General features: G+C 41.4%; 2 protein-coding genes across 4 annotated transcripts in view; one reads left to right on the plus strand and one right to left on the minus strand.

The window, feature by feature from the left end:
- The first annotated feature begins 70,297 nt into the window (after positions 1 to 70,297).
- Positions 70,298 to 353,803, plus strand: LOC126418589 (RNA-binding protein 26). 3 transcript variants are annotated; one of them, XM_050085417.1, is made up of 21 exons: positions 70,298 to 70,471; positions 85,254 to 85,372; positions 114,585 to 114,763; positions 127,174 to 127,269; positions 130,008 to 130,365; positions 147,349 to 147,582; positions 152,985 to 153,236; positions 186,457 to 186,531; positions 198,553 to 198,791; positions 220,994 to 221,167; positions 224,292 to 224,435; positions 228,345 to 228,485; positions 229,391 to 229,516; positions 246,911 to 246,991; positions 266,509 to 266,661; positions 278,563 to 278,670; positions 283,663 to 283,856; positions 290,574 to 290,676; positions 309,456 to 309,628; positions 316,751 to 316,889; positions 351,198 to 353,803. In XM_050085417.1, exons 1-21 carry the CDS (start codon positions 70,413 to 70,415, stop codon positions 351,285 to 351,287), a joined length of 3,237 nt encoding a protein of 1,078 aa, XP_049941374.1. In that variant the 5' UTR covers positions 70,298 to 70,412; the 3' UTR covers positions 351,288 to 353,803. The 3 variants fall into 3 exon arrangements, with proteins under 3 accessions (XP_049941374.1, XP_049941375.1, XP_049941376.1); XM_050085418.1 differs by having other exon boundaries at positions 229,391 to 229,501; XM_050085419.1 differs by lacking the exon at positions 229,391 to 229,516.
- An 87,044-nt stretch (positions 353,804 to 440,847) lies between these two features.
- The window catches only part of LOC126419216 (calcium uniporter protein, mitochondrial), a gene marked incomplete in the record, with an annotated part of 2,318,083 nt that continues 2,182,214 nt past the window's right edge, over positions 440,848 to 576,716 (minus strand). The window contains 5 exon segments of the mRNA XM_050086351.1: positions 440,848 to 447,249; positions 450,173 to 450,376; positions 481,355 to 481,501; positions 521,713 to 521,831; positions 524,749 to 524,925. Coding sequence (XP_049942308.1) covers positions 446,941 to 447,249; positions 450,173 to 450,376; positions 481,355 to 481,501; positions 521,713 to 521,831; positions 524,749 to 524,925 — 956 coding nt within the window.

A 576,716-nucleotide genomic window follows, 5' to 3' on the forward strand; every position in this document is an offset into this window, starting at 1 on the left:
ACCTCAAGGTTTTTGTTTCTTCTCCATGGATTTTAATACCTACTCCGAATTTTTCTTTTGTTTCTTTTACTGCTTGCTCAATATACAGATTGAACAACATCGGGGAGAGGCTACAACCCTGTCTCACTCCCTTCCCAACCACTGCTTCCCTTTCATGTCCCTCGACTCTTGTAACTGCCATCTGTTTTCTGTACAAATTGTAAATAGCCTTTCACTCCCTGTATTTTACACCTGCCACCTTCAGAATTTGAAAGCGAGTATTCCAGTCAACATTGTCAAAAGCTTTCTCTAAGTCTACAAATGCTAGAAACGTAGGTTTGCCTTTCCTTAATCTTTCTTCTAAGATAAGTCGTAAGGTCAGTATTGCCTCACGTGTTCCAGTGTTTCTACGGAATCCGAACTGATCTTCCCCGAGGTTGGCTTCTACCAGTTTTTCCATTCGTCTGTAAAGAATTCGTGTTAGTATTTTGCAGCTGTGACTTATTAAGCTGATAGTTCGGTAATTTTCACATCTGTCACACCTGCTTTCTTTGGGATTGGAATTATTATATTCTTCTTGAAGTCTGAGGGTATTTCGCCTGTTTCATACATCTTGCTCACCAGATGGTAGAGTTCTGTCAGGACTGGCTCTCCCAAGGCTGTCAGTAGTTTTAATGGAATGTTGTCTACTCCTGGGGCCTTGTTTCGACTCAGGTCTTTCAGTGCTCTGTCAAACTCTTCACGCAGTATCTTATCTCCCATTTCATCTTCATCTACATCCTCTTCCATTTCCATAATATTGTCCTCAAGTACATCGCCCTTGTATAGACCCTCTATATACTCCTTCCACCTTTCTGCTTTCCCTTCTTTGCTTAGAACTGGGTTTCCATCTGAGGTCTTGATATTCATACAAGTCGTTCTCTTATCTCCAAAGGTCTCTTTACTTTTCCTGTAGGCGGTATCTATCTTACCCCTAGTGAGATAGGCCTCTACATCCTTACATTTGTCCTCTAGCCATCCCTGCTTAGCCATTTTGCACTTCCTGTCGATCTCATTTTTGAGACGTTTGTATTCCTTTTTGCCTGTTTCACTTACTGCATTTTTATATTTTCTCCTTTCATCAATTAAATTCAATATTTCTTCTGTTACCCAAGGATTTCTACTAGCCCTCGTCTTTTTACCTACTTGATCCTCTGCTGCCTTCACTACTTCATCCCTCGAAGCTACCTATTCTTCTTCTACTGTATTTCTTTCCCCCCATTCTTGTCAATTGTTCCCTTATGCTCTCCCTGAAACTCTGTACAACCTCTGGTTCTTTCAGTCTATCCAGGTCCCATCTCCTTAAATTCCCACCTTTTTGCAGTTTCTTTAGTTTTAATCTACAGCTCATAACCAATAGAGTGTGGTCAGAGTCCACATCTGCCCCTGGAAATGTCTTACAATTTAAAATCTGGTTCCTAAATCTCTGTCTTACCATTATATAATCTATCTGAAACCTGTCAGTATCTCCAGGCTTCTTCAATGTATACAACCTTCTTTTATGATTCTTGAACCAAGTGTTAGCTATGATTAAGTTATGCTCTGTGCAAAATTCCACCAGGCGACTTTCTCTTTAATTTCTCAACCCCAATCCATATTCACCTACTACGTTTCCTTCTCTTCCTTTTCCTACTATCGAATTGGTCACCCATGACTATTAAATTTTCGTCTCCCTTCACTATCTGCATAATTTCTTTTATCTCATCATACATTTCATCAATTTTTTCGATATCTGCAGAGCTAGTAGGCGTATAGACTTGTACTACTGTGGTAGGAGTGGGCTTTGTGTCTATCTTGGGCACAACAATGCGTTCGCTATGCTGTTTGTAGTAGCTTACCCGCATTCCTATTGCTTTATTCATTATTAAACCTACTCCTGCATCGCCCCTATTTGATTTTGTATTTATAACCCTGTATTCACCTGACCAAAAGTCTTGTTCCTCCTGCCATCGAACTTCACTAATTCCCACTATATCCAACTTTAACCTATCCATTTCCCTTCTTAAATTTTCTAACCTACCTACCCGATTAAAGGATCCAACATTCCACACTCCAATCCGTAGAACGCCAGTTTCCTTTCTCTGATAACGACGTCCTCTTGAGTAGTCCCCGCCCGGAGATCCGAATGGGGGACTATTTTACCTCCGGAATATTTTATCCAAGAGAACGCCATCATCATTTATCCATACAGTAAAGCTGCATGCCCTCGGGAAAAAATTACGGCCGTAGTTTCCCCTTGCTTTCAGCCGTTCGCAGTACCAGCACAGCAAGGCCGTTTTGGTTAGTGTTACAAAGCCAGATCAGTCAATCATCCAGACTGTTGCCCTTGCAACTACTGAAAAGGCTTCTGCCCTCTTCAGGAACCACACGTTTGTCTGGCCTCTCAACAGATACCCGTCCGTTGTGGTTGCACCTACGGTACGGCTATCTGTATCGCTGAGGCACGCAAGCCTCCCCACCAACGGCAAGGTCTCTGGTTCATGGATGGTGTATGTTTTTAAAGCAATTAAATTTAATTTGTTTCCCTCCGCTCTCCTGATATGGTTAGGTTCATTGTATGGAGTGGTCTATACTTGAGTGCAGGTAATGAAACCATCAAGCCCCCCCCCCCCCCTAAAGGCAAAATCGCGAGAAGTAATTATCTTATACATTTTTTTATGGAGTGTTGGCAAACATGCTCAGTCCCAGCATGTGTTGTGCTTGGTGACAAACTCTCAGTAATGCTACTATTGTTCCAGTAAATTGAAACATGAATCAACAAAAATTCCTCTCTTTTAACCGATACAAAACACTCACTCTGACATGCTTGGGGTCACACTGCATAGCCTACAGACCAGTTGCAAACTACTCTTTTTAAATCACCGAAATAATGCAGTACACTAATGTGCAGACACGAAAACAACTCGTAAATTGTCAAATAATGTATTTTTAAGGCTCTGGAAACATGCCCACTAATTGTAAACTGTCGAAATAATGCATTGCACAGCCTGCAGAAATGTTCACAAAATAATGCAACAAACACGTCCACTACTTGTGAAATTGTTAGAAAATAATGCATATTTAATGCTCTGCCAACATGCTCAAAACGCTTAAACAGCAGCGAATAATGACCACAAACACTCACTGCACGTAAAAAATGGTTTCGAACTATCGACTGCATCATATCAACGAACTCTTCCCTCCAGAGCTCCAAGGTGTGCATGCCGGACGGTGGCACTCACACTGGTCCCATATGCGAAACACCTTTGGGCCGCGCGCACGTGTTTTCCATTGCTGGTGCGATGCCTTTCTACCTGCGGTCCAGCAAAGACCTAATTGCCAAGTGACTCACCAATGTAGGTGCAGCAAAAGGTTCTCGATGTTATGCTGACATCACATGTCTATGTAAATAACAGCCAAGTCTTCCTCTGAATGCGCTATAGAAGTCTATAGCAATGCTTCCCAGAATAGCACAGGGTGCTTTCTCCCTAGCAATCCTAATGGGACACCTCCGGCCACGCACTTGTTTACTCAGCCACCAAGTGTACCTGCAAGTAAAGCGTCAAGCAATAGATGTCTGACTAGCTATTCACCATCGCAGGCGCAGCTAAAAGACTATCAGTGTTATACTGATGTCTCATGGCTATGTAAATACGAGTCAAGTGTACCTCTCGGAAATACTAAAGTGCCACAGAAATAGTTAACGGTACTTTTGTAGGAGGTATCATGATGCCTCAGCTTGTCTGCCTGGAAATTCTTATTCTAACAGGACCTTTTTATAATAATAGCCTGGGAAAAGGCCAAATTCATACCTCCTGATGGTCCTAACGTGGCACCCTGTCCATCACGTGTTACCCTTCCTGGTAATCGTTAAGTCCAGCTTTCAACAAACATCACTGAAACGCAAACATTCTCACCGCATTGTAGAGGCTCCTATGTCCCAGGACAAAGGATGTTTTGTGAATGAATGGAGCAGTTTGATCAGCTCTTAGTGAATTTACCTGCGAAATTACTGATGCTGCCAGTGTGGAAGCACTGTCTGCCTTTTTCTTTCTGCTGGTGAGATTTCAGTGGCAAAACTATTTTGTAAAGATCCCGCCATATTGCACTGACAGTTAAACCCTGCACGATTAAATATGGAAAGACACTTCCACAATTACACTGCTCTACCCCTGACGACAGAAGCTTGAATATTTCAGCGTGCAACCGATCTCCACGTACCATAACGATGTAGTAAACACACAATTAGTATCCTTCACCATACAAAATCGCCACTTCTGCATCCTGAATATAGCTATTGACAATCAGATATATATATATATATATTTCCCACAATCAGTTGCAACAATTATGCATATAATAAGTTGTTGAAAGTCGTTTGTCGTGGAAAAATAATACTTGAAATAAAACACAATATCACAAATAATATTCAAGTGAATACAATTTTTATATATATATATATATGTGTGTGTGTGTGTGTGTGTGTGTGTGTGTGTGTGTGTACATTTGAATTACAAAAAAACAAATAATAATAAAAAAAAAAGTTCCATGGCGCGAGATTCGATCCGGCGACCTTCGGATTACCAACCCGAGCGCTTACCGCTGCGCCACGACGCTGTACAAAATTATTAATCGTAGAGAGTATTTCACCGCAACGGTTTCTTTTAACTGTCGATTTTCTCGACAACGGCTGAGAAGTGCATCTTGATGCTTTGCCACATTACACCTCTGGCCATGAGCTTTTATTATGCGCAGTATGAATCGAATCTGAATTTCACAATTGGCGGCCTCCCCTTGTAAGAATAATACTTCATCAATGACTGATTGCTGGCAATAGGAAACAATACTGAGCGAAAATCAGCAATAGGTGGACGTGTCTCATAAGTTTTTCCGGCAAATGGTACCACCATGTCTTAGAAAGATGTTAAAAAAACATGATCGCAATGGCCATTTACTGTCACAAGCAGTCTTGGTTCTACAGGTGCTCACAAGTATCCATGTTAAAAGCTATACTGGCTTTATAAATCAAGATATGACATTATATCCGAATGAAATGGTTTTTCCAGATTAATACTGCGACAGTGATTATAGACTTTGATAGCAGTAGTGTATATTATCAGACCGAAAATGCGGTTACACGTCACCGACCGGCTTAAGCTCATAATAAAATCACCAAATTTAGAAAGTGATTTGGCGAAGGAATGCGTTATGAAGCCGGTATTTGCAACTCCCACATGCCGCCGCTAGATATTCCTCCAGTATTTGTAATGCATCCTGCCTCGATGCCACGTCAGAGGTTTTGCGATATATCCACTGGGTTATAGCTGATGGTTGGTTGAGAATGATCACGAACAGCAGGTTGTGTGTTGTTTGAGGTCGTAAGAAATGTACACCAGCTTTTCAGATCACTAGTGCTACGTTTTCCGGTAGAAATGCTGTCTACAATTTGGAATCAAGTCTTTCTATTCAACTACACACCTGCGTTGGATCCTATGGAGAAGTCTTTTAGTGATTACAGCCACTAGTGAACCATATTTCTAGCACACTCATATCTCAAAAAGAGTTAACTTTTTCAAACTCTTCTGCTACAGTAAAATTTTAGACTGTCCCTGTGCCTCTTGCAACTGCTGCCATTTCGGCAGCTTTGCACATGTGATTGTTCTAATTTAAGTCAGAACTGACCAGAAGTCGGAGAGAGCTATATCCGCCATCTTATGCAACCCATGTAGAAACAGAGTGACCTGAGTTAGTGTGACAGGACCATGTTTTGACAATTCGGCGGAAGTGGGAACATGTTGCGTTGCTCCGCCAACAGTGTACGGTGTGTAAGATCAACGCCAAACGAAGCCTGCTCCTTCAACACGAGGTAATATGAAAGACAGTACAGGAACTGGGAGAAGGAAGAGGATTTTGTTACTGCTTTGTGATGTGTCCTCAAACTACATACAGGTACTGCAGTCCAAAGCAGATCCGCATCCCTCGGAGCCCATTCACATTGATCACCTCAACATGCTAACACTGTTATTCTGCAACATCCAACAGAGAAAAATTATGATCTATGAAAGCTCCACTAACTTCATCCGATAGAGAACTCAATTAGATTTTTGCCGCATCTCTCTCCTCCCACATATCAAAAACAAATACTGTCTGCATGCTGGCATCGAGCATATGGGAAAATCCTATTAAATATACAGGTATTGATCCATTGCACAGACCAGTTGAAAGTTTCATCACATGTACTGTAGGAGGATGACCATATCCCACAAACTATACTGTAATTCAAAGAGGCCCTCCCTGTGACCCTGTATCGTTGTTTGAAACATTGTATTTTTTTCTTCTGTAACACGCTTTGTACACTGACATACATTTTGTTCCCCCCCCCCACGATTTCGAGGTCTGTGTCAGGTTCTAAACTGACATTAACACATTTTGATCCATTGCTTCCCACAGAAAACTAGACATCACATGGTATAAGTCATGTTGTTACTGCTGCTACTATAACACATCACACACACTGATTTTAAATAAAAGACAGTTACAACTTAGGAGCATTTCCAAACTGCTGTACAAAGCTGACTGACGACTTCTACATTTAAACTCATCTGTCACAGTGAGAGAATAGCTGAGGGCTCTGCATTCCATTTTGACTGATTCCTCATATCGCAGTCACATACGCGATCATTGTTTCAGTACTAGCCATCCCCAGAAGGTGTTGCCCCTCCACCAAAACTCTTTCTCCATCTCAAACAAGTGATGTCAGTCAATCATTATGTGGTAACCAACAGCATACCAGTGGAAGGATGGGATGGAAAAGACACTGTCAATGTACTGTAATAATAAGCATCACAGTTGATAGTGTGGGCAATTTCAGTAATTTTACAGTAATTTCAACACCAACCAATGGCGCGACAGCATGCTTCCCAATTTCAGTATCATTGCTAAACGGCACCTTCTCTACTTGTCGAGTATCATTGCGAATGTAGATAGATGACTGCACAGTACCGTCCAATCATTGTTACATTCTTAGGATAAAGTTAGAGACTGAAAGACTCCTCCACACTTGTCTTTAACCAACCCACCCTGCAGCACTGTTACTGATTTAATCTGCAGCTGATCAGAAGTAGACCGCTACATTCTGCATCTCGTGAATGAATAGAGCTTGCCGCACCCTACCAGGGGCACAAGATTTTTACAGATGCGCGCTTATCGAGCAGGTTAGGACACCTTATCGGTGTTTAGTAGTAGATTTGAAAGTGCTGTGATGTAATATCACACGGTTAAGAACAACAAGAAATGACTGGTTTTGTGCATGTTGGAGCTCCAGACGGATTGAGTTTGAAGCACTTTTTTACGTAAATCAACCACACTATCAACTCTAAAGTATTGTTCTAGAGTCTGAGATTAGTACCGGGAAGGTATTGGTAAGAGAGAGCGTAAACACATGCACTCCTAAGGTTACATGGTTCTGCACTTAAAATAGGCTGTAATGTTAGTTCGCTTCACTTTCCGACCTATTAGTTGTATGGAATGTAACGCTGTTAATATTCCAATGTAAGAAATATATTTCCAGCGTATGACACACATCCTTCTTGCCCGTTTCTCTACCATAAACTGTAGTAACAAACCGTAAAATGAAAAAACTACATCCTTAAAACATCGGTTTGGCGCGATGGAAGCACAATGTAGTTTTCCAGAGATGTATAGTGTCCACTGTCCACATCCGATCATGGTTCAGAAAGTGTACTACGTATGCCCTCATCAGTCCTATAGAAAATGATCGTTAGTAACGGAGAATAAATGCATAGCAGCGGCGTCTGATATGTGAAATTACACGTCATACCGCCACTGACTCTGTAAACAGCACATTTGTCAAGCAGATGTATACATGGGGATTGCAGTGTCTCATAGCACAGTCTAACATAACAGTCACGACACTTCGCCTCGATTTTGTTGCCTACAGCGCCAGCAGCGCCCCAAGCGGCTGGTAGGTTGAACTGTGAGTTCGGCGCGATCGTGAAAGCGAATAGTGATTGAGTATTTTGATTTATACAATGGTTTATACCATCGGGAGCGTTTGTAGCGCAATAAATTGCAGCAACAACAGGAGGAAGACACCACAGCTGTCTCTTTTTAGGTTTCCTAAGGATCCTGAGACGTATATACCATCATGTTACTAAACTGTATCGTCAGGATTCACTTGCAAACTGTATGTGTATAAATGATGAATGTATCGTTTTAGGAGCAGAAAATGGCTTGTTAATAGCAGACGAGAAGACCTTATGAAGAAAGACCCAGTTTACCCGCATAATAATGTTAGGTTTTGTCCGCTACATTTCGAAGAAAACCAGTTCATAAACGCAGACAATAACAAACTCGTGTGGAATGCAGTACCCACACTGTTTGACATCCTAAATAAACCACCTCAACTGACGATGAAGAGGAAACTGCCACAAAGATTCGACAGTCAATCTAAAGCTGTAAAACAGTCGTATGACACAGAAGCAGCCAGTTCAGCTCTCTATGTATCAGTGCCAGATTCGTGCGAATCGTCACCACAGACGTGCTTTGACGATAAAGTGGTTAGATTAAGTGCAGCTGGTCATGTCTTACAAAAGCGTGTGAAGTGTCAGAATGTGCAGATCGAGCGAAACTATTACGGGGCAAGGAAAGTGCCAACAGACAGATTGTTTGAAAATTACTCAAATATTTGGTTTTTCGTGAAATGTAATGTGAATTGGAATGAAAGTAAATCCAATCTAATCTAATCAGCTCATTATAATGTTTTCAGCATATTTCTGCCACTATTTGGCATATAAAGATGAAGGTCGTACTTGTGGCAACAGGCGACAACAGTGACACACACAGTAGGCCTACAGAACGATAAACGAGCTGTCGATCGCTTTTGCATGTAGAGGTACATGTCTGTGCTTCTTACATGTGAATCTGTGTGTTTATATTCTTTTGATATCAACGTGGTAAGCAGCAATTCTGTCCAATGTCACAAGTGTTTCTTCACGAATGTGTTGTAGCTTGCCACTCTATTCATGGTTTTTGTCCATACTTGCGCTTATTTTAGAATCATTAATAGAAACATATATGCGTTCCGATACTAAACAAACTCTTGAAGGCAAGAAAATAACTCGAATAATTCGGAAATTACGTAGGTAATGGATGTAAACAAACAATATGCTTACAACGCGTCTGACGTTCACCTTACCTGCCGCTTGGAGCGCTAGTGTCGCTCCATCTGTCAAACGGCAACAACTTTTACAGCAGTGAGTGTCGCGACTGTTATGTTAGACTGTGCTCATAGACACCTATCGCCAACTTAGAATCATCTTAGTTATTAGAGGTGGCAAAAAATAACGTAACTGATAGAAATAACCGGTTACTGAGAAGTAACGGTTACTGCGATAACCGTTCCTCTGATTCTGGCTGTTATTTCAATAACTGTTTAGTGTCAACAGTGCCTCGCGCCATCTGTTGACCGAAGATCGTACTGCGCATTGGGAAGGCGTTCTATAGACCATGGGAATAACTGTGAGACTGCGCGCCATCTGTTGATAAGCACTGTGTACTATTTCGTGGGCCTTCGTTACTTTTAGCATAAACAATTAAATAAAGTTAATGTCCAAGCCGTGGCTGATAGGAGCTGCAGTACAGGCATTAACAAGTACGGTCGTTCCCTTAAGCCACCGCCTTACGTGTTAATTTAGCTTGGACGGGTAGTACAAGGAAAGTTACTTAGGAATTCGAGCGACTATGGAAATAACTGTCAGAGACCTGTATTCTCGTTATTGGCTCGTAGTTCTAGTTCTCTGGTAGTTATCGGGCTACCACCACAGATAACCTGGAAGCTGGTAACGGAATAACTGTGTGTGTAGACGTTCCTGACTCGGTGACTCCAGTTAAAGGTCGTAGTTCCAGGTGATATTTCCAGAGAGGATAGTAACTGGAGCGAACAAATATTTTCGTACTGCTACGGAAATAGTCGCTGGCCATCGCGAATGACAAATAACATGTCAGGAAGTATAACATAATACAGTGGAATATAATAATTATCCTCATCATTTGTCAGAAGATTGTCAAAATATGTGAATATATCACAGTAACTGCTAATATTTACAGAATTGGTACACTGACAGAATAAAACACAGTTACGTACTTTTAATAAATTTATCGTACACAAATACCCGATCTTGACTGTTGCAACCAAGTGCTGTCAAAACTGAAATATAGCAGAATTTTTACCTAAGCTGGTCTATCAGTCTCTGTTACGATATTCATCTACAGAGTAGGAGGGGTCAATGGAAGCGTCTGATTCCACCCGTCTGCTTCGACGTAAAGGTGTTATGGTGTGTGAATGTCATTACGGCACGGTGTTTATGAGTTGGTTTTTGTGTGTCTGTGTGTGTGTGTGTGGGGGGGGGGGGGGGCTGTCGATCTAGGTTGCAGTGCCGAAATTTGGTGGTGGTAATTAATATATATATATATTTTTTTTTTCTAGCTGTGATGTTTTGTGTATTTATGAAGGATTGAATGTGATTTAATTTATGTAGGGATGATTGATTTGTGGACTTTTGGGATTGTGGTTTTATTTTTCGCAGTTGTAGGTGTTGGTTTTTTGGCATCAGTAGCTGTGGTGGACCTATATAGGTCACCGGAAATGACCGATTCCCATTTTGTGTGTGTTGATGTTTTAGTATCGTCATCTGAGGTTGACCTATGTAGGTCAAGGGAAATGTCTGATTCCAATTTTCGTACTTTTAGTTGTGGGTATTGGTGTTTTGGTATGGTCACCTATAGTTGACCTATATTGTTCAAGGGAAGTGTCCGATTCCTGCAGATTTTTGTTGGTGTAGCAGAATGCTGTATTTTTTTTCTTTTTGTTCTTCATTTTGTGTTTTGGGATCATGGTGTGTTTTTTTTACTAGCTTGTCCTCACCCTAAAACCCCCAACTTCCCGCAGTTGTCCCATTGGTTTGATTGTATTTTTGGTGGGAAATGTTATTGTATTATTTATATGTATCTTCGTGTTTCTTGCCATGTGTATGTAGTGACGTCATAGACACACTCAAAATAGCCATGATGTTGATGACGGGTGGAATCAGACACTTCTGTATCAAATAGTCTTTCAAACACACTGTAAACCGTGCCTTATCTGAAACCAAGTTTTTAATGGTTGCTGACTTGCTGGCAGTTTATTGAAAATGCATGTTCCTGAGTATTGGACCCCTTTTGGACCAAGGTAACTAATTTTAGGTCTTTATGTAGATTGCTGTTCCCATTTCTAGTACTGATATTATGTATTAAGCTATTGGTTGGAAATACTTGAAACAAATTTCATAAAGGAATAAATATACTAGGAAGCAGTGGTTAGAATACAAAGTTCCTTGAACAGGTTCCTACATGATGTTCTTGAATTGATACCACAAACGATTTTTATTACACGCTTTTACACGCGAAAAACTTTTGCTACGTTTGATAAGTTACCACAGAATATGCTCCCTTATGAAATAATAGAATGAAATAATGTGTTATGCCCTTCCCAACTGAATTTATTATCGAGTTGTAGTCCCAGAAATGTAACACTGTCAACCTTTTCGATCTGCATGTCTTCATATGTTAAAAACATGCTGTCGCTGGAGAAATCGAGCAGTTTGCAAATCTGACATAAAACTTGGATTAGCGTACTCACACTTTCCCCAATAGGACTAGCTTTTACAGCACAGGAGTAAACGAATCTGTCACATTACGTATATTTTTTGTTGTATTATAAGGCTGTACACTTCATTCTATTATGTGAGCAGCACAAGAAATTAAGCTTCGAATTTAACCTACAGTACTCAGTTTACATATTACTTCATACTTAAAAACGCACGTTGTTAACATTTTACTTAAACAGTGCTTTGACGAAGTTCCGCGTACTTTCTGTCGCAGCTGCGAAGATAATATTTATAATAGCGACCAATAAACTACAAACATATAATATGAAACACTAATAATCGTTCTAACACCAACTAAAATGTACCCGGAGTTAATAAGCTAAGGTTATGACACGATTCACACGACATTCCTGCTATTTCACACTACTCGCAGTTATACTGATAACTAAACTGATGGATTCCAACTATGTCGTTATTTAACTGTCGGAGTTATCCGTATTCGCTAGCGAGAAATAACTTGGCAGTTATTAATAACCGTTAATGATAACGGTTAACAAAGAATAACTGGAACTGTGATAACGGTTACTCCAGAATAACCGTTTGGCCCACCTCTATTAGTTATGAAACTGAAGTCTTGATTGTATACCCAAGATGCAATAGGGGAATGGAGTACATCGCATAAATCTTCGTTTGTTTAGAGGAATGTGGCATAACTGGATGGTCACGTTTCATCACACATGAGACGGAAAGCCTCTCATGACCGAGAGGTTTGCTGTTAACGATCGCAAGTAGACAGTGGTCGAAGACACACACAGAACACGCGATTGTATATGAGTTGAATGCAGGCTGTGTCACACTACTGATGCATCCTGACAGACATCGGAAAAAATGGACAAATGACCTGCAGCAACATCTCCCTCTCTCTAGAATGCGTCGTCAGTCTACCATTAAATCGTACCTCATTACAACTCCATCTCAACCGATCACTCCATCCACTCTCTCTCATCCTTTAACGCAGATGCATGTAAGTTTAGAGGCAGGTAGTTCTCTGTATTTCCAGGAAAGCATCAAAGACACCAGTCAACTTATGTATATCACTATTACCTCAATAGACATAAAATAAAATTACTGTTTCTCCAGTTCCCAATGCTTCCATGTCAGCGTTTCCTCGTATTCCTCAGGCTGTCACATACTCGCACCGTTTTCTGTACGTCTGTGTATGTGCATGTGTCGCGGATGTGTGTGTTCCGACATGTGCAAAGAAAATGACTGTCTAATCGTAAGGAAGGCATGGATTTCAAGAGGAATACTGCGATAACAAAGGGAAAAGTATGTCAAGTCATACGAACGGTACAGATATTTGTGTTTCCTGGGCCACAGCCATCATCAGGGTATATTTCCGATACTTCGCTCATTGTTGAATGTCGTCCAATTTAGACCGCGATTGTAATACAGGGTGATTCAAAAAGAATACCACAACTTTAGGAATTTAAAACTCTGCAACGACAGAAGGCAGAGCTAAGCACTATCTGTCGGCGAATTATGGGAGCTATAAAGTTTCATTTAGTTGTACATTTGTTCGCCATTTCAGCCAATAAAGTTTTTGGTCCCTTTTTCTTTGGAGGTGCTACTGTAACTGGACTACAGTATCTGGAGATGTTAGAGAATTGGCTGTTCCCTCAGCTCGAAGAAGAAGCACAACAATTCATATTTCAGCAGGATGGAGCGCCACCACATTGGCATTTATCTGTCCGTAACTACCTGAACGTCAACTACCTGAGGCGACGGATCGGCCGCCAGGCAGCCCGTGACAGAGCACTTCATCACTGGCCTCCAAGAAGCCCTGATCTTACCCCCCTGCGATTTTTTCTTATGGGGGTATGTTAAGGATATGGTGTTTCGGCCACCTCTCCCAGCCACCATTGATGATTTGAAACGAGAAATAACAGCAGCTATCCAAACTGTTACGCCTGATATGCTACAGAGAGTGTGGAACGAGTTGGAGTATCGGGTTGATATTGCTCGTGTATCTGGAGGGGGCCATATTGAACATCTCTGAACTTGTTTTTGAGTGAAAAAAAAACTTTTTTAAATACTCTTTGTAATGATGTATAACAGAAGGTTATATTATGTTTCTTTCATTAAATACACATTTTTAAAGTTGTGGTATTCTTTTTGAATCACCCTGTATTTAATTGTAAGTATGACGATCAAATATGTATGTGGCTGGTTTCCCAGGACGATTCTGTCTAGGGGTTTGTGGCGCACACCGGCAGTGGCCTGTGGTGGGAATGATTCACGTTTCCGGCTAATGACAGGAGCTGTCCGAATGGAGAGGCCTGTTGGTGTGCTGGAATGTACCTGACCAACTGTGTCATCCTCGAGACGGCTGAATAGCGAACTAATACTTAGTATTGGGCAGCCTTTGTGATTGCGCGTGTTCTCCATGGAAATTTGAGAAGATTCTATATGGACATGTGTTTGTGCTGGACCATTATTCCCTCCATTGTAAATTGTCTGGTTGACAACTTCTGCACATTTCCCGTTTTTATTTGGTTGAGAGAACATCGATTGTGATGGGCGCATCTAGCAGGTGAAAGACAGGCGGAAGACATGTTTGCTTGTTCTCTAGACATGAGAAGCACCTTAGTTGCGTTTGTAAATTGTAAGGAAGATTTGGAATCTGTTATATCACCGACATCGGTAACGAGTGCCAAAATCAGTTTCCTCTATTTTTTTCGAGTTTTCACATAAAGATCTTTGCAGATGGGATAAGTTTCTTGTTAGTCAGTGGTTTACAACATGTTGCACCTCGGTAAAGTTTCGGGTTTCTAGAGAAATATTTTCCAGTCTACATCTTTGGAATTATACTGTGCAAGCAATTGGTAGCATGCTGCTGTTTGCTTGATAACAAACATATCGTGAAAATGGTATGATATTCTGGGTAAACCATGTGAAAATACATATGTTCTTGTAATCCCAGAGTCTGGTGTAGCAAGCAAGCAGGTAGGGGACCAGAAATAGTAACGCTTTTATACTGAGAGGACCCAACCCAGCCTTTGTACAACAGTCTTCACGGTATATGTACGAGAGTCTGATTGTCAATAGCTATATTCAGGATGCAGAAGTGGCGATTTTGTATGGTGAAGGATACTAATTGCGTGTTTACTACATCGTTATGGTACGTGGAGATCGGTTGCACGCTGAAATATTCAAGGTTCTGTCGTCAGGGGTAGAGCAGTGTACTTGTGGAAGTGTCTTTCCATATTTAATCATGCAGGGTTTAACTGTCAGTGCAATATGGCGATCTGTACAAAATAGTTTTACGACTGAATGTCTCGTTTGCGGAAAAGAAAAGGTCGACAGTGCTTCCAAACCGGCAGTATCAGTAATTTCGCGGATAAATTCAGTAAGAACCGACCAGAATGCTCCATTCATTCACAAGACATCCTTTGTGCTGGGACATAGGAGCCTCTACTAGCACTGAGAACGTTTGCGTTTCAGTGATGTTTGTTGAAAGCAGGACTTAACGATTACTAGGAATTGTGACACATGATGGACAGGGTGCCACATTAGGACTATCAGGAGGAATGAATTCGGCGTTATTCTGGGCTATATTCATAAAAAGGTTCTATTAGGACAAGAATTTCCATGCGTACTCTGGTATTGCACGCTGCAGATTTGGAATACGCGCCAGACGGCACGGACGTCGAAGACCCCTAGAGGTCGCTGCACCATTGCGCCGTAAGCCGCGGCAGTGCGCGCCTCCTGGCCCGTGTTCAGTGTGAGGGCGCCACAGTGGAACACGTGGTGCCAGCGGCCAATAGCAGCGCCCCCGATCATGTATTTAAGCGCCTGCCTCTCGCTCAACCAGTGAGTCTAATCGTTGCGTGCGTCTTGACGTATCGCCTCGATAACAGACACTGTGTTTGCCGATCTTTGTTTTCATTACTAGTGGACGTCTTGGATTCGTGTGGTTGTCTCTGTCACCCCGTTGCTTCTTTCGTGTTGTCGTCGTAAGGTCTCTCTCAATCGTCCGTCATTGTTTCGTGTCCGTCCTTTCCGTTTGTTTGTGGGCCGCTCTCTGTTGGGTCCCGCCGCGCTTTCTCGGCCACCCTGCGACCATTCCGGTCGTGGTTACAACATTTTTGGCGACGAAGATGGGATGGTGGTTGTTTGCATGGAGGCAAAGTTGGTCTGTCTTCTGGAGCAACAGCACCAGCTCATGCATCAGCAGCAGTTGCAGTTAGACATCTTAAAACAGTCGCTGCGGTTGCTAACGGACAAAGTCGATGTCCGGGATGCGTTGCCACAACAGCTTCCGAGTCCCCGGTTGTCCGATGCTTTCCCACATCCGCCATCGTTCCCACCATTTTATGACTCTAAAGAGGACTGGGAAACCTACGTACAACGGCTGAAACAACATTTCACGGCTTTTCAAGTCACAGACGACTCCTTGCAGTGGTCGTTGTTTTTGTCTTGGGCCTCCCCAGACACGTTCTTTCTTCTCCGCAAGTTGGCAACTCTTTCCAGGAGATATGCCTTTTGCTGACAAACTATTATTGTCGACGCTACCATGTGGTCACCTCTTGGCTGGAGTTCCACCAGCACCATAAACAGTCTGGTCAATCGTACCATTCCTGGGTCACAGACTTGCAGAGTCTCGGCTGTCAATGCGATTTTACATGTACCAATCAGCAGTGTATATGGACTCTCTGATCCGGGATGTGGTGGTTGAGCCGGCTCCTGATCCTGAGGTCCGTACTGCGGTGTTCATACTCGATAACCCCTCCGTGGAAGAGATTCTCTGCATTGCCCACTCCTTTGAAATTGCTCAAGCGGCTAACGAGCGTCTTATGGCGCAGCCGCAGGTCACGGCAATTGAGGCGTCAGGGCGGGTTCCGCCCTAGCGACGTCAACGTGGCCCGGCCGACAGAGGCCAGCGCCGATGAGACTCCTCATTGTCTGATGTCTCTACAGCATCGGCACCTCCGGTCGCCCTCGTCGCCGGTCGTGCAGCCCACAGTGTTTACTGCACATTCTCGAGCTGATTTTCCCCACTGCTGGAAAACGTGTACGCTGTGTAACAAGGAGGGCCTCATCTCATCAGTTTGTCGTAGTCGCTCGACTTGCTCCCATCCTGCCCCTCCTGGGCCTCAAGATACCATCCATGCTCTGCAATCGGTCGTCCCACAGGATGACCTGTCAGCACGGAAGCTTTTTGTCACGCTCTGCCTTTTCACTGAGGATGTCACTTTTTAGGTCGACACTGGGGCCACCGTCTGCCTGATTAATATGGTGACATACACCCAGCTGGGCTCTCCTGAGTTGTCACCTCCCTCCCCATTTGGTCGCCTACGGAGACGGTTCCATTTCCCTTCGTAGGCAGTTCGTCGTTCAGGCGACGCACAAGCGTGTTCCCCGGCTCCTTACCTTCTTTGTCGTCGACCATCCGTCGGCTTCGAATATTTTTGGCCTGGATGTGTTTCAACTGTTTGGCTTTTCAATTTCCGACGAAGTTAAGGTCGTTTCCACAGCTGTTCCTTTTCAGAACTTGCACGATCTGTGCTCTGCTTCTGTGTCGTTGTTTGAAATGGATCTCGGATGCGCTTCTAATTTTCAGATGCACATCACCCTAGGGCCGGATGCGCAGCCTCGCTTTTTCCGGGCCCAGCCCCTTCCGATGGCCTTACAGCCAGCAGTCAAGCAGGAACTTGATCGGCTCCAGGCCGCTGGCGTTCTGGAGCCTGTGTCTTACAGTGGCTGGGTGACACCATTAGTGGTCATACGCAAACCCAATGGGGCCCTTCGGCTGTGTGGGGACTTTGGCGCTACTGTCAATGCTCAGTCCATTGTTGACACTTACCCTATTCCCCGACAGGAAGACCTTCTCTCCAAGCTTGCCAGTGGAGAGTATTTTTCGAAGATCGACCTGGTTACCCTTGGATGCCGAATCTCAGAACATCATGGTTATCAACACAACTTTCGGATTGTATAAGTACAAGCGCCTTCCCTCTGGTGTCTCTTTGGTGTGGGCCATTGTCCAGTGGCTCCTGGAGCAGCTTACACAGTCTATCCCCACCTGTGTGAATTATCTAGATGACATCTTGGTCACCAGGCGTTACCGCCAGGTACACTTGCAAAATCTCATCGCCTTATTTCATGCTCTGTAATCTGCAGGTTTATGCTGTTGGCTGGACAAGTATTGTGTTTTTCAACCGGAAGTGGAATACTTAGGCCCTGGCTTAGCAAAGATGGCATTCGCCCTTCGAGTTGTAATGTCGTGGCCATTGAGGCCCTTCCTAGTCCCAAGGTCTTATCTGAACTCCAAGTGTTTTTGGGCAAGGTCACTTATTACTTAAAGTTATTGCCCCAGGCTGCCTCCATAGCTCAACCCCTCCATCCCTTGCGTCGCAAAGGGGTACCTTCTGATTGGACTCCTGACTGTGACCAGGCTTTTCTCCATTTACAGGCAACGCTGAAGTCCTCCCCTTGCCTTACTCTCTTCTCTTCAGACCGCCCCTTGGTTGTAGCGGCTGATGCGTCGGCATACGGCGTTGGAGCCGTCCTCACACATTGGGATGCTGATGGCTCCAAACAGCCCACCACTTATGCCACTAAGGCATTGAGCCCAGCACAACAGAACTGCTCCCAGATTGAAAAGAACGCCCTGGTGACTGGCAATCGTGTTCGCCATCCAAAATTTTCGCACCTACCTATTTGGGGCCAAGTTCACCCTCCTGATGGACCATAAACCCTTGGTTACGCTTTTTGGACCCCACTCTCACCTTCCAGAGTGGGCTCACTGTCTCCAGTGCTGGGTGTTGTTTTTGCAAAATTACGATTACACCATCCGGTATAAGCCCACCACCCACCATGCTAACGTGGACAGTTTGTCACATCTCCCAGCAGGCCCCAATCCTGCCTATGGCCAACAGCAGGTCCTCTGCTTTAACATTGATTCGACCTGCCGGGATGCACTTGACAGTCTGCCTCTTATGGCTGCTCACATTGCCATGGCTACCCACCATGACCCTACCTTGCAGCAGGTTCTCCACTGCGTGGTCCACGGGTGGCCCTCCTGTGTTACTCGTCGGATGCAGTCCCATCTCAGCCACCTGTCCCACAGGGTCTCCATGGTCGAATATGTCCTTCTGTTGGCAACAGGTCCTTCTGTTGGCAACAGAGTCGGATGCCCATCGGGTGGTCATCTCTCCAGATTTGTGGCTTCGGGTGCTCCGTTTGTTACACTGCGGGCACTGAGGTATGTCCCATATGTAAGTTTTGGCTCGGTGGTAAATGTATTGGCCTGGCATCGATGGCGATATTGATCGCCTGGTGGGTCGGTGCACAGTGTGTGCGTGTCACCAGGCAAGCCCCCCCTCAGTCGTTTCCACCCTGGCCTGTGCCTTGCCGGCCTTGGGATCGCATCCATATCGATTTTACAGGCCCGTTTTTGGGGTCCATGTGGTTACTTATCGTTGATGCCTACTCCAGATACCCATATGTCGTCTGCATGGCTTCCACCATCACAGAGGCGACTCTCACGGCCCCGGCCCAGGTTCTCGTCATTGAGGACCTGCTACAGACATTGGTCTCTGATAATGGCCCCCAATTCATGGCGTCCTCCTTCCACGACTTCAGGGCAATGGTATCAAACATATCTGTAGCCCACCTTTCCACCCTTCATCCAATGGCGTGACAGTTGACAAAGGTGGTTGAAACACCTCCAACCATGTCGGCCCTCATCCTGTTTCTGAGCACCTATCACACTATGCCAATTGACGGACGTAGTCTGGCGGAGCTCCTTCATAGGCAACAGCCATGGACCCTGCTCCATTTGCTGATGCCTTCCCCCTCCCGCCCCCACTCCCAGCCCTCTCAGTGTTACGCTCCTGGCGCGACCGTGTGGGCCCACGAGTATGGGCACAAGGCGGGTTGGACGCCCGCCACGTTAGTCGCAGCCCATGGGCAGCGTGTGACGTCGGTGCAGATGTCGAAAAAGTTGGAGCGCCACCATCATAATCAGCTCCACCGGCGTGCCCCCATAGGACTCGCATCGCCGCCTCTTCCCCTACCTTCTTTGGGTATGGACGTCGTCCTCGAGTCACCACCCCTGCCCCCGGAGCCGTCTTCCTGCGGACCTGCCGCCGGCCCTCCCCATCCCTGGGTGGATCAGCAGCTCCCGCCCCTGCCCTGGACTCTGGGTCGGCTGTCATGGATACCTCGGGTGTTCCCTCCTCCCTGCCAACAGCAGTTGATGAGCCCAGCTCTTCTTCCCACTGCTGCCCACCTCGGCACCGTCCAGGGCATTTCTGCCCCTATGTGCAAGTTTCAGGGGGAGGGATCTGGTACCGTGTGCTGTGGATTTGGAATACAGGCCAGACAGCATGCACATCGAAGACCCCTAAAGAGGTCTCTGCGCCGTAAGCCGTAGCGGCGCCCACCTTTTGGCCCACGTTCAATGTGAGGGTGCCACAGTGGAACACGTGGTCCCAGTGGCCAATAGCGGCGCCCCCGATCATGTGTTTAAACGCCTGCCTCTCGCTCAGCCAGTGAGTCTAATCATTGCATGTGTCTTGACATATCGCCTCTACAACGGCCAGCGTGTTTACCTTTCTTTGTTTTCATTACTAGTGGACGTCTTGGATTTGTGTGGTTGTCTCTGTCACCCAGTTGCTTCTTGTGCATTGTCATCGTAAGTCTCTCTCGATCGTCTGTCGTTGTTTCGTGTCCATCCTTTCCATTCGTTTGTTTGTTCGCGTGCCACTCTCCGTTGGGTCCCACTGCGCTTTCTCGGCCACCCCACGACCGGAATGGTCACAGTTACAACACAGACGAGCTGAGACATCATGATACCTCCTACAAAAGCGATCATTAACTACACTCCTGGAAATTGAAATAAGAACACCGTGAATTCAGTGTCCCAGGAAGGGGAAACTTTATTGACACATTCCTGGGGTCAGATACATCACATGATCACACTGACAGAACCACAGGCACATAGACACAGACAACAGAGCATGCACAATGTCGGCACTAGTACAGTGTATATCCACCTTTCGCAGCAATGCAGGCTGCTATTCTCCCATGGAGACGATCGTAGAGATGCTGGATGTAGTCCTGTGGAACGGCTTGCCATGCCATTTCCACATGGCGCCTCAGTTGGACCAGCGTTCGTGCTGGACGTGCAGACCACTTGAGACGACGCTTCATCCAGTCCCAAACATGCTCAATGGGGGACAGATCCGGAGATCTTGCTGGCCAGGGTAGTTGACTTACACCTTCTAGAGCACGTTGGGTGGCACGGGATACATGCGGACATGCATTGTCCTGTTGGAACAGCAAGTTCCCTTGCCGGTCTAGGAATGGTAGAACGATGGGTTCGATGACGGTTTGGATGTACCGTGCACTATTCAGTGTCCCCTCGACGATCACCAGTGGTGTACGGCCAGTGTAGGAGATCGCTCCCCACACCATGATGCCGGGTGTTGGCCCTGTGTGCCTCGGTCGTATGCAGTCCTGATTGTGGCGCTCACCTGCACGGCGCCAAACACGCATACGACCATCATTGGCACCAAGGCAGAAGCGACTCTCATCGCTGAAGACGACACGTCTCCATTCGTCCCTCCATTCACGCCTGTCGCGACACCACTGGAGGCGGGCTGCACGATGTTGGGGCGTGAGCGGAAGACGGCCTAACGGTGTGCGGGACCGTAGCCCAGCTTCATGCAGACGGTTGCGAATGGTCCTCGCCGATACCCCAGGAGCAACAGTGTCCCTAATTTGCTGGGAAGTGGCGGTGCAGTCCCCTACGGCACTGCGTAGGATCCTACGGTCTTGGCGTGCATCCGTGCGTCGCTGCGGTCCGGTCCCAGGTCGACGGGCACGTCCACCTTCCGCCGACCACTGGCGACAACATCGATGTACTGTGGAGACCTCACGCCCCACGTGTTGAGCAATTCGGCGGTACGTCCACCCGGCCTCCCGCATGCCCACTATACGCCCTCGCTCAAAGTCCGTCAAGTGCACATACGGTTCACGTCCACGCTGTCGCGGCATGCTACCAGTGTTAAAGACTGCGATGGAGCTCCGTATGCCACGGCAAACTGGCTGACACTGACGGCGGTGGTGCACAAATGCTGCGCAGCTAGCACCATTCGACGGCCAACACCGCGGTTCCTGGTGTGTCCGCTGTGCCGTGCGTGTGATCATTGCTTGTACAGCCCTCTCGCAGTGTCCGGAGCAAGTATGGTGGGTCTGACACACCGGTGTCAATGTGTTCTTTTTTCCATTTCCAGGAGTGTATTTATGTGCCACTTTACTATTTCTGAGAGTTACACTTGACTCTTATTTACATTTACATCAGTATAGCACCGACAGCCCTTTAGCTACGCCTGAGATGGTGAGTAGCTAGTCAGACATCTCTCACTTGATGCTTTACTTTCAGGTACACTTGGTGGCTGGCTACAGATGTGTGTGGCCGGAGGCATGTTGCATGTCCCATTAGGATCACTAGGGAGAAAGCACCCTGTACTATTCTGTGAAGCATTGCAACAGATTTCTATACTGTGTTCAGAGGAAGACTTGGCTGTTATTTACAAAGACATGTGATGTCAGTATAACATTGAGAAACTTTTAGCTGCACTTACAATGGTGAGTCGATTGGCAATTAGGTCTTCACTGGATTGCAGGTAGAAAGGCATCACGCCAACAATGGAAAACACGTGCGCGCGGCCCAGAGACGTCTCGCATATGGGACCAGTGTGTGCGCAATCCGGCATTCACACCTAGGGAAGAGTTAATTGATACAATAGTTCGAAAGCATTTTTTATGTGCAGTGAGTGATTGTGCAGTGCATTATTTTCGACTGTTTAAGCGTTGTGAGCGTGTTGGCAGAGCATTAAACATGCACCATTTTCTGACAATTTCACAAGTAGTGGACTTGTCTGTTTCATTATTTTGTGAACAGGTCTGTAGGCTCTGTGCAATGCATTATTTCGACAATTTACAATTAGTGAGCATGTTTGCAGAACGTTTTACAGCATTATTTTGACAATTTACGAGTTGTTTTCTTGTCTGCACATTAGTGTACTGCATTATTTCAGTGATTTCCGAGTAGTTTGCAGGTCTGTAGGCTATGTGCTGTGACCCCAAGCACGTTAGAGTGAGTGTTTTGTATTAATGTAATAAATATACTATTTCAAATCCATTGCCAAATAAATTGTTCCAAAATAAATAAAGTACAGCCCATTCTATCCAGCAGCCCAAAACAGGCTGAGTCCTTTTGCCTCCATTTTTCCCCCAGACCACCATGGGGTGTGATTACCCTCTGGTGGCAGTACTGTGTACTAGTTCAGTTGGACTGCAGACCTCATGGTGAATACACTGGATGGAGCTACTGCCTCAAATTGTTTAAATAAAGACTGCCTGCAAAATAAAGACTTACATCCATCCTATCGAGCAGCCCAGCACAGGCAGAGTCCTTTTCCCGCCAATTTCAAGGAAGAGGTGGGGGTCAGATGACTTAGGTTAATGGAGGTAGCCCAAGTGACCTATTTTCCCGCCATTTACTTAGGTTAGTGGAGGTAGCCCAAGTGACCTTTTTCCACCAAAATTTGAACTTCCTGCCTGTTTCTGGGGGAGGAGGTTAATTTAGTGGAGGTAGTCCAATTGACCTATTTTCCTGCCAAAATTTGAACTTCGCCCGATGATAGCATTGCGATGTTGCCATATCTATTGCCTCCATCTTGAATAAATTAGGCAACAATGCAACGTGGAGTCCTGCTCTCTTTTTCCCCTACCACTGTCGTTGTCTTCAATACTTTCTCTTCCTTCTTTGAAAAGTTTATATCGCTCTTAAAATCTTGTTTTACCCATAGCATATTCGCCAAAAGCCACAGTCAACATTTCGTACGAGGTGCTTCACTTTATTCCACTTTTCAAGCAAAATTTAATGCAAATTCTTTGATCCTGAAAGTAATACATACAACCATTTTGACTGACAACAACAAACTAAACATTCAAAACTGCTGAAAATGCAAACATTCATCAGGAACATATATACCAGCAAGATAAAAAGAATTTTGAAAATCGGATGTACAAAGCCTGCTAATTTAAAAAAAATACCATTACTTTTGGTCACACCTGTTATGATAAAAAGCACAACATAGGCTGTGGAGAAAATATTCTTACCATAAATGTGCTTAGCAAAGTCTTCAATGTGTGATGTGGAATGACTATCAGGTACCATTACAGCAGTAAGTTGATGATAGTCAGCACAAGGGTACCACTGTTACTCTTACTGAGGACAATTTGGAGTGGAAGGCCCAATGAAGGGTGACAGCTCACATCCCTTGTGCTAACATCAAGAAGGAACTCTTGCCTTGCCGTCTTTAATTTTGTAGGATGCAGACGATGAGTTCGTGCATGAACTGGCAGTCTTAGCACTGTGACAATGAGATGTATCGTTGAATGTCTTAGCAGTGCTGGTGTAGGTGAAGGACAGGTGACTTCATACAAATGATGAACCAGGTCGTTCTGTGGTTAATCACCTGCAGTCACTCTGATGTCAGCGTGATTGGCATGAGGTGTCAATGAGTAGGCAGATGTGCAGGTGTCGACTGCAAAGATTTGGAAGGAAGCTGTAAAACAATAAGAAATTCTCTCCAACAACTGCGTACAACATGTTGCAAAAACTCAATCTCCACACAAATTCACAGCAGAGGCTGAAGTTTAGATGTAAGTCGACGTAGCTGTAATTCTTAAAGGAAGATCCATTTGCAGTATACAGGTAATTACATCAGTATTCCATCGTGGAAGACGTGAAGGAAAGAACAGAGATAAGCTTGGTAGTGTGTTGTGCTGTAAACATTCGATGTCTGTGATCGGTCACCGTCGCTATTGTTTTCTGGTGGTGTTCCCCTCATCACAAGGAGGTTAACACAGACCGAGTTGCAACACCAACATTTTTGTGATACCAGCAGATATTCTCCCTGATAGCTCTTTAGAACATAAGAGTCCCTGCAATGTCATAAAAAAAATCCTTAACCGACTTGATCTCTAACATGTTACTACTCTGATGAGATATAATTTATGGTTCATACAGTTCATGTAGAACTCATAATTGCAGCCCCATTACATGTTTGTGCAACATAGTAATTTAAATTTACTCCACAGTTTACTAGTTTTTCTTGATGTTGACTATCAAAGAAGTAGCATGCAATACTTTTGCATGCTAGAAGTCTTTTGGATACGTTGCCATCTAAATGGTACTTAATAATAATTGATAGTGGCCAACAACAAGTCATTGAACAATCTTTTGACTCGTCAAACATTAGTGAAAAATATTGAGCTTCTTTCACTTCATTTGAGATATTTTCTAGCACAATAACACTCGTGGTGCTATGAATTTTATTTTGTATACCATGATGTGCGTATTTTTCACTTTTAGATTCCGTATGTGGAGATAGCCTTTGTCCCCACCCATGAGACTTCATGTTGACTTTTCGTAAGGGCGCTGATGACGATGATGTCGAGCGCCCCCTCAACCCAAATCATCATCATCATCCTATCACCTGGACCTTTTTTTCCCTATAAGTTCTATTAACCTAAAAAAAATTTTCTTAATTTGCACTATCTTTCGATTCAGTATGACCTCTTGGACCTATTCCTTGAAGGGCGGTGTACCAAAGAACCATAAAATAAGCTAACTTCGGCCTCTTTTTAAGTTTTTTTGTGAAGATAAAAACTAAATGTTGTAATTAAATTAGAGACCATTCTCCATGGTATATTTCACACAGTCATGAGGAAAGATACAGTAACTTCCAAGTAACTTCCAGGTGCATGCATTTTTTTGCTATACAAAATGTTTAGGTATGGCTGAAGTTTCCCAGTAAATGGGGTAACTTCGGCTAGCAACGAATTATTACAGAAACACGAAGTTACACTCACCTCTGTTAGCATCGGCTGCTTAAAATGAATGTTACAAGATCACACAACTTCTTATAATTGCCTTGGACTAAATGTTATACTGGGAAATTAAATACACAAATAATTTTATTACTCAGTTTATTGAAAAGTAAGTTAAAGCATCATCATAGCCTATAACTTAAATACATTTCTTTTATCGTTAAGACTGCCAGTTCACTAATGGCGAACATTATAACATAAGAATATGAATGTATTTACACTTCAGTATGGTATTTCAAAATATGTACAAAGTGTGTTTTAAGTCCTTGAAAAGACACATCACGAAATTTGAGCATTTCAGAATATAAATTTCTAAATAAGAATAGTAATGTGAAAATTAACAGATCTCTACTGACAGGATGCAAGAATCCCCGATTTTTCCTGTATGAATTTCTTTCATTTTGCCTTGTAGAGTTGTTCAAGGTGCAGCGTACATTTTGTAGGACTGGCGTAACAATATTTTCTCTCTGTGAGCCTCTTTCAGTGCATTTTTGTATATAAACCTGGTTGTAATTACAATAGACACAGCTTCGTACTTTCCTTATTATATTTTCGACATGACCGGAGTCACCATTAAAATTCACATTGGCGATTTTAAAACGAGCTCAACCAAACATTAATTGTTGCTTAAGAATACCTTTTGTGTGTTTTGTTAAAGAGATACCTACACACACTTCCGTTAAGTATACAGGGTACTTTTCTGGCTCAATATTATGTAAAAATCAACACCTATTTCGTTCATTCACTGTTAATAGTGTATATGTTTTACAGATTTTTTGTTGATATCAGGTAATGCAGCACACTTTCTAAACAAATTAGAAGTAATTTGAATATTTTGGAACCTGCTTAGGGTTATTAAAAAATTACAAAGAAATTGATATAATTTTTCCCCAAAATGCTTCCTCAAATTGAGGTACCATTTAATCCAATGTTATACATTTGAAGGAGACCAAATTTTTACCAGATATGCATGACATAATGGCTGAGGTACTAGACCTATTTAATTCCACCTATCATGTATATTACAAGGATAAAAAATATCAAATCTTCCATTTAATTTTTATAAGTTTTTCCTAATAAAAATGTTATTTTTCTATAATTTAGTTGATTCTGCAATAAAGCTTAGGTGTACTACATAAGTGTGGACTATTGCAAGCTACAGAAAAAATTAGAGCAATGCTTTATAAACTTTAGGAAATTCTGAAAAATACAACTTGCTGGAAATTGCAAATGTCGATGTTGAGTCCAATTAAACTGTGCCTTACAACATTCCTGAAGCACATTCTTCATCCTGAGCATTTCTTCATCTTCAAGCTTCCTCTTAGTTTTCTTTTAGCACTTCTTGCTTCTTTGGTAACTTGAAGAGCGAATCTTTCAGCTTCATGCACCCGTTGTCTATCACATGCAAGCAATTGATCTTCCACATTAGAGCCACATTTTATGCCTAAATTTCTCAGGACTTCCAACCTTCCTATCACTCCATCATTGAAACATATCACTGCATCTAGTTCACCAACTTTTAATGTATTTATTCCTACCAAAACATTCTGGGGTAATCTTTCCCATATGCAATGGTTGAAACTTTCATTTGTATTCTGAGAGCACCCATGAAGACATTTACTAAGCAAAACAGGGTCACTCAGGTCTCTAAAAATTGGTTTTATTTCATTCATAATAGGCTCAGGAGGAGAATGCTTATGATGGTTTATTGCTTTTTTGTAACCATACCAAGAATTTGCTCCTTTAGGGCAAAGTCCGTGAACAGGGTGGTCATCTGTGGACAACTTATGAAAGTAGGTGGCCCATACAGCTTTTCTCTTTGTTGTAACATCATTCACAGGTGCAGTTCGTCTAATGGCCAGTGCATAATAACTCTGAAGGAGGTCTATTTCAGTTTCTGTCAATCTGCCTCGGCCAGACATAAATTTTCATCAGTTAGCAACTTTCATTTCATTTCTTTTCGTAGCTTCCTCAATCTGGCACACATCCTCTTTTACACATGTCCACAACACTCCAGTTTTGTTACCAAGGTATCATAATAAACATTGAACTCATTAATTTTATTGAAAGCTTTAGAGTCCCCATCGCATAGGTACTTCATATATTTAACATTCTAAACAGGCACCGACCTCTGAAATACTTTATCACACTCTGTACCTCCAGTGTAAGCATCATAATTCTTAGAACACTGCTGTTCAATATCTCCTTCAGTGTTACCACGACACATGTGGCAGTACTTAGATAAGCACTTAACATCAATAACTTTTCCATTCTCCAGAGAGGTAGCACTTACAACACCATTCAAGGAACGATGTCCTCGGCATTGCCATGTCCCATCAAGTGCAACAGCAATGTCCCTGGTTCCACTAATATTTACAGTTTCTTCTAGTGCACGTTTCACAGATGCTTTAGACACAACCATCAAGGTGTCTAAAAGTATATTTATGTACTTGCTGAAAGTACTGGAGGAGGAGGAAGGTCCATCAAACCACAAAACGTTTGAGCAGCCTTTTTTTCCTTTTCCTATTGCAAGCATTGCATACACTAACTTCAAATTCACATAATATGAATTATGCACAATGTTCGAAATCATTTATGAGGTAGATTTATTACAGGATCTACACAGAACAACTAATTTTGACGCTAAACCCTTCCTGCTACTTTGTTGTTCAGTTCAGCCTACACCATCACATTGTTTATATTTCGCCACTTCTTTTATCAAAGAAGATAAGATGCCCACATCAACAATAATAAATCCACTACAAACAGTGTTATTGTTTACACAAGAATTTAAATCACCAGCTGGTGTGCCATGTGAGAGTTTCTTCTCTGAAGAACTGATACATAGGTTACTTTCAACAGTGTGGCTTTTTTTGTTTGTGAACTGGTTACCACGGAATTTCCTTTTATTGAATTTCTTGATGCGTGGCATAGTTCGTATTTATTGCGCACTAAGGGATATGTACTTCCACAAATATATGTATCACTTGGGCAACATACATTCAGTAACAAATGAACAAACTTCTTCAGCTAAACAAAAGTAAATACTAGCAAAGATAATCATTTACAGACACTAGAACCTTGCATTGTTACCAACATATACATTGTATCATTCATATAATCGCTGGAAACAGAAAGTTCACAGTTCTTTTCGAAATAATACAGGTTTCTGTAACAGAAATAAACGGGATGTGGCAGCATACATGACAGTAACTTTAAAATTTGGTATATATAGGTCATTTTTCATTTGAAACCCTATAATGTAATCAGGAAAGACTATAGAATTTAATGAAATCATAAAAAATTCTATTTTTCCACCAATTTTAAGCACCCTGAATCCTTAAAGAGGTAATGGTTTAAGAACTCATGTTTCAACTGTGCAGAAGTTTGTTTTCACACTTCAGCACTGCATTATTTGTGCTGACTGGAATTCACCAATCAGTGTATGACAGGTTTCGCATGCTAAGTCATATGAAACAATGACGATTGTCAGAGACTTATCTAGTTAAACCATAAATTCAACAGATGGCAGCACCAAAAAGTGGATTTGACAATCTACTGGCCGAAAATACCCCAGGTGTCCGAACATGCCCCATTTTATGGTACATCAGCGATCTTTTCTATGTATCTTATGTTTTCTTGAGCTTCTAGAGCATATGTTTCATCCAACAGAGCAGCAACTGATGCATTCTCTCCAAACTTACTTTTCAAATTTTTGAGGGACTCCCAAGCTATTATGGAGTTCTTGCATGTGAAGTTGTTCTCATGTTGCTTAAGGCCGGGATTAGACTGTCGCTCTGTTACAGTTACTGAAACCCTCAATTCGCTTTAAGTGCTTTGAATTTGGGGACAGATAAATCGACAGTCTGGCGGATAACAGCCCATTTTCATAGGATTTCGTATTTGGATCGTTTGATTAACTGTTAAGCCATTGGCTGGGATTCATATACGTAATTTCGCCTTTTGAGCTCTGCAATGCGATTTCAACAACATCATGTCAGGTTATTCGCTAACAGTTCATCGATCCATTGGTAGGAGGAACATGTATCGTCTGTTCGTTTAGTTGCAATTAGCACTATTGGTTTACAACCAATTGGACAACAACAGAAGCACCAAATATCTAATTACCTCTTAAATACCGTAATTCTCAATACGAAATTAAATTGAGAATGTAAACAAAGTGTTTATTTACGCTATTTGATTATATAAGGAGCGTTAAAAAAGAAACGAACCGGAGTCTGGAATGCACAAACCGGTATAGGAGGGTATTATTGTGGCGTGTGCAACGAGGTGTGATTCTGACCAGAGTGTGAAAAGTCACAGCCCATCGCTAGAGGGCATGCGTGCACGACACTTGACTATACAGAACTAGCAGCTTAATGTATCAGTCGTCCAGTGCTGCCAGTCGCATTGCAAACAGTGACATGGAGGTGTCAAAAGAAGAGCAAAGAGGTGTTGTTCGTTTTCTGACAGTGGAAGGAATAAGAGGAATGGATATTCTTCGACGAATGTCACAAGTGTACGGCGAACACTGTATGCCCTTGCAAGGATCAAGGCGTGGCACAAGCGGTTCAGGGAAGGACGGGTGTCGTTAGCCGATGACGCACTGCCTGGAGCACCACACTGCATTACCGATGACATCGTCCAGCTGGAGGATGCACTCATTACCCAGAACCGCCGAGTGACAGTGAAAACCAAAGTCCCCTTAAAAAGACTCTGAGGGGCAAACAACTCACCTTGTACAACGACATCCTGCCATACGTGTGGAAATGGTTAACACTGCAGCCCCGGGAATTTTATAAAACAGTCGTCACTGCCTTGTGTCACAGTCCATCAAGTGTCTCAATAGCTAGGGTCATTACTTCTAACACACAGGTACTGGTTTCTGTAATAATGCCTCCCGCTCGTTTCTTTTTGAACGACCTTATATACAGGAAAATTTTAAAATTTGTTGTAAGCTACTATAGGACCAAACTGCTGAGGTCATCGGTCCCTTGGCTTTCTCACTACTTAAAACTAACTTACACTATGGACAACACACACACCTGTGCCCGAGGGAGGACTCGAACCTCCGACAGGGTGAGCTGTGCGAACCGTGGTAAGGCGCCCTAGTTCGCGCGGCTACCCCATGTGGCATTATACACCATGTGATCAAAAGTATCCAGGCAACTGACTGAAAATGACTTAAAAGTTCGTGGCGCCCTCCACCGGTAATGCTGGAACTCAATATGGTGTTGGGCCACCCTTAGCCTTGACGACAGCTTCCACTCTCGCAAGCATACATTCAGTTAGGTGCTGGAAGGTTCCTTGAGGAATGGCAACTCATTCTTCACGGAGTACTTACTGAACTGGGGAGAGGTATCAATGTCGGTCGGTGAGGCCTGGCATGAAGTCGGCATTCCAAAACATACCAAAGGTGTTCTATAGGATGCAGGTCAGACTCTGTGCATTCCAGTCCATTACAGGGATGTTATTGTCATGTAACCACTCCACCAAAGGCCGTGCATTATGAACAGGCTGCAAGATCCAATCACCATCCCCGAATTGCTCTTCAACAGTGGGAAACAAGAAGGTGCTTAAAACATCAATTTAGGCCTGTGTTTTGATAGTGCCACGCTAAACAACAAGGGGTGCAAGCCTCCTCCATGGAAAACACGACCACACCATAACACCACCGCCTCCGAACTTTACTATTGGCACTGCACCTGCCGGCAGATAATTTCCACCAGGCATTCGCCATACCCACACCCTGCCATCGTATCGCCACATTGTATACTGTGATTCGTCACTCCACACACCGTTTTGTCACTGTTCAATCGTCCAATCTTTACACTCCTTACACCAAGCGAGGCACCGTTTAGCATTTACCAGCATGATATGTGGCTTATGAGCAGTCGCTCGACCATGAAATCCAAGTTTTCTCACCTCCCACCTAACTGTCATAGTACTCGCAGTGGACCCTGATGCAGTTTGGAATTCCTGTGTGATGGTCTGGGTAGATGTCTGCCTATTACACAATTCAACCCTCTTCGACGAGGTCGGCCTGTACACTTTTGTGCTGTCCATGTCCCTTCACGTTTCCACTTCACTATCACATCGGAAACAGTGGACCTAGGGATGTTTAGGAGTGTGTAAATCTCGCGTAAAGACGTATGACACAAGTGACACCCAACCAACTGACCACGTTCGAAGTCCGTGAGTTCTGTGGAGCGCTCCATTCTGCAGTAACTGGCAGCACAATGCACCTAATATGAAAAATGTATATTTTCGGGCGTGTCCGGATACTTGATCACATGGTGTATATTGAAATTCCGTCTGCACTAAAAAGTAATGTACTCATATTTTCAACAGGAAGCATGATAGGGGTACTTGGGACAATGTAATTGCGGTGCAAATAACAAAAAACGTAATCAGTATTCTTTATTTGAATGATTTCATTTATTTTTCCAAGCTAATGACAGATGTGTGTTTGGCCTTGTATCCCATTGATTGGTAAATTTTTTAAATTTTAGACAACTTCTGTGATTGTAATTAACGAAATTACTACATGTAACATGTTCTGATAGTCACCAAATGTATATAAGACCCACTAGGAATCGCACAGGCAGGCCAGTGAGATGTGAGATTTTGAGTAACACTGTATGACGTAATATCAAGTCGAGAAATAAATATCATTCAGAGTTCTAAATCTGAGTAGCACCTGAACACTTTTTACCTTTAACATTACTACAGAACCATGGAGCTCTATGGCTCGTTATCACTTAAGGATTTCAGAGGAAGAATCAACTGCAGTGGAGTGATGACAAGAAGCTAAGTTCAACCCAACTTTTTTTTTTTTTTAACGGTCTGTGTTACACACTTCCAAATTCAAGAACTTTTATTTCAGCTACCTTCTTCAAGATTAATGTAGATAAAGACTTTTACATTGATTTATTTATTTCTACAACAATTATTACCCCCAGCAAGGTGGCTATACCACAAGACAAATCAAAATGCGTCATCATTTATGATACCAGCACTATATTACAGCAATGGATGGATTTTGTACCAACATGGCTGGAAATTTCTTTTTATGTCCCCAAACATGTGAAAAGGAATGCCTTAACAGAGGTTGGTTTGTTCGTCAGTGGGTTTTATAGATATATCACAAACTGAAGTGGACGGTTTGGTGCTTCTTGTGCCACTGTTAGGAATAGAAAATAAATCTTTAACTTTATTTTCACTGTGTTTTTCGTTTTCCAACTATTTTAATTCTTTCCCCACTTCAATTTGATCATCATCAAACACAAGTTTTTCTGCTTCACTTTCTGAATCATGAAAGCTAACCTCTGCAGTTGCAGATGGAGGCATTTTATGTCCTCATATCTTGGCTTAATAACTTTTTATTGCCAACTGAAAAAATCTGAGATGATAGGCTGTTTTACCATGTTACTACAGTCATTTTCAATGACATACAATTCACTAAAACAACAAAACACAGAGTATGATAATATCCAATACGCTTTTATAGTTCATTATTAATGCAAACTATAGGGTATCCCTTTAAGTGACCCCCCCCCCCCCAAAACATCAATACACAGCTGTGCACATCTAAGCATATTCAGGTACAACTGGCGTGAAGTTCGGATATCAATGGTGGCAACTTCACAGTTGTTATTATCTTTCAGTTCCTGTATTGTGTGTGGATTTATTTCATAGATAAGACTCTTCAAATGTCCCCAGATGAAAAAAATCACGTACTGTTAGATCCAGTGAATGTCTTGACCAAAAATGTTTCCTCACAGTTTGTTCCTTGGTGAAGACATCATGGACTCATTCCTGGGATTCCTTAGACATGTTGCATGTTGCCCCATCTTGTTGGAAGCAGCAGTATTTTCCTTCACATTCAGTGAGTTGAGCACAAAGTGTATAAAAATTTCCATATATGCAACTGAGTTGAGGGTAGTGTAAAAAAATAATGGTCCAAAGATGCCTGTTCCTGTTACACCACACCAAATGTCGATTTTTTCACCTTGGATTGGTCGCTGACTCACAATGTTAAGATTCACCATTGACCAGTATATCGTGTTCTGTGAATTCACACGACTGGAAAGATGAAAAAAAAATGCTTCATAGCTCACGATGTAATGGAAAGGGTCTAAGAAACCATCGCTGATGTTATCTGAAAGCCACGAAGTAATCTACATGTTTCTGACTGTCATGCTTCTGTAACTGCTGCACAACCGGCATATGATACGGTTTCAAAGTAAGACTTTTCAATAACAGCCAGAACTACTCCTACATACACACTCCTATTGGGTCCATTTACATGTACACTTCTTTGGTCTGTCAATAATTCTTTGAGAGTCTGAAACAATGTCTACTGTACAAACTGAAAGAATTCTTTGTCATTTTACATTTTGTACAGATTCGTAATTGTGCGAATTTTTATGCAGACTATGTATTACTCTCTTTGCTGGTAGTCCTCTATCCAGATATTTGTCACCGTAAGTATTGTGAGTTTCAGAAACTGGGCAAGAACTGCTTGTTTGATGTGTAGATGGATGTTGGACAAGGATGGGGCTGTCAGGATGCGCCGTATTAAAAGCTGTCCTAGTTTCTCAAGTTATTTATTTTTTTTAGGTACAGTGCCCCCGTTCCTCTAGGTCTGTGTCACCAGGTCCCGCAATGCTGAGGACACCACTTCACTGTCTGCAAAACGGCTTGGCGTGGAATGGCTGCCTCAGCGACCCGTGCAACACCCTGCGGTGTGTCAGCCTTGTATGGCTGTGGAGTTGTGATGACATCAGGATGCGGCGGCAATCAACTCAGTGGTCTCCGTCCCTGCCGCCTCAGCACTGTCCGCTAGGTTGCAAGGCGGCCCGTGGCGTGCTTCCTCGCCAGTGTGGCTAAGATCGCGGCGACCACAAGCTCCCGCAATCCGGCATCTGAATCTGTGCCCCTGGCCTCAGGATGCCTCTGGCATGTGTTGGGAGCCTACAAGACTGCCCGCAGTAGCGAGCCGTGGCATGGCCCGCCACTGGCTGGCTGCGGAACCCGCATTGGCCTCAGAGGGTCGAACCAGCGACCTGCCGTGGACTGGAATGCTGGCGCCCCATCTGCTGCTGCGTGTAGCTGGTGGAGTGACACGCCCCATCGTCCAGGAGAGCTGTCACACTTGAATGCACTGTTAGTGAACCGGCGCCTACTTATATGTGGCTGTGCACCTCTGTTTTGCTAAAGCGCCACTCTGAGTCATGTACTCATAACACCTGGGTAGGGCCAGTGGGCCCCTTCTGCCTGCAACTTGCGCCATGCACACTGCTGCGTATACCCTTTTCAGTGGGTCTATGGCCCTGTGGCCTCCATTCTACTTCGTAACCGCTGGTAGTGTAACTTACTGTCAGCAGACCCGCGCCTGGCTGTAACTTGTGCGCTCGGAAATATTGCACCGAAGCTAACCTTTTCCCATCTTAACGGTGGTGCCGCTACATTATTTCCCCCCCCCCCCTCCTTTCAGAAAGACTGGGTCCCCGGGTCGACCTCTAACTACACTTGGGTCAGCACGTACTTAGGAAATTTTTCCTACTACTATTAGAAAGCTTAGATGTGGTCTAGTCCTCTTAAAACACATGACGTGAGACAAAACGTAAAAATTCCTTACTGGATGACCACTACACTTAATGCTTGATCAACCCCATACCTACCCGTCTTATGCCCTCGGTATCCAATCCACTGGGATTTGGGATTTGGACTACCGTGGGTTCCCTCTTGGAATTGGCTCTCCACCTGATCAGAATGAATACAACACACAACAAATTTAAGACTGCGATGGCACTTGGCACAGAGGTGCTCAAAATGATCGGTACTTGTCGTTGCCTTTCACTGTATTGAGCGACATGCTGCACTAGCTGTTCGGCTGATATGTGTCCCTCTTGCTCTGAAATGAACTGGTTTACAGATCTCAACAGACCTGACTCGAGAGTTTGATTTAAGAAGGTCAGATTCTGCGTTGGCAAAACTTCTAAAGTGGCTGTGTAACATTCAATTCCGTGACTCCTGAAATTGATGCTGGCAGATGGAAGGTTGGTCCTATTATGTTACATGCGGTTCCCTCGAGCTCTATACGTTTCGCTTCTGCAAATACTCCCTGCTCAAAACAATTTTCTACTACTATCGGATGGTCCTGATGGGCCACTTGCGGCCTAAAGACGAAGTGTGCAGGATACAATTCACATCCCATTATTTTGTGATGTCCAGCTAAAGCGAATATAAATTCCACAGAAAAAAAATCTATATTAAGCAACTTCTTTCATCCTGTTGAACAAATTACAAGACCTGAGAGCATCTTTCACATTCAGTGCTTGTAAATAAACTGTCATGCACGTGTGTATTACAAACATTTCAGACAATATTTCACACCATTGGCTCTCTTGTCAGAAAAAAACACATTCATTTTACTTTCGACAACAACAAGCTATAATTCAAGAGAATGTAGCTGTTTTGTACACTGTGGCAGGCCCCCTTTTACCAGTGCAATGCTATGTCATAGTAACGCTCACGAAACAAGTCGCGTGATCCTGTCTCGTCCTGTGTAGGTGGTAGATTGGAATTTCGTGAAAAGATATCGCCACAACAAAAACAAGAAACGCCTGTCACGAATCATTCCGTGGTGCCCCAGCCATCTACTCCACACACCAGGGGGCACGTCATTGATATCTATTTGATAGGCTAAGTAATTAAATTGATCATGAGAGTCAGTTTGCATAGCGAGTATTTTTCTTTTTTTTCGCTTAATAACTGTGCTATTAAAAGCACGATCGTAGCGACTATGTTGCCGTCACACTGCATAAAAAGCGCTCTTGAGTCTACAGGCACACACACGAGTCACTGATAGCGTTACACTTTCGGGTAGAAATGCTGTGTGTAATTTAGAATTAAGTCTATCCATTCTACCACGTACTTGGATTGGATCCTGTAGAGATATCTTTTCATGATTACAGCGACTGGTGAATCATATTCATGCCACTCTCATATCTCGAAACAAGTCACGTTTTGCGAACCTATCTGCAAAGGATCCCATACAGCAAAAACTCCAGCGCTATTTTTTAGACAGTCTCTCTACATCTTGGTCACGATCGAACTTGCTTCCACAGACTGATGTAAAGTTACATCACCTGTATTGTAGGATGACCATATCAACAGACAATCAATCACACGAGAGGGTTCATGTATTGATCCTTCATAAGTAGTCGAATACATTGTTTTTCTCGGTTGTAACACACACAATGAGTGTACACTGTGATACACTTTGTTTTTTGTACCACAACTTAGAAATCTGTGTCAGCTGCTGCTAAACCGACATTAACATGTTTCGATCCTCTGGCTCTCACAGAAACCTGAACATTGCATGGCATAATCCATACAGCTACCACAACACAGGCTGGTAGAAATAAAAGACAGAGGTGATGTTTCTCATTGACAAAAACGTGGAAGACATCGCAACATATGGAAAGTGGAAGAGTTTGCGGTATTGTAGAGGGCTTCCAACAGCTATTCGAGGCTTATGATCTCTACAGCTAATCTCATCTTCCCCATCGACAGGGTAGTGGATGTCTCAGTGTCCCATCTCGGAAAGTATTGTTCCTTGATTTTGCAGTCATTTACATGATTCTCCACCAGTCTGCAGCCTTGAGGAACGCTTCCAAACAATTGTATGGAGGTGATGACCTATAAATTTTATCCCATGCTCCACAGCGACAAGTAGCAGACATCTGGTGTTCCGCCAAGTTTCCCTTCATCCCAGCCGAGTGGTGTCAGTCAACCATTATACGATAATCACCAGTGCACCCAGTGGACAGTGATGATGAGGAAGACAACTGTAATAGGGAACAATGTACTGCAATACACACCCCAGTTGAGAGCGAGATCAATTTTACCCAGAAGTCAGAGAAAGCTATACCTACCATATTCTACAACCCGTGTAGAAACAGAGTGAGCTGAGTTAATGTTATAGGACCGTGTTTTGACCACTCGGTGGAAATGGACACATGTTGTCTTAGCTCCGCCACCTATGTACAATGTGTAAGGTGAGCGCCAAACGAAGCCTGCTCCTGCAACATGACGCAGTATGAAAGACAGTACGAACAGTGGTGTTTCTTATCGAGAAAATGATGAAGACTCAACATCATACAGGCACGGCAGTCCAAAGCAGATCCGTGTCCCTCAGGGTCTATTCACATCTATCACCCAAACAACATTCTATCATCATTATTCTGTACCATCCAGCTGAGAAAAATTACGAACTATAAAATCTCCGCTAACTTCATCCAGTAGCTTTTCATCGCATCACTCTCTTCGGATATATCGAAAACGAATACTGGCTACGTGCCGGCATCGAGCATATGCTGCAATCCTATTAAATATACAGGTATTGATGCATTGGTGCTGGTGGCCAATGATCGACGTCGCTTACACGGACTGGTGTAAAGTTTGATCGCCTGTACTGTATGAAAACCATCTCCCACAGGTTATTAGCCGGAGGAGAGGGTCCCTGTTTCGTTGTTTGATACACCGGTTTTTCTCCTCTAACACGTTTTGTACATTGCCGTGCATTTTTTTTTCCGCCATGGCATCGACAAATGTGACAAATTCTAAACTGAATTAACACGTTTTGGCCCATTTCCCCCCAGAAAACTAGACGCTGCATGGTGTAAATCGTGTTGGTGCTGCTGATCTCACAACATATCCACACATGGGTGATTGAAATTAAAGAGTCACAATATAAGGAAACTGGAAGAGTTTTGAGGCATTGTGGTGCGTTTCCAAACTGCTGTCTGAAGATGGTTGACGACCTCTAGATTAAAAAATCATCATTAGCAATGACAGAATAGCTGATGGCGCTGTGTTCCGTTTCATTGATCTCTCATATAGCTGTCATACACACGATCACTGTTTCGGTGTTAGCCATCCCCAGAAGGTGTTGCCTCCTCCACCAAGACTCTTTCTCATCTCAAACAAGCGATGTCAGTCAATCTGCATGTAGTAATCAACAGTGTACCAGTGGACTGTTGGGATGGAAAAGACACCTGTAGTACTTGTATCTAGTTTGGAGATGTATCACATTGCGCGCGTTTTCGCCAAATGGTCAAAACACGGTCATGTCGTTCTGCTTCTACACAGGTTGCAGAAGGTGGTGGAGATGTCTTTCTCCGACTCAGCTCAGTTCCGACTTAAATTGGAACGATCACTTCCGGAAAGCTGTAAAAATGGGAGCAGTTGCATGATGCATAGGGGGTGACTAAAACCACGTTGGAATTTTACTGTAGCAGCTAGCTTCCGGAAAGGTGACTCGTTTCGAGATATGGGAGTGCCAGAAATATGATTGAATAGTGGTTCTAATCATTAACGGAATTGTCAATAGGATCAAACGCAGTTATGTGCTTGAATGGAAAGACCCGATTCGAAATAATGGAGATTATTTCTATCGCATGGCATTACACTAAAGATCTGAAAAGCTTGTGTACATTTTCTTATGACCTCAATTGGCACATTATCTACTACTACTGTTTGTGCTCCTTCTCAATCAGTCATCGCCTATAACTCAGTGGATATATTGCGGAACCTCTGATATGGTCTCGAGACAGAATGCACTACAAATGCTAGAGAATTATTGGTGTGTGGTGAGTCGCAAATACCGCTTACATACGACGTTCCTTAGCCGAATGACTTTCAAAGTTCAGTGATTTTATAGCGAGGTTGCCTCGTGGGCCGATAAAACAGATTCCTACGATCACCGTCATGGTATTTGTCCGGAAGAAAAAAAACCACCTCATTCAGAGGTAATGTTGTACCTCGATTCGTAAAGCGGGTATAGCTTTTAACATGGATATTTGTGTGCACCTGTAGAACCAAGACCGCTTGTGACAGTAACATGCAGTAGTTGTTGCGATCGAGTTTTTTTAACATCTAGTTGATTACGTCTCTCTTTCTATTGAAACGTCCTCTTCGAACAATTATGCAAGACTGTGCTTAAACTGACACACAATATTTTTTTAGCGCAACGCAATCTGACTTTCAATAAACCCTACAAAAGAATGGCCCTGACTAACATTAACCTATACCTTTCACAAATCACTTACCTCACAAAAATCTTCGTTACTCGAACTACTGCAATACAGCGAGCGCCACTACTGCCAGCTAAATAAAAGATTCAAACTACTGAAGGCACTAACTACTAATAGGCATAGTTAGCAAATGAAAGATTTTAATAGAGAACAAACAATGTATTTACCTTAATAGTCATCAAAAGTCATAATATATATAGCAGTTCATGACATCCAGTCTGACAAATTTCAAAATTCCGCCATTTCTCTCCCCACATCCACCACTGCTGGCGGCTCACCTCCAGCTGCGCAACGCTACGCGCTGTTCACATCCAGCTGCCCAACACTACAATGGCAGACAACAATGCAAACTAGCCACAGACTGCACACAGCACAGCCAGTGATTTTGATACAGAGCACTACGTGGCGTTACCAATAAGAAAACATAAACAGCCTACTTACACTATGACACGGTGGTAGGAATCGCAAGAATAAAACTTATTAGACATGTCCACCCATCGCTTATTTTCGGTCAGTATTATTTCGTATTGTAGGCAATCAGGTATTGGCGAAATATTATACTTAGTGGTAGTGGGGGGTGCCTGATATGTTCGCATTTCAGCATCTGGTTAATAATGTTCGTGTTTGTGGAAAGGAAATGACTATGTCCGGTCGTAAGGAGGGTATGGATTTGACTTGGAGTACTAGTGATAGCAAAGGGATGAGCATGTCAAGCGATAAGAAAGGTAGTGATATTCCTGTTTCCACACCCACTGCCGACAGCAGGGTGTATTTCGATACCTGACTCATTGTCGAATGCCATTCAATTGAGACTGCGATCGTAAGTATAATGATAAAACATATATGTGACCAGTTTTCTAGAATGAATCCGTGTATGCATGGCTTGTGGTGGAAATGATTCACATTTCCCGTTAATGGCAGCAGCCGTCCAAATGCATGGGCCTGTTGGAGTGTAGGAATGTATCTGAGTTAACTTTTCCGTCCTCTAGACGACTGAATAGCGAACTAATACTTAGTATGTGTTGGGCGGCTTTTGTGATCAAGTGGAAACTTGAGAAGATTGTGTATGGATGTGCGTTTGCGCTGGCCGGCCGTGGTGGCCGAGCAGTTCTAGGTGCTACAGTCCAGAACGATGCGACCGTTACGGTCGCAGGTTCGAATCCTGCCTCGGGCATGAATGTGTGTGATGTCCTTAGGTTAGTTAGGTTTAATTAGTTATAAGTTCTAGGGGACTGATGACCTCAGAAGTTAAGTCCCATAGTGCTCAGAGCCATTTGAACCATTTTTTTGCGTTTGTGCTGAACCGTTATTCCCTCCCATGTAAATTGTTCGGTTGACTGCTTCTGCACATTTCGCGCCTTTATTTAGTTGAGAGAAGATCGATTGTGGTGTGTGCAGCTGGAATGTGGAAGACACATTTGCCTGTTCTCTAGGCATGGGAAAGACCTTGGTTTGTAAATTATAGGGATGTTTTATAATCTGTTACATCACCGACTTCGGTATTCGAGAGTGGAAATATCAGTTTTTTCTATTTGGTTCTAGTTACTCAGTGGTTTACAGCATGTTGCACGTAGCTAAAGTTTGGGGTTTGTAGAGAAATAATTTCCAATCTATATCTTGGGAATTTTGTTGCGCTAGCGATCGGTAGGATGCTGTCTAGTGCTTGATATCGAGAAGTACAGCGAAAATGGTAAAATATTATGGCGAACCATGCGAAAGTAGGTGTGTTATTGTAATTGCCGAGTCTGGAGATGTGCGTAGAAAAGCGAGCAAGCAAGGAAGCAGATTCGGATCAGAAACATTAACGCGTTTGTGCTGAGGGGAAACGATACCGAATTTGTGGGAAGAGTTCTGAGAGCGACTTCGGTCCGCCGAGGGTGCTCTGATGTAAAAGAGATGATTTTGTACGGCGGAGGATACGAATTGTATGTTTACTAGATCGACACGGTACGCGGTCATATACTGCTTGGATGGTGATCGGTTTCACGCTCCAACATTCTTGTGAGTCTCGTATGTATTTGTGATCTGCAGACAACTTTGCGAGGTTTAGTTGTCAGTACAATATGTTGATCAGTGTAAAATAGTTGATTACCGCTGACTGTCACGTCTGTAGAAAGAAAGAAAAGGCTGACAGTGCTTCTCTAGGGTTGAGGAGCATCATGACATATACCTGGTGTGAGTGTAGACAACAATAATTTTTTTGGGTGCTGTACAGGTATAAATGATAATTGTACTGTTTGTGTAAAACGTGTATATATTGTAAAGTTATTGTGGCTTATGTCGTGTAAAATGTGTATGTATTGCATTGTAAAGTTACTATGGTTTATGTTGTGGCATGACTGGAGAGAATGAATGTGTGTCCTATCGCGAGGGACGTGTAGGTTGAGTACATCAATAACTGCAAAGGTATGACAGAGATTTTTTACGTGGAAAATTATGTGCAATATAGATACTGAGATTCGTTCCAGAAGCACAGTCGTCAAGAGGAGACATTACCTGTACATCGATCGGTATCAGACTGTAGCAGCAATAGTAATATTTAATTGTAGTTACACAGGTAAATATCTTTCTGGCTTCCAATATTCTTGTGAGTCTGGTATGTATTTGATGATCTGTAGACAATTTTGTGGGTTTAACTGTCAATGCACTTTAGCGATCTGTGCAAAATAATTTTACCTCTGAAAGTCCCACAAAGAAAAGATGGATGGTGTTTCGATACTGGCGGCATCGCGGGTATATCCGATAAGAGCCAATCATAATGCTCCATTCATTCACATCCTTCGTGCTGGGATATAGGACCCTCTACATAGTGGTGAGAACATTTGACTATGTTGAGAGCAGAAAAGCTATCACGTTAGGAGCGCTGGGAAGAGTGCATTCGATGTTATTTTCGTAAACAGGTCGTGTTAGGGCAAGAATTTCTGTGCATACAAGCTGAGACATCCAGAAAGCGAGCGTTAACTATTTCTGGGACACTATACAATTCCCGAGCGGTCCACTTGGCTGCTATTTTTTTACAAAGCCATGTGACGTAAGAAAAACATTGAGAACCTTTTAGATGCGTTTGTAACTACGCGCATGCACTTGGCGCCGTTGCGTCAGAAACGCGTGTCTCGTGTAGTGCTAGGAGGAATGCTCCCTGTGGTACTCTCTCATCAATGGTAAAGACACATGCTGCCCACAAGTGTCTCATGGTGCACGCAGTCCTGAACGGATGCCTGTGTGTGGTTTGACTGTTGACGGCCGCGTCACTTTGTGGGGGGACCGGCGGTAGCGGCGGGTGCTTGCGCGTGTCTGTTGCATTATTTTGCGAGCAGGTCTGTAGGCTGTGATATGAGTTATTTGGAAGTTAACGAGTACTGAGCATGTCTACACGTCACTGTGCTGCATTATTTAGGAGGAGTCTGCAAGTCTGTACTGAAACTATTTCGTTAATTTAGGAGTTGTTTGCATGTCTGGAGAGCGTTACTTAGAAGTAGTCTGCAGGCCTGTGGGCTATGTGAGATGGCCCCAAGCATGTCAGAGCTTGTGTTTTGTATCAGTGTGATAAATGTACTCCATCCCTAAATAAAATCTTCCAAAATAAATAGAATGCACTCCTTCCTTAATCTCCCCATCAGCCCAGCGCAGGCTGAGTCATTTTCGCGCCATTTTTCCCCTACAGACCACCATCTGGGATTACGTCACAGGAGGACGACAGTACCCTCTGGTGGTAGTAATGTGTACTAAGTCAGCTGGAGCCTAGATCTCGTGGTGGAGACATTGCTTGCAAAATAAAAACTTATGTCCGCCATAGACAGAGTCGTTTTCACGCCATTTCCCCCACCATCTTGCATTACATGATGCCTTATGCTCGTTAGTACACATTAGTGTACGTTAGCCCAACAACATGGTCTGTAGGGGGAAGTGGCGGTGGGTTGAGTATCATGGTGAGGACTTCAACTATTTTCTTCCAAGTCCAGGTGGGTGTGGCATTCCAAGTCCACGGAGCGCATTCTGGTGGTGTCAATATGTACTAGACCTCTTGGTGAACACATTGAATGCCGCCATCTTGGATAACTGTACTTGCGTCATCACCTGACGTCACGACAGCACCCTCCGGTGTCTGTACTGTGTACTAAGTCAGTTGGAATCTGGAGCTCTCGGTGAGCGCATTGTTTGCTGACATCTTGGATTATGTCACAGATGAGAGCGCCTTCTGGTGGTGGCAATGTGTACTAAGTCAATTGGGCTTTGGACCTCGTGATGAATACACGTGCATGAAATTGTTTAAATAAAGAGTTATCTCCAAGTCCCTTTCTCATGTATCCTTAGGAGGATGTGGCGGTGAGGCGACTGATGTTAGTACAAATGTACTTTCTTTCCCGCCATTTTCTTAGATTAGCAGCGAAACACCAAGTGAACTTTGTTTACTGCCAAAATTCAAACTTGGCGCCGGGTCATAGGAGGAAATGGCGGTTGGGTGGCTTAGGTTAGTGAAGGTAGCTATCTTCCCACGATTTTCTTTGCTTAGTAGAGATAACCGTGGTGTGGTGCTTTATCCTGTTGGAATTTGAACTTCCCACCATTTTTCTGGGGGAAGGGGGTTAGGTTAGTGGAGGTAGCCCAATTGACCTTCTTCCCACTAAATTCAAACTTGCCACCAAAATCATCCATCTTGAATGACATCGTGGTGGCCATCTTGGATGATGTCATGCGATGTTGTCAAGTCTATTTGCCGACATCTTGGATGACGTCATCACCACCATCTTGGATACATCTGGCAACAATGCAGATTGGGCCAGAACTGCCTAGCCCCAATGCTCATATTTTTATGTTCTCTCCTACCAGTACCTTCTTGGTAAAAACCCCAGACACTAGAACTATGCTTTAGAACTGATAGCACAGTTGATTTACATGCAACAAACACTGCCCATCTGGAGCTCCATCACGCATAAAAACCACCCGTTTGTTGTTCGTAACCATCTGTTATATCATCGCAACAGATTCATATCCGCTGTACACTGATAAGGGGTGCTAAACTCCTGAACATTTGCGCATCTGGAGAAATGTTGTGCTCTTGGATAGCTGCAGGACAGCAGTTACAGTCTCGGTTCGCATTGTTCCTACATGAAATGTGGAACGTGACAGTGTACTTATGGTCAGCTGCAGATTAAATCGGTGCCATTGCTGCAGGGAGCTTTGGTCAAAGGCAAAGTGAGCAGCCCTTTCGGTCTCTAAATTTATCTTAAGAATGCAAAAAGCCCTGTGAGTCCCATTCACGCAGAGAAAGATTGTAAATTATGCACTCTGATCGATGTGCTGGTGATATGTAGGTCGCTTTCTGGTATACTTTGATGTGTATGTTCGAGAATTAACAATGATTGAACATACCACACAGTCATCTATTTATATTCGGGATGGTACTTGCAAAGTAGTGGAGGGGCTGTTTAGTGACGATACAAAAATTGGTACACATGCTGCCATGTCATTGATCGGTATTGAAATTACGATAAAATTGCTAAAATTGATCCCACTATCAACTGAGATGTTTATTGTTACAGTACATCGACAGTGTCTTTTCCACCCCAACAGTCCACTAGTACACTGTTGATTACTACATGATGATTGACTAACATCGCTTGTTTGAAATGGAGAAAGAGTCTTGGTGGAAGAGGCAACACCTTCTGGGGATGGTTAACACTGAAACAATGATCACGTGCATGGCAGCTATATGAGGAATCAATGAAACGAAACACAGCGCCATGATCAATCCTGTCACTGTGAGTGATGAGTTTAAATGAAGAGGTCGTCAATCAGCTTGAGACAGCAGATTGGAAACGCTCCACAACGCCTCAAAACTCTTCCGGTTTCCTTATGTTGTGACTGTCTTTTATTTCAGTCACCCAGTGTGTGAATGTGCTGGAAGATCAGAAGCACCAACATGATTTGCACCGTGTGATGTCTAGTCTTCTATGACAGCCAATTGACCAAAACGTGTTACAGCCAGTTTATCTTTCACAGTCGTCGAAGTCGTGGTGGCTAAAAAAAAAAAAAAAACACAACTAAATTTATGTCAATGTACAGAGCGTGTTACAGAAGAAAATGCGGTGTATCAAACAACGAAACAGGGACCCTCTCCTGAGACTGACAACCTGTGGGAGATGGTCTCGTACAGTACAGGCGATGAAACATTATACCAGTGCAAGTGACGTCGTTCACTAGCCATCTGCTCCAATAGATCAATACCTGTATATTTAATAGGATTGCAGCATATGCTCGATGCCGGCACGTAGCCAGTATTCGTTTTCGATATATCTCAAGAGAGAGATGCGGTAAAAATCTATTGGATGAAGTTAGCGGAGCTTTTATAGTTCGTAATTTTTCCCTGCTGGATGGTACAGAATAATGATGATAGAATGTTTGGGTGATAGATGTGAATGGACCCTGAGAGACACGGATCTGCTTTGGACTGCCGTGCCTGTATGATGTTGAGTCTTCATCATTTTCTCGATAAGAAACACCACTGTTCGTACTGTCTTTCACACTGCGTCATGTTGCAGGAGCAGGCTTCGTTTGGCGCTCACCTTACACATTGTACATAGGTGGCGGAGCTAAGACAACATGTGTCCATTTCCACCGAGTGGTCAAAACACGGTCCTATAACATTAACTCAGCTCACTCTGTTTCTACACGGGTTGTAGAATATGGTAGGTATAGCTTTCTCTGACTTCTGGGTAAAATTGATCTCGCTCTCAACTGGGGTGTGTATTGCAGTACATTGTTCCCTATTACAGTTGTCTTCCTCATCATCACTGTCCACTGGGTGCACTGGTGATTATCGTATAATGGTTGACTGACACCACTCGGCTGGGATGAAGGGAAACTTGGCGGAACACCAGATGTCTGCTACTTGTCGCTGTGGAGCATGGGATAAAATTTATAGGTCATCACCTCCATACAATTGTTTGGAAGCGTTCCTCAAGGCTGCAGACTGGTGGAGAATCATGTAAATGACTGCAAAATCAAGGAACAATACTTTCCGAGATGGGACACTGAGACATCCACTACCCTGTCGATGGGGAAGATGAGATTAGCTGTAGAGATCATAAGCCTCGAATAGCTGTTGGAAGCCCTCTACAATACCGCAAACTCTTCCACTTTCCATATGTTGCGATGTCTTCCACGTTTTTGTCAATGAGAAACATCACCTCTGTCTTTTATTTCTACCAGCCTGTGTTGTGGTAGCTGTATGGATTATGCCATGCAATGTTCAGGTTTCTGTGAGAGCCAGAGGATCGAAACATGTTAATGTCGGTTTAGCAGCAGCTGACACAGATTTCTAAGTTGTGGTACAAAAAACAAAGTGTATCACCGTGTACACTCATTGTGTGTGTTACAACCGAGAAAAACAATGTATTCGACTACTTATGAAGGATCAATACATGAACCCTCTCGTGTGATTGATTGTCTGTTGATATGGTCATCCTACAATACAGGTGATGTAACCTTACATCAGTCTGTGGAAGCAAGTTCGATCATGATGTAGAGAGACTGTCTAAAAAATAGCGCTGGAGTTTTTGCTGTATGGGATCCTTAGCAGATAGGTTCGCAAAACGTGACTTGTTTCGAGATATGAGAGTGGCATGAATATGATTCACCAGTCGCTGTAATCATGAAAAGATATCTCTACAGGATCCAATCCAAGTACGTGGTAGAATGGATAGACTTAATTCTAAATTACACACAGCATTTCTACCCGAAAGTGTAACGCTATCAGTGACTCGTGTGTGTGCCTGTAGACTCAAGAGCGGCTTTTATGCAGTGTGACGGCAACATAGTCGCTACGATCGTGCTTTTAATAGCACAGTTCTTACGCGAACTGTATTGTGTGGGATGTAGAATCCCTCTGCGGTCAGATTCAAATGTCAGTTCTCAATAGTATTCCTCGAAAGGAACATGATCTCCCCTCCACGGATTGCCATTTGACCTAAGTGGTGAGTGTAATCCGAAATTGCAAAAGAAAAATTTAAAAAATCACTTGCTATGCATTTTTTTTGTTGCAGTATCTTTTTACGAAATTTCAATCTCCCACCTACAAAGGACGAGACACGCTCTCACGATTTGTTTCGTAAGCGCTAGTGTGATATAGCACTGCACTGGTAAAAGGGGACCTGCCACAGTGTACTAAACAGCTACGTTCTCTTGAATTATAGCTTGTTGTCGAACGTAAAATGAATTTTTTTTCCGACATTTGAGCCAATGGTGTAAAAGATTCTGTAAATGTGTGTAATACACACGTGCATGACAGTTTATTTACAGACACTGAATGCGAGAGATGCTCTCAGGTCTTGTAAGTTGTTCAACAAGGTGAAAGAAATTGCTTAATATAGATTTTTTTCTTTGGAGTTTATATTCTCGCTTTTTCTTTACTCCGGTGTCGTTTTCGAATTAACGAAAACATTCTACGGTGATTAGTAATTTTCGCTGCAAAATGGCCGAAGCTTTTTTTTCCTGATTTTACACATGGTGGACATGTCGCTGCTGATCATTTGTGATCGGCGGCGGTGCACTTCGTTGGACGTCAGAAAATGTCATGCGAATTGTGTACTCCAGTTGAGGCGTACACACTATACCGATTTTGCTTGTAAAACTATAAGAAAATGGACTTTTATCATCGTCGTCGCAACTGTGTTTTCCTTTTTTTAATACATGCTTGATTATAGGTGCGTTGACATCAAATAAAAGTGTTTTTCATCACCGATCGCGGTCTGTGTCAGATCGCCATCGTAGGTGCGCTCCCTAACCATTAGGGGCGGCCGTGTCACTATACTTTGTAGACGAACACGTTCTATTTGAGGTGGCCATCCTTTTATCTCCTATTGTTTAGGTGACTATACACGCTATTTTGTTGGTGTAGGAGCATCCCCCTAAGACAACGGCCAGATGGTGGAATGCCAAGTGCTGCAGACCATCTGGACCGTTCTCCGGATGGGCGGGGCTATGCTGGTAAATTTCCCTTTTGTGCAGTATAGGACCATCGCCTCAAGACATGCCACGTATCACCAGTGACCGTGGAGAGCTGAGTGCGGCCAGCGGCCTCAAAAAAGGTTGCAACAAGGGCGCGTCTGCTGCAGGTAGGCAAGGTTATGCTGGTAATTTCCCTTTTGTGCCAAGGGATGCCACCTCAAGGCAGGTCGTGTGTCGAGAGTAACCACACAGGGAAGCAGAACAACTGGTGCGGCCTTAGAGGGGTAGTAGCGGGGGTGCGAGACGCCCTGCGGAGCATCTGGCTGTTTGAAGAAGCATGTATCTTCCCCATAGGTCGATGGAGGGAGGCAGAGGAGAGGGAGGTAGGGGGGAGGGGAGAGGGCCACGGTTTTCGGGAGTTTGTGATTGTACATAAAGGAAAAGCACATTCAACTACTGCCCCGTTTGCAGTCCTTTAGGACGACAATTTTCCCCCATTCATGTCTGCAGTATGACCTGTTCATTACGAGTGCTGATTTTTTCACGACAATTTCGAAGTGTATTTAGAACTGTGACGCATTTTTCTCCAGTGTGTATTGGCTTCGATTACCTGGGTTGCAGGATGGTTTTTGAGCTGGTGTCTGTAGCGTACTCCGATGTCAAAGAGCGATAGATACTGTATCCTTACTTTTTAAACTCCTCTCTGTCCAACTCCAGCATCTCGTCAGATGAATGTATTCCCCATCAAAAAGAATAAAGATAGTACCTTACACCCCTGTCTTTTTTGTGCCATCTTGTAGAAGTAGGACAGAGTTTCGAGTGGTACTGTGAATTTTTTTCCCAGCAGGATAACACCAGTTGTATGGCATCCACATTTTTTGAATTGTATTGTGATTTTATGCCGTCCTTCTGTAGCGTAATGCGTATAGTTGTGTAATTAGCCCCAAGCTTTGTGATTAATTACATAATTAGGACGGATCTTGGCGTCAGTTTCCCGACCAAAAAAAAATGAAGTACCGGTACACTAACCTAACCTTCCTCTGCCGCATCTGGACAGTTTCCATTTTCCATGTGTTGGGGGGCGGGGGGTGCACTTGAGCTTTCCATCCAGTAGAATCAGTGTTCGAGACCCGGAAAGGAAGGGCACCATCATTTTTAATTTCTCGTCAGTTCCAAGCTCCTCTGGACAGTTTTCTTGTGCTAGGGGTGGGGGGGTGCACTTGCACTTTCTGTCCAGGACCAGGTTCGAGTCCAGAAAGGGTACCACTAATGTTAATTTCCCGTCAGTTCCAAGTGTCTCTGATGGTATAATTGTGTTAGGTGGGTGCAGTTGTGCCTACCATCCAGGAGGACCAGGGTTTGAGTCCCAGAAAGGGTACCACCAATATTAATTTCCCGCCAATTCCTGGGTGGGGGTTGAGGTGAGGCGTCAGCACAACTCTGGGACAAAGAAATTCCCGCCAAAATTCGAAATCCCCGCGAATAGGGTGGGTTGGGGGAGGGGGATGGGTAGAGGAAGTGAGGGGGAGTGGGAGGGGCTGAGCCCATGTGCAGGATGAGAAAAACACGTGACATCATCTGGGGTGGGGGTGGGCAGTTGTGTGGGTGATTAATTGATCAATTTAATTAATTTGCATGTCAATTTGATACCGAAATTGCACCTGTAACCCCACTACCCTAGTACTTATGCGTACTGTAAACTGTCTGAAAACACAAGGGCTTACGCATCGCCAAATTCTGTAGTTCCTGGAGGAATTACTATACTGAAATAAACTGACTCTGTGGAGGTAAAATGCTGAAAAGATTTGTTAAATTGCGTTTGGCCCCAGTACATTTCTTACACGAGAAGGGAAAAAGGTGGCACCTAATTTAGAAGTTGCATGCTCGATATCAGACCTTGCATCTCTCGTGGACATTATGTTCCACATGAGCAGCCTGAACGTCAGTCTGCAAGGTGAAAATAATTTAATTTCTGAGATGTTGACAAAAATTAATGCATTTGAAAAAAAAACTTACTCTTTGGGAGAGCGAACTATTGTCTGAAAACAGTGCAAATCTCCCTACCCTAGGCTTGGTCCACGAATGTGCTGGATTTCAAGAATACATGTCAATAACTGAGAAATTAAGAAGCAATTTCGAGCATGACTTGTAGAAGTTGCTTTGCACAACCATTTTGAACATAATTTGAAGCTGCTCCGAATCATCTATATGGAACTGATCGACCTACAGTGCACTACACAGCTAAAGGACAAGCTCTTTGCAGTACGAAGTACAAAAGAATTCTGCCGAAGCAGTCCACAGCACGAATTTCCACACCGCATCACGAAGATGCGACAGATATGTCCATGTTCGGATCCACTTAACGTGTGTGTGAAAGATTTAATGAAGATGAATACATTAAGGTTTCGATCGAGTATTAGTAACGAAAATCTTCGAAACTGCTTGTTTTTGTCAGTGGGCCATGCTTTTGTGCCCAACCATAAATTTGTCGTTTCTCTTCACGAATGACAAAAATGTTCTGGTTTTATTTTCTGCTTTTAAATTGTTATTTACTTGCTGTGCCTCATCCTGCTCCACGTTACCTAGGCAAAAGTTGTTATCGGATATATGTGGTATTAAACCGGTTGTTCAAGGTATATAGTTTGTGCAGGTAATGTGGCCGATGTGCAGCGATCAGTTTCAGACCAAAGCGCTTTGCGAGTTACTTCGTTTGTTCGGAAGAGGAGGTCAACCATGTGTTTGCCACCTTTAGGCCAGTCGCCGAAGACAGAATCGAAGTGCATGCCCTGCAATCTTTCTCAAAACGATGTTACAGAAAACTATACTATAAAAAAATTCATTTTTGCGTTGTTTGTAGCTTTATGTGTCAGGCTCACGGTGATGGGCCAATCATATCGTTAATGTTCGTTGTTATTGTGATATTTACATGAAAGGAACACACTGTGCGAAATTAGGAAAGTTAGCAATGAAAAATGGGGTCGCTGTGCTTTTGCGTTTGGTGCAAACTATATAATATGTTGCTGCATATGAAATTTAGAAAACAAATCGAGTTTTACTTTAGACTTCGGAGGGGGCTCTATCTGTCACCAATCGCGAGAAAATTGATGTGATGTAGGACACTCGTTTTCGATCGCGCCGCGCCAGCGATGAATCCAGAATAAAGCATCCACAACATTCCTCATATTTCGTAAACGGTTTGAGATATCGAAATGAGATTTTGACAAACGATAGCACACAAAGAGGAGAGTATTTTACCATATGGTTATTATGCAAAACATCATTATCTACCGTGTTAATTCACTAATTACAGACGTCTTCAATGAAAGACTGTAATTTTGAGGGGCACAGCTGGTGAAATGAGAAATGCTATAGCTTTTGGAACAACATAAGCGAAGACATTACACATTTATTTTGTACTGAGGTTCGAATCCTGCCTTTGGCATGGATTTGTGTGATGTACTTAGGTTAGCTAGGTTAAGTAGTTGTAAGTCTAGGGGACTGATGACCTCAGATGTTAAGTCCCATAGTGCTACGAGCCATTTCAACCATTTTCAGAGCAGCACTTCTCCTTCCATGCTCGACATTTCCCCTAAAGCGCCTACCCGTAGCCCCCACCACTACAGGTCTCCCCACGCATGCATTGCCAACTGCGCATCTACCGGCCACGGCATTTTGCGTGTGCTCTACTTACATGCTTGAAAATTATCCTCTGTTATTGAGAGACATGTTTGATACCCTTGCCATGAAGGGTATTTAGGTACCAATAAAGCATATTTATGCACTGTTTGATCTTATGGTTTATTTTAGAACCTTGGCACTTGTTGATGGTGCTACGGAATAGTACTATACCTTCCCATGATTGCACTGCACACTGAAAGGAACATGAGAGTGCTCCAGGTACAGTGTATCCCAGCTAGTGGGTAAAGCAACATCTGTGCTTAGAGACATACGGGGTAAATGAGCAGTGGGGGTACACGTCTGGCTGCTGTGCACAAAGAGACCAGGAAGTTTCACATGTGTAGCAGCTCTGTATGTGTGCAAAATTTCTAGTTGGCCCTCATTTAGGGCTTCAATTGGTTTTTTGTGAGACACTGTACACTCATTCCAAATCAACAGTTTACATTGCTGCAACATCTGTCCACAATCACAGTTTCTATTGATATTACAAACAGATGTTTCTTCATGAGCTAAGTTGAATGGCAGCTTAAGTACTGGATACGGCGTTCAGTCACCATCCAGTTGTTCAGCATGTATTTCAGAGGAGGCGAATGCAACAGAAACTCTTTTATTTTTGCGAACTTGGACTACGAGCAGATTTAAAAGAAAAGTCTTTGCAGTACCTCCCAGGACGTCTAAAAAGAACAAACTACCTTCATCAGTAGCAATTTGTTGCATAACAGTGCTGAAAACTGATGTTTGTACTGGATTCAATTGCTGAACATATGCATTAAGCTGCTGTTGCAACGAAACAGTGTCATAACTCATTTCTTGCGGTAAATCACTACTAACTTCTTCAGCTGTTATTGGTCTACTCAGTCCGAAGTCAGATAAACCTGTTCCAGTTATCATTATTACGTGGTCTTCCACATTCCTGAGAGCTCTGCTATATATTAAATCATTGCATGTAGTAAGGTACTTAAATTCCTGCTGTATATCTTCTGCCACGTCACTTTTTGTGTTTTTCCATATTAGTTGTGGATTTGACAGCCCACGGGTTGCTGTTGCAACGAAACAGTGTCATAACTCATTTCTTGCGGTAAATCACTACTAACTTCTTCAGCTGTTATTGGTCTACTCAGTCCGAAGTCAGATAAACCTTTTCCAGTTATCATTATTACGTGGTCTTCCACATTCCTGAGAGCTCTGCTATATATTAAATCATTGCATGTAGTAAGGTACTTAAATTCCTGCTGTATATCTTCTGCTACGTCACTTTTTGTGTTTTTCCATATTAGTTGTGGATTTGACAGCCCACGGGTTGCTGTTAATATTGCGAAAAGCTCTCTCACTTTGGTCGCTGTTCTGCACTATACAGCCTCTTCCAACATTAGACCCCAATGATTATCATTTTCTAATAATCCTTTGGCCTTTTATGCCTGTCTGAATGTTAATAATTCCTGAAGATTTTGTTTGTCAAGATCTTTGAAACAGGTTGCGCCTCACTCATGGAGTAACGTCATCCTGAAGCAAAAGCATGTTGTTGAAATGCACAGTATACTGTAGCCTCTGCCTAACGTAATGTATCTCCGGATTTAACACCAGGCCATTTGTGAACAAGGATTCCTTGAACTCGACTTTTTTGTTCTTTTCTTGGTGTAGTCCAGGTATAATATCTCGACACCTCAATGCACAGAAGAGTTTTTGGGAAGTCGTCCCTTGCACAAAGATCAAAAAGTGCAGTCAGTGTTGTTTTTGGCGGGATTAATATTCGCTCATGAATGTATGTATAAAAGTTGATTCTGCCGCCGAGATGAACAATTGATATTGTTTTGGCAGAAAGTGTACATAAGTGGCCTATGTTCAGTGTAAATAGTAAACTTCCTGGCTTCTACTTGTGGTTGGAAGTATTTAGTAGCCTCATAGATAGACAGATGCTCTGTGTCACATGCACCCCATTTCCATTGTGACTGCGATACCTTGTCGGAGAAGAAAGATAGCGGCTGACATGTGCCACCAAACAGTTGCTGTAACGCCATGCTTGTCGTTGTCTGGCTCGCATTGACCTCTAAAGCTAAGTATGTGTTCAGTTTGGGGTGCACAAGTAATGCACCATTCGGTACGCTCTGCTTGGTTGCTTCAGAAGCGGAAGTCGTATTATCCATCCATGAAACTGGCGAGTTACTGTTTCTGTTTGGGCCAGCGAGTGCCGCCACTAGTAGTTCTCCATCTCAGCTGCAGGTATCGATGATAGAAATTAAGCACATGGAGGAAATTACATTATTATTTAAAAGTTCTTGGCTGTGCGATTTGCAAGATGGCTTCAACTTTCTCAAATAAAGGTAGTGAGCATGACCATGATATCTTATGGCACAGGGAGTCAATCTGTGCTTGAACAAAAACGCATTTGGCAGTGTTTAAAACAATGCAGTACTATTTTAACCATTCAGACACCTCAGTCAGATGCTGCTGCTGATGTTCTGGCGAGAATGTCATCCAGATACATAAAGCAAAAGGGGGGATCTTGTAATATGACGATGTCTACAGATCTTTGTAAAGTTTGTGCAACGTTTTTGAAGCCAGAAGTCATGAAGTGACGCTTGAATAGACCCAATGGGGGTGGTTATGTCCATCTTCAGCATGTCTGCCTCCTATACTGGGATCTGAGTGTATGCCTACCCCAGTCTACGACACTGAATAAGGTCACATCACTTAATTCATAATTATAGGCTCATAGCAGGGTTATGGGGTATCACTTGGTACAGTTCTGGCATTGAGGGCTCGATAATCACTGCACGGATGCCATGCGCCATGCCTCTTAGACCTAAGTGAAGTGGGAACGATCAAGGAATACTTGACAGGTGCAAAACACGTTCCCAAAGCATACTGTCCAATTCCATTTTTGCTACAGCTATGCAGCCTGGCGCCAAATGTCAAGGGTGACAGCATGCTGATAGGTCATTGGTCACTGTATCACAATGTACCTCTTTCGGCGCTCCAGGAAGTCATATCAGGGCTGGCAATTTCCACATTAAGTCAGTAGTAGAGCAACAAGGACATCATCTCACCCTACATTGTTGCCAGATTTATTCGATACAGCGGATCCAAGATGGCGGCCATAGATGTAGAAACGTCGCATTGATATGACGGAAGGAAATTCAAATTTTGGCAGAAATATAGGTCAATTGGCAATGACCACTAACCTAACACCACTCCCCCCCCTCCCCCCTCCCCGCTGTTCCCATCTGTAAATTGGTTGGAAAAGGTCGCAGTCTGTGCTGGGCTGACGGATATAATGGATGTAAATCTTTATTTTGTATGCATTGTGGTATATTGTTTGTTTAGAAACATGCAGTTGTCATGGACAGTAGCTCCATCCAGTGTCTTCACCTTGAGATCCAGCGTCCAACTGATCTAGTTCACAATACCAACACCACCACCAGAGGGAGCTGTTGGCCCATTTTCCTCCCCTTCTCCTTCCCTCCCCCCCCCCCCCACCTGACGTAATCCAAGATATCGCTCTGGGGAAAAATGGCGGGAAATTCGCTCAGTCTGTGTTGAGCTTCCCAAGACGACGGACGTAATTGTTTACTACGTACTATGTGTTCAATGGATGAAACGTCTGTGCTGGAAAAGTAGGAGTTTAATGGATATATTAACTGTAATCGTGCATCTGAGGACTGCATCCACACCCACCTGCAAGATCTTTAGAAAGCAATGATATTTCGTGAATATATGAAGAAGACGAACATGCTTCATCAAATAATCAATACGCAGCAGGATGGGGATAAGTTACAGTTCACAACTCATGATGATGAATGTGTGTGCTGTAAGTATAGTTAATTCGATAAAAGACTAGTTAGTCTTCCAAAGAGCAAGACATGAGATGTTACCCTCTCTGGCGCAAGGGTTCACAGCATAAGCATGCGGGCCAGCCGGGCCGAGCAGTTCTAGGCGCTACAGTCTGGAACAGCGCGACCGCTACGGTCGCAGGTTCGAATCCTGCCTCGGGCATGGATGTGTGTGATGTCCTTAGGTTAGTTAGGTTTAAGAAGTTATAAGTTCTAGGGGACTGATTGCCTCAGAAGATAAGTCCCATAGTGCTCAGAGCCATTTGAACCATTTTTGAACGAGCACGTGGCAGCTGCAGGGCGGCCTCGTGGTAATCGCTTACTGTCATGCTGGAAATACCCACAGCCTTCCATATCACCCCTGACACACAAATACCCCTTGTCGTTTGAACACGAATTGCTTCAGGAGTTATTACTTCTGGTTTTTAAGCAATTTGCGGAATATCTCCACATACATATCTTGAAGATGTCACAGGAATTAAATATACTATTGCACAAAGAGAGAGAGAGAGAGCTTTGTAGATGATGCAAGAATATTTAACGATTTTCAATGTAACTAGGCGTTTTATTCCAAGGAATACCACCACGACACTTGAACACCGATTCTGAAAAGACATTGCGGCACACTTGTGAAACCTCCCTGAGACACTTCGCTCGCTCTTGTGGGAAATACCACATTTTTCCCTGGTCTCTGAGCACGAGCTGCTTCAGGAGTTATTAAATCCAATTGAACATGTCTCTAAATACACTTTCAAAAAGATCACTGAACAGTAGTTTGCTTCAATTTTAAGATGTATACCGCCTTACTTGAACACAGATTCTAAAAATATCGCGGCACACTTGTGGAACCTCCCAGCCTTCCTTCCTGGGACACTTTGCGCGCTTCTGTGGGAAGTTCCACAGCCTTCCCATGTCTTATTTTTTATTTCCTTCAATTCTCGAAGCACACTGGTGTCTAAGCAAAGAAGGGAAATTCAGAACAATTACATATCTAAAACTTCATAGCATATTTCGAATCCCACAACAGATTGTGGGAAAAAAAACTCAATCGGAATATGAAGCACTGTCCTACAGATGAGAAAAATAGATGGAGTTGTCGGTGAATTATTTATCCATGTACTACAACTGCAGCTCTGGAGATACTCTAAGGCCACAACGGTGGGTGAAAGACAGCATCCCGCCTGTCTGAAAGCGAGGAGGACGGTCTGCATGGACTTGTCACGGAACACTCGAACAAAGAAAACAATATGTGTCTCTCAGACGTCACAGAACTTTTCGTAGATACCCTGCCCCTGTCTTGCTCGAACCAGTCGGTAGAGGTTCCCATGCCCTGCTCAAAGGATGTCCTGTGATTCTCTGATGTTATGAAACTTCCTGCAAATGGAGTATTCTGATTGGTTCTTACTAAATTTATGAGTTTACCCGCCAAACTGCTGCTGCCGGTGGGGGTGCACTGTCCACCACTTTCTACAGATGGACAAATTATGAGACTTTCAGCGGCAAAACTACTTCGTATGGATCGAAAAAAACATACAGCAGTCATATTGCACTGACAGTTAAACCCTGCAAAAGTGGTCTATAGATCATGAAATACGCAAACTATCGCCAAAGACACTTCCTCAATTACACTGCTCTGGTACTGTCGAAGGAAGATTGAATTTTTCGGCGTGAAACCGATCTCCAACCAATCTATATAACTACCATATCATATCGATGTAGCAAAACACAGTTCGTATCCTGCACCATACAATATCATCACTTCTGCATCCATCATATAGCTATCGACCACCACACACTCGTACATACACTGCGAAGAATGTCAGATCCCAAAAAGATATAAGCACATGCACCATATATAGTCGCAGCACTAGGTATTTCCTGCGAAGTCAGTTGGTCATCCACTGTGGCCAACTTTCACGAGGCAACTGCCCTTGGTCTGACACGTGATCAGAACGCCCTCCGTGGACAGCATTCACTCTCCAAACTGGTGTACAAAGACTGGGTTGGTTCCCCTGGCACAAAGACGTCCGTTGATGGTACTGTTTCCGATCTGGTTTGCTTGCTACTGTGGTTCCTGCAACGAGTTGCGATCATCTCCAGACTCTGGGATTATGTGAATATATGTATTTGCACATGGTTTGCCAGAATATCATACCGTTTACACGTTAGGTCTCGATATCAATCACACAGCAGTATGCTAACGGTCGCTTGCATAGTATAATTCCGAATATAAAGAGTGGAAATAATTTCTCTTGAAACCCAGAATTTTAGCTAGGTGGGATGTGCTGTAAATCACTCAATAACTAGAAACTTATCTCGTCTGCGGAGATCTTTACGAGGAAACTTGAAAATAGAGGAAATGGGTAGTTCAACTCGTAGTTTTTAACGAATTCCGATGTCAATGATATAACAGATTCCAAATCCTCCTTGTCCTTTAAAAAGTCAACTAAGGTTTTATAGTTATAATCATGCTACTCATGACATCCTGGAGTCTGACTGGCAACTCGTCTAGTCTCACGCCGATCTGTGTGGCCGGGAACCGAAAACGCTGCCAAAATGGACACTAAAGTGCATCTCATGTCAATGCAGCAAGGTGAACTGCTGTGTGCACACACCAGTGGGAGACTTTCAAGATATGACTGCTCACTTCGCACACGTACATAGAGTTGTTGTAGGCCCTTTACCTCCATCCAATGGCCAACATTACCTATTGACTATGATTGATCGCTTCACCTGCTGCCTGGAAGCAGCGCTGGTAGATAATATTTCGGCAGAGACTTTAGCTTCCACCTTCGTTTTCACGTGGATATTCCATTTTGTCTGTCCTCTACAAGTCACAATGAACTGCCAACACCAATTAGAGTCTGACCTGTTTCCCAGCTTACTAAATTCCGTGGCAAAGTACGCCACAAGACCACAAGCTGCAACCCAGCCAGTAACAGGGTGATAGAATGCTGGCACCATTCTCTGAAGGCAGTCCACAGGTGCTAGAGTATGGTCTGGACCACCGCTTACTTGGTCTGAGAAATACCTAGAAACCCGATTTAGATTCTTCACCAACCAAATTAGTATAGGTGAAGCATTACACCTGCCAGGAGAGTCTGTGGATGCACATCCCCTATAGCTGCCCACCATGAGGGTTGTGACCTTATTAATTAATTGAGGAAACATATTTCTCTCATTCCTCCCCAGCAAGCATCAAGACACAGCATGATACATCAGGATCTAGAGATGTGCAGGAACATCATGCTTTGTACCAATGGTAAAACTGTACAGGTCACCTGTACTGGTAAACTGGAGTGTGTGTGCCAGCCACTACAGGCCAAACTGTACAGGCGTAAAGACCTGCACAGGTGACCAGAGAAAAATCAAAATACAATTCTTCCTACCTGCTCAGGCGTGCAAACCTGAGTGTGTGTGTGTGTGTGTGTGTGAGAGAGAGAGAGAGAGAGAGAGAGAGAGAGAGAGAGAGAGAGTCACTCCGACAAGCCTGTACATGTTTTTGGTAAGGTGGGGCTAGCTCCCTGATTAGAGAGCATCGATTGTCTTTGTATTTACGTGTACAACAGTGTTAAGTAGTGACTACACGCATGGTAGTGCTCAGCTCTTGTGATCAACATGTCAAATCGAAAACGGAACCAAGTGTCAAGTGATAGAAGAGTTTATTTAAATGTATAGGTTGGAACCTTGTCTGTGGCAGGTGAAAAGTGAAGAGTACCACAACCGTGAAAAGAGAGATGCAACCTATGAAAGACTTGTTATTAAACTGAAGGAGTTAGAACCCGACACTAAAAAGCAATCTGTAGTTAAAAAAATAATAATTTAAGAAGTAATGTATGTAAAGAGAAGAACAAACGTGACACGTCAATTAAATCCGGAGCTTCAAGTGACAATGTCTGCACATCAAAATTGTGGTACTTAAATTTGTTCGATTTTATTGGCGATCAAGATACTCCTGGTGTGTCTGTGTCAAACCTGGATGACGAGAATGGATGTGAAATCGATGAAGTAAGTACTCAGATTATTTATAACACTCATTTAATTTAATTTAACTACATTTTTTACAAATGGAAAGTTTATATTTTGAGTCCACGTTTTTTATTAATTAGTGCAAAATGTTTTGAACTGTATGAATTATTAACTTACTAAGGCCAAACTTCTTCTTTTAGTCTATTTTTTTGTTTCAAAGAACCCTATTGTTTTGCCATGGAACTTTGCCTTCATTCATGAAGTATGAAGTGAACCCATTTCTAAGCTGTTTAGCAGCAGACATTATGTTCCCATGGCTCAGACGTTTCAGTGCGATCATATTTGACTCCAAGGCATCCAAACCTCTGATGGCAGTAGTTCTCCTGTATGCCTCCTGATAGGTACTGTTTGGAGGAGCGTAAAAGCTTGGATGTTGTTCCATCAAAAAATTATGTAATGCACATGTTGCCATTGCCACTTTTATTATGTTCCAACCCGATTTGAGTATGGAATATACGAAATCAGGATGCAAGTTCGCCAATTTTCGACAACGTGTCTTGCTCTTAAAATACGGTAGTTGTAAATTTCTTTACTAGCTGAATCTACTTGCGCTTGTCGAAAAGGTTTCATAATATTAAGTGTAAGAGGAAAGGCGTTATCAACCACAAAAACGTAAGGGACATTTACGAAATTTTCTGTAACATTGCATGGCTTTGGAAGATTCAGCTCATTACTCTCTAACGTTTTATAAACTTTAGTATTCTGAAGAAAGCCTCCATCAGAAACATGTCCATTAGTTCCAAAATCCACTAAAAGGAACCGATAGTTAGCATTCACTGTTGCACGAAATACCACACTGTGTCTGTCTTTGTAGTTGAAGAAAAAAGATCCGGAATTTGCTGGGGGAACTATGTCTATATGTTTCCGATCTATCTGTCTTCAAATGTTTTAGCAATAACTTTCTATTTCTTGGCGGTGTCAGGAAACTGCAACAACAGCAAATTAATAATATTTTTTCAAACTGCGGATGTATAGCGGTAATGATCGCAACAGGCTCTATAAATTTACTTTTACAATCAAAATAAAAATAACATTTAAAATAACATAAAACCAAAGGTTGTTTACAAAGTTGTGTTCTAAAGAAAATAAGAAATAGAATTTTAAAGTATTACAGTAAAACTATTTGTTTAATAATTTTTAAGAAAGTTTGTGTTATTTTTATCTTATAGTTTTGTTATAGTTTAAATTATATTCCTGAAGTAAATAATAACACCAGGGTAAATGACTTTTAGGGTCTAATAATACGTTTCCTTGAGGATGGAATCGAGGTTGCTGCCCCACGAACACCCAGCAGTGATGAACCTTCAGAGAAAAACCAGAGTCTTCAAAATTCCAAAGAACTCACGATATCACGACCTAATTTCGCAAAAAAAAAGGAAAAGTGTGGAATTGGCCAATGATGTAATGCTATCAGTGAGAGATCATTTTAAAAAGCCTTCACTCCAAGATGGCAGATATGATCTGTTGGGAAAATTTATTGCAATGAGAATGAGGACACTGGATAAACGCCAACGAGTTCACACAGCTATGAATATCTAAACAGTCCCAGCTCAAATACGAGCACACCAAGCCCTACTGCAACTGCTTCATATGATCAGTTTACACAACAAACAGCGCCTGTAGGATTTGTAATCAATGAAGAACTACCACTTCGACATTCAGGAGCTACTTACTTAGCTACCTTTAATAATATTTGATTTTTGAGGCATTTTTAATTTTTCTATGGTCTTAACTGACGAATACTACCAAATTTTCAATTATTTTTCTAATTTCATGTATACCTCATTATTATGCCCCAGTTAAAATTTTGTCTTTGAATTGTGAAAAATTACTAAGAATAAAAAATTTAAAAAATGTATTTATTATACATACCTGAAGATACACTCTTTTCATCACATTATAGATGGAGTCACATTTCTCTGGAATTATTTTGCCAAGAGCTTGTGGTGATATTATAGTAGAATATTTGAGACATTTGTACAATTGACCCATTGCAAGAAACCTCGGAGTAGCTGTCTGTCTTTCGTGGGCAGAAACAGAAGTTCTCATAACTGTATTTTTCCTTTGTATTAAAGGAATCACAAGTGACAATGGTTTTTGGTAAACATCATTCGTCCGCAAATAATTGCGGTAATCTGAGGGATCTGAATATAACTCTCTTACTAATCTCGTATGAGTGTATTTATTTCTCCTTAAAGCCACTCTTTACACAAAGATTTTCGTTTTTGCTTCCTTTTACACTTCATGGTCACTACCAAACCGACTAATGCGGTCTCATCGTCTTCTTGCCTGCCTGCCATTTATCGACTGACTGAGTTAAAATCTTCCTGTTTACCGTAGCGTGCGTGTGCTCCAGCCTGCACAGGTATTTCTTTCTGGTATACCTGTGTAGAGTTACCTGACGGGCATGCCGGAACGTGTGTGGCGGCCTTAGACGATGCTGCACTTCCTCAACGGGGGCTGACAAGCATATAGCACAGTGTTCTGGTGTGACAAAAATATTTATTTACATCATGCTGTCAAAAAAAATTTTGGCGCCAGCCACCAGAGGCACTACATTCCACAATGACATTGCACTTACTCCTAGACTGAATCTTTTTCCTTTATATAAATAGTTCTTAGTAATGGAGTAATTGTCGTCTCAGTTCTTTTTATGGATAATTCTACCAGAAAGTAAAACTTCTCAAAGCTGTATTCTCCATCGGCAAGATTTGCCTTCCTGTACAGGAGTGGATAAAGAATTAAGAATTTTCTTGTACAACAGTGTCACATTTCGAACACCAGCCAGCTAGATTGCAACATGCATGGTAAGTTGATCAGACAGTCTCTAATTCGTGTTCATTCTGAAATACATACAAACATGTCAAACAATATTTATAAGGGAATAAATAGAGCTTGTTTACTTTCTCTGGTGTGGGTTTCCTCCTTACATAACTAATAACTTCCTAAACAACTGTGTTTTCTTCTTCTTTAGAGATGAGATTTTCACTTCAAAAGTTGTTTAGTGGAAATTCGTCACCTTATGTTCTTATTTATATATAGTGTGGGTATCAGCACCATTCTGTTATTGTAAAACTAAATAGTTTTTCGGTTTCAGGTAGGCTATCTGACCTTGCATGTGGCAGAACACTAAATAAAAAAATTATCCAAGTTGTTATGGAACATTTGCAATTTTCAACAAAAACAAAGCACAATAATAAAATAAAAAATAAAAAAAATAACACACAAACGCACGAAATTCATTGGCATTCTGGTTCGAGTTGCCGGTGATGGTGGTCGTGTGTACGTGTGGTGTGCTTGCTTGTGTGAATGAATGTGTACATGTTTCTTTTCCTGACGAAGGTAGTGGACGTAAACTAAAATTCAAAATCTTCTATAATGTGTAAGTGTATTTTAATTGTGCCTGTCCGCAACATAATGTGTCACCTTTATGGTAAGTAGGGAACTAACTTTTTCTTACGTTCTTGAAATCTATTACTGCAGTGGTGACCAAAATTAAAGCAACAAACGAAGATTCTGCAAGGTTGCGATCATTTTGACACAAAACAGAATACACAGGTGATAATAAAGTAGAAGCAATGTACAGAATACAGAACGTAAACAAATGCAACATGCATAACGGTAGACAAAAATGTCCTTGGCTTTTTCCAACTTAACGGATTTGCAGACACTTTCTGACTACAGGGTGATGTGCTCAGTATGGGGTGCGACCATCTCTGGCAGCAGTACAGGCATGAAACCGACAGGGCATGCTGTGAACGATATCACCAATCTCATGTTGAGGCAATAACGCCCTTTCCTCCTGCACAGCTGCTCACAACTCTTGGATAATGTTTCGTGAAAACTGATGTGATGCAATCCATCTCCCCGTGCATCCCAGACATGCTCGATGGGATTCAGATCGGTAGAGTGAGCTGGCCCCACCATTGTTGCAATATCTTCCATTTCCAGGAAAACACATCCAACCATGCTCTATGAAGCTGAGCATTATCGATCACAAGTACGAAGTTTCGGCCCACTGCACCTTGCAGGAACCGCACATGAGGTCCCAAGATCTGGTCACAGTGCCTGACAACAATTTACCCTTGCCTATTCACATGTATAATTTCGTGAAGAGATGTTCGTGTTGTTAACATAATCCTTGCTCACATCATTAAAGATCCTCCTCGATACCGGTCGGTCTCTTTGCACAGTTTTTGGGTCGCGAAATCGAGTTCCACGTTCCCTAAAGATGCCAATCCGTCGAGAATCACTCTCCACACCATATTGGGGCTGAACTGTGAAAAGAACATTGGCCCACCGTTCGACCATCCAGGTGCAATGCTGACGATTCCACTCTACACGTTTCCTTCTGTGAAGACGCTTCAGAGGTACACACGCAGCAGGTCTTTGATATTAAAGGCCTCGATACAATATGTTCAGTGGGTGCAGTGGGATCAGATGCCAGTAGCCGTTTAGTACTAAGGCAGCCAAATAACGGTCCTCACTTTATGATGCCACTAATGGTCAGTTCTGCCCTGATCTTTGGGATACAGTTTTGGTCTCTATAAACTGTCCCCACCCCCAAAACACCACAGAAAGAGTCACATTAGGCCATTAGGCCATATCAGTTTGCGACTATCCTGCTTCCATTCTTTCTATAGCCCTCCACCGCAGAGAGTTTGGTAGGCGTCTTCTAGTCTGTGACTGTGCACACAGCAATTGTGGCTCAGGGGCTACCCAGCAAACACTACCATGCTTGATAGGTGCCCTGGCGGCGTGGTTGTCCATTGACTGGAATGCCACCTTCTGAACAGAACACGATCGTACGGACATAAGTTGCCAACTGGCTTGGATATATCGTGATTTAGGCACAGAACAGGGAAATAGCAGTTTGTTTGTTTAATTTTGGACACCAGTGCACAACCTGAGCAAGCACGGCGAAAATCAGTTTACTCCCGTCTCCCACATTAGCGGACGACTTTGTCCAAACTTTAGTCCGAGATACCTCGAAGTGATGAGATGTGAAATAGCGCCGTTTGAAATGAATTGTGGAGCATTCTCCAGTAACGTGACGAGAAGTGACGGCCAGTGTCAATTGGCCTTATATCATTACTTCATCCTTTTCACTTGTCATAGCGTAGCTTTCGACGCGAATGCACTATTTGAGAAGTTTGCCCCAAGTTGCATTGTTAGCTGCAACAGGCTGAAGACGTGCTTTGTTGGTCTGCACATTTTAGCGATTTTGATCAAGCTTACGCTGCAGTGTTCTTCTTCGGTACGCCAGTGTAGAAGTGTGCACAGACTCAGCTAAGTGAAAAATCCGTCAGTACGCAATTAGGAATTTTCCCTTGTGCGAGACCGCGTGTAGAGGATCGTGTGCCGATTATAGTTCTAGATTCGCATATTTGACTGATTGCGTCGCTTCTGCATAGTCTTTCACTGATTGTATCAATGCCCAATTGTTTTGTGATATATTGTGAAATTTCGAACATTCGCGATTGCCGCGATAAACTAGTACTGTTATCGTCAATTGTGGCTTAAACTAAACTGTTCTTTTTTAAAATATTTTCAGAACAGTAGACCTATCTTCGTTCAAAACAATCGTTCTCTTACTGTATTGCAATATTACATGAGAAATAGGTTAGTTTGAGAATTTTCGGAAGCTTGCAATACTATATTTTCGTTAGTTACCGGTACAAGTGTTTAGGATGTGTAATTTATTTTGCAGCAAATCGGAATTTGTAATTTCTCAGTTCAGCCAAAGAATACATGATCCGCGAATCTCATTGTATATCAATGCAAATAAACGTGCTTTTCTGAGAATTTTCGGAAGCAATCATTGTCGTTTCCATAATCTACGAGCAAATTTGAAGCAAATCACGTTTGTGATTTAGTTACTGTAGCAGATTTTCTAACACATTGTATTACACCTACTTTCTCCTCAAAGAGGAGTAGCCCTATATATTATCTGCATGTATTGTAAATTAACTCTGTTTTCGAATTTGCTAACAACTATATCAACATAATTAGGAAACTGATAATTTTTATCACAGGTTTTTGCGTTGCATTACTAGAAATCTCGTTTTTGTGTAGCGCTTCAGTTCTTATAGGGAATTAGCAACTTTTCAGCTCAACAGGTTAAAAGAAAATCAGTGGGGTTAGTGCAAAGTTATATGTTCATTCCCTTGTAATACATTGCACCAGCCAAACTGCAACACCATTGTGAACGCTGTTCTTAAACATGGGATGAATTGATTGAATATCGTAAGCAGCTGGAAATTACCCTGACTACTGTCAAACGATTGACAACTGCTGCGAGTCAGTGTGTTGGAAGCGGTCCTGAGAGTCGTGTATCTGTGATAACTTTACCAGAGGTACCTCAGGTACTGTCCTCTCCTGTGAATCCTGTCTCCTCTGCACAATGTACAGGATCTACCGTTACCCTCCACTTGACTGCCAGTGGCGTGCCGATGGTAGATCCAGGCGTCCTCTACAGGATGGATGTGGAGGGAGGACTCAGGGTGTTGTACCGGTCCCCCTACCCAACAAGTCTGAGGTGCTGTCTTTAACTGAAACTGAAAGTGAGCCAGTGGAACTCAATTCACCTGTTTCCCGGAAACCGGTTTTGTCTGGTGTCCGGAGGAAGCAAACACGAAAGTATAGGTAGGGGTCTATTAATCATCGGCAGTTCAAACGTATGGAGAACAATGGTATCCCTTAGGGAAATGGCAGCAAGGGACAGGAAAGGACACCAGGTGCACACAATGAGATTGCCTGGGGGCCTCATTCAGCATGTTTAAGAGCTATTCTAGCACCCATTGAGGGAAAAGAATGCAACAAACTGCAGATTGTGGCTCACATTGGAACAAATGATGCCTGTCTTCTGGGCTCCGAGGTCATCCATGTGTCACTCCAGCAACTGGTAGAGATGGTGGAGAAGGCCAGCCTTCCGCAAGGAGTTTCAACGAAGCTCACAATTTGCAGCATTGTTACCAGATTTGATAGTGGTCCTTTGGTTCTGAGTCGAGTGGAAGGTCTGAACAAGAGACTTCAATGTTCTGTGACAAGCTAGGCTGTGAATATCTGGACTTGTGCCATAGGGTTGAGAACTGTAGGGTACCACTAAATAGGTCAGGTGTGCATCAGAGGCTGTTACTCAGGTAGCTGACTGTGTGTGGGGTGCACACAGGGTCTTTTAGATTAGGTGACTCTCCATCCAATTCAGACAACGATAACTGTAGGAAACTCAGAAGTATCTGTGTATGATCGAAAAAAAAAAATGATTTCCACAGGTCAGAGTATTAAAATCCTAATGATAAACCGTCAAAGGATTAGCGACAAAGTGACATAATTTGCAGTGTTCATGAAAAGCAGTGAAGCTCACATTATACTAGGTAGAGAAAGCTGATTGAAAAGTGAATTTAACAGCAGTGAGATTTTTGGGAAAATTTAAGTGTGTATCGAAAGGATGGGCAGATGGAGATGGTGTATTTGTCGCAGTAGACAAGCATCTAAAATCCACTGTGGTAGAAACTGAAGGTGCATGTGAAACTCTTTGGGCAAGACTCCGTATCAGGGGTTTGCAAAAATGATAATTGGATCCTTCTATTACCCACCAGACTCATCTTGTGATGTAACTGAAAACTTTATAGAAACCCTCAGTTCACTTGTGCGTTTTTTCCCCAATCACACCGCAATCATTGGTGCAGACTGTAATCATCCAACATTTAATTGGGAGAATTACAGTTATCTTAGTGGTCAGTGAGATAAGACATCAAGACAAAAGATCTAAAGGCAACAAATCGACCTGACCTCTTTGAGTATGACGACATCGAAACTCGTATCAGCGACCATGACGCGGTGTGACAACAATAATTCCAAAAGTACAAAGGACAACTAAAACAAACAGAAAGATGTGGATGTTCAACAAACTAGATAAAAAAGTCAGTAGTGTCATATCTCAATGAGGAACCTGGAAGTTTCACTGCAGGGTAGGAGCAAGCAGAGGAACTCTGGCTCACGTTTAAAAGAATAATTGGACATGAACTGGATAGGTATGTTCCCAGTAGAACAGTTCATAATGGGAGGGAACCTCCATGGTATACAGTCACTTTAAAGCAACTTCTAAAGAAACAGAGATTACTGTATAATAGGTGTAAAACAAAGTGGAGGGCTATAGATAGAGAGATGAAAAATGAAACATGTTTGACTGTCAAGAGAACAATGCATGATGCCTTCAGTGACTACCGCAGCAAATATTGTCACGTGATCGTTCACAGAACCCAAAGAAATTATGATCATATATAAAGGCTGTTAGTGACACCAAAGTTAGTGTTCAGTACCTTGCGAATGAGACAGGTACTGAAACTGGGGGTAGCAAAGGAAGCTAAAATGCTTAACTTAATTTTCAAATGTTCCTTTACAAAGGAAAACGCAGGAGAATGGCCCCAATTTAGTCCTTGTGCCACTGAAGAGTTGAATGAAATAAGCATTGGTGTCAGTGGTGTTGAGTAACAGCTGAAATCGTTAAAACAGAGCAAATCTCCAGGCCCCAATGGAATCCTTGTCAGATTCTATACTGGACTTGCAGCTGAGTTAGCTCATCTACCTACTATAATTTATTGTAGATTTCTCAGTCATCGTTAGATGCAATAGTAACTTTGGGTGTTGCCCTGGGGAAGTGTGTTGGGACGCTTGCTGTTTGTATCGTATATTAACGAACTTGTAGACAATATTAATAATAAAGTCAGGCTTTTTGCAGATATTGCAGTTATCTGTAATTAAGCATTATATGGAAGAAGCTGCATAAATACTCAGTCAGATCTTGATAAAATTTCAAAGAGGTGCAGAGATTGGCAACTTGCTCTAAATGTTCAGAAATGAACAGTTTTGCACCTAACAAAACGAAAAACCGCAGTATCTAATGACTGTAATATCGATGAGTCACAGCTGGAATTGGCCGACTCATACAATTACTTGGGTGTAAAATTTTATAGGGTAAGAAGTGGAATGATCACATTGTCTCAGTCATGCTTAAAGCAGCTGGTAGACTTTGGTTTATTGGTAGAATACTGGAGAAGAGCAATCAGTCTACAAAGAAGATTGCTTACAAATCCTTCGTGCGACCAGTTCTAGAATACTGCTCAAGTGTGTAGGACCCATACCAGTTAGGAATAATGGGGGACATTGAACACATACAGAAAAGGGCAGCACAAATTGTCACAATCCAGGGAGATTGTCACAGAGTTACTGGAGGAACTGAACTGAAGAACTCTGTAAGATAGACGTAAACTATCCCGAGAAAGTCTATTAATAAAGTTTCAAGAGCCGGCATTAAATGCTGACTTTAGGAATGTACTACAGTCCCCTAAGTATTGCTCACATAGGAATCGTGATGATAATATGAGAATAATTGCTGCACGCTCAGAGACGTTCAGACAATCATTTTTACCGCGCTCCGTACGCGATTGGAACAGGAAGAAACCCTAATAACTAGTACAATGGGAAGTATCCTCTGCCATGCACCTCACGGTTTTTTGCAGAGTATAGATACAGATGCAGATGTAGTTCAGCGCAGCAGACGATGCGAAGACGTGTACAGATATGCTAGTCCGAACAACGATTGTGGTTGCAAACAATGTTGTGAACAGAAACGTGTCTTTGAATTCGGTGTAAACGCAGCTTAAATTGCAGCCAATAGAAAAACTAAAAAACTGATATTGACTGCTTGTGTGCTGGAAATATCAAGATTTAACGATCAGTGCTTCCGTATAAAAAACATTAGGATTTAACTAGGCTAAAAAATGCTGATGTTATTATTGTAATGTATCTTGTTATTACAATGAAATGAGTAAATGCTTCACAAGCGAACACAAATATGTAAATTAAGAAAAAAATTTTGTGTATACTTTACAAATTGCTGGGAAGTTTGCCTCTATATACGTAGTATTATGTATAAAATTATGCTGTCAAAATTTTAAATCTTACCTTATCCCCATGTCCATAAATATTATATTTTCATAACTGTGTTGTCGAGGAACTCTTTGACACGAATTTATCTTTATATATTTTATCTTTGTGTATCTGTGCGTGTGGTAAACATTTGTTTAGAAGAGTGAACGTTGGAGTAATGTATAAGAATTAAAGAATATAAGTGTGTCTCATTTTGTGTTCTAAGTAAATGCAAAAGTTGTATAAAATTAACAATGATTATAGAAGATCAAGAGTCGTTTAAAAGCTGGCTTTCGGCCGTACTGGAACCTTTGTAAGTAGGCCAAAGATTGCAAACGTTGCACAATTAATGGATGAAATTTATGAAGTTTTATGCGTTTAATAAAGATTTTTGTCGACTCGAACATTCTGCGTGTTTGAATATCAAGCCCTGCGATAATGACATTTTCTCGACCTTATCGTATGCATAATGGTGGGATTTCAGTGTTTTACTTTAGTCAGGAAATCAACCGAGAAAGCCGACAGTAGTTACAGATCCCGATGATTGGCTCCAAATATCGACATCTGTTTTGTTTGCACATAAGAACTATGATGAATTACTTTCAACTTTAAATTTCTGTACGACATTCATTTATGAGAAAACAGCCTGTGCCACTATGACTTTCCCCGTGTATTAAACGTCACTGAATTATGAATCGATATTTATTAACACCTAATGTGATAGGTTTCCAACTAGTTCTAAACTCGTACATCCAGTTAAACACACGTGAATGTTGTCTGACCAAATACTGCTATTTGCAAACCAGTTGTGTTCTATTTAGTGGGAATTGGTTCATGCTCAGTCATCTTAGAGTAATATGAATGTCATGTTTAGAGGATTTCATCCACAGTGATATTTTTCACTGTATAGCGAAAAGCTGCAGTTCCAACAAATGCTATTTTGAATTTGTGAACTTCCTTTGTGAATGAATGGAGTGTTGTTATTGCATTTGCATGGATTCTCTCTCTGAAGTAAACAGGACGTCTGCGAGTGTCCTAGCTCCAGTGACATCAGCATTTAGGTTCTGTTCGTCTGGAATGGGGGAGTGAGGATTGGGGGATTCAGTTCAAAATTGAACTATGCTTTGCTGATTTTTGTTTAATATTCATTTCACCTTCTGTAGTACTGCTTCTAACAAGCTTTTTGCTTAGGCTTTCTAAAATTATTTTATAGCATGTAGGCCTAATATTAAAATAAAGGAGTTATTGAAAATTTGTATGATTTATTCCAGTGTACCAACATGGAAATGGTTTTCTCTTGCTTTATCCTCTCTTAAAAATCTAGCAGTGTTTCAGAGTCATAGCAAAAGTTTGAAGCCTGATTTGCCTTAAGTAGGTATCTTGTGATACCTGTGTTATCCACTATACTCTGTCACAGAGTGCGTTCTTTGACTGTAGAGCCTGCATTATCACAAAATATGAATTTTTCCTTCCCAGTACCAGTTCACCAGAAGGTTGCAGGTAGGAGGTGCGGGTACACTCTGGGTTCTTAATACCCATCTCTCCCAACTTACACTAGTCAATAATTTCATTGTCTTTCATCTCCTTTAGGCTTCTCCCTTTACATTCTGCTGAGTGTAATTTGTAATTTAACTACCTTCTGTTGTTAACTTCCATGTCAATACAAACTGCTGCATTCCCATTTTAAGGAGTGTAACCACTTAATCACTGAGTAATGTGAGAAGAGTCCAGCAGTGTTGACAGCACTTGCCATGAGATATGGTATTTGTCGGCAGCTGGAATGTTGTCCAGTCCTTACATCAGTATACAGGTGAAATGTTCAAGGATTCAGAAAAAAACAGTGGTAATGATAAAAATAAATTTTTATTGTGTGATGTAAATCTGAAATGACAATGCCTTGTAATGTGATTACTATCTTATGAAAAATAACTTGAACTACTTGGTAAATGCAGGCAGCCTTTTATTTTATCATATCACAACCCATTTATCAGTGTCCAGTCTGTCCTAACCCCAATCACTGAGCCACATGAATTTGTCGCTACAACCTTCGTTCCAGTTACTAGTTTGTCATACAGCATTGATTGGCTTGACAAATCACAAAGGCACTGTCTTCATTTAATCTACGTAGACCTTGAATTAGCCTACTCTACAAAAGTTGGGCACTTCATCATCATCATAATCATAATCACCCCCCCCCCCCCCTTCCAAAAAAGAGAGAGAGAGAGAGAACCACCAACAAAGTGTAAACTGCGCCACTGAAGATTTAAGGAAACACGAGTAACCTGCAAAGAATAATCAGTGGTAGCAATTTCATTTCATGAAATGCATTGCATCTGTTGTCACCTCTCAGTAACTGAAAGTATCCTATACACCGCCAACACAAACAAGCTTCATGGAGAAGCAGTCCAAATGACCACGTACAAAAGGTGTTAACTTGCTCATTGTCAGAGCCTGCATGTACCCCCCCCCCCCCCCCCCCCCCCTCTCTCTCTCTCTCTCTCTCTCTCTCTCTCTCTCTCTCTCTCTCTCTCTCTCTCTCTCTCTCTCTCTCTCACACACACACACACACACACACACACACACACACACACACACACACACACACACACACACGTGTGCACGAAAGTCAAAGTTTGTGAGGCAGAAATTCCTTTATGTTGAGAAAAGAGTGAAAAATGTTTCTCTTTCCCAGTTGCCTCTGGGATAAGGCATTTGTTATTCCAGGCAGAGAGAGATCTTCTAAAATTAATATAAATTCTCATTTAGTACTGTTTATGGAATGTGTATATTATGTACAACCTATTGAAATAATGACCTGACTACACAAAATGTGATACATAGCATACAAATCACCCATGAACCACTGATTTTGCTAAGATGGTGTGGCATGCATGCCTTAGTGATGCAGGTAGCTATACTGCAGATGCCACCACAGTGAAGAGGTATGCTTCCTGAAGGAGTGGCGGCAAGCTTTTCAGCAGCTGCAGGGCTGACAGTGTGTACGATTGCCTGATCGGGCATTGTAGCAGTCAGCATGTCATTTCTCTGCTGGTACTGTAAACGACTGAAGGCAAAGTGAAACTATGCCATTATTTTACCTGAGAACATGCAGCTCTACTGTACAGTTACGATGATGGCATCCATTTGGGTGAAATATTCCGGAGATAAAATAGTTCCAAATTTTTGGATGTTCAGGTGGGGATTGCTCAGAAGGATGTCATCCTCTTGGAAAATGAAAACTGGCACTCTGCATTTTAGAATGTGGAGTTCCTTAATCCAGTAGGGAAGAGCATTGAAAAGATTGAATAGATTGAAGCTACATATAGTGGAAATTAGTGAAGTATGTTGGCAGGACGAACAGGACTCCTGGTCATGGGAGTACAGGGTTATAAATACAGAATCATGTAGGGTTACTGCAGGAGTAGGACTAATATTGAATAATTTAATCAGAATGAGGTGAATCTGCTGTGAACAACTTAGTGAATACATTATCATAGCTACGAGAGTTACTAAGTCAACACAAGACAATTGTAAAAGTTGATATGCCAGATAGCTTGGAGCTGATAAGATTGTAAGAATGTACGACAAGATTAAAAAATAAAATAAAATTATTTTGATGGTTAAGGGAGGCAAAAGAATTAATTGTGGTGGGAACTGGAATTCAATAGAAGCAAAAGAAAGAGAAGGAAAAGTAGTAGGAGCGCATGGACTGGATGAAAAGGAATGATAGAGGAAGCCATCCGGTAGAATTTTGTGCAGAACATAATTTATGTTAATTGAAGGTGGAGGAGGGGGGGGGGGGGGGGAAGGGAAGGAAAGGAACTAATGATGTCAGCTGCATTTCTACTTTATGTGGAATTAGCGGTGCTGAATGAAAATGCGTGTCCGACCTGAATTCAAACTCGGGATCTCCTGCTTACTATACAGTTGCCAGCAGTGTTAATTGCAATTGTCCATACTATCTCAGTATGACTCCTGGCTGATCCACTTTCCCACCTAGCACGTCCCCATTCGTGCTCTACCTTCTGCGGGTCCGGGTATTAGAATAGGCCCGAGGTTTCCCTACCTGTCGTAAGAGGCGACTAAAAGGAGTCTCTCATGTTCTGGCCTTTATGTGATGGTCCCCTGTAGGGTTTGACCCCCATTTTTCAAAATTTTCCCAAAGAGCAAGCCAACTGGGGAAGGGCGTCGTACATGGTGCATCGTGTCCATCGTGCCTTGAGATCTTTAGCCCACTTTCTTGTTGTTGCACTGCAGTCCAGCTCATTCTGCATCTCTTGGGCGAGGATGCCTTCCTGGGTGAATTTGCTCCGCCCACTATGCAGTGTCGTTTTCTATACCGACGACGACCATGGACTTCTTTGCACCAGATATCCAGCACAGTAGCCAGTCCGTTGTGGTGGGGCCGCTATGTACCCTGTTGGTTGTAGCCCCCTGACAACACAGGGCTCACTCTGCTGATGCCTGCGCTGGTAACTCCCCACGTATGCCAAGCAGCAGATGCTCATCACCCTGGGGCACCGGGATTCCCAGCAATGGCCATTCTGCCAGGTGGCCTTTGCTGCGGCTTGGTGGCGCCTGTGGGGAGGCCCCCGGTCAGAGTGGGTGGCATCAGCACAGGTGACGCGCAATGAAGCGTACCACGTCATCACTTGCTGGTGATCACACACCAGCAGTCTCTTAAGTGTTCCAAGTTTCAATACAATGCAAGAAAGTCAACCCTAAATCATTCCCCTCCCTGGCCACACCATAGGAGGAACACCAGGCTAAGGATGGCAGGGTTCACAGGAGAGCTTCTGTGAAGTTTGGAAGGTAGGAGATGAGGTACTGACGGAACTAAAGCTGTGAGGACGGGACGTGCGTCGTGCTTGGGTAGCTCAATTGGCAGAGCACTTGCCTGTGAAAGGCAAAGGTCCCGAGTTTGAATCTCGGTCCGGCACACAGTTTTAATCTTCCAGGAAGTTACATATCAGCGCACACTCCGCTGTAGAGTGAAAATTTCATTCTAGAAACATTCCCCAGGCTATGGCTAAGCCATGTATCCACAATACCTTTCTTCCAGGAGTGCTAGTTCTGCAGGGTTCGCAGGAGAGCTTCTGTGAAGTTTGGAAGGTAGGAGACGAGGTACTGGCTCAATTAAAGCTGTGAGGACAGGGCGTGAGTAGTGCTTGGGTAGCCTAGTTGGTCGAGCACATGCCTGCGAAAGGCAGAGATCCCGAGTTCGAGTCTCGGTCCGGCACACAGTTTTAATGTGCCAGGAAGTTTCATATCAGCGCACACTCCGCTGTAGAGTGAAAATTGCATTTGAGTCGGTGCCCCACTGCAGACTCCTAACTAAGGTACGAGCATATGGGATTGGTTCCCAAATATGTGAGTGGCTCGAAGACTTCTTAAGTTATAGAACCCAGTACGTTGTCCTCGATGGTGAGTGTTCATCGGAGGTGAGGGTGCCCCAGGGAAGTGTGGTAGGTCCACTGTTGTTTTCTATCTACATAAACGATCTTTTGGATAGGGTAGATAGCAAGGTGTGGCTGTTTGCTGATGATGCTGTGGTGTATGGGAAGGTGTCGTCGTTGAGTGACTGTAGGAGGATACAAGATGACTTGGACAGGATTTGTGATTGGTGTAAAGAATGGCAGCTAACTCTAAATGTAGATAAATGTAAATTAATGCAGATGAATAGGAAAAAGAATCCCGTAATGTTTGAATACTCCATTAGTAGTGTAGCGCTTGACACAGTCACGTCGATTAAATATTTGGGCGTAACATTGCAGAGCGATATCTACATCCATACTTCGCAAGCCACCTGACGGTCTGTGGCAAAGTGGAACAAGCATGTAATGGCAGTTGTGGGGAAGGCAGATAGCCGTCTTCGGCTCATTCGTAGAATTTTGGGAAGATGTGGTTCATCTGTAAAGGAGACCGCTTATAAAACACTAATACAACCTATTCTTGAGTACTGCTCGAGCGTTTGGGATCCCTATCAGGTCGGATTGAGGGAGGACATAGAAGCAATTCAGAGGCGGGCTGCTAGATTTGTTACTGGTAGGTTTGATCATCATGCAAATGTTATGGAAATGCTACAGGAACTCAGGTGGGAGTCTCTAGAGGAAAGGAGGCTTTCTTTTCGTGAATCACTACTGAGGAAATTTAGAGAACCAGCGTTTGAGGCTGACTGAAGTACAATTTTACTGCTGCCAACTTACATTTCACGGAAAGACCACAAAGATAAGATAAGAGAGATTAGGGCTCGTACAGAGGCATATAGGCAGTAATGTTTCCCTCGTTTTGTTTGGGAGTGGAACAGAGAGAGAAGATGCTAGTTGTGGTACGAGGTACCCTCCGCCATGCACCGTATGGTGGATTGCGGAGTATGTATGTAGATGTAGAAAATTTCATTCTAGAAGCATCCCCCAGGCTGTGGCTAAGCCATGTCTCCGCAATATCCTTTCTTCCAGGAGTGCTAGTTCTGCAGGGTTCGCAGGAGAGCTTCTGTGAAATTTGGAAGGTAGGAGATGAGGTACTCGCGGAATTAAAGCTGAGTTCAAGTCTCGGTCCAGCACACAGTTTTAATCTGCCATGAAGTTTCATATAAGCACACACTCCGCTGTAGAGTGAAAATTTCTTTCTAGTTCTTTGTAAGCTGCTGGGAAGTATGGTGTGTCTGCGGTTGCGTTGGGCCCTGTAGTCATGTGGCCTAATGGTTCCATGTCAGGGTGGCTTCTGCCACTGAGCCCCCAGGTGCTCAGCATTCATTTGCTGGGTACGGGCTTGGTGACCCCGGGGTTCCTGAGCTGGGGACTGGTAAGCGCCGCCAGTCCTCTGTCACCATAAGCTCTGGGCATGCTTCAACGACCACCGTGCAGCACGTCGGTGGAAAGTTGTGTGTCTCAGAGAGTGGGGATCTTGGCTTGACCGCCCGGATCGCGAGGATGGAATAAACCTCTATAAACAACCCCTCAATCTCAAGGTGTGCTGCGCGCTGATGAGATGCATGGCTGTTGAAGTGGAACAGTCGCTAGCGGGCAACCTCTGGGGAACCTGCCGCACCTCAGTTGTATAAGGCTTACCGAGGCATGTGGGGCTCTGTCTAGGTGGACTTCTAGTTCCCTAGCTGATCGTGGGACCGAGATGGATCCTTCGAAATCCTCTTTTCTTCCTCCCAGCGGAAAGGGTGGGCCGCTGGAAGGTTGTCACACCCAGTCTCTTAAGAGGGCTCGTGCAGTCAGTCCCCCTGACTCCGGCACTTCTTTGATAAGTCCAGTCTTAGGTAACAGAATGCATTCTGATAATCAGCATGTGTTTCTCATTGTAAAACGGAAGGAGGGTAGTTTTGAGAAGGTTTCGCCCTTCTATATACAAAAGGGTTTGGAGGGCATCTGTGGCTCCTTAAAATCAGTGAAGCGTTTGTGTAATGGGACCTTGCTCGTGGAAACTTCCACTTCCAAGCAAGCCACTAACCTGCAAGCTGCTAAATGCGTTGGGGAGTATGCCATAGACACAGAACTGCACAGCACCTTGAATTATAGCAAAGGTGTTGTGACTTGCCGGGATCTAGTCGACATTCCCAAAGACGAACTGCAATGTGAGTGGGCTCCGGAAGGTATCGTTGATGTTCAGCATGTCATGAAGAGGGTTGATGACAATCTTATGAAATCCGACTCTTTTATTCTGACGTTCAGTAGCATGAAACTTCCCGAACATATTAAGGCTGGCTTCCTTCGCCTTAGTGTGCGGCCTTATTTCCCATCTCCAATGCGCTGAAAAAAATGCCAGCGTTTTGGGCATACCGCCTTAGGGTGTAGAGGCGAAGTGACTTGTGGCAACTGTGGTAAGGCTGCTCATAAAGGAGTTGGCTGCTCGTCGCCAGCTAGATGTATCAATTGCTCTGGAAACCACCCTGTTTGGAGTAGGGATTGCCGAATATTTTTAGAGGAACGCAAAGTCCAGGAAATAAAAACATACAAGCATATCCCATATGGTGAGGCCAAGAAGATCTATAAGTCGATGCAACCTCCCACATTTGCTACATCTTTTGCATCCCTGGTTCAGAAGCCTACTCCAAAAGTCGATGCCTCCACGCAGACTGAGGTGGTGAGTGTTGGCACTAACACCTGCAGCTGTCAGTGCACTTGCAACACAGCCAGTGTTTCAGAACCAGTAGCCCCTACTCGAACGGCAGACAAAGGTACAGTGGCGAACTTGGGCCAGCCCCTGGCGTCTCCAACAGCTGAGGCTGTTCCCATGCCCAGTGCGCCAATTACCACCCCCACAGCAGCTCCCCCAAAGCCCACCAAACCACAGAAAGCTCCTGTACAGCAGCAACAGCGGGTTAAATCCAGTGGTAAACCATCTGACCATGCAGATGTTGTTTTACGTGAGGCTTCCTCTGACTCTTCCCCAGAGTTGATGGAATACGATGTATGCGTGGGGCAATCATCTCGCCCCACGCCTGCCCCTCCACCTGCTGCGGTCTCCCCGCCCCGTCGGAGAGACAGGATGAAAGTGCTACCCCCGTCATAGATGGCTCCCATACTTCAGTGGAAATTGCAAGGGTTCAGGACGCATGTGGAGGAACTTCATCTACTATCTCAGGGTAGACCGCTGTGTCTATGTCTCCAGGAGACTTATTTCCATCCATCATACTCCCCTGAGATCCGAGGCTATACACTCCACAAAAAGGACAACCTGCGTGGAGAGAGAGCTAGAGGAGGCGCAGGTATTTTCGTCAGGACGGACTACCACTCCTCACCTCTCTCACTTACGACGACTTTACAGGCCGTCGCTGTGTCCGTGCACGTGCGTCATCCATTGACTGTATGTTCGCTTTACTTGCCCCCACATGATGCACTTGATGAAGCGGCCCTCACCGACCTCCTTACACAGCTCCCCCAGCCATTCATTATTTGTGGTGATTTTAGTGCCCACAATGTGCTTTGGGGCTCTGCACATACCTGCCCCAGGGGTAAAGCGGTTGAGAGGCTTCTCCTGTCATCCTGTGCCTACTTGCTCAATGGAGGACAGAGTACTCATTTCTGCACAGCGACTGGGTCGTTCTCTGCCATTGATCTCTCGCTTTGCTCTCCAGCTCTTTCCGCCAGTGCTCACTGGGAAGTGGTCGCTGACTTGCATGGCAGTGATCATTTCCCAATCTGGATTCACCTGCCAGATGGCGTGGGCTCCGAAAGGAGACCACCACAATGGGTGCTCAGTGGAGCTGACTGGACACTTTATAGCCAGTTGCCCCAGTTCGAACACTGTGCGAATGTTGAGGCGTGGGTGGATCATATTACCAAAACGGTCCACCACGCCGCTGCAGCATCCATTCCACAGTCCACACGCCATAGGAAGAGGCCACCTGTGCCTTGGTGCAGTGCCGAATGCCGCTCTGCAATCAGGACCAGGTGTGCGGCTCTGCATCGGTTCAAGTGTCGGTCGACTGCTGAGAATCTTGCAGCCTTTCGGGTGGCAAGGGCCAGATGTCGCCGCATTATTCGTGAGAGCAAGAAGAGGTCATGGTAACAGTTCCTGAACACCATTAATCGTTCCACCAACAGTTCCATTGTGTGGGAGACCATCCGGAGAATTTCTGGCAGAGGAGGGAGGTGCCCCATAGCTGCTGTAATGAATAACCTCACTCTCCACATGGATCCGCGAGACATTGCCCAGACTATGGCAGTGTATTTTGCCACAGTTACTGCAACAACCAGTCAGGATCCAGATTTCCAGTGCCGTAGAGCTGTTGCTGAGAGATGTCGTCTGGACTTCCAGTCCACTTCTCATGAAGTTTACCACTGCCCATTTTCTGTGTGGGAGCTGGATTCTGCATTGTCTGGAGCTCGTGACACATCCCCTGGTCACGACAGGATCCATTACAGTATGCTATGGCACCTCACAATGCGCAACAAAGAAATCCTCCTCGCACTTTTTAATGCCATTTGGGTCACTTTCCTGACGCGTGGCGTGAGGCTGTTTTAATCCCTTTTTTAAAACCTGGGAAAGACCGCACGAGCCCAAGTAGCTACCGTAGTGTTGCCCTCACTAGTTGCATAGGGAAGACCTTGGAGCGGATGGTCAACCGCCGCCTTGTCTGGATGTTAGAATCCTGGCAACTCCTTAGTCGCTTTCAGTGTGGGTTCAGGAGGTTTCGTTCCACCTTCGATAACCTTGCCCTCCTGGAGGCGGCTATGCAACAAGCTTTCCTACGCCGTCATGACCTTCTAGGTGTATTTTTCGACATCGAAAAGGCCTACGATACCACTTGGAGGCGTCTCATCCTGGAGCAGCTTCACGAATGGGGTTTTCGTGGTTGTCTTCCTCTTTTTATTCAGTCTTTCCTCTCGCCACGATATTTTAGGTACCAAATTGGTGACGTCCTGTCTGATCGCTTTGCGCAGGAGAACGGTGTCCCTCAGAGTAGCGTTTTAAGTGTGACTCTCTTTGCCATCGCTATTAATAGCATTACGTCCATAGTGAAAAGTCCTGTACAGTGTTCTTTGTTTGTGGATGATTTCTTTGTTTTGCTCTTATTCAAGCCTTGCAACGACAACTCATCAGTTGCAACTTACGATTAGGCGTTTGGATGACTGGGCGCAGAAGAGTGGTTTTAAGTTTTACACCGAGAAGTCTGTATGTGTTCTTTTTAACCGTTCTCATTCGATTTTAACCTTTCCTGAGTTGAGGATGAGGGACACTATTCTTACTTTTAAAGACACGGTGAGATTTCTGGGGCTCATTTTTGACTCAAAGCTCACGTGGTTACCTCATCTTAAAGACCTGAAACGGCGGTCACTTAAGGCTTTAAGTATTTTAAAATGTCTTAGCCACATACATGGGGAACTGACAGGACTTGTCTGCTCCAGTTTTACAGGGCGTTTGTGCGATCTCGGCTCGATTATGGGCGCACGGTGTACGGGTCTGCGAGGCCTTCTTACTTAAAGATGTTGGACGTTGTGCACCATGAAGGGCTTCAGTTGGCCACTGGGGCATTCCGATCTAGCCCCATACCAAGCCTCTGTGCAGAGGCTGGTGAACCGCCACTTCATATGCGGCGACGGCTACTTACAGTGCGCCAGGCGTATAAAACTTTGTCCACACCATACACCCCTGCATACCATACCGTCGCTCAGCCTCCTCTGGCACGATTGTTTCATAACCGGCAATGTGCGACGCAGCCCTATGGGATTCGCGCACAGTATTGCCTCAGTGCGATGTCTCTGGCTGGTCTTCGTGTTTTACGTCGCGGTTGGAGCAGATCTCCACCTTGGCTCCTCTGGAGACCCAAACTTATTTTAGATTTGACTAATTTTAAGAAAGATGGCACACCAGATTTTACATTCCAATCTCTGTTTTTTAACATTTTAGATATGCATCACGGTTTTACTGTCGTTTACACTGATGGCTCCAAACAGGAGAATTTCCTTGGCTGTTCTGTGGTGTTCCCTGATCATGTTACCCGGATTCGCCTCCCTGCTGAATATTCCGTTTTCGCAGCGGAGCTCCACGCGATCCTGAAGGCACTGGAGCAGATTAATCGTGTTCGGGGCGATCGATTTCTTCTCTGCTCCGATTCTCTTAGTGCCTTACAATCACTGCAGAACCTGTACGCGACTGAGGAGATGGTCCAGCTGATACATGACCAACTGTACTTGCTCCAACAGTGGGGTAAAGAGGTATCCTTCTGCTGGGTGCCTGGTCATGTCGGCATATGGGGCAATGAACAGGCCGATCGGGCTGCCAAGGAGGCCTGCAGAGAGCAGGATGTGGCCCAGTGTCCTATCCCCTTGCAGTCAGTCATCGCTGCACTCCACAGGAAGTGCATGGCTTTGTGGGAGGATGAATGGCTGGCGGTGACGGCCAATAAACTGCGGTTGGTAAAGTCAACCACTCGGCCGTGGTGTTCCTCCTGCCGGTTGCTCAGGCGGGAAGAGGTGGCTCTCACACGTCTTCGGATCGGGCACTGTCCTCTCACACATAGCTTTTTATTACGGCGGGAGGATCCTCCGTTTTGTGATGCTTGTGGTGAGCACATCTCTGTCCAGCATATTTTAATAGACTGCATTTTATACTGTGATGCAAGGGCGGAAGCACAAGTTGATGGGGATCTGCCTTCTGTTTTAGCTAATGATGAGATGTGTGTGTCTAGGGTTTTTAAGTTTTGTGATGTGTCTGGACTCTGGCCTAAACTTTTAGGCTGGAGGTTTTAATGTATTGCAGAGTGGCTGACTCCTCCCCTTTTTTCCTTGTGGTCAGCCAGCCACTTCCGTCTGCTACATTGTTTTAGCTACCTCTATCATTTTCTTCCTGTGTTGCCCATGTTTTACTGCTGACACCCAGCTTCATCCCACGCTTCGGTGTGGGTGAGCACATATTTTTCAACGATTGTTCCCCGTGTTTTATGTTCCGTTTTCTATTCCTGTTCTGGGATTTTTCTTGACACCCGTCTCACTATGTTACTGACCGGGTGCTGAAGACCTTGCTGTCGTGCGCCCAGAAAACCCCTCTACTACTACTACTACTACTACTCTGCCACTGATGATCTTGTGTCCATAGAGTCTGCCATCCGAACAGCCTTTTCCAGACACCAACACCTGGTTGCAGTCTCTCTTGATTTACGAAAAGCGTATGAAACGATCTGACCACATCATATCCTTGCCACATTATATACGCGGGGTCCCCGAGGCCTGCTCCAGATTTTTATCCACAATTTCCTGTCACTTCGTACTTTCCGTGTCCAAGTTGGTGCCTCCCATAGTTCCCCACATATCCTGGAGAATGGGGTCCCCTAGGGCTCCGTATTGAGTGTATCTCCACTATTTTCAGTGGCCATTAATGGTCTAGCAGCAGCTGTAGGGCTGTCCATCTCACCTTCTCTGTATGTAGACGACTTCTGCATTTCATACTGCTCCATCAGTACTGGTGTTGTTGAGCGGCGTATACAGGGATCCATCCACAATGCACAGTCATGGGCTCTAGCCCACAGTTTTCAGTTTTAGGCCGCAAAGTCAAGTGTTATGCACTTCTTTCGGCATTGTACTGTTCATCCGGAACCAGAACTGTACCTTAATGGCAATCCACTCACTGTAGTGGAGACATATCGATTCTTAGGACTGTTTTTCGATGCCCGATTGACTTAGCTTCCTCACCTCCGTCAGCTTAAGTGGAAGTGCTTTCAGCTCCTCAATGCCTTCCGCTGCCTGAGTGACACCAGCTGGGGTGCAGATTGCTCTACGCTGCTGCAGCTCTACAGAGCCCTTTTTCAATCCTGCCTTGAATATGGGAGTGTGGTTTAAGGTTCGGCAGCACCCTCAGTGTTGCATTTACTCAACCCAGTGCACCACTGTGGTTTTCGCCTAGTGACAGGAGCTTTTAGGACGAGTCTGGTGACCAGTGGCCTGGTGGAGGCTGGAGTCCCTCCATTGCAGGTTAGGTGTGCGCAGTTGCTCTCCAGTTATGTTGCACGCATTCGTGGTTCTCCAGTGCATCCGAATTACCGTCTTCATTTCTCGCCCAGGGTGGTTCACCTCCCTTATTGGCGACCCAGTTTGTCTGCGATCCCTTCTCTCCGAACTGGAGTCCTTGCTTGTACCTACTATAATTGAGGTTGATTCACGAACACCTCCCTGGTGCACACCTAGGCCGCGACTTTGCCTGGACCTTCCACGTTGCCCTAAGGACTCGGTTAACCTTGTGACTCTCCACTACCACTTCCTCTAGATTCTCGACATGTACTGGGACCATGAAGTGATTTACACCGATGGCTTGATGTCTGGTGGTCACGTTGGCTTTGCCTATGTTCATGGAGGACATATAGAGCAGCACTCCTTGCCAGATGGCTTCAGTGTTTTCACTGCAGAGCTGGTGGCCATATCTCGTGCTCTTGAGTACATCCGCTCATGCCCAGGTGAGTTATTTCTCCTGTGTACTGACTCCTTGAGCAGCCTACAAGCTGTCGACCAGTGCTACCCTCGTCATCCTATGGTAGCGACCATCCAGGAATCAATCTATGCCTTGGAACAGTCCAGTTGTTTAGTGGTGTTTGTCAGGATCCCAGATCATGTCGGAATCCCAGGGAACGAACTTGTCGACAGGCTGGCCAAACAGGCTACGCAGAAAGCGCTTATGGATGAAACGTACTACTGGTTGACTGTTGCTGACCTCTGTTCAGTACTCTGCCGCAAGGTTTTGCAGCTTTGGGAGATGGAATGGCATAACCTCAGTATGCACAACAAGCTGTGTGCTATTAGGGAAACTACAAATGTAAGGAAGACCTCCGTGCGTGCCTCTCGCAGGGATTCTATGGTTCTCTGTCGGCTCCGCAGTGGCTGTATGTGGCTGACACATGGTTACCTCGTCCGTCGCGAGGACCCATCTTGATGTCACTGTGGCTTACAAATGACGGTCGTCCATCTCTTGCTAGACTGCCCACTTTCAGCCGCTCTGCGGTGGACTTTTAACTTCCCCAGCACCCTACCTTCGGTGTTGGATGACAATGCCTCAACAGCAGCTTTAGTTTCATGTTTTATTTGTGAGGGTGAGTTTTATCATTTGCTCTAAGTTTTAGCACATGTCCTTTGTCCCTGTGTGTCCTCCACCCTAGTGCTTTAAGGGTGGAGGTTTTAATGTGTTGCAGAGTGGCTGGCCTTTCCTTTTTATCCTCGTGGTCAGCCAGCCATGGTAACCTGCTTTCTTGTTTTAATGTCTTCTACCCGTTTCTTGTGTCTTTGTGGTTTTCTTGTCCCCTTTTGTCCATTGAAGTGTTTGTTGCCCTTCAGTCGTTGTTGTGGTTTTTCCTTTCATTCTGTTTTGTGTTGTCTCATTGCCTTATTCTCACTCTTGTGGCATTGTTTCCTTTGGAACAAGGGACCGTTGACCTCGTAGTTTGGTCATTTCCCTCTTCTTTTAAATAAACCAACCAACTATGATACCTTCTGTTCGCCATGTATTTCCTGAACTCAGTTGATGAAACATACTACTGGTTGACTGTTGCTTCAACTTTATTAACATAGCTTTAAGTAAAGGAACACAATATACAGAAAAAAATTAAATTTATGTTCACAGAAAATAAATGAAATATAACTGTTCTGTTGTTGCAGGTGTGACGCTGATCCTGTTGCCTTAGCGAAGTATGTTTTTGCATTGGTGAAAAAGGACAAACCACCAGGAGAACTTCGTGCTATCATGATTGAACAGCTCGATGTTTTTCTACAGCAAGGTGAGCAGTGTAAAGATGTATAGTGGTTACGATATGTTTGTAAGTGTTGTAAATTTTTAATTTGACTCTCTGGAGAGCAGTTTTAAGTAGCCTTAAGGAAACACACAAAAAAAAAAAAACACTCTCTCTCTCTCTCTCTCTCTCTCTGTGTGTGTACTGTAATGTAAAGAGGAAAGTGAAAAAGGAAAACACCATATTAGATAAATGTAGTTGAGATGACATTTTAAAGCTGAAAGAAGATTATTGTAACTGGAAGACAGGCAGTCCTGTCTTGCATTGTGTGGACACCATTTCGTATTTTTTCCAACTTTATTTGTGATGCTATTACTCCTCAGTAAGTTTCACTTGGGAATATCAGTATGAAGAAAAGGATAGTTGCTACTCACCATATAGTGGAGTTCTGAGTCACAGATAGGCATAACAAAAGGCCATTGGAAAGTGAGCTTTCCGAAAATAGACAGTGCGCACACGGTTTGGCATGTGCAGCTCACTTTCCGACAGTCTCTTTGTTGCCTCTATCTGCAACTCGGCATCTCTGCTATATGGTAAGTAGCAACTATCCTTCTCATAATATTGTTACATTCCATCCTCGATTTTCCATCCCTTGGGAGCAAGTGTGAGGTGCAAGTCATTATTGGTGTTGTGTTATACTCTTTGAACCTCATGGAATTGGGGTGGAAGTCAGGAGATTTGGGTAGTATGAAGTACCTATGAATATTATATCTGTTGATGCCTATTGAATATTGGAAAGCTTCCCGTAAAAAGTTCTTCAGGTTGGATCAAATACTGAACATGTGTGATCAGCTTCAAAGAATTGATATTGCTGCTATTGCTGTAAAGTTGCCATACTATGTGTGTTTCAGAATCTGTTACGTGTTTACTAAACTGATTGACACAAGTGCTGCATCGATACTTCAAGCAAAGCTGAGTGTGCAACAGTGTTTCAACCTGGAACTTATATCCATTTTGATGCAATGATTTGATTGTTAAAAACAGAAAATTAACGAATTGCAATGAATTTTAACTGATGAAAATGCATTAAATAAATCATAACATGAAATGACATTATGTAATATATGAATTTTGCAACAGAGTAGTCAACATAGTCAGATAAGTAAATATAACAATACATATTAAACAATGGAAAATCCAGGATGGAATAATGACAGTATTATGAAAAGGATAGATTGCTGCTCACCATATAGTGTTGATGTTGAGTCACAGACATGCACAACAAAAAGACTACTAAACATGTACGTTTTCTACCAGAAGGCCTTCTTCTGAAATAGACAACGTACATACACACACATTCACACAAACGCAGCTGACACACACAACCCCTTCCGGCGGGGCGGGGTCGGTCGTCTTCGTTCTGTCTCTGAATTATCGAAAGTCCACCTACCTCAATATTCCTTCCTTCCGACGTCCCTTCACTCTTTAGTAGCAGATATGTGCTAGGCCGTGTAAAGCAGTGTTGATGAAATCAATACCTAATACCTTCCATACAGAGGCTACGCAACTTGAATTTAAAGTCAGTTCTTGAAAGTTCATATTTAAAAAATTGGGTGTTCGGAGGGTGCAGTCTACTTGCATAAAGCATTTAAAATTCAAGTTGAATCTGCTTTTTATTCATACAGAAACACTTGAAATGGCTATCAAGTTCATATTTAATATGGTAAACTCTGTTGTTGTTGTTGTTGTTGTTGTTGTTGTTGTTCTTGTGGTCTTCAGTCCTGAGACTGGTTTGATGCAGCTCTCCATGCTACTCTATCCTGTGCAAGCTTCTTCATCTCCCAGTTACTACTGCAACCTACATCCTTCTGAATCTGCTTAGTGTATTCATCTCTTGGTCTTCCTCTACGATTTTACCCTCCACGCTGCCCTCCGATACTAAATTGGTGATTCCTTGATGCCTCAGAACATGTCCTACCAACCGATCCCTTCTTCTGGTCAAGTTGTGCCACAAACTTCTCTTCTCCCCAATCCTATTCAATACTTCCTCATTAGTTATGTGATCTACCCATCTAATCTTCAGCATTCTTCTGTAGCACCACATTTCGAAAGCTTCTATTCTCTTCTTGTCCAAACTATTTATCATCCATGTTTCACTTCCATACATGGCTACACTCCATACGAATACTTTCAGAAATGACTTCCTGACACTTAAATCAATACTGGATGTTAACAAATTTCTCTTCTTCAGAAACGCTTTCCTTGCCATTGCCAGCCTACATTTTATATCCTCTCTACTTCGACCATCATCAGTTATTTTGCTCCCCAAATAGCAAAACTCCTTTACTACTTTAAGTGTCTCATTTCCTAATCTAATTCCCTCAGCATCACCCGACTTAATTAGACTACATTCCATTATCCTCATTTTGCTTTTGTTGATGTTCATCTTATATCCTCCTGTCAAGACACTATCCATTCCGTTCAACTGCTCTTCCAAGTCCTTTGCTGTTTCTGACAGAATTACGATGTCATTGGCAAACTTCAAAGTTTTTATTTCTTCTCCATGAATTTTAATACCTACTCCAAACTTTTCTTGTTTCCTTTACTGCTTGCTCAATATACAGACTGAATAGCATCGGGGAGAGGCTACAACCCTGTCTTACGCCCTTCCCAACCACTGCTTCCCTTTCATGTCCCTCGACTCTTACAACTGCCATCCGGTTTCTGTACAAATTGTAAATAGCCTTTCTCTCCCTGTATTTTACCCCTGCCACCTTCAGAATTTGAAAGAGAGTATTCCAGTCAAAATTGTCAAAAGCTTTCTCTAAGTCTACAAATGCTAGAAACGTAGGTTTGCCTTTCCTTAATCTTTCTTCTAAGATAAGTCATAGGGTCAGTATTGCCTCACGGGTTCCAATATTTCTACGGAATCCAAACTGATCTTCCCCGAGGTCGGTTTCTACTAGTTTTTCCCTTCATCTGTAAAGAATTCGCGTTAGTATTTTGCAGCCGTGAATTATTAAACTGACAGTTTGATAATTTTCGCATCTGTCAACACCTGCTTTCTTTGGGATTGGAATTATTATATTCTTCTTGAAGTCTGAGGGAATTTCGCCTGTCTCATATATCTTGCTCACCAGATGGTAGAGTTTTGTCAGGACTGACTCTCCCAAGGCTGTCAGTAGTTCTAATGGAATGTTGTCAACGGCCGGGGCCTTGTTTTGACTCAGGTCTTTCAGTGCTCTGTCAAACTCTTCGCGCAGTATCGTATCTCCCATTTCATCTTCATCTACATCCTCTTCCATTTGTATAATATTGTCCTCAAATATATCACCCTTGTATAGACCCTCTATATACTCCTTCCTCCTTTCTGCTTTCCCTTCTTTGCTTAGAACTGAGTTTCCATCTGAGCTCTTGATATTCATACAAGTTGTTCTCTTTTCTCCAAAGGTCTGTTTAATTTTCCTGTAGGCAGTATCTATCTTACCCCTAGTGAGATCAGCCTCTACATCCTTACATTTGTCCTCTAGCCATCCCTGCTTAGGCATTTTGCACTTCCTATCGATCTCATTTTTGAGACGTTTTATTCCTTTTTGCCTTCTTCATTTACTGCATTTTTATATTTTCTCCTTTCATCAATTAAGTTCAATATTTCTTCTGTTACCCAAGGATTTCTACTAGCCCTGATCTTTTTACCTACTTTATCCTCTGCTGCCTTCACTATTTCATCCCTCAAAGCTACCCATTCTTCTTCTACGGTATTTCTTTCCACCATTCCTGTCAATTGTTCCCTTATGCTCTCCCTGAGACTCTGTACAACCTCTGGTTCTTTCAGTTTATCCAGGTCCCATCTTCTAAAATTTCCACCTTTTTGCAGTTTCTTCAGTTTTAATCTACAGATCATAACCAATAGATTGTGGCAGAGTCCACATCTGCCCCTGGAAATGTCTTACAATTTAAAACCTGGTTCCTAAATCTCTGTCCTACTATTATGTAATCTATCTGAAACCATTTAGTATCTCCAGGCTTCTTCCATGTATACAACCTTCTTTTATGATTCTTGAACCAAGTGTTAGCTATGATTAAGTTATGCTCTGTGCAAAATTCTACTAGGCAGCTTCCTCTTTCATTTCTTCCCCCCCCCAGCCCATATTCACCTACTACATTTCCTTCTCTCCCTTTTCCTACTACCGAATTCCAGTCACCCATGACTATTAAATTTTCGTCTCCCTTCACTAACTGAATAATTTCTTTTATCTCCTCATACATTTCTTCAATTACTTCGTCATCTGCAGAGCTAGTTGGCATATAAACTTGTAGCACTGTAGTAGGCGTGGGCTTCGTGTGAGGAGCCATGAATTGTTAAGCCAATGCATGATTTGCCAAACTCCCCACATGTGCCAATGAGGAGTAAGTGCGTATCCAATCCAGGGCATTAGAACTACAGGCAGTGGCTGCTATGCCAGATAGCTATACCTATGGTTCGGTGGTCCCCCAGAGAGCCTTAGATTGGAATGAATGGCATAGGTAGAGATTAAACTAACATATAGTCCACATTTGACATGTTGTTGGCATAAATCATCATATAAGAAACTGTAACCCACACATTTATAACGATGTTAATGCTAATAGAGTAGTGGAGGAAACCTGTCCACTGTTACGCTTCAGCATCTTCAGTGAGCAATGGTCTCTAAACACTGCACCAGGAGCAGTTCCAGTCTCCATTCAGGTTCTTGACAGGATAACTGTGTGCGATGTCTGTATACCACCTGACATGGATATTAGTCGCAATAAGTGATGAATCTCATGGATTAGTTTCTCCACCCTTCTTACTGCTGGAGGACTTTCATGTTTACAATCCACTGTAGAATAGTACAAATAAATCTCTTCTAGACTGAGTAGAAGCAAAAATGAATTACGGAGTTCATTTTATGCCTACCCGATATTGGAGCACCAACTCATATCGGCACAGCTTGTGGCACATACTGTACATCTACCTCACAGCTTGTAGCCTGACCCTTACTTCTGTATTCTGGTTGGTACCCAAATCGATTGTGATTGTGTGACAGCAATCGTTTTCCCATTATTTTTGTGTTCTGAACTACCAGTCAACAGAAAACCTGATGTTTCTATCACTTGGAAAAGATAATTGGCCAGGTTTTTCCACCAAAATAGTATTTGACGTTGACGAACAGAAGGGAATCTATGATATTGTGCAAGAAACAGTGGTGAGTAGTAAAAGAAACCATGCAAAGGTGACTTGTGAAACGCTAGCTAAACTGGCTGGGCAGAACAGGTGTTTAGGATTGTGGAAAGGGCCAAATAAGGTTGGGGTCAGTTTCACCTTACAATTGGAATTTCTTGGAATTTAATAACACATTTACAACCAAAGTGACACATAGCTGAACCTTTACAACTACGAGTTTCGAAATGCAATTCTTTCACGGCTGAAGGCCTCCAAACAAGAAATCTTAAAAATCGACAAGATAAAAATGCAGTTAAAATAGCAAATAAAATAATTAAAATATAAATCTGTCACAGCTAAGCTGAAAGCCTCCAGGCAAAAGTGGATAAACAAATGTAAACAAGATGCAATACAAATGACTGAAGGCCCACAATAAAATTTTCAACATTTTAAAATACACTGCTGGCCACCGTAAATGCAACACCAAGAAAGACAAGAGGTAGCACAACAAAATTTATTTTGTAGATAACATGTTGACCAAGTATCAAATGATTACGTTTACAGACGTCTGTGACATGTGGTTCCTGCCAGAATCAGTAGCCAGAGTAGCCGCCATTGTTGGAGATCACTGCTGCCACACGTCTCGGCATTGAGTCAAAGAGACGTTGGATGTGTTCCTGGGGTACAGCAGCCCAAGCAGCTTCCACACGTTGCCAAAGATTATCTGGTGTGGCAGCTGGGGATGTAATCTGGGTCACTCGTTGAGCAACCATGGACCACATGTTTTCTATCAGCGAAAGATCCGGAGAGCGAGCCGGCCAGGGAAGCACTTCCATCTGGTTATTGACAAAGAACCTTTGGACAATGCGTGCCACGTGTGGTCGCGCATTATCCTGTTGAAATATGGCTGTGGCCGAGCCCTGAAGGTAAGGAAGGACAACTGGCTCCAGCACCTCGGATATGTAGCGCCGGCTATTTAAAGTACCGGCAATGCGTACTAGAGGCGTGCGAGAGTAATATCCAATACCACCCCATACCATAATACCCGGTGCAAGACCAGTGTGGCGGTGCATAATGCAGCTGTCCAGCATCCTCTCTCCACGGTGTCTCCACACTCAAATCCGACCATTGTGGTGCTGCAGACAGAAGCGTGCCTCGTCAGTAAAGACAACGTCATTCCATTCTGCCGTCCACATCCGTCTGTCATCACACCATTGGCGACGGAGACGTCTGTGGTTCTGCGTCAATGGTAAACGAAGCAATGGACGTCTTGCGGACAGACCACTCTGCTGTAAACGGCGTCGAATGGTATGCGCAGACACTGGATGATGCGTTACAGACGCAATGTGCTGTGCTATGGTTCGGGATGTCACTGAGCGATCCGTCACTGCCATGCGCACAATTTGCCTATCAGCACGTGCAGTGGTGCACCGAGGTGAATGCGATCGACCACGTCGGTCCGTCGTACCCTCCTGCATCCAACGGTCACATATCCGCATTACAGTTGTTTGGTTTCGTCCAACACGACTAGCGATTTCTCTGTATGATAATCCACAATCTCGGTAAGCCACTATCCTTCCTCTGTCGAACTCGGATACTTGATCAAACGATGTTCGCTGTTGTCTACGAGGCATAACTGATCGTCTTGTGAAACAACCACAAGGTAAACACACGTGCCGAACGTACACTCGTCGAAATCGCCAAGCCTTAAATGGCGCTATGAGGTGGCGCCACAGACGCGCGTGATGTGCGTCTGCGCTGAAATTCTAATCAGTTGCATATCTCATCGCTGCAAACCCATGGTGTAAATTTCACTTGATTCGGATGCTTCCTTCAGGGTGTTGCATTTACGGTGGCCAGCAGTGTAAATTACTATAACCCTTCAAAGGCAGAAAGCCACAATGTTTAAGCTTGAAAGGTAGTTTTAAGAATAAGGTTCCAAGTGGCCGAATGCCCAAATTAATTTTCCAAAATTAAAAAAAAAAAAATTTAAAAAAATAAACATAAGCCTAAAGTTTCAAGTAGCTGAAACCGGACTAAAAGAAAAGACAACACAACGCCTATAACCTTTCAGCAAATATCCACTTGCCGGAATTCAAACTTACTTACATAAAACAAAGTAAAACCAAGAATGTTATTTTTATCATTGGCTATGATAGATTATAAACAGACAATTACACCGCTGAGAAAAACAGTAAAGACAACAGCACTCAGCAGCCTCCAGGGGATCGGTCTGTCCTCGTTCACTTAGATGAGACTGGTGGTGAGCCCAACTACACTTGATCCATCGGAACCCAACCAGGGGACAACCACGGACTGACTGACAAACAACTTGCTTGCCACCAATCGGTATGCGAGACAAAATTTACGGGCACGATTATCCACTATCAAATATGTATATGTATTAAGCTGTCAAAACTACACACTGTGTTGGACAGCGGCAACAGGTGAAGAAAGGACACTGCCTGAAATTACGTTAGTGGCCAGGGCAGGTAACCGGAACACTAACGACCACAAGGAGAAAATTCCGCGGGTGCACTTCAGTCTTAGTCAGCCAATATAGTTAATTCCACCGCATGGCGGCTAAATTTCAGCAATACAAACACTCAGTGTTGCTCATAGGAAAACCTGTCCAACAGCGAACCACTGAAACAAACCACACAACATAAATGGACGTGCCTTGGGTACTTAAAACACGACTCAACTTTGATGTCCTGGATCAGTGAGCCATGAAGCTCATTGCAATCGGACAGCTCCACACATGCTCCAACACTGCGTAGGGACCACCAGCGGATGCAACCGACTGCACCGTGCAGAGATATCTTCCCTGGCCCGCAGCAACCCCGCGCGCGCAACGCAGACCTCACTGCTCCAACCTGACTGCACTAGTGCCGCATTGCAACTCCCCGACTGGCAGGTCCGGACTGTGCTCCAGACACGTTCCAACTGACTGACAGACCCGAACTCGCTTATGACAGGCAACTACCAGGAAGTAATAGCAGTCAAGCAAAGATACTACGAAAGGGGATATATTGATACATGCTGCTAATGCTGCTCACGGTCAGACAAAGCAGCAACTCAGTGGCAGTAGTCATTTAAATTAACGTAGTGAGGTGGAAGTACGTTAAAAACAGGGTGTAAAATACATGATGGCAGGTACACGAGCCATGCACGGCTCAGGTGGCATCATCATTAGTCTCTAAATTAGTGGCTGGAATGAATGGCTTGATGAGAAATCAACCGTATTTTGATAAATTTTTGAATTTAACTTGTAAGTTAAAAGGCTTAACTTTATCTTTAGGGCAAGAAGACCCTATAGACTTTAACATCTTACTTTTATATAGTTTTTGGTTGGTGATTCTATATTCAGTGATAATGTTTTGTTGAGATGACAGGAATAAATACTCTCTTCAGTATTAAATCATTGGCTTATGCTTGTTATCTTGAGAAAAATGAAAAATTATGAGGCAGAGTTGCTGGTTGTTACTTAGGAGAAATGTTCGGACTGCCGGGAGGAGGAGGAGGAGGAGGAGATCGGGGGACGTTAAAAAAGAATGGCACGTCACTTGAATCCCAGGGTGAGAAGGTCCGATTTGTTGTGAAGATGATCTTAGACAGCGATCTATCCTGGGATTTGAGTGACCAGGCCTTCTTTTTTAATCTCCTCCAATCTGTCCTCTCTCCTCCCCAATGAAGGAACTATTAGCTCCAAAAGCTAGTATAGTGGATGTACTTTTGGATGTGCCTTATCAGCAGTACTGACATTTCTCCCAAATGTAAGCAATCCTGTCTCAAACAATGGAAATGATTGTACATGCCAGAGAAGAGAGAATCCCTGGCAGGAACTTTGGCTGTGGTACTCGGAAGATTTCACTGCAGCTGTGAAAGCACACAGGCAGGTCCATAGCTAATCTCACTACACTTAAGATTATTGTAAGCTTCATTTTTTATTTAGGAAGAAAACAAGGAATGGTGAGAGGAATAGGTGTTGTCAGTGAGAGTTCGTGCACTGTCTTTACTAGTATGGGCTAAATTTCTCCACAAAAGTCACCGACACATTTCTGTGACTGTTTCCAATGTCCTTATTGGCAGTGGCACTATTGCTTACCCCCCCTGTCAGTACTTATCACCACTGTTTGCCAGGGAGGCTGTGTCTGATAATTACCACCCCTCATTCTCATTCCGTAAAAGAGATACCCACTTGGCACCAGGAGCCGTACGGTGTTCTGTTTGGCGAATGGGAACTTCGTTATTCTATGTCACTGTGCTGTGAAATGTTGCTGGGCCCTGACAAAATGTGCGACTGAATGCTGAAACATCTCGGCAGGGTCAGTAAAAAAATAATCATTCGTGAGGTCTTTCATTGCATACGGCAAGGGGGGGAAATTTTTCTTCCGATGGCAGGTAAGTATCACTATCCAAGCTGAGAAACTGCCAAAGTATCCTGTGTTCTGGACTACTGTGGACCAATCTGTCTCACAAATGTAATGTTTGAACTGCACAAAAGTATGCAAACTGACAAATGTGCTGATCCCTCGTGTCCGAAGGATATTAGATTTGGCTTTCTGTGCGGCTTGCAATGAATTCTGTTCTGTGATGAACATCTTATCTGCTCAGAATTTCCCAAAATTTATGAATTCTTCCACAGCCAAATTTAATCGCTGTATTAATCAACTTACGGGAAATGTATGGCAGTACATGTCACTGGCACGTCTTTTCTGTACTTTGGAAGAGGGAATTCTTAGAGGTTGCTTGCCAGCTCTTATTCAGACCTTTTCACATCTGACAGCTTCATGTTTGAGTCAGAATATTCGTGAGTGACTGTTATACGTGAGAGAAAGGAGTTACTTGGGAGTCGATCATACGTGTCACCGATTTTGCAGTTGATGTTGGTAGCATTGTGCCTGTGGTGAACCTCCATGGTTTTTCTGTTGCTGCACATAGGTGACTCGTCTACATTACAGTGCCACATCAACAGTGAAAACTTGAGCACCTGTTCCAGGGAGTCATTTTGCAGGCTTCTGATTAGTCATTAAACTGTGGCTTTCAGTTTATCGAAAATACCCACATTGTATACTTCTGTAGATGCTAGACTAAGCACGCACACCATACTTCACCTAGATAATCAAGTATGAGCATTGGTAGAGAAACATCTCTTCTCGGTTTTTGTATTCTAGAAGAAACTAACATTTTTACAGACATAACCCAATGCAAGGTTGACTGGGTGAGAACTTGACACCCTCTGATTTCTTAGTGTTACTTCCTGTAAATCTGATAATACAGTTTATTTACAATTCTGTAATTCCCCTAGATAATCCCACCTATATTAAAAATGTGTGGCATATGGATCTGCAGCACTGTTGGTATGAAGCTCATTAGATCCATTTCACTTTAGCTTCGTAAGGCTGGCAATTGGAGTCATTGTGCAAGTCCCATTTGCAAATTTCTGGCGGAAGCCACTGTGAGTCATGCACTGTCTGTGTCTAGTTAGTTGTCAAATAACATTTTGGCAGGTACCTAGTCGTCCATGCCACATGGTTCTGTTTGGTGATCTGGAGCTAGATTTTATGTGGACCAACTCAGAGCTAGAGTATCAGCTGGCATTTTACTGGAATTGAAGAAAAACGAAGTTGAAGCTTCCTCCACTAGCTTACTTGAGCAAATCATTTCCTGGGGCTCTTCTACATCTACATTTATAATCCGCAAGCTACCCAATGGTGTGTGGCTGAGGGCACTTTATGTGCCACTGTCATTACCTCCCTTTCCTGTTCCAGTCGCGTATGGTTCGCGGGAAGGACGACTGCCGGAAAGCCTCCTTGCACGCTCGAATCTCTCTAATTTTACATTCGTGATCTCCTCAGGAGGTACAAGTGACACATCTTGCCGATTTCTTCGTAGAAATAATTATGCTTAACTTCAGCTTGCAAGAAAATGTGGTGAATGTTTTGACAGCACAAGATAAATTTGGCAGTTTTCTTCACAGATTGTAGCTTTATCAACAAAGAGCTGAAGTTCAAAACACTCCAATGTTCCCAGAACTGATAGTGATGCTCAACATCAACAATACAAAATGATTGTTCACGCATGACACAAATCAGTATGGAATTCTATCAGTAACTATTTTCCTGATCTGCAGAATCAACAATTAAGTGCCCGAGTTTTAGGACAGTTTTCAGTGAATGAAGCAATATTTCCCGATAGTGAAGGTCAAGCCAAAGCAGAATTTCTCGGACTAGTGAAGCAAACACACTGAAAATATATTTCTCTAAAGCAGAACTAGCAACATTTTGGAGAAAGATTGGTGACAAGTATTCATTATTATCATAAAAAGCATTAAGAACAATGATTCCATCTGCCACAACTGTTAAGTGCAGAAGTGGAGTCGCAGTTATGGTGGCAATGAAAACAAAAGTGAGGAACTGACTGCACTTGTAAAACAATTTACAATGTACACATGCCAAGACTAAACAGAATATAAAAAATGTTGTTAGAAATAAGCAACACCAACCAACTCACTGACTATAACTATTTCTTGGTTTAAGGTAACGCCTACAAAATTCTGTAACACATATTTATTTACTATATAATGTATTTTCCTTTAATCTTAAAAACAGGAATGTGCATTTTATCCAGTATAACCTTTAGTTATAGAGAATAAACTGTATTGTTTTCTATATGATCTCGTTCAGGAGCAATTGTCTTGGAAAGGTTAGGAACCATTGGTGCAGATGCTTTCTGAATGAAGATATTCGTGAAGAACTGAAAGAAATTATCTTCTGTAGATGTTCAGCTTCATGTTCTCTTCAGGTCCACAAGGCAGATCACTGAATATCTTTGGATAAGCTAAAACCACAGTTCGGATGCGGGCTGAGTTGGCACCCCTTCACTCCCAGCTTCAGGCAGTGTTGGCTTCGGTCACACAGCTTGAGGCTATTGCCAATGGGCATCACTGTGGAGGTCCGGATGGGGGTTTGTCGGGGACGGCCAGCTCGTCCCACGCATCCCCCGATCAGATTACGGCTGTGGCTGTCCAGGATACTGCCCACATTGAGGCCGACCCCTCACCCGTGGTAGAGTGGGAGGTCGTCTCGAGGTGTGGCAGGGGGCGAAAGACATACCGGAGGGCTGAATGGAAGGCCTCTCCAGTTTGTCTGATGAACCGGTTTCAGGCTCTGCCTCCGGCTGATACTGATCTTTGGCGGGACACGGCTGCTTGTCCTGTTCCAGAAGTTGCTCCTCAGTCTGCAAGATCGGGGTGGTCGCAGAAGGTGGGCTTACTGGTAGTTGGAAGCTACAACATCGCGTAATGGAGCCCCTTACGGATATGGCAGCAAGAGAGGGGAAGAAAACCAATGTGCACTCCGTGTGCATACCGGGGGGATTCATTCCAGATGTGGAAAGGGTCCTTCCGGATGCCATGAAGGGTACAAGGTGCACCCATCTGCAGGTGGTTGCTCATGTCGGCACCAATGATGTGTGTCGCTATGGATCGGAGGAAATCCTCTCTGGCTTCCAGCGGCTATCTCATTTGGTGAAGATTGCCAGTCTCGCTAGCAGGATGAAAGCAGAGCTCACCATCTGCAGCATTGTCGACAGGACTGACTGCGGACCTTTGGTACAGAGCCGAATGGAGGGTCTGAATCAGAGGCTGAGACGGTTCTGTGACCTTGTGGGCTGCAAATTCCTCGACTTGCGCCATAGGGTGATGGGGTTTCAGGTTCCGCTGGATAGGTCAGGAGTCCATTACACACAGCAGGCGGCTACATGTGTAGCAGGGATTGTGTGGCATGGACTGGGCGGTTTTTTAGGTTAGATGACCTCGAGCAAGTACAGAAAGGGTGCGGGGCAAAGTCAGGACATGCGGGGACCAAGCAGCAATCGCTATTGTAATTGTAAACCATCGAAGCTGCATTGGTAAAGTACCGGAACTTCAAGCACTGACAGAAAGCACCAAAGCTGAAATCGTTATAGGTACGGAAAGCTGGCTGAAGCCAGAGATAAATTCTGCTGAAATTTTTACAAAGGCACAGACAGTGTTTAGAAAGGATAGATTGCATGCAACCAGAGGTGGCGTGTTTGTCGCTGTTAGTAGTAGTTTATCCTGTAGTGAAGTAGAAGTGGATAGTTCCTGTGAATTATTATGGGTGGAGGTTACACTCAACAACCGAGCTAGGTTAATAATTGGCTACTTTTACCGACCTCCCGACTCAGCAGCATTAGTGGCAGAACAACTGAGAGAAAATCTGGAATACATTTCACATAAATTTTCTCAGCATGTTACAGTCTTAGGTGGAGATTTCAATTTACCAGATATAGACTGGGACACTCAGATGTTTAGGACGGGTGGTAGGGACAGAGCATCGAGTGACATTATACTGAGTGCACTATCCGAAAATTACCTCGAGCAATTAAACAGAGAATGGACTCGTGGAGATAACATCTTAGACCTACTGATAACAAACAGACCCGAACTTTTCGACTCTGTAAGTGCAGAACAGGGAATCAGTGATCATAAGGCTGTTGCAGCATCCCTGAATATGGAAGTTAATAGGAATATAAAAAAAGGGAGGAAGGTTTATCTGTTTAGCAAGAGTAATAGAAGGCAGATTTCAGACTACCTAACAGATCAAAACGAAAATTTCTGTTCCGACACTGACAATGTTGAGTGTTTATGGAAAAAGTTCAAGGCAATCGTAAAATGCGTTTTAGACAGGTACATGCCGAGTAAAACTGTGAGGGACGGGAAAAACCCACCGTGGTACAGCAACAAAGTTAGGAAACTACTGCGACAGCAAAGAGAGCTTCACTCCAAGTTTAAACGCAGCCAAAACCTCTCAGACAAACAGAAGCTAAACGATGTCAAAGTTAGCGTAAGGAGGGCTATGCGTGAAGCGTTCAGTGAATTCGAAAGTAAAATTCTATGTACCGACTTGACAGAAAATCCTAGGAAGTTCTGGTCTTACGTTAAATCAGTAAGTGGCACGAAACAGCATATCCAGACACTCCGGGATGATGATGGTATTGAAACAGAGGATGACACGCATAAAGCTGAATTACTAAACACCTTTTTCCAAAGCTGTTTCACAGAGGAAGACCACAATGCAGTTCCTTCTCTAAATCCTCGCACAAACGAAGAAATGGCTGACATCGAAATAAGTGTCCAAGGAATAGAAAAGCAACTGGAATCACTCAATAGAGGAAAGTCCACTGGACCTGACGGGATACCAATTCGATTCTACACAGAGTACGCGAAAGAACTTGCCCCCCTTCTAACAGCCGTGTACCACAAGTCTCTAGAGGAAAGGAAGGTTCCAAATGATTGGAAAAGAGCACAGGTAGTCCCAGTCTTCAAGAAGGGTCGTCGAGCAGATGCGCAAAACTATAGACCTATATCTCTGACGTCGATCTGTTGTAGAATTTTAGAACATGTTTTTTTGCTCGAGTATCATGTCGTTTCTGGAAACCCAGAATCTACTCTGTAGGAATCAACATGGATTCCAGAAACAGCGATTGTGTGAGATCCAACTTGCTTTATTTGTTTATGAGACCCAGAAAATATTAGATACAGGCTCCCAGGTAGATGCTATTTTCCTTGACTTCCGGAAGGCATTCGATACAATTCCGCACTGTCGCCTGATAAACAAAGTAAGAGCCTATGGAATATCAGACCAGCTGTGTGGCTGGATTGAAGAGTTTTTAGCAAACAGAACACAGCATGTTGTTCTCAATGGAGAGACATCTACAGACGTTAAAGTAACCTCTGGCACGCCACAGGAGAGTGTTATGGGACCATTTCTTTTCACGATATATATAAATGACCTAGTAGATAGTGTCGGAAGTTCCATGCGGCTATTCGCGGATGATGCTGTAGTATACAGAGAAGTTGCAGCATTAGAAAATTGTAGCGAAATGCAGGAAGATCTGCAGCGGATAGGCACTTGGTGCAGGGAGTGGCAACTGACCCTTAACATAGACAAATGTAATGTATTGTGAACACATAGAAAGAAGGATCCTTTATTGTATGATTATATGAAAGCGAAACAAACACTGGTAGCAGTTACTTCTGTAAAATATCTGGGAGTGTGCGTGCGGAACGATTTGAAGTGGAATGATCATATAAAATTAATTGTTGGTAAGGCGGGTACCAGGTTGAGATTCCTTGGGAGAGTCCTTAGAAAATGTGTTCCATCAACAAAGGAGGTGGCTTACAAAACACTCGTTCGATCTATACTTGAGTATTGCTCATCAGTGTGGGATCCGTACCAGGTCGGGTTGACGGAGGATTATCTGTTATTTTGGGTTGTAAATCTTTATCCTTGTCCCCCTCGCCATTTCCAGGAACAAAGCAATTTCTTGCCAGAGCTCGAACACTTAATGCGACATCTTGGCATGTGATAGCCATAGTACTTAAACTGAGGTGACAAAAGGCGTGGGATAATGGAATGCACATATACAGATGGCGGTAATATCATGTGCGCAATGTACAAAAGGACAGTACATTGACAGAGCTGTCATTTGTACTCAGGTAGAAAGGTTTCAACATAGTTATGGCCGCACGACAGGAATTAAGAGGCTTTGAATGTGGAATGGTAGTTGGAGCTAAAAGCATGGGACATTTCATTTTGGAAATTGTTAATGACTACAATATTCTGCAATCCACAATGTCAAGAAAGTGCCAAGAATACCAAATGTCAGACAGTACCTCTCACCATGGACAACACAGTGGCTGACGGCCTTCATTTAATGACCGAGAGCAACGACATTTGCATAGAGTTGCCAGTGCTGAAAGACAAGCAACATTTTGCATGAAATAACTGCAGAAATCGGTATGGGATGTATACTGTAGGACAGTGCAGCAAAATGTGGTGTTAGTGGGCTATGGCAGCAGACGAACAAAGTGAGTGGCTTTGCTAACAGCATGATATCAACTGTGGCACCTCTCATGCAGTGATGACCATTTCAGTTGGACCATAGACAACTGGAAATCCGTAGCCTGCTCAGATGAGTCCCGATTTCAGTTGGTAAGAGCTAATGGTAGGGATAGTGTAGAGCAGACCCCATGAAGCCGTGGACCCAAGTTCTCAACGAGGCACTGTGTGAGTTCGTGATGGCTCTTCAATGGTGTGGGCTGTTTTTACATGGGCTGGTCTCCCCAGGGGGGCTCACCACTCTTCGGCGGGATCGTGCATGGCTAGGATGAAGCCCCAGTCTTTGCAGCATCTTTTCCCTTCTGTGCTGCATGTCTATGCTCTTGCTATTCTTTTTCCCGTCCCTTGGGGAACATGTCTGGGACGTTTGTGGGGATGCATTCTACATTTTCAGTAGTCGACATCAGAACACTCTCTCCACTATTTTTTGTTCATGTTTTCTTTCATTGTTCCCCTTCTCCTATCCTTCCTCAGCTTTGGTGCTTCAGGTTCCTCTTTTTCTTCCTCACTGTGCACTCCAGAAGGCCGACCCACGCGTCTGACGTGTAACAGGTGACTGGGTAACATGTAATTCCCAGTCCCGGGTCGACAGGTAGGGTTCACGTGTACCCCTGGTACATGGAGGGGTGATTGTCTGAGCTGTTACCTTCCCAAATTGCCAATTGGTCCCTCTTTCAGGTGTTCGGGTGTGTGACCTGAGGTGTGAACAATCACATAAGGCGGTTGTGCCCCCTCTGAGGGGGGAGTGCACCCAGTTGGAAGAAGTGTGCCACCAGAGACACTAGCAAACAAGAGACACTAACAAACATGGGGGATTTTCTCACAATGAGCCAATTTTCCTCTTCATAGTCAGCGTCAACTAAACATAAATGGAATGGAGCCCGTGATTCAAAGACCCTCTCAGCTGCACCACGGTTCCTGATGGTTTCATGTACTGAAGATGGTCAGTTCTTTGCTACAGTAAATCCGTTACTCATAATGGTATTGATGCAGTTGCCAGCCCTATGAAATTCTGCTCTTGTTTAGGCAATGGCACTTTATTTTGGAGACTAATTCGGATTCTCAAGCACATCAACTGCTTGCAGCGTTGCTCCTCAACAGCTATTCCGTTTATGTCAGGACTCGTCGAATGCTGAATTCATCCCATGAAGCAATTTACACTAGGCTGCCCAATAGTCTGACAGAGGCAGAGATCCAAACGTACCTCTCTGATAGAGGTGTCATTGTAGCCCATCGGATAATGAAAAAGGTAGATACATCCTTAGTGCCCACACATCCTCTTTTTCTCACTTTTGACAGAGTGGTGCTTCAGACAAATATCAAAGTAGGCTATGAAGTTATCACAGTCTAACCAGTCATTCCAAACCTGAACCGTTGCTACCAGTGTATTGTTACAACCACATTCGAATGAGCTGTCAACACCCAGCCAAATTTTAACCTGTGGTAGTGATGCTCATGAGGGTGATTGTCTGCCTCCTTTTCACTGCTGCATCAAGTGCAATGGCAATGGCAACCATACAGCCTCCTCCTGAGATTGACCCGTGTAACTCGATGAGCAGGCCACCCAGGTAAAAGAAAATGTGCCTTACCTGGTTGCTCGCAAGTTGTTGGTTGGTCGAAAACCTTGCATTTTACAATCCAGCAGTTACAGTACTGTTCTCGCTACATCTCGCTTCACGAATCACATGGCCATGCACACATGTGACCTTAAATTCAGTGCAGTGGTTGTAAAATAGCCCAGTGTCATGGTAGCATCCCCATACTCCCACAAAGACTTCTTACGTCCCTCCAGCCAACAAACATCTGAATCTTCCTCTGCCAACTGGAAAGGCCCCAAGAAATTGAACAAAGGTAAATGGTCTCCTCCTTCACTGACTCAGAGATCCTCTTCGACAGTGTTGCCACATGGTATCCTCACCTGGCCGACCTCCTTGTCACCGTGAGCACCGCCAACCATTTTTCTGCCCGTGACTCTGCGGACCGACAGAGGGAGAATGCTGATGCCTTTGTGGATCTCATGGAGCAGGATCCTCCAGCCTCTGCACCATGTGGCAGTTGGTCTTTAAAGGCTGTCACTCGGCAGTGGTGGAGGTGACACCCCTTCATTTTTTCTCCTCCCTTATCCTTGTTGTTACTCTCCTTCAATGGAACATTTGCAGCCTTCGATCCAACAAAGAGGACTTACAGCTGCTCTTGGAATTGCAATATCCACTTGTTCTGTCACTGGGAAACAAAATTGTGTCCTCATGTCCTCTTTGAGCTCTTGCATTACTTTCCAGTCTGCTCTGACTCCCCCCTCCCCGTACCCCATCATTCATACTGCTGCAGAACGTTCCATTTCATTGCACTTTGTCTTTACCATGTTGTGTCCTGGTCCCTTGGTGGACTGAGGCGTGTGCGCGACAATTCACATGCGTCACCCTACAATGGAAAACTGCATTCGTTATAAACAGTTGGGTGCACAGTGTCATCACATATTTTGGGTTAGCAAGAAAGCTAGCTCGGTTTCATTTGCTAATTCTTTTAACAGTTCCACTCCCCCTCTTCCATCATGTAGGTCAACATGATCTCTGGGACTAAGGTCCATCCCCCAATTTCTGGCCTGATCATAGTATATCATGTCATAGTGAATCCTATTGCTATACTCAACACTTTGGGCCTTTATTTTGCGGAGACTTCGAGCTTCACCCATTATCACTCTGCCTTTCTCCATCGGAAACGAGTGGAGCTTGGGCGATACCTTTGTCTTCTCAATGAGTGGTGCAATGCCGCCTTTACTATGAGGGACCTAGGTCATGCTCTCATTTCATCCTGATCTTCCACCCCAGGGCCAGACAATGTTTACATTCAGATGTTGCAGAACCTCTCCCTTGTGGGCAAGTACTTTTTCCTTCATATGTACAATTGCATCTGGGAAGTGGGCACTTTTCCCAGACACTGGCGTGAAACCACTGTCATACCCATACCTAAGCCTTGAAAGGACAACACCTTCCTTCTACTTAACGCTCCATTTCTCTCACCACCTGTGTTTGCAAGGTGATGAAACATATGATTCATGCCCAGTTGGTATGGTCGCTCAAGTCTCACAGTCTACTGATCACTGCACAGTGTGGATTTCGAGCACAACTTCTGGGGTTGACCATCTCGTCACTTTGTCAAGAATGTCATGAATGGTTTTCTGTGGAAATACCAGACTGTAGCCATATTTTTCGATTTGGAGAAAGCATACGACACCTACTGGAGAACTGGATCCTCCTTACTCTTTCACATGGTGCTTCTATGGCTGTGTGCCCCATTAGCTTCAGGAATTTTTGAAACACTTAGTTTTCAAGATACATATGGGTTCTGCCTTGTCGGACACCTTAGTCCAGGAAACAGCATGTCTCGGGGTTCCGTCCTGAGCATCGTCCTCTATGCTATCACCACTAATCCTATTATGGCCTGACTCCCGCCAGGAATCTCCAGCTCCCTTTTCATTGACGATTTTGCCAGTCTCCTTGAGTGGCTTCTTCAGCATTGTCTTGATCGTCTTTGCTTGTGGAACATCGACAATGACTTTCACTTTTCCACTGACGAAAGTGTTTGTATGAATTTCTGGTGGCGCAATTGGTTTCTTCCACCATCTTTACATCTTGGACCTATTGCTCTTCTGTTTGTTGACACTACAAAATTCCTGGGACTCGTGCTTGATAGGAAGCTTTCTTGCTCCTGCTTCATGTCTTACCTGGCCACCCGCTGTATCACCCTCATTTGCACTTTGTGTTCATTGCCCTCAACCTTTGGGGGTTTGCCATTTCCTGACAGGATGCCCTTCTTTTAACCACCTAATTTCTCAGTTATATTTGTCTTCTGAGTTATCGGCTATTTTAGCGAATGATGCACAAATTGTCGATCGCGTTTCACTTTTTATCCGTCTTAGCAATATGGTGAAGGACATTTAACCTGTAATTCAGGACCTCGGTTTCTCTATGGCATATTTTATGGACCTTTCTCCAAGTCCCTGTTTTTTAGCTATCTTTCCTTCTGTTGATTGGGTTTAACATGTAGTCATTTTTAACTTCTTTTTTGTCTTTGTGTTCTAAGATTCTGAGATGAGCACATGTGACCTTAGTTGTTTTTGTGCCCAAAAACGAAACCCCAACCATTGTCTAGAAATGGTTATGTTTGGCTACTTGGAGACTATTTGCAGACATTCATAGACTTCATGTTCCCAAACAATGATGGAATTTTAATTGATGACATTGCACCATGTCACCGTCCACTATTCACAATTGGTTTGAAGAACATTCTAGACAGTTTGAGCTAATGATTTGGCTACCCAGATTGCCTGACATGGGACACAATCGAGAGGTCAATTCGTGCACAGAATCATGCATGGGCACCATCATCACCATTATGAATGGCTATAGAGACAGCATGGCACAATATTTCTGCAGCACACTTCCAACGACTTGTTGAGTCTGTGCCATGTTGAGTAAAACTGCATTACGCTGGGCAAAAGGAGGTCCAGCGCGATATTAGGAGGTATCCCATGACATTTGTCGCCTTATTGTACGTGTGTAAAAAGAATACTTTGAATTTTGTTCCAGTGTCTTTGCAGAACTCTTTGAGAACTTGTATTTGTTGCATCGCCTTGGATGTGGTTTACATCTACATTTGCATCTATACTTTGCAAACCACTTTGAAGTGCGTGGCAGAGGGCACAGCCCACTGTGCCAATTATTAGGGCTTCTTCCCGTTCCATTCATCTAAGGAGCACAGGAAAAATGATTATTTGAATAACCCCATGTGTGCCATAGTTAATCCAATCAAATCCTCATGTTCCATATGGGAGCAATATGTAGGGGGTTGTAGTATATTGCTAGAGTCATCGTTTAAAGCTGGTTCCCAAAACTTTGTTGGTAGACTGTCTCAGGATAGTTTCTGTCTATCTTCAAGGAGAGTTCAAACACCCTATCCCGACAATGTTAAATTTAGTGACTTGGCTTCCCTGTATTTCAGGAACCACTGTAGCCATTGACATGAAACATTTACAGGTCATTAAATTGTATGTTCTGAATCTACTGAATACAGTAATTGCATTTCACCCACTGCTTTTGGAAATAAAAAATTTTTAATTACATGGTTAAAATTTTGTGTACTTTTTTGTATGTTATCCTAAATTATTTTTATTTTACATAACATTATGTTCTTCTTTTAGTTGAAAATTTGAATATTCTACTCGAAGTGGTTACTGGGATTTAGGGGGAAATGCAACAGAAAACTTAAATTTTCAGGAACATTTCTAAAGTTTCAAAAGACTGTAACACACTTAATATATGCTTAATTTTTTATTTTTAGTCACTCAGAACTATCCTGCACCATACTATACATCATCTTCTTGATATTTTTCCAAGTGTTTTTTTTTTTCCTTTCTAGACTCCTTAGTGGCCAACTGTGCTGCATACTCTGCTTTATCAATGCAAACTTTGTCCATCCGTTCAAGTTCTCTAATGCTGTTTGCTCCAGGATTTATTCCCATATGCTGTAGCACTTCCACACTACCAATGTTGCCATCATTAAAAGCAATAACAGCATCACTGACCCGCCACTTTAGTGTCTTCATTCCAATAAAAACATTTTTTGGTAAGAGATTCATGTAAGATTATTGAATGACTCATTGGGATTTTGAGTTTGATCGTGCAGACACTTCTTCAATCATTCAGGATTTTCCAGGTCTCTGTAAATAGGTTTTATGATGTCCATGACTGCTGTTGGGATGGAATGTTTATGGCTGTATGAACTGTTTGAGTACTGGGCATTGCGATAATTGCAACATGAATCAGGTCCGGGAGGGCAAAGGTGGTGTATTGGTTTTTCATCAGTTGACAGTCTGTGGAAGAAGGTAGCCCATACTGCCCGCTTCATTTTCAACAAATTCTCAGTATTATTTCTAATGACCATCCCATAATACTGCTGTAGTTCATCAATCATTTTGGCTGTCAGCTTGCCTCTTATGGTTTTACCATCAGAAAGTTTCTTGTCTCTCAAACTTTGTTTCAACTTCCTCAACCTGGTGTTCATCCTCTTCTGGACATGACCAATACAAACATGTAATTTAACCTTTATAACACAGCAAACCACAGCCTTCTATATAAAAAATTACCGATTTTATTAGATATTGAAGTAATACACAAGTGGCTCATGCCTCACCCAACTCACACCAGAAGGGTTTTGTTTTGTTTTCTCCTGAAATGTTTGGCCACCTGCAGGTCCCACTTCTCCCACTTCCAGTTCTGGTCAAGCCTGGTATATGCAATACCAAGGTCATTCGGAAAGTTTTGCACAGTCATCTCTAATTTTTTTTTTATTTTTTGCCGGAGGAGAATGAAATTTTTTGTGAGCATACTTGGAACATGTAGCTATAAGCTGGCATATAAAAGTATTTTCTTTTATTTACAGCTGAGCCATAATAGACCGTGAAGTAGATGTCAAGTTTTGACAACGGTCGGTGATGGAGTTCCTCTACAAGGCCGGCAATGACTCTTACACATCGATTCACAAGAAGTTGCTCCCTGTTTATTAGGAGGACACAGTGGATCACAGCAGTATCCAGTGGTGGTTGCAGCAGTTTAAAGGCGGCGATTTCTCTCGACTGGATAATCCACGATGCGGTAGACCATCGACAGCAGTGAGTGATGTGAATAAGGAGACCATTGATCAAATCATCCAAAATGACAGATGTGTCATTGGACAAGCTGTGGCGTGCCATCAAGACCCACAGACCACAGCTTCAGGGTCAGCTCATCCCACTACACCATGACAATGCCAAACCCCATACAGCCCTTATAATGCAGGAGAAAATCAGGAAAATGGTTTGGAAAATTGTTCCTCATCCACCCTACAGTTTGGACTTGGCTCCACCTGATTTTAAACTCTTTGGTTGTCTGAAGGCCCACCTGCATGGTAAAACATTTGATAATGAGAAAGACATTTCCAGTGTCAAGAGATGGTGTAAAAGTCAATCCCAAGAATTTTACCAAAGTACATTTACATCTTGGAAAGAACATTGGGCAAGATGTGTCACAGCTGATGGAGGCTACATTCAGTAGGCTCAAAGTACAGCTAAGTGTTCCAAGAACGTTCACAAAAAATTTCATTCTCCTCCTGCAAAAAATGAAACAATTAGAGACGATTGTGCAAAACTTTTTGAACGTCCTTTGTACCATAAATTTGGATAAAATCAATGATGACAAGTCGGCCCAGTCCCCACGTCAGAGAAATATTAACAAACTAATGAAATAATATTGATGTAGACATCCTGATTCATGTTCACGGTAATGAGTGGTTCTATGTCATACTACAAAAAATACTTCCACACCATCATCTTTGTCTTGAATTACAACCTCCACACACTGCAGATTAACAGCTCATTGGACGTTTGTGTATCATTCGGAGAGAGGCAGAATTCTGGTGGACCACATGAGAGGACTCTAGTTGAATACTGTCCAGTTTCTGTCATTAAGGTCACTGAAGGTGGGTGGCTTAATGTGTCACTGTGACCAATGGTCTCCTGCATGGTACGCAACTCCAAATGCCCATTCCATGCTGTTTCCTTTTCAAAGCTTGATTGGGACCTGCATTCAATAACAGCATGCCTGTCCAGTTTTAAATTGATTGTCACTGACAATTCAAACTCATTTCCACTTCCTATCGGTTAGAATCCTTGCACAATCAATGTTCCTACTCAATATAATGAAAAGGAAAGTTGCTTCTCACCATATAGCGGGGATGCTGAGTCACAGTTAGGCACAACAAAAAAACTGTCACAAATAAGTCTTTCGGTCATTAAGGCCTTCATCAACAAAACACACACACACACACACACACACACACACACACACACAAGCTGCTCTACGCTGCTGCAGCTCTACAGAGCCCTTGTTCAATCCCGCCTTGACTATGGGAGTCTGGTTTACAGTTTGGTGAAACCTTCAGCATTGTGTTCACTCGACCCAGAGCACCACTGTGGCGTTTGCCTAGCGACGGGAGCTTTTAGATTAAGTCTGGTGGCCAGTGTCCTGGTGGAGGCCGGAGTCCCTCCATTGCAGATTCGACGTGCACAACTGCTTGCCAGTTATGTTGCACACATTCATAATTCTCCTATGCATCCGAATTACTGTCTCCTTTTCCCACCCGTGGCAGTTCATCTCTTGCGTCAGCAGGCCAGGTCAGGGCTCACGATTGCGATACGCGTGCAATCCTTTCTCTCTGAAGTGGAGTCCTTGCCTGTACCATCTCTATTTGAGGTCCATTTGCGTACACCTCCATGGCGTACACCTCGGCCGAAGCTTTGTCTGGACCTTTTGCATGCCCGTAAGGACTCCATTAACCTCACTGCTTTCGGCTGTTACTTCCTCTCGATTCTTGACATGTCCCGGGGCTCTGAGTTGTTTACTCCGACAGCTAAATGGCTGATGGTAATGTTGGCTTTGCCTATGTCCACAGAGCCCATATTGAACAGCATTCCTTGCCTGCTAGCTGCTGTGTATTCACTGCAGAGCTTGTGGCCATATCTCTTGCACTTCAGTACATCCGTTCCTGTTCTGGTGAGTCGTTTCTTCTCTGTTCTGACTCCCTGAGCAGCTTACAAGCTGTCGACCCGTGCTACCCTCGCCATCCTTTGGTAGCGAACATCGAGGAGTCTGTCTCTGCCCTGGAACAGTTTAGTCATTCAGTGGTTTTTGTGTGGACCCCAGGACACGTCGGAATCCTAAGCAACAAACTTGCTGACAGGCTGGCCAAACGGGGCTACACAGAAACTGCTCCTGGCGATGGATATCTCTGAAATAGACCTGCGTTCTGTCTTACGTCGCGAGGTTTTTCGAATTTGGGAGACTGAGTGGCTTAACAGTATGCACAAAAAACTGCGTGTCATTAAGGATACTGTAAATGTGTGGAAGTCTTCCCTGTGGGCTTCTCGCAGGGAATCCGTTGTCCTTTGTTGGCTCCACATTGGCCATATGTGGTCACACATGGTTATCTCCTCTGTTGCGAGGACCCACCTCAGTGTCGCTGTGGCTCCCAAATGACAGTTGTCCACCTCTTGCTGGAGTGCCCACTTTTAGCCACTCTGCGGCGGACTTTTAACTTTCCCAGTATCCTACCTTCGATGTTGAGTGACAGTGCCTCAACAGCAGCTTTAGTTTTACGTTTTATTCATTAAGGTGAGCTTTATCATATGATCTGAGTTTTAGCGCGTGTCCTTTGCCCCTCTGTGTCCTCTACCCTGGGGCTTTTAGGGTGGAGGTTTTAATGTGTTGCAGAGTGGCTGGCTTCTCCTTTTTTATTCTCATGGTCAGACAGCCATGGTAATCTGTTTTCTTGTTTTTAGTCTCTTCTCCCTGTTTCTTGTGTCTCTCTGTGGTTTTCTTGTCCTGTTTTGCCCATTGTAGTGTTTGTTGTCCTTCTGTCATTGTTCTGGTTCTACCTTTCTCCTGTTATTGTGCCGTACACCTTCTTTGTTTTCTTCTTGTCCTTGGGCACTTGTTCTTGTTCTACTAGGAACAAGGGACCGATGACCTCGCCGTTTGGTCCCTTTCCCCCCTCTTAAACCAACCAACCAACCTGTGAAACCAGTCATGATTTGCAAGTTAAGCTGCAACCACTGTGCTGCATTCTACGTGGGCATGACAACCAACAAGTTGTCTATCCGCTGGAATTGCCACCAATAAACTGTGGCCAAGAAATGAATGGACCACCCTGTTGCTGAACACACTGCCAAACACGACATCCTTCATTTCAATGACTGCTTCATAGCGTGTGCCATATGGACCCTTCCCACCAACACCAGCATTTGTGAATTATGCAGGTGGGAACTTTCCCTGCAGTACATCCTATGTTTTTGTAACTCTCCTGGCCTCAAACTTCGTTAGTCACTGTCCTCACCCATCCAGCCCCTTCCCTGTTCCCATTCCAGCACTACACAGCCCTTATTCCACCATCACAACCAGTCTTTTTCTTTCTTTCCTTTTCTGCTACTTCGGCCACCCCCTCTCCATCTCCTCCCCTGCCCTCCGTCCAACCTGCTGCACTTTACTGTCCACTGCCCACACCATACTACCCCTCCCCCTCCCCACCTCAGCCTCTTCCTTACCCCAACCCAGTCGCCACTCCCATCATGCACTGGTGCTGCTACCCACAGTGTGGTTTCAGTTGCTTGAGACTGCAGTCATGTGCGCGAGTTGCACACACGTGCACGCTTGTGTGTGTGTGTGTGTGTGTGTGTGTGTGTGTGTGTGTGTGTGTGTGTGTGTGTTGTTGATAAAGGCCTTAATGACCGAAAGACTTATTTGTGACAGTTTTTTTGTTGTGCCTAACTGTGACTCAGCATCTCCGCTATATGGTGAGAAGCAACTTTCCTTTTCATTATATTGAGTAGGAACATTGATTGTGCAAGGATTCTAACTGATAGGAAGTGGAAATGAGTTTGAATTGTCAGTGACAATCAATTTAAAACTGGACAGGCATGCTGTTATTGAATGCAGGTCCCAATCAAGCTTCGAAAAGGAAACAGCATGGAATGGGCATTTGGAGTTGCGTACCATGCAGGAGACCATTGGTCACAGTGACACATCAAGCCACCCACCTTCAGTGACCTTAATGACAGAAACTGGACAGTATTCAACTAGAGTCCTCTCATGTGGTCCACCAGAATTCTGCCTCTCTCCGAATGATACACAAACGTCCAATGAGCTGTTAATCTGCAGTGTGTGGAGGTTGTAATTCAAGACAAAGATGATGATGTGGAAGTATTTTTTGTAGTATGACATAGAACCACTCATTACCGTGAACATGAATCAGGATGTCTACATCAATATTATTTCATTAGTTTGTTAGTATTTCTCTGACGTGGGGACTGGGCCGACTTGTCATCATTGATTTTATCCAAATTTATGGTACAAAGGACGTTCAAAAAGTTTTGCACAATCGTCTCTGATTGTTTCATTTTTTGCAGGAGGAGAATGAAATTTTTTGTGAACGTTCTTGGAACACTTAGCTGTACTTTGAGCCTACTGAATGTAGCCTCCATCAGCTGTGACACATCTTGCCCAATGTTCTTTCCAAGATGTAAATGTACTTTGGTAAAATTCTTGGGATTGACTTTTACACCATCTCTTGACACTGGAAATGTCTTTCTCATTATCAAATGTTTTACCATGCAGGTGGGCCTTCAGACGACCAAAGAGTTTAAAATCAGGTGGAGCCAAGTCCAAACTGTAGGGTGGATGAGGAACAATTTTCCAAACCATTTTCCTGATTTTCTCCTGCATTATAAGGGCTGTATGGGGTTTGGCATTGTCATGGTGTAGTGGGATGAGCTGACCCTGAAGCTGTGGTCTGTGGGTCTTGATGGCACGCCACAGCTTGTCCAATGACACATCTGTCATTTTGGATGATTTGATCAATGGTCTCCTTATTCACATCACTCACTGCTGTTGATGGTCTACCGCATCGTGGATTATCCAGTCGAGAGAAATCGCCACCTTTAAACTGCTGCAACCACCACTGGATACTGCTGTGATCCACTGTGTCCTCCTAATAAACAGGGAGCAACTTCTTGTGAATCGATGTGGAAGAGTCATTGCCGGCCTTGAAGAGGAACTCCATCGCCGACCGTTGTCAAAACTTGACATCTACTTCGCGGTCTATTATGGCTCAGCTGTAAATAAAAGAAAATACTTTTATATGCCAGCTTATAGCTAAATGTTCCAAGTATGTTCACAAAAAATTTCATTCTCCTCCGGCAAAAAATAAAAAAAAATTAGAGATGACTGTGCAAAACTTTCCGAATGACCTTGGTATTGCATATACCAGGCTTGACCAGAACTGGAAGTGGGAGAGTAGTGGGACCTGCAGGTGGCCAAACATTTCAGGAGAAAACAAAACAAAACACTTCTGGTGTGAGTTGGGTGAGGCATGAGCCACTTATGTTAGTTTCCAGGCAGCAGTTCCCTCAGTGGAAGGTTCACAGCATGGTAGTTCGAGGGTTGTGGAGTAGAGTCTTTGTGCATAATTTTAATTCTTTTCTTTTATTTCAATTTTATGTCGCTTATAGTGCAAATAAATTGAAATAATGCTAAATATATTGTATGTATTATTATTTTCATTAAAGGCATGAAGAGGAAAGGCAAAGGAAAATTTGGGATTGCCAATAAATTTGCAAGAATGGATTGTACATACAGTGTCCATGAGGACTCTGCAGTTAACATTTCAAGAAGGGATCGTAACTACAGCATTCAGGCTGTCCTATTCCATTAGTATCATTTTGAAATTGGAGAAGACTGCATAAAAATACATCCCATTGTACATCACCAGATATCTTCCGTAACATTTGGCAAATTGATGAATGTGTTTGCTGCCAAACTGTGCAATGAAAATTTTTTTATTAATGTAAGCCAAGTTTTTTTAAATTTTTTTTTATAGAAAATTCAAAACAATCATTTAATTGCAAAAATTAGGCATTTATAAAGTGTGCAAGATGCTGAGAAAATTATTACTTCACATTTTTACGATGAATATTGACCCAGCAAGTGTAAATTATCATATGTAAAATAATAAACGTATCTTATTCTATATTATGAAGTTCTCGTGTACCCAATACGATCTCTTCCTGGAAATTTATTTGCAAACTCAGACTTTCCTTTGTCTTCCCTTTTCATGCCTCTTATGAAAATATTAATAAACATAATACATTGATCATTATTTTGGTTTATTTTCAGTGGAAGTAACATTAAAACTGACAACAACAAAAAGTAGCCGCACGAGGACTTGACCTCACAACCCCCAGATTACCATTCTGTAATCTTTCTACTGTGGCAACCGCTGCCTGGAAACTGCACTAACGCAAGAAACTTACGCCTTGCCTGGCACATGCCAAAAATTCTATTTTTTCTAAAAGCTTGAACATCTGGAGCTCTCACTCCTTTCACTTTCATTTATTACCGATACCTTCACATGATGTGGAATTTGGACAGAGCTGGTGTTGACAAGTAGCTGCAGTCCCCTTGTTACTCAGTGCTTGTTCTGTGCATTCTGAAAACATAATTATAATCTGTAACTTTGCATTTACCTTGCAACTGTCAGAACACATTTTATATTTCCACAGAGACAAAAAATTTTGTCGACTTGCTATTCAAGACGTTGGAAACGCAGGCGTACAGCTTGCAAGGCCGCTCTGCTGTCGTCAGTCCAGCTGTACCTCAAGAAACACCTGCTACAGTACAAACGCATCAGCCAATGCAGCTGTGTGTAGTGCAGGAGTCTCAGCCAATTACCAATCATCAGGTAAAACTATACAGCATATTTACAATAAGGAATAATTTGTGGAGTCTCAGTACCAGTAGCATGGTATTTAATCTCAAATTGTCTGTATCTACTTCTGTCTTTGTCCATTGTCAGTATATGAATTAAACGCAAGTGAAAAACCTGGGTGATGTTAAGCTTTTAATGCCAGCTTCCAAAACTTATTCAAGAGTGTGTATCGACATTTTCCTTTCTTGAAAATATCAACAGATGTGAATCCCACCATGACCAAACTGTCAGATTTTGACCTGTATTTTACACCTTAAAAGTGTCATTTGAATAATGCTGTACATTACATAAATGAAAATGTTGTGTAATTGTTCTGCAGAATGCATTTGTATTGATTAACTTCATTGATTTAAGCATGGAACCTTCCAAAAGACAATGTATAGAAAAAAGATGTCAGTGTCTGATGAGAAGAAACTGGTAGATTATTGAAAGTTAATCATATACAATGTTTCACTTGTTCGTAGATTTGATTGCTCATTCCCACTTTTTTCAAAATGTGAAACCGCCTCCGTACAATAAGCTTTAAACTCACTGTGCCAGTGAGAAGTTAGTGTAGGGTTATTCAGGAGGGGAAAAAAGTTATAGACATGAGAATGTGGCCATGTGGCAGGACAGAGTTTGCCAGACTAGTCCGGAAAGGCAGGAAGGAATCTGGCACTGCTTTTCCAAACTGGCTGGGCTACGCGGACACTTTAGCGATGTAAACACCTGCGACCACTGGCTGCTACTGAGGTGTTGCAGTGCTATCTGAATGCACGGCCACAGCTGGGGTATCAGCCTCAAATACTGCGTATTAAGAGACATTATTGTGTTGCCTGAAACCTAAGAAAAATAAAAATATAGCTAATTAATGACAGTGCATGTTGTGCAAGGTGCATTACTTTACAAATTCTGAGGCTCTGGCCAGTGTCATGTGAAACAACATGTGTGTTTATCAAATAAAATTTTACAATATTTTCTTTCAAGAGTTCACATCTCTTGTCCGATTACAATCTCTCTAAAAATATATTGAAACTGCATCTTCTCTGTGTGGACATAAAAGGCAGTTGCTGGGATGTATTGCTTTGAATAGGAATGACAATTGCTGTTATGTAAATTTTGATTTTACTGTTACCTAAGACATCTCCTTCCTTAAATTGAGTAATATGCATTTATCATTTCAAAACAAAACAATAAGGTACCCTCATCAGTCTCTGACAGTGTTGCGAGGAGAGTTATGTATTGTCTATTAGGTTGTCAGTCCGTCGCTTAAAAACATTATCTTTTAATCTAGAACTTCGTCAGAGTTTTATTAGGTACCGTGAGTAACTTTTCGTCTAAAATTCTAAAACAAGTCAGTAGCACCAGTCTTTGAGATGCAAAATTTGCATGAATAACAGTCATTGATCCTCATATGTACCTGTCATTGACACTTAGCTGGGTATAGATTTAAAGGATTCTAAATTATTATATAGTAGTTAGGATATGGGGAAGTAAATAACACAGAATAGTACAGAAATAATATTTTGTTATTGTAATGCATTTATCCTGACAACTGTTTGTCCAGATGCAAATTACAAGGGGTTTCTAGCAAATGTTCTTTAGCCATCAGGGGGACATCAACCAGCAAGATTGCCTTCATTGTAGTTTTGTTTTTTACAAAGGTATGAACAGTGGTATGACCTTTTTAAATGGCACCCTGTATTTTTAATTCAGTAATTCATTTCCTCTCCTAAAGACCTGTTCAAAAATGTATCACAGTGTTCCATTCACTGAAACCCAATGTTATTAATTACATAACGCAGCATTGACTTTGAGCCCAGAATCACAAACTCGTCCACTTGCTGGAGTTATCAGAAAACAAATGAAAACCAAGTAGAAACATAACACAAAATTGACTTTGACTCTCCTGTACCATTGCCCAGGAGTGGAACATTCAAAGGTGCTCAAAGTGGTGACCCTGGACACCGATACACTGGTGCACTCGTTGAATGAAAGAATTATTTACTGCTTCCATTGTTGCCTTATGAAGAAAATTACAAGCAAGCACGATACGTTCTTGCATATCCTGTGGAGTTGTTGGAATATCGTGATAGACAACGTCTTTAATGCATTCCCAAAGAACAAGTCCCGAGGATTTAAATCGGGAGACCTAGCAGGGCAAGTAACTGTTCCTCCTCGACCAATCCATCTGGCAAGATACCTTTGGTTCAGAACATGACGTGCACATAAGGCATTATGTGCTGGACATCCATCGTGTTGATACCACATAAGCATTCTGGTTCTTAGTGGCACTTCATCCAGAAGTGGAGGAAGAATTCGTCTGAGGAAGTTGCTATACGCTGTGCCGTTTAGACTACCATTGATGAAATAAGGGCCAATAATTGTAGTACCAAGCATCCCACACCAGACGTTAACTCTCCATTGACGCTGATGTTCCTCCTGTGTAAACCATTGTGGGTTGTCGTTGGACAAATAATACATGTTCTTGTATCTACTTGTCCTTTATTCGAGAAGGAACATTCATTGGTAAATAGAACATTGGAGTAGTAGTTCGGGTTGACGAGGATTTGCTGGTTGATGTAGATGTTCATGGTAAGGATGGAACCAGTGATGTATAAGAATACTATGTACACTGGTTTTAGGAATGCTAATCTCATGTTAAAGCTGTTGTGTGCTCACATGTGGATTCATAGCAACAGAAGCGAGAACAGTAACATCAGCAGCTTCATCTGTGCTGGTGCTACAACAATTGCATTGTCATGGGTTGAAAGTTCCCATTTCCTGAAGCGTCGCAACAAGATGAGAAAACATCGGGAAGGTTGGTTCTTGTCAGGATATCGCTCCCTATACAGTTCCGCTGCATGCATAGCATTTCGCCTACATCCAACAACAATAACAATAATTAAAGAAACATTATGTTGATGCAGTTTGTAGGAAGGACAGTCTTTACTATATGCCTACTTTAGTTTTAATTGTGTCATGTTCCGTAGATAATTTTCCCGATTATTTTAATGATATGATGTGGAACAAGTCAGATTACAAGATATATATACATACATGAATAGTGCTAATATTAATATTACTGAAATTTTTAGTTCTACACATGCAACTACATTTAGAGGTATAATTTTTTTAAACCATTTCTGAAACAGAAACTCGTCCATGGAGTAGGAGGAGTTGTACAAAAGAAATGATTTTAAACTAGATTTAAAACTTGATCTGCTACCTGCCAGACACTTTATGTTGTTGGGCAAATGAACAAAGATTTTTGTTGCTGAATAATGTACTCCATTTTGAGCAAGCTCAGTAATATGCTTCTTCTAGTTCAAGTTGTCATCAGTGTGAACACCCAAAAATTTGAAGAAATCTACCCTGTTAACTGAGCCCTGTTCATATGCTACATCAGTTGTCGGTATGATTCTATTCGGTGTGATTCTATTCGGTGTACAGAACTGGATATAGTGAGTTTTTTCAAAATTAAGAAGGGAGAGTCCATTTTCTGAGAACCACTTAATAATTCTTTGAAAGACATCCTTAACAATATCTTCAGCTGCTTTTTCTGGAATGGGATTTATTATAATACTTGTGTCATATGGAAAAAGTACTAGTTCTGCTTGGTTGAACGTTAAGTTGGAGGGCATTCACATGAATAAGGAACAGCAGAGGACCTAAAATTGAACCCTGTTGGACTCCCTTTGTGATAACTCCCCATTCACTAGAATTTACCACCTTGCGAATATTATTTGTGCTGTTCAGCACAACTTTTTCTTTCTTTTCATTAAGTATGATTCAAACCAGCTGTGTGTATAGCCTTCAATTCCATAAAACCTGAGGTTTTCTAAGAGTGTGATGTGACCCACACAGTCAAATGCCTTGGAGAGGTCACAAAAAATACCCAACTGGCGATAATTTGTTATTTAGGCCTTGTACTATTTGATGGGTAAATGTGTAGATATCATTCTCAGTCAAGTAACCCTTCTGGAATCCGAACTGTGACATGCTGAGTAAATTATTTTCACTTAAATGTGAGACTACTCTTGAGTACATAACTTTTTCGAATATTTTAGAAAATGAAGTCAGCAATGAGATTGGTCTATAATTATTTAAGTCACTCTTGTCCCCTTTCTTATGAAGAGGTTTGACAATTACGTATTTCAATCTGTCTTGAAAAATTCTCTGTGCCAGCGAAGCATTACATATATCGCTAAGGACTCCGCTTATTAAATTAGAACAACACTTCACAATTCTGTTAGAGACTCCATCGACACCACATGAGCTCTTGTTTTCCAGTATGTTTCTAATTCCCTTAATTTCAGTGGAGGATGTTGGTGCTATTTCTAAAGGCCTAAAGTCCTGGGGAATGACATTTTTTTTTTCTCCAACTGAACCTTTTAACACTATTTTTGCTGCTACATTCAGAAAGTGATTGCTAAAAATACTTGCAACTTGTGAATTATCACTCACATCATCATCATCATCATCATCATCATCATCATCATCATCATCATTTAGCTTTATTGCTATGGTATGCTTTTCACTGTCAGGCTGCCCCGTCTCCCGTTTGACAATATTCCATATAGTTTTAATCTTATTATCCACATTATTAATTTCTGTCAGAACACACAAGCTTCTTGACTCCTTAATGACTTTCCTTAAAATATTGTAATATCTTTTGTAGTAAGCAACTAACATCAGATCCTGACTTATTCTGGCCTGTCCATATATTTCCCTCTTCCTCTTACACGATATCTTAATTCCCTTAGTAATCCATGGTTTACTTGACTTTGTAATGACTTTTTTGGATAATGTTTCAGGAAAGCAACCCTCAAATATTGAGACAAATTTACGGTGGAAGAAATTGAATTTGGCATCAGCATCATTTTCTCTGTATACTTAATCCCATTCTACCTCTTCTAGGCTGCACTTAAAGCTCTGTATCCTGTTCGCATTAATAAACCTCCCTGCCTTGTATGAACCTGCCTGAATCCTGTAAGGTGCTATATATGTTACACAGTAGTATTTAAAAGGACTAAACTACTGTACTAAATGTACCCGTTCATAAAAAAACAGTATTGCAGTTACTGTTCTGCTCACTTACATTCCCTATAGGTGAGTAGAATTTCTACCTTCTCTTCGTTGGTGTACATTGTACTCGTACAACTCTTGAACTGATTATGGTTGACGGAATGATGCTTGTGCATTCTACTTACGTTAACATTTGTCCTCTGTCAACGTCACCACATGGATGTGTTCCATTACTCCGATGGATGTGTTCCATTACCCCGAGTACCTACACTAAGCATTGGGAGCGTCAACACCGTTGTTGTGTTATGTAATTAACAACACTGTGTTTCAGTGAATGGTACACTGTGATTCGTTTTTGAATAGGTCTTTAGGAGAGAAATGAATTACTGAATAAAAACTATAGTGCGCCATTTAAAGAAGTCATACCACTGTAGTCAAAGCTACAGCGAAGTCATTCATGCTGATTGATGTCCCCCTGACGGTTAAAGAAAATTTGCGTGAAACATTTCGTAATTTGCATCTGGACAAACAGTTATTTAGGGTGGTCAAGATAAATGGGACACCCTGTATAAAGTGGTTTGACTGCATTAATAAAAAGAAAAGAAAAAAAAAGAAAACATAAACATTAAAAATATTGGAAACCACACATTAGATTATAATCTGGGGGTTGAGTCTGTGATACTGATAGCCAAGTAATGTGATTCCATTGCCTAGCTATCGCATGTAGCCAGCCAGTGGAAGACCCCACTCGAGTGGGTAACATGTACATGTGTCTGAAATGAACCAGTGAGTGTCTCGTGCAACCGGTGGGGTCATTTCGTTGCTTGTTCAGTTCATACATAATTATATTTTTGTTGTTTTTAGTGTTCATTTTCTTTTGTTTCGTTTCGATCAGTGTCCAGTGTGACAAGTAGTTACAACCCAACACTTGAAGTGAACAGGAAGAAGAAAAATGTGCTACATAGCCAGGCATGTGAATTTGTGTGTTAAGTGAAGGATTACTTTGAGAACGAAAAGGAAAAAGGTGAGCCCTTATTTTCTGGTGTTCAGTTTGTTAAGAGGACTGCAATAAAACAGAAAGAAAGCAAGAACACTGTTACAATGATAGGGAAAAAAAACGGTACATAATATTTTGGACAGAGTGGCACAGTAAGGCTGCAAACACCAGGAAAGGAGTGTCCGGGAAAGAACCAATTGGACAGCTTTTGATGATCTCAAGAAAGATGCTGTTAGTCACCATATACATAGCTATTATAAGAGAAGGAAACATCCCACACTATCTAAGGTGCTCGTGTCACTTTAGAAAGATGATAATTTTAAAGGAAGCAAATTTATTTTACATACAGGTATGTCAGATGGTTTTGTGCAAAAAGACAGATAATTACCAAGGTCTATCAGTGATGATTATGGATAGTGCCCCATATCATTCCGTAGTTCACAATAAGACACCTACTTGTAGAAGATTTGAAAAAGGCTGAATTGCTCAAAATTTTTGCACAAAAGGGGCCACAATTTCCAACATTGGTAGTTGACAAGATTGCTAAAAGGCACAGCAATAAATTGTTCTGCTTCTCCATACCATTGTCTTTTCAATACCATTGAAGGGATACAGGTGCAATAAGAAATTATGCTGCTGCGGCAAACAACAAGAAATTCACCATCTCTGAAGTTGTAAATCTCGTTGTGGCAGCTGCTTATCAAGCGATAGGCGAGACCTGAATGAAAATTGTGAACAGCACTGCAAGTGTCATCAGAGAGGCAGTCAAAAATGAAGCCATTGTAGAAGAAAGCTTTGGAACTTTAATTGTACATCTGGAGGGTGTAGTGATAGAACTAACAGTGCTGAAGAAAAGTATTCTAAATCAGATACTGACAGTAATGTGAGGGCTGTTTTCCCATTAACATAACAACACATCAGGAAAAACAAGAAGGGAGCATACCATTGATGTATCATCACATTGTAGGTACTTTCTTCAGGTTATATCTGTTAATATAATAATAAATTATTCTGTTGCTCACTGTTGAACTAATTAATAATTCTAATATTGAACCACAGAAAATTGGGAATGTGCAGTGGTTTGTGAAAATACTTCTCATTTCTATTGTGAAGTATAAGAAATAACTTTATTGTATTTGAGTACATTAGATACTAAATAGCTCTTTTCATTTTTTTGAATTTACATATGAGAAGTAGCAGCTTTAAATAAATTTATGCTTACAAATATGATTTTAATATTGTTGAGGCTTTAGTTTGTGCCACTAGAGAATATGGTTAGTAGCAACTGGGCTTGGCGAGTGGCTTTGCTCCTGCCACTGCAGATTGAGAGTAGTTGCCACAGGCAGTGGGGTGTGGTAAGCCATGTCCAGCAAGATTGCCATCTGCCTGTGTGACTTACATAACAAATTACTCATCTCATGGTCTATAATATAGCTGTGGCGAAGTTTTTTCGCAACTGAGATAACAGTTCGAACTTAAATATATCCACAGACTGGGGAAACTTTTATTTTAGCCTTGCTCCTGTGTACTAGGCAACAGGTGCTGATAACTTGCCAATGACTGAATATTGTTTTACAGTGCTGACACACGCCCACGCACACACCTTCTCTCTTTCCTGCAGTGTTAATCCAGTTTCTCTCCCTTTCACTTGGGCTGCTTCAATTTGTCGTGCCACTTTTCTGGACGTTAATCTCCACTTCTCCCATGATGGCTCCATAGAAACCTCTACATCTACATGGATACTCTGCGAAGCACATTTAAGTGCCTGGCAGAGGGTTCATTGAACCACCTTCACAATTCTCTATTATTCCAGTCTTGTATAGCGTGCGGAAAGAACGGACACCTAAATCTTTCTGTAAGAGTTGTGATTTCCCTTATTTATCGTGGTGATTGTTTCTCCCTATGTAGGTTGGTGTCAACAAAATATTTTCACATTCTGAGGAGAATTCTGTCGCAACGAAAAAGCCTTTCTTTTAATGATGTCCACCCCAAATCTTGTATCTTTTCTGTGAGACTCTCTCTCTCATATTTTGCAATAATACAAAACCATCCTGTTAAAACCCATAGACACTTAGGCAGGCAGAGAGAGAGAGAGAGAGAGAGAGAGAGAGAGAGAGAGAGAGAGAGATGTACTTCTTTGTGTTTGAAAGATGTGATTGGGTGTTTGGAAGACAGTGTCCATATTCTGTCATGCATTTTGTGTTTTTCCTGCATTTGTAATTGCAAGATGGGTTGCTTAGAGATTTTTTTACATGCAATGATATATACTGTGAGGTTCACTTTTTGGAAGTGCATCGGTGCAGCAGGAATGTTACAACAGCGCTTAAGAGCATAGTTCTTAAGAAATGGAGTTTTTTTTGGAGTCATAAGAATACATGAACAGTGGAGAATTGGAAACTTTCATAAAAAAACATCATTTAAATATATTCTGTAATAATCATTGAAGGTCTCTTTAAAATTGAATGCCTTCTTAAAAATCTTTTTACAATACTGAATTTTTGAAAATATAAGATAACTGGATAGACAAAAAAAATCTACTCACAAAGTGGTGGCAAGGGAGCACACACATGTAAAGGTTAAGGAAATTGACAAGCTTTCTGAGCCACTAGCTCTTCCTTCTGACAGAATGGTCGATGGGAAGGAAGAGGGATGAAGAAAAAGGACTGGTGAGGTTTAGAAAATGGGGAGAGATTGGAAAAGTCATCTACATCAGAGGGCACTTAAAGGATGGGATGAGAAGGAAGACTGATTGTTAGGGACTGCACCACATGACATTTGGAAACCTAAAAACTATTTTCTGCCTATCCCTCCTCCCCTCACCTGCCTCTACCATGTACAGTGCAGTAAAGTTTCCACTTTTATTAACTCTTGCAAGATGTTTGGTCAGTAATCTCTGTCTTGTTTATTACCCTGTCTACCACCTCTAAGCTGTCAGGTTTTCAAATCTTGTCCAGTGCAGTCCCCGACAATCAGTCTTTCCGTACATAAACACCTGAATAAGAATGCAGAATACAACAAACAAGATTGCTGAGAAAGTGGTGCAGGACCATGGACATCTGAGTCACAGGAGTGGAAAAAGCACATAAACATTTCACTAGAACTTCCAAGAGCCCAGCACAAGACATATGAATGTACTGAAGTAAACCATTAAACATGAGAAAAAGATCCCAACAAAAGAAACACAGCACATCCACATAGGGGAACAGCAATTGGTCATCGCAGATGGTGACAGGCAAGATCAGGTGTAAGTGGGGCTTGCAGAAAAATTTCCATGAATGCACAACCCGAAGCCCGGAAGAACGCACTACGGATTCAGTGGCTCCAGTGGGAGTGGTGAGAATGGCAGCAGGGCCAGCAGTGGCAACATGGTCAGACACAGCAGCAACATGTAGAATGGCTGGGCCAGCCTCAGGGGTGGCTGTGATGGCATTGAAAGGGCTGGCGACCAATGCACTGACGTGATAGTTGCCATTGGCGTCAACAGGGCTGTCGACACAAAGAGGGCTATCGTTAGAGGACTTGTGACGGCTGGACTGACGGGAAGGTTGACATTGTTGTCGACAGGGGATGGCCTGCCGTTCCAGTAGGGCCGGCATCTCATCCAGAGATTGGAGAGGACGCTGCCATAGAACTTCGTGAATGTGAAACAGAATGCCACATGATATGGCGACAAAGCAAACAAATTGACTGAAAGTGGCCCAGTGAGCCAAACACACAATTCTGAACACTGCTCATGATCCCGCTCACTGAAACACTGGCGGAGACTGTCTGTCATTAACCAACAAATCGGTGCACACTCAGTACGACCGGACGTGACTGTCATTACAAAAATGCATATCTAACCATTTGCTAGTAAGTCATAGTCTACTTTGTGCTGATGAGAGACTGGAAAAAGACTGACAGTCCAAACTAAAGATTTCTGAATAAAGTGAGCACTGTGCTGTGTACCTTGATTCCGTATGCAATAAAGTACATCTCCAACTGTCAACATTATGCGGCCAATCCCTTGCCTCACCATCGGATCCAAAAATTCAGTGCAGATGCAAGAGAAACTTGCTGAGATGTGGTCTTCGTAGCCAAAACCTGAGTGAGCTGAGTTACGCTCTGCAACAGTTTCAGAATTTACTGACCCTATAACTGAAAGATTTGAATCAAAGACAGTTCCAATGTTTGGCCAGACATGGTAATTCAAAAGGCCATTCAAACCTTGCTTGAAAATGCACTGCCAGCAAAGCGGAATCTGAATCAACAGAAGTATAAAAAGTTCACCTTTTAACCACAGGAAACAATGCAGGCAAACAGCATCAAATAAGAAAATTCACGCTTACATAGAAACCACCCAAACTATGCAAAAAATAGAACAACTACCAAAATTGAATTTCACAAACTTGCAACAATTGAGAAATTGCAACACAATTTGCAGAATTAATACCAACATTTACAAAATGAACACGTATCAAAATCAAGAATAAGTACCACTGCAGATTACTGAGCGAGATGGCACAGTGGTTAGCACACTGGACTTGCATTTACGTCCAATCATCCTGATTTAGGTTTTCTGTGATTTCCCTAAATCGCTCCAGGCAAATGCTGGGATGGTCCCTTTGAAAGGGCACAGCCGACTTCCTTCCCCGTCCTTCCCTAAACCGATGAGACCGATGACCTCGCAATTTGGTCTCTTCCTCCAAAAAACTCAACCCAACCACTGCAGATTGACTGTGACAACACAATATGCATGAATACGCTGCCCCATCAAAACAAACTAGTACACAAACGAAAATCCAATAGGTTGAAAAACACACAAAAATTTTTGAAATTGAAACCCTGCTCTATCAAAAGGAACTAAAACTCAATGAGAAACACTAAACCCCCACATAAAGAACAGCCTTGTTGACATGGCAGTTGAGAGGAGAGGAGACAACTTCAAAACACACTTTAACACAAACAAGAATCATCATTTTTGTCATTTTATGTATGGCTGATGAGTGAAGAGTAGTGCATTGGCAAACCAGTTGCCCTCATTGTCATTTTAGTGTGGCAGATGAGGTAAGTGCACTAAGAAAACTACACAAAACCATTACCTTAATCACCATTTTAGTGTCCTTTACTGCGTGGTTTGATCGGCAGTATTGAGATGCACACTTTGCAGTAACAAATAGTTATTAACTTGACTATGTACAGTTTCTGAGAATGAATGTTTATACAGCTTGATAGCAGACATGTTGACCCTTGATAGGGCATATTAGATGCCTATTAGAAAGAAGTCAGACATTGAAGTGGCATGGGACAGAAAGGATAAGTAACGACACAGTCCCATGAGGCTGGGAGAACGTAGGCATTCCATTGATGAGCAGCAAGGTGTCGTTACGACACTGTCCTGTGAGGTGATGAGGTCCCATGATGTGATGAGCAGATAGGGCAAAGCAGTGCCCTCAGGAGCAGCTGACACAAATGCAGCGTCATACGGGCCACACGGTGAAGGGGAGATGATGACACCTCGGTGGGCAGCAGCAAGCATTGGGTCTGTATCAGAGACGTAGTGGCTATTGGTCGGAGCCAGGAGCATAATGGGCCCCTGAGGGTTGGAGTGCAGAAGGCTACACATGCGAAGTCAGGTGAACGTGAACATGCTGACGCCAATAGGTGCATTGCTGTTTACTGTGACATACACGCCCTATAGTGATGGGCCTTGTGTGCCCAGAGCTGTGGCAGCCGCAGGAGGCTTGATGGTAAACGGCTCAGCGACTCTTCTGTTGACAAACAACCTCTGTGGTGAGACAGAGGCTGTACCTGGCTTGTGAAACATATCCATAACTGTCATGACCGAATATGCAGGGGCACAGCCCTGCATGTATCGCATATTGTAATAACCATGACGGAAACCATTTTTAAATGGTGCTGATGTTCCACCAAAGATATGCTCCTTGCCTGGGTTCAGTTAGCTGAAAACTTCATTCTTTTGTTTTGCGCTGACCTTTCTGGCCCATGAGACTCAGGACATTGAAATTTCATCTCAATGTGGGACTTTCTGGAGTATTGTTAGCTTACCACATTTTTACCCACAATAGTGTGTATGGTAAACGTCATACCCTTTTTACTTGCATTTAAAATGTATGTATTTATATTATATAATGAATGATGATATTATGTGGTTTCACATTACTTTCCTTTGTCATTTAGAGTTTTTACATGTTAACTACTTTTTCACTCTGTCTTGTTTCCGGGCATATTTTTAATTTGTTATGTTGGCTATAATAGTTCCTTAATTCCAATTTTTCATGTAGAGTTTTCCTCTACAATTCTTTTTCGTAACATAATTTACTTAATCTATTACATGCCAGGAATTGGTTTAGATGTTCATATTCTGCTGTCTAAACAGGTAACGGCAGCTCAGACTAATGGTATTGTGGCAGTTTCCCTGCAGCGCCGTGAGGCTGACAGCTCGTCGAGACCAGTCCACCGAAAATCTGACTCTGTGAGTAAAGAACACAATGCTTGTTATATTTAAAAGACATCTACACTCTAAAGGCATAATTTTTAAAAATACTTCTGAAAGTCCATTATTTCTTAATTTCTGTATATGGAATGCGAACTAACATCCCAAAGATGTTTGGGCTCACATGTGGTTCCTCTCGATTGAAATGTCTTGGCTCAAACTCGTCTAGAGGTTGAACCGCACATGTCATGTTGTCCATCCTAAATTAGACACTTGTGACCCTTTGGTTAAATTGTCTGACTGACGGCAAGTTTGCAAAATACAAAGTTAACATAACACATAATAACAGTAATAATGATATCAGGAACTAAATTGACGACCCATAAATGATGTAGGCCACACAGTTGCGATTTTGTTATAATAATGTTTATTCAGAAAGCAAACTAATAGCAAAAGTGGTTGTATTCATAGAGTTACTCTTACACTCGTGTGAATGTCACAGCCAATAGCCTTACACCAATGTGCTTTCTGATAAATGAATACAGAACAAAAGTAACTATTATGCACTAAACTTGACAACAAGTATTCTATTACCTAATGATCCAATAAGGTGTCATGCTGTCATCATTCAATGTGTTTTCGTTGGAGGAAATGATGATCTGATGCTTAATGGAAAATGTGATAATTTAAATTTACTATATCTTTTAAACAAATGAAGTTACAGAGTTGATAGTCACAACATTTGTCATTTTAATGATGCACTTCTATATGAAATGTCAATCGTTAAGTTCGACCAAAGCATTCAGAATTTAGCTTCAGGTCTTTGTTACAAAATGTGTTAATTTCACTTTAACAGTAAATCCTAAACTATTGTAGATATGATCAGTGTGTGTGTGTCTACTGCTGACAAAGGCCGTAATGGCCGAAAGCTATAATTGTGTGAATCTTTTTGTTGTGCCTATCGTGACTCAGCATCTCTGTTATATGATGAGTAGCAACTTTCCTTCTCTGGTAAAGTTGCAAAAAAGAATCATTTGTGATATGTGCACCACACAGCTGAGGTCACTATGTCAACCCTTATTTATAGATCTAAAAATATTAACTGTCTCCTATTCATACATCTTTGAGGTGATTCTTTTCCCACATAGCAGAGCTGATGAAAAAATGAAACACACATTTTAAACACTCGTACAACACAAGACAAATAGTAAACTTTATGCTCACCTCTAAAATTGTGTGTTCAGTCTCCTCAGTATATAGCGATAAAAATTCTCAATATAATAAAAAAGTGTGACATAATTAATATGAAGATAAATATTGCAAAAAGAAAGTTATATGATTTTGTGATTGAAAGATGCATCTACTCTGTGGTGGATTTCATGACTGATGAAGTGGTACTTTGAGCTGGATCCCTGAAGTGGAATTAAAATTCATGATAGTTATAGTGTTGCAAATTTTACAAACTTTAAATAAGGAAATTCTTTACAAAGTAATATTGTAAGTGTGATCAGGTTTCAAATAAGCGAATTGTAACCTTGATATGTCTCCTGTACCTCAGACATATTCTGAAATTCTGTACATTATGAGATGAATAAAACACATTTCACATTTCCAGGACTTAGTTTTGATAATATTGTGGCGTGGTGGTGGTGGTGGTGGTGGTGGTGGTGGTCGTGGTGGTCGTGGTGGTCCTTGCATTAAGTTTCACTACTGCTGTGCAAAGAATTGATTCTGTTAGGAGTACCTTTTCCTCTTGTAATGTAAATGAATCTGTTCTAAATTACATCCGCCAAATGGAGAAACAGCTTCTTTCAAAACAGTATGCTGGAAGAATAAAACAAGCAAGTATTCACAATTTAAAAAGTAAATAAATAAAGGAAGTGTTCTTTGAAAAGTGTAATAATTAAATACTTATTACATTTAACTTTGTGGCAAGGACATTCAAAGTCTTGCAGTTAAAAAGCACGCTTATCACTTAAAAATGCTTGAATTATGATTTGGGGTACACCTTTGTGTATTATGGCAAATAAACCGTTTGAGGAAAACCCTTGTTAAAGGAAAAAGTATTTAGGTCCCCAAAGATTTATTAAATAGGGATTTTACTGTAATAAGGGCAAAGACAATAATCAGGGACAGTTTGTATGTTACAAATAATCACAAAGTGTTTGAAGGTGAAGACAGACTTCTTTCTGTAACATTGCTGACCTTAAAGCTATATCAAATTGAATTGTACTTTCTCTCGCCAGAAGCACGTTTGTCCACAATATGAGCTCAATCCAGGCTTTACTGTTTCATAGTAGATCCAACAAGATATTAAGTGCTAAATATGGAATTAAAGTTGATAAAATTTTGTTGTTCTCATGCAGCACAAGTTTATGGCATTATTGGTGGAAATACAAATCACTGACATTATAAAATTCATAATCACCCATGTAGTTATTTTTGAAAGACTGGATTAAAATACAATGGAAATACAGTCTGTGAAGAAAAATAATGTGGACGAGTTTTATAGATTGAACGGAGGGGGAGGGGGGGGGGGGCTAGTTGAGATGGAGAAGCAGAAGAAAATTTCTTAAATTAAGACATGGATTGCAAATATTTGTTTCTTATACCTACAGAGTTTGTAAACATTGTTGATGCAAGGAGAGATCTGAACTACCTGAATGCTGAAACAAGTATCAACCTCACTGTTAAATTCATGTAGATCATAGCTGTTTTTGTATGAAATGCACAGTATTTACGGGGCATTATCTGTTAATCACCACCCTGATTTTCAGGATAAAGAAGAAAAATCGCGTAGAAGGCACAGGAGTTCCACTTCACCACCTCCTTCTCGAGGGAGGTCCAGATCCCGTTCGTGGGAGCGTTCTCGAAGATCACGAAGCAGAGGCAGAGAACGTGACAGGAGTCGTGCTTGGCGAAACAAATCCCCTCCACCTGGAGGGAGTGGCAGCAGCCGTGGGCGCCGCCGCACTTGGTCACGCTCTCCACCGCCGCCGTCTGGTGGCATCCGTTCACGTGGGGCTTCACGTTCACGCAGTCGCAGTCCCCGCTACAATCACCGCAGTTCACGCTACCGCAATAGGTCACCACCACCGAGGTCGTCAGTTTCCCGGTCACGGTCCCATTCTCTAGGTAAGTAATGTGAATTTATAGTCAGATTTAAACAAGTTGTCAATTGACAGGTAGCGGGCTGGACTGTTGTCTCCAGCACACCAGTAAGAGTCTGGTAGGGTTCCCACTGTGTTGCCACCTCTGCTGTGCTTTGTAAAATGCTGCGCCAGTCAGTCCTCAGTGAGCTGAAGTAGTAAGAAATTCGAGTAATGTTCAGCTTTGTCTGCATTACAATGTATGATCACAGTAATCAAAAGAAGGGCAGACCTAAGCTGCTTCACACTCCGAGGACAGTTTCAGAAAGTGTCACGTGGCACGATTGTAAGCAGTCATTCGTGTGAGTTTGTATCTTCCTAGAAGGAATATTTTGGGAGGGGGAGGGGCGGGGGGGGGGGGGGGGGGGGGAGATACATTGGTAAGTCATGGAGTGAACTACAGCTACTCTACAAATCAGTTAATGATCATTAATAAGAATTAGCAAGCACAAATTCAAGAAAGATGATTAAGCAAATTATCTAAATTGGTGATGCCTGGGAAGGAGAGGTGCTTTGAGAGGAGGGGGGACAATTCTCAACTTGCCTGAGAAGATGCTGCATTTCTGAGTGAAATTGCATAGTACGTAAGGAAGGAGACTCTGACATTCATAAAGCTGCATATCATTCTTGTAGCAATGGTCTTGTTTCGAGATAGAAAATTGTCAATTTCTATGAGTTATGAAAAAGTTAAGATTTAGCTATAAATCATTTTGCGGGGTAGCTTGGTATTGCTGCTTTATAAAGGTGTTAGTTGAGACAAATAACGACAAAATCGTCTGGCTGGATCAAATGTGGGGGAATGCGGATGAATGGCCATTTGCGTAAATACATAGGAAGAAATGGTTGTTTTGTTGTTTATTTTTATTTTTACCAGACTGGTATAAAGCTACATGCCAATTGTCAAAGTTCATGAACATTTTTCTGGTTTTTTAGCATGTCCACTGTAAGTCGACGATGACATGCTAAAAACTGACTAAAAGTTAAAGACTGCTGAAGATGGGCATGTAGCCTGATACCAGTCTGGCCAAAATAAAAGCAAACAACAGTCTGAAGACTGGTTTGATGCAGCTCCCCACACTGCTCTATCCTATACAAGCCTCATCATCCCTGAATAGCTACTGTGATGTACATCCTTCTGTATCTGCTTATGGTATTCATCTCTTGGTCTCCCTCCCCTTCCTCCTACACACACACACACACACACACACACACACACACACACACACACACACACACACACACACGCACGTGGAGAGAATGTCTCCCTCCCTCCCTCCCTCCAACACTGAATTGGTGATCCCTGATGTCTCAGAATGTGTCCTATCAACTGATTCCTTCTTTGAGTTAACTTGTGCCACAAATTTCTTTTCTCTACATTCTGTTCAGTACCACCTCATTAGATACATGATCTACCCATCTAATCCTTAGCATTCTTCTGCAGCACTAAATTTCAAAAGTGGCTGTTCTTTTCTTGTCTAAACTGTTTGTCATCCATATTTCACTTCCATATATGGCTAGACACCAGAAAAAAATAAAATAAAACTTCACGAAAGACTTCCTATTACTTAAGTCTATATTCAATGTTAACAAATTTCTCTTCTTCAGAAATGCTTTCCTTTCCATAGCTAGTCTACATTTTATATCCTCTCTACTTTTACCATCATCAGTTATTTTGCTCCCCAAGTAGCAAAACTCATTTACTACTTTAAGTGTCTCATTTCCTAATCTAATTCCCTCAGCATCACCTGATTTAACTCAACTACATTCCATTACCCTTGTTTTGCTTTTTTGTGTACATGTTACATCCTCCTTTCAAGACACTGTCCATTTTGTTCAACTACTCTTCCAAGTCCTTTGGTGTCTCTGACAGAGTTACAGTGTCAACGACAAACCTCACTTTTTATTTCTTCTCCCTGAACTTTAATTTCTGCTCCAGTTTTTTTTGTCCTCAGTTTTTTATTTCTTCTCCCTGAACTTTAATCCCTACTCCAAATTTTTTGTTTTGTTTTGGTTACTGCTTGTTCAATGTACAGATTGAATAAAATCAGGGATAGGCTACAACCCTGTCTCTCTCCCTTCTCAGCCACTGCTTCCCTCTCATGTCCCTCGATTCTTATAACTGCCAGTTGGTTTCTGTACTAGTTGTAAATAGCTTTTTGCTCCCTGTATTTTACCGTGCTGCCTTCAGGATTTCAAAGAAAGTCAACATTGTCAAAAGCTTCTTTTTAACCCTTTCAGGGGCAAAATTTAAAAAAATTAATTTTTAATTTTTCCCTGTTTTTATTGTATTAATTTTCATACAGGGAGACAGAAAAATCTGAAAATTAAATGAAATATACTTAAACTGAACACATACAGGGTGGTTTCAAATGGAGCCACTGCGCGCTAAATGTCATTACTTTTGATGATACAGTGAAAAGCAATTCCTTTCTGCAGATAATCATAAGGCTACCTGGCAGTGACTACATGTACATCTGCTTCTGTGGGCTTCTTTCTTTGTGCTGCAGTGCACACAGCACCTTGAGGTTCCATGTTTTGGCAGATGTTTTGCTTCCGATATACGTTTCTCATGGGGAACAACAGTTTTGAATTTTTTTGCAGATGGTTCTGATGGTGTACTGGGATGGCCAGGACTACCTTTGAAGACATTACTGCCTATCAGGCCTATGGCAATACGTCCTCGAAAATCCTTTAGCACTTGCTTCGCTGTTGGATTACATAATCGAAACTGAACAAATGCATTTCCAATAGAAATATCAACTATATACCAAAACAATCTTAGTCACCACCTTTGTGATTTCCTGTCTATTGCATAAAAACTGTTCATCGTATCTGCCTTATCGACACATCCCATATTTGCATTATATGATTTTTGGGCAAGGTACCTTTGTGATTTTTCCATCCTTTTCTTTACGGCTGACTTCCTCAACACATACAGGCGAATCAATTGTAGACATCAACATGACTACACGTTTGTCTTTCCAGTTGATGCAGGCAATGCCATCAGAACGAACTGACCAAACTCTCCTCTTTGCAACTCTTTGTCTGTTTTTAGCGTAGAAAGTCCTTTTCTGTGTGATCTAATTGTTCCACAGGCAAAAAGTCCGTCATCTTTTAGCTTCTGTAAAAGTGAGACACTGGAAAAAATATTGTCATGGTATATGTGGTATCCCTTTTCTTCCAAGCCTTTACACATATCTCTCTCAATTCTCTCTCCTAAGGATTTTTCCACTATGCCTTCAACTTTTCCAGTATATATCTGAAAATTGCAAATATATCCAAGCTTCCAGAATGAGATTTTCACTCTGCAGCGGAGTGTGCGCTGATATGAAACTTCCTGGCAGATTAAAACTGTGTGCCCGACCGAGACTCGAACTCGGGACCTTTGCCTTTCGCGGGCAAGTGCTCTACCATCTGAGCTACCGAAGCACGACTCATGCCCGGTACTCACAGATTTACTTCTGCCAGTATCTCGTCTCCTACCTTCCAAACTTTATAGAAGCTCTTCTGCGAACCATGCAGAACTAGCACTCCTGAAAGAAAGGATATAGCGGAGACATGGCTTAGCCACAGCCTGGGGGATGTTTCCAGAATTCCCATTAGAATGTTTATAGCCCAGATCACGTAAGAAACAGATTCACCGTCCTTACGGCGGGACAGGCAACCGAAAAAATAGTTTTCCCGTCGGTCAACAGATGTCGCAGGTAACACTACAATGCTAACTGACCTGTCTATGTTGTGGAATTGGCAACGCTGTATCTTCGGTGACGTGAATGACGCTGATTTGTGTTCGGCTAGAGCGCTCTGCGCGAATTGCATTCGTCACACAGCTGACTGTAGACCATGATCGGCTATGGTTTTTCCCGAGTTTTCAATATCCTGAATGAAAAAAATGAAAAGTAACACACACATATTTCTCGTGAGTTACTGTTTAAATGCAGACTGTATTGCAGTCGCATAGGTTTTACACTCGCCTTCCAGCCGTCTATTTCCTCTTTGTTACACAGCTCTTCTGATTTGGATTATGGTGGTAAAAAAGATCTCTATGTGCTGGTTAACACTAGAAAATTTTCAAAATCTTCTCAACGTCTTTGAAATCGTTAATTTACTGACAAATATTGCACTGAGCAGTGGGTTTCGCGTCCTGACATTACCGACATAATTATTTATTTTGCATATAGTATGTATAGGATTAGGTGAGTTATAACGACAATATATTTTTCACATTGAGACTGTAAATAAGTTTAAGAAACAGATTTTGCTTCCTTTCTAAGTATTTCTGTGAGCGTTCTTAAGTTTAACCACATTTTGCATTTGATTACTGTTAGTTGTAAACTAATGTAATTTCATTTATGCACTTAACAACGATATCTTCGAAAAAAATAAATATTGTGAAACTTTAAATATCGTGAGTAAAAAAAAATTCTGTGATGGTAAACATCTTAACTTTGCGGTCAGCACATCTTCTATTGTCACAAGCAGTACTGTTTTGCTCAGATTTAACACATTACTTCTTTCTAGTTAAACGTGGTAGAGTGATCAAGGAAAGGCAATGAAACTTATTTGTGCAGCCTAACGGCGAATCTTTATTTGGTACTTAAATACAATATGAATAAACTACATATTTTTTATAATTTTAAGTTTTGAGACTGTTCTACTACACTTGTCTTTGAACATAGTTCTGCACCTGTAATACTATTTGCATTTCACAAGATGATTCAAAATGAAAAGTCTGTGTCCTCCACATTCCTCTTCGTCCAACCAGTGAAAGTTTTCACGTTTTGATTTGATGTTATTAACAATCCTAAACTTTATATTTCTCTTATAAATAAACTGTAAAAAACAGGACTCATATGCCTGTAAAGACATTTCAATAATGTTGCTGAACTCAACAGTTGGAGCGCTGAGTCCCACTGAAGAATGACACAAATTCCCTGTTGCGTATTTTTTATGGAGAATAAATAATTCCCTCTTCTCTTGAAGCTCACTGCTACATGTGTCTCCTTACATCTCAAACAAACATACCTTTCGATGCATATGTGTGCTAAGTAGCCAGCAAAATATGCTACTGAACACTGTTCAGAGGAAAGGTCTTGCTGTGAGGAAGACAAATACTCGTCAGCCTCGAAGGTACTCCCTTCTTCATCCGTAGAGGAACCAGGGGTGTTCGGAATTCCGACGTTTCCAGAGCTCTCCAACAGCTGAGATTCATCACCTTCTTTTTGCAACACACAGTTGTTCAGAACAGCATCTTGTCAGTGTCATTATCACAATTTGAAGCATCAGAAGGCTTCATTAGTGAGTTAATAGTGCTTGTTCGGAACAAGCACCTTAGTGTTCTAACTGTTGGATTACGGTTGTAGCCTCCTTTCTGACGGCACACAGAAAATAAATTCTCAAGAGCATCTTGATTCAATCTGCTGGTCAGTAAAAATTTAATGCTGACAGTTTGTTCCTCAAGAAAAAACTGAGCAATAGCATTCACAGTCTGGATTACACCCGTAATGCATGGTGGTGTTGTTATTTTACCTGTCTTTTTTTCGATTTTATTTATGATACTTAAGACATCCTTTGCATTCTGTAGCATTCCCATTACTACTGGGCATTGTTCTGATAATGCTCACCTATATGGATTAGAGGAAAATGCTGTCCTGCTGTTCAAAATGTCAAACACATTGTTCATAAATTGTATAAAAGCAGCTGTGCTCTCTGCTTTATCACTCTGCAATTCTTTAGTCGCTACACAAGTTCTGATAGCTGCAGCAACAGAGTGGCTGAGGACCTGGACTGCCATTTTTACAATCATTTTCAGGAATGAATCAGGTTGCAAATGACTGTTGGTGAGTTTTACCAACACCTGCTTTTTTTGTTCTTCTTATCAATGTCATATGTTTTCCTGACATCTTGGCATGAAACAACAGCATTGTTGACAATGAAGTCGCCACTAAGCAGATTGTTTTGTATGCTTTTGAATAAATGTGGGACATCAAAAATATAAAACCATTTCTGTCCATTTACAATAAAATAAGGTTTTTCAGACGTAACATGTAAATGCTTCACAACACTTCGATTACTAGCTCCTTGATCACAAACGACTAATTTAGGCTCTAGGTTTGCATTTTGCAATAAAATAATTAGTTCCTGTAAGTGTCCCAATAAATCCGCATGTTTTACTCCTGAATTAAACAAAAAATATGAAACAGGTAATTTCCTGTTACTGCAGATGCCTCTAATCATAAAAACAAGTGCATAATTTGCAGGAAGTGGTTTCCTTCCCCAATCACCCAAATCTTCTAGACCTTCTACTAAATCGAGATCTTTTGCGTATTCCAGATGACGCATTATCGACATCTCATCAAAAGGTACTACACATGCCTTTTCTAAATAAGTTTGTGCCTCAAATTTCTTGCTAAGTTGACTAAAAAGGTTTTTGTTAAACCCTGGTAGAAATTTTGTTACACCAATCCATTGTCTAATTGTGGACAGTCCAGGTAATATGATACCCAATTTTCGCAAAAATTTATATACTGCAGGAGATTTGTAAAACAACATCAGAGAGAGATTTTTCTCGATAGGAGACCACGGACGTTTTTTGCTCTTGCACTGCATTGCAGCCAGTGCCTTGGAGTAATCAGATGGGAAGCAGAAACTGCTTAACACATGGGCAATATTATTTGAGCTCCGACAATGCAATAATCTACTCTTAACTTTTGACAAGTAGGAAGTTTTGTTTTTCAGTGATCTGTTCGTATTATGTATTTTCTGTTTCAGTTTTTGCTTTCTAGGAGTATCCTCATCATCATGACGTAGCATACAGAGTTTTCTCTTAACTTGTCTTGCAGGCATTTCTATGATTTCTTTCAGGTCTGGAAATCGTTTACACTTTTGTGGTGTTGCATTTGTTTCTACCAGAAGGTGACTAACTGCACTGTATGTTCTCCTTGGAATGTTCACTTTCAGTTCAGGTGATGACAAACTATTCTTATCACTAGTTCCCTCACATACTGCTGAAGAACCAGTGTCAGATGTAAATTTTACAGGAACTGCTGTGTGTATAAGCCGTTGTTTCGTACTGTTCATGAGTGACTTTTTATCAAAATGGACATCACACAGCAGTCTATTGTGCAGTTTTTCTGGGTCCATATCCAGCAGTTTGACATTGCCTGTAACAATAACTATCTATCAGAAAAAGACATATATGTATATACCATTAACACATTTGGTAGCTCAGTCTGAGCGAACTAAAACAGGAAAAACTGCATTCTCATATGTGGAGACGAATTTGAGCAAACGACATTCAGTTGTGTTTGGTTCGTAAACTTTACTCGGTGCCCACAGTGCCTCTGAAATTCCTGCAAAAGTTAAGAAACACGTGATTTCTAATCTCTTCTGCGTGACATTACTTGCTTCGTAATTAAAACAAACATTGCCTATAATGTTCTTTCCTCTTTAGTGCTTAGCTTTTCACAGTAAGAAACAATTAAGTAGCAAAAGCGTAACATCAATGTTTGCAAGTGTTTGCGTGATGAAATGCTGATTCTGTAGTGTTAATTCCATTCACCACTGCGAGACAATAACATTCAGTCTTTTTCGGTACGCATTCGGTAGTCTTCGTTAGTGTTCAGCTGGCTGTCGGTTTTTGAGCAGAGCATCAAAAGAAGTTTGCCTCGTCTCCCCTTTGGCATTACCAGCACGGAGAGTACTCGTCTTCTTGCGAACTGCTTTATGTTGCTGCTAGTAAATTTCCTCGTCAGGTGTAATTTGAGGAGCCAGCGAAAGGCGTCAACCGACATATGTACAAAATTCTGGAATAAATCTAAAGAAGGCTGGAGCTGCAATTCAGTGTTAAGTGCACTGGCACTACTTCCTAGCGTTTCACATCTACTTAACAAATTAAGCCACCAACATATTTATTTTCATACGCCACTTTGTTTGCTTTGTCAAAACCAGCGGGCAAAATAATCTTATCTCAATATCAAAGATTTACATCGTAGCTGTAACTAGAAGTCTGCGCGGACAGGAAAAATGCCGCCGTCCTTATGTGCACCGCATCCAGAAGATCATTATCCACATCTGCCAAGTTGCTTATCCGCATTCTGAGATATTAACGTTTTGTAAAGCAGTTTAACCCGCCACATCTCTGAAAAGAGACTTGTGCCTGGCCTGAATTTTTGTCTGCTGATGTCCACACTCAGTTGTGATGCGAATTAAGGCTTGACATATTTCAGTGACAGTCATTTCAAATTTAAATTCTTTTACTTTGCATGTAACGTATCGTAAATGATATAAGAGTGGCACAAAATGATGAATTTTGGATTGTTGTTGAAAGGGGGCTGCAAACGCGGTAATATACAAATGAAAACGTGTTTTTCAAAAATGGTTCAAATGACTCTGAGCATTGTGGGACTTAACATCTGAGGTCATCAGTCCCCTAGAACTTAGAACTACTTAAACCTAACTAACCTAAAGACATCACATACATCCATGCCCAAGGCAGGATTCGAACCTGCGACCGTAGCGGTCGCGCGCTTCCAGACTGAAGCGTCTAGAACCGCTCGGCCGCATCGGCCGGCGCGTTTTTCGAGCATATTTTGGCGGTGTCAACTTTGAAGAGCCACAGACGGCAAACCATAATTATGTTAAAAATTTACTTTGTACAGTTTAAAGATAACCCGCAAATATTCGCAACAGACGTATGCTTTTACCTGCAACACAGTTATTACTGGGGATATCCGCACTCGCGCAGACCTGTTAATATAAGTAGTGTTGTTTTCAAGTGAAAGCTGTGTGAGGATTATTAGCGCACAGGTAAAAAAAAATTAAAATAGGCAGCATCTATAGTTTGCATGCTATGCTCATTCTCTTCTACTCTCTTCCCTTCATTCCAGTACAAACACTTGTTCACACGTATAAACGAATGGCAGTGAACATTGGCAAATCATGTATGAATACTCATTTGCAGCAGTGTAAACGAGGTTTTACACTCGTTCACTTCATTTGCTCTAGTATATACCAGGATTTAGAGGGACCGATGACCTAGCAGTTAGATTATAATTCATTTATTATTCATTTATTTCACTGTTGCGATTTCAGCTCTCGAGCCATTTTAAAGTACCAAGGGAAAGGTCTTGTAAGGTAATGCTTCTTAAATTGTTTACCAAATGTTACCACACTATGCTTTGCATTTTGTTACCCATATCTTATATTGGTTTCAGTTTTCACATTGCACACAAAAATGCCTCTACAGCCAAAATTAAGATAGTGAAGTGAATAAACAGTTTAAAAAAGTCCAAATCGCAGTAAAGATTTCATTTGAAAATTATATATGATATGATTCTTGTACAGGAAGGGCTGCCACATTATGTCAGAATATAAAATCGACAAAATTTAGATAGGATCGAATGCTTAGGGCTCTTTATTAATTCTTACTCGAAACTAATTTATTGATTTTCCTGAATTTAAAATCCACTCGCGTAACCTTTCTTTATCTTTGACGGGAAATCTGAACATTTTTAGTTCAGGATTTGTTCGTCTACTCCTTCCACAGTTGATATACTCGCAGGCCCTTGGCATGCCGACTCGATCCACTACCACCGGTATGTCAGAAACAGCTGTACTTCAGACGCCAAATAGTGGAAAGCTGCACGCGTTCGGCCGATGTAGCCACATATTTCACAGAACGGGTGCCATCTAGTGGTTGATTTCACAAGTAAGGGTGTGACGCCGTTGCCGCCTGGTGGCCGTTCCCTGACAAGGGTTGCCTGCTAGACCATGCGATCGGGCAGTCTGTTTCTTACGTGATCTGGGGTTTATAGCCAAAAATACTTTTATTTCTGCTTTAGAAAGAGGCCTGAAATTGCCACATTTCTGTGTTGCGTACAGATTAGACTGGAAAACTGTGTTCTATCATAGTGTCACAAAACAGAAACACAAAAAAATCTACTGGTTGCATACTTTCACTGTCATTTATAAGTTTTCCTCTTACACCAGCTTCCTCTGAAAAATTGGCGGCAAAGTCCATTGCACTGACGTCCTTTCTCCATGAAATGTTCGCAATGGAAGACGGTGGTAAATCGTCATTAGTGCTGAAAGTATCATCACTGTCATTGTCAAAAATGGTCCTAACTTTCACTTTCTGAAATAATTTGAGATAAAATAGGTGTTTTCATTCACAAATCCAGGTCACTGTCTTCAGCTAGCACATTACTTTCACTGTCACTGCTAGTGTCAATCTGTGAGTCGGGATCTGAAGGACTATCTGCGAAAAGGCACTCCAGAATTTCTTCATCCTTTAGTCTGTGAGAATCGTCACGTGAAACTGGGGGAAAAAAAAAAAAAAAAAAAAAAAAAAAAAAAAAAAAAAAAAAAAAAAAAAAAAAAAAAAAAAAATTGTCACACCTACTAATGCTGCCGTTACAGGAGCAGTGGTTTCAAATGGAACCACCACAACATTCATGGAAATAAATGCATTATTTTGGCTATTATTGCAGTACATATAGTATTAATGTAAACAGAACAGTATTCTGCATTTCATAGATGCATAGAAGTTACCTAATACAGAAGAATACAGTCACAATTTGAGAACAAAGACATTCCCGCACAGCATACAAAAATGGCTATCCAACTCGCCTCACTACTTGCTAATATTTACAGATTTTGAAGCGGTTCCAGTGACAGACGCTAGAGGGCAGCACCAACTAGGCTGTTGAATGGTGTCCCCAAATGTAGCCACTGACCTTTTGCCACAAAATGAGAAAATTGTAGGTGGTTTCAAACGGAACCACTTCCCCTGAAAGAGTTAAGTCTACAGATGCTTCAAACATAGGTTTGCCTTTTCTCAAACTGTCCTCTAAGATTAGTCATAGTCAATATTGCCTCACATACTCCTACATTTCCCTGGAATCCAAACTGATCTTTACAATGCTAACTTCTACCAGTTTTTCCAGACTTCTGTTAAGAATTCGTGCCAGTATTTTGCAACCGTGACTTATTAAACTGGTAGTTCAGTAGTATTGACACCTGTCAGTGCCTGCTTTCTTTTGAGTTGGGATTATTATATCCTCCTTATAGTCTGAGGATATTTCACCTGTCTCTTACATGTACAAAGGGAAGAGTTTTGTCATAGCTGACTCACCCAAGGCTATCAATAGTTTTCACAGAATGTCATCTACTCCTGGGACCTTGTTTTGATTTACGGCTTTCAGTGCTGTGTCAAATTCTTCTCGCTTTATTATATCTCCCATCTCACCTTTGTCCACATCCTCTTCCATTGCTATAACGCTGGCTTAAACTTCACATCCCTTGCATAGATCCTCTGTACACTCCTTCCACATTTCAGCTTTCCCTCTTTGATTAGGACTCTCTTTCCCCCCCCCCCCCCCCCCCTCCCCCCATCTGAGCTCTTGATATTCAGACAGCTGCTGCTCTTTTCCTCATAGGCCTCTTGAATTTTCCAGTGGGTGGCATCTATCATTCCCCTAGTGATATGTGCTTCTAAATCCTTACAATTGTTCTCTAGCCATTCTTACTTAGCCATTTCACACTTTCTGTCAATCTCATTTTTTAGATGTTTGTAACCCCTTCGTATGTCCTGTATTATCCAAGGATTTCTACTATGCCATGTCTTTTTATCTCTGATTCTCTGCTGCCTTCACTATTTCACCTCTCCCCCTCGAAAACTGTCAACAATCTCTGGTTCTTTCAGCATATTTAGGTTCCATCTCCTTAATTTCCTACCGTTTTGAAATTTCTTCAGGTTAAATCTACAGCTCATAACCAATAAACTGTAGTCAAGAGTCCGCATATGCCCCTGGACATGTCTTACAATTTAAAATCTGGTTCCGAAACCTCTGTCTTACAGCTATGTCTAAATTAATAAAATATCATTCATCAACTTCATACAGACTGCAAGATATCATGAATACAAAATAGATGAATATGGGGGACAGCTTAAAAATGGCTAGACAAATGAGAGCATTAGAGCTAGTACAGCAGCTCTGATTGGTACAGGAAAGAGAATTATTGTAGCACTTGCTAGAACTTCAGAATGTTTTATTGGAAATCGTCAACTGTCATTCAGTGCAAATAGGACCTCCAATTATAACAGAGATGAACTAGAATATTTTTGTAAAATGGCTCGGAAGAGTCTTCAAAACTGAACGAAAATCTCTTTTATTGTTATAAATAATGCTCTGTATCATTTGCCAAGGTAAAGCATCCACAAAGCCAAAAATAAGGAAGATGCTGTTTCCTCATTAAAGAAACAAAACGTATCAGTTGACAGTAGTTATAAAAGGACAAAATTATGTGAACTAGTGTTACAACACGAGTTTTTCGTTTACCTTGTGAATGAAATGGCAAAAAAATATGGATGTAAAGTGCTCAGATTGCTTACCTAAGACTGCCATTTCAATGTGATATAACTCACTTCAGATTAGTCAAATGAGGTTTTGCTATAGGGAATAAAAAAGGAGAAATGTCTATTGAAGTAGGCAATTTGTGAGGCTCCTATTCACATGTTATGATATTTGTCATTATGTGTAACAGTAGAGACTAAATTTATCAATCTGCTTAATTGCAATGACTTTGTTTCAGCTACTTATGGTTGTTCTGAGGCAGATTTCCAAAGTAATCGCTGCCCACTGACAGTGTTTTGAATAGTGTCTGGTTGTTGTTTCTGAGTGCGAGTACTTACTATGGTAGTCTATCAGAGTGTAGCCTGAGGGTCCGAGCCTAGTGGTTGGGCTGAAAACATGAGCCACATTTCAGTAATACCACGACTTATGCTACCCCATCCTACAAAAATCTAGAGTTACACAATTTGTCTTTTTGAGTGCTGCTCACCTCTATTGCCCAACTCCACCCCTTTACTTCAGCTTACGACAGATTTGAGCATGCTTTGAGGGGAACTGTTTTATCTTCTGAGCTGATTTGATTGATAGATTCAAACCATGAACTGATTCATTTGCATGAAACAAGAGGACTTGGCTGATTTTTGCAGACTATCTGTACTGTTAATTTCAGCCTTCTGCATTCTTCCAGTTAAATATGAATTAAACCATTTGTGCAGTGTCCCAATCGTACCACAATACTTAAGCTTATCTAGAAGAATTTCATGATTCACACTATCAAAAGCCTTTGACAGATCACAAAATATCCCAATGGGTGATGTTCGGTTTTTCAGTGCATTTGATATTTGATCAGTGAAAGTGTATATAGCATTTTCTGTTGAGTAGCCTTTCTGAAAACTAAATTGACCTTTTGTTAGTACTTCATTTTTACAAATATGTGATGCTACTCTTTCAATACATTACTTTTTCAAGAATTTTGGATAAAGCTGTTATAAGTGAGAATTGGCAGTAGTTGCTGGAATCAGATCTAACCCCCCTTTTTGTGCAATGGTTCAACAATAGCATATTTAAACACATCTGAAAAAATGCCCTGTTTAAGTGAGCAGCTACATACGTGGCTGAGAATCCCACTGATCTTTTAGGAACAAGCTTTTAGTACTCTCGTGGAAATGCCATCAATTCTATGCAAACTTTTACTTTTGAGTGAATTTATTATTTTCCTAATATCATTAGGAGAGATGGGTTAAATTTCAATTTTATCAAATTGCATAGATATTGCTTCTTCCATTACAGCTTACATTTTCCAATGAACATCTGGATCCTATTTTCTCTACAACATTTAAAAATGTTTTCTACTTCTGACTTTTTGTTTAAAACTTTTCATTGAGTTCAAACAATGGAAAATCCAGGATGGCATGTAACAATATTATGGGAAGGAAAGTTGCACTCACCATAGAGCCGAGATGCTGAGTCACAGGTAGGCACAACAGAGAGCCTCTCACAATTAAAGCTTTTGGCCATTAAGGCCTTCGTCAACAACAGACACCCATCCTTGCGCGCACGCGCTCACACACACACACACACACACACACACACACACACACACACACACACACACACACACAATATTCTCAACACAACTGTAGTCCCAGGCAACTAAAACCACCTCTCATTGAGTTCGATAGAAATATTGTTTTCCTGTGCTCTCAGTTGCCCTGTTTCCCTTTCAACAATATTCCAAATTGTTTTAATTTGATTGTCAGAGGTGCTAATCTCAGACATAATGCACATATCTGGATGTTTTGATAACTTTTCCTAATACGGTGCAGTAGTTTTTATAATGTCTGACTGTTTCTGGATCATTATTCCTTCTAGCTATAATATACATTACCTTTTCTGTTTACAAAGCCTTTAGTTATCAAGATGTGCAGTGATAAGAAGGAAACCTTTCTGGGCGTGAAACCTTCTCCTATTTCAATAATTGATGTAATACTGACCCTAATTAAAATGAACAAAGGATTATTGGCATGTTTGGAAATACTCCTGAGAGTGATTTTGTATGTGAATTTTAGTATTTTTACCCAATTTTTGTAGGAAATTGACACATTATTTTTCAGAAGTTAGTAAGTAAATTTCTGCAAGTCATTTACAGAAGCTACTTCTGTAAGTTCTTTGACGTTGAAACAGGCCCAGCAAGTCATCGTCTGCAAGTTTGATGAAATTGCAGAAGTAGCTTCCTCAAGTTAGTGGAAACTGTTTCTTGTGTCTTGCTGCAAGTACTTGCCAAACTTCGCAGTTGCTGGAATTTTTTCCTCAAACTTACAGAAGCTTTGTTTGTTATACAGCAATACGAAAATTTCAGTGTTCAAAAGGAGAACAGCACAAACTTATGTAGCAATGGAACTCCAAAGCCTATACAATTGTGGGGTGACTAAGATTTCAGCTCGCAGGCTGTGAGTGCCACAGTGCCAACTCCGCTGCTCATGCACATTTCCCACTCTGCCTTAATGGGAGGAGGGGGGGGGGGGGCAATCGCACTGCATACTACATGCTTTTATATTTTATGCTTCTCAGCTACTTAAAGCACGAGCAAAACAAATTTTCAGCATTGCTTAGTTATTTTTGGCATGCTGAAGTCATAATTTTTATCTGCTACAAACTGTTGGCATACAGGCACTACGCAGACAATTTCACAAGTTTTTGCACTCAAGTTGCCACATAACCGTGACTTATTTAGTCTCGTGATTGAAAAAAGATCTTTTGCACAAATATGTTGATCAAAATAATGTAGCACTTTGCAACCTCATTGTGGAAACATGGAAAATTTACCTGAAGAAAACAGTGCAGACATCCTGAATAGTTTGAAAGTAAACAGATTTGTCATTAAAATGGGAATTCACTTGTGGGTTAATCAGTTATATCAGCACATGCACGGAGGCGCTTTCAACTGAAATGGCAAACAGTCTCGAAAACCTCTCGGTAACAGATGTAAAACATTTAGGACACTATCCATGTAATTCTTTCAAGGCCACAATGAATTATTCAAACCTTGCATTTTTCTTCAATGTCAGTCAGTGTCAGGGAACTGGACTGTGTGTGTCAAAATGCATCCCTTCTATAGTGCAATCTTCTTTTTAAACACATGCCCACCAGAACTGAAAGAACTTGTGCCTCACCCTGCAGTATCTTACTGTGGGCAGTTTGCAGTCAACTCCACTTAAAATATGAGATCTGCAATCCATTACGTGCATATATATATATATATATATATATATATATATATATATATATATATATATATATATATATAATAGAGGGAAACATTCCACGTAGGAAATATATATCTAAAAACAAAGATGATGTGACTTACCAAATGAAAGTGCTGGCAGGTCGACAGACACACATGTTTGTGTTTGTTTGTGTGTCTGTCGACCTGCCAGCACTTTCATTTGGTAAGTCACATCATCTTTGTTTTTATATATATATATATATATATATATATATATATATATATATATATATGGGGGGGGGGGGGAGCACGCTTGTCTGTGTACATGTAGCAGTCTCTTTGTTGTGCCTGTCTGTGATACATCTTTTCTTCTATATGGTGAGTAGAATCTATCCTTTTCATAATATTGTCATTATACTGTCCTGTATTTTCCAATGTTTCAATTAAGACTATAGCTTCAGACTTTTTGAATGTCTGATAATGATTATGAATACCATTGCCATTCTCTGTAAGTCTTATTGAGCATCCACAATAGTGGAGGTGACACAAGTAATTGATGAACACTGGAGGGTTCATGTAGTCATGATTGGAATTACCTACCTGATTACAAATGCCAAATTTCATGGCATCTGCTTAGAAGCTGTTGTTCTATTGCTATTTTGTTGAAAACTGTTAATTTTGAATTACTTACCATCCTAATTTTGCCAGCATGATGGAAGTTTGGATATGGCACATGTTTGTCTCAATGCAGGTGCAGTACATCTCCACTTTGCTGGATCTGGTTGTTCCTGCCCTGTGAAGATGCTGTAATCATCTGTCATGTTCACCAATGGTGGTGTAGATACTTGTATGCCAGAGAACAGTTATATTACTGGTTATTATGTTTAATGCTTTGAACAGTATAGAAACACTGCAGTTGTAGAAACACTGTGGATGTGGACTTCTTCACATGCTTATAGGTTTGAGGGGGACTGTAGAGGAGTGCCTGCACCTGTTACAGATCTAATTTCTGCCCTAGTTGTGTCTTGCTTCCTCAGCTTCTGATGTGACCACCATCAGTCACTCTCAGCACCTGCTGAAATACTCTAGTGAGGAGGCACTCGAATCCTTGACACCCAAATTATGAATGTTGTTTGTGCCAGTTGGCAGTGACAGCAAATTGGATTATGGAGGGCTACCTTGTATGAGATGCAAATATTGATCACACTGTACACACTACCATAAAGCTGGTACTTTATTATAATTTACTGTTAGAGGTCTTCCTTTGTCCAATAAATAGATGTCTGTGCAAGTGTACTGCATTCATTCTAGTACGTTTACAATACTTCAGTTGTGTTGCACTGCATTCTGTTAGAAATTACACAATAAGTGTGGTATTTTTAATGTGCAGACCGTTCGGCCAGAGACAAGAAGGAGCCGCTGTCTGGTGCAGCGACTCCGACACAGGACAGCAACCACGGCGATGTTGATATGAGGCTGACGACAACGTCACAGAGCATTCAGAGTGTTGTCAGCGCTTGCAGCAAACCTGCCGTGTCTGCTACAGCTGCTGGAGTCCCAATACCTGACAACTCTGCATCTACTCCCACATTTCTACCGAAAAGGCGGTGTCGAGATTTTGACGGTAAGAATTTACCGTGGACAGTAATATCGTAGCTACTGTATAAAGTGGGAAAGCTGGAGAGTGGTATGGAAAAAACAATGTCACTTGGGGGCATTCTCTAGAAATCTGAAATCTGAAATTTATTACTTATAGCAACTCAAATCATACATCTGTTAATATCATGTCTAGAAGATTGTAACTATTAGTTCTGTAAGGGTTGTATATGTTAATCATTGTGCACTTCAAGCTGGCAGTAAAGCGAACAGAGGAGAAATTTTGAAACGAGTTGAGGGTGAAGACAAAAAAAAAAAGCAGCTGTTTTCCAGTGGTGATTGATAGTAAAGGATGTGGAAGATCATTTGATGGAGGGTCCTGTAAAAGTCAGTAAGATGAGTTTAAGTAAAAGTAGAGTAACAGTAATGGAGTGCAGTTGAATTAAGTCAAGTGATGCTGGAGAAACTAGATTGGGGAATGAGATACTTAAAGTAGTACAAAAGTAAGCAGCAAAATAAATGATGGTAGAAATTGAAAAATAAGTAATGACTGGCAGTAGCAAGAGAAGCTTTCTCTTTTTTTTTTAAATGAGATGTTGATATTGAATATAAATATAAGTGATATGAAATCTTTTTGAAAAGTATTTGTCTGGAGTATACCATATTATAGAAATAAAACATGGAAAAGAACAGAATAGCAAGTTTTGAATGTGGTGCTACAAAATAATGCTGAAGTTAAGATGTGTAGATTGAATTGAGAATAAAGAAGTACTGAGTGGAATAGAGTTAGGGAGAAAGACCCTTATAGCAGGCAGCAGTGAATATGAACACTCCAGCAAACCACCTTCAGAAAAAAGTTGACAGCGGCTGCTGCTGCTGCTGCTGCTGCTGCTACACTACTACTACTACTACTACTATTAATGGGGCATTGCTGCTGCTGCTATTACTACTACTACGGCTACAAATCAAGCAGGAATTCAAAGGAAGTATTTTAGAAACAACATTTTCTTAATAATTTGAGGTTTTTATTTTGAACAAACAGTTACTTTTTTACAGAATTAATCAAAATATGTACATTTAATTAGGCTTGGAACAAGTTTTTCATATCAGTATCAGCTTACTACATTCAATATTTTATTATTACCCTCAGATTGTTATCATCTGTGTAAGTGTTTCCACCATGTGAGCCTTTGGCCTTAAATCTGAGGAATCTAATTGCAATATAGAGATTTTGTGATGTTTTACTGTGGATGGTAAACATTGACATAGTGACTCAAGGCAACAGTTCTATGAAATTGTGTCTCAAAAAGTGGGTGCCTAAATTTTTTGATGTAACACTCAAGTTTTCGTCATACCAATGAATTTTGTTTAATTATCAAGAACGTGGAAGCTACCACTTTTGTCACTCATTAGGAGTCAGTCTTCAAGATTCTCTCTTTGTTAATTATAAAACATTATTTTTAAAAGTTGAGCTGTGTCATACACCCAACAGATGAAACAAAATAATTGATATAATGTATAAACCTCAATATTAATTTTCTGAAAGATATAGATAAAGAAATTCTTGGAAAGTGTTACTTAACACTTATAACCCGAGATCTTTTCCCCACCAGAATTACACAGGAAAGCACTACACCAATAGATAACATCTTTGCAGGTGTATACTTAAATCAATGATATTGAATGAATCTAGTAGTGAATGGCCTCTCTGAGCATGGTGCACAACTAAATAAATTCCCTGATTACAATGAAGTTGTGTCATAGAACAGAGTCATTAATTAAGAGACTACAGAAAGTTTAAAGGTAATTTTACAAGAAGTGGACTGGAGGGATGTGTGAAAGAAGACAGAGGTCAGTTCTGAATTTAATGAGTTTCTGGATGGATATCTTGGCTCTGTGTGCTTGACGTCTTTTATGTCGAACATTGAAATATCCAGGATAAAACAATGGCAACATTATAAAAAGGATAGATGGCTGCTCACCATATAGATGAGATGACTTGCAGATAGCCATAAGAAAAAGATTGCAATACATTTAAGATTTTGCCCAAAAAGTGTTCTATTGGAGTAGAAAACACACACATTCAGAGGAGCACAGCCCCCCCCCCCCCCCCCCCCCCCGTCTCTCTCTCTCTCTCTCTCTCTCTCTCTCTCTCTCTCTCTCTCTCTCACACACACACACACACACACACACACACACACACACACACACACACAGTCAATGTCTCTGGTCACATAGGCCAGACTGCTTGCAACTGTGCCTGATGGGGGAAGTAATCTGTTGATGGTGGGTTAAGCAGGCTGCTAGGACATGGAAGGGTGAGGGATAGCAGGATAGGAGTAGGGAGGGTCTAGTGCTGCTTGTGGGAGCGTGCAGGGACGTAGTGCGAACAAGGGTAGTGTGTGTTGGTGGAATATAAGGCTGCATAGTACTGGAGTGGGAGCAGATAAGGGGATAGTTGAGTGAAGGATAGGAACTAGCAAAGGTTGTGGCCAGAGGGGATTATGGGTACATAGGATATATTGTAGGGAAAGTTCCCACCTGCATAATCCAGAAAAACTGGTGTTGGTGCAGACTGTGAAGCAGTCATTAAACTGAAGAACATTGTTGTTCAGCATTTAGGTGGTCCAGGTGTCTGTTGGCCACAGTTTGTCAGTGACCATTCATGCAGATAGATAGTTTGTGTGTTGCCTTTCCCGCATGCAAAAGAGCACATTGGTTGGAGCTTAGTTTGTAAGTCACATGATTGTTTTCACATGGAGCCATCCTCCCTTTGTTGGGATAGGTGATGCCTGTGACCAGATTGGAGTAGGTGGTGGTGGTAGGATGTATGGAACAGGTTTTGCTTTAGTTCATATTACAGGAATATGAGCCATGAGTAGGGGTTTGGAAGCAGGGGTTGTGTAGGGATGGATGAGGGTATTGTGTAGGTTCGTTGAGCAGTGGAATACCACTGTGGGAGGTAGAATATTCCTCATCTCAGGGCACAATGAGAGGTAGTTGAAACTTGGTGTAGAATATGATTCAGTTGCTCCAATCCTGCTTGGTACTGAGTCACTAGAAGAGTGCTGCTTTGTGGTCAGACTGTAGAAATGTGGGAGGTGGTAGTTGATCGGAGAGACAAGGCACACAAGATCCGTTTCTGCACAAGGTTGGGAGGGTAATTTTGGTCTGTGAAGACCACCGTGAGACTCTCTGTATATTTTGAGAGGGGCTGCTCGTCACTACAGAAAAGACTGCCACAGGTGGATAGGCTGTATGAGAAGGACTTCTTAGTATTGAACGGGTGTCAGCTGTTGAAGTGGAGGTATTACTGGTGGTTGGTAGGTTTGATAAGGTCAGAGATACTGATGAAGCCGTATCTGAGGTGGAGGTGAACATAGAGGAAGGTGGTTTGTTGGGTTGTGTAGGACCAGATGAAGCAAATGAGGGAGAAGTTGTTGAGGTTCTGGAGGAATGTGGATAGGGTGTGCTCGTCCTTAATCCACATCACAGTGTCATCAAACTAGGTGAGGAGTCTGGGATTTTGGATGGTTGGGAGGGATTCCTTTAGATTACCCGTGAATAAGGTGGTTTAGGATGATGACATGGGGATGCCCATTGGTGTACCACCAAATTGTTTGTTGGTGATACCTTCAAAGATGAAGTAATTGTGGTTGAGGCTATAGATGGTCGTGGTGACCAGGAAGGAGGTTGTAGGTTTGGAGTCCATTGGGGGGTTGGGAAACGCAGTTTTTAGTAGTGGCAAGGCATTGGGGATGGTAGTGTAGAGGAAGCTGGCATCAGTACTGATAAGCAGGGTGTCATGTGATAAATAACAGGAACTGAGGAGAGTTGGTGGAGGAAATGGTTGGTTTCTTTTATGTAGCAGGGTGGGTTGTGGGTAATAGGCTGAAGGTGTTGGTCCACAAGTACAGAGATTCTCTTGGTGAGGGCACAGTAACTGGCCACAGTAGGCCATCGTGGGTGGTTGGGTTTATGTACTTTAGGGAGCATGTAGAACGGGTGCGGGCAGTATTGGGGGTGAGGAAGGGGGGGGGGGGGGGGAGAGAGAGAGAGAGAGAGAGAGAGAGAGAGAGAGAGAGAGAGAGGGGGGGGGGGGTTCTGCGATGGGCTTAAAAATTTCAGGATAAACTGGAGATCTTGCTGGATTTATGGAGACTGCCAACCAGCTGCCAAGTAGAATGAATGGCCACTGCGAAACTGTGGCCAAGAGGAAAGTGGACCACCCTGTGGCACAACATGCAGCTGAACATAACACGCTTAATTTCAGTGGTTGCTTCACAACCCGGGCCATCTGGGTCCTCCCTTACACCACCAGATTTTTCTGAACTGCGCAGATGGGAATTATCCTTGTGATGCATTCTCTGCTCCCAAAATTATCCTAGCCTCAGCTTACGGTAACCTACTGTCCTCACACCCAACACGCAATAGATTCTGCCCACCTTTGACTTATCACCTCCTCCCAATTCATGTCCCCACACCCCCTTTGTGAGCCACTATCTGGCAATGCACCCATCAGTCCTGTGTGCAACTCAATGTGTATTCTTTATGGTGAATAGCAATTTATCCTTTCTATAACGTTGTAAATATTTATTACATACATTTCATCTAATCAGATATATTGCTTCTAGAAATCAGCCTTTTCTAGCCATGCTCATAATACTTTCAGCAATCACTGGATATGCGCTGCACCATATTCACATCAAACCAATACTATGGATTAAATTACCCAAACCTCTCATAGAAAATTCTTATAAAGCAAACCATATTACTTATCATCTCCAATAAAAATTATAAAAAAAAAAAAAAATAGAGATTCATCTAGGAGTAGTACGTAAGAGCCTACAAAAGCCGTAGAGCTATTCTGGGATATCGCCCTGTGTAGTAGTTACCCGGAACACTTTCAGCATTCATAAACTGCCACTGAACTATGGGGGGCTATATGTTTTAAACATTGTATTCTCAATAGTTATCTCATTTGCTGTACACGATTTTGAGCATCATTCAGAGGCACATCAAATGTTTCTCTAATCTATTTTACTTCTTACTTTGAGACATTATTTTGCAAAACATTTGACGTTCTTTCTTGTTCTCCTTCCCCCTGCTTCAATTCTCTTTTTAAAATTTTATCCTGCCAGATTTATTTAGCACTTTTCTTTTGTTGTTACCATTTCCTAAAATTTTAAAAACCGTAAGCTTAAAATTACAAACATAAAGAATGACTCTATGATACTAGCCTTCAGGATCTGCATTTTATTGTTAACGCCAATAGCAACAAGTAGAAAATAGTTATCTTAACAGCATCTCTGCTTCTGACTTGCATTCGGCCAGTTATTCTTCAAATTTAATAGTTTAGGTAAAAGATATTATTGTCTACTTTTGCCCAGTGACAGTGGTATTATATTTCTGTGCCTTGTATACTTCCAGAAAAAGGGTACTGTATGCGTGGGGATCTGTGCCCTTATGACCACGGTAATGATCCAGTGGTTCTGGAAGATGTGGCATTGTCGAGAGTCCTGGCGTTTGGGCCCGGAGCTGGGACACACACACTCCCACCCACGGGCACTACGCCTGCTGCGCCGGAGCATGTCGCACCTGCACCCGTCACCACACTGGAGACGCATCCTCCGCCATCTCACAACCTACGGCCTCCCACCGCAGTGCGACCTACGCACATGGGTGAGTCGAGTGAGCCACATTCTGTTATTGGCTTTGTGTTAATGTTGTAAGATTGCACTGTAAATGGTGGTTGCTGCATAGTGATTTGTAGAATTTACCTTGTGCAGTTTAGCCATGTGAATTTTGTGACTACACTGTGTTTTGTTTTGGAGCTAGAAAGGGAGAATTGCTTGGATGCTCTGTGAAGGAGAAAAATATGACAGTAACCTTAACCTTGAAATTTTGTCGTGCGCAGAGAAGGAATATGATTGTATATGGAGCTGAAACATCCTGGGAATATTAAAGACAGTGAAGAAATAATTTCAGTGTATAGATGTTTCTCTCTCAAATAGTCTGGACAGCTGTAGCTGTACAACTGCAGTGGTAACAAGAGATGTTCCGTTACTGTAGCAGGGTGCTGGTAAGAAGGCAGACAGTGGGATGATGTACAGTACCAAGAGACAGTTTACGACATGACGCTCCAGCCAATAGCATCACTCTGCCATTTCAGTCTGTATTGTGCTTTGCTGAGTGTACTTTGAACATGTAGTGGTGATTTCTTCTCCAGGGTGTGTGTTTGAGTATATTATTTGCAAAGTGTTTGTTATGGCTGATGGATCAGAAAAGTGCCAAGTGTTACACAAACAAGCAAGAGCTTTGGTGTTCCAAGTGTATAACTTCTTCAGATGAGAGTCTGAAACTGATGACTTGTTGCCACGTGGTGTTCGCCCCAACCTTGCCAACAGCCAGGCGGGAATGGCTGAGGTATGTGGTGTGTGACTGAGAACTGTGCAGTATATCTCTAGCAGAGTGAACACACCTGTCAAAGCCAGAGGGTCAGCATCTTTTATGTCACCAGGGAAGTGATGCGATCATAAGAAAGAAATAGGTGATCTGGACTTTTTCTCTAATAGTGTTTTATATTTGATGGGCGAATACTCAACTGTAGATGGTTTAGTTTCGCAGATGAAAGAGAACTTGGATTCTAATGACAATCAATGGACATTCATCTACATCTACATTTATACTCCGCAAGCCACCCAACGGTGTGTGGCGGAGGGCACTTTATGTGCCACTGTCATTACCTCCCTTTTCTGTTCCAGTCCCGCATGTTTCGCGGGAAGAACGACTGTCTGAAAGCCTCTGTGCGCGCTCGAATCTCTCTCATTTTACATTCGTGATCTCCTCGGGAGGTATAAGTAGAGGGAAGCAATATATTCGATACCCCATCCAGAAACGCACCCTCTCGAAACCTGGCGAGCAAGCTACACCGTGATGCAGAGCGCCTCTCTTGCAGAGTCTGCCACTTGAGTTTGCTAAATATCTCCGTAACGCTATCACGGTTACCAAATAACCCTGTGACGAAATGCGCCGCTCTTCTTTGGATCTTCTCTCTCTCTTCTGTCAACCCGATCTGGTACAGATCCCACACTGATGAGCAATACTAAAGTATAGGTCGAACGAGTGTTTTGTAAGCCACCTCCTTTGTTGATGGACTAAATTTTCTAAGGACTCTCCCAATGAATCTCAACCTGGTACCCGCCTTACCAACAATTAATTTTATATGATCATTCCACTTCAAATCATTCCGCACGCATACTCCCAGATATTTTACAGAAGTAACTGGTACCAGTGTTTGTTCCGCTATCATGTAATCATACAATAAAGGATCCTTCTTTCTATGACATTGCTAAGAATATTAATGGCGACAGACTGTTGATATCATAAGATGTACTGTGCAGTGGGGGCCATTACTGGACGGATTTATTAGTATAAAAATTTGATTTTTATTTTTCACTCGATGTTTGTCAGTGCCTTCTGCCTGGCAGCTAGTTGCAGCGTCTCAGTCATGTTGCCCATAACCAGACATAACCACTTTGAAACTCAGCAGCTAAATTCATGTGTTGCTGACTAATGCTACAAAACTACGTGTCTTCGATTTTGCCAACTAATAGGGAGGCTTGGAGCTGGTCAAGTGGTGGTGGGACCGCGGCCAACCGCTGGGAGTGGACACGCTGTCCGTTCTCTTCTGCTGGCAGCTTCGGACCCAACCAAAAATTCTCCTCTCCTGGTCCCTTTGGAAGCAGCGCATTCAGTTTCGACGGCTTCTCTAGGCCTGCCTTTCCTTTTTACGGCATTTAAAATATGTGTGATTTTTCACCTCAACGGGTGCCTACTGCTTTCCCCTCATGGCCAATCCTGACACATTAACAGTACAATGGTAGAACATTCCTTACAGAGAGAAGTCATTTATGGCTGTAAGGACTGTTTCTTTAAGTAGACTGCAGGAGGTTTTGAGACAGTGGGACGTATCACATCTATTATATCGACGAAATTTATATGGGCCAAAGCTACACAGGGAAAATGAGTGGTGGGCTTTTTATTTTAAAGTTCCAGTAGGTAAAGGTAGTTGCCTTATTATTGTACAACAGGGTCAACAGACATGGGGTTTATTCCTGAAAGTAAACTTTTATTTAAGGATTCAAAGTCAAAGAGTTCTATGATTCTTTGGTGTGACGTCATACGCGCGTGACTGCGTGTGAGATCGCTCTCTAAGTTTTCATCTATTTTTAGGTTGCAGATATATATTTTAACGGTTTTTGTGATAATATTTACTATATAAGTGACTTATTAGTGGTTTCTTCATTCACCTCTGCCTTTCTTGTGTTGTGACCTGATAATTGTGAGTGTTTCGTATCGAGGAACTTAACCTCTCACCCGTGTTTACATTCCGCGCTGACCAGTTGCAGCTGTAGCGGCGCATCGAAAGCTAAGTACTAATTAATTGTTTGTGTATAGTAGTTTATTTAGGAACTTTAGTAGTCTTCAACCGGTGTTCTTGGTGTTTTCCGGTGAAATAACTTCAGAAGAAATTTTTGCGAACTGCTTTCAGTTTCGTTACTGTCATTAGACGTTTGATTTTCTTTCTGTGTTAGTATTTGTTATATTCTCATTTGTTGTTGATTAGTACTGTCAATAATAGTAGTTACTTTCCTTGTGGAGTGATTATTGTAGTCAGTTTTTAACATCATCTTATTGTAGTAGCGGAACTTGGATAAAGTTGTTTTCTTGTTTCAATAACTGTAAAATTTTACCATGAGTGAGAAGTGTGGGCTTTGCCGTAGGTTCGTGAGTAGTGGATTGCGGTGTGAGACTTGTTCGAAGTATTTTCACTGGGGGGGGGGGGGGGGGGGGGGGGGAATGCAGTGGGGGAAGCCAGTGGGCATTCTGGTGAGATCCTCTCCTGGAACTGCAGGTTATGTAGCAAGAGTAAGTTGATAGAGGAGCAGGAGCGTTAAGATCTGTGCTCTTCAGGTGCAGTTGAAAAACGCACAGGAGGAGCTAGATAGGATGAGGAGGGAGAAGGGGGTTGGGGAATGGGAGCTGGTTGTTGGCAAGAGATCTGCTAGGAGAAGGAGATTTTCAGATAGTTTTGCTATTGGTATTTGTAATAGATTTGACCAACTGTCAGAGTCTAGTGGAGAGGAATCTCTAGTAGCTGTAGATGTAGGAAGTATGCAGCAGACCTCAGCAGTTACGGTGGCTAGGACAGTTGCAAAGTCTAATAGAAAGAAGAAGGTTCTGCTGTTAGGTAGTTCTCATGGTAGAGGTGTAGGCCAGCAGTTGCAGGAAGTTTTGGGAGTGAGTACCAGGTCACCAGCATTGTGAAGCCTAATGCAGGATTGGCTCAGGTGACTTTTAACATAGGGGGGTTATGTAGGGATTTTACAAAAGAGGATCAGGTAGTGATTGTGGGTGGGGTTGGTAATAGTATTGATAGGGATGGGGAGTATGACATAGATGGTGACCTGGAAAAGATAGCCACTCAGACTGGCAACACGAATGTGCATTTCGTGAAACTGTTTCAGCGTCACGATCGGCCTCATCTTAATACAGCCGTCAGGCGTAATAATATGAGACTTGGGGGTGCACTAATGACAGAAGGCATGAGTCACATTTCAGTGGTGTTGGTGGAGTCTATCAGCAGGACGGGTTTCACTAGACATGGCCTGCACCTCAACAGGTGTGGAAAGGGGAGGTTGGCAAAGCTTATAGGTGGCAGCATAGGTGGGTGTGGTGGGATCACTCATGGGAAAATTCCGGTAGTTGTGGGTGGTAGAGCTGTACCTTTTTTAGATTGAAGTCAGCTGACAGATATTCCTGCTTAAGGGAAGTCTCTCTAACAAAGAAACCACTTTCGACAAAGCTTAGGTATCCGATTAATGAAGGAATTGGTATATTTCATCAAAACATACAAGGCATTAGAGATAATGTTAGTGAACTACTTATAGATGTTGACTCTGAAATTATTGGTATATCTGAACACTTCTTAAATAAGGAGATAATTCAGAGGCTTCCTTTACCAGGATACAGGTTGGCTGGCAGCTTTTCTAGGAGCTCTTTGCAGTGTGGGGGAGTAGCCATGTATGTGAAAAACGGTATCCCATTTGAGTCAATTGATGTTTCAAAGTACTGCACTGAAAAGGTGTTTGAATGTTGTGCAGGTGTGGTTAAATTTAGTGGAGCTAAACTTCTTAATGTTGTTATTTATAGATCCCCAGACTCCGATTTCACAACATTTTTGCTAGAGCTAGAGGAGGTTCTTGGTTCACTTTATAGGAAATACAAAAAGTTAGTTATATGTGGTGACTTCAATATAAATTGTATAAGTGATTGTGCAAGGAAAAGGATGCTGGTAGACCTCCTTAATTCATATAATCTTATGCAAACCATATTCTTTCCAACGAGAGTGCAAGGGAACAGTAGAACAACCATAGACAATATTTTTGTTCATTCGTCATTACTAGAAGTGCATTCTGTTAGCAAAATGGTGAATGGCCTTTCAGATCATGATGCATAAGTTTTAAGTCTAAAAGATTTTTGTGCTGCAACACAGGTTAAATATGGTTACCAACGTTTTAGGAAAGCTGATCCAGTTGCTGTAGAGACTTTTGTAAACCTTATCAAGGAACGAGAGTGGCAAGATGTTTATAGTGCTGATACAGTAGACGATAAATATAATGCTTTCCTCAAGACTTTTCTCGTGCTCTTTGAAAGTTGCTTTCTGTTAGAACGTTCAAAACAGGGTACTAGCACAAACAGGCAGCCTGGGTGGCTGACTAAAGGTATAAGAATATCTTATAAAACAAAGTGGCAGTTATATCAAAACATTAGAAACAGTCACAATCTAAATGCAGTAGCCCATTACAAACAGTATTGTAAGGTGCTTAAAAAAGTTATTAGGAAGGCAAAAAGTATGTGGTATGCAGATAGAATAGCTGTCTCAGGATAAAATTAAAACCATATGGTCAGTCGTAAAGGAAGTGGCTGGTCTGCAGAGACAGGTACAATCAGTGCGTAGTGGGAATGTCCGTGTTACTGATAAGTCGCATATGTGTACAGTATTTAATAATCACTTTCTGAATATAGCAGGTGAACTAAATAGAAACCTAGTCCCAACAGGGAATCGTATAGCGCTCGTAGAAAAAAGTGTTCCGAGACTGTTACCTGAAATGCTCCTCCATGATACTGACAAGAGGGAGATTGAGTTAATAATTAAATCACTAAAGACCAAGAACTCTCATGGATATGACGGGGTATCTAGCAGAATACTGAAGTATTGTTCCATGTATGTTAGCCCAATACTAAGCCATAAGCCCAGTACTAAGCCATATCTGTAACTTTTCCTTTAGGAGTGGTCGGTTTCCTGACTGATTAAAGTACTCGGTAGTGAAGCCACTTTATAAAAAGGGAGACAGCGATAATGTTGATAATTATAGACCTATTTCTATGCCATCGGTGTTTGCTAAAGTTATCGAGAGGGTTGTATATACAAGGTTACTGCAGCATTTAAATTCACATAATTTGCTGTCAAATGTACAGTTTGGTTTTAGAAATGGCTTAACAACTGAAAATGCTATAGTCTCTTTTCTCTGTGGGGTTTTGGACGGATTAAATAAAAGGTTGCGAATGTTAGGTGTTTTCTTTGATTTAACGAAGGCTTTTGACCATGTTGACCACAAAATCTTACTGCAGAAGTTGGGACATTATGGAGTAAGGGGAGTAGCTTACAATTGGTTCGCCTCTTACTTTAAGAACAAAAAGCAGAAGGTAATTCTGCGCAATATTGAGAGTGGTAGTGATGTTCAGTCCCAATGGGGCACTGTTAAGTGGGGCATTCCCCAAGGGTCGGTGCTGGGGCCGCTGCTGTTTCTTATTTATATAAATGATATGCCTTCTAGTATTACAGGTGATTCAAAAATATTTCTGTTTGCTGATGACACCAGCTTGGTAGTGAAGGTTCTTGTGTGTAATATTGAAACATTATCAAATAATGTAGTTCATGAAATAAGTTTGTGGCTTGTGGAAAATAATTTGATGCTAAATCTCAGTAAGACTCAGTTTTTACAGTTTCTAACTCACAATTCAACAAGAACTGATATTTTAATCAGACAGAATGGGCATGTTATAAGCGAGACGGCTCAGTTCAAGTTCCTAGGCGTATGGATAGATAGTAAGCTGTTGTGGAAAGCCCATGTTCAGGATCTTGTTCAGAAACTAAATGCCGCTTTATTTACCATTAGAACAGTATCTGAAATAAGTGACATTTCAACACGAAAAGTAGTCTACTTCGCATATTTTCATACGCTTATGTCATATGGTATTGTTTTTTGGGGTAATTCTTCTGATTCAAGAAGGGTATTTTTGGCTCAAAAATGGGCTGTTCGAGATATGTGTGGTGTAAGTTCGAGAACCTCTTGTCGACCCCTATTCAATAGTCTGGGAATTCTGACATGGCCCTCACAGTATATATTTTCTTTAATGTCGTTGCTGTTAGCAATATTAGCTTATTCCCAAGAGTTAGCATCTTTCACTCAGTTAATACTAGGCAGAAATCAAATCTGCATGTGGAATGCACTTTCTTGACTCTTGTGCAGAAAGGAGTGCAGTATTCTGCTGCATCCATTTTCAATAAGCTACCACAAGAACTCAAAAATCTTAGCAGTAGCCCAAACGCTTTTAAGTCTAAACTGAAGATTTTCCTCATGGCTCACTCCTTCTATTCTGTCGAGGAGCTCCTGGAAGAGCTAAAAAATTAAGCAAATTCCAGTGTTACATTCTTGATTTTCTTTATTTAAACTAATGACGTGTCGCCTGAATGTTTCTTATATTTCATTTTATCTGTTTCTACAATCGTGTTATAATTTCATGTATTGACTCGTTCCATGACCATGGAGACTTCTCCTTAATCTGTTCCCACGGAACAATAAATAAATAAATAAATAAACTACCACAGTGGGATAATTGCACAGTGTATGTAAACAATGGTTTTCGAAACAATTATTGCCATACATTTTCCCAAATTCAGTTATTGTGGTGGACAACTCCAGTGTCCACTCAGTGCAACTCGACAAAAGACCCTACTACCCATATCAGGAAATCAGACATGATCCCATGGTTATCACAAACTAGAGCAGAATTGATAATGTCACCATAGAGTAACACATAGTACTTTGTTTATATTTCCTCTCGGACATATTTCAGTGTTATTACACACAGATCATGCCTAGATCCTATTATGTAAACTCTTATGAATAACAAATATTGCTAGGCATGTACGACCACTAGCAGCTCATTTAGCTGCCTGCATAGCGCTTACAGAAGGGAAAGCACAAACTGGCGATGTCGCGCACATTGACCCTCTTTGTCTGCACAGAATGCTTTGCTCTGCCACTTTATTACCTGCACACCACTGTAGTGGACATATTTCGACATTCCAGTATTTGTGGATCAGTTGTAGGAGGTCTTTTTTTAATTTCACGTGTTGGCTAATGCACTCCCATAGTTAAAAACTTTACTCAATGTTTATTCTACATCCTGTTATCAAGTTAATTGATAGACTCCTATACAGCACAATTTAAGACAGTAGCTTTAAAGTGTAAAACATACTTCAATATTTCCTGTTCAGTTGTACTCCAAATGCATATCTTGTGGGTGCTACAGATCACACATTTGAGTGTTTTAAAATAAGCATTGGTTTGTCTTAAAAGATAATTAAAAAATCATTTTCAGAACAATTACCATAGTGTTTGCCTTATTCCTTTTGGCTGCAGTTACATATCAACAGTTTTATGCAAACATCATGAATTCAGTGTTTACTCCTGCGGGCATTCCCAGTTCCTGCCAAAGTTGACTAATTTATGTAATTTTCGGGCTCGAAGTATTATGTTTCCCTAATATGAGAGGGCATTTTTGAAGTCAGACAAAATAGGGCTGCAAGACAAAGTGGGTTAGTTTTGGAAATAAGCACTAGTTAAAAATGGAATATTCTAGATGACAAAAATTGTAATTATGACTAACTTTTGAAATATGAAGTTTTTGGAAAAAGAAAGATGCTCATTTAGAGGAGGAACCTAATGTTTTTCAGATGAGATATGTTGCTACGTTCAGAGTTACTTTTTAGCTCACACCAAATTATATGTCCACATGTTTTTTCTAAGCCTATAGTCATTTACTCATAAAAATTACTACTGTGTAAACCAATTGGGACTTAAGCATAAGAAATCACGCAATTATACTATTGTGGTTTTCAGCCAAATAGAGGCACTTCGAACTAGTTCTTTGTAATTAGACAGATAATGGAAAATTTTTATGAATATAACGTAAATCTACACTTCCTGTTTGTTGATTTTTAATAAGATTTTGGCAGTATTAACTGGTCAGCATTGTATAAAACACTTAAGAATTGGTCATATGTGACAAGCTAAGAAGGTTGGTCAACAATTACAGATGGAGTGAAACAGGGTGATAGTCTCTGTGCAGTCCAGTTTAACTTAGCATTGCATCATCTGATACAAAAAACAGACGAGAAGAACAGTAATGATGAAATCCTGTTGGATATGTACATATACAGATGATATTGCAACTGTGGCAAGAGATGGACACCTTTAAAGAAATGTACAAAATAATGGAAATAGAAGAGCAAAAATTGGACTTAGTGTAAACGAAATCAAGACCAAATACATATAATGACCAATTCTAAGGCTAGAAGAATACCACATGACCTGGAGGTATCTGTGGTGTCCTCCCCATAGTCTCTTACAGGGTGCCTAAAGGATGCTGCTTCTCTATGGATAGCTATACAATAATTCCAGCAAATCACATTAATGGTTTTAATTACAATAAAGTAGATTGACAATACTTAACTTTGGGTCCAAGCAATTGGCGACATGCAGATAATCGATGTCCTTCACCATGTACAATGTCCATACAATTAATTCACACTAGTTTCTATGGATCACTAATAACGGCTGTTCTAGCGTTTCTCTTCTAGTGTGTGGTTTCTAGTCCGGGTCTGCTAGTGCCTCCACTAGTGTGTGTCTAAAGTCCACCCGAGGCTGGCAGGAGCGGCGCTTATATTCTCTTCGGATAGAGGCCACTCCTGTTGTGGTGTGGTCCTAATCAGCATACTGTTGGCTGTCGTCAACTCACAGCCTTCTGCTCTTGGGTTCTTCAGCTCCATGCCGGTGCTTGTTGTTACACCGGAAGATTCCCCCCTCCCCCTAAGTGATGGACCGGCGGCAGAGGCTCCGTCTCCAATGGGTTGTCCCACAGTGTCGTGGTGACACCCTCTGGTGGCTGCTGTGGTTGCGCTGTCCTTGGGACCCATGAATCTGGGCAAAGCGACACTGAAAGATCATCGTGCACATGACAGAGGCAGAGTGGAAACATCCCCTGGAAAATGACCTGAAGGGTACGCATCCACTTCCTGATGCCATGAACCAATGGAGGAGGCGGTGACTGCTGCAGTGTGGGAGGGGCCAGCTTCATCGGAAGGACAAGAGGAGGCTCCGTCTCCATGGGGTTGTCCCACAGTGTCGTGGTGACACCCTTTGGCAGCTGCTGTGGTTGCGCTGTTCTTGGGACCCATGAATCTGGGCAAAGAGACACTGAAAGATCATCGTGCACATGATAGAGGCACAGCTGATTTTGATTTCGGCACTGCAAGTCGTCTGTGACTGAAATACAATACGTGCAAGCGCCAAGTCGACGGATGATCACGCCTCATGCCCACCGTCTGCTGCCGCTAAAAATCCTGTAAAAGACAATATCATGTGGTGCGAAGGGATACTTGCACTCTTCTTCGGTGCTGTATGCTGAGGAGGGTGGAGCAGTGTGCGATGGTGGCAGCCGTGAAGCTGTTCCACCAGCAGTGATCCATCTCGCCGGTGCGAACGATAGGAGGCGAGAAACAGTTGCAATGCTTGATCCCTGGTGTGTGCAGAGCGAAGTTAGGCTAATTGCTGCTTGACAGTTCTGACAAAACGTTTCGCTTCGCCATTTGACTGTGGATGGAACAGTGCACTTGTTAGATGCTCTATACCATTGCGTTCACAGAATGTTTCAAATTCATTTGATGTGAACTGAGGGCCGTTGTCTGACACGACGACTTAGGCAAACCTCCGAGGCAAAATATAGAGCAACAACACCTGAATTGTGCTACATGACGTCGTCGAGTTCATTGGCACAGAAAAACAAATAACGAAAAGAAGGAACGGCTGACCAAGAGCTAGATAGCTGGACTATGTGTTGGCTGACCGTACCAGGACGGAGATCGGAGGATGGAAGAAAAATGCAGAGTATGGATATATATAGAGGAAACTACGCATAAGGGACTCTAGTGCCGAAGAAGAAGAAGAATCATGGGATTATGCTGTGAACAATTAAATTAAAATTCTCTGGTTGAGTAATAAAATAGTGAATTAGTGGGTTTGTCAAATGTGTGCCATTCACAAAGCGAGATCAAATAAAGAGTAAAAAAAAAAAAAAAAAAAGTTACTGTCGGGAATTGAATCCAGACCGTCACACAGGAATTCCAAACTGCGTCAGGATCCACTGCAAGTACTATGACAGTTGCAGGAGGTGAGAAAACTTGGATTTCATGGTTGAGCGGCTGCTCATAAGCCACACATCATGCCGGTAAATGCCAAACGACACCTTGCTCGACGATTGAACAGTGGAAGAATGTTGTGTGGAGTGATGAATCATGGTACACAATGTGATGATCCGATGGCCAGTTGCAGGCATGGCGAATGCCCGCGAACATCATCTGCCGGCATGTGTAGTGCCAACAGTAAAATTCAGAGGCGGTGGTGTTATGGTGTGGTCGTGTTTTTCATGGTGGTGTGGGGGGGTGAGGGGAGCGGGCGGGCTTGCACCCCTTGTTGTTTTGCATGGCACTATCACAGCACAGACCTACATTGATGTTTTAAGCACCTTCTTGCTTCCTACTGTTGAAGAGCAATTAAAGGATGGTGATTGCATCTTTCAACAAGATCGAGCACCTGTTCATAATGCACGCCCTGTGGCAGAGTGGTTACATTACAATAACATACCTGTAATGGACTGGCCTGCACAGAGTCTGACCTGCATCCTATAGAACACCTTTGGGATGTTTTGGAATGCCGACTTCATGCCAGGCCTCACCGACCAACATTGATACCTCTCCTCAGTGCAGTATTCCGTGAAGAATGAGTTGTCATTCCCCAAGGAACCTTCCAGCACCTGATTGGATGTATGCCTATGAGAGTGGAAGCTGTCATCAAGGCTAAGGATGGGCCAACACTGTATTGAATTCTGGCATTACCGATGGAAGGTGCCATGAATTTGTAAGTCATTTTCAGCCAGGGGTCCAGATATTTTTGATCACATAGTGTAAAAACAAGTGGCTGATTGCAACTTGCTCTGCTACACCTGCTTGAATACAACTAATGGAAGAAGAGACAGTAATTTGGGTTGTATCTTTCTTCAGAGCTAACAGGTGCGCATACATCTGTGCACACCAGCACCCCCCCCCCCCCCCTCACATACACACACACACACACACACACACACACACACACACACACACATATCTCCATGGCTGCACTGCCCCTGCTGAGTATATTGTGCCATGCCAACAATGCAGCTCGAGTGAGCGAGGGGAGAAAGGAGGTGAGGAGTGGGGACGTAGGATTGGGGAAAGGTGTCTGCTGGCTCAGGGGAGAGGCACAATATGATCGTGGCACTGATGAGCTTGCTCTAGCTGCACGCATGGGAGGTTTTATGCAGTGCACAATGATGTGGAAGTTTAAGTTGGAAGGGGGAGGGAGAACAAAAGAAGAGAGACCCAGCAGAGAAGAGGCTTTGAGTGCAAGACGAATGAAGTTAGTGTCAGAGCTGGAGTGGAGGTTGACCAAGGTGAGGGGCTGGTGGAGATTGAAGCCAAGAGAATTACTAGATCGAAGGATCTGTTGTGAGGACAGCTCCATCTACATGACTGAGATAGGCTTGACTTCTCACCAAGTATCTTGGGAGTCACTTTTTGAAAGTCTTCCTCAACACTTTTGCACAAGTCATCAGACATGTAGTGACATTTAGCCATGTACTAGATCGTCCATCATATTGAGTTGTCTGGTGTGTGAAGGTCAAGTCGAGGTGGTGGCTATTTTGAAGGTGCTACAAGTGTCACTGGACCGAGCTGGATCTGTCGATCTCAAATTTTTCATCGGGTGCCTCTGAATAGCAAAGTGCACTGGAGTTCGCTCCTGCAGTAACTGCTGTTGATCCACTATTTCCTAGCCCTCGAGCTGACGTATTAACTGTGTTTGCACTGTGCCCCAGTAGGAATTTCTATTCCCATTACCTTAAAAAAGATTCAAACAGGTATTGTAATGACTAATGACCAGATTACATGAATCATAAAAAACTTAAAATATGCATGCAAGTACGCATGAAAAATGCTTAAACATGCATGACAAAGTGTCGAAATATGCAAGAACAAATAATAAAAACCATGGTGGTTATTGTGTGAATTATATCTTGAAGTCGAACCTGTCCATATCAGTTACGAGGAAGATTGCTGGCCACACGAAAAATAGGTACATTTAGAATGCTGGCATCATTTTCTGAATACTTTCTGGTAGATATTAGGAAGGGGGCATTTCTGAGATTATTTTGTAAAAATTTGCAAAATGGGGACGCATACCATGTTTCAGGAATTGTTCCTTCCTTGCTATTGTTGTCAGTAACAAGCGGATGTGATATGAGTGAGTCGTAGTGTAGCGAAACAGTCGATATGTACAGGACCAACTTAGACATATATATCGCACGAAGAGGAATACGCTCAAAAACTCCATAATATGTTATTTAAAAAACAACATACAATGATGAATTTTTTTGAACAGTATTAACTTTTAATTAATACTATTCGACCAAAGCATCATTTACAATTTATTTTACATTTTTCTACTATTGTCGACATAAACGACCAAGTACTGTTCCAAATGTTTGGTAGTAAGTTTGTGTCTTCGATCACTGAAAACATTTTAAAAGCAGAAAAGGTTTGTTCTACATCAACTGAGGTAACTGGGCAATATTTGAATTTGGGTGCTACATTGGCACTTATTGTTTCTGGTAAAAGTTCATCCATACCATCACTAAAACTATCAATTTGGCACAAGGGTTCAACACCTGGGTTATTGTTTAAAATGTTTTAAAACTTTTCTTTAAGTTTTCTTGGGAATACTTCCAGCAATCGGGAGTTCACTAGAATAATTTTATTCATTAACTGAATAGATTCCTTCAATGCCAAACCTCAAATTTCAAGCTTTTTAGTACTTGCAGGTATGGGAAAAATGAATACTAATCACAGCAGTGTCTTTTTTTTTTTTTTTTTTTTTTACTGGAATCATTAAAAGCTTCCTAGCACTGGCAAACTGCCAAAACCTCTGCACTATCGAAGTTTACTACCCCTCTAAGGGCCTTGAACTTTTCATTGTAAAACAATGCAGCTTCGACCCACGTACTGCAACGAGTTACCACTGGTTCGGGAGGTAAAAGCTCATTTGTTAGTTTTTCTTTGCAGATCTTGATGTGATCAGGAGCCCTTAGAAACACTTTCTTTGTGGATGAAATCGTTTTATTTACATTCACAAACATGGAACGTACTTCTTCAGGAAGGCAATATACACCATGAGCAAAGCATGTCATATGAATCAAATTGGGATAAAATACTTAGGGGGCTTTGATCATATAAGGAGCGGCATCTGAAATATACACAATCACCCTTTCATCTGCAGAAGATTCTGGAAATATTTTTCTAATACCCTCATTCACAAATCTGGCAATCATAGAATGATTTACTTTTTCAAGTTCTTTGCATGTTTAAAGTATGAACAATTAAATTTGCAATGTAACGGCCATAAGCGTACGTAGTTTCACGAGCTGAAATCCAGATAATGTTGTCCTTGAGTTTATTGTGTATTTCTTCCAGAACATTTATGTAAATTGTCAGTATGTAATTTTTACGCAATGTTGATTCATCCGGTTATATTTTGATTTAAGCAATATTTGCACAGGAAACATTTGAGAATAGGGTTTATAAGTTTGTGAAGAGGAATATTGTTTGCAATGAATACTTCACATAGATCCATGCTACTGCAACTTACTCTCAGAAGCTGCTGTCATAGCCCTTCCTGCGATATGAAGACTTGTCTTGACATGCTGGTCTATTTGAAATTTTATTTTGCACAAAACATTTTTCTCACTAACTCGACAATATAAAACAGTTCCCGTCACATGTAAATGTTCCAGGATGGTCAGCTATCCACGAAACAATGTTCCTTTTTTTGGGCGGCATGGCACACAACATCACACTACATGTCGTAAACACGTTCAACAGTGTTCAAGTAAATCGAAAGCTAAACAAACAATGGACATGTGACTGAAAGCTTGCGAGGTTTAATTTAATTGTTGCCAACGCGTAAGGTATGACATCGGAGGGCTATTAACCGGGGGTGTGGGCGCAGGGGCATTGACTCTTGTCTGCCTGTGCCTGTTCCTGTTCCTCTTCTGTAATGATTTCGCTGGGCAGTGGCCTCTCAGTTAGCGATTGCACGCAGTTCTAGGTCATGGTCAGTCTGAGAGACATCAAAACTAGACCAAGCTAGAGACTGCTTGCCTAATTGTTAAAATATTGTAAACAGAGCAGAAATATGCATCGTCACTAGTTTTAGTTAAAATATGCAATAACTGGTGAAAATGAGCCATCTATGCAGATGCATATGCAACGTTGAAATGCATATAATCTGGTCTGTAGTGACGACATTCTGCTCCATAGCGTAATGTGAGGTAGGTAACTTCTCGATTCTTGCATGTAATGAAGTTTTTCCTTAAACCGGAAAACTCTGTCAAAAAATAACACACTTGGGTGAGACACAGTATTTGGAAATTTTGCAAATAATGCACAGCAGACTGCAACTGTCTGCTTCACACAGTCATCCATTAAACATTTACAAACACCTGTCATTTCATTTTCAGATCTTTTTTAATGTTTTATGTGCAGTGTTGAATGTGGTACTTGGTGCTGTTTTGCAAATAGTTTCCTTTGGAAGCTGCTCAGTTGGTAGAGCACTGGCAGCCTATGTTTTCTCAAGTTTTATTATGTCTACGCCAGTGCCTCTGACACTGGTTGAAACAAAAGCACTTTTCTCCCAATTAAACAGGGACACATTAGGAGGTGGGGCCTTGCTGAAGCAGTATCTAAACGCACTCTTGCAAATCGTATTCCTGTGGAATCAATCACGTCACTAAGAAATATTTAATAATATGTCGAATGCATATATAGAAAACAGTTAGCCTGTTTGTTGGCAGAACTTGTCACACTTTCCCCATACCCAACTTGCCTCTGCTGTGCCCAGAAGTTATTGCACCTGAAGTTGCCTCTTACCTCTGTCCATTCTGTGCACAATGCTTCAGTTGTTCGGAGCAAATGACTGTTTTGGCTGCTCTTCTGTTTTGGCTGCTCTTCTAGTGGCATGTGCATGAATACATTTTTTAGTGTGAAATTTATTTATTCTGCTTTGTCTGCAGTTGTCAGTTCTGAAATCAGATTGATCCTTAAGAGATTGGATGGAAGGTTTGAATTCGCTATTTATTGTACATATGACCAGAACTTTCTAAGGTTTTCTGATAGATCCTTTTAGGGCCAATGCATAGTGGAACAACTGGTCTTATTCAGAACATACAGGAAATTCATCACCCCTCTACTTGCTCATTTAATTAATCCACCTGCAGTGATATTTCCTCAGTGCCCACCATTAAGCACACACAGCTGTGCTGACATCTGCATTCTACAGATCCTTCCTTTTGTGGATCAGAGGCACAAACTCTTCAACTAGTATCGTTTGGCAAAATGCAGATAGTCTCAGCAGTTCATCGTAACTGTGTTACTGTATCTCCATTGCTGTAGTTTCAACAGATATTGCTCAATACGTAAGATTGCTAAAGAGTGAAACTTGTATTAATGTCCGTGACACTCCTGAGTATTGGATATTTTAAATAACATTATGTATTTGAAAATCAATGATGAATCGGACTAATATTCACTGCTCTTTAACTATCTTCCTTTCAACATGAGCCTTCAACTGTTAACAAACCTCAGTTCAAAGATATGCTCTTCATAATTAATTGGCTTAATGAAATCTGCAGTGAATTAGTGATGCAGGATATTCTTGCTGACAGTGAAGCAAAATGAATCTTTTTATACCAAGGATACTTTTGAAATAGTCTCAGAACACAAAGATATTTCATTTTAAATCACAATAATCATTACACTATTATATTTCTCTTGAGTGATATTGTATTAATTGGAAATGAATGGCTTTGCATAACATGAAGTCATTGGGGCAGAAGGCAGAAAGAGACTAACTCAGTTTTTAATAAGAAGCATTTTTCTTTCACTATCAGAAAATACTTCCCTCCATGAACCGTGGACCTTGCCGTTGGTGGGGAGGCTTGCGTGCCTCAGCGATACAGATGGCCGTACCGTAGGTGCAGCCACAACGGAGGGGTATCTGTTAGAGAGGCCAGACAAACATGTGGTTCCTGAAGAGGGGCAGCAGCCTTTTCAGTAGTTGCAAGGGCAACAGTCTGGATAATTGACTGATCTGGCCTTGTAACATGAACCAAAACGGCCTTGCTGTGCTGGTACTGCGAACGGCTGAAAGCAAGAGGAAACTACAGCTGTAATTTTTCCCGAGGACATGCAGCTTTACTGTATGATTAAATGATGATGGCGTCCTCTTGGGTAAAATATTCCGGAGGTAAAATAGTCCCCCATTCGGATCTACGGGCGGGGACTACTCAAGAGGACGTTGTTATCAGGAGAAAGAAAACTGGCGTTCTACGGATTGGAGCGTGGAATGTCAGATCCCTTAATCGGGCAGGTAGGTTAGAAAATTTAAAAAGGGAAATGGATAGGTTAAAGTTAGATATAGTGGGAATTAGTGAAGTTCGGTGGCAGCAGGAACAAGACTTTTGGTCAGGCAAATACAGGGTTATAAATACAAAATCAAATAGGGGTAACGCAGGAGTAGGTTTCATAATTAATAAAAAAATAGGAGTGCGGATTAGCTACTACAAACAGCATAGTGAACGCATTATTGTGGCCAAGATAGACACAAAGCCCATGCCTACTACAGTAGTACAAGTTTATATGCCAACTAGCTCTGCAGATGATGAAGAAATAGATGAAATGTATGACGAGATAAAAGAAATTATTCAGGTAGTGAAGGGAGACGAAAATTTAATAGTCATGGGTGACTGGAATTCATCAGTAGGAAAAGGGAGAGAAGGAAACATAGTAGGTGAATATGGATTGGGGTTGAGAAATGAAAGAGAAAGTCGCCTGGTGGAATTTTGCACAGAGCGTGACTTAATCATAGCTAACACTTGGTTCAAGAATCATAAAAGAAGGTTGTATACCTGGAAGAATCCTGGAGATACTAAAAGGTATCAGATAGATTATATAATGGTAAAACAGAGATTTAGGAACCAGGTTTTAAACTGTAAGACATTTGCAGGGGCAGATGTGGACTCTGACCACAATCTATTGGTTATGAACTGCAGATTGAAACTGAAGAAACTGCAAAAAGGTGGGAATTTAAGGAGATGGGACCTGGATAAACTGAAAGAACCAGAGGTTGTAGAGAGTTTCAGGGAGAGCATAAGGGAAGAATTGACAGGAATGGGGGAAAGAAATACAGTAGAAGAAGAATGGGTAGCCCTGAGGGATGAAGTAGTGAAGGCAGCAGACGATCAAGTAGGTAAAAAGACGAGGGCTAATAGAAATCCTTAGGTAACAGAAGAAATATTGAATTTAATTGATGAAAGGAGAAAATATAAAAATGCAGTAAATGAAGCAGGCAAAAAGGAATACAAACGTCTCAAAAATGAGATTGACAGGAAGTGCAAAATGGCTAAGCAGGGATGGCTAGAGGACAAATGTAAGGATGTAGAGGCTTGTCTCACTAGGGGTAAGATAGATACTGCCTACAGGAAAATTAAAGAGACCTTTGGAGAGAAGAGAACCACTTGTATGAATATCAAGAGCTCAGATGGCAACCCAGTTCTAAGCAAAGAAGGGAAGGCAGAAAGGTGGAAGGAGTATATAGAGGGTTTATACAAGGGCGATGAACTTGAGGACAATATTATGGAAATGGAAGAGGATATAGATGAAGACGAAATGGGAGATAAGATACTGCGTGAAGAGTTTGACAGAGCACTGAAAGACCTGAGTCGAAACAAGGCCCCGGGAGTAGACAACATTCCATTAGAACTACTGATGGCCTTGGGAGAGCCAGTCATGACAAAGCTCTACCATCTGGTGAGCAAGATGTATGAGACAGGCGAAATACCCTCAGACTTCAAGAAGAATATAATAATTCCAATCCCAAAGAAAGCAGGTGTTGACAGATGTGAAAATTACCGAACTGTCAGTTTAATAAGTCATGGCTGCAAAATACTAACGCGAATTCTTTACAGACGAATGGAAAAACTGGTAGAAGCGGACCTTGGGGAAGATCAGTTTGGATTCCGTAGAAATGTTGGAACACGACTTATCTTAGAAGAAACATTAAGAAAAGGCAAACCTACGTTTCTAGCATTTGTAGACTTAGAGAAAGCTTTTGACAACGTTAACTGGAATACTCTCTTTCAAATTCTGAAGGTGGCAGGCGTAAAATACAGGGAGCGAAAGGCTATTTACAATTTGTACAGAAACCAGGTGGCAGTTATAAGAGTCGAGGGACATGAAAGGGAAGCAGTGGTTGGGAAAGGAGTGAGACAGGGTTGTAGCCTCTCCCCGATGTTATTCAATCTGTATATTGATCAAGCAGTAAAGGAAACAAAAGAAAAATTTGGAGTAGGTATTAAAATTCATGGAGAAGAAGTAAAAACTTTGAGGTTCGCCGATGACATTGTAATTCTGTCAGAGACAGCAAAGGACTTGGAAGAGCAGTTGAACGGAATGGACAGTGTCTTGAAAGGAGGATATAAGATGAACATCAACAAAAGCAAAACGAGGATAATGGAATGTAGTCAAATTAAATCGGGGATGCTGAGGGAATTAGATTAGGAAATGAGACACTTAAAGTAGTAAAGGAGTTTTGCTTTTTGGGGAGTAAAATAACTGATGATGGTCGAAGTAGAGGGGATATAAAACGTAGACTGGCAATGGCAAGGAAATCGTTTCTGAAGAAGAGAAATTTGTTAACGTCGAGTATAGATTTACGTGTCAGGAAGTCGTTTCTGAAAGTATTTGTATGGAGTGTAGCCGTGTATGGAAGTGAAACATGGACGATAACCAGTTTGGACAAGAAGAGAATAGAAGCTTTCGAAATGTGGTGCTACAGAAGAATGCTGAAGATAAGGTGGGTAGATCACGTAACTAATGAGGAGGTATTGAATAGGATTGGGGAGAAGAGAAGTTTGTGGCACAACTTGACCAGAAGAAGGGATCAGTTGGTAGGACATGTTTTGAGGCATCAAGGGATCACAAATTTAGCATTGGAGGGCAGCATGGAGGGTAAAAATCGTAGAGGGAGACCAAGAGATGAATACACTAAGCAGATTCAGAAGGATGTAGGTTGCAGTAGGTACTGGGAGATGAAGCAGCTTGCACAGGATAGAGTAGCATGGAGAGCTGCATCAAACCACTCTCAGGACTGAAGACCACAACAACAACAACAACAACAACAACAACATCAGCAAATAATATCATATACAGATAATTAATTCAGGAAACAAGCACAGTGATGGCAATGTCTCCTTCCAGATGTGACTGTCAGTTGTATGTGTCAATGAATTCCAGTCTTTCAGCATGCAGCACCCACGTGAGAAAATCTCTTAATCATCGTGATTTCTCACTCGTGCACCCAGCAGTGTACATCAATAACATTACGTACCATGTAGTGTAATGTGCTTTTGAGGCAGGTCATGCTGTAGTCTTGATAAATATCATTACAGTACCCCTTTTTACGGCCACACGAGTTGCCAGCAAGTGTTCGCTAATGTTTCCCCATAGTTTATTTTGTTGTGATTGTCTATCAATCCAGTTTTGCAACATTTCAAAAGTGTTGGCATTACCCTGAAGGGGCCTTCACCATCTTTTTTACCAACTTAATTTGTGAAAATTTTTCCTCGGATTTATTTAATGATGTATTTGAGCTTTATCCACAGTTCTGCTATTTTTATTGCATTTAAACTAAATCTTAATGTTTGTCCATTATTTCAATAAAAACAAATACTCTCCTTGCTTTCTTGACCAACTTCTTGCATTCGCTGACACTCGTTGCTGTAATATAATGCTTCTCACTAATCCCTGAGCATTTTATGACATTCACTAATAGATCAGGTCTTCTAGCTGGGAAGTCTCAAATGTTTCACTCTCAGGTGGATTGTTGTTCTAGTTGCTCGAGGCAGTCATTTGATGATAGGTTGGATTCTTTGCCAGATTGTTTTTTCCTACTGCCTGTAATGTCTACAGAGATTTAAAAGACACTATGGTCATATTGTCAGAAGATGGAGACGGGTCAAAGTATTGGAATATTTGACTAATGTTTCCCCATGTAGATTCCACACTGTGTTGTAATTTCCACGTTTTTCTACAGATCACACATCAGACTCTCTTTCCACTGTATTATGTTAGGACAACTTCTTGCTTTAAGAGAAATAAGTTCTGGGACTAGCAAGGAACCATTTTTACAGTCCACATCTACATCTGCATCTATACCCTGCAAACCACTGTGAAGTACATTCTACCGTATCTTCCTTCGCCGTCGGCGTTGTCGTTGTTACCGTGAGACACCGTTATACCATAAGGAAAGGTGCGTCGATTTTAGAGCATGAGATATGATGACCTTAAGCCATTGACAACACACAACGGTCACGGTAGCACCTGATTCCAGAATAGCTGCAGTAGTTAAGATCTATGAACTATCCCCTGTTGACCAGGTCCCCAAAACTTAACTCGTAACGAGATCCCTTCAAAGCAAATTGTCATAACGATCGTCTATAAAGGCTTCGTACAACGAGAAGAAATGTTACGGTTTATGGAATAATAACAGATACGACCAAACTGTCTTGTCTCTTCTGCTTTATTTAACATAGCTTCGTTCACAGTTTCATTTCGCATTCACCACTCATTCACCGAAACCCTTTGATGAACAGTTTTGGTTGCTTAACACCGACAGTCAATGATAATGATACAGCTTTTCTCCTTTTTATAAATTGAAGGCCGCTCTCCGTGATATAATTAAAAAAAAAAAAACTGGTCTCAATACCGCGTCCCTCGTGAGATGCGAATAGACTTATCCCGGAATTGACCGCCCTGTAGGTGTACTCAATTTAATGACCACACTTCGCTGTCCGCTATTTCGCGTAACTGAATGTCCATTTGTTTGTCTGATTATACACTGTAGCTATTTAAAATTCGCCCCTACATTTTTCGCAACGCACAGTTAGCACTTCGTTACTTGTTTGTTTTTTTTTCTAAGAGTAAACGGAAAAAAAAGACGCCGTATCATCGGCTTAGTCGACATAAAGCAAAACACCTTAATATGCCCAATTTCACCTCTTCTTATAGGATCGGCTACCTTACTCCTTAATTTATATATAAAAACAAAGATGAGGTGACTTACCGAATGAAAGTGCTGGCAGGTCGATAGGCACACAAACAAACACAAACATACACACAAAATTCAAGCTTTCGCAACAAACTGTTGCCTCATCAGGAAAGAGGGAAGGAGAGGGGAAGACGAAAGGAAGTGGGTTTTAAGGGAGAGGGTAAGGAGTCATTCCAATCCCGGGAGCGGAAAGACTTACCTTAGGGGGAAAAAAGGACAGGTATACACTCGCACACACGCACATATCCATCCACACATACAGACATAAGCCAAATATTATTTCCAATAACACTAAACAGGTATCGCCGTTATATTTTAATTGTATTCAAAAGCACGTTACTACTATTATGACCAACCAAATCGTCACAAATCGCGCGGCGTGCGTTTTTAATGATAACTTTACGCTCTTCAATTTCCGTTACAGCTATCTTGACTCGTAATGTTACACGGCCCCCCAGACTGTGATGTCTTGAAGAGGGTTCCAGACAGAACAGGCTTTTTTTTTTTTGTACAGTGACAGGAGAGGGTATTTGTTTCGGTGAATACACTCACTCTCAGATTCACTCAACAAGTCAGTACATACATTCTACAATATTTAAGTTGAGTTAATGGGCCTAGACAAAATGCCCTTAACTAAATTCCACATTTGTTTATAGGTTGTCTTAGAAATACTTCGCACTAATCACTTCATTTTCACACCACATTTTTTTTCTTGGATGAAGCCCTCAGTTCTTCAACCGACTGTGCAAGGCAGGGATCACAGCCGGGTTCGACGATTGGCATCCTAGGCCAAAACCCTTATTAGGCCACTTGTTTAACCAGAGAGGATTTGGTCCTTTTCTTTTCCTCTTAATTCCACTTTTAAATCATCCATCCTCCCTGTTCGGTGAGAGGATAAATCGTATTTCAGTGTCGACATTGTTGCTGATGCCAAGAAGGTATCTCATGGAAATCGTCGGTACATTCTTTAATTTTCTTTGTAAGTTAGTATAAGTACGTATTTATCCACTGGTGCTTTTATTTAGTCCACTGAGTGTAGTCTTGGTATCATTCAGTGTTTCTTGAATCTATATTTTGCTCATTATTGATAATACTTCTTCAGGTCTATGTGAGGGAACAAGCCTTTAATTAAATCAGTATCACAATCTGCCAGGAGGTAGCTCCCTTCATGAGGTATTTTCATTATTTTGTATGGACCTGTATATAAATATTGCCATTTCTTATTCAGTGTTTTCCTGGTTGATGCTTGTGGGTGATTTCTCAATAAAATTTCTTCCCTACATCATATGTGACTACTTTCTTCACATTTTTATCAAAACGGGTTTTTCTCAATTGTGCTTGATGCTTCAGGTTTTCGTAGACCTTCTTCACCATATCTTCTTTCTTGGTAATCTTTTGTTCTATCGCAGGTAATTTCTTCATCCATTCTGGCACAATACTTTCACCAAATACTATTTGGTTAAGTGAATAACCTGTCGATAAGTGTGGTAAGTCATTATACACATTCTCAAATTCATAAATCCAATCGATCCATTTATAATGTTGTTTGGGTATGTACGTCCGTAAAAATCGGTTCAACTCTCAGAAGATTCTCTCAACCGGATTTCCACAAGGGTAAAATCTTGAGATGTAAATGTGCTGGATTCCTTGTTCTTTCATAGTGTCTCTCCATACTTTTCTTGTATAATAAGCAGCGTTGTCTGTCAAGACCATTATAGGTTTGCCAAGCTCAGTTATATAGTTGTTGATAAATTTGCGTAACATGGGTCGAACGTGGAGATTTTTCAAAGAATATAATTTCACATATTTTGAAAAAAGATTATAGAAAGCCAATACATATTTGAACCGTCCACATGTCATGGGACATGGCCCACAGACATCACATGACACCAACATTAAAGGTTGTTGTGGGATGATAGGATGTAATTCTATCTTCCGACAATAGATTATGGGTTTCGCCTTCTGACATACTTTGCACTTCTTAAGAATATTTGTAGCTATACGTCCCAAATTTGGATGATAGCAGTATTGTGCTATTTTGGCTGTACATTTAGCGGCACCAAAATGACCCCAATTCAAGTGAGTGTACCATACTAGTGATTCTAAATATTTATTTGGAACACAAACTTTCCAAACATCTTCTTCATCCTTCCTCCGATACAATATTCTGGATTTTAATTGATACTGTTCTTGAGAGTGACTTAGCGTTTTGCTTTCAACTGCATGCCTAATGGCTTTCCACAACTTATCATCTTCTTGCAGTTGTGGAAGACTTCGACATAGCTGTGAAATCTGCCTCTCACAATATTGCCTTGATAAATTCATGACTTTAAAGTCAATAGTCCGTTCTTCACACTCGTCGTCATTCTTTCTTTTCGGTAGTCTTGAAAGAGCATCGGCTATGATGTTGTCTTTCCCTCTGATGTATTTGAGCGTAATATCATATTCTTGCAGTAGCAAGGCCCACCGGGTTAAACGTGAATGGAACATCCTTCCTGTTAAAATAAAAGATAAAACTTTGTGGTCGCAGAATACAATGATCTTCTTTCCATATACAAAATAGCGAAACTTTCTAAGGGACCAGACCACGGCCAGTACTTCCAATTCAGTAGTACAATATGCACGTTCACAGCTAGAGAGTGTTCTGCTGGCAAACCTAATTATTTTGATGGTACTGATATCTTCTGGATTGTCCATCTGGAAAAGAGTGGCACCCAATCCTGTTTCAGAAGCATCCACAGCAATATAAAAATCTTGATCAAGTCTCGGATGATGTAACAGTGGAGCATTAGTCAAAGCATTGCGGATGTTATCAAAAGCTTGCGTGCATTCGGAATTCCACTCCCACATGACATTTTTTTCTTAACAGCCGTAACAAACAGTCTTGGCTTCCTAACTGATTGGGTAAAAATCGTCGAAAAAATGAAACTAAGCCGATAAATGACTTTAATTCCGTCCTATTTTTTTGGATAAGCACATCTGTTAATCGCATCCATCTTTTTAGGATTTGGTTTTATCCCTTCAGGAGTGATTATATGTCCAAGAAATTTCAATTGGTTATGAGCAAATTTGGATTTGCTCAATTTTACAGTAACTCCGTATTCCAAAAATTTCGCAAAAACTCTTCTTAATAAGTCCAAATGTTCCTCCCAAGTTTCAGAAGCAATTAGCAAATCATCCACATATAAAGTAACTTCATTCAAAAGGTCTCTGCCCAGTACGGTATCTAATGCCGATATGAAAACACCACCGCTTATTTTCAACCCAAATCGCATGATGGTAAACTGGTAACTTCGGCCCAGAAAAACGAATGTAGTATATTTTCTAGATTCTTTCGATATTCTAGTTTGCCAATATGAACTACGCATATCCAAAGAAGTTAAGAAGTGGGCACCATAAAACTTTTGTACTAACTCTTCTAGGTTCTCCGGTCGCGTTTGTACAGGTATGATGATCTTATTGATCTCTCTGGCATCCAACACCAATCTGATGTCACCATTGGGTTTAATTACCACCACAAGAGGGTCACAATATTCGGAATCTGAGGGCTCAATAATACCCCATTCTAACATTTTATTGATTTCCTTTCTGACTACTTCTTTCTTTGTCCATGGGATAGAATAGGAAGTACGACAAAAGGGTTTATGTGCATACATCTTTATATGGAATTCAAAGTCTTTTATTATACCCGGACGTTTACTAAAAATCGACTGATATGCTTCCAACAAGTAGTACAGTTCATCCCTTTGGATAACAGATAAATATTCTGATTCTAACACCTTTTCCTGCAATGACATTTTATCAATCATTTCTTCAGAACATTCAATAAGGCATATATCATACACATTTTCATCATCAATACTGACATATTTTACCATTAGATTCATACACAACTGATTTGGAATTACTTGGCCCTTTCTCAGGGTGGCTGTCAAAACATTACCATTGGAATTAAATATACATTCACCTTTCTCTAAATTAATGATTGCACCGGTCTCACATAAAAAAATCCAAACCCCAGATACATGGTACTGTCATTTTAGGAACAACCAGGAATGTACTTTCTATTTGAGCCCCCCGTATTGTAACGTCGACACGTACCTGTTTCACAACTTTTTTGCATTTTTGCGCTGAACGTGCCAGACACGGTACATCCTGTGATAGGAAAAGTGGGCATTTTTACCCCTCAGCTTATCTGTTTTAAACAGTCCAGCATCATGACACTAATAGTTGCTCCAGTATCAATTAATATTTCAACATCAACATTATTTATACTTGTTGGAATTATTGCCTGTAAAATTTGTCCACATTTATTAGAAACTTCAGGTTTTTCTTCAATTAATTCATTCCTTATATCCTGATCATTATTGTACCTTAATACTCTCAGTTCAAATTGATGCCTGCCTTCCTTCTCCTTTCCAGTCATCCTAGGAAGGCATTTGGTGACTGGTATTAGTTTAATCAATCTCGTTGAGTCATCGGTGGGGGTTCATGAACTTCCACAATCCGTACAGTATGATCCGAGTTATGGTATTCACCCCGTCGCACATTGGGGGCTCCTTCGCCCATTGGTATAATTCCTTGTGCTGGATGAGGACTCGAGGCATTTGTTCCATCCTGCCGATGAACATTATGCTTCGAATTATCTTCCCAAGGTCGAATACAATTGGGTTCATCACTTGGGTATCTGTTACTCTTATTAATATCACTACTATGCTCATTCGCATCACAATATCGAGGTTTACCTCTAGCACAGTAAGTATCTCTTCTATATTTATTATAATCATTGTTTTTATTGCAACTATAAGATGAAGATTGTCCACGCTCCTGTGATGCAGGTTTGACCTGGTTTTCGGTATTATCATCATCATACGTTAAATTATTATTATAATTATTCGTATTACTATGAGTGTGAGTCGACATTTGATTACTACTCATTTGTCTCGCGTCTTCCATAATCATATCTATAGAGTCAATCACCGACAAGAACTGTTCTACATCGTGGTCAGGAACATTTATTAACTTTTCACGTATATTTATGGGCAACCTTCCCTTCAAAATTCTGATCACTTCCTTGTGAGAAATTGGATCACTCCAATAACGTGTCTTATTTATGTACTTTTCAAAATATTGCCTTAAAGTACTCCTTTTACTGTTAAAATACTCAGGTTGGTAAACCTCTTTTCTTAATTTCTCTTGTTTACTCGACGACCAGTATTTAGCCAAAAAAAGTTGTTCAAACTCGGCGCAAGTATGGCAACTTTCACTTACTTCGGCGGCCCATTATGCGGCTTCTCTGGCAATTTTGGATACTATAAATTGAAGTCGGTCGTGTTCTGACCAGCTACGTGGAAATATTCTTTTGAAATTATTGATAAAGATTTTCGGATGCAGGTTGTTCTTTTCAGTGGAGAATGTTGGGAATTCTCTACTTTTAAAAATGCTGTTCTCCACCTTTAAAGAAGACAAATATCCTCGCTGACCAAAAAAATCATCATCTTTACCAACCGAATCATCAACTTCCCAATGCAAATTTTCACCACAATTGTACTTCGTAGTATCACATGTTTGGTTGTCTTTCGACCTATTCTCCGAACGTTCGTCCTCTGTCAACAAATTTTGTGATGACTTTCGTTCTAATTCCGCCAATTTATGATTGGTTTCCTTTTGCCATTTAGGTAACTCATCAACTATTTTCTCTTTTATTTTCTGAATTTCGCTAGTGAAGAGCTTAATTAATTCATCATTTCTACTTAGGTGCCGTATCATCGGCTGAGTCGACATAAAGCAAAACACCTTAATATGCCCAATTTCACCTCTTCTTATAGGATCGGCTACCTTACTCCTTAATTTACTACATATTATTTCCAATAACACTAAACAGGTATCGCCGTTATATTTTAATTGTATTCAATAGCACGTTACTACTATTATGACCAACCAAATCGTCACAAATCGCGCGGCGTGCGTTTTTAATGATAACTTTACGCTATTCAATTTCCGTTACAGCTATCTTGACTCGTAATGTTACAACATGGTGGAACGTACATTCCATTGTACCAGTTATTAGGGCTTCTTTCTGTTCCATTCACGTATGGAGCATGGCAAAAATGATTGTCTTAATGCCTCTGAACAGTTTCAGTTTACTATCTTGATTTGATATAAGATCATTTTTAACGTTGCGTTTATCAGATAATGATTTTTTTCCTGTGATGAGCTTGGAGTTTCACCTAGCCAGAAACATCGATGACCATTTCAGACTTACCTGTGTGGCTATTTCTCATTTGTGGTAAACATCACACTATGTATGTAACCTCCACCCTACATCACATGTCAGCTAATCAACAGACACATAGAAATGTCCATAATCTGCAGTTTGGGCACTCCATTCAGCTCTGCGCCAGAGAACTCCAACCAGTCTTTGGTTGTGCGCTACAAATCAAGTGCCATGCGATGCTTCCCAAGTTGGGTAACTGTTGTCAGCAGTCACCCTCCCCTCGCCCCTTCCCCCAGTGTCTGGGAAGACAGAGAACTGCTTGAGCTGCCTATGCACCCCTTCCAACCCAGAAAACAGTTACTCGCAAGCTTTCACCTCTACTGGTGGCCAGACAGTCACAGGTCATCAGTCAAAGGGAAAAGTGCTGCAACAATGGGGAACTGTCCTGACAGTGGTCACACAGAGGCAGTTGACATTTAGCAGTTACTGGAAATGACGAACAACAGTTTACCTGAAAGATGAAATGCGTAACTAGAGACAAATAGTTCAAAAGTAGATGTCTCTCTGCTCAGGATCTTATACTGTCATTGATGTACCAGTTGCCATTGGAAACGCTTGTTTGTTTGTCCTTATTCCGATTTCTGCTGCTTCTGTTAATATTTTTGGGCAGATGTCTGACAGAGCTTCTCCGACAGGTCGTAGCATGTTTCTTTCTCTCCAGTCAGTACTCTTGACTGTGATAGGACATTAAACTTTGCCTGAACACTGTTCTGCTGTTGTGCCAAAGTTATCACCTATCTTCAGATGCGTCAACATGACCGCTATGAGCGTGAGTCCTGTGCAGTGTGATAGAGTGGGAGGGTTGACATGTAATAGTGGTGGTGGTGGTGAGAATGCTTGAACATTCCTCTTATGCAAGGTACACATGAAGGATGGGTGTGATGCTAGAAGAAATAAGGGAAATTCCTGAAAAAGAGAGACTGAAGGGTGAGAGAAAATGCATATGACACAAGAGAATAATAATTTAATGATTGACGAGTGGAATTGCAGAAAAGTAATTACAAAATTGAACAATGAACAGTACAGACAGGAAGAGAATACAAGGTGTGAAAATTTGTTGCTACAGGAGGAGGTTTAAGATTAGATGGGTGGTTTGGATATTTTATAATGAAGAGGTACTGAATGCAAGTGGGGCTGAAGGAAATTTATGGTACAACTTGACTAAAAGAAAGGATCAGTTATTGGGACACGTCCTGGAGTACAAAGAGAGACAAAGGTATAGGCTTTGTGGGTTCTGTACTGGGTGGTGACTCAGAGAGGCTTGAGGAATATAATAATTGTTGTGTGTCATGTGAAGCACGATTAGCCACAGCTGTAGCACCCTGCGGATGTGCCAACAAGAGTAGTTGTTATATGCATACAGGCTTGAGTTTAGTTTTTATTTTATGTGGACCTGTGAGGAAGTGAATTGTATCTGTATCTTACTATGTTGGCTGGTGCATACTAACTTATTGCAAGTTTTTGCATACATTTTAGTGCACTTGCAGTGTGAGAACTGACTTCGGAGTATAGTAAAAACAAGTAGTAGTGTAGCAGCAGAACTTAACTTGCAACCAGTGACTACTTTGGTTGGTGATGTATTACTTGTAATGAAAGCGAAAACTGATTAAAGATGGGTGGGGACTGTGCCTGTAGTATGGACGCAGTGGGTATTCGCCACTTTCTGTGAACAGCTGGAAACTGTATTGGCTACAGTACACAGGCTCCAGGCTGCTGCCCTTGCCTGCAGTGGTGTAGGGGCAGCTGAGATGAATGCTTTGACACTACAGGAGTCTATAGTGTTGCCGAGATCCTCCATTCTGGTCAACACTCACCTGACAACAAATGACGAACAGCAGCAGGGTTGTGAAAATCAGGGTGGGAGGCAAAACTGGATACTGGCAGCATGGTTGCCCCTTGAGGTATTGCCCACTGCTGAAAGGGCATCTACATGTATGTCTGAGCCAACACAGGATGCCATATCTGTTAGGCCTGGGGCTGAGCTTTGTGAAAGGTTCAAACAAGCCCAGAAGGTTTGATTGCTTGGAATAGGGAGCTCCAACATTATGTGGGTGACAGAGCCCCTTAAGGAAATAGCGGACAGATCTAGGAAGAAAGCCAGTGCCCACTCGGTTTGTTTTCAGGGAAGGGTCATGTCATAGATGTGGAGGAGATTCTGCTTGGGTGCACCTGGCTGTAAATCATGGTACATGTTGGCACAAATGATGCCTGTCGCCTGAGTTTGTAGGCTATCCTGGTTCCTGCAAGCATATGGCTGCTGTGGTGAAGTATCAGAAGCAAGTTGGAAGCAGAGGTAGTGTTTTGCATTCCCTGAATCAGTGACAGTATTCTGGTTTGGAGTCAAGTGGAAGGCTTAAACCAATTCTGAGATGATCCTGGATGCAGATTTCTCGGCCTCTGCTATTGGGTGGAGAATTTTAGGAACATCTTTAATAGATCAGATGTGTGCCAGAAGCAGGAAGTGGCTGCAGAAGTGTTCACATGTGAATTTTAAGATATGTTATGACTGCAGACAAGGAAGAATACTGTTCTCAATAATTCCAGAAAGTAACATACATCATGGTAGATCAGTGAAAAAAAATGGTATTATAGTACTTACAAGTATCTATGGAAAGGTTCCTGAACTAATGTACTTGTAAACGGCTACAAATGCTCACATGGTACTAGGGACAGAAAACTGGCTGAAACCAGAAGTTTATAGCAGTGAAGTTCTTAATTCAGATAGGAATGCAAAATTGCGTATTGTATATTGCAAAAATAGGTTGAACACCAGTGGTCTAGGTGTGTATATGGCTGTAAAACATACAGTAATATCTAGTGAGGTTAGTACAGATTTGCAATGTGAAATAATTTGGACCAAGATAAAAGTTAAAGGTGGGTGAAACAATTGTTGGGTGCTTGTTATAGACCCTCTGCCTCAGGAACAGTAGTGCTAAAACATTTGAGAGGAAACTTCGAGAATATTTTGCGTAGATTTCCTGGTCATGTTATAGTATTAGGTGAAGATTTCAGCTTAACAGCTATAAACTGGGAGACTCAAATTATTAAGACATGTAATATGGAATAGGAATCGTGAAATTGTTCAAAATGACATACTAGAGCTTCCAGTACCCAACAAGTGTGAACTTTCTTACTCTGTTAGCACAGAATAGGGAATCGATGATCATAATGCAATTACAGCACACTGAACACAGCTGTGAATAAGAATGAAAAGAAGGTAGGGGAAGATAGTTCTTGCTGAGCAAGAGTGACAGGAACCAGATTTCATATTACTTGAGCATTCAACATGAATTTCATCTCCAGCACTCATAATACTAACAAGGGAACCACATCGCACCCCCCTCAGATTTAGTTATAAATTGGCACAGTGGATAGGCCTTGAAAAACTGAACACAGATCAATTGAGAAAACAGGAAGAAGTTGTGTGGAACTGAGAAAAAATAAGCAAAATATATAAACTGAGTAGTTCATGGGAAGATAGGTAACATCAAGGACGCTGGGACAGCAGGAGCTCCGTGGTCTCGTGGTAACGTGAGCAGCTGCGGAACAAAAGGTCCTTGGTTCAAATCTTCAATCGAGTGAAAATTTTAATTTTTTATTTCCAGTTTATGTGACAAACTCTTATGTTTTCATCACTTTTTTGGGAGTAATTATCATATCCACAAGAAAACCTAAATCGGGCAAGGTAGAAGAGTCTTTTTACCCATTCGCCAAGTGTACAAGTTAGGTCAGTCGACAACATATTCCTGTCATGTGACGCACATGCCGTCACCAGTGTCGTATAGAATATATCAGATGTGTTTTCCTGTCGAGGAATCGGCTGACCTATGACCTTGCGATCAAATGTTTTCCGTTCCCATTGGAGAGGCACGTCCTTTCATCTACTAATCGCACGGTTTTGCGATGAGGTCGCAAAACACAGACACTAAACTTATTACAGTGAACAGAGACGTCAATGAACGAACGGACAGATAATAACTATGCAAAAATAAAGAAAGTAAAATTTTCACTTGTGGGAAGACTTGAGCCAAGGACCTCTGACCTCTTCATCTGCAGCTGCTCACGCTACCACGAGACCATGAATATGTGACCCATGGACTACTCAGTTTGTATATTTTGCTTATTTTTTCACAGTTCCACACAACTTCTTCCTGTTTTCTCAATTGATCTGTGTTTGGTTTATCAAGGTCTATCCACTGTGCCAAGTTATAACTAAATCTGAGGGGGGTGCGATGGGGAGGTTCCATTGTAAGTATAGATGGACTGTGTTCAAGAGTACTGTACAAAACACATTAGACAGGCATGTTCCAAACAGCATTATAAGGGATGGGAAGACCCACCATGGTTTAACAGCCATATTAGTAACTGCTAAGAAAGCAACTGAATGAAGCCACAGTTATTGTAAGGAGAGCCATGTGTGAAGTGTTTAACGAATTTGAAAGTAAAATTCTACCTGGCAACTTGATAGAAAAACCTGAAATTTTGGTCTTATATTAGATCAGTCATTGGACTGAAGCCATCTGTCGACACACACTTCGACCGTAATGGCATCAGAATGGAGGACAAAAGAGAGAAGGCCAAAATACTACCCTTTTTTCCCCAAAACTGTTTTACTGAGGACTTTTACACTGCAGTTTCTCCTTTAAATCATCACACAAATGTCAAAAGACAGATGACAAAACAGGTGATTGGCCTTTTTATACTTGTTATTGATTTAAAAACACTTTCTGATGGTGATTTTAAGGCAGTCTTGAATTATTTTTAGCACCTTTAGTTGTCATCTCATGAATTGCAGGTGTAATTTATTGCCAAATGTGTTCAAAGAAATGCAGTAAAGCTATTAAGGCTGGTGATTTTCCCATACTATCTTTAATGTTATTTTTTGCTGTTAGATATACATTTTATTTTACAGTATTGGACATTTTGTGGTATTAAAGCATACACATGTTGAATGTTGCAGAGTACAACCCAGACGCTCCTAGTATGGAACCCAGAATAATGTGGGGCAGGCAACAGTTTCGCAGTGCACCCCTAGGTAAGATATCTTCTTGTTATATCTGTGCTTTAGCACATGTTACACTTTGCACATTGATTAGTTTCTAGAAGAGCTTAGTTGTTGATTCAGGAAAATGAAAAATGTTTCTTGCCAGAAGTGATGGAGTAATGAATGAGTTTTATTTCGAATTGGGTTGTTTTGAAAATCAGCCTCATGTAAACACAATTTGTTTATCTTTATATTTATCCAGATATGTTTTGACACCTGTGTGTCATCTTCTGTGGGTCAAATTTTTATTTCTGTTAAGCACAATATGAAATTTATAATAATTAAATTGTTTTAGGCCTAAGAATTACAATATGTGCAATTTGCTCTGCGTAGACGCTCACCTTAAAATTACATCGCTAAATGAACTGCTTTATTATGCACCTGAAAAATCGTGTGCATAGTAATGCAGTTCATTTAACGATGTAATTTTAAGGTGAGCGTCTACACAAAGCAAATTGCACATATTGTAATTCGTAGGCTGGCAACATTTAAATTATTATAAATTTCATATTGTACTTTACAGAAATAAAAATTTGACCCACAGAAGATGACACATAGGTGTTGGAGCATGTCCGGGTAAATATAAAAATAAACAAATTGTGTTTGCATAAGGCTGATTTTCAAAATAACCCAATTTTAAATTGCAAACATGGCAGACATCAAGAGGAGCTTCAAACCTCAGTAAAAAAAGAAGTTTTATTTCCCATAAGCATTTGTGTGTGACCTGAGTCGAATCAGTAGTTTCCTATTGCAACTTTCAAGGAATACCACTAAGTGAGACACCACTCCTTGTGATTTCTACATCTACAGTAAGCACTCTGGTAATTCATCTACTGTTGACATTGTTTTGAAGTGGAATTAATCAGCTGTGTATGTAACAACCATCGATAACAAAAATCAGAGGGATGAGATCTTTCAAACTGGTATGTGACTCAGCCACATGACATTTATTCATATCTTTAAAGCCATACACACAATCTGCTCTGCCTTGAACTTATACGTACCTTGTGAACAGTCTATGTATGGTGTGCTGTTTTGGAGAGATGAACATTAGCAATGATATTGAATGGTGAGTGAGATTGTATCTTGGGAAAGTGGAGAAAAGTAAAGCAAACTCTAGATGATGATGATGATGATGATGATGATGATGACCAATAAAAAAGACAAAATGGGGCAGACAGCAAAAATTCGGGCTGGGACTAACATTGTGAACACAGAAAACTAAGAAAATCCCGAACCTCTTGCAGTGGAGTGGACTGTTGTCTTGTGGAGAGCAACCAACTAAGGGAAGATGATTGGAATTTTGGGAGTACTGCTCATACTATGAGACAGAAAGAAATATCAGTATCCAGCATCGCCACCTTGCTCCTGACATTTATTTCCATATCTTCTCTACACATAATTAATAGTACATCTTCACAGTTTACAAAAATATGAACTTCCGACCTCTTTCACTAAAATTTTGTCACCATACTATGTACTGTGTTCTTTGTCCAGAACAGCCACGATCTCACTTTTTTAAACTTAAAGACACACTTGAAGATGACTAGTAGTGTTCAGATAGATCATATTCTATACAACTTATTATCTCATTGTTGTGGCTGTCATTAGAGGATCCTAAAATGGACGCAAGCATCTGGCTTAAGAACACAGTTCGAGCCAGTACATTATTATTATTATTATTATTATTTTTTCCCCATTTGTGTGTAACATCATTCACATTGACCAAAAGTTTTTAGTTTTGGAAAATATCACAACACAAAACAATTTATATGAAATATTTTGATGGCCCATCTGACTGACAACTGCAGTACGGACCATTTGAAGTGGCTCTACAGTACATCTTGTGTTGTCGTTCCTAGCCGTGGTCTGTTGGCTGCTTCTTCTCTCCTTGCTCTTCCACTCCAGCTCTCTCTCTCTCTCTCTCTCTCTCTCTCTCTCTCTCTCTCACACACACACACACACACACACACACACACACACACACACACACACTCCTGTGCCCTCTTTCACAACAGTCTTTTTCTATCTCTCTACCTGTCATCTCCTTTTTACACGCATTCTGTGGGACTGTGTGTACCACAGGTGTTTGGTCTCAGAATGATCCACTACGCAATCTAAGAATGCCACTAAAAGTATGTGACAGTGATTAATTTGCATAGTATAAACAAACAACCATCGTATGACATTGGGAGTTGGTTGGTTGGTTGGTTGGTTGGTTGGTTGGTTGGTTGCGTGTTCCATTGATCAATCCCATGGTACGGTAGCTGCTATGATGTGGAACGTGTCAAATGCACAAGAAATGCACATATGAAACAAAATTTTTTAATATATATATATATTACAATTTACCCCAGTCCTTAAATGGCACAAAATGCATATACTATATTTATAGATTTATTTATTTCTATTCAAGAATTCATCTATGGTATAGAAGCAGTTGTCAAGGAGGTATGATTTCAATTTATTTTTGAAGCTATTACTGCTGTCTGTCAGACACCTTATTTCATCTGCTAATTTGTTTAAGATTTTTATAGCAGTATATTTTACCCCTTTCTGTGCCAAAAATAGGTTGAGCAAAGGATATTTTTATTTATTTATTGTTCCGTGGGTCCAAATTAAGGAGAAGTCTCCATGGTCATGGAACGAGTCAATACATGAAATTATAACACAATAATAGAAATAGATAAAATGAAATATAAGAAACATATTCAGGCGACAGGTCGTAAGTTTAAATAAAGATATGGTGTAAGTCTTTCTTTTCTCTGGTATTATAATTATGAATGTCAGTGTTGTTCTTAAACTGGTCCATGTTGTTGAGAACAAATTTCATTAGTGAGTAGATGTATTGTGAGGCTGTTGTAAGATTTCCCAATCTTTTAAAAAGATGCCTACAAGATGTGCGGCTATGAACCCCACACATTATTCTAATCACTTTCTTTCGAGCAGTGAATATTTTTTGTCTAAATGTTGAGTTACCCCAAAATATTATTCCGTATGACATCAGAGAGCGAAAGTATGCAAAGTATGTTAGCTTACTAATTTCTGTATCCTCAAAATTGGCAATTATTCTGATAGCAGAAGTTGCTGAACCTAGTTGCTGTAGGAGATCCAAAATATGAATTTTCCAATTAAGATTCTCATCTATATGTACACCCAAAACCTTGCTCTACCCTGTCTACTGAATCTGTTGATGTGTTATATTTATTGAAGGAACTGTACTTTTTCCAGCAGAAAATTGGATGTACTGTGTTTTTTCAAAGTTTAGAGCAAGCCCACATGCAGAAAACCAATTAATGACTTTTCCAAAGAACTTTTTTGTATCATTTTCAATTTGACTTTCTTTTACTGGATTAATAATGATACTTGTATCATCAGCAATGTCAGCTCAGCTTCCTGTTTCAGATAGGGAGGTCGTTCACATATATCAAGAACAGAAGGGGACCCATTATTAAACCCTGTGGAACACCTAATGTTATTTCACCCAGTTAGATGAAGTGGCAAACTTATTTAAATCACTTGACCCATATAAGGAAATTTTTTGCTTTCTGTTCTGTAGGTATAACTTAAACCACTCATATGCTATTCCATTTATACCATAGAATTGTAATTTCTGTAACATAATGTCATGACTTACACAATCAAATGCTTTGGACAAGTCACAGAAAATTCCTATTGGTGACATTTTAATATTTAAAGACTGTTGTGTGGACAGTGAAATTGTATATTGCTGTGTCAGTGGAACATCATTTTTGAAATCCAAACTGTGATTTACCGAGTATCCCTTCCTGTTGAGATGGCTAACCAGTCTTGAGTACATTACTTTCTCGAAGATTTTTGAGAATGCTGTAAGCAAGGATACAGGCTGATAATTATTGACATCTGTGGTGTCCCCCTTTTTGTAGAGAGGCCTGACAATGGCATATTTTAACATGTCTGGGAAAATAGAGATGTCATCTACTCCAACAGAACATTTGTTTTGCAGAGATTTAATAATTTTACTTATTTCACAAGAGGTTGTTAGGTGAAACTTAATCTAATTTTTTTCAAAACAGACTCTTCCATGTACTGCCTAGCTTTTTCTTTTGAACTGTTCTCACTAATTTTTTCTCCTAACACTTAAGAAATGGTTGTTAAATACATTAGCTACTTGTGTACTGTTGGTTAGGATGGTCTCGTTCTCTTTAACAGTAATACTACCTACCCCAGTGGTTACTTTTCCAGTCTCCTTTCTAACAACATTCCATATTTATTTTATTGCCGGAGTTGTTAATTTTTTCTCTACTCTGTTGTGTGAAACTCCATTATGAGATGAGAGGAGTGTGTCTCAATGAATTTTGATTTGAAGGTCTATGGTTTATCAGTCAGGTTTATAAATGTTGACAGAAGACTGTTAAAAATTAAACTTGAACATCAGTGCACAAGATCCAGAACAGTGGTTAAAGAACTATTATTGAATGCCGATAATTTCCCTATCCGATGTTCACCAGATGTCTACCGCAGCTCCATTTGAAAGAGTCCAAACTATCAAACACACCAAAGTCTCTTTTTAGATGTTTCAGTTGTTAAATGAGAGACCATTTTCAAAAATAATCTAACACGAAATAAATTAAACTTACAAATTTTGTTATTGCTGTGACATAAAATGCAATCCACATTATTTTGTAGGTATCTTAGTATTATATTTTCGTCAGTATTACATTTTGCTCGATGGAGCTAATTAGCATCCGAACATATCTGGTCTTCAAGCATTTTATATTTGCAACATTGTGAAGTTCAGTCTAAACCAATGTGCACCCCTAATAATGGTCAGCTATAGAACCACAGCTAAATAATTTTTGACTACACACTCTGCATCAAAATAAAAATAAAAAATCAGTATAATAGAATTATAACAACTTCATTACATATTCATATGCAAAACATTAAAAAATTGACATTTTGTGTGAAAATTTAAACCATTTTGTAGCCTTACACTCTCAATTAATACTCATTGTATTGACAGGTGGCAGAGGCAACACTACTAGATTGTGTTAATAGTTATCTTCACCATTGCTTGCCATACTTGACGACATTATTAGTGAATGAACTGTGTGTATTCCAATAGCAAAGAATCTCATTTCCTGTGTGGAGAAAAGACTGTGAATGAGTGTATTTCTCATTGAATAACACATATTTGTGTGGCAGTTTTACAAACTATTTAGTGTTAACAATAAGATGCATTCTCCATTTCATTTTCAGTTAAATGTAAATCACCAACTCAGCTGCAACTTAAAAATTGCTTTACCTGTTGCATTGTCTGGTGGCTTGTAGCACATCAAAACAGAGAAGCAACTAAGATATGTAGCTGTCACTCCAAGAAAAATATTTAAGTATCCTCCTTCACATTTGCTCATTGTATGCTTATGCAAGCAACCAACAGACTGCACCAGATATTCGAATACTGTGTCAGCTCATAGTGGTAGACACAAATAAGGTGTTATTTGACACAGATCTTATTGTTGAATCCAGTGCATCAGCGTATATGCTCTCCTGACCTAAATCCGTCCTCACTGGGAATGAATTTAACTAATGTGGACATGGAGCTGCAAGAGTTTTGTGATGTCACTTCCAGTTATTTCAAATTAAGGAGTCATTGCCTCACATCAAATACAAAACAAGTTCTGTGATATTTTGTCAACATGATACGAGAGGTTGAATCAATAAAAGGCAAGAATGCTGTCTACATCACAAGCAGAATTTAAGAGATATCATATTGTATTTGTCATTTTCAGATATTATAATTTACGTCCTATGAATACACGCTGTTTCCAAGCACCGGTACATTGAGGATCTCAAAACGTGTCATTATTGGTACAATTTGCTGTAATAAAATGATGAGGAAAGCCATATTCATGATTAAAGAATTTTGGTATTGAGTTATTTTCATATTATAATGTATTTGTTATGAAAGTAAGCCATTTTAAGATAATGGCACATTGAAGATTCATCAAAACATATTGTTGCTGGCAGTTTGTTACAATTAAAGTCAGCTAATAATATATTTGTGATTAAAGCCTTCAGGAGATAAAATAAAAGTTCATTTTTTGCAGAATGCAGAAGTTCTGTGTACCGTAGTTAGTAGAAGCACCAAGTCACGATACAATGCATAGTGTGTTCGTGTCTTGCTGCACCAAATTTTTTTCACCTTCATGTGAAAGGTTAAGGGACTTTCTTATCAAATTAACATAAAAATTTTCTGTAATATTCAGTGTTGTGTAAATACAAGTGCCCCCTCTCTTGGAATGAGTTTCTCCCACTTTGTGACTTTTCTAAGCTAGTGCCCCTACTGACTGGACATGGCACTGTCCTTTTTGCCTTAAAATATGTTAATGGATATTGAAGTTTTTTTAGCATTTGGACAGGGGAGAAAATGTGTATTTTAATGGAACTAACTTAGGAGTTTTGTGTGTGTCCATTTATGTAAAGAAGAAGAAGAAGAAGAAAATTTGTGTGATTCAGCCAGGTACATCCAACAGCTGCCATTGGGGAGCACTACAGTCGAAAGTCACATTAACTGGCATGTCCCGTGTGAATCAGGTGTAGTGTCTCGTGAGGTCGGATTTCCCATCCACGTACAGGTCAACGTCAGATACCGTGTGTCCTGTATGAAGATGGCTTAAGAGAGTGATGTACGTAGTACGACAGAACAACTTCTGACCTGCTTAATAGGGCAGATTTTATGTACAAAAGGTTAAGTAAACTAAAATCACAAACTAAAGTTAATGAACTAAGTGCTCACTCAAGCCTTAAATGTGCTTCATCCTGCTTCCTTAATCACCCTGCTTTGACCTCATTTCTGTGACTAATATCACTGTGGATGTACATCTACATCTATGTGATTACTCTGCTATTCACAATAAAGTGCCTGGCAGAGGGTTCAATGAACCACCTTCAAGCTGTCTCTCTACCGTTCCAGTCTTGAAGGGCACGCTGGAAAAATGAGCACTTAAATTTTTCTGTGGGAGCCCTGATTTCTCTTATTTTATCGTGATGATCATTTCTCCCAATTGGAGGACAAAACTGGTGATTGAAATTCCATGAAGATCCCGTCGCAGCGAAAAACGCCTTTGTTTTAATGATTGCCACTCCAGCTCACGAATCATGTCTGTGACACTATCTCCCCTATTTCGTGATAATACAAAACGAGCTGCCTTCTTTGTACTTTTTCGATGTCATCTGTCAGTCCCACTTGACGCGGATCGCACACCGCACAGCAATACTCCAGAATGGGGTGGACAAGCTTGGTGTAAGCAGTCTCTTTAGTAGACCTGTTGCACCTTCTAAGTGTTCTGCCAATGAATCACAGTCTTTGGTTTGCTCTACCCACAATATTATCTATGTGATCGTTCCAATTTAGGTTATTTGTAACTGTAATCCCTAAGTAAATTGAATTTACAGCCTTCAGATATGTGTGTGACTTATTATTTAATTGAAATTTAGCTGATTTCTTTTAGTACTCATGTGAGTAACTTCACACTTTTACTTACTCACGATCAATTGCCACTTTTCGCACCATACAGATATCTTATCTAAATCATTTTGCAGGTCGTTTTGATCATCTGATGACTTTACAAGACGATAAATGACAGCATCATCTGCAAACAGTCTAAGATGGCTAATCTGGTTGTCTCCTATCTCGTTAATATAGATCAGGAACGACAGAGGGCCTATAACACTTCCTTGGGGAACGCCGGACATTACTTCTGTTTCAGTCGATGACTTTCCATCTATTACTACGAACTGTGACCTTTCTGACAGGAAATCACGAATCCAGTCGCACAACTGAGGCAATACTCTGTAGGCACGCAGTTTGGTTAGAAGACGCTTGTGAGGAATGGCGTCAAAAGCCTTCTGGAAATCTAAAAATATGGAATCTATTTGACGTACCTTGTCGATATCACTTATTACTTAATGGGTATAAAGAGCTAGTTGTGTTTCACAAGAATGATATTTTCTGAATCCGTGCTGACTGTGTGTCAATAAATCGTTCTCTTTGAGGTACTTCATAATGTTCGAATACAGTATATGTTCCATAACCCTACTGCAAATTGACGTTAGTGATATAGGCCCGTAATTCCTACTTCCCTTTTTGGGTATTGGTGTGACTTGAGCAATTTTACAGTCTTTAGGTACAGATCTTTCTGTGAGTGAGTTGTTGTATATAATTGCTAAATATGGAGCTATTTTATCTGACAGGAACCTGACTGGTATACAGTCTGAACCGGAGGCCTCGTCTTTATTAAGTGATTTAAGCTGCTTTGTTACACCGAGGATATCTACTTCTATGTTCCTCATCTTACCAGTTGTTCTTGATTGGAATTCAGGAATATTTACTTCTTCTTCTTTTTCTTCTTTGGTGACGGAGTTTCAGAATACCATGTTTAATAACTCTGCTTTAGTGGCACTGTCATCAGTGACTTCACTGTTGTTATTGCTCAGTGAAGGTATTGATTGCGTCTTGCCACTGGTGTGCTGTAAGTATGACCACAATCTCTTTGGGTTTTCTGCCAGTTTTTGAGACAGAATTTCGTTGTGGAAATTATTAAAAGCATCTCACATTGAAGTATGTGCTATATTTCGAACTTCTGTAAAACTTTGCCAATCTTGGGGATTTTGCATTCTTTTAAATTTGGCATACTTTTTTCGTTGCTTCTGCAACAACGATCTGACCTGTTTTGTGTACCAGGGGGGATCAGTACCATCACTTATTAATTTATGTGGTATTTATCTCTCAATTGCTGTCAATATTATCTCTTTGAAAACATTTCACAACTTTTCTACACTTACATGATCAGATCGGAAGGAGTGAAGACTGTCTCTTAAAAAGGTGTTAAGAGCATTTTTATCAGCTTTTTTAAATAGATGTACTTTGCGTTTCTTTTTGATGGTTGTAGGTGTTACGGTATTCAGCCTAGCAGTAACTGCCTTGTGGTCGCTAATCCTGTATTTGTCACAATACCCACTATTTGTCCAGGATTATTTGCTGCTCAAAGGTCAAGTATGCTTTCTCAACCATTTACACTTAGAGTGTGCTCATGAACTAATTGTTCCAAATAATTTTCTGAGAAAGCATTCAGTACAATTTCGGATGACGTTTTATGCCTGCCGCCGGCTTTAAACGTATAATTTTTCCAGCATATCGAGGGTTGCTTGAATCACCACCGACTATAATTGTATGAGCGGGGTACTTACTTGAAATGAGACTCAAGTTTTCTTTGAACTGTTCAGCAACTATATCTTCTGGGTCGGGGATCGGTAAAACGATCCAATTAATAGTTTAGTCCAATTGTCAGGTATAACCTCTACCCATACTATTTCACACGAACTATCTACTTCAATTTCGCTACAAGGCAGACTACCTCTGACAACAATAAATACTCCACCACTAACTGTATTTAATCTATCCTTTCTGAACACTGTTAGATCGTTTGAAAATTTCGGCTGAACTTATTTCCGGCTTTAGCCAGCTCTCTGTACCTACAACTATTTGAGCTTCAGTGCTTTCTATTAGGGCTTGGAGCTCTGGTTCTTTCCTAACACAGCTACGACAATTTACAACTACAATACCGATTGTTTCTTCAACTACCTTTTTGTGTTTTACCTACCCACTTTTAGACGGACTGTCTGTGGTTCCCTGAGACCTTCTAACCTAAAAAACCGCCCAATCCCTTCCACACAGCCCCCACTACCCGTGTAGATGCGTCCTATGTGTAGTCGACTCCTGACCTATTAAGCGGAATCCAGAAACCCACCACCCGATGGCACAAGTCAAGGAATCTGCAGCCTACACCATCACAGAACCACATGAGCCTCTGATTCAGACCCTCCACTCGGCTTTGCACCAAAAGACCACAGTCAGTTCTATCGACGATGCTGCAGATGGTGAGCTCTGCCTTAATCACGGGAAGCAAGACGCAGTGTTCACCATTTCTGTTAGCCGCCCAAAACCATACAGAATCTTCTCCGATCCAAAGCGATACACGTCATTGGTACCGACATGAGCCACCACCTGCACCCTGTACTCTTCATGGCATCCAGAAGCACCCTTTCCACATCTGGAATGACTCCCCCTGGAATGCACACGGAGTGCACACTGGCTTCCTTCCCCTCCTTGGCAGCCATTTTCCTAAGGGGCCCCATTACGCACCTAACGTTGGAGCTCCCAACTACCAGCAAACCCACCCTCTGTGAATGCCCAGACCTTTTGAGCCAAGAAGCTTCCTCTGGAACAGGGTGGACGACTGCATCTGGCTCAGACACATCGTCAGCCACAGATAAAGCCCGAAACCTGTTCGTCAAACAAACCAGGGAGGCCCTACGATTGGCCCCTTGGAAAGTTTTTCGCAACCTGCCAGACTTTGGACTCGACCATAGGTGAGGGGTCAATCTCAGTGCAGGCAGTACACGGGGTGGTCACAGTAGTGGACCGATCGGAGGACACGTGGGGCGTGTTCGACGTCCCTCGCATCCCTGTGTTCGACCTCCCATAGTGATGCCCTTTGGCAACAGCCTCCAGCCGTGTGATGGAAGCCATCGCAGCCTGAAGCTGAGAGCGAAGGGTCGCCAACTCAGCTCGCATCTGTACACAGCAATCACAGTGCCTCTCCATTTCTGCAGTCGCTCCTGTTTGAAGCTCGTAAAAATATTCAATAAATGAATGGTGTACTCACCTTATTAGCAGCAGGAAATCGAAGTGCTCTCTCACTGACGGTCTAACCGACACTGAGCTGTTCTAATCAAACAAACAAGAGCCTGTACGATACGAGGGTCGATAGCAACGGTGGTACTGTACACTACACTGTTATTGAAATAAAAGGTTGTGCCTAGTAAGCACTCGAACACACAAGAAATTACAAAAATAAACCAATAACTACACAGATAACTGAAAATAAGTCGCTCCTGTTTGAAGCTCATAAAAATATGTAACACACGAACGCTGTATTCGCCTTATTAGTAGCAGCAACTAGCGGTGCGCTCTCGCTGATGGTCTAACCGATGTAATGTGGGGATAGTCATACTTTGATAACAGTGCAAACACCACAAATGTAATTTCCTGATTCTTCTAATTAGCAAGCATGTACATGTCTTCCTCTTACAGGATTTCTCCTGTAGCTTCCATGAAGCTGAATATTTGGGAGTTCAGCAGTGAATTATTTTCTTACAGTTCACAAAGTCTATTTTCATACTAATTTTCCACAAAGCTGTGTGTGGTGTTTACTTAATTTGGAATTGTTACAACTCTTGTATGTATAACGTACTTTCGGGTCATAAATGAAAAAAAATATTTTTTATGGAATTCTTCAACTCGTTTTATTTAACATGTGTCTCGATGGTATAGTATGGAGTAAGAAGTGCAGTGAGTCAGTGTGTACACTTAAGATGAGTGGTCAGCTCACTTTTGCTTGACTTACCATTATTACTTTACAAAGGTATTTGTGCTGCATGGCATTATAAAGAAACTGTGAAAGGGTTACATGTTAATGAAGCTGTTTTGACTACTCAGGTATTAGGCATTTGTGAATACTGAGGTGTGCAGGATTCTTTAATGTCCTATATTAGTGACAGCTGTGTATCATAATGTGCATCTCTGTTGCACCATTGTAAAAGTCACCTGACAACATTGTACAAATGTGGCTGAAAGTGAAAATTAAAGCATTTTCTTAGTAACTAAGGTAGCTCTTGATATTTACCTTTAAGTTTAAACTGCTGTGGCAGACAAATTACAGAGTATCTATAAAATAATATTTCTCCACAGTGTCTCTGTGTTTGATATGAGGCTGATTAATTTAAAGCTTGGGCGCTGATGACCTCGCTGTTTAGCGCCCGTAAACCTCAAACACACACACACACACAATTTAAAGCTGAATTATCATCACCGTCATTTAGAATTTTTTTTATCTGCAATTCACACTTTGCCTCACAAACTTCTCTTAGCTGTTTGTTGTGGTACTATATAAGATGTATTTTAAGGTATGCGTGGCGGTACAGTTCGTGGAGCTGTAAACCGTTCCGTGGCATACAACCCACAACCTCAGCGGGAGCTGATCAGTGTGCCGGTGACAGATGAGGTGGGACAGCAGGAACAGCCACAGACGCAGCAGCAACAACAACAGCAGCAGCAGCAGCAGCAACAGCAGCAGCATCCGGAGCAGCAGCAAGCTTACCAGGCTGCACACTATGGCAAGAGGAATGTCACTCCAGTGGATCAGGTCAGTAGCCAACTGAGATGAAATGCAGCATCAGTTTACAGATGAAAGTCCCATGCTGCAGTTGCAACTTACTTGTGACTGATTTGGCAATCAATGTGCACTACACCCTTGGTGAGGTCATCTGCTTTAAAAGTTTTGAGCCATGCACTTGTTTATTGTTTGGCTATGGCAAAATACAAAGTCTATTAAATTCCATCACCTGTGATGGGCTCTCACATGGCGTCGCCACATCTCCTAAACACAATTGGTGGTATTTCGATAGCTTTGTTGTCGATCCAGTGCCGACGATTTTGGTGCTTATTTGCAGTTTACTGTAAATTCCGCCAGTGGAAAATGGCACTAATGTCATTTTTATTTTGGTACCTGGGCACAGCAAATGGTCTGACAGTTGGATGGAAGGAAGGTGGGGGAGGGGGAAACTGCATTGTCGACACATAGCAGTTGGGTGAGAGAATTTCCAATTTAAATCCAAATCCCTCTTCTGGAACATTATGCCTTGGTACTTTGAAGTAGAAAAATATTTCTAGAAGTCAGTAAATTAGCACTTACCTCTCTGAAAATAAGCATAGAGAATTTGTGGGAGGAAACAATAGAAAGCAAAGAGAATTTGTGGGGGGAGACAAGAGAGAGGATCAGTCCTGAAAGGCAAGAGAGAATTGGCTGTGGTAGGCAGGCTAGAATGCCGTCAAGTAGAGTCAACATGTGAGATTTTGAAACTTGGAACTGTGTGGAGTGGACAACAGAGATTATGGGGAACATACACGTGTGTAGACATTGACACATTTGCAAAAGAACCGTAAAACAGATAACTTAGGAAAGTTATTGTTAAATGTATGGAATAAATTACTTCCGATGTATGTTGAACTGCAGATATCTTTATTTTCTGATCTGAGGTTTTTTTCACGACTCCAGTTGTGGTTTGTAAAACCCAAGCTTCATGGTTATAGGTGCAATATTGACACACACAATAATAGTGGGTCATTGATAAAGATTTGTCAGTTCTGGTGAAGTCAGTTGATCCCATTCTCTCTCTCTCTCTCTCTCTCTCTCTCTCTCTCTCTCTCTCTCTCTCTCTCTCTCTCTCTCTCTGTCTGTGTGTGTGTGTGTGTGTGTGTGTGTGTGAGAGAGAGAGAGAGAGAGAGAGAGAGAGAGAGAGAGAGAGAGACCAAATAGGCATCGCAGATATTAGGTTGGTGCATACGTTCATAGTGTTTTTGTTTTGCATGTCGGTATTCTGGATTCTGTGGGTTTATTTATCAGTTGTAATTTTTATTTGTAATTCACTGTTGCTATTTGAGTTTACATTTTGTCATTAGGAGATAGTGAGTGGAGCTGTGGGCACAAGAAAATGGAGTGCCAAGTGGCAAAATTGTATCATTTCTGACATTATGGTATATTGATAATTGAGGAAGACAGGACTATAAAAGTTGAAGATGTCATTTCCGACGTATTCTTCTGTTTGAGTTCAGTAGAGGGGTGCCTACAGTGGAGGTAGCCAGAAACATTTGCCCCATGTATGAGGATAATGGCATTGGACAGAGTACAGGAAGAAAATGGTTTTCTCGCTTTAAGTAGGATCATTTTGATAATAGTGACTCTTCATGTTCAGGAAGACCATTGGCATTTGATGAAGGTCATTTAAATGCGTTAATCCACAATGATCCATGTCAGAGTACTTGAGAACTCGCAAATGTAATGAACTGTGATCATTCCACCATCTTGCAACATCTGCTTGCAATGGGTAAAGTTCAAAAATTGGTGTATGGGTACTACATGAGCTAAAATCATAAAAAATTGGTGGGTGGCCGTATGTTCCTCTCGTGTTTGCTTGTCATCAGTAGGCTTGTGAACAACACAGACCATTTCTACCTTGTATCATTACTGGTGACAAGAAATCATGTCTTTATGCTAAAAAAAAATAAGGAAAAGAAAGAAATGGTTTGCCCAAGCAAAGCATCACCTCACCCTCCAAAGACCTGCACGCATCTACAAAAGATAATGCTATTCGTCTGATCGAACAGCGACGGTGTGGTGTACTACAAATTGCTTCCCCAAGGTGTAACCATCACTGCTGAAATTTATTGTAAACAACGGAGATGTCGTGCAGATGCAACTAAAGAACAACGACCAGGAAGACTGTGTGAAGTCGTGCAACTCCACGTAACGTACGCTTGCATTCTGCTAGACTGACAAGAAACACTATATGGAAGTTGGCTTGGGAAGTCATTCTACACCTATCGTATTCATCTGATCTTGTGCCCACAGATTTTCACCTTTTCTGCTCTTTATCGAACAACCTACAAGGAACTGCCTTTCCAGATGAAAATGCACTCTGAACATGGCTTGACAACTTCTTCACCTGAAGTCCACTTGATTCTGGAAGTTGTGGAATTGAAAAATTACTCCAGCATTGGCAGACTGATGTAAATAGTGAAGGAGAATATACTATTCATGACTAACATCTTATTAAACTTACGGAAAAATTCTGCCAACTTGTGTACCAACCCACTATATTCCTACTCAATGGTTTTATCCATCTGCAGAATTATGTGCCTATAGTTAATAGCAATGGTGGGATACAGGTCATTGATGTTATGCTGTCAGTTAAAACTTATTCCACATGATGGTACCTCTTGTCAGTCAAGAGAATAGTTTCTTGGTTGATTCTAAATTTGTGTCAAGAGTCTAGTGATGGTGATATAACACACTTTTCATGCTGTTTTCTTTTTATTTATTGTAGTCCGATCCACGATCGATAGCAGTTCGTGCATGTTGAGTCATAAACGGGGATTGCTTGTTGATGATTCCAAGCCACAGCTCCGGTATGCGCATGCGTGTGCTTTCTGCTTGAAGAAAGCTTGTATGCTGCAAAGCATGTCTCTCGCTTACTTATCCAGAATTTATCACTTACCACCACAGTCAGCGATGATAACTCGCAACAAATGGAATCGAAATTCACTAAACAACTCGCTACGATCACGGTTAACGCTAGCATTAGCTATGGAATTGACAGCAGAGCGCTCAGAACATACTGTCTGCTCATTGGCTGTCGGAACGTATGTGGCGTAGGTGCGCAGAACAAGCCTGAACTTGACCGCCATCGTTCATGACTCCAACTATAGTGAGTGATCTTTCATAATGATAAAAAGGAGTATATCATCACATTCCATAGTGGAAAAGCTCTTTCAGGGATATGACAGCTTTAGTGACAGCTCAGGAAGTTTGCTAGATGGGTATGATGAGGAAAGATAGTGGCACCGATTCATAATCGTGTCGTGACAGTATGACACTGCAGTAGTTGCTACAGTATGCTTTTGGACATATTCGTTGATCTTGACATCACTTTTGGGTACTGGTAAATTTGGCATTAATGTGCCACTGATGGTGCAAAACAATAGCTGATCAAGTAAACTTATATGTGCATTAGTTCATGATTTTTTGTCCCAGTTGAGTAGCAAGATTGAATTTCGCAGCTGGAAGGACACAACAGGTGATGAAGTGACTACTCTGCTTGGAATGTTCACCTTTAAGGGTACTCTGCGGAACCCAGGACACAAAACTGTACTTTCCAAGGAAGAATAACTTGACACGCTACACTTTAGGAAGTGAATTAATGAAATACAGGTTTAAACTTATGTTTGAATGCCTCTACTTTGCAGACAATACCTAGGAGCTGGAAACAGAAAACAGTTTGAAGAACAACTGATTATGGAATAGCTGGGAACACATTCAGATCCATTTATAGATCACAAAGGGATGTTAATATAGATGAATCTCTGGAAAAGACGTCTTGTAAGCAAGCAATTTATTCCTTTGAAAGATTTGGCATACATTTTTTGAAATTGTGGTAAAGTTGTGCTGTAGAGTAGCACTCATCCTGAGTACAAACCACCTTGTCAAATTGTTTTGGAGCCACATACGATTTGCTCAGAAACGGCTACTTTATTTACACTGACAGTTGGTGTACTAGTCGCAGATTCAGTTGGCAAACTAACAAATAAGAGTGCAGATGTATTTGGAACAGTGTGGCAAGACAGAAAGGAGTTCCCTGAATTCACAAAAAATGAAAAACTGCAGAAGGGAGAGTATGTAACAGCCTGAAGAATAAGCAGATGTTGATGGAATGGAAGGCCAAGAAAAATGACGTAATGGTTGGCATGTTCTGCTGCAACATATTTGTATAACTTAATTCAAAGAATGGTGTTGTGTGTTGTGTGTTGTCTCCAATTATGACAGTAATATGGGAAGTGCGACAGGAATGGTTCCCAAATGGCCCAGAGCAGACTGTAAAAATATATCAGAAGCATTTTCACCATTTGTTGGACATGTGCACGCACTCATGTGCAACCCCCCCCCCCCCCCTCCTCCCCACTGTTCAGAAGAGAATGCACAAACGATGACAAGTGAAGGCTAGTAGAGATTCTCACACCTTAGTAGAAGACCTGGCAGAGAACCCAAAAAAATTCTGATCCTTTTTAAAGTTGCTAAGCAGGTCTAAGGCTTCCATTCAGTCAGTTGTTAACCAATCTGGTGTGGCAGTTTAAAATAGCAAAACGAAAGCCAAAGTTTTAAATTTCATGTTCCGGAAGTCGTTCATGCAGGAGAACCATACAAACATAACGTCGTTTGAGCATCGGACAGACTCCCATATGGACGACATAGAAATAAGCGTACCTGGTGTAGAGAAGCAACTTAAAAACGTACAAGCATATGGCACAAGTTCACAGATATGTAAGTGGCTCAAAGACTTCTTAAATAATAGAACCCAGTACAATGTCCTTGACAGCAAGTGTTCATTACATACAAGGGTATTGTCAGGAGTGCCCCAGGGAAGTGTGAGAGGACTGCTGTTGTCCTCTGTATACGTAAACGATTTTGTAGACAGTGTGGGCATCAATACGCGGTTGTTTGCTGATGATGCTGTGGTGTACAGTAAGGTGTCAAAGTTGAGGGAGTGTAGGAAGATAAAAGATGACTTAGACAAAATTTCTAGTTGGTGTGATGAATGGGAGCTTTCTCTAAATGTGGGGAAAATGTAAGTTAATGTGGATGAGTAAAATGAAAGTTAATGTGGATGAGTAGGAAGAACAAACCTGTAATGTTTGGATACAGTATTACTAGTGTACTGCTTGACACACTCAAGTCATTTAAATATCTGGGCATAATATTGCAAAGTGATGTGAAATGGAATGAGCATGTGAGAATTGTGGTAGGGAAGACAATTGGTCACTTTGGTTTATTGGAAGAATTTTAGGAAAGAGTGGTTCACCTGTAAAGGAGACTGTATGTAGGAAGCTGATGCAAACTACTCCTGAGTAGTGTTAGAGTGTTTATGATCTGTACCGGGTTGGACGCTGTCATGGAGAAACCATAATGATGATTTGTTTATTTATTATTTTTTAAAAAAGGGCAACATGGAAAATCAAAATTAGATGCTGCTTGCAATGACCCTTTGAGCTTTACCTTTTCACTAAATGGAGTCACATTTTCCTCAGTTTCATGCCAGAGTAGTCCTGTGTCTCAGTGTAATATTGCAGTGATTGTTTTTCCTTTTTCTAAGAAATCTGAGTCGACCACATACCAAAATACTTCCTCAATAACTTTTATGGCTGATGGGACTGACTTTGCCTGTTTTACAGTAGATTCACAGGATGTATCCACTGTTACTTTGTGCGCTTCTGTTGGTGAGTGGTGAGATTCTTGTCATAGACTTTTTTGACAATTTCATCAGTAAATGTGTCTATTGGTCTTCCTTGGCCATCCCTTTGCAAAAATAGCTATTGGACAATGTTTAATTTGTTGAACCAGTATCTCTGTGGTTCCAATAAAACAGCTTCCAGTTTTGATCTTTCATATTTTCTCTGTACGATTGATTAACAGCATGCTTCTGGATGTTCACCAGAGGTGTTGCTTCCATTTTGTGCCAGTATTTTGACAACTGACAGTCATCTTCAGATGCTGCGAGTTGTGCTATTGTGCCTACTTGCTGCCTGGACTACAAACAGATTGTGCGCTATTGTTGGTCGTGCACTGCTATTTGTAGCCGAGTTTGACTCCTGATACCCACTACTCCCTTTGATGAATGTTTGTTTTTCTGGACCCTGAAAAAATAAGAGCTTCAAAAGACATTGTAGGCACCAGGAGTCGAACTGTACTTTAAATAATGACATGACGCCAGCAATAGATCACAGTCTGGTCAGAAGGAAGACCAGAGGTTAATGCTGATAAGCACCGTGGCCAGTAGTGACAGAGCACAACCTCGGGTAATGAAATGATCCCAAACACCTAAACTAGTACTTTGCCAAATTCCTCGTAGTGTCTCTTTTCAGGTAGACAATGAATGCACCATGAGACATAGTCTTTTTTATACGTATTTCACTGTCTGTTATTATTACATTACACTGATTGTAGTTTGAAGCAGGTTCCTGTGGAAATATGTAGAATATTCTAGGTTGTTGTGCACTGATCCAGGGTGAATCAGACTGGCAACAGAGTAACGGTAGGCCATCTGAGAGTGATGGGTGAAATGAGAGCTTGATATTAAAACTGGAAGTAAACAATTGTTGTTTTTTGCTGTTTAGTTTTGTAGCTTGTGATACATGCCACAAACTCTCTAGCACCATATGCAAGACATTTAAATCGTATCAGTTCTTCACGTGTTCTCAAAAATTTCATCAGTGAGAATGGTGGTGGAGTGAGGAGGGGGGAGAGGGAAGCTGTGAGGCATAATTAGGAGTAGCTACTGCCCCATTTTGAGAAATCTACCTCGCATGATAGTACTAGTCATAGTTGATTCATGTTTCTGAGTGCAATTAAAAACTATTACGCCATTATTTCAGCTTGAGACTGTATTTAATTGTGAAAGTTGCTTGTATTTTTCTCTAAGGAATCTCACCTTATGTTCCAAAAAAGAGAGTAGGCTTGGTATAGTCACGGAAATTTGTTTGATTTTCTTCTACTGCAGTGTGTACAGAAGTTGTTGTTGTTGTGGTCTTCAGTCCTGAGAGTGGTTTGATGCAGCTCTCCATGCTACTCTATCCTGTGCAAGCTTCTTCATCTCCCAGTACCTACTGCAACCTACATCCTTCTGAATCTGCTTAGTGTATTGATCTCTTGGTCTCCCTCTACGATTTTTACCCTCCACACTGCCCTCCAATGCTAAATTTGTGATCCCTTGATGCATCAAAACATGTCCTACCAACCAATCCCTTCTTCTAGTCAAGTTGTGCCACAAACTTCTCTTCTCCCCAATCCTATTCAATACCTCCTCATTAGTTACGTGATCTACCCACCTTATCTTCAGCATTCTTCTGTAGCACCACATTTCGAAAGCTTCTATTTTCTTCTTGTCCAAACTGGTTATCGTCCATGTTTCACTTCCATACATGGCTACACTCCATACAAATACTTTCAGAAACGACTTCCTGACACTTAAATCTATACTCGATGTTAACAAATGTCTCTTCTTCAGAAACGATTTCCTTGCCATTGCCAGTCTACATTTTATATCCTCTCTACTTCGACCATCATCAGTTATTTTACTCCCTAAATAGCAAAACTCCTTTACTACTTTAAGTGTCTCATTTCCTAATCTAATCCCCTCAGCATCACCCGATTTAATTTGACTACATTCCATTATCCTCGTTTTGCTTTTGTTGATGTTCGTCTTATATCCTCCTTTCAAGACACTGTCCATGCCGTTCAACTGCTCTTCCAAGTCCTTTGCTGTCTCGTGACAGAATTACAATGTCATCGGCGAACCTCAAAGTTTTTATTTCTTCTCCATGGATTTTAATACCTACTCCAAATTTTTCTTTTGTTTCCTTCACTGCTTGATCAATATACAGATTGAATAACATCGGGGAGAGGCTACAACCCTGTCTCACTCCTTTCCCAACCACTGCTTCCCTTTCATGCCCCTCGACTCTTATAACTGCCATCTGGTTTCTGTACAAATTGTAAATAGCCTTTCGCTCCCTGTATTTTACCCCTGACACCTTCAGAATTTGAAAGAGAGTATTCCAGTTAACATTGTCAAAAGCTATCTCTAAGTCTACAAATGCTAGAAACGTAGGTTTGCCTTTTCTTAATCTTTCTTCTAAGATAAGTCGTAAGGTTAGTATTGCCTCACGTGTTCCAACACATCTACGGAATCCAAACTGATCCTCCCCGAGGTCCGCTTCTACCAGTTTTTCCATTCGTCTGTAAAGAATTCGCATTAGTATTTTGCAGCTGTGACTTATTAAACTGATAGTTCGGTAATTTTCACATCTGTCAACACCTGCTTTCTTTGGGATTGGAATTATTATATTCTTCTTGAAGTCTGTGGGTATTTCGCCTGTCTCATACATCTTGCTCACCAGATGGTAGAGTTTTGTCATGACTGGCTCTACCAAGGCCATCAGTAGTTCTAATGGAATGTTGTCTACTCCCGGGGCCTTGTTTCGACTCAGGTCTTTCAGTGCTCTGTCAAACTCTTCACGCAGTATCTTATCTCCCATTTCATCTTCATCTACATCCTCTTCCATTTCCATAATATTCTGCTCAAGTACATCGCCCTTGTATAAACCCTCTATATACTCCTTCCACCTTTCTGCCTTCCCTTCTTTGCTTAGAACTGGGTTGCCATCTGAGCTCTTGATATTCATACAAGTGGTTCTCTTCTCTCCAAAGGTCTCTTTAATTTTCCTGTAGGCAGTATCTATCTTACCCCTAGTGAGACAAGCCTCTACATCCTTACATTTGTCCTCTAGCCATCCCTGCTCAGCCATTTTGCACTTCCTGTCGATCTCATTTTTGAGACGTTTGTATTCCTTTTTGCCTGCTTCATTTACTACATTTTTATATTTTCCCCTTTCATCAATTAAATTCAATATTTCTTCTGTTACCCAAGGATTTCTATTAGCCCTCGTCTTTTTACCTACTTGATCCTCTGCTGCCTTTACTACTTCATCCCTCAGAGCTACCTATTCTTCTTCTACTGTATTTCTTTCCCCCATTCCTGTCAATTGTTCCCTTATGCTCTCCCTGAAACTCTCTACAACCTCTGGTTCTTTCAGTTTATCCAGATCCCATCTCCTTAAATTCCCACCTTTTTGCCGTTTCTTCAGTTTCAATCTGCAGTTCATAACCAATAGATTGTGGTCAGAATCCACATCTGCCCCTGGAAATGTCTTACAATTTAAAACCTGGTTCCTAAATCTCTGTCTTACCATTATGTAAGCTGTCTGATACCTTTTAGTATCTCCAGGAATCTTCCAGGTATACAACCGTCTTTCATACAGAAGAATTTACTGTCAATTACTGTACCTTTACTTTATTTGGATTCAAAATTTGTCAATTATTGCCACAAACTTCTTGTCACATTTTTCACTGAGTTTGTTTGTTTATTTATTTTGTGTGTCCAGGACAAAATTCGTCCCAGATGGATGTGGTTCCCTCCTGGCATTTATATTTTATATTCTTATATTTGTGGGAAGGTAGGTTGTTGGGGGGGGGGGGGGGGGGAGAGAGAGAGAGAGAGAGAGAGAGAGAGAGAGAGAGAGAGAGAGTGTTAGTTAGGTGTCTGTACAGCCTTGATAGCAAATGTATAAATCAAAACTTTCAGTGTATGTGTATTGTACTCTGTTCTTGCACCTGAATGTACATAGACATTCGCAATTTGGGAAATATCCAAAGGTTTGTTTGACCAGACGCTTAAAAAGCGGCAAAATTAATTGAAAAGAACAAAGATTAAAATGAGCAGGAAATTAAATTTTCAGTGAATGATCTCTTGACTCAGAGAAAATTACATGATACCATCGTCACCAAAAACAAAGTAACATGGTCAGGAGAGCAAAACAGAAAAGTAATCTTATAAAATAAATTTGGAAGCTGAGAATTAATGAGGTATTTACACCATTTTAGAGTGCTCGTGGAATCGTGTTACTTTTATGTAGCTTGGAGCAAGTAATTATTGCCCGTGACAAGCATGTAACTTGAATTTGCTGAGTTTTGCACTCGTTTTGGTGTACCAGTGAACTGTCAATAGGATAATAAGACATGTGATAACTGTGCTATTGTTTTAAATATTTTTCATCTAAAAACTGATAGATCCAGTCCAATATCTAGAAACCCTGCCTGAAATTTTTCACGCTGGAAGAATATATCAAAATAAATGCGCTGTCAAAATATTAGTCGCTACAACCATCTGCAAATTTTTTTTAAATTGTGAAGTTACTCATTTTTACCAAACAAAAAACCACTTATAACAGCTGTTTGTGCATCCCTCCCTGCCTAACACAAGTCGACAAATAAGGAGATGCAGCAGTGATGAGAGAACGTGGTGCAAGGTTCAGAGTGAACACCCACGAATTTCAAGCAAATGAACCATACCAAAAATGTTAAAAATCATTACGTTTTTGAATAACTTGAAGTTCATATGGACAGCTAAACTGTTGCAGATGTAATTGTTACACAAGTGACTAGCAGAGGAAAGAAAATCAAGGCATTGTGTGTTGTTACATTACATACAGCTTCCATCACTTGGAACTTAAATTTGTTGACAGAAAATGTTTCATAACGATTCCTGTAATACAGTACTTACGATAATTTTTGAATAGAACGTATTTTACTAGCAATGAAACAGTTCCTTGTAGTCATCACAAAAAAAATGTGAAGTGTCTATTGGAATGCGAAAACAAACATTTTCTCCACACAAGGCACAGCAGATAAGGAAATTAATGCATTCAGGCACTTCGCAGTAATTACTAGTTGTTTTTAGACACAACTGGGTTGAAGTAAGAAATGATCGTGGTCATTGTTCCACATATTGTGCTGGGTACTTGATCAAATTCATAAAACATGGTGATGCTATCTAACAATGCACAAATGAATGAATTTTGACAATTCTGTCGTGCTGTTGAACCTGAAATGACAAAGGGCTCTCAAAAATTACAGGGTGTTTCAAAAAGGACTTTACAACTTTAAAAATCCATATAAATATATTGAAAGAAGATATAGAACTTGGTTTAGTGTTATTTTGTAGGGAAACACACTAAGTTTTTGTACCTTAAACTAAAGATGTTGTATGTGGCTTCCATTGGTTATCCTGCACACATCCCATCAGAAGTCAATTTCTTCCCAAATGTGCTGTAGCGTTGCAGGTGTAACTCACTCAGTGGTGGCGTAAATTCTTGCTCTAAGTTCAGGTAGAAAAGCTGGCACAGGAGGTACAAACATGATATCCTTGATGAATTCACATTAAAAAGAAAAAGAAAAGGGATGGTGTCAGGTCGGGGGAATGTGGGGGCCATGCAATTGATGGCACATTACCGCCAGTGAAGGCAGCCATCTTTAACGCAACTGCTGCTAGCGCTGCTTACGGTGCAATTCAGCACTAGCAAACTATGTGACACACAGCTTGATATATTTCCCTACAAATTGACACTACAATCACCTCTGTAGGCATTATGAATTAATTTATGAATTTTCAAAGTTGTAAAGTACTTTTTGAAATAGCCTGTATATTGACCAACATTTTTTCAGAAAAGTGCGTTACACTGTCTTTATCAAGAGGTTGAATCACACTGTTTGTTATGTGTGGAATCTAAATTATATTAAGTGTCAAAGAAGTGTGGAAATAAGTAATGTTCATCTTACTTGCAATCCAGAAGGCCATGTTTCATAGATCTTGTTCAGTAATGGTGCATGAACCTCACGAGACACTCTAAATATTTCTAAAAGTTTTTCTTTCACACTTTTGTGAATTTCATTTCATCCGTTTAGACAATAAATTCAGATTTTATGAATAGAAACTGCACTCTGCTTAACTTAGACATTTTCTCCCTTCTTCATTTAAGCAAAAATATACAGCATTTCTTTGTCACCGAAAGGTGTTATTGTGCACATTTTCTTTGGGCTAGTGAAGTACTGTATTTTTGTTCTGGACTTTGATTAACGCAACAAAAATCTTTCGAGCCATAGTTCACAGAATTGCCAGAGTTATTTCTGGTCCATTCTAACATTTACACAATTTTTAACAAATTTTTTACATCAATTGAATGAATGTCTAAGAAATTAACTGATAAATATCACATATGGAGAAGAATAGAGAAGTAATAAGAAACTGGCAACAATGTGGACAGAAGAAAGGAAAAGACAACATGGGGAGAAGATGGAGTAGTGGAAAAATGGAAAACTACAAGGAAAGATGATGAACTGAAGTTGTTGCATGATCATGATAGGTCAGTATGAAGACGGGGGGGAGGGGGGGGGGAGATAGGGATAGGTCTTCACAAGAAATAAATGATTCTTCATATTTCATCTTTGCGGGGGTGAAAACATCACTGGATTTCACATTACTGTGGTGGTGGGGAGGGGGGGGGGGGGGTGAAAACATTAATTGAATTCCACATTACTGCACAAAGACAGATGCTATTACCAAGCATATGCAAAGAAAGCCCAAATAAAATTAAATCAGTTTCATCTCTGTTGTTAACACTTAATGATACCACAAAGGAAACTGTTATTTATTATGGATATTAAACTCGTTGCAAATTCGAAAAAATGTTAAGTGTACATAGTTTGCACAACCTCGGATTATGAAATGATCCCAAACACCAAAACTAGTACTTCGCCAAATTCCTCGTAGTGTCTTGATTCAGGTAGACGACGACCGTACCATGATACAATGTTTTCATACAGCAGTGTTGATTTTGTGTGTGTGTGTGTGTGTGTGTGTGTGTGTGTGTGTGAATGAATGAATGAATGACTGAACTTACAAGGGAACAATCCGGTCCAACATGTTGAGATCTGCCCTGAAATTCTTTATACAGGAAGAAAACGGTAAAAGAAATGCACTGTCAAATTTTAGCTACTAAGGCACATTGTGCAGGTTTTTTAAAAATTGTTGCAATTTGCCCAATTTTTAGCTTGCGACACAGATGGAAAAATGTACACCCCCAGTTTAGTTGTAGTAGGCAGCACATGTACAACACGACAGGCACATATCCTGGGTTGACAGTACATTGGTAAGCAGATAACACAGCACTACGTGATTGTAATTTGTAAAGCAAATTTCAGTTTCCATTGATAGTTCCTCTGACAACTATGCATGACAAAAAGCCTTGGCAACCTTGATTAATGGAGCTTCTGCTTCATAAGAAGTACAACAAATAAAAATGGACTTTTACTCATTAAATATTTATTTTTCACTGTTTGTGTGTGCCATGCGAAATTTTTATGGATTTGTTAAATTAACAAAAGTATTAAATATACTTTGCATGATGAAAAAGGTGAAGCAACCAGAAGACACTGTTAGCTGTCAGTGTAACTGCACATGTACGTAACCATAGGCAGGTATGTGAATGATTACAGTCGCAATTGTGTATGACATTTAGAGTGGCCACCAGATGACTGTGGTGGTGTTTGTGTTTAATGTTGTTGCCCTGTCTGGTAGGGTATATAATGTGTTTGAATAGTGTCAAAGTTTTTTCATTACTGTGAAGGACATGGAGTTGCTGTATACTCCTGTGAAACAAAGTTGTCATCACCAGACAGTGTTTGATGGGATTCTTATTTTGGGTCTCCATTTGGGTGGCTGCTCAAATAGTACAGTATCCAGATTTGGAGGGCATTTCTGTGTGAGTGTGGCCTAGTGTTTGACTGAACAGGAAAGTGACGGTAGGCATATTCATTGTCAAGGTTCTGGTTGACCGTGTCTGATCGTCATGAGGAAGCTTACCATATTGTGCTCCAAGCATGTTGTCATCTCTTCACATCTGCGCCTGTTATCTGAGAACAAGTAACATTCTGTGTCATTCCACACCCCCTGGTTTACCCCCTGCGGGTCCGGGGATTAGAATAGGTCCGAGGTATTCCTGCCTGTCGTAAGAGGCGACTAAAAGGAGTCCATACCCCTCACGGGGGTAGTTAGCGCCTGCGTCCGGAGACGGACGGTTTCACGACCTATAATCGTGGTCTCTTTGGTTTTTCACTTCTCGTTTCTTCCTTCCTTTTGTTGGTTCCTTTCCTTGCTCTTCTCCACTTCACTGTCTTCCTTACTCTTTCCCTTGACTTCTCCTTGCCTTCTCATTGCCTTTTTCTCCTTGCCTTCTCATTGCCTTTTTCTCCTTGCCTTTTTCTCCTTGCCTTCTCATTGCCTTTTTCTCCTTTCCTTCTCATTGCCTTCTTCTCCTTGCCTTCTCATTGCCTTCCTCTCCTTGCCTTCTCTGGTCTCCGCCTCGGCGTTTGAGACAGTCTGTCCTCTTTCTCCCTCTCTCTCTTCTTTTTCCTCTTCTTCCTTCCTCCCTGTGCGTGTCTGAAGGCCGACCCACGCGTTCGCACGCGTAGCCGGTGACGGGGTAACGCGTAAGTCCCCGCCCTGGGTAGACATGTAAGGCACGCGCGTACCCCCTGGTAAAGGCCAGGCCCGGGGAGGGGTGATTGCCTGAGCTGATACCTTCTGACCATGCCGATTGGTCCCTCTGTCTGTTTCTCGGGAGGTGTGACCTGAGGTGTAAACATTCACCTAAGGCGGGAGTGCCCTCTGAGAGGGTCCCCACAAGGAAGGAGCACGCCATCGGAGACGCTGGCAATCATGGGGGATTCCTCCGCAATGGATTCTACTCCATCGCTTTCGACTTCGACCCAAAAACGGAAACGTGACCAGCCAACAGTGACAAAAGTACTACCGCCTGCCCCACAGTTCCTCGTAGTTTCTCGATCTGAGGACGGAAAGGATTTTTCCTCTGTCAACCCTTTCGTCATTCAGAAGGGCGTCGATGCCATAGCCGGATCTGTCAAATCTTGTATCAGGTTGCGTAACGGTACCTTATTACTAGAAACTGAGAGTGCCTTTCAGGCGCAAAAACTGCTTCGGGCCACACTCTTGTACACGTTCCCTGTACGGGTGGAGGCCCACCGCACTTTGAATTCGTCTCGTGGTGTAGTCTATAGTAGCTCCCTCGATGGATTGACTGACGAGGAGCTTCAATCTTTCCTCGCTGAGCAGGGTGTGACGGCTGTCCATCGGGTCATGAAAAAGGTCAACAATGACCTTGTACCGACCCGAACACTTTTCTTGATCTTCGATAGTGTTAAGCTGCCATCGCGCATCAAGGCGGGCTACGAGGTTATTTCTGTTCGCCCCTATGTCCCGACACCTACGCGCTGCTACCAGTGTCAGCGTTTCAATCACACTCGACAGTCTTGCTCCAATGCGGCTAAATGTGTCACTTGTGGCAGGGATGCCCATGAGGGTGACTGTCCACCTCCGTCTCCTCGTTGTGTGAACTGTCAGGGTGACCATGCCGCATCCTCCCGCGACTGTCCTGTCTATAAGGAAGAACTCTGTATCCAGGAAATTCGAGTCAAAGAGAAAGTGTCCACCTCGGCTGCTCGCAAGCTATTGGCTAGTAGGAAGCCCACGCTGCTCCCAGCGGGGAAATACAGCACTGTCCTCGCCTCTCCTCGGACTACCCGGGAGGTAGCAACCCAGACATGCGATCTGACCTTCAGCACCACGGTCGTCCGTTCGGCCAGTGCTAAGATCGCGCGGTCGACGTCTCCTCTTCCTCCCGTCACCCCACAGACACCAGCCACTTCCTCAGTTTCTGCTAAGTCGAAGACCCCGAAGTCAGATGCACGGGCCTTCAAGAAGGAACCATCCCGTGCAGACTTCCTCCGTCCCTCGACCTCCCAGCCTTCGACCGGTACTACCACCAAACGTCCTTCTAAAAAGGCGCATAGGAAGCAGAGTTCTCCTTCTCCGCCGCGGCGCCTTTCTTCTCCTGCGCCACCCAGCGGTTGCCGCCCCAGGCCGTCATCCGTTTCGCCTGGCCGCACCGCTGGTAGCCGAACATCTGGCCGTTCACCGGCGGAGGAAGCTCCCCCTCCCGGCCATCCTCCCGAGATGGCCGATGACCCTATAGACCCCATGGACGATGACTGTCCGCCTCCTGATAGCGGCGGCAGTGCTCGCTTGAAGCCAGGCCCTAAGCGGCCTTCGAGGTGACCACTTCTATCATCTTCCTTTTCTTACGATGGCACTTATTCACTGGAATATTCGCAGCATTCGCTCCAACCGAGAGGACTTGAAGTTGCTGCTCCGCTTGCATCGTCCGCTCGTCGTAGCCCTCCAGGAAACGAAGCTACGCCCATGCGATCAAATTGCCTTGGCACACTACACCTCTGTGCGTTTTGACCTACCCCCTGTGGTAGGTATCCCAGCTCATGGAGGGGTTATGTTGCTGGTCCGGGATGATATTTACTACGATCCCATCACGTTGCACACCGGCCTGCAGGCAGTTGCCATCCGCATTACTCTCCCCACTTTTACGTTTTCCTTTTGTACCGTTTACGCTCCATCGTCATCTGCCGTTACCAGGGCAGACATGACGCAACTTATTGCTCAGCTACCTGCACCATTTTTGTTAACTGGAGACTTCAATGCCCATCATCCCCTTTGGGGCTCTCCAGCATCCTGCCCGAGGGGCTCCTTGTTAGCAGACCTTTTCACCCAGCTCAATCTTGTCTGCCTCAATACTGGCGCCCCTACTTTTCTTTCGGACACATCTCACACCTATTCCCATTTAGACCTCTCTATATGTACTCCCCAACTTGCACGCCGGTTTGAGTGGTATGCACTTGCTGATACATATTCGAGCGACCACTTCCCGTGTGTTATCCATCTCCTGCAGCGTACTCCCTCTCCGTGCTCCTCTAGTTGGGCCATCTCCAAGGCAGACTGGGGGCTCTTCTCTTCCAGGGCGACCTTTCAGGATCAAACCTTCACAAGCTGCGATCGTCAGGTCGCACACCTCACGGAAGTCATTCTCGCTGCTGCTGAATATTCCATCCCTCACTCTACTTCTTCTCCACGTCGCGTACCGGTCCCCTGGTGGACCGCAGCATGTAGAGACGCTTTACGTGCTCGTCGACGTGCTTTATGCACCTTTAAACGCCACCATACAGTGGCGAATTGTATTAATTATAAACGATTACGTGCTCAGTGTCGTCGTATTATTAAAGAAAGCAAGAAAGCCAGCTGGGCTGCTTTCACAAGCACCTTCAACAGTTTTACTCCTTCTTCTGTTGTCTGGGGTAGCCTGCGCCGGCTATCTGGCACTAAGGTCCACTCCCCAGTTTCTGGCTTGAAGGTCGCGAATGAAGTCCTTGTGGCCCCTGAGGCTGTCTCCAATGCCTTCGGCCGCTTTTTCGCCGAGGTTTCGAGCTCCGCTCATTACCACCCTGCCTTCCTCCCCCGCAAACAGGCAGAGGAGGCTAGGCCACCTGACTTCCGCTCCTCGAATTGTGAAAGTTATAATGCCCCATTCACCATGCGGGAACTCGAAACCGCACTTGGCCGATCACGGTCCTCCACTCCAGGGCCTGATTCTATTCATATTCAGATGCTGAAGAACCTTTCTCCTGCGGGTAAAGGTTTTCTTCTTCGTACATACAATCACATCTGGATTGAGGGACATGTTCCCGCATGCTGGCGCGAGTCTATCGTTGTCCCGATTCCTAAGCCGGGGAAGGACAAGCACTTGCCTTCCAGTTATCGACCTATCTCGCTTACCAGCTGTGTCTGTAAAGTGATGGAGCGAATGGTTAACTCTCGATTGGTTTGGCTGCTCGAGTCTCGACGCCTACTTACCAATGTACAATGTGGATTTCGTAGGCGCCGCTCTGCTGTTGACCATCTGGTTACCTTGTCGACCTTCATTACGAATAACTTCTTGCGGAAGCGCCCGACCGCGGCTGTGTTCTTTGATTTGGAGAAGGCTTATGACACCTGTTGGAGGGCGGGCATTCTCCGCACCATGCATACATGGGGCCTTCGCGGTCGCCTCCCTCTTTTTATTCGTTCCTTTTTACTGGATCGACAGTTTCGGGTACGTGTGGGATCTGTCCTGTCCGACACCTTTCGCCAGGAGAATGGGGTGCCACAGGGCTCAGTTTTGAGCGTCGCTCTCTTCGCCATCGCGATCAATCCAATAATGGATTGCCTCCCAGCTGATGTATCAGGCTCCCTTTTCGTGGACGACTTTACCATCTACTGCAGCGCGCAGTGTACACGTGTCCTGGAGCGCTGTCTTCAGCGTTCTCTTGACCGTCTTTACTCCTGGAGTGTCGCCAATGGCTTCCGTTTTTCTGCCGAGAAGACGGTCTGTATTAACTTCTGGCGCTACAAAGAGTTTCTCCCACCGTCCTTACGACTCGGTCCCGTTGCTCTCCCAATCGTGGAGACAATCAAATTTTTAGGCCTTACCTTTGACAGGAAACTTAGCTGGTCTCCACATGTGTCATATTTGGCCGCCCGTTGTACCCGTTCTTTAAATGTCCTCCGTGTTCTCATTGGTATGTCGTGGGGAGCGGATCGAACCGTCCTACTTCGTCTATATCGGTCGATCGTCCGCTCCAAGCTGGATTATGGGAGCTTCGTATACTCCTCTGCACGGCCATCTATCTTACGCCGCCTCAACTCCATACAACATCGGGGTTTACGACTTGCGATCGGAGCATTTTATACCAGTCCCGTAGAGAGTCTTCATGCTGACGCTGGCGAATTGCCACTCACCTACCGGCGCGATATACTGCTTTGTCGGTATGCCTGTCGGCTACTGTCAATGCCCGACTATCCGTCTTATCGTTCCTTTTTTGACGACTCTCTTGACCTTCAATACGGGTTGTATGTCTCTGCCTTGCTACCCCCTGGAGTTCGCTTTCGTCGCCTCCTTCAACACCTTCATTTTTCACTCCCTGCAACCTTTCGAGTGGGCGAGAGCCGCACGCCACCTTGGCTCCAGGCTCAGGTCCGCGTTCACCTCGACCTCAGCTCGCTCCCAAAAGAGGTCACCCCCGGTTCGGTCTACCACTCCCGTTTTTTGGAACTTCGTTCGAAGTTCATCGACATGACTTTCATTTATACAGATGGCTCTAAGACCAATGACGGGGTCGGGTGTTCCTTTATTGTTGGGGCACAAAGTTTCCAATACCGGCTCCATGGCCATTGTTCGGTCTTCACAGCTGAGCTCTTTGCCCTCTACCAGGCTGTTCTTTACATCTGCCGCCACCGACATTCTGCTTATGTCATCTGCTCAGATTCCCTGAGCGCCATCCAGAGCCTCAGTGATCCGTACCCGGTTCACCCTTTCGTACAACGGATCCAACACTCTCTTCAGCAGCTGGTGGACGTCGGTACGCCGGTTAGCTTTATGTGGGTTCCTGGCCATGTCGGTATCCCTGGGAACGAAGCTGCAGATGCCGCGGCCAAGGCTGCGGTCCTCCAGCCTCGGACAGCTTCTTGTTGTGTCCCTTCGTCCGATTTTAGCAGGGTCATTTGTCGGCGCGTTGTGTCGCTGTGGCATGCCGATTGGGCTGCACTTACCGACAACAAGCTTCGGGCCTTAAAACCTCTTCCCGTGGCTTGGACGTCCTCCTCACGCCCTTCTCGGCGGGAGGAGGTCGTTTTAGCAAGGTTACGAATTGGACACTGCCGGTTCAGCCATCGCCATCTGCTGACGGCTGCGCCGGCGCCGTTCTGCCCATGTGGGCACTTGCTGACGGTTAGACACATTTTAATGTCCTGTCCAGATCTTAACACACTGCGCCTCGATCTTAACCTGCCTAATACTTTAGATGCCATTTTAGCGGATGACCCACGAGCAGCTGCTCGTGTTCTTTGTTTTATCAATTTGACAAACCTCGCTAAGGACATTTGATGATGTTTTTTAGTCCTATGCCTGTCAGTCTGTCTTTTATTGTGTTTTCCCTTTTAGTTGTTGTTGTCAACTTGTGCCTCGCGGAGCATTCTTAGAGTAGTCAGGGCGCTAATGACCACTGAAGTTGTGCGCCCGAAAACCACAAAAAAAAAAAAAAAAAAACACCCTGGTTTGGAGACTAGTAGCAGCTGGTACTAGGATATTACTGTCCCATTTGTAGGTTGCCTTTAGCAGCATAACTCAAATGACTGCATTTGGAGTGTTGGTGCGACTCGGAAACATGAACTGCTGATGAATGGCATCACATTGTGTTTAGTGAAGAATTGCTGTTCTACACTATCCTGTATGACTGTCATCAGAGTGTATGGTGGCGAACTGGGAAGAAGACCCATTCTTTCAATGTGGTTTAGAGGCACAGCAGTGTTAGTCATGGCGTCATGATGTGGGGAGTCATTGGGTATGATTTCAGGTCTAGTAGTGATTGCAGGAACTCTAATGGCACAAACGATATGCAACTGATGCACTGTGTTCTTGTGTTACCAATTGTGTGACAGTATTGTGGTACCATTTTTCAACGAGTCAATGTTTGTCCACACATTGCATATGTCTCTTATCAGCGGTCTGCATGATAGTGAGGTACTCCCGTGTCACTCAGTATTTACAGATCTGCCTCCAATAAAATGTGTGTGACCAGCTTAGACATTGATTCTGTTCCAGTGCTAGTATCCACGATATTAAGGATCCATTACACAATTGGTGGCTAGCTTCCCTTAGGAGAGGATATAACAGCTTTTTGATACCCTTACCAACCAATCAGTGCGTGGATCCAGGCCGGACGGGGGTTCAACATTATACTGAAAAGTGGGCTCATGCTGCCAAGTTCTTTGTAAATTTAACATGGTTTCGCAATCACAGAAATAATGTCACATACCTTCACAACCTGAGAAGTTTCATTTCATGTGTCTGCTTATGAGTGATTCATTTACTTATTTATTTATTTATTTAGCATATGGCTAATATAGAAATATCATAAAATTAAATTACATATACATGTGTACAGTATTTGCACTCAAGAAATTTAAATTTGGCTTTACAACTGAATATCCAGTCTTTCAATCCAGCACACTGCATCCGGAGTTGCTAGCAGGAAGTCCTGCATTCACTGACAATGTGGTGAACAGTCTGGTATTGAGCCCCGCGGTCACAGGCTGTATTAGCCAGCTTCTTCCAATTAAAGAGAGCATTTGTGTGTCGGCTGTAGGCGATACTGATTCTGTTGAGGGTAGTCCAGGTCTTGCGTGGTAGGTGGAATCCAGTTGGAAGTTTAGCACCTGAGATGATGATATGCAGGCGCACATCTGTCACTGCTTCCCACCAATCTTTCCATTCTTCAAGGGGTTTGAAATCCTTAGTAACAATGTCAGCAGCGTTGCACAGAGTTGGATGGCGTGATTTCAGTCTCTTTATGATTTAAAAGTGGCACGTCGCTATGCTTGGGTAGGTTAGAATTCGTGGAGATCTTATGGAATTCCTTCATAAGGGCAGTATGTCTGCGTAGATCGGGAGGTATTATACCGGTTAACAGTGAAAGCCAATAGGCTGGAGTAGATCTGATTGCACCAAATATGATGCGCATTTTTTTGTCAGACGATGTATATCTTCAGTTTAGTGCATACTCAGTTGCATGTAATATTACTATGTGTTGATAATTTTTACTTTTGGACCACCTAACTACAACTGAATTTTTGTGTCATACGTGTTTATAATCTGTATATACATGGTCCCAAAATGTAAACTAAATAGTAAAGATGTGTACATATTGCAGGCCACTGAAGATGCCCTGCAAAGAATAAAGGTGAAATGTGTATGGCACGAAAATTGTGTTTCATTCAGGTTTAGTTCAACAGTCCAAAAGTAAAAATTATCAACATACCATAAAATAACACCTACTGCTTCTTTTCAGTTGTTGCTGAACTCGGAATAGTTGCTGATAAAATTTATGTGACAACCATAATGATTTCACTTGTAATCAGAGCACCAGTAATGACTAGCTTGCTCCCACACATTGAAAATACGCTCAAGGAATATGGAATTTCATACTGAAAACCTCAGCATAATCTTTGCATGGAGTAAAATCACCACGCTTACGTGACTTGTGGACTGGGACCTGATAAGCTCAACATATTTGATTGTGTCAATTGTAATAGCCTACAAAAAAATTTTTGACTCACAAATTTAACTGTTTCTTTGTATTGGCTAATTTCAGAAGTTAAAAAAAACGTGACAAACCACTATATGTGATGATCTTGCACTCCACTTTCCAAAATAAGAATATATTCACTGCAAAGACATTCTCCCTAATCTGGTTTCATCTGATGTTACAAAATAATGTGGCTGGCTCTACATTAATACCCTTGTAGTCGAGTATACTGATAAGCAAGTAGTTTGAATCTCATCTGTAAGTTAATAGAATTGTGTGGTTTCTGTCTTCTTCAGGCGAGAGAAGTAGCAGCAAAGAAAAAACCAGGATTTGATTTCAACCGCCTGGGACCTCGACACAAAAATCCGAACAATTGTTCACTTGAGCTGAAGAAGGTGCCAAGACCTCTAAACAATATAACACATCTCAACAATCACTTTTCAAAGTTTGGCAAGATTGTCAACATTCAGGTATTTACATAAAAGAAAATTCAACTTTTTTTCAGCAGTCACAAACTTCTGTACTTAATGGGGCTTTCCTTTTTTTAAATTTCATAAAACTATAGTTATATCCATATCATTTTTTAGGAAAGCATGTATCCCTTGTTACAGTAGAGACTTGTTATTACCAGTTAAATTTTTATAGGAAATATCATTCATTTCACTTGATGTTAACAGAACAAAAATGAAAAAAAAGAATCTAATTAGTTTTGTTGTGATACGTTGCATGTTGTAAATCACAGATCATAGATAGCAAATTGTAAAAATATGATATGATTATTTCACTTTGTTTGAAGCAAGTAAGTTTAGATGCTAATATGAAGAATGTGCAGTGAGTGGCATCCAAGGTTATGTGAAGAACCATGAAAGCTTTATAGTACACACGTAGGCCCCTGTATCTGATCTCAGCTAACCTCAAGCACACCTGACCTGCTTCAATTCTGTGGATGTGAAAGTTGATTAGTCACTGTTGGTCATACACAATTGCTCCCAGTGCTCTGTCATGCTGAAAGGACACAGACAATAGCTGTTTTGTCTGACTCCTCAGTGTATGTTGTGGGAACATTGTTTTGATCACATTTTCTAGATTTCATCATCAAAACAAGTTGTGACAGTAATGCTGTTTCAACATACTGTGTCCGAACTGTGACCGTTCCAGTAATAATCATTCATTTTGGAGGTGGAGACTGAAGTTCTAATGTAGGCGAGAAAATATCTGCCTTGCCCTCAGCAGGTCCAAGTCAGACATCAGCTACCATATCTTCCCTTCCCTACCATTCTTATCCTGTGTATAGGTGGAAATTTTAGGTACTCATCTGTGCAAGTCCCAAGTGTTCTAATTTTAACACTGCATTCATTGTCAAGATGAATGTCACAAAAATAGCATTTCTCGACAAACTCTTTGCCATAGCATCTCTCACTGCAGTTGTTTGAGCATATGTGTAAAGATCTTGTACAGACAAAATGGACTCCCTTCTATCCTCCATTAATCCAACTCAATAATGATGCCACATTGATGGAAAATAATCTATAAACTGTTAAATGAGGGTTTTGTAAAAGTTCTTCACTGTGGTGGATAAGCACATCCCTCGACAACACACGCTTTGGGTGCTGACTCGAGCTAGCCATAAAGATAAAATTTGGAAGTAGTCATTGCCACTGATAGCTGTCCCTCACAGCGCATCTTTATCAAATGAAAATTTCCAGCTTATTGTTTTACGCAATGTAACACCATACATAAGATTCTTCCAAATCATACTTTCCACCAGTCTCTCTTTTATTTACTCCTGACACAATGAATAACTGAGAATCTGAAATTTGCATCATTACTGTGTTGATTTCTGATGTTTGAAGACTCTACTAACACCCCGCCCCCATTTCCTCTGGTGTAACCACTCATTAGTGAAGGCTAAATATAATTTCAATAAATGAAGGTGATTGCAGTGTTACCTCATATAAAACGATTAGTTTCCAAACATTAGCAATATCCTAGCTCCATTTCAAACCAGGTGAGCACTACAGTTGAAGTTTCTGTGATGGAAGAACATACTGATATTTGTTTTTAGGGTCGTGCAGACACACCTCACCTTAATTTTTTGTGACCTGTGTTCTGGGGAAAAGGGTGGCTTTCATTCAGCCAGTACACTAAATATCAGAAATATGTACAAAATGTGATCAAAGTCAGTTATTTTTCATAACCTGTTGACGGTGAACATATTAGACCTGCATGCTCATTAAATAAATCAAATTAATACTGGTGCACTTCTTTGTTCGAGGCACCTGCCTACTTCTCACCCACATCTTTTCCTCTGCCACTCTTGCCCTACTGTTTGTAGTCTATAAATGGTGTCATTATCAGTGAGTCTTCATAGCTAACAAATAAAAGATATTGAGCTAATGTATGTTGGCTACACCCAGCTTGTAACTGCTCTTATTTAATTCTTTGGCAGCCACATATTCCAGTCAGTTTGTAAATCATGTTACAGGAAGCTGAAATTACCTAGGGTAACAATAGTTGAAGCATATAACAAACATATAGTAAGTCAAGCACTTTCTGTTCTTCGGAGCTACAACTCCATTTTTAAGGACTGTATAGATATAATAGTGGTATTTCTGCTTCAGTTTTTCACTTGGCTTTGCAAAATGATACAGTTGTTAGATTAATGAGAAAACTATCTCAGTTGTACCTTTGAAACCCTTTGGACACTAATTGGAAAATATAAATATTGTGACTGAAGATGGAATATCTTATATTAATATATCCCTAATCTGGAAGAAATATATACTCTGCTGCTGTCTGCACAAGACAACTGGCAAGTCCTATAATGTCTCCTAGTTCTACCAAACAAGCACAACCTCAACAACAGTTAAGATGCGAATGGCATCATAAAAATACTTAATAGAGGAAGTGTCTCGGAAATTAGGTTCCTTGCAAACCGACCAATCGTCTGCTGACAACAATGTACTAAGCAGATGTAGCCTCTACAGAATGGGTGGTGCTACCATTATTGCAGAATGAGTAAATTTCATATAATTTGCGTGATATCATCTCTAGGATAAAAGGGTGTGCTGTGGTGCTCATTCTTCAACACCCTTCAATTTAGTGTTGCTATCTTCGAGATGTTAATCTATGTAATATGTTAGCATGTTCAGAGCTCAGTAATTTCACAACTCAAGTGAGTGCAAGACTTATTCTCCTGAAACAATTATTTTGTTCTGAATGTGGGATGCTACTGTAGGATCACTTTCTTCTTCCAATCACTTAGTTACTTAAACTCCACTAGTTAACCTTCCTCTGTCCAAATTCGTTGTGAGACAGAGGATGCTCGAAGTAAATCACAAAAATTGGGCATCTACAAAAGCAAATTATATTTACATCAGGACAGTATCTGGTTGTGCGTGGTTTGAGAGGTAGCTGGTCAGACAATTAATATAATCTCATGTTTCTGGTTATGTGTGGATTCTGAGTGAAGATAAGGGACTGCATTAATTGAGTGAAATGCAAGTTTGTTTTATATGGAGTTCATGAGCAGAGAGAAGTATTTGATATAGTTTGTAGGTTGTAGAGAGACTACAGCTGTACTGTCCTCTGTAGGTATCATACGAGGGAGATCCGGAAGCTGCGATAGTGACTTTCTCGAGTCATGCGGAAGCGTATGCTGCGTATAGAAGCACTGAAGCCGTGCTCAACAATCGCTTCATCAAAGTTTTCTGGCACAACAGTGGAACAAATAATGAGGTAATATATGAACTATTTCTTTACTGTAGATCTTAGACACATCTGGAGAAAGCCAGTCTCTCTCTCTCTCTCTCTCTCTCTCTCTCTCTTTCACTCACACACACACACACACACACACACACACACCAAATTGTTCATTCCTTGGTGCCTTGTGAAGTGTTCTATCAGCTGATCCCTTGTTTTAGATCAGTTGTGCCATAACTTTGTTTTCCGTTTCAGCCAAGTACCACCTCATTAGTTATTTGATTTAGCCACCTAATTTTCAGCATTTTTCTGCACCACCACATTTTGAAGGTGCCTGATCTGCTTACTGTCCACATTTCACTTCCATATAAGGCTGTGCTCCAGACAAATAACCTCAGAAGACTTCTTCACATTTATATTAATAAATTTCTCTTTTTTCATACTTTTCGCGCTATTACTTGTCTGTATTTTATACTCCTTTACTCCAGGCATCATCAGCTATTTTGCTGGCCAAATAGTAGCATTCATCAAATACCTTACTGTCGCTTTTATTAATCTAATTCTCTTGGTATTGCCCAATTTAGTTTGACTACATATATTACCCTTGTTTTGCTTTTGTTGCTGTTCATCTTAGAACCTCTTTTCAAAACACTGTCCATTCCAGTCAACTGCTGTTCCAAGTCCTTTGCTGTCCCTTACAGAATTACAATTTCATAGGCAAACCTCAAAGTTTTTATTTCTTCTCCCTGAACTTTTATACCCTTTCCAAATTCCTCCTTGGTTTCTTTTACTTCTTGCTCAGTGTACAGACTGAACAGCACTATCGAAAGGCTACAACTCTGTCTCACTCCCTTCTCAACTATGGCTTTCCTTTCATGCTCTTCGATTCTTATATCTGTGATCTGACGTCTGTGTGAGTATTAACTAGCCATTCGCTCCTTGTGTTTAATCCCAGTTACTTTCAGAATTTCAAAGAGTGTATACTAGTCAAAATTGTCAAAAGCTTTCTCTAAATCTACCATACCTATTAGTATAGGTTTAAATAGGTATATCTTCGAAGAAAGGCTGCAAAGTCAGAATTGTCTCATGTGTTCCTGCATTTCTCCAGAACCCTGACTGTTCTTCCCAGAGGTCATCTTCTAGCAGTTTTTTTTCATTCACCCGGTAATGATTAGTATCAGTATTTTGCAAGCCTGAAATTAAACAGACTTTTCAGTAGTATTCACAGCTGTCAGCATCTGCCTTATTTGGAATTGAAATTATTGAAATGTTCTTGAAGTGTGAGGGTATTTTGCCTGTCCCATATGTGTTGCACACCAGGTGGAATAGCTTTGTCATGGCTGACTCTCTCAAGGTCTCAGTAATACTGAGGAAATGTGGTCAATTACAGGGGCCTTACTTCTAATGAGGTCTTTCAGTGTTGCAGTATAAAATCTCTCATCTCATCTTCAACTACTTCGTCTTCCCTTTCTGTAATATGCCTTAAAGTTCAGTTCTTTTGTGTAGCCCCTCTACATATTCCTTTCAGCTATTGCTTCTCTGCTTCTTTTTTCAACAAAGGCCTTTTTAATTTTCCCATCAGTGGCATCTATCTTATCGTTAGTTACATATGAATCTGCAGCCTTGCAGTTTTCCTCTAGCCACTCCTGTTAGCAATTTTTCATTTTCTGTAATCTCATTTTCTTATATTTGTGTATTCCCTTTTGCTCTCTCCGTTTTCTGCATTTTTATATTTTCTTCTTTTATGCAAGGCTTTCTACTAGGCCTTGTCTTTTTAGCTGTTTGGTTCTCTGCTGATTTCACTATTTCACCTCTCAAAGCGATCCTTTCGTTTTTTATTGTATTCTTTTCCCCTGTTTCAGTCCAGTGTTGCTTAATGCTCACTCTGGAACCACTGGTTCTTTTCATTTTTGGTTAGAGTCCACATCTGTCCTGAAAATTTCTTACACTTTAAAATCTGTTTTCAAAATCTTAGGCTTTCCATTATACGAGCAGTCTGGAACCTACACATGTCCCCAGCTCTCTTCCATTTATACAGCCTTATTACACAAATGTGAAACTGTTAGCATTGATTAGTGGTGATATCTGTGCAAAATTCTGTCACGTGACCACCTCTTTCATTCCTTTGCCCCAGTCCATGTTCTCTATTATTTTTCCCTCTCTTCCTGTTCGTGCTATAGCATTCTGTCTCCCATCACTATTACATTTTCGCTTTCCTTGACTATTGGATATTTCTTCTATCTCATCATACATTCTTTCAATCTCTTCAGCTGCAGAGCTAGTTGGCATAGAAACTTGTACTACTGTGGTGGGTGTTGGCATCACGTCTATCTTCGCTACGATGTGTGCACTATGTTGTTCATTGTAGCATACCTTAATTCCTATGTAGTATTTAGTATTAGACCTACTCCTAAATTACCCCTATTTGATTTTATACTCCTGTATTCACCTGACCCAAAGTTCCATTCTTCCTGCCACCACACTCCTTAATTCCCACTACATCCAACTTCAACTTCATAACCAGACCCTTAGAGAGAGAGAGAGAGAGAGAGAGAGAGAGAGAGAGAGAGAGATTCTAAATCAAAAAAGTTAAAATTTCTGATGTATTTTAATGGTAAATAGATGTAAGACGTTTTATTGTGTATTGTGGGAGAAGATGGCAAGGTATGATTGAAACTTAAACTAGTTATTGCAAATTAAATTTCGTATTTCAAAGCCAATGTGGATTTGATTAAAAATCCCATGGCATTACACATAATTCACTTTTACAGGGTACTGGGTTACGTGAAAATTCATTAGCTGTCCTGTCAGTATTGAAAAACCAGTATTTCATAGATAAAAAATGTTCTCCTTTGAAAGTATTTTATCAACAACTATGCTTCTATATCTGGATCAACTAGTGTCTGTCTTGCTATTCTAAATATTTAGCATTCATTTCTGAACACTGAAACTGGAAGGACATCGGATGTTGTACCAGTAATGAAGACCATGCTAAAAATTGAAAACATTGTATAACCACTTAATTTGCTTAACAATTGTTGTGTACTTAAAAGTTACAATGGAATACATTACTCTTTTAGCTGTGTTACCACATGAAATGCTGTGTTAGTTGTAGTATAAATACAGTTATAATGTGTGTGAATTATGATTTTTTACTGTACCAGCTCACTTGCTTTGTGTCTGGTTATCCATTCATATCACACGTAACATTTTTCGCAATCTTAGAAAATACTAAGGTTACTTTTGCAAGTTGAGAAAATACTAAGGCTATTTGAAAATTAATGTTGTGCTCAGGAACTTAACCACATACTAGAAGATAACGTGAAATGTTAACTTTCAAAGTTCTCTGTGGAAAATTTGATATTATTTCCATTTCTAAATTTACCCTAAGAGTGCTGATACGGTGGCAGCGGTATCAATTGGAAAGAAAATATTTGGAGTCACCAAATTCATGAGAGCTCCTTTACCAACTATTATTCAGGTACTTTTTGCAATGAATTTGAAAATAACCGCACTGCAGTCGACAGACGATATTGACTTGACAATAACAGAGACAGGGAAATGGCAGCTGTCATCAGTGTGAATCACTTGGGAATTTCTCGAGGCCGTCTCGGCAGTGGCGTGGCCATACCACAATATGAGCCTATACTGTGACTCACAAGAAGTGGGCGAGTCATTTGTACTGAGACTGCTGCTGTGACAATACTGCGGTTTGGAAAAGGGCACCCCCTAGTAAAGGTTTTGTTATCATAGGAGAACTGAAGAGTTTTGTTATTATAGGAGAACTGAGTTAACATTTCACATTACTTTTGTAGAAATGCAATATACTCGTTACAGTACTCGCAGGTATGTTTTTTAGTTGTTCACTTTCCGTGAGCCTATACTTGTGCTGAAACAGTTTTGTCAGTCTTCTTAAATGCCCAAGTTGAATACTGTTGTTGACAGGCCAAACAGGAAAATGTGACACCACCACGACCATCGGTGAAAGATCGGCTGGGAGTGGCCGTTGTCCCCTCAGTAGCCCCGTCACCCACCGCCGTCAAGGTGCTCGACACTTTACAGCTCGAGCAGGAACCTGTAGAGAAGGTACACCTTTACTAGGGACTTGATGGGAGCAGTCTTCCTCCTCAGTTTTGTATCTAGAATTTTTGTAAATAATGTTCCTGCATGCTGCATTTGTGTTAAATAACGTTGTATTATATTCAGTGGCAGTGAAGTGTGATAGAAATTTTGTTCATGTTGCTTGCAGTGGTCCCTAAAAATCTATATTCTTATCCCTTTGTACCACAGTGAATCACTTTAGCCGATCTCTGGCATTTTAACACGCTATTGGCAGGACATAATGGCGTAATCCTCTCATTTGTCAGTGTGAGATACACGTGAGCTGAAAAAGGCTGGCACAGTCCACTATGACCTTTGTTCCCTTTTTCAGATAATTCCTTCTCCCTCTCCATTCCCTTCCCTTAACCTTTCTTGTTATTACTTTGGTGCCGTGTAAGTGAATGGAATGCAAAATGTGACACTAGCCGGTTGACAGCACTAGAGTTTTGGAATTGGAATACCACTAAACTATTCTGTCCTATAATTACTACAACCGCAGAACTAAATACCACCTACTGATGTAGGTTATTGCCCCTGCGAGTAGTGGCAAATTAAATCTTAATACCGACCTCAATAGCGATCTGGATATTCTGCTATTGTGCTGAGCTGTCTGAAAGTCAGTGACCGTAATAAGTGCCGCATTAAAAAGTGTAGCTCACAAGTTATAGCACTGTTTAAGAAATATTAAAATCTAGTATGAGATGGCAAAATCTGGCACACTGTTAGTCATTTGTAACAGAGGTGGATTTAGTTCTGTGGCACTGTTAGATCTTGTCGGGTTTAGAGTCCTTTTTGTTTCATGCAATATAATGGATGAGGACCTTTTTTGTCATAAAGAGAAACTTTTGTATAAAAACTGTTTGTCTTTGCATGATGTATGATTTTTCCAGGTGATAATGTCAGGAAACAACTTGACAAAAACAGTATACATACCTACGGCCTTGAAGAAAGCCAATGTGGGCACGACTGCACCAACTGTCGTTCAGGAGAACAGAGTTTCTGTGAGTCGGCAGAAGGCAAGCATCTGTTTGAACAAATGCATGCCATTTCTTGTGGACATAATTATTATTATTTGTGGCTTTTAGTTCTGCTCTTGTTCTATGGTAATGCACAGTAATTTGTGCCACCTGCTATTTTTTGAATAAGTGTTTCAGTTGTCACTTGGCACAAAATTCTTTAATTTTTTGCTGCACTTGTTTGAGATCATATTTTGTAGACTTATAACTTGAAAACCTAGGGTCTAGCTGGAATAACAGAGTTACATTTACTCATTCCTGCGTATATTGTTCTGGAACAGCTAGCTGTAAAGTTTGTGGTGTTCTGACAAGCTGAACAAGTAGTTATCTAGCAATAACTGGAAGGTAATAAGAATCTGTGCAATTCATTGTATTTAACATTTTGAGTCTCATGAGAACGCATTACAGAATGCTATTCAGATTTAATCTTGTCCATTGCAAACAGCACAAGGAAACACTTTATTTGGACGAGTATTGCAAAGAATAAAGAACACGCTCAACTGTCCAGGTCAGATTTACATAGCCCGAGTGTATCATGTGTTACATTGCCATACAGCTCAAATTGTGAGTTTTCTGTTTCTTGGTTAATCAGTGTGGTTCCCACTCACTGCAAACATTCCACCACAATTGTGTGATCTCATTATTAAAAGAACTCTGGTGGTAGACAGGATGATTGTGTGCCTTGTTCAGACCCTCAAAATGCCATTGTTTGGCTGAGTAGAATTGGTTGCAATTTGCATAAATAGAATTTCATTATTGTACCTCCATAGGGTGAATTCACTGACATAAAGAATGTTTTTGAAAATGTAAATGCAGATTTGCTTGTAGATGGACTGCAAGGTCTTAAAAATTAAACTCTAGTGGAAATATTCCAGTTTCTACATTATTTGGTATACGATACTGGAGACCCTTGTACAGGCTGTTAGTTTAAACACAGCTGAGATTTTACTACATTTCTATAGAGGTATTAAATTCGATTAATTTGTGCTTCAAAGGTTGGTATGTAAACATCATGTTATAGGATAATTATTTTTATAGTTGATGGTACATTTTCATTTACTGGAGGGAAAATACATCCCAGCAATTAAGTTTAGGAACAGTTTTATTATACAGGAGTAATTAGTGATGGACAGTTAGCCTTAGATTCGCACGCACAATTTCGTTGATGTTCCAGACATGAGCGTTGTTGGTAGATATCGAGGGTATGCTGAACGAGGGGCATTTTTAACTTACATCTAGCCATTTTTAAACTGTCTGAAAAATTCATAACACTGAGTACAGCTTAAGCACTTATTGCTGTAGACTTCCTGCATCATTTAGTGCGTCTCTGTAAAGATTTTCTTGAATTTCACGCAAAATTTAATGCAGATATGTTGCTCTTCTAACGCTGCCATCTCGAAATACACCACATTCTACTCAATACAATACTGAACAATAACTAACAGACATACTACAATAAAACTTCCAGCAGTTACACTTTAAAAAGAGGCATGTGGAGGGATGCCAACCACATTTCGCTCCAACACACCATTGGTGTGAAATTACAAATGGTCCCGAATTTTTTGAACAGACCTCGTAGATGATGTACACCACACAGTATTATGAAAAGGATAGATTGCTACTCAAAATGTAGTGGAGATGATGAGTCGCAGATAGGCACAACAAAAAGACTGTCAAACAAGAAAGATTTCATTCAAAAATATCTTCATTGAAGGCCCTTTTGGTTGAAAGCGTACTTGTTTGACAGTCTTTTTGTTGTCCCTATCTGCGACTCAGCATCTCCACTGTATGGTGAGTAGCAGTCTACCCTTTTAATAATATTGTCATTATTCCATCCTGGATTCTCCATTGTATGGTGTACGCTACACAGTTATTACACTTAAATGCCTCTTTCCAAGTTTATTAACACTGTAAGTGACGCAATGACCATGTCAAGTTTCACGTCAACACATCTTACATTGGCAGTGACCTCCATGCTTCTGTCTCCAGACATAACCGTGAAAACACTGTCTCATTGAAGTGACACAATCAATGAACGCAATAACAGCATGGAACTTAAGGAGTGACCGCAAAAATAGTTAAAAAATATTGAAAATGAGGTGGTCTAAATGTATAGCTGAAGTGTCTGATCGGAAATAAATGGGGTGTACTATAGGTAGAGCTATGTAGAAAGTCATAAGTAAGGTCAGTAAATGTTTTAAAGAATCTGGAAGTAGTATGCACGCTTGTAAGTAAATACGTGTGATTGCACATTGACATGCGCAACTGTAAGAAACAAGCACGGTGGTAAATGAACATGTGATCGTACAATCATACCATAAACAAACCTGTGTGAAGGCCAAATGTATAAACATTTCAATGTTACTGCCGTGAGTACTCATTGCACCATCCTTTGCCAATGTACCTGTGGGCCATCTGGAAAAGCCCTTCCTGTCCAGTCAGCACTTAGAAGCCCTGTCTGGTTCAGATTCATTAATGAGATTTTCCTGACCTGGACTCACAGCAAGAACAGCCTTTGCTCTTTCCTCCATAGCTTCAACCACTGCTCCCAAATCCATTTCACCTGGTCCTTCTCAATTCAGTGGGCCACCTTTCTGGATGTCGAACTCCATGAATACATCTGTCAGTATCATGTGCACCAACCACTTTGATAACTTCACTTTGATGGCTGTCATCTGTTCTGTGTCAAAAGGTCTCTTCCTTGCAGGCTCTCCACCAGCAAATGCTGCATCTGCAGTGGAAAGCATAAGTTGTCAAAATATATCGATATCCATACCATAGCCTTTACTGACAGACAATATCCTATCCAGCTCATCTATAAATAAGTCTCCCATGCTGTCTGCTCCTCTGACACCATTAAACATGTTAACCAGCCACCAACCAGCACTTCTCTGGTTACCTATTATCATCCTGGCCTTCAAAAGCTCAGCTGCATCTTTCACCAGGGCTTCAACTACCTCTCGTCATGCCCTGATGAGGGATATCCTAATCAAAATCCTATCCACACCACCCAGTGTAAGGTTGCGCCTCCCACCCGACCTACCGAATATCCTTGTCGATCCCTATGCCAGTCCTGGTCTCCAAGGACTATTCCCTTGTTGTCGACCCAGATGCAAGACCTGTTCCATACATTCACCCACTTCCTCCTACCGTAGTCCAGTCGCATGCATTTCCTACCCAGTAAAAGGCAGGGGCCACATGTTAAAGCATTCATGCTATACACTGAGGTGACAAAACTCATGGAATACCTCCTAATATCGTGTCTGGTTTCCTCCTGCCCAGCGTAGTGCAGCAAACCGACGTGACACGGACTTGACAATTTGTTGAAAGGCCCTTGCAGAAATATTGAACTATGCTACCTCTTTACCCATTCATAATTGTGAAAGTGTTGCCAGTGCAGGATTTTGTGCGTGAACTGACCTCTCGATTATGTGGTATTCTTGTTGGATGATCTGGGTGGCCAACTCATTTACTCTTATTGTCCAGAATGTTCTTCAAAACAATCACAAATAATTGTGGCCAGTGACAGGGTGCATTGTCATACATCAAAATTCCATCATTTTTTGGAACAGATGGTCTCCAAGTAGTTGAACATAACCATTTCCAGTTAATGACCAATTCAGTTGGACCAGAGGACCCAGCCCATTCCATGTAAACACAGCCCACATCATTATAGAGGCACCACCAGCTTGCATGGTGCCTTGTTAACATCTTGAATCCATGGCTTCATGGGGCCTGTGCCACATTCATACCCTACCATCATTCTTACCAACTGATATTGGGGCTCATCTAACCAGGCCACGGTTTTCCAGTTGTTTAGGTTCTGACCAATATGGTCATGAGCCCAGGAGAGTCTCTGCAGGCAATTTCATGCTGTTAGCAAAGGCACTCACATCAGTAAATGAAATGAAATGATCGCATGGCATTGTTGGCCAGGAGGCCCCATTCTGGGAAGTTTGGCTGCCGAATGCAAGTCTTATTTCAGTCGACACCACATTGGGTGACTTGCGTGCCGGTGATGAGGATGAAATGATGATGATGACAGCACAACACCCAGTCCACGAGCAGAGAAAATCTCCTACCCGGCCGGGAATCGAACCCAGGCCCACTGCATGGGAGGCAAGCACATTATCAGTCAGCTAAGCAGGCGGAAACTCACATCATCACCTGCTGCCGTAGCTCCTTAACGCCCGATTTTGCAGCACTGTTCCAAGGATATGTTCGTCGTACATCCCACATTAATTGATTGTGGTCGTTTCACACAGTGTTGCTTGTCTGTTAGCACTGGCAATACTTCACTCAGGATGCAACTCTCAGTAATGAAGTGAAGGCCGTTGGCCACTATGTTGTCCATGGCGAGAAGTAATGCCTGGTATGTGGTATTCTGAGAATAACTCTCGACACAGTGCATTGTGTAATATTGAGTATCCCTAATGATTTTCAAAATGCAATGTTCCGTATGTGTAGCTCCAACTACCATTCTGCATTCAAAGTCTGTTAATTCCTTTCGTATGGCCATAATCACATCGGAAACCTTTTCACATGAATAACATGAATACAAATGACAGCTCCATCAATGCACTGCCCTTTTATACCTTGTGTAAGTGATACTACAGCACATCTGTATATGTGCATACCACTATCCCATAACTCTTGTCACATCAGTGTACATCAGCCTTGCTGCAATTACTGTGCGGTCTACATGGGCTTGACAAGTAATCAACTATCTACTCCTATGAGGGGCCACTGCCAAACTGACAAGCTGCACATTTGACCACTCAGTTGTTGAACATGTTGCACATCATAACGCAAATGACTGCAACAGCTGCTTTCATTGCATGAGCCATTTGGATGCTCCCTTCCAGCCCAAGTTTCTCTGAATGAAACAGGTGGGAATTCTCTCTCCAGTATATGCTGGGCTCTTGCAGTCCTCACCTAAAGCTCCACTAACCTCTTCCCACTGCCTCACTGTACCTTTTTCCTTTTTCCTTTTTCCTTTTCTCTTCTGTCCCCACCATTCCTTCAGTATCCTGATTGTTTGCTGCCTTCTCCCACCATTTTTCCCCCATGCCCCATGTAGTCGGTCTCTCTCTCTCTCTCTCTCTCTCTCTCTCTCTCTCTCTCTCTCTCCCCCCCCCCCTCCCTCTCTCCCTCCCCCCCTCACCTCTACCTCTCTCCTTCCTTCTCCCCATCTACATGTCATCCCCACCTTCCCCTCCTTTTGCCCCTTCCTCCCCTCCCTTTCTCCTTCTATTTCTCTTTTCAGTCTACCCTCTGTACTCCTTTCGTCTTGTGCAGCCCTGGAGTCATATGTCCAAAGACCTACCCCTTTCCCACCACCCCTGAAGTGTTGGCAGAAGTGCCAACACTGTGTTGCTAAAGGAGGCCGAAATGCACGCTTTTAAGCTCACGCAGATTGGCGTGAGGTCTGGAACAGTTAAGGGAATTAATAGTAGCAAATAAAGTACGTAGTTGATGTAATACTTAACATTAATCCATAATTGGAGAACATCGCTCTTGACAGTACATGTTTTATAATTTCAATATTAACTGGTAATGGCGCCTTGCTTGGTCGTAGCAAATGACGTAGCTGAAGGCTATGCTAACTATCGTCTCGGCAAACTCTGCTGTACAACTGGGGCGAGTGCTAGTAAGTCTCTCTAGACCTGCCGTGTGGCGGCGCTCGGTCTGCAATCGCTGACAGTGGCGACACGCGGGTCCAGCGTATACTAATGGACCGCGGCCGATTTAAAGGCTACCACCTAGCAAGTGTGGTGTCTGGCAGTGACACCACAACCCCCACCTTGCTTCCTTCCCTATCCCTTCTGCACTTACATCAACTAAGGCAACTGGTTTCTATAATCAGTCTTGCCATGGCCGCAGGAGTGTGCGTGTGCATGTGTGCGCGCAAAAGGAGGGGAAGGTGGGGATGACATGTAGATGGGGAGGTGGGAGGGAAGGAAGGAGAGAGGTAGGGGGGGAGGGAGGGGGGGAGAGAGAGAGAGAGAGAGAGAGAGAGAGAGAGAGAGAGAGAGAGAGAGGCTACATGGGGCATGGGAGATACAGTGAGGCAGTGGGAAGAGGTTAGTGGAGCTTTAGGTGAGGACTGCAAGAGCGCACGCGTCTGTCGGTCTGTCTGTCTGTACTTTTAATAGAAAAAGAACATATGCTTAGAAGTAGTGTGAATACTGGAATACTGTTTCCTGTCACCTGTTTCTATGCTCCACAATCAGCACGCTGTAGGTGATTGGTTAACTGTCCCTTATTTTACTTACTGCTTCATGCAAGAATGTCCATTATTGTTATAAGATTTGTGAGGTAGCAGTTTTAGTGTGCATGAGGATTCTCAAAATTTTCTGAGAATTAACAAGATAGTGATGTTTCTAATTAGAATAATTAAAAACTAACATGTTGTTTTAGTGAAATTATCCATTTTTAGAATCCCTCATCCTCCTAGTAGGGCGGTGACCTACTATCGTGGTGAATAGAAAGGCCGCAGTGAAGCTGATAATCCGGACACTGATGTGTGCCACAGGCTTTACATGTCCCTTTATACTTATTCAGAAACAGAAAAATCAAGGATACTAAATTTTAGTTGTTGGTTTAGGAAAGAATTACATTTTAAGACTGGAACATTCTAGAACATGAACATTTTGAATACAGGTAACTTTCCAAGTAACAGTAATATGGAAAGGATAGATCGCTTCCACCACATAGAGGAGACATAGATTCACAGACAGGCACAACAAAAAAATTGGGTATATTTTCATCTTTCAGGCAAAGTCCTGCCTCGGAAGGACAACTCTCATAGACACACACACACACACACACACACACACACACACACACACACACACACACAAATATCACTGTCTCCAGGTGCTACAGTCTGACTGCTGCTGTCTCTGAAGTGAACAGCAATCTAGTGGCTGTGGAAGGGGGTGAGGGGTAAGGTGGCTTGGGGGGGGGGATTCTAGTGCTGCCTGTGAAAACGTGCAGGTACATGGAGGTGATTGGATAGGGCTGCTAGGTGCAGCATTGGGGGCTGTGCTGAGGGGGAAAGAGAGTGGGGTGATGTAGAGGAAAGGACTTTTAGGAGCATAAGTGGGATAGAATATGTGTGTAGTGGAGTGGAAACAGGAAAGGGCATAAGCAGGTAGGGGGAACAGGGGCTAGCGAAGGTTTGAGGTCAGGTGGGTTACGGTGCCAAAGGATATGTTGTAAGTAGAGATATCATTTGTGCAGTTCAGAAAAGCTGGTGTTGGTAGGAAGAATTCAGATGGCACAATCTGTGAAGATGTCATTAAAATGAAGCACATCTTGTTGGACAGCGTGCTCAGCAACTGGGTGGTCCAGCTGTCTCTTGGCCACAGTTTGGCAGTGGCCTATCATACGGCGAGACATTGTTAGTTATCATGCCCACACTGTATGAGAGGTAGTCAAAACCCTGGCGGGGAATGTGGCTCAGTTGGTCCAGTACTGAGTGTTAATGAGTCACGAGAGGAATTCTGCTTTGTGACTGTACTGTGGGTATGTGGGGGATGGGAGCTGTCTGGTGAGAAAAGAAATAGGAGATCTGTTTCTGGGCAAACTTGAGAGGGTAATTTTGGTCTGTGAAGGCATATTTGGAGAGTGGCTGCTAACCACTACAGATGCAATGACCCCAGGTGGTTAGGCTGTACAGAAGCGACTACTTGATGTGGAGTGGGTGGGATCTGTTGAAGTGGAGATTTGATGTGGATGGAGGTAATGATGTAGCCTTCCCTGAGGTGGAGATTGACATTGTGGGATGTGGCTTGTTGGGGTGAGAAGGACCAAGTAAAGCGAATCTAAAACATAAAGCTTTGGAAAAGTAAAATGTTTGTCAAAAAGTGTAGAATGAAGGATTTCAAATGAACTAGATTAATCTTGATACAATCAGTTTGTAGCATCCATGAATTTTGACAGGCGTATGGTTTATAGGCATTGTTGATTATGAATGTGTCTTTAAATAAATTGTTCCTATATGGGCCATTTACACTATTGTTGTCAGCCGATCAAATTGTATAGTGAATAATGAAATTTAATGAAAATATTGTATCAATAAGAATTTTGTCATTTCATGTTGTATTCATTATGTGTACTCATGTTGTTGTTGTTGTGGTCTTCAGTCTTGGGACTGGTTTGATGCAGCTCTCCATGCTACTCTATCCTGTGCAAGCTGCTTCATCTCCCAGTAACTACTGCAACCTAAATCCTTCTGAATCTGCTTAGTGTATTCATCTCTTGGTGTCCCTCTACGATTTTTACCCTCCACACTGCCCTCCAATACTAAACTGGTGATCCCTTGATGCCTCAGAACATGTCCTACCAACCGATCCCTTCTACTAGTCAAGTTGTGCCACAAATTTCTCTTCTCCCCAATCCTATTCAATACCTCCTCATTAGTTATGTGATCTACCCATCTAATCTTCAAGATTCTTCTGTAGCACCACATTTCAAAAGCTTCTATTCTCTTCTTGTCCAAACTATTTATCGTCCATGTTTCACTTCCATACATGGCTACACTCCATACAAATACTTTCAGAAACGACTTCCTGACATTTAAATCTATACTCGATGTTAACAAATTTCTCTTCTTCAGAAACGCTTTCCTTCCCATTGCTAGTCTACATTTTATATCCTCTCTACTTCGACCATCATCAGTTATTTTGCTCCCCAAATAGCAAAACTCCTTTACTACTTTAAGTGTCTCATTTTCTAATATAATTCCCTCAGCATCACCCGACTTAATTCGACTACATTCCATTATCATTGTTTTACTTTTATGATGGAAAAAAGAAAAAAAAAAGTATTTAAGGAGTAGAATGGTAGTAAGTGGTGCAACTCCAGCTTGCTATGTCTCAATCTCGTGAACCTCTTGCCTGATACGTCACTTCTGTCCACAGTCCAATCATTTGCATTATTCCTATCTTTCTTTCTGTTGACTTGAGTTTTAAGATCAACTGCTTCTTCTCCCTATTTGTGGAGTGATAGGTACAACTACAAAGGCTAGCCACTCTCCATCAGAGTTTGTTGCTTCATAACAATCGACAAGAAAAAACTCCAGGCTCTCTTCTCACTGTCAACTATTTCTCACAGCTCTACAGCAGTTTCCATTCATATCCATTGTGATGGTATTTAGTTCAGCCACATTATTGAACATTAGGTGGACAACAAAAAATTTCAATTACAGGACTTTTTGTTGTTTAATTTAACCAAAAATGGCTGGTTTATGATTCTGGAATATAAATTATGATAGAAATGTGTACAATTTAAAGATGTTGATGATGAGCTTATTGTTAAATTCCAAATATTTTTCCACAAAAGAAGGTGATTCCTGAACATGATTTAACTGCCACTACAGTGGAGACAGAGATAAGGTTAAGATGAGTTCACTACAAATGTGAAGAGAACAAACATTTTTACTGAAGTGTAACAACACTATTTTTTTTCTGTATAAATAGTACTTCCAGTTTTGTCACTATTTGACACTTAATTACTGTAAACACACATGTACTAACACTTCCACAACTGCCAGTGCACTAAAACTTAACTTCTAATTAACTATTCAGCAGGTTTTTAATCCTAAAATACCAAATTTATCTCTGCTCACAAGTTTTAGCAGTGTATTCAGCTTTAGTGTTGTGGGTGGCACTGCTAACTCATCTTCAAGGCCTAGAGTTCTAAAATTTATTGCCCCTACATAAAAATTAGTAGAAGCAGTTGGTTTTCCAAATTCCATGAGGTGCAGGTGCAGAAGTAACTGGGTGTGCCCAGTAGCCTGAAGCCATTATTTGAATTCCATCAATCCCAATATACTTTCATCCATTTGGAATACTGATGGCCCAGGAAGTCACGCATGGCATTACGGTCTCCGATAACAGTGATATGCGAGTTGCCAGGACCCAAGTAGCCTTGGCCGAGGCCCAAGTTAACCTCGAAATCCATATTCTGCAAGACACCTTAAAATGTGTGCTGGATGGCACTTTTGTGTGCTAGTGTATTTGTAATCAAAATTTTCCTCTTCCAGTCATGATTGGTTCATGGGAAGAAAAATTGCTATTAAGCATCTGTGTGGGCTTGAATCTCTTGGATTTTATCTTCGTGGCCTTTTCGTGAGACACAACATTGGAGGAAGCAGTATATTGGTTGACTCTTCTAGGACTGCATGCTCCCATAACTTCAATAGTCGACCACACCGTAACGTAGTATGCCTCTCTTGCAGCGTCTGCTATTGGAGTTTGCTGAGAATCTCTATGATACTTTCATGCTCACTAAATGCACCTCTAATGAAATGTGCTGCTGTTCTTTGGATCTTCTCTATTTCATATATCAATCCTATCTGGTACGGATCCTAGACTGATGAACAATATTAAAGTATTGGTCAGATGTGTGTTCTGTAAGCTACTTCCTATGTTATTGTTATTCATTTCTTGAGGATTCTTCCTGTGAATCTGTCTGGCATCTGAGTTGCCCAGGACCAGCTCTTTTTTTTTTTTTTTTTTTTTTTTTTTTTTTTTTTTTTTTTTTTTTTTTTTCCCCCAAATTGTCCTGTATGCTTACTTCTATGGAGATAACTACTTCCAGTGATTGTTCTACAATAGTGTAATCGTACTGGCAATTTATTGTTTACATTGAGGGACAGTTGCTGCTTCCTGCACCAAGTGTCGATCCCATGCAGGAGTCTGCAGTTCGCGACAACTTTTAGCATTTGAAATTCTGTGTTCAACAGCATCATTCATGAAAACCCTCATGAAACGTCTGGTGTCATCTACTAGATCATTTATTCAGCGAGATTCAGGAAGAGTGTCACATAATTTGTGAGGTGATTCTACATGTGGAAATAAACCGAAAAAGTCCTATGCATGTGTGTCCGATTTTCAGTCATTACAAAACTGGATTAGATTGAAGACCACTCACATCTATGAATTATTGTGAAGAAAAGTGTGAGTATTACTTACAGGTATGCTATGTAGGTGCTGTGGTGGACAGAATAATGGTGAGACAGATGACTTATCCATCCTGCAAGAGGCACTTGTCAATGCATTGGAAAGTGTATTGTCTGCATCATCTCAGCCGACTTTAATGCGGGCAACAGCATCAATGATGCGAGCGACAAGTTCTTCGTGTGTGACCACCTTTGTAACACTCACATTCCTCTTTAACCATCCCCATAAAGAGAAGTCTAATGGGGCTAGATCGGGTGATCTGACAGGCCAGTTAATGGGTCTGCCACAGTCAATCCACCGCTGAGGAAGTGTGTTGTTCAGCTACTGGGATGTGTGACTTGTTACAATCAATCAGAGATCCATCATGTTGCAGTTACACTTGCCGTCTTTGCTCTAATGTCACATCTTACAAAACTTGCAGGTAGGTTTTCTGTCAGAAAATGTGCATATGGTGCGGCTGTCATGCGGTTTGGCAGGAACACACCAAATCATTAGTCATACTGTGCCGTGTGTTCACTGAGAAGGGAATCTTGTTTCCCTAGTGCCATGTGGATCCTCCATCGTCCATGTGTGAGAATTGTGGATGTTCACGATACCATTGTGTGTAAACATAGCCTCGTCTGTAAATAAACTATGTTGCATGATGTCTCTGTGTACAACCAACCATTCACAAAATTGTTGTCTGCTTCCTGAGTCACCTGGATACAGATGTTGCACAGGCTGCAGATGGAATAAGTACTTGCACAGGCTGTAGATGGAATGGGTACAAGCCCTCAGAATGTAACGTACGCCATACTCGTGTTTGTGGAATATCGAGCTGATGTCTAATGTGCCACGTGCTGGTGGCGGGACTCCGTTGTGCCATTATGGCTTCACATTCTCACATTACATGTACACTGGGTTGTGTTCGGGATTCACATAATGTTTGGAAAACCCTGGGAAATACTCTGACAGAGGGGGCTCGTCAATCGGAGAAAGTATCTGGTATTTTGTCACAGCTGCACGGGCACTGCCATTACAGTACTCGTATACAAACATGTTTGCGTATTCTGAATGGGTGAACATATGCGGCATGTTGGTATTCACGAACACAATCGACTTGCTCCAGTAAACAAAAAAAAGCACAACACGTACTTGGTCTCCCACCTGCTCACTGATCCATCTTACGATTGCACACTTTGTCTGCTTGTAGCTGTTGCCTCAGTGCGACATCACAGTGCTGCCATCTGTTGAAGAACCCTCTCATCTCTTGTATGGTGAATCAGTCATCTATCCCTCCATTATTCTGTCCACCAAAGTGCATGCACAGCACTTTGGTAAGATATATTTGCACTTGTCGTCACATTCACTCGTGGATGTGTGCAATCCTCAAACCTCTTCAATTCCGTAATGATAAAAAATCAAACACGTGTTTACAAGACTTTTTCACATATAGAATCGCCTCACAAATTATGTGACTTTCTTCATGAACCACCCTGTATATATTGTGAAAAATACTGCTACTATAACATTCCCTCAGGGCACACACAAAGTTACTTCTACATCTGAACACTTCTCTCCATTGTGAATGCTGTGTTATGTTTGATAGAAACTCTTCAGACCAGTCACACAATTGATCTGATATTCTGTACGCTCATATTTCATTCATTAGGTAGCAGTGTGGAGCTGTATTGAATGCCTTCTGTTTGTCAAGGAACACATCATCTACCTGGGTACCTATATCTACTGCTGTATGGGTCTGCTGGATGAACAGAGCGGGCTGGATATCATATGATCGTTGTTCTTGGAACCCATATTAGTTCCTACAGAGGAGATTTTAAGTCTCTTTAAATTTCATAACACACGAGCATAAAACTTGTCCCAAAATTCTACAGGAGACTGATGTCAGATATATAGGCTTATAGTTTTTTATGTTTGATGACCTTTCTTGAAAATGGGAATGATTTGTCCTTTTTCTTCAGTTGTGAGTAAAGCATCACTCCTCCAGAGACAGTAGTGTACACTGCTGCTAGAAGAGAGGCAAGTTCCTTCACATATTCTACATAGAATTTAGGTCTGGTGACCTTTCTTTGGAGCGATTTCAGTTGCTTTTTTGTCCCTTGGTTACTTATTTTGATATGTCATTTTGTCATTTGTGTGACAATTTAGAGGAGGAACTGCAGTGTGATCTTCCTCTGTGAAGCAGTTTGAGAGGGAGGGGGGGGGGGGGGGCAAAATAGTTTTTCAGCCTTTTCTGTGCCATTCTCTGCTTCAGTGCCATTAGGGTTGCGTAGTGTCTGAACAGATGGCTTCAATCTGATTAATGATTTAATGTAAGACTGAAATTTATTTAGATTCTCTGTCAAGTCAGATTTTTATTTTCAGATTTGTTGAACACTTCGTGCAGGCCATCCTTATGCTAATTTTGGCTTTTGTTCGTTTTTGTTTGTCTGTGAGGCTTTCAGTTCATTTAAATTTGCAGTGAACCTCTCCTTGCTTTTGTAACCGCTTTCTAACAAGGTTGTTGAATCATGGCAGGTTTCTTCCTATCCCTCACAACTTTGCTCACCACATGCCTGTCCGAAGCACATTGTACACTGCTCTTGAACTTTGTCCATTGCTATTCAACATTGTCAGTGCAGGAGATTTCATGTTGACCTTTCAGGTAATCTGAAGTCTGTTTCTGGTCCCTCTTGCTAAACAGAGAGATCTTCCTACCCATCTTGTATTTCTATTTACAGCTGTATTTAGTGATGCTGTAACAGCCTTATGACCACTGATTCCCTGTTCTGTGCTAACCGAGTAAAAATGCTGTTCCGTTTGTCAAAGCACGTATAAGATTTTATGTTCATGAGTCGGTTCTTGTTTTAACTGCTCAAGGTAATTTTCATATAAGTTACTTAGGATAATTTCACAGCATTGCCTGTCTTTATTGCCTGTCCTGACTGCTTGTGTCTCCCAGTAATAGCTGGTAGCTTGAAATATCCACCTAAAATTATAACATGACTGGGAATTTTCTCCTTGAATGTGCTGCTGCTGCTGCTTAGGCAGGAGGTGTAGTAAAGCATCTGCTTACCATGTTTGATTCATCATTAACACTTGTGTTAACCTAAATTATTTTGCAGTCTGAATCCGTACTTTCACTAGATATTGTATTTTTATGGCTATAAGTATGTCTCCACCACCAGTGTTCAGCCTGTCTTCACGATACACATTCCAGTTGTAGTTCAGAATTCCATTGCAATTAACGTTTATTGGTATTAACATATGGTCCCAGCCAGTTTTCTGCCCATAGTACTATGTATGAAACTTCCTGGCAGATTAAGCTTCTGTAAAGTTTGGAAGGTAGGAGACGAGGTACTGGCAGAAGTAAAGCTATGAGTACCGGGCGTGAGTCATGCTTCGGTCGCTCAGTTGGTAGAGCACTTGCCCGCGAAAGGCAAAGGTCCCGAGTTCGAGTCTCGGTCGGGCACACAGTTTTAATCTGCCAGGAAGTTTCATATCAGCGCACCCTCCGCTGCAGAGTGAAAATCTCATTCTAGTACTATGTATGCATTGTTAGCGTTCATCAGTGACACTAGTACTGGGACCTCTCCATAGATGCTACTTTAGCTAACTGATATTATATTAATGATATGAATATAATAGAGGGAAACATTCCACATGGAAAAAATATATCTAAAAAGAAAGATGATGTAACTTACCAAACGAAAGCGCTGGCATGTTGATAGACACACAAACAAATTTGTTTTTATGATATTATATTAACCTTTTCTTCCTTGGATGTGCTATGAGAAATGGTATCCTCTCTGGGTCCAGCATGTGGAGGTATTTCTCTAGCTAAAAAACCTGCATGGGCATGCCATACTGCTGCCCTAGTAGCCACTTTCTGCATGTAGTGCACTCCTGACCTTTTAAAGAGGGTTCTACATATCTCCATCCGAGACTGGAGGTTGAGGAATCCACATCCAAGAATCAGAGTGTCCAGGATTAACACAACCAGTTTACTTTACAACAGAGTTCTCAGGGCCCACTCGGTAGTGTCATTTACATTTTGGCTGCATAGTCTGAACATCTGGATTGGACATTGTAGTCAACTGTAGTTAATTCCCTCAAGTTAACAGAATCTTCTGTCAGTTCTTGGTAGAACAGCATTATAATAAATGAAAAGCACCAGTTTGCTTTTGTTCTATAATATTACTTTTATTGTTAACCAGTTTTCAGTTGTCTGAAGATGGCCTTGTAAGCCGAAAACTGGTTAACAATAAAAATTATATTGTAGAACAAGAGCAAGCTGGTGCTTTTCATTTATTATAATTCCCTCAAGCTTGATGTAGTATAATTAAGGGCTGTCTTCTGCTGCTAAGCAGAGATCCCTTTTGTAATACCATAGAATTCTAAGATATCTTTCCATGTGTGTTCATTATTGGAAATTGGTTATGACTTACTGGTCTATAGTATTTTCAATACAGAAAGCAGAAAATCTAATATAACGTGTTTCCTTTTTAAGTGAAACCCAATGAAACATACTCCCTTTGTCATAAAAGTTCCAGGATAGGTTTTTAAAAAACAGAAAATGATGCTTATCAAGTAATTGTCTTAGCTCCTGTCGACATAGTCCCCTTGGATATCTATAGACAGTTTCCAATGTCTCTGGGGGGTTGTTGGAAGCAAACAGGGAAATTTTCAACTGCAGTGGTTGTAATCTCATATATCATGGCCTGTTGGATGTCTGTGATGTCCTGATGAGGCTTTCCTTTCACCTGCGGAAACACGAAAAAATCACAAGGCGAGAGGTCAGGTGAATGTGGTGGATGTGGGATGGCAATAACATAATGTATGGCCAGATACTAGGTAACAGATAAAGCAGTTTGGGGCGTGTCATTGTCACGCAGTAAGAACCAGTTCTAAGAATGCCACAAATCAGGGCAGTGATGTCAAATTGCTTGTTGCAAATGTTTCAAGACTTCAGTGCAAAGAGTTTGGTTCACTATTTGACCTGGAGGAACATACTTATGGTGATCAAATCCTTCACTGTCAAAGAATGTGATCAACATTGTCTTTGTTCTTGAAGGTTGAAGGTTGTTGTGTGACTTTTTTCGTGGCTGGCAATTCAGGATTCTGCCATTCAACCCTTTGACACTTCATGCGAGGGTCATACTGGTAGAACATACTTTCATTCACAGCAATAAGCTTTGACAGAAATGTGGGATCACATTTGGCTCTCTCCAGTAACTCAGCATAAGTTCTTCATCTTTCCTCTTTCTGATCATCTGTTACTGTGTGAGGGAAAAGTTTTGCATTAATTTCTGTTTCCCTAAATCTCTGTGTAAACTCTTATGACACATCATGATTCAAATTAAGTTGTTTTGATATCTCATGCACAATTAGATATAAGTCTTCTTGCAGTATCTGCCTTATATGCTCCACATTTGCATCGGTATGTCCTGTAGACTGGCGAACAGCTCTGGGATCATCTTGCACTGAATCTCTACCTTCACGGAACCTTTTGTGCCACTTGAAAACATGATTTCTTTAAAGTGCCTTGCCTGCATGTGCTTACTTAATCATTGTCCACCTTTCAGTAGGCATTTTCCTAAGCTTAACGCAGAACTTAATATTTGCTCTTTGCTCACAATTAGCATAACTCTTGCACCAAGAACCCAAACATTGTGTTGCTAAGCACTGCTCTGCCACATAGTTTGTGTGGAAATGCGGCCAAGGTCATTTCAAGTCTGCACACATACCAGGTTAACATAAAAACATTTGTTTGTTTTTAGTTTTTAAAAGTGAGAAATAAAAGAAAACCTGCCCTGGAACTTTTTTGACAAAGGGAATAGTTAAGAGCTTTTAAGTTCATTAAAAAGAATTCACATCGTTTGATATGCAGCATGCAGTTTAATTCTGTATCGCATTTCAAATACCTGGTGCCAAGCAAGTGATATGTTATTTTCTTGCAGATTAAAACTGTGTGCTGGACTAGGATTCGAACCTGAGACCTTTGTATTTTAAAGACAAGTGCAACTCACAATCTGCCATCACAGCCTCACTTCTGCCAGTATTACATTTCCTACGTCCCAAACTTCACAGAATTTCTTCTGTATGATTGTGAGGTACTGACAGAAGTAAAACCAGGACGGCAGGTGATGAGGTGTGCTTGGCTAGCTCAGTCTGTAGAGCACTTTCTTGCAAAAGAAAAAGGTGAGAGCTTTGAGTCGTGGTCTGGCATACAATTTTAATCTGCCAGAAAGTTTCAGTTCAGTGCACACTCCACTGAAGAGTAAAAATTCATTCTGGAAGTAATACTTATTTCCATGTACAACCAGGTTTGTATAGTCTATTGCTATGTTACTGGGATATTAAGTTTGTGTTTACCGTTTGTTACTTATTCAAGAAATATTCATTTGTTGAAGATACACGATATGAAATTTTCACATTGTTGTAGGCTGCCGCTGCAATCAAGAAGACACAGGACATGTTGGCAGTCAAGGAGATTCTGAAGAAGAAACATGAAGAGAAAAGAAAGGTAAATGCCCAGATGTCCACACTGACAGTCAAATAAATAGTGTAGTGGTTACTGTTATGCTTGCTCTCTTCTAGCTGTAAGAGTCATTTCAATTGATAGCATTAGAAATTGAAAATGTGTGCTGCACATTGCAGTAATTCTGATTTTAGCCTTGAATAGAAATTGAGATGACAAAATGTGGGATGAGAAAATTATTTGTAATGTTGTTTATGTCCAACTGTCTTAAAGGGTCAATCCGTACCAAGTGGTCCAGCATTGGTTGCTTGACCATCTCAGAAAAATTTTATATTTGCTGGGTGCATTCCCCAATGTTTAGTAGTCACAAAAATATTTTTTTAAAAAGTTTATTGTTTATTATTTTGAAATGGTGGCCATATTTGTTCCAGGCCACATGTGTTTTTTCGTATTTGCAGGCATCTACTTTTTTTACAATTATTCAGTAGTGGATTGTCCTAAGCCTTTCAGTTAAAATGCATTTAGTTCAACACACTCTGGGCTACAAATTAACATCATTATCACTTAGCTGAATGTATTCTTTAATATATTTTAATAGTTCAAAGTTATCAGCCACAAATTAAAAAAACTCAATTTTTGAACAGTAGTTTTCCAAAGAAAGAGTAATTTCTCAGCTTTTTTGTTTTTTCTGCTATTACACTGTACAGTATAGTTACTTTTTATAAAGTATCAATGATGAGCAGCATACACTTTAAAAAATACACTATTTTAAAAAATGCATTATTTTCAGTTTTCCATTTTGTGGCCTGCAATGTCTTAGTTGGGGGACCAGATAAAAATCTGAAAATTTCACAGTTAATAGACCTTTATGATATCAAACTTCAGTATAAATTTCAACTTTGAGATTCAATTGGAAGTTATGGAAAAAAATTACAAACCCAAGTCAAAAATATGTTTTCTAACATCTACAATATCTGGTAGGCTAATCAAATAAAGTATACCAATTGCATAATGTAACACACCACATTACACTAGCTAATGATTATATGTCGAAACAATGTTGTCGTAATTGTTTCAGCAGACTAACAGTTGCATCTGCAAGCCTATACAAGTCTGATTGTTGTCTTCCTCCTTACACCAACAATTGTCTACTCACACTTATTTAGCTAGAGGTTCTTGAAGTGTGCAGTTGAAAAATGGTATCTCAGTGTTCTGTTGGTGTTGTTATTAATGAAGCATGTCATGAAAGTGTGTATGGAGTGTATCCTAAAGACATTACTTTAATCGAAGATTACAGTGAAGAAGAAAAAGTTTGGTTTTACTTACGAGTCGGCCCAGAGGTCAAATCAACATGCAAGTACCAGTCTTGCATGGACCTCCTTTTGAGAAACATCAGAAATCTATAACAAAAGGTCTGCGAGAAATAACATTTGATGTAACTCTTCAGGCTTTCCCGGCGATCTAATGACATCTTGGGTTGTCGGGTGTTCTGCCGGATATCAGCGTCATACTTGCACGATATTTCGGTCATGTAGCTTGTGGCCCCATCAGGTGCGACCTGAGACTCTCAGGTCGCACCTGATGAAGGCCACGAGCTACGTGACCGAAATATCATGCAAGTACGACGCTGATATCCAGTAGAACACCCGCCAACCCAAGATGTCATAACATTTGATCATTATTCTAAAAATAAAAGCCCTTTTGTCAGTCTTATACCAGGAAAGTCATTGTGTCCAACATGTTGTTCTAAGATATTTGTAATTCAAAAGAGAAAGGATAGTGAAATCTCGGATACAGAATTTTGTCACTTATCAGCAACCATTAAAAGAGTAGATACAGCTTGTGAAATCCTGGGTATATCGCCTGCTAGTAAAATTAGAAAACTAAGTCAAGATAAGAGATCAAGTGCCTTGAATATAAAAAATGAGAAAGTGGCAGCTACAGTCAAAAAGAATTTGGAAGTTTCATTTCAAAATACAGTTTGTACTAAAACAGATGGAAGTTCTAAAACTTCAACCGAATATGATGATTTGATAGAAAAACTAAACGCAGTACTTCAAACAAAGAGGATAAAATTAAGATTATCAGTTTACTGCCAAATTCTTGGAGTCAAGCAAAAGTTAATGATGAATTTAATGTGTCAGAATGTCTTGTTAAGTTAGCAAGGTAATTAGTAAAAGAACAGGGAATTTTACCAGCATTACAAAAGAAAAGTGCTTATAATTTGGGAGGTAACACAATCAATAAAGTTATTAAGCATTATAACGATGTCAATAACAGCCGTTTGATGTCTGGCAAAAAAGACTGTGTTTATGTGAAAGAAAATGGTTCTAAGATTCAAAGACAAAAAAGCTTAATATTGTGTAATATAAATAAATTATTCACTGAATTTAAAAAGAAAATCCTGACATTAAAATTGGAAGATCAAAGTTTTGCGAGTTGAGACCAAGATGTTGTATTGTTGCAGGGGCATCTGGCACCCATAATGTTTGTGTTTGTTTGTATCATCAGAATGTAAAGTTGATGATAGATGGCGCCAATCTTAGAGCTGACCATAAAGACCTTTTGGAAGTTATGGTATGCAATATTGACAGGTACAATTGTATGATCAAGGGAAAATGTGAAGATTGTCCAGGCAAACAAGCCTTACTTGACATGTTTGAAAAATCCGAAGAAGACGATTTGATCCCTGACAATATTAAATACAAACAATGGGTGACACAAGACAGAACTGAAATGGTGACAGTCATAAAATCACAGGAAGAGTTTTTGAAGTGTTGGTGGCTAACCTTGAAAATCTGAAAATGCATCATTTTATTGCAAAAGCTCAAAGTAAATTTTTGAAAGACAAAAAGCAAACCTTGGCAGCTGATGAATGCTTAGCTCTTGCTGACTAATGAGCCACAGCTTTGGTGTCATAAGTGACTTCCTTGAACGCAACACTACAGCAGTGCATATTTTTCAACTATAATTAACAAACTACATTAAACAGCATTTACTTTTCGGGTGGGGCAGCAAGTCAATATAAAAACAAGAGAAAATTTATTAACATCTTCTTTCATAAAGAAGATTTTGGGTTTGATGTAGAATGGCACATTTTCGCTTCATGCCATGGGAAGAATGCTTGCAATAGTGTCGGGGGTACAACAAAGTGAGCTGTCACAAAAGCAAGTCTGCAGCGGACCAATGACAATCATATCATAACACCTCAAGAAATGTTTGAATTGTGTAAAAAACATATCAGAGGAGTTACCTATGTTTTTTTACAGTGTGGGGAAATACGAGAAGTACAACACTTGTCAGAAAAGTAAAGGCACTCGATCTTTTCATTGTTTTGTACCCCATTCACACAACTTACTGAAGTGTAAGATCACATCAATTCGCCTGATAGTGAACTTTATCAAATTGAGAAGGATCAAGTTTGGATACCACTTAAAATATACTAAGGAAGCTGTCTCCCATGGAATTTACAACTGTGACTGGGCGAACTTATAATCTAACACCCCAAACTGAGTGAACAATTTTCTCAAATGTTCAATGATTGATGTACTAAAAACAAATAACAAGAGATGAATATAATGTAATTAGTAGGCTTATTTTCAATAAAAAAAGCAAGTAATCACAGCTATGATTAAATTATATACTGTAACTGATATATTTTATTCCATAAACCTAGATATCGCAGATGTTAAAAAACATATTTTTGACTCATGTTTGTAATTTTTTTTCCATAACTTCCAATTGAATCTCAAAGTTGAAATTTATACTGAAGTTTGATATCATAAAGGTCTATTAACTTTGAAACTTTCAGATTTTTATCTGGTCCCCCAACTAAGACATTGCAGGCCACAAAATGGAAAACTTAAAAAAAATCCATTTTTTAAAATAGAGTATTTTTTTAAGTGTAAGCTGCTCACCATTGATACTTTATAAAAAGTAACTATACTGTACAGTGTAATAGCAGGAAAAACATTAAAGCTGAGTAATTAATCTTTCTTTGGAAAACTACTGTTCAAAAATTGAGTTTTTTTAATTTGTGGCTGATAACTTTGAACTATTAAAATATATTAAAGAATACATTCAGCTAAGTTATAATGATGTTAATTTGTGGCCCAGAGTGTGTTGAACTAAATACATTTTGTCTGAAAGGCTTAGGACAATCCACTACTGAATAATTGTAAAAAATGTAGATGCTTGCAAATACGAAAAAACACATGCGGCCTGGAACAAATATGGCCACCATTTCAAAATAATAAACAATAAACTTTTTAAAAAAATATGTTTGTGACTACTAAACATTGGGGAATGCACCCAGCAGATAAAAAATTTTTCTGGGATGGTCAAGCAACCAATTTTTTTTTTTTTTTCTTTCTTCTTGAACCACTTGGTATGGATTGACCCTAAAGTTTATATTCTTTCTTCACTGCAGTGTACTTTTTGTGCAACACCTACAGATTTTATATTTGTAATGACAACCATAGGCATCTACATATTCATAAAAATCATCATGTGTACGCATGTGTCTATCTTTCCTCATCCTCTTCTACACCTCTGGATCGATTTCAACCAAACTTAGGACACACATCACTTACTATATGGAAATAAAAGCATGTGGGTTAAGAACCAACTACCTCTCCTGGGTGTAAGGGTGAAAAGACAGTAACATAGAAGCACAACTCGGAAACACGTCAAGCAATTACAACCAAATTTTGTATATACGTGATTCATTATTTGCATAAAAATACTATAGGAGTAAGACACCTCTAGGGGTGGTGGGTGAGACTGAGAAGGGGTTGTGTGTCAAAATGTATGAACAAGTCCTGTTAATGTTCCTTTCTCATATTTAGTTGACTTGGAATACTTTAAAAGCATAAAGCATGATCCGTCTCTTATTTGTGTTGTTTAGTACATCAACTGGGTTGTGGGAATGATAACTGCAGTGAGCAAGTAGTTTTGTCAGCATTGTCAGGCCCAAAGATCCTGCTACATGTCTGATTACCAGAGATTCATTTATGTATTTTATTCCAGTTACATATTTAATATATCAGGTAATTAATTTTGGTTCGTAATAACCTTCTTTAGACCCATAAAATTCAGAGGTAATTTTTTGTACAAAAAATAATAAAATTATAACCTAAGGGCATCAGAATTCAGTTTGAAAATAAACAAAACAGTCACTTGCCTTATGATGTAGTTTCTTAATCATACTGAGTCAGAATGTGTAAAAATGGTACAATCACAATACTGAACTGTGTAAGCTTCATCAAATACATATAAAATTTTAAGTACCAAATTCACAGTTGTAGTAGACATGCTGTCTGTTCAAAGGAACATGTTGGACTGCCATGCAGCAGTGACTGGTACGTCTGCGGTATGGCTGTTAGGTGTCACTACTGTGCTGCAATTCACATAATTTGTTCATTAACTATTTATTTAATAAATATTGCAGAAAATCTTAAGTGCATTCAATGTAGTGCTAGAATTATAAAGAGAAGAGAGGCTTTATTTGAGACCATTAATAATTATATTACAAAACAGATTTAAAGTAATGTTGCACAATTGATTGATGAGATGGAGAAGCCACTGTGAGAACATGTTCAGCACAATTGTGTTACATACCAAGTGTTTAAAAGAACAACAGATAAAATTCACCATATGTAGATTGAAACTCTGATAAAGCAATTGAAAAGGCATAAAATATGAATGTGTAATCTGTGTCCGTGATAGGTACTGTTTCATCTCTGTATGTATACAGTTTGCTTATAAGAGCTGTAGTATGAAACAAAACTATGTGTGAAATGTATCATGGAGAGCCATCATATAGAATAATTTGAAAGTTGCCCCACATTATAGTCAAACATAATTTTTTGTTTTATTTTATGCAACAGCTCTTATGAGCAGATTAAATTTGTACTGAAGCTCTAACAGGACCTTGCACAGCCACAGTTTACGCACTCACATTTTATAGCTTTTCATTTACTTTATTTTAGGATTAATTTTATATGTAGTTCCTTTAAACAATTGGTATGTATGAAAGTTATGTAGAATTTTTTCTTCTTGACAATGGCATCCTCATCACATCATGCAGTTGTGCAGTGTTAATTAAAATCTGTTTTGTGATATATTTATTAATGATGTTAAATAAAGTCTCCCTTCATTTTATAATTACATTTGGCAGTGTTTTGCTGAGCTCACCTAGTGATTTTATGCTTTCGTTTCTTCAGTAAATAGTTAATGTACAAGGCATGAGAACTGCTATGCAGAAGTGACACCTAACATGCCATACTGCAGATATATCAATTGCCACTGCCTGGGAGTTCTAACAGGTTCCTTCATGGACATGCTATTAAACTGTGCATATGGTAATTCATGATAAGAATAAGAATAAGAATCTTTATTAGCCGTTCAGTATTTTCTTATACAATGGGCTTCGTCAATAAGTTCATTTACAGTATAAAGATGGTTATATTCTCACAACTTATGTACTTTGTTCTAGCCATTATGAAAATACCATACTCCTGCAGTTTGTCTAATCTAAGACCTCAAAAAATAGGAGGAGATGTATTCTAAAGCCCTTTTCAATTGATCTCTGGGTTCACAAATATTTTTTTGTCAGATAGGGATTTTCTGTTACACTGTAGGAGTGATCTAGCCCAGAATTGGAACATTTATGTGTCCTGTGTGTACTCTCTTGTTTTTGTACAAGGTGGTCACATGCCACAACTACATTGCAGCTTATCATGAACTCAATACGTTTTCACCCTTATGTCAAATATTAAATTAGTCGAAAGTTGTTTCATTCAACTAATAACAGCGGAGGAACATCAAGTGAGAGAAGTTAAGTAATAATCTTTAAATACCATCCTTAATTTTTTGATGAAGGGAAAAGTTTATGAAAGTAGGTGACTTTTTTCTCTTATCAATTGTTGCTGGCAGGAAGTGATAGTATTGGGGAGAAGCTGCTGCTGACAGTATCCGGTCCTCACACAGCTATAGGTGAATATCCTTTACTATCCCATTCTCATCGTCATCTATTCTACTTAATTCCTTCACAAGAATATCCCACAGCTGTGGTGTGTGGATGTCAGGACATTATCATGAAAAATGGTCCTGTGGTGTCCTTCAGAAAATTGCTGTTTTTCTGGTGCTGCACCACAGTCCCCATTTTCAAATGAGCTTGTCTGTGGATGTGTCAGTATAGGATCAGTGTATATTCTGGTCCCATCATGGCAATGAAAATTCTTAGTAACCTGGTAAAACATTCTGCTGTGACACAGGAATTACTGTTTAATTTTCCAATTATTAATGGCAGCAACCATAAAATTCCATCAATATTAACACACAACAATGCTGTTATTATTCCTTCACTAACTTTGACTCCGTTCCAAATTAACGGAGTATAGTTGTCGAAGAGGAACCTAGGTGTAACAGTTGGAGGGTTTATAAGAAATGAAATAATCAAATAGGCTCATTTGTGGGTAAAGCGCGTGTTAGGCTTCAGTTCATTGATAGGTTACATAGAGAATGCAGTCAGTCTGCAAAGTAGATAATTTATGAAGCATCCGTGTGATCCAGCCTACAGTATTGCTTGAATTTGTGGGACCTGTGCCACATAGGACTAACACGAGGTATTGAAAGTATATAAAGAATGCCAGTATGGATCGTTTGCAAGTTTGTTTGACCCACGGGAGATGCTATAAAATCTGAACTGGCAGATGATAGAAGATAGACACAAAGTATCCTGTGAAAGACTACTTATAAAGTTTCAAGGGCCATATTTGAGTGAGGAAGCTAGGAATGTACTACAATTGGAAGGATGGTTAAGACAACGTTAGATTAACAAAGTGTGCACAGAGACATTTAAGAAGTCCATTTTCCTGCACTCTACGTGTTAATACGACAGGCAGGAACCCAAGCACACTGTTCAGTTACGTTACTGTGGCCACTTGTCAGAAGGCTGAATAACCACCTTTTGCAGTCTGGGTCACTGCGAACCATGCAGGAAGAGAGTCAGTTAGGTTCCGGAAGGTATTGACACGGATATGGAGCCATGCCACTCTAGTGCCATGGCCAGCTGCGCTAAGTTTCTTGATTGAGGACCCTTGACATGGACAGTCCGATCAAGATGGCCCTACAGATTCTCAATTGGCTTTCAATCTGGATAGTTTGGTGGCCAGAGGAGAACTCTAAACTCATCTTGTTGCTCTTCAAACCACACACGTACTTTGCAAGCTGTGTGACAAATTGCATTGTCCTGCTGGTAGGTGCCGAAGAAAAAGAAACTGCACATGGGGTGGACATGGTCCCCAATGATATGTGCAAATTTGTGTTGATGCATTGCACCTTCCAGAATGATGAAATCACCTGTGGAATGACACGAAAACATTCCCCAGACCATAATGCTGTTGCAGGGTGTTTCCTTTCAGACGTTTCATGCTGTTCATGCTGAGTATAAATGTCGATCAGTTGTAGAATTTTGGAACACATATTATGTTCAAGTATAATGACTTTTCTGGAGACTAGAAATCTACTCTGTAGGAATCAGCATGGGTTTCCAAAAAGACGGTCATGTGAAACCCAGCTCGCGCTATTCGTCCACGAGACTCAGAGGACCATAGACACGGGTTCACAGGTAGATGCTGTGTGCCGCAGGGGAGTGTTATAGGACCGTTGCTATTCACAATATACATAAATGACCTTGTGGATGAGATCGGAAGTTCACTGAGGCTTTTTGCAGATGATGCTGTGGTGTATCGAGAGGTTGTAACAATGGAAAATTGTACTGAAATGCAGGAGGATCTGCAGCAAATTGACGCATGGTGCAGGGAATGGCAATTCAATCTCAATGTAGACAAGTGTAATGTGCTGCGAATACATAGAAAGATAGATCCCTTATCATTTAGCTACAATATAGCAGGTCAGCAACTGGAAGCAGTTAATTCCATAAATTATCTGGGAGTACGCATTAGGATTGATTTAAAATGGAATGATCATATAAAGTTGATCATCGGTAAAGCAGATGCCAGACTGAGATTCATTGGAAGAATCCTAAGGAAATGCAATCCGAAAACAAAGGAAGTGGGTTACAGTACACTTGTTCGCCCACTGCTTGAGTACTGCTCAGCAGTGTGGGATCCGTACCAGATAGGGTTGATAGAAGAGATAGAGAAGATCCAACGGAGAGCAGCGCGCTTCGTTACAGGATCATTTAGTAATCGCAAAAGCGTTACAGAGATGATAGATAAACTCCAGTGGAAGACTCTGCAGGAGAGACGCTCAGTAGCTCGGTACGGTCTTTTGTTAAAGTTTCGAGAACATACCTTCACCGAAGAGTCAAGCAGTATATTGCTCCCTCCTACGGATATCTCGCGAAGAGACCATGAGGATAAAATCAGAGAGATTAGAGCCCACACAGAGGCATACCGACAATCCTACTTTCCACGAACAATACGAGACTGGAATAGAAGGGAGAACCGATAGAGGTACTCAGGGTACCCTCCGCCACACACCGTCAGGTGGCTTGCGGAGTGTGGTTGTAGATGTAGATGTAGATTAATCTGATGTGGATGTTAAAGTGCAGTAATAGTGTGCAAATTGTGGCCTTCATTGTCAATGAACAGCAGTCAGCATGGGTGCATGAGCCAGGCACATGGTGTGAAACCCATAAGCAGTGATGTTCGCTGAACGGTTGTTAAGGAGACACTGTTGATAACCCCTTGGGTCATCCATCTGCTCAGTTGCTCAACAGTTGCATATATCCAGAATGAGATTTTCACTCTGCAGCGGAGTGTGCACTGATATGAAACTTCCTGGCAGATTAAAACTGTGTGCTGGACCGAGACTCGAACTCGGGACCTTTGCCTCTCGTGGGCAAGTGCTCTACCAACTGAGCTACCCAAGCACGACTCACGCCCCGTCCCCACAGCTTTACTTCTGCCAGTACCTCGCCTCCTACCTTCCAAACTTTACAGAAGCTCTCCTGCGAACCTTCTGCTTCTGTAAAGTTTGGAAGGTAGGAGGCGAGGTACTGGCAGAAGTAAAGCTGTGGGGACGGGGCGTGAGTCGTGCTTGGGTAGCTCAGTTGGTAGAGCACTTGCCCACGAGAGGCAAAGGTCCCGAGTTCGAGTCTCGGTCCAGCACACAGTTTTAATTTGCCAGGAAGTTTCATAGTTGCATATATATTCACCTACAGACATCTCTGCAGCTGCCATCATTCACCCCTGTCCTCAATGGCTTGTGGTGCATCACAGTTTTGGATAGTGCATTGTGCCATGTATAGTATACTATAACCACAGTAACATGGGAACAGTATGCAAAGTTAGCTATTTCGGAACTGCTTCCAACCTTGGCCCGAAAGCCAGTAGTCATGCCCTTGGTGACATGAGATAAATCACTTCATTTCTGCGTTACGATGCCGTCTGCACTGTTTTTTTGCATCCCCTCGGACAAGCTTTATATGTGAGTAGCCATCTGTGAGTAGCTATTGCACGTTTATGTCAAACATAGGCTGTGGTCACATTAATACCACTGGCATGTGTAATTGCTAAAATAGAAAGTACCCTCTGTCATGCACTTCTGAATGATAACACAGGGTATGGATGTAGGTTCGATGAATTGAATTGTAAAAGATCAGTAATTGTAAATTTTTTTGAGTTTCTATATTCGTACTGATCTATATTTGTACTTGACATTTATGAACTGATCCAACCAGCCTTAAGGTGCATTCAATTCTTCGTCCTGATCCTCAGTGAAATTTATCCCACTTTCTCTTACAGAACATTTCTCACACTTTCTCTTGCAATACATTTCCTCGTGTGGAACTTTTCCACTCCTAATTTTACAAAATTGTGTCAAAGGGAGAGGTTTAGAAATCTTTGGATTATGACACACCAATGTTGTCAGCGTGAGAGTGCTGTTAGTTTCAGCATTTGGGAGGCCCTTATTATGTTGCAATGCAATACATGGAGAAGACTGTGTCAAATTATGTTTCATTACTGTGTGAGAGAAATAGTCTTCGAAACTTCCTGACAGCTCTCAAAATTGTCAGAAAGTTTCAAATCAGCATATACTCCACTGCAGAATGAAAGTTCATTTTGGAAGACTGTGTCAGACGTTTTGAATAATCGTTAGTAGTGTTCGGATCGATGTGCGCTTAAAACCCACGAAATATGCGCCAAAACTCCTCAAAATATGCAGTTAAAATACGCTCTTACTGCCAGTATATGCCTTTAAATATGCAGCTAAAATTCTTTAATTATGCACTTCTCTTAGATAAATTCTTTAAAATATGCATCTTACTTGGGAAAATTAATGAATAACCATCAAATATTTTCAATAATGGCTATAATTCAATGAATAAAATGAAGTATAACATAGGTACTTACAAGATAAGTTTGGTAAATTCTAAAACTTAGTTTGTTTGAACTACCAACATTTTTTCCATATCCTCTACATGAAAATTTTTCCTGGGGTCATATAACAACATTTTCAATTTTGAAAATGATCATTCAGCATCACATGACACTACAGGTAAAAATTTAAGAGCAGCGACATCAGACGACGTGAAATCATCTAGATTCTCGGAGTGTTTCTCTCCTACCAGTAACTGAGAGATCTTCTGAATTGTAGGCCAACCGGGATTTCTATAAGGAACTGCATCCAATTTTCTTCTAAGTCTCTCACTGATCAGACCTGGCCAACTCTTGCTCTGTGTCCTGAGTCCTTCAACAAGAGCCATTGCCTTTGCAACTTCCATGTTATGAGTCTCAAGTTTCTCAGTTAGGTCTGGAAGGCCACCCAAGTGCACTCGGATGAAAGATAGGGTATGTAACACGCAGGAATTCTTCAGGGCGTCCTTGGCTTTTGGTATGCCTAGATTTTTGCTATCTTCAAAGCCGTTTAGGACCTAGAACAAGAAAGCAGTAATGTAGTGAATGTCGGTTTCAAGCTGAAAACTGCTGTACGGAGAAATATGCTTAATATTGGAATTCTATGCTATGTTTTAATTCAATTTAACCAGAACTACATACCCATCCATACCTCTTCAACTTTTCTGTGGTTATCTGTGTAATAGTTTGCAGATAAAATCCACGTTCCCCACCTTGTCAATACTGGTTCAGGTGGCAGAGGACAGTCAGACTGAGCAGTCTTGAAAGCTCTTACTCGACTTGGTGCTATAATGGAAACCTTCTTTGCCAAAGATATAAGGCTATTGACCTCATGCAATGTGGCTCTGACCTCTTCAGTGACTCGATGGATGCCATGAGCCAGACACATGAAGTGAATAATTTTAGGGTAAAACACTCGTAGACACTCTATGGCCTTCAGCATATATGCAGCACTATCTGTCACAATGGCGAAATCCTTGTTCTCCCCACGTTTCTGATCTTCACCTCTCCGTAGCACGCCTGAAAGAAAATCAAAGGATTTTACAAACTTTTTTATTATCTTATTATTGGCTCGGGACATTATATGAAAAACTAATTGCTGGCTCCTATATTACCTATAATATTGGTGAAACTTACACAATGCTTCCTGCACTGTGCGTGCAGTCGTGGCATGTGTCGTTTGTTCCACTTCTTTGCACAGTATGAGGTGTCCTTGTCCAGCCTCTTCAGCAGAGAGTTTTCCAACTCTGACGTGTGCCATATACCAACCGTAAGAATCAGTGGTTTTGTCAACGGATAGCCAGGACCAGAGAATCGCCAATTTCTTTCCTAATATTCTCTGATGTCTGTAATAGAGAAACTAAATTATAAAATACACATAAACATTTGGACACTACTTAGGAGACATATACACGAAAACAAACTATATCTTTTTTAGCACATACCTATATTTTGACTATTTTCTTATGTATATACATTAACCAAAATAATAGTCATTTAATTCACACAAAAAAATATATGTTTTAAAAATAAATTTACTTTCTTTTTTGCAGGGAATGTTTTGAGACAGACTGTCTCCTTCTCAAGTCTTTTCCTTCCTTCGTTTGTCTTTTCCTTCTTCGTTTGTCTTTTCCTTCCTTTGTTTGTCTTTTCCTTCCTTCGTTAGTCTTTTCCTTCCTTCATTAGTCTTTTCCTTCCTTCGTTAGTCTTTTCCTTCCTTCGTTAGTCTTTTCCTTCCTTCGTTAGTCTTTTCCATCCTTCGTTAGTCTTTTCCTTCCTTCGTTAGTCTTTTCCTTCCTTCGTTAGTCTTTTCCTTCCTTCGTTAGTCTTTTCCTTCCTTCGTTAGTCTTTTCCTTCCTTCGTTAGTCTTTTCCTTCCTTCGTTAGTCTTTTCCTTCCTTCGTTAGTCTTTTCCTTCCTTCGTTAGTCTTTTCCTTCCTTCGTTAGTCTTTTCCTTCCTTCGTTAGTCTTTTCCTTCCTTCGTTAGTCTTTTCCTTCCTTCGTTAGTCTTTTCCTTCCTTCGTTAGTCTTTTCCTTCCTTCGTTAGTCTTTTCCTTCCTTCGTTAGTCTTTTCCTTCCTTCGTTAGTCTTTTCCTTCCTGTGTTTGTCTTTTCCTTCCTTCGTTTGTCTTTTCCTTCCTTTGTTTGTCTTTTCCTTCCTTTGTTTGTCTTTCCCTTCCTTTGTTTGTCTTTCCCTTCCTTTGTTTGTCTTTCCCTTCCTTTGTTTGTCTTTCCCTTCCTTTGTTTGTCTTTCCCTTCCTTTGTTTGTCTTTCCCTTCCTTTGTTTGTCTTTCCCTTCCTTTGTTTGTCTTTCCCTTCCTTTGTTTGTCTTTCCCTTCCTTTGTTTGTCTTTCCCTTCCTTTGTTTGTCTTTCCCTTCCTTTGTTTGTCTTTCCCTTCCTTTGTTTGTCTTTCCCTTCCTTTGTTTTCTTTCCCTTCCTTTGTTTTCTTTCCCTTCCTTTGTTTGTCTTTCCCTTCCTTTGTTTGTCTTTCCCTTCCTTTGTTTGTCTTTCCCTTCCTTTGTTTGTCTTTCCCTTCCTTTGTTTGTCTTTCCCTTCCTTTGTTTGTCTTTCCCTTCCTTTGTTTGTCTTTCCCTTCCTTTGTTTGTCTTTCCCTTCCTTTGTTTGTCTTTCCCTTCCTTTGTTTGTCTTTCCCTTCCTTTGTTTGTCTTTCCCTTCCTTTGTTTGTCTTTCCCTTCCTTTGTTTGTCTTTCCCTTCCTTTGTTTGTCTTTCCCTTCCTTTGTTTGTCTTTCCCTTCCTTTGTTTGTCTTTCCCTTCCTTTGTTTGTCTTTTCCTTCCTTTGTTTGTCTTTTCCTTCCTTTGTTTGTCTTTTCCTTCCTTTGTTTGTCTTTTCCTTCCTTTGTTTGTCTTTTCCTTCCTTTGTTTGTCTTTTCCTTCCTTTGTTTGTCTTTTCCTTCCTTTGTTTGTCTTTTCCTTCCTTTGTTTGTCTTTTCCTTCCTTTGTTTGTCTTTTCCTTCCTTTGTTTGTCTTTTCCTTCCTTTGTTTGTCTTTTCCTTCCTTTGTTTGTCTTTTCCTTCCTTCGTTTGTCTTTTCCTTCCTTCGTTTGTCTTTTCCTTCCTTCGTTTGTCTTTTCCTTCCTTCGTTTGTCTTTTCCTTCCTTCGTTTGTCTTTTCCTTCCTTCGTTAGTCTTTTCCTTCCTTCGTTAGTCTTTTCCTTCCTTCGTTAGTCTTTTCCTTCCTTCGTTAGTCTTTTCCTTCCTTCGTTTGTCTTTTCCTTCCTTCGTTTGTCTTTTCCTTCCTTCGTTTGTCTTTTCCTTCCTTCGTTAGTCTTTTCCTTTCTTCGTTCGTCTTCTCCTTTCTTGAAAAACTTCACTCACTTTAATTTTTTTTTTTTTTTTTAACGTTCAAGTGACAATGTCGATTTTACAAAAATAAACATTCAGACATAATTTAAATTTATTTTTAGAGTTTTTTTATTTTTTTTAAAAACTAAACAACTATTATTTTGACCCATGTATATACCAAATTATATCCATTGACTTTCACATACCTACGTTCATAAAAATTACCAAAAAAACCTTACCTTTACATATAATGGCTCCACATAGTTCTTTCTGAGCATTGACTCCTGAGGAATATCTTTTCCTGTGTATTTTTTTAAATAAGGTCCTTAATCCTTCATTCTCCAGCTTATTCAAGGGGATGTTTGCTTTTATTAAAGCCTCTTAAGGACCTTCATTGAACTCATTTTTGTTATCCATATGCTTTGAAAATGAGATCAGTGGTTGCTGTGAAGTTTTTAACCACGTCTTGGTTACGTTATTCTGGTGCCAAAATGTCTTCTTATGCTGATCCAGTTGAAATTTTTTTTCTCATCCCTGACCTAAAGCGCTGGAGAAGTGAATAAATATCAGTAAGTATGTACAATTGTACAAAAATGTAAGAGAACAGTGTGTACCTACTAGTGGAACTTTGATTCCCTCACAACAGTTAACTTAAAAAAAATGCCGAAGGTAATTCCTAAAGGTCTCCCCCCCTCCCCCAATTCGTACATAGAAAACGTGCACTCAAATTTACAAATGAACTTAATAATTGTTTTAATCCCTTGAAAAAATTATTGAAAAAGATAAAAACAAAATTAAACTTACCTCTTTTTCACATAGTTGGCATAATATTGTTTTTCCGTCCATTGTGAAAGCACATTCGCTCCCAATCCGTTTCTGTAAATTATTGGTTTTTGGCCTGGGCATATTCGTAATTTGAAGAAGGTAGCAAAGAGTCGATGTGAACAGCACGGAAACACAAGCAAGAATGATTCATATTCCGATATGCCAACAATAACTAGTAGGGCATTGTTGACGCACTGAAGAGATCAGGTGAGTGACCTGAACATGTATAGACTTCAAGCAACAAATAACCGAAGCATGTTTCTACTCCAATAATCCATCTTTCAACAATGAACCATTACAAGTCTTTAGCATCCTTATCCCAGAGACTACCTAAGTGGAAAAACAATACTATGTCCCTCCATAAGCTACCCACATTTACCTAAAGGCTTTTATTCTGATGGCTTGTTCCGTATTATCTCATTTTGGAAATTTATTGGCCTAATATTCTGGAAGGTTCTTGGGTTATCAGGGAACAAAATGAACCTCAATGTGATCTCAAAATGCCAAAAATATGCATCTTTGTGGCCATTTCCTCTAAATATGACAATAATATGCTCAAACGCCAAAAATATCCAAATATATGCATTTTAAATTTGAATTTAAAGTAGCCTATTACCCCCAAAATATCATAATTTGTAAAGATACAACACCAGGTACCATAAAAAAATGATGTCCAAAATATGCAAAATATGCGAACTCTTAGTCATTAGCTACCATTGAATAACATGATTGCTTCATTTATTGACCATAATTGCAGTAAACTATCACAGTTATAACCCAATATATGACAGAATGTGACAATAGTTTTGTTCCTGATATTGACAGATTTTTATTGTACATCATAGTAGTTTCGTCTCACACATGAGAAGCTTTTAAAAAGTTGTATTAATTATCGAATGTGTTTTTAATTATATTAAGACAGCTGAAATGGATGTGAACTGTTGCATCATTTTGAATGTTGCTGTAATGCAAATGCATGAAAAATTTATCAGTTCTGACTTGACACCTTATGTGCAATGATCGCCTCGTGCACTTTTTGTGCTCAATTATTAGGAAACTGGAAAGTAAAGAATTCCCATTATAGAATCCGCTACAATCTCCCACACAAGTAAGAAATTTACAAAGTGTTTAATATTTATTTATCTTCTTCTTCTTCTTCTTCTTCTTCTTCTTCTTCTTCTTCTGCTTTTACGACCTCATTGGACCACTTCAGTCAATCATTTCTGGTCCTCTTCTTTGGTATTTTCCCCTTCCGAGTGGCCCAGTATCTCTTCATTCGTTCCGATGCTTTTCGTCGTTCCTTATATGTAAATACCCTTTTCATTGTATGTCGTTTGTCAATTTTTGGTTTAAATCTTTCTGTGTCCCTCAACTTCTTTAAATTTGGCGTTTTGTTCTGCAAATCATCCAGAGTTATTTCCAGTTCTTCCATATCCTCTCTTATTTCCTTAAGCCATCCTCCTTGTTGTTTCAAATTCCAGAGTTTCTCAATAATTTTCCTTGATAATCTGGTTTCTGGTGTCCTCAGAATGTGACCACAAAAAGAGATCCTTTTCTTTCGTATAGTATCAGTGATGGGCTCCAGTTCTCTGTATACCACCTCATTTGGAACTATCCGCCATTGCCCAGCTTTTTGATATTTCTTATTTATGCATGTTCTAGCAATTCTTCTCTCTACTTTTAAAATTTTGTCAATTCTGTTTTTCTGGGTGACTTTAAAAAGAGTTTCACTTCCGTATGTAACCTCTGGTCGAACCACCGTCTTGTAATGTTTTAATTTTGTTTTAATTGATAGACATTTTTTATTGTACATAGACCATGTTAGTTTTTGAGCTTTTATCATTTTATTAGTTCTTGCTCGCCATGCAGGTTTCTCGTCCAATTTATGTGTTATAATTTCACCCAGGTATTTAAATTGTTTCACTATTTTAATTTCCCTATTGTTCACTGTGATGTGATCTATTACAAGTGGATCCGTTACCATTATTTCAGTCTTTTCAAATGATATCTGGAGTCCTAATTTTTGTGCTATATTTTGTAAGCTTGTTATTTGTTTCGTGGCTTCCTGAATATTATTAGCTAGTAATGCTAGGTCATCAGCAAATCCCAAGCAATTTAGGTTTATTTTATCTTTCTTAGTTCCAATTTTGATATTCATAGGATTTTCCTTGTACCATTCTCTCATTACATATTCAAGAGCACAATTGAATAGCAATGGTGATAAACAATCTCCCTGTCTCAACCCTGTTTTAATCGTAAATGGTTCAGATATTTCTCCTCAAAATTTTACTTTGGACTTGGTGTTTGTTAAGGTTAACTGTATCACTTTTATTAATTTAGGATGAAGTCCAAAATTCCTTAATATTTTCATCATTGAAGATCTATGGATGCAATCATACGCCTTTTTGAAATCTACAAAGGTTATGACTAGTTGTTTTTGCCTTCTTTTGTAGACATCCAAAACTAACTTCAAGGTGATTATCTGTTCTGGGCAGCTTCTCCAGGATCTAAATCCTCCTTGATATTCTCCCAGTTCCAGTTCTAATTGATCTTTACAGCGGTTGTATAGTATTCTTGACATGATCTTATAGGTGCAGTCCAAAAGGGAAATTCCTCTATAGTTGTCTGGATTTGATTTTTCTCCTTTCTTATGTAATGGATGTATTATAGCAGTAGTCCAATTTTCTGGTAATTTCTCTTCATTCCAGATTTTTACTATGCATTGGTGTAATGCTATCTTTACTGGTTCTGCTGCATATTTCCAAAGTTCAGCAAACGTTTGATCTTCTCCACTTGCTTTGTAGTTTTTGAGTTCTTTCAAAGCTCTGTAGACCTCATTAATTGTAGGTGGATTTATATTTTCTGCTGGTGTTTTAATTGGGGTTTCTGTGTTTATCTGAAGAAGTTCTGGGGGATCTTCACAATTTAGTAACTTGTTAAATGTTTCTGCTAGAATTTCTGTATTTTTACTATTGCTATGGGCTAGGTTATTATCTTTATCTTTTAACATTAATGTTGGAGGATCATATCTTTGTAATTGTCTGCCAAATATTTTGTAATAGTCTCTTGAGTTTGTTTTTTCACTATTTGTTTCTATCATTAGAAGTATATCTTTTTGGTACTGACGTTTAACTCTCCTTATTATTTTTTGTGTTGTCTTTCTTTGTTTTGTGAGTTCCAAATATGATTTTTCTGTTTTTTCATTTTGATGCCTTAACCAGGCTTGATGTCGATCCAACACTGCTTCATCACATTCATCGTTCCACCACTGGTGTTTTTTCCTTGGATTTATAGGGGCAACTTGTTCAGCTATTTGTTTCAATTTGGGAATTATTTCTTCCAGATCATCTGTTATTTTTATATCCCTGTTTTGTGCTTCATAATCCTCATTTTGTATCAGTTTATGAGGGTCATAGGTTCTCTTCTTCTTCTGGTGGGATTTTTTCTTTGCTAATGGGGTTAATTTAATTTTAATTTTTATCATGTAATGATCTGATCTGGTATCTGTCCCTCTCAGTACTTTCACATTGTAAATTTCCTTGTGGTAATTCTTATCCATGCAGACATGGTCCAGTTGCCACTCTCCTTTTTTCCAGTCTGGATGTTTCCAAGTTTTTAGTTTACTTGGTCTTCTCTTAAAATACGTCGACTTTGAGATCATGTCATGGTTTCTGCAAAATTCCACTAGTCTTATGCCATTTTTGTTTGTTCTTCTTTGTGCTGTCCATTTCCCTATTATGTCTCTATATCTCTTTTCCCTTCCTAACTGGGCATTGAAGTCTCCAATTAAAATTTTGATGTGATTTTTATTAATGTTATTCGTCGTTTGAACTAAGAGCTCCCAAAATTTTTCTACCTCTTCTCTGTGTTTATTTATCTATTAAAACTTTTTCTTAAAAAAAAACACACACACACACATGCACACACACACACACACACACACCCACACACACACACGCACACACACGCACACACACACACACACACACACACACACACACACACACACACACACAAAATTAATGATGCACTTAATATTGTGTTTCTAGGAAGCAATGAAATTAACTGCTGATCTCCGGAAACGAAAGCAAGAGCTGCTGGAAAAACAGCTTGCAGAACAGAAATCACTTATAGAACGGCTGGAGAAAGGTGTTGCTCCAGAGCAGCGTGAAGCCCTCATGGCAACTATAAAAAAACTGCAGGTATGTAATATTTCAGTATTTGTGTAGCTCGTATAATTGTAAGTGGCATTTGATTTCTGTGCAAGACAAATATTGTATTTTGTGTAACTGTCTGTATTCTCATATCTTTGTAAATCTTCACAATCCCTTAGACATTTTAGGTCAACGTACTTAAACAGAATTTGAGCCCATATTGTGGAAAACTTTGAGCTATTCAGGAGATACAAATAATGGGAATGGTATTGAAGGTGTACCACTTAGTCACTGTGGATGTCAAATTGTAATTCTGTATTGCTTGTGGTTAATGCTACAGTCATTTTGTCTGGTACTGACCTTCAACTTAGGTACAATTTTCCCATCAGTGTTTACTATCGATTTACATTTTATTCCAAGTGAATAATAAGTTGGTATAACTTAATATCTGAAAATGCATTTATGAGGAATGATGTACTTAAAAATCTGTTATTGACAGGCAGTTACTTAGCATGTGAAGTGGCATTGCAATTTATATGGAAAATATGGTGATTTTTACTTAGTTCTTTAATTTCTTTCCCACAGAGATAAGTATGTGCTGCCATGTGACTGCATTTCTGATCATTCTAGAGAAAATCAAAATTAGGTAGCTTATTTGTGAAGTGGGTGCATTGTACACAGTTTGTGCAGCCTGTAAGGGGTACTATTACTGATAAAGGTACGACATAGTAAGTCGTGCATCACTACAACTTTCAGAACTGTGCACAAACTCCTCCTATCGCCTGCCCCCTCCCCAGGGACATTGTTTTATTCAGGAGTGTCCAAACACTGCCAGTTTTCTGACAGAATGAGATGAGTGAATCATCATTTGGGGGTTGTGCAGAATGGTTGCATGCAGTTGTTGCAGCAAAATTATTTGAACAGTTAGCTAAATTGATGACTTATGAGTGCGCATTGTTGGCTTTCTGGAATTTTCAGAGCTGAGCGTGCCTTTTTATCGGCAGGAGCATTGTCTTGCTGTTACATTCAATCATTCCAGGGCACTGATGGTCACGCACCAGAATGATAGGAGGGTTCATCATTTGGATAATGTTCTGGACTGTTGCCTGTAATTGTGTTGCACCAGAATTATCTGGACAGTTTGCTAAAGTGATGGATTATGAATTTGGAAGTATTACATTGATTGGTATGGTAATAGTGAGTAAGGATTTGATTTATTTGTGGAAACCACACATAATTAAGTATGAAATCAATGGGTGAAATAATATTGTGGTTCTTCTGTTGGTGGAACATATTGTTTTTTGACAGTTACAAATGGTTCAAATGGCTCTGAGCACTATGGGACTTAACATTTGAGGTCATCAGTCCCCTAGAACGTAGAACTACTTAAACCTAACTAACCTAAGGACATCATACACATCCATGCCCGAGGCAGGATTCGAACCTGCGACTGTAGCGGTCACGCGGTTCCAGACTGAAGCACCTACAACCACTCGGCCTTGACAGTTACAGTGTGGAATATTAATTCAGAGAAGCAATACAGCAATGACGAACTTTAGTATGGGAGTTCAATACATCCTTTCTATTAATACAAGCAGATTGGTACTAAACTTGTTAGGAAGTTAGGAAGTGTGTTACTTGCTGAAAGTCAGTGTGTTGGTTGGTTGGTTACTTTGTTCCTTTTTTTAAGGTATAAAAATAGTGGTGTCTTGTTTGGAAGCTGCTGCAGTTAAATGTGTTCTTGTGTTACCTTTCTTGGGTGCAAGTGACTTGTTTTCTCGTTTTTGTATGTCATTTCCATGTCAGAATTTCCTTTACTGGAACTTCTAACAAATGGTTTCAGGGCCATTGTTTTACTTTTCTTACTGAAAAGGCATTCGCAGTTTATGGAAATGTGGCACATTGCTTAAGGCAGGCCTGTTTAGGAAGTGGCTAGTTGAGCAGGAGAACTCCACATTTACTCGCTGCCTGAGCTGTGAGTGCTTGTGGTAAAATGTGGGTATAGGACGTCATTATGTAGTGCAGGGGAAGTGTAAATGTGATGCTGTCTTCAGAGGAATGAAAATAAGTTCACCATAGTTTTAAACGCAAGTGTATACGAGGTCTGTCTAAAAAGTATCCAACCTTTGATTTTTCTGTGCAAAGTAGAGATGATAGTGCAGCACCACTTTTTACAGTAAAGGAAGAGACCTTTATGCACATGCATGAATTTGGTCCCCGCCTTCCAGTGCGTCAGTCGCTGCCTGCCGGTCGCTGAATGAGGTCGGATTACCGATTCTCTCAAGATGACTGAACGTGTTGAGCAAAGATACCGCATCAAATTTTGTCAAAACCTTGGTCATTCTCAAAGCAAAACAATTCGTAAGATTCAGCATGTGTTTGGAGAAGATACAATGGGTGTAACACAAATTAAGGAGTAGTTCAGCTGATTCAAAAATGGCTGCACATCAGTGGAGAGTGACCATTGTTCTGGCAGGCCCCAAACTGCTTGGAGTGCAGCTGTTGTTGAGAGGGTGCAAAATTTGGTGATGGCACATCGTCGTTTGACCATGCGTGAAAGTTCCCAAGAGGTTGGAGTGAGTAAAGATTCTGCACATGCAATTTTGCGCGATGATTTGAACGTGCACAGAGTGTCTGGGAAATTCGTGCCCAAGTTGTCGCTGGAACAAAAAGACCTCCGTTTTGACGTTACACAGGAGCTTCTGGACACCGCCAATACTGATCCTGGGTTTCTGAACACTGTAATAACTGGAGATGAGTCGTGTGTATGGGTATGACCCAGTTCTCCCTAGGAGGTCCACAACTCTTTTGTGGGTACATGTGTGGCAAGCACGAGACCCTGAGCTAGTGCAGCTCTCTTTCCTTTCTGGGCTGCATACCCTCCTTGTCCACATCCCTCCCCATCCCCGATCCTCCCCCCTCCCCCCACCCCCTCAATCCCCCACCACCACCACCACCACCACCACACACATCCCCCCGCCCCTGCCCTTCTCCCTCTCTTTGTAAGTATGTTTTGTGCCTATGTCCGGAAACGGACACTTGTGACTGTAAGACTAGTTTTTCTTCTTTGCTCTCTCTGCTGGAAAGTCTCTGTCTACTCTTTGTCCTTCTCCTTTACTTGCCTCTTCTCTTTACCCTGTTCTCCGCTGTGGCATTTGAGACCTCTCTTCTTTCCTTTTCTTTGTTCCTCCCTTTCTCTGTCTTTCCTCCCTGTGCGTGTCTGAAGGCCAAACCACGCGTTTCCATGCGTAGCAAGTGACGGGGTAATGCATAATTCCCTGCTCTGGGTAGACAGGTAGGACATGTACTTAACCCCTGGTAGAGTTCAGTCCCAGGGAGGGGTGATTACCCGAGCTGGTACCTTCCGAACATGCCGATTGGTCCCTCCAACAGTTTCTCGGGAGGTGTGACCTGCCGTGTGGACAATCACCTCAGGTGGAAATGCCCTCAGGGAGGGAGGGCTCTCACGAGGAAGGAGTGCACCATCGGAGATGCCAGTAAGCATGAGGGATATTTTCGCAATGGTTTCCTCTAAGTCTACAATTCTGCCCACAAGCAAAAGCTAGATGAGTCTCAGCCATGGACAATTCTTCCATCAGTGCCAAAGTTCCTGGTTGTATCCCGGTCTGACGAAGGTCAAGACTTCTCCATAGTAAACCCTTTCATTATTCAGAAAGGTCTCAACGCAATTGCGGGTCCTGTAAAGTCTTGTTCCCAATTACGAAATGGCACCTTGTTGTTCGAAACTGTCAGTGACCTCCAAGCACAAAAATCACTGCGAAATACACTGCTATACACCTTCCTTGTCCGGGTGGATGCGCACCGCACTTCAAATTAATCACGCGGAATGGTTTATACACTCTCACTTGACGGTTTGTCCAATGAGGACATTCAAAATTACCTTTCTGACCAGGACATAACGGTTGTACATAGAGTCCTGAAAAGGGTTGACAAGGACGTGATACCGACCCGTACTCTCTTCTTGACGTTTGACAGAGTTCAACTTCCATCGAACATTAAAGTGGGATACAAGATAATTTCAGTTCGCATTTACATCCCCAACCCTAGACGTTGCTGTTGGTGTCAGTGGTTTAGTCATACTAGCCAGTCCAATATGGCCAAATGCGTTACTTGTGGCAGGGATGCCCGTGAGGGTGATTGTCCACCTCCATCCCATCGTTGCATCAACTGTATGGGTGACCACGCTGCTTCATCTTGAGTTGCCCTATTTCAAAGATGAACAAATTATTTAGGAAAGCTGAGTGAAGCAAAAGGTGTCTACATTTGCTGCTCATAAGTTATTCACCATTAGAAAGCCCACTGTGCTCCTGGCGGGTAAATATACCACTGTCCTTGCATCTCCTCGGCCTACTAAGGAGGTAGCCACGCAGACTTGCGATCTTACCTTTAGTGCCGCGGGTTTCAGATTGGCCAGCCTGAGATCGCCCGTTCACTTCCCACCTATCACCTGCTCACTCTAAGGCTCACCCCTCATCGGCTCCTGGTAAATCACGGGCCCCGAAATTGGATCCCCGGACTTCCAAAAAAGAGCCTACTTGTGAAGATATTTTTATGTACCCCGACCTCACAACCATCGATTCCTCCATCTCAATGTCCTGCTTCCAAGAAGGCTCATACGAAACAAAGTTCCTCTCCTTCTCCGCCACGGCATGTTTCCTCTACAGCGCCACCCAGCGGTAGCTGCCCTCGGCCGGCTTCCATGTCGCTTGGACGCACCGCTGGCAGCCAATCAAAAAGCCGATCGCTGGCGGCAAGAGCTGCCCCCAAACAACAGAATCTTCTGACTTAGGCTGAATGCTGTTCCACGCCGTAAGCCGCTGGTTCTCGGCGGTCATTGAGTTGACGGCAACTGTGATGAGATTTTTCCGTTTTCTTTCCACCCTGTGTTAAATCTCCATTTGAATATCTGCAGAATTTGCTCCAGTCTGGTTGAATTGTCAATCCACTTTCGATCCTACTCCCTGGTCATCTTCTGTCTTTAGGAAACAAAGCTACATCCCCATGATCACTCTGTCTTCGCTGATTTCCAATCAGTCTGGTTTGATCTCCGCTCTGTTGATGGCACTCCGGCACACGGGGAACTTATAATTCTTCTCCGTGATACTGTCCATTATCACCCAGTCCCCTTAAACAATTCCTTCCAAGTTGTCACTGTATGTCTTTCCCTTTCTGGATACACATTCTCTCTTTGTACCGTATACATTCCATCATCCATACCAATGGCAAGAGCCCTCCTTCATCTCCGTGGTCAGCTCCCGCCCCCACATTTGCTGGTTGGGGACTTCAATGTCCACCACCTGCCTTGGGGATTCCCGCGTCCTTGTCCGCGAGGCTCTTCCACCAAGTGGATCTTGTTTGCCTCAAAACTGGGGAACCTAAATTTTTGTCTGCCTCCACATCAACCTTCTCTCATTTGGACCTTTCAGTCAGTACTGTTCAACTAGCTTTGTGCTTTGAATGGTTCACCCTTGTTGATACACACTCAAGTGACAATTTTCCATGTGTCCTTCGATTACAGCCACAACTGCCATCTATGCACCCAAGACGCTGAAAGTTTTCCCAAGCCGATTGGACAGTTTTCTCATCTGTAGCGACATTCGATGACCATCAGTTTCCTAGCATCGACAATCAGGTCATTCATGTTACAGAAGTTATTCTTACAGCCACTGAATGTTCAATACCTCATACCTCTCCTTTGTCCCAGCACCCACCAGTTCGTCGGTGGAACGAGGCGCGCTGTGATGCGGTATGCGAGTGGAGACGTGCTCTTCGCGTTTTCCGCCACCATCCTGTGTTGGTCAATTGTATCTGCTATAAGCAGCTATGTGCACGATGCCATCGCATCATCTGCGATAGCAAGAAGGCGAGCTGGGACTTCTTTACCAGCTCCTTTAACACCTTCACTCTCTCATTGAAGTGTCGGCAGAAGTGCCAACACCGTGTTGTTTGAGGAAGTCGAAATGCACGCTATAAGCTCACGCAGGCTGGCGTGAGGTCTGAAACAGGATACGTAATGAATGCTATAAAGAAAAGTACGTAGCTGCTGGAATACTTAACTTTAATCCACAATTGGTGAACATTGGTCTTGTTGATACAGTATTATCATCTCAATATAACTTGGTGATGGCGCCTTGCTAGGTCGTAGCAATTGACTTAGCTGAAGGCTATGCTAACTATCGTCTCGGCAAATGAGAGCGTAATTCTCAGTGAACCCTTCCTAGCAACGTCGGCTGTACAACTGGGGTGAGTGCTAGTAAGTCTCTCTAGACCTGCCGTGTGGCGGCGCTCGGTCTGCAATTACTGACAGTGGCGACACGCGGGTCCGACGTATACTAATGGACCGTGGCCGATTTAAAAGCTACCACCTAGCAAGTGCTGATGTCTTGCGGTGACACCACACTCATCTCTAGTTTGGAGTTGAATTCAATGGCTATCCAGCACGTCTAGTTTCTCCCTGATCTCTGGGCTCACTGTCATGCGTGGTACCTTAGTGGACCCAGGCGCAATTTCTAACTCACTGGGTCAACACTTTGCTGAGATTTCGAGCTCTTCAAATTACCAGTCAGCCTTTGTCCCGAAGAAATAAGCAGCAGAAGTTCGACCTCTTGCTTTCTCCTCTCAAAATAACGTAAGCTATAATACTGTTTTCTCTATGCGGGAACTCCTATAAGCACTCTCTTCCTCTCGCTCTTCCGCCCCACGACCGGATGACATCCATGTCCAAATGTTGCTGCATTTATCATACCGTAGTCTGTGTTACCTCCTTCATCTTTATAATTGTATTTGGACTGACAGTACCTTTCCCAGAAGATGGCGGGAAGCTATCGTCATTCATGTTCTGAAACCTGGAAAGGACAAACATCTTCAGTCTAGCTATTGCCCCATCTCTCTCATGAGTAGTGTAAGTAAGATTTTGGAGCATATGGTGAATTGCCATTTAGGCTGGTATCCCAAAACCTTTTAACACCTGCCCAGTGTGGTTTCCGAAAGCATCGTTCTGTAGTTGACCATCTTGTTGCTCTCTCTCCACTTATATCACGAACAATTTTCTCAGGAAATGCCAAACGGTAGCAATATTTTTTAATCTGGAGAGAGCATACGATACCTATTGGAGGACAGGCATCCTCCGCACACTGTTCTCTTGGGGCTTTCGAGGTTGGGTACCCCTTCTTCTTTGTGAATTTATGACAGCGCGCACATTTAAGGTGCAGGTGAACATTACTCTCTCCCATACTTCCTCCCAAGAAAACGGGTAGCCCCAAGGCTCCGTTCTAAAGTATTTTACTGTTTGCGATCGACATAAATCCAATTATGGATTGTCTCCTTCCCGATGTCTCGGGCTCCCTCTTTGTCAACGGTTTTGCGATCTACTACAGCTCTCAGCGGACCAATCTTCTTGAATGACATCTTCTAGGATGTCTCGATCACCTCTGCTCCTGGAGCATCGAAACCGGTTTCCGCTTTTCTCCCAGTAACACTGTCTGTGTAAATTTTTGGCATTGTATGATGTTTGCTTCGCCTTCCCTACATCTAGGCCCTGTCGACCTTCCATTCACAGACGTCGCCAAATTCTTGGGGCTTATGTTTGACAGAAAACTGTGCTGGTCTTCCTATGTTTCATATCTTTCAGCTCTCTGTCTGCGATCCTTCAACACCCTCCGTGTCCTCAGTGGTACCTACTGGGGAGCGGACCAAGTAGTCCTTCTCCGCCTATATTGTGCTTTAGTGCGCTCGAAATTGGACTGTGGAAGCATAGTTTACCCCTCTGCACGGCCGTCTATTCTTCAGTGTCTCGACTCTGTCCTCCACCATGGATTGCATTTAGCACCTGGAGTTTTTTACACCAGCGCCTTGGGGAGCCTTTATGCTGAGACTGCTGAACCTCCGCTGTCCAATTGGTGAGCTGCTGTCCTGAGTTGTTACACTAGTCATCTGTGTTCCATGCCTGCTCATCCGACCCATGCCCTTGTTTTTTGACACTTCCTTGGATTTAGGGTGTGCAGGCTGCCCTTCCACTCTACCACCATTGGGAGTCTGCTTCCGTCAACTGCTACGTTCTCTTTCCTTCCACTTTCCTAAAACTTTCTTGACAAATGGGGGTACAGTGCCACCTTAGCTCTTAGCTTCGTCCCCAGACCTGCCTGCTCCGTGACCTTTGTTAGCTTCCCAAGGATAGTACACACACCCCCCTCCATAGTTTATCACTGGGCATTTGCTGCTCTATGCGCACCAATGAGGGATGCCACATTTATTTACCCTGGCGGCTCAAAAACCACATTTGGAGTTGGGAGTGCCCATATTGTTGGCGACACCCCTACTAGATTTCGCCTTTCCGACCAGTGTTCGGTTTTAACTGTGGAGCTTTATGCCGTTCTCCAGGCTGTCCAATACATCCATTACCGTAAGTGGCTACACTATATTATATGCTCGGATTCGCTCAGCTCTCTCCTCAACCTCCAAGCTCTTTATCCTGTCCACCCTCTGGTCCACCGGATTCAGGACTGCCTCCACTTGCTCCAGTTGGGGGTCGTCTGTGTGGAATTCCTCTGGATCCCAAGGTACGTTGGTATCCATTGAAGCGAGGCAGCCGATATAGCGGCCAAGGCTGCAGTCTCTCTTCCAACGGCCCGCTGTTCGCATGGGTCCCTTAGCCAATCTACAGAGCATTTTATGCTGTTGTGTTGCTCTTTTATGGCACACACATTGGTCTACACTTTCCGATAATAAATTGTGGGACGTGAAACCTCCTCCCTGTGCTTGGACCTCTTCCTTCCAGCCTCGTCGTCGGGAGGAGGTAATTTTAACTAGACTCCGGGTAGGGCATTGTCTTTTTAGCCATCGACATCTTTTAAGTGGCGATCCTCCCCCACTTTGTCGCCACTGCTCTCAACTGTGGATGGTGAGAAACCTTTTACTTCAGTGCTCCTATTTTAATCCACTAAGTGCCCGTTTACAGATGTTGCCTGAGACCCCTTCCCTTTCAGCAGATGACATGCTCTCCGCCAGTCGCGTCCTCAAGCTTATCAGTGTCAGTGAGATGACATCACTCATTTGAAACACTTTTTTTGGGGAAAATATCCCCCCCCCCCCCTTCAGTAGTAGTTTCCTAAGATTTCCTTCCGTTTCCCTCTTTTATGAATTTCGCTCCCATTGTTGCTGATTTAACATTCGGTTTTTTACCCTTTCCTAAGCCACTGAATGGGCACTTGTGACGGTCGCAGTTTTGCACCTTAAAACCAAAAAAAAAAAATCACAGTATGATCCAGAAACAAAAAGACAGTCATCACAGTGGAAGCATCCCGAGTCTCCAAGGCCAAAGAAAGTGCAGCAGGTGTGAAGCAAAATCAAGGTGATGCTGACTGTCTTCTTTGATGTCCATGGAATTGTGCATCATGAATACACACCGGAAGGACAAACAGTGACAAAGGAGTATTGCCAAGATGTTCTTCAGCTCCCCTGTGATGCAGTTTGGCGCAAAAGACCAAACTGGCAACTGCATCATGAAATTGACCTCGCACATTCATCCCACTTCATCCAAAATTTATTGGCCAAACATTGAATTACAACCGTTCGCTAACCTCCCTACTCTCCAGACATGGCTCCTTGTGACTTCTGGTTGTTTCCAAAATTGAAGAGGCCACTGAAAAGATACCATTTTGAGAGTAGAGAAGAGATAATGCGGAACACGATGACAGAGCTGAACACCATTCCAAAAAAAGACTTCCATAGGTGTTTCTGCCAGTGGAAGGATCGGTGGGCTAAGTGTTGTGTGCAAGCACAAGGGGCCTACATTGAAGGGGATTAGGGTCCCAACCTTGTCACGAATTCAAAATATTTTTTCTGGCCAAAGGTCGGGTACTTTTTAGACAGGATTCGTATACTTAATGGTGCAGTGCTAAAAGTGAAGAGTAGCTCTTTTAAAAGAAAAGTAGTGTTATGGCCGGGTTAGGATCTTCAAAGTAAAGCATCAACGTATTGCACATCATCAGGATCAACGTATTACACTTCAGTACAGGATGTCTTCCTACAGTTGTAGACAGGCAATTGATTGATAATATCTTATAATTCTTGAAGATCCATACAAAAATATTCTACAGCATAGATTTCCACAACTTCACGAGTTTTGCAACTACAATTATGTCAATGTTTGGACCTACATATTTCCACGAACAACTTCTTTACACAGTGAAGAGAGCGAAATGCACCCACTGAAGCTCACTGACAGACTTCAGTTTAAAAGCTTGTTTTTGAATTGGCAGTGCTCTGAATGTGGTACTAGACATTGATGCATTAGTAAAAAGCAAAATTAGTAATTTTCATTGACATGTGGTGTTCTGATGTTTAACGTATGCATAAAGTAGTCACAAAATACATCTTGATGTCACTTTAAACTTCATCTAAAAACAACATTTGTAATAAGGGTGCATCAATCTAATGAATATCATGCTTCATACTCAGCTGGCCAATATACTTTGCCCTATCAATTAAAAGAAATGTAAATTTCATTTCATTGTCATTTCTCATTACTGCAGCAGTTTTAGGAAAGGCATTCATTAGCCACCATTAAGCAGTACATCTCCATAGAACTATGAGCAGCCATAGAATAGACTTGTTGACAGCAGTTTCTCATCCGAGCTGCCTTGTGCAGATTACTCCTAGCCGCCTTTCCTAATCCCCTTCCATTACTGGTCACGAGCTGGCCCGTTGCTAACTGCTGCAGCATCAACATGAGGCAGCTCACATGAGCAGATCGGTGAACAGACCTGGCTTAATGTATTGAGTAGTACTGTAAAAGCTACAAACCCTCATCTAGACATTATGTGTTGGTTTACTTCAGTTGGCCATAACTCTCGGATGAATGTGGAGTGTTTCCTGTAACAGAGCCACGGCTGATTCTGTATCCCGTTGTGGTCTGACTGCAGTTGTACTTCATTTCTAACAATCCAAAGTTATGTATTGAAGACAGGAGGAGGAAATGTGTTGAATTGTAATTTGTGTCCTAATATTTAACCCTTTAACTTAAAATCTGGTGTATATTTGAGCAGCTTAAGAACAGACCTTCAAAAAACTAAAAACCCGCTTATATCTGTTTCATCACTGATAATTACATGTTCAGCCACTACAGAGCATCTGATACTACACTGTAGCGTGGCTGTCGTGTTTTGTTTGAGGTGGTTGCCACTAGGTATCATCTTTACTGTGTGCCACTTTTGATACTCAACAACAAAATGGACACTTTAAGATTCTCTCCTGTATTATTATTTAGACATTGCTTTCAAAAGAGGATGGCTGTAGTCATCCTAAGTTTGACATTGAATTTAGCGGCTCAGAAAGTGAAGGACAACATGATGTTACTTTATTAGGGACTGAAAGTGATGACATTTCGTCAGCTGAGTGACAAGTGCCCACCACTGGTATGAGATAGATACATCCACTGTGCTCCAGCAAGCTCCTCCAAGATTTATGTTCACTGGAAACCATTGTGAAATCCATGTTTAGACTTAATAGGTACACACAAAATGAAAAATGACTTCAAGTTTTAGCATATTTTAGTTGAAGTCTAGTGCACGAGTCTGCTTGGGATTTTAATATAGGTGATCTTCAAAATTTTGTAACTATTTTGAACTTTAAAAACAGCCTTTATATGTCTGTATGTAATGATGCCATTCATTATGGGATGTTTTCCATTATTCGTTGGAACATAATTTGGTAAAAAAAAAAAGTTACATTAAGAGGTAAACATGTATGATATTTACTGGTTGTCGTATTGTGTGAAATAAGTTTTGGTTTTAGCTTTGTGTTTTCCAGTAATGCAAGTATATTTTTTCAGATGTTTGTGTTATATCTTTTCTGAACCATGAAAGTCTTTATACTAGATTTGCTTTTATTGCTGTATATTTAATTCGTATTTTTTTCTGTTTCTTGCAGGAGACAATTGAGCAAATCCGAAAAGACCTGAGTTCCTCTGTAGTTCCTACTGTCAAAAGCACTTCCTCTCTCAGTGCTGGAGGATTAACTAAAAAGACTGTTCAAGAGGTAATTAATGAATACCAGTATTAGCTCCAACTGGTTTTAGAATCTTTTTACTGTTAACAAGTATTCGAGAGGGCCCGGGAATAGAGGAATTGTATACAGCCTATGTAAACTGTTATCTTGTGCAAGTTATTGGCACAGCTCCACTGCAGAATACCTACTACATTTTTTCCTTGAACGTGACTAAATTTATTACTTATAGCTCCCCAAACTATTATTGCTCATCTAATAGCTTTATATGTGACTAGATACTATTTATTGTTACATTTACAGTACCACATATGCAGGTCACATATTATGGACAATGTTAGATTGAATCACTACCTTCAAGAAAGCCACTAGAGACTTCCATGACATCTCTTAAAAACTGCTGAAAGGAATATTCAGTATATTAATTTTATCAATAATAAACAGTTTGGCCACCCATAAATGGTACTTTCCCAGTGATGATAAATCCATTGCTCAGTGTGCTGAAGGTCAAGACAGGCACTAATTCCAAACCAAGTCCGCAAATATGTTTCGCTTGTCAAATATTTGCATGTTCCTAATCCTCTGACTATTTCTACAAACCAGTTGTGAAGAAACAATCCCCCCCCCCTCCTTGTCACCCGATATTACACCAGACTACCAGGCTACTTTTTCTCCAATTGTATGTGAAACTATTTTAGGTTTTCCTGTGAAGTTGTACAGCCATCCCATGAGATATGTTGCCACTCATTGTTTAATACTTTCCCTGAAATCTTCAGATGTAGTTTTGCGAAGTCACAGCCAGGAATGATTCCTAAATAATCTTCACATTATTTCCCTTTTGTTTGCTGCCTTTAAGAAACCTCCTTTTTTCTAAAAGTTATTTTTTGAGTAGCCAGTAATTAGAGATGCACTAGTTTTTAAATGCTATCCATTTTACCTTAAGTTTTTCAAGGTAGTCTTCTGCTCATGCATACACTCAGTGCATCATGGCTCTGTTCTTTTCCGGTAAATACTACCGTATTTACTCGAATCTAAGCTACACTTTTTTTCCAATTTTTGTAATCCAAAAAACAGCCTGTGGCTTAGAATTGAGTGCAAAGTTAGCAGAAGTTCTGAAAAATGTTGGTAGATGCCACCACAACTAACTTCTGCCATCGAATATAAGTAGCACTAAACAGGCACGCTTTGCAGGCACAAAGATAAATACTGGCGCCAAAACCTCTGTGTCACTTAATAAATTAAAAAAAGAAGGTAAAAGACAAGCTTTTTCCTCTGCGCTGAGTTTCGTCTTTATACAAAAATACAAACAATGCGCAAGGTTTAGGCTTGTTGCACGAGTTGATACGCTGGGGCTCATTAAGATATCACGTAGTGGCACCTATTGCTCTGTGGAATTTTGTGAAGTGCTTGTTGGTGTTAGTGAACCACAATGAAGAACTTTCATTATACTACCAAATTCGAGGGGGGAGTTATTTCTTTTAAGGAACAAAGTTCTAATCGTGCTGCAGGTCTGCGATATGGGATTGATGAGAGCAACGTCAGGCGATGGCGACTGCAGAGAGACAAATTATTTGAATGTTCAAGTAGCAGGAAAGCATTTAGTGGGACAAAGTGTGGCTAATATCATGCACTAGAAGTGATTTTAAATGAATTTGTTATGGAACAGCGTCAGAAATTCCTGCCTGTGAACGCCGAAATTTGAAAAATTAAGGCACATGAAATTGCTAGAGAGCAAAAATTCGAAAATTTTAAGGCTTTTCGCAGCTGGATTGATCTGTTTATGAAGCGCTGGGGGTTTTCACTTCGGAGGCGAACTTTAGTTGCACAGAAGCTGCCGAAAAATTATGAAGAAAAACTTGTGGAATTTCAGTGCTTCATGATTAGGCGGTGCACAGAAAAGCAATACCTTCTTGGTCAGACGCTGACCAAACTCCAGTATATGTTGACACGCCAAAGGAAAGAAAGACATAAGTGTTCTTACATCAGCGGCGAAAAACAGCAGATGTCCGTCGCGCCTGCTTGCGCAGCAGATGGACATAAATTACCCCATTCATTCATAGTTTTCAAGCGAAAGACTTTACCAAAATCGGAAGTGTTTCCAAAAACTGTAAATGTACAAGCAAACAAAACTGGGTGGTTTTCGGAGGACATGGTGCTGGAATGGATTAGGCGTGTGTGGAATTGTCATCCTGGTGCAATGCTTGGTTTACGCAGTCTGTTGGTATTAGATGCGTACGCAGGCCATACAACATCCGCAGTAAAATGAGAATTAGAGGAAAGCAAAATGGACTTGGCAGTAATTCCAGGTGGGATGACGTGAATTCTGCAACCACTTGACGTCTGTTTGAATAAACCATTTAAGGACAAGCTTAAACGCATGTACACAGACTGGCTTTCGAAAAGTGACAGACAACTGACACCAACAGGACATGTAAAATGCGCAAGTTTGTAACAATTGTGCCAATGGATTTATGATGCATGGAAGTGTGTTCCAAATGAGACTGTGTAACAAGCATTTAAAAAAATGTTTGATATCCAATGCAATAGATGGTACAGAGGATGATGCTCTGTATGAAGAAATGAGCAACAAAGAATCGAGTGATAGTGATTCAGAATCATGACTGACATTTTAAACATTTCATATAAATTGTATTACAAACCTAATAAAATTTTGTTTTAAATTTCAGCATTATATTTCTAAGTCATTTTCATTTTTATATCTAAAAACAAAGATGATGTGACTTACCAAACGAAAGCGCTGGCAGGTCGATAGACACACGAACAAACACAAACATACACACAAAATTCTAGCTTTCGCAACCAACGGTTGCTTTGTCAGGAAAGAGGGAAGGAGAGGGAAAGAAGAAAGGATGTGGGTTTTAAGGGAGAGGGTAAGGAGTCATTCCAATCCCGGGAGCGGAAAGACTTACCTTAGGGGGAAAAAAGGACTGGTATACACTCACGCGCGCGCACACACACACACACACATATCCATCCACACATATACACGTCCTGTTGGTGTCAGTTGTTTGTCACTTTTCGAAAGCCAGTCTGTGTACATGCGTTTAAGCTTGTCCTTAAATGGTTTATTCAAACAGACGTCAAGTGGTTGCAGAATTGAAGTCATCCCGCCTGGAATTACTGCCAAGTCCATTTTGATTTCCTCTAATTCTCATTTTACTGCAGATGTCTGTATATGTGTGGATAGATATGTGTGTGTGTGCGAGCGTATACCCGTCCTTTTTTCCCCCTAAGGCAAGTCTTTCCGCTCCCGGGATTGGAATGACTCCTTACCCTCTCCCTTAAAACCCACATCCTTTCGTCTTTCCCTCTCCTTCCCTCTTTCCTGACAAAGCAACCGTTGGTTGCGAAAGCTAGAATTTTGTGTGTATGTTTGTGTTTGTTTGTTTGTGTGTCTATCGACCTGCCAGCGCTTTCGTTTGGTAAGTCACATCATCTTTGTTTTTAGATATATTTTTCCCACGTGGAATGTTTCCCTCTATTGTATTCATATAATTTATTTTCATTTTTATTTTATAAGTGTTGCTACTCTGCATTGCACAGGATAGAAAAGTGTGGAGAGCTGCATCAAATCAGTCTACGGACTGAAGACGCCAACAACACACTCGGCATTTGAAGTCGTCACTAAAAATCTGCTATGAAAATCTGACTGGCAAGACTGTTTGGGATGTATGTCAATATGGCCAACTCTACGTTCTGAATATTTTCCTACCTGTGACAAGAGAGGGTTGCTAATAGGAACTTTCATGAATCGTGAATCACATGCAGTATTCTCTTCACCATAAGAATCATTCGAATGTAAACATTATGCCATGTATTCTTTCGTGTTTGCCATCTCATTTAAATCCTGTCCACCTAATGAACTACAAAACTAGAGTGAGGCAATAGCAAACGCGGAGGAATATACATAACATGTCATGTTTATATTCGTATTATTCTTATGCTGAATGGTGTACAGTCAGAAATGAAGCACAGCAACTGACTAGATTTTTAAATCTAAGATGACTCTAATTTCTGCGCAGAATGTAATGTACTAAAGAGGCGTCTGCAAAGATTTTCAAACGGAGAAAAATTTTCGTTAAACTTTCGTTCAGAACATCTTCTATCATACACAGTCTATTATTTGGTTCTTGTTGATCATTATCAAAGAAAGCAGCACTGTAAGTAACAACAAATAGCAGTCTCTTGCCACTGCTTCACTAATGAGACAATTCCTCTCATTTTTTTACTGTAAGCGGCGATAGTGCGCACAAAAGCAAGCCATGCCGCAAGCGGCAACTGGTTGTAAACACTCATTATCAGAATGTGACAAACAATGCATGACACAGTACAATAATACATTTTCAGCTTACAGTGATGTAAACACCTATGACAAAGAGAACGGCACTTATTAGGTCAAAGCAAAACAAGCAATTGATTCAAACCAGACAAAGCACGTGAAGAAGGAATGGTACCCGTATAAATATGGACGGACCACCTGACACATAGCAGTGGCTGCCTGGTAAAGCTTGACTGCTAAGCTTACGATTCGAACCAAACTACTGTAGCTGTATCTTCATCCGTTCAACCTAAATTGTGTCTCATGTTGCAGTGGACCAACTTTGTTTCGATTTGGAAGTGCGGTCTAAAACTTTTCTCTCCCCTTGAATTTCGAGTCTCAGATTTCAGGTGCAGCTTAGATTCACGATTTTTTTTTTTTTTCGAGTCTCATTTTTCAGGTGTGCCTTGGATTTGAGTGCAGCTTACATTCAAGTAAATACAGTATATAACTGTGCAGACATTAATATGAGACCAGTCCTTAGCAATCTCAGAGTGCCAAATTTTAAAACCTTCCCTTGGAAATGGTAGTTTTTGTAAAAATTCAGTAGAATTTTTTGATGTGTCAACTGTTAACTTGGCCACATACACACTGTACAATGAAAATCTACATTATTGTGATTATTTTGTCAGTGAACGAGACATATCATTTCACATATTTATGCAGTGTGCCATTCTCCCATTCAGGCACAACGTGAAATTCTGGACGCGGAGCTCGACTTGTTCACCCGACAACAGGAAGGAGGAGACACGTCTGAACTCCAGAGGCGTGTGGCAGAGTTGAAGATGGCAGCCCACTCCCTAGGTCTCCTGCGGCCGGCTCCAAGGGTGGCTCGAGGTGCAGCTACACTTTCCCACCGATCAGCAGTTGGCAGGGGGAGGTGAGTATCTGTTGAACTGAAGAGTGTAAATTCACTCTTTATTTTATTAACACAATAATTGTTAATACAATATTTATGAAACACAAGCTCATAGCCAGATTAGAGAGTACAATTTTAAATCTATCTGTATACTGAGTGTTTCCAGTCCGAACTGATCTGTAAGTAGGGACCACTACACTGTACCTTTTGATAAGTGTGAATGTGTGATCTGGGAGGCCAGCAAAAGGAGATGCAAGTACAAACATGTACATGATTATAAATTGACTGTATATATGTAGGAGATGTGAAAAGTAAGATTGAATGTGACAAATGTATTTTGCGAAAATTAAGCTCAGTCCTTTCGAATAATTAGAGCACAAACGGAAATGAGTATATACCAAACACCACTAAAAGTCAAACAGTGGAAAGTCTAGGTTGGACGTTACATCTACATTGCCCCAGAACCTCAACAGTCACTTCCTCCCTGATTCATGTCACCTTTTCCTCCTCATCCTTGAAGTTGACCTTCACCTCACTGGAACGTCTCTATCCAACCTACCAACCACCAGCAATACCTCCACTTTGGCAGCTGCCACACATTCCGTACCAAAAGGTCCCTTCCAAACATTGTAGCCACTTGTGGTCATCACATCTTTGGTGACAAGCCATATCAGCAGTCTCCCTGAGGCCTTCACAGACCAAAATTATCCTCCTAATCTTGCACAGAAACTGATCTCCCATGCCTTGTCTTCCAAGTCACCTCCCACATACCCCCTGTCTGCCCAGAATGGAGCACTCCTGTTGTGACTCATTACCACCCAGGACTGAAGCAACTGAATCACATTCTCTGCCAAGTTTTCAGCTACCTCTCCCAATGCCTGAAATGAGGAATATCGTACCCACTATCCTCACCACCACTCCCACAGTGGTATTCCACTGCCCATCAAACCTGTGCTTTATCCTTGTCTTTCCCTACTCTACCTCTGCTCCCAACCCCCTTGCCTCATGGCTTATACCCTTGCATGACCTGTCCCCTGCCATCCTTCCATTTCCACTTATTCCAGTGCTGTCACAAGCACTTCCTATCCCATCAAAGGCAGGGTTACCTGTGAAAGAAGTCAGATGATCTACAAACAAAGCTGTACCCACAGTGTTGCTTTCTAACAAGGGGAACACTCCATTGCACCCTCCTCAGATATAATGGCCCAGTGGATAGCCCGTCAAAAACTGAACACAGATCAAGCATGAAAACGAGAAGGTGAGCTGAACTAAACTGCGAAAAACGAAGCAAAATAGAAACTGTGAACGCTCCAAGCTAAAGATGTGCAACATCGAACGACCTGCAAGAACCACGGGGTCAGTGTTGAGGGATCACGGTGTTGAGTACAAAGCACGAGATCTGTATTCAAACCTCCCTCATGCTGCCCCCCTATAACGTTCCGCTTGGATTGTTACATTTAACTTAATTTTCCATTGCCTGGCGTTCATTTTATGAAAGAATATAACAGTTTCCAACTTCACAAAATTTATTGAAAACTGAATTGCACATTCGTCACGTTAATAAAACACTAAGTGACATGCTTCACAGATCTCTTTGGCTGACTGACAAAAGAACAACTCGCTTGCAGCCCCGCTGCATAACTTTATATAGTATTTTAACAATAAACTTCCAAATAACCCATTATTAATTTTGTGCAATTTTGATGTTGCAATTAAAATGTACAAAATGTAAAGAAACTGATGTTACAGCCAAATAAGGTATAAAATACGATATTGTATTACATAAATTTTTTAGTATCATATGTAGTTTTACATATAAAAAATCAATCTGAACTTTAATTACAATAATGTCTCTTGTATTATTTTAGTTGCATAATTAATTACAGTTTAGATTAGCTTACTAACATTCAGTGACAGTACAAATCTCGTGCTTTATCCGACTACATACGTAAAATTTACAAATGAGGCCTTAAATTCTGAAAATCAGGAAGTTGTGTGGTGTAAGCAATTGGTGAGTTAATTGGAAATGTAATTACAAAGGGTATTAATTACAGAGGAAGACATAAAAATAGATAACATATCACTTGCTAATAACTTGTAAGCCATTTCTCAAGATAATGATGATCTCTGTGTCAACCCACCAATCAGCTGCAATTAAGGTAATTAGAGGAACCAACCACTTATGCCAACATTCCCACGGCCTCTTAATATTTGCCGCCAGATATTTACATTTCAGTTTCTTGATTAAACATGTAACTCAGCACTTGTGCATAATTTTGTTAATGACAACAATCCCCTGACAATCATGATAATATACATCCTTCCAGAACATTCTGTATGCTTTCACAATGAATATCAAGTGTTTTAGCTAATTGGACAGAATGATGTATATAAAGACACACAAGTCTGTAGGAAGCACTGACTCATCCGACAACCACCCTGATGCACAAAAAGAGAGAGAGAGAGAGAGAGAGAGAGAAAGGTGGTATCTGTCTCTTCATTAGAGTCTTGGGGAAGGCTGTATCATTATACCCCTCCTCACCCAAGGCACCCACAAATTTATAGACTGTTTGTCTGGTCATTGACATGTCTATTCTTCTCCTGTAGTCTTGGGAATGATCATACTATAGATTGGTTATAGAATAAGAGTCATGTGATATGAATATATATTATCATCACAAGTTAGCGTGCTGCCACACAGGCCTCTCACAGCAATGAAATCGACAAATAAATGGGTGTGAACTATGTTACAATGAAGGAATTAAAGTCTCAAACCTTTCAAAATGGAACTACAGAGTCGTAACATGTTGTAATTGTGTAAAACAAATAGAAGGTACGTACATTTGGAGGTCAAGCAGATGTTACACCACGATACAGACACAAATTTAAATACAGCGAACAGACATATCAGTCATTGGACAAACAGTTCATAATTTTGTGGGGGAAAAAAAGGAGACATGAGAGAGGTTTGAACCTGGATCTTCCCCATCACAGTCCCATACTGTGACCACATGAAAACGGTCCCACCATAATTGAAAGGTGCTCTATGTTGCCCATGTTGATCTTGGACTGTTCAGTTTCTATTCTGCTTTTTTTCTTTCCACAGTTCAGTACACCACCTTCCTGTTTTCATACTTGATCTGTGTTCAGTTTTTGACAGGCTGTCCAATGGGCCATCTTACCACTAAATCTGATAGTGTTGTGATGGGGAGTTTCTCTCGCATGAATGACCATAGCCAAACTGGGCGAGAGACAGCTGGATCACCCATTTGCTGAACATGATGCCCACTCCAGTGAGTGCTCCCTGTCCTGAGCCACCTAATTCCTTCCTACCAGTCACTTTTTGTGAATTGCGCAGGTGGGAATACTCTTACTTTCATTCTCGTGAGCCCCCTGGTATCAACCTTCCCTGCTGCCACTCCAGCACTACACACACCTATGCATCTACGGTCTTTTCCCCGTTCCTCCTCCCTCCCCCCCCCTCCTCCTCCCTCACCATTCCTCCCACCTCCCTACCCCATCCACACCCTTCCCTCCCCATCCCCCCTCCTCCCCTTTCATTCTCCCTCCTCCTTCAACTTCACTTCCCCCTACATCCTCCCTCCCACCTACAATCTCCCTCCTGCCTTCATCCTCCCTGCCCACTACATCTTACATCCTCCCTGCCCACTACATCTTACATCCTCCATGCCCCCCGTTCATACTCCGTGCCCCCTGTTCATACTCCGTGTCCCCCGTCATACTCTGTGCCCCTCCCTCCCGTCTCCCTCCCCCCCAAGCCTCCTCCGTCCCCTTCCTTCCCCCTCTGGCTTTCCCCGTCCCCTTCCTCCCCCCTACACCGTCCACCTCCCTGTCCACTGTCCCGTCCGTGTCCCCTTTCACCCCCCTACACTGCCCCCCTCCCTTTTCCCTGCCGCCTTCCTCCCCCTCCTCCCCCCACCACTGTCCCCCTCCCTGTCCCTCGCCGTCCACTCTCCCGTACCTGTCCCTCCCTCCCTCCCCCCTTCACTGTCACCGTCCCTCCCTCACGTAAGGTGATGGGAAATGTAGTGTCTACGCCTTACACAGAAGGGCCTCCCACACAGTGACAGTTTGTCATTTCACGTAATTGAGCTATGTGTAGTTATTTGTACGTTTCTTACAGCATGATTGCAACCTTTCGGTATGCTGTGAACAATTCAGTTTTACAGTTGCAGACATGTGTGCGCCTCCCCCCCCCCCCCCCCCCACACACACACACACACACACACACACACACACACACACACACACACACACACACACACACACACCGAGAAAGAGAGAGAGGTAGGTTCATTTCCTTATCTCTTCGAAGAGAGCAGTGGTGGTGACATGGCTCTGTTGTTGTTCCTGCGTAGTTATTTGTGAACATGGGAAAAAGTCAAGATTCAAGCAGTGGTTAAGTACTTTGTAAAGAAAGGTATGAAAGCAAAGGACACTCATGCCGATTTCCAGAATACACTGGGGGACTCTGCTCCTTCATAATCTACTGTTGCCAAGTGGACAAATGAATTTAAATTTGGTTGGGAGAGCTTAGATGATGATAATGTGGTGGTCAGCCAAGATGTGCCACTACTCCAGAAATCGTTGCTAATTGTCATGGAGGACTGCTGATTGAAAGTGTGTTAAATTGCTCGTGCTTGCCAGATGTCATCTGAAAGGGTATATCACATTTTAACAGAAGAATCAGAAATGAAAAAATTATCTGCAAGATGTTTGCCAGGACTCTTGACACTGGATCAAAAATGCATGACGTCGCCATGGTAACGTTACACGAACTAAGGTATGAATTGTTGCCACACCAGCCTTATTCACCTGATATGGCTCCGTAAGACCTCTATCTGTTCCCCAAACTGAAAATTTTTCTTGGTGGACGAAGATTCGCTTCAGACGAAGAATTGATAGCCAGAGTTAACATCTGCTTTGCGGGTCTGGAGGAGACTGATTTTCAAGATGGCATCGTTGGACCAAGTGCATGAATTTACAAGAAGACTACATTGAAAAATAAAAAAAGTTTGAGTGAAGTAAGTACACTTTTTTCTATTCCATTCCAAGAACTTTTCACACCTTTCTCGTAGTAATACCACAGCCCCTCGAATTTGTTTAAAAAAGGGAAGGAGATTACTGCCAAGTGGCAGTACGGGAATGTATACATATAAAGGCTATAGGTTAATCTTGCTAAACTTTGTGTCATTACATCAGGCAGCAAGGTATGAATGGGAAGTCAAAAGTGACAGATGGGGTAGAATGTCTACAGTATGGAGGAATGGAGAAGTGGCAGTGCGGTGGTGGAGGACAGCTGAGAGAAAAAAATTCAGAGAAGTGAAGAAAAATGAAAGCACCAAAAAACAAAGCAGGAAGCTATAGTGTAATGAAAGAATGAGGAAAAGGAAAATATATGGATAAATGTGGAGGAGGAAGGATGTGCACTCCCAGAATGATTGGCAGAACCAATGTTCAGCAATTGTTGGGAATGGAGCACATGCCGTAGTGTTAGTTCCACTCTGCTGTTTCAGTCCCAGAGCAAAGAAATAAAATCACATTTGCTGAGACCTCTGCTTTTGAGCTGCAGAGAATATTCTGCTTTGAAGTGTTACTCTTTTTGTGTGAGAACCTTTGTCCTTAAACCACATTAGCACTGAGTTTGAAACACGTTTCACAATGTTGTTTGCAGCTACAGTTGGACTCAGTATTTGCAAGATGGTGCAAACACAAAAACAGTTGTGTTGGTACAAACCAAAGGAAACATCTTTCCTGCTTGCTACTGCTAAATGCTACTGTATGGTGCATGTGTTTCCGACGTACTTTGCGTAGCAGATTATTGTAATTATGTTGCCTCTTAGAGTGTGATAAGTTGAAACATCTGTTGTCGTATTAAGACAAAAGATGTTTGAGCTTAACCACACACACTATAAAGCAATGGCAAACCTGTGGAACCTGTGAAGTGCAAATTATATAAATTCTGTGGTATAACAAAACGCCACTCAGAAAATTACAGCTGTGCTTAACACCAGCAGTGATGATGTAGAAAAGAAATTGAGGTCTCTGCTAACACAGTGCAGACATTGTATCAGGTTATCTCAGAAATAAATGTATGTAAGCAAATGGTGGAATTATCAGTAAGTGTTAATATGGTGGATGTGGCAAGGGGATCCACAACTACTTCAGATATCCCTCTCTCATTGATTACTACAGAAAAGACTGTAGGTGTTGATAATAAAGACGATATGGTGTTATATATTAATTTATTAGAAGTATTTCAATTTACAATTTGGTATATACTTCAGTATTATGTACATAATTGAATTGTCTTTGCATAGCTTTTCAACCAATGCCTCACAAACTGCAGGAGTTATTTGAAATATAGCTAACTATGAAATATGGAATAAATGTGCAAGGCTTTGAAAGCAATCTCCTAAGCCAAAAACCGAAGACTAACAGCAAGTCTCTGTTTCACAAGAATTGTATGTTGTTCTCTGAAAGAAATAGCTCTACCATATTTATTAGCATATTAAAATCACACAGTGTCTTAGTGAAGTTGCGAAAAGTAGAGCCACCTTCCAAATTCAGCTCACGCAGCATATTGTTCCTGCCACATATTTGATATTATGTTTTCATCCAATATAATGAATACACCAAGGCCAGTAGGCCTTCAGAACTAGTTCACTGAAAACTAGAAAAACGGACAACTAACAAATATATATTCTTTGCATTCAGGGGCAGAGGCTACGCACATGTTTCTGTCGACCATCGACCTACTAAGGTCCTCGTATCAGGATATGAAGAGGATGAGAAAGATGATGTTGTCAGTCACTTTGCAGTAAGTAACATTTAACTACTTCTATGCTATATGAGAATAGAATGATGTGTTCAACATTTTACAGTAACTTGCACCATTAACTACATTATTTAGAAAACACTAATTGGGTGTAAGCAAGTTGCACACATACATCACATCTCGTGAAGCCAAGTAAGCTAGGGCAGTGGAGGAGCAATTTCCAAAGCTTATTTTTGCTTTTCTTTTTCAGGAATCTCAAATAAAATCACAAGTTTCTACCCTTGTTCTAGTTCAATCAAGTTTGTGTTATGCCTTTGATGTCCGAAAATAAAATGTATGAAATGTATTTACAGAATGCCAGGTGTGTGTGTGTGTGTGTGTGTGTGTGTGTGTGTGTGTGTGTGTGTGTGTCTACACACGGTACATGGTAGATGATGCTTTGTACCACGGCTTGTCATGCCCTCTCTTTTCCATCAGCAAATAGAGAGAGGGAAAAGTAGTTGTGTCCATAACACTCTGTTAAAAAATGCTAGTTTTCTAAACTTTCTCAATAGTTTTTTGTATGTTAAGGTGTGTGTGTGTGTGTGTGTGTGGGGGGGGGGGGGGGGGGGGGGGGGGGGGTTGTAGCGACCTGCTTCCTTTCAGAGATTTTTATTTTAATTCACAGAGGATTTCCATATCGCTCGTGTGTTGATCAGCTCTACTGGTAACAAACCGATAAGTATGCCGCTGAATTGCTTTGATGCCTTCTTTAATCCCATTTTGGGGAACCAAAGCACGTGAGCAGTATTGAACAAACGATCACACAAGTGCTCAGTGTGTGGTATCCTTTATAGATGAACCAGACCTACCTAGAACTCTCACAATAAACAGAAGTCAACAGCTCATGTTGTGTACAGTCCATCTCAACTGTTCTGTTCCTGTTCATCTCCCCCCCCGCCCCCCCGTCCTCCTTTTACAAGGTTACGTCTAGATATTTAATCAACATTACTTTCTCAAGCAGCACACACGCCACGGACACTGTATTCGAAAATTATGGGATTGTTTTTCGTACTCATATGTGTTAACTTAATGTTTATCAAATTTAGAGCAAGCTGCCATTCATCACACTAAACAGAAAATCCTATCAAAGTCATCCTGTATCCCCTACAGTCACTGAACTATGACACTTTCACGTACACTAAAGTCTCATCAGCAAACAGTTGCAGGTTGCTGCTGGCTGTGTCAGACAGATTATTTATGTATATAGGGAAGAAGAGTGACTCTATTGTACTGTCCTTGAGCACTCGTGGACAGTTCTTTTGCTTTATGATGAACACTCAGTGTCCAAGACATGTACTGGATTCTATTACTTAAGAAGTCGTCAAGCCACATGTATATATCTAAAAACCTATTCTATATAAAAACAAAGATGAGGTGACTTACCGAACAAAAGCGCTGGCAGGTCGATAGACACACGAAGAAACACAAACACACACACAAAATTCAAGCTTTCGCAACAAACTGTTGCCTCATCAGGAAAGAGGGAAGGAGAGGGGAAGACGAAAGGAAGTGGGTTTTAAGGGAGAGGGTAAGGAGTCATTCCAATCCCGGGAGCGGAAAGACTTACCTTAGGGGGAAAAAAGGACAGGTATACACTCGCACACACGCACATATCCATCCACACATACAGACACAAGCAGACATATTTAAAGACAAAGAGTTTGGGCTACTCTGTATGCTAGGACCTTCGTGAACAGTCTCATTGTCGCACTATGTCCAACACTTCGCAGAAATCTGCCTGTTGGCTGTGTAAGGTCACAGAATTGTTGTCATTGGTGTTTCTACTACTGCCCGTGGCACAACGATAGGTAATATTTAATTTGACTATGTTTTGTTTTTATGCACAGTTATGCATTAATGTTTTCTTCTACAAGCATATGGTTCTTGTTATTTTTTTTATTTTGGATGAAGTGAGCAAGTGCTGTGGCAGACAGGGGTTTGTCTGCTGCATAATATAAACTGGCCGCTGTTGCACCTGCGTCGCAAGCTAAAGGTGTTGAGAATATGAGCTCCAGGACACCGTGTAGACATTGTTCTACAATAAGTGTTAATTGTCTTTCTTGATTAGAAATGTTGTCACAAAAGTTATTAATCATGTTAATTCACTCCATTAAGCATGATGTAATGTAAATACAAAATATGACATTTGAAATTCAAGTTGAGTATAACTGAAATTAATCGTTTAAAAGGCACTCCTCGTATGGAAAACCAAAGAAGCAGTTCTTCCCTAACAGGTTCACTCCTGTGCTCAGTAATGCCTATAATTTTGACTCCAGTGTACTGCAATCCCATTTCCAGCACGTTCGGTTAGCTACACTCTGATTCTACATTCACTTCACAACCCGAATCGAATACCATATTTATTACTTCACCGTACAACATATCTCTAATTATTGACCTTTTATGCTGGGCTGCCACTTCTGTAACTACCTCTTCTAATTCTTCATTTATAAGTTCTTGTTCCTCCTCATTACTCAAATGTCCCAAGATTTTGGGCATAACTCTGACATAACACAGTCTCTTGGAGCTGCCCCTTTCTTGGGACCTGAAGTGTTTTCCATGTCTTCCATCTCAACAAGTTTGCTTGTGCAGATGAAAACATAAAAACTGGACGGCCCCCTCAGAATTCTAAGTCTAGGCATCTGCACAGTTTGGCAACACTGTAGGATGTGGAAGTGTCAATTTCCACAAACTGTTACAGAGTGGTATCTACTCACAGTCCAGTAGTTAATGTTGTGCAATGTAGACGAAAATACGCCAGTTCGAGTCCTCACATTCCTTTATTCTTTTAACCACATATCAGCTGTCTACTAAAAGTATCAGTGTGATGGAACCTCAAACATAATTTGCTCCACTTTTTAATCTACCATTAATAGGAAAACCTCTTGCAAAAGGACTCTTGGCTGTGTCAAGATCAGAACAGTCCACGCTTGTGAGTTTCCTCGCTCCACAGTAGCCACTGGCAAGCAGTCACCAGTTGAGCACGTGCACAAGGTGCAGCACATCTTGGGCGTGTTTCTCCTCTCCCAATGGTAAACATTTAATTGTTTCTTATTGTAGTTTGATTTTCTGCTTGAAATAATTTCGATAAAAAGAGTGAAACACCATACAGGTACATAACATTCATAAATTACTATGACTACATTCATCAATTGTTATTTTCTTATTTGAAGTTCTAACATTTGTCTTGTAGTTATGAATTGGATTCTGTATGCTTCGAACTTATGAACATTGTTTAAAGAGTTATAGAATAATCGCAAATGGAAAAGATCTAACATCTGTGACATATTGTTCGCTTTTGGTTTAATAGAGGGCGAAGGCAGTGGAGGGAGCTGGAAATGTTGGTCTCGTGTGGGCTGAGTGCTGTCAGACAAATCACATCAGAAAAAGATTTTCTTGTTTGCGGCGTGAATTATTTTCCACAGTCAAGAAGTCTTGATAATTGACATGTGTGATAAAATATAACCATTTAACCTTTGTGCGACATTTGCATTCAGTAGGTCAGGTTCAGAAATAGTTTGTAAGAGTAAAACTTTCTCTAATTCAAAGCAACAAAAAACAAAGGGATGATTATTACTGCATGTTCATTTTAATGTCATCAATGCACTCATTGAGCAATCCTATGCAGTATTGTTACTTGTGTTGAGTTGTCATGCCTTTATGTTAACTTCTCAAGAAGGAATTAGTGGCTAAGCCCTAATGAAAGACATCTCCTCAACTGAAGGGCAGTGTGGAGAAATGACCTGTAAAACAAAACTTCCACTGTTCTGAAATATAATGACAACTACTTATTTCAGATAGTAAGTGCTGCACTGTGATCCACATATATATGCTATAATTTGACTGGCATTGATTACTGTATAAACAAAATAGTGGCAGTTTGTCATAATGAATCATCAGTTTATGCATAGTCTCTGCAAATACATTGTTTGCATAAAACCATCAGAGACTCACTCTACACCAAATGAGGTGCAGTGTAGAAAATCAGCACCATCCTTAGATTGGTGAACTTGTTATTATTTTGGTTTCTGTCTGTCTTCCATGTACTTGAAAGTTGGAAATCTCTTTGACATGATGCTTTTCACTTTTATTGGTAAAGCATCAGTAACAGCTATGTTGTAATCATTACATGTAGATGATACTTGTCATTCTTGCAGTATTTATAGACAGAATGACAGCTTTGCTTAAGGATGACTTACTCTAGATATTACTGTCAGCATTTTTGTTTCATACTCTGGTGACAACTGCTTCTCCTTTGCTGTTAGCACAATCTGGAATTGAGCTTACACTGCACACATTTGCTAGTATCATTATCTTCACAGCTTTTAGAGTTGGTATTTTTTGTCTTTGCATACGGTTTCCTGGCACAGTATACTTTTTTGACTTTGAACTTCATATTATTAGTAGCTTATGAAGTCTCTTCGTGGATTTTCGTGTCTTGCAACCAGTGCTATGTTGTTTTTTCATTTATGTTCCTCTGTTTTGGGGATACTGCCAAGACAGCATTAATAAGACAAACATTTTCTGCGTCCAGATGATCAAAAGATGTGTTGCCTACTCATAATCTTTACAATATCACCACTGAAGAAGCTCAAAGTAAAAGACCCACATCAGGTGAGCGATCTCTTCATTTTTAGTACGCTAAGATGGGGGGGACTGGGTGGATGGCTGAAGAACTGGGGCATTCCTATCCTCTAAATCAAAGGCAAATGGAATGGCTCCATGTGTTGTGCTTATCAGAACTTAACTTGGAAATCAATAAAATAGGAGATATTAATCTTGATATATACAAAATCAAACAATGGAAAGTCCGGGATTGAATAACAAGAATATGAAGAGGAAGATTTATACTAACAACATAGAGGAGGTGCTGAGTCACAGACAGACACAATGAAAATTTTAACATTTAAACTTTCAAAGTTCTTCTTCTCAAAACAGAAAAGACACGCACATTCTCACAAGCACAGCCCACACATACACACACGTAGCTATTTTTTCTGGCTGCTGGGGCTGGCATTTGATACGTACAAATTTAATATTATACTTGAATGATTTTACTTTTGTGTGGAGCCACAGTCATATAAAATTTTCTGAAACCATATTTTGAAAGGAAAGTTTCTACTCACCATATAGCGAAGATGCCGAGTCGCATATAGGTATGACATAAAGTGTGTCAGAAGTAAAGCTTTCAGCCGACAAGGCCTTCATCAAAAATACACACACACACACACACACACACACAGAACTGCAGCCTCGGGCAACTGGAATCACAATGCGAGCAACAGCACCAGTGCGTGATGATGGGAATGGCAAGTGGGTGGGGGTAAGGCCGAGACAGGGTCGGGAAGGATGATGGGTGGTAGGATAGGGGTGGAGGACAGTGAAGTGCTGCATTTTAGATGCACTATCACTCTCCCTACCCACCCCAGCCTCCACTTTACTCCCACCAAGTCGCCACTCCCATCATGCACTGGTGCTGCTGCTCGCAGTGGGGTTTCAGTTGCCTGAGACTGCAGTCGTGTGTGTGTGTGTGTGTGTGTGTGTGTGTGTGTCATCTATTTTTTACAAAAGCCTTAATGGCCGAAAGCTTTATTTCAGATAGTCGTTTTGTTGTGCCTATCTGCGACTCAGCATCTCCGCTATATGGTGAACTTTCCTTTTCATAATATTGTTACATTCCATCCTGGATCTTCCATTGAAAGATATAACTGCCATTTGACTGTGCAACAGGTGTTATTTCACAGTCTACATTCCGGCCTTAGGCCATTATAAAGTGTTAAAATTGCAAAGGATTAAAGCACAGTAAAAGTACAAGTAATAAAATAATCACACAAATAGTTAAATCAATGTATGGGATGCATGATCTGTTCTGTTACTTACATATTATAAATCATTAGACATGGGTTCTTCTCAATAATAAAAAAAGAAAATGAAGCAACAAACATGCATTCTACTCTAAAACAATTTTCATATATAGGGAGCGAAAGGCTATTTACAATTTGTATAGAAACCAAATGGCAGTTACAAGAGTTGAGGGGCATGAAAGGGAAGCAGTGGTTGGGAAGGGAGTGAGACGGGGTTGTAGCCTATCCCCGATGTTATTCAATTTGTATATTGAGCAAGCAGTGAAGGAAACAAAAGAAAAATTCAGAGTAGGTGTTAAAATCCATGGAGAAGAAATAAAAACTTTGAGGTTTGGAGAAGAAATAAAAACTTTGAGGTTCGCCGATGACATTGTCATTCTGTCAGAGACAGCAAAGGACTTGGAAGAGCAGTTGAACGGAATGGATAGTGTCTTGAAAGGAGGATATAAGATGAACATCAACAAAAGCAAAACGAGGATGGAATGTAGTCGAATTAAGTCGGGTGATGTTGAGGGTATTAGATTGGGAAATGAGACACTTAAAGTAGTAAATGAGTTTTGCTATTTGGGGAGCAAAATAACTGATGATGGTCGAATAGAGAGATATAAAATGTAGACTGGCAATGGCAAGGAAAGCGTTTCTGAAGAAGAGAAACTTGTTAACATCGAGTATAGATTTAAGTGTCAGGAAGTCGTTTCTGAAAGTATTTGTATGGAGTGTAGCCATGTATGGAAGTGAAACGTGGATGATAAATAGTTTAGACAAGAAGAGAATAGAAGCTTTCGAAATGTGGTGCTACAGAAGAATGCTGAAGATTAGATGGGTAGATCACATAACTAATGAGGAGGTGTTGAATAGAATTGGGGAGAAGAGAAGTTTGTGGCACAACTTGACTAGGAGAAGGGATCGGTTGGTAGGACATGTTCTGAGGCATCAAGGGATCACCAATTTAGTATTGGAGGGCAGCGTGGAGGGTAAAAATCGTAGAGGAAGACCAAGAGATGAATAAACCAAGCAGATTCAGAAGGATGTAGGTTGCAATAGGTACTGGGAGATGAAGAAGCTTGCACAGAATAGAGTAGCATGGAGAGCTGCATCAAACCAGTCTCAGGACTGAAGACCGCAACAACAAACCCAAAAAGTAGTTGTGACAAAAATGGTGACGTTCAGATCATTAACCACCAAATATGATGATTCCTTCCTCACAGTGACATAACAATTACCTCCATCAATAATCAACCTAATGTAGGTGCTTTTATTTGGCATACCATGTACAGCATTTACAGCCGTTTGTTGAGTGAATCAACTTCTAAGGATACTGAAAATTTCATGGGCAGTCCAACAAGTGGTAATTCTGCTGGCTATGATGATGATCTCAGGAAAGTTTTAAAATCTTTCATTGGCGTCATAGGACTGTCGTTAAGAAATCTTTGTAATCTACCAATGGCTCAAGGTATATTTCCTGACGACAGGCTTAAATATGCTACAGCCACACCCATCTCTAAAATTGGAAATAAGTGGCCTATTTTGGAATACTGACTTATTTAAGTGAGCTTAAGTTGTTAACTACTAGTTTGGCTTCAGTAAAAGATTCCCCCATAGAAAATAATACAAGATATAATAAATGAAATACTGGCAGAGATAAGCAAGAAACATTATCATTTTGGTGTATCCTGTGACAGTTCCAAAGCTCCTTACTCTATGGATCAGTAAATTCTACTTGGCAAAGTAAAGTGTTAGAGCATTAATGGCGGCCTACGTGCTTGGATGGAGTTTCACCTTCATAACAGAGAATAGTGTGTCTCATTGACAGACTGTGCAACAGGAATGAAACAATCCTCCATGTTGTTGTTGTTGTGGTCTTCAGTCCTGAGACTGGTTTGATGCAGCTCTCCATGCTACTCTATCCTGTGCAAGGTTCTTCATCTCCCAGTACCTACTGCAACCTACATCCTTCTGAATCTGCTTAGTGTATTCATCTCTTGGTCTCCCTCTACGATTTTTACCCTCCACGCTGCCCTCCAATGCTAAATTTGTGATCCCTTGATGCCTCAAAACATGTCCCTACCAACCGATCCCTTCTTCTAGTCAAGTTGTGCCACAAACTTCTCTTCTCCCCAATCCTATTCAATACCTCCTCATTAGTTACGTGATCTACCCACCTTATCTTCAGCATTCTTCTGTATCACCACATTTCAAAAGCTTCTAGTCTCTTCTTGTCCAAACTGGTTATTGTCCATGTTTCATTTCCATACATGGCTACACTCCATACAAATACTTTCAGAAACGACTTCCTGACACTTAAATCTATACTCGATGTTAACAAATTTCTCTTCTTCAGAAACGATTTCCTTGCCATTGCCAGTCTACATTTTAAATCCTCTCTACTTCGACCATCATCAGTTATTTTACTCCCTAAATAGCAAACCTCCTTTACTACTTTAAGTGTCTCATTTCCTAATCTAATCCCCTCAGCATCACCCGATTTAATTTGACTGCATTCCATTATCCTCATTTTGCTTTTGTTGATGTTCATCTTATATCCTCCTTTCAAGACACTGTCCATTCCGTTCAACTGCTCTTCCAAGTCCTTTGCTGTCTCTGACAGAATTACAATGTCATCGGCGAACCTCAAAGTTTTTACTTCTTCTCCATGAATTTTAATACATACTCCAAATTTTTCTTTTGTTTCCTTTACTGCTTGCTCAATATACAGATTGAATAACATCGGGGAGAGGCTACAACCCTGTCTCACTCCTCTCCCAACCACTGCTTCCCTTTCATGCCCCTCGACTCTTATAACTGCCATCTGGTTTCTGTACAAATTGTAAATAGCCTTTCGCTCCCTGTATTTCACCCCTGCCACCTTCAGAATTTGAAAGAGAGTATTCCAGTTAACGTTGTCAAAAGCTTTCTCTAAGTCTACAAATGCTAGAAACGTAGGTTTACCTTTTCTTAATCTTTCTTCTAAGATAAGTCGTAAGGTTAGTATTGCCTCACATGTTCCAACATTTCTACGGAATCCAAACTGATCTTCCCCGAGATCCGCTTCTACCAGTTTTTCCATTCGTCTGTAAAGAATTCGTGTTAGTATTTTACAGCTGTGACTTATTAAACTGATAGTTCGGTAATTTTCACATCTGTCAACACCTGCTTTCTTTGGGATTGGAATTATTATATTCTTCTTGAAGTCTGTGGGTATTTTGCCTGTCTCATACATCTTGCTCACCAGATGGTAGAGTTTTGTCATGACTGGCTCTCCCAAGGCCATCAGTAGTTCTAATGGAATGTTGTCTACTCCCGGGGCCTTGTTTCGACTCAGGTCTTTCAGTGCTCTGTCAAATTCTTCACGCAGTATCTTATCTCCCATTTCGTCTTCATCTACATCCTCTTCCATTTCCATAATATTGTCCTCAAGTACATCGCCCTTGTATAAACCCTCTATATACTCCTTCCACCTTTCTGCCTTCCCTTCTTTGCTTAGAACTGGGTTGCCATCTTAGCTCTTGATATTCATACAAGTGGTTCTCTTCTCTCCAAAGGTCTCTTTAATTTTCCTGTAGGCAGTATCTATCTTACCCCTAGTGAGACAAGCCTCTACATCCTTACATTTGTCCTCTAGCCATCCCTGCTTAGCCATTTTGCACTTCCTATCGATCTCATTTTTGAGACATTTGTATTCCTTTTTGCCTGCTTCATTTACTGCATTTTTATATTTTCTCCTTTCATCAATTAAATTCAATATTTCTTCTGTTACCCAAGGATTTCTATTAGCCCTCGTCTTTTTACCTACTTGATCCTCTGCTGCCTTCACTACTTCATCCCTCAGAGCTACCCATTCTTCTTCTACTGTATTTCTTTCCCCCACTCCTGTCAATTGTTCCCTTATGCTCTCCCTGAAACTCTCTACAACCTCTGGTTCTTTCAGTTTATCCAGGTCCCATCTCCTTAAATTCCCACCTTTTTGCAGTTTCTTCAGTTTCAATCTGCAGTTCATAATCAATAGATAGTGGTCAGAATCCACATCTGCCCCTTGAAATGTCTTATAATTTAAAACCTGGTTCCTAAATCTCTGTCTTACCATTATATAATCTGATAACTTTTAGTATCTCCAGAATTCTTCCAGGTATACAACCTTCTTTTATGATTCTTGAACCAAGTGTTAGCTATGATTAAGTTATGCTCTGTGCAAAATTCTACAAGCTGGTTTCCTCTTTCATTTCTTCCCCCCAATCCATATTCACCTACTATGTTTCCTTCTCTCCCTTTTCCTACTGATGAATTCCAGTCACCCATGACTATTAAATTTTAGTCTCCCTTCACTACCTGAATAATTTCTTTTATTTCGTCATACATTTCATCAATTTCTTCATCATCTGCAGAGCTAGTTGGCATATAAACTTGTACTACTGTAGTAGGCATGGGCTTTGTGTCTATCTTGGCCACAATAATGCGTTCACTATGCTGTTTGCAGTAGCTAACCCGCACTTCTATTTTTTTATTCATTATTAAACCTACTCCTGCATTACCCCTATTTGATTTTGTATTTATAACCCTGTAATCACCTGACCAAAAGTCTTGTTCCTCCTGCCACCGAACTTCACTAATTCCCACTATATCTAACTTTAACCTATCCATTTCCCTTTTCAAATTTTCTAACCTACCTGCCCGATTAAGGGATCTGACATTCCACGCTCCAATCCGTAGAATGCCAGTTTTCTTTCTCCTGATAACGACGTCCTCTTGAGTAGTCCCCGCCCGGAGATCCGAATGGGGGACTATTTTACCTCTGGAATATTTTACCCAAGAGGACGCCATCATCATTTAATCATACAGTAAAGCTGCATGTCCTCGGGAAAAATTACGGGCGTAGTTTCCCCTTGCTTTCAGCCGTTCGCAGTACCAGCACAGCAAGGCCGTTCTGGTTAATGTTACAAGACCAGATCAGTCAATCATCCAGACTGTTGCCCCTGCAACTACTGAAAAGGCTGCTGCCCCTCTTCAGGAACCACATGTTTGTCTGGCCTCTCAACAGATACCCCTCCGTTATGGTTGCACCTATGGAACGGCCATCTGTATCACTGAGGCACGCAAGCCTCCCCACCAACAGCAAGGTCCATGGTTCATGGGGGGGGGGGGGGGGGGGGGGACATAATGTGTGGGGTCCCGCAAGTATTGTTACTTTCTCTGCTCTTGTTCTTAACTAACATAATTAATTTTTAAAGGGTGGTTCAGAAGCTGTTGTTTGCTGATTACAAAACGATATTAATGAAAGGTCTAAATGCAACCATACCCATAGATGCCAGCTATTAAGAATCAATTGTAATAATTAAAAATTTCATTCAGTATGCAAAAATTATTATTTTTTGTTGATTTACATGTTTATGTGTATAAAGTTCACAGAAGGATGCACAAAAGAAATTAATTCTGTACAAATTGAATTCTCAACAATATTTCATTTCACTTTTTTTGGAACAGTTGGTATACTTGTCCTTTTCTGCCCCTCGTAGAATTTTGATTACACCAAATACCATAAGACTTAACTCATCATAAAGTATAACTAGGTACAAATTGGTATATCTTGCGCAGGTGTCTTTGTTTTGTTGGGACGACAAATTGGAGTGAATCTCTGTTTGGTGAATAATTGTGTGTGTGTGTGTGTGTGTGTGTGTGTGTGTGTGTGTGTGTGTGTGTGTCATGTTAACAAACGTTTATTGCATTTTTTGTAAACAAATTAACATAGAATGCTGTTCTAGTGCGCACTAAGCATATGTAGACGAAATATGTTCCAAAGATTTTGAAATAAACAATGAAGTGATTTCTAGTTCAGCAAAATATGAGTGTTGGTGATACTGGAACTAATGACACTGTTAAGAAACCCAGAATTGTTCAAAAATTTAGGGAGAAATGCTCGAAAACATGTTCCTGTTTACTGCGCTCCTCGAAATCTGACAAAATTTGGTATGAGATTCCTTAACTCACTGATGCTTCAAGACGAAGAAAGTACCCATAACTGAGTTAGCAAATGGTGGCTCTTCTTCTGGTACCTCATAGTAATTCCCCAGTGGAGAGAGTTTTTAGTTTGGTGAGGAAGAACAAGTCAGAATTTCATGCTAATATTAACACAGTACTGATAAGTACCCCCCTCCCTCACTGTCAGTACTATCCAGCCCATAACTAGTTGGCTTTCTTAAAAGTTGGCTTCTATGCATACCAAACATAGTGTAGACAGTAATTGAAACAACTGACAATTGGTTCACAGCAAACAACTTGAATCGTAACCTCACAAGAACACTATAAAACAGGCCTGTTAATATTAGAAATAGAAAGAATGGTATACACCAAATGCAATACCACATGTAAAATTCCATGGAGGCCTGTTCAATAACAACTTAAAATAGACTCAGAAAAACCACACACAAACTAGCCCAGTTCAGAATGTTACGCTATTAGAAGTATTTCCAGTGCACATAAAGAAGTTTTTATTCAACTAAACGAATAGTGTGAAAAGTAGATAACCACACATATTGCAAAAGCCTCTTTAAGGAATTTGGAATTCTTAGTCTCACTTCCCAGTGCTTTTACTCCCAGATGTTCTGTTGTTGCTTGACAATAAAAACTCAGACCCAGCTGAACTGCTATCCTCACATTCACAATACAAAACAAAAAACATAATTACCATATAGACATTGCCTCCTTGTCTTAAAGTGCAAATATGTACCCTAGTAAAGTGATCGTATAGCATCCATGACCATAGAACTGAACATTGGAAACCACCATCAGTTCAAAAGATGATTGAAAATGTACCTCATTTACCATTCCTAGAAATTATACAATTATCTAGATTCAAAAGCCAAGTTAGCTACGTAGCAAGTATTAGTGTTTATTGTAAATCAGTATTATAGTGTATTACGAACATGTGTCTGTTCTTTCAGGTATAGGTAACTAATGGCTTTGGAATAAGCAATGAAATGAAACAAATATTTAAGCTACCAACAGGAGATAAACAGCCGTTATTTAACATAATTGAGGCAACAGCAGCAACTCCTTTACAAAGTAGCCATTTTCCCTACATTTAGCTGAAGTAAGCACAAATAGCGTTATTCAGTATGTTGGATAACAAAAATGCCTGGATGAGGAAAATGGTGAAATAAGGGAAAGGCAACTACTGACCTTTAGCGAACCTGCGTGTGGAGCACAGAAACATGCAACAGTAAAGAATTTCCACTCTAGCTTTCGAGCTGTTGCTCTTTCTGTACTGAAAGTGCGCAACGCGTGTGTGCCCCCCCCCCCCCCCCCCTCACACACACACACACACACACACACACACACACACACACACACACACGAGAGAGAGAGAGAGAGAGAGAGAGAGAGAGAGAGAGAGAGAGAGAGAGAGAGAGGGAGGGAGAGGGGGGGGGGGGGATATTTCAAAGCACAGTGAAACTGCAGACCTAGAGGTACATTGACAGTGGGGACTCAAAGAGATTTGAAATATGAATTGTAGAAATAACAACCCTCCTCACCAACTTTGACTGTGAGACTGCTGCCACCTATACACCAAAATTAATTTTTGCCTGGAAAATGTTTTAAGGGCCAATAAAGACTTTGACAGCTCGAAATGGTAATATTGCATAACTTTCAGTCAACCTGTTAGCTGTAAAGATGTTGGAGAAATGAAGGAAAAAGGAGACTGTAGCAATGAAGAAATGCATTATTCATGCACATGTCAGCTAAAGTTACCCACATACATTAGAAAGAAAGGTACTGTTTACCTCCTATTGGTAGTTTACTATGTACTTGATTATATTGATACTTTTGATAGAAAGTGGTTAGCTAAATCTATAAACACTGTGTCCTGTTTACATTACATTAGTACATGTCTTGTCTCTTCACAATGAACATTGCTGCTTTGCAGAACTTATAAAAATCTGAATCTAGATATTCAGATACTCTGTAGAAAGAGTGTTTAATGAGTCACATTTGTAATATTGTTTTGAACTGGTTAATATTCCCAATTTCTTGCAGTATATTAGAGGGGAGCTTGTTGAATGATTTACCACCAGAGTACACGACTCTGTCTGATCTGTTATTTATTTATACATCATGATCCATAAATTCTGTAGTGAACAAAAAGTCATTGGCAATATGGAACTAGTGATGTTACATGTTGATAGACTGAAGCAGCCACTACATAGGGCTTCTGTAAAGTATATTAACAACAAATTATAAGTGGTAATCTACTCCAATGACTAATTGCAGGAATTACTGCTAGATTATTTTACATGTGTGAAGAGAATAGTAGCCACTGCTCCATCTCGGCTGCTGCAAATTTTAATAATGTTACACAGGACCGTATCAGCTCTCTACATACTGGTAAAATTGAAGACTATTCAGTGTAAAATTAGTTTTAATTGGAGTCTGAACATTGTGATAAATTGTAGGAGTGACCAACAAAGCACTGTTTACTTTCTATGAACATCGGGAAAATTCCAGTTTCCCATCTGGTATCTACTAGTAACCTGAAATTTTGCATCACACTGTAAAACTCCGTTCTAAGTGATAGACAGGCCATAGTCTTTATGGAAATTATTTTTACACACACTATTGTCGTTGTGAATTGCATTGTTCCTCCTAAATTCACTCTTATTGTTAACTACAAATGATTTTAGGTAGGATGTGTGTCTGCACATGTGTAAGGGTCTCTAGGATCCTGAGGAGATTTCTGCAAGATAATAGGTTATCAACTTAAAGTGATGTTCTTATTGCAAATTTCTGTAGAATTAATATTTTTTGACATTAGCTGCATTGCCTCAGAAGATTCTGCCATATAGGACAGTATGAAGTAAAACTAAGCAAATTACACTACACTGCATTTTAAAACTTTTGGAACTATGTTTTATGACTGTAAGGTGATATTCAAAGTATTTTTCATTCTGATTTCCAATCCGATTTCTGTTTTTCTGTATCACATCAAATTTTTGTACAAATCACATCTGAAGTTTTAGCTGAAATCACGTTTTTCTTCTAATAGAGAATTTTTAATTGCATTAAAAATAAATTATTTATTTTGTAACCTTATCTAGAAACACCACACACTTCATTAGAGTACACAATCGTATATGTTCACTTAAACATAGTATTAATTACTACAGACACACAAAACATGTAAGGCAATTTAATTTCCCTTCATCGATTTCACTGCATCAAGTTCTTTCTAATATGGAGCGAAACTTCTTGCCTTTGGTTATCTCCCTTCACCAGTACCATACTGTTTGGATTACACCTTCCCTGGTATCACTTTCCCATTTCATTGGTGTCCTGGTGAAACAGTTACTCTTAGTCTTCTGTGTTCACATAGAAACAAACCATATGTGAATGTCGAAAACGAAGGCTTAACACCTATGGTACATCCTAATTTCATAAAACTGTGCAACATTGTTCTAACCATGGTTTTATAATTTAGGTGTTTGTTGATGCCCAAAAGTTGCTGACTACTTCTTTAAATGAAACCCCAACCCTGTTTCCCACTGGATTCATCGTACTTTCAAACAAATTGTCTTTTTATCGAATTTCTGATTTGTAGTCCCGCAAAGATTGCTCCTTTAAGTTTCTCAAAGATACTTTTGGAAAGCTAGTTACCAAGTATAGGAAGCAGTCACCATTTTCGGAAATGCTCTTTGTGAACTGTTTCATTAATCCAAACTTGATCCAGTGCCTTGCTGGGTTTAACAATCAGTTCCTTTATTATATTCTGTGAATTGAGTTGCAGGGTTTTTATTTTGGGCCCTTCAGATACCTTCCAATGCTTGTTTTTGGCTCAGCTGACCCACTAGAATGAAGTCTGGCATTTTTGCGTAGCCATATTATTGACCAAGTAACATGCTAACTTCTTTCAAATCCCCATATGTTGTTCAAGAATGTTTTTCGTAGTTCCCTTATTTCAATACAGATCTGAGGTTTTCACACATCTCCTTATGGTGCTCTGAATGTATGCCAAACCTTGTGTGGATCCAGGTTTTGTTTTCATCACCAGGTTTATACCAAAGTAGGTGTAGTAGACATTTTTCACAAAACTATTAATTTCCTGGCTTTGCTTAGCAACTACGTCGCTCCCACAAATGTAACAGAATATGTTTGGGTTGTTCAACGCGTATGGGAACTAATTTCAAAGAAACAGCTGAACTACATTTTTCACAAAACTGTTAATTTCCTGTCTTTGCTTAGCAGTTACATAGCTACCACAAACGTAACAGAACATTTTTGGGTTGTTCAAGACATGTGGTAACTAACTGCTAAGAAACAGCAAAACTACATTTCACAGCACAAATGTAACTCTCAACACCTACAGCAAGTCAACAGTCAATCATAAAGTTTACTGCCTAAAAGCCAGATGGATGTGATAAGTCTACATCTACATTTATACTCTGCAAACCACCAAGAAGTGCATGACACAGAGTATACCCCATTGTACCAGTTATTAGGGTTTCTTCCTGTTCCATTCTTGTATTGAGTGCAGCAAGAACGATTGTTTGAATGCGTCTGAGAGCACTATAATTATTCTAATCTTGTCCTCATGATTCCTGTGTGGGTGGTACATAGGGGGTTGTTGTATATTCCTAGAGTCATTGTTTAAAGCCAGTTCTTAAAACCTTGTTAGTAGACTTTCTCTGACTAGTTCACATCTTATCTTCAAAATTTTGCTAGTTCAGTTTCCTCAGCATCTCCTCAGCTTTCTCCCATGGGTCAAACAAACCTACGACCATTTGTACTGCCCTTCCCTGTATATGTTCAGTATCCCCTATTAGTCCTATTTGGTACCACCTTCGTTACCCACAACTGCATCTGTGTGATTATTTCATTTCATATCCCTACAAAGTGTTAACGCCCAGGTATATGAATGAGTCTGCCACTTTCAACTGTGACTCATTGATGTTAGTCATAGGATACTAGGTTTTTTTGTTTTTTGAAGTGCACAGTTTTTCATTTCTGAACATTTAAAGCATGTTGCCAATCTTTGTACCACTATGAAATCTTATCAAGCTCTACTGAAGATTTATGCAGCTTCTTTCTTACAGTACTTCATTATGGATAACTGTGTCATTTGCAAAAAGCCTGAGGTTACTATTAATAATGTCCGCAAGGTCATTAATATACGACATGAACAGCAGTGGTCCAAACACACTTTCATGGTGTGCACCCGAAGTTACTTTTGCATCTGACAGTGACACTCTAACCAAGATAACAAGCTGCATCCTCCTTACCAAAAAGTCTTCAATCCAGTCACAAATTTCACCTGATACCCCATATTACCAAACTTCTGACAGTAAGTGTAGGTGTGGTGCTGTGTCAAATATGTATTGGAAATCAAGAAATACTGCATTTACGTGACTGCCTGGATCCAAAGCTTTGAGTACATCATCTGATCCGTAAAATGAAGATACACAGTGTGGGTTGTGTTTCACATGATTGATGTTTTCAGAATCCATGCTGGTTGACATGGAGAAGGTCACTCTGGTAAAGATACATCATTATATTTGAGCTTGGAATATGTTCTAAGATTCTACAACAAATCAGTGTCAAGGATACTGGATGGTAGTTTTGTGGATCACTTCTATTACCCTCCTTGTAGATCGGTGTGACCTGTGCTTTCTTCCAGTTACTGGGCATGGTTTTCTGTTTGAGGGATCCATGATAGATTATAGTTAGAAGAGGGGTTAATTCAGTATAGACTCTGATAGGGATTCCGTCGGGCCTTGGAGCTTTGTTCAATTTTAACAATTTCAGCTGTTTCTCAACACAACTGACACTAATACTTACTTCACTCATCTTTTCAGTGGTGCAAGGATTAAATTGGGGCAATTCTCGTGGGTTTTATTTTGTAAAGGAACGTTTGAAAATAGTGTTAATCCTTTCAGCTTTTGCTTTGCTACCCTCGGTTTTGTTTCCTGTCTCGTTTGCTAGGGACTGAACACCAACTCTGGTGCCATTAACAGCCTTTACATATGACCAGAATTTCTTGGGTTTTGTGGGAGATCATTTGACAATGTTCTGGTCTGGTAGTCATCGAAGGCTTCATGCATTGCTCTTTTGATAGGCAAAAGCCAAGAAGTATGGCTAACTACTACAATAAAATTTTCTTGTATTTGAATTAAGATTTCTCTTTGTGGGACATAGGCTTAAATGAAAAATTTATTTATTTGATTTGTGAAAAAACTGTGTGTGACTAATAAATCATCTATCAGCATATAAAAGTACTTCAGGACCAGTGAAAATTGAACAAATGTCCAGGATAAAGTGGTGAAGTGTTATGTTAGCTATCCAAACTCCAGATCAGTAGAATGAAATAGATTTTGAAGTACATGGTATTCAGAACTGAGCATTTTGGTAAACTAATCCACTTGCTTGTCTCACTTCATTTTGTTGTCGATCTAGACACCCAGGAATTTCATACATGGAGCCTCACCTAGTGTGTACACAATGATCTTTACTTCTGGTATCTGTATGTTAATTTTCTTGATCTGGAATTTCAAAATAGAATCTTCGTAAGATTCAAGATTAAGCTAGTTTCCTTGAACCACTTATAAGTCTGTTCCACTATTCTCATGACAGCGTATAATGTGGAGAGTGTTTGCACTGTCTAAAGATCATAATTTTTTATTCTGTTGAACTGATCAGATGGTAAAAATGGTATTGGTACCTTCACACTGTATGTAATTAATGCATATTTTGACAACAGTTAGTTAGCAAACTTGTTGATACTCTGGCTTTATGAATCACAACCAGGCCCCACCTCTCTTGTCCTTTTCTGCAACTGTTCTAGTTTTAATCTGACATTCACTGGGTTAGTCTGTGTGTTTCTTGAAGTATATTTTCTATTAATTTGTTAATTGTCATTGCATTTTTGTGCAACAGCAATTTGGAGAGGTTGTAGACTACGTAGTTGATGAGTCGACACCATCTTTGATCCTGAACTACAAGTCGAGGAAGGAAGCGGAGCTGGCAATTCTGAAGGGCCGAACATTTCAGGACCGACTGCTGTCAGTGACGTGGTGTGGAGGAGGACAGCCAGCTACAACCCGTCTCAGGTGTGTACATTAACACGTCTGCCATGACACTATGTAATACCCCCAGTTTTTACCAGGGTGTACATAGTAAATTTTTATCATAAAAAGCACAATTTTGCAACAAAGAAGCAAAGTTATCATATTTGAAAATGTCACAATAATGATAATGACCCATGGTGTAGCCTAAGAGACTGGATTATGACAGGAATTAGTATTACTCAGCCACACACTACGCAAAATTGAATGAAGTTGATTTAGCATTTATCATCAGTAACAATAATTATAGATAGTGTGCAGCATTAATAGTAAACTTAAAATATTTTAGAGCATAGTGAGCTGTTCTAAAATTACCCAAAATTTTAGCATGTGAAATTCAGAGCATGAGCCAATGTACAAGCACATTTGACTTTCGTTTAAGTGCTCATCTTCAGGAAAGTATATACTTTTTTTCTGAGATAAGTAATAAACTTAGAAAAGATGGTACTGCTTAAACCACAGAACAGTACACAGTTTTTACTCATGAAATACAAGCAGCAGAGCTACACTTCATAAAGTATGTGTATTAGAATGCTGCAGATGCAGAGTCTCTTTCAATTGAAACTGACATTTACCCAACGCATTCTAAGTCACTTAGATTGAGCACAATCAAATGCACTACTTGATGACGAAATATTGTCAGTTCATTTCCAATTAACGCGCAACAGGCCAGATTCTTCTTCCAGAAACTATGTCCATTTCCATCCAGACAGTAACAACTCTGAACTTACGTTTTATTATTTACAGCATCACAATCATAACAGAAGTTTTCTTACAAAACATAAAATTTCTACAACTGTCTTAAGATAATTACAGAAGAGAATAAAGTTTACACATTTTAGTATAAATCATTGATCTCTGAATCTTACAGAAAATAGATTTGATTACAGTTTGACGTATAGTGTCCGTCATTGTAACAAGTATATCTTACCAAGGGGAGGTTAAGATATATGTCGGATCACTCAGAGGGCGTGCACACATTCATTTTTACACAAGGCTGACACTATCACTTTTTAACCTTAAAAAACAGACCACTAATGGTGCAGTTATCCACTCACAGGCACTTGATTCAGTACAGGGTTATTACAAATGATTGAAGCGATTTCACAGCTCTACAATAACTTTATTATTTGAGATATTTTCGCAATGCTTTGCACACACATACAAAAACTCAAAAAGTTTTTTTAGGCATTCACAAATGTTTGATATGTGCCCCTTTAGTGATTCGGCAGACATCAAGCCGATAATCAAGTTCCTCTCACACTCGGCACAACATGTCCCCATCAATGAGTTTGAAAGCATCGGTGATGCGCGCTCACAGTTCTGGCACGTTTCTTGGTAGAGGAGGTTTAAACACTGAATCTTTCACATAACCCCACAGAAAGAAATCGCATGGGGTTAAGTCGGAAGAGCGTGGAGGCCATGACATGAATTGCTGATCATGATCTCCACCACGACCGATCCATCGGTTTTCCAATCTCCTGTTTAAGAAATGCCGAACATCATGATGGAAGTGCGGTGGAGCACCATCCTGTTGAAAGATGAAGTCGGCGCTGTCGCTCTCCAGTTGTGGTATGAGCCAATTTTCCAGCATGTCCAGATACACGTGTCCTGTAACGTTTTTTTCGCAGAAGAAAAAGGGGCCGTAAACTTTAAACCGTGAGATTGCACAAAACACATTAACTCTTGGTGAATTGCGAATTTGCTGCACAAATGCGTGAGGATTGTCTACCGCCCAGATTCGCACATTGTGTCTGTTCACTTCACCATTAAGAAAAAATGTTGCTTCATCACTGAAAACAAGTTTCACACTGAACGCATCCTCTTCCATGAGCTGTTGCAACCGCGCCGAAAATTCAAAGCATTTGACTTTGTCATCGGGTGTCATGGCTTGTAGCAATTGTAAACGGTAAGGCTTCTGCTTTAGCCTTTTCCGTAAGGTTTTCCAAATCGTCGGCTGTGGTACGTTTAGCTCCCTGCTTGCTTTATTCGCCAACTTCCACGGGCTACGCGTGAAACTTGCCCGCACGTGTTCAACCGTTTCTTTGCTCACTGCAGGCCGACCCGTTGATTTCCCCTTAAAGAGGCATCCAGAAGCTTTAAACTGCGCATACCATCGCCGAATGGAGTTAGCAGTTGGTGGATCTTTGTTGAACTTCGTCCTGAAGTGAAGTGTCGTTGCACTGTTATGACTGACTGATGTGAGTGCATTTCAAGCACGACATACGCTTTCTCGGCTCCTGTCGCTATTTTGTCTCGCTGCGCTCTCGAGCATTCTGGCAGCAGAAACCTGAAGTGCAGCTTCAGCCGAACAAAACTTTGAGTTTTTCTACGTATCTGTAGTGTGTCGTGACCATATGTCAATGAATGGAGCTATTTGGAGCTACAGTGAATTTATGAAATCACTTCAATCATTTGTAATAGCCCTGTATACACTAATACTTTAATCCAAAACAATTCCATAAGTAATATTACCAGATAGGAGCACTTGTCATTGTAACTACTTCTGGAATGAAGAGATAAGCCTGTCCTGAATTGAATCCTCATATCGGATTGATGATGAAAGGTCAGTGTGCCGGCCAGCATCTGTGATTTTTAGGTGCTTTCCTACACTCCACTAGGTGGATACTGGGCTGGTTCCGATGTTCCGTCTCAGATATTTGCTATGCCAACATTTAGAACACTTTCATACAGAATTTACTTTATACACAGACAGATAGGGTACACTGCTTCTGTCCTCGGAGGTGAATAGGAGACTGATGACCTTCGCTGTTTGGTCTCCTTACACATTCCTATCAGAATCAGAAATAATATTTTTGGTTTTTTAACTGTCAAAATCATTTGAATGTGAAGATAATTATTTTGCGTTAAAAGAGACAAGATTCTATTTAGTTAATGGTATTACAAATAACTGGTTATATAGAAATATAACAAAGTAAGAATGTTGTGCTAAAAAAGCCAAACAACTCAGGAATAAGAGTGAGTAGTAAGAAATCCAGTGGATTCTCACATCATTCACTTTTGAATCATCTCTCATTTCTTGTATCTATGATTAAAATACGACAGAGTTAGCACTTTCGGTAATGACACGACTGTTATTGGAGTTTGTCTTGTTAGAAAATAGCGGCTTAATAAATTGTAAATAACAGACAGGCAGCAACATAAATTGTAAATGTTCCTTTTTAAAGGATAATTCAGTAGTTCACTACAAAGAGACTCGTTTTTATTTATACAATATGTTAATGAGCAAGGGGAGGGGGGGGGGGGGGGGGACAGTGGTTAAGATACTAGTGGTGTGGTTATTAAGATTTGTGTGTTTCCTGGATCTCTGAGGTACATTCCAGGGTGATTCCTTTGGGAAAAGCACAGACAGTTTCCTTCCTCAATCTGAACTTTAGCTCCATCTATTAATGATTGAACCTTAAACTTGAATCTTTCCTTTCCTTCGCAGGATATTTGATTCTGCACACGGAGTGGAAAAACTATAGAAAATGGTTAGAGTTCACAGAATGTTCCAAATTCTATGATACACATATTACTGAAAATAGAACCTGAGGATCCACATTATTGAGTTTCGCAGATAGCAGAGTACAAAAACTTTTAACCTTCATACCATTCCAGGAAAAACAAATTAATATTTTATCAAATTATGGATCTTTCATCATAACAATTATTTTGCTGTGTCTCGGTTGTCTACACCATCTTTTTATGGTATGCCTTACATTAAATTATACTTTGGCAGTTATGCAGGTTTTGACTGAAACACATTTCCACACGTATTCCCATCTGTTGTTAATGTCTCATTACATACGAGGCTCAGTCAAAGAATAAGCCTCCTTTTTTGTCAGAAATGTAAAACAGAACTATGTGGGTTGAGAACCACAACATTTATGATTAATCTACGACTTTTCAGTATAATCTCCATCCATTACCACAGTTACGGTCCATATTTTAACGGAGCATGTAGTCCAGTGTGGTAAAACACACAGTCCTGCTTCTGAAGCCATTGACACACTGTCATTTTCATGACCAACCTCATCCTCAAAGTGAATCCCATGATGACCTCCTTTTAGTGGTCTGAACAGATAAAAGTCTGATGGTGGCCAGGTCAGGGCTGTGTGGGGGACGAGACAAAACTTCATGACTGGTGTATGATCGTGCATTGTCATGCAAAAGAACATCATCTGCCATAGCTTTTTTTGGGCACACTCAATGAAGATATACCTTAAGCTGTTTAAGCATGCATATATATTGGACAGGATTCATTACACATTCCTGTTCCAGAAAATCAACCTTAATGACTTCCTCTAGATTCCAGAATAATGTAGCCCCAACTTTCCATGCTGATCACACAATTGTGAACTTTTTCTTTGTCAGTGATTTTCTGTAATAGTATTCCACTGACTGTGTTTTTGATTCTGGTTCAGAAAAATGAACCCATGTCTTGTATATAGTCACGGTTTATTGCATAAACTCCTCTCCCTCCGTACAGAAGTACTACAAGATTTGGCAGGCAGTTGCTTTTCTTTTTTTTTTTTATTCTTGTTAGTTAACATTCTTGGTACCCAAGTTGCACAAATCTTCGATAATCCCAGTTCTTGAATAATCGTCATCACACTGCCTTGACTGATGGGTGTAAAGCAACACAAATCATCTGCACTCATTCTGCAATCACCATGAATGATGTCATCTACTTGCTGAATGTTGTTCGGAGTCACTGCACTCACTGACCCGCCGCTCTCTGTTTCTTCAGCCAGCAGTGTTTGCCCTTTTGCTTTGTTACAGTGATAAACCCGTCGTATGAGTGCTCATATCCACTGTTGCGTAACCATACGCATTTTTCGATCTTTCATGAGTACAAATGGGTGTTTCACCTTGTGCATTCAAGAATTCTATCACAGAACACTGTCTTATACAAATATTGATGTCAGCCATTTTGTAAGTAACTGCAGTTGATGCAGAAAGTTACTACTGCACGTGATTTGTGGAATACCAATTTTTCTCTTAACAAAGGATGGCTGAGCCAATGTTATTATGGGACAAACTGTCCTAATAAAGTAACCCTTTATACAGGGTGTTTCGAAATTAATATATGGGTTTTAAGGCTGTGCAGAATTTATTACATTCAACTTAGAATTATAAATAATACATCAAATAAAAGAGCAGCTCAAACACTTTTGTTTGTATACCTGTGTGCATTGTGAAGAGTGCGGAATGACCAAGAGTGAGTGAAGAACGTGTTGAATGAGTGAGTTTCATGCACAGTCCCAAGAAATCAGTTTGGATGGCTAGTCATGAATTAGCAGTTCCAGTGACGTCTTTGAGGAGACTTTTAAGAAGACACTTAAAACTACTTCCTTATCATTTGCAGTTGTTACAAACTCTAAGGCCTAATGATTTATGTGCGAGCTTTACAAACGAAATGTTGCTGCACGACGATGAAGAGTTTCTGGACCGTGTTCATCTACAGTGATGAATTGACATTTCATATAAGTAGAAATGTGGACACACATAATGATTTCTTGTCCTCCATAGGCGTACAGCCCAGATGAGCACTTACATACTCCGTAATTTTCGGAATATACCATTAGTTTCTTTTACGAGGGACATTTCATAAATAGTGCACAGGTTGGTATTGCTGTGGATTGTTTGATGTAACAGCAATGAAAATTACATCAGATGTAGTTGGGAGCTTGAGGAAGAAGCATGTAGTTATGGTTTTTCGCTGCATGTTCTAACGTAAAATTGGTGAGAGGTAGAAATGGACCTGTAGGGGGTCTCGATTACTGTGGCTGTTTAAGACCAGGCGTCATATACCAAGATTGAAACTATACGCAGCAAAAATCTGACAGAAGTACACAGCATGGTAAGTGAAGTTTGTGGTGCGTTTATAGTGGACCGTAGTAACATTTCACATTGAGTTAATTGTTTTTGTGGTGGTCATAAGCAGATACTCTTGGTGAAGATCACAGGGTGACTTGTGAGGAGCTCTTTGGAGCCACAGGAATTCCCTCGGCATCAGTATTCCGTATTCTGACAAATGATTTGAAGAAGAAAAAAACTTCAGCAAGATGGTCCCCTCACTGTTTAACTCCTGAGGAGAAGCAGAAATACCTGGACAGTGCAACCTTGCTCAAAAGATTTGAACATGAAGGTCAATGATTGTTGCACTGAATTGTCGGTATCGATGAAACATGGATTAGAGACTTTTAACCAGAGTTGAAATCACAGTCCAATGAGTGGAGAGCTTCAGATTCTCCACATCCAAAAAAATTTCAATGTGCTCAATCAAAGCTCAAGCAAATCATGACTTTTATGTCAAGGAATCATCATGACAGATAGTCCCATGTGAAACAAGTGTCACAACAGTATATTATTGTAACTTCATGCAAAACCTGAGCAGAAAAATGTACAAATCCTGACCTCAGTTGCTCAAGGCTGGGCTGCTCATTCTCATTGACAATGCTAACCCGCATACCACCAATGTTGTAGCCCAAAAATTGCTTGAATATGGATGGAAAGTGTTGCCGCATCCTGCGTGAGTCCACTAAACTTTGACTTTTTCCCAAAGTTTTAAAAATCTATGCGTTGACATCATTATCTTTCTGTAGAAGAGCTTTCTACCACAATTACCCAAGCCATTGGACAGAACAAAGGAAGTGGTGTCCTGGATGGAATAATAGAGCTACCAAGATGTTGGGAATCAGTCATAGAGAAGACTATATTGAAGGACTGTAAAGAGAGATTGAAAAATAAATAAATGAATATGTAAGTAAAAAAATTAGTGTACGTTATTTATGAAATTTCCCTCATAATTCTCTTTTCAAACTTCCCTTCCTAGGCTCACAACCCATTCGTCTCCCTTCCTTGACACATGCCAACTCCATACAAGGTGTTGTTGTACTCCTCTGAACAGTACTGACTGAGAACTAGGTGTGCGACCATGTCAGAAAAAGTTATGCCTTCCTTTCCAAGTGGTTACACTGTGCTAAAAGCTCTGTCAGCTTTCAATGCAAATCTCTCTTAATTAGCAACCACATTTTACATTTCTATTATGAAGAAAGAATCCATTCACAGGTGTGTTACATGATGGAAATCTACTTTCAGATCGGGATCGGTGAGTGGGAGCCTCATGTCGACAGTCCACCTTCACCCTGGGGGCGGCGCCCACCGCCAGGTCGTGCTGGTGGGAGGAGCGGGCAGCGACGGTGGGCTTGATGAGCCTCTTGCTGATGACGAGGAGGAGGTGAGTGTAGTTAGAAGCAGAAACCTCATATTTGGAAGAATGTATGGAAAGCTGTAGAAGTGTTGTTTCTCCTTCCTTCTGCGGCCTTAACCTCAGCAAAGTAATTTGTAATTGACTAGGATTCAGGATTCCACAGTGCAAAACAAAGGTTAGTGTTTACAGCGGTATCACTTCTCATGTCACTGGAGGGTACTATTTCTCCTCACTTCCATATCTGATATAGTAATTGAGAATAAAATCCTTGCCCAACTATAACATAAATCATGCACCTACTTGGGTCAATATAATGCAGCTCCATTCTGTCACAAATGTGTGGGAACAGATTGTAAACAGGATAACTGGTGTCCTTATTGTTGTTTTTTCCTGTTGCATGTAATAGTTCCTCAAGACATGATTCATTATGCGATACCTGGTATGCTGGCTCACCACATTTCTGTGCAACAGACAACACATCGCTTGAATAAACAATAACAACTCTACTGGCACATTTCTAAAATCTCTGGTTATTCTTAAAAAAAATCTTTCTGTATGTCTAAGCCATTTTCCTATACTTGTAGCTGTGCTGTGGAGCCCACACACTCTCGTGAATCTGAGAATAACAGTGAAGGTAACATCAATGTAGTTTCCAGGCCAATTTTTTACTATAAATTCTTGTGGTTAGCAGATTCTTATACCTAAACAACGTTCTTAAAAGTATCATTGACTGGTATTCTGCAGATGGTCTCATCCACAATTTTAAAAAGACACAACATATTAAGTTCTGTTCATCTTGGGATACAACACCATTACATGGCGGAAACATTGAAATGCTTAGGTGTTCATATTGATGAGAATTAAAATTGGAAAAAGTACTTTTTTTAACTCCTAAAACAACTTAGTTCAACCATCATTGCAAATATTGGGGAGAGGCAAATGAGTAAGTTCATATATTTTGCATGTTTTCATTCAGTAATACCATATGGCAGGAGTCAGCAATTGTTTTGGTGTGGGGGGCCAAATTTTGGAAGAGGTGGTTGTCAGATGACTGCACTTTTTAAAATGATTGCAGTCTTTAGTTGATATTATATTTGAGAAAACGTATAAATTTTCCATAAAAATTAAAGAACATAAATAAAGTAAAATAGTGGCAGTATTAATAAATATATTTATTGTACTAATTTCATGTCATCTATAGCTGCAACCACATTTAATCTTAAAATCGGCTTGGTTAGACAGATGTATCCTATCACCCTTTTCTATAATTTTTTTAAGTAAACAGTGAGATTGCTTGTTGAAATTCTCATCACCAACTTGCAGGTTAATGTCTTATCAGAGAGTGCCTAGGGGCCTATATTTACTCTTGTTATTCTTAAAGGTAGAAAAGCTTTGCTCACAAATATATGTAGACTCAAATATAGAGAACATAGTATTTGTATGGAGTGTAGCCATGTATGGAAGTGAAACATGGATGATAAATAGTTTAGACAAGAAGAGAATAGAAGCTTTCGAAATGTGGTGCTACAGAAGAATGCTGAAGATTAGATGGGTAGATCATGTAACTAATGAGGAGGGATTGAATAAATTGGGGAGAAGAGGAATTTGTGGCACAACTTGATTAGAAGAAGGGATCGGTTGGTAGGACATGTTCTGAGGCATCAAGGGATCACCAATTTAGTACTGGAGGGCAGCGTGGAGGGTAACAATCGTAGAGGGAGACCAAGAGATGAATACACTAAACAGATTCAGGAGGATGTAGGCTGCAGTAGGTAATGGGAGATGAAGAAGCTTGCACAGGATAGAGTAGCATGGAGAACTGCATCAAACCAGTCTCAGGACTGAAGACCACAACAACAACATTCCCTGCAAACTTCTAATGATTTGTAAAGGTCAACTAATGTCACACCATTAAACATGTCTTTCATAATGTGTTCCAACTGTGTGTCAGTAAGTAAATGGATAATGCCTTTATGGTCATTCCCATAAGCCACTGCAACTTTGTGTGATTAGTATTCTACACTGCACAGTGTCTATGCATATTGACTTGGCCATCCTAGAGCAAATCCTCGGTCGGGAAGGAAATCTCGGGTCAAGACAGAGTTTTCTGATTGTCTTGGTGGGCCTCAAAAAAAAAAAAAAAAAAAAAAAACCCTAGTGGACTGCTATTGGCCAATGTCGGTCATGTGGAATTATGTTTTGGGGTAACTCATCTGTAAGAAAGACTGACTTCTTTGCTCAAAAATGTGCAATAAGAGTAACTTGAGATGCATACCCACAATCATCTTGTAGACATATGCTTAAAGAGCTGGGGATTCTGTGTGCTGTTTCACAGTATATTTATTCCATCATGAAGTTTATTGTAAATAATCCACCACAATACAGAAGTAGCAATGATGTACATAATTACAATACCAGAAGGAAAAATGGCATTCATTACCCCGCATTAAGGTTGTCTTTATCACAAATATGTATGCACAGTGCTGCAACAAAGATTTTTGATTACTTACCCATGGATACAGAATGTCTGACATAGGAAAATAAAATTTGAAAACAAACTAAAAAAGCTTCTATTCTCTTATCTAAACTATTTGTCGTCCATGTTTCACTTCCTTACATGGCTACTCCATAGAATTATTTCTATTGGGGGAGAATAAGAAGAGGAAGATGAAACTAATCTAACTAATCTGCTATTGGCCAATGTCGGTCATGTGGAATTATGTTTTGGGGTAACTCATCTGTAAGAAAGACTGACTTCCTTGCTCAAAAATGTGCAATAAGAGTAACTTGAGGTGCATACCCACAATCATCTTGTAGACATCTGCTTAAAGAGCTGGGGATTCTGTGTGCTGTTTCACAGTATATTTATTCCATCATGAAGTTTGTTGTAAATAATCCACCACAATACAAAAGTAACAATGATGTACACTCTTTGACATAAAACTCGACCGGCGGCCGGCCGCTTCAGAGGAAAAGTCTGCGCCGATCGTGACTTGGGACAAAAAAACTGGCCAACTCGCTAATTCTCTAAGTCCGGTTTTCTGCACAATCTGGCAACACTGTAGACTGCGCACTTCCTGGAGGAAAACTTGTCCCATGATACAGAAACCCTAGGCTGATTACGCCTGTGGTCTAGCGATAGCGTGCGTTGTTTCTGTTCATAATGTCAGTGGATCGAGAGCAGCTGGCATAAAATATTTTTATAGCCTCTTCTGTCTGAATGCTGAAGACGTAAATGTAATGGTAGCGCAGATTCAATCTATTTCGCTTTCTGACACACCGATATCAAAATTTCATCCAGTAACAATTTTGCGGTAGATTTCTTGCAGACTGTCCTCCTCTGGACGCCGTATGTGGCAAAGCTCCGGGATCCACTGGCTGGCTACCGGCAGCGGCCATGTCGACAGCAGCGGCGCTGCACTCCCCCGTTCTTTATCGAAAGCGCCTGCTACCGCTCATCGCTTTTGATGATTTAAAACGCTTTATTATTAAATGTTGCTCCACAAAAAATGTCTACAATTTCCATTCACGCTCAAAAGCAACCGAGACAGACGCCCTGATTAGTAGGCGGGTATTATATTACATTAATCGGCAAGAGCTGAGTATGGCCCGAAATTAATTTTATAGACTGGGTCGAAATTAAACCACCTCGCTACATTCGATGAATTTTAAATGCTTCATACCTTGTTTCTTTCCCTTTCAAACTCCATTATTTGTGCAACTTTTGGTCAATGTTCGGATGTTTTCGTCAAGCCAGAGTGAGCGTCTGTGGTTTAAAGTGTATTACAGTTCTTGTTTCATTCCTTATGGTAAGTCTATGCGATAAACTGTGTGAATACCTTGCAATGCATGCTCTGTAGCAGTGCAGGAACACTGCACATTTGTTCCATGTATGGGTTCATGAAGTATTTAATGTTGATCGGAAGTGATAGTTAAGGTCATCAGATTTAAACCAGAGAAATTTGTCGTTTTGGAGGTTTCAGACAACGGAAAGGAATTGCTAACGCCGGTGTTAGAAAACGTCTACAGTTAAATGCTATTGCAAAAATTTAGAAGAAGGGAACTATATTAATCAACATGTGCACTTCATAAACAACCTCCTGACATGTTAGACCTATATGACGGACAAAGCTCAAATTTATATCGTTGAGAGTCGGTTTGAATCTTTTCAGGATCTATTTTACTGTGAAGCACCTTGGCATTTGCAAAGCAGACATCCATGATATTAACTTAATTTACTAAGTCGAAATCGGACGAAGATTGATGTTTAAAGGCATTCTTCAGATTTCGTATAAGGAATTTTTACTAGCAGTTTGCAACTCCATTAATTAAAATGGAAAATAAAAGGTTGTAGTCAGCAGCTTCCACCGAGATTGGAACTGCTATGTCATACAGTACGAGCACCACAACGCACAAGGGAACCTCTTTTTTCTCAATTTTGCTTTTTTTCTTTTACTTTTTTTTTAGGATTACACCTTTTTTCTCTCTTATTTTAAAGCCCCTTATGAAAATGGCACTAAAAAAGAAACTAAGTGCCAACGCCACTTTTCATCCTATAACAAAAAAAATCTGGTCCACTTCAGACATTGGCTCCTGACTAAACCTACCCCAGAGAGCTGCCTATATACCAGGGGAAATATGGGAATTCAAGGTTAGGGCTAACCTTAAAAACAAAACAAAATCTTTTTTTTTTTTTTTTTTTTTTTGTGTGCGTGTGTGTGTGTGTGTGTGTGTGTGTGTGTGTGTGTGTGTGTGTGTGTGTGTGTGTAATTGATAAGACGCCTTCTGCGCCCCGCTGGTAATATGTTGAGTCACGTCTTCTCGAAATTGTTGTGTTCCGTTCAATAGTTCAGAAATGTTCATTGGTTCATACAGGAAACCTTCTTCACTCTTGGCTTAACACATTCCAGCTGCGAGGCAGGTCGTGGAAACCACTCCCAAGGAAGTTCGAGAAAAATTATCTGTATTTTGGGTGACGGACAACGACATAATGACGGTCGTTGAAGTATATCCAAAAATCGAGTACAGAGTCTACAGTTTGTCCAAATAGGTAGTGAATGGCATGTCCACGAATCCAATTCACAGCGTTGATCTTTGTCCGAGGAAAATAGTCACGTCCCGGAACTAATAATGAAAGGGGAGTATTCCGATTCAGAATGTCCCGCGTTAGAAAAGCCACAATACGACGAATAACCTCTGAGCTAACGACGCACTGGCGACAACAGATGGACTGTAGTCACTGCGATGTTGCCTGAGCCTCAAAACGCAACCTTAAAACACACAAACAAGTGTTACTTGTGTGAAGAACGCCATTCTTGGAGTCCAGAAATTAAATACACTTTCTAAGTGTCTCATCTTACAGTGGATTATATCGTACGAGTCTTCGATGTGGATAACTAATGTCAAGTGGATTTAGAGAGGCAATGCCGGCCTACACCCGGAAGTAAATGCACTACCAGTGTGTTGACAAATACTTGCTACGACGCTGCCATTTCTCGGCTCTCTTACGAGGCAGCTCTTCAGCGAAATGCTTGTCGTGATTGTCCGATACGATTCTTCAGAGTGGAGACGCGCGCGCACGTTTGTTTTTTATGCGGCGTTCTCCCCTGATGGTTTCTGACGTTGCCTTGTGGGCTATATATACATTTGAGACATTCAATTATCATTAATCCAGAATGCTACAAGTTTCAGCTTCCGGCGTGGTAGAAGGCTGTTGACGCCGACATTATATCATTTCAACTTAGGGACAGCAAAACGGGTCATTCAATGTTTCTCATTTAACATAAAGCGTGAGAGATAATTTTCCGTAACGTTCACAATCATCTAAAAATACAAACGAAGTAAAAATACATCGGAAGCGTATTCGAATTGAATATAATGTAAGATACCAAACGCTATGCACCTCGATGTCGAATTTGTCCACGTGCACTCTTTTGCAGCATACACATAGAACGTCATGATAACCACGAGAATGAAGAAATATGTTGGTAAGGATGGAAGCAAGAAGAGACGCAGTCAACAAATATTCGATTCCTCATGGCATTCGTTTCATTTGAGACGTAAGAAGAGGTAAAGCGGGATATTACTTTCGTTAACACGAAAGATATACCACACATATTGATAACAAGGTTCAAATAGTTCAAATGGCTCTGAGCACTATGGGACTTAACATCTATGGTCATCAGTCCCCCAGAACTTAGAACTACTTAAACCTAACTAACCTAAGGACATCACACAACACCCAGTCATCACGAGGCAGAGAAAATTCCTGACCCCACTGGGAATCGAACCCGGGCGTGGGAAGCGAGAACGCTACCGCACGACCACGAGCTGCGGACTGATAATGAGGAAGTCTGTGTCTTCATACGTTTCCTCCTTGAAATCTGTATGTTCTATTATATACTAAGTAGCCTGATCATTGTTTCAGTAATGTTACCCTCGTGTTTGACCCCGTAACGATGAACAGATTCCAAATGCATGTCTCTGCATGAAAGTAGCTGTTCAAACCCTTCCTGGGTTGCTTTTGGTGTTTTATTGCTTGGAATTCCTGAAGCACACCACTGTGCCTTCCCCCCTCGTGGGTTAGGGCTCAAAACTAAACCGCTTTTTATCCAATGGCATAATTTATTCAGACAGCATCAGCACAAGACTATCAAACAAAGCCTTCCATTTACAGTTGCAACACTCTAACCAGCACTGACCGAAGTGTAATCCACAGTCATGGTCCGAAATTAGCAGCAGTCTGCTACTGTGGCAAAGTCCGTACTACACTTTCGATCCCGCAGCACCGTTTTATCTGGTAACACTGTGTAGTTGCAGAGTTGTGCCTGCATGTCTGTCCTCACACTGTCAACTGTATGTATCTCACTTCTCCTGTAGAAATACAAAACGTGTTGCAGGTTAGTTCCTGGGATAGTAACATTAAATTTGCGTTGTAGACGGCACATGAACGTGGCGACTATCCATATTACTCATCAATATAAAAAGACAATATTATGGGAATTTAGCAGGATTACTGAACATGAATTCTGAAATTGGGTGACTGACCGCACAGGTGCTAAACGTCATCAAGAGTATACGATGTCCTAATCGCATTAGGAATATGAAGATCGTCTTCGACAGCTCGCAACTTTCACATTGCTACTCCACCCTACTCCAGACAACCCTCGGTGGAGTTGCACTACGTTGCCGATGTAATGGAAGGCCTTCAAACAGGCAACAGAGCACATATTGAAAAATACAAGCGAATTCTCTTGCAGCGTAAGCTTATTGTAACTAATCTAAAAATTATTGGAGAGGAACATTGTCCTATTCAAAAAAAGTAAAATGTCTATAATATCAAGTGTACTATAAAAATGATTATACGTAATGGATGATAATGTAAAGCATTAATACCAGATGGTGGGTTCACAACAGTATTGATGCGAAAATAAAACAGAAGTTCGCAAAAATGCAGTTGTGTATTTTCGTACGTTTTCACCTCGAGATGTACAATCGTGCTCAAAAGTATCCGAATGACCTGAATTGCATTTCGCCTGATTCGCATGCAACCGGCATAACGCAGCTGTCTAGCAGGTCCTCTAATCGCTCCTTGGTACAGTCGTTTGACTATTGAAAATGGTTCCAACAAGTCACCACTAGAAAACACTGCTCTGTATCGCAATAACTCAAGATGTAAAGTAATACCACGATACTACAAATATCAGGGAACACCTTATCACAGATAAGACTGTCCTTAAGGCTTGTAAGCTCACATTTATTACAATAAATGACATACCTGAAATGTTACCACTCTCATTATTACGTCAGATTGGTAATGCACGTACTAAGTTCGTCGTATTCATGATTTCCTCTCCAAAGTAACATACCGTACTTATTATTTAACACAAAATGACATTAAAAATTTAAGTTATTCACGAGCAGCTAGTTGAGAATATGTATGAACTTCATATGACAATACGAACCGTCTCGTTCTGCATATGGATTCAAACCCAGGTCATGCAGACTAAGCAAAGATTTCGTGACTGACAGAAACTAACAGTCATTCCTGATTAGGCATACAGAGAGTGATATACCTCGATTTTAGACGGTATCAGTTAGCAAATATCAACTTTAAATTGCATAACGCAAGCATTTTTAACAGATGCTAATCCCTACCCAGTATCTATTATCCCTGTTAACGAACTACGAGAGATGTTAAATATTGCTTCTTCCCAAGTAACTTGCTTGAAATGCCGTGAGGTAAAGCTTTGCGTTGGACACTGATTCGAACCCAGAACCTAATCGGATTGCTATTGAAGCACAGTCAAATGTGACATATCGGATTTTCGCGGCAGTAGCTAGGTGTTTTAACTGAAATGGCGAGATGAAACTTAATTTTTTCCTTCCCAGGCACCAACCCGGCACCTATACCTGTTATATTCTAGAGAAAACGAATGTTAAATATTGCTTTGTTGCACCAGCAGTGACATGTGAGCATTTTTGAACTAGAAATAATATGACGAAGAGTTCAGCGCTCACTGGGAATAGAGCTCCACACATATCGTTGTTGACTACACACAAAGAGACGTCAGCTACCGAATTTTTCTCCACCAGCTGCTCAGAATAACATCTTGAACTTACAGTCATCTCGCAAATAGTTCTGTGTCTCACTGGGAGTTAAAAACGTCAGATATCGTTAGTGTTGACAACGAATGAAAATACATTAAAAATCAAAATTATTATCCACCAGCAGAAAGGTGTTCTCATGCTAGAGCTTGATAACACATAATTAAATCTTTAGTACCGGGCCAGGATTCGATCCCATTCACACGTAATATGTGGAGATGTTGAGGAATCTGCAGTTTTGAACAAACAACAAATTGTAGCCGAGCTGTATTGTCACGAAGGGATCAAATTCCGTGTTAAGGGCGGTCTGAGTTGCATTCCCAGTTCAGAACCAATTTTATCGACATACAGAAGCTCAGATAAAAGATGGAATAAGTGTCCTGTGACCATACATAGCGTTTGTTTCGTCACTTGAAATAAATAACTAGTATAAGAAAGGTTACTGGTGATAGAGATTCTACATGTCGCCACTCCAGACTTTATTGTGGTTCAACCTACCGTCTACTTGGTAGAGAAGGAATATCATCTTTAATGTGAATTTTCAGATCACACTGCCATTATATCTTCTTCACTTGGTGTAGAATGGAATCTGTCTCTCCCCAGAAGTCAAGACCTGGCCATATGCATAATCTCACAGTGCTGTGGAATCCAAAAGTTCTGGAGGAATAGTTGTCGATCTCTGGAGCTGTTGTAGCTACGTGTCAGCTAGTAGCGTAGATAAGATGTCGCGAGTTCGAATACATTCAGTGCTACATTTTTTAAAACGCAATTCTGCTGTCTGCTGAAGTTATCAATCTAATGGAACTTTGAACATAATTCCCTTCACTTCTCAACCCAAAGTAGCCGCATGTGGAAAAGGGCTAACTACTGTGACATTTTGTTCTATTCAGGTTTAATAGACAGCAGGCAGCAGATGCATCTCGAAGATGTGTAGGGAGAGTGCATCGTGCCATAATATGTCAGAAACGTATTTTCTACGTTAGCTGTCATGTGGTAGTGGGATTTTATTCTTCTTCAAACTTTGTTTGACAGCTTTCAAATGGGTTCAAATGGCTCTGAGCACTATGCGACTTAACTTCTAAGGTCATCAGTCGCCTGGAACTTAGGTTAGTTAGGTTTAATTAGTTCTAAGGACATCACACACATCCATGCCCGAGGCAGGATTCGAACCTGCGACCGTAGCAGTCGCTCGGTTCCAGACTGCAGCGCCTAGAACCGCACGGCCACTCTGGCCGGCTGTTTGACAGCTTTAACTCAGAACAAGTTTTCTACATGCATGTAATCAATAAATTGCATGTGCATTGTCAGACTGTCATAAGTAACATCAGAGAATTCGCATATATCGTTGATGATTAATTTCTCTCTCATGTTTACTATTGTTTTAACAACACTAAAGGAAACCTTACGAAAATTGTGCACTGTATTATAAGAAATGAAATAAAACTAACCACGATTACCTTACGATGAAAGTCTGTTTTAATAAAACCGAGTATCTGTACACAAGCGTGCCTCTATCGACACGAATTAGTAAAATACTACTCACTTAGATTTTGATTGGGTCTGTGTTTAATTGGTATCCTGTGTCATACTCAAGAAGTATGCAAATGTGGCATTTCATAAATATAGTTCCGTATTCCTAGAAACCCTACCTTAAGTATTAGTTACTTACTCACGAACAGTAAGATGTGTGCGTGTTTGACCAGAAATAACAACACCTGTTGTGTTTTTGGCAACACATGAACAGACATTAAAAATGCGCGTCAATTTTCACTAGCAGGTGGGTGTGCACTTGATAGAGCTTGAAATGAAATTATGAATATTTTTGTACTGGATCAGGGTTCAGACCCACATACTTAACCTTTGGAGGAGACCTAGAGATGATTGCAGTCTTGGGAAAAGGAACGAAATGATTGAACTATACTGTTCCGAGAGATTCAGATCCTCGAAAGAGGAGATATGGATTCGAATCACAGTCCAGCACCAAATTTTTCAACGTCTCTAGTTCAATCAAGTACAAGTAAAATAAGAGCCTTGTCCCTTTAAATGGCTATCGGTTCATCAAATAAAATAAAATTTTCTAATGTAAGTAAGTTTACTGGCGACTGTATTTCTGTTTACCATGACTTCTGCTATGTCATTTCCCAACGTAAATCGGCTCTGCCCAGTTGGTAATGAAGGAACGTGATGCCTGATGCGGATTCTGGATTATAACGTCTTTCTCTTGAGGTTACCAGAGGTAAGGTAAATCTGTTTGTGCCTCTTAAAAGTAAATGCCTGAACCCACGCATTGCACCTTGATAGTTCGTTCCACCAGACCATTGTGGCCACATTTCCCAGCCCCAGGGGTGTGCTGTAACAGATGATGTGCTGAGCTTACAAAATTAGTCACGGTGAAAAAAATGCGAGTATATTAAATGGTTTAGCAGAAGCAAGCTTATGACGCATAGATTATGCTATTCTCATGTCAGCAGGATGTAAAGACGTTTCTAGGCATCATAGGCTGGATGTGAAGCCATTTTGATTTTTCACAAATTCAGCAAATTTCTTAGTTCGAGGAAATCCACTGTGAAGTGTGAAGTTGCCGGATAATTTGATTATTACTTTTATTATTACTATCATTTTATTCATACCACTGCTGGTACACAAGTGCTTGAAGATCATTTAATGCCTTTTGGTCGCTATAGAAGTAGTTTCCCAAGAACAGGTTCTTTCCCTGTCTACGGAATCCTTTTCATGTTAATATCAAACATCAGCAATTACTCGTAGATTACATTCAAACTAAAGTAATTGACGAAGACGTTACTTGATAACAAAAACACGCTGCCTTTCTTCATTTACTTGCGCTATCGAGTACTGACAAACCAAAAGGCAAGAGATCTTACTGCCTTCCGATATACGTCGCTGTCAGTTCTTCCACATGATTTGGTCGACATGACCTGTTTCAAGTTGTGTATGACAGACAATGTTTTAGAAAATCTATTGTTTCCCTTTGAAATAAACAGAAGTATTTTCATTCTAAGCTGTGCAAGTACAAAATTTTCGCAATGTTAGTTCAAATTTAATATTCGCTTCTATAACGTAGGAAAATATTTCACAGTTGCAAAACTCGCATCCGAAACATTGACCTTACACTTAGTCGCTGACCATAAATTCTAGCTCAGAGTGACACCAGTTTAAATAACCTAATGTAGCGAAGACTGTTTGCCAGGGCTCTTTCTCACCGGAAAATTCGCAATTCACTCCTTGGGCTCCATAAGTACACTGTAACAGTAATTTCTGTGTGAAATTTGTCAGTAAGCTTTTGCCTTCCAACCGGCGAAATACGGCAGAGTACGTCCGGTAAATAATTCACAAACCACGATTTAGTACCGATAAGACAATTTCTTTAAACATTGGTAAAGCTGAGGGAATTTAGTTTCTGCTTAAATCGTCTTAAGCAGCAACGTTCACAGATATCTCAAATAGGAAAAAGCTCATTATCCAGTTACGAAGGTTGTAAAACAAACTTCCCACAGTTTGTGTCAGGTTGATCTTTTCGTCTGATAACACTGCTTAAGTATTTTGTCTAAGAGGTATCACAAGTAGTGTTCCTGTAGCTGTGGGAATCATTGGTTGAAAACGAGTTTAACACCAATGGGTACAGTGTTGCTAAATATTCAGAATTATTATCAACCTAAGTCTGAGTTCGTCCACAAACTGAGGCGTATTTATAATATTGAAGCTAGACTGTGTATCCTTGTCTTCCTTGAGTGGTCATTGGAAGGCGTTTACACACACGTATACAATACTACGAATACTTCCAACGCTATGGTTAACGTTGCTCTCATAAACTACTTTTGTTTTTTTAATTCTTCTGGGTCTTTAGCGTGCGATATGTGTTGTAGATACAGTCTTAGAACAAAAAATTGACCGCCGAGTCGTTCACATAAGGTGGACAATACAGTCATGCTCCTCTCAGAATTCTATGTCTGGCAATATGCTCATTCTGGCAACATGTAGACTGCAGCACTTCCCAGAGGAAGTCTTGACTACAGTCTTAGTACCCTACTCTTGACTACGACCGTAGCCTTGAGGTAAAACGCGAGACCAGCTAATATGATATTGTAGATTCGCTTGAATTACACTCATAGCTTTAGCACCGAGAGGAAAGGGGCGATAAAAATTTTGTCGATACGTGCTTTCGGTCGCCAGACGTCATATTAGCTGGTCTCGCCTTTTACCTCAAGACTACGGTTGTGTTCCAGCAGCGGTATGAATCAAATGATAGTAATAATGACAGTAATAATCGAATTATCCAGCAACTTCACACTTCACAGTGGATTTTCTCGAACTAAGAAATTTGCTGAATTTGTGAAAAATCAAAATTGCTTCACACCCAGCCTATGATGCCTAGAAGAGTCTTTACATCCTGCTGACATGAGAATAGCATAATCTATGCGTCATAAGCTTGCTTCTGCTAAACCATTTAATATACTCGCATTTTTTCCACCGTGACTAATTTTGTAAGCTAAGCACATCATCCGTTACAGCACACTCCTGGGGCTGGGAAATGTGGCCACAATGGTCTGGTGGAACGAACTATCAAAGTGCAATGCGTGGGTTCAGGCATTTACTTTTAAGAGGCACAAACAGATTTACTTTACCTCTGGTAACCTCAAGAGAAAGACGTTATAATCCAGAATCCGCATTAGGCATCACGTTCCTTCATTAACAACTGGGCAGAGCCGATTTACGTTGGGAAATGACATAGCAGAAGTCATGGTAAACAGAAATACAGTCGCCAGTAAACTTACTTACATTAGAAAATTTTATTTTATTTGATGAACCGATAGCCATTTAAAGGGACAAGGCTCTTATTTTACTTGTACTTGATTGAACTAGAGATGTTGAAAAATTTGGTGCTGGACTGTGATTCGAATCCGTATCTCCTCTTTCGAGGATCTGAATCTCTCGGAACAGTTCCCAAGACTGCAATCATCTCTAGGTCTCCTCCAAAGGTTAAGTATGTGGGTCTGAACCCTGATCCAGTACAAAAATATTCATAATTTCATTTCAAGCTCTATCAAGTGCACACCCACCTGCTAGTGAAAATTGACGCGCATTTTTAATGTCTGTTCATGTGTTGCCAAAATCGCAACAGGTGTCGTTATTTCTGGTCAAACACGCACACATCTTACTGTTCGTGAGTAAGTAACTGATACTTAAGGTAGGGTTTCTAGGAATACGTAACTATATTTATGAAATGCCACATTTGCATACTTCTTGAGTATGACACAGCATACCAATGAAACACAGACCCAATCAAAATCTAAGTGAGTAGTATTTTACTAATTCGTGTCGATAGAGGCATGCTTGTGTACAGATACTCGGTTTTATTAAAACAGACTTTCATCGTAAGGTAATCGTGGTTAGTTTTATTTCATTTCTTATAATACAGTGCACAATTTTCGTAAGGTTTCCTTTAGTGTTGTTAAAACAATAATAAACATGAGAGAGAAATTAATCATCAACGATATATGCGAATTCTCTGATGTTACTTATGACAGTCTGACAATGCACATGCAATTTATTGATTACATGCATGTAGAAAACTAGTTCTGAGTTAAAGCTGTCAAACAGCCGGCCGGAGTGGCCATGCGGTTCTAGGCGCTGCAGTCTGGAACCGAGCGACTGCTACGGTCGCAGGTTCGAATCCTGCCTCGGGCATGGATGTGTGTGATGTCCTTAGGTTAGTTAGGTTTCATTAGTTCTAAATTCCAGGCGACTGATGACCTTAGAAGTTAAGTCGCATAGTGCTCAGAGCCATTTGAACCCATTTGAAAGCTGTCAAACAAAGTTTGAAGAAGAATAAAATCCCACTACCACATGACAGCTAACGTAGAAAATACGTTTCTGACATATTATGGCACGATGCACTCTCCCTACACATCTTCGAGATGCATCTGCTGCCTGCTGTCTATTAAACCTGAATAGAACAAAATGTCACAGTAGTTAGCCCTTTTCCACATGCGGCTACTTTGGGTTGAGAAGTGAAGGGAATTATGTTCAAAGTTCCATTAGATTGATAACTTCAGCAGACAGCAGAATTGCGTTTTAAAAAATGTAGCACTGAATGTATTCGAACTCGCGACATCTTATCTACGCTACTAGTTGACACGTAGCTACAACAGCTCCAGAGATCGACAACTATTCCTCCAGAACTTTTGGATTCCACAGCACTGTGAGATTATGCATATGGCCAGGTCTTGACTTCTGGGGAGAGACAGATTCCATTCTACACCAAGTGAAGAAGATATAATGGCAGTGTGATCTGAAAATTCACATTAAAGATGATATTCCTTCTCTACCAAGTAGACGGTAGGTTGAACCACAATAAAGTCTGGAGTGGCGACATGTAGAATCTCTATCACCAGTAACCTTTCTTATACTAGTTATTTATTTCAAGTGACGAAACAAACGCTATGTATGGTCACAGGACACTTATTCCATCTTTTATCTGAGCTTCTGTATGTCGATAAAATTGGTTCTGAACTGGGAATGCAACTCAGATCGCCCTTAACACGGAATTTGATCCCTTCGTGACAATACAGCTCGGCTACAATTTGTTGTTTGTTCAAAACTGCAGATTCCTCAACATCTCCACATATTACGTGTGAATGGGATCGAATCCTGGCCCGGTACTAAAGATTTAATTATGTGTTATCAAGCTCTAGCATGAGAACACCTTTCTGCTGGTGGATAATAATTTTGATTTTTAATGTATTTTCATTCGTTGTCAACACTAACGATATCTGACGTTTTTAACTCCCAGTGAGACACAGAACTATTTGCGAGATGACTGTAAGTTCAAGATGTTATTCTGAGTAGCTGGTGGAGAAAAATTCGGTAGCTGACGTCTCTTTGTGTGTAGTCAACAACGATATGTGTGGAGCTCTATTCCCAGTGAGCGCTGAACTCTTCGTCATATTATTTCTAGTTCAAACATGCTCACATGTCACTGCTGGTGCAACAAAGCCATATTTAACGTTCGTTTTCTCTAGAATATAACAGGTATAGGTGCCAGGTTGGTGCCTGGGAAGGAATAAATTAATGTTTCGTCTCGTCATTTCAACACCTAGCTACTGCCGCAAAAATCCGATATGTCATATTTGACTGTGCTTCAATAGCAATCCGATTAGGTTCTGGGTTCGAATCCGTGTCCAACACAAAGCTTTACCTCACGGCATTTCAAGTAAGTTACTTGTGAAGAAGCAATATTTAACATCTCTCGTAGCTCGTTAACAGGACAATAGATGCTGGGTAGGGATTCGCATCTGTTAATAATGCTTGCATTATGCAAATTAAAGTTGATATTTGCTAACTGATACTGTCTAAAATAGAGGTATATCACTCTCTGTATGCCTAATCAGGAATGACTGTTAGTTTCTGTCAGTCACGAAATCTTTGCTTAGTCTGCATGACCTGGGTTTGAATCCATATGCAGAATGAGACGGTTCGTCGTGTCATTTGAAGTTCATACATATTCTCAACTAGCTGCTCGTGATTAACTTAAATTTTTAATGTCATTTTGTGTTAAATAATAAGTACGGTATGTTACTTTGAAGAGGAAATCATGAATACGACGAACTTAGTACGTGCATTACAAATCTGACGTAATAATGAGAGTGGTAATATTTCAGGTATGTCATTTATTGTAATAAATGTGAGCTTACAAGCCTTAAGGACAGTCTATCTGTGATAAGGTGTTCCCTGATATTTGTAGTATCGTGGTATTACTTTACATCTTGAGTTATTGCGATACAGAGCAGTGTTTTCTAGTGGTGACTTGTTGGAACCATTTTCAATAGTCAAACGACTGTACCAGGGAGCGATTAGAGGACCTGCTAGACATCTGTGTTATGCCGGTTGCATGCAAATCAGCCGAAATGCAATTCAGGTCGTTCGGATACTTTTGAGCACGACTGTACATCTCGAGGTGAAAACGTACGAAAATACACAACTGCATTTTTGCGAACTTCTGTTTTATTTTCACATCAATACTGTTGTGAACCCACCATCTGGTATCAATGCTTTACATTATCATCCATTATATATAATCATTTTTATAGTACACTTGATATTATAGATAAGTAGGACACAAGACAGGACATAGATAATGTCCGTTAGACGTCAGCAGTGTGTAACATTTTACTTTTTTTGAATAGGACAATGTTCCTCTCCAATAATTTTTAGATTAGTTACAATAAGCTTACACTGCAAGAGAATTCGCTTGTATTTTTCAATATGTGCTCTGTTGTCTGTTTGAAGGCCTTTCCATTACATCGGCAACGTAGTGCAACTCCACCGAGGGCTGTCTGGAGTAGGGTGGAGATAGCAATGTGAAAGTTGCGAGCTGTCGAAGACGATCTTCATATTCCTAATGCGATTAGGGCATCGTATACTCTTGACGACGTTTAGCACCTTTGCGGTCAGTCACCCAATTTCAGAATTCATGTTCAGTAATCCTGCTAAATTCCCATAATATTGTCTCTTTATATTGATGAGTAATATGGATAGTCGCCACGTTCATGTGCCGTCTACAACGCAAATTTAATGTTACTATCCCAGGAACTAACCTGCAACACGTTTTGTATTTCTACAGGAGAAGTGAGATACATACAGTTGACAGTGTGAGGACAGACATGCAGGCACAACTCTGCAACTACACAGTGTTACCAGATAAAACGGTGCTGCGGGATTGAAAGTGTAGTACGGACTTTGCCACAGTAGCAGACTGCTGCTAATTTCGGACCATGACTGTGGATTACACTTCGGTCAGTGCTGGTTAGAGTGTTGCAACTGTAAATGGAAGGCTTTGTTTGATAGTCTTGTGCTGATGCTGTCTGAATAAATTATGCCATTGGATAAAAAGCGGTTTAGTTTTGAGCCCTAACCCACGAGGGGGGAAGGCACAGTGGTGTGCTTCAGGAATTCCAAGCAATAAAACACCAAAAACAACCCAGGAAGGGTTTGAACTGCTACTTTCATGCAGAGACATGCATTTGGAATCTGTTCATCGTTACGGGGTCAAACAAGAGGGTAACATTACTGAAACAATGATCAGGCTACTTAGTATATAATAGAGCATACAGATTTCAAGTAGGAAACGTATGAAGACACAGACTTCCTCGTTATCAGTCCGCAGCTCGTGGTCGTGCGGTAGTGTTCTCGCTTCCCGCGCCCGGGTTCGATTCCCGGTGGGGTCAGGGATTTTCTCTGCCTCGTGATGACTGGGTGTTGTGTGATGTCCTTAGGTTAGTTAGGTTTAAGTAGTTCTAAGTTCTGGGGGACTGATGACCATAGATGTTAAGTCCCATAGTGCTCAGAGCCATTTGAACCATTTGAACCTTGTTATCAATATGTGCGGCATACCTTTCATGTTAACGAAAGTAATATCCCGCTTTACCTCTTCTTACGTCTCAAATGAAACGAATGCCATGAGGAATCGAATATTTGTTGACTGCGTCTCTTCTTGCTTCCATCCTTACCAACATATTTCTTCATTCTCGTGGTAATCATGACGTTCTATGTGTATGCTGCAAAAGATTGCACGTGGACAAATTCGACATCGAGGTGCAAAGTGTTTGGTATCTTACATTATATTCAATTCGAATAAGCTTCCGATGTATTTTACTTCGTTTGTATTTTTAGATGATTGTTAACGTTACGGAAAATTATCTCTCACGCTTTATGTTAAATGAGAAACATTGAATGACCCGTTTTGCTGTCCCTAAGTTGAAATGATATAATGTCTGCGTCAACAGCCTTCTACCACGCCGGAAGCTGAAACTTGTAGCATTCTGGATTAATGATAATTGAATGTCTCAAATGTATATATAGCCCACAAGGCAACGTCAGAAACCATCAGGGGAGAACACCGCATAAAAACCAAACGTGCGCGCACGTCTCCACTCTGAAGAACCGTATCGGACAATCACGACAAGCATTTCGCTGAAGAGCTGCCTCGTAAGAGAGCTGAGAAATGGCAGCGTCGTAGCAAGTATTTGTCAACACACTGGTAGTGCATTTACTTCGGGGTGTTGGCCGGTATTGCCTCGCTAAATTCACTTGACATTAGTTTTCCACATCGAACACTCGTACGATATAATCCACTGTAAGATGAGACACTTAGAAAGTGTATTTAATTTCTGCACTCCAAGAACGCCATTCTTCACATAAGTAACACCTGTTTGTGTGTTTTAAGGTTGCGTTTTGAGGCTCAGGCAACATCGCAGTGACTATAGTCCATCAGTTGTCGCCAATGCGTCGTTAGCTCAGAGGTTATTCGTCGTATTGTGGCTTTTCTAACGCGGGACATTCTGAATCGGAATACTCCCCTTTCATTATTAGTTCCGGGACGTGACTATTTTCCTCGGACAAAGACCAATGCTGTGAATTGGATTTGTGGACATGCCATTCACTACCTATTTGGACAAACTGTAGACTCTGTACTTCATTTTTGGACATACCTCAACTACCGTCATTATGTCGTTGTCCATCACCCAAAATACAGATAATTTTTCTCGAACTTCCTTGGGAGTGGTTTCCACGACCTGCCTCGCAGCTGCTATGTGTTAAGCCAAGAGTGAAGAAGGTTTCCTGTTTGAACCAATGAACATTTCTGAACTATTGAACGGAACACATCAATTTCGAGAAGACGTGATTCAACATATTACCAGCGGGGCGCAGAAGGCGTCTTATCAATTACACAACGAAATAAACAAAAAAAAAAAAAAAGAAAATAAAAATAAAATTCAGAAAAAGGAAGATTTTGTTTTGTTTTTAAGGATAGCCCTAACCTTGAATTCCCATATTTCCCCTGGTATATAGGCAGCTCTCTGGGGTAGGTTTAGTCAGGAGCCAATGTCTGAAGTGGACCAGATTTTTTTTTGTTATAGGATGAAAAGTGGCGTTGGCACTTAGTTTCTTTTTTAGTGCCATTTTCATAAGGGGCTTTAAAATAAGAGAGAAAAAAGGTGTAATCCTAAAAAAAAAGTAAAAGAAAAAAAGAAAAATTGAGAAAAAAGAGGTTCCCTTGTGCGTTGTGGTGCTCGTACTGTATGACATAGCAGTTCCAATCTCGGTGGAAGCTGCTGACTACAACCTTTTATTTTCCATTTTAATTAATGGATTTGCAAACTGCTAGTAAAAATTCCTTATACGAAATCTGAAGAATGCCTTTAAACATCAATCTTCGTCCGATTTCGACTTAGTAAATTAAGTTAATATCATGGATGTCTGCTTTGCAAATGCCAAGGTGCTTCACAGTAAAATAGATCCTGAAAAGATTCAAACCGACTCTCAACGATATAAATTTGAGCTTTGTCCGTCATATAGGTCTAACATGTCAGGAGGTTGTTTATGAAGTGCACATGTTGATTAATATAGTTCCCTTCTTCTAAATTTTTGCAATAGCATTTAACTGTAGACGTTTTCTAACACCGGCGTTAGCAATTCCTTTCCGTTGTCTGAAACCTCCAAAACGACAAATTTCTCTGGTTTAAATCTGATGACCTTAACTATCACTTCCGATCAACATTAAATACTTCATGAACCCATACATGGAACAAATGTGCAGTGTTCCTGCACTGCTACAGAGCATGCATTGCAAGGTATTCACACAGTTTATCGCATAGACTTACCATAAGGAATGAAACAAGAACTGTAATACACTTTAAACCACAGACGCTCACTCTGGCTTGACGAAAACATCCGAACATTGACCAAAAGTTGCACAAATAATGGAGTTTGAAAGGGAAAGAAACAAACAAGGTATGAAGCATTTAAAATTCATCGAATGTAGCGAGGTGGTTTAATTTCGTCCCAGTCTATAAAATTAATTTCGGGCCATACTCAGCTCTCGCTGATTAATGTACGAGTAATATAATACCCGCCTACTAATCAGGGCGTCTGTCTCCGTTGCTTTTGAGCATGATTGGAAGTTGTAGACATTTTCTGTGGAGCAACATTTAATAATAAAGCGTTTTAAATCATCAAAAGCGATGAGCGGTAGCAGGCGCTTTCGATAAAGAACGGGGGAGTGCAGCGCCGCTGCTGTCGCCACGGCCGCTGCCAGTACCCAGCCAGTGGATCCCGGAGCTTTGCCGCATATGGCGTCCAGAAGAGGACAGTCTGCAGGAAATCTGCCGCAAAATTATTACTGGATGAAATTTTGATATCGGTGTGTCAGAAAGCGAAATAGATTGAATCTGCGCTACCATTACATTCACGTCTTCAGCATTCAGACAGAAGAGGCTATAAAAATATTTTATGCTAGCTGCTCTCGATCCACTGACATTATGAACAGAAACAACGCACGCTACCGCTAGACCACAGGCGTAATCAGCCTAGGGTTTCTGTATCATATGACAAGTTTTCCTCCAGGAAGTGCGCAGTCTACAGTGTTGCCAGATTGTGCAGATAACCGGACTTAGAGAATTAGCGAGTTGGCCAGTTTTTTTGTCCCATGTCGCGATCGGCGCGGACTTTGCCTCTGAAGCGGCCGGCCGCCGGTCGAGTTTTATGTCAAAGAGTGTACATAATTACAATACCAGAAGGAAAAATGGCATTCATTACCCCGCATTAAGGTTGTCTTTATCACAAAAATGTATGCACAGTGCTGCAACAAAGATTTTTGATTACTTATCCATGGGTACAGAATGTCTGACAGATAGGAAAATAAAATTTGAAAACAAACTAAAAAAGTTTATGCTTGACAACTTCTACTCCATAGAATTATTTCTATTGGGGGAGAATAAGAAGGGGAAGATGAAACTAAACTAACTAACCTGCTTCTTAAGATAGGAACCGTTCTTGGTAGCTGGGCTGTGTGTCTGAACTTCAAACTTGGAATGATCACATACGTTCAGTTATGGGTAAAGCAATTAGTGGGCTTTGGTTTATTGGTAGAATAGTGGGGAAGTGCAGCCAGTTCACAAAGGAGATCGCTTGCAAATGACTTGGATCCGTATGAGATAGTACTAACAGGAGATATTAAATATATACTGAGAAGGGCAGTATGAATGTTCACAGGTTTGTTTGACCCATGGGAGGGTCTTACAGCGATGCTGAAGAAACTGAGCTGGCGGACTCCTGAAGATAAATGTAAACTATCCCAAGAAAGTCTACTAACAAATTTTCGAGAGACCGCCATTAAATGACGACTCTAGGAACATACTACAACCCTCTATGTATCACTCACAGGGGATTGTGATGACAAGATTCGAATAATTACTGCATGCGTAGAGGCATTTAAACAAACATTCTTCCCACACTCCTTACATGAATGGAATGGGAAGAAACCTTAATAACTGGTACAGTGAGATGTATCCTCTGCCATGCACTTCTTAGTAGTTTTGCAGAGATGTAGAGATAACTGTAGAACTTAAATTCCTTCATCAAACTTGTCTTTGGTATCCTTTACTGCTTCCTCTATGTATAGACCGGATATGTTGGAGGAACCGTGTCTCACTTTTTCCTGAGTCACTGCTTCCCTCCCACATCCTTCAACTCTTAAAACTGCAATCTAGTTCCTGTACGAGTTATGTATAGCCTTTTATTCCCTGTACTTCATCCCTGATACCATCAGATTTCCAAAGAGTATATTCCAGCCAGAGCAAGAAAAGTGTGCTTGCCTTCTACTAACTTATCTTCTGAAATGAATTATGGGGTCAGTATTGCTCCAAATTGTCCTACATTTATGTGGAACCCAAACTGATGTTCCTACGATTGGCTTCTACCAGTCATTGCATAGGTGGTTCAAGTTATATCTTATTAAACTTACAATTGGATAGATGAAAAATCTAGTCACCAAGCGGCGGCAGAACACACACGTAAAAGACTGTTGTGATTGGCTCTGAAAGCTTGCCAATCACAACAGTCTTGTATGTGTGTATTCAGCCGTTGCTTAGTGAGTAGATTTTTTACCTATACAATTAAGTAATTTTATCAATAATAGATTGTTTTCATTGTTTTATTAAACATACAGTTTAATAACAGCCATGCTTGTCAGTAGCTGACCATTCAGTATTGGGATTATTATATTTCTCAGAACTCAAGAAAGGTGTCACCTGCCTTGTGTATCCAGTCGGTACGTTTTTGTCACAGTCAGTCGTTCTGAGGATCTTAATGATTCTGAGGGAATGTTTCCATAAAATTCTCACTTGTCGTAGATCACATAATGTTACAAATATGTACCAGCATTTTCACCACTGTTGCAAATGATGTTTGTAATGCTGTTGGGGCAATGCAACTTCCATCTTTTGCCTGCTTATTCTATCTGCTCCAACAAAATGCCAAACACCCAAGCAGAAGTGTCAGTACTTTCTGAAGGTCTCTCCTTTAGCCCTAAACCTCAGTTCAGCCGTGCCAAACTTGTAAAGGACATTCTTTCCTTTACTCTTTCCCTACAGTGGAAATATTTGTCACACACCGCACTGACAATAGCCAACCAAAACGCCATATCAAAACTTGTTCAAAAGTGTCCAGCTTCCCTCCAACTGTGATTCTCCACTCTTTCCACTCAGTCATCCTTCGGTAATTGTTCAGGAACTCCTCACTTCTAACCTAGTCTCACCTTCCTTTCCAAAAACCCTCCCCGGTGAGTCCATTCTCACTACCGTCGAACAAACGGCTATCCGTATCCTGAAAACCAATCCAGACACTATCACCATTCTTGCAGACAAAGGTTCCACGACATGAATCATAGTGACAGTGTGGCTGAGGGTCTCCACCAACTTTCCAACATTTTTGGAGAAAAACATTACAACCACGATCCATCTCAGAAGATCGACGCTCTCCAGCAACTCCTCAAGCCCTTAGATACATCCCAAAACTGACACCTGAATCAATCTCCCTCCTCACAACAGCCCCATGCAATCTTACCTTTTACCTACTACATAAACCCAAGCCCTCAGGTCTTCCTATTGGTTGTCCTATTGGGGCTGTGTACAATGCTCCCACAGAACAAACCTCTGGCTTTGTTGACCAACCCCTCCAAACTATTGTCCATAACCTTCCATTCTAGATTCGAGACACCACTCACTTCCTTCACCGCCTTTCCACAGTTCTCGTCCTGTTACCACCAGACTTCTTATTGGTCACCAAGGATGGGACATCCTTATACTCCAACATCCCCCACGCCCATGGCCTTGGTAGCACGGAACACTACCTTTCCCAACATCCTCCTGATACCAAACCACCACCATCTTTCCTAATCTTCATAGCCAACCACATCCTGAACCAAATCTATAAACAAACCATGGTACTGCCATGACCACTTGCATGGCACCATTCTATGCCACTTATTTATGGGCCATCTGGAGAAACCCTTCCTATCCAGTGAATACCTAAAACCCCTTGTTTAGAGCAGCCAGAGATAGCCATAATGTGTGTGTGTGTGGGTGTGTGTGTGTGTGTGTGTGTGATTACAATTTGAGAATACTAGTGGTGTCCACACATACAACACTAGTGGAGGAAATGGCTTTTATTATCCATTAGTAAAGCTGTCAGTGGCTGTTTATGTGGATTGTGACAACTCAACTCTTAAACTACTCGTAGATTTGTCCCTTTTCACTGAATATTGTTTTTACATGAGCAAATCAGGAGGAAGCTACTTGTTGCAAAACAGAACGTAATGCTAGCATCTTGCATCTGGTTAACTGTACACTTCCACCTTGAGAAAGACAGATATGAAAATTAATGTGGGGAAACGTGCACAGTTTGTGGAGGAAGATAAAGGATGTGCATGAGATAGTAGAGTGACTCCTGAAGTGAACTGGAGTGGTGTATATAGGCTTCCATTTCTCAGCAGCCAGCAGTAGCTAGCATATCGACAGACTGCACTTGGGAGGCTGCTCCAAAGTGTGTGGCCGTGAACTGTCCAGCAGAAGGTACGCGACATACTGGCCTGTCTTAACTGCCACTGTGTGATAGCTGTTTTTTTTTGTTAATTCATTCACGATTTGGCTGGTTGATAATGGTACATATATTTGAGGAGAAGTTAAAAATTCCTGCCTTCTGCTACATTCAGCCCTGGCGTCAACTCAAATTTAATTTGATATGGTTGCTAAAGTATAGAAAATGCATAGAAACGCAACAGTGCATGCATTTAGTTTTCTTTTTTATGTTTGTTTAAATAATTATTTAAGCTAGTTCTAATAATGTTAAACAAGAAAAGTCTGTGTTTAGTAATTCTCTCTTTTACTATAAGCTGAGGGCTGTAAGAGTTCTTTTGCCTGTTGTGACTTTAACATTTACATGGTTTTTATATTTGCTCTAGGCTGACATGCATACATTAACAAACCACTTCATGCTCCCTGTTTTGAGATGTCAGTGCTTTTTAAATGTTCAAATGTGTGTGAAATCTTGTGGGACTTAGGCTTACACACTATTTAACCTAAATTATCCTAAGGACAAACACACACACCCATGCCTAAGGGAGGACTCAAACCTCCACTGGGATCAGGTGCTTTTTAACTATGACCTATTGGCAACCAAGAAACAATCATGGAAAGGTTATGTTTTTTCAAAGTTAAACTACACATTGACTAGCTGCCCGTTACTTGAACGCTTCACTATGTTTCAATTCTTGCATGCATATTGGTTACTTACCACATTACATATGATCAGTGCTCATTGCAGTGCAGAGTGTGCACACGCACACAATGTGTGTGTGTGTGTGTGTGTGGGGGGGGGGGGGGGGGGGGGGGGAAGAGAATTTCCTTCTGCATTAACTGTTCCTGAAAAACTCGTTTTGAAAGCAATAATTTTCAACCTTTCTATGATTTTTCTTAAAAACTGTGTCTTATTTTAATGAGAACAATAATGTTTTAAGCCATTTGGCAAAGCAGAAGCTTAGTAAATATATTATGTTTGCAAGTGTTGACTGAGGTCATTGAGACAAAGTTATACATCTAAACACACACACACACACACACACACACACACACACACACATTCTCTCTCTCTCTCTCTCTCTCTCTCTCTCTCTCTCTCTCTCTCTCATCTGAAGTGTGATCTCAGATGTTAAAGGTTCTATATTATTTTCTGCTGTATGTTTTAGATCTTTACACGCTTTGTATTTATACATTGAGAAAAGACAAACACCAGTACAGTGAACCAATCGCCAATGAAAATATATTCAAAGAATTTTTATCACACATACACATATATGATCGGCAATTGCAAACATAAATATGAATGTAGCATCTTTGTATGTGTGTTTAAGTCTTACTACATTACAACCAAACACTGAGAACTGAGAACAGCACAACATCCTGAGTCATCAGTGTTGGCCAGTAGACTTTCGTCTTAAATTACAATCGGTAGAGAACACCAGCTTGCTTCCCCTCCACTTCCAATCTCCAATCAAATAACATATTTTATTTACACTCCTTTAAACAGCTAAAGAGCAATAGTGAAGACATAGACAAGAGTTAAAAGTTGTGTTGTTCCAGTAGTATTACATATTTTGATCTCGATGGGGGCAATTTGCAGTAGGAAATTATGCAGTCTGCAACATAGAAGACTTTTATGGAAATTGACTTTGGATGCAAAAGTCTACAAACTTACTAAAGGAATATTGTCTACCCCAATCTGACTTGTTTCAGCGTGGGCATTTTCAATGTTCTATCAAATTCTTCTCACAGTACAATATCTCTCGTTTTAGTTTCATCTCTGTATTCCTTTTTCCCTGCAACATTTGCCACTTTTTGTATTATTTTCTCCTTTCATCAGTTCCAGATCTTATCCAAGGATTAAAATTCTAAAGAACGTCCATAATTTATTTCCTTTGTACAATTTCTTCAGCATTAATTGGCATTTCATAGGTGACAGGTTACAGTCAGAGTCCACTTATCCTCCTGGAAATGATTTACATTTTAAATTCTGGTTTCTAAATATATTTTACCATTGTATAATCTATCAAATGTTTTGGTACCTCCAGGTCTCTTCCATGTGTACAGTTTTCTTTCACGAGTCTTAAACCAAATGTTTGCAATGATTAAATTGTGCTCTGTGCAAAGTTCAGCTAAGCATCTTCCCTTTTGAATTCCTTTCCCCCTTTCCATATTCTACTATTTTTTCTTTTTCATCCTTTTCCGACTATCAAATTCTAGAGCCCTATCGTATTAAGTTTTTGTCTCCCTTAAAGATACACACTGAACAATTTCTTTTGTATCATTCATTTTTTCAATGTCTTCATAATTTGTGGAGTTATGCTCTGTTCAGAATTACTTAGAGATCGACAATGACAAAGGTAGTTGTGGGATGAAGCCCACACGGGAGGAACACGTTAGGCCAATCTCACGAGACTTTCAGATTCTGGATTCATCTGTGCTTACCACACATGCAACTACCACTACTGCACTATGCGTCAGACAGTGTGCTATTCTATTGGATTGTTTATTATGTGCAGAGATTTTATTTCCATTTCTAACAGTTGTGGGGTTAATATTTTACCTGTTAGTACTATTGTTCATTGTTTGATATGCAACAGTTTGAAAAGCGGGTTTGTTAAATGTTGAACAATGGAAAGTCTGGGGTGGAGTGACAATAATTCCACCTGGATTCTTCTCACCAACACCAGATTTTCTGAATTGCGCTGGTGGGAACTCTCCCTACAACATATCCTTTGTTCCCCTAACACCCCCTCCCCCAGTCCTGCCCTCCTTCTGCCTATCCCCTCTCTGCTCCCACTGCCGTATACATGCACCATCTTTCTCACCAATGCAGCTACAAGTCTTTTCCTCTTCTCTACTTCTCTCTTTACTCCCCCCCCCAAGCACAGCTTCCTAATACTGCATGTAGCAGCCCCTATCCCGCCCTCACCAAATTCCTGCATGGTCCTACAGACAGCACTAGCATCTTTCTCACACCCCACCCTGATGTCTCTTCCCCCCTCCCACCACCCTCTTCCACCTCATGACTTCTCCACCACCAACCCCAATGCGTGTGTGAGAATTCTACTTCTGAGGAAGGACTTTTGTTTGTCAGCTTAAGTGTTTCCCAAATTGTTTTACATTGTGCTTGTCTGTGACTTAGTTCTTCCTCTATTTGTTAAAATGTTATTCGTAGGAAAAGTTAGAAATTGCTCTCTCAGCCAGGGTATTGCTGTGAAATGTCAGTCAAGAATTGTGGCTTGTATGTTACGTGCCTACACCATCAGCAATTGTTCTTCATAATGCTCCCAATTATTCTATTGTTGTTGTTAAGACACCAACATTGACGGAGTAAAAGGAGGAGATGACTGACTGGCCTCTATGTTGCAGCATCAAAATAAGTGATATTCTTAAAAAGGTAAAGATTATGGAACTAAGCTCTTCAAAAACCACAGATCCACAAATACAAAAATTCACGAGCTGACAAACTTGAGGACATGCACCTATCACACAACTAGCTTATTACTGCCATCCCATCCCACCCCAATAGGATTGATATGGGTCCAAATTAAAAGATGTAGTCCCAGCAGTAACAGCAAAATTTATCCTATCTGCGGCCAAAGCACTTTTCTATGAAGCTCTTAGAAAAGTCACCTCTGAAGACTGGAAGAAATCTGTCAGTCATATGCAGCACATTATGGAAAGAGCTTGGCAGAATAAACCTATGTTAAAAATCCGGTTGAAGATATGATCACATCATCACGTAATGACAGTTACAGTGTCACTTCAAGCATCCATGACGTGGCAAGAGTAATGCCAGTAGAGTTTTTCCATTGTTACCACAGGATATAAGGTGAACATCAACAAAAGCAAAACGAGGATAATGGAATGTAGTCAAATTAAGTCTGGTGATGCTGATGGAATTAGATTAGGAAATGAGACACTTTAAGTAGTAAAGGAGTTTTGCTATTTGGGGAGCAAAATAACTGATGATGGTCGAAGTAGAGAGGATATAAAAAGTAGACTGGAAATGGCAAGGAAAGCGTTTCTGAAGAAGAGAAATTTGTTGACATCGAGTATACCGTATTTACTCGAATCTAAGCCGCACCTGAAAAATGAGACTCGAAATCAAGGAAAAAGATTTTTCCCGAATCTAAACCGCACCTGAAATTTGAGACTCGAAATTCAAGGGGAGAGAAAAGTTTTAGGCCGCACCTCCAAATCGAAACAAAGTTGGTCCATTGTAATATGAGACACAATTTAGGTCAAATGAATGACGATGCAGCTACAGTAGTGTTGTTCGAGTCGTAAGCTCGACAGTTAAGCTTTACCAGGTAGCCATTGCTATACGTCAGGTGCTCCGTCCAGATTTATACGGGTACCGGTACCCTTCCATTTTCACGTGCTTCATCTGGTTTGAATTGCTTGCGTATTTTTCTTTGATTTGATAACTGCCGTTCTCTTTGTTATAGGTGTTTACGTCATTCTAAGCTGGAAAACGCATTACTGTACTGTGTCATGCATTGTTTGCCGCATTCTGATAATGAGTGTTAACGGCCTGTCGCCGCTCGCGGCATGACTTGCTTTTGTGCGTGCTACAGCCGCTTAAAAAAAAAGAGAGAGAGAGAGAGGGGGGGGGGGATCGTCTCATTAGCGAAACAATGGCAAGAGACTGCTATTTGTTGTTACTTACACTGCTGCTTTCTTTGATAATGATCAACAAGAACCAAATAATAGACTGCGTATAATAGATGATGTTCTGAACGAGAGTTTAGCGAAAATTTTTCTTCGTTTGAAAATCTTTCCACACGCCTCTTTAGTACATAACATTCAGCACAGAAATTAGTCATCTTAGATTTAAAAATCTAGTCAATTGCCGTGCTTTATTTCTGACTGTATCACTATTAGGCATAAGAATAGTACGAATATAAACATGACATGGTATGTACATTCTTCCACGTTTGTTGTTGTCTCATCTAGTTTCGTAGTTTATTAGGCAGACAGGATTTAAATGAAATAGCAGCAAACACGAAACAATACATGGCAAAATGTTTATATTCGTTTATTCTTATGCTGAAGAGAATACTGCATGTGATTCACAATTCATAAAAAGTTACTATTAGCAACCATATCTTCTCACAGGTAGGAAAAAATTCAGAACGTAGATTTGGCCATATTGACAAACATCTCGAACAGTCTTGCCAGTCGGATTTTCGTAGTACATTGAAATGCTGCTACATTCGAAGATAACCAATACGGAATTTGTATTTACTTCATTGGATAATGTATGAAAATGCAGTGGTCGAAACTCAGGGTGGAGAAAAAAAAAAGCTCGTCTTCCACCTTTTTTTAAATTTATTTACTGGCGCAGAGGTTTTGGCGCTAGTATTTATCTTTGTGCCTGCAAAGCATGCCTGTGTAGTGCTACATATATTTGACGGCCGTAGTTAGTTGTGGCGGCACCTACCAACATTTTTCAGAACTTCCGCTTACTTTGCACTCAATTCTAAGCCGCAGGCGGTTTTTTGGACTTCAAAAATCGGAAAAAAAAGTGCGGCTTAGATTCGAGTAAATTCGGTAGATTGAAGTGTCAGGAAGTCGTTTCTGAAAGTATTTGTGTGGAGTGTAGCCATGTATGGAAGTGAAACATGGACAATAAATAGTTTGGACAAGAAGAGAATAGAAGCTTTCGAAATGTGGTGCTACAGAAGAATGCTGAAGATTAGATGGGTAGATCACATAACTAATGAGGAGGTATTGAATAGAATTGGGGAGAAGAGGGGTTTGTGGCACAACTTGACTAGAAGAAGGGATCGGTTGGTAGGACATGTTCTGAGGCATCAAGGGATCACCAATTTAGTATTGGAGGGCAGAGTGGAGGGTAAAAATCGTAGAGGGAGACCAAGATATGACTACACTAAGCATCAGGATGATGTAGGTTGCAGTAAGTACTGGGAGATGAAGAAGCTTGCACAGGATAGAGCATGGAGAGCTGCATCAAACCAGTCTCAGGACTGAAGAGCACAACAACAACAACCACAAAAAACATGCACAATTGAATACGTGCAGTGCATGAACATTTTTGTTGTGTCAGACAAAACAGAAGTAATTTGTTGTTGCAAAGTAATAGGACAGGTACCACTCCAACTGAATATACATTGTAGTAAACAAGACATTTGAATCTTTAAACTCAAAATTTCAATTATTTTATTATGTTTTCTTCACTGCAGTATTAATTTTCTTATTTACCAGGAGATGGTAATTATCAAGAACATTGTTTCCTTGTATTAACAATTACAGAATGAACTTGAATGGTTCTGAATAAATCAACATCTAAACTTATCATGAAAGTTAACTAGCAGGCACTCCTTCTTTCCATAGATATTCTATTTGTACAATTACACACGAATGACCATACACTTGTCACACAAAAAGACAAAATTTTAACATTTATCATTGATTTATTGATTACTAAAATTCATTGTTTCTTCATTATAGTTATGTAAGGCAGATTTCACGATTCAGGCAGGTACGAGGGTGGTTTGAAAAGTTCTCAGAATGGAAAAGAAAAACATTAATTACATCATTGAAACTTCTTTTATTTTTCAATGTAGTCTCCTTCTAGATTAATGCACTTGGTCCAACGATGTTCCATTGCCTTGATCCTATCTCGATAATGAGTTTCCTCCAGGCCTGCAAAATAGCTGTCAACTCCGGCCATCACTTCTTCAATTGAGGTGAATCTTCATCCACCAAGAAAAATTTTCAGTTTTGGGAAGAGATGGAAGTTTGATGGAGTCATATCAGGTGAATATGGCGGGTGTGGCAACAATTCATACCTCAGTTCGTGTAATTTTGCCATGGTGGTGGCACGTGTGCGGGTGCGTATTGTTTTAATGTAAGACGACTTTCTTACTTGCCAAACCTGGCCTTTTTTCGCATATCTTTTGTTGCAATTTGTCCAGGAGGTTAGCATAGTATCCTCTAGTAATTGTTTGCCCAGTGGGGAGATAATATACAAACTGAATCCCCTTCGCATCCCACAACACTGATGCCATGACCTTTCCCACTGAAGGAATTGTCTTTGCTTTCTTTAGTGGCGGGGATTCAGCATGTTTCCACTGCTTTGACTGTTTTTTTTTTTTTTTTTTTTTTTTTTTTTTTTTTTTTTTTTTTTTTTTTTTTTTTTTTTTTCCTCCGGGATATAGTAGTGCACCAAAGTTTCATCTGTGGTCACAAACCAGTGCAAAAAATCTTGTTCATTTCTTCTAAAACGTGCCAAACATTGTTCCGATGTGTCCATTCTCATGCGTTTTTGATACAGCATCAAGTGTCGCGGCACGTATCTTGCAGATTATTTTTTCATTTCTAATTCTTCAGTTAAAACATGATATACCCTTTCAGATGACATCTGGCAAGCGTGGGCAATTTTACGCACTTCCAATCAGCAATTCTCCATGACCATTTTGTGCACTTTGCAATGATTTCTGGAGTAATGATACGTCTTGGCTGACCATTGTGCGGATCATCATCTAAGCTCTCCCAACCATATTTAAATTCATTTGGTCACTTGGCAACAGTTGAATATGAAGGAGCAGAGTCCCCCAGTGTATTCTGGAAACGGCACGAATGTGCTTTAATACCTTTCTTTACGCTGTACTTAATCACTGCTCGAATCTCGATTCCCCCCCCCCCCCCCCCCCCCAAAATCTTCACAAATCCCAACCTGGGAACAACAATAGAGCCACATCACCACCAGAGCTCTCTTTCAAGAACACAGATGTGGCACGTGTTTACAGGCAACAGTCCAATGAGTGTTACATGAACAACTCGTTGTGCTAGTGCTGACATCTCATGGTGATTCCGAGAACTTTTCAAACCACCCTCGCATCTTATCATAGGTAGCATGATAGCATGACAATCAGGACACACACACATCAGTTAAATTCTGTACATACTTCCACAAAAAACATGTACTGGTCCACGCATTTTTAGTTACAATGAGAACAGTTCTTTGCCTGGAGATGGCTATGCAAAGTGCCACATCAGTGAGTATTACATACATGTAGCCTCACACATGGCTGTTCTCATACTTACTGATTGCCATGGGGCCTTTCAGACCCTTAAATGCAGGACCCATATCCATCCAACTGAAGACACATTATTCTTGATACCATACCGGAATGTGTGCTGTCTGATCTCCTTCCTCATTGGCATGCTTTTGCTTCCGTAACATCGAGTGACTTCCCTCCAGCTCTTCGTATTCTGTTGTTACAATTCTACCTGTCAGTCCCATACATCCAGGTTGCCCACAGCATGCCAAACTGCACACGAACACGATGTGTGGGCCGACACTTGGCCCCTCTCAGCTCTGTTTGGTACTTCTCGAGAGTGTTCAGTGCAGCACGACATTGAATTTAGCACTGCAGTGTGGCATTTTTCAGTCGACGAGACTTTCTTCAGATCGACAGAATTGTGATGTCAGCGATGTTTACCATTCGCCGTTCACAGGTCCATTGTCACAAGCCCTTAAAAATAAATGGAAATGACAAAAGAGAAGGATAAGAATTCTCAGTGTCTATTATGTGATATACAGTCCAAATTTGCTAGGGAACAACATTTAAACTCGATGCAGAAAGAATTTGAAGATTTAATTCATAATGAAAGAGCAAAAAATTACAGTTACCGACAGATGGGATTCATTGTTCTGTACACCAAGAAGTACTTTCTGCTAAATTTTCTGGCACAGAGCACATGATGCAATAGATCATAAGAATAGTAAATTTTCTGAAGTCGCGCACACTATTCCATTGTCGGCTGCAAAAGTTTTGTCAGTATTGAACAAAAGGTATGGGAACATTATATATTACTGAAAAGTACTTTGGTTAAGTCAAGGGGCATGTCTGGAATGATGATTCACTTCTATTGTTGAATTTATGAAGGAAATGAGGGCAGGAACAAGAAGTAGAACACCCTGGAATTGATTGTGGATCTTGCATTTTTTAAGTTGACTTTATTCTACATTGCTTTCAGTAAGACATTGCAAGATGAGAAAAAAAATCCTTTTTGAAGTGAATGCATTTAAAAAGAACATTGCATTAGAGAAAGGACACATTTTCACAAACACAGTCCAGTTCCCTAGGCTCACTGCCTTTAAAACACGAGTTTTGAAGAATTCATTGTGCCCTTGAAAGAATTACGTAGATAGTTCCTTAAATGTTTGTAGAACACTGCCAATCTTACATTTGTTTTCAAGACCCTTAGCCATTTCAGTTGAAAGCACCCCTGTGCATGTGCAGATGTGACAGATTGATCTGCAGCGTAATTCCCCTTTTAATGACAAATCCTTTTACATTAAAACTTCCAGGACATCTACATTGCTTTCAGTTAGTGAATGACCTCTTTAACCAGTACATTACATTTTAAATATGGTATCCACTTCAGATAAAATCTTGTGGTGTCACATAAAAAATACATAGTGCACATAGAAAAGAAAACTGAACACCATTTGTCGGAGCAGTGATCTGTGATGCACAAATTAGGAGCTTGAGATTGTCCTGAATCTTGTGCTTTTCTACCAAGAAATTTGAAATTACTGTCTAAAGTAAGTGTACAGTGCACAGCTTCCAGAAGAAACCAGTTTCATTTTTAATTATCTGGGAAAAATGTTGCGATTCAGAGGTTTACTTTGGTATTCCAGTCAGGCGAGTTCGTAATAATCAAGAGAGTGATGCAGCTTTTAGATTATAAAAATAAGTCACTTAAAGTGAATGATGAAACAAATTAAAATTGTCCCTCTCTTATGTTTTAGATTGGTGGTGCCGAACTGAGTGAAGATGTTCTCCTCCAGGATGACGAGGAAGAGGAGGAAGATGGAGAAGATCGAAGCTGGCGGCGATAGCACTGTACTGCACTTCTGTGATACACAATGAAAAGAAATTGGTTTCAGTGCTTTTGTTCTGCCTTGGTGATATATTTGTTCACTGCTTAGAGAGGTGTAACATTAGCTTTCATTGTATAAATTTCTTTATATTTGGTACAAAGCAGTTCACGTTTAGTCACTTGTATTATCTTTTCCCACCCATTCCTGTATGTGAAATGTAGTATTGTGTATATAACTTCAAGTCTCTGTGTGGGTTTCTCCTCCTTGTCTTTCAGGTACAAGCTTCATTATGTTCTGTCATTGATTTGTGTTAGGTAGACAAGCCAAATTTGGGGTCACTACGTACATGACTAGTAATTTATGAAATACAGCTGAATCCCACTAGAAGCAGCGGCTGCCAGCAAGGTCACTGCGCAGATCCTGGCACACTACTGAGGCATACACATACCAGTGTTTAATGTGGCTGATCTAAAAAATTAAAATGACTTTCTGTTGTATACTGTCAGTTATCTGCAATTATAAAAATGATGTAGACATGTCCTGAATTTATCACCCTGCGTTCAGTACGAACTGTACCAACTGTTGTAATTATACAGTTTGAAAAGTAAATTGCAAAGATAAATTTTCTTCTGCCGTTTATCATTGTCAATGTGTTTTAATACAGAGGATGAGCTGACACTACATTTTTGGCTGTAATTCAGTAAATCACAATAATAACTTTTGGGGAAAACAATTGTTGAAGGAACAGATAAGTGCACTGTGTGTCACAGATGCAACTGAACAGTTGCTGTCTTTACCTAATAAGCAGAATGATCACATCCTTTGACAGATATCAATCTGTCTGTGACTGATTATCCACACTTTTTCTCATTCTTTGTTGTTAATGTGTCATTGAAGTTTTGCACGAATAGAAAACTAGCTTCATTGTACCAGCAGCTTATAAAGAGCTTAGATCTTGTAAATTAAGAACTCGTACAGTAATGTTCCATGTGTGGACTAAACATGCTACATGACAAAAGAAGAGTTAATTCAAAGTACTTTGCAAGATCAGTGAATATTTGTGGTTATTTTTATGGAAACAATACTTTCAGGTTAATTTCTGGGGCTTCACCTGCGGTATTCGTGTAACTACGACACCAGTACTTGGTTATTTCTTTTTATGTAATTTGAGAGTAAACTGAAAAATTTCATTTGACTAATGTGCTACGGTTCATTGTTTGGAAAGTAGAACTGTACTTTGAAGAATCCCAAATCTCTGTTTTGACCACCAAGTTCACAGATATCCATTACAGCTTGAGTGGAAACCGAAAGCAACATTTTATTATGAAGACAATAGTTCCTCACTGCTTTGCTATACAAGCACAGTCTGTGAGTAAGTACCGATGTAGCATCCTTAGTGTGCCATGTTGTAGTCGTCAGTGAGATTTTAAAGTCTGTAAAGATATATTGCTGTCTGGAAAATACAAGTGTGTTAACAGCTGTTCCGCACCATTTGAATTCACATCAGTTTTTAATTAGTTGTATTTGGTTTTGAATTGGAAAGTGGTAATTGCATACTGTATAAACTGGCACTGTCAGTTTAGAGAGTTTATTAAATTTGGAAGCACATGCTCATAGAGTCAGAGATGTGCCTTTCAATAGTGTGTTTGTGTGTAATATTTGTCGTAATAGCATTACTATATTGTGTGAAAATTTGTGTAAAATGAAAGATATTTTTCATACATTTAATCTGTCAAAACATAGATCTGCTGAGAGTTTCCTGCTGACTATTCTTCAGTAACATAATTCAATTAATTTAATAGTTTAAATCATATCCACCATAAAAGATATTTTTAATTGACAATGTTTCTGCCTTGGAGGTGGAGCATGTAATTGGGTAAAATGACATTCAGATTCTTAATGTTGTAGCTGCATTTTGACTGTGCCATAGTGCTGGAAATGATGCTTATTCAAATTTCTCATACTACTATGTCATTTTGATTTGTTTTGCCATATTTTGTAGTGCACTTATTTCAGTCATGGTTTATTTTATTTTCCAATGGATTTGCTGGACCTCACAAATTGTTTCTATATGGTATTGTCTATGATAAGGCAAAATTGCTGTGATGTACTTTCCATTAATGTTTGTGATCAGAACAAACAAATACCAAGCAGTTTCACTGTGTAACGATAAGAACAAGCGACACTTACTTTATTTCTCTCAAAAACACTGTGGTAGTTAATAGAAAGTATTTTGTCCTGGTAGTTCTATCAGTTTACATATATTGTTACTTAATATTATGTATCTGTACTTCTCGATGTAAAGTTTATTGTAATATTTGTGTGTTAATTTCTAATGGGCCAATTTTTATGTAAGAAAAGATGTACTAAAATATATAAAAGTGCTTTGAAAATATGCTCAGTTGAAAAGATTAAAATATGAAAAGAATTAAGATCAAAAAAGAAAAGAAAAGAAAAGAAATTGAAAGAAAGAAAGAAAGAAAGAAATAAACAAAGAGAGAAAAAGAAAGAAAAAGCTTCTTTCAAAGCATAACACTTTTGTACAGAGAATGAGTGAGTGCAGAAAACATGAGATGAAAAAAAAAAGAACTGCCTCACAAAAAGAAAACAAAAGAAAAGAAAGAGGAAAAAAAAAAAGAAAAAAAATCCCAAGAAAGCAAAATTGTCAGTTACACCAACTAAAATTCTTCCATTCATTTAAAGACTTTGTTGATAATTGTTGTGTCCGAACGTATAGTAATATTTAATAAGACCCTTTTTTTTTTTTTTTTTTTTTCTCTCCAGGTTTCAAAAAGACTTTGATAGAGCGCAGCATACGACTGGAAAAAATTACCACTCCTATGACAGATGGTAAAAAAATCAATAATTTGATTAGTGAATTGGGTTTATAAGCTTCAAATCTACTAACCCTTGAATTTCAAGTTCTGTCTGGAGAAATTGTGTGCTCCTGTTTGCAAACAAACTGTGTGTTAGTTCAAGGTATGTGAATTTAAGGTTTTGTATTTTGTTCATAACTTGTTCCTCAGTCTCCCACTTCATTTGTTACCTAAATGGTGTGTGATCAGTTCTCTGAACAGTATATTAACTTCACGTGTGTAGTTTTCTTACATTGTGATATAATAGAAGTGATACTACGAGGGTTGTACCAAAAGTAATGCCTCTTATTTTTTTGTGGTGACTTCGGATGTCTGTGCCAGATGTCATTGGTGTAATGTAATGCTTGAACCTTCTTGTTTCATTTGCAAGTGGTTCCGTTGTTCTGTGGTAGTTAGTGCCAGCAGAGGAGTGTTCCAGAATGGAGACTGATATTCACACGCATGTAAAACAGCGAAGTGTGATTGGATTCCTTACTGCTGAAGAAATTGCGCTGATTGAAATCCATCAAAGCTTGCTAAAGGTGTATGGAGAATATACAATAAACATGAGCAATATGAGGCAATGGGTATGGCATTTTCAAGGTGGTGAAAACAGTGTGCGTGACAAGCCATGGCCCGGCCGACATTGCGCATCTGTCGTCCCTCGCAGTGAAGAGCATCTTGATTAACTCATCCACATTGATTGGCGGGTAACGACCAGAGACTTACGTGCAAAGCTGAATGTCAGCTTTAATACCTGGAAACAATGTTGGAACATCTTGGTTATCACAAAATCTGTGCGAGATGGGTCCTATGGATGCTTACAGAATGACAAAAAACTCATTGCATCGTCACTGGAGATGAGACAAGGTGTCACCACTACAAGCCTGAAACCAAAAGACAGTCCATGGAATGGTGACACGTGATTTCTTTGCCAAAGAAGAAATTTAAATGTTCCTGGACATTGACTACCTCCTCTCTGATGGTTCCATCGACACCTCTGTTCACACTAAAACAACCATCAGTACCTGTATGACAGCTACCATGCTTCCACACAAAAAAATCCCTGCCATACAGCCTGGCTGACAGGGGACAACTTATCTGCAGTGACAAGAACTCCCTTGCCCAGTATGTTGAAGATGTCACCAACGCCTTCGCACCCAGATCTAGTCAGCAAACAGATTTCCCATGCCACACACACACACACACACACACACACACACACACACACACACACACACACACACACACACACACCAAATCCTCCCATCACCCACAAGAACCTGCTACAAAGGAGTGCCCCCTTTGGCATCCGACACTACCTCAGACTGGAACAACTGAACCACATCCTTAGTCAGGTCTTTGATAATCTATCATTATGCCCTGAAATGAGGGATGCTCTACACACAGTCCTTCCCACCCTTCATAAAGTGGTGTCCTGACACCCACCCAACCTCCACAATATCCTAGTTCATCACTATGCCATTCCCAACCCCCAGCCGCTTGTCACAAGGATCGTACCCCAGCAGAAGACCCAGATGCAAGACCTGCCCAGTCAGTTCAACCATTACTTCCTGTTCCAGTCCTGTCACAGGCTTATCCTACCCCATCAGAAGCCTTGTCTCTTGTGAAAGCAGCCATGTTGTATACCAACTCTGCTGCTGTCATTATGCATATTTTTATATTGGTACGAGTACCAACCAGATGTCCAGCAGGATCAACAGCCACTGCCCAACCGTGGTTAAGAGCAAAGTATACCACCCTGTGGCACAACATGCAGCTGAACATAACATCCTTGATTTCAATGGCTGCTTCACAACCATGGGTCATCTCGATCTTCCCCTCCAGCATCCAGTTTTCTGAACTGTGCAGGTGGGAATTACCTTCACAACCCATTCTCCCCACTCCTGAAATCATCCATGTCCTGTCACCTCGCCTTTTTCACATGTTGCCTCATTGCCTCACTCTCATTATTTGTTGCTCTCTGTCCAATGTACCTGTCCATCTTTTCCTCTTCCCTTATCCTCTCCTTTTCATCCCCCTCCCCATACTCCACGGCCTCCTGATGCTGTGTCTTGCAGTCTTCTCATGTTGCCATCCACTTCCTGCATGCTCTGACAGGCAGCGTGCCCCTCCCCCCCCCCCCTCCCCACACACACACACACACACACACACACACACGCACACACACACACACACACACACACACACACACACACACCAGTACCCTGCTATCCCTCCCCTTTCCCCACCCCACCCCAGACATCGTGATGCATTATGGTCTAAGCTGCCGGACATAGCGGTCATGTGTACTTGGTTGTGTGAATGTACTTACGTGTTTGTTTTCTTTTCTGGAAAAGGCTTTACGGAACAGTCTTCTCATTGTGGCTACCTGCAACTCAGTGTTTCTTGTTTTTGGTGACTAACAATATATCCTTTCCTGATAGTCCATTCTTAAACAGAAGTAAGTATACTGTTCACTTTAGGCTTGATAATTCAGAAAAGTAATGGGTTAATAAGATGTATAAGCAGTGAACTGTAGACACAGGGAATACAAAACATTTCGGAATACAAGGGTCTGTTTTCTCATTTTGTTGTAGTCTTGAATATCAGTCTCCATGTTATACTTTTGTCTGTGCTAATGGCATACCCTATTGCTTCTCCCTTCTCTTCCTCTTTGAGTGAGATGCTGCAGTGGCTGAGGAACTGGGCTAGCTTTCGGGATGGCTGTGATTAGAATCCCTGACAAGCCTTCCTGCTTTAAGTCACCCATCTTTTCCCAATTGCAGCATGAACTCCATCTCAAATGACCTTGTCATCAACAGGACGGTAAACTGTAATCCTTTTTCTTTCTCGTCTGGTAATTTTCTTACCCGTTCTGCCTGTTTTCTCTTGATTATCAGTTAATGCAAAACATAATCCTTTTCCACCCATGGTGATCTTAGGTAGCTGAATCACTAAAATTGTTTTGTATACAATTTTTAAGAAATCCAATCTTCTCTCTTGCATTGCATTATTAACCAGCAGAATTTTGTACCCAATTCTCGGGTTCCATTGCTCACATTAAGTTCCTCCTTTACAATTTTTTCTCATTTTCCACTGTGATTACAAATGGCTTATCCTTCCAACTGCAGTCTGTTTCTTCCTCATTTCTACAACTTTTGCTGTCTTTTTCAGTTCCAATGCAACATGTTCAGTTTAAGAGAAGTGCTATGTACATCATTGTTTTCTTTACAGTGGTAAAATTTTACTCTTGATTATTTTATTACATATTTGTGACCACTGTAGTTGATCAAGGTTAACTTTTGCTGTTCCTTGTTAAAAATAAAGAAACGGATTTTACTGATGTATATGTAGATATTTTAATTATGCTCTTTCATACAATGTGAGAAATTTAATTTTTAGGAAATTATGTTTCCAGAATTTATCTTTCACTCTGTTGTGGAGTTTTCACAGTTTATGAAACTTCCTAGCAGATCAAACTTTGTGTCAGACTGGACCTTTAATCCAGAGCATAGCCATTCACAGGCCATGCTTTTACCAATTGAGCTATGCAGCCATGACTCACGATCTGCCGTCTCAGTTTCAGTTCAGCCAATACATCTCTCTCATACCCCTGAAACTGTACAGATGTTCTCCTGCAGACTTTGCAGAAGTAGCTGGTTAATCTGTGAGGATGAATAATGAGTTATGCCTGGTTAGCTCAGTCAGTATGTGCATTTCCCACAAAAGGAGAGATTCTGTGTTAGAGTTTTCGTCCAGTACACCATTTTTATCTGCCAGTGAGTTTCAGGAAATCACATATTCCATCCTGTAGGTAGATTCCAAAAGAAAATGGTGTTTTGATATTGCATGTATTTTATACAGTATTGGTTTTCAGTTGATGATATTCATCCCAGTACTCCATATTTCATTAGATCCCTGTCACTCTGTGGTTGTAGCAATTTTGTCAGAAATTTTATCTCCAGACTGTTGACATTAAGTTTATTTTCCATAAAGTGAGAAGAAGGTTGGTAACTGTGGCATAGAATTTTTTTGGAAGTTTAACTACAACAAGTGTCACCTCAACAATTTTAAAAAGATTGTCTTGAGAAGTTTGCTTTTTTTAGTGATACTGCAATGTATGTGTCATATTAGACTCTCAACTGATAAAACTAATTATGAAAATCAGTTATTTGGATTGCAGATTGATTGGAAGTGAGCTTTATTTTACAGGCGATCTTGGTCTCCAATAAATTCTCAGTAGTATTCCACGAACAATCATCCAGCAGTCTTACAGAAACGATTTGTATGGTACATGTCAAGTATATGGAATCAACTGTCAACTCATGTCACAAATTCAGCAGTGAGTCTGACTGGCCGATGACTGCATTACACAGTTGTAAATTCTGGATGTTGCAGTTGTGTCTACAGTTTTCCTTTCTGCCTGTCTGCATTTACTACAAAGAATCGTTTTCATAAGTGAGTATTCATCAATGCATTTTGATAAATTGCATGGTTTGTTGGAATAATAGGTAATAGCTTTCTAATGACTTATGTTGTATTTTGTAGAAATGGAATGGCCAAGGAATGCTACGAACTTGCAGGTCAGTCCAGAGAATCATTTACGTAGAGGATACATTGAATTACAGTAAGATTTTGCAATGCTTTTGGCATGCCTTATGACCTAACAGCTTTGTGTTAGTGTGTTGGTAAAATATAAATTGTGTGTGTGTGTGTGTGTGTTTCACAGGTAACTCTGGAACACTTGGAGCACTGTTAATAATACACTGTCTACTCACTACTTACTATATGGAGAAAAAGTACTGCGGTTGCTTTGCCCCTTGAGAAGTGGGGGTGGAAAGGGTTTGAGATGTAACAATAATCACATACATTTAATATTACCACTGGCTTCATAATTTTTGTGGTACCTAAGCCAGTCTGTGACATTAAATACATTTTGACACTAGGGTTTGGGATGGGATGATGTGTAAAAGATTTATCTTATAGTCTGAAATAACATGTATTGCTACTCACCATGTAGAGAAGGTACTGAGTGGCAGATAGGCACATTGAAAGAAGAGTGCTTGATTTTTGTCAGCTGATTGAATGAGTCGTCCTTCAGATATAGAAAAAATGTATAATAATGCACCTCACGCACGCATACACGGCCACTGTCATCTCCTGGTGCTGAGGCTCAATTGCCTTGGCAGTTATTTAATTGAGCTGTGAATATGAACCACTACTTTGTATAAATATTATGAAAAGGATAGTTGTTACTCAGCACCTCCCAGAGCCCCACCATCTGACCACAGAGGAGCACTCCCCTCTGGACTCAGTATCACCCAGGACTGGAGTAAGTGAATTACATTCTCCACCATGGTTTCAACTACCTCTTATAATGTCCTGAAATGAGAAATGTAGCAGCAGCAGCAGTACATGTGTTGTGACTCACCGATCTTTCAAAGTGCCGCCGCGCAGTTACGCGTGTCCTCTACATGCGGCGCTCTCTGCCAGTCATGCAGCAGCAGCACCACCTAAGCGGCCAGCAAGCCAGCGGCCGCTAGACTCTGACTCAGTTACGATTTGACTGTTAAAGTGACACACGTCTTACTCTGTTTACTTGAACTGTGACTTTCATGTATTGCGTCATCCTTGAAATATTTTTGTTCTACTTGAAGTTATAACAGCATGTGAGGATGTAATGGGGTGGTGGGGGTAAGGAGGACGCTGGGGTGGGGAGGGGGAGGGATAAAGCAGGATAGGGGCGGGGAGGGGTAGGAATAGAAGGATGGGGGTCGAAGATGATAAAGTTCTGCTTGTGGGCGACAGAGAGAGAGGGTAGCTAGGTGCAGTCAAGAGATTTGGCAGAGGGAGGGGGCGGAGGGTAGCGGAAAAGGAGAGAAGTAAAAAAGACTGGGAATTAAAGAAAACTGTGTAGTGCTGGGATGGGAACAGGGAAGGGGCTAAATGGGTAATGACAATGGCTAACGAAGGTTGAGGTCGGGAATGTAGGACATATTGCAGGGAGAGTCCTCATCTGCACAATTGACAAAAGCTGGTGTTGGTGGGAAGGATCCAGATGTCACAGGCTGTGGAGAAGTCACTGAACGCCCACCGAACCTACACAATTTCCTCATCCATCCCCATACAACCCCTGCTCTTAACCCCTTGGCTTATGGCTCATATCCCTGTAATAGACCTAGATGTAAGATCTGTTGCATATATCCTGCCATCGCCACATGTGAAACCATTCATGCGATCTACAAGTTAAGCTGCAACCACTGTGCTGCATTCTACTTCGTCATGACAACCAACAAGCTGTCTGTCCGCATGAATGACGGCCAACAAACTGTGGCCAAGAAACAGCTGGACGACCCCGTTGCTGAGCATGCCGCCCAACACGATGTTCTTCATTTTAGTGACTGCTCCACAGCCTGCTCCCTGTTCCCATCTTCTTTACTTCTCAGTCATTTTTACTTCTCTCCTTTTCCACTACCCTCCGTCGCCTCCCTCTGTCAAATCTCTTGACTGCACCCAGCTACCCTCTCTCTATGTCGCCCCTGTATGCTCCCACAAGCAGCACTTTATCGTCCCCCACTCACATCCTGCTATCCCTACCCCTCCCCCTCCCCACCCCAGCCTTCTCATTACCCCCTCCACCCCATTGCATCCCCATTATGCACTGCTGCTTACAATCTGGCTTCAGCTGTCAGAGAATGTGGTTTTTGTGTGTGTGTGTGTGTGTGTGTGTGTGTGTGTGTGTGTGTGTGTGTGTGTGTGTATTTTTGACAAAGGTCTTGTAGGTTGAAGGCTCACAGGCTCACTTTCTGACAGTCTTTTTGTTATGTGTATCTGTGACTCAGATTCTCTGCTATAATGTGAGTAGCTACTATCCCTTTAATAATATTGTTATGTTCCATCCTGGTTTCCCATTGATTGATCTAGCCACTACTTTGTGATTCACATTTTCTGAGACCTGGATCAACAAAATCTGTACTGACAGCTCTCAAGGAGCAAAGCATTTGATTTAATCTGTGTGAGCATTTCCGAAGCATATGTATGTCAATGCTACAGTTTTATCAGGATATGAGAAATTCAGAATGAAAACAGAAATGAACCAAAACTGCTTTCATTAATTAAAGATGTAATTTTGAACCCTTAAAGTGGGGAAACTAAGAAGAAACATGGAATGCATCTGAATGACTTTCGCTCTCTTGACATACTGTTTGCCTCTAAGGTAGATAAAGTTCGACAGTGTATGGAAAGAATAGAGGGAGTTTGGAATTAGACCTGAAATTCAGTTGTTAGCAGAATGACAATCGTGCAAATTGACAATGAAGTCACAGAAGCAGTTGATGAGTTTCTGTATTTAAGACAGCAAAAGAAAGTGACTGGATGGATAATAAAACAAATAATCAGAAGAGTGATTTTGGTAAACTAAATAGGAGTTCCAGAACAAAGCCTTTTTGTGTCGTATTGCCTGTGCAGTCCCTTGCCACTTATTTTCAATCATTTTTGTGTGCTCTCTCTGAGGCAAGGGACATAACAGTTGCCATACTGCCCATATTGTTAGTCTTGCTGTGGATGCCTACAAATTGATAATTTTTTATGTTTTTGAATTTCTCATTAAGATTTTAGTATCTGTATCAGATTGTTCTTACCAGGTAACCGTGCCGCACGTGGCTACTGAATCGATGGACCAAATGCAGGACGTAGCCCATAACGAGGTGCAACATTGTCTTCTTTTGATAGCTGGTCTGGAGGTCACCTGACTGCCTCTGCCTGCAGAGAGATGCTGTAAACCCCCCCCCCCCCCCTCTCTCTCTCTCTCTCTCTCCTCTCTGACACACACACACACACACACACACACACACACACACACACACACACACACACACACACTCACTCATAATTGCCATGTGCAATCAGCTGGCTGACTTTTCCTCTCTCTGTTATTGAATAATTGGCCTGAAAATAACATTGTTCCTATCAGACATATTTTTTAATTTTTGTACCCACCCCTGTTTTGTAAATAATGTAATGTTGTGCTGTAGTCACATTAACAGCACAGCGTGTTTCTGTGGCATGCTGTTACACTTGGCAGTATTTGTACTGGATGGTCACATTTATTATTGTACTTCAGATACTCTGAAATGACCATTAGTTCAGGAAATATCAAATATGTTAAAAAATTAATTTCGTGTTGGAAATACTGTTGTAAACATTTAACTTTGTTGAAGAAAGGTCCAGGAGTTATACATGTATTTATGGTAATGAACCAGGTAATCAAGTGTGTAAAGATTTTCGAAAAAAAATCACATCATCACTTTCTAGCTTCTCATTTGGCATCTAGTTTCCATACTATGTTCCATTTATGAAGCTTTCAAGTTTTTCGTATGTAGAAGCCCATTTAGTGACTTTTGTCCATTCTACACCGGTGTGCAAAACTTGGACAAAAGAAACTTTCATACAATGTGTCACTGCCAAGTTACATAGCTCGATTTTACTTTGACCGAACATGACTGAAGTGCCACAGTGTAGTACAGGAGGCAACAGAAATGAGTATCCAATGAGATGAACAGAAATCACACTTTTATTCAAAGACAATAATTACACTGAAGTCACCAAGTTTTATGATGGTCCCTTGGACATTACAAAAAGTGGGACATGATTCTTAATAGGGTATGCGATCACTTCAGCCAGCAATGCATGCTCTGCAAAATGCTTCTATCCTGGCCACAAGGATGGTTAGAAGTTCTTATGTAGAGTGTTCCATTCCTCCACTAGCACACTTGCCGAAAGGTTGTTGGTGCGTATGGACATGCAGCAGTTTGTCTCCCCAATACATCACTCTCAAGCTTGATGGTATTTAACTCGGGAACAGGCAAGCCAGTCCATTCACAGAATATCCTCTTGCTCCAAGAGCTCGTGCATGTGTGCTGTTCGATGCAGTTGTGCATTGTTATTGTAAAAATGAAGTTGGAGCTGAACTGACCCCTGAAGAGATGCACATGTTTAAGGAGTGCAATGTTTCAATGTTACACAGTGAGTCTACTGTGTTCAAAAATTTGGGGATCAGTGCACTTATGCAACACTATGCCTCTTAACACCATAACATCTGGACTACAAAAACAATCATGTCTGACAACTTTCCTGGGTAGATTGTGTGTTACCACCCCCCACCATATGAGGGTATGCCCAGAATGACTACTCAGACTGAATCTGCAGGAAGAGTACCTGACCCCACTCTTCATTCAGACAGTCCTTTTCCACTTGACATCATTGCAACCAATGCCGCCGATAGGAGGGTGTTAAGGGAACACAGTGTACTGATCATCAAGCAATTAAAACCACCCCGTGCAGTCACCGTGCCACTATGGAGTGATAGAGTGTATGCCTTGCAGACCTGTTAAATCTGGTTGTTAATGCACCAGCTGCTTCATACGGGTGAATTCTTGCCTGTTGCAGCGGTCATCTGCTGAAGTAGTTGACTATGGTCGACCATCTCTTTTCTTTTGGATAACAGTGCCTGTGGCTTGTAACACTCCCCATACATCTGAAACAACGATGTGAGCAACACCAAACCCATGGTGCTACACTTGTCAAGCTTTAACCTTTGTACAGTTTCCCAATGATTATTTCACTTTTACTGGTAGCACTACAGTTATGCTGACCTCATGCTATATGATGTACAACTTTCTGTGAATGACTGGAAGATGAGAAACACCCTGATGGTCCAGGTGGAGAAGGTGCAAGGTGTCCTGCTGCAATGCACATAGGATCACAACTCTGGGCATCAACTGTCCAGTAGCCAGCACTAACACACCATAAAGAACTGAGAGACATTGACAGAGAGCAAAATAATTATGCTCAGCCAGCCACGGTGGACAAACTGAACAATCTAACATAAGATAGTATAGGCCACGACAGCTGCCGAAATCTAAGAACTGGTAATGGAAAAACTATCCACAGTGTTTTGGCTTTGATATGTAAATGGAAACACAACAGTTCTGGCAACTGAGAAAGAGAATCTGCATTAGTGTTTTGTGCAGCAGGATGGAAGTGAATCTTGTAGTTGTAGGGTGACAAAAAGAGTGTCAAGCTTTGCAGGCAATGGGCCACATTGTCAGGAAGACACCAAAGGATGGGAAAGGGAAACTGGAGGTTTAGAATCAGTAATCAAATGACATTTAGAACCATAGAGGGTAAACATGAAATTTTTTGAGTGGATACACAACACCAGAGGCTTATTTTTGTACCTTGGCATAGTGCTGTTGTGTCTGATCAAGTTTTGGAATGGTATGCAATACAACATTCGGAATCATCATATTTGCACACAAGAATGGCACCGAGGCCATACTGGGAGGCATCTGTGGCCATACTGGGAGGCATCTGTGGCCAAAACGAGATGTTGGCTTGGTTGGAAGGTAGCTGGTAACTGAGCAAGTGTAATTTCGAATTCAACAGCATAAAAGCACTCTCGCAAGCGGGCAACTATTGAAAAGAAACACCATCACATAAGAGAGTATGAAGGGACTGAACCACAGTGGCCACTTTAGGAAGAAATTCATGGTAGTATGCAATCTTTCCAAGAAAGTCCTGCAACTCTTTGACAAGGGTTGGGCACAGCAAAGCTGTAATGACATCGACGTGCTGGCGTGCAGGCTTGCCGCCAGTACGTGAGTCTTTAAAACCGACATAGACAATACACGTCTGAAAAAATTGTGATTTGTTCAAGTTACATTTCAAACCTTCAGCCTGTGGCACGATGAACAAGGCACAAAGGTTCCGCAAATGTTCATCTGTTGAGGAACTGGAGACCACAATATCATCCAGGTAGTTAATACACCCCAGCACAGAGGCTGTAAGTTGATCCAAAAATCATTGCAAAATAGCAGGAGCACTAGCTACTCCGAATGGCAGGTGCTGGTGTCAGTATAACCCAAAAGGAGTATTCACTATGGGGATACATTTGGAATCATCATCCAGAGGCAGTTGCAAGTAGAATTCTGATAAGTGTACTTTGGAAAATATTGGCCCCACCCCTGCCCAGTAATAAGTACCGACAGTGCACCTCCGTAGCGCAGCGGTAGCATTACCGCCTACCACGCAAGGGGGCCTGGGTTCGATTCCCAGCAGGGGTCTGGGAGTCCTGTGTTCTCCATCTTCATTTTCATCACCGTCACCATCGACACGCAAGTCGCCGAAGTGGCGTCAACTAAAAACACTCGCAATTCGGCAGCCGAACCCCGAAGGGGATATCCCCGCCAAAAAATGGCGTATGATCATTTCATTTTCAGTGCCAACAAAGGAATCGGAGGTTACATTAAGGCACAGTGTAACCGTGAAGTGATCCATAATCGCTTCACGACTGGAGTGGCCAAGAGCCCATCACACCAGCTTATTACTGCCGTAAGGCAGCCTCTTTAGGCCAGCCTCGGAGGTGTGCACTTACCATGTAGGGTAGTATGTGTAAGTAGAAATATTGCACGATAATGTTGTATGTTAATGTGAATTGGGTAGTGTGTTATTTATACATGGAGATGCATGCAGATAATGTCATGCTCTTCCAGACTTGTTTTTCAGGTGCTTGAAAATGACTTATGAACAAAATCAGCTAATCACACAATTTAAATAAAAAATGTTTACATTGCAGCCTACTATATACCATGTTTGCTTTTATAAAGATAATTTTGTAGATGCCAAGTTGTATAGTCTGTGTTTATGTTGTAGCTGAGGGTAGGTACCTTAAAAAGCTGTTTATGTAAATATCCCCTTATCATGCCCTTAAGGCATCTCGAACTTGAAGCAACAATGTTTATTTCAACACCCCTCAAGTTTCCTTGTCTTTTGAAGTTTCCTTGTCTTTTGAAGTTTCCTTGTCTTTTGAAGTTTCCTTGTCTTTTGAAGTTTCCTTGTCTTTTGAAGTTTCCCTGTCTTTTGAAGTTTCCCTGTGCTTTGAAGTTTCCCCGTCCTTTGAAGTTTCCCTGTCCTTTGAAGTTTCCCTGTCGTTTGAAGTTTCCCTGTCCTTCGAATCACAATTAATTAAATACTACAATACGACTTTCTCATTGCTGTATCTGGCTGTTTACACCATCTGTACCTTCTCATGTATAAGTGGCTAAGCAGTCCATTGGTACCTGATGTACGGGAGGACTGCATTGATGATAGGCCCTCTGTGCAAGTTAGATGAAGGATGCACAAAACAGAGTCAACACTATAAGGTGCATGTGGTTGTGAAGCTTATTGTTTTGATCATATACTGCTGCCGCTCCTCCCGATATTGCTGTTCATGTGAAAGCCTTTGTTCTACTGAAACAGTTCCCTCTTGTGTGTCTATTAGCCACTTTAAGAATAGGATTAATCTAGGATAAACATTTCATTCAGGTAGGTCAGATTTCTCGCTGGAAGGTTTGCTAGTGTCTTCTCAGGCCAGTACAACTGCAGCTGCCTGATGTTCAACTTGGTTTCCCCTGTAATAGAAGCTGACAGGTGAAAGGTCTGCATGCTATGTCGCAGTTCATCTTGTTAATAATTACGCCACTCCTGTTCAGTTCCAAACATATGGCTCTCACAAACTTACCTTGCCGTAGCAGTTCGCTACTACAACTTTGACACTGTTTACAGAATAATTCAAGTGTGAACTGGCTTGCTGAAAAGAGGGTAAAGGCTCCATGATATTGCATGGACAATCCTGACCTCTGCTTTACCTAAATACAATTGCTTTTTGCATGTATCAGTACATGTACATTCTGCCTGGGACAGGCAGGTGGTGAGCCTCTCTCTCGCACAATGTTTGAGTTCAATTAGTGATATCACCACATGTCTGCCACCATGTTCTGTGACCAACAGTACCTCCTGTGTCTTTCCTTAGACAAACTTCCTCAAGGTCATCCACCTTAGTGGGTATGTACTTGTGGTGTAACATTTGAATTGGGCTCGTTTGTTGCTAATCGAAAATTGTATTAAAATAAAAAATCGTGCTACATCTGCCCTGATCTCAACCATTGTTGTAGTATTACTATGGTAGATTTGACTTGCCTGGTGCAACTATGCAACCACAAGTTCCAATTCCAGCAGCAACTTCTTCTGCACTCTCCACAGGCCTACCAAGAACTGATTCAGCATTATAGAGCTGGACTTGGCTGCCCATGTGCCATATGTAAGACTGCTTCCGGCAATTCTGTTACCACTATCCCTGCATCCCACAAGCTATCAGCGAAAGATTACAACAATCTTGCTACTGCCATTCTCCTATTCAAAGTGTCCCATCCAGGCCTGTGTAACTTCCACACCTCACTTCACAGTATTCACTGTCTTCTTTAGCAAGTGCGTTACCTCTGTTGCTGAACTTCGTAATACCCTTGTGTTGTTCATTAACCCTCCCCTTGTGTTGTTCAGTACCCCTTGTTCCAAACTAATTAACTGTGTTGTATGCCATTCCATGGTGATCTTGCTACATCACTCACTCACTCTATCGTACCATTCAGTTCCCAGATGTCCCTAACGTCCGCAGTCCTGAAAACTGTTTTCAGTAATCTACCCCCCTGCTTCTAACCAACCTAATTTACATAGCAGTAGCATGCATTGCCCTACTTCCACTATATTCTACATTTGCCCTTGCAGTTGCTCATATGACTGATGCAATTTATCACACTCACTCATCATTTTCTTCAGAATATCTTTTCATTCCATCTTCCTCTGTAATTCTATAAACATCTCTTCCAAAAGTCTCATCTCATTATCCTTTCCCCAAGCATTTGGGGTCAGCTTCAGAGCCCAATGGCTCATGAGTACTACATCCTCTTGCCTTTGAAAAGTACTCCAGTTCCTAATAGTAGTTCCCGCACAACTTCTGTCCACTCATGGTGAAGTTGTGCAGCACTGCCAAAATAAGGACTTTACTTTGAACCTTTGGCAACCTGAGAATAGGGAACACCATCACTCCCCTCCCTCCTTTGAAGCATCTGCTGTCTTTTAGACGTACAAAAAGAAAACTCAACTGTAAAATATTTAGATTACACACAAAAGAACATAGAAGTATAACACTACATGTGTTATGAACAAAAGTCCTCCCTCCTATCCTCTTCCTCAGCTGATAGGCTAATCACTTATGCTTCCAAATAACACATACATTCAAACTGAAATGTTAACTACTTTCTCCTACTTCCTTGGTCTTAATCCATTCTCCTGTATGGGTCATGCAAGGTTTCTGCACTTTCTCTTCTTCCTACCACTATGGCTTTACCATCAGTAGATGATGACACTCATGTCAACGCACTTGGAGCATCTTGAAATGGCTTCAGACTACCAACATGAACAATAGTTGCATGAGTCAGTAACTGGAGCTATAGTGGACAGCACGAAAATAGGGCTTCATTGCCAAGTTTTTATATATATATATATATATATATATATATATATATATATATATCTAAAAAGAAAGATGATGAAACTTACCAAACAAAAGCGCTGGCAGGTCGATAGACACACAAACAAACACAAACATACACACAAAATTCTAGCTTTCGCAACCAATGGTTGCCTCGTCAGGAAAGAGGGAAGGAGAAGGAAAGACAAAAGGATATGGGTTTTAAGGGAGAGGGTAAGGAGTCATTCCAATCCCGGGAGCGGAAAGACTTACCTTAGGGGGAAAAAAGGACAGGTATACACTCGCACACACACACATATCCATCCACACATACACAGACACAAGCAGACATTTTTGTGTGTCTATCGACCTGCCAGCGCTTTTGTTTGGTAAGTTTCATCATCTTTCTTTTTAGATATATTTTTCCCACGTGGAATGTTTCCCTCTATTATATATATATATATATATATATAGCGATAATTTCAAATGTTTGTAAAAATTTTAAAAAAATTGGGCAACATATTTTTAGTCTGGAATATGATGGAGTACTTCCCAAAAGAAAATTCTCACTAGCTGTTAGGAAAAAACCTGAAAACTAATGTACAAGAAATTTTGGAGGGAAATAATTTTTTACTTCAACCTTTGGCAGTAATAGAATCACTAATTTAATTGGACTGAAAAAAATATGAACATCCTCAAAGTTTACAGATGCATATGCTGCATCTTTTATTTTGGAAACAAAAGTATTCTGAGATAAAAAATAAAATATTATAAGAGGTGTGATACTGTGACAACTGCGTAGTGAAAAATGTAGTCGCTGATGAATTTTCTTTCTGTAGGACTGTGAAGAAACTTGCCGTGAGAAAGTTGTTAAGAAAACTACAAAATTATTTTTGGTAACATTTCAGACATCATTATTGTATCGTATTGTGTACAGAGGCAAATTACTTTTGTGATATTCCGTGCACAGCAGTGTGCGAGTCGTAAGCCGTTGCGAAGAGTTTTGTGTGGATGGCTCACTTTAATATGACCGAGAATATTTCCTACTTCCCGAAAATATTTTATTGGCTGCTAATACGTATCCTTCGTCATTGCATCCACCACTCAAAACACCAATATACGCTATGCAAAAGTAACTGTAGTTATTTTGAAGCCAATATTTTCACTGCAGCTGAGCAAAATGTTTGTTCGAAAAGTTTTGTGAAACCCAAGTTTTATCTCAATTTGCTGTAAACCTATTATTCTCGGCATGCAATACGTGCTTGGTACACAAAAACCTTGTTCTTACTACTGCAATGTCCCTGTCTTGTGTTACAAAGTTCGTCCATCATTACAGTTTCTGAATTAAAATCCAAACAGTTCTATGCACGAGCTCTTTGTTAAAATCGTCAAAGTCAGTTGATTTCAATTCATGTTCATATCCCTTTCTTGGATAATCGAAACACTCATTCATGTTTGGAGATTCTTCCAATGACACAGATTTGGTAATACGGCCTACAGTTGACTTGGAGACATCACATGCCTTAGCAGTAAGTTTATAAATTTTGTGCAAAATTTAAGTTATTCCTCGCTTCTTCATTGTTGACCAGATCAGTAAAAAACTTGAGTACATTCGATATGATAATTTTTGATTGTTTATGAATGTCTTTCTGCCCTATACACACACCGACCGGAGGAGAACTAAAAGTACTCCTACATTCCAGAATGAGATTTTCACTCTGCAGCGGAGTATGCGCTGTTATGAAACTTCCTGGCAGATTAAAACTGTGTGCCGGACCGAGACTCAAACTCGGGACCTTTGCCTTTCGCGGGCAAGTACTCTACCAAATGAGCTACCCAAGCACGACTCGCGCCCCGTCCTTACAGCTTTACTTCTGCCAGTACCTCGTCTCCTACCTTCCAAACTTTACAGAAGCTCTCCTGCGAACCTTGCAGAACTAGCACTCCTGAAGGAAAGGATATTGCGGAGACATGGCTTAGCCACAGCCTAGGGGATGTTTACAGAATGAGATTTTCACTCTGCAGCAGAGTGTGTGCTGATATGAAACTTCCTGGCAGATTAAAACTGTGTGCCGGACCGAGACTCGAGCTCGGGACATTTGCCTTTCGCGGGAAAGTGCTCTACCAACTGAGCTACCCAAGCGTGACTCACGCCCCGTCCTCACAGCTTTACTTCTGCCAGTACCTCGTCTCCTAACTTCCAAACTTTACAAAAGCTCTCCTGCGAACCTTGCAGAACTAGCACTCCTGAAAGAAAGGATATTGCGGAGACATGGCTTAGCCACAGCCTGGGGGATGTTTCCAGAATGAGAATTTCACTCTGCAGCGGAGTGTGCGCTGATATGAAACGAGGAGACAAGGTACTGGCAGAAGTAAAGCTGGGAGGATGGGACGTGAGTCGTGCTTGGGTAGCTCAGTTGGTAGAGCACTTGTCCGCGAAAGGCAAAGGTCCTGAGTTCGAGTCTCGGTCCGGCACACAGTTTTAATCTACTCCTGCATTGTTGTTCACCACCGAACACACGTCAGAACACCTTTCTAAAGACAGTAAGACATTGTGATCAGATGTGACCACTCGATATAGCACGGTAACACTGAACTTTCAGCTGCTCTGACCTACCGCACTGCTAACGATACCTACATGGAAACAAAGCCGAGGGGTGGGCGAATCACAGCCCCTGCTGGTGGCAGTGGCAGTGGCAGTGGCAGTGACCTTGAGGACTCTACTTTTGTGCTGGCCACCTTAGTTGTTTACCAGCGATGTTGTTTCAACCACATTATAAAGCATGTAATAATGAGCTACAAATTTCTTAGTCTAAACTTTTGGAATGTATGTGTTTAATAACATTACCCACTGACCAACTTTATACTGTGGTAATCTGCTCTCACAATTTCCCAGTTGCTCTTGGCATTCCAGGACTCTTGTGTTTGCTCCCTGAACACACCTCCAAATATCTCCTCTATTGTTTTCATGAAGTCCTTGACGGAGTCTCTGTCCTTTCCAACTCTTGGTCTTATTTTGTCAAACAGGCACTACATAGGCCTATGCCTCCCATAAACTACCCCAAATGGACTTTCGAGTTTACGTTCTTAAACTATGAATAAATACACGTCCTGATCATTATGATGCGCATTCACAGAATGACTCAGTATTCTTCAGACTGTGCGATTCACCCTCTCTGTCCTACGATTAGCCCTAGGATGCCATGCTAATCTTTAATTACATGGCTGCTTTAACGAATCTGACTTAAAGTTTGTCTCTGCTCAGTGGACATTGTTTCTGGCTTTCCAAATTTGGACACCCAGCTATTGGCCAATGTTTGTTGTCACCTGTTTGTTAGATACTGCCATCATTTCTCCACAGATAGAAAAATGACAAGTAATAGTTAACACTGATTCCCAGATGTAGCCCTATTGAATGGCCTGAGGAGATCCAACCCAATCATTTTAAAATGTTCGGTTGTTCCTGGTAACCTCTGCAAAAGTAATAACTTGTATCTCATATCTGGCCATTGCACACAATGTACACAACCCCTTACATTTCAGTCCACATCTTTTTTTCTGGTTTCCACAAGTAGTGTTACGCTACTTACATATTTGTAATTCTACAGACCCATTTCTTAACAATGTGTGGCCTTGCATTTCTTTCAGAAATTCCTCTTTTAACTTTGCTGGCACTACATCCTGCAGCCTCAACCTTCTTGTCTGACACATTAACCACCCATCCCACACAATGATTTGTGGCTGTAGGTCATCCAGTGGTAGGGTGATGGAAGGAGCATGTAGGTACCTATCTGTGTTGGTGGGCTTTCTATATATTCTATGGCCAAGTTTACCATCAGGCTTTCGATAAACTTCAACATTGAGGAGAGGTAGCACTCCATTCTTTTCTGCCCCTTAGTAAATTGGAGTCTGTTGTGCTGGATGTCTGCTGCAATAGGCGAATCCTTAGTCCCTCTCAGGTTCATTACCAGCAAACGTGGTCACTATCTAAGGCCTTCTAACATTCTGATGACTTAAAGAGTGAATGTGTGTGTGGCTTATACTGATTTATTTCCCCAAAACCACATTCCACTTCTTTACAAGGTGACTGATTTGGAATTTTGCAGCCCTTCTTCTTTACGGGATAGTCGGCTGCTGGAAAATCTCTTGACGTCTTCTCCATCGAATAGAGCTAGGTACAGGAACTTTTAAACCTCTTTCTACTTATAAAATGAGTAGACATACAAACTTTCCTTTTCATCAGTTAACGATGTATTTGACTTTCATGCACAACGTTTGTTTCACATAACAATAGTCAATTACACAATAAGCACAGAGCAGCATAAAAACTCCATGGTTCTTCCTTACACTTACACACACACACACACACACACACACACACACACACACACACTAAAATCTCTATAGATTGCCGCGTCTACTTTCTTCCTGTGACTAATTTTAAACCGGCACACACATGCATATGACATGCAGTTTGTAGGATTTTACCATCCAACATTCGTATCTAGAATATCGTGTGTTCAAGACAGTAGAAGACTGAGTGATTCTAGAATTTACACAGAAATTCTCGAATCACTACATATCCCCCCTCAGATCGAACATGCGATATTTTATATAGAATCATTACGCAAATAATATCACTCATAATAACACTGCATATTTTAACAGTATACAATTTTTTACATATATTTATGTACATATCCCCTCCTTTCCATAACAATTCTCTGTCCTCTCTGGAACAATCTTTTGCTTATTGTTTCTGTATTCTTTTCTTATTTTACTTTGTTATTAAGACGTGAGCATTTACTCATGGTTTTAGTTAGCTTTACTAATATTGAGGAATTGTGAGGACGCTTTTTCTTTTCTTTATTTCCTTTTTCAATCGAAAACTTTAGGTGTTTATGACACATAAGTAATCTATTTTCTATTCTTATCTTTTTGTACTACCTTTTTCCTAGTGTGTATTATTTTCATTAATTGTAGCTTGGAGCCAGCCGCTGTGGTCACAGGTTCGAATCCTGCCTCGGGCATGGATGTGTGTGATGTCCTTAGGTTAGTTAGGTTTAAGTAGTTCAAGTTCTAGGGAACTGATGACTTCAGATGTTAAGTCCCGTAGTGCTCAGAGCCATTTGAACCATTTTGTAGCTTGGAGGAACTCTGGACGAAATGAAAGTGTTCTTTTGACACTAATTTACTTCTACGAAACATAATAGTGCTAGTCGTTCACAGAATTTACACTTTCCAGGATAATTCCTATAAAATTTGACTTCTGTCACGATACTGTCCCCTTCTTCTAGGATCAGCACCTATTCCTTGCTTGTGGGTTGACCTTATGAGAGCAGTTTCTCTTTCCATTCTGGTAGGTATGCCCCTTACAAAACATCTCTATTTTTTAGGCCACAGATCGTCCTATCTCCATGTAGGTACATCTGCCCTGTATACTTAGTGAATGCCGGGTACACCCCCCTTATCCATTCTGAGTAGGATTCATGGTTCATTACCTTAATATACATTTCTATGTATACCATAATTAAGTATCTTTGGGTAAAGATATAAATCTATTTTAAGCTTCGCATTCATTCTTTAATATATCATTCACTCCCTAGAGTCCTCCTCTACTTATCACCTTCTATACTTTCAATAGATATTATGTCTATATATACTACTGACATCTCCCTATCCTTCAGTTCATCAGTTTTTATTGCACTGACGTTGCTCATGCCTTTTTCTTATTTATCCATCACTCATTACTATTTTATAACTGTTCGTTACGTATGGGTACCTCTCCTTACGTATATTCGGTGTAGAACCGTCATAACTCCCCATATATGTGTGAAATTCCCTATGTATACACCTTTTCCCCTAAAACACCTGGCGGTTCTCATATCATGACAGGCTTTGTCTTATATACATTTAATGTTTGCATAGAAGTGTAGATTTGTCTGTATGTGAATGTGTGTTCGTGTAGTCTGATTCTTCAGCGTTCTTATCTAAAGATAAGATGTAGGTTATTCGTAACCACGGAAATAAGGAAGGACTTTGGCGATAGAAGTTTATGAATATGGAAAGAGGGAAAAGATAGACAGGTCCTCAAGATGAGAAGTAAAAAAGGAAGAAATAGATGTGGTTGCTAGGATCGAAGAAGAGAAAAAAGATAGCCCCAAAGACAGGAAAACCTCCCCACCCCCCTTCCTGAGGATCCCTACCTCTCAGGTACTCGAATGAGATGCCGGAGGAGGTTTGGTGTTAAATTATCTCCTACAGAATGGACTTGTTCCACTTTCACCCTCGAGGTCCCCGAAGGAAATCCTAGCCACCCTATGGAAATGGAAAATGAAGAAGAATCAGGCACACTTGGTTGTGAGGGTTGTTTGAAAGGTGTGATGTGTGTTTTATGTTATCATGATTTATCTGTTCTTGTAAATCAAGCTTTTAGCTACAATACCCACCCCTTTCAAAATTTATACAACCCCTCCCATCTAGATCACATTTCATAAAAGGCATAAAATACTCTATACAAAATAGAAAATCTATACACTGGTATAACAGTTGTTCAGCTAGTCACATCATATTATATTTTCCACAAATATAATGCTCTATTCAATTTATTTCATCTAGATATCACATTTTTTTCCCTTCTGTGATTATCGTAAGTTCTCTAAGTTGTTCTCTATTTTATGATCATAATCAGTTTTTTTAAGCAATAAGATTATATGATAGTTTTAGAATTTAAAGGAATTTGGTGCAGGAAAATTATTTGGTAGAAACACTGAAAACAACTTGGGATCTGACGGTAGTCACTCCACCCTTTAACTCAGAATGTTAATTTCCCTGGGGGATAGATGACTCTGCCCGGGTCCCATGGATCTGATATTAACTTTTCTTGTGCACTGGCAGACCAGTAATTTTCTTTAAATTTCTTTTGAAAGTCCTCCCAAGAAGAAGAATTCTCAGTATTTACTGTACTCCATTCTAAGGCTTCCCCATAAGGTACCCCACAGCAAATTCGATCTTCTTGGAATCTTCCCAATTTTTTGATAAAGCGTGATTAAATCTTTTTAAGAAATGGGTCGGGTGTACATTTCCATCCGGCCTAAATTTAGGGAACTGTCTAGATAACCCTTAATTAGCTCCCCATTGTCAATCAGTCACAGCTTCACTAGTTAATACAACATTAGGTGAAGTTACCCTTTTTTCTACTTTGTCTTCCACTTTGTCCACAGTTCTCTATACCCTTCCTGGCATCAGTGAGTTCAGAAGAAGGAAAAGGCAATACGTTCCTGGATGTTATTCTCTCAGTAACTTCTCGATCTATAATTTCCCCAAATTGTTCCTCCAAACTAATTGGATTTTTAATATCAGAGTTAGTTACTTTCTCTTTGAAATTTCTTTCTACATCGTCTACCCGTGTACTGACACCTGTAATTTGCGACTGAACAATTGGCGTTAACTCTTTCTGCTTATCTACACTCTCTTGCAAAGTATACAACCCACGTCTTACATAATTATACTTAATATTGTACACGTTTTCAAAAGAGCCTAACTTCTCAATAAGTTTGGATTCTACATTGTTAGATTTGTTCTCAATGCTAAGGTCTAACCTTTTTGACAAATCCTGAAAGGTATCATTCTGTTTCTGACGAAGGTCGGTAAACATATGATTTATATGAGTAGTCAAAGAGTTTGTCAACTCATTTCTTAGATCTGCTTTTAAATTCTCTACTTCAGTACTTATTGCGTCGAACTCAGTCTTCAAAGCGCCCATGCCCTTGCGCAGATTACTATTCTTCACTTTGTGAGTTGACCTTGGGACTTAACAAACCCAAATTTGTTGTTTGAACATTTAGTGTTTCCCTGAGCATTTAAAGCTTCACTCTGGGTATTTAATTGCGAATCTAATGTATTTAACTTAAGACTTTGAGCATTTAATTGAGAATTTACCAACCCTAGAGTCGCACTCTGAGCATTGATTAATTTTATCAACTCAGCCCAGTCAGGCACTTTCTTGCTAACTTTCATGGCCAGTTCTTAAGTGTCCCCAACTTGTTGTATATTGTCCATACTTTTATATGCTTTAGCTCTAGTAAGCATTTAAAACTAACTTAAAATATGATAATGACACAATAATAGTTCACTCGACAGTAGCTTGTACCACTTCGTACTAAAGTAATGAAGTTTTGTTTCACACCAACCCGGCGTAGAATTCTCGTAGAGTAGGTGAGCGGATGTGGAGGCAGGTCAGCACTGGTGAACAGCAGCTGGTGCTGGTGGCATCGGATGTACGTTGGTTTCCGCGTCTGCATCCCCACGACGTGTGTGAGAGCTGTATACTGCCCACACTGGATCTTCTTGGTTGAAGCGTTCTATGCGTATTTCTTCTTAGTCAAATACATTTAAATCTTCTTTGCTGTTTTATAATTGCGAATTTTTCATGTCTTCACCATTTTTCATTCGAATTTTGCTCCATTAGATACTTGAACATATTCCAGTGTCTCAGAGTAAATCCCTTGTCATATTATGTTCGGTTGCTATGGAAACATGCAACAGCTTCTTTTCTCATTTTTGACTGAAAATTCATGTTTTTTCGGACCTTTCACACAGGTCGCCACATTCTAACATTTTGTGACATCTTAAAGTGTGTGTGGGGGTTATACTGATTTATTTCCCCAAAACCACAATCCACTTCTTTACAAGGTGACTGACTTGGAATTTTGCAGCCCCTCTTCTTTATGGGATAGTCGGCTGCTGGAAAATCTCTTGACATCTTCTCCATCGAATAGAGCTAGGTACAGGAACTTTTAAGCCACTTTCTACTTAGAAAATGAGTAGACATACGAACTTTCCTTTTCGTCAGTTAACAATGTATTTGACTTTCATGCACAACATAATTCACACTTTCAACGTACATTTGTTTTTCTGTACTTTCAACTTTCAACTTACAACTCTGTACAACATTCAACTTTCTGTACGTACCTCATACCGTCAAACATTAGAAGCAAAATGAGTTACAGTTAAAAGAAAATTGGCTTGACTAACCATGACTTTCTCAAAATGAATCCAAAAATACGTCTTGCCTCTACCAAGGCTGAGTCAAGAGTCTACAAGACTACTTTTTCAACTGTTCTTGTTTCACATAACAATAGTCAATGACATAATACGCACAGAGTGGCATAAAAACTCCATGGTTCTTTCTTACACACACACACTAAACCTCTATGGATTGCCTGACAAGTACTTGTCGGTGCCGTTCAACCACTGCGTCTACTTTCTTCCCACGATTGATTTTAAACCTGCACACACAAACATATGATGTGCAGCAGGTAGGATTTTACCATCCCACGCTCATATCTAGAATATTGTGTGTTCGAGATGGTAGAAGGCCGAGTGATTCTAGAATTTACACAGAAATTCATGAATCACTACAGCCTCTGATGGTATTACCTTAATGTCAGTGATGTTCCTACTCATCTCTGTCAGACAGGAACTATCGACTTTCTCTTAAGACTGTATCAGGTAATCTTGTGGCTCTCCCTTTTCCTGAACCAAGAGTTCCCAACCAGCAAGCCATTCCTTTGACAGAACTCCAATAGTCTTTCACCTTCCTCATTTCGGCAGCCCCAACCCTCTGGTCCAAGCACACTTTTGCAGCTTTGTCTTTCTCTTCCCACGTGTGCGTTTAAATCCCAGGGTATTAGGCAGGGTAATAGAAATTAAACCAAAATAGCTACAGGGGACTACTGGGCCTAATCTCCCACTGTAGTGAGGTCCAGGAGTGAACGCAGGACCAGAATAGAAAGAAAGAAGGTACCAGTAATCCTAGACTGCTAACCAACAACCAAGAGGATGCTAATGTAAACCTGCCAATGAGCAATGGGGCAATACTGAATGGGAAAAGTGTGGGACCAGTGGGTAGTAGTAACCGAGGGTCCAAATATGTGAGAAAGGTCAACCTACATGAAGAAAGGATGCTTAGAGAGTAATTATGTGAAGAACCTGATGGCATTGGGTTGGGGTTATTGATTAAGCCTGTTGTTAGTGGACAGACTGGCCAGAAAAGAGTGGATTTTATTTTGGATTCTGCTTGTGAGGCAGGGATGATAAATCACTCATTGTTTAATGAAATCAATCAAGAGGGAAGTTATCCCACACTGCCGGTGTCAAGAGTGGACATTATTGGTATAACTAGACTCAAAAGTAAGCCAGTGCAGTAGGAGACCATGATAGACTTTTCTTAAGGTAATGTTACCTTCTCTCAAAGTTTTTTTGGCAGTGGAAAATTTAGTAAATGTGCCTATATTACTAGGTTTAGATTGGGTTGGAGAGCATCAGCTAGTACTGGATTTCAAGCACAAGAAATTTCAGGTAAGAACCAAAGAATCAGAGAAGTTTGTGCATAAATTCCATGGACCACGGGAGTTGATGAAATGACTGCACTGGAAGTCTGTATGGCCGAGACATTCTAAAATGGAGAAAATGAAAGGGTTGTAATGTGTAGATCACGTCTGGGAATGTTAGGTGTCACATGCTTCGGTAAAGATGAGACAAGGAGGTCCTGAACAAGAGTATCGTATATTCCATGTGCACAATAAGCATTAAATTGTGAGGCAGTAAAGCCTCAGACAAGTGTTGTCAAATTATTTTTTCAAAAATTTCAAGGGGCGAGCCACACACTTGCTGAGGGGAATGAGAGGACGATGAGAGAACATGGAAACAGCAGCTGGTTTCTATAATAGTGCATTGTAGTCGACTTATAAAAGGATAGATCAAGTATTCGTCAATCCTTTTACATTCCTTTGGAGTGGGCCACAATATTAACATTATCATCACGATTATCACAGTTCCATGAGCATTAAGTGAATGGCTTAGTTTGTGACCGATCTACACGATACACAGAGGCTCTGTTAAGGAGTTTCACAATATTGTTGAATTACATAACTTGACAAGGCAAGTTTTTTTGCAAGTGTGAAAAGGATATATTAACCGTTGAGTAGGCATGCCATTCTTCATAACAAGATTGGGCACATGCTATGCTTTCTACGCATGTAATGAATAGCTGTCTTTATATTAGCAAGGTAATCATGTATGAGCAAAATCGCATTTTAATCTTAGTTTAATTAATCAGTGGTGGAACAAACTTACGTCATATAAGCTAAAGCACTGTCTAATAAAACAATAATGAAATAAACTTTCATTACATCACACTGTTGCCACAGACAGGTGTTACTGCACAATTACAACTCACTCGAAGCATTAAACAGTGTAGCTGCATCAGATCCCACCCAACTGGTTATTCGATTACTAATTATCTCATAGACAACCACCTCATTATGGACAGGGCCCTCCAGTGATTTCCCTAAGGAGGATATCCAACATCTCTGTAAATCAGTCCCAAGCCGAAGAACTGCTTGCATAAGGGTGAAAGGTGGACCAACACGTTATTGACTTGCTCAATTTGTGAAGCTCTTTCTCTTGAATAAATCATCCATTTTCTCTGAAATTATAAATGTTTGTTTGTCTGTACATGTACATCACATCTGCCGATATCTGCCCCATTCGGATAATTACTTCTTGTTGGATCATTAATTTTTTTCTTAGAATGTATTATTATTTGTACAAATATAAATGAAAAAATATGCACACACACATCATAAAGCCTTGAAGAGCAGACATTCAGTGGTAACCTTATATTTCATGCATTTCCGGTACATAATGGATGTACACGCACTTCTCATCATGTTAGTGAAACATACTAAGTGTAGCAGATTTGCAAATTTACATACCTCTGACTCATTGGGTATGTACTCAGGATCCTAGTCAGAGACATCAGGATCACTAAGTACGTCTTCTTCATTTTCTTGTAACTCTTGGAAAAAGTAAACGGATCCTTCTTAGCACCAGTCCTTTTACCTGTTGCTTGCCATTATGTTCCCATGGCAGACAGCCACTGGCATTTACCATGAAGCGTCACCCTGACTTCTGTTGAGTGAATGAGAACTTTTTCCTGATGTATAATATTCTACTGTTCAATTATCCTGTAACTCAAAATACACAGCATTGGCACTTACTGTTGTGTTCACCTGAGCAATTCAGTTATTTTCTGAGTATGGTGACAACATTAAATTCCCGGCCACCTACTGTCATTCTGAATGGGATTACTGATCTCCTAATAAATCTCTCCATCATTATTTAATAGATGTGTGTTGTAAATACTAAGCAGGAATATCAGAAGTAAATGCTGTTACTTGCAAAACTGTTCACACCGTGTTATTTGTAGTACCAGCCATAAAGCCATTACAGATCATAGCTTAACTACTCGCCATTGGCAAGTTAATTATCAAACAGAACATGGAATCAAATTGCTCGAGGATGGCAAAGAAAATCAGCTGAATCATTTTTGAGGAATGACCCAGCATTAGTCTTAAATGACTGATGGGAACAGTCGAGAACCTAAATCTGGGCAGTCTGGCAGGGACTTGAACCCCACTCCTCCCTATGCAGGTCTAGCTTATTGGTCAACATGTCCGAGTTATGGAGGTTGGATAAGGAATACGTTTTTCCTGTAGAGGTTCCTGTAAAAAGTTACTACATAGCCACTGTGCAAGTGTAATGAACAACAGTAACTTTCCTTATTATATTATAAATAACTAGTTTGCAGGATGTCAGATGAGGTTAATAAATGTACAAGAAAATGAAGCAGAATAATTTTGTTTCTTGACACTTGCCTACTTTCTCCAGTGGTGTTGCCACTGCCAGGAGTGAGAGGCGTCTGATACCACAGGCAAAAAAAGCGATGAAATGTTATTTGTATGGTCAGAAAAGACAGTGCTTTTGCATGGAAGATGCCTCTACCACAATGTCAGGATATAAAAATACACATATCAGAATACAAGTACAATCTTTCATGAACCTCCCTCACAACCTTTTGCATTTAGTTTCCACTCTGGCAGTTTACATTTTGTAAAATTTGATGTTCTCTGTGTGACATGCAAAGAGATAAATACCGTATTTACTCGAATCCAAGCCGCACTTAAATCAAAGCCGCATCTGATAAATGAGACTCGAAGTCAAGGGGGGGAGGGATCGCACCTGAAATTTGAGACTCAAAATTCAAGGGGAGAGAGAAGTTTTAGACCGCACCTCCAAATCGAAACAAAGTTGGTCCACTGTGACATGAGACAAAAGTTTATGACAAATGGATGAAGATACAGCTACAGTAGTTTGGTTCCAGTCGTAAGCTTAGCAGTTAAGCTTTACCAGGTAGCCATTGCTATGTGTTAGGTGCTCTGTCCGTATTTATACGGGTACCCTTCCTTTTTGACGTGCTTCGTCTGTTTTGAATCAATTGCTTATTTTGCTTTGACCTGATATGTGCCGTTCTCTTTGTTATAGATGTTTACGTCACTGTAGGCTGAAAATGCATTATTGAACTGTCATGCATTGTTTGTCGCATTCTGATAATGAGTGTTTATGACCTGTCGCTGCTCACGGCACGGCTTGCTTTTGTGCGCGCTACCGCCGCTTACAATAATTAAAAAAAAATAGGAATTGTCTCAGTAGCGGAACAATGTCGAGAGACTGCTATTTGTTGTTACTTACACTGCTTATTTATTTGATAATGATCAACAAGAACCAAATAATAGACTGCGTATGATAGAAGCTGTTCTGAACGAGAGTTTAACGAAAATTTTTCTCTGTTTGAAAATCTTTGCAGACGCCTCTTTAGTACATTACATTCTGCGCAGAAATTAGAGTCATCTTAGATTTAAAAATCGAGTCAGTTGCCATGCTTCATTTCTGACTGTATCACTATTCAGCATAAAAATAATACGAATATAAACATGACATGATATGTATATACTTCCGCGTTTGCTGTTGTCTCACTCTAGTTTCCTAGTTTATTAGGCAGACAGGATTTAAATGAGATAGCAGCAAACACGAAAGAATACATAGCATAATGTTTACATTCGTATTATTCTTATGGTGAAGAGAACACTGGATGTGATTTAAGATTCATAAAAGTTCGTATTAGCAACCATCTCTTGCCACAGGTAGGAAAAAATTCAGAACGTAGCGTTGGCCATATTGACACACATCCCAGTCTTGCCAGTCGGATTTTCATAGTAGATGTTTAGTGAAGACTTCAAATAAATAGAGTGTGTTGTTGTCTTCAGTTCGTAGACTGGTTTGATGCAGCTCTCCACGCTTTTCTATCCTCCGCAATGCAGAGTAGCAACACTTATAAAATAAAAATTAAATAGAAATTAAACTCTGAAATTTAAAACAAAATTTTATTAGGTTTGCAATACATCTTATACGAAATGTTTAAAATATCACTCAATTCTTTGTTGCTCATTTCTTCATACAGAGCATCGTCCTCCATACCATCTAGTGCACTGGATATCGAACATTTTTTAAATGCTTGTTGCACAGTCTGATTTGGAACACACTTCCATGCATCATAAATCCATTGGCACATTTGCGACAAACTTGCTCGTTTTACTCGTTCTGTTAGTGACAGTTGTCTGTCGCTTTTCGAAAGTCAGTCTGTGTATATGCGTTTAAGCTTGTCCTTAAATGGTTTATTCAAACAGATGTCAAGTGGTTGCAGAATTGACATCATCCCGCCTGGAATTACTGCCAAGTCCGTTTTGCTTTCCCCTAATTTTCGTTTTACTGCAGGTGTTGTATGGTCTGCGTACGCATCTAATACCAACAGACTGCGTAAACCAAGCATTGCGCCAGGACGACGATTCCACACACGCCTAATCCATTCCAGCACCATGTCCTCCGAAAACCACCCAGTTTCGTTTGCTTGTACAATTACAGTTTTTGGAAACACTTCCGATTTTGGTAAAGTCTTTCGCTTGAAAACTATGAATGAATGGGGTAATTTATGTCCATCTGCTGTGCAAGCAAGCGTGACGGACATCTGCTGTTTTTCGCCGCTGATGTAAGAACACTTATGTCTTTCTTTCCTTTGGCGTCTCAACATATACTGGAGTTTGGTCAGCATCTGACCAAGAAGGTATTGCTTTTCTATGCACCGCCTAATCATGAAGCACTGAAATTCCACAAGTTTTTCTTCATAATTTTTCGGCAGCTTCTGTGCAACTAAAGTTCGCCTCCGAAGTGAAAAACCTCAGCGCTTCATAAACAGATCAATCCAGCTGCGACAAGCCTTAAAATTTTCGAATTTTTGCTCTCTAGCAATTTCATGTGCCTTAATTTTTCAAATTTCGGCGTTCACAGGCAGAAATTTCTGACGCTGTTCCTTAACAAATTCGTTTAAAATCATTTCTAGTGCATGATATTGGCCACACTTTGTCCCACTAAATGCTTTCCTGCTACTTGAACATTCAAATAATTTGACTCTCTGCAGTCGCCATTGCCTGACGTTGCTCTCATCAATCCCGTATCACAGACCTGCAGCACAATTAGAACTTTGTTCCTTAAAAGAAATAACTCCCCCCTCGAATTTGGTAGTATAATGAAAGTTCTTCATTGTGGTTCACTAACACTAACAAGCACTTCACAAAATTCCACAGAGCAATAGGTGCCGCTATGTCTAATCTTAATGAGCCCCAGCGTATCAACTCGTGCAACAATCCTAAAGCCTTATGCATTGTTGGTATTTTTGTGTGAAGAAATTTATTTTTGTTGCTACGAATATTTGAAAGACTGCTACATTCGAAGTTGAACAATAAGGAATTTCTATTTACTTCATTGGATAATGTATGAGAATGCAGTTGTCGAAACTCAGGGCAGAGAAAAAAGGTCGTCTTCTACCTTTTTTGTTACTTTATTTACTGACGCAGAGGTTTTGGCACCAGTATTTATCTATGTGCCTGCAAAGCATGCCTATGTAGCGCTACATTTATTTGACGGCAGAAGTTAGTTGTGGCGGCACCTACCAACATTTTTCAGAACTTCCGCTTCCTGTGCACTCTATTAGATGCTTGTGGTAGAGTATGGTTGCAACTTTGGTCTCCTTGACCTTGGGGATGAAAGAATTATAAACTTATGTGGTAATCAGCCAGTTTTCATCAAGACAAAATTCTTGTCAGATGAGTCAGCATAATTTTATTTTAGGTTTTCTCATTACATGTTTAATCTACAGCATAATCCACAAGCTGTTCACTGTCCTGAGTTAAAAAATTTTTGCGGATTGTAGGTATCACATTGTGTGTGAAATTTTTCTGGGGGACTCCATAATTGGGTTTAATACTTGATGATTCACTTTTTTTTTCTGTTGTCATGTGTTTTGTTGTCAAACCGGCACTTTCTGGTGGTCGACTTCAGTTTATTGTTGGAGTTTCAGCAAAGTGTGTTTCACCCTGGACACCTTTGAGGGACGCTTGTGTTTGCCTCACATTAGATGCTTGTGGTAGAGTATGGTTGCAACTTTGGTCTCCTTGACGTTGGGGATGAAAAAAGGAGAATTATAAACTTCAGTGAAAATCAGCCTGAATGAAAGGTGGGCAGTTTTCGTTGAGATGAAAGTTTTGTCAGATGACTCATCATAATCTTATTTTAACTGCTCTCATTACGTGTTTAATCTACAACATTATCCACAAGCTGTTCACTGTACTGAGTTAAAAATTTTTTGCAGATTGTGGGCATCACATTATGTGTTGAAATTTTTCTGGGTGGGCTCCATAATTGGGTTTAATACTTAATTATTCACATTTTTTTCTGTTGTCATGTGTTTTTTGTCAAACCGGTGCTTTCTGATGGTCAACTTCAGTTTATTGGGGGAGTTTTAGGAAAGTATGTTGCATCTGAAAAGGAGACTGCATATAGAACACTAGTGCAATCCCTTCTTGAATACTGCTTGGGTGTTTGCTGTCCCCACCAGCTCAGATTAAAGAAAGACACTGAAGAAATCCAGAGGCAGACTGCTAGATTTTTTTTACTATTGTGTTTGATCAACACATAAGTGTTCATAGGTACTTCGGAAACTCAAATGGGAATCCTTGGAGGGAAGGCAACATTCTTCTCAAGGAAAAAATTCAGAGAACCACCATTTGAATCTGATCGCAGATGATTCTGTTGCCACCAGAGTACGAGGTGCGACAATAAGGTAATGAGACTGATTTTCTTTGCAAGATGTGGCAACCCTGCAGCCTTCACAATATCTTTGACCTTCGTCTGTAAGCTGCTTCTAGTCCATGCGGCACATAAATTCAACTGCTCATTCATGAGTTGTGCTGTAATAAGTTAACACATGTTTGTGTCTCTCGTCACGGAAATGGAACCTCATAATATTGCACAATGGTATGCCATTTCTTTTTGCGTTAAATTGGGTCAAAACATGATGAAAACTTACGGTAAGCTCCAGAAGGCTTTTGAAGAGGATGTTATGTCAAGAGCTCAAGTTTTCCGTTGACATAAAATGTTTAGTGAAGGCAGAACGAATGTTGAAGATGAAGACCGCAATGGACGACCATCAACCTCACATACGGATATTATCTGTGAAAATGATTGCAGAAGAACTGAACATCAATTGAGAAAGAGTTCATCTAATAATAACAACTGAAGATCTTGGTATGAGAAAGATTTGTGATAAAATTTTCCCCAAATATCTCACACTACAACAGCGAGAAACACGGAAAAATGTGGCAGCCAATTTGTTGGAGCAAGCGGAAATCAATCCAGAATTGTGCCTCCTGGACAAACAGTTAACCAATATTACAACAAATAAATTTTAGAAAGACTTCAAAACAGGGTTCTTCGTGTCTGTGCTAACATTGCTGATAACTGGAGTCTGCATCATGATAATGCGCCATCCCATACTGCTCTATCAGTACAGCAATTTTTAACCTTAAAACAAATTTCAGTACTACCACAGCCACCTTATTCACCAGATATCACTCCGTGTGACTTTTTTCTTTTTCCAAGAGTCAAAACGGCAGGCAAGGGACACCATTTTCAAACAACACAAGATGTCCAAAAAGCTGTGACAAGGGTCTCGGAGGATATTACAGAAGATGAATTCCAAAAATGTTACAATCAATGGCATAAGCACTGGAAAAAGTGTGTGCAATCAGAAGGGAACTACTTTGAAGCAGACAGCACTAAACTGGACTAAAACAGGAAGCAAATTTTTTGTTCTCTCTCTCTCTCTCTCTCTCTCTCTCTCTCTCTCTCCACATTAGCCTCATTACTTTATTGCCGCACCTCGTACATTTCACGTTACTTAACATAAGAGAAATTAGGGCTCATGTGGAGGCATATAAATATTTTTCCCTCGCCCTGTTTGTGAGTGGAATAGGGGACATGACTATTAGCGGTTAAACATACCCTCTGCCATGCACCGTATGGTGGTTTGCAGTGTGTGTACGTAGATGTAGGTATAATGATATTTCATGCTCTGGCACTCTGTTCTTTCAAGTTTGTGAGCAGCATGCCAATGGAATTTCTAACAGTATTCCTATATTTCAAGCTGAGTATCTATGTAACTTTACACAGAAAATTATCCGATGGTTAGATACTGGCAAATTCCAATCCCATTAATATGAAAATAACTGTTAACCATAGTTTAAATCCACAAGTTCAAATATACTAATAATCTATAGTAGGAATAGGTTATGAAATACCCTTTTTGTTTTTCAACTTCTGGGAATTCTCAGTTTCCTTCGTGATGTCTGCCAGCAACTTGTTAAATGACTTTTGATCCTTCTGATCCATAGACAGGTATACATTGTCTGTAGGGACATTATTTTTACTTGTAGTATCATAGTGATTAATGTCTCAGTTCCAATTCACTGTTATTGCTAACAAAAATGCCTCTAGGGATAAAATGTATTGGCACAGAGGTATGAGAATCCCTAGGTCCCTGAAGAGGCTTCTGCTACCATTCATTCCTGTACCAGTGATCCCACTGAGAAGGAAAAAACTTTATAGATGAGGAACAAGCTGAGGTATACATTAACGAAAGATGCAAATCATAGATACTTGGTCTCCATACTGTACTAACACTAAGTGCTCACTGTAGTGCCTAATGCTTTATATGCTTATCCCAGCTAAATGTAATCAATTAAATTATGAAGAAATCTGCTGCTTTGTTGAAAGTTGTGATCTTCTCATCTGTACTAAATAGCTGCTTTGTATCTCCTAGTGGTAGCATAATATTAACTTGATGATACTGGTATTTTTTAAAGGTAATATTTGGCTACATATTGAATTACTTGTTTCTGTTTCCAGTACATTACTACTTGTCATGCAGTTTTATGGTGAACACAGCTACTTCTCATTCAGTTAACAGAACTTTTCAATCCTCAAATCTGGATATTCAGATGATTTGTAACAAGAGCGGTTTATGACGTATGTTTTTAATTCCTTTTGAATTATCAAGGATTCCAAATCTCTTGCTTCATATTTGATTGAGTTGATCACAGTTCATCTGAAACTTATTTTTATTGTCAATTGAGATAAACCATTAAGGAGTAAATGTACTGGGACATGAGTGTAAGAATTCAAAGATCCTTATAACTGTCTCTGCAAAATGTATGATTACCTATGTTACACATTATTTTTACTGCTTCCTGCTGCTGAATAAACGCTTCATTTACTTTAGGTGCACTGCCCCAGGAGATGATCTTATAACATAAGTGAGAATGAAAACATGCAAAATAAAACAGAACTCTCGTCTTCAATTCAATGAGAGATGCTTCTAAGGGAAGAACACGCTAAACCAAACTTCTTGATTAGTTTACATGTGTTGACTCCATTTTAATACAGTACCCAATAGTCCGACAAAGAATTTCGCTGTGGGTGTTTCGTTTAGGATATTTTCATTAATAGTGCTCATTCTGGTGCTAACCTAACAATTTTGCTTGTTTCAAATTGCAAGATAGTATTTCTGGGATTAAGAATTAAACTGTAAACATGTTCACCTATCATCTAACAAGGAACCACTTAAGTGTGATGTCGCAAGTTCAATCTTTAGTAAGGCTTATTTGTAACAGTTATGTCAGGAAAAATATTAGCTGCTAATGACTCACCTGGTGCATCAGGAGGGCAACAGAAAATGAGTGCCCGGGAGGTGCAGAGTTCAACCTTCTATGGGATGTATGTATTACACTTCACAAAATGGACATAGTTGACATTTAGGGAATGTTTGAAATGAACCGTTAGCTTGCACCATGAACACCAAATGAAAGTTGATGCACCACAATGATCACAAAGGTTTGCACCCTCAAGATTGAAAGTGAACTTCTTTGAAGTTACAGACCGTACAGGACATCCACTCTTAAAGAATGCATATGGAGAATCATATTGGTGTAGCAGGCTGATGAGAACTGATGAAATGTAATGGCATGCAACCAAATGTGAAACAGTCTGTCATGGAACTTATCACGAAACTGGCTATCCTTTAAGGCATGGCTGCGGATAATATGATCATATGGTTTACAGACATAGAAAGAAACAAATGTTCAGATGCTGAATTTGTCCAGTGATTCCAGGTGGTATGAAGTGCAATGTTACACATTTCGCAAGAGGGATAGTTTGCTCTAAAGTAGTATCATTTATATGCAGACCAGGAATTGAGTAAAAGTAAGTTTTTTGACCAACTGTACCCGTATCATAGTTGTAGTACTCTTGCGCACATTTTCTCACTTTCTGCACTTGCAAGATCAAGCACACGAGAGAGAATCATAGTGGGCAGAGCAACTCCAACTTCTCCCAACACAGTAAATAATTTTCCAGCCAATTTGCCATCCGAATTAAGTCGGCGTAACTGTATATGAATTCATTAAGGCACTGATGTTAGTTGATCTTGATACAACTCTCTTGGCACCTCTAATTTCCAGGACTTCTTTCATTTTCATTTCCTCTTCAAATGCTGACTGGTTGGAGATGAAAACAAATTTCTTGTGGATGAGGTATCGAATATATTGCTTCCCCGTACTTATAACTCCCGAGGAGATCACGAATGTAAAGTTAGAGAGATGCAAGTGCGCACGAAGGCTTTCCGGCAGTCGTTCTTCCGGCAAACCATACGCGACTGGAACAGGAAAGGGAGGTAATGACAATGGCACGTAAAATGCCCTCTGCCTCACACCGTTGGGTGGCTTGCGGAGTATAAATGTAGATGTAGATGTTCTTCCTGAACAATTGGATAGGTTTGTTTATCTCATCTACAAATTGTCAGGCTGGTTCTGCAGTTTGCTATGCATCATCAAGTTGATGCTTTATTAGACATTTATTTATCTTACATCTTCAAATTCTGTATCAATGTTTGAAGTTATGCAACCATTCACTGTGTCCCTTGAAATCACTTTAATCTGTGTCGTGCATGATTTGATGTGCATAACATACTAGGTCACTATCATGGACATCCTGTAAATTATATCGAGCATCCTTGAAATGCATGAAAAGCAGTTTTTATATCAAGTAAGTCTTCTCCTCTGTTGAATATCTGTAGTTTTCATTATGTGCTACACATTCATATTGCTGTAGCCTGGTTCAAAATCTGTTCATAATTGTTTTTTTTTTACTATGCTGCGAATGATCTTCCCTGTATGTAATTTTGTTTAGTACCTGCTCCTTGGACAATGATTGCCCTTTACTGTGTTCCACTGGAGGCGGGATTTGTGGCCCCTTGCCCAACAAGAACGATGAACTACATGACTCAACACCTGTTTCAATATCACTTTCACTTGTTAAGCACATTTTATCATCATTGTACTCCTCATTTACATTGTCTGCCCATTCAAGCATACAGGGTGTTACAAAAAGGTACGACCAAATTTTCAGGAAACATTCCTCACACACAGATAAAGAAAATATGTTATGTGGACATGTGTCCAGAAATGCTTAATATCCATGTTAGAGCTCATTTTAGTTTCGTCAGTATATACTGTACTTCCTCAGTTCACCGCCAGTTGGCCCAATTGAAGGAAGGTAATGTTGACTTTGGTGCTTGTGTTGACATGCGACTCATTGCTCTACAGTACTAGCATCAAGCACATCAGTACGTAGCATCAACAGGTTAGTGTTCATCACGAACATGGTTTTGCAGTCAGTGCAATGTTTACAAATGCGGAGTTGGCAGATGCCCATTTGATGTATGGATTAGCACAGGGCAATAGCCGTGGCGCGGTACGTTTGTATCAAGACAGATTTCCAGAACGAAGGGGTCCTGACAGGAAGACATTCGAAGCAATTGATCGGCGTCTTAGGGAGCATGGAACATTCCAGCCTATGACTCGCGACTGGGGAAGACCTAGAACGACGAGGAAACCTGCAATGGATGAGGCAATTCTTCGTGCAGTTGACGACAACCCTAATCTCAGCGTCAGAGAAGTTGCTGCTGTAAAAGGTAATGTTGACCATGTCACTGTATGGAGAGTGCTAAGGGAGAACCAGTTGTTTCCGTACCATGTACAGCGTGTGCAGGCACTATCAGCAGCTGATTGGCCTCCACGGGTACACTTCTGCGAATGGTTCAATCCTCATTTCAGTGCAAATGTTCTCTTCACGGATGAGGCTTCATTCCAACATGATCAAATTGTAAATTTTCACAATCAACATATGTGGGCTGATGAGAATCCGCACGCAATTGTGCAATCATGTCATCAACACAGATTTTCTGTGACCGTTTGGGCAGGCATTGTTGGTGACGCCTCAATTTGGCCCCATGTTCTTCCACCTACGCTGAATGGAGCACGTTATCATGATTTCATACGGGATACTCTACCTGTGCTGCAAGAACATGTGCCTTTACAAGTACGACACAACATGTGGTTCATGCATGATGGAGTCGAAGTGTTTGTACGCTTCTCAACAACAGATCGGTGACCGATGGATTGGTAGAGGCGGACCAATTCCATGGCCTCCACGCTCTCCTGACCTCAGCCCTCTAGACTTTCATTTATGGAGGCATTTGAAAGCTCTTGTCCACGCAACCCCGGTACCAAATCTAGAGACTCTTCATGCTCATATTGTGGACGGCTGTGATACAATAAGCCATTCTCCAGGGCTGCATCAGCGCATCAGGGATTCCATGCGACAGAGGGTGGATGCGTGTATCCTTGCTAACAGAGGACATTTTGAACATTTCCTGTAACAAAGTGTTTGAAGTCACGCTGGTACGTTCTGTTGCTGTGTGTTTCCATTCCATGATTAATGATATTTGAAGAGAAGTAATAAAATGAGCTCTAACATGGAAAGTAAGCGTTTCCGGACACATGTCCACATAACATATTTTCTTTCTTTGTTTGTGAGGAATGTTTCCTGAAAGTTTGGCCGTACCTTTTTGTAACACCCTGTATAAGACACCACACATTCCACTGACTCATCATGCAGGAGCACTAATATTTCATCTGTCACTTCTTCCTCACTGTGTGAAATTCCTTTGGTTCCTTTCTGATGAAATGTCAACTTCAGCAACTGTTGTTCTAGATACAGTGCAATGTTTGCTTTGTCTATCGTTGCCATTGCTCTACATTGTATCAACACCATTAAGACTGTAGTACTGTTGCGAGTTACTCGTTGACTAAGCAGTCCAACTACTCTTCACAGCCTCATGTTGTGCTCACCATTGGATACCTCCAGTCCCGACACCTGTTGCCAATAGCAGCCAACACTGTTGTTGCATGGCAGACAATATGTGGCGTGTCGAATACCGTAAACATCATTGGCCTTTTGCGACCTCGCACCCAAGTGGTTCCTTGTACGCTGCGTCTACTAAGTTTGACTTCAGAACAATTCAAAAACTTCAAAGTTATTGAAAGATCAATTGTATAGGTTAGAACAAACATGAGATATATTTTACATTCCCCCACTCTGAGGTTTGTTCCATGTCTGTGACGCATTCTGACAAAGAGGCTTCATCCGTTCAACAGGGATGCTATTAATGTCGTGACACTTTGCCAACTAGAAGTCTGTGGTTCATGGAATCATAGGCTTTGACAAGGTTACAAAATATTCCAACAGTATCATTTTTTATGTTTAGCTCTGCTGAGCTGTTGTTTGTGAGGTCTTGCATTGCTTTCTTTGTAGAAAGCCAAACTGAGAGGCAGTTAACAAGTTCTGCTCAGATTTCAAAAACTTTTGAAAAGAGTGGAAGGACTGACACAGGTCTGTACTTAGAGTGGTCTACGTATCTCCAGTTTTGTTGATGGTTGTTGCCATAGTACATTTAATAAAATTTTAAAATCAAATAATTGAAAATCCACAATGGAGCAACGAAAATATTATGAAAAGGATAGTTGCTTCTCACTATATAGCCGAAATGCTGAGTTGCAGGTAGGCGTAACAAAACACTGCCAAACAAAACGTTTGCCCAAAACAGCCCTTCATCATACACACAGGCTTATGCAAATGCAACACACACAACCACAGTCCCTGGCTGCCAAACTTTTATTGGTTTTCAGTCGAGCTTTTGATAGCTGTATCTGCTATTGTCTTGTGGGGGGGGGAACTGGTTCCCAGGACTGGCACAATGATAGGCAGAACAGCAGGGTTTGCAACTTTCCAGAGAGGGCCAAAGTGGTGCATGCGCAGGAAGGTGAGTTGAGCGGTTTGTAGCAGCTCTAGGCGTGCCACAGGGCAGGATGACATCAGGTGCCACATTGGAAACTGTCACTCTCACATCCTGTTCACAAGAACGTGGTCCTGAAGATGTTAGTACACTGTGCCTTGATTATTTCTGATGATTATCTGCAGTCTGAAGAGAGATATTGCTAACACTTTCAGGTGCCACCAGTGAAGGATGGCTCATGACTTGGTAGAAGAGGCCAAGCTATCTGCATTCCTTCTTTACTATGGGCTAACAACCAGCGAGATTAGATGTTGCTGCAGGCGCAGGGACTGAGACTAGTGTTCTGGTCTGCTTCCCAGAGGGTAAGTTATGTTCATTAAAGACTCTGTAGGTCTTTGAGTGCCCAGTATGTATGGTGTGCTCCTGTTAACGCGGCAGCGTGTACGTAGGCCAAACTACTCTCTCTGTTCCAGGGTTTTGTGCTGTGGAAGTGTGACTCAGTAAACAGAGAGAGCTTGAGAATTCAAGTGTGGCTGAATATTCCTTGGAGAATGGACACACAATAAAATTTGAAGAGACTATATTCTTCGCTCATGCATCATGACCAATCATCACTTCAGCCCTTGGCTGGCTGTAGCTGATATGAGCTTCTCAACTTGCCTTCCACTCGTGTTACTTTGGCCCTCCCTGGAAGGTTCCAGATGCTGCTGTAATGATTGTGTAGGTGGAACACTGTGCCAGCACTGGCAGTCAGTGGTTTCCATACTCCTGATGACAGCTTGAAAAACTGAGAAGATTTTACTAAGGCATGCCACTGTGAAAGGCTCCAAGGATACACAGAATATTTAAGTCTGCCAGGAAGTATGCCCTGAGACACTGATTGATTACAAAGACAGCTTAATGCTAATCTTATCAAGTCAGCACAATATTTTAATATTCTGCTAGAAAACCCATCATAGCCAGCAGAATTATTACTATTTTGAGAACTGATGAATTTTGTTATCTCCTTAGGAGTCATAATTTTGAAACTATTGTTTGATATTCATTTGTGTAGCATGCCAAAGTAAATTTAATGCATCTATATTTGGTTGTTTATTGGTGGATGCAGTGCTTGATGCCACTGCCAGGAATTAATCATTGATTTCACTGGCCATGTAAGCATTATCACTTCTGCCGGAACTATTTTCTGCATATTCAATTTTATTTGGATGGTTTTCTTGTTTGTTTCTTGTATAATAATATTTCATAATTGTCTTTGCCTACACTGGGATTATTGTTTTTAGAGCATGTAGTGTGACAAGATAATGAAACTTTCACTGTATTGTACTTCCCACTTACACGAATACAGGTAAGACAACATTAAAGTAATTAAATATTTATTCAAAAGATTTTATGCAAATTTATATGCTTTTTTTATTGGTATGATACAATATTGTATACTGCATAAATGTTTTTCTGTTTCATGTCTAGTGTGCGAGCAACATGGCATGCTAACAGTGGACTCTTCATTGCAACAGCCGAAAATGCTGAATCGGCCATCACCACAGTTCACACAACAACTTGTGATCGCAAGAAGCTCCCACTGTTCAATTTTGCCAGCCTATGACTCCATTGTGTCTGTCACGTAACATGGCATATTTCAATGTTCTCTTATGTTTGAGCCTTCATGAGGTACACACACTCTGAAATTACATGGTCTATTATGTATGTATGTATGTAAGAATGAATTGGTGCTGTCAATAAACTGCATTTCCCTGCAACAACAAAACATTAAAGAAATTTGTGATTTTACATTGAAAGATTTACGCTTGTCACCTATTTAATTGAAAAAATAAAACTGAAGTATTGAGTAGGAAAGAAAAATAACAATTATTTATGAGTTGCACAATTAATATCTTTGCAGTATGCAGCAAAAATTTATTCTTTATTTATAGAAATCTACCATGACTCCAAATTACAACTAAAAAACCCAGCAAGTAGAAAAAGTAAAGAATGTAAACATCATTCTACACCAGGAAGATTAATGTTGTTACGTTCTGGTGGAAGATATTGATCAGAGCACAGTATAATTAATACACAAAATTCTTCTGAACCAGTTCTTAACACCACAGGCATAGTACACAAGTTTTCCTTTTTTAATGGTCGATTAGAGTATTTTACAATACCGGTGGTAATGCTGTTTCAAATCTTGATTACAGCTTGTTCTTTGAATTAGGTAGAGGTCTCACTTCCTAGCACAAGATACTTTAATCCTAAGAGTTATCCACCCCCTTGTCCTTGCTTTGTTCATTTTTATTCCTGTCTGTTTTATGGGAAAACAAGTCTCAAAGTGCTGTAGGAATATGTTTCAGAAAGAGTTTTCCATGAAATTTCTCTTAGGTGTTTTTCTGTAATTTCTCTCTAAACTGTGTGAGTGAGCCAGTTTAACTCTGCAATACAGTATTCTTCTTCTATAATCTGTATCTAATTGGTCAATATACACTATTGGCCATTAAAATTGCTACACAACAAAGATGATGTGCTAAAGATGCGAAATTTACCCAACAGGAAGAAGATGCTGTGATATGCAAATGATTAGCTTTTCAGAGCATTCACACAAGGTTGGGGCCGGTGGCGACACCTACGTCGTGCTGACATGAGGAAAGCTTTCAACTGATTTCTCATACACAAACAGCAGTTGACGGCGTTGCCTGGTGAAACGTTGTTGTGATGCCTCGTGTAAGGAGGAGAAATGCGTACCATCACGTTTCCGACTTTGATAAAGGTCGGATTGTAGCCTATCGCGATTGCGGTTTATCATATCGCGACATTGCTGCTTGCGTTGGTTGAGATCCAACGACTGTTAGCAGAATGTCGAATCAGTGGGTTCAGGAGGGTAATACGGAACGCCGTGCTGGATCCCAATGGCCTCCCATCAGTAGCGGTCGAGTGACAGGCATCTTATGCGCATGGCTGTAACGGATGGTGCAGCCACGTCTCGATCCCTGAGCCAACAGATGGGGATGTTTGCAAGACAACAACCATCTGCACGAACAGTTCGACGACATTTGCAGCAGCATGGACTATCAGCTCTGAGACGTTGGCTGCTGTTACCCTTGACGCTGCATCACAGACAGGAGCACATGTGATGGTGTACTCAACGATGAACCTGGGTGCACAAATGGCAAAACGTCATTTTTTTGGATGAATCCATGTTCTGTTTACAGCATCATGATGGTCGCATCCATGTTTGGCAACATCGCGGCGAACACACATTGGAAGCGTGTATTCGTCAGCGCCATACTGGTGTATCACCCGGGGTGATGGTATGGGGTGCCATTGGTTACGTGTCTCGGTCACTTCTTGTTCGCACTGATGGCACTTTGAACAGTGGACGTTACATTTCAGATATGTTACGACCCGTGGCTCTACTCTTCGTTTGATCCCTGCGAAACCCTACATTTCAGCAGGATAATGCACGACCGCATGTTGCAGGTCCTGTATGGGCCTTTCTGGATACAGAAAATGTTCGACTGCTACCGTGGTCAGCACATTCTCCAGATCTCTCACCAATTGAAAACGTCTGGTCAATGATGGCCGAGCAACTGGCACGTCACAATACACCAGTCACTACTCTTGATGAACTGTGGTATCGTGTTGAAGCTGCATGGGCAGCTGTACCTGTAAACGCCATCCAAGCTCTGTTTGACTCAATGCCCACGCGTATCAAGGCCGTTATTACGGCCAGAGGTGGTGGTTCTGGGTACTGATTTCCCAGGATCTGTGCACCCAAATTGCGTGAAAATGTAATCATGTCAGTTCTAGTATAATATATTTGTCCAATGAATACCCGTTTATTATCTGCATTCCTTCTTGGTGTAGCAATTTTTATGGCCAGTAGTGTATTTAATTGTTAACATTTAACTAGCATGGTCAGATAAACTATTGAGGACTGGCTTTACAGTCAAATCACAGCATAATATTGGATCTAAAACCAAATTTTATGGTTGCTACACTCTGTCCTGCACTTCTCACAACAAACTTTACTCTCCAAAGATGGACATGAAGTTTAGGCGTCCTCGGTCTGTACTGTCTGGCAGAAAATCAACGTTAAAGTTTCCACAAACTGTGATTCCTTGCTGAGTCTATATAACCTTACTAAAACTATTTATAGCTGATGAATTTTTTAAGCTACCAGTTCTGAATTTAGTGTTTTTCCTGATCCACTATTGTGGTACAGTATTCAGAGTCCTGCTCAGCACAATATTTATTAACTTGGAAGGCATGGGACTTAACTCCAATGTTTAAATATATAGCCCCTCCCTATTTTTCCTCATTAGTTGTGTAGTAGCATGATCTGAGTTCCCACAAGTTTAAACAATCCTTACCTCCAAGGTCTCAGATTATGGCTTCCTTGGAGCTGACTGATGGTATCACCAAACTCCACCCAAATTGAAGAATTCCGACCCATTAGATTGGTAATTAGTTGGTGATCAGTCTTTTTTAAATTTTCTTTTGTATTTCAGGAAGTCTGATTGAAACTAATCAACTCTTTCTGAAAGAAAGAAAAAAAAGAACAGCTCTTTTGACGTCATCAACAATTTTCTGTATTGATTTTTATATTGCTTGTTGCACAACAAGATTCAAAGAATGTGCAAAGCTTGAGACATTTGGAAGGTTCAGAAGCATGGCAGCTGATTTCATCTTGCATTGTCTGTTATAATGGCATTGATTTTAAAATTGGTGTTATATTTTGTGATAACAGCTTTTATTCAGTTACTGATGACACTGTGGAAGAAGTAAAGAAAATGATTCTTGAAAATCATGAATCACCATCAGAGTGGTAGCTGAAGATGTCGGTATGTGGTTTGGCTCATGCCAAGCAATTTTTTTGGATGTTTTGGATAAGAACTTGTAGCAGCAGGGTTTGCCCTGAAGTTGTTGAATTTTGATCAAAAACAAAGTCATGCAGACATCCCTCAGGAATTTCTTAATAAAGTCGTGGGTATGGGGAGCCAAGAGTGAAAAAAATTCTACAGTTCTGCTCAGATGTGAAGGTTCTTCCCACTGTTTTCTCCAATTACAATGGGATAATGCATCATGAGTTCCTGCCTTATGGTTGTAAGGTCAATAAGGAATGCTACCTGGAAGTTATGCACTGTTTGCATGAAGCAATCTGAAGAAAAACCACTCATGACAAAACCACTCGTGAAAACTGCACCACGATAATGCTTCCACTCACCCTCAATATTTGTTCATGATTATTTGACAATAACAAAACTATTATGTTGCTTCAGCCATTGTATTTGCCAGTCACGGCCCCCCTGAGACTTCTTTCTATTCCCGAGGCTGAAGAGAGGAAGGACATTGTTTTGCCACCAATGTTGAGAGAAAAACAGTGTTGCTGAACGAACTGACCACCGTAATGAAAAATGAGTTCCAGAAATGCTCCCAAAATTGGAAAAAGCGATGACACAAGTGTGTGATATCTGAGGAGGACTCCTTTGAAGGGGACAAAGTTGATGCTGACAAATAAATAAAAATTCTTAAAGAAAACCAAAAATTCCCATTACCTTCTGGGCACAACTCATATCTGATGCCATAATTATTTAGTGTGGTTGGCTTTATAACACTGACATATTTACTCAAGGGTTGTCACAAATGAAAATCGTTTGGGGTGACAGCATCACAGAAGAAAATAAATAAAAATCTTGTGCAGAACCACACTGCAGTGGCAGGCTGGACACAGATTTGGACTCGTTTTGACTTCCTGGAAGGAGAACTTCATCTGAAGTCAAAGCAGACTTTACTGAGGATGATTTGCAAGAAACAATTTTTCAAATTTATGTAGAAGCATCATCGACTGAGTACAGTCTTGTTCAGCTTCCTGACCCATACCATTCCAAAGGTGCTGTTGGACACTTGGATTATACACGTCTATTCAAGTTTGATGATGAGTCAGAACAACGAGAAGTTACCTACTGGCAGTAATAGCATTTTCCTTTTTCTTATCCAGTTTGGTAAAGTGATATCAAATATCACATTAAGCTCGTTTAGGTGAAGATGATGTTATTGACTTATGTCCTACAGTCTTGAAAAGTATGCTATATGGAAATATGAAAACTTGTAATGTTAAGATGCACTTGCTATATTGTAAAAACTTAAAATGAGGACAAATGTGCCTGCAGTGTATTCTATAATCTATAAATGCATCCATAACTGTATAATTTAATTATGTAATAGTCATTATTATTTCTCTTTCCTGTCTCAGACGTTATTATTATTATTATTATTATTATTATTATTATTATGCTGAACAGTTACTCCAGTGAGCTTAGCTCGAACAGATAGTACTGTGTCAAGAAGGAATTGGATTGGATTGCAAACTGAATCAGTGAATGAGTCCAGAGCACTGCTGAATCAGTGCATGAGCTGAGAGCACAAAGTGTGTGATCACTCCTGAGTCACCTTGCAATGTGCTCTGTGTGTAGTAGAGCAATAGGAGAGTGGTGAGTGATTACTGGGAAGTAGCTCACCTGCAATCTACTCCGTGTGAAGTCAGGAGCAGTAGGCGAGTGGTGAGAAGAGAGAGCCCTTGCGAATCAGTTCTTCTCACAGTGAACTGTCGAGTGAGGCAACATGGCAGTTCCCTGCAAGTTGTCTTTTCAAATCGAGAACAAGAATAAAAGGCAAGATATTGTTTTCTGCATTAAAGAACTCCTCTTTCTCCACTTTCTATTCTTTTCTTGGCTCTAAAAGCTGCTCACAACAGAAAGGTGTATGAAAATGTACATACATGCAGCTTGGCAGATGTTCCTGAATAGAATGGCGTATGTCATAGTGTCTAATTCAGCATGCTGCTTTATACACTGTTAAGGCAGCTGCTCTGGAATCTTCATTTCATCCACTGACATCAATGGGGAGACATTTTAGGTTCAAAGAGCTACCACTCTTTCTTTCCAAGTCACTGATCACTTACTCTGTAGTAGGTTCTAGCTCTTTTTTAATTAGTTCAGGAGAGGAACACCCATCTCTGACTGTAACTGTATTTATTCTGCAGCTCTTTCAAATGGAATTGCTCTAAAACTACACCCAAGAACACATTGGAAATCAGTGGGATGGGGTTGATACTGCTTTGGACAGACTGGGTGCTTCTGGCAATTAGCTATTTAAGTAGCCTCTTACTGCAAACTATGTCGCATATGATGTCACTGATTTAGGATTGATGCATGAGCCACATCAATGTTTGAATGCTCCTCTTGCCTGAGTGATTTTCTAAGCTGTAAATTAATACTTTGACAGAGCACTACTATACTACTCAAAGGATGACACAAGCTACACACTAGCATGAGGAATATTCTCAGCAATGTATGTGATGCTGTTTCCAATTGTACATTCTATCTTGCTCTCTCTCTCTCTCTCTCTCTCTCTCTCTCTCTCTCTCTTTCTCTCTCTTTTCAAATTGTTTTGTGCAAATCATCCTCAGTAATGTCTGCTTTCACTTCAGATGAAATTCTCCTTCCAGGAAGTCAAAGTGATTCTCGACTGTAATGCAGTCTGCCACTGTAATGTAGTTCTGGACAAGATCCTGATTTATTTTCTTTTGTGCTACCCTCACCCCAAATGATTTGCAACAACCCATAAGTAAATATGTCAGTGTTGTAAAGCCGATCACACCACTAATTATTATCTGAATGAGATGGAAATCGGTAGATGTGACGTACATGTATAGCAAACAAACAACAAACAATTACAATTTCATAAAAATCACGATTTATTCAAAAGAAACAGCTTCACAGATTGAGCAAGTCAATAACTCATGGGTCCACCTGTGGCCCATATGCAAGCAGTTATTCAGCTTGGCATTAACTGCTAGTTGGATGTCCTCCTGAGGGATATCATGCCAAATTTTGTCCAATTGGCACATTAGATTGTCAGAATCCTGAACTGGTCGGAGGACCCTGCCCGTAATGCTCTGAACATTTTCCATCGAGGGAAGATCCACTAACCTCACTAGCCGAGGGAGCGTTCGGTAAGCGTGAAGACGTGCAATAGATCTCTCTGCTGTTTGTGGACGGGCGTTAGCCTGCTGAAATGTAAGACTAGGACGGCTTACCGTGAAGGGAAACAAAACGGGGCATAAAATATTGTTGATGTACCACTGTGCTGTAAGGGTGCTATGGATGACAACCAAAGGGCTCCTCCTATGAAAAGAAACGGCACTCCAGAGGATCACTGCTGGTTGTAGGGCCATTTGGGAGGCAACAGTGAGGTTGGTATCCTGCCGCTGTCCTGAGCATCTCCTGACACACCTTCGCTGATCCCTGGGGCTCAATTCAAAGTGAGACTCATCACTGAAGGCAATTCTACGCCAGTCAATGAGATTCCATGCCGAATACAGTCTGAAGATGACCTGTAGAGTGGTGGGATACCACGTACGCACGAGTAATACCATCTGTAGGTCAGCACAGTGAAAGAGGTTTCCAAGTGCAAATCAGGCAGAGTTGAGCTTTTTGACTATTTTATCTCAGCATGGGTGCCATCTAAGCTATTCACTTGTAAGCTCAGAAAGTTCACACACAGTGTTTCATTTAGCTTGTGCCTGTGGGCAATTATTACTTGTTTGGAATAACCTAAAGTATTCGGGAGGACGACGGTTCAATCCCACGTCCGGCCATCCCGATTTAGATTTTCCGTGATTTCCCTAAATCCTCTAGGCAAATGCCGCGATGGTTCCTTTGAAAGGGCACGGCCAACTTCCTTCCCCATCCTTCCCTAATCCGATGAGACTGATGACCTCTCTGTTTGGTCTTCTTCCTGAAACAAACCGACTGAATAACCTAAAGTGAGTTTTGAGGCAAAAGAGTTAAACTGTTTGCTATCAACGAGTTGTAAGTCTTTTTCAGTATCCTCCTGGCTTTGTGTGGCTCAGATGTATTTGGGCCTTGTGGTTTTCTAGAGATGCTGGTTACAAATATTGTTTTGCTACACAGTTTTATCTCTGTCAGTAACGTGCAACAGAATATTATGTCGTAAATGTCTAATGCATGAAAATTGCAAAATTTTTGTTTTCAAAGCCAATGTGTTGAATCTGAGAAGGTTCTGAACAGTTATATAAAACTCACAGTGTGAGAATTCTCATCAGCTGGTGCAGTCAGGAACACTGAAACTCACTGCTTACTTATTAATTTTCGTTTCTGCTTTATTGAAATTAATGAAGTTTCATATGCCACAGTATAGAATTGAATGTATTGTGTTTTATCCAAGTTAAGCAGACCTACCCAATATTTCCAAGAATATATAATTTGTCACTAAATAACTAAATTACATTCTGCTCACACTAGGAATAACAAAAGTAATTTCAAATTGAGAAAAATAAAGTATATGTAACAAGAATGTGGTTTAGTGCTTTAAAATGTAAAGATCTCATTTACAAGCAATTAAACAAAAGCTTTCCATCCTGCAAATGAATTTACATCAAACCGTGATTTCTCTGGAAGAGGTACAGGTAATTTCTGATGTGAAAATAGTTATAAACATCACACAAATATCTTCTTACGGATTCAAAAGTTTTCCTCCAGGCTCCTATGTGCAGCAGCCTCTATTTCCTCAGAACTTTTTGGATGTTACTGCTAAATCAGTACTTTCCATTCTGTAATACTCTGCTTGGGATGCCTTTGTTGGGAGCACAGTGTTCTAGGAGATAAAACTCTACACGCACATCCATGATTTTAGTTCTGTTTGTTGGAATGTCTGCAAAATACTGACTCAAATTATTTACAGAAGAATGTAAACGTTTGTAGGAGCCATCCACTGTTTTATTAATATTGTTAACACATGACAACAATATGAACAGATATACTGGAGATTGTAAGTGAAATTTTTTATGACTATGACTGTGGTTATATGACCTTGCTTTTCTTTTTAACAAGAGTAACTACTCATACCGCAATCTTGAGGAAGGGTGCTGATGACAACACTGATCGGCATCCAACAATTTTAAAGCCGTCCACCCAACCTCATGACCAATCAGTTTTGGTTTCAAAGAAATGTAAGAACATGTGAGGCAATACTGACCGTACAACTGATCTTACAAGATAGGTTAAGAAAGGAAAACCTACTTCCATAGCATTTGTACACTTAGAGCAAACTCTTGACAGTGTTGACAAGAAAACACTCTGAAATTCTGAAGGTAGCAGGGGTAAAGTACAGGGAGTGAAAGTCTTTCTTTAACTGGTACAGAAGCCAGATCGCAGTTTGTAATGCTATTTTTGGGAAACAACATGATTACCGTTTTAGTACACAAGACGACACCTTAATGTTTTGCTATTTACAACCTGAAAATCGTTTATATGAAGTACACTTATGTATAAATATGGAATGCTCTTGTGAGTTGTACTTGCTTCTAATTAATGTTAATTCATAATATTATGAAAAGGATAGTTCTACTCACCATACAGCAGACATGCTGAGTTGCAGATAGGAACAACAAAAGGACTCTCACACAATAAGCTTTCGGCCATTAAGGCCTTTGTCAAAAATAGATAACACACACACACACACACACACACACATACACACACACACACACACACACACACACACACACACACAACCTAGTATCTTTACTATGTGGTGAGCACCAACTATCTTTTTCATGATATTGTTACTTTCCATTCTGGATTTTCCATTGTTTAATGTTAATTCATGAATGTTTTGGATGCAGTTCACAAATATTTTGTATATATTCTCATTTCTTTATATATTTTATAGCTTTCGAAAATTTCTACATTATAATACACCTGTAGCTAATATTTAGAGTGCTGAAACATTTGTAACAGGTATCATGAAAATATGTTACGCAGGTGAATGTGGTTTGCTTCCATTAAAATGTTGGCATTGAGACTAGTGGAATAACTTTGTATTGTATTGTATGTTAACCGGGGACCTAGAAACAATGGAGAGGCTCCGTCCCCGCCGCAGCCACAGTTGTCCTCAACCCCACGACGACTACCACAATCCACTTTACCCCTCCGCCGCCCCACTCCGAACCCAGGGTTATTGTTCAGTTCGGCCTCCAGTGGACGCCCCAGGGAACGTCTCACACCAGATGAGTGTAACCCCTATGTTTATGTGGTAGAGTAATGGTGGTGCACGCATACGTGGAGAACTTGTTTGTGCAGCAATCGCCGACATAGTGTAACTGAGGCGGAATAAGGGGGATCCAGCCTGCATTCGCCGAGGCAGATGGAAAACCACCTAAAAACCATCCACAGACTGCCTGGTTCACCGGACCTCGACACAAATCTGCTGGGCGGATTTGTGCCGGGGACCAGGCGCTCCTTCCCGCCCGGAAAGCCGTGTGTTAGACCGCACGGCCAACCGGGCAGGCTCGGAATAACTTTAGTGTAAGGTCTGTGGTTGGTTGGTTATTTGTTTATTCATCCACAGGTCATTTACATAACAATATCAGACATGAGATCTTAATAGAAAAAGGAAAAAAAATTAAAAATTAACTAATGCAAGCATATAGTAATGTTATCTTACCAACAAATGCTTTTACACTCCTCATTTGTAACACATATCAGTTCCCACACCACACTACAATGCACTGCATGCAACCCCCCCCCCCCCCCTCCACACACGCGCACACACACACACACACTACACTACAATGCACTGCATGCAACACCCCCCCCCCCTCCCCCCCCCCCCCCCCGGTCCACAACACACACACACACACACACTCACACACACACGTGTGCGAAACAGTGTCCAAATTCTTCATATTGTCTCGTTGGTCCATTTGAAAATGCCAAGACACTGCCTTTCCACAGTAAATGGGATGTTGAGCTCAAGAAAACTGAAAGAAGTTCAAATTTTCCATCACATATCTTAGGTATAGGATTTCACAGTAAGAGCCATTAAACTATGATAGTTGTCTATTATTAAATGATGTTTTGATTGAGTTTTCAAATATTTGGATCTTAGTTGTCTCTTTAAGCTAGATGGAGTAATTTACTGCATAATTTTATTCCCTTGCAGATAATGCAGTATATTTTTTTACTCTTGGTAAAAGTCAGTGCAGTTAGAATCCCAGTTGTTTAAACAGATCATTACAGGGAGCTCAGTAACTACTTATTATTCTCATTGCCCTTTTCTGTCATTTGAAGACTGTCCATGTTTTGTGGAAGGGATTGCCAAAAAAGATTTCGTGGTTAAAGGTGGAATGCATATAGGAATTGAAAGCGACTATAAGACACTGTCTGTTACACCTTGATGAAAGGCTCTAAGGGCACGGGACACTGATGACATTTTCTTTGTTAGTGTATTTGTGAGTTCATTCCACTTCAGGTGACTCTATATTAATTCATAAAAATTTTGTTTTTGCTATACACTCTACAAAACTTTCATCCACATTTACTTTTACAGAATTATTTTCCTTGTCTAAGCAGAAATTCATGCTGATTATTTTCTTTATATTCAGTATAAGTTTATTCCATGGTGACCAATCATAAACATTCTTTAGGCTTCCATTTGCTTTCTCCGCTAGAAGTTTTGGTGTTCTATTGGGGGTGATTTTTTCCACCGTGTACAAACTCTAGTTTTTGATCCGTGGGAGGATACAGAACAAAAGAGGCCTAATAAACTTATGTCTGAAAATGCATGGTTTCTTTGCTAGAGACCATTTATTCAGTCATACTTTGCTAAATAGACTGTGATCTAATGCGTGCTGTACCATGCAGCTAGTTACAGTATGTATGGTTTCCTCCTAGAGGGTGATACTTTTCCCCATACGTCATGCCCTAGTGCCCTTTCCTGCCATAGTAATTGGTAATGTTGTGTCAGATTCACTTCTCTTGCCGACTCACCTTGTAGTGGATGTGATACAGTGTTGTACACAAGGTTCTGTATTTGAATTGAGGGCTTGCCGACATAGTATTTACTTACAGAAAGGCAAAGGGCAGTGGAGCAAGGTTGTATCAGGAGACCTATCCTCACAGACAACAACCACAACAATCAGTGTTTGCAACAGTGTTTCACTGTTCATCTGAGACAGGGTCATTTCAGGAAGCAGAAAATCATGAAGGACGTACTCGAAATGTTCAGACAGCAGACTTGGAGGAAAATGTGATTAACATTGTGGAGGGCAACCACCATGTCAGTACCAGAGCCAGATGACTGTGTGGAACATTCTCCATGACAATTGTTACTACCCTTATCACCTATTGATTGTGCAGGGCTTGCTAGTGACAGTTTCCACATCAGGAGCAGTTTTATCACTAGTTTCATCATCAGGAAACCACAATTCCAGGATTTGTCTCATCCATCCTATTCACAGATGAGGCCACCTTTACATGGAGTGTTACCTTCACCTTCCATTACAGTCATCTTTGGGGTAGTATGCAGGACCCCTGCAGTATGGTGACAGTGAATCATCAGCATTGGTGTAGCTGGAATGTGTGGTCCGAGATAATTGGCAACTGTATTTTGGGACCAGTCTTCCTTTCACGTTGTCTAACAGGCTGGAACTATTGGCGTTTCTTGCGGGTGATTTTCCCTCCCCTGTCGGAAGAAGTGCCGTTGGTGTTTCGAAGGGTTTTGTGGCTGTCACATGATGGTGCTCCAGCCCACTTCACCATTAACATCTGGACGCTTCTCAATCGTGTCTTCTCTGGTCGATGAATCAGACGAGGGTGTCCAGTTGCATGGCCTGCTCATTCATGGGATATCAACCTGTACAATATCTGGTTATGGGGATATCTCAAAAGCATTGTGTCTGCAGAGTCCATTCTGGAGCAGCATATTCATGCTGCCTTCGACACTGTTTGGATGCACCCTGGCTGATGTGAATGTGTGCACGTACACACATGCGTTGAGGCACATGGAAACCATTTTCAACACATACTGAACTGTGGCTGCATGGTACAATACATGTTAGACTGCACTCTCTGTAACAACCTATGATTGAGTAAATGGTTTCTAGCATGGAAACGATGCATTTCTGGACATAAGTTCATTAGACCTTTCTTGTTACATATCCTGTCTTTGATCAGTCCCTAGAGTTTGTACATGGTGGAAAAAATCACCCAGTATGTGTTGCTATCATCAGCAAAAAGAATTTTTTCTCCATGCCTAACATTGCCCCGAAATTTATTAATGTACACCAGAAACAATATAGATCCTAAGGTGCTGTTTTGAGGGCCTCCTATGTTAATATAATTTGGATCTGATAAATGCTTCCATAAAAATTTTGCTTTATTTGAAATCTGTACTACCTCTACCCTTTGTACCCTGTTTTTCATATGTGACTGAAACCAGTCATTGGCAGTTCCTATTGTTCCAGATGATTGTATTGTTTTTAGTAGAATCTGATTGGCAAAAGTATCAATGGCCTTTTGGCAACATTAGTTTAGGTTAGATTTCACAATGTTTAGATGCTTTAAAGAATTACTGTGATGATGTGCTGGTGCTACGGCCAGTTCCACCATGTTGCCCAGACAACAATTGTACTGGGATTATGGAACCACCAAATTTATTTCTCCGAAACTACAGTTTTATTAAGATAGAGTAATTGCTTTGGAAGTGTCTGTCTGCGTGCTGTGCACTCAAGTTCAGTGAGCTAGTTTTCTTACAGCGACTTGCACTTTTCATTTTGCGACACTGATTATCAGTATCACCTACAGTGCCACATAAAAGACACCAAATCTATTTTTTTTTCATGTTAGTATTTCACATATATCATAATTTTCACAGTATAGATTTACACCTCTCACAGTGTCAAAGTCGGGTAGTTTGAATGTTGTAGAGTAGCCAGATGGCAGACAACAGCACTTGTTTTCATCCATTTTGTTTACCTTTTATTTTCATTCTAATTTTAGTAGTAGGATGTATAGGGAGTGTGCATGCTGTGTGAGGTGGCAGGAGGAGCTAGCCCTGGTTCATGAATAGCTGAAGATGCTGCTGGCTGCTGTCAGCTGTCTGTGGGCTTCTGCCTGAAGGTGTAGCAGTGGCGGAGAAACTGGTACTTTGCATGAGACACCTCAGGTATGGCTCGTTTCATCCAAGAGCTCTGCTGCCAAGACACCTTAAAGTGCACCCAATGTGGCGAATCTGTGTTTGCCACAAAGTGAGTGGCCTGTTGTAACACATTCACATGTGAGGACCGGCTATATGGCCTTGCCCATTCATCTTGTGAAAGGACAAGTGGCCACCCCTTCAGCAGGATGTGATTAGGCACACAAGGGGCAGAGGTTGCTAGATACCAGGGTCTCCAAAGTTAGGCATGTTATGGAGCACTGAGAGAAATAATGACCGGGGCTGGAAAGAAGTTCAGTGTACATAAATGATTTGGTGGGCAGCAATCTGCAGTTGTCTGTTGATGATGCTGTAGTGTATGGTAAGTGGTTGATGTTGAGTGACTGTAGGAGGATACAAGATGACTTAGATAAAATTTCTAGATGGTATGATGGATGGCAGCTACCTGTAAAAGTAGAAAAATGTAAGTTAATGCAGATGAGTAGGAAAAACAAACCCGTAATGTTCAGATAGTCCTACTTGATACAGTCACATCATTTAAATATCTGGGTTTAACATTGCAAAACTGTAGCAAATGAAACAAGCATGTGAGGTTTGTAGTAGGGAAGGCAAAAGCTGGACTTCGGTTCATTGGGAGAATTTTAGGGTAGTGATTCACCCGTAAAGGACACAGCATATAGGACACTGGTACGACCTATTCTTGAGTACTGCTCGAGTGTTTGGTATATGAACCAGAGTGGATTGAAGGAAGACACTGAAGCAATTCAGAGGCAGGCTGCTAGATTTGTTACTAGTAGGTTTAAACATCATGCAAGTGTTACGGAGATGCTTCGGGAACTCAAATGGGAATCCCTGGATGGAAGGTGATGTTCTTTTTGAGTAACACTGTCTAGAAAATGTAGAGAAATTGCGTTTGAAGCTGACTGCAGAATGATTCTGTAGCCTCCAATATACATTGCACTTAAGGACCACGAAATTAAAAATATGAGAAATTAGGGCTCATATGGAGGTGTATAGACAGAAGTTTTTACCTCATTCTGTTTGCGACGGGAACAGGAAAGGAAATGACTAGTAGTGGTACAACACGCTGTAAGATGGATTGCAGAGTATCGATGTAGATGTAAGCCCAGTATGCTGGTCATGGACCCTACCAGAATGTGGAGGAGGCCCTGCATGTGACTATCAAGGATGTAGGGTGCAATCATCTTCAAGTTGTAGTTCACGTCAGCACCAATGTTGCTTATCACTTGGGTTCTGAGTGTATACTCAGTTTCTACAGGCAGCTGGCAGAAGTGGTGAAGACTCACCAATTTGCAATATCATACTTGCTTACTTACTTTACGCGATCAGTCCCAATGGACCACACACTGCTTTGAGAGATTGCCTCCACTTCAGCCTGTCTTCAGCTCATTTCTGCCATCCTTCCAGCAGTCCCACTCTCTGAAGGTCTTTGGATATGCAGTCACTCCGTCGAGTTGTAGGTCTTCCTACAGGCCTTCTGCCAGTTGGCTTGGTGTTGAGTACAATTTTCAGCCATCGGTTGTCCTGCATTCGAGCAACATGCCCTGCCCACTGGAGCCATCGTGTCTTCATTATAACCACGATGTTTGGCTCTTTGTAAATATCATACAACTTTGTATTGTAACGAATCCTCCATTTTTCACTCTCATCATCGTAAACTGCTCCAAAAATCTTCCGAAGGACTTTCCTTTCAAATATCATCAGTCTGTTCAGATCTTGCTTGGTTGTACTCCAGGTGGCACATCCATATAGTACTGCTGGCTGTAGGTGTGTTTTGTAGATGTTTATTTTGAAATGTCTTGACAAACTTCTGGTATTGAGGAGAGCATTAAGGCCATAGGCGATAGTTTGAGATCTTCAGATGAACACTTGCCGTTTGATACACAGAGAGTGAAATCAGACTGCATACAGTGTAAAGACACTTTGAATGTCAAAAATTTAACAGTAAATTGCCAAAGCATTCTTAACAAAAAAGTTCCTGAATTTACTGCCCTCCAAGAAAGCTATCATGCTCAAATTATATGCTGAACTGAGAGCTGGATGAAACTCAAAAGTAGAAAGCTCCATAATATTTAATGAGGAATAGAATGTGTATCAAAAAGGCAGATGGAGGGGAAGTGTTCATTGCTGTTGACGAAAATATTGTGTCAATCAAGTCTGAACTTGAGTCTGACTGTGAAATTATCTGCACATGAGTAATCAGCCTAGATGAACTCAAGTTAATCATCAGATGTTTTTACTTTCCATTTGATTTTGCTTTAACTGTTATAGAATCATTCACAGAAAGTCTGCACTAAATAGCTTGGAAGTACCCTGATCATGCAATATTAGTTTGAGGTGACTTTAACCCAGCGAGTATAGACTAGTATGTGTATGGATTCATTGCAAGTGGTATGGACAGCTTAAGATTTAAGTGTAGGGAAGTCATTTCTGAAAGTATTTGTATGGAGTGTAGCCATGTATGAAAGTGAAACATGGACAATAAATAGTTTAGACAAGAAGAGAATAGAAGCTTTCAAAATGTGGTGCTACAGAAGAATGCTGAAGATTAGATGGGTAAATCACATAACTAATGAGGAGGTATTGAATAGAATTGGGGAGAAGAGGAGTTTGTGGCACAACTTGACTAGAAGAAGGGATCGGTTGGTAGGACATGTTCTGAGACATCAAGGGAACACCAATTTAGTATCGGAGGGTAAAAATCACAGAGGGAGACCAAGAGATGAGATGAATACACTAAGCAGATTCAGAAGGATGTGGGCTGCAGTAGGTACTGGGAGATGAAAAAGCTTGCACAGGATAGAGTAGCACGGAGAGCTGCATCAAACCAGTCTCTGGACTGAAGACCACAACAACAACAACAACAACAACAACAATGACCAGTCAGTCTTGTGAAGTAGTTCTGAACATGTTTTCTGAAAACTGTATTGAGCAGGTAGTTTAACAACCCACATGCAATGGAAATATTTTAGACCTTGTAGCTGTAAACAAGTTTAACCTTATCAACAGTGTCACTATTGAGAGAGGCAATAGCAATCGTGATGTCACCATAAAGTGCGCGTCATTTATGTTGGCGGCCGAGTTTAGGTTCATTCTGCGCATCTGACGTCACAAAACACTGTCAGCCAATGAACAGAGAACGACGTTGCCACGTCTCGACTGCAGTGCAGAGTATGGACGAGTGTCTTCAGTTTTAGAAACGTTCAGTCATAAATAAATTAATAGAGTAAAAGCAATGTCTTGATAGCAGACATTCCTTTATAGAAAGTTTGGAAAAAGCATTCTTTATACCAATTGCTTCATATTCTATTAATTAATTAAACCAAACAAGCAATAAGACTCCTAATTCAGGCGATAGCAAGGAAAGGTGTTTGTATCACTCTCATGAACCGCTTTTTTCGCAATAAAGAACAGCGGTAATTGTTTATTTCCTATTGTACTTCGATGAAGCGTGAATAATCCATAGTTATACCAACAGTGTTTGTCAGTATTTTGCGTGACGTGTTATAGTCCTCATGGCGTTATGTAGTCAGACAAGGTGCGTTAGCGTAACGGTTAAGGCGTTGGGCTGCTACACGAAAGGTTTGGGCTCAAACCTTATGTGGTGCTTAATATTTTCATTATTTAAAAACAATATCGAAGTGCCTTACTTCACGAATTATATTCGTTTCAATGCAATTTTTTGAAATTTCTAGTGCTTTGTCTCTTCATTAACACTGTCGCTACTGCAGACACGTGCTCCCCGCATTCCGCGCTGTGCGCGATTTTGTCATCACTGCACTGCTCGCCTGTGCAGACACATGGTGTTGCCACTGCTTTGACACACTTATCATTCGATTTCACAAGAACTATTTGGCCCAAAAATTTGATTTTTACACGTCTTCTTGACTGATACCTTCCCCCCATAAATGACTTAATTTTGTTTCGATGTTCAACGCAGTTATTATGCAGCATTAAATGTAGTAAACCCTTGCACGAAATTTTTGAAGAGTTTGCAGAGGTAGAAGTCCATAGCGTATACTTTCCGTATGGTCGATTTTAGTTGCCACAATAATGAGAATGAAATGTGGACAAGATACCTAAATTTCATATAAAATTTACTGTATAACAATATCTCATTTAATTTAAGTACGACATAGGTGTTGTATGTAATATTGAGAAATATTCCGTCTTTCGCGACTGTAATAAAAGTATTATTTACACCAGAAGCGTTTGGCTTTATTTTAAAGTACTTCAATCAAGGAAAGGTATGGCACACACACAATGGTACTCATGTTCTCTTCCTCATTTTTGTTTCACAGTCACAGTTTTACCAAGGGTACTGAAATATATTCCTCTTCTGCAACTGTAATAAGGGGCTTATTTAGACCAGACGCGTTTCTCTCTTTTGAAGCATCTTCAGTGGACAGTATTTTGTCTCCTCCATTGCCAAGTCACCTTTCGTAGTTTTGTGCTGCGGTAACACAATATTCAATGTTTGTGTTGGCAGATCAGTGTTTTAGCAAATAAATGATGTTTGTGTGTGCCACACAAAAAAATTATATTTGACATAGCTCAGAGCACTTCACTGATAGACGGTATATTCAAGTCCTAATGTTTTTGTAAGTCCACAGTTTTGTTTAATGTATTTTGTCCACTTCCTTTTGATTGATTGAAGTGCTTTAAAATAAAACCAAACGTGCTCAGTGTAAATAAAACTTTTGTTACAGTCGCGAAAGACGGAATATTTCTCAATATTACATACGACACCTATGTGGTACTTAAATGAGCTATTGTTATACAGTAAATTTTATATGAAATTTAGGTATCTTGTCCACATTTCATTCTCAACATTGTGGCAACTAAAATCGGCCATACGGAAAGTATACTCTATGGAGTTTTACCTCTGCAAACTCTTCAAAATTTCGTGCAATGGTTTACTATATTTAATGCTACATAATAAGTGCGTTGAGCATGGAAACAAAATTAAGTCATTTATGGGGGGAAGGTATCAGTCAAAAAGATGTGTAAAAATCTAAGTTTTGGGCCAAATAGTTTTTGTGGAATCGATTGATAAGAGTGTCAAAGCAGTCGGAACACGGTGTGTCTGCACAGGCGAGCAGTGCAGTGACAAAATCGCGCACAGCACTGAATGCAGGGAGCACGTCTTTGTAGCAGCGAAAGGGTTAATGCGGCCATGGTGGCTTTACTTCAGGAACTGCGCGCTCCCCCCCTACACGTAAGCTTGCGAACTATGCTATACTATGGCGCTGCTTCTCTTGGCGCGTGCGTCGTGTGCAACTGGCAACGCAGCAATCTCCCGCGGTCCGGGCGGGCATGCACGAGCGCCAAGATAAAGGAATTGAACTATAGCAACAATGGTTACCAAAGTTAAAAAATATATCAAAGAGGCTAGGAGAGTATTTTTATTAGAAAAAGCACCCTTCTTAGGCAATGAGTAGACATTACTTAGTGCCAATATGATGGACATAAATTATGGGCAAAGTTTCTTTCCTGGTGTACATGCTTCTTTCACCGCTCTTGGGTGTAGTGCCATATCAAATCATTCAAAAGCCACAATATTTTGGCAAACAATTGTTCTGCCAACATCAGAGGGTTTTGATGGAATGAAGTGTCTGCTGCCAGCCCAGACTGCAGGCCTCATCAGGCCTGCACTGAGCTTGGTGGTGAGGGTGCATGTGGCTGATGGTGGAAGGGAGAGTCTCAGTTTCCTTACACCCCACTGTCCATGTTGTATCTCTTGTCCAGGTGTTATGTTTTTCTTTGATGAAGATTAATTTTGGCTCCAATGGCTTGCTCAGTTAGAAACTCGTGACTCTGTTGATTAAATTATCAGTCACATGAAGTTCAATTGCTTCTTTGAAAATGCAATCCGAGATTGAGCGTACCACGTGTACTAGAGTGTTGACCACGTTGTTTTTCTGTGAGGGATGGTGGGAGCTGGAGGCGTGGAGATATAAATCTATATGTGTTGGCTTGTGGCGTGCACTGTGGTCAAGTGAGCTGTCAGGCACTAATCACTCACCCAGTGCAGAGTCACTAGTGACTGGAAGAAAACTCAGGTGTCTGTTGTATATAAGATGGGTAGAAGAGAACAGACCCCGCCAAAATTACATTCCAATATGCATAACATTGATTTGCTGCATAATTGTTGAGCATACTTTAAGTTTGAATGTCATAAATTTCCTTGAGACGGAAAAGCTTCTATCCACAAATCGGGTCAAATTTAGACAGCATTGCTCGTGCAAAATACGGCTTGTCCTTTTCTCGTGATATGTCCTGCAAACCGTGGATGATGAGTGATGGATATGCTGTATTCCCAGATTCCCAAAAAGCATTTGATGCAGTGCTTGCTGCACCGCAGACTGTTGACAAATGTACAAGCATATGGTATAGGTTCCCAGACACTGATTGATTCAAAGGCTTCTTAAGTCATACAACCCAGTATGTTGTCTGGACATCGAGTGTTCGTCAGAAACAAGGTTATCATCAGGAGTGCCTCAGGAAAATGTGGCAGGACCACTCTTGTTCTCTCTCTATACATATAAATGATCTTATGGATAGGATGAACAGCAACTGCAACTGTTTGCTGGAGATGCTGTAATGTACAGGAAAGTGTCCCTATGGAGTGACTGGAGAAGGATCACTGGATGACATAAAGAGAATTTCTGTTTGGTGTGACGAATGACAGCTTGCTCTAAATGCAGAAAAATATACATTAATACAGATGAGTATGAAAAACAATCCTGTAATGTTTGACTACACTGTTAGTTTTGTGCTGCTTGATGCAGTCACATTGATTAAGTATCAAGGTGTTAAGTCGAAAAGTGATATGGAATGGAGCAAGAACACATAATGTTGATAGTAGGGAAGGTGAATTGTCAACTTAGATTGGGAGTATTTTAGGAAACTGGGCCAGCCGCTGTGGTCGAGCAGTTCTAGATGCTTCAGTCCAGAACCGCACTGCTGCCTATGGTCACAGGTTCGAATCCTGCCTTGGGCATGGATGTGTGTGATGTCCTTAGTAGTTAGGTTTAAGTAGTTCTAAGTCTAGGGGACTGATGACCTCAGATGTTAAGTCCCATAGTGCTTAGAGCCTTTTGAACCATTTCGGAAACTGGAACTCATGATTCTACTGCCACAAATACACATTTCACATAAAGACTACATGAACAAGATATGCAGGCATATAGATAGTCTTTTTCTGTCACTCCATTTGCAAGTAAAACAGGAAAGAAAAGTAGTGGTACAAGGTACCCTCCACCATGCACCATATGTGGAGTATAAATGTTGATGTAGGTACAGAGATAAATAGGAGGATATACAATGAACATTAACAAAAGCAAAATGAGGATTATGGAATGTAGTCAAATTAAATAAGGTGATGCTGAGGGAATTAGATTAGGAAATGAGACACTTAAAGTAGTAAAGGAGTTTTGCTATTTGGGGAGCAAAACAACTGATTATGGGTGAGGTAGAGAGCATATAAAATATAGACTGGCTATGGCAAGGAAAGCATTTCTGAAGAAGAGAAATTTGTTAACATCAAGTATAGATTTAAGTGTCAGGAAGCCTTTTCTGAAAGTATTTGTATGGAGTGTAGCCATGTATGAAAGTTAAACATGGATTATAAACAGTGGAGACAAGAAGAAAATGGAAGCTTTCTAAATGTGGTGCTACAGAAGATTGCTGAAGATTAGATGGGTAGATCACCTATCTAATGAGGAGGTACTGAATAGAATTTGGGAGAAGGGCGTTTTAAGGTATGCATGATGGTACAGTTCGCGGTGCTGTAAACCGTTCCGTGGCATACAACTCGCAACCACAGTGCGAGCTGATCAGTGTGCCAGTGACAGACGAGGTGGGACAGCAGGAATAGCTGCAGATGCAGCAACAGCAGCAGCATCCGAAGCAGCAGCAAGCATACCAGGCTGCACACTACAGAAATAGGAATGTCACGACTGGAAGAAGGGATTATTCAGTAGGACATGTTCTGAGGCATCAAGGGATCACCAATTTAGTTTTGGAAGGAAGTGTGGGGGGTTAAAATCGTAGAGGGAGACCAAGAGATGAGTACACTAAGCAGATTCAGAAGGATGTAACTTGCAGTAGTTATTCAAAGATGAAGAGGCTTTCACAGGATAGCGTACCATGGCGAGCTGCATCAAACCAGTCTCTGGACTGAAGACCACAACAACAATGACAAGCACAGAGAGACAGTGGAAGTTCAAAATCACAAAAACAACTTTAACAGAAAATAATAAGTATTGAAATTAGACAAGCTGTGGGCCTTGGTGCTATATAAAATAAACAGTGCCAACTGTTCTCCACTACAAAATTCATAACAGACATTGATGCAACTCTCTGATCTTTGGTAGCAGTTGGATGATGTCACAAACTTGTTGTGTGGATATGTAGTTTGGCTTGCTGAGCTAGTTTGAAATGGTAATTGCTTTTCTTAGTCGTTATAGCCTCTGGTAATGTGTCAAATATTGGCAGAAGAAATATCAGGCAGAGAAATGTGCCTTGGGCAACAGCCAATTTTCCACAAACCAAAAATAAGCAACAAAGCATATACTGGTCATGAAAGATTGCACTGAATGAATTCACACTGTTATACACTCCTGGAAATTGAAATAAGAACACCGTGAATTCATTGTCCCAGGAAGGGGAAACTTTATTGACGCATTCCTGGGGTCAGATACATCACATGATCACACTGACAGAACCACAGGCACATAGACACAGGCAACAGAGCATGCACAATGTCGGCACTAGTACAGTGTATATCCACCTTTCGCAGCAATGCAGGCTGCTATTCTCCCATGGAGACGATCGTAGAGATGCTGGATGTAGTCCTGTGGAACGGCTTGCCATGCTATTTCCACCTGGCGCCTCAGTTGGACCAGCGTTCGTGCTGGACGTGCAGACCGCGTGAGACGACGCTTCATCCAGTCCCAAACATGCTCAATGGGGGACAGATCCGGAGATCTTGCTGGCCAGGGTAGTTGACTTACACCTTCTAGAGCACGTTGGGTGGCACGGGATACATGCGGACGTGCATTGTCCTGTTGGAACAGCAAGTTCCCTTGCCGGTCTAGGAATGGTAGAACGATGGGTTCGATGACGGTTTGGATGTACCGTGCACTATTCAGTGTCCCCTCGACGATCACCAGTGGTGTATGGCCAGTGTAGGAGATCGCTCCCCACACCATGATGCCGGGTGTTGGCCCTGTGTGCCTCGGTCGTATGCAGTCCTGATTGTGGCGCTCACCTGCACGGCGCCAAACACGCATAGGACCATCATTGGCACCAAGGCAGAAGCGACTCTCATCGCTGAAGACGACACGTCTCCATTCGTCCCTCCATTCACGCCTGTCGCGACACCACTGGAGGCGGGCTGCACGATGTTGGGGCGTGAGCGGAAGACGGCCTAACGGTGTGCGGGACCGTAGCCCAGCTTCATGGAGACGGTTGCGAATGGTCCTCGCCGATACCCCAGGAGCAACAGTGTCCCTAACTTGCTGGGAAGTGGCGGTGCGGTCCCCTAAGGCACTGCGTAGGATCTACGGTCTTGGCGTGCATCCGTGCGTCGCTGCGGTCCGGTCCCAGGTCGACGGGCACGTGCACCTTCCGCCGACCACTGGCGACAACATCGATGTACTGTGGAGACCTCACGCCCCACGTGTTGAGCAATTCGGCGGTACGTCCACCCGGCCTCCCGCATGCCCACTATACACCCTCGCTCAAAGTCCGTCAACTGCACATACGGTTCGCGTCCACGCTGTCGCGGCATGCTACCAGTGTTAAAGACTGCGATGGAGCTCCGTATGCTACGGCAAACTGGCTGACACTGACGGCGGCGGTGCACAAATGCTGCGCAGCTAGCGCCATTCGACGGCCAACACCGCGGTTCCTGGTGTGTTCGCTGTGCCGTGCGTGTGATCATTGCTTGTACAGCCCTCTCGCAGTGTCCGGAGCAAGTATGGTGGGTCTGACACACCGGTGTCAATGTGTTCTTTTTTCCATTTCCAGGAGTGTAGATGAGAATATGTGAGATAACGGACTATGGTGTGCAAAGTACTGGACAGAACTGAACTTTAGTGATGCAGTGAGTGCAATATTTGTTTGAAAAGTAAAGAAAAATCAACCTTAGAGCAGGAATGTTACTCAAAGGTGGACTAACCTGTCTATTTGGTTGCAAAGTGACAACATTTACATGTCCAACAGGAGTAGGTCAAAAATGTAAATTTATCTGTAACCTACTTGAGTTTTGTTAAGTCTATGTAATGTCATAAAAGAACTGTATATTTCACATACTTCTATTTTCTCATCATGAAGGAAAGACAACGGCTCAACTACAGCCAACTGAGGTGTGGCACAATGAACCACACAAACTGAAAATAGTACTTACATGAGCTTCTGAACTCTTTCTCTTTCCTACTAGAAGTACACACATTCACCTTCACACATACAGCCACAGACACACCCAAACATACACACCCATGGCTGCTACGAGACTTACTGTTGGGTATTGACAGCAGTTAACTCAGCAGATGGAGGTGGGAAGTAGGTAGGAGGGAGACATGAGGCAAGGAGGGGGGAGCAGGATAGTGCTTGGCAGGTCTTTCAACAGATGAGTGAGCAGCTGCACAACAAAGGAGTTCGGAGGATAGATAATATATGAGGTACAGGGAGGGAGAGGGGAAAAAGGGGGGGGGGGGATTGGAGGTGAGAAAAGCAGAGGAAGGTGAAGATAGGAGAAAGAAGAGGGCCGGAAAAGGAAGAGAGAGAAAGAGAGGAGGAGGAGGACAAGGAGAGAATGCCTGCTTTCAGGGGGGGGGGGGGGGGGGGGGGGGGGGAAGAAGGGTGGTGAGGGAAGACAGTACACAATCTGGGTGGAGAAGAAGTGGTGTAGGGGAAGAGTGGTGAGGGAAGACAGTACGCAATCTGGATGGAGAAGAAATGGTGTGGACAAAGAGAAGGGGAAAGGTGGCTGTGGGAAACAGGTTAGCAGAGATTTTGGCCAGGAAGATTGTGAGATTGCAGGATATAGTGGACAGACAATTCCCACCTACATAATTCAGAGAAACTTGTGCCGGAAGGGAGTATCCAAATGGTTTGCATAGTGAAGCAACTGTTGAAGTTACTTGTATTGTGCTGCACAGCATGTTCAGCAACTGGATGATTGAGTTTGGCATTTGCCTCAGTTTAGCGTTGGCCTTTCATGTAAGTAGACACTTGGTTACTTGTCATGCCTGCATAGAATGATGCAAAGTAATTGCAGCATAGGTGATATAAACAAGACTGGAGTGCAGTAGGAAATGGTGTGTTGGTGTACGGGGCAGGTCTTGCACCTGGCTTAACCACAAGGGAATGGCCCATAGGATGCAGGATTGGGAGCAATATTGGAAAAAGGATGGACAAGGAATTATACTGTGGGATTGTTGTCTACTCCAGGGGCCTTGTTTCCAGTTCAGTCTTTTATTGCTCTGTCAAATTATTCTCACAGGATCACATCCCCCATCTCATCTTCAGCTATTTCCTCTTCCCTTTCTATAATATTGCCTTAAAGTTCATCTCCCTTGTATAGCTGCTCTATATACTCCTGTAACATATTCACTTTTCCCTCATATATTTTACATGCCAAATAAAATAAAACACATGGTATGCTACAAGAGAAAATAATGACAGTCCAAACTCTAACCAGTGATGTATCACATGTAAACTGCCTGAGTTAGGAAGCTGTAGTGTAACAGGGATATGTGGAACTAGTGAATAGCAGACCTGTCTTTTCGATTCTGCATCTTCAAAGTCCAACCACTCCACCCTCCCGTCAGACTTTCCTACCTAAAGAACAGTTAATGGCATGTTGCTCACCAGCATGTGAATTCTGAGGATGACATTCTGGGGAAGTTAATAAACCTATAAATAAATCATAGACAAATCTGGTAAATGCTTGATATATTGCCGGAGCCCAGTGTCCTCCAATTTTTGTGTGTATATGTATTACAATATATCTAAAAACACAGATGATATCAATATAATAGAGGGAAACATTCCACGTGGGAAAAATTATATATAAAAACAAAGATGAGGTGACTTACTGAACGAAAGCGCTGGCAGGTCGATAGACACACAAACAAACACAAAATAAAAGCAAACTCTTTGCCTTTACAAATGTCTGCTTGTGTCTGTGTATGTGTGGATGGATATGTATGTGTGTGCGAATGTATACCCCTTTTTTCCCCCTAAGGTAAGTCTTTCCGCTCCCGGGATTGGAATGACTCCTTACCCTCTCCCTTAAAACCCACATCCTTTCGTCTTTCCCTCTCCTTCCCTCTTTCCTGATGAGGCAACAGTTTGTTGCGAAAGCTTGAATTTCATGTGTATGTTTGTGTGTCTATCAACCTGCCAGCACTTTCGTTCGTTAAGTCACATCATCTGGGTTTTTAGATATTTTTTTCCCATGTGGAATGTTTCCCTCTATTCTATTTATATATTACAATAACTGCACAAAGTTCCAGATGCTTTGATCAGAATTCACAGCACTCTCATGAACTTACCTTCAGCCTCTGAGCCCAACACTGTGAGTATAAAGTTACTTGCATCAGAGCAATGGAACATTCAATAACAATCATCCATTATTCTACACTGCTTGAAACTGTATCTGCCACATGAGTCTTTTTGCTATACTGCCAGGATTGTTTAGGAAATGATGGCACTTTTTCAACAAACACAAAATAACTGCATTCTCTCCCTGTTGCAAGCAAAAGGTCATCAGTGACAATAAATTCGTGACAGTAAGGAAGTACACATTGGAGCAGTAAAGCCATCCAGCTTATATACATGCATTGTAAAAATGGCATCACGACTGGCAAAGCTTTGCGCACTCAAACTTGTCACTAGTCAAAAATATTTATAATCACCAAATAAAGTTACATCCTAAACAACTTGACTTGTAAATACATTATTTATGCAATATACTCAAACTTGCAACATGTCACTCGCTTCAGGCTCCAGGCATGTCTTCCCCACTACTGCCCAACTGGAGTGACAATGATGCCACACCTTCATCTTTAGGAAATGATAATATTTTGGATACTGGAACACCTTCCTTCGATAGCTCCAAGTGATACCCTTGTAGAATGGATATCTGCCAGAATTTTACCTCTCTCCTGACTATTACAATTCCTAACTTAAGAACTGAGAAGGGAGTGAGACAGGGTTATAGTCTATCCTCAATGTTATTCAATCTGTATATTGAGCAAGCACTGAAGGAAACAAAAGAAAAATTTGGAGTAGGAGTTAAAGTCCAGGGAGAAGACATAAAAACTTTGAGATTTGCCGATGACATTGTAATTCTGTCAGAGACAGCAAAGGACTTGGAAGAGCAGTTAAACAGAATGGACAATATCTTGAAAGGAGGATATAAGATGAACATCAACAAAAGCAAAATGAGGACAATGGAATGTAGTCAAGTTAAACCAGATGATGCTAAGGGAATTAGATTAGAAAATGAGACACTTAAGGTAGTGAGTGAATTTTGCTATTTGGGACACAAAATAACTGATCATGGCCAAAGTATGGAGGCTATAAAATGTAGAGTGCCAATGGCAAGAAAAGCATTTCTGAAGAAGAGAAATTTGTTATCATCGAGTATAGATTTAAGTGTCAGAAAGTATTTTCTGAAAGTATTTGTATAGAGTGTAGCCATGTATGATAGTGAAACATGGACAATAAACAGTTTAGACAAGAAGAGAATAGAAGCTTTAGAAATGTGGTTCTAGAAAAGAATGCTGAAGATTAGATGGGTAGATCGTGTAACTAATGAGGAGGTACTGAATAGAATTGGGGAGAAGGGAAATTTGTGGTGCAACTTGACTAAAAAAAGGGATCCGTTGGTAGGACACAATCTGAGGCATCAAGGGATCACCAATCACCAATTTAGTACCAGAGGGAAGCGCAGAAAGGGGGGGGGGGGGGGGGAGTAAAAATTGTAGAGGGATACCAAGAGAAGAATACAGTAAACAGATTCAGAGGGATGTAGGTTGCAATAGTTACTCGGAGATGAAGAAGTTTGAACAGGATAGAGTAGTGTGGAGAGATACATCAAACCAATCTTTGGACTGAAGATCACAACTACTTTATCATGCCCTATTTTTCCTCTGTCTTTTATGGAAGTTGTACTGTTCCACCTCTTTGGAAAGAAGGGATGTCACTGCAGCAAAGTATGCAGTATTTTTGCTTAGGACACAGTTTGTATTGATCCACCAACCTTATAAACTTTCCCAACATCATGGCTTTACCTGTGTCCCCATGACCTGCATTTCCACAGCCAACTCTACTCCATTCTGTGATAATGGCCGACCCTTCTCACTTCTGGCACTCACAAATCGCGACTGATCTGCTGGATTTAAACTTGAATATCTCGTAACTTGCTACTCACATCATGTTGCGATCACATCATATCACTCTAATAAAATTCTCTATGCAATTATAGAGGCTAATACTTGCTCAGTACTTTCTTTCATTATTTTAATTCATCCAGTCATGCCTGAGGAGGACAATGAGCATGGACAGTGGACAGACAACAATGCCATGTTTAACTTCTTCCACCTTTCATCTTCCCCTTCTTTGCATTATACAGGTTTTCCATCTGAGCTCTTGATATTTGTACAGCTGCTCCTCTTTTCTCCAGAGGCCTGTAGGTGGTATCTAACTTCCCCCTAGTGAAATATGCTTCTAAATCATTACTTTTGTCCTCTGGCCATTCCCGTTTAGCCATGTTTCACTTGCTGCATTTTTATATTTTCTCCTTTCATCATTTAAGTTCAGGATCTTCTGTGATAGCCAATGATTTCTGCCATGCCTTGTCTTTTCCCCTATTTAATCCACTGTTACCTTCGCTATTTTGTAACATCTCAAATACCGACAGTTGGGATCATGGCCAAGCAACCGAAATGAGACCACAGTATCTGGCCAATGCTATGCCAGCTCATCAGCATCAGCAGAAAGGACTTCCATAGTTGATGCTTCCATGTGAACAGCATCATGCAGACTCCCATCACACGATCTACTGATTCTGCCACACCAGGCCATCAACCCTGCTCCAGATGTTTTGACACAGCTGTCATACAGTGAGCCTTCTGCAACTAACAGCATTGGAAATGGGATTGAAACCACCAAGACTAGCCAGTCGCAGCTGATCCATCAAATGACACATGCCTCTGTAGGGCCGTGAATTGACAACCGTTGCCTGTGTGTCCATCCTCAGCACAGAGACACTGCCTCACTGCTGCATCACCACCCTGCAGTCATCAGCCATCATACGTCATGGTAAGCTGAATTCAGTATCCAATATTATTTTTATACTTAATCCAAACACAATTAAAAAACATGGGCATAAGAAACAAACTACACTCCTGGAAATGGAAAAAAGAACACATTGACACCGGTGTGTCAGACCCACCATACTTGCTCCGGACACTGCGAGAGGGCTGTACAAGCAATGATCACACGCACGGCACAGCGGACACACCAGGAACCGCGGTGTTGGCCGTCGAATGGCGCTAGCTGCACAGCATTTGTGCACCGCCGCCGTCAGTGTCAGCCAGTTTGCCGTGGCATACGGAGCTCCATCGCTGTCTTTAACACTGGTAGCATGCCGCAACAGCGTGGACGTGAACCGTATGTGCAGTTGACGGACTTTGAGCGAGGGCGTATAGTGGGCATGCGGGAGGCCGGGTGGACATACCGCCGAATTGCTCAACACGTGGGGCGTGAGGTCTCCACAGTACATCGATGTTGTCGCCAGTGGTCGGCGGAAGGTGCACGTGCCCGTCGACCTGGGACCGGACCACAGCGACGCACGGATGCACGCCAAGACCGTAGGATCCTACGCAGTGCCGTAGGGGACCACACCGCCACTTCCCAGCAAATTAGGGACACTGTTGCTCCTGGGGTATTGGCGAGGACCATTCGCAACCGTCTCCATGAAGCTGGGCTACGGTCCCGCACACTGTTAGGCCATCTTCCGCTCACGCCCCAACATCGTGCAGCCCGCCTCCAGTGGCGTCGCGACAGGCGTGAATGGAGGGACGAATGGAGACGTGTCGTCTTCAGCGATGAGAGTCGCTTCTGCCTTGGTGCCAATGATGGTCGTATGCGTGTTTGGTGCCGTGCAGGTGAGCGCCACAATCAGGACTGCATACGACCGAGGCACACAGGGCCAACACCCAGCATCATGGTGTGGGGAGCGATCTCATACACTGGCCGTACACCACTGGTGATCGTCGAGGGGACACTGAATAGTGCACGGTACATCCAAACCGTCATCGAACCCATCGTTCTACCATTCCTAGACCGGCAAGGGAACTTGCTGTTCCAACAGGACAATGCACGTCCGCATGTATCCCGTGCCACCCAACGTGCTCTAGAAGGTGTAAGTCAACTACCCTGGCCAGCAAGATCTCCGGATCTGTCCCCCATTGAGCATGTTTGGGACTGGATGAAGCGTCGTCTCACGCGGTCTGCACGTCCAGCACGAACGCTGGTCCAACTGAGGCGCCAGGTGGAAATGGCATGGCAAGCCGTTCCACAGGACTACATCCAGCATCTCTACGATCGTCTCCATGGGAGAATAGCAGCCTGCATTGCTGCGAAAGGTGGATATACACTGTACTAGTGCCGACATTGTGCATGCTCTGTTGCCTGTGTCTATGTGCCTGTGGGTCTGTCAGTGTGATCATGTGATGTATCTGACCCCAGGAATGTGTCAATAAAGTTTCCCCTTCCTGGGACAATGAATTCACGGTGTTCTTATTTCAATTTCCAGGAGTGTATTTACTAAGTCACAGTATGACAGCTTAAGTACAATACAGTTTAGAGAGCATACACAAGACTGCCAGCTGGAGCCAATATATTACTACATAAGGAACATTTGCCTGCCAGGGGCTGCTTGGTATTGGCTGCTGGTGATAGAGGCACTGGACACACGTTGGCAGCCTCTGGAGTGGGTTGGAGCAGCCGAACGGTGCACTGCTCACATGTGCACACGTTTTGACATTTGCTGCGGTAGAGGTGGCAGAGGTGCAACAATGTGCAGGTTACTACAATTTTACTCAACATTGTGAGAGTGCTTGACTCTCATGAATTATGGTGCAAATACTTAAAATTTGAAATACTGCATGGTACAGAGCAAGTCAAAAATATAGTTTGCAGACCACTGTCTTCATCAAATTGTTGCCTCATATCAATCATCACCCAGGACTTACCTTTTTCCATGTTTCTAGTTGGTAATCTCTATCATCGTAGCGTTCCTGATCCATTAATTAAATTGTTTCTCTCTGCCATTTGGGTATCATCATACATTTAACTCTTATTAATATGCAGGTGAAGTGGTATTCACTTCTCATGAAAGCAAAATGTAGAAACCAGAATTCTGGAAGATTTTCCTCAACATTATATGCTGCAAATAGTATGTAGTTGAATACCCTTACTTTGAGAAAGGCTTCATCAAATAAGGAGTTAAAAAACACACACACATCGTCACAAGCAGTACTGCATATTCCGAGAGATCTAGAGTTCTAGACTCTCTAGCTGGCTTTTCAGTACTGTTCACATAAATACCAATATTGGAAGTGATATCAATGAAGCAGTACTACCATCTGATGTAGCAAAGAGAACAATGCTTTAAATGTGCCCTTATGTTTGTGGAATTCTGGAACATTTCTTACTGGATATTTGATCACATATTCCCCATCAATTGCAATGATGTTTGGATAACCCCCATGGCTGTTAGAATTCTTCATTGCATTCTTCAGTTCATTTTCAGTCTGAGGCCCATGTAATAAACAGTGGATTATTTACCCAAGCACTGTGCCTCATAATGATAACACCAAACCCTCATCATGTATACTTCAGCTTCATTTGTAACATTCAAATTCTCTCCATTTCAGGATGTCCACAAGATCCGTACTTGTCAAAAAATGAATACCAGAGGCTTTAACGACTTTGCCACAACCACCCACAAAGAACACTTGAAGTGAAACTACTGGAGATGAATGAGCACAGTTCAACCTCAATACCACCAAGATTGAGTGGGAAGAGGAAAGGATCTACTAATAATAAAAGTTCCATTTCTGCATTTGAAAAATGGATAGGTGCTTTTAGAGTAAAATCAAGCTAACCTGAAGAGGCTTAAAGCATAGCAAGGTAGGGGGAGCTCTCTTGCTACAGTTCTACTCCATAAATATGATTTTTTACTCTCTTTTTTTCCATTATGTTTGTAATATGTACGCAATATGGGTAATTTCTTATTTAACCTGTAGTTCAAAAAACTTAATTAGTTATTAAATAATGTCATTATTTCTATCAAGATATAATTAGTTTACGTGAAAACAATTTATTTGAAAGATTACTAAGCAATTTCAATCTCTACATAACACTTGGCATTAAGATTGTCAATGAGCAAACAGCTAATTGTTTATAAAATAACATAACTTGGTCAAAAGCCCTAATTTCCCTTTTTTAGGTAAATGTTTTCCTTTTCCTGAGAAGTCATTAACTAGAAACTTATTTGTAATTAACTTTCCACACACCAGAAAATACTTCCATTATTTTGATTTTTTAACATATTTAATTCCAATAACTAAATCTCTTGATTTTGTTGCCCAAATTTTTATGACCTACAGAATACCTTTGGTTATTGGAATAATCTGTTAATAGATAAATTAAGTTTATTAGAAAGAACTTGTAACATTTCTATGAAGCTTGGTAAATCCTCATGGTAGTATACGAGGTGCATTCAAGTTCTAAGGTCTCCGATTTTTTTCTCCAGACTGGAAAGAGATAGAAACATGCGCATTATTTTAAAATGAGGCCGCGTTCATTGTCAATACGTCCCAGAGATGGCAGCACTGCCAGCGGCGAGAATGAGAACTGTTTTAAATACTTAAAATGGTGACGTTTTCCTTACCTGAACAGTGTGCAATCATTCGTTTTCTGAATTTGTGTGGTGTGAAACCAATTTAAATTCATCGACAGTTGAAGGAGACATATGGTGATGGAGTTATGGATGTGTCAAAAGTGCGTTCATGGGTGCGACAGTTTAATGAAGGCAGAACATCATGTGACAACAAACCGAAACAACCTCGGGCTCGCACAAGCCGGTCTGACGACATGATCGAGAAAGTGGAGAGAATTGTTTTGGGGGATCGCCGAATAACTGTTGAACAGATTGCCTCCAGAGTTGGCATTTCTGTGGGGTCTGTGCACACAATCTTGCGTGATGACCTGAAAATGCGAAAATTGTCATCCAGGTGGGTGCCACGAATGCTGACGGACGACCACATGGCTGCCCGTGTGGCATGTTGCCAAGCAATGTTGACGCACAATGACAGCATGAATGGGACTTTCTTTTCGTCGGTTGTGACAATGGATGAGACGTGGATGCCATTTTTCAATCCAGAAACAAAGTGCCAGTCAGCTCAATGGAAGCAAACAGATTCACCATCACCAAAAAAATTTTGGGTAACCGCCAGTGCTGAAAAAATGATGGTGTCCATGTTCTGGGACAGCGAGGGCATAATCCTTACCCATTGCATTCCAAAGGGCACTACGGTAACAGGTGCAACCTACGAAAATGTTTTGAAGAACAAATTCCTTCCTGCACTGCAACAAAAACATCAGGGAAGGGCTGCATGTCTGCTGTTTCACCAAGACAACGCACCCGCACATCGAGCTAACGTTACGCAACAGTTTCTTCATGATAACAACTTTGAAGTGATTTCTCATGCTCCCTACTCACCTGACCTGGCTCCTAGTGACTTTTGGCTTTTCCCAACAATGAAAGACACTCTCCGTGGCCGCACATTCACCAGCCGTGCTGCTATTGCCTCAGCGATTTTCCAGTGGTCAAAACAGACTTCTAAAGAAGCCTTCGCCGCTGCCATGGAATTATGGTGTCAGCGTTGTGAAAAATGTGTACGTCTGCAGGGCGTCGAGAAGTAACGCCAGTTTCATCGATTTCGGGTGAGTAGTTAATTAGAAAAAAAATCGAAGGCCTTATAACTTGAATGCACCTCGTACAGTATAGACGCAACATAGCTACTATTCTTTTGTTAATTTTCTCATCAAACAAACCATACTTAACCAAACTTGTAATTTTTCTCAGTGTAATTGTGTATCCTTTAAATTTGCTCTCTTTTATGTCAATAACCAATGTGTACATCAATGTTTGAGGTTTATTCTTACATGTGTATATAAATGTGAGTAATGGACAATACCACAGGCAGTCTGTGGTTGGTAATCATTACATCAATGTCACAGTGTCAGAGTTAGCACCCTCTAGTTAACTTGTGAAACTCTCTGTACCAACGTCAGCAAAACTGTGAACACTTACTTGTTGGTCAGTGCGAGTGTAAGTGTCTTTATGGAAGTTATTCGAGTCAGCATACTGGTGGGTAATGTGAACAATGATGCTTCAGGTCTTTCATTAATAGTATGCAGCTGATTAATGATGAAAAGTGAATAGTTTGAGATGTGGCAATGATCTGCTATCTCATTGGCCACATTCATTTCTTAACACTGAAGTTACATAATCTAGTCAGCAGAATAAGACAAGAAATGTTAGTGGAACATCCTTGACATGTGTTCTGTTTAAATTAATATTGACTGGTGCGTAACACACCTTAATCTGACCTTTAGATCGGTAGACATCTGGATCTTCATTTTTGGGGAGACAGCACAATTGTAAACCTATTTCAAGCAGTGTTACTGGAGAGTTGGTACTTAGAAACTTGTGTGCAGCCTTATCATATCTAAATTGTGTGTTAGGGAAAAAGACTTTTCTGACATTAAAAGCAGCTAAAAAGTTATAAATAGGGGCTTGCAGGCCCTCATTTCTTCACCTTGTGTAGGCAATGACAAAATATGAACTGTCACATAAGAAGTGACTTTAATATGTGTTTTGAAGTTATAATTGTAACTATGACAATAATATGAAATGAAATGTCATGTGACTAGGGCCTCCCATTGAGTAGACTGTTCGCCGGTTGCAAGTCTTTCGATTTGACGCCATTTCGTGCGACTTGCGCATCGATGGGGATGAAATGATGATGATTATGACTACACAACACCCAGTCCCTGAGCGGAGAAAATCTCCGACCCAGCCGGGAATCAAACCCGAGCCCTTAGGTTTGCATTCCGTCACGCTGACCACTCAGCTGCCAGGGGCAGACGACAGTAATATGAAAAGGCTTAGATGAGATTAGATTAGTTTTTCATTCCATAGACCCATGCTGAGGAGATCCTCATGGATGTGGAACATGAGGCCTGACTCCAGGCTGCCAGGCTGTGCCTGTATCTGTTGTGAGTAGCAATCTGGGGTGGATGGTAGGGTAAGGAAGAGGAATGGTGCAGAGAGTGGGGGGAGGGTGGGATAGCAGGGTAGGGGTGGAGGAAGATGATGTGCTGCTTGTGGGAGCATGCAGGGGTGTGGTGAAGACAAGACGCACAGTTTGGTGGCTGTGCTTGGGCAGGGGGAACAGGAAATGAGAGAGGAGAGACAAAGAAGGTGAAAAGACTAGTAGATGTTTTGATGGAGTAGAAGGCACATGTAGTGCTGAAGTAGGATCAGCAACAGGGTGGGGGACAGGGACTGGTGAAGGTTGAGACAAGTGACATTAAGGGACTGTAAGATATATTGCAGGAAGAGTTACCAGCTGCACAGCTCAAAAAAACTGTTGTTTGTTAGTAGGATTCAGATGTCGCAGGCTGTGAAGCAGTCATTGAAGAGAAGAACATTGTACTGGGCGGCATGTTCAGCAACTGGGTGGCTTTCTCTTGGCCACAGGCTGTCAGTGGTTGCACCTTAGTTTGTAGGTTACATGACTGTTTTCACAGGTAGCCCTGCCTTTGACTGGATAGGAAAAGGCTGTGACCTGACTGAAGTAGGTGGTGATGAGAGGATGTATGGTACAGGTCTTGGATGAGATGAGCCTTAAGGCATGGTGTTTGGAGCAGGGGTGGAGTAGGGATGGATAAGGATATTGTGTAGGTTCAGTAGGTGACAGAATACTAGTGTAGAAAGGGTGGTGAGGATGGTGGGTAGGATAGCCCTCATTTCAGGGTATGGAGAGGTAATCAAATTCCTGGCAGAGAAAGTGATTCAGCTGCTCTAATCCCGAGTGGTACTGAGTAATGAGAGACTCCTATGGGGCCGGACAGTGCATAATTGGAGAGACAAGGCACAGGAGATCTGTTTTTGGACAAGGTTGAGAGGGTAATTACAGTCTGTGAAGGCCTTAGCAAGACCCTAGTCATATTTGGAGAGGAACTGCTTGCCACTACAGATGCGATGACCATGATTGACTGACCCGTTTGGTACAGACGTCTTGGTATGGTGTGGATGGCAGCTGTCGAAGTGGAGGTAATGCTATTGGTTGGTGGGTTTGACATGGATGGAGGTACTGATTTAGCCATCCTTGAGATGAAGGTCAACATCAGGGAGGATGGATTGTTTGACTGAGGAGGACCAGGTAAAGTGAATGGAGCAGAAGATGTTGACATTCTGGAGAAATGTGGACAGGGTGTTCTCAACCTCTGTCTAGATCATGTAGATGAATTTACCTGATGTTTCTCATAGTTTAGGTAGCTGGTTTACGCACAGCTTTGTTTAAAAAGAATAGCTCAGTGTGGTTATGGGGTGAGCTGCAAATTTTTGCTTTCATGCCCAGCACCTAACTTGCTGCAAATAATCTGCAACTGTGATCCTACAGTCAAATAGTTTATGCATTAGCTAGAATTGTGAATTAATAAAGTCACACAAACAGAAACTAAAGGATTAATTAATAATTTAATAAAAAAGAATTCTATTATAATGTATATACTTGATGCAGATGACAGAGATTTATGTTCGATAATGTTTATTCAATAATGGACATCCCAAATAAAAGGACAGTGGTCCTACAATAATCAGTTAAAATCCAGACAGAAAACACCCTTATCAAATGCACTAGGGTCATGTTGGGAGTGTTACAAGAATCCCCAAAACAGTCACCAAAGATATGGGAAAACTAAGTCCATTTCATGATCAAAATACACAGAATGTTCACCAGATCCAGTGTTCAACATGATTATTTACAAATTTAACACACTGCAGTTGGAAAAAGAGTGTATAGTGGCCGTTCACCACCCAGAATCAGTTAACAACACAATCAAATTAACATACTATATCAGCAACAAGTCTGCCTTCTTCAAGAACCAACATAAAATGTGAGCTCTTCACTCAAAAAAAATGCCTCTTTCTGCTTTCTGTTGTCTGTAGGCTGTCCCCCACAAAAATACATCTTTCTTAAGTTCTACAGACACGGTTTGATTCACCTTGACCACTTCCTGAACTTAACTAATATATTTTGAAACTATTTAAATAAAGAAATGTTGTAAACATTCAGTCGCACTCAGATCCTTTACAATAATTATAAATAAAGATTTGTTCATAAATAAATAAGCCAACATTCTTGTGCAAGTGCACTCATTATAAATGACAACAGATGTCATTAAATATTGTATAAACAGTTATTTATGTCTGCTTGACAGAAGCATCTTTTGGCCCTCTTTTCAAAGGTGGTGTTAGCTAACACATGCTACTGACCACTTATTAGATTACCATGATCTTGTATTAAAATGTGTAACATATACATTAAATAAATACACAAGTATGACCAGATAAGAGGAATTCATGCTGCATTCATTTGTGGATAACACGATGTTCTGACAAACATTTGCATAATGAAAAGATATTACTCACATAATAAATCAAGAAATAAAATAGATACAGATATGTTGCTTTCAGTGGTAACAGCTATATCATTTGTTGAAATCACATGAAGTGTTTAAAAGTTCAGAGGTTCATTGTGAAAATGTTTAGTCACTGAAAAATATTAACTTTCATAGTTTTAAAGATACTGAAAATATTGTTGTGTCATTTGATGTGTCTCATTTTTCTGAGATTGCAGATGTATTCAGATTTGCTTTATTATTTGACTGTGATTTATTGTTGAATTTCTAAGAGCTATAAGTAGCCATCTTTCAGCTTGTCTGAAAGTCCACCATTGCTCTTGTATTCCACACTTGCTAAGTGAGCGACCATTGTCCATCCCCCTTCTCAGATTGTCCCCATTTCTGGCCATGCCGCTCATCTTTGCACCTGGTTGTTGGTACCTGTCACCCAGCTGGGCTGACTGCAGCGTGCGGTGAGCCCTGAACCTGTTCACGTTCAGCCATACAAAAAATTCACGTTACCCCGTACAATTATAGGCAGCCGATTAGTGTGACTACATACGCACAACATTACAGTGTGCTTCATCCAATTCATACCTGTGTGAGCTGCAACATGTTTGACCATGAGTTTCACTGCATAAAGTGTTCTTGTGAACAATGTTCACATACACCTGGACCAAAAGTCCTGGAGTGTCCTGTATGACCTCTGGTGCAGCCATTACACTTGCAAGGAGATCGTCCTGTGACTTCACAGGAGTCTTGTATACAATACTCTTCACGTATCCTGACAGGAAGAAGTCCAGAAGTGTTAAATCGAGTGATCGCGATGACCAATGGTGAACATGCTGATGGACATCATGTGAAAAGTCGGCTGGTGTGCCATCATGTTGGAACACACCGTCCAATCGATAAACAATGGCACATCCTCCAAATGCTATGCCAGTATGTCTTATTAAGATGTGGCAATAAAATAAGTGGTCATTCAAACAACCGTTGATAATATCAGCTCACATATAAATACTGAAATGATGTTGAAATCTATAGGTGTGTGGCATGAGGCTTTTCATCATCCCAAATGTGGTTGTTACTATGGTTCAGCAGACCTGTTTTTGTGAAGTCTGTGAAAAGAATGATCTAAGGAAGGTCTGGAACTTCAACACACTGGTGTAGGAGCCACGCACCGTAATCAACATGTGGCACAAAATCAGATGGATCCATTACCTGCACCCTTTGGAGGTGTTGGGGGTAAAGTTGCTGTTCACAGAGAACTCCCAGATGCTACTCTGGGATACATCCACTGAACCTGCAATGTTGCAGGTACTCGTCTACTGGTTATGGTTGGTCAGTTGGAGGACTTCCTCTTCCACATCAACAGTGTGGCACATCAGGCCATGACCCAATTGGCCCTATTAGCCTTGAAGATGCTGGTTTCTTGAAAGTGTTGTCCCAATCTTGCAAAAATGGCATGTAATGGACAGGCATTGTGCTAATCGACCATTCCGTCCACTTTCACTGTAAATGAGCAACACATCATTGTACTCAGAAAATGTGTACTCTGCCATTCTGTAATGCTCCGTCTTTCTTGATCACTCAGTAGCAACTGATGTACATGCACTTTAATTTATTGTGTTGTTCTCTGATGACACTTGACATGATGCCACATAAGATATCACATGACCTGAGACACCAAATTATGTCAATGTGTACTGCCTTCTATTATTTGAAGTCTTTTACCTACTAAACAACACCTTTCAGGCATGAGTTTATTACCAAATATTGCTGTCCTGAGACCCATCTACAACACCTATAACTGTATTTTAGAAATTTTGAATCGCCCTTTAAAGGAGGGTAGATTATGGGTAACAGGCTGAAGGCATCGGTCCATGAGAGCAGAGATTCTCTCAGTGCGGCACAGTGATTGGCCACAGTGAAGCGTCCTGAGTGATTGGGTTCATGGACTTTAAAAAGGAGTGTGCTGAGGGGTGAAGGTGTGGAGAGACAGAGACAGACAGAGAGAGAGAGAGTGAGAGCGAGAGTGAGAGAGACTCTGGAGAGAAATTGTAGGATGGTTCTAAGGATTTTGGGTGGGAGATCTTGCTGGGTTTCTGGAATGGGTCACTGTGGCTGAGTTGGTATGTGGATGTATCTGACAGCTAGTGGAGACCCTCTACCGGGTAATGCCTGCAATTCATAACCACAGTGGTGGGGTCCCTGTTGGCAGGTAGGTTTATAAGGCTGAGATCAGGTTTTAGGTGGTGGAGTCCAGTTCTTTTTTTGTAGTTGTAGTGTTGGTTTCCATGTTGAGAGATTTGGGCAATGATAGTGAGGAAGCGAGGTTTGAGGTTAGGAAATTCTGAAGTGTTAATAGGGGGTGATTTTAGGGCAGTGGGGGTAGGTCATCATTACATGGGGGAGTGAATTGAGTTAGGCAGGATTCAACATTGGTTCTGGGTTGAGTCTGATTGTTACGGTTGGTGGCAAAAAAGTGTTTCTCTGTAGGGACTGGGGGAAGGAGAGAAGGTCTTTAACAAGGCCAGCGTAATTACGTTTGGAAGCAGGGCAAAATGTAAGGTCTTTGGAAGGACTGATACTTCTGTGGAACTAAGGCTTTTGGAGGACAGGTTCATAACAGTGTTTCAGACCTTATATCTTCTGGATTTTGCATGGTGGGGGAAAGATCATCTGAGAGTGTGGTAAATGTTGTAGGTCTGAAAGCCACAGTTTGTCAACTGTTAGGAGATACAGGGGAGATTTGTAGACTCATGTAAAGATGGTGGATAGTGTTAGTCCAAGGCAGGTGTAGGAGGTGAAACTGTTGGAGAGCTTTTTGAGACAGCATCGTTCATTCTGCTTTAGTCCCTGGAGGGCAAGAGTTTCAGTGTGAGAAATGGGACTAAGGAATTTGGGATTGAAGAGTAGGATAATTTTATGGATGGAGGGGGGATATTGCAAGGAGGTTTGGGTCTAATTTATATGTTTTTGGAGGACTAGGTTTGTAAGGGCTGTGGGCTAATGGAATGTGAACAGACAGAAGTCATTGTGGAATGAGGGGTTCCAGCTAAAGATTGGTAATTTGATGGTCATGCCATTTGGGGTAGATTCCATAAACTAGGCATCAATGTCGGAACAGTATATGGGACTGAGTTCTGGCTAGTGATAAAAAAACTTTTCTATATTGGCACAGATGGAAGGAGCAAGAATCCATAGTGAAGGATGAGTGAGTACATGGGAAAAATCACAAAAAAGATGAAACAATGAGGTATGTGAAAAAAAGGTGAGACCTTAGGGAGCAGGGCCAATAGTAAAAGATGAAAACAAACTAAAAATAACGTAAAAAAAAATAATTAAAAACATGACAATAATTGGATGCTGGTCAGTGGGTGGATATGTGTGAAGAAAGGTGGCAGCAAGTGTAACTGGATTAGGTGGGTCAGTATGTGTGTGCTAGACAGAATAAGAGAAAAGAGTACAAGGGTGGGAGTCATTAGGTATGTACTTCAACGAAGTATGTGTGGCACAGAAAGCTTTTTTTTTTCTCCTTATGCTTCATTAAGGAATTATGAGACTCTGTATCTGCATTTTGTCTTTGTTTTAATGTTGAGGTTGACTTGTGATGGAGGGACACAGCATTTCTGCAAGCTGGGACGACAATAAACATTGAACCACATTCGCTGTACCTGCTGGCTGGGTGGTTTATTCTGTGTCACTGGTTCCTACCTTGGAGATACAGTGTATGCCATAGAGGAAGAGTAGCTGTGACGACACCTATGATGTCATGGGGAACCAGAGAAAACTTGTTATGTGGGTACACTCAATTGAAACCTGTTAATTAAGACAAAAGGTTTTTGGACTTTGTCCTTATCGATGTTTTCACAGTATTCTGAATAATGTAACAGCTTTTTAATTATCAGTTATTATAAACAAGAGTACAATATATGAGAAATTGTTAATGAGAATCCTCAAATTTATTTCAAAAGTTGGATGTTGGACTTGTACCCTTAACTTCCAGCAGTAACTGCAGCACTTCGAGAAAATAAGTTTGATCAGAAGAGGACGGCAAGTGTGCTGAAATAGTGATATGAGCAAGCTTGAATAATAGGAAGTCTTGGCTCTCAATCAGACTTTACTTCGCCACTCAATAGCATGGTAAAGAACAGCAGAACATTGCACAGGTAAATTCCAGGATCATTCCTTTGAAAAGAGCATGCCCAATTCCCTTTCCCATCCATTCATTATCTACATGTAAATCTACAAGTATATTCTGAAATTCACACTTAGTGCCTGTCAGAAGGTTCATGAAACCTAATTCACACTATTTTTTAATGTTCCACTCTTGAATAGTGCATGGGAAAAAATGAACACTTAAATCTTTCTGTGTGAGCTCTGATCATTTCTCCCTATGAAGGTGGGCATCAAAAAAATATTTTCACGTTCAGAGGCATATGATGGTGACTGAAATTTTGTGAAAAGATCTCACCGCAGTGAGAAACACCTTTGATTTAATGTTCGCCACCCCAACTCGCGTAACGTATCCATGACATTCTCTCCCCTATTTTGCAATAATAGAAAACATGCTGCCCTTCTTTGAACTTTTTTGATTTCTTCTGTCAATCCAACTACACACCAATATCCCAGAAGAGGACAGACAAGCACAATGTAGGCAGTCTCTTTAGTAGACCTGTTGCACCTTCTAAGTGTTCTGACAGTAAAATGTAGTCTTTGGTTTACCTTCTCCACAACATGTTCTATGTGATCATTCCAATTTAAGCTGTCTGTAATTGTAATTCCTAAGTATTTAATTGAATTCACAGCCTTCAAATTTGTGTGATTTAATGTGTAACTGAAATTTAGTGGATTCTTTTTACAGCTCACGTTGATGATGTCACACATTTCATTATTTAGGGTCAATTGCCACTTTATGCACTATGTAGCCATCTTGCTTAAATCATTCTGCAGTTGAATTTGATCTTCTGATGGCTATACTAGATGGTAAATGACAGCATCTTCTGCACACAGTCTAAGATGGCTTCTCAAGATAGTCTCCTAAATTGTTATGCAGATCAGCAACAGCATAGGGTCTATAACACTTCCTTGGGGAATGGCAGATATTATTTCTGTTTTATTTGATGGTTTTCCTTCAGTTACTATGAACTGTGACCTTTCTGACATGAATTCCTGTATCCAGCTGCACAACTGAGACAATACTCCATAGGCACACAATTTGGTTAGAAGTTGCTTGTGAGGAACAGTATCAAAAACCTTCTGTAAATCTAGAAATATGGAATCAGTTTTACAGCACTCATGAGAATAAAGAGCTAGCTGTGTTTCACAAGAATTATACTTTCCAAATCCATGCTCACTGTGTGTCAGCAGATCATTTTCCTCGAGGTAATTCATAATCGAGCTTGTGCTCTGTCTCTAAGGACTTCGCTGTCAGTGGGATGTTAAACTCCTGTCTTCCTTCCTCCCTTCTTTACAAGCATTTGACAATCCATGTTCAGACCAACTGTTCAAGAAGAAAGCCATATGAGCATTGACACAAGAATGAGAAGTAGCCATTTCCAGGCCTTAGTCATAATTGATAAATAGTAAGATTTTGCATAATTTCAATGCTTATTTATAAGGTGTCAGCATGGAGATCTCCTAATTGGGAGGCCAAGAAGGCAAAGATCAACATTGCAGTTTTCTTTTTCAAGTAAAATATTGACAGTGGCCGAAAGAAACTACACCATGGCTGAACAGGAAGTGATAGCCATCGCATATGGTTTACAAAAGTTTAAGGGGCACTTATTAGGAAATCATACGGTGGTACTGACTAACCATAAGGTGCTTAATTTTCTGAAGTGATGCCAACTACTACATCTTCGGCTGGCCCAGTGGGCTTTGTATCTACAACAATTTTTAATGGAAATCAGGTATCTAGAAGTTAGAGATAATATTATTGCAGGTGCTCTCTTCTGATTGCTGGCTGAGGGACTGCCGAAGGAGTCTGGTCTAATTTCAGAATGTATACATGTCTTTTATATGAAAGGCGTGAGGAAAAAAAAAAAAAAAAAAAAAAAAAAAAACTTCAATTTGGTGAATAAGCAGAGAAATGAGTTGAGATCAGAACTAGGATGATTGTCTCGAATATTTCAACTAATATCAGGTTTCCACAAACATCATACAGGAAAGGTTTATTACAACATACAACACTTTATCCTCTTCCACCAAAGAAAAATTTTGTTGCAAATCAGCTTTTGTGGTTCACAGTTTTGCCAAAGAAAACATCATCCATGAACTTCATTGTACCTTAGTTTTTGGAAGCTACCATTGTCCTTGCACGACCGACAAGCAATTTTAGTAAATCAGCGTTCGTGATTTAGTTACTTATTAGATTTCTAACTAACATATTGTGCTACATGTATTTCTCCCTTAAAAGAGGAGTAGCCCTTTATATTGTCTGCATTTGTCATAAATTAACTCTGTTTTTGAGTTTGCTGACAACTATAATTAACCTCAAAACATTTTAGAAAACCAGTAGTTTTTACCAAAGATTTTTGTATTGCCTTAATAGAAATCTCATTTTATGTATTTGCTTCAATTAGCAACTTTTTAACTCAACAGACTGAAAGATAATCTGTGGTCTTAATTTAAAGTTATTTGTTCACTGCCTTGTAATACATTGCTCCAACCAAGATGCAGTTTCACTGTGAATGCTGTTCTCAAACAAGGGATGGGTTGGTTGGCGTTCGTAAGCAGCTGGAAATCACCTTGACTGCCATTAAACAGTTGGCAGCTGCTGCGAATTGGTGTGTTGGGAGAGCTTCCAAGAGTCATGTACCTACGATACCTGTACCAGATGTACCTCAAGCACTATCCTCTCCCTTGGATCCTGTCTTCTCTGCAGAAAGTACAGGATCTGTTATTACCCGTCCACTTGACTACGAGTGGCATGTCAATGGCAGATCTAGGCATCCTGTACAAGGTGCACTGGGACCATGGAAGACTCAGGGTGTTGTAACGATCCCCTTAACCACAAAGTTTGAGATGCTGTCTAACTGAAACTGAGGCAGTGGGACTCACTTAACCTGTTTTGGGGAAACCTGTTTTGTCCAGTGTCATGAGGAGGCAGTCGCAAAAGGGTAGGTTTCTATTAATTGTCGTCAATTCAGATGTATAGCAAATGATGGTACCCTTAGGGAAATGGCAGCAAGAGGCAGGAAAGAACACCAGGTGCACTAAGTGGTGTGTGCCTGGCAGCCTCATTCAACAAGTTGAAGAGACTATTCCAGCAGCCATTGAGGGAACATGGTGCAACCAACTGCAGATTGTGGCGCACATTGGAACAAATGATGCCCGTCGTCTGGGCTCTGATGTCATTCCTGGGTCATTCCAGTGACTGGCAGAGAAGGTTGAGATGACCATCCTTGTACATGGAGTTTCAGCGAAGCTCAGAATTTGCAGCATTGTCCCCAGAACTGATTGTGGCCCTTTGGTTCTGAGTCAAGTGGAAGGACTGAACCAGAGACTTCAAAAGTTCTGTGGCAAGCTAGGTTGCGACTTCCTGGACTTGCACCATAGGGTTAAGAACTGTAGGATCCCACTAAATGGCTTGAGTGAGGTGTGCACTACACATCAGAGGCTGCCACTCAGGTAGCTGGCTGTGTGTGGGGTGCACACAAGGTTTTTAGATTAGGTGACTCTCCATCCACTCCAGATAATGATGGCTGTAGAAAAACCAGAAGTATCAATTGTAAGATCGAAAGAAATGCCTCCGACAGGCGACAGTATTAAAATCCTAGTGGTAAACTGCTGAAGCTTTAGTCAACAAAATGCCTTTCCTTTTACAAAGGAAAGCCCAGGGAAATTGCCCCCAATTTAATCCTCGTACCACTGAAAAGATGAATGAAATAAGCATTGGTGTCGGTGGTGTAGAAAACAACACTCCAGGGCTCGATGGAATTCCTGTCAGATTCTGTAGTGAATTTGTGGCTGAGTTTGTGCCTCTGATAACAGTATTCTATTGTAGATCCCTCAAACAAAAAACTGTGCCCAGTTCTTGGAAAAAGGCACATGTCACACCTGTCTACAAGAAGAGTAGTACAAGTGATCCACAAAACTACCATCCAATATCATTGACAATGATTTGTTGCAGAATCTTACAACATATTCTGAACTCAAATATAATGAGGTATCTTGAACAGAAAGACCTCTTCAATGCCAACCATCAATGATTTCAAAAACATCAGTCATGTGAAACCCAACTCACACTTTTCTCACAGCGTACTGAAAGCTTCGGTCAAGGCAATCGGGTAGATGCTGTATTTATTGATTTCCAAAAAACATTTGTCTCAGTACCACATCTACGCTTATTGTCAAAAGTAGATCATATAGGGTATCAAGTAAGTTTTGTGACTGGAGTGAGGATTTTTTAGGGAGGATGCAGCATATTATCTAGGATGGAGAATGATTGTCAGATGTAGAGGTAACTTCAGATGTGCTCCAGGAAGTGTGGTGGGACCCTTCCTGTACATGTTTTATATTAATGACCTTGCAGACAACACTGATAGTAAAAGCATGCTTGTTGTCAACAAAATCACAGCTCGGAGACAAGAGTAACATTCACAAATACAATAATAGCAGGAGAAATGATTTACATCATTCAGCCTTAATGTAGCACAGTAAGAAGTGTGGTAATTTGCTACAAAAACCTTTGACCATCTGTAATATAGAAATTTAATAGATAATAAAATTAACTTCAGACCCAAACTGAAATCATATCTGCTTGACAACACCATCTCCTCCATAGAATAATTTTTGTTTTTTTTTCTTTTTTTAAGAAAGGGGGAGAAACTGGACATAGTTAAGTACACATCACTGCTTACGTCAAAAATCATGTTGCCTTATTCCCCTCTGAGAATGTGTACTATAACTGTAAAACTGACTCATTGTACGTATTAGTTAGGAGTCATAATTATGATCCATGGAACATGCAAATAGCTAACAAACAAACAATGAATTGTGTGTTAAGAGGAGAATATATCAGTGGAAGGCTATGAGGAAGAATTACAGTTTATTTGTAACACAGCTCTTTATTTTATTTCATTACCATTTGCTTTACAGAGTTATGAACAAACATTCTTCCAGTGTACCCATGTTCTTGTGTACTCTTGTCTCACTTTTATCCCTTTACTATTTATTGTTCATTTCAATTAATTTTTAAAATTACGTGCACAGATCAAAAGAAATGTTGACATAACCTGTACTTAAAATAATAACTGAAAGAATTGTCAGACCTCACATATGCTGTTCCTTTTTATAATGGAAAGAAATTCTGCTCAAACACATAACCTTTTAGTAAAATATTAATGTTGTGTCAACCTCAGAATCATGAAATTACTTTTACATAAATGTACAAAATTTCTAAAACTAATAGGTTTTTACAGTTATATAAGCTCATTGAACAATCACTAGTATATCCAACTGTAAATTTAGTAATGTATAAAAGGAACTTCCAGTCTCTCTATTTACAAAATATTTTGCAAATCTGTGGGATCAGGAAAAACATGCAAAAGATATATTGCACAAACATACAGTTTTGCTTCTGTAACACATTAATAAGATACCTGGAACAGCAATAAAGAAAGTTTATATTTGTCTTCAGCTAACCTGAGAAATGAACAGAGTTACAGAATGTCAGAACTATATTTTACAAATACATAGTACACAATGAGTTACACTGAACTTGTGCATCAAATTAATAAAATGAAAATAAAAAAATACAAGTTGAGACTTTGTCGGTAAAAATATGAAATTTTCACCTGCACAGTTTTATACCCTGTCAGACCTGTGGAAACATCCGCAATGTCGTACAGAAAACGTGACTAAATATTGGGAGGAAGGTGTAATTTCCAAAGGAGAGTAGTGATGTAAAAAGCTTTTTTTTTCCTTTTTTCTTTCTTTTTTTGCAAAGTGTGCTTCCTAAAAGAGCTGTGTAAATATGTCTGTATTCTGACTGCACCAAGTTTTGTAATACAGCACCTGCACATCATTGTGAGAGGTGGGCTTATCTGTCTACTGACTGCACTGTGAGAGTCAATTAAACGTTTGGTTTAACAAATTAACTGTGGACAATTTCAATAATTAAATAAAAGAAAAATACATCTTCAAAGTAATATCTAAACATTCCACAACATTGTTTACATTTGTTAAGAAATTTGCAAAATACTTTTAATGTTGCAATTTTTATGCTGTTTTGACAATAAGAGAGAGAGAAGGGGGGAGGGGTGGGGGGGTAGATGGGTCAGACAGAAAGAAAGACACTGCCTTCAGTGCACATATTCATTCAACAATTGGTCATTATGATAATGTAGCAGTTAAATGTAGGGTCTGCCACTTTGAATTTTAATGTGCAATTTGTATCAAACATTATATTACTCGTATTACAATGAAAGGAGAATTTCTGATAAGATAAGGACTACACAAGTGTGTTTTACTGTAAGCAAGCAGTTACTCATTATGAGAAAAATCTTTTTCAGATGGAAGTGCAACAGGATAACACATTCAAGATATGGCAACTCAGCATCATAGCAGCTGGTCAACCAGTTATAATGGCAAACTGTTTGGTATTCTCTTTATTAAACTGAAACAATTTCTAAGTTACATGTTGTGTGGAATTATCTTTCAACAGCCTAAATGTAGCATTGAGTGAAGCCAACATGTACGTGCACAGTCTTAGCCAGCAGATTTTATAATTATGCATCTTCTGTTCCATGTGGGTTTGGGGTGCACAATCTATTATAGTGGTATAGGATGTTATCTGGTGGAATATTTACTTATGTGTAACAGATTTTATTTATATCTCATTAACATGAATGTGGAAGTTGAACTGGTTTATTTTCAAGTGACATTGTCAAACAAAACTGAATGTATCTTTTGCCACTTTGTGACCATTACAGTACCATGCAAGTTTCCACGTGTATGTGTTGTCCTTAGCAGTTGATGGCAGAAACAAAGAGGATGTACCATAATTTAGTACATAATTAAGCTATATGATAACAGGAATATAGGAGGTTATCTAACAGAAAAATCGAACAATGTTTAAATGTAATTCAGTAGTGAAAAGTTCAGTGCATTGTGCCCCTGACACTTTGTTTTCTTTGCAATTTCATCTTGTAGAAAAGGGTAACGATGCACTTTCTGTAAGACAAGATATATTATAAAGACAAATGTAATTTAGTGTTTATGTAGGCTAAAGCAACAGTATTGATGAAAGCCTCAACTGTAAGCAATTAATAAGGCACAGACTACTCAAGTAGTCAACATTCATTGTGCCTGAGAATTGACCTAAAGATAAGGTATCAGTTTGAGTCACCTTTCCTTTAATTTTCTTGGTATTGTAACAAAACCTTTTATGAAAATGAGATTATATGAACTGCTTTAATGTCATATATTGTTACTGTCAAATTAAAATGAGATCAGATGTAACAGTGAAACCTAAACCAATTGATCAAAATAAAAACCAGAAAGTGAATGACAAGAATTAATATTAACTCTTCAACAATTAACAAGTTACATTATTCCAGTATGGCAGTTTCATTTTATTTCTTCCACAATTTAATCAGTCTGAATTAATTTTACACAATGTATGACACACACACATTCTAATGCTATAAGAAATAAGCATTAGATAAAATAGATATTAATGTATATGAATTTTTTTTTAAAAAAACTGAGATTATCACAAAGCTACCTACTGCTTTGCTCTTTTCCATGTACACTTAACAAACCTGAGTGTACAGGAATCCATTTTGTAATTCATAAGATATATTAACAATTTGTGCATTTGAAGAAGGGAAGAAAATAACCATTTTGAAGAAAGTTGAGCTGAATGCATTTTACATAGTTTAGTGACTTTTCTTGTAGTTTTAAAATTGTTTTTACAAATATTTTCAGAATAGCTACAACATGCTAAATAGCAAATTTAGACATACCATGTTTTATGTTTTAGAAATCTTAATTTAAAATCTTGGCACTAGCTTTTGCATGCAGTTAGTTGGCTGGTTTTATTATATTTAAATCAATTAGCAAAATACTCTATTGGCTAATATAGATAATGCTTCACTGAGAGATCACTTGCTCCTCTTTATTACTGAATGAGAATTTCAAAAGATTTTGTTTTAAGGAAACTCTTAGGTTGACTTTTTGTTAATATATGTTTATTAAATGTATAAATGCTTGTTATATAACTATAGAAACTTAGATTTCAATTAAAAGCACTAAACTCAAAATTACAAATTAATGAGCAGATTAAAATTAATTTATATGTTAGTACAAATTACAAACTAGGAAAAGAAATAAAACTTCATTTCAATAGCTCTGTATTACAAAGAGTAGTATTAGGGGCCTGATTATGTACAATGCAGCCAGTTTCTCTGTGCCATCTAAATTGTAAATCCATTGAAAAAAGGTTTCGATACGAGGGTCTCTGCTTTGGTGAAATATCAAATTTGTTACAGCTACTGATTGTCTAATTTTCAGTGTTCAGAAGCAACAGTTCAACTCATTCAATACTGCAAAAATCCGCACTTTCCTCCCTTTTCTACAATTCATATTAATAGCTGTGAATACACTGATACAAAAGTATCTTACACCTAAATGTACGTTCCACATGCTCACAGATGACTCACATTTTGTACAAGTTTAAAAATATGTAAAAGGAAGATTTTTTTATGCTGATAGCTCTTCATACAAAGATACATAATCAGGACCTCAGATACCTATTCAACCATGTTCCTACCCAAAATTACATATCAAACTTACACAAAGGATGAAAGTAGGAAATTAAAAAACTAAATTCACATTCTTGTATGATTAAGCCTTGTGATGGAAAACAAAGCACACACAATTTGTGCAACCAGTTAAATACTAATTTTTACAAAGCACTTTATTAGCTACAGCAATAAGTAGCATTATGGCGACTACATAAGGCATCTAAATGTACTGCAGCGAATTCAACTCTACTACTCTGCTGCAATGCTTGTGATATGTACTGCTCTGCTTGTTTACTACATAACAACGGTGTCACATTGGTTACCTTGTTAGGAATGTACAGCTGAGGAAATATGTTGTGCTGTAGGCAGATTTTGATTGAAGACGGTTGTAACAGTACAAAAGTCATAATTTCATTCCCTTTCTTTATATTGTATAACTTATGATTAAATATCAGAAACCGGTCACGAATATTTTGCAGTTTTACAGTTTCAGTACGTATCTGTTTGTGAGGTGGACCAGCAACAGGCTGAGGAAATTGAAGCAAAAAAGGGGGAACACTGGCTGGCAGAAATCTTATGTAAGTGATTTTCTCTAGCAATGTTGCAGTATATAGAAAAATAACTGTGTGAAATATTTCTCTCTGCACTCAGTCCTGTAATGAACATCTTTCTTGATGCCGGGCTACATAAAACTTGATCACTTGGTAGGCTTCTATTTTAGCAACTTACATTCTGGAAATGCGATGAAGCATGCAAATCTAAATAAAAGTAGTTTCAATTAGAACAGGAATAGGTCACCCAATCCGGACATGAATGATATTAGGACCTCATACGCCAAGTTCCGATTATAACTTGCTATCTTGGACATCAGCTTTAATTTGTATAAGAATTTGAATGTATATGTAAAGAGATGAATACGTCACAGTATCATTCTGCAGTAACAGGACATAATGACGAGTGCACAAGAGCAGCTGTCTGGTGCTACTGAATTACTTTAGCTACCTCAGTTTCACCTGCCAAACCATTATTACAATCAACACCTGCCTTCCATGTGAAATTATACAAAACATAATGCTTGAAATGAGTACATTTCACACAGCTTATTACTTCTGGTAACCAAGTGCAGCCATATACTAAAAATCAGAAAATATATTCTCTCTCAAAAGTTGGAGATAGCAGAGCTTAGCAACACAATATTTCATCACAGTCTTAGCACTCAGTATGTTACCAACTGAACAGCCACTATACAATCTCCAACCAATATTCAAGTAACTACATCTCCACAAATTACCTTATTTTAATTGTACATTTGGCTGCTTTGTAGGAAGCACCATGTTGACATAACCACAGTACAATAAAGCTAACAACAAGAGTAAAAAAGGTTGCACTGTAATCTGTATCTATAATCATCTTAGCCTGTCTGGTAACTGTAGATAATAGCTCTTTCAGTAATATTTTAGCTGAAAGAACGGAACTAGTTCTGGCAATTTAAAATGAAATAAAGAAACTTGTCTTCGGGCAAGAAGAACCAGTCTATTCCTGACAGCGACGAGGAAACTGGTTTACCGTTTTACACACTAGAATCTACAGCTTCTCCACGAAAGTAATTCGCACGTGCATCTCGACTCTCTATAGACTTCACTCGAGGCACATCCATTCAATTAGACCAGTCTTCAAAACTCGACGATCTGCTTTTTAAATTGAAAGCACAATACAGTTACATAACAATTACAATACTTTAACCTGACATTCGCTCGAAATCGGAACACATTAATTCGATGCCACACACCATTTCATACAGAGCTATTATGCAAAAGTTATATTCCGGCTTTTTAATGACTCAGCAGAGCGCAGAAATGTTAAGTTTCCCTACAAAATATCCCAATTTTAATAACAGCTCTCTCAGTTTCTTCATGCAGAGAAACTGGAGAAATGTCAGACCGTTAGGCATGTTTCTTTAAAGGGCATACAAAACTGACACTACTGTCAAAATTTGTTACCTCTACCGAGGTCACATTCTAGATACAAAACAAAGATTCTCAAGATTTAGGTAGAACCCAGAGAAGCGACGTTCGATATTAAGTAATCGTTTCCTAAGTACAATGCGGCAAACGTCCGTGTGGGTGGACAACAAAATTTCGAGCGCGAGGAAGGTTACTAGCAGTCCGTGCTGCGACATACTCGCTAGGCCCTCGGCAGCTACAGTTAGTGTTTATTTTTCTTCACAGACACCTTCAGTTTGAGCACATATTATTTCTCACAAACCACAGAATACTCAGAATTTTGGGTCGGTTAATATTTGAATAAGACCATCTCAGGAACCCCACTTTGTACACGCCAGTTCGAACTGCAAAGGTATCTGGTAGAAAAACGTTAGAGAACAGACAGCAGAACGCGGTTACGTGGACCCCCTCGTGGCGCTCCTGCCGCGCTGCAGGAGGCTACGTATGTGCGCCTGGGCACGCTCGAGGGGAGAGCGCGGCTCGGCGGCATCCGCGCCGGTGCCCGGCCGTGACCGTGCCGACGACAGGTGGTGGGGGGGCAGGTGCAGCTGCAGGGGATCACGCAGCCGGCGCAGGTCCGCTTCCAGCTGAGCGATGCTGTCCTTGAGCTGGTTGTAGCGGCCCAGATCCAATCCCATCTTTCGGGCACGCTTGTGCAGGATGATGAGGTGCTGGCGGTCCTTCACATCTGGAAGGAGGTACTCCTGAAAAATAAGCAGAGAGCAAAATAACCCGTGTAGAAAAAAGAATGAGGTATGTCTACAGTGTACAAACAAATATAGCTTATTTTTCTTGTTTAAAAAGTTACAAATACAGAACACATATTATTAATAGATTCACTGTAATATTGGTTCCACACAAAACTCGATTGTAGTATATACAACATTTCCATCCCTGCTGACACTTGCAGTATTGCAGGTAGGTGCAGTAAGAAAAATCAGGCATGGCGGAGCACACACTGTGAGAGGTCTACCAAATAATAATTCCATATTCTCAGATTTCCAAAAAGCAACTGACAGAGTGCCCCACTGCAAACTGTTAACAAAGGTAGGACTGTACAGGGTAGCTTCCCAGATATGCAAGTGGCTCAAAGACTTCCTAACTCTAAAGTCCCAGTAAGTTGTCCTTGATGACGAGTGTTCATCAGAGATAAGGGTATTGTTAAGAGTGCTCCAGGGAAATGTAATAGGACTGCTGTAATTCTCTATATACATAAATAATATGACAGACAGGATGAGCAGCAATTTACGGGTGTTTTCTGATGATGCTGTGGTGTATGAGAGAGTGGCATTGTTAAGTGACTGTAGGAGGATACAAGATGACTTAGACAAACTTTCTAGTTGGTGTGATGATAGGGTCTTGTTATTGGAAGAATTTTAGGAAAGTTTGTGTTATCTGTAAAGGAGACTGCATGTAGAACACTACTACAGCCCATTCTTGAGGGCTGCTTGGGTGTTTGGGTCTCCACCAGCCATATTAAATGAAGACATTGAAGCAATTCAGAAGTAGGCTGCTAGATTTGTTACCGGTAGGTTCAATTAACACGCTAGTATTACAGAGATGCTTCGGCAACTCGAATGGCAATCCCTGGAGGAAAGGTAGCATCCTCTTTGAGGAATATCATTCAGAAAATTTAGAGAACCGACATTTGAAACTGACGGCAGAAAACTTCTGCTTTTATCTGTTCAGGGAAGCTACAGAAATTGATAAACATGACACTAGCTTTAACAAGAAAGAAGAAAGTATCAAAGGATATGGGTCCTGCATTCCCATGCTGAAGCAAATTACCACTGCCAACAGCAAAAGGAGGACTACAGTGGTAATGAAACGGGAAAATCCCTCAGATGTTGGCGCACCAGCTACATAAACACTGATCAGGCAGAACATTATTACCACTGATCTACTATCAGTATAAATCCATCTAGGCAATAGCAGTGTCACCTGGCAAGGAATGACTACTAGTCAGGCACATCACAGTGCACGCAGTATCGGTGAAAATGCTGTCCATTTGTAGAATGGGGAAGGCGTGCGATCTATTTGAGTTCGACCGAGGGCAGACTGCAATGGCTCGGGAGCTTGGCACAAGCATTTCAGGAACTGCACAGTTCGAGGAGGAGGATGAGATTTAGTGTTGAATGTACCATCGACAATGAGCTCATTAGATATGGTTGGGTGTTCGAGGAGTGTTGTGGTGAGTGTCTTCAACATGTGGTGAAACCAAGTCCAGATGTCGCAGGGTTGTGCGGCCACCCCTCATTACAGATGTTGGACATCATAGAATTGGCAACTGGTAAAACAGGACAGGTGGCAAACTGTGGTGGAACTAACATCAGACTGTAATCCTTGGCAGAGTACAAGTGTGTCCGAATACACAGTGCACCAGACACTCCTAACGATGCACTTTCACTGCTGATGACCCATGTATGTGCCAATGTTGACACCACAACACTGGCAACTACAACTGAAATAGTGTGCTGCTGTTTAGTAAACACTTTTTATTAATCTTGATGAATTCTCTAGCATTCAGCAGCCTGACTGCAATATTTTGCATGTTTGAACACCACTTGCATCTCTCAACTTTTTGTTTATTTTTCATACAGTAGCCTTAAAACCCATTTTCAGTGCCCTGTAAAAAATTATTTTATAAACACAGTAATAATTCCTCAGATGATGTATAAGTTTTTACACCAATCAATAAAATAATTTTGTATTACACTCGGAACTTAGTTAACCGTACTGCTGATACTCGGAGGGGCAGTCTTGAACTTACACAAGATACAGAAGCCAAATTCCCAAAAGACAGCACATGTTAAGGCAACAATGCTTTTTCAGATTTCGCACCAGCTCAAGGTATTGCTACCCCATTTTAAATGCTGCAATGATACTATAATCATACATTACAGCTGCACCTAGCAAATATCAAAACCTAAGACTCAGAAGAGTCAAGGAATAACATAAAACACTGGTGTAACACAAATAGGTTGGCTCCAAACTATTTTATGTTGATGTGTCTGAATACTGAGCTGTACAACCAGGCGTTTTTATTTCCTACTCAAATGTATGGATACAGAATCTGTAGAAAATTCCTGACTTCCTCAAACAGTGTGTAAGATATATAATCAAGTGCAGACTCCTTTTCTGACATACATTTGCGTGGGAATGCTGCAAAAATTTTAGACAAATAAATGTCTTTAAGAGTAAATGCAGCACCTGCATACGTATGCATATATTTAGACCTCTGTATTTGAAATAAAGACTTCAAGTTCAATTGTGCATTGTAGAATTCTCTCATACCTTATTTCTCTGGAAGGAAAGGAGAATTTATTAATCAATACAGATACTACAATTGTATCATAAAACAGTATCACTAACTAGTCAGTGTCATTAGCTGCAGGTGAGAGTCTGATGGTAAAAGGCCAACAAATGGTTTCTTTGCCATAGTCTCTGAAGTATGTAATAGGCACTTTCTTATGTTTTTAGTGTTATCATTTTCGCATTTACTCCTTCATTACAGCAAAAGTTTCCTCATTATTCTGTAATTTGCATGGCAACTGGCAGCACTGTCCTCCCACCCCCCACCCTCAACCCTCCCCCTCCCACATACACATACACCCCAAAAATACATACCTGTCTGGTCAATACAAAGTAGGCATAGGCAGCCATAGCCGTTCCGTAGGTCACGAAGTAAGTGACAGGCTCCATGATGTCCCAGGAGTACTCCCACCAGGTGAGCCGTGCCAGGATGCCAAACTGCACCGACATAAGGCCAAGGCCAACCCACGTCAAGATGTTAGTTCGGCGGGAAGCTATCTGTTCCAGTTCCTGTCGCTTCTGTATGGAGCAGAGAACAGAACATTTTTCATATTTACACAATACCCGTTTTTATTATAAACAGAGAATTTATTTACTGTAGGAATTTGTATTACTAACCCAAAAATATTTCTGAAATGAAAGTGGTGACAAACATTATTGTGTTTATAGATTATATTTTCTGGCCAATATGGGGGACTCCAAATAGAGGGTGCAGAAGAAATAACTCTTGAGTTTTACGCTTATATAACACAACAGTGCAAAATGACAGATCCACACAATTATAGACCTATATCGTTGATGTCAATCTGCTGTAGAATTATAGGACATGTTTTATGCTCAAGAATTATGATGTTAGTGGAAAATGAACAGCTACTCTATAAAAATCAACATGGATTCCACAAACAGAGATCGTGCAAAACTCGGCTCGCTCTGTCCTCCACGAGATCCACAGCGAAATGGACAACGGGGCTCAGGCTGATGCTGTGTGCCTTGATTTCAGTAAGGCATTTGGCACTGTCCCACACTGCCTTTTCATAAAAAAAATACTAGCTTACAGAGTATCGGAGCAGACCTGCGATTGGATTCAAGACTTTCTTGCAGATAAACTCCAACACGTCGCTCTTAATGGAACTAAAACTACAGAGTTAAAGGTAATATCCGGAGTACCACAAATATATAAATGATCTAGTAGAAAGCATTGGATGCTCTTTAAGGCTATTCGCAGATGATGCAGTTGTTAATACCAAAGTAGTAACGCCAGAAGATAGTAAAAATTTGCAGAATGACCTGCAGAAAACTGATGAATGGTGCAGACTCTGGCAGTTGACCCTGAATGTAAAGATATGTACCATATTGAGCATACATAGGAAAAGAAATCCACTACTGTATAGCTACACTATTGATGACGAACAGCTGGAGACAGCATCTGCCATAAAATATTGAGGCGCAACTATCCAGAGCAACCTTAAGTGGAATGAACACACAAAACAGACAGTGGGAAAAGCAGATACAAGACTCAGATTCATTGGACGAATCTTAAGGAAATGCAACTCATCCACGAAAGAAGTGGCTTATAAGGCACCTGTTCGCCCGTTTCTTGATTATTGTTCATCTCTCTGGGATCCCTGTCAGGTATTACTGATAGAGGAGATCCAACAAATGGCGGCATGTTTCGTCACAGGATCATTTAGCTGGTGAGATAGCATTACGGAGATGCTAAACAAACTCCACTGGCAGATGTTACAAGACAGACATTGTGTATCATGGAGAGATTTACTACTGAAATTTTAGGACAGCACTTTTCAGGAGGAGTCAGACAACATATTACTTACCCCCACATACATCTCGCGTATTGTCCACGAGGAGAAAAATTGAGAAACTAGAGCCAATACACAGTCTTACTGACCATCATTCTTCCCACGCAATATTCGTGAGTGGAACAGGTTTGGAGGGATCAGGTAGTGGTACCAAAAGTGCCCTCCACCACACATCATTAGGTGGCATGCGGAATATGATGTAGATATAGACGAATAACATTCATAAATTTAATGCACAGTTTGAAAGAGTCGTGTTTGCCGTTTACAACACACACACACACACACACACACTTTAGGTTTTGAAAATGACATCATCCAGACCGACAGGAAGTGCAAAATGGCTAAGATAGATGCCACCTACAGGAAAACTAAAGAGACCTTTGGAGAAAAGAGAACCACATGTGTGAATATCAAGAGCGCAGAGGGAAAACCAGTCCTGAGCAAAGAATGGAAAGCAGAAAGGTGGAAGGAGTATATAGAGGATCTATACAAGGGTGATGTACTTGAGGGCAATATTATAGAAATGGAAGAGGATGTAAATGAAAGTGAGAAGGAATATATGTGTGATGAATTTGACAGAGCACTGAATGACCCAAGTTGAAACAAGGCCCCAGGAGTAGACAACATTCCGTTAGAACTACTGATAGCCTTGGGAGAGCCAGCCATACCAAAACTCTACTATCTGGTGAGCAAGATGTACAAGACAGAGGAAATACCTGTAGACTTCAAGAATAATATAATAATTCTAATCCCAAAGAAAGCAGGCACTGACAGGTGTGGCAATTACTGAACTATCTCTTTAATAAGACACAGTTGCAAAATACTAACATGAATTGTATATAGACGAACGGAAGAATCGGTAGAAGCCAAACTCAGGGAGTATCAGTTTGAATTCTGTAGAAATGCAGAAACATGTGAGGCAATACTGACCCTATGACTTATCTTAGAAGAGTTGTTAAGGAAAGACTAACCTACATTTATAGCAATTGTAGACTTAGAGAAATTGTTTGAAAATGCTGACTGGCATATTCTCTTTCAAATTCTGAAGAGGCAGGGGTAAAATACGGGGAGCAAAAGGCTATTTACAATGTGTACAGAAACCAGATGACAATTATAAGATTTGAGGGGCATGAACGGAAGCAGTGGTTGCGAAGGGAGTGAGACATGGTCGTAGCCTATCCCCAATGTTATTCAATCTGTATAATGAGCAAGCAGTAAAGCAAACAAAAGAAAATTTTGGAGTAGAAATTAAAATCAAGGAGAAAAAATAAACACATTAAGGTTTGCCGATGATATTGTAACTCTGTCAGAGACAGCAAAGGATATGGAAGAGCAGTCAAATGGAATGGACAGTGTCAACATGTACACAAAAAAAGAAGAACTAGAATAATGGAATGTTGTCAAATTAAATCAGGTGATGCCAAGGAAATTAGATTAGGAAATGAGATGCTTAAAGCAGCAGATGAGTTTTGTTATTTGGGCAGCAAAATAACTGATGATGGTCGAAGTAGAGAGAATATAAAATGTAGACTGGCAATGGCAAGGAAAGCGTTTCTGAAGAAGAGGAATCCAAGTGTAGATTTAAGTCTCAGGAACTCTTTTCTGAAAGTATTTGTGTGAAGTGTAGTCATGTGTGGAAGTGAAACATGGATGATACACAGTTTAGACAAGAAGAGAGTAGAAGCTTTCAAAATGTGGTGCTGTTACAGAAGAATGCTGAAGATTAGATGGGTAGATCACGTAACAAATGTGAAGGTGCTGAATAGAACTGGGGAGAAGAGGAATTTGTGGCACAACTTGACTTTAAGACAGCATCAGTTGACAGGACATATTTTGAGACAACAAGGGATCACCAATTTAGTACTGGAGGGAAACATGGAGGGTAAAAATCATAGAGGGAAACCAAGAGATGAATACACTAAGCAGGTTCAGAAGGATGTAGGTTGCAGTAGTTACTTGGTGATGAAGAGGCTTGCACAGGATAGAGTAGCATGGAGAGCTGCATCAAATGAGTCTTTGGATTGAAGACAACAACAACAACAAAGACAACAACAACAACAACAACAACAACAACAACAACACATCGTTCAAATTATGACCATGTTTTATACACATTTAAAGCCCCTCCCTGAAGTGCCACATGATCCTCCTAGTCATGGAACATCACTCTGTAAGAGGATCAGATGCCCTGCCAACATTTCTCTGAGAAGGGACCATCAACAACCTGGCTATGTGTACGGTGGCGCCATCTTGTGGAACAACATAGCAGGACTCCCTAAGTAATTAAGTGTTGACTGCAGGAAGTTGTGTAGAAGTTGTACATAATGATCAGATGTTTCTTTCACAGTTGTGGCCTTTTCTTTAAAAATGTATGGGTCTACAATTCTGAAATCGGGGAGAGCACACCAAACAGTAACACATTCGCTGTTGAGAGGGTAGTGAAGGATCTGTCAAGAATTGCCTGTGGACCAATACCAAATATGTATTTGTTTATTGACATAGCCTGACAGATGAAAGTGCAGTCCGAGAGTTACGTAGCAAATGCATGCCTACAGACTGAATGTTGAGGAGATCACAGAGGCTTTATATTAACATTTTAACACCTTCTTATCAAATAACTGAACCACAACAGAATGATTTTCCTACCTGGACCCTTCACCTGTTGACCTATCCTAAAGCGTCTACATGATGAACTCTGTGCTGGAGAACAGAGTGGGCATTATTTGAGTAAGTATCAATCACAAAACGTCAATGATGTCCACTACATGCCTGACTAGTCCTGACAAGCCACTGCATTTGTTCATCCAGGCACCCTTCCTTGTTGCTCGCAGCTGTGGTGTAACAATGCATGTGATGTAAATGGCAAACATTATTCTTTCAAACTGTGCATTACATTTGTGACTGTCATTTTGCATTGTTGTGTTTCTTAGGTTTAAAATTTGGGAGGTGTTTCTGATGCACCATGTAAATCACGACATTACCACCACAGCAAAAAATGGGTACAGTGAATGAGGTGCACTCTCATTTAAAGGGTATGTTAACAGGGTAAAATGTATAGAGTTCTCTACTACCATTAAAACAAGAAGACACTGCATTTTGTGGCAACCATCTCAGAAAATGCCAATATAACCTCGTCACAGAAAACTGCTTCCATCTAGAGCAAGTGCTCAGGCCCGGATTCAGGCTCAAGTGACACAAGCTGCTGCTTGGGGTGCAAACTGAGAAGGGCACCGGAAGCATCACCACTGCAAGATTTCTATAAAGGGCATGTCACAATTACTAGTGGCCACTCAGTGCACACAAGCTGGGAAGGGCAGGGGCATCCAAGTCGAAGATCTGATGTTTGGTTTGTGGGGCGGTTATCAGCGCCCGTACAAATTCCCAACCTTTGCTCAGTCCAAACTCGCCACTTTTAGGAATGATGATGAAATGATGAGGACAACCCAGTCATCTCAAGGCAGGTGAAAATCCTTGACCCCGCCGGGAATCGAAACCGGGGCCCCGTGCTCAGGAAGCGAGAACACGACCGCGAGACCACGAGCTGCGGACTGTACGTATGCAGTGTGTATCACAGTTAATAGCATGAACTGACACTGCAAAGGTGTACAAGGGATACGAGGGAAAGGGGAGGAAGGTTTCTTTTGGGGCTGGGGGGGGGGGGGGGGGAGTGGGGGGTAGGGGGTTAGGGCGCAAAACATCTAAGGTCATAAGTGCCCAGTACAGAACCATAGAATGCTGGGACCGTGAGGGTAAAAACCGCTGTGAGGTCCAATGCAGAAAGGAAAAAGGAAAAAAATCTAAAACATCAAGATGTTACGGAAGAGTATCTAAAAGACGTCGACAGGACACCAGCATCACCAGGTAGAAATCAAATCTCTTTTGTCATATTACTGCTTTTTAAAAAATTTAAATGCAAGCCACATCTGCTAAAATGTCCGGCAAAGCGGGCGGCAGCCTGACCCTGAGGCTTAAGTGGCTAAAACGGGGCAGAGGATCAGGAAACATCTGACTGTTAATGGCTGGCCACAGAAAGAACAGCTGGGTGCAGGGGTCGCCACTCAACAAGTGGTGGCGACTAAAGCAGCAGTGCCCTATTCACAATCAAGCTAACATTACTTCCTCACGGTGAGACGGCCGGGAGGAAGTCAACCAGGCTATCGGGAGAGGTTTGACTTCTCTGATGTTGTACCCATGAAGGGAGCACCAATGGTCATGCCAAAGTGACATGATACACCGATAGAGAAAAGTACAAATATCTTGTGAGGGAACAGAGTAAGAGGCAGGCCGACCGAGACGGACTGCGGCCTCGGCTGCAGCATCAGCAGCGTCATTCCCAGGCACACCAACACGGCCAGGAACCCACGTGAACATCACTTGGACTCCCCCATCAGGAAACAAACAGAGGCAGTCCTGGATCCGTCGAATGATGGGGTGGACTGGATTGGGATCATCCAGACTCTGAAGGGCACTGAGGGAGTCAGAGCAGATCACACAGTGAGTGAGCTGGTGCCTTCGGACGTAGTGAACAGCCTGATAGAGGGCAAAAAGCTCTGCTGTAAAAATTGTGCACTGGTCGAGAAACCGGTATTGAATCTTATCAGCCCCGACGACAAAAGCACAGCCAACACTGTGGATGCACTTGGAACCATCAGTGTACAAAAATATGCTATCGGCCAGTTGTGAGCGAAGTTCGAGAAAGTTGCAGCGATAGGTCAGTTCGGGAGTCGAATCCTTCGGGAACAAGCTGAGGTCACAACAAACACAAACCCATGTCTGAAGCCAAGGTAGTGAAGGGCTCCCCCCCCCCCCCAATTTGGAAAGTGGCAGGAAGTGTGAACTGCAGCTGCTGAAACAGGTGACGAAAGCAGATGGCGGGAGGCCGCAGAGAAGAAACGTACATCTCGTACTGGCAGTCCAGAATGTCATCAAAAAAAGAGTCAAGGGTTGGGTGGCCTGGCATGGAAGAAAGCTGACATGCAAACCTACTGAGTAGGATGTTGCGCTGGTATGACAGTGATAGTTCACCGGCTTCTGCGTAGAGACTTTCAACAGGGCTAGTATGGAAGGCACCAGTGGCGAGACGGATCCCAAAATGGTGGATTGTATTTAGATAGTTTAAGATAGAGGCCCATGCAGAGGAGCAGACAACGCATCCATAATCCAACTTGGAGCGGACAAGAGATCAAGAGAGGCGGAGGAGGACAGTCCGGTCAGCTCCCCAAGCGGTACCACTCAATACACGAGGGACATTGAGAAACTGGGTGCATAATGCAGCCAGGTAGGACACAGGGGAGACCAACTGAGTTTCCCATAGAACGTAAGCCCTAAGAACTTCGTTGCATCTGTGAACGGGAGAGCATTTTGGCCCAGTCACGAGGACGGTGGAAGAAACGCCTTGTACTGCCAGAAGTTGATGCAAATGGATTTGGTAGCACAAAAGCGGAAACCATTTGTGACACTCCACAAACAGAGACGGTCCATACAACACTGAAGACAGCTTTGCAGGAGCTGCAATAAATTGCAAATTCGTCAACGAAAAGAGAGCTGGAAATGCCAGTTGGAAGGCAGTCCATAATTGGGTTGATGGCTATGGCAAAGAGAACAACACTCAGTACGGAGCCCTGAGGCACCCTGTTCTCCTGTGGAAAGGTGTGGGATAAGGAGGAACCCACACGTACCCGGAAAACTGTGTCTGTTAAAAATTCCTGGATGAAAGTGGGAAGATGACTGCGAAAGCTTCATGTGTGCATAGTATGTAGAATGCCTGTCCGCCAACAGGTATCATAGGCTTTCTCCAAATCAAATAAAACAGCCAACGTTTGTCGCTTCTGCAGAAAATTATTCATGATGAACATCGACAGGGTGACGAGATGATCAACTACTGAGCAGCGCTTTCGAAACCCACACTGAGCATCAGTGAGAAGATGGTGTTACTCCAGCCACCACACTGATCGACCATTGATCATGCGTTCCATCACCTTACAAACGCTGCTGGTAAGAGAAATTGGACGATTGCTGGAAGGAATAGATTTATCTTTACCAGGCTTAGGTAGTGGAACAACAGTAGCTTCACATCAAAGCGTGGGAAATGTAGCGTCAGTCCAAATATGGTTTTAGGTATTGAGGAGAAAGTGTTTTCCCACAGGAGGAAGATTCTGCAGCATGAGGACGTGGATTGTATCAGGCCCAGGAGTAGAAGATCCGGATGAGGAGAGAACATGCTCAAGCTCCCTCATAGTAAAAGGAGTATTGTAGCATTCTCGATTCAAAGAGAGAAAAGAGATTGCACGAGCCTCCTCCACTTGCTTCCGAGGAAGGAAGGCACGATGGTAGTGGGTGGAGCTTGAAACCTCCACAAAGTACCGGCCCAAAGCATTGGAAATATCTACAGGGTCGACTATGATGTTTCCCGCCACAGTCAGACCAGGAACCAGGGAGTGGGCGGTAGTCCCAGAAAGCCAGCGCAGGCCACCCCAAATGAGAGAGGATGGAGTAAATCTGTTGAATGATCTGATGAAGGAAATCCAGCATGCTTTCTTGCTTTCCTTAATAGTGTGACGGCACTGTGCATGTAGTTGCTTGTAGCGGATGCAGTTCGTTAACGTAGGATGATGGTGAAAGATACGAAGCACATGTTTTTGGGCACAAATCGCATTGTCGCACTCTACAGTCCACCAACGGACTGGGACCTGACGGGGAGAAGCAGTAGTATGAGGGATAGAGGATGCAGCAGCCGAGAGAATAACGTCCACGAGGTGCTCAACCTGATCATCACAGCTGGGAAATGGCCATTCGTCAAAGACTGCCGAGGACGAATAGAGCCCCCAGTCAGCAAGAGAGAATTTCCAATGAGCGGGCCGCTGTGGTGGGGTATGACTGTACAGGCGAGTCACACAAGGGAAGTGGTCACTCGCGTAAGTATTGTAAAGAGCACACCACTCGAGACGTCATGCGAGCTGGGCAGATCAGATTGAGAGGTCTAAGTGGGAATGATTGTGCGTGGAATAAGAGAGAAACGTGGCTTTGCTGGTGTTAAGACACACAAGATTAATACAATTAAGAAGATCTGCCAAAAGAGAACCTCTCGGGCAGGCGACAGGCGAGCCCCAAAGAGGATGTTGGGCATTGGTGTCACTAAGAAGCAGAAAGGGTGGAGGAAGCTGAGCAACAAGCTGCATCAGGTCTGCCCTAGTGACAGCAGAAGACAAAGGGATATAAATGGTGCAGAGGGAAAAGGTACATTCGGGAAGGCAAACATGGGCAGCAACTGCTTGCAGGTGGGTGTGCAAGGGGATAGGACAATGCAAACATCATCTCGTAGAAGCAGCAGGACCCCACCATGAGCAGGAATCCCCGCCATAAGGGGAAGGTCCATCCGTAGTGAAGTAAAATGGGAAAGAGCAAAATGATCTTGAGGACGTAGCTTGGTTTCTTGGAGACAGACTACAAGCGGACATTGCGACCACAGAAGCAGCTGGAGCTCTGCCCTGTTAGACCGAAGGCCACAGATATTCCATTGTAAAAGAGCCATAAAATTTAGGAACACCAGAGAATGAATAAGAAACACTCACCTTGACGGCTGCTTAGGGCGAGCCGTCGAGGGAGGACAGCCACTGGAATCCACAGGTGGAGAATCTTCGTCCACAACTCAGCGGGATCAACAGAGCTTCACTGTTGTTGGTCAGTTGAAAAGGACCGACGAGTCGATAAGGGCTGACGAGTAGGAGAGGGGGAAGACTGTTTGCCTTTGGATGACTGTTTTGGCTTTTGGCAATTGGTAGAAGAGCCAAACGACTGGAAACTCGAGGTACGCAAGAAATCTTCTCGGGAATAATCCTTTTTGAATTGATGGTTCGCTGGCTGCGTTGCAACCGTCTTCGCCAGTGAGGGCAAAGAACGGGTAGCAGAATCTACAGCCAGGAAATGGGAGACGGAGTGTCAGCTTGAAGGTGAGGCGACTTTGCCACCATCAAACTGAACTGTAAGTCACAAGTTTGCGTAGCCATGTTTTTCGTGGGACGTGGAGAGGCTAAAATGGTGCTGTAGGTTCCAGACGAAGGGACATTCAGTTTACAGCTCACCAACAGTTTCCGGGCAACAGGAAAAGGTACCTTCTCCTTCACCCTTATCTCCTGAACTGCTGGGTCATATTGACAGATGGGACAAGAATGAAAAGAAGCAGCATGTTCTCCATGACAATTAACGCAGCGGGGGGGAAGGAGGTGGACAGGCACCCTCGTGTGCATCCCTGCTACAAGTGATACATTTGGCTGCGTTTTTACATGATGTGCTGGTATGACTGAACTGATGGCATTTATAACACCTCAACGGATTGGGAATGTAAGGGCGCACAGAGATGACTTCATAGCCTGCCTTTATCTTAGTAGGAAGCGACAACCGATTGAAAGTCAGGAACAATGTGCGAGTGGGCACCAAATTGGCAGCTTCCTTCTTCATAACTCGATGAAGAGCGGTAACGCTCTGATCCGACAGATGATCAGCGATTTCATCCTCCGTCAAACCATCCAATAGCCGGGTGCAGATAACACCACGGGACAAGTTAAGTGTCCTGTGAGCCTCCACTTTTATAGGATAGTCATGGAGGATTTGGGCCTTGAGTAGTTTCTGGGGCTGGAGAGCGCTATCAATTTCCAAAAGCAGAGTACCATAGTGGAGACGATAAGATGACTTCACAGGGCCGGCGATGCCATCCATGCCTTTCTGTATAACAAAGGGGTTAACAGTAGCAAAAGTCTGGTTTTCATCTAAATGTGAGACTACTAGATATCAAGGCACAACAGGAAGAGACATTGCGGCAGGAGCCTCATTCCACTTTTTTTTATGCGAAACACTTGGAAAAAGAGAAGGAAAGTCAGTCATTAGGAAAAAGTCCCTCACGATTGCCAGCGTCTCCGATGGCACGCCCCTTCCAGCCAGGGGCCCTCCAAAGGGGAGGCCTCCCGCCTTAGGTGATTGTCCTCACTTTAGGTCACACCTCCCAAACAACAGACGGAGGGACCAATCGACAGAGGAGGAAGGTAACAGCTCAGGCAGTCACCCCTTCCTGGGCCTGGCCTGCACCAGGGGGTATGTGCGGGCCCTACTTGCCAACCCGGTGCGTCAAACGCATGGGTGGCCATCAGGCACACATGGGGAGGAGAAGAAAAGATAAGAAGGAAAGGAAGAAAGAAAGAATGGCCTCAAACGCTGCAACAGAGGAAAAAGAGATCAGAACAAGGAAAGAACAGAACAAGCAAAGAAAGGAACAAAGAAAGAGTGGAACAGGGAAAAAACTGAACAGGGAAAGAGCTAAACAGGGAAAGAGCTAAACAGGGAAAGAGCTGAACAGGGAAAGAGCTAAACAGGGAAAGAGCTAAACAGAGAAAGAGCTAAACAGAGAAAGAGCTAAACAGGGAAAGAGCTAAACAGGGAAAGAGCTAAACAGGGAAAGAGCAAAACGAGGAAAAAGTAGTACAGGGAAAGGTCAGTACAGGGAAAGGTCAGTACAGGGAAAGGTCAGTACAGGGAAAGGGCAGTACAGGGAAAGGGCAGTACAGGGAAAGGGCAGTACAGGGAAAGGGCAGTACAGGGAAAGGGCAGTACAGGGAAAGGGCAGTACAGGGAAAGGGCAGTACAGGGAAAGGGCAGTACAGGGAAAGGGCAGTACAGGGAAAGGGCAGTACAGGGAAAGGGCAGTACAGGGAAAGGGCAGTACAGGGAAAGGGCAGTACAGGGAAAGGGCAGTACAGGGAAAGGGCAGTACAGGGAAAGGGCAGTACAGGGAAAGGGCAGTACAGGGAAAGGGCAGTACAGGGAAAGGGCAGTACAGGGAAAGGGCAGTACAGGGAAAGGGCAGTACAGGGAAAGGGCAGTACAGGAAAAGGGCAGTACAGGAAAAGGGCAGTACAGGAAACGGGCAGTACAGGAAACGGGCAGTACAGGAAACGGGCAGTACAGGAAACGGGCAGTACAGGAAACGGGCAGTACAGGAAACGGGCAGTACAGGAAACGGGCAGTACAGGAAACGGGCAGTACAGGAAACGGGCAGTACAGGAAACGGGCAGTACAGGAAACGGGCAGTACAGGAAACGGGCAGTACAGGAAACGGGCAGTACAGGAAACGGGCAGTACAGGAAACGGGCAGTACAGGAAACGGGCAGTACAGGAAACGGGCAGTACAGGAAACGGGTAGTACAGGAAGACAGCAGTGCAGGGAAAGAGCAGTACAGGGAAAGAGCAGTACAGGGAAAGAGCAGTACAGGGAGAGAACAGTACAAGAGAGAATATTCCTAGAAGCAAACCAACGCAAATGAGCTTCAAGAGCCCATGGAGGCACGAGAAATCTCCCCAAGAGAGGGGAAAAGGACAGGAGAAGAGGAGAGGAGACAAGCAGCACACAAAGAGAAGCACTGCTGTGAGGGCTGGGGCCCCATGGTTGCCAGGCACGTCCTCACCAAAGAGTGGTGAGCCCCCTGGGAGAAGGGAGGAAGGGAGTGGGTGGTGGCAGATCATAAGTCACTTGTTTGGAAAAAGTTCTCAAACCAACCCTGCAACTCTTCTGGTCAACAATATTCAAATGGCACATGCCATTGTCAATAGCTTCTGTAAATGGGTAACAGTGCAGTACACACAAGAGCAGGAAGATCATCCTGGATGATATCCTCATCATCGGGTTGGAAAAACTGCCAGTCCGTGTGGTTGCACATAAAAGCACTGCTAACAGCTCCTCTAAGCAAAGAGAGAGGTTTCCAAGACTGACAGGTTGCAGTAGACATTTACGTGTGTTACCAGAGCTGTTGAAAAAACCTATTAATTCAAACTGACCATATCAGACTTCACAGAGTCACAATTAAGTAATAAGCTATATTTACAATGAATGCCTGACACTGTTACAGGCTGCATAGATTTCCCCTCCACACTTCTGAGACACAGCTCATAGCACCTAAATTTAATCTAAAACGTCTACAAACTTACATTATTGAACTACAGTGTTCACTGGAATAGCAAAATGTGTGCAATACATTACCTGTATCTAAACCTATTGCTAATTAAGTCTGTCTTATAATATGGCATACTGTTGTGTGTGTACCTATATCTAATTGTTTATTGCAATTAATTAAGTGGTTAAAATCTTCATCAGTCCTTCATGTTTGCCAGCTAAATAAATATGTAAACAATAATGATCATGGCATATTCTGGTAACTAATGCAATGAGCTATCCAATCACACCACACACAGGATCTTTTATCTTTTCATTGAACTACAGTTGTTAATTCTCATACAATTATCACATTTACATAGCACTGCCCTTACCAGTGTATTACGTTTACAGGTTTTCAAACTATGCATTGTGGCTTCAAGAGCCATCATAGCATCGGTTTAAGGTCGTCTATGTGGTTTCATGAAAATAATAATTTGTTTTATTTGTGTCCTGAGTAAAAGAACAATTTGTGAGTAGTAGTGATTTTTAGCATGCCGACAACTAAGTGTCATTATTGTGGCAGTGTGGTAGATGGCAGTCTAGTATTGTGGAAGGAGAAGCTGAATGATAAAGGTATGCATCACATTGTCCCCAGTCTTCACTCGGTTTTAAAAGACAATGACTTTAAGTTGACTGAAGAACTGAAGTCTGTATTTGTGGATCAGTGATCAGTGATTATTTCTGATGTGCTTTCGAGAAAAAGTTTATCAACACATGTGGATCAAAGGTCTTTTCAGTAGAGAACTTCCCTCATACTTATCACCAAAGAACAAAAGCAATTTATTATATTTCTTCATACTCCACATTTAAATTGAAGTTCATTTCCTCATCACTTCTTAAGTTTTGAAGCTTGGTGAAGCAGGATATCCCCAAGTAGGTAACAATGCCCTATGAATGTTGATATTTCTTGCACCACCCTACTTGCACGAGGCAGAATTTTCAGCATTGGCAGTCATGAACATGAAACATAGGTCGCAAATGAATGTTGGAGATGACAGTGGTAATTTCCAATCAAGTGCTGAGATTTGAAGAACTGATGATGAAGAAGTAAGCCCATCCTTTCCGTTGATTTTATTGCAAAAATAATGTGTAAAAATACAAAGTTGATTATAATGTATTGTATCAACAGTTGGCCTGCCCGGTTGGCCATGTGGTCTAACGCACGGCTTTCTTGGTGGGAAGAGGCGCGTCCCCGGCACGAATCCGCCCAGCGGATTTGTGTCAAGGTCCGATGAACCGGCCAGTCTGTGGATGGTTTTTAGGCGGTTTTCCATCTGCCTCGGCGAATGCAGGCTGGTTACCCTTATTCTGCCTCAGTTACACTACGTTGGCGATTGCTACGCAAACAAGTTCTCCACGTACGCGTACACCACCATTACTCTATCACGTAAACATAGGGGTTACACTCGTCTGGTGTTACGATGTTCCCTGGGGGGTCCACCGGGGGCCAAACCGCACAATAACCCTGGGTTCGGTGTGGGGTGGCGGAGGGGTGAAGTGGACTACGGTAGTCGTCATGGGGTTGTGGACAACTGCGGCTGTGGCGGGGACAGAGCCTCTCCGTCGTTTCTAGGTCCCCGTTTAACATACAATACAATACATACAATCAATAGTTAAGAATGATGTAACTACTCTTTTTTTATTTTTTGGAAACTTTAGTTTATTTACCACATACTTTAATATTAAATGTGAAAGGAGCCATGGGTGTTTATGTTCATTTTAAGGGAACTGTAGATACAAAAAGTTTGAGCTCTAAAGCATAATACATACAGTGACGGCCATATTATTCATAATTCTGTGATAACATTGTCTCTAGAAAGGTTTGTCTGGATTTTGTGTAGAACTACTGCTTGTATGTGTATCCTTCCTGTAATACATGAACATGGTGATATTTCACCATCTGTGGCTGCTCAATTGAGTCAGCCATTAAAGACTCGCACTACGGCTGGGACTTCCTGTCAGCCCACTTGTCTTCTGCACTGTCCCTCTCCTCTCTCACTGAATGTGTGCGACGTTCACACTCTGAAGTGCACCCAGGTGTTAGAATTTATGGAGATACCCTAATGTCCAGCAGCCAGTGATATCTGTACTGTGCACCACTGGAAATGGTTGTGCACATTTCCTATGGATGTGCAAACACAAGCAAGAAGTCAGCTGTTACAGGCAACTGAGACTGCAGTCATGTGTGTGAGTTGCGTTTGCATATGTGTGTGTGTGTGTGTGTGTGTGTGTGTGTGTGTGTGTGTGTGTGTGTGTGTGTGTGTGTGTGTGTGTGTGTGCGCGTGCGCGCTTATGGGTGTCTATTGCTGACAAAGGCCACTGGCCGAAAGCTTTAAGTGTGAAAATCTTTTTGTTCTGCCTATCTGCGACTCAGCGTCTCTGCTATATGGTGAGCAGCAACTTTCCTTCTCATAATACTGATTCTTCTTGAATGTTACTTAAATACTGTGTTCAAGTTGTTAATGCTTCTGCGGAATAAAGTTGTGTTTAGTCTAAAGGTCATACGTACTTACACCAAACTACAGCATGACTAGTAAGTGTGGTTGTGTTATCTGCACTACTTGCTACTCTGGTTGGTCCTCTGTTTATGCTGACTGTGTTATGGAGGACATTTCACGTCAGTTGGTTGAACAGCAAGAATCATTCACCATGGCATTGCAACACCAATCACAGGTGTTGGACAATCAAACTCAGATACTTCAATCACTGGCTTCTGTTTTGTCTAGTCGGCTCACTCCTCAGGCCACATTGCCTGTCGCTTTGCCCTCCGGCCCCCATTGTTTATCCACCTCCCTTTTCTACAAACGATGAGTCCACTGATGAATGGGATGCATACAAAAAATGTCTGTGACAACACTTTCAAGCTTTTGGGATTACTGACGCTATTTTATGCCATGACTTGTTCCTTTCATGGATATTGCCAAGAATGTATCAAGTCCTATGCTAACTCGCCCCTTTTCAGGATCCATCTTCTTTCATGTTTGAGCAAATGTCTGAACTTCTGTCAAAATACTGTTGCAAGTACACTCATATCATTGCATCCCGGGTTGAGTTTTACCACTGTAGGAAGCATCCACATCAATCCTATTGAGCATAAGTGGCTGAACTCCAGGGGTTAAGTTGTCATCATCATCTTGTGTGCTGATCAGACAGTGACAGATGCTATCATTCGTTTAGCTCCCCCTGAAGTGCAAGAGCATGTCCTCCAGTGTGAAAATCCATCCCTCTCAAGAGGTTTCAGCTATTGCGCAGTTGTTCAAGGTGTCATGAGCTGCAGGTAACCAAATTCAATCATGGTGTGAAGTATCAGCAATCCAACTCTCTTTCATTAATCCTGAGGGCCCACAGACTGGTCAAAATGCTCGGCTACCTGTCATAATTGCCACAAAATAAGTCACACTGCTTCTGTTTCTAATGCAAAAATTCAGCACAAAGATCCTGATGCAGGTATGGATGTAAACATTGTATCTGCTATCTCTGTTGCACCAAACAAGGTTTTCACTAACGTGTTTTTTTTGTTTTTTTTTTTAATTCTGCTCATGCAAATGGATACAGGAACTCACATGCAAATGGATACAGGAACTCTGGTAGCCTTGTTAAACTCACAAACTCATACAGATATGGGCTCCCCTCTGCTTATTCTTGTGTCATGAAAGTTGCTAAATTACAATAAACAGAGTATTCCATTTCCCAGCCAATTCTCTGCCCTGTGACCTGCAAGTCAGTATCTAGTCACTTACATTTCTTGTTGCAGATAATGTATGTATGGAGAATCTTTTTTGGATTAGATACTTTTAAGTTGTTTGGCTTTTATCACTTCAGATGAAGTGAATTTAGTGTCAGAACAAGTGCCGTATATGCAGTTAGATGCATTATGTTCTGAGTTTTTCTCTTTGTTCTTTCCTGGACTGAGGTGTTCCAATGATTTTCAAGTGCACAATACCATGGAACCTTCTGCTCAGTCTCATTTTTTCCAGATCCGTCCGATCCCAGTGACACCCAGGGAACAAGAGAAAGATTAATTACATAGCCTCATGGAATCCAGTATTGTTTGGCCTATTGCATCAAGTGAATGGGCTACCCTATTAGTTATAGTAAAGAAACCGTTGGACTGGTTACGCCTCTGTGGCAATTTTAAAAGTTTCTATGGACACATAATGTGTCATGCATACTTACCTTATACCGCACTAAGATGAACTCTTCGTGAAGTTATCAGGTCGTCAACATTTCTCAGAAATTAACTTGTCAGATGCCTATTTACAATTCCCTCTGCATACAGAGTTACAACTTATGTTAGCTGTCAATACCCCTTTTGGACCATATCAATACTTTCAGTTGCCTTTTGGAGCTGCCAGTGATCCCGCTGTTTTTCAATGTTTTTGTGACTACTTAAACCATCTGTGTTGGGTTGTGCAAACTATTTGGATGACATTGTGGTTTCTGTCCCTCCACTGAGGAGCATCTACATCTACAAAATCTCTGTACTCTTTTTTTTTTTTCAGTCCTCCAAGCGGCCGGGTTGAGATGTAATTTAGAAAAATGTCAATTTTTTTCAACCTTCTATCATTTATCTCAGTTTTGAAGTTTCTCATGAGAGTCTCAAACCCCTGCATCAACATGTTTCTGCTATTGTGTTGCTTCCACACCCTATGTCAGTCAAAGAAATTCAGGTTTTTCCAGGAAAAGTCACCTACTACCACAAATTTTTGACTGGGGCAGTGACAATCGTCACCCGTTACATGCGTTGCGGTACAAAGGGACTCAGTTTGCTGGCTTCTGGCCTGTGAAACCACGTTTTCCACCCTAAGACCGTGTTGCATTCTGCGCCCTGCTTAGTGACATACTAAGCAGGCCTCGCCTCCACTTGGTCCTTGCGATGGCCGCTTCACAGTACAGGTTGGAGGTGGTACTGGCTCATAGATATCCCTATGGCTATGAACAGCCTATTGTTTGCGCCTAAAAAATGCTGACTCCTGCTCAAAACAGGTACTCTCAGATAGAAAAGGAAGCTTTGGCCATTGTATGTGCTGTGAAGAAATTCCATGTTTTTCTCTATGATACCAAATTCCACCTGGTCATCAATCACAAACCATTGATATCCATATTCAGTCCTTCTGTGACATTACCAGATAAAGTGGCACATTGCATTCAACACTGGACTCTTTTCCTTTTGCATTGAACAACGAAATTCATTTCCGCCCTACGAATCAGCACGCATATGCCGATGCTTTGTCCCACCTGCAAGCCAGCCTGGACCCAAGATTTGATGAGGAGGAATTGTTTTGTTTCCACATTGATGTCAGCACACAGCACATGGTTGATGGTTTTCCTGGAACTACAACACAGATCGTGAAGGCATAGCTTTGGGTCCCGTTATGTGGACGGTCATAATATTCACACAACATGGTTGGCCGGATTGACCACCTTCTTGTGCATTCGACTCCTCCATAATTATTACATCTTTTGACATCGATTCTTTGTTCACTTGTAGGCATGGATCACATGGCTTCTCAAGTATTGATCCCCTCAGTGCTTTGTTCGGAGTTCTCCATTTATTACATGCAGATCACTGTGGTGTCTCACGCACAAAAGTGTTCACAGTATGTGACACGAAGCAGCTCCCCAGGCATTATTGTCTACTTGGCAAACACCATCGCTTGCATGGGACCGTATACATCTACATCTACATACGTATTCCGCAATCCACCATATGGTGCATGGCAGAGGGTACCTCGTACCACAACTAGCATCTTCTCTCCCTGTTCCACTCCCAAACAGAACGAGGGAAAAATGACTGCCTATACGCCTCTGTATGAGCCCCAAATCTATCTTATCTTATCTTTGTGATCTTTCCGTGAAATGTAAGTTGGTGGCAGTAAAATTGTACTGTAGTCAGCCTCAAATGCTGGTTCTCTAAATTTCCTCAGTAGCAATTCACGAAAAGAATGCCTCCTTTCCTCTAGAGACTCCCACCCGAGTTCCTGTACCATTTCCGTAACACTCATGTGACGATCAAACCTACCAGTAACAAATCTAGCAGCCTGTCTCTGAATTGCTTCTATCTCCTCCCCCAATCCGACCTGACAGGGATCCCAAATGCTCAAGCAGTACTCAAGAATAGGTCGCACCAGCGTTCTATAAGCGATCTCCTTTACAGATGAACCACATCTTCCCACAATTCTACCAATGAACCGAAGACAACCACCTGCGTTCCCCACATCTGCCATTACATGCTTGTCCCACTTCATATTGCTCTGCAATGTTACGCCCAAATATTTAATCGACGTGACTGTGTCAAGTGCTACACTACTAATGGAGTATTCAGACAGTACAGGATTCTTTTTCCTATTCATCTGCATTAATTTACATTTATCTATACAGTGAAACCTCTATATAACGTTTTTCAAGGGACCACAAATTCTGAACACTGTATAGAGGAAAACACTATAAAGAGGAAGGCTTCCAAATAATAATTATAGGGCATTACCGAAGATCAGGATACCACTAATCAGCTTTGACAAATGGTGCCATAGATGACGTTTTAAATTTTCACAACATATGATATTCATTGCAAATGATCAATGTATCAACTGATTAGTTTTTTCAATTAAAACATGGGGCTCGGTAGGTGGATGGGTGAAAGTAAATGGATCAGTTTGTACAGTAAAAAGTTATAACAGATTCTTAAGATTGACATCGTTCTCCAAAGTTGACAGGTGGTATCGCATTCTTCAGTTGACCCAATTATAGAATATGAGCCAAATTTTGTTTATGATATACTAAACAAATTACATAAAAACACAGTAAATGGGACAGATTAAAAAAGAATTAGTTACGAAAAAATTACTTCAATAATTAAATTATCAAATGGAACTTAAATTTGCACAAAACTCTAGGAACCTAAGCAATCTGAAAATAACATGCCTATGATTTTTTAAAATATTCAAGCAGGCTTGCTTGTTTTCTGTTTCTCCTAGACTCTATGGCAACCATTTCTTGCTCCAAATGAGCAAGTTGAACTACTGTTCTGTCCTCAAGTCTATGGGCCATCATGTACCTCCTGAATGTTTCAAAGGCTTCAGCTGCCTTAGTATATGAGGGCACAGGGTCATCTTCCTTGTCACTGTCACTTTCACTACCACTATTACTCTCCAAGCTTCTCTCTGCAGTCAGCTCCTCAATACTTTGTACTCCTGTGGTTGCCACGTTGTCATCCACAGCCACAAAGTCCTCAAAAGTGACAGAATCACTGCCTATTAATTGGTGAAACTCTTGCAAATCACTTGCAACTTCTTCCACAGGAGCTGCCATCTCATTCTCAGAGAATCCCGCTTTTGTGAAACAGTTTTTAATAGTTTCAGCACTTACTTCCCTCCACGAGTACATAATTAAATTTATTGCCCGTAAAATGTTCAGTTTCTGTGAGCTTTGCTGGCTTCCCGGTTTTCGTTGGTCCATCAAATTCAAGGCCTTTTTTACAAGGGCTGTCCTATATTTAACCTTAAGGGCGTGTATTATGCCCAAATCCAAAGGTTGGAGACGGCTGGTGCCGTTGGGTGGCAGGAAAATTACTTTAACATTTCTCAGAAAGGGTACGTCTGGTGGATGTGCCGCACATCTATCCACAAACGGCAGCACTTTTCTTGCAGCACTCCCCATTTTGGCGTCAAATTCTCTTAGAAAACGTAAAAATATTTCACTCGTCATCCATGCCTTGGCATTGTTTGTATATTTGCACGGAAACGTGGAAATGTTTTTGAAGCACCTCGGATTTTTTGGCTTCCCGATAACCAAAGGTTTCAGTTTTTCACTGCCATCGGCGTTTGTACACAACAAAACGGTAAGACGTTCCTTGCTCTTCTTACCGTCATGGCAATTTTCCCCACGAAAAGTAAATGTCTCATCCGGCATTAAATTGAAAAACATGCCGGTTTCGTCAGCGTTATAAATGTCACGCAGTTTGTAGCCCTGTATCAGATTAGGGAGAGTCTGTATCCACTGAGCTACAGTTGGTTCGTCCACACTTTTACTTTCCCCACATTCCGATTTGTACACAACACCATGATGCTGTGGAAATTTATCAATCCATCCATTGGATGCCTTAAAATTGTCCATTCCTAACTGAAGTGATATTTGAAGCGCCTTCTCCTTCAAAGTAGTTCCGTTTATGCAGCATGTGCTTGCTGAAACCAAGTTAATAAAACTTTCTCCATTTCGTCGTAAGTCGATTGTTTCAAACGCATACGTTTCGAATTTCCACAATTCTCAAACCCTTCCATTATCGACGATCTGTATTTATAATAGTGTTGAGTGTTGAAGGGGCCAGTCCCAATTGCTTCGCTAGCTCCACGCGACTCATGCCAGGAGATGCCTCCACTTTTTTGATAATAGAAACCTTCTCTTCCAGAGAAATATTCTTCCGCTTTTCACCCATGTCCACTGATGAAAGCTTTAAAAAAACGTTATATCGAAGACACACACTTACTAGGCACACGAACTGTTTGCTGCTCAGCACACACAACACGGTACTAACAAGGGAACCTCCCCATCACCCCCCCCCCCCCTCAGATTTAGTTATAAGTTGGCACAGTGGATAGGCCTTGATGAACTGAACACAGATCAATTGAGAAAACAGGAAGAAGTTGTGTGGAACTGTGAAAAAATAAGCAAAATATACAAACTGAGTAGTCCATGGGCCACATAAGCAACATCATGGACGAAGTGTGTTTAGAAGCGCCGTGGTCCCGTGGTAGCGTGAGCAGCTGCTGAACGAAAGATCCTTGATTCAAGTCTTCCCTCAACTGAAAATTTTACTTTCTTTATTTTTGCATAGTTATTATCTGTCCGTTCGTTCATTGACATCTCTGTTCACTGTAATAAGTTTAGTGTCTGTGTTTTGCGACCGCACTGCAAAACCGTGCGATTAGTAGACGAAAGGACGTGCCTCTCCAATGGGAACAGAAAACATTTGATCGTAAGGTCAAAGGTCAACAGATTCCTCCACAGGAAAACACATCTGATATTTTCTATACGACACTGGTGACGGCATGTGCGTCACATGACAGGAATATGTTGTCGATCCACCTAACTTGTACACTTGGCGAATGGGTAAAAAGATTCTTCTACCTTGCCCGATTTAGGTTTACTTGTGTATGTGATAATCACTCCCAAAAAAGTGATGAAAACATAAGAGTTTGTCACATAAACTGAAAATAAAAAATTAAAATTTACACTAGATGGAAGATTTGAACCTAGGACCTTTCGTTTCGCAGCTGCTCACGTTACCACGAAACAACGGCGTTCCTGCGTTCCTATCGTCCTTATTGTTGCTTATCTTCACTTGAACTACTCAGTTTGTATATTTTGCTTATTTTTTCACAGTTCTACACAACTTCTTCCTGTTTTCTCAATTGATCTGTGTTCAGTTTTTCAAGGCCTATCCACTGTGCCAACTTATAACTAAATCTGAGGGGGGTGCGATGGGGAGGTTCCCTTGTAAGTACTAATACAAAGCATCGACTGAAATGGCGCCAAAATGATCGCAAGCAGAATGTGCGCCACATGTCACGTGACCGGGTTTTGCCGCTGACATATGAAATACGCTGAGCGCCGGCTTTCCGAGCCAGTGCAAACTGTGAAACCACATAACGGAAAACGATGCGTCTACATCCTGTCACTTAAACGTTATAAAGAGGTAAATAATTGACCAGGGTTTCAAAAATATGAGCGTTACATGGGGGAAACTGTAATATAGAGGAAACGCAGTAAAGAGGAAAATTTAACATTGTTTATATGGGCTTTTAGTCGGGACCGAAAAAAACGGAGGTAACATAGAGGAAACCATTATATGGAGGAACGTTATAAAGAGGTTTCACTGTATTTAGAGTTAGCTGCCATTCTTTACACCAATCACAAATCCTGTCCAAGTCATCTTGTATCATCCTACAGTCACTCAACGACGACACCTTCCCATACACCACAGCATCATCAACAAACAGCCACACATTGCTATCTGATGAAAAATATTATTTAAAGGGAAGAAAACATTTTATTAGCTTTGTAATTACACCCTGGATACGAAAAAAAAAACACATTTACTGTAAGAAAAAAACACAGAAGTTACACACAAGCCAAGAATAAAGATATTGACAGCAGAGTCATGGAGCAGCACATAAATATAGACGTCAAGGAATTTTTTCTTTTCTTTTAACACTTCCTCCAAAAGAAAAAATCATGAAATTATTGCTTTGTCTCTTGCATGCCAATTTCTGAACATAGAAAATTAAAACGAACTCGTTCAAGAGGTTTCGTCAAAATATCTGCCAACTGGTTGTGTCCATCAATGTGTTCCAAGAAAATCTCACCGTTCAGATATCTTTCACGAACATAGAAATGTCGGACCTCTATATGTTTAGAACGTCGATGATATTCTGGATTTTTTGCCAACTTCAATGCACTAGCATTGTCAATGTAAAGAACTGGGGGCTACCCCGACATTTCCACTAATTCTGATAGCAGACGACGTAACCAAACTAACTCTTTTGCTCCTTCACTAGCTGCAATTATTTCCGCCTCGGTTGTGGATGTGGCCACTACTTTCTGCAACTGACTTGTCCATGACACTGCACCACCTGAGTACTTTGCAAGAATTCCAGTTGTTGAGCGCCTTGTCCGGTTATCACCTGCGAAACCTGCATCAGCGTAAATCTTTTACTCTTCTTTTTTATTATATACAATTCCAAAATTTAAGGTCCCTTTCAAATACCGGAAAATGCGCTTTACTCTATTCCAGTCTTCAGTGGTTGGTTTCTCCATAGCTCGAGCAGCTTTATTGACTGCAAAAGTGATGTCTGGACGAGTTACTGTTGAAAGGTACATGAGACAACCAATTGCTTCACGGTAGGGTACAGATGACGAAACTTCTTCGTTTTGATTATTGTCCTCACGTCCAATAGGAGTTGAGATTGTATTGCATTCTCTCATTCGAAATCTTTGCAGAATTTCTTCTGTGTATTTCTCTTGACTTATCATTATTGCTCCATCTTCATATTGCTTTATTTTTATGCCAAGAAAATTGTCAAGACTGCCAGTTGTTATTTCGAATTCATGTTGTAAAACATCCATAAAAACAGCAATTTCTTTCTTGTTACTGCCGACAATCAGGCCATCATCAACGTAGATTGCCACATAAAGGCTATTTCCATTTTGTCTACGATAAAATAGGCATGGGTCTGCATCACTGTTTGAAAAACCAGCTTTCTTCATGAACTCAACAAAACGTGTTCCAGCAACGTGGCGCTTGCTTCAACCCATAAAGACCTTTTTTTAAGAAACATACTCGGCCTGTACCATCTTCGAAACCTTCTGGTTGTTCCATATATACTTCATCTTCAAGTATTCCATTCAAAAAAGCTGTCTTTACATCGAATTGTTCTAGCAGCATTTTCTTTGAAGCAGCTACAGCCAACAGAGTACGTGTGGTGTCATAACGTGCCACAGGGCTAAAGGCGTCGTCATAATCAATTCCTGCTTTCTGAATACAGCCTTTTGCAACCAATCTGGCTTTAAAGCGAGTACCTCCATTGACTGCGACCTTTCGCCGTAGAACCCAGCGGTTTTGCAATACTTTGGCATTCTTCGGACGGTCAACCAGCACCCAGGTATTGTTTTCCCTAAGTGATTGAAGTTCTTCACTAATAGCTTGCATCCATTCTTCCTTCTCGTTTGACTGCAATATTTCTGAAAAACAGTTTGGATCTTTGAATCCAAGTGCATCAACTTTTGTTGCCATACAAAATTCACCACTTTCCATCCAGGTTGTTTTTCTTCGTTATCTTTTATTCTTCTGTTTCTCTTCATTAGAAGATTCAGCAGCTTCTGCTTTTAGAAATTCTGTTAATTCTTTATTTTCTTCAGATTCACTCGACTCTTGATTTTCTCTAGAATCGAGAGTGCCAATTTTTTCTTGAGTTTGGCTTCCTCCAGAAGTGTACAGCCTAGGAGATTTACATTGGCCATCTTTAGATGAATTCGGATCATTAAATTCTTCCCGAGGGACTTCAAATTCAACATGATCACTATGTAAATCACAAACAATTTCTGGCTTAAATTTTACATCGTGACTCAACACCACTTTTCTTTTAGATGGAATCCAAACTCTGAACCCATCTTTGTCATTAACATATCCAACAAGTCGTCCAAACACTGCCTTATCATAAAACTTGGAACGGAATTGTTTGTTAATGTGAACATAGCAGCCTGTACCAAAAATTCTGAGATGATCAAGTCGTCCTACTGGTCGATTAAACCATAGTTCATAAGGGGTTTTATTTTCAACTGAAGATTTTCCAGTACGATTTATTAGGTAGACTGCTGTGTTACATGCCTCTGCCCACAACCCTTTAGGTAATTTACTCGGATTTAGCATTGACCGGGCAGCTTCAACAATGGTCCTATTTTCCCGTTCAGCCACACCGTTTTGTTCAGTAGTGTAAGGAGGAGGAATCAGTAGCTCTATTCCCCTGTCTGCAAGCAGTTCACTGACATTCTTATTGTTAAATTCTTTGCCACCATCACATCTAAATTGTTTGACAACATGTCCATTAGTTCGTGCTTCATTTAAAAACTGCTTAAGCACAGTACACACTTCACTTTTGTGTCTTAAAAAGAAAATTCGACGAAATTTACTAAAATTGTCTTTGAAACATACATAATAATGCTTGCCTCCAAAAGATTTCGTGCTCATTGGTCCATTTACATCCGCGTGGATTAATTCACCAGTACTGGTAGCGCGTTTTCGACGAAATTTACTAAAATCGTCTTTGAAACATACATAATAATGCTTGCCTCCAAAAGATTTCGTGCTCATTGGTCCATTTACATCCGCGTGGATTAATTCACCAGTACTGGTAGCGCGTATTGTTCGTGTTTTGAATGGCAGCCTATGCATCTTTCCAACCGCACAGCCGTCACAAAATTCATTCTTGGCATCTTCCACATTAATGTTCATTCCTTTTAAAATATTCTTCACATGTTGTTTATTCTGATGACCAAACCTTTCATGGTACACTTGCAATGTTTCGGATGAAGTCATCAAGCTCATACGATTCATTTTTGCATTTCTAACAACACGCATGCTCAACACATAAAGTCAATTTTTCACATAACCTGTCATAACAATATCGCCACTGACTTGTTTTCGAACATTATTATAACTAAAATTAGTACTGTAGCCTCTGCAGGCAATGGCTCTCACAGAGAACAGATTAGCACTTGCATCAGGGACGTATAAAACATTGTCCATTCTAGCATTGTACCATTTATTGTTTCGTCGGATTTGGATGTAAACTGTTCCTTGACCGTACGCACACATTTTCACATCTTGTTTTCCCAATGAAATTACTTGAGGAACATCAAATTCACTATACGAAACAAAATACTGTTTGTTGGGAGTGATATGATTTGTAGCGCCACTGTCGCAATACCATTTATTTGGGTCAGTGTGATTACTGGTACACACACCCATAGCGTATAAAGTAAATGCAGCGTGTTCACTGTCTCGCTTCTTCTCTTTTCTTTTACTGCTGTCACGAGTGTTCTGTGGACACTCTGCTGCCCAGTGACCTAATTGTTTGCATTTATTACACGGAAACTTTTGTTTTAATTGTGACTTCGTCATCTTTACTTGCTGATTACTTGTTTGCCGTTTTCTTGTTTTAGAAACGACAAAAGCTGCACTTCCATTAACGTCTTGTTCACGCAGTTCAATAGTACAGAGTTTTTCAATCAATAAATTCAAGCTTTGCTTTTCTGTCGGTATCGTATCCCAGAGATCCTTAAAATTGTCGTAGTCTTTTCCCAGTGTAGACAAAATTCGACCATTTAAGATTCTTTCAGATAGCGTATTTTCTTCATGTTTTGATAATTCATCGTTCAGGTCCACAAATAACTTTTGCAGTTTGGCCACATGTGCACTAATATCTTCCGATTCATCACGTTTAACACGGAAAAATGTTTCAATCAACATATTCAAACGCTGAGTACTGCTACGTTCAAATCGGGCGCGTAATTTGTCCCAGATTTCTTTAGCATTCTTGCACGTTAAGACGAGTTCTGCGACAGGTTTACTTAGCGCACTTGCTATAAGACTTGCTGCCTTTGCGTCGTCCTTGAGCCATTCCACATACGCTTCTTTTTGTTCACTTGTCGCTTCTTGCGGCAACTCTACACGTTCACGTGTACCGTTAATAATATCTTCTAGTCCATATGAACGTAGCACCATAGAAATATGCCATTTCCATTTGGCCCAGTCGTCAGGTCCTTCAAGCTTATCAATGCTGACCTTATAATCGCCGCTAGCAGTCATGTTTCTTTACAGACATACGCTCATTTCAAATATTGTTTTAATTAAACTGTGTTGTTTGCCTTTACACGTGTACTGGACCCATAACCTGATGAAAAATATTATTTAAAGGCAAGAAAACATTTTATTAGCTTTGTAATTACACCCTGGATACGAAAAAAACACATTTATTGTAATAAAAAAACACAGAAGTTACACACAAGCCAAGAATAAAGATATTGACAGCAGAGTCATGGAGTAGCACATAAATATAGACGTCAAGGAATTTTTTCTTTTCTTTTAACACTATCCACCCTATCCAAAAGATCATTTATGTAGCTAGAAAACAACAGCGGACCTACCACACTTCCCTGGGGCACTCCAGATGATATCCCCACTTACGATGAACACTCACCATTGAGGACAATGTACTGGGTTCTATTACTTAAGAAGTGGATTTCACTGGCTTCTTTCTCAATGATTATTGGCTGTTTCGTGTTGAAGCGTATTCTCATTTTCCATATGTTGTTCATTGTGCTTCCATATCCACAACTGCCACCGTTGCAGCCTTGTCCAGAGTTTTTGCACTCAAAAGCTTGCCCACGCTGTTAGTGTCCAATAATGTTCCACAATTTTCATCGCAAGAGTTTGCGGAATTTTGCAATTCCTGTGATATCCATCACATCCTCACCCACCATTCCATCCTCTATCTAATAGTGAGACACAGTGTCTAGTGCAAACGTTCAAAATTCAGATGAGACAGAATGTTGCCAGCTCTTTGTCCAACATTGCCTTAGACCAGGTTCTCTCATTGTGCCATTTCACACCATTTGGTGAAATGAGCCCAGTGGGGCGACTCCATGGGTGCCAGCTGAGGCCACTGCTACACACCTTGTGTCCTGCACCCAGACATCAACCAGTGTGGCCACTGAACTTCTTCCAGTAGGTGTGACTGTCTGGGCACATGGTTTCGGACATGATACTAAACAGATTCCTGCTGTCATCACCAGATCCTGGGGGCAGTGTCTCTGCAACATCTGCACAGAGGATGGCCTCTGCTCGAGACATCATGATCAGCTTTGCCTTCGCACGGATGGCAGGCATCCCCTGATGTCACACCTTCACCTCCGAGTCTGTCCACATCAGGCATCACATTACCTGCTGCAAGCGAGGGCATCTGTCTTCGGTAGCTGAACCAGCAGTTCCTCTATTGCTTCCAACACCATCATCAGAGATTCTGTCATTTGTTGGTACCAGTATCATCAGCACTGCAAGCACGGTCACCAGAGCAGATGACCGAGGTTGACATGGAAACAGCGCTGGTGTTGCCATATGGTTAGACTTAGGAAGGTGGGTGCAGAATGTATCTGCACCCAAAGCACTTTAGACCAGGTTAACCAAGCTACACTTGGCCTCAGTTCTCTATGTGTATTGTTACAGCTCTTAGTGTATGTACTTGGTTCCTGCTGAATGTTACTTAAATGCTGTGTTCGTGTCGCTAATGCTTCTGTGGAATAAAGTTGTGTTCGGTTTACTGGTTATGTCTTCTTATGCCTAATTACAACAAGAAGGATAATTTAAGTGTACAACATATTTGTTGTTGAAATTTCTTTTTACAGACGTCATAACTGTATAGTGATTGCAATATTAAAAATACAAATTTCTGATATGTGCATCAATGATTGTAATGGTAAGTTACAAACAGGACTGAAGTACGTATTCCTGGTCATGCAGAACTGAAAATCGGTATTGGTAGTGTAGAATGATCTAAATGTTCTTACAAGGGAAAAAAGTGTTGTGTATGAGAGACGAAGAAAGACAGTATCTGACATTATATGAACTTTTTTTTATTTTAGTAGGAATGGTTAAAAATGTGGAATGTTGTTGTGTTCCTCCAACTGAAAAGTGTCACTTTCGTACAGACTTCCTGAAAATCATACATTTTGGCAGTGAATGGAAGGACCTTGTGCCATTTTTATTGCGAACAACTACAGCTTATAGGGTGACTTCAATCGAAACAGAAATAAAACAATTAGCTGTTTTACCACAATGCGGTCCATACTTAATAAATGAAATTTTACATTAACAAGTTAGATTGTCAACCATCTGATGCTGAGTATTCTAGTACATCTATGCAAATTAATAAATTCATGTCGCCCACTGGATTTTTCTGTCTCTATGTGAAGGCTAATCTCAGGAACTACTATATGGATTTAGATACTGTTTTCACTAATAGACTTATTCATGAGAAATGTTTGTGTGTGTAATTTACAATTACAATAATGATGAGTATGTAATACATGGATTGTTACCTGTTCCATAGTTATTTGGGGTGTGGTGTGACGTCTTGTGGGAACGATGGGAGGTACGAGCTGGTCAGTTACAAAGAAGGCTGTATCCAGTGGCAAAACAAGGAGCAAAGCTCGACCAGAATCTATATGTATTATAAATTCGAGAGTCCACTTTATTTTCCTGTCTCCATGTGAAGGCTAATCTCAGCAACTACTGTAGAAATTTTAATTTATTTTCACTAATAGATACACCGATGAGGAAAGTTTATGCTTACAATTTATTACCGCTATGCCAGGCACGTTTTCTGACCGAAGATGTTCAGCACTACGCATGCGAAGCCTGGGTAGGACATTAGTTGCACTTAACACGTAATCAGACGTGCCAAGCTGCACACAAGACTGTAACCAAAGACCTACATTTCTTGTGTTGGCAAGATGGTGGACAATGGCGACCCCCCACACCCCCCTCCACCCACTGCTGCTATCAGGATATGTAAAGCCATCTCCCTATATTCTAATCTCACTGACAACACATACCTTAGTGCTCAGAGGCACGAGAGACTGGTGTCTGGTACAGTAAAACAAACAGTTGCGAGCAGGATAAAACTGACAGAAATGAGATGGCACCAGAGTAGGAGCTCAAAACGTGTGGTGAGACCCAACCCTTTGGGCAGCAAGTAGACACAGAGTAAGAGAGCACTACCTTTAACTACGTGGACGTTCCACTAAGATCAGGCGCGGCTCGTGGTTTCTATACTGGGGAAGGCTGCGGTATTTATCGATCGGAGCCAACATAGATCTCGGGTTACGCTACAGATTAGTCTGACATAAACATCTAAGGATTCAGGGGGAGGGGTTGGTCATATCACTCTCTACCCATAATTTTACGTACTGTATCTTCTATAATCAGGTATTAAATATCATTAGAAGCTAACTTCGAGTTAAAATCTTTGGTTAGTGTTTTTATACGTCGTCATTACATTTTCTGACACTTTGCAGCAAATCATATGAAAAGACGCGTTTCGGGGAGATCTTTAATGCGACGAATCTTAACTTTGCGGCTGCTTAATATTTTAGGTGTTTTCAGTTCTAAACTTAAGGCGTTTATTGTGGTTTACCTCCAGAGCTCGAAGTTTACGAGTTCGCATGACGATACTGTGATGTTTTGGTGACGTCGCAGGTCTTGTGCAAGTAAAACTCACTAAAATCTTGCAAAATACACTCCGAAAAAGAAACTTGCTAATATCACACGATATCAACAAAAGCAGTCAGCACCAGCAAGCAAGCAAGGAAAGTAAAGTAATGGGACAAATTTCGCGCGCTTTGTCCTCTAATCACTTATGAAACTCTCGCTAGATGGCAGTACTGTTATGTTACTGTAGTCTAGTGCACTCTGGCGGGATATTTGCAAACTAATTCTAAACGTGGATAAAATAGCCAATGGCAGAAACAAAACAACTATGTAAAACATTATCAAAACAATAATACCAAACGTCGATTAATGACACATCGAAGCGTAGTAGAGATGTGCAGAGAGAGAGATTGGATAGCGAAGGTTCGGCCACTCTACATTCCTTTATTACATAGATAGAGGAACTTGAAAAACGTGTGGTGGTTGGTATGACACCCTTAGGCTGCTAGCTCTGAGCCTTCGGGTCGCCCATAAAGAGCAGTACTATGTAGAAGCCACGCCCCCAAACCGCTACTACATGCAGCTTACGGACTTTCCAAGGCGCAGCCTAAACATTACTAACCGTTCGGAAAACATCTATCGATACAAACAGTTCCAAAAACGTTGACCGTCGTTATTTTAATCGGAATGGGAAATATGTGAAATTCGTCTTGATAATTTAAATTATGTAATACGTTCTTCCGAAATTTACTTTAACATATATTTTGGGGCGGCTCCGCCTCAGAGCCTTTAATTACGAGCCGCGCCTGACTAAGATATTTATCAATTTAAATACATAACCGAGGAACATTGCTTCAACCGAAGGAAAGCTGTTTGTCGTCGCGAATATGTGGTCCGGTATTTGCACCACTGTGTTACTTGGCACATAAGCTCACCTGCTCCATTGGTTCCAGCTCGACCTTGAGCTCCTCGAGCTGTGAGCACAGCTCCCTCTCCTTGTGCAGCTGATGCTCCTCCACGTTCAGGGCTTCGTACATCTGGTTCACCAAGTTCCGGACATCTGACAGTCGCTGCAGTTCTTCCTGCAAAACAGAACATGTGCTTAGTAACCGGGAGGCTGTCATCTGCCATGTGTATTTCTGACAACAACTTCAGCAGGTGTAGAAAGAGCTGCTACAAAGCAATGTGAGGGATTGTCAAAGTTTTAATTACCACCTTGAAAAAATACAGTTATATGTGGCTCCGTAAACTTTCCCGGCATAATAGTTGGTTGTATTCATGTCGGGTCTCCAGCCAGAACATACCATCATCTGGATACATCCAGATGACGATATGTTCCAGCTGGAGACCTGACACGAATGTAATACAGTTACATAATTATTTTTGTATCTTCTTCTCTGCTGAGCCAGCAGCTTGCACAAGGTCATAATAGACATCTTCTTACACTTCTGACAAAATTAGCTGAAAACTGTTTATTTATTGCTGACGGCACAAGTTCACAACAAGCTTGTTTCAGCATATGTACCATTATCAACAGTTCATCTAGATGGAATGACATCCATAAATAATCTTGGTACACTTTACACTGATCAGCCAGAACAATATGACTACCTACATAATAGGCAGTACAGCCACCTTTGGCACGGATAACAGCAGCATTGTATCATGGCACAGAAGCAAGGAGGGAGTTGGCACCACATCTGTGCACACAAGACACCTAATTCCTGTAAATTTTGGTGGAGGGGTGGCGGGGGTGATGAGCTCTGACACCATGTTCAATCACATCCCACACGTGTTCGATTGGGTTCAGATCTGGCGAGTTGGAGGATCAGCGCATCAACTGGAACTCACCACTGTTTTCCTCGAACTACTCTATCACAATCCAGACCTTGTGACGAGACACATTTTCTTGTTGAAAATGCCACTGCCATCAGGAAATGATCACCATGAAGGGGTGTACGTGGTCTGCAACTGTTGTACGGTACTCCTTGGCCATCCTTTTGCCTTGCACGATCTCCATTGGACCCTGCGTGCTCGTATGAATGTTACCTGGAGCATAATGGAGCTGCCGTCAGCTTGTCTCCCTCCCGCAGCACACGTGTCGAGGAGATGGTCCCCTGGTAGACGACAGTGTTGAAGACAGTCATTACAGCACAACCGACAATTTGTGCAGATTCCGAAATGCTCATGCCAAGACTCTGGCTCACCCCAACTTTCCCTCAGTCAAACACAGATAGATCGAATGCCTTCCCCATTCTACACACAAACAACACACTCACTGATGCTACGTGTGTCCGACTAGTAGTCATCCCTCACCAGGTGATGCTGGTATCGCTTGGATGGGTTTATACCGATAGTAGGTTGGTGGTCATAATATTCTGGCTGATCAGGGTATGTACTGTGTTGTTAACATAGGTCATGTATTTATACTGTCTAGATGAAGTGACATTCATAAATCATGTGAGAACATAAAATCTTTTGTGTACTATGCTGGTATTTTCTGTGACCTATCTAAGGCACTTTGCTCTGTGAATCACAGCATTCTTCTAGGTAAATTGAATTTTTATGCAATTAATGGCATAGTCAACCAATGGATAATGTCATATCCAACCAAAACAATGCAGAAAGTTGTACTTAGTAATTCAGTCAACATAGTCTGGGGACGTAATCCCGACTTGAGAGAAATCACCTATGGAGCTCACATAAGCAGCTTAATTTTACTTCTACTATTGTTCCTCACATACACAAATAATCTTCCGCCTCAGGCACAACAAGCAGAATTGCTTCTTTTTGCAGATGATGCTAGTACGGTAATCAGTCCAATGGTACATACAGGAACAGAAGAAACAGTAAACGATGTTCTTGAAAGTGTCATTGACTGGTTTTCTGTTAATTTTAAAAAGACACAGAATATTCAGTTGTGCACATCTAGGGGTACTACAGCAATGATATGTATAATACTTGGTGAAGAAACAATAAATATAATGGAACATTCAAAATTCTTAGGTGTTCATACTGATGAGAATTTAAACTGGAGAAAGCACATTTTGGAACTCCTACAAAACTTAGTTCAGCCTCATTAGGACTTAGAGTCATTACAAACCTTGGGAAGAGACAAATCAGTAAATTGGCATATTTTCCACATTTTCATTCAATAATGTCATGTGGCATAATGTCCTGGGTAGCTCATCTTTACAAAAGAAACTCTCTGCTGCTCAAAAACGTGTTGTAAGAATAATATGCGGTGTCCATCCATGATCATCTTATAGGCATCTGTTTAAGGAGTTGGGGATTCTGACTACTGCTTCACAGCACATTTATTCCCCTCATGAAGTGTGTTGTAAATTGTCCACCACAGTTCAAATGAGGCAGTGAAGTACATAATTCCAAAGGAAAAGTGACATTCATTATTCCACATTAAGGTTGTCTTTAGCACACAATGGGTGCACAATACCCCAACTAAAATTTTTGATCATTTGCCCAGCGATATAAGATATCTGACAGACAGCAAAGTAAAATTTGAAAACAAACTGCGAATCTCCTCGACAACTCCTTCCGTTCTTTGGAGGAATTTCTATTATTGTAATGTTTATAAGGTGGCGAGCAGTTATTACTAACTCACATGGGCATTATAATAAATAAAAACTTATAAATGTCAACTGGTAGTTATTTTCACAAATTAATTTGCAATGTGAATGTAAAATGGGTTGTACCACATCTTTATGATTCATCGTACAAAATGGTCCATGGAACGTGTAACTAATATAGGTTACATACTGTATTTACTTTCTGCAGAAATTTCGTGTTATTTTTTGACAGTTGTAAAATGACAGATCGTACACACAAAGCATCATTGGAATGATCTGTCATTTTACAACTGTCAAAAACATAACACGAAATTTCTGTAGAAAGTAACCTGATCTTGTTAACAACGCAGGTACATAAAAGAACTTACGTTCCAAGATGATTTATGGACGTCACTGCATATAGAATCTAGAGGAAACTTGATACAGATGCACATATGCGGGAAAAAGCTTGTTGTGAAATCATGTAGTCAACAAGAATTTAACAATTTGCAGCTATTTTTGTCAAAGTATAAGAAAAATATTTTCCTGGGTATATTTTCGTTCTGCCGTTGAAACTACAAGAAAATGCGTTTTTTTTTTCGCCAGACGCGCTTCGTTTTATTGAGGTATAGCGAAACGCGTCTGGTGAAAAGAAAAAAGGAAAAAAAAGGACACGCATTTCCATGTAGTTTTAACGACGGAACGAAAATACCCTCAGAAATTGTGAAGCAACTACGGACAATATGGCCACACAAATGCAGAAAATTTTTTCGTTTGTTTGCAGACGGAAGCCTGTAGTCCCGGTAAACGACGAGATCATCTTAGCCCAGTACAGACAGCAGTGAAATGGGGGTAGAGTTGTAAAAGGTGGAGTGAGTTTGATTTTCAGATATGGTGCCTGTAATACCCCAAGTTTTAGATCTCCCCTTTGTACGTTATCCATCATCTCGAGAAAAACCGACAAGAAATGTCACTTTTTCAGTTTTTTCTCAGTAACTTACTCCCAGTGTATTTTACGCTACAATATGTCATTATCAGTTTTAAAGAGCGATAAATTTCCTGCAAGTTTCATATACAGGGTGTTCGGAAATTCCCATGTACACAATATTTCGAATTGGAACCCATGCCAGGAAACGTACCGTTTCCGTGGTACAGTCGTTTGAAAACATTATTTTTTAGTAGGTACGTATGCAACAGGATTGTCAGGGTGGGGGGGGGGGGGGTATATCCGATGCCAGTGCCAATGAATAAAGAACCAGCTCCATAGACATTGTTGTCAAGCCAATGCAGAAAGTTCTCAAGGCAACTAATGCAGCTGCAAAAACAGCGGGACTTCGATGCTCCATTGCATCTTTCAATGTGGATTCGAATTATACGGCAATGCACCAGAAGTTGAATTCATCATGGAAGAAGACGAGTTTGACGATCCACTGCGTACTGGTCGAAGTGGTGAACTGTACACGTCTGAAGCAAAACAACACAAATTGTTCAATTTTTAGCTTAAAATCATGTATATATCATTAAAATAAACTGTAATTTCCAATTTTAAATTGTAATTTGTTGAAATATACGTATATGTAAAAGAGTTGAAAATTGGTGTTTTTCAGAAGAGCTTATTCCCCAGAAATTACGTGAATCTCCTAAATTACATGCACATATTGCACACATAACGGCTAAGGATGACATTACTTTTAGGAATACTATTTTTTGAGGATGTGTGGCGTAACAAGTGCTGTATCATTTGAGAGATACAGAGCCGAGCGAGTGTACCAGGGGGTTGCTCCAGTTCACTGCAACTAGCGCGATGTCAACATAAACGCGCCTATGCGTAGCATACAAATATTGCATCATAATCTAAGAATGAAATTAAAAATTAAAGTACTTTTCCAAACTTTGGCAGTGTATACTTCAGTACATTAATGTTTAAACTGTTAAATCTCAGAATGATCAGATGAATATGTTTCCCTAAATAGATCGTTATAAATAAAAAGCAAGTGGCACTAAATAATGATGGTAGAAAGCCAAGAATTATTTAGGATGTGCAAATGTATTTCACAATCAACTGTTACAGATCTCAACTTGATGGGTGCAATATTTTCGTCAAAATCAGTGTTTTTACGAAAAACTTAATGCGCTAAATATTAGACGGGAAAGATCTGAATAGGGGAAAGTAGCCTATATCGCACCACTTTTCATAAGAACTGCTGTAAAAGCCTTAAAATGTTCTATTTTAGTTACATAAATAAAAAGAAATGAATATTTGTGTTTTGGGTACAAAAAGCATTTACAAGAAATTTTTGCCATAATATATATATTTATTTTTGACAGTTCTGTAAAACTCTGCAATCGGTGCCATTTGGACTAATGGTTTCCTAAATTGCTCCATGGGGTGCCAAAATCGCTCCTGTTACTACTATTATGCGGTTTTTGGTTGAAAATTTGTTTTCAAATTTAAATTATTTATTTATTTCACTGAATATCTCACACAAATAGCCTTTAAAATATTCGTAATAATGCTTTGCTGTTATTGAAAAAAAGAAAATAAATTTATCATAGTTCAAATACAGTTTAACTTATGTACAAACTCACACTGAAAGGTCATTTGATGTTTTAGAACACCAGCACAGGTTTCATGAGCCCATTTTCTGCAAACTGAGCATTGCAGCATATCCTCCACCACACTTTCTTCACAAATCAATTTCAACCTGAATATTTTCGAGAGACGATTACGATGAACCAGTGTTATTTTCGTTGCGTCTCTGCTTCTTCCTTTTGAAGGTCCAAGCCCATTAGTTGATTTCAACACTTTCTTTGCAACATGAAGTGATTTTTTGTCCCTAATATCTTGCAATGTATTCGTATGCTTCAAGTCAACATTTCAGCTTTCTGAGCGCCTTTCTTTGGTCTTTTTCGTTGTCTGGTAGGCCTAACCGGTTTTGACCAAGGACTCATTTCATGGACGGTCGCAGCAAGACTTCATGAGGGGCTAATTTGAAGTGGTTGCTATACCTTTGTATTTGCTCCGTTGGAGAGGCCTCCTTCAGCTTCTTGATGCCCATTCTCAGCTCTGTCATTGGGAAGCGTTAGGCACATTGGCGTCTCTTCAACTTGATTTGTGTTGCTTTTCTGTGAATGGGTAATGGCTGGAACAAAGTCAGCATCGCGAAAGACATTTCTGTCTACGGGCCAGATTCCAGTGGTTCTGAAACCATTCATTGCATTGATGAAGGTCGCTGCTCGGATGTACGCTTCGGAAAGCGGAGAACAAATCTCGAACCGAGTCACAGGAGGCTCATTAGCTCGCAGCCATTTCCACAGCGCTTCATGATAATAGGAACGGTGTGTAGTGTGCCCGTTAAGTTTTAAGAGTAAAACACCGTGCGACCTTGCAAATTTAATAGCATCAAGATTCATGGAGTGTGTCGAGTGTTCAACCAACACAAGAAGAACTTGTCTCTCTGCGATGGTTTCACATAAGCAATAAAATGCGCCAGCCATTTAATGTGTCTGAAATTTCCACAAGAGCGCCTGGCGGAGCACCAGTTTTAAGCCTCTTAAATATTATGGGGGGGGGGGGGGGGAGGCATAGCTACCACTAGCACTCGTACAGCAGACAATTGTAGTGTTAGTTCCTCTTTCGGCACTAGGAACACTACCCACTTGATGTTTCCCCTTCTGTGCCAATATCTTAGGAGATTTCTTTTGTACAGTTGAGAAACCCGATTCGTCGACATTGAAAATGGGCAGTCCATTTAGTTTATACTCGTCTACGTTTTTCTCCAGATTGTCAAAAGACTTGTTAACAATTTGTTTATTAAAACCTCCAGCCCTAGCAATAGATACATTTTCAGGCTGTCGTAAAGTTAGTGTCGGATGACGTTTCACAAAAGCGTATAACCATTTCTTACCAGCCATTTTTTTCTCTTTACTGAATGGATTGTCAAGATGGGGATTAGTCTCAATTATTTGAAAAGCTAACTTCCTTACTTCAGTTATTCGTAAGACCGAACAGATTCTCTTCGAATTCTAAAATGACGTTAACAAGTTCTTCTACAGCTGAAAGTGGTAATGCTGTTTGTTTTCCATTCACTGCCCCATTGTTGCCACGGTTGACTCCCCGTATAACTTCACCTCGAATATGTCTTAGAAAAATTTTCTTTGGTATTTCTTTTTTTTTGTGCAACATTCGTTCAGTTTTAATTTCCGTTGTTTAAAATCTTCTCTAAAATTCTTCAATGCACGTGTCATACTTTCTGGAGACCACTTCGCAGCCATCGTAATGGAAATCTGCAATGAAGAAGGTGAAATAATAATACCTGTTATGAAACAACTTTCACGATCACCGCGAAATTATTTTTCTTAGTTCGGCAATATTAGACTCCATAAATGTATTGAAGTATTTAGCCTAAATGGCTTTCATTACTAAGGTTCTTAAATCGCACCAGTAAATATTCCTAAATCGCACTGGAGCTATTTAGGCAACTCAGCAGTAGTGCGATTTCGGCAACCACCATTTTGTGAGTTTGTCATGCTGTAAGCTAAACAATTGATTGAATGACAATTATAACGATGTCAAAGAGTAGTTAAACATATCTTAATTATATGTAATAGATGTGAATGAAATTATGTTTTGTACCTTAGTAGCAGGCTCCTTACGAAAGTACACAAATCTTACATTAAAATCGTCACTTTTCTTGTAAAACAAATACAACACAAACTACCGCAGCCACTGAAACCGAACTATTGTCGCCTCATGGGAGTGTTCCCTAGTTCAAACTACTTCCGTTAGGTGGTGCGTAAGTATCACCGGTAAATCTAAAAACGTGGTGGTGCGATTTGAAAGCCGTTGCGATACAGGCTACTTTCCCCTTCAGCACTTGATTACATCCGTTAAATAATGAAGCTATAACAAGCTTCAAGACTTTGATGTAAATACCAATCAATACAAGGTCTCTTACGTATGTAGCTCAGAGGTCATGTTCAACTGTCGGTCCCGTTTTAAAAATTCTAGCCGGCTCGAACTTAATGCAGTCGAGCTAAAACGTTTTCTGTAATTAAAGCCAATCTAAATCCATTCATATACAAATAACGAAGATTGTAAATTGATTCATAACCGACTTCCTAAATAATAAATGTCAGAGAAAGCGGCCAATTAGATGCTACTACCTCGGTATACAGAAGATGACGGCAGATGTTCTCTTCGGCCGTCCGCTGTGCCCTTATATACAAATAGGCCTGAGAACCCATTGACGACCAAGAAGACGAGCCAAACTGAGAAGACAACGAATACACTGCGATTCACCGAACCGCACAATAACCCTGGATTCGGTGCGGGGCGGCGGTGGGGTGAGTGGACTGCTGTAGCCTGTAGTGGGTTGTGAACCACTGAGGGCTACGGCGCGGACGAAGCCTCTCCATCGTTTCTAGGTCCCCGGTTCAATACACACAATATACACAACATACCTGAAAATCTAAATTTCTCCACCATTTGCAATCAAAAATGGTATCTCTGTTGGCTTATCTCGCCGCTAGAGGAGCTAAACAAAATGGTGCACTCCATTGACAGTGTAGCATCATGCGGTATTTAGTTTTCTGCATTTGAAGGGGAACAACACTGCAATAACCCGTGCTGAGTCAGTGGAAGGGTAAAAGAAGGATGGACCATCGTATGACACAGTGGTTATGAGGCGTCGACGCTTTTATTGTTGTCAGACGACACCGAATGACGAAGAATTAAGCGACAGACCACTCCTCTGTGAGTAAGTGGCAACCACAAAGAAAATGGACGTCCTGGTGCTGGAAGACCTGTCGATCACAATCGAGGCGGTAGCAGAAAAGTGAAAATCGCTCTCTGAGCAGATCTCAACATCCTTCACGACATTTTGAATACGAAAAATTTCGCCGCCCGCTGAATTCTGTGACCGCTCAACCCCATTAAGAGAAGCCTGCCGAACGGAGACATCAGCCGAAGTGTTGCAGCTGTATCAGGCCTATCCAGATGGCTTCTGAAGCTGCCTAATCATTGCGGACGAGTGCTTGGCTTATCACTATGACCCCAAGACAAAAAAGTGAAAACAAACGGATTCACAACCACGCCGAAAACAGCGAGGACCCAGCCATCAGCGCAGTGCGAAGAGTCACAGGTTCTTCGGCTATCAAATTCAGATTCTGTCTCTAAACCCCCCCCCCCCCCCCCCCCACCCTCCCCCCGTTTTCTCCTAACATGGCACCCAATGACTTCTTCCTGTTTCATCGGAAGATCAAACCATTGCGTGGCGGCATTTCCAGAATGACTACTACGGCCAACATCTCTGCCGCGTCAGCCGCTGATGGTGAAAAATGTGTCAAATGGCTCTGAGCACTATGGGACTTAACTGCTGAGGTCATCAGCCCCTAGAACTTCAGAACTACTTAAACCTAACTAACCTAAGGACATCACAACATCCATGCCCGAGGCAGATTCGAACCTGCGACCGTAGCGGTCGCGCGGTTCCGGACTGAGCGCCTAGAACAGCTTGGCCACAGCGGCTGGCTAAAAATGTGTCACATTGAAAGGTGAACACAGACACAAATAGCATCACCAAGTTTCACCGGCACTGGCGCAGCTTGATCATTAAGAGGTGATAATTAAAACATGGTGACTGCCCCTTGCATTCAACGTATCGAACACGACAGTAAATAAATAAAATGAAAGCAAAAACGGTCCAAACAAAGATTGTTTTGTTTCCCAAGCCCTGTGTGTTTGCTTATACTACTGAAAATCGCTTGAAAACACATTGTACATAAATTCCAATGTTCAGTTGTTCAGTACCAGGTTTTTTTTTTATGTTTCCGTGTCTCAATATGTAAAAGTGGAACCTTTACGGTATCGCTTTATTGTTCGTGTGCCTGTCCGACTGTTAAGAATCCTTTTTATCAGGAACGAGTACAGGTATCAAGTTCAAATGTATGTCACATATTAGGGTATATGGTCCCATTCAATTCAGTCAAAAGATATGACCGTTTATGTTACATATTTTGATACTCGCAAACTGACTCACCAAAACCCACAGAGTACCTCTCGTTGACCTAGAATTATGAAATCTGGCAAGAAGCAAGGTTCCAGACTACGACTAAAGGGAAAAATCCGAAATTGTTAATTCGTAATTACATCGACGAAAAAATTTTCTTTTGTCATTTGTTATCCGACACAAAATTCAAATTAAAACATTCTCTAAAGTCTTTGAATCCTTGGAACGGATGTCTTACCAGTATCAAAGTCAGTAGCAGGCAGAAGTGATAGAGATTCTCGCTTCTAGGAATGTATGAACTGTCTACATTTACTATTAAGTTTGTACGGAACCCTGAGTGAGCGAGTCCTACTGGCACCTGTCTATTTTTTTAAAAAATTGGACTACAGTGTTTTTTTTTTTTTTTTTTTTTTTTTTGTACCAAGAGACATCTGAGACAAAAGCTGTTTTGTAGATCACAGAAGGCAACACGAAGTAACAGCACAATGGATATGGGAATTCTTATGCTGTTGTGGCAAGCCTCCCGGCACTGCTATACGTTGAGAGAAGATTAGATTAGATTAGATTAAATTAGATTAGATTTACATCTACATCTACACGGACACACTGCAAATCACATTTAAGTGCCTGGCAGAGGGTTCATCGAAACACCTTCACAATTTTCTATTATTCCAATTCGTATAGCGCGCGGAAAGAACGAACACCTATTAACTTTCCGTAAGAGTTCTGTTTTCCTTTTATCATCGTGGTGATGGTTTCTCCCCATGTAGGTCGGCGTCAACAAAATATTTTCACATTCGGAGGAGAAAGTTGGTGGTTGGAATTTCGTGAGAAGATTCCGTCGCAGCGAAATGATGTCCAGCCCAAATCCTGTATCATTTCAATGATACTCTCTCCTATATTTCGCTATAATACAAAACGTGCTGCCCTTCTTTGAACTTTTTCTATGTACTCCGTCAGTCCTATCTGGTAATGATCCCACACCGCGCAGCAATACTCTAAAAAAGGACGGACAAGCGTAGTGTAGGCAGTCTCCTTAGCAGGTCTGTTGCAGTTTCTAAGTGTCCTGCCATACCAATTTAAGTTGTTCGTAATTGTAATTCCTAGGTATTTAGTTGAATTTACGGGTTTAGATTTGACTGATTTATCGTGTAACCAGTTTAACGAATTCCTTTTGGCACTCATGTGGATGACCTCACACTTGTCTTTCTTTTTGGTCAACCGCCAATTTTCGCACCATTCAGATATCTTTTTTAAATTGTTTTGCAGTTTGTTTCGATCTTCCGATGACTTTATTAGTCGATAAACGACAGTGTCGTCTGCAAACAACCTAATACGGCTGCTCAGATTGTCTCCCAAATCGTTTATATAGATAAGGAACAGCAAAGGGTCTCTGATACTTCCCTGGCGAACGCCAGAAATCTCTTCTGTTTTACTGCATGACTTCCCGTCAGTTACTACGAACTGTGACCTCTCTGATAGGAAACCACAAAAGCCTTCCGGAAATCCAGAAATACGGAATCGATCTGAAATCCCTTACCAAAAGCACTAAACACTTCATGCGAATAAAGAGCTAAACATCGAATGTTTGCATCCTGTGAACCACTGTAAAACAAAGTGTAACGACATACTTTGTTTATTTGTGTACATAGCTTAATAATGCACGTTATACGAAGCAATCTGATGTGAATACCACAAGGCAGTAGTAGGGGGCGAGGGGGGCATCACCCCAGACCAGGACATCGCTCCAAAGTACCGTTAGACCTGTGACGTCAGCCCCCCCCCCCCAAGACGGCGGCCATGACGTCACATGATGCCCCAAGTACCGTTAGACCGGTGATGCCACAGACACACTGATTGGGCTCCCACCACAAAGTAGGTCACCCCAAGGGCCGGCGTCACTCAAAAGCAGGTCACCCCAGACCAGGACGTCGCCCCACAGTACCGTTATCCAAGATGGCGGTCGTGACGTCAAAGACACATCCCCGAGATGGTGGCGATGACGTCGCCCCAAAGTAGGTCACCCCAGACCAGGACGCCCAAAGTAGGCCACCCCAGATGACGTCCGTGACGTCACTGATGACGCAAGTGCCACACCCCCCTGGTGGGAAGTGTGAATTTTGCCAGATTTTCGCGAGTGCCACGCCCACCTGGACATGGAACGAATTAGTTAAAGTCTCCACCACGATCCTCAACCGACCGCCACACCTCCCAACCAACCTATGTTGGCGGTATATATTATCTTATTATGATATTTGGAAAATGTACAACATCAACAGCAAGGATCCCAACATAATTGCCATGGGCAAGTGTGCAGTTAGGTTTACAACTGTCGATTCAAGACGACACGCTGCGTCCTCGCTGTTAAGAAAGCTCACGAGTTTTCTTTGATACCCAATACACTCCACTTTCTTTAATAAACGTTGGATTATTACCGAGTCAAATGCTTTCCGGCAGTCGACAAATACTGTACCCACCTGACTGCCTTGATTCTTGGTTTTCAGGACGTAATGTGACAGATGTGCAAGTTACATTTCACATGACCGACGTTTTCCGAATCCACGCTGGCTGCTACGGGAGAGGACTTCTGTTCGAAATATCTCATTACATAATTATGAAAAGCTCTGCTTTGAACAGGAACAAATTACTTTTTTTAACAGCCACACATGTTTCGCTGAAGTTGCACCATCGCCAGTACGTTCATTTATTCTCTTAGTATCACATATTTATGTTTTTGTGGCCGTCTGTCATTTCCAGTTCGGTTCCAATTTTTCATTTTTGTTGCTTCAACTTTTTCATGTGTCTACGTAAAATTCACTGTCTGGCATGCACTGTGTTGTCATGGTTTATTAGATTTACTCTGTTCCATTCTGTCACGCCAGTGCATTTAATCCATTTCACATGTATTCCTTGTGGCAGGCATACTCCACTGAGTATGTTCTCCCAGTGTGTACGATTATGATGTATCTCACGTACTAAATTGTACGAATGCATGCTTTCGCGACGATATCGTTAATAAAACATTCACGGGTTTCAAGCCGCGTCAAGTGGTTTACTGCCCACGAGCTTTCGGCAGAGATCTCCTCTGCCATTGTCGAGTGGATGTCCACTTGACAATGGCACAGATCTCTGCCGAAATCTCGTAGGCAGTAAACCACTCGACGCGGCTTGAAACCCGCGAATGTTTTATTCCCGTACTAAATTTGTTCATTATATTCAGTGTCCAAGTATGGTACAATCTTATGACGCTCTACATTGACCAGAAAACAACGACTCGTCTCGTCGTGAAAAGACGAGTAAAACGACGTTGGGGACCGCTGCGATGCTTGCAGGCAGACAGTCCAAGCAGTAACGAGGTAGCATCACTGAACTCCACACTACAGGAATTATTTACTGTCTTAAAAACTTTGCGAATGTTGAAAGCTAGGCCAGAATTCAAAAACTCGATGGGAAGATACGCAACAAGGACTGCGATGATGTTCATTGTTAAAGCAACAGAATAACAATAGAACGCAGTACTGTTCCCACTTTTGAGTGGTGAAATCTAGTAATCGCGTGGATGGTAATCTCTTAAACCACCGACAGTCAATGCCATTTTGAAGATCCACGCTGAACGTCGTAAATGAGTCAGTATATAACTCGAACGCTGAGAGTTTTTCTTTTTTTTTATCAGCTCCATTCTATAACAAAGGAGAGCCAACAAGGCCAGTTCCTTTTATTCCAACGCAGAATTATGAATTTTGTAACGGAAAAGGTAGGGAAGCTACAGAATGCAGGAGGCTGCTGAAGACCTCGAGATAGCAGAGCAGTTCCAACGATAACACCGGACAGTGAGTACTGCCACCGCACCTCCGACGAGTGCCCAGTTGGTTGCTTGTGTTTTTAAATCACTTAAAGAAGCATTATTTGACTAGAGATACGTTTTTTGCTGTCCTTACATGAGTACACTGAGAAGTATGTTTGGTAGTGAGTTCAGTAATAATTTTAAATAATGTTTTGCCGTCAATATTGTGATATTCCTGAGGTGAAAATTGTTAATCAAGTTTGGAATAACCAACAATAAACACTGAATCATCAAAGTTCGTCAAGAAATCCGAAGGGACGTCGCAAGCGGCGCTATTTCCCACATATGCTTTGGGAGAGATTCTGGTGGTAGTGTTCGGAAATCATAGGTGGAAACATCATCAGTGACAATGGAAGTTTGAGTCAGACCTTCTGATATAATTTAAGTAATCGACCGTCGATTACTGAAGCAAATTGGATCGCGACACCTTCCAACGGAGTCTTTGCCCCGAGCCTAAAACGATATTTTGTAAATTGTATTTTTGTTATAGATAAGACGTGTTTTTAACAACAACACGACATTGCTGATCGTTTGCTGATTCCTTAGATACCGTCCAATCCATCCGAAATCGTATTTTTAGATCCCTATAAGAAATCCATATTTCGAATGTTGAAACCAGATAAATTAATTACCTCATATTTTGCTACCATGAATTTAGGATCTGTAACAACTAAAGATCACGATAGGATAATAGGTTTCACAAGAGACCTATTCCTTTGGATAATTACAAAACTGAATCACGTATTGACAAATGGATCAGTTATGCAATGTCAAAATTCAACGGTAGGATGTTCTCAGAAGTAAAGTTCATTCAACAAATGTTAGAGGACTAAAGACAATGCTTTTCACACACAAGTGGGTTCAAACCGCATCAGGTTAAATAATATTAATAAAATATTAACCACATTATTAAATTATGCTTAACTTTGGAAACGCTGCCAACTCGCAAAATCTAAGATCTTTCGGAATCAGTATAACGATTCCTTTAAGATGAGACTTTATACATCATTTCAAATATTGTTGCTGCCAATTTGTATACATTCTGATTTAATATACAACTAGCTTAGCGCTTGCTACTTCGATTCACGTAGACTAAATGATATGCATAGATTTCTTTGTTCTTCCTCAATTGAATTTTTGTATTGTTCACAAATAGCAAAATCTTTTAAACTTTTCGCGCTAATTACTGCCATAAAAACATGATCTTTCCGGAATGTACTTCTGATAAAGAAAGCGATTCTAATAGCTAGTCTGAGGTCTTTGTTAATCCTGCCGTTTGAGTTCTTGTTATGATATTTCCACAGAAACTTTCATCTCCTAACACATACATCTTTAGAAGTCAAATAAATACCAATTTTCATAGATTTAGCTTTATGTATGTTTAATATATGCCCTTATGGGGTTGTACTTCCGAAAAAGACAAACTTTTTTTTTCAACCGAGAAGCCAAATACAAATCTTCATAGCTATAGTGTCTAAAATGCTTTCGTAATGAAATATTTCCGCGAAAGCTTTCATCCACTCTTTTATTCCCTTATGGTTTGTATTAAGAAAAAGCTCTGAAACACACATTTAAAAAAAAAATTCTAACCGAGAAGACAAATACCAATTTTATGTAGCTTTAAACGTGCTTTAGTAGTACTTTAAGAATGATTTATTTTTAAAAACGGTTCACCCATGATTTCACCACCATAGGGGTTAAAGCTCCAAAAATGCTGAAACCCGTACTTCTTTATTTCCGACCGAGAAACCAAATACCAATTTTTGTAGTTCTAGCTTTAAAATTGCATTAATGGTGACATATTTAAAAAAAAAACCTTCCATCCCCAACGACGCCTACACTCCCACCAGAATTCAAGTTTCTGTCCTTAGCGGTTTGGGTTGGGCGGTGATGAGTGAGTGAGTCACGACTTTCCTTTTATACATAAAGATGACAATCTACTGTTAGTTAAAAGTACTATACGTTTAAATAATGCTTGCTGTCAGGCAGTTCTAAGTGATTTGTTGGTGAGGTAGACCACTGAGACCTCCAGTCTTTTTTTTTGTGTGTGTGTATGTAGGCCTGCTGAAGTTAAACATGGCCGATGGTTGTTACTGTCACCTCTGTGAACATGCAGTTTGAATAAATATTTTGAGTTATTGTTTGATATGTGGCACACAGCTCCGTTAGCACAACTGGAATCTGGTGCCAATCTTCTGAAATCCATGTTAGGATTTGTGGCGTAATTTATGGGGGGCTCAGAATTTAACTGCCTTTAGACATCTAGCGATGGTGACGCCACAACCTTGAGGTGTACTGATATAGGGTAATGGTTAAGGAGACAGCTCACAAAAGATAAGAACTGTGGGTTCGACCCCGATCCGGACAAAATGTTCTAAATTATATTTGGAACATAGTCATTTCTTTTCATTTTAGCTATATTTGAACTCTATCCTCCAAATAAATAAGCTCCGAATGCCTTAATTAAACTTGCGATCTATAATATATCGTGTGGTTATGATTAAACTTTCGCTACTTCAGAGGGCCCCATGAAAAATGAGTGAGCGTGGGAGACACAAACTTTGCGGAAAAAATTTTAAGGACATGCGGAAGAGAAATAACGATTAAACCTTTGAAAGAAACACATTTTAATTTCCTCTTGAGAGGGTAACATTAGGTAATTGCGATCCATGCTTACGTTCCAGGTTGCAAACGTTGCTCAATTTGATGATAATTGCATCCACGACAACCTGGAACCGCACAAGAGATAGCTCTACTGATGCCGGAAAAATCTCAGGTGGAATGTTGGCCACCTCCCTCGCTATTCTCACCAGCAACCTCCAACTTATGTTAGTGTCCCGTTGTCCTTCAGGTATCCCCACAAACAGAAACTACATGGGCTCTAATTTGATGATCTTGGTGCCCACACAGTTTCTAACAATCGGCCAAAGATTCGATTTTCTTCAAAAGTGTTACGGAGTTACCGACTGACCTCACCAGCAATGTGAGGTCAAGCTCCATCGTACATGAAAACGATTGAGTCCAAAGGACTTCCCTCCCTTACAGCAAGTATCACATTTTGGCGAAGCAGATCACAGCAACGTATGCGGTCCACGCTGCATATCCTTGGTCCTTGGGTTCAGATTTCGTCAAAGAAACTTGAGCGATTCATGATCTGTGCCGTGAAGCCACACCATGCAGAGATGCGTTCACTATGCAGGGAAACCTCGTGGACATTCATTGGTGGTGAAGATTCCCAAATACGAAAATTGTTGATGTTCAGTTCTCCAATGAGCGTGAAGTGTACTTCATCACTCCGCAAAATGTACCAGGGTCACATGTCAACTTCAAACATTGCTAGAAACATAACAGGAAGTCTACTCTGATGTCTGCATCACGTGGCAAAACTTGGCTGGTAATGTGAAGTTTGTACAGATACCATATCACAACTGTTCACAGCGCTTTTCGAACTTTGGACTGTGGAACGTTTAGCTGTTGTGACACAGTTCGTGTACTGCTTCAAGATTGCACATTGCGTCCAGCATTCTCAGCCACGGCGAACTTAACTTCCACAACAATTTGTGGCGCAATTGCCTGTCGGCCTCTCCCAGCAGTAGTGGAAGAGATTTGTTTCACAGTATCGAAGATGAAAAATTGCTCGTAGCTCTTAAGGTATGCATTTTCGACCCTATGTTTACTGAGACTTTTTTGCTTCTAGTATCGTGTACTTTCAACTGTATGCGTTTACGCCATTAATTATGATACAACCTGTATATGATGCATTACGACAGAGAAAGCAGCCGGTGACCACTGGAGGTCTCCTGTTTTAGTTGTTTTATTTTCGCATTCACGTTTAGCGTTTAGTCAAAAACCTCCCCACATGCGTGTCCTGAAGTAGTGTTTCGGTTCTTCACTAGACATAGCCACGGGTTACCTCAAAGTCTTAACTCCAATTGATGATGGAGGATTAAACCTTGAAATGCGTTGTGGATATCATAAACAGTGATTGGTAACAGTAAACTTGTTGTTTCATTCGATGTCAGTACCCAAGCCTGACTTTCTTCGTCGTCATTCCACCTGACAAGGGAACCTCCACATCGCACCCCCCTCAGATTTAGTTATAAGTTGGCACAGCCTTGAAAAACTGAACACAGATCAATTGAGAAAACAGGAAGAAGTTGTGTGGAACTATGCAAAAAATAAGCAAAATATACGAACTGAGTAGTCCATGTGCAAGATTGGCAACTTCAAGGATAGTTTAAGCTCAGTAGTGTTGTGGTACCGTGGTTAGCGTGAGCAGCTGCGCAACGAGAGGTCCTTCGTTCAAGTCATCCCTCGAATGAAAATTTTAATTTTTTATTTTCAGACAATTATTATCTGTCCGTCCGTGTCAATTATCAAAGTTCAGGCACTCACACATAATCAACTTCGCTCTCCAAAATTCCAGAACATGTTCAGATTTGCTTGGACATGTGCAGGATTTGACGGTGTACACACGGAAAAAATTGAAAACGTTAAAAACATATGTTTTGACAGAGCACAGGGAAAACTGTGCGACTGTGAAACTGTTGCATTCATTTGTTGCAGTTTATGTGACAAACTCTTGTGTTTTCATCACTTTTTTGGGAGTGATTATCACATCCACAAGAAAACCTAAATCGGGCAAGGTAGAAGAATCTTTTTACCCATTCGCCAAGTGTACAAGTTAGGTGGGTCGACAACATATTCCTGTCATGTGACGCACATGCCGTCACCAGTGTCGTATAGAATATGTCAGACGTGTTTTCCTGTGGAGAAATCGGTTGAACTATGGCCTTGCGATCAAATGTTTTCGGTTCCCATTGACAAATGTTTTCGGTTCCCATTGGAGAGGTACGTCCTTTCGTCTACTAATCGCACAGTTTTGCGGTGCGGTCGCAAAACACAGACACTAAACTTATTACAGTGAACAGAGACGTCAATGAACGAACGGACAGATCATAACTTTGCGAAAATAAAGAAAGTAAACTTTTCACTCGAGGGAAGACTTGAACCAAGGACCTCTCGTTTCTCAGCTGCTCACGCTAACCACAGGACCACGGCGCTCCTAAGCTCACCCTATCCTTGATGTTGCCCATCTTGCGCGTGGACAACTCAGTTTGTATATTTTGCTTATTTTTTCATAGTTCCACACAACTTCTTCCTGTTTTCTCGATTGATCGGTGTTCAGTTTTTCAAGGCCTATCCACTGTGCCAACTTAAAACTAAATCTGAGGGGGGGTGCGATGGGGAGGTGTAGTGTAGTGTAGTGTAGTGTAGTGTAGGGTAGGGTAGGATAGTCGGCAGTGTATTAAAATGAAGCTTTCTCAGAAACGTATGCTTTTCACATTTAAAAGAATTTCGAGTGACTGGAAGGGGGAAAAGTCACAAAATGCTGTTTTGGCTTTAAAGAAATGAGAATTTGCTAACAAGAACCGAGGGATGTGTTTATTCAGTAATCAAATGATGTACAACAGAGCAGTAACTAGTTACTCCCAATGGTAACTTGCAGCAAGACTTGCAAACATTTGCCTCCAACAAGGTTCTGAGGAGACCATGTATACTGTCGCTACACGCCACCGTCTGCACTACATCTGTGCCCAATATCTACTTCGTTCTCTGGGGAAAGAAATGTGTGATGTGCTATTTTTTGCATAGTTTAATAATATTCTGAGTAAGATTTATGAACTGATCAATAGGGTCCTCCACTGGAGACACTAACTCTACAGTGAGTTGACAAAAGTCATGGGATAGCGCTATGTACATGCACAGGTGGCGGTACTACTGCGTACACAAGGTATAATGGGGCAGTGCTTTAGCGGAGGCGTCATTTGTATTCAGGTGATTCATGTGAAAGTGTGTCCGAATGATTATGGCTGCACGAAGGGAATTAACAGACTTTGAATGCGGAATCGTGGTTAGAGCTAGACGCATGGGATATCCATTCTGTTTCGGAAATCGTTAGGGTATTCAGTACTCTGAGATCCACAGTGACGACAGGGTGCGAAAATATCAAATTTCAGGCGTTACCTCTCACCACGAACAACGCAGTGGCTGACGGCTTTCACTTAACAACCAGGAGCAGCAGCGTTTGCATAAACATGTCAGTACTGACAGACAAGCAACACTGCACGAAAGCCGCAGAAATCAATGTGGGACGAACGTATTCGACAGGACGGTGCGGCGAAATCTGACGTAAACGGGCAATGGCAGCAAACGACCGACGCGAGAGCCTTTGCTGACAGCAATATATTGAAATTACAGGGTGATTCAAAAAGAATACCACAACTTTAGGAATTTAAAACTCTGCAACGACAAAAGGCAGAGCTAAGCACTATCTGTCGGCGAGTTAAGGGAGCTATAAAGTTTCATTTAGTTGTACATTTGTTCGCTTGAGGCGCTGCTGACTAGGCGTCAGCGTCAGTTGATGCTAAGATGGCGACCGCTCAACAGAAAGCTTTTTGTGTTATTGAGTACGGCAGAAGTGAATCGACGACAGTTGTTCAGCGTGCATTTCGAACGAAGTATGGTGTTAAACTTCCTGATAGGTGGTGTATTAAACGTTGGTATAAACAGTTTACAGAGAATGGGTGTTTGTGCAAAGGGAAAAGTTCTGGACGGCCGAGAACGTGTGATGAAAATGTAGCACGCATCCAGCAAGCATTTGTTCGCAGCCCAAGAAAATCGACTCGCAGAGCTAGCAGAGAGCTGCAAATTCCACAATCAACTGTATGGAGAGTCCTACGAAAAAGGTTAGTTATGAAACCTTATCGTCTGAAATTGGTTCAAGCACTGTCTGCAGCTGATAAGATTAAAAGAATCGATTTCTGTGATTTTATCCTTGCTCAAATGGAAACAGACGAATCTTTCGTTTAAAAGATTGTGTTTAGTGATGAAGTAACTTTCCACACTAACGGGAAAGTCAACCGTCACAATGTCTGTATATGGGGCACTGAGAATCCGCGGGAAACAACTCAGTATGAACGTGACTCGCCTAAGGTGAACGTTTTCTGTGCCATTTCAGCCAATAAAGATTTTGGTCCCTTTTTCTTGGAAGGTGCTACTGTAACTGGACTACAGTATCTGGAGATGTTAGAGAATTGGCTGTTCCCTCAGCTCGAACAAGAAGCACAACAATTCATATTTCAGCAGGATGGAGCGTCACCACATTGGCACTTATCTGTCCGTAACTACCTGAACGTCAACTACCCGAGGCGATGGATCGGCCGCCAGGCAGCCCGTGACAGAGCACTTCATCACTGGCCTCCAAGAAGCCCTGATTTTTTCTAATGGGGGTATGTTAAGGATATGGTGTTTCGTCCACCTCTCCCAGCCACCATTGATGATTTGAAACGAGAAATAACACCAGCTATCCAAACTGTTACGCCTGATATGCTACAGAGAGTGTGGAACGAGTTGGAGTATCGGGTTGATATTGCTCGAGTGTCTGGAGGGGGCCATATTGAAAATCTCTGAACTTGTTTTTGAGTGAAAAAAAACCTTTTTAAATACTCTTTGCAATGATGTATAACAGAAGGTTATATTATGTTTCTTTAATTAAATACACATTTTTAAAGTTGTGGTATTCTTTTTGAATCACCCTGTACAATGAAGTGAACACCCTTACCTGCTTACAGGCGTTGACATACGTCAACGGGGACAGATGAAAATGAGTGCCCCGACCGGGACTCGAACCCGGGATCTCCTGCTTACATGGTCACCGATGGTATCTGTTCTTTCGGACATGTCCGAAAGAACAGATGCCATCTTAGTATATATATATATATATATATATATATATATATATATATATATATATATAAGGCTCACCGGCCGCTTGACCATCTTCTTCTTCTGTGCGAATGCACAAACAGTGCCCGAACTCTTACGGGAATCGGCAACGCGTCGCGAGTAATGAGTATAATGGGCGGTGGCACTACGAACGTAGTGCGGGACAATACGTTGAGAATGTGGGTTTCGCGGGAGGCGTGCCAGAGATAAATCCCTGCAGTCGCGCTATCGTCTGTGTCCTCGGTGGCTCAGATAGATAGAGCGTCTGCCATGTAAGCAGGAGATCCCGGGTTCGAGCGCCGGGCGGGGCACACATTTTCATCTGTCCCTGTTGACGTATGTCAACGCCTGTAAGCAGCTAAGGGTGTTCATTTCATTGTAATTTCATTCTAACGAGCTGCATGGTCACCGATGGTACTGTTCTTTCGGCCATGTCCGAAAGAACAGATACCATCTTAGTATATATTGCAATATATTGGTTGGATCCTAGACGGCTGGAGAACTGTGGCCTGGTATGAGCTGATGGTAGGATTCGAGTGTGGCGCAGACCCCACGAATCCGTCAACAAGGCACTGTAAAGCTGGTGGTGGCTACATTATGGTACGGGCTGCGTTTACATGAAATGGGCCGAGTCCTCTGGTCCAGCTGAACCGATCACTGACTGAAAATGCTATGTTCGGCTACTTGGAGACCATCTGTAGCCGTTCATGGAATTCATATTCTCAAACAACAATGGAATTTTTATGGATGGCAATGCCCCATGTCACCGGGCCACAGCTGTACGTTACTGGTCTGAAGTACCGGGTGATCAAAAAGTCAGTATAAATTAGAAAACTGAATAAATCACGGAATAATGTAGATAGAGAGGTACAAATTGACACACATGCTTGGAATGACATGGGGTTTTATTAGAACCAAAAAAATACAAACGTTCAAAAAATGTCCGACAGATGGCGCTTCATCTGATCAGAATAGCAATAATTAGCATAACAAAGTAAGACAAAGCAAAGATGATGTTCTTTACAGGAAATGCTCAATATGTCCACCATCGTTCCTCAACAATAGCTGTAGTCAAGGAATAATGTTGTCAACAGCACTGTAAAGCATGTCCGGAGTTATGGTGAGGCATTGGTGTCGGATGTTGTCTTTCAGCATCCCTACAGATGTCGGTCGATCACGATACAGTTGCGACTTCAGGTACCTCCGAAGCCAATAATCGCACGGACTGAGGTCTGAGGCCAAGCACGACGAAAGTGGCGGCTGAGCACACGATCATCACCAAAACGACGCGCGCAAGAGATTTCACGCGTCTAGCAATATGGGGTGGAGCGCCATCCTGCATAAACATCTTACGTTCCCGCAGGTGTTTATCAGCTAGGCTGGGGATGATGCGATTTTGTAACATATCGGCGTACCTCTCACCCGTCACGGTAGCAGTTACAAAACCAGAATCACGTATTTCCTCGAAGAAAAAAGGCCCAATAACGGTAGATGTGGTAAATCCAACCCATACCGTGACTTTCTCGTCGTGCAATGGAGTTTCCACGACAGTTCTAGGATTTTCGGTAGCCCAAATTCTGCAGTTGTGGGAGTTGACAGACCCTCGGAGCGTGAAATGAGCTTCGTCGGTCCAATCGTCATCTTCCGCCATCTTTTGAAACGCCCACACCGCAAATGCCCTCCGCTTCACTTAGTCGCCAGGTAACAGTTCATGATGCCGATGGATTTATACGGATAGCATCGGAGAGTACGCCTCAGTGCCAACCAAACAGTAGTGTATGGAATGCCGCTGCGACGTGCGACTGCACGAGCGCTGACTTCCCCGTGCATAGACGAACCCGCTACAGTCTCCATTTCTTCCTGAACTGTCTCAGCAGCATTACGCCTTGTGCTCGGTCGGCCACTACGGGGTGTATCGTCTAAACAACCCGTGGCATCGAAATCATTTTCGCCACAGCTGCATTTGTCAACGGACCTCTACCCGTTCGAATCCTCTTACTATGGCGATAGGATCGTAACGCTGAACTAGCACATTCCCTATTCTGATAATAAAGCTTCACCAAAAGCGCCTTTTGCCGGCCGCGGTGGTCTAGTGGTTCTAGGCGCGCAGTCCGGAACCGCGTGACTGCTACGGTCGCAGGTTCGAATCTTGCCTCGGGCATGGATGTGTGTGATGTCCTTAGGTTAGTTAGGTTTACGTAGTTCTAAGTTCTAGGGGACTGATGACCACAGATGTTAAGTCCCATAGTGCTCAGAACCATTTGAACCATTTGAAAAGCGCCTTTTCAGGTAACGTCAACATGCTGCGACTGCTGGCGCATCTGATTCTCTCTCTCATTACAGCTCCTTTTATACACGATTGTCATGTGCAGTCACTGACGTTTTGTTGGCCAGGGCCATCTTTCGGACATTTTGTGAACCTAGTTTTTTTTTTTTGTTCTAATAAAACCCCATATCATTCCAAGCATGTGTGTCAATCTTTACCTCTCTATCTACATTATTCCGTGGTTTATTAAGTTTTTACATTTATACCGACTTTTTGATCACCCGGTACATTCTAGACAATTACAATTTGGTCACGTCGATCGCGCGACATGGATCCCATCGAACATGGAGAGGTCAGTCCGAGCAAAAAAAATCCTGTACCGCAACTATGCATGGCTATAGCGGCAGCATGGCTCAATATTTCTACAGAGAACTTCCAACAACTTGTTTTGTCCGTGCCGCGTCGAGTTGCTGCACTACGCCAAATGAGGTCCGACACAATATTAGGAGGTATCCCAGGACTTTTGTCATCTCAGATATTCGTGAAACGAAATTAATATCCAATTAATCAACAGGTGTGCTGTGTTACTGGCACAATTCTGACTTTTCATTACCTCTATTTCGCCAGTATTTAGACCGCGCAGCCGGCCCGTGCGCCTCTCGGTGTCGGAATCGCTACCCGCATCGGAGTCGCTATCTGCGTCGGAATGTGTGTCTTCGCTCGACGTGGCCTGCTCCCTCTCACACACCTGCAACAATCCGCGTCTCTCCTCAATCGCCGCGTCTCCCCTCCACCGCCCCGCCACCCCTCAATCGTCGTCCTCAAGCCTCGCGCCCCTCCCTCTACTCCTCTATCTTCTCGCCGGCGATAGCTGTTTGACAATCTTAGGCCGGTATTACACCATCAAATTGCTTTGTCAAAGATTTGATCAAAGATGTGATCAAATATTCGTCAAATATATATGACGAAGATCTTTGACGTGGCGCTAAAAAGGGGTATTATCACAGTCTAACATAACAGTCGCGACACTGCTGTAAAAGTTGTTACCGTTTGACAGATGGAGCGACACTAGCACTCCAAGTGGCAGGTAAGGTGAACGCCAGACGCGTCGTAAGCATAATGTTTGTTTGCATCCATCTCCTACGTAATTTCCGAATTATTCGAGTTATTTCCTTGCCTCCAAGAGTTTGTGTATCAGAACGCATATATGTTTCTAAAAGTGACTCTAAAATAAGCGCAAGTATGGACAAAAACCATGAATAGAGTGGCATGCTACAACACATTCGTGAAGAAACACTTGTGACATTGGACAGAATTGCAGCTTACCACGTTGATATCAAAAGAGTATAAACACACAGATTCAAATGTGAGAAGCACAGACATGTACCTCTACATGTAAAAGCGATCGACAGCTCGTTTATCGTTCTGTAGGCCTACTGTGTGTGTCATTGCCGCCTGTTGCCGCAAGTACGACCTTCACCTCTATATTATTCTAACAAGGGAACCTCCCCATCGCACCCCCCTCAGATTTAGTTATAAGTTGGCACAGTGGATAGGCCTTGAAAAACTGAACACAGATCAATCGAGAAAACAGGAAGAAGTTGTGTGGAACTATGAAAAAAAAGCAAAATATACAAACTGAATAGTCCATGTGTGAGATAGGCAACATCAAGGATGGAGTAGGCTCAGGAGCGCCGTGGTCTCGTGGTTAGCATTAGCAGCTGCGGAACGAGAGGTCCTTTGTTCAAGCCTTCCCTCCAGTAAAAAGTTTAATTTTTTATTTTCAGACAATTATCAAAGTTCAGGCACTCACACATAATCAACTTCGCTCTCCAAAATTCAAGGACATGTTCAGGTCTGCTTGGACATATGCAGGATTTGACGGTCTACACAAGGAAAAATTTGAAAACGTTAAAAACATATGTTTTGACAGAGAACAGTGAAAACTGTGCGACTGTGAAACTGTTGACCTCATTTGTTGCAGTTTATGTGACAAGCTCTTACGTTTTCACCACTTTTTGGGAGTTATTATCATATCCACAAGAAAACCTAAATCAGGCAAGGTAGAAGAATCTTTTTACCCATTCGCCAAGTGTACAAGTTAGGTGGGTCGACAACATATCCCTGTCATGTGACGCACATGCCGTCACCAGTGTCGTATAGAATATATCTGACGTGTTTTCCTGTGGAGGAATCGGTTGACCTACGACCTTGCGATCAAATGTTTTCGGTTCCCATATGAGAGGTACATCCTTTCACCTACTAATCGCATGGTTTTGCGGTGCGGTCACAAAACACAGACACTAAACTTATTACAGTGAACAGAGACGTCAATGAACGAACGGGCAGATCATAACTTTGCGAAAATAAAGAAAGTACTTTTCACTCGAGGGAGGACTTGAACCAAGGACCTCTCGTTCCGCAGCTGCTCACGCTAACCACGGGACCACGGCGCTCCTGAGCCCACACTATCCTTGATGTTGCCTATCTTGCGCATAGACTACTAAGTTTGTATATTTTGCTTTTTTTTTCATAGTTCCACACAACTTCCTGTTTTCTCGACTGATCTGTGTTCAGTTTTTCAAGGCCTATTCACCGTGCCAACTTATAACTAAATCTGAGGGGGGTGCGGTGGGGAGGTTCCCTTGCAAGTGGGACAAGCAACTGCCAAATAGTGGGAGAAATATGCTGAAAACATTATAATGAGCTGATTACATTACATTTCACGAAAAACTACATATTCGAATAATTTTCAAACAATCTGTCTGTAGGCACTTTCCTTGTCCCGTAATAGTTTCGCTCGATCTGTACATTCTGACACTTCACACGCTTTTATAAGACACGAACAGCTGCACTTATTCTAACCACTTCATCGCCAAAGCAGGTCTGTGTTGATGTTCACACGAATCTGGCACTGATACATGGAGAGTTGAACTGGCTGCTTCTGTGTCATAGGACTGTTTTACAGCTTTAGATTGAATGTCGAATCTTTGTGGCAGTTTCCTCTTCATCGTCAATTGAGGTGGCTTATTTGGAATGTCAAACTGTGTGGATACTGCATCCCACACGAGTTTGTTATTGTCTGCGTTCATGAACTGGTTTTGTTCGAAATGTAGCAGACAAAACCTAATATTATTGTACAGGTAAACTGGGTCTTTCTTCATAAGGTCTTCTCGTCTGCTATTAACTAGCCATTTTCTGCTCCTAAAACGAAACATTCATCATTTATACACATATAGTTTGCAAGTGAATCCTGACGATACAGTTTAATAACATGGTGGTATATACCTCTCAGGATCCTTAGGAAACCTAAAAAAAGACAGCTGTGGTGTCTTCTTCCTGTTGTTGCTGCAATTTATTGCGCTACAAACGCTCCCGATGGTAAAAACCATTGTATAAATCAAAATAAATAATCACTATTCGCTTTCACGATCGCGTCGAACTCACAGTTGAACCTACCGGCCGCATGGGGCGCTGTAGGCAACAAAATCGAGGGGAAGTGTCGCGACTGTTATTACACTGTCATCATATTTTTCGCCAAAGTTCAAGATGGCTGACAACAACTTGTTATTAACTGCAACAGTTGCATGTATCACAATTGCACTGTGTGCATCTGCGGAAGAGAAGCGGGGAAAAAAAAGGAAACGTACCTGGGTGAAGCCGTGGGTTTTACGAAGACACAATATAAGCATTCATCAAAACTTGTTACCTGAGCTTATAGTGGAGGACGTCAAGTCGTACATCAATTACTTAAGCATGGATGAGCATACATTTCTGTATGTGCTCAGTGAAGTGTATCCTCATATCACAATGCACAATACTCACTTAAGAACTGCTATATCTGCAGAAGACAGGCTCACTGTAACACTCCGATTCCTTGCTACAGGAGAGGGTTAGGTTAGGTCAGGTCTCCAATCTTCTTAATCTATTTTTGTATTCAGGGTGCCTCACGTTGTAAAGCGCCTCATCATTATACATCTCTATTAATTTTGTAGTTGTCGGTACACACCAATTGTATTTACCGGCAATGTTTATAAAAACTCTACAGATGACAGACGCTGCAGCGATGCTAGCGCTCCACGTGGTAACATGTCACATTGCAGTGAACAGAAGACAAGCGACTTCTTTGATCAAATCTACAGAGAGGCCCTAGATTTGATCAAATATTTGACAAAGTTCCCTATTACACCATCAAATTTCTTTGACAAAGATATTTGGCAAAGATATTTGACAAAGAAATTTGATACTGTAATACCGGCCTTAAACCTCACAAGCCGCGTAGTAATAGGCGTGCAGACGATGGTAGCACACTGTCACTATCGCCTTGACCCTAGAGGGAACTGCAAGGCTGACCCCTTAGATCTTCAAAGCGTCAATCAATTTCCAACACTGCTCTGAAGAGTCGCAAGCTAATGTGTGCTACCCTTGTAAGCACACGCAATATCGCTGTCTGCCCCGCGGCAGTTCTTATAATCGCGTCTCCGGAGAGCGCAGTAGCCGAGAATCCTGATTCAGTTTGCGCGATGCGTGCCAAGTGCAGTGCCAACGTCATGGCAGCAAAACCCGAGTTGGGTATTTTGATTAAGTAAGTCTTTGCCTCTGAAGTAGCTGCTTCACATCAGTGTTGACTGCTCGGTTATAGTGAATTACTTGAGTGGCGAATCTTTCGAACTCGTGAGTCATGCCGGGAGTCAACAATCAGCCGCCACGCGACCCTTGTGCTACCAACAGCGTCAACTTGATCAAATCTGAGTGGGTATTTTAAGTGGAAGAGAGACATATAATCCGTCGGACCAAATTTCACGAGTGGAATTACTTTTCGTTCGCTTATCGTGCTGCAAATTCTTCATCACCCGCGTCACCAACAATCATGCGCACGCTGGTGAAAACAATTGGTATCACTGCTAAGAGGAATAATTGATAATTTCTGAGAACAGTGCCACCCATCAAAACCTATAATACCCTATTCGAACATTAAATGTTACACGATTGTGCTTCAAATAATCGAACTAACACTTCGACGTCAGCATACTTCTAACAGACCACGTGGTCGACTGCCAATTGATGATTACGGACAGGATATGAAAATATCAGATGTGAACAGTTCGGCGAAATTCACAGAGTTTCGGTAACAGAATATACCTGTATCACACAGGGTAACTTTGGACTTCATTGGGTGAGTGCTTCTCAAACACGCGAGTAATAAATGAACTTTACAGGATTGGCTCCAGATGGCGCGACAGCAGCAACAGTACAACAGCCAGTGGGGAAAGAGGCACGGGCAATTTAGGCGAGCGGTCGTAATGTATTCAATCCAAGTGCCTGTGTTTTATGTGACTTCGTGCAGCATCAGTGTGAGAGAATTTATTTAGTTTGATTCCCAGCGGTGTTACATCCCGTTTTCATGAGCAGTTATATGGCATTTTGACTGCAATTTCTTATGAGCATACCGATTTCGTATTCAAGTAGCGGACATCTTGATAGCCGGCAAACGGAATTTGTAGGTTCTCCTTCCTCAACCCTGAGTCCGCTTGCCTATTCATTCCTTGAAGCAGAACACATTTTCCCCAGACATCCACGCTCATTAAACTAGCGATGCAAAAGTAATCAAAATGGGAAAAAAATTTACGGGGTTGGCATAAATGACGTCAAAGCGCTGTTTACCGACACGTATACGACGTGCAAAGAAGGGTGATACATGAAAAGACAGATTCACTCACCAAGCTTATAAAGTCCGCGTCATGTCTCGCGTGCAAGTTGGATGGCAGATCTGTGACAGCACTCTTCAAGCTGACGGTAGTACATTTTGTGTGTTACGAGGGGCATTCAGTAAATAATGAAACATATTTTTATCTGAAAGCAGGTTCGTTTTATTCAGAATTCCATTCAGCGATCTTATTTTCACCTCTTTCTACAAAACCCTGTTTTTCAACATAATCTCTGTTCAGTGCGGCAGCCTTACACAAACTTACTGGCAGAGCCAGTATGTCCATGTGATATCATTCTACTGATCGACGTGGGATCCAACATCCTGCTGCATCACTAACCTCCCCATTATCCACGTACTACACTACTGGCCATTAAAATTGCTACGCCAGGAAGAAATGCAGATAATAAACGGGTATTCATACTAGAACTCACATGTGGTTACATTTTCACGCAATTTGGGTGCATAGATCCTGAGAAATCAGTACCCGGAACAACCACCTCTGGCCGTAATAACGGCCTTGATACGCCTGGGCATTGAGTCAAACAGAGCTTGGATGGCGTGTACAGGTACAGCTGCCCATGCAGCTTCAACACGATACCACAGTTCATCAAAAGTAGTGACTGGCGTATAATGAAGAGCCAGTAGCTCAGCCTATATTGACCAGACGTTTTCAATTGGTGAGCGATCTGGAGAATGTGCTAGCCAGGGCAGCAGTCGAACATTTTCTGTATTCAGAAAGACCCGTACAAGACCTGCAACATGTGGTCGTGCATTATCCTGCTGAAATGTAGGGTTTCGCGGGGGTCGAATGAAGGGTAGAGCCACGGGTCGTAACACATCTGAAATGTAACGTCCACTGTTCAAAGTGCAGTCAATGCGAACAAGAGCTGATCGAGACGTGTGACCAATGGCATCCCATACCATCACGCCACGTGATACGCCAGTATGGCAATGACGAATACACGCTTCCAATGTGCGTTCACCGCGATGTCGCCAAACACGGATGCGACCATCATGATGCTGTACACAGAACCTGGATTCATCCGAAAAAAATGACGTTTCGCCATTCGTGCACCCAGGTTCGTCGTTGAGTACACCATCGCAGGCGCTCCTGCCTGTGATGCAGCGTCAAGGGTAACCGCAACCATGGTCTCCGAGCTGATAGTCCATGCTGCTGCAAACGTCGTCGAACTGTTCGTGCAGATGGTTGTTGTCTTGCAAACATCCCCATCTGTTGGCTCAGGGATCGAGACGTGGCTGCACGATCCGTTACAGCCATGCAGATAAGATGCCTGTCATCTCGACTGCTAGTGATACGAGGCCGTTGGGATCCAGCACGGCGTTCCGTATTACCCTCTTGAACCCACCGATTCCATATTCTGCTAACAGTCATTGGATCTCGACCAACGCGAGCAGCAATGTAGCGATACGTTTAACCGCAATCGCGATAGGCTACAATCCGACCTTTATCAAAGTCGGAAACGTGATGGTACGCATTTCTCCTCCTTACACGAGGCATCACAACAACGTTTCACCAGGAAACGCCGGTCAACTGCTGTTTGTGTATGAGAAATAAGTTGGAAACTTTCCTCATGTCAGCACGTTGTAGGTGTCACCACCGGCGCCAACCTTGTGTGAATGCTCTGAAAAGCTAATCATTTGCATATCACAGCATCTTCTCCCTGTCGGTTAAATTTCGCGTCTGTAGCACGTCATCTTCGTGGTGTAGAAATTTTAATGGCCAATAGTGTATTTCCTGCGGAGTGAATCCTTAATTGGGTCGTAGAGATGGAAGTCGGAAGGTGCGAGAGCCGAGGAACCCACCGGGCACAAACCTTTGAGTACCCCATCTGGTGGACACGTGTCAACACTACCAACAGAGACGTACAGTTGTGCAGCGAGGTGTTTGTTAGTGATTCAAATGGTTCAAATGGCTCTGAGCACTATGGGACTTAACATCTACGGTCATCAGTCCCCTAGAACTTTGAACTACTTAAACCTAACTAACCTAAGGACATCACACACATCCATGCCCGAGGCAGGATTCGAACCTGCGACCGTAGCAGTCGCGCGGCTCCCCACTGAGCGCCTAGAACCGCTAGACCACCGCGACCGGCGTTTGTTAGTGATCCATCGATTACTTCGAATGAGAGTGTCCACACGTTCCAGCACTGCAGGAGTCCCAGCAGTCAGTGTGCGGCCAGCCGGTACGCCGGAGATAGGACAGGTTTGGGCGACCTTATTCGGATAATGACAGTCGCCTTGCCCAACCTCACTGTGCTTTTGTTCACTTCCAGGTCTTAAAAAAATGGTTCAAATGGCTCTGAGCACTATGGGACTTTACATCTTTCGTCATCAGTCCACTAGAACTTAGAACTACTTAAACCTAACTAACCTAAGGACAGCACACACATCCATGCCCACGGCAGGATTCGAACCTGCGACCGTAGCGGTCGCGCGGTTCCGGACTGAGCGCCTAGAACCGCTAGACCACCGCGGCCGGCTTTCCAGGTCTCCGTAGACGTTCTGCAAGCGTCTATAAATATCTGCGCTACTTTAGTTTTCCGCCAAAAGAAACTCAATGACAGCTCTCTGCTCAGTTACAGACGCCATTTTGAAGGCTACGTATAGCTAGGGTGACCAGATGCAATTGTTTAAAAAGGAGGACAAACAGCTTCAAAAAGGAGGACAAAGGAAGAAAAAAAGAGGACACATCAAACGGGTCAACTGCAGATGAGGATACCACCCGTCAGCTTTGGACAAGTCACGTGACTGCCGGGAATTACCGGTAAAACTAGTAGTTAACTGTTACTGATGGTCAGGTGGTGGTTAACTGAGCGATACAAAAATAATTAAAAACATTGATTGTGGGACAGTGTGGCGTCAATTGTTTTGTTATGTCAACAACAAGAAATTGTTTACAAAGCGAAAAACGTAAGACCATTCACCTTCCTTCATTCGACGCACCACTACCAACATCTACAATCCTAGAAGCAGTTGACGACATGTAAACTGCACTTTAACCTGCCGAATACAAATAAATTGAATGACTATGAAACAATGAAATAAAACCATGACAGTTAATCTGTTGAGTTATTTCTTACCTTCACTGGCCACTGAGACGTACGTTCCAGCTCCACATATCTTACATTCCGCTTCAAATTCATTTCTCCCTTTGTTAAAGCCGGATATTTGCAGGAAATTACATCAGAAAATGGACACTTTCGTTTAGGCATAGCCAAATATTTTACGTAACTCACTCGGTTAAAAATTCCACTCACAAATCACACGTGCACTACAGGAAGCCAAGCCAATACAAAGTGAAGATACGACACGAAAATTTTAAATAATTGATATTTGCATCCGCTTATAGGTAGATCAACAATAACATCGACGATCCTTGTGGCACCTACTAACACCGCCTTCGTGCGTGTTTATCACGAAGGCTGTGCCAATAGTTAAAGTATTTAAGAAAATAGCAAGAGAACGGGACGAATTGTAAATTTAACTGTATTATGCTCAACTTTGCGAAAAAGCCGGACACTGTAAAAATCCGCCCGGACCCCGGACAAAGAGCTAAAAAGGAGGACATGTCCGGATTAATCCGGACGTCTGGTCACCCTACGTGTAGCACCGCCACCAATCGGAACTACAAGAAACTACAGAGGTTGGTTGACTCGGGGAGGGGACCAAATAACGTGGTCATCGGTTTCATTAGATTAGGGAAGGATGGGGAAAGAAGTCGGCGGTTCCCCTGTAAAGGAACCGTCCCGGCATTTGCCTCAAACGATTTAGGGAAATCACGGAAAACCTAAATCAGGATGGCCGGACGCGGCGCTCGGTAAACTGTAGAGGCTGAAGCGGGAATATTCCAACACGTACCACAACAAATTCCCCTTTTTTTTCACCCGAAATTGGTCGAGAAAAAATTTGTTGCATTAGTTATAGAACGCCCCTCGCAGAACATGCTAAGTGTTCGTCGGTTACGAGCTTTCATCGTGCATCCGTACCCAAATATGGAAAAGCTGCATCCGGTCACCAGAGCATTTTGCGTTGGTTTCGCCGGTTTTGTGATACTGGTTGTCTGTGTAATGGGAAAATCACGGAACGACCGTGTGTCTCAGAAGAAATCGTGGAGCGCGTCAGAGTGAGAAATTTGCGCCCAGCCGACAAAAACGAATCGTTGGTGCAACTCGTGAACTGGTCATTCCGCAGAAAACAATGTGGAATGTTTCGCAGCGGTGTTTGCATTTCAAACCGTTCCGTTTGCAACTGTTACGGCACCTGACTTCAGTTGAATGTGCCCGCCGATAGGAGCTCTGTACCCGAATGCAGCAAGCTAAGGAAGATGACGATTTCGCGGGGACATTAATATTCAGCGGCGAGGCGACTTTTCATCTGTCGGGAAATGTGAGCAGTCACAGTGTGAGAGTGCGGGGTACTGAATGTCCGTATTTCCAAGTTAATATGAATCGCGCTCTCTAAAAAGTGAACGGCTTCAGTGCCGTATCCAAGACAAAAGTGTATGGTTCCGATTTCTTCATCGAGCACAAGGTGATTGGTCCTACGTACCTGGAAATGTTGCAGTTATGTTGTTGTCGCAACTGACTGCTGACTCTTCGAGTGTCAACTGGACGGGGCTCCACTTCACTGGAGCATAACTGTCCGCATCTCTGTCAACAGAGAACTGTCACGTCGCTGGATAGGCGCGCTGAACTGGTTGATGTTCCTCTGTTCTCATGACTCCTCCAGGCCGCCACATCATATGTATGTGCTTTCCTCCTTTGAGGCCATGTTAAGGGCAAGTTTGTGGACTCCCAGTGCCAAAAACTCCGCGAGAGTTACAGGAACGCATCAATGCAGCTGAGACGAACACTACTGAAAACATGGTAGCGAAAGTATGGGCGGAACTGGATAACCTTTTGGATGTGTGCCGGGTATCCAAGGGTGCACTCATTGTACTCACCTGGTGAGTGACGTGTCTTTTCATGTATCGCTCGTCTTTCTACGTCGTCTGCTTTTAAATAAACTCTATTTTGAACCCGACGAATCATTTAGGCTAACATGTATTACTGTACCTCTTCTCTTTGTTTCATTGTCACGGAAAGGTAATTGATACACAGGGTGTTACAAAAAGGTACGGCCAAACTTTCGGGAAACATTCCTCACAGACAAAGAAAGAAAATATGTTATGTGGACACGTGCCCGGAAACGCTTACTTTCCATGTTAGAGCTCATTTTATAACTTCTCTTCAAATCAAATTAATCATGGAATGGAAACACACAGCAACAGAACGTACCAACGTGACTTCAAACACTTTGTTGCAGGAAATGTTCAAAATGTCCTCCGTTAGCGAGGATACATGCATCCACCCTCCGTCGCATGGAATCCCTGATGCGCTGATGCAGCCCTGGCGAATGGCGTATTGTGTCACAGCCGTCCACAATACGAGCACGAAGAGTCTCTGCATTTGGTACCGGGGTTGCGTAGACAAGAGCTTTCAAATGCCCCCATAAATGAAAGTCAAGAGGGTTGAGGTCAGGAGAGCGTGGAGGCCATGGAATTGGTCCGCCTCTACCAATCCATCGGTCACCGAATCTGTTGTTGAGAAGCGTACGAACACTTCGACTGAAATGTGCAGGAGCTCCATCGTGCATGAACCACATGTTGTGTCGTAATTGTAAAGGCACATGTTCTAGCAGCACAGGTAGAGTATCCCGCATGAAATCATGATAACGTGCTCCATTGTGCGTAGGTGGAAGAACATGGAGTCCAATCAAGACATCACCAACAATGCCTGCCAAACGTTTATAGAAAATCTGTGTTGATGACGTGATTGCACAATTGCGTGCGGATTCTCGTCAGCCCACACATGTTGATTGTGAAAATTTGCAATTTGATCACGTTGGAATGAAGCCTCATCCGTAAAGAGAACATTTGCACTGGAATGAGGATTGACACATTTTTGGATGAACCATTCGCAGTAGTATACCCGTGGAGGCCAATCAGTTGCTGATAGTGCCTGCAGACGCTGTACATGGTACGGAAACAACTGGTTCTCCCGCAGCACTCTCCATACAGTGACGTGGTCAACGTTACCTTGTACAGCAGCAACTTCTCTGACGCTGACATTAGGGTTATCGTCAACTGCACGAAGAATTGCCTCGTCCATTGCAGGTGTCCTCGTCGATCTAGGTCTTCCCCAGTCGCGAGTCATAGGCTGGAATGTTCCGTGCTCCCTAAGACGCCGAGCAATTGCTTCGAAAGTCTTCCTGTCGGGACACCTTCGTTCTGGAAATCTGTCTCAATACAAACGTACCGCGTCACGGCTATTGCCCCGTGCTAATCCATACATCAAATGGGCATTTGCCAACTCCGCATTTGTAAACATTGCACTGACTGCAAAACCACGTTCGTGATGAACACTAACCTGTTGATGCTACGTACTGATGTGCTTGATGCTAGTACTGTAGAGCAATGAGTCGCATGTCAACACAAGCACCGAAGTCAACATTACCTTCCTTCAACTGGGCCAACTGGCGGTGAATCGAGGAAGTACAGTACATACTGACGAAACTAAAATGAGCTCTAACATGGAAATTAAGCGTTTCCGGACACATGTCCACATAACATCTTTTCTTTATTTGTGCGTGAGGAATGTTTCCTGAAAGTTTGGCCGTACCTTTTTGTAACACCCTGTATCTTTCCTCAGATCTGATCGACAATTTAACCTCTCCTACCCATGTATGGTGCGCAGTCTTAAATGTAAAAAAAAAAGAAAGAAAAAAAAACACTGAGTGGGTGGGTGTTGCATTGTAATAGTCGTCTTCTGGAGCGGTATTTGGCGGAGTGGACCGTAACTGTCAATGCAGCGGTTGAGGGAGGGTTGGCTAAGGCAAACAGTGACCGGGTGGACGCGAGAATTTTCTCCGCGGGTCCATGAAGAAATGGCTGAGGAATCAGACAAGACACACTGGGGAGGGGAGGGGGGGGGGGGAGGGGGTTAAAAATGGCTCTGAGCACTATGGGACTCAACTCCTGAGGTCATTAGTCCCCTAGAACTTAGAACTAGTTAAACCTACCTAACCTAAGGACATCACAAACATCCATGCCCGAGGCAGGATTCGAACCTGCGACCGTAGCGGTCTTGCGGTTCCAGACTGCAGCGCCTTTAACCGCACGGCCACTTCGGCCGGCCTCAACTGTTTTTAATTACGAATATTATGCTGGACAATAGAAAATAATAACGATTACACAGTTGGAGAGATCATATCGCGTGAAGTATCAAATGAAAGTTGTCCACAACAGCAAACACAACAGCCCACTTCCCAAATCCTGATTGTATCTCAAAAGTTGCAGACAGATCGATAAAAGATCGATATGAAAATATGCCACAGCCATAAATCCTCCACAAGTCACACGTCATATGAAGGAAACATGAGTTACCTAGTTCCTCCCATAATCATACCACGCAATGACTACCTACAATTAGCTTTTAGATATACTTTAAATGAGTATTTGTGAAAATGGTCATTAATGAAAGTTATATAAAACATGAATAACAAAATTATCCAGGCGTGACTAGGACTCGCGCGCTCAAGAATTCCGCGCAAACTTAATTACGTATACCGACGATTCGTGTATTCTGAGAATCGAGAATCTCGGCGATTTTTGTCTGTTATCGACATTAATAGTGACAAGATATCGGTTCAAGGCATTCCACCACTTTAGAGAATGTTTTAATTTCAAGTCTGAAGTCGAGTACCAAGTGACAAAACAGATGTTCTTTTCGTGTGATATAATTACAAATTAAAAATTCTCTCATTTTTACCTTTACTTTTACTGTGAAATCTATTTTCTCGCCACATTTAATGATTCTACATCAAGGGGAAGTAACCTATAGATTTTAATGAGCGAGTTAGCGAGTATCAAAATACGTGATATGAATGGCAGCATCTCTCGACTGCACTGACTTAAGAAGCTTAACGATTTTTACACCACCAAAGGACTGTAGACTATAGACATTTCAATTTGATACGTCGACCTGTTTTTGAGAAAAAAAGGGTTTAACAGAAGGACGGACAGACAGACGGACTGGCAACAAAAAAATTTTCCCTGTGGTATAATTACAAATTCACAATTTTCGAATTTTTTTCCTTTTGCTTGTACAATGAAACCTTACTCCATGCCACATTTCATGATTCTAGATCAACGGGAAGAACCCTGTTTGTCCTGAAGGGTGAGTATGCGAGTATTACATTTTCTGTAACGCAAATGGCCGTATTTTTTGGCTGCATTGACTTAGAAGCTTCACATTTTTAACATTGCCAAGGGGCCGCAGACGATAATATGTGACATAACTTTCAGATTGATACCTCTACGCGTTCCTGTGAAGAAGGGTTCTAACAGTCGGACAGACAGACGAGAGACATACGGGCAATAAGGTGATCCTATAATGGTTCATGTTTTACCAACTGACATACGGAACCAAGAAAACCAAAACACAAGTGTGAACTGAGATGTATCTAGACGGTAGAAGGACCCTCTTTCTTCAGGCTGGCCAAATGTATTTTGCAATTTTAATGTAATTATCTCCTATTTGTTACAGACGTAAGCGTGTTTATGAATTTTGCTAATAACATACGTAATACTATGTTGTTTTTGCGATGAGAAGTCCCAAATGACCGCAATAATTGTAGGTGTCCCAAGAGGGATGGTGAATATTCAGGAATATGACAAGAACGATCATTCTAAGCAAGAGAGTCCAACAAACATGGGTTGAAGAACGCATACCTGAAGACCTATCAGCACTTGTTCTGCTCCGATCCTCTGAAACACATCTCTTCTTCTGCAGGCTCTTTACCTACTATATTTCCAGGGGCGGTAGTACGGACCAAAACAAGAAAAAAACTGTCCAGTAAACATGGGCTGCAAAGTTTATATGTTACGAGCTATGAGCACTTGTCCATCTTCGTTACTGTGGCACGCATCTTTTTTACTAGGTAAGTGCTCATACTGCTTACGGTATTCATCTCAGAGCCATATTTGCTAGACACTTTTTTCTTGTTTTGGTCCATACTACCTCCTAAAATATGGAAACCAAAGAGCGAACTACCTGAAGTGCCAGCTCCTTCGCATGAAACCCGCATTGACGACATTAACCTCTTAAGGACCGACGTGTTACAGCTGAATATACAGCACAAACAGTTGCAGTAAGTGTGGGCACAGTTTACAACGTCATCAGTGAAAAGCTCAAGTACAGCAAAACAAGTGGAAGGTGGGTACTTAAAAAGTTGCCGCAAAACACAAGGAAATAAGAGGAGGAGGAGGAGATTATTGTTTAACGTCCCGTCGACAACGAGGTCATTAGAGACGGAGCGCAAGCTCGGGTGAGGGAAGGATGGGGAAGGAAATCGGCCGTGCCCTTTCAAAGGAACCATCCCGGCATTTGCCTGAAGCGATTTAGGGAAATCACGGAAAACCTAAATCAGGATGGCCGGAGACGGGATTGAACGGTCGTCCCCCCGAATGCGAGTCCAGTGTGCTAACCACTGCGCCACCTCGCTCGGTGGAAATAAGACCCGGAGTGTCTACAGACTTGAAAGAACGCTATGAAATGGAAGGTGACCCTTTTCCAAACAAGATTTTAACGTGTGATGGAACTTGGGTTCATCGTTTTGAGTCCAATAGACAAAGCATGGAAAGGAAGCAAAGGAATTCATAATACAACCATCAGCGGCAAAAGGCATGTTGACCGTCTTTTTAATTATTTGGAAGATCGGCATACAAGAAACAGTCTCTACTACCCAGACATGCAGATGGACAAAATAAAACTAGCAATGAGAGAAAATCGTCGCGGATAAAAAAAGGGTTGATATTTACTAAACGACAATACTCGCCCTCACACTGCCCAGCTGAACCCCGGAAACCACTGGAAAAATGTGTTGGAAGGTGCTGCTTTATCCTCCCTACAGCTCAGATTTCACTTCCTCGGATTTTCATTTCTTTGGTCCACTCAAGGAGGAAAAATGTTCAGCAACAACGAGGAGGCCACAGAATTTGTGGGAAAAGTGGCTCGAACAACAAGACAAAGACTTCTTCGCATCATGCATAAAAAAACCAGTTCATTGTTGAGACAACTGTATTAATATTGGCCGGGGTGAGAAGTAGTAAAAGTTTCATTTTGTACCAATCCACAGTTTTTTTCTGTATCAATTTGTCTCTTTAATTACTGAATGTCCCTGTTAACTGAAGAAGGGACGAAGAGATCAAGAGCAAATGAAGACAGTAAAAAGTACACCAACATGTATTGGCTCAAATGGCTCTGAACACTATGAGACTTAACATTTGAGGTCATCAGTCCCCCTAGACTTAGAACTACTTAAACCTAACTAACCTAAGGACATCACACACATCCATGCCCGAGGCAAATTCGAACCTGCGACCGTAGCGGTCGCGCGGTTCCAGACTGAAGCGCCTAGAACCGCTCGGCCAAAACGGCCGGCCCAACATGTGTTTGAATATGAAAAAAACGCAGTTTGAAGTTAAATGGGCATATTAAAAGAAAGGAACAACTTGATTAACGAGATATGTTGTGGAATTCTCTGGAAATCACAGTAAACCAAAAGACGAAACAATACAAAGGAACGGCTTACTAAAAAAAATCAATAAATAAATAGATAAAATAAAAAAGACTTTACAGCTGCCGGGCGATACGGGACAGAGTTGCTGCGTTACGCGGGCAACTCTTGTTTGTACGTCTGTAGCCGTCTGCCAATACACAAGCAACGAGCAGGCGGCTCCGTTATTTTTAACACTGAACTGAAGCTACCGGAGTCACAGAGGCGGTAACACTACGTAGCATCAATTACTCAGTTTACACTCAAAACCACGGCACAGGCGTTAACACTACGTAGCATCAATTACTCAGTTTACAGTCAAAACCACGCCTTGCTTAGGTCAAAACGCTTAGCAAAACCAAGCTCTCAGAATCTTTTGATCAACACTTTGTGCACCTTGGGATAAAGAAACACGGAGTTATCGTTGGAGAGTGACTCAACACTCCCAGAGGTCGTGCAGAAGTGTGTGCAGAGACATGCTGTACTTACTTTGGTTAGTCTCTCCTGCCGGGGCGTGTTCACCACGTAGACGCTGTCGTTGACGATGAGTTTGAAGTCGTTTTCCATCAGCACTTCTATGGTGTTGGACGAGGCTATCCGGACGTCATCTGCGCAGATACAGAAAATATACTGACTCATCTGTTCATCTACTCCGAAAAATTATCTATACTGAAGATTGGTGGTAGTTGCACCAGCAGCATCAACATCAACAGCAACAACACAGGGCGAGTAATGCCACTGGAGCGAAATCGGACCCCATGCTCAAATGGCTTTAAAGCACTATGGGACTTAACATCTGAGGTCATCAATCCCCTAGACTTAGAACTACTTAAACCAACAACCTAAGGACACCACATACATCCATGCCCGAAGCAGGATTCGAACTTGCGACCGTAGCAGCAACGCGGTTCCGGACTGAAGAGCCTAGAACCGCCGGCCGCGGTGGTCTCGCGGTTAAGGCGCTCAGTCCGGAACCGCGCGACTGCTACAGTCGCAGGTTCGAATCCTGCTTCGGGCATGGATGTGTCTGATGTCCTTAGGTTAGTTAGGTTTAAGTAGTTCTAAGTTCTAGGGGACTGATGACCACAGATGTTAAGTCCCATAGTGCTCAGAGCCATTTTTGAGCCTAGAACCGCTCGGCCACACCGGCCCGCTCGGATCCCATGTTCAGCATACCTGGTCTGGTTGGGCTCTGCCTCTGCGACACCACATCTGGTTCACAGAAGCTCTTCTGCGAACCTTGCAGAACTAGCACTCCTGAAAGGAAGAATATTGTGGAGACATGGCTTAGCCACAGCCTGGGGTATGTTTCCAGAATGAGATTTTCACTCTGCAGCGGAGTGTGCGCTGATATGAAACTTCCTGGCAGATTAAAACTGTGTGCCGGACCGAGACGCAAACTCGTGACCTTTGCCTTTCGCAGGCAAGTGCTCTACCATCTTCAACTTTCGCAGAAGAGTTTCTGTGAAGTTTGGAAGGTAGGAGACGGGGTACTGGCAGAACTGAAGCTGTGAGGACGGGTCGTGAGTCGTGCTTGGGTAGCTCAGATGGTAGAGCAGTTGCCTGCGAAAGGCAAAGGTCCCAAGTTCGATTCTCAGTCCGGCACACAGTTTTAATCTGCCAGGAAGTTTCAAACGGAAACTTATTGATCACCTCTTATAAAAGTATTTCGTGATTTACACAGTCAAATGTCTCTGACAGGTCAGTAAACACAAAATAAACGGGACACTGTGTAATCTACTAGGTCTACAACTTTGCTTCCGCCGTTTTTTCTCGAAGTCCGGGGCTTTGTTGTGAAAAACTTACAACAAAATTACGATTCATAGTACTGCCAATCGCTGGCCACTGCATTCTCCCATCTTTTGGATAGCATACGAATCCCGTGGCCGAAGAAATGGGCGTCTTTTGTGGGGATCCATGAATCGATTCCATTTTGCACTTGTTCATATGATCGGAAGTGCTGCTCAAGCCAGACTGTATGCCACTGGCCGAGAAAGGGGGTAGTCAGAGAGAGCAACATATGGAGAATGCGGCGGCAGGGATAGGACTTCTCATTCCAACGTTCCATGTATATTTTGACGGGTTTTGCGACTTAGGGTCGAGCACTGACCTGCTCCAAAATTACCTTTACGTGTCTATCGCTGTATTGTGGCCGTTTGTGTTTCAGTGCTGGGCTCGAACGCATCAACTGCTTTCGATACTGATGTCCTGTGACTGTCTTCGTCTGTTTCAGTAGCTACGAAAGCGTTCTGTCTTCCCCCGCCATGCCAGTCTTCGACATCAAAATCACCGTTCTTAAGGCGTTGAAAACTTTCTATGCACGTTCTTGCACTAATAGTTCCCTTCAATCACAAATCGACTAATATTTTTATGACATTATGTTTACAGATGCCTAAGCTTATTGTATTACACCTATGACCAACCACCTGAACCCCACTTGGCGCTACTGCCATCTATTTCAAAACGACAGAAGCAAAGTTGTAGACCTAATATATTGAAATTGTAAGTAGGCTGTTTAGGTTTTTTTATTGGTAATGCCACGTAGCGCTCTGTATGAAAATCACTGGCTGTGCTGTATGCAGTCTGTGGCTGATTTGCATTGTTGTTTGCTATTGTAGTGTTGGGCAGTTGGCTGTTAACAGCGCGTAGCGTTGCGCAGTTGGAGGTGAGCCGCCCGCAGTGGTGGATGTGGGGAGTGAAATGGCGGAGTTTTGAGAGCGGATGATCTGGACGTGTGTCCATCAGAGACAGTAAATTTGTACGACTGGGGGTCATGAACTGCTATATATATAATGACTTTTGAACACTATTAAGGTAAATACATTGTTTGTTCTCTATCGAAATCTTTCATTTGCTAACTATGCCTATCAGTAGTTAGTGCCTTCATTAGTTTGAATCTTTTATTTAGTTGGCAGTAGTGGCGCTCGCTGTATTGCAGTAGTTCGAGTAACGAAGATTTTTGTGGGGTAAGTGATTCGTGAAAGGTATAGGTTAATGTTAGTCAGGGCCATTCTTTTGTAGGGATTATTGAAAGTCAGATTGCGTTGCGCTAAAAATATTGTGTGTCAGTTTAGTGTTGATCAGAATAAGTAAAGAGAAATGTCTGAGTACGTTCAGTTTTGCTCAGCTGTTTGAAAATCAAATAACGTAAGGGGTTTATCAGCACAGTAATTCATTAATTTTTCTAAGGGGACGTTTCATAAAATCTGTCAAGTGTCGTGAAAGTTAATAACTTAAGTGGAGATGGGAGACAGGCGGCAGGACAGTGATGAGTGCAGGGACGTGAACAGTGAATGCAAAGTAGTGGAAGGGTGGTTGGTATTTAGATGGAAAAGGGGCAGACGGAGGGGGGGGGGGGGAGGGAGGGAGAGAGAGAGAGAGAGAGAGAGAGAGAGAGAGAGAGAGAGAGAGAGAGAGGATATAACAAAGAGCGGATCTTTTTGTCACGGATTTGTTTAGCACACGCTAGAGCACTGTGGTGACGCTACAAAAGAGGCGTACAGACGCAGCAGGCTGGGTACTGACCGAGGCTGGAGACGGCGACGCGGTCGATGCCGTGGTCCTCGTGTCGCAGCATGGCCAGGAAGTCGCCCACCGTGTTGGAGACGGGCCGCAGCGTGAAGCGGCAGCGCTCGCGCCGCGACGGTAGCGGCACCGTCACCTGCGGTAGGCCGCGGTAGTACTCCACAGTCACCTCGCCGGCTGCAACACACAGCGCAGGGGGCGCATTTGACTAGGGCGCAGCCAGTGGGGGCAGCCCGACTAGAGCGGGCACAAAATACCGACTGCTAGACAACATTCCATTACAACTACTGCGGGCCTTGGGGGAGCCAGTCCTGGCAAAACTCTACCATCTGGTGAGCAAGATGTATGAGACAGGCGAAATAACCTCAGACTCCAAGAAGAATACAATAGTTCCAATCCCAAAGAAAGTAGGTGTTGACAGATGTGAAAATTACCGAACAATCAGTTTATTAATAAGTCACGGGTGCAAAATACTAACGCGAATTCTTTACAGACGAATGGAAAAACTGGCAGAAGCCGACCTCGGGGAAGATCAGTTTGGATTCCGTGGAAATATTGGAACACGTGAAGCAATACTGACCCTACAACTTATTTTAGAAGCTAGATTAAGGAAAGGCAAACCTACGTTTGAAGCATTTGTAGACTTAGAGAAAGCTTTTGACAATGTTGACTGGAATACTCTCTTTCAAACTCTGAAGGTGGCAGGGGTAAAATACAGGGAGCGAAAGGCTATTTACAATTTGTACAGAAACCAGATGGTAGTTATAAGAGTCGAAGAGCATGAAGGGGAAGCAATGGTTGGGAAGGGAGTGAGACAGGGTTGTAGCCTCTCCCCGACGCTATTCAATCTGTATATTGAGCAGGCAGTAAAGGAAACAAAAGAAAAGTTCGGAGTAGGTATTAAAATGCACGGAGAAGAAATAAAAACTTTGAGGTTCGTCGATGACATTGTAATTCTGTCAGAGACAGCAAAGGACTTGGAAGAGCAGTTGAACGGAATGCATAGTGTCTTGAAAGGAGGGTATAAGATAAACATCAACAAAAGCAAAACGAGGATAATGGAATGTAGTCGAATTAAGTCGGGTGATGCTGACGGAATTAGATTAGGAAATGAGACACTTAAAGTAGTAAAGGAGTTTTGCTATTTGGGGAGCAAAATAACTGATGATGATCGAAGTAGAGAGGATATAAAATGTAGACTGGCAATGGCAAGGAAACCGTTTCTGAGGAAGAGAAATTTGTTAACATCGAGTATAGATTTAAGTGTCAGGAAGTCGTTTCTGAAAGTATTTCTATGGAGCGTAGCCATGTGTGGAAGTGAAACATGGACGATAACTAGTTTGGAAAAGAAGAGAATAGAAGCTTTCGAAATGTGGTGCTACAGAAGAATGCTGAAGATTATATGGGTAGATCACGTAACTAATGAGGAGGTATTGAATAGGATTGGGGAGAAGAGAAGTTTGTGGCCCAACATGACTAGCAGAAGGGATCGGTTGGTAGGACATGTTCTGAGGCATCAAGGGATCGCCAATTTAGTATTGGAGGGAAGCGTGGAGGGTAAAAATCGTATAGGGAGACCAAGAGATGAATACACTAAACAGATTCAGAATGATGTAGGTTGCAGTAGGTACTGGGAGATGAAGAAGCTTGCACAGGATAGAGTAGCATGGAGAGCTGCATCAAACCAGTCTCAGAACTGAAGACCACAACAACGACAGTACCACAGAAAAATCTCTCTGAGGAAGACTGAGACATCGACGACAACAGCAGCTGTTCTGCGAGCTGAATAGTACGAGGGTCACTCCAAAAGAAATGCACACTATTTTTGTAAAAATAGAGTTTTCAATCTGCATGTGTGAAAGTTTTACAGTGTGTTGATACATCCTTTCCGCTTGTTTTCAAACTTAGTTCAACCTGTCCCCCCCCCCCCCACCCCCCCCCCCCCCCCCCCCGTGAGTGGCACCATCACAGCTTGTCTTCAAGATGGTTGCCACACTTGACGTTCGTCAGAAGCAACGTGCTGTCATAGAACTCCTCTGCTGTGAAAACGAGACAGTGGGAAACATCCGCAAGAGGTTGAAAAACGTGTATGGAGATGCTGCTGTAGATCGCAGTACAGTTAGTCGGTGGGCAAGCAGGTTACGTGACGAAAGCAGGCACGGCAATATTGAGGATTGTCCTCGCAGTGGCAGGGCTCGTACTGCACAAGCTGCAGACAACGTGCAGAGAGTTAACGAATTGGTGACTGCTGACAGACGCATCACAGTGAACGAATTGTCACGCTACGTTGGGATAGGAGTACGAAGTGTTTGCAGAATACTGAAAGCGTTGGCGTTAAAAAAGGTTTGTGCCAGGTGGGTTCCTAGGATGCTGTCAGTGGCTCACAAAGAAACAAGACAAATGGTATGCAGCGAACTTTTGGAACAGTACGTGAATGGTGGAGATGAATTTATTGGAAGAACTGTGACAGGTGATGAAACATGGCTCCATCATTTTTCACCAGAGACTAAGAGGCAATCAATGGAGTGGCATAATGCAAATTAACCAAGAAAAAAGAATTCAAAACCACACCTTCTGTTGGAAAAGTTATGGCTACTGTGTTTTTCGATTCCGAAGGACTCTTGCTTGTGGACATCATGCCAAGTGGAACCATCATAAATTCTGATGCATATGTGACAACACTGACTGAGTCGTGTTCGACCACATCGGCAAAAGCAGGATTTTTTGCTGTTACACGACAATGCACGGCCACATGTCACTCAAAAAACCATGGAAGTGATCACAAAACTCGGATGGACAACACTGAAACACCTGCCTTACACTTCTGACCTGGCTCCATGTGACTATCATCTCTTTGGGAAACTGAAAGACTCTCTTCGTGGAACAAGGTTTGAAGGTGATGACTCCCTTGTGCATGATGCCAAACAGTGGCTCCAACAGGTTTGTCCAAAATTTTACCGTGTTTGGTTCCAAGACGGTGTAAGGCAGTTGAGAGGGATGGAAATTATGTGGAGAAATGAAAATCTTGTTCCTAAAGGATGTATCCACACACTGTAAAACTTTGAAACATGTAGAATAAAAGATGGATTTTTTTAAAAAAATAGTGTGCATTTCTTTTGGAGTGACCCTTGTACATGTTTAACATACTCTGTGTAACACCGAAAATGCAGGATGCACGGCACCTGCTACTGATATGTATCTTTTTTTCTGAATTTATGTAAATATTTGTAATTTAAATGCTTTCTTTTAATAAGTAAGGACATTGCTTCACTGTACGTGTACATTTAGCTAGAAGTCTGTTGACGTTTCATTGTATTTATCTGTGTTTTACTGTTTAAACTCAGGGCGATTGTGTCCTCATTTACCCCAGACATTGTTACCAAGCAGGATCCTTGTTCCTTTCTTTTTCCTAATATGCTAACTGAGTGTCATAAGAAACAAATTGAATAGTTACAGCCAGTTTATTAATGAATAATTTCTCTTTTAAGAATTTTAGCCTCAGTCTACTTTCAATTAACTGTTGTACAACAGAGGTTTCAGTATATGACTAAAAGTAAAGCAATTTCTTTTTTCAAGTTTCAGAATCAATCACTAGAAAAAATCCAAATATAAAGAAACGCACAAATTAAGAGTGCAGAAGTTTTACTTATTTTACATATAGCTTGGAGCACATGGCTGTTTGGTTTGGTTCGTATTCTAGTGTTTAATTCTGTTCAAGCCAGTGAAAAAAAAGACCCTCAGTTGTTCAGTCAATAATACGAAATCCAATTTGCAAAATAACTAACGGCAAAGTAAAAAGTGCTGCTTTTTATTTCTTTGATAACGTTATGCTGAGGTCACTGAAAGTCATTGTTCACGTAACGACGTTCAGTACTAACATACAGTTTAATTGCATATTTTCAAATCATTCCTCGATTGCCTTTTTCAACATTTAATGCCAAACATAACGTAAGAGTGACTTCTCAGTTTTCTTTATCATTACATACTCACTTAAAATTAGTGTAAAAGCCACGTCAGTGCTTAATAATACATGTTTTTCTTTCCCATCATCTTGTACAGGATTTTGGGTGTAAATTGCCCTAGTGGGCTGGCGACCGTTAATTACTTCCTTTTCGTTCATTAGTGTAACTTTTGGATTCATGATCAGTGGTACCCCTTTCTGTCCAGTGTTGTTTGTGAGTGTATGAACTAAATAAATTTCATTTTCCAAATTATAGCCCTGTTCGGTTTAATTACGTTTAATTTTAGTAGACTTTCCATCAGAAGGGTCGGTTGTACGCTTTCCTCCTACTCATCGATAGCCTTACAGAATTAGAAAAAATCCATTAGGTATTCACGCGATCCACGGTCATATTTTATATCGCAAGCAGGGTAGGCCCTTTAGAAAGAGGGAGGTCACAACTGCCGCAAAAACATTAGTACACTTGGAAGGACGACGTCGATTTTGATCCAGTGATGGAAAATGCCACCTCAGTGATAGTAAGTGCACTGATAATGATTTCAAAATTGCCCCCCCCCCTCCCCAACAGATAGCATAGTGGCATAGTTACCAGAGCGCTCACTGTTGTGCAAACATGTCAAGCAAGGAGACAACGATGTAATTAACACGCACTCACGCTTCCTACAGCCAACTCAGCGAGTGTCATCATCATCAGTTATCTGCTATATTAGCAGGTCCTTTGCCTCTCCATTTTCTGCGTTCCATTGCTTCCTTCTTAAAGCTGCTGTATGTTGTACCGTCCATCATGTCATCCAGTATCTGGAATCTCTTCCTTCCTCACTTCCTTTTCCCTTCTACATAACCTTCTAAAACTGTTTTTATCAGTCCGTCATTCTTTCTTAATATATGCCCAATCCAATTTCTTTTTCTTCTCTTTATTACATCTAGTAGCTGTCTTTTCTCTCCCACTCTTCTCAGTACCTCTTCATTTTTTACTCTGTCCATCCAACTTATTCTTTCCATCCTCCGTCATGTCCAGATCTCAAAAGCCTCCAGCCTTTCTCTGTCTTTTTTCCTCATAGGCCATGTTTCAGCGCCATATTGAAGAACACTCCATACAAGACATTTTATGAGTCTCTGAGTTCTCTGTCCAGACCGCTGCAGAAGATTCTCCTTTTCTTATAAAACGCCTCTTTTGCCATTGCTATCCTTGTTTTAATTTCTGTGGTGCACTTCCAGTCAGTGTCTATCCTGCTTCCAAGATACTTAAAATTTTGCACCTGTTCTAGTATTTCTCCATTCAGCATAATTTTTATTTCCTTATTTCCTCCTAGTGCCAATACTTTTGTTTTATTTGTGTTAATTTTCATTCCATATTTTTTTCCATTAGTTGCAATGATGTCAACCAAATCCTGTAATTCTTTTTCCCCTGTGGCTAAAAGGACCATGTCACCAGCAAACCTCAAACACTCTACTCTTCTTCGTCCAATTTCTACTCCTTTGTCATCTAATGAGCATTGGTCAATCATATTTTCCAAGTAGAGGTTGAAAAGAATAGGTGATAGACAGCATCCTTGTCTTACTCCTTTTCCTAGTCTGATCCAGTTTGTACTTTCTCCTCTCACTTTAACTGAAACTTTTTGATTAAGATATAATGAGTTTATAAGTCTTCTGGTTTTCCAGTCTACTCTCTTTTCCCTCATTATAGTCGCCAGCTTGTCCCAAACCACACTGTCAAATGCCTTTTCTAGATCGATGAAGCACATATATAGGTCTCTTCCTTTTTCAATAAACCTTTTCCCCAAGATTCGTAGGAGCCCTATTGCATCTCTGGTGCCCGTATTCCGTCTAAAGCCGAACTGCTCCTCGCCAAGATTCTTCTCCATTACTTTTTCAAGTCTTTTATTAATTATTCTTAACATCACTTTGGCTGCATGCGAAATGAGGCTGATTGTCCTGTGCTCGCTGCATTTCTTGGTTCCTTGATTTTTCGGTAATGGAATCATTACTGCTGTCAGAAAGTCCTCAGGCCATTCACCACTGTCATATATTTTATTACATAACCTCAATATTTCTCTTATTCCATCTTGGTTCAAGCATTTTAGTATTTCTCCCGGTATTGTATCTGTACCTATCGCTTTGCCATTTTTCATTGCAGCTATGGCAGACTTTACTTCTTCCATTATGATGGTTGGTCCTTTCTCGTCATCACTTACACTATTGTGTGATTCAAGCGAGTGTAAAAGAGGTCAAATCGTAGCTTCCACAGTGGCGCGAAGACCCTTTTCGAGAACTGTCACACATGTTGAACATGCTGCGTCATTGTGCAACAGTGATATCAGTGGTCACGTGAACATTGGCACCCTCGCACTCGAAGTTCTGGGCGTACACGCAGCCCAGACGCCCGCCAGGTTCGTCGTCTTGTAGGAGCAACAGTGGCAGATCGCACAGCTACCACGGCACAGATAAGAGTGCTTGTGAGCCCAGATGTGTCAACACAAGCTGTTACAAACGGTTAATAGTTGTGGGACTATGTACAGTCATGGACAAAACGAGCGAGACCCCCTCGCCTCTTCGTTATGCTGATCCGCACAGCTTTAATGTCTGCTACACAGCATAACAGGCAAGGCGACCAAGTGCTACCAACATACAGGGCTATTACAAATGATTGAAGCGATTTCATAAATTCACTGTAGCTCCATTCATTGACATATGGTCACGACACACTACAGATACGTAGAAAAACTCATAAAGTTTTGTTCGGCTGAAGCCGCACTTCAGGTTTCTGCCGCCAGAGCGCTCGAGAGCGCAGTGAGACAAAATGGCGACAGGAGCCGAGAAAGCGTATGTCGTGCTTGAAATGCACTCACATCAGTCAGTCATAACAGTGCAACGACACTTCAGGACGAAGTTCAACAAAGATCCACCAACTGCTAACTCCATTCGGCGATGGTATGCGCAGTTTAAAGCTTCTGGATGCCTCTGTAAGGGGAAATCAACGGGTCGGCCTGCAGTGAGCGAAGAAACGGTTGAACGCGTGCGGGCAAGTTTCACGCGTAGCCCGCGGAAGTCGACGAATAAAGCAAGCAGGGAGCTAAACGTACCACAGCCGACGGTTTGGAAAATCTTACGGAAAAGGCTAAAGCAGAAGCCTTACCGTTTACAATTGCTACAAGCCCTGATACCCGATGACAAAGTCAAGCGCTTTGAATTTTCGGCGCGGTTGCAGCAGCTCATGGAAGAGGATGCGTTCAGTGCGAAACTTGTTTTCAGTGATGAAGCAACATTTTTTCTTAATGGTGAAGTGAACAGACACAATGTGCGAATCTGGGCGGTAGAGAATCCTCACGCATTCGTGCAGCAAATTCGCAATTCACCAAAAGTTAACGTGTTTTGTGCAATCTCAAGGTTTAAAGTTTACGGCCCCTTTTTCTTCTGCGAAAAAAACGTTACAGGACACGTGTATCTGGACATGCTGGAAAATTGGCTCGTGCCACAACTGGAGACCGACAGCGCCGACTTCATCTTTCAACAGGATGGTGCTCCACCGCACTTCCATCACGATGTTCGGCATTTCTTAAACAGGAGATTGGAAAACCGATGGATCGGTCGTGGTGGAGATCACGATCAGCAATTCATGTCATGGCCTCCACGCTCTCCCGGCTTCACCCCATGCGATTTCTTTCTGTGGGGTTACGTGAAAGATTCAGTGTTTAAACCTCCTCTACCAAGAAACGTGCCAGAACTGCGAGCTCGCATCAACGATGCTTTCGAACTCATTGATGGGAACATGCTGCGCCGAGTGTGGGAGGAACTTGATTATCGGCTTGATGGCTGCCGAATCACTAAAGGGGCACATATCGAACATTTGTGAATGCCTAAAAAAACTTTTTGAGTTTTTGTATGTGTGTGCAAAGCATTGTGAAAATATGTTAAATAATAAAGTTATTGTAGAGCTGTGAAATCGCTTCAATCATTTGTAATAACCCTGTACTACGCACAGGCGTGAAATTGAAAAACTATACGAACTTTGTCAGACTGTTTTCAATAATGTGTATGACTATGCTGATTAGTGTGTTAAACACAACACTTAAATATAAGATGTAAATGAAAGAAGAAACGCTAGTTAGTATGAACTGTACTAATAAAAATGAATATCAGTTTATCGAGACAACATAACTGTTTTAGTAAGACAAAGTACCCAGATCGTTACGAATTAGCAAAATATTATGCGTATTCGGCTGCGAAACGGTCTGTGTCAACGTTCAGACCAGTCATACTGGATTACCGTTCCTGACCTACCATGAAACGTGCAAATTTAGTAATGCATGAAGATTCATAACGAAATTCAGTCAAAAATCATTCAGTGCCACACGTAAGTCAATTCAGTTACTGACAGAAGCGGAAAAAGTAATCAGTAAGAAGTATGAAATTCTACAAGATCTTCATATTTACATCCACAGGACGCCGGTACAGAATAAAGGTAGCAATAAAACGCATTGGGGGCGCGTGAATTTCTTAAAATTGCTTTACTGCCAATCTACCTGCCTCCATCGAGATTAGAACCGAAAACAAACCAGACCTCCCTTGCAGTAGCAAACACCTTTCACTACGCTAGCAGACAACCCAGGCAAACTGCCCTCTATTATTACCCCAGGAACCGCGCGACCGCTACGGTCGCAGGTTCGAATCCTGCCTCGGGCATGGATGAGTGTGATGTCCTTAGCTTAGTTAGGTTTAAGTGGTTCTACGTTCTAGGGGATTGATGACCTCAGATGTTAAGTCCCATAGTGCCCAGAGCCATTTTTTTACCCCAGACTTGAATAAGCTGGCAATTTCGCAGTGAAAATGGCAAAATGATCTGCAGTTTCCGTTGCACAGAGCTTTCTGTACTCAAAAACAAGAATTTTGTACCTTTATGTGACCGCTTATGTGACAATCATTCGGGATGTTTATCGAAATAACAAAATACGGTTATTAGCGAGTAAATTTAGTAGGATAATTCTGCACCACCTGAGGACATAAACAGCTACATAGCTGCCAAACGTAATCTACAATGTTTCGAATTCTCCGTTAGACTCGCCACAGCCAGAAGACGTTCATTAGCCGAAGTGTTTCTTAAGCTACCTGGCAATGGGAATGCCCGCACTTCTAAAATGCGGTGGCATTAATACTGGGATCTGAATTACCACGTGTATAGGCAAATGGATTTTATTTGCATTCCTGTAAACGTGATTTGGATCGAAAGCATAGCTACGAGTAATATGCTGATGTATCGACTGCAACTAGAACATTTCCAATAAAGAGTAGGGGGGGGGGGGGGTTATTTATGTGGCCCTGATCTTCAGTAACTGTCGTAGCTATTTTCGTTTTAGGATTTCGTCACTTAAATCGGGAAAAATGGAACCCTACTAGTCTCACTTTCTTGACTGTTTGTCTGTCTGTCTAGCCAGCCCTTAAAACCCGTTTTGCTAATTCGTAACGATCTGGGGTGCTTTGTCTTACTAAAACAGTTATGTTATCTCGACAAGCTGACATTTATTTTTATTAGTACAGTTCATACTGCCGGCCGGTGTGGCCGTGCGGTTCTAGGCGCTTCAGTCTGGAACCGCGTGACCGCTACGGTCGCAGGTTCGAATCCTGCCTCGGGCATGGATGTATGTGATGTCCTTAGCTTAGTTAGGTTTAAGTAGTTCTAAGTTCTAGGGGTCTGATGACCACAGATGTTAAGTCCCATAGTGTTCAGAGCGATTTGAACAGTTCATACTAATTAGCGTTTCTTCTTTCATTTATATCTTCCATTTACGTATTGTGTTTAACACACTAATCAGCATTAATATAGTCATACATATGATTGAAACAGTCTGAGAAAATTTGGATAGTTCGTCAATTTCACGGCTGTGCGTAGTATGTTGGTAGCACTTCGTCGCCTTGCCTGTTATGCTGTGTAGCAGACTTATAAAATCTGTGCGGATCAGCATAACGAAAAGGCGAGGGGTCTCGCTCATTTTGTCCACGACTCTACATGCACATCTCTAGCTCGTCTTCGACTCACGTCACAGCACTGACGTGCATGGTTCGACTGGAGCTACCAGCAGGTCACTCGAAGGAATGAATGGTTAGCCGTGGTCTTCAGCGAAGACAGGAGATTCAGCCTGGATGCAAGTGATGGTCGTTTTCGCATATGATGTAGACCTAGTGCATTCATCCAAGACACACTAGCTCCGTCCAAGGCTTTATAGTTTTGACTTGCAATAAGCTAGAAATATTTTTCACCTTTGGTGTTTCTGGAGAGAACACTAACCAGCCCTCAGTATGTCCAGAACGTTGTCAGACCTGTTCTCGTGCCGTTCTTGCAACAGGAAGGTGGTGTGTTGTTCCAACAGTACGAGGTGCATTCAAGTTCTAAGGCCTCCGATTTTTTTTCTAATTAACTACTCACCCGACATCGATGAAACTGGCGTTATTTCTCGACGTAATCGCCCTGCAGACGTACACATTTTTCACAATGCTGACGCCATGATTCCATGGCAGCGGCGAAGGCTTCTTTAGGAGTCTGTTTTGACCACTGGAAAATCGCTGAGGCAACAGCAGCACGGCTGGTAAATGGGCGGCCACGGAGAGTGTCTTTCATTGTTGGAAACACCAAAAGTCACTAGGAGCCAGGTCAGGTGAGTAGGGAGTATGAGGAATCACTTCAAAGTTGTTATCACGAAGAAACTGTTGCGTAACGTTAGCTCGATGTGCGGGTGCGTTGTCTTGGTGAAACAGCACGCGCGCAGCCCTTCCCGGACGTTTTTGTTGCAGTGCAGGAAGGAATTTGTTCTTCAAAACATTTTCGTAGGATGCACCTGTTGCTGTAGTGCCCTTTGGAACGCAATGGGTAAGGATTATGCCCTCGCTGTCCCAGAACATGGACACCATCATTTTTTCAGCACTGACGGTTACCCGAAATTTTTTTGGTGGTGGTGAATCTGTGTGCTTCCATTGAGCTGACTGGCGCTTTGTTTCTGGATTGAAAAATGTCATTGGTCGTCCGTCAGCATTCGTGGCACCCACCTGGATGACACTTTTCGCATTTTCAGGTCGTCATGCAGGATTGTGTGCACAGGACCCACAGAAATGCCAACTCTGGAGGCGATCTGTTCAACAGTCATTCGGCGATCCCCCAAAACAGTTCTCTCTACTTTCTCGATCATGTCGTCAGACCGGCTTGTGTGAGCCCGAGGTTGTTTCGGTTTGTTGTCACACGATGTTCTGCCTTCATTAAACTGTCGCACCCACGAACGCACTTTGGACACATCCATAACTCCATCACCACATGTCTCCTTCAACTGTCGATGAATTTCAATTGGTTTCACACCACGCAAATTCAGAAAACGAATGATTGCACGCTGTTCAGGTAAAAAAAACGTCGCCATTTTAAGTATTTAAAACAGTTCTCATTCTCGCTGCTGGCGGTAAAATTCCATCTGCCGTACGGTGCTGCCATCTCTGGGACGTATTGACAATGAACACGGCCTCATTTTAAAACAATGCGCATGTTTCTATCTCTTTCCAGTCCGGAGAAAAAAAATCGGAGGCCTTAGAACTTGAATGCACCTCGTATAATGCTCGACCACACACTGCCCATGAACCTCAACGTGCAGCAATATCCCTCGCCGGCACGACCTCTAGACTTGCCTCCAGTTGAGTAAGTGTGGGATATGATGGGACGAGAAGTGACTTGTGCAACTCGTCAGCCAACAACTAGCACAGAACTGTGTGAACAGGTTGAGCGGGCCTGGCATAACATATCCCAGGGCAGTATTCATCGTCTGTACAATCGGCTGGATGTCGGAGTCAGTGCCTGCCTTGCCGCTCATGGAGGCTACATCGTGCACCAATACGGGTATTTCAGCATGGTTAGATACCTGGAACCTGAGAACCGTTTGTACTGCTGACCTGTAACTGTAGCCATCTCATGTAATCTGTGGTGTCACCGCCAGACACCACACTTGCTAGGTGGTAGCCTTTAAATCGGCCGCGGTCCGTTAGTATACGTCGGACCCGCGTGTCGCCACTATCAGTGATCGCAGACCGTGCGCCGCCACACGGCAGGTCTAGTCTAGAGAGACTCCCTAGCACTCGCCCCAGTTGTACAGCCGACTTTTCTAGCGATGGTTCACTGTCTACATACGCTCTCATTTGCAGAGATGACAGTTTAGCATAGCCTTCAGCTACGTCATTTGCTACGACCTAGCAAGGCGCCATATTCAGTTACTATGAACAGATAATATTGTGAATCATGTACCGTCAAGAGCGACGTTCATCATTAATGGATTAAAGTATCAAACTAATTATGTCCGCTTTCTGAATTCTCATTCCTTGTCATGTTCCAGACCTCACGTCAGTATAGTTCTTCCCTCTTCACGCCAGCCTGCGTGAGCTAAAACGCGTGCATTTCGGCCTCCACTAGTAACACGGTGTTGGCTGTTCTTCTAACACAAAATAATCCATATGCACTGTAGCAAGAATAAATCTTGGGTGAAATTGAAACCTCTAAAAGATTGTACAAACTTTTCTTCCAGCTGATTTTGGAAAGCTAGTACCACACTATGACAATGGTCTGATGCGTAGCGGTGAAGGTGTAGCTAAATGTTGCAAATAAAACATTTTTAATTTTTAATTGGTTTTCACTTCACGACCGATCATAGGTTGAAAAAAATTAGCCCTGGTATATTTTCTTATTACATTTTGAAATGATACCATTCACTTTGTCTGCTGCAGTGTTTTTCTAAAATTACAAAAATTGTAAGTAGGCTGTTTAGGTTTATAAGCTGGTAACGCCACGTAGCGCTCTATATGAAAATCACTGGCTGTGCTGTGTGCGGTCTGTGGCTGGTTGGCATTGTTGGAACATTCGCTATTGTAGTGTTGGGCAGTTGGATGTGAACAGCGCGTAACGTTGCGCTGTTGGAGGTGAGCCGCCAGCAGTGGTGGATGTGGGGAGAGAGATGGCGGAGTTTTGAGAGGGGATGATCTGGACGTGTGTCCATCAGAGACAGTAAATTTGTAAGACTGGATGCCATGAACTGATATAAATGTTATGACTTTTGAACACTATTAAGGTAAATACATTGTTTGTTCTCTATCAAAATCTTTCATTTGCTAACTATGCCTATCAGCAGTTAGTGCCTTCAGTAGTTAGAATCTTTTATTTAGCTGGCAGTATTGGCGCTCGCTGTATTGCAGTAATTCGAGTAACTAAGATTTTTGTGAGGTAAGTGATTCATGAAAGGTATAGCTTATTGTTAGTCAGGGCCATTCTTTTGTAGGGATTATTGAAAGTCAGATTGCGTTGCGCTAAAAATATTGTGTGTCAGTTTAGCGTTGACCAGAATAAGTAAAGAGAGAAATGCCTGAGTACGTTCAGGTCTGCTCAGCTGTTTGAAAATCAAATAACGTAAGAGGTTTATCAGCACAGTAGTTCATAAATTTTTCTAATGGGATGTTTCACATTGCAGATCTTTGAGTGTAAGGTTTTGTAAACAAGAAGAAAAATGTGAAAGTCTCATGTGAAAATGAGCAAATATTCTACTCAGATTTAAAAGTGTTGCAACTGACTAAATCTTGTCAGTACAGTATTTAATAATCTGTGTGTTACGTTATTAATCTACTACACATCAATAATGAATAAGTGAAATAAAATTAAGAAGAAATAAAATCAAAAATCATTTACAAGTTAAAAACATCCTGAAATAGAAGCTACTGGCAGCTAACGTAAATTTCCATTTTAAAAACAGGGAAAATTGTTAAGACCTTAAAGAAACTCAGTTCGTCTGCAAATGTCATGCGTGCCTTGGTAGTAGTAGTTCTGTTTAAAAGACCAAGATGGTGCACTACCCTCGAAGTACGGCTTATTAGTCCACATATTATGTAACTAATTTTAAAGATCTACAGAATTTTTCCATCATAAAGCACTGTAACTGAAGAATGAACGATGTCTTACAATGGCTTTCATTGTAAGTCTGACACAGGACTTAAATGTGTAGAACTTAGAATATTTACGAAGGCTGACACAAAACACAAACTCATGTCACACAATAACAAAAACAGTAGAGAACGCCGGATACTGCCGATGGTGATTTCTAGTTCGCATTTCTTCATGTGATTCTAACATAAGTCACTAGAGGTCAACACCAACAAGGAAACATCTCATCCGCTGTATACTTAATTGTTTTAAGAAATATAGCACCACGATTTTATATACTGAATTTTGATGGGAACAAAAGTAAACTCTCTTAAGTCGCAACACGAAGTGCAGCAGGCCAGCGAACATGGTATAAATTACGAGCACTTCTTATACACTTCTGTAACGGGGCATTAAAAACATTATCTCCCACACAAAATTCAAAAGTCATCAATACGGAAAAGATAAATTCGCAAATGAGTGATCACAACAATCACAATGTCTTCATTCACATAAATGTTTAGTATTCAGGACTTAAATTCTGAATTTTTCTTTTTCTTTTACAATTCCTTCAACATTTTAACTCTTAAGGTGTAGCATAAATTACGCTTAAGCTATCGTAACTTCTGTATTTCGTTTGGCAGATGTCATGAGGATATCCTGCCGACGTCAAGATATCTTTCTTTAAACAATAATCCCTCTGTTGTTTTTAAGTGACCCATTATAGCGGTGTATACGAAGTGCGCATAAAACTAAATTCTACACGATTATGTCCTAACGAATAATTACTTAATATATGTGGGTAATTGTCGAAGGTCAACATCTAAGCAGAAATGTAATATGTAACTGATATGAAAAAAAATCATGTAATCGTAGCAAAATACATATGTTAAATTAATAAAATAGTGTAAAAGTATTAGTTATGAAACGATTTATGACGAAATGTACCTAATACCTGAGCAGCTTTGTAAAATCTTTCCAAAGGAATAAATAAACTGTAATTGCATTTCCAGAACTGAAACATTTGAGTTAATTGTTCAAAAAACATAAATAATGGATGGCGATGGCTGTGAGATTTTTGTTTTTGAGTTTATTGTTCATGTATTGCTGTTCTTATGAATTAAAATTACATTATAAAAAGTGCCTTATTTTATAAAAATTACCAACCCGTAGACCATCAAATATTTTCTCAGATAAACATTAATAATGGTTGACTTACTGTCACGAAAGATTCCACAACTCAATAATTTTTTTTGAAATATTTATATTGTGACAGTCAGTCGTGATTAGTCACAACTGATAACTAGTTACGATCAGTCAATGATCGTCTTCACATCACATCTATATCTACATCTACATGGCTACTCTGAAAAATCACACTTAAGTCCATGGCAGAGGGTTCATCGAACCAGCTTCACGCTAAGTCTGTATTATTCCACCCTCGAAAATCACGCGGAAGAAAATAACACCTTTCCGTGCGAGCTCTGATTTCCCTTATTTTATTAAGATGATCGCTTCTCCCTACGTAGGTCGACGTCAACAAAATGTTTTCGCATTCGAAGTAGGAAGTTGATGATCCCGCCGCAACGAAAAACGCCCTTTTTTTAGTGATGGCCACCCCAAATCCTTTATCATGTCCGTGACACTCTCTCCCCTACTTTTAGATAATACAAAACGTGCTGCCCTTCTTTGAACCTTCTCGATGTACCTCGTTAATCCTATTTGTTAAGGCCCTCACACTGCGCAGCCGTACTCCAAAAGAGGACGAACAAGCGCAGTGTAGACATCAGATCAGACATCAGAATTATGACTTGTGAAAATTCTTTGAAAATAACAATCATAAGCTGTACAATATTGCGTGGCATCTACCAATTTGTCTACGCACAGCACTGTCTGATGCAATGTAGGTTTAGTAAAATGCTAGATGCCACAGAATGTTGTGACAAGTGCGCTGTAATGCTATATAACATCCACGAGATATATATGTATATATATATATATATTATTATTACGAGTGGAATGTGAACGTGTGGATAATATTCATTCAATTATGTAATTATTTCTTAAAAAGATGATAATTATGTAAAACAGAGACAATATTTGTCTCACATACTTTGTTTATTATGTCATTCTTTTCTTTTCTTTTGTATCCTTTTGTTGTCTTCTTCTGGTGTACATCGCCGACGCAAGACGCGAATCGATTTGAGCTCTGTTAAATGAAAAACATTTAATGTAAAATTATTGTACTTATATGTTCATTTGTTGGTAAAAACAAATAGAGCCAAATGCGTTAAAACTATTTATGATTATTTATTGAAAATTCACTTCCTCTTTTAATTATAATTTTGTATTAATTGTTTCATAATAGCTGCAAGAAGCGCAGCTACTGTTAGTTGCGATTATATAGCAACTTCGTCTGTACTTCTAGTTGAAAATAGCATGGGTTTGTGTTTAACTAATTTTCAAAACAATTTAATAATTTTTTTATTGGTGTCATCAATTTAAATGATTTATTGGGAAAAGGAAAATCTTAATCAAAAAAGAAATGCTCTATCTTTTGTTGGCCGCCATCTTACCTTTTATTACAGTGGCAAATTTAAATTACTTGAAACTGCAAACTTTCAATATTCCGATGTGTAAGAAATAAATGTGCACCGGTGGTACTGAACTCTATTTATAAAAGAAAAAATTAATCGAATCAGACTGCATTTTCTAAGAACAGTGCTTATGGTATTTATTGTTGAACAAGATTTCATTGCTGATGTATGTGGCCAAAATTAAACTACGCACGAATCAAGGAGAAAAATATTTCTGGTAGCATACGTCAGTGTTCTTGCGGGTGATATTCTGTGGTTCCTTTTCATGATCAATTTGCTGAGAATAATTAAATCCATCGAAGACAAAAAAATTACAAAAGCTCTGATGTACGATCTGTAATTTTAGTGATATGAGCACGGCATACAGTCAACATTATTACACTACGTCAGGTGGAATTCTTGTGCAATTTCAACAAAATAATTATCCGGGAGAAGTTGTAGTTTGAATAATGCATTATATATGTGTATAATATTGTCTGTATCATTTACAAAATCAAATCAATGCGACTGCTATAAAAAAAAAAAAACCAGAGTGAATTCAAACCGCAGAATACCATACAGTATCGTATCATCCATATTCATTGCACTTGTCGATGTTGATGATACACAAAAACCGCCACAGCTATTCCTTTTACTGTACAGCTTATGGCTACGGTCTTATCAGAGAATTTTGATTGAAGATGTTCATTAAATGTCATCGAAACTAGTTATAGCCCAGCAGACGGGCAGTAGACTGCCGATATGATGTGCCGAACGACAGTAATTGTAACGGCAGGACTATAGGCTGTCAAGCCATCAGTCTGAACCAGTGGACCATCATAAAAATACAGACTGAAACTTCTTCGCAAGCTTTGTTTATCTACACAAGCTTGCAGAAGCCGTTGCTGTGCCACGTTTGCAACAGCTGTGGCAACCCGCGGCTTCTGCGCAGGCGTGATATCGCCACACTGAGACGTGTCGTAGCCATTCCAATATCTACATCTACGCTTCGCCCGTCACCGCATGGTGTGTGGAGGAGGGTACCTTGCGTGCAACTGTCGTGGAAGCCGCTCTCCCACCACCATTCCTGCTCCAGTTGTGAATGATGCGCGCGAAGATCTACTGTCGCTAGAGCTCCCACATGCAGAGGCGCAGTGTCGATCCCACCCATCTGTTCCAAAGGTGTGGCCGCCTCAGACTGCTGTCGCCTGCTGAGCTGTGAGCTTCGTCTTTTATACAAGCTGATAATTGGCCCATTTGTAGACTCGCTAGCTGCAACTTTGCCAGCCGTGCTTGTGAGTAGGCTACAAGTGCTGGACGGCGCCTCTCCTGCCACGCAGTGGCCGCTCTCAGCAGGACCCCCACCACTACCGCTGACCCCACGACTACTGCATCTGGCTACGCATTTATGGGTCACATTGTTTAGAGCGCACTGTAGGCTTCCGTGTGTGACCTAATCTCGCTAATTTTACTTTCACGTATGTAAGAGGAAACAACAGATTGGTTGACTCTTCTAGGAAAAGAACGGTCTCGGAATTCCACCAGTAAAGCACACTGTGATCCTCAGTGCCTCTCTTTTAGCATCTGCCACTGCAGTTGGCTGAAACCCTCCATTACTTTCATTCTTACTACACGAACCTATAACGAAACGCGCGGACCTTTCATTGAATATGTGGACACTTGTGGGTTCCTCCTCTAGCCACGCTACCTGGTAAAGGATGGGTTCAAATGGCTCTGAGCACTATGGGACTTAACATCTGAGGTCATCAGTACCCTAGCGGTCGCGCGGTTCCGGACTGAAGCGCCTAGAACCGCTTGGCCACCGCGGCCGACACCTGGTAAAGGACAAACTGTTCTTGACACCAGGCTTTACGGGTTCTCCTGTGACCAGGGGTCAGTGGAATGCACCGTGCAGGTCTCCGGGCGAATAAACTATGTCTGATCAGTTGTCTGTAGACTATGTATCTGGATACAACTGTTCCAGAGGCTGCAGTAAGGTCCCGAGCAAGGCTACTTGCAGTACTCCGTGACCGTCTGCGGGCACTGATGGTGGGATATCGGTCTTCTTGTGGTGTTATATACTGTGGACGTCCCGTACTGTAGCGCCTGGACACGTTTCCTGTCTGTTCGAGTCGTTGCCATAATCTTGAGATGACAGTTTGTGGCACACGGAGGGCCCGTACTACGACCTGCTGTGATTGACCAGCCTCCAGTCGCCCTAGTATTCTACCCCTCATAACGTCATCAATATGTGTTCTTTGAGCCGTTTTCAACACACAGTGACCATTAGCACGTCTGAAAACGTCTGCACACTTACTCGCTGCTCCGTTCTCTGACATGCACCAACGCACCTCTGCGTATGTGGACTGCTGCCAGCGCCACCGTGCGGCGACCGCAGGTCAAATGCACTGCATGGTCATACCCCGAGGTGATTTAAACCCGGAAACCGACCACCAGAGCGTTGTTTCACCATGTATCAGCGTTATCCTTAATTTATGAGCATGAGTGTACACTACTGGCCATTAAAATTGCTACACCAAGAAGAAACGCAGATGATAAACGGGTATTCATTAGACCAATATATTATACTAGAGCTGACACGTGATTACATTTGCACGGAGTTTGGGTGCATAAATCCTGAGAAATCAGTACCCAGAACAACCACCTCTGGCCGTAACAACGGCCTTGATACGCCTGGGCATTGAGTCAAACACAACTTGGATGGCGTGTACAGGTACAGCTGGCCATGCAGCTTCAAAACGATACCACGGTTCATCAACAGTAGTGACTGGCGTATTGTGACGAGCCAGTTGCTCGGCCACCAGTGACCAGACGTTTTCAATTGGTGAGAGATCTGGAGAATGTGCTGGCCAGGGCAGCAGTCGAACATTTTCTGTATCCAGAAAGGCCCGTAAAGGACCTGCAACATGCGGTCGTGCATTATCCTGTTGAAATGTAGGGTTTCGCAAGGATCGAATGAAGGATAGATCCACGGGTCGTAACGCATCTGAAATGTAACGTCCACTGTTCAAAGCACCGTCAATGCGAACAAGAGGTGACCGAGATATGTAACCAATGGCACCCCATACCATCACGCCGGGTGATACGCCAGAATGGCGATGACGAATGCACGCTTTCAATGTGCGTTCACCGCGGTGTCGCCAAACAGAACCTGGATTCATCCCAAAAATTGACGTTTTGGCATTCGTGCACCCAGGTTCGTCGTTGAGTACACCATCGCAGGCACTCCTGTCTGTGCTGCAGCGTCAAGGGTAACTGCAGCCATGGTCTCCGAGTTGATAGTCCATGCTGCTGCAGACGTCGTCGAACTGTTCGTGCAGATGGTTGTTGTCTCGCAAACGTCCCCATCTGTTGACTCAGGGATCGAGACGTGGCTGCACGATCCGTTACAGCCATGCGGAGAAGATGCCTGTCATCTCGACTGCTAGTGATAGGAGGCCGTTGGATCCAGCACGGCGTTCCGTATTACCCTCCTGAACCCACCGATGCCATATTCTGCTAACAGTTATTGGATCTCGACCAACGCTAACAGCAATGTCGTGATACGATAAATCACAATCGCGATAGGCTACAATCCGACCTTTATCAAAGTCGGAAACGTGATGGTACGCATTTCTCCTCCTTACACGAGGCCTCACAACGACATTTCACCAGGCAATGCCGGTCAACAGCTGTTTGTGTATGATAAATCGGTTGGAAACTTTCCTCATGTCAGCACGTTGTAGGTGTTGCCACCGGCGCCAACCTTATGTGAATGCTCTGAAAAGCTAATCATTTGCATATCACAGCATGTTCTTCCTGTCGGTTAAATTTCGCGTCTGTAGCTCATCATCTTCGTGGTGTAGCAATTTTAATGGGCAGTAGTGTAGATTCCACACCTGTCTTCTGTATACCATATCCTCCCCCCCCCCCCCCCCGATGGTTCCCTCGATTAGTACCAATCATTATTGTTGCCACGTCCAGGTGCACTACATTTCCTTGTGGCCTTACGTCATCAGTAGCGCTAGCAACGAGCGTTGCAAATAATTTCCAAACATGTGTTATATAAATCTAAACATGTGTTATATAAATATCGGATACACGTGGCTTGAGAAACTGTGTTTACTACAGTAGTATATGGCAGAATGAAACTGGTAAATAAAAACAAATACGCCTCGCCCAGAATCGAACCCCTGACTTCCTGCAGACCAAATCGCTATCCACTGTACGAACTGCACAGCACTGATAAAATGTGCTGATAAAGGTAGTTACCGTACTTGTGATTACAGCGTTGCCAGACTGACAATCTTTAACGTCCATTTACTGCCGGAAATATGCGTAGGACGAAATTTTGAGAGACATTTTTATATTGTTAGTATGTGAGGAATTGGGCTGCGAGGTCCGAGTGCGCGAATTTTACTTCGCCCAATGAGACGACTGCACTTTTGCGGTATTCTATCAATAAAACCATCGTAGGCAGAGAGTAGTGTTTGTTGTGAGCCTACGAGATAATGTCCATGATTAGAACTCTCGTGGTCTCTCGGTCGCGTTCTCCCTTCCCGAGCACGGGGTCCCGGGTTCGATTCCCGGCGGGGTCATGGATTCTCACCTGCCTCAAGATGACTGGGTGTTTGTGTTGTCATGGACTGAGCAAAGGTCGGTAATTTGTGCGGATGCTGATAACCGCGCAGTTGAGTGCCCCACAAACCAAACATCATCATCATCATCATCATCATGGTGCGAACTACAAGTGACAACTTCAAACCGGCATTTATTTTAGCCATATTTCAAGGCACACGTATGCGGGACCAGAGGCATACAGATCATAACAATCCACTTCTTATAGGATGCAATTAGCTGTAACAGTGTTTGAAAATCAGTTCCTCCGCTTCACATAACGCAGTCGTAGTCAGTGCAGTCTCCATCGGTCGCTGGTGGCCGTTCTGGCTTTTACGGTGGGAGGTAGGTAGTAGGGGCATTATAAAGATTTTCACCACATTTTCATGAATTTTTGATAAAGAATTTGGTAAGTAATTATTATCATATGCTATAAATTGCTGTCAGTTTATCTGACTAAACCAAAGGTTGTACAGAGTTTCAGGGAGAGCATAAGGGAACAATTGACAGGAATGGGGGAAACAAATACAGTAGAAGAAGAATGGGTAGCTCTGAGGGATGAAGTAGTGAAGGCAGCAGGGGATCAAGGAGGTAAAAAGACGAGGGCTAGTAGAAATCCTTGGGTAACAGAAGAAATATTAAATTTAATTGATGAAACGAGAAAATATAAAAATGCAGTAAATGAAACAGGCAAAAAGGAATACAAATGTCTCAAAAATGAGATAGACAGGAAGTGCAAAATGGCTAAGCAGGCATGTTCAGAGGACAAATGTAAGGATGTAGAGGCTTATCTCACTAGGGGTAAGATATATACTGCCTACAGGAAAATTAAAGAGACCTTTGGAGAGAAGAGAACCACTTGTATGAATATCAAGAGCTCAGATGGAAATTCAGTTCTAAGCAAAGAAGGGAAAGCAGAAAGATGGAAGGAGTATATAGACGGGCTATACTAGGGCGATGTACTTGAGGACAATATTATGGAAATAGAAGAGGATGTAGATGGAGATGAAATGGGAGGTATGATACTGCGTGAAGAGTTTGACAGAGCACTGAAAGACCTGAGTCGAAACAAGGCCCCGGGAGTAGACAACATTCCGTTAGAACTACTGACGGCCCTGGGAGAGCCAGTCCTCGCAAAACTCTACCATCTGCTGAGCACGATGTATGAGACAGGCGAAATTCCCTCAGACTTCAAGAAGAATATAGTAATTCCAATTCCAAAGAAAGCTGGTGTTGACAGATGTGAAAATTACCGAACTATCAGTTTAATAAGTCACAGCTGCAAAATACTAACGCTTTTTCTTTACAGACGAATGGAAAAACCGGTAGAAGCCGACTTCGGGGAAGATCAGTTTAGATTCCGTAGAAATGTTGGAACGCGTGAGGCAATACTGACACTACGACTTATCTTAGAAGAAAGATTAAGGAAAGGCAAATCTACGTTTCTAGCATTTGTAGACTTGGAGAAAGCTTTTGACAATGTTGATTGGAATACTCTCTTTCAAATTCTAAATGTGGCAGGGGTAAAATACAGGGAGCGAAAGTCTATTTACAATTTGTACAGAAACCAGATGGCAGTTATAAGAGTCGAGGGACATGAAAGGGAAGCAGTGGTTGGGAAGGGAGTGAGACAGAATTGTAGCCTCTCCCCGATGTTATTCAAAATTGTTCAAATGACTCTGAGCACTATGGGACTCAACTGCTGAGGTCATTAGTCCCCTAGAACTTAGAACTAATTAAAACTAACTAACCTAAGGACATCACAAACATCCATGCCCGAGGCAGGATTCGAACCTGCGACCGTAGCGGTCTTGCGGTTCCAGACTGCAGCGCCTTTAACCGCACGGCCACTTCGGCCGGCCCCCATGTTATTCAATCTGTATATTGAGCAAGCAGTAAGGAAACAAAAAAAAAAAAAAAAAAAAAAAAAAAAAAATAAAAAAAAAAAAATTCGGTGTAGGTATTAAAATCCATGGAGAAGAAATACAAACTTTGAGGTTCGCCGATGACGTTGTAATTCTGTCAGAGACAGCAAAGGACTTGGAAGAGCAGTTGAACGGAATATACAGTGTCTTGAAAGGAGGGTATAGGATGAGCATCAACAAAAGCAAAACGAGGATAATGGAACGTAGTCGAATTATGTCGGGTGATGCTGAGGGTATTAGATTAGGAAATGAGACACTTAAAGTAGTAAATGAGTTTTGTTATTTGGGGAGCGAAATAACTGATGATGGTTGAAGTAGAGAAGATATAAAATGTAGACTGGCAATGGCAAGGAAAGCGTTTCTGAAGAAGAGAAATTTGTTAACATCGAGTATAGATTTAAGTGTCAGGAAGTCGTTTCTGAAAGTATTTGTATGGAGTGTAGCCATGTATGGAAGTGAAACATGGACGATAGATAGTTTGGACAAGAAGAGAATAGAAGCTTTCGAAATGTGATGCTACAGAAGAATGCTGAAGATTAGATGGGTAGATCACATAACTAATGAGGAGTTATTGAATAGAATTGGGGAGAAGAGGATTTTGTGGCACAACTTGACTACAAGAGGGGATCGGTTGGTAGGACATCTGAGGCATCAAGGGACCACAAATTTAGCACTGGGGGACAGCGTGGAGGGTAAAAATCGTAGAGGGAGACCAAGAGATGAATACATTAAGCAGATTCAGAAGGATGTAGGCTGCAGTAGGTACTGGGAGATGATGAAGCTTGCACAGGATACAGTAGCATGGAGAGCTGCATCAAACCAGTCTCAGGACTGAAGAGCACAACAACAACAACCTAAGATGATGAACATCGAACATAACTTCTTAACACGGGGTTGCCTGGAGATATATTTTCAGGTCTACCACTCACCAACGCACTCGTTGTGCTTGTCAGTAATTTGGTGCGTTTCTCTCTGTGGTACGCAGGGGCACTTTCGGTTGCTCGTGTTGTTATCTGCTTTGTTAGGACAGGTGATGTTTCCACACAGTTTGTCACGTGCAGTACTTGTAGCACACCAATGCTGCGTACTCCCGTGATCGGACACAGGGTTTCACGGTCGTTGGCTCAATTTTGCCTGTTTCGAGCAGGGTTCTACCTCATCGCGAATCACGCTGCTGCAATGTTTCACTATCTTCCGTTGCAGTATTTACCGCTACCGCCGCTCTGCACTATTAGTGTTTGTTAGTAGTGGGTCCACGGTGGGGCTCTCTCCTAGATGTGGGGATGTGGGCTGCGCCAGCCGGCGGATCTAAGTAGCCCGCCAGGGGGCGGAACTATGCGGCCGCCGGTTCCAGTTGCTTCCGCTGCCGTGAAGGTCGCCCGGCCAGAGACTTCTCGGAAAGATGCGTGTGTCCGCGTCTCTGGCGTGTGCAGGCGACTGGGGCACACAACACGGCGCCCACGGCACGGCCAGTGTTCAAAACGAAACTAATCTGATACAATCGCCATCCACTGTTCTACAGAGTGTCTTCAAAAAGGATCCCTTCTTCTATCCCGGAGTGTATCGTATTGAGTGCGATAAAAACCAGTAGTGTATGCATAGAGTAAATATCTCTGGAGTGAGCATTACGTTCTGCGCATGTTGTCAACATTAAACCAGGATTGTCACGTGTTCTCGGGACTTCGCTGTGCGTGTGTGCTTCCCGCAGGGTTTGAAGTTTATAATATCAAGAGTTTTTGTTGTGTTTCACCGTTTATTGATAGTGTAATAGCGATGGTGAATTACTGTTGTTACTACAGATGCAAAGAAAAATATGTGAAGGGAGGGATAGTGACTTTTCATGGGTACATACCATGTAGCTCTAATTATAGTTATATTAGTAAGAGACACCGTATATGTCAAAAATTTCGAGACGCATTATAATTAAGGCTTGATTCTTTAGACCTATTTTTCTACGATTTTATGACTATATAATAGATATTACGGCTCGTACAAAAGGTTACAAACAATCGCTTCCTCTTGTACATTTGCTAGAGGAACAGGAAAGGAAATGGTTAGTTGTTTCAGCAGATACTATCCTCCATGCATTTATCAGTGACTTGTCGATTATGTATATAGATTACTCAGTCTACTATTTATTTAATAAACTGGGAGCAAGTACGTAAAATGCGTTAAATAAATACTTCAAAGTGTCACCAGTAAGAAAAATTGTGCTTTAGGTCGCAAAAACGAGAAAATAAATACGCAGAAGTAGCAGGAAAAAAAGGACGAATTGTCAGGGATATAATCGCTAATGTGTCGCAAATTCGGTGTTTTTCGGACACTTGCAAAAGTACTAGCGTACTGTCAAGTCGTTTTGCAAGACTATTAGTGCAAAAATGTACGTCAGGCTCTGTAATACTATAAAGTGCCGTATCATACCGAAAACTGCCAAAAATCGAGTCCATCTGAACTGTGACACCTATCGCAAAGAAGCAGAATGCAATATCATTTGCCCTTAAAAGTTAAGTAGCTGGTTTATTCCCCGTATCAAATGGATACTGTTAAAATGTCTGCGCAACGTATATAAATAATCCACGGCACGTACGAAAAGAATCCGTCTGTACTAGGGATGTAGTGACATTCTAAATATACAGGGCGTTATACGGACAAACACACGACGTCCCGAGAACACGTGACCAGGCCGGCAATGTATGCTGACAACACAAAATCTGTTCTGCGCATGTGGATGCTCACTCCAGAGATATTTACTCTATGAGTGTAAGAGCAGGTACACTGACCAGACAGGCAGGAATTTTTATACGAGAATTGTAAATGTAAATGCCTTGTGGCTAGGGCCTCCCGTAGGGTAGACCGTTCGCCTGGTGCAAGTCTTTCGAGTTGACACCACTTCGGCGACTTCCGTGTCCATGGGAATGAAATGATCATGAGAAGGACAACACAACACCCAGTCGCTGAGCGGAGAAAATCTCCGACCCAGCCGGGAATCGAACCCGGGCCGTTAGGTATGACATTCCGTCGCGCTGACCACTCAGCTACCAGGAGCGGACATACGAGAATCAAAGAACACAAAGACCAGACCAATTCCAAGACAGCTCTGACAATACATTTGATTCAAAACCAAATGTTCCGGAAGAAATTGAAATCTTAAGAAGTCTTCATTCCCATCCTGTCAATAGAATTAATGAGCGAACAAACCTGAATCACACAAACACTTTAGTTAATTATGATATAACCCAGGTAGATTAAGCTGTCCATATAAAGTTATATTTTTCCTTCTTTCTTAAAATGTGCAGGTTCTCTTCTCTCTCAATTTTGTGATGGTTTCGTCTCCTTTCTGCTCTTACTTCCCGCTTTTCTACTTCAAACAAACCGCGCCTGCGCATGGTTCGTGTGTGTCTTCAGTACTCACCGCCAGTACTTACTATTACATAATTTTCCTGTTTGTGTTCCCGGTCAGGCAGCACGAGGGAACGGTTGTTATGAAATTTTTGTTAGTAATTTTACGCTATTTGTGATTTCCCTCTCCCACCTCCCATTTTATTCCATTTTACATGTTTCATTATTTTGGCAACTTTTGGGGTCCGGTCAAAATGTTCGCTTTTTCGGGTTATTTTTTAAGGTCCGTTTCATCCTTTCGAGCCGGCCGCGGTGGCCGTGCGGTTCTAGGCGCTGCAGTCCGGAACCGCGGGACTGCTACGGTCGCAGGTTCGAATCCTGCCTCGGGCATGGATGTGTGTGATGTCTTTAGGTTAGTTAGGTTTAAGTAGTTCTGAGTTCTAGGGGACTGATGACCTAAGATGTTAAGTCCCATAGTGCTCAGAGCCATTTTTTTATCCTTTCGACACGGAACGTTTGGTTTCATGACAGCGGGGTGAGGATGACCTCAGATGATTAAGTGATTTTATTTTTTAGTAACTTCCTGTTCTCTCTTTTAATTTGTTTTAATTTAGAAATTTGAGTCTCACAGTTGCTTATCTGATATTTCGGACTGCAGGATAGCCTTCCATTCGCGTGTAACATATATTTTTTTTTGCTACAGTTTACACCAGATGATGGAATTTAAGCGTTCCGAAACCGATCGTGTATACAATAAAAGATTATGGATTAAGCAACTGCTCTGTGGTTTCTTCATTTTTGCAAAACTTGTAGAGTTGCGGCTGCCCCACAAGAAGAACTATCTTTTCTGGTTTCGGCTCTCGAGGAAGAATGAAATGCCATTCCCCTACAGATATTTCAGAAACCTCACTGAAAGTATCCCCAGCAGAGTTTAGCCGCCATAAAGGCGAAAGGTGAACACACCCCCATATTAATGCCTACTAATAGGCGTCCTGATATTTTTATCACATACTAATATTCGTGGTGCCAAACAGATATCTGCGATGACAGTACAATGGTCAGTGGTACAGTGTGGTTCAAATGGCTCTGAGCACTATGGGACTCAACTGCTGAGGTCATTAGTCCCCTAGAACTTAGAACTAGTTAAACCTAACTAACCTAAGGACATCACAAACATCCATGCCCGAGGCAGGATTCGAACCTGCGACCGTAGCGGTCTTGCGGTTCCAGACTGCAGCGCCTTTAACCGCACGGCCACTTCGGCCGGCGGTACAGTGTGTAACGCCTTTGGAGTGATGCGGGAAAGCTGGAAGAAAGCAAGAAGAGTAGTGTACTAAGGAGAGGCGCTGTGTTGTGGAAAGGGGCTGTGTTGTGGTCAGCGGCTGCCACGGTCCGCTGGCCCCACGCGCGCGTGTGTGTGTGTGTGTGTGTGTGTGTGTGTGTGTGTGTGTGTACGCGCGCGCTCAGCTTTCGCAGCTCAGCCCTGCTAACGAGGCAAGCTCTACCACACAAGTGGGTCACCTGAGGGGCACAAGCAGAGGCCGATACTGCCGCAACCAGCAGCCTCAAGGTCACAGCTCAAAGCCTCCATCTACCATGCGCTCACTATAACGAGACTCTTCGCGAGGTGCCTGGTGCAAGTGGAAGAATCGATAGAAACAGAATGTCTACCAACTTACCTCGCAAACCACGCTTCGTTTAATGCGCCTAATGTACCAATAAACACTAGTATTTCAGACTCAATTACACATAACGTTTCACCAATAGTTAATTCAGTGTGTCGCTTGCGCTTTTGTAGACACAGGCGCATTGGACAACTGTCGATGCAGTTAACTCCATCAGCCACCTCGCCGACAGTGTGTAATGCAATAAAAGACAAATTAAAACAATTGTCTGTGTCAGTCCTTTTTCAGTTCTCCCACGGCACACTTACAGCCTCAGCCTAAGGTGGTCCAGCGAATTACATTAAATTTTTCTTTGCTGGATGTAGCCAGTTGTCTTCATTTCAAAGCTGCTCCAGCAGAAAGAACCCAGATATTCGTTAGAAATACACTTAAGCGTCCGCAGTTCGTGGTCGTGCGGTAGCGTTCTCGCCTCCCACGCCCGGGTTCCCGGGTTCGATTCCTGGCGGGGTCAGGGAGTTTCTCTGCCTCGTGATGACTGGGTGTTGTGTGATGTCCTTAGGTTAGTTAGGTTTAAGTAGTTCTAAGTTCTGGGGGACTGATGACCATAGCTGTTAAGTCCCATAGTGCTCAGAGCCATTTGAACCATTTGAACACTTAAGTGACAAACGTCATGGGACACCACCTAATATCGTCTCGTACCTCCTTTTGCCCAGTGTAACGTAGCAATTCGACGGTGCATGGGCTCAACAAGTCGTTCGAAGTCCCCTGCTGAAACATTGAGCCATGCTGCCTATATAGCGGTTCATAATTGCAAAAGTGTTGCCGCTGCAGGATTTTCTGCACGAATTGACCTCTCAGTTGTGGGTCATAAATGTCCGATGGGGCCGGTGTTGGGCGATCTGGGAGGCCAAATCCTTCGCTCGAATTGTCCAGAGTGTTCTTCAAATCAATCGCAAAAAATTATGGCCTGGTGACGCGGCACATCATCGTCTATAAAAATTCCATCAGTGTTTGGGAACATGAAGTCCATGAATGGCTGAAAATGGTCTCCAAGTGCCGGAAATAACCATTTCCGGTCAATGATCGGTTCAGTTAGACCAGAGGACCCAGTCCGTTCCATGTAAACACGGCCCACACCATCATGGAGCCACCACCAACTTGCGTGCCTTGTTGACAACTTGGGTTAGTGGCTTCGGGAGGTCAGCGCCACACTCGAACCTAACCATCAGCTCTTACCGACTCATATCGGGACTCATGCGATGACCCCACGGTTTTCCAGTAGTCTAGGGTCCAAACGATATGATCACGAGCCCAGGAGAGGAGCCGCAGACGACGTCGTGCTAACCCATTAACGCCAAATTTTGCCCGACTGTCATAACGGATACTTTCGTAGTAAGTCCTAAATCGATTTCTGTGGGTATTTCACGGCGTTTTGCTTGGTTGTTAGCATTGACAACTCTACGTAAACGACGTTGGTCTCGATCGCTAAGTGATAGCTGTCAGCCACTGTGTTGTCCGTGGTGAGAGGTAATGCCTGAAATTTGGTATTCTCGGCACACTCTTGACACTGAGGGTCTCGGGATATTGAATTCGCTAACGATTTCCGACATGGAATGCCCCATGATTAGATTAGATTAATACTTGTTCCATAGATCATCAATACGACACTTCGTAATGATATGGAACGTGTCAGGTTAATAAAAGATGTCTGTACAAGATATTACTTTACACAAAATATTGCATGACACTAATGTTTAAGTTGTTTTGTTTTTATTTTATTTTTTTTCCCCTTAATTTATATCTAAAAATTCAGCCAATGAGTAGAAGGAGTTGTCATCTAGAAATTCTTTTAATTTATTTTTAAATGTTAGTTGGCTATCTGTCAGGCTTTTAATGCTGTTTGGTAGGTGACCAAAGACTTTTGTGGCAGCATAATTTACCCCTTTCTGTGCCAAAGTCAGATTTAACCCTACATAGTGAAGATCATCCTTTCTCCTGGTGTTATAGCTATGCACACTGCTATTACTTTTGAACTGAGTTGGATTATTAACAACAAATTTCATAAGTGAATATATATACTGTGAGGTTACTGTGAGGATCCCTAGATCCTTAAATAGATGTCTGCAGGATGACCGTGGGTGGGCTCCAGCAATTATTCCGATTACACGGTTTTGAGCAATCAATACTTCTCTACTCAACGATGAATTACCCCAGAATATGATGCCATACGAAAGCAGTGAATGAAAGTAGGCATAGTAAGCTAATTTACTGAGATTCTTATCACCAAAATTTGCAATAACCCTAATAGCATACGTAGCTGAACTCAGACGTTTCAGCAGACCATCAATGTCTTGCTTCATGCGACTGGCTCACCTACCATTTCGCTTTGAAAGTCCGTTGATTCCCTTCGGGTTGGCACAGTCACGGCGGTAACCTTTCCACATGAATCACCTGAGAACAAATGATAGCTTCGCCAATGCTCTGCCCTTTTATACCTTGTGTACGCGATAATAGCACCATCTGTACATGTGCATATCGCTGTCCCACGACTTTTGTCACGCCAATGTATGCATCTTCAACATACACACACACACACACACACACACACACACACACACATACACACACATGAAGCAACAACACAAACAGTCCAGTCTGGAATGTCAAACTTCTTCGTGTCTGTGTGTCATATAATAATGAATATGTTTTTTCACCAGGAACTCTGAGTTCTGCTATATTTCTTCACTGTCGTTTGATATAACGGAAATTAGCGGCAGTTACAAATGGTTCAAATGGCTCTGAGCACTATGGGACTCAACTGCTGTGGTCATAAGTCCCCTAGAACTTAGAACTACTTAAACCTAACTAACCTAAGGACATCACACACATCCATGCCCGAGGCAGGATTCGAACCTGCGACCGTCGCGGTCGTGCGGTTCCAGACTGTAGCGCCTTTAACCGCTCGGCCACTCCGGCCGACCGGCAGTTACACCGGGATTGTTATCACCTCAGTGTGTGAGGAGACAATAATACGGTGGCAATTAAGTTATTAACTCCGAATTTGTTTTCATATTTTAATATGTTGTTCCGACAATTTTTGAACGTTAATGTTTGTCTGTGTTTCCTGTCGTGAGCAGTCGCACTGCGCCGATGGTAACATCATCGTCGGTGCTGCGAGAAATCACAAGCCGATGAACAGAGCAGAGAAGATCCTGCCGGCGACTTTTGCCCATCTCTGCCCTCAACTGAATTACTTACGAAAAATATTGTAATTGAAAAATAACGAATATAGCATGTACTGAGATTATCTTTCAGTATGCTGACTGAAGTCTAACTGCCAAGGCCTGCTCCGCATTTTTGTGTAATGAATTCCATAAGAAGTGAAAATTAATTGTACGTGTACGACTTACCATTCGAGAAGTATACAGTTGTTTATTATTCACAATATCAAACAGAAAGTTATCCTAACTGCGCTCACTGAAAATTACTGTGGAGAATCGAAAATAGTTTGAGACTGATGATTTACGAAAATATGAAACCTCAGACAGAGATTAGTTACGGCGCTGCCCGTTCCAGAGATAGGATTTATCACTGATAATTTGGGATACATTACCATCTTTAAAAGAAAAATCGAAGTGCTTTTGTTCAAGATGGAGTCTTTCAACGTTCTAATCTGCTAACTGCTTAACAGAAACTTCAAATATTTAGTTTCTGCCGACATCCTGCTTGTTGTTGTTGTTGTTGTTGTTGTTGTTGTTGTTGTGGTCTTTAGTCCTGAGCTGGTTTGATGCAGCTCTCCATGCTACTCTATCCTGTGCAAGCTCCTTCATCTCCCAGTACCTACTGCAACCTACATCTTTCTGAATCTTGGTCTCCCTCTACGATTTTTACCCTCCACGCTGCCCTCCAATACTAAATTGGTGATCCCTTGGTGCCTCAGAATATGTCCTATCAACCGATCCCTTCTTCTAGTCAAGTTGTGCCACAATCTCCTCTTCTCCCCAATTCTATTCAATACCTCCTCCTCAGTTATGTGATCTACCCATCTAATCTTTGTAAATCTTTTGTAAGTAGCCTTTCGCTCCCTGTTTTTTACCCCTGCCACCTTCAGAATTTCAAAGAGAGTATTCCAGTCAACATTGTCAAAAGCTTTCTCTAAGTCTACAAATGCTAGAAATGTAGGTTTGCCTTTTCTTAATCTAGCTTCTAAGATAAGTCGTAGGGTCAGTATTGCCTCACGTGTTCCAACATTTCTACGGAAACCAAACTGATCTTCCCCGAGGTCGGCTTCTACCAGTTTTTCAATTCGTCTGTAAAGAATTCGCGTTAGTATTTTGCATCCGTGACTTATTAAACTGATAGTTCGGTAATTTTCATATCTGTCAGCACCTGCTTTCTTTGGGATTGCAATTATTATATTCTTCTTCAAGTCTGAGGGTATTTCGCCTGTCTCATACATCTTGCTCGCCAGATGGTAGAGTTTTGTCAGGACTGGCTCCCCCAAGGCCGTCAGTAGTTCTAATGGAATGTTGTCTACTCCCGGGGCCTTGTTTCGACTCAGGTCTTTCAGTGCTCTGTCAAACTCTTCACGCAGTATCGCATCTCCCATTTCATCTTCATCTACATCCACTTCCATTTCCATAATATTGTCCTCAAGTACATCGCCCTTGTATAGATCCTCTATATACTCCTTCCACCTTTCTGCTTTCCCCTCTTTGCTTAGAACTGGGTTTCCATCTGAGCTCTTGATATTCATACAAGTGGCTCTCTTTTCTCCAAAGGTCTCTTTAATATTCCTGTAGGCAGTATCTATCTTACCCCTTGTGAGATAAGCCTCTACATCCTTACATTTGTCCTCTAGCCATCCCTGCTTAGCTATTTTCCGCTTCCTGTCAATGCCATTTTTGAGAAGTTTGTACTCCTTTTTGCCTGCTTCATTTACTGCATTTTTATATTTTCTCCTTTCATCAATTAAATTCAATATTTCTTCTGTCACCCAAGGATTTCTACTAGCCCTCGTCTTGTTACCTACTTGATCCTCTGCTGCCTTCATTATTTCATTCCTCAAAGCTACCCATTCTTCTTCTACTGTATTTCTTTCCCCCCATTACTGTCAATCGTTCCCTTATGCTCTCCCTGAAAATCTGTACAACCTCTGGTTTAGTCAGTTTATCCAGGTCCCATCGCCTGGGATTCCCACGTTTTTGCAGTTTCTTCAGTTTTAACCTACCGTTCATAACCAATAGATTGTGGTCAGAGTCCACATCTGCCCCTGGAATACAGCTATTGTCGAGGAATGATGGTGGACATATTGAGCATTTCCTGTAAAGAACATAATCTTTTCTTTTTCTTACTTTGTTATGCTAATTATTGCTATTCTGATCAGGTGAAACGCCATCTGTCGGACATTTTTTGAACTTTTGTATTTTTTTGGTTCTAATAAAACCCCATGTCATTCCAAGCATGTGTGTCAATTTGTACCTCACTATCTACATTATTCCGTGATGTATTCAGTTTTCAAATTGATACTGACTTTTTGATCACCCGGTATTACGGTACCACATATAAATCTCTCAGCACTTATACTCTGCATATAGGGCACTGGTCAGGCACATGACAATGGCGAGACTGAGGGGTTCTGATGAGAGCATGAACCCGTGACTCCGGCAGCTAAGAAAAATCTGTGTCTGGGAAAAGGCACGCATACATCCTCACAACTCATTGGTGTCTTTTCCGCGACAGGTAAATAGCCATATTTTAGTGTGTTACGGTTCTTACATTTCAATTTATTCATGCAAAGGTGTCATTCTTTGTACCGTGTGGAGTTAACCTTTTCAGTTGACACGGATCTCCACAGCGCCAGATAACGCGACGCCGAGATGGTAGCCACATCATACGAGATGCTCTTTGCTCTTTATTGAAAAGAAAGTCTACTGACTGTAATGTAACTCTGCAATGTGATACAATCGAAAATTTAGTGTTTGTCAGTCGGAGAATGCAATCGATTTTTCATTACTTTAAGGCTGGTTACCATAATGCCCGCAATCAGCGTCAGTGAAACTTGATAGAATACAATTCATTCATTCAAAGAAAAATCTGTTCGAACATAAGGTTTATAATTTTCTGAAACAAATTTATTTATTTCATGTAATTAGAATTACAATACCGAAGGAGAAGACGAAGACAACAGAAACTTGTGGAAAATAATCGATCTGAAATTTTTCTTGATTACAAATCAAGAAGAATACACTTACAATTTTTCGTAGAAACGAGTGGCAACTGTTTTAAATGACAACTTAAGAAATATTTCTACCTAAGGAAAAATTAATTTAGTAGTCTTCTGACATCTGTATCAACAAAAAAGACATTAACTTCAAATTCAAGGGAAAAAAAGAATGCAAATAGCACAAGGGAGTTGTTTAATGCGACCCGCCAAGAATTCTTCCACTGAGCCATATTTTCTTCTCAGAGTACTACATTCCCTATTATCTGCTAGATGCATTCCAATCTCTGTCTTCCCCAACAGTTTCTCACCTTCTACGGCTCCCTCTAGTACCAAGGAAGTTATTCCCTGATGTCTTAACAGATGTCCTATCATCCTGTCCCTCCTCCTTGTCAGTGTTTTCCATTCACTCATTTCCTCGCCAGTGCTGTACAGAACCTCCTCATTTCTTACATTATCAGTCCACATAGTTCTCAACATACGTCTGTAGCATCACATCTCAATGCTGTGCTGAAACGTACATTTTCAGAAGTTTCTTCCTGAAATTAAGGCCTATGTTTAATACAAACAGACTTCTCTCGACCAGGAATGACCCTTTGGGAATTCCTAGTCTGCTTTTCATGTCCCCCTTGCTCCGTCCATCATGTGTTATTTTGCTGCCTAGGTAGCAGAATTCCGTAACTTCATCTATTTCGTGATCGCCAATCCTCATATTAAGTTTCTCACTGTTCTGATTTCTGCTATTTCTAATTACTTTGGTCTTTCTTTGATTTACACTAAATCGATACTCTGTACTCATTAGACTGTTTATTCCATTCAACAGATCCTGTAATTCATCCACACTTCCACTGGGGGTAGCAATGTCATCAGCGAATCTTATCAATGATATCCTTTCACCTTGAATTTTAAGCCCACTTTCGAATTTTTCTATTATTTCCGTCACTGCTTCATCGATTATAGATTGAACTGTAGGGACGAAACAATACATCCCTCTCTTACACCATTTTCAATCGATGGACTTCGTTCTTGGTCTTCACGTCTTATTATTTCCTCTTGGCTCTTGTACGTTTTGTATATTACTCGTCTTTTCGTACAGCTTATCCCTATTTTTCTCAGAATTTCGGACATCTTGCACGATTTTACGTTGTTCAACTCTTTTTTGCGGGTCGATAAATCCTGTGAACGTGTCTTGAGTTTTCTTTAGTCCTGCTTCCATTGTCAACTGCAGCGTCAAAACTGCCTCTCTCGCGCCTTTACCTTTCGGAAAGCCAAATGGATCGTCATCTAACAAATTGTCAGTTTCGTTTTCCATTCCTCTGAAAGTTATTCTCGTCAGCACTTGCAGGCTTTTGCTATCTTCGGAATTGTGTAGATTTATGTTTTTCCGAATAGTCGTTTTGTTGCCACTTCCCCCGATGACTTTATAAGTTCTGATTGTATCTTATCTTTCCCTTCTGCTTATTTGAACGTAATTCTCCAAAAGATCTTTTAAATTCTGATCCAGTACTGGATCCTCTATCTGTTTCCTGTAGTCTCCTATTTCTTCTTCTATCACGTCATCAAACAAGTCTTCCCTTATAGACGCTTTCACTGTACTCTTTCCATCTATTCGCTCTCTCCACTGCACTGCACTGTAAATGTTACCTTCCTTGCATTTAATTTCACCGGAGGTTGTTTTTGCTTTTTCTATATTCTGAGGCAGTCCTTCCGACAATGATTTGTTTTTCAATTTCTTCACATTTTTCATGCAGCCATTTCGCCTTAGCTTAAATTCGTTTTGTTTACTTCATTCCTAAGTGAGTTGTATTTCCGTATTCCTGAATCCCCAACCATGAACCATGGCCTTGCCGTTGGTGGGTGGTGGTGGTGGTGGTGGTGGTGGTGGTGGTTAGTGTTTAACGTCCCGTCGACAACGAGGTCATTAGAGACGGAGCGCAAGCTCGGGTCAGGGAAGGATTGGGAAGGGAATCGACCGTGCCCTTTCAAAGGAACCATCCCGGCATTTGCCTGAAACGATTTAGGGAAATCACGGAAAACCTAAATCAGGATGGCCGGAGACGGGATTGAACCGCCGTTGGTGGGGAGGCTTGCGCGCCTCAGCGATACAGATCGCCGTACCGTAGGTGCAACCACAACGGAGGGGTATCTGTTGAGAGGCCAGACAAACATGTGGTTCCTGAAGAGGGGCAGCAGCCTTTAAATGATGATGACGTCCTCTTGGGTAAAATATTCCGGAGGTAAAATAGTCCCCCATTCGCATCTCCGAGCGGGGACTACTCAGGAGGACGTCGTTATCAGGAGAAAGAAAACTGGCATTCTACGGATAGGAGCTTGGAATGTCAGATCCCTTAATCGGGCAGGTAGGTTAGAAAATTTAAAAACGGAAATGGATAGGTTAAAGTTAGATGTAGTGGGAATTAGTGAAGTTCGGTGGCAGGAGGAACAAGACTTTTGGTCAGGTGAATAAAGGGTTATAAATAAAAAATCAAATAGGGGTAATGCTAGGTTTAATAATGAATAAAAAAATAGGTGTGCAGGTAAGCTACTACAAACAGCATAGTGTACGCATTACTGTGGCCAAGATAGACACGAAGCCCACGCCTACTACAGTAGTACAAGTTTATATGCCAACTAGCTCTGCAGATGATGAAGAAATTGATGAAACGTATAATGAGATAAAAGAAATTATTCAGGTAGTGAAGGGAGACGAAAATTTAATAGTCATGGGTGACTGGAATTCGAGAGTCGGAAAAGGGAGAAAAGGAAACATGGTAGGTGAATATGGATTGGGGGTGAGAAATGAAAGAGAAAGCCGCCTGGTAGAATTTTGCAGAGAGCATAACTTAATCATAGCTAACACTTGATTCAAGAATCACAAAAGAAGGTTGTATACATGGAAGAATCCTGAAGATACTAGAAGGTAAGATAGATTATACAGTGGTAAGACAGAGATTTAGGAACCAGGTTTTAAATTGTAAGACATTCCCAGGAGCAGATGTGGACTCTGACCGCAATCTATTGGTTATGAATTGTAGATTAAAACTGAAGAAACTGCAAAAAGGTGAGAATTTAAGGAGGTGGGACCTGGATAAACTGACTAAACCAGAGGTTGGACAGAGCTTCAGGAAGAGCATAAAGGATCAACTGACAGGAACGGGGGAAAGAAATACAGTAGAAGAAGAATGGGTAGCTCAGATGGATGAAGTAGTGAAGGCAGCAGAGGATGAAGTAGGTAAAAAGACGAGGGCTGGTAGAAATCCTTGGGTAACAAAAGAGATACTGAATTTAATTGAAAAAAGGACAATATATAAAAACGCAGTATATGAAGAAGGCAAAAAGGAATACAAACGTCTCAAAAATGAGATCGACAGTAAGTACAAAATGGCTAAGCAGGGATGGCTAGAGGACAAATGTAAGGAGGTAGAGGCTTATTTCACTAGCGGTAAAATACAGCAGATACTGCCTACAGGAATATTAAAGAGACCTTTGGAGAAAAGAGAGCCACTTGTATGAATATCAAGAGCTCAGATGGAAACCCAGTTCTAAGCAAAGATGGGAAAGCAGAAAGGTGGAAGGAGTATATAGAGGATCTATACAAGGGCGATGTACTTGAGGACAATATTATGGAAATGGAAGTGGATGTAGATGAAGATGAAATGGGAGATACGATACTGCGTGAAGAGTTTGACAGAGCACTGAAAGACCAAAGTCGAAACAAGGCCCCGGGAGTAGACAACATTCCATTAGAACTACTGACGGCCTTGGCAGAGCCAGTCCTGACAAAACTCTACCATCTGGTGAGCAAGATGTATGAAACAGGCGAAATACCCTCACACTTCAAGAGGAATGTAATAAATCCAATCCCAAAGAAAGCAGGTGTTGACAGATGTGAAAATTACCAAACTATCAGTTTAATAAGTCACAGTTGCAAAATACTAACGCGAATTCTTTACAGGCGAATGTAAAAAACTGGTAGAAGCCGACCTCGGGAAGGGTCAGTTTGGATTCCGTAGAAATGTTGGATCACGTGAGGCAATAATGACTCTACGACTTATCTTACAAAATAGATTAAGGAAAGGCAAACCTACGTTTCTAGCATTTGTAGACTTAGAGAAAACTTTTGACAATGTTGACTGGAATACTCTCTTTCAAATTCTAAATTTTGCAGGGGTAAAATACAGGGAGCGAAAGGCTATTTACAATTTGTACCGAAACCAGATGGCAGTTATAACAGTCGAGGGGCATGAAAGGGAAGTAGTGGTTGGGAAGAGAGTGAGACAGGGTTGTAAGCTCTCCCCGATGTTATTCAATCTGAATATTGAGCAAGCAGTAAAGGCAACAAAAGAAACATTCGGAGTAGGTATTAAAATCCATGGAGAAGAAATAAAAACTTTGAGGTTCGCCGATGACATTGTAATTCTGTCAGAGACAGCAAAGGACTTGGAAGAGAAGTTGAACGGAATGGACAGTGTCTTGAAAGGAGAATATAAGACGAACATCAACAAAAGCAAAACGAGGATAATGGAATTAAGTCGGGTGATACTGAGGCAATTAGATTAGGAAATGAGAGTTTTGCTATTTGGGGAGTAAAATAACTGATGATGGTCGAAGTAGAGAGGATATAAAATGTAGACTGGCAATGGCAAGGAACGGAAAGCGTTTGTGAAGAAGAGAAATTTGTTGACATCGAGTAGAGATTTAAGTGTCAGGAAGTGGTTTCTGAAAGTATTTGTATGAAGTGTGGCTATGTATGGATGTGAAATGTGGACCATAACTAGTTTGGACAAGAAGAGAATAGAAGCTTTCAAAATGTGGTGCTACAGAAGAATGCTGAAGATTAGATGGGTAGATCTCGTAACTAATGAGGAGGTATTGAATACAATTGGGGAGAAGAGCAGTTTGTGGCACAACTTGACAAGAAGAAGGGACCGGTTGGTAGGGCATTTTCTGAGGCATCAAGGGATCACAAATTTAGCATTGGAGGGCAGCGTGGAGGTTAAAAATCGTAGAGGGAGGCCAAGAGACGAATACACTAAGCAGATTCAGAAGGATGTAGTTTGCAGGAAGTACTGGGAGACGAAGAAGCTTGCACAGGATCGAGTAGCATGGAGAGCTGCATCAAACTAGTCTCAGGACTGAAGACCACAACAACAACAACAACATTCCTGAATTTCCCTTAACGTTTTTGTACTAGCTTATTTTGTCGATCAACTGAACAATGTCTTCTGTAACCCATGGTTTCTTCGCAGTTACCTTCCTTTTACCTATGTTTTTTTTTCTAGATTATATGGTTCCCCTTTTTATAGATGTCCATTCCTCTTGAATGAACTGCCTACTAAGCTATTCATCATCATAGCATTTGCGGCCTCAGAGAATTTCATCTATTCTCTTCCTTACTTATACGTCCATATAGCATTTCTTTGCGCCTTGATTCATCCTGGCTACTGTCTTAAACTTCAGCCTGCTCTTCATCACTGCTAAATTGTGATGTGAGTCTGTATCTGCTTCCGGGAACGCATTACAGTCCAATATATGATCTCGGAATCTCTGTCTGACCATGGTGTAATCTAACTGGAATCTTTCCACATCTCCGGGCCTTTTCCAACTATACCTTCTCCACTTGTGATTCTTGAAAAGAGTATTCGCTATTACTAGCTGAAAGTTATTGCAGAAGTCAATTAGTCTGTCTCCTCTCTCATTCGTACTACCAAACCCCATATTCACCCGTAACCCTTAGTTCTACTCCCTTCCCTACACTGCATTCCAGTTTGCCATTACGTCCTCATCTTCCGCTTGCGACGTTGGCATGTATACCTAACTATTGTTATCGGTGTTGGTATGCTTTCGATTCTGCTGAGAACAACCATATCACTGAACTGGTCATAACAACTCACTCTCTGCCTACTTTCCTATTTCTAACGAGTCCTACTTGCATTATACTATTTTTTGGCGCTGTTGGTATTACCCTATACTCTTCTGACTATAAATAATTGCCTTCTTTCCATTTCACTTCACTGGCCCCTCTGTAGCTACACTACTGGTCATTAAAATTGCTACACCACGAAGATGATGAGCTACAGACGCGAAATTTAACCGACAGGAAGAAGATGCTGTGATATGCAAATTATTAGCTTTTCAGAGCATTCACACAAGGTTGGCGCCGGTGGCGACACCTACAACGTGCTGATATGAGGAAAGTTTCCAAACGATTTCTCATACACAAACAGCTGTTGACCGATGTTGCCTGATGAAACGTTGTTTTGATGCCTCGTGTAAGGAGGAGAAATGTGTACCATCACGTTTCCGACTTTGATAAAGATCGGATTGTAGCCTATCGCGATTGCGGTTTATCGTATCGCGACATTGCTGCTCGCGTTGGTCGAGATCCAATGACTGTTAGCAGAATATGGAATCGGTGGGTTCAAGAGAATAAAACGGAACGCTATGGTAGATGCCAACGGCCTCGTATCACTAGCAGTCGAGATGACAGGCACCTTATCCGCATGACTGTAACGGATCGTGCAGCCACCTCTCGATCCCTGAGTCAACAGATGGGGACGTTTGCGAGACAACAACCATCTGCACGAACAGTTCGACGACGTCTGCAGCAGCATGGACTATCAGCTCGGAGACCATGGCTACGGTTACCCTTGACGCTGCATCACAGACAGGAGCGCCTGCGATGGTGTACTCAACGACGAACTTGGGTGCACGAATGCCAAAACGTCATTTTTTCGGATGAATCCACGTTCTGTTTGGCGACATCGCGGTGAACGCACATTGTAATCGTGTATTCGTCCTCGCCATACTGGCGTATCACCCGGCGTGATGGTACTGGGTGCCATTGGTTACACCTCTCGGTCACCTCTTGTTCGCATTGACGCCCTTTGAACAGTGGACGTTATATTTCAGATGTGTTACGACCCGTGGCTCTACCCTTTATTCGATCCCTGCGAAACCCTACATTTGGTTCAAATGGCTCTGAGCACTATGGGACTTAACATCTATGGTCGTCAGTCCCCTAGAACTTAGAGCTACTTAAACCTAACTAACCTAAGGACATCACACAACACGCAGTCATGACGAGGGAGAGAAATTCCCTGACCCCGCCGGGAATAGAACCCGGGAACCCGAGCGTGGGAAGCGAAAACGCTACCGCACGACCACGAACTGTGGCAAACCCTACATTTCAGCAGGATAATGCACGACCGCATGTTGCAGGTCCTGTACGGGCCTTTCTGGATACAGAATATGTTCGACTGCTGCCCTGGCCAGCACATTCTCCAGACCTCTCACCAACTGAAAACGTCTGGTCAATGGTGGCCGAGCAACTGGCTCGTCACAATACGCCAGTCACTACTCTTGATGAACTGTGGTATCCTTTTGAAGCTGCGTGGACGGATGTACCTGTACACGCCATCCAAGCTCTGTTTGACTCAATGGCGAGGCGTATCAAGGCAGTTATTACGGCCAGAGGTGGTTGTCCTGGGTACTGATTTCTCAGGATCTATGCACCCAAATTGCGCGAAAATGTAATCACATGTCAGTTCTAGTATAATATATTTTGTTCAATGAATGCCCGTTTATCATCTGCGTTTCTCCTTGGTGTAGCAATTTTATTGGTCAGTAGTGTAGATTGAGCCTTAGCATTTCCCTTTCCAGCATCCGTATCACGCTCAAAGTTCTGACTTTCTACGCCCCTATTCGAAGAACGTCACCCTTTCGTTGGTTACTCATGTTTTTTCTCACTTGTCACCTCTGCCGTGGCAGTCCCCTCCCAGAGATCCGAGTGGGGAACTAGTCCGGAAGCTTCTGCAATGGGAGACCATCATGACACACTCTCAGTTACATGCCACATGTCTTGTGGGTACATGTTATGCGTCTTTAATGCAGTGGTTTCAGTAGCTTTCCGCATCCTCCTGCCTTTTATCACTGCGGATTAATCCGCCTTTTAGGGGCAGTTTCCCAACCCCAAGGCCAAGAGAGAGCCCTGAACTGTTTGCTTCTCCGCCCCCTTTGACAAGGCCTTTGGCGGAATGAGCGTGACGTCTTATGCCGGAAGTCTTTGGCCGCCATTGCTGATGATTTTTATTCAAAGTTTAAGCATTGGTGAGGTTCGAACCCGGGACCCAGGACGTTTTACTTACCAGTAAACTGACGCTACCTCCAGAGCACGGCTACATAAGATACAGCCAGATAAATGTCGACATATCCCTGCAACGCAACAGTACGGTAGAGCTCACGCGCACGCGACTAACTCGGTGGTACGTGGGCTAATAAAACTGTGCCGTGGCGTACACTAACGAGTGTGAGCTGCTGTTTCGTCAGCCAGATGCTAGCTCGTCACACAGCAGCTGTCTCGTATTGCTCGATCCGGCGAGGCTGCAGAAGTTTAATAATTCCTTTCGTCCCATGGGTCGGGGCTTCCGTGACGTCCCGTGGTGATACACTCGCAGTAGCGGTCTGAATCCACGCACTACTAGTAGTAGTAGTAATGGCTAGCAGTAGCATTAGTAGTAGTAGGGACTTGTATTAGTAAGGGCTAGTCGCAGTACTTATTATTATTATTATTATTTCTCTCCTTTCTCAGACGTTATGTCTGGTTAAAAATGGAAAGTGACGCGGACCTTGATCAAGCGTGACTTGCTTTTAACTGTACGGTATATGTTATATTGCATTTAGGAACTTTCGGGGAATTGAACATGTATCAATAATTACAGATTTCTGTAGTTATATGTATGCGTTTGGATGTAGCTGTATTGCGTTGATGTACTGGTGGATATCGTGTTGTATGACTCCTGTAGTTGATAGTATAATTGGTATAATGTCAACTTTATCCTGATGCCACATGTCCTTGACTTCCTCATCCAGTTGGATGTATTTTTCAATTTTTTCTCCTGTTTTCTTCTGTATATTTGTTGTATTTGGTATGGATATTTCGATTAGTTGTGCTGATTTCTTCTTTTTATTGGTGATTATGATGTCAGGTTTGTTATGTGGTGTTGTTTTATCTGTTATAATGGTTCTGTTCCAGTATAATTTGTATTCATCATTCTCCAGTACATTTTGTGGTGCATACTTGTATGTGGGAACGTGTTGTTTTATTAGTTTATGTTTATAGCAAGTTGTTGATGTATTATTTTTGCTACATTGTCATGTCTCCTGGTGTATTATGTATTTGCTAGTATTGTACATCCGCTTGTGATGTGATCTACTGTTTCTATTTGTTGTTTGGAAAGTCTGCATTTATCTGTTGTTGTATCGGGATCTTTAATAACATGCTTGCTGTAATGTCTGGTGTTTATTGTTTGATCTTGTATTGCAATCATGAATCCTTCCGTCTCACTGTATATATTGCCTTTTCTTAGCCATGTGTTGGATGTGTCTTGATCGATGTGTGGCTGTGTTAGATGATACGGGTGCTTGCCATGTAGTGTTTTCTTTTTCCAATTTACTTTCTTCGCGTCTGTTGATGTTATGTGATCTAAAGGGTTGTAGAAGTGGTTATAAAATTTCAGTGGTGTAGCCGATGTATTTATGTGAGTGATTGCTTTGTGTATTTTGCTAGTTTCTGCTCGTTCTATACAGAATTTTCTTAAATTGTCTACCTGTCCATAATGTAGGTTTTTTATGTCGATAAATCCCTTTCCTCCTTCCTTTCTGCTTAATGTGAATCTTTCTGTTGCTGAATGTATGTGACGTATTCTATATTTGTGGCATTGTGATCGTGTAAGTGTATTGAGTGCTTCTAGGTCTGTGTTACTCCATTTCACTACTCCAAATGAGTAGTTCAATATTGGTATAGCATAAGTATTTATAGCTTTTGTCTTGTTTCTTGCTGTCAATTCTGTTTTCAGTATTTTTGTTAGTCTTTGTCTATATTTTTCTTTTAGTTCTTCTTTAATATTTGTATTATCTATTCCTATTTTTTGTCTGTATCCTAGATATTTATAGGCATCTGTTTTTTCTATCTCTTCTATGCAGTCGCTGTGGTTGTCCAATATGTAATCTTCTTGTTTAGCGTGTTTTCCCTTGACTATTCTATTTTTCTTACATTTGTCTGTTCCATTATTATTATTATTATTATTATTAGTAGTAGTAGTAGTAGTAGTAGTAGGGACGTGTAGTAGCCGGGGCTGGCAGCAGCAGTTGTAGTATTAGCAGTAGTAGTTTAAGTCCTAGCACTTGAAGTGAGGCTCCACGTTGCAGCTTGCGCCATGGGACGCCGAAATGATTTCTGATTGGCCAAAGCAGATCGCACTCAGATAAATCTCCTGGGGAAACAGCACCGCAGCTATCACCCGCAAAACATGCGAAGTTCTCGCCAAGGTGTAAATCCTTTCGTTTATTCTGATCTTTTTTTTTATTAATGACAGTTCACTCTATTTTAGTGACAATCTGACTATCACCACAGTAGGCCCTCGTTATTTCGGAATCGGATAAATCGAAAACTCGGTTATAACCCATACTAGCTGTACGGTTCCTGCCGAATTGCATCGATAAATCTACCCCTTAAACAAAATTTCGGATAATTTGTATTACAAACTAAAAAAAATTAGTCCCCACCTCACAAATTCCGTATCTCACTTTTCGTTTAAACTTAAAAAGATATACTATGTAATCAAAAGTATCCGGACACCTGGCTGAAATGACTCACAAGTTCGTGGCGCCCTCCATTGGTAATGCTGGAATTCAATATGGTGTTGGCCCACCCTTAGCCTTGATGACAGCTTCCACTCTGGCAGGCATACGTTCGGTCAAGTGCTGGAAGGTTCCTTGGGGAATGGCAACCCAGTCTTCACGGAGTTCTGCACTGAGGAGAGGTATCAATGTCAGTCGGTGGGGTCTGGCATGAAGTCAGCATTCCAAAACATCCCAAAGGTGATCTATAGGATGCAGGTCAGACTCTGTGCAGGCCAGTCCATTACAGGGATGTTATTGTCATGTAACCACTCCGCCACAGGTCGTGCATTATGAACAGGTTCTCGATCGTGTTGAAAGATGCAGTCCCCAACGACGAATTGCTCTTCAACAGTGGGAAGCAAGAAGGTGCTTAAAACATCAATGTAGGCCTGTGATTTGCCACGCAAAACAACAAGGAGTACACGCCCCCTCCATGATAAACACGACCACACCATAACACTACCGCCTCCGAATTTTACTGTTGGCACTACAAACGCTGGCAGATGACGCTCACCAAACCCACACCCTGCCATCGGATCGCCACATTGTGCACCGTGATTCGTACCTCCACACAACGTTTTTCCACTGTTCAGTCAGCCGGCCGCGTTGGTCTAGCGGTTCTAGGCGCGCAGTCCGGAACCGCACGACTGCTACGGTCGCAGGCTCGAATCCTGCCTCGGGCATGGATGTGTGTGATGTCATTAGGTTAGTTAGGTTTAAGTAGTTCTAAGTTCTAGGGGACTGATGACCACAGATGTTAAGTCCCATAGTGCTCAGTGCCAACCACTGTTCAGTCGTCCAAGGTTTACGCCTCTTACATCAAGCGAGGCGCCATTCGGCATTTACCAGCGTGATGTGTGGCTTATGAGCAGCCGCTCGAACACGAAATCCAAGTTTTCTTACCTCCCGCATAACTGTCATAGTACTTGCAGTGGATCCTGATGCACTTTGGAATTCCTGTGTGATGGTCTGGATAGATGTCTGCCTATTACACATTACGACCCTCTTCAACTGTCGGCGGTCGCTGTCAGTAAACAGACGAGGTCGACCTGTACGCTTTTGTGCTGTACGTGTCCCTTCACGTTTCCACTTCACTATTACATCGGAAACAGTGGACCCAGGGATATTTAAGAGTGTGGAAGTCTCGCCTACAGACATATGGCACAAGTGACACCCAATCACCTGGCCACGTTCGAAGTCCATGAGTTCCGCGGAGCGCCCCATTCTGCTCTCTCACGATGTCTAATGACTACTGAGGTCGCTGATATGGAGTACCTGTCAGTAGGTGGCAGCACAATGCACCTAATATGAAAAATGTATGTTCTTGGGGGTGTCCGGATACTTTTGATCACATAATGTATGTACACATGTAGTGCTGGCACTACGGTATTTTCCGTTACGAATTTCCAATTTTTTTTTCAATAATATACTGTAGTGTAATTTCGCAATAATAGCTTGATCGCTTGCTTCGGCCTAACATCCAAGGGCGAGGGAAGAGAGGGGTTGATCAAGAGACGCACACTGCGCGCGACACGTAACAATCCAGAGCGTTCCCTGTCTCTGTTTGTGAATGGTGATTGTGTTTTTTTTCCTTTCGCTCCATTACTCGCAATATGCCGCCGAAATAGGAAAGAGCTTATGCTGCTCCGACGCTAAAACAGAAGCCGCAAATTTTGCATTATGGTGGACAGTGGGCAGAAGACTAAAACACTGGTCGCAGAACATTTTCAGATTCCGAAGTCTGCTCTCTTATCGACAATAAGTGCAAGAAAGAAAATACAGACAAATCTGGCGCTTGAGGACAGCTAGACGTGAACAAATGGAGGATTTGCAATTTCAGTGGTTCTCATACATGCGCTCACAGCAAATCCTGTTATACTTCAAGAAAAGGCTCGTGAAATCACCCAGAAAAAGGGAATTTCTGGGTTTGTGTGTTCTGTGGACTGGCTATGGTTCTTTTCAGAAGAGCCATAAAATCAGTATTGTCTGTTTCTGTGGGGACGCACAAAAATGATGAAGATGTCAATGAGTGGGTGCGGCAATTTCAGTCCCATGTCTCTCACTTGCATCACGGAATAGATGTATTTAATATGGATAAAGCCAGCGTTTTCTGTAACTTGATGCCCGAAAAAAAAAAGGAACACCACATTTCAAGGGCGAAAGATGTCATGGAGGAAAATGCAGCAGGGAGAGAATCGGTGGTCTTGGGTTGTAATTCAGACGGTTCTGAGATGCTCAAACCATTACTGATTGGAAGTACGAAACTTCAGTCTGCCATGCCACTACAAAAATAACAATAAAGCTTGGATGACCAAATCACTCTTCCATTGCTGGTTCTTGAAGGTTCAACAACAAATAGGTGAGAGGAAGAGAAATATTTTGCTAACTTTGGATCACTGCTCGACACATCAATTCGAAGACCTGGAACTTCCGCACATAGGTCTTATTATCAGCTATCACCACCACCCGTCTAGAGGCATTCGATCAAGAAATAATGGTCTCAATGAAGCGTAATAACATGTAAAGAGAAAAGTGAACTCAATAGTTGCATATTTTTACAAGAAAACACGTTAACTGAAACTTCGTTTAACCGAATTGGATATTTCTCGGTCCCTTGAAATCTGTTTAAACGTGGTCTACTACTACTACTACTACTACTACTAGTACTTAGTAGTTTCATTCATCCGTACATCACTTTTCCAAGGATTTTGAACATGCCATGGTATTACAATTTAAGAACAACAAAGTAACATATTCATATATACAGGCAGTTACATACTTACAAATGTGGTTCGTCAATATCCCTCTATAGGCGGAGGAGATGCTCAGATCAGATAGAGCATAAGTTGTTAATATTATACAGGGTGTATCAAAAAGAATCATCCGATTTAAGGAAATTATAACTATTACGTTATTTGAGGTATGTGCGTGAACAACGTACTGTTGCAAATAACAAACTCTCGAGTTTCACACGGTTCCCGCCAGGTAGCAGCAGTGCGCGCCCACTTCAGTTCTAGTCAAATGGTGTCAGGATAACAGAAAGTGTTTTTTCTTCTATGTTTTCCGCAGTGCGGCTCACTAATAACTGTTTCGCGTGACTTCCGCACTAGGTATGGTGTGGAGCATAAGATGCTGGCATGAATAATTCCGAGAAACAGGTTGTTTGTGCAAAGGCAAATCGCCGGGCCGTCCCCGAGTGTCTGACACAGACGTCGAATGCATCCGCCATAGTTTCACAAGGAGTGCGCAGAAATCCGTTCGATATACAGCTCGACAGCTCAGCATGCCCCCGATGTCCGTCTGGCATGTGTTGCGTCGACGTTTACACATGAAACCATACAAAATTCAGCTACTGCAAGCTCTTCGAGAAGGTGACAAACAACAACGTGTGGATTTCTGTAATTTCGTTCTTGGCAAAACAGAGGGTAACAGTTTTCTTCCATGCTTAGTGTTTAGTGACGAGGCAGCATTCCATTTAAATGGAAAGGTGAGCCGGCCGCGGTGACCGAGCGGTTCTAGGCGCTTCAGTCCGGAACCGCGCGACTGCTACGGTCGCAGGTTTGAATCCTGCCTCGGGCATGGATGTGTGTGATGTCCTTAGGTTAGTTAGGTTTAAGTAGTTCTAAGTTCTAGGGGACTGATGACCTCAGCTGTTAAGTCCCATAGAGTTCAGAGCGATTTGAACCATTTGGAAAGGTGAACCGTCATAATGTGAGAATATGGGGTACGGAACAACCACATGAAGTTGGACAACATGAGACACTCTCCAAACTTTAATGCGTTTTGTGCAGTTTCACGGGAAAAGGTGAATGGTCCATTTTTCTTTGCCGAGAACACTGTTACAGGAAGCACATATCTCGATATGCTTGAAAACTTTCTTTTCCCATAGTTGGAGACCGATTTAAACGACTTCATTTAACAGGAGGGTGGGGCACCGCCACACTGGCATCTGGAAGCGCCGGACTTTTTAAATCAGAGGATTACTGAACGATGGGTCGCTCGCACTGGACCAAATGATTCAGCTTTACATTACTGGCCTCCAAGGACACCGGACCTGACTGCAGCGTGATTATTTCTTGTGGGCGTTTATAAAAGTCTCTGTTTGTGCGCCTCCGTTACCAACAACAATGAATGAACTGAGGCATCGCATAACAGCAGCTGTAGAAGCCATAACATGCTCGCTGCAGTGGCGGGAAAAATTTGAATACTGCACTGACATAGGCCGTTCATCTCAAGGGAGGAATATTGAACACCTATGAAAAGGAATGAAAAAAAAAACGTTTTGAGTATGCCGTTCATCCAAAAAACAAAATTCATTGTACATATTTATTAGCTTCAGAAATATAGACATGCCAAATCGGATGATTCTTTTTGACACACCCTGTACATTTGTAAGTAGGCTGTTTAGGTTTTTATGTCGGTAATGCCACGTAGCGCTCTGTATGAAAATCACTGACTCTGCTGTGTGCAGTCTGTGGCTGATTTGCATTGTTGCAATATTTGCTATTGTAGTGTTGGACACTTGGATGTGAACAGCGCGTAGCGTTGCGCCGTTGGAGGTGAGCCGCCAGCAGTGGTGGATGTGGGGGGAGAGATGGCAGAATTCTGAGAGTGAACGATCTGGACGTGTGTCCACCAGAAAGAGTAAATTTGTAATACTGTAATCATGAACTGATACATATATGATTACTTTTGGATATTATTAAGGTAAATACGTTGTTTGTTGTCTATCAAAATCTTTCATTTGCTAACAGTGCCTATCAGTAGTTAGTGCCTTCAGTAGTTTGAATCTTTTATTTAGTTGGCAGTATTGGCGCTCGCCGTGTTGCAGTAGTTCGAGTAACGAAGATTTTTGTGAGGTAAGTGGTTCATGAAACGTATAGGTTATTGTCAGTCAGGTCCATTGTTTAGTAGGGATTATTGAAAGTCAGATTGCGTTGCGCTAAAAATAGTGTGTGTCAGTTTAGTGTTGATCAGAATAAGTAAAGAGAGAAATACCTGAGTACGTTCAGTTCTGCTCAGCTGTTTGAAAAGCAAATAACATAAGGGGTTTATCAGCACAGTAGTTCATAAATTTTTCTGATGGGATGTTTCACATTGTAGATCTTTGAGTGTAAGGTTTTGTAAACAAGAAGAAAAATGTGAAAGTCTCATGTGAAAATATATATATAAAAAAAAAATTGTTCAAATGGCTCTGAGCACTATGCGACTTAATATCTGAGGTCATCAGTCCCCTAGAACTTAGAATTACTTAAACCTAACTAACCTAAGGACATTACACACATCCATGCGCGAGGCAGGATTCGAACCTGCGACAGTAGCGGTCGCGCGGTTCCAGACTGAAGCGCCTAGAACCGCTTTTTTTTTTTTTAATCTCATTTTGTTCGTTGAATCTGATCGGAGCGGAAGTCCTAAGACACCCTTTTAAGTTCGTTGTTGATCTATTAACTCAGTTTTTTTATTACAGAGGGCAGCTAACCCTCTGACCGAACACGCTGAGCTACCGTGCCGGCGTGGCATTATACATCCGCATTTCGATTTATTTTAAAGCATCTTCAGTTGTCACTGTAAGAATGCTGTTTTTTTTTTCTCTTACACTTTTGTTTGCCAGGATCGCGAAATAGTTCACACTGTTTACTTACTACCACAAACAGTGTTAATTCTTATCGTTACTCGCTGCTTTTTGTTGTTTACGTTATTCTTCCTGTTCTTCCTCATTTACGTCTGAGATTTCAGCACACAGTTCTTTCACTGCAATAAATACATTCACGTTTCTGTGTCCTCTCGCCATTTCGTGTGTTCAGTGTAGCTATGCTATTGTGGGATGCGTTCGTCTTTTGTTTTGGTGGTGGTTGCTATTTCTTCTCTCTCTCTCTCTCTCTCTCTCTCTCTCTCTCTCTCTCTCTCTCTCTCTGTGTGTGTGTGTGTGTGTGTGTGTGTGTGTGTGTGTGAACAAAAATGTCCTAGTTATTTTGTGTAATTTTTTTTTGTATAAATAGTGTCTGGCTGCTGAATGTTTGTTTGGTTATTTATTGTATGTTTCTCCTCTATTACTGCTTTTTGAATTTCGATGTTCTCTTGTAGGTTTAGGAGATGTTTCTTGTACCGTATCATCATGTCCTTTTCTGTCGCGGTAAGGTGTTCATGGTACAAGCAAACATAAATGTAATAGGTAAACCCCGTATTGTTATAGTGACCGTGAAGATGCTATAGAATAAAATGAAACGTGTTTGGTCCTAGGGACTTTAATTATAGTTGAAAAAGACGGCATTTAACCAACAAAACTTGTATACCTGCAACTGTGGAAAAAAAATGCCGAAATAAAAAGCAGACAACATTGAATTATAGATTTATTATTGTCATTGACTCGTTTTACGTTTTATACGAAATTTGTTGCCCGAACTGTTACCTGCGTAATCCTTCACTGTGTACTGCTTAACAGGTACTTTCTACCTGTCTTTTTAAATAACTTTGTTTTAGTAGTCTCCTTGGGATTTTATTGTACACTTTTATTCTTTGCTAGAAAATGCTGTGTTGAGCTTTATGTTAAATTCCCTTAGTCTAGTTTGTCTACAATACTGCAGATGTCGTCACAGTGAAGACAGCCTTATTGCTTTACATTACACGTATAGGGAGGAGTTATGCCTAAATATCTTTAAGGTATCTGTTATTCCAACAAACATGTGCACATTAAACGGGCACTTTGCCAACAAACAACCTGCCGCACAGCTCACCTCTCACCGCGTCACGGCTTCGGCAGCCGAGCTGGCCGTCCATGCTCCCTACCAGCCAACAGGCGTCCGTGTCCGCAAGCAAACTTGGCGGAAAAACTTGCTCCGTGTGACGCGGGCCTTGGCGCACAGCGCCCAACACAAAGCCGTGCCCAAACTCAGTCCGGCGGAAACAATCACAGGCCGCCCGGAACTAGAGGGGGTTCCCGGGTTCGGGTGCAACTAGCGAGCTGAGGGGACGTGGACAAACAAGGCCCGAACGAGGCAGCGCAGACACGTGCGGTCATTTACATGTAAATGAAACGTACGACATATTAGCGCCAATGAGTTTCGCCTAGTGGAAAACCGCATGCAACT

The sequence above is a fragment of the Schistocerca serialis genome, chromosome 9 (assembly GCF_023864345.2).
Source record: "Schistocerca serialis cubense isolate TAMUIC-IGC-003099 chromosome 9, iqSchSeri2.2, whole genome shotgun sequence".
Lineage (NCBI taxonomy): Eukaryota > Metazoa > Arthropoda > Insecta > Orthoptera > Acrididae > Schistocerca > Schistocerca serialis.

Coding starts and splice junctions, on each gene's coding strand:
- LOC126418589 (XM_050085417.1), top strand. CDS start 70,413: ATGATTATAGAAGATCAAGAGTCGTTTAAAAGCTGGCTTTCGGCCGTA. Junction 246,992..266,508: donor AACATGAAGAGAAAAGAAAG/GTAAATGCCCAG, acceptor TTGTGTTTCTAG/GAAGCAATGAAATTAACTGC. Junction 290,677..309,455: donor ATGTTGTCAGTCACTTTGCA/GTAAGTAACATT, acceptor TTTGTGCAACAG/CAATTTGGAGAGGTTGTAGA.